General features: G+C 45.3%; 189 protein-coding genes across 189 annotated transcripts; 103 read left to right on the top strand and 86 right to left on the bottom strand.

The window, feature by feature from the left end:
* Positions 1–11,947: 11,947 nt before the first annotated feature.
* On the bottom strand, positions 11,948–12,671 carry BGW36DRAFT_392021 (uncharacterized protein). Its single transcript, XM_046217644.1, has 2 exons — positions 12,031–12,671; positions 11,948–11,975 (listed from the first exon to the last, which is right to left on the bottom strand). The coding sequence occupies exon 1, from the start codon at positions 12,503–12,505 to the stop codon at positions 12,281–12,283; it is 225 nt and encodes a 74-aa protein (XP_046065152.1). The 5' UTR covers positions 12,506–12,671; the 3' UTR covers positions 11,948–11,975; positions 12,031–12,280.
* Positions 12,672–13,321: 650 nt separating this feature from the next.
* On the bottom strand, positions 13,322–14,393 carry BGW36DRAFT_309479 (putative short-chain dehydrogenases/reductase; the record flags this gene model as incomplete). The annotated part of the gene is made up of 2 exons (XM_046212407.1): positions 13,322–13,460; positions 13,519–14,393. The coding sequence occupies 2 exons, from the start codon at positions 14,391–14,393 to the stop codon at positions 13,322–13,324; spliced, it is 1,014 nt and encodes a 337-aa protein (XP_046065153.1).
* A 408-nt stretch (positions 14,394–14,801) lies between these two features.
* On the top strand, positions 14,802–15,212 carry BGW36DRAFT_78993 (uncharacterized protein). The gene is made up of 2 exons (XM_046222592.1): positions 14,802–15,143; positions 15,197–15,212. The coding sequence occupies exon 1, from the start codon at positions 14,850–14,852 to the stop codon at positions 15,048–15,050; it is 201 nt and encodes a 66-aa protein (XP_046065154.1). The 5' UTR covers positions 14,802–14,849; the 3' UTR covers positions 15,051–15,143; positions 15,197–15,212.
* Positions 15,213–17,560, top strand: BGW36DRAFT_78994 (uncharacterized protein). Its single transcript, XM_046222593.1, has 2 exons — positions 15,213–16,016; positions 16,080–17,560. The coding sequence occupies exons 1-2, from the start codon at positions 15,322–15,324 to the stop codon at positions 17,224–17,226; spliced, it is 1,842 nt and encodes a 613-aa protein (XP_046065155.1). The 5' UTR covers positions 15,213–15,321; the 3' UTR covers positions 17,227–17,560.
* Positions 17,561–18,379: 819 nt separating this feature from the next.
* BGW36DRAFT_392026 (uncharacterized protein) lies at positions 18,380–20,031 on the bottom strand. The gene has a single exon (XM_046217645.1). It carries the CDS (start codon positions 19,587–19,589, stop codon positions 18,747–18,749), a length of 843 nt encoding a protein of 280 aa, XP_046065156.1. The 5' UTR covers positions 19,590–20,031; the 3' UTR covers positions 18,380–18,746.
* A 760-nt stretch (positions 20,032–20,791) lies between these two features.
* Positions 20,792–21,868, top strand: BGW36DRAFT_309750 (putative aldo/keto reductase; the record flags this gene model as incomplete). Its single annotated transcript, XM_046212434.1, has 3 exons — positions 20,792–21,217; positions 21,267–21,442; positions 21,490–21,868. 3 exons carry the CDS (start codon positions 20,792–20,794, stop codon positions 21,866–21,868), a joined length of 981 nt encoding a protein of 326 aa, XP_046065157.1.
* A 477-nt stretch (positions 21,869–22,345) lies between these two features.
* Positions 22,346–24,324, top strand: BGW36DRAFT_392035 (uncharacterized protein). Its single transcript, XM_046217646.1, has 3 exons — positions 22,346–22,532; positions 22,582–23,450; positions 23,501–24,324. Exons 1-3 carry the CDS (start codon positions 22,466–22,468, stop codon positions 24,050–24,052), a joined length of 1,488 nt encoding a protein of 495 aa, XP_046065158.1. The 5' UTR covers positions 22,346–22,465; the 3' UTR covers positions 24,053–24,324.
* A 1,022-nt stretch (positions 24,325–25,346) lies between these two features.
* On the top strand, positions 25,347–26,131 carry BGW36DRAFT_442510 (uncharacterized protein; the record flags this gene model as incomplete). The annotated part of the gene is made up of 2 exons (XM_046221583.1): positions 25,347–25,619; positions 25,681–26,131. 2 exons carry the CDS (start codon positions 25,347–25,349, stop codon positions 25,942–25,944), a joined length of 537 nt encoding a protein of 178 aa, XP_046065159.1. The 3' UTR covers positions 25,945–26,131.
* A 9,263-nt stretch (positions 26,132–35,394) lies between these two features.
* BGW36DRAFT_433987 (lysine amidinotransferase) lies at positions 35,395–36,444 on the bottom strand (the record flags this gene model as incomplete). The annotated part of the gene is made up of 1 exon (XM_046221349.1): positions 35,395–36,444. The coding sequence occupies one exon, from the start codon at positions 36,442–36,444 to the stop codon at positions 35,395–35,397; it is 1,050 nt and encodes a 349-aa protein (XP_046065160.1).
* A 1,212-nt stretch (positions 36,445–37,656) lies between these two features.
* BGW36DRAFT_433988 (uncharacterized protein) lies at positions 37,657–38,667 on the top strand (the record flags this gene model as incomplete). Its single annotated transcript, XM_046221350.1, has 1 exon — positions 37,657–38,667. One exon carries the CDS (start codon positions 37,657–37,659, stop codon positions 38,665–38,667), a length of 1,011 nt encoding a protein of 336 aa, XP_046065161.1.
* A 1,012-nt stretch (positions 38,668–39,679) lies between these two features.
* BGW36DRAFT_412670 (uncharacterized protein) lies at positions 39,680–40,689 on the bottom strand (the record flags this gene model as incomplete). The annotated part of the gene is made up of 5 exons (XM_046219216.1): positions 39,680–39,844; positions 39,901–40,113; positions 40,177–40,280; positions 40,357–40,550; positions 40,601–40,689. The coding sequence occupies 5 exons, from the start codon at positions 40,687–40,689 to the stop codon at positions 39,743–39,745; spliced, it is 702 nt and encodes a 233-aa protein (XP_046065162.1). The 3' UTR covers positions 39,680–39,742.
* Positions 40,690–41,686: 997 nt separating this feature from the next.
* Positions 41,687–43,037, top strand: BGW36DRAFT_392039 (uncharacterized protein). Its single transcript, XM_046217647.1, has one exon. It carries the CDS (start codon positions 41,765–41,767, stop codon positions 42,950–42,952), a length of 1,188 nt encoding a protein of 395 aa, XP_046065163.1. The 5' UTR covers positions 41,687–41,764; the 3' UTR covers positions 42,953–43,037.
* A 708-nt stretch (positions 43,038–43,745) lies between these two features.
* BGW36DRAFT_466760 (uncharacterized protein) lies at positions 43,746–46,022 on the top strand (the record flags this gene model as incomplete). The annotated part of the gene is made up of 2 exons (XM_046222359.1): positions 43,746–45,108; positions 45,166–46,022. The coding sequence occupies 2 exons, from the start codon at positions 43,746–43,748 to the stop codon at positions 46,020–46,022; spliced, it is 2,220 nt and encodes a 739-aa protein (XP_046065164.1).
* An 868-nt stretch (positions 46,023–46,890) lies between these two features.
* On the top strand, positions 46,891–47,286 carry BGW36DRAFT_433992 (uncharacterized protein; the record flags this gene model as incomplete). The annotated part of the gene is made up of 2 exons (XM_046221351.1): positions 46,891–47,178; positions 47,230–47,286. 2 exons carry the CDS (start codon positions 46,891–46,893, stop codon positions 47,284–47,286), a joined length of 345 nt encoding a protein of 114 aa, XP_046065165.1.
* Positions 47,287–48,233: 947 nt separating this feature from the next.
* BGW36DRAFT_365758 (uncharacterized protein) lies at positions 48,234–49,992 on the bottom strand (the record flags this gene model as incomplete). Its single annotated transcript, XM_046214686.1, has 2 exons — positions 48,234–49,469; positions 49,519–49,992. The coding sequence occupies 2 exons, from the start codon at positions 49,990–49,992 to the stop codon at positions 48,234–48,236; spliced, it is 1,710 nt and encodes a 569-aa protein (XP_046065166.1).
* Positions 49,993–50,420: 428 nt separating this feature from the next.
* Positions 50,421–51,529, top strand: BGW36DRAFT_365759 (oxidoreductase; the record flags this gene model as incomplete). The annotated part of the gene is made up of 2 exons (XM_046214687.1): positions 50,421–50,716; positions 50,740–51,529. The coding sequence occupies 2 exons, from the start codon at positions 50,421–50,423 to the stop codon at positions 51,527–51,529; spliced, it is 1,086 nt and encodes a 361-aa protein (XP_046065167.1).
* Positions 51,530–51,642: 113 nt separating this feature from the next.
* Positions 51,643–53,118, bottom strand: BGW36DRAFT_352691 (uncharacterized protein; the record flags this gene model as incomplete). The annotated part of the gene is made up of 4 exons (XM_046213392.1): positions 51,643–52,177; positions 52,259–52,376; positions 52,483–52,858; positions 52,921–53,118. 4 exons carry the CDS (start codon positions 53,116–53,118, stop codon positions 51,763–51,765), a joined length of 1,107 nt encoding a protein of 368 aa, XP_046065168.1. The 3' UTR covers positions 51,643–51,762.
* Positions 53,119–55,075: 1,957 nt separating this feature from the next.
* Positions 55,076–56,396, bottom strand: BGW36DRAFT_309675 (benzoate 4-monooxygenase cytochrome P450; the record flags this gene model as incomplete). The annotated part of the gene is made up of 2 exons (XM_046212425.1): positions 55,076–56,121; positions 56,183–56,396. 2 exons carry the CDS (start codon positions 56,394–56,396, stop codon positions 55,076–55,078), a joined length of 1,260 nt encoding a protein of 419 aa, XP_046065169.1.
* A 1,512-nt stretch (positions 56,397–57,908) lies between these two features.
* BGW36DRAFT_309564 (amine oxidase) lies at positions 57,909–59,161 on the top strand (the record flags this gene model as incomplete). Its single annotated transcript, XM_046212417.1, has 3 exons — positions 57,909–58,125; positions 58,213–58,663; positions 58,768–59,161. The coding sequence occupies 3 exons, from the start codon at positions 57,909–57,911 to the stop codon at positions 59,159–59,161; spliced, it is 1,062 nt and encodes a 353-aa protein (XP_046065170.1).
* Positions 59,162–59,178: 17 nt separating this feature from the next.
* BGW36DRAFT_392049 (uncharacterized protein) lies at positions 59,179–60,161 on the top strand. Its single transcript, XM_046217648.1, has one exon. It carries the CDS (start codon positions 59,403–59,405, stop codon positions 59,853–59,855), a length of 453 nt encoding a protein of 150 aa, XP_046065171.1. The 5' UTR covers positions 59,179–59,402; the 3' UTR covers positions 59,856–60,161.
* A 350-nt stretch (positions 60,162–60,511) lies between these two features.
* On the bottom strand, positions 60,512–62,067 carry BGW36DRAFT_309738 (putative MFS monocarboxylate transporter; the record flags this gene model as incomplete). The annotated part of the gene is made up of 3 exons (XM_046212433.1): positions 60,512–61,293; positions 61,374–61,753; positions 61,892–62,067. The coding sequence occupies 3 exons, from the start codon at positions 62,065–62,067 to the stop codon at positions 60,512–60,514; spliced, it is 1,338 nt and encodes a 445-aa protein (XP_046065172.1).
* Positions 62,068–62,819: 752 nt separating this feature from the next.
* BGW36DRAFT_309446 (uncharacterized protein) lies at positions 62,820–63,562 on the top strand (the record flags this gene model as incomplete). The annotated part of the gene is made up of 2 exons (XM_046212403.1): positions 62,820–63,221; positions 63,287–63,562. 2 exons carry the CDS (start codon positions 62,820–62,822, stop codon positions 63,560–63,562), a joined length of 678 nt encoding a protein of 225 aa, XP_046065173.1.
* Positions 63,563–64,204: 642 nt separating this feature from the next.
* BGW36DRAFT_309647 (phthalate transporter) lies at positions 64,205–65,976 on the top strand (the record flags this gene model as incomplete). The annotated part of the gene is made up of 4 exons (XM_046212421.1): positions 64,205–64,308; positions 64,463–64,774; positions 64,893–65,380; positions 65,456–65,976. 4 exons carry the CDS (start codon positions 64,205–64,207, stop codon positions 65,974–65,976), a joined length of 1,425 nt encoding a protein of 474 aa, XP_046065174.1.
* A 735-nt stretch (positions 65,977–66,711) lies between these two features.
* BGW36DRAFT_434002 (uncharacterized protein) lies at positions 66,712–67,320 on the top strand (the record flags this gene model as incomplete). Its single annotated transcript, XM_046221352.1, has 2 exons — positions 66,712–66,887; positions 66,960–67,320. 2 exons carry the CDS (start codon positions 66,712–66,714, stop codon positions 67,318–67,320), a joined length of 537 nt encoding a protein of 178 aa, XP_046065175.1.
* Positions 67,321–69,195: 1,875 nt separating this feature from the next.
* BGW36DRAFT_434003 (uncharacterized protein) lies at positions 69,196–70,295 on the bottom strand (the record flags this gene model as incomplete). The annotated part of the gene is made up of 4 exons (XM_046221353.1): positions 69,196–69,446; positions 69,502–69,848; positions 69,905–70,140; positions 70,191–70,295. The coding sequence occupies 4 exons, from the start codon at positions 70,293–70,295 to the stop codon at positions 69,196–69,198; spliced, it is 939 nt and encodes a 312-aa protein (XP_046065176.1).
* A 376-nt stretch (positions 70,296–70,671) lies between these two features.
* BGW36DRAFT_412679 (uncharacterized protein) lies at positions 70,672–72,111 on the top strand (the record flags this gene model as incomplete). The annotated part of the gene is made up of 3 exons (XM_046219217.1): positions 70,672–70,743; positions 71,067–71,194; positions 71,265–72,111. Exons 1-3 carry the CDS (start codon positions 70,690–70,692, stop codon positions 72,109–72,111), a joined length of 1,029 nt encoding a protein of 342 aa, XP_046065177.1. The 5' UTR covers positions 70,672–70,689.
* A 2,649-nt stretch (positions 72,112–74,760) lies between these two features.
* On the top strand, positions 74,761–77,228 carry BGW36DRAFT_392055 (uncharacterized protein). Its single transcript, XM_046217649.1, has 5 exons — positions 74,761–75,031; positions 75,089–75,261; positions 75,325–75,447; positions 75,504–76,498; positions 76,579–77,228. The coding sequence occupies exons 1-5, from the start codon at positions 74,864–74,866 to the stop codon at positions 77,037–77,039; spliced, it is 1,920 nt and encodes a 639-aa protein (XP_046065178.1). The 5' UTR covers positions 74,761–74,863; the 3' UTR covers positions 77,040–77,228.
* Positions 77,229–77,994: 766 nt separating this feature from the next.
* Positions 77,995–79,001, bottom strand: BGW36DRAFT_392056 (dienelactone hydrolase family protein). The gene is made up of 3 exons (XM_046217650.1): positions 78,794–79,001; positions 78,496–78,727; positions 77,995–78,401 (listed from the first exon to the last, which is right to left on the bottom strand). The coding sequence occupies exons 1-3, from the start codon at positions 78,934–78,936 to the stop codon at positions 78,039–78,041; spliced, it is 738 nt and encodes a 245-aa protein (XP_046065179.1). The 5' UTR covers positions 78,937–79,001; the 3' UTR covers positions 77,995–78,038.
* A 398-nt stretch (positions 79,002–79,399) lies between these two features.
* Positions 79,400–80,185, bottom strand: BGW36DRAFT_309338 (putative short-chain dehydrogenases/reductase; the record flags this gene model as incomplete). The annotated part of the gene is made up of 1 exon (XM_046212398.1): positions 79,400–80,185. One exon carries the CDS (start codon positions 80,183–80,185, stop codon positions 79,400–79,402), a length of 786 nt encoding a protein of 261 aa, XP_046065180.1.
* A 1,043-nt stretch (positions 80,186–81,228) lies between these two features.
* On the bottom strand, positions 81,229–82,886 carry BGW36DRAFT_392060 (glycoside hydrolase family 16 protein). Its single transcript, XM_046217651.1, has 3 exons — positions 82,620–82,886; positions 82,138–82,553; positions 81,229–82,088 (listed from the first exon to the last, which is right to left on the bottom strand). The coding sequence occupies exons 1-3, from the start codon at positions 82,696–82,698 to the stop codon at positions 81,447–81,449; spliced, it is 1,137 nt and encodes a 378-aa protein (XP_046065181.1). The 5' UTR covers positions 82,699–82,886; the 3' UTR covers positions 81,229–81,446.
* Positions 82,887–83,789: 903 nt separating this feature from the next.
* BGW36DRAFT_434008 (nucleotide-diphospho-sugar transferase) lies at positions 83,790–86,274 on the top strand (the record flags this gene model as incomplete). The annotated part of the gene is made up of 4 exons (XM_046221354.1): positions 83,790–84,526; positions 84,584–85,499; positions 85,561–85,752; positions 85,810–86,274. The coding sequence occupies 4 exons, from the start codon at positions 83,790–83,792 to the stop codon at positions 86,272–86,274; spliced, it is 2,310 nt and encodes a 769-aa protein (XP_046065182.1).
* Positions 86,275–90,781: 4,507 nt separating this feature from the next.
* Positions 90,782–92,234, top strand: BGW36DRAFT_434010 (uncharacterized protein; the record flags this gene model as incomplete). Its single annotated transcript, XM_046221355.1, has 4 exons — positions 90,782–90,973; positions 91,037–91,191; positions 91,250–91,377; positions 91,429–92,234. 4 exons carry the CDS (start codon positions 90,782–90,784, stop codon positions 92,232–92,234), a joined length of 1,281 nt encoding a protein of 426 aa, XP_046065183.1.
* A 2,075-nt stretch (positions 92,235–94,309) lies between these two features.
* Positions 94,310–95,170, top strand: BGW36DRAFT_412685 (uncharacterized protein; the record flags this gene model as incomplete). The annotated part of the gene is made up of 1 exon (XM_046219218.1): positions 94,310–95,170. One exon carries the CDS (start codon positions 94,310–94,312, stop codon positions 95,168–95,170), a length of 861 nt encoding a protein of 286 aa, XP_046065184.1.
* Positions 95,171–95,564: 394 nt separating this feature from the next.
* Positions 95,565–97,634, bottom strand: BGW36DRAFT_352718 (uncharacterized protein). The gene is made up of 4 exons (XM_046213393.1): positions 97,363–97,634; positions 97,279–97,306; positions 96,774–97,217; positions 95,565–96,727 (listed from the first exon to the last, which is right to left on the bottom strand). The coding sequence occupies exons 1-4, from the start codon at positions 97,614–97,616 to the stop codon at positions 95,678–95,680; spliced, it is 1,776 nt and encodes a 591-aa protein (XP_046065185.1). The 5' UTR covers positions 97,617–97,634; the 3' UTR covers positions 95,565–95,677.
* Positions 97,635–98,910: 1,276 nt separating this feature from the next.
* On the top strand, positions 98,911–101,251 carry BGW36DRAFT_442583 (uncharacterized protein; the record flags this gene model as incomplete). Its single annotated transcript, XM_046221584.1, is given in 10 exon segments — positions 98,911–99,200; positions 99,239–99,569; positions 99,678–99,880; positions 99,900–100,123; positions 100,145–100,207; positions 100,238–100,253; positions 100,284–100,359; positions 100,384–100,438; positions 100,472–100,903; positions 100,925–101,251. The coding sequence occupies 10 exon segments, from the start codon at positions 98,999–99,001 to the stop codon at positions 101,249–101,251; spliced, it is 1,929 nt and encodes a 642-aa protein (XP_046065186.1). The 5' UTR covers positions 98,911–98,998.
* A 1,302-nt stretch (positions 101,252–102,553) lies between these two features.
* On the top strand, positions 102,554–103,084 carry BGW36DRAFT_434013 (uncharacterized protein; the record flags this gene model as incomplete). Its single annotated transcript, XM_046221356.1, has 1 exon — positions 102,554–103,084. One exon carries the CDS (start codon positions 102,554–102,556, stop codon positions 103,082–103,084), a length of 531 nt encoding a protein of 176 aa, XP_046065187.1.
* A 1,975-nt stretch (positions 103,085–105,059) lies between these two features.
* BGW36DRAFT_79178 (MIP transporter) lies at positions 105,060–107,298 on the top strand. Its single transcript, XM_046222595.1, has 2 exons — positions 105,060–105,349; positions 105,421–107,298. Exons 1-2 carry the CDS (start codon positions 105,284–105,286, stop codon positions 107,224–107,226), a joined length of 1,872 nt encoding a protein of 623 aa, XP_046065188.1. The 5' UTR covers positions 105,060–105,283; the 3' UTR covers positions 107,227–107,298.
* A 4,423-nt stretch (positions 107,299–111,721) lies between these two features.
* Positions 111,722–113,655, top strand: BGW36DRAFT_421113 (uncharacterized protein). Its single transcript, XM_046219534.1, has 2 exons — positions 111,722–111,996; positions 112,054–113,655. The coding sequence occupies exons 1-2, from the start codon at positions 111,926–111,928 to the stop codon at positions 113,543–113,545; spliced, it is 1,563 nt and encodes a 520-aa protein (XP_046065189.1). The 5' UTR covers positions 111,722–111,925; the 3' UTR covers positions 113,546–113,655.
* A 1,264-nt stretch (positions 113,656–114,919) lies between these two features.
* Positions 114,920–115,176, top strand: BGW36DRAFT_434016 (uncharacterized protein; the record flags this gene model as incomplete). Its single annotated transcript, XM_046221357.1, has 2 exons — positions 114,920–115,071; positions 115,128–115,176. The coding sequence occupies 2 exons, from the start codon at positions 114,920–114,922 to the stop codon at positions 115,174–115,176; spliced, it is 201 nt and encodes a 66-aa protein (XP_046065190.1).
* A 1,720-nt stretch (positions 115,177–116,896) lies between these two features.
* Positions 116,897–118,668, bottom strand: BGW36DRAFT_392070 (nmrA family transcriptional regulator). Its single transcript, XM_046217652.1, has 5 exons — positions 118,204–118,668; positions 118,005–118,142; positions 117,902–117,953; positions 117,322–117,830; positions 116,897–117,239 (listed from the first exon to the last, which is right to left on the bottom strand). The coding sequence occupies exons 1-5, from the start codon at positions 118,387–118,389 to the stop codon at positions 117,165–117,167; spliced, it is 960 nt and encodes a 319-aa protein (XP_046065191.1). The 5' UTR covers positions 118,390–118,668; the 3' UTR covers positions 116,897–117,164.
* Positions 118,669–118,878: 210 nt separating this feature from the next.
* On the top strand, positions 118,879–120,797 carry BGW36DRAFT_392076 (putative C6 transcription factor). Its single transcript, XM_046217653.1, has 2 exons — positions 118,879–119,090; positions 119,145–120,797. The coding sequence occupies exons 1-2, from the start codon at positions 119,031–119,033 to the stop codon at positions 120,642–120,644; spliced, it is 1,560 nt and encodes a 519-aa protein (XP_046065192.1). The 5' UTR covers positions 118,879–119,030; the 3' UTR covers positions 120,645–120,797.
* A 1,806-nt stretch (positions 120,798–122,603) lies between these two features.
* On the top strand, positions 122,604–123,605 carry BGW36DRAFT_434019 (uncharacterized protein; the record flags this gene model as incomplete). Its single annotated transcript, XM_046221358.1, has 2 exons — positions 122,604–122,919; positions 123,013–123,605. The coding sequence occupies 2 exons, from the start codon at positions 122,604–122,606 to the stop codon at positions 123,603–123,605; spliced, it is 909 nt and encodes a 302-aa protein (XP_046065193.1).
* A 104-nt stretch (positions 123,606–123,709) lies between these two features.
* BGW36DRAFT_79204 (uncharacterized protein) lies at positions 123,710–124,741 on the bottom strand. Its single transcript, XM_046222596.1, has one exon. The coding sequence runs from the start codon at positions 124,567–124,569 to the stop codon at positions 123,814–123,816; it is 756 nt and encodes a 251-aa protein (XP_046065194.1). The 5' UTR covers positions 124,570–124,741; the 3' UTR covers positions 123,710–123,813.
* Positions 124,742–125,200: 459 nt separating this feature from the next.
* Positions 125,201–126,126, bottom strand: BGW36DRAFT_365786 (uncharacterized protein; the record flags this gene model as incomplete). Its single annotated transcript, XM_046214688.1, has 2 exons — positions 125,201–125,952; positions 126,015–126,126. The coding sequence occupies 2 exons, from the start codon at positions 126,124–126,126 to the stop codon at positions 125,201–125,203; spliced, it is 864 nt and encodes a 287-aa protein (XP_046065195.1).
* A 656-nt stretch (positions 126,127–126,782) lies between these two features.
* Positions 126,783–127,606, top strand: BGW36DRAFT_442610 (uncharacterized protein). Its single transcript, XM_046221585.1, has one exon. The coding sequence runs from the start codon at positions 127,116–127,118 to the stop codon at positions 127,263–127,265; it is 150 nt and encodes a 49-aa protein (XP_046065196.1). The 5' UTR covers positions 126,783–127,115; the 3' UTR covers positions 127,266–127,606.
* Positions 127,541–129,968, bottom strand: BGW36DRAFT_331149 (uncharacterized protein). Its single transcript, XM_046212828.1, has 5 exons — positions 129,903–129,968; positions 129,732–129,838; positions 129,431–129,655; positions 128,917–129,354; positions 127,541–128,850 (listed from the first exon to the last, which is right to left on the bottom strand). The coding sequence occupies exons 1-5, from the start codon at positions 129,954–129,956 to the stop codon at positions 127,923–127,925; spliced, it is 1,752 nt and encodes a 583-aa protein (XP_046065197.1). The 5' UTR covers positions 129,957–129,968; the 3' UTR covers positions 127,541–127,922.
* Positions 129,969–130,354: 386 nt separating this feature from the next.
* BGW36DRAFT_434022 (cytochrome P450 monooxygenase) lies at positions 130,355–132,000 on the bottom strand (the record flags this gene model as incomplete). The annotated part of the gene is made up of 2 exons (XM_046221359.1): positions 130,355–131,527; positions 131,587–132,000. The coding sequence occupies 2 exons, from the start codon at positions 131,998–132,000 to the stop codon at positions 130,355–130,357; spliced, it is 1,587 nt and encodes a 528-aa protein (XP_046065198.1).
* Positions 132,001–132,552: 552 nt separating this feature from the next.
* Positions 132,553–133,469, bottom strand: BGW36DRAFT_365790 (Intradiol ring-cleavage dioxygenase; the record flags this gene model as incomplete). The annotated part of the gene is made up of 3 exons (XM_046214689.1): positions 132,553–132,702; positions 132,724–133,088; positions 133,133–133,469. 3 exons carry the CDS (start codon positions 133,467–133,469, stop codon positions 132,553–132,555), a joined length of 852 nt encoding a protein of 283 aa, XP_046065199.1.
* A 1,438-nt stretch (positions 133,470–134,907) lies between these two features.
* BGW36DRAFT_352745 (uncharacterized protein) lies at positions 134,908–135,423 on the bottom strand (the record flags this gene model as incomplete). The annotated part of the gene is made up of 2 exons (XM_046213394.1): positions 134,908–135,285; positions 135,346–135,423. 2 exons carry the CDS (start codon positions 135,421–135,423, stop codon positions 134,908–134,910), a joined length of 456 nt encoding a protein of 151 aa, XP_046065200.1.
* Positions 135,424–137,150: 1,727 nt separating this feature from the next.
* Positions 137,151–137,828, top strand: BGW36DRAFT_309416 (uncharacterized protein; the record flags this gene model as incomplete). The annotated part of the gene is made up of 1 exon (XM_046212402.1): positions 137,151–137,828. A coding segment is annotated over one exon (678 nt), but the record flags the coding sequence as incomplete, so codon positions are not given.
* A 260-nt stretch (positions 137,829–138,088) lies between these two features.
* Positions 138,089–139,822, top strand: BGW36DRAFT_421120 (uncharacterized protein). The gene is made up of 4 exons (XM_046219535.1): positions 138,089–138,511; positions 138,585–138,722; positions 138,770–139,548; positions 139,615–139,822. Exons 1-4 carry the CDS (start codon positions 138,167–138,169, stop codon positions 139,748–139,750), a joined length of 1,398 nt encoding a protein of 465 aa, XP_046065202.1. The 5' UTR covers positions 138,089–138,166; the 3' UTR covers positions 139,751–139,822.
* A 1,803-nt stretch (positions 139,823–141,625) lies between these two features.
* On the top strand, positions 141,626–142,144 carry BGW36DRAFT_365794 (uncharacterized protein; the record flags this gene model as incomplete). Its single annotated transcript, XM_046214690.1, has 1 exon — positions 141,626–142,144. The coding sequence occupies one exon, from the start codon at positions 141,626–141,628 to the stop codon at positions 142,142–142,144; it is 519 nt and encodes a 172-aa protein (XP_046065203.1).
* Positions 142,145–146,221: 4,077 nt separating this feature from the next.
* On the top strand, positions 146,222–147,523 carry BGW36DRAFT_309548 (putative glucan endo-1,3-beta-glucosidase precursor; the record flags this gene model as incomplete). Its single annotated transcript, XM_046212415.1, has 1 exon — positions 146,222–147,523. The coding sequence occupies one exon, from the start codon at positions 146,222–146,224 to the stop codon at positions 147,521–147,523; it is 1,302 nt and encodes a 433-aa protein (XP_046065204.1).
* A 621-nt stretch (positions 147,524–148,144) lies between these two features.
* On the bottom strand, positions 148,145–148,992 carry BGW36DRAFT_392093 (uncharacterized protein). Its single transcript, XM_046217654.1, has one exon. It carries the CDS (start codon positions 148,897–148,899, stop codon positions 148,357–148,359), a length of 543 nt encoding a protein of 180 aa, XP_046065205.1. The 5' UTR covers positions 148,900–148,992; the 3' UTR covers positions 148,145–148,356.
* Positions 148,993–150,703: 1,711 nt separating this feature from the next.
* BGW36DRAFT_309736 (uncharacterized protein) lies at positions 150,704–151,936 on the bottom strand (the record flags this gene model as incomplete). Its single annotated transcript, XM_046212432.1, has 1 exon — positions 150,704–151,936. One exon carries the CDS (start codon positions 151,934–151,936, stop codon positions 150,704–150,706), a length of 1,233 nt encoding a protein of 410 aa, XP_046065206.1.
* Positions 151,937–152,285: 349 nt separating this feature from the next.
* Positions 152,286–153,541, bottom strand: BGW36DRAFT_421124 (uncharacterized protein; the record flags this gene model as incomplete). Its single annotated transcript, XM_046219536.1, has 4 exons — positions 152,286–152,546; positions 152,609–152,728; positions 152,788–153,395; positions 153,446–153,541. 4 exons carry the CDS (start codon positions 153,539–153,541, stop codon positions 152,426–152,428), a joined length of 945 nt encoding a protein of 314 aa, XP_046065207.1. The 3' UTR covers positions 152,286–152,425.
* Positions 153,542–154,311: 770 nt separating this feature from the next.
* On the top strand, positions 154,312–155,950 carry BGW36DRAFT_442638 (uncharacterized protein; the record flags this gene model as incomplete). The annotated part of the gene is made up of 2 exons (XM_046221586.1): positions 154,312–154,935; positions 155,001–155,950. 2 exons carry the CDS (start codon positions 154,312–154,314, stop codon positions 155,775–155,777), a joined length of 1,401 nt encoding a protein of 466 aa, XP_046065208.1. The 3' UTR covers positions 155,778–155,950.
* A 5-nt stretch (positions 155,951–155,955) lies between these two features.
* On the bottom strand, positions 155,956–157,672 carry BGW36DRAFT_392102 (uncharacterized protein; the record flags this gene model as incomplete). The annotated part of the gene is made up of 3 exons (XM_046217655.1): positions 157,460–157,672; positions 157,366–157,398; positions 155,956–157,270 (listed from the first exon to the last, which is right to left on the bottom strand). Coding segments are annotated over exons 1-3 (1,237 nt in total), but the record flags the coding sequence as incomplete, so codon positions are not given.
* Positions 157,673–159,069: 1,397 nt separating this feature from the next.
* On the bottom strand, positions 159,070–160,167 carry BGW36DRAFT_309669 (Alpha/Beta hydrolase protein; the record flags this gene model as incomplete). Its single annotated transcript, XM_046212424.1, has 1 exon — positions 159,070–160,167. The coding sequence occupies one exon, from the start codon at positions 160,165–160,167 to the stop codon at positions 159,070–159,072; it is 1,098 nt and encodes a 365-aa protein (XP_046065210.1).
* A 1,549-nt stretch (positions 160,168–161,716) lies between these two features.
* On the top strand, positions 161,717–163,785 carry BGW36DRAFT_434034 (general substrate transporter; the record flags this gene model as incomplete). The annotated part of the gene is made up of 10 exons (XM_046221360.1): positions 161,717–161,852; positions 161,906–161,927; positions 161,982–162,293; positions 162,358–162,479; positions 162,530–162,752; positions 162,811–162,832; positions 162,916–162,994; positions 163,057–163,137; positions 163,209–163,488; positions 163,545–163,785. The coding sequence occupies 10 exons, from the start codon at positions 161,717–161,719 to the stop codon at positions 163,783–163,785; spliced, it is 1,518 nt and encodes a 505-aa protein (XP_046065211.1).
* Positions 163,786–165,994: 2,209 nt separating this feature from the next.
* On the top strand, positions 165,995–166,822 carry BGW36DRAFT_434035 (oxidoreductase; the record flags this gene model as incomplete). The annotated part of the gene is made up of 2 exons (XM_046221361.1): positions 165,995–166,566; positions 166,627–166,822. 2 exons carry the CDS (start codon positions 165,995–165,997, stop codon positions 166,820–166,822), a joined length of 768 nt encoding a protein of 255 aa, XP_046065212.1.
* Positions 166,823–167,266: 444 nt separating this feature from the next.
* Positions 167,267–167,668, top strand: BGW36DRAFT_365804 (uncharacterized protein; the record flags this gene model as incomplete). The annotated part of the gene is made up of 1 exon (XM_046214691.1): positions 167,267–167,668. The coding sequence occupies one exon, from the start codon at positions 167,267–167,269 to the stop codon at positions 167,666–167,668; it is 402 nt and encodes a 133-aa protein (XP_046065213.1).
* A 314-nt stretch (positions 167,669–167,982) lies between these two features.
* BGW36DRAFT_392105 (HotDog domain-containing protein) lies at positions 167,983–168,773 on the top strand. Its single transcript, XM_046217656.1, has one exon. The coding sequence runs from the start codon at positions 168,022–168,024 to the stop codon at positions 168,709–168,711; it is 690 nt and encodes a 229-aa protein (XP_046065214.1). The 5' UTR covers positions 167,983–168,021; the 3' UTR covers positions 168,712–168,773.
* Positions 168,774–171,725: 2,952 nt separating this feature from the next.
* Positions 171,726–172,912, bottom strand: BGW36DRAFT_402253 (putative esterase; the record flags this gene model as incomplete). Its single annotated transcript, XM_046218841.1, has 4 exons — positions 171,726–171,940; positions 172,067–172,355; positions 172,403–172,417; positions 172,487–172,912. 4 exons carry the CDS (start codon positions 172,910–172,912, stop codon positions 171,726–171,728), a joined length of 945 nt encoding a protein of 314 aa, XP_046065215.1.
* Positions 172,913–174,022: 1,110 nt separating this feature from the next.
* Positions 174,023–174,586, bottom strand: BGW36DRAFT_269310 (marvel domain-containing protein; the record flags this gene model as incomplete). Its single annotated transcript, XM_046210140.1, has 2 exons — positions 174,023–174,429; positions 174,490–174,586. Coding segments are annotated over 2 exons (504 nt in total), but the record flags the coding sequence as incomplete, so codon positions are not given.
* Positions 174,587–175,684: 1,098 nt separating this feature from the next.
* Positions 175,685–176,718, top strand: BGW36DRAFT_402255 (RTA1 like protein-domain-containing protein; the record flags this gene model as incomplete). Its single annotated transcript, XM_046218842.1, has 3 exons — positions 175,685–175,962; positions 176,022–176,609; positions 176,700–176,718. 3 exons carry the CDS (start codon positions 175,685–175,687, stop codon positions 176,716–176,718), a joined length of 885 nt encoding a protein of 294 aa, XP_046065217.1.
* Positions 176,719–176,768: 50 nt separating this feature from the next.
* On the bottom strand, positions 176,769–178,644 carry BGW36DRAFT_79339 (uncharacterized protein). Its single transcript, XM_046222597.1, has one exon. The coding sequence runs from the start codon at positions 178,502–178,504 to the stop codon at positions 176,909–176,911; it is 1,596 nt and encodes a 531-aa protein (XP_046065218.1). The 5' UTR covers positions 178,505–178,644; the 3' UTR covers positions 176,769–176,908.
* A 1,180-nt stretch (positions 178,645–179,824) lies between these two features.
* Positions 179,825–181,088, top strand: BGW36DRAFT_402257 (putative purine nucleoside permease; the record flags this gene model as incomplete). The annotated part of the gene is made up of 2 exons (XM_046218843.1): positions 179,825–179,938; positions 179,994–181,088. The coding sequence occupies 2 exons, from the start codon at positions 179,825–179,827 to the stop codon at positions 181,086–181,088; spliced, it is 1,209 nt and encodes a 402-aa protein (XP_046065219.1).
* Positions 181,089–182,863: 1,775 nt separating this feature from the next.
* Positions 182,864–184,927, bottom strand: BGW36DRAFT_392112 (putative cytochrome P450). Its single transcript, XM_046217657.1, has 3 exons — positions 184,546–184,927; positions 184,109–184,493; positions 182,864–184,043 (listed from the first exon to the last, which is right to left on the bottom strand). The coding sequence occupies exons 1-3, from the start codon at positions 184,774–184,776 to the stop codon at positions 183,058–183,060; spliced, it is 1,602 nt and encodes a 533-aa protein (XP_046065220.1). The 5' UTR covers positions 184,777–184,927; the 3' UTR covers positions 182,864–183,057.
* A 2,204-nt stretch (positions 184,928–187,131) lies between these two features.
* BGW36DRAFT_434044 (general substrate transporter) lies at positions 187,132–188,772 on the top strand (the record flags this gene model as incomplete). The annotated part of the gene is made up of 3 exons (XM_046221362.1): positions 187,132–187,243; positions 187,320–188,033; positions 188,093–188,772. The coding sequence occupies 3 exons, from the start codon at positions 187,132–187,134 to the stop codon at positions 188,770–188,772; spliced, it is 1,506 nt and encodes a 501-aa protein (XP_046065221.1).
* Positions 188,773–189,154: 382 nt separating this feature from the next.
* On the bottom strand, positions 189,155–189,977 carry BGW36DRAFT_402260 (putative glutathione S-transferase; the record flags this gene model as incomplete). The annotated part of the gene is made up of 3 exons (XM_046218844.1): positions 189,155–189,493; positions 189,542–189,636; positions 189,773–189,977. 3 exons carry the CDS (start codon positions 189,975–189,977, stop codon positions 189,155–189,157), a joined length of 639 nt encoding a protein of 212 aa, XP_046065222.1.
* A 1,735-nt stretch (positions 189,978–191,712) lies between these two features.
* BGW36DRAFT_392113 (uncharacterized protein) lies at positions 191,713–192,648 on the bottom strand. The gene is made up of 2 exons (XM_046217658.1): positions 192,105–192,648; positions 191,713–192,038 (listed from the first exon to the last, which is right to left on the bottom strand). The coding sequence occupies exons 1-2, from the start codon at positions 192,260–192,262 to the stop codon at positions 191,912–191,914; spliced, it is 285 nt and encodes a 94-aa protein (XP_046065223.1). The 5' UTR covers positions 192,263–192,648; the 3' UTR covers positions 191,713–191,911.
* Positions 192,566–194,743, bottom strand: BGW36DRAFT_434046 (uncharacterized protein; the record flags this gene model as incomplete). Its single annotated transcript, XM_046221363.1, has 3 exons — positions 192,566–193,634; positions 193,694–194,376; positions 194,474–194,743. The coding sequence occupies 3 exons, from the start codon at positions 194,741–194,743 to the stop codon at positions 192,566–192,568; spliced, it is 2,022 nt and encodes a 673-aa protein (XP_046065224.1).
* Positions 194,744–195,183: 440 nt separating this feature from the next.
* On the top strand, positions 195,184–196,539 carry BGW36DRAFT_434047 (putative O-methyltransferase; the record flags this gene model as incomplete). Its single annotated transcript, XM_046221364.1, has 5 exons — positions 195,184–195,324; positions 195,384–195,510; positions 195,589–195,614; positions 195,683–195,711; positions 195,768–196,539. The coding sequence occupies 5 exons, from the start codon at positions 195,184–195,186 to the stop codon at positions 196,537–196,539; spliced, it is 1,095 nt and encodes a 364-aa protein (XP_046065225.1).
* A 491-nt stretch (positions 196,540–197,030) lies between these two features.
* On the bottom strand, positions 197,031–199,499 carry BGW36DRAFT_331195 (uncharacterized protein). Its single transcript, XM_046212829.1, has 2 exons — positions 199,283–199,499; positions 197,031–199,226 (listed from the first exon to the last, which is right to left on the bottom strand). The coding sequence occupies exons 1-2, from the start codon at positions 199,339–199,341 to the stop codon at positions 197,465–197,467; spliced, it is 1,821 nt and encodes a 606-aa protein (XP_046065226.1). The 5' UTR covers positions 199,342–199,499; the 3' UTR covers positions 197,031–197,464.
* A 258-nt stretch (positions 199,500–199,757) lies between these two features.
* Positions 199,758–205,985, top strand: BGW36DRAFT_309703 (putative 20S cyclosome subunit; the record flags this gene model as incomplete). The annotated part of the gene is made up of 1 exon (XM_046212428.1): positions 199,758–205,985. One exon carries the CDS (start codon positions 199,758–199,760, stop codon positions 205,983–205,985), a length of 6,228 nt encoding a protein of 2,075 aa, XP_046065227.1.
* A 1,020-nt stretch (positions 205,986–207,005) lies between these two features.
* BGW36DRAFT_79388 (fungal-specific transcription factor domain-containing protein) lies at positions 207,006–209,360 on the top strand. Its single transcript, XM_046222598.1, has 6 exons — positions 207,006–207,330; positions 207,381–207,515; positions 207,593–208,170; positions 208,220–208,447; positions 208,507–208,587; positions 208,650–209,360. Exons 1-6 carry the CDS (start codon positions 207,267–207,269, stop codon positions 209,211–209,213), a joined length of 1,650 nt encoding a protein of 549 aa, XP_046065228.1. The 5' UTR covers positions 207,006–207,266; the 3' UTR covers positions 209,214–209,360.
* A 1,498-nt stretch (positions 209,361–210,858) lies between these two features.
* BGW36DRAFT_421137 (putative pantothenate transporter) lies at positions 210,859–212,976 on the bottom strand (the record flags this gene model as incomplete). The annotated part of the gene is made up of 11 exons (XM_046219537.1): positions 210,859–211,179; positions 211,238–211,327; positions 211,372–211,402; positions 211,468–211,483; positions 211,551–211,785; positions 211,856–212,089; positions 212,150–212,347; positions 212,412–212,565; positions 212,628–212,683; positions 212,735–212,810; positions 212,869–212,976. 11 exons carry the CDS (start codon positions 212,974–212,976, stop codon positions 210,908–210,910), a joined length of 1,470 nt encoding a protein of 489 aa, XP_046065229.1. The 3' UTR covers positions 210,859–210,907.
* Positions 212,977–214,758: 1,782 nt separating this feature from the next.
* Positions 214,759–216,147, bottom strand: BGW36DRAFT_309459 (putative transcription factor Rba50; the record flags this gene model as incomplete). Its single annotated transcript, XM_046212404.1, has 1 exon — positions 214,759–216,147. One exon carries the CDS (start codon positions 216,145–216,147, stop codon positions 214,759–214,761), a length of 1,389 nt encoding a protein of 462 aa, XP_046065230.1.
* A 1,209-nt stretch (positions 216,148–217,356) lies between these two features.
* On the top strand, positions 217,357–221,039 carry BGW36DRAFT_392127 (uncharacterized protein). The gene is made up of 2 exons (XM_046217659.1): positions 217,357–220,191; positions 220,258–221,039. The coding sequence occupies exons 1-2, from the start codon at positions 217,847–217,849 to the stop codon at positions 220,718–220,720; spliced, it is 2,808 nt and encodes a 935-aa protein (XP_046065231.1). The 5' UTR covers positions 217,357–217,846; the 3' UTR covers positions 220,721–221,039.
* A 263-nt stretch (positions 221,040–221,302) lies between these two features.
* BGW36DRAFT_392128 (uncharacterized protein) lies at positions 221,303–222,348 on the top strand. The gene has a single exon (XM_046217660.1). It carries the CDS (start codon positions 221,449–221,451, stop codon positions 222,337–222,339), a length of 891 nt encoding a protein of 296 aa, XP_046065232.1. The 5' UTR covers positions 221,303–221,448; the 3' UTR covers positions 222,340–222,348.
* Positions 222,349–222,527: 179 nt separating this feature from the next.
* BGW36DRAFT_392130 (uncharacterized protein) lies at positions 222,528–223,376 on the top strand. Its single transcript, XM_046217661.1, has one exon. The coding sequence runs from the start codon at positions 222,784–222,786 to the stop codon at positions 223,108–223,110; it is 327 nt and encodes a 108-aa protein (XP_046065233.1). The 5' UTR covers positions 222,528–222,783; the 3' UTR covers positions 223,111–223,376.
* Positions 223,377–225,458, top strand: BGW36DRAFT_392131 (IFRD domain protein). The gene is made up of 2 exons (XM_046217662.1): positions 223,377–223,885; positions 224,034–225,458. The coding sequence occupies exons 1-2, from the start codon at positions 223,692–223,694 to the stop codon at positions 225,277–225,279; spliced, it is 1,440 nt and encodes a 479-aa protein (XP_046065234.1). The 5' UTR covers positions 223,377–223,691; the 3' UTR covers positions 225,280–225,458.
* A 114-nt stretch (positions 225,459–225,572) lies between these two features.
* BGW36DRAFT_442689 (glycoside hydrolase superfamily) lies at positions 225,573–227,058 on the top strand (the record flags this gene model as incomplete). The annotated part of the gene is made up of 3 exons (XM_046221587.1): positions 225,573–226,030; positions 226,093–226,460; positions 226,516–227,058. The coding sequence occupies exons 1-3, from the start codon at positions 225,850–225,852 to the stop codon at positions 227,056–227,058; spliced, it is 1,092 nt and encodes a 363-aa protein (XP_046065235.1). The 5' UTR covers positions 225,573–225,849.
* A 420-nt stretch (positions 227,059–227,478) lies between these two features.
* On the bottom strand, positions 227,479–229,346 carry BGW36DRAFT_402271 (putative extracellular lipase; the record flags this gene model as incomplete). The annotated part of the gene is made up of 2 exons (XM_046218845.1): positions 227,479–229,112; positions 229,268–229,346. The coding sequence occupies 2 exons, from the start codon at positions 229,344–229,346 to the stop codon at positions 227,479–227,481; spliced, it is 1,713 nt and encodes a 570-aa protein (XP_046065236.1).
* Positions 229,347–230,805: 1,459 nt separating this feature from the next.
* On the bottom strand, positions 230,806–233,435 carry BGW36DRAFT_402272 (putative allantoin permease; the record flags this gene model as incomplete). The annotated part of the gene is made up of 7 exons (XM_046218846.1): positions 230,806–230,822; positions 231,050–231,519; positions 231,624–232,291; positions 232,360–232,454; positions 232,512–232,759; positions 232,827–232,992; positions 233,423–233,435. The coding sequence occupies 7 exons, from the start codon at positions 233,433–233,435 to the stop codon at positions 230,806–230,808; spliced, it is 1,677 nt and encodes a 558-aa protein (XP_046065237.1).
* BGW36DRAFT_309404 (putative anterior fat body protein) lies at positions 233,430–234,514 on the top strand (the record flags this gene model as incomplete). Its single annotated transcript, XM_046212400.1, has 3 exons — positions 233,430–234,012; positions 234,064–234,196; positions 234,250–234,514. The coding sequence occupies 3 exons, from the start codon at positions 233,430–233,432 to the stop codon at positions 234,512–234,514; spliced, it is 981 nt and encodes a 326-aa protein (XP_046065238.1).
* A 603-nt stretch (positions 234,515–235,117) lies between these two features.
* On the top strand, positions 235,118–237,632 carry BGW36DRAFT_442699 (uncharacterized protein; the record flags this gene model as incomplete). Its single annotated transcript, XM_046221588.1, has 3 exons — positions 235,118–235,659; positions 235,719–236,648; positions 236,714–237,632. 3 exons carry the CDS (start codon positions 235,118–235,120, stop codon positions 237,132–237,134), a joined length of 1,893 nt encoding a protein of 630 aa, XP_046065239.1. The 3' UTR covers positions 237,135–237,632.
* BGW36DRAFT_79509 (putative oxysterol binding protein) lies at positions 237,633–241,399 on the top strand. The gene is made up of 2 exons (XM_046222599.1): positions 237,633–238,166; positions 238,227–241,399. The coding sequence occupies exons 1-2, from the start codon at positions 238,131–238,133 to the stop codon at positions 241,101–241,103; spliced, it is 2,913 nt and encodes a 970-aa protein (XP_046065240.1). The 5' UTR covers positions 237,633–238,130; the 3' UTR covers positions 241,104–241,399.
* Positions 241,400–247,351: 5,952 nt separating this feature from the next.
* Positions 247,352–249,000, top strand: BGW36DRAFT_466811 (glycoside hydrolase superfamily; the record flags this gene model as incomplete). The annotated part of the gene is made up of 3 exons (XM_046222360.1): positions 247,352–247,615; positions 247,684–248,055; positions 248,117–249,000. 3 exons carry the CDS (start codon positions 247,352–247,354, stop codon positions 248,867–248,869), a joined length of 1,389 nt encoding a protein of 462 aa, XP_046065241.1. The 3' UTR covers positions 248,870–249,000.
* A 1,162-nt stretch (positions 249,001–250,162) lies between these two features.
* On the top strand, positions 250,163–251,184 carry BGW36DRAFT_392144 (uncharacterized protein). Its single transcript, XM_046217663.1, has one exon. The coding sequence runs from the start codon at positions 250,401–250,403 to the stop codon at positions 251,043–251,045; it is 645 nt and encodes a 214-aa protein (XP_046065242.1). The 5' UTR covers positions 250,163–250,400; the 3' UTR covers positions 251,046–251,184.
* A 1,292-nt stretch (positions 251,185–252,476) lies between these two features.
* Positions 252,477–256,923, bottom strand: BGW36DRAFT_434064 (putative transcription elongation factor SPT6; the record flags this gene model as incomplete). Its single annotated transcript, XM_046221365.1, has 4 exons — positions 252,477–252,739; positions 252,789–256,470; positions 256,521–256,697; positions 256,744–256,923. The coding sequence occupies 4 exons, from the start codon at positions 256,921–256,923 to the stop codon at positions 252,477–252,479; spliced, it is 4,302 nt and encodes a 1,433-aa protein (XP_046065243.1).
* A 1,136-nt stretch (positions 256,924–258,059) lies between these two features.
* Positions 258,060–259,855, top strand: BGW36DRAFT_309308 (MAP kinase; the record flags this gene model as incomplete). Its single annotated transcript, XM_046212396.1, has 4 exons — positions 258,060–258,347; positions 258,396–258,553; positions 258,620–259,157; positions 259,217–259,855. 4 exons carry the CDS (start codon positions 258,060–258,062, stop codon positions 259,853–259,855), a joined length of 1,623 nt encoding a protein of 540 aa, XP_046065244.1.
* A 334-nt stretch (positions 259,856–260,189) lies between these two features.
* On the bottom strand, positions 260,190–261,675 carry BGW36DRAFT_331228 (Alpha/Beta hydrolase protein). Its single transcript, XM_046212830.1, has 2 exons — positions 260,945–261,675; positions 260,190–260,882 (listed from the first exon to the last, which is right to left on the bottom strand). The coding sequence occupies exons 1-2, from the start codon at positions 261,346–261,348 to the stop codon at positions 260,267–260,269; spliced, it is 1,020 nt and encodes a 339-aa protein (XP_046065245.1). The 5' UTR covers positions 261,349–261,675; the 3' UTR covers positions 260,190–260,266.
* Positions 261,676–262,377: 702 nt separating this feature from the next.
* Positions 262,378–262,902, top strand: BGW36DRAFT_402279 (putative L-PSP endoribonuclease family protein Brt1; the record flags this gene model as incomplete). Its single annotated transcript, XM_046218847.1, has 3 exons — positions 262,378–262,539; positions 262,619–262,776; positions 262,836–262,902. 3 exons carry the CDS (start codon positions 262,378–262,380, stop codon positions 262,900–262,902), a joined length of 387 nt encoding a protein of 128 aa, XP_046065246.1.
* A 194-nt stretch (positions 262,903–263,096) lies between these two features.
* Positions 263,097–265,692, bottom strand: BGW36DRAFT_402280 (putative krueppel c2h2-type zinc finger protein; the record flags this gene model as incomplete). Its single annotated transcript, XM_046218848.1, has 4 exons — positions 263,097–264,314; positions 264,364–265,331; positions 265,404–265,518; positions 265,621–265,692. The coding sequence occupies 4 exons, from the start codon at positions 265,690–265,692 to the stop codon at positions 263,097–263,099; spliced, it is 2,373 nt and encodes a 790-aa protein (XP_046065247.1).
* Positions 265,693–266,843: 1,151 nt separating this feature from the next.
* Positions 266,844–267,293, bottom strand: BGW36DRAFT_309487 (uncharacterized protein; the record flags this gene model as incomplete). Its single annotated transcript, XM_046212408.1, has 1 exon — positions 266,844–267,293. One exon carries the CDS (start codon positions 267,291–267,293, stop codon positions 266,844–266,846), a length of 450 nt encoding a protein of 149 aa, XP_046065248.1.
* Positions 267,294–269,220: 1,927 nt separating this feature from the next.
* On the bottom strand, positions 269,221–269,622 carry BGW36DRAFT_309720 (uncharacterized protein; the record flags this gene model as incomplete). Its single annotated transcript, XM_046212430.1, has 1 exon — positions 269,221–269,622. One exon carries the CDS (start codon positions 269,620–269,622, stop codon positions 269,221–269,223), a length of 402 nt encoding a protein of 133 aa, XP_046065249.1.
* A 1,667-nt stretch (positions 269,623–271,289) lies between these two features.
* Positions 271,290–272,880, bottom strand: BGW36DRAFT_442718 (Alpha/Beta hydrolase protein; the record flags this gene model as incomplete). Its single annotated transcript, XM_046221589.1, has 4 exons — positions 271,290–272,061; positions 272,121–272,585; positions 272,637–272,656; positions 272,774–272,880. 4 exons carry the CDS (start codon positions 272,878–272,880, stop codon positions 271,550–271,552), a joined length of 1,104 nt encoding a protein of 367 aa, XP_046065250.1. The 3' UTR covers positions 271,290–271,549.
* Positions 272,881–273,177: 297 nt separating this feature from the next.
* On the top strand, positions 273,178–273,661 carry BGW36DRAFT_392158 (uncharacterized protein). Its single transcript, XM_046217664.1, has 2 exons — positions 273,178–273,347; positions 273,405–273,661. Exons 1-2 carry the CDS (start codon positions 273,229–273,231, stop codon positions 273,568–273,570), a joined length of 285 nt encoding a protein of 94 aa, XP_046065251.1. The 5' UTR covers positions 273,178–273,228; the 3' UTR covers positions 273,571–273,661.
* A 1,217-nt stretch (positions 273,662–274,878) lies between these two features.
* BGW36DRAFT_309763 (BcABA1, cytochrome P450 monooxygenase) lies at positions 274,879–276,668 on the bottom strand (the record flags this gene model as incomplete). The annotated part of the gene is made up of 5 exons (XM_046212435.1): positions 274,879–275,022; positions 275,075–275,395; positions 275,466–275,699; positions 275,769–275,829; positions 275,887–276,668. 5 exons carry the CDS (start codon positions 276,666–276,668, stop codon positions 274,879–274,881), a joined length of 1,542 nt encoding a protein of 513 aa, XP_046065252.1.
* Positions 276,669–279,353: 2,685 nt separating this feature from the next.
* On the top strand, positions 279,354–281,016 carry BGW36DRAFT_392167 (ABA 3 protein). Its single transcript, XM_046217665.1, has one exon. The coding sequence runs from the start codon at positions 279,495–279,497 to the stop codon at positions 280,764–280,766; it is 1,272 nt and encodes a 423-aa protein (XP_046065253.1). The 5' UTR covers positions 279,354–279,494; the 3' UTR covers positions 280,767–281,016.
* A 2,127-nt stretch (positions 281,017–283,143) lies between these two features.
* On the top strand, positions 283,144–284,381 carry BGW36DRAFT_79792 (ribulose-5-phosphate 4-epimerase). The gene is made up of 3 exons (XM_046222600.1): positions 283,144–283,476; positions 283,545–283,852; positions 283,912–284,381. The coding sequence occupies exons 1-3, from the start codon at positions 283,269–283,271 to the stop codon at positions 284,266–284,268; spliced, it is 873 nt and encodes a 290-aa protein (XP_046065254.1). The 5' UTR covers positions 283,144–283,268; the 3' UTR covers positions 284,269–284,381.
* Positions 284,382–286,369: 1,988 nt separating this feature from the next.
* Positions 286,370–287,508, bottom strand: BGW36DRAFT_434075 (putative adam; the record flags this gene model as incomplete). Its single annotated transcript, XM_046221366.1, has 5 exons — positions 286,370–286,646; positions 286,698–287,138; positions 287,188–287,253; positions 287,307–287,355; positions 287,418–287,508. The coding sequence occupies 5 exons, from the start codon at positions 287,506–287,508 to the stop codon at positions 286,370–286,372; spliced, it is 924 nt and encodes a 307-aa protein (XP_046065255.1).
* Positions 287,509–288,109: 601 nt separating this feature from the next.
* On the bottom strand, positions 288,110–289,025 carry BGW36DRAFT_309652 (uncharacterized protein; the record flags this gene model as incomplete). Its single annotated transcript, XM_046212422.1, has 2 exons — positions 288,110–288,818; positions 288,883–289,025. 2 exons carry the CDS (start codon positions 289,023–289,025, stop codon positions 288,110–288,112), a joined length of 852 nt encoding a protein of 283 aa, XP_046065256.1.
* Positions 289,026–289,315: 290 nt separating this feature from the next.
* On the bottom strand, positions 289,316–290,630 carry BGW36DRAFT_331250 (Alpha/Beta hydrolase protein). Its single transcript, XM_046212831.1, has one exon. It carries the CDS (start codon positions 290,532–290,534, stop codon positions 289,503–289,505), a length of 1,032 nt encoding a protein of 343 aa, XP_046065257.1. The 5' UTR covers positions 290,535–290,630; the 3' UTR covers positions 289,316–289,502.
* A 1,848-nt stretch (positions 290,631–292,478) lies between these two features.
* BGW36DRAFT_466826 (aspartic peptidase domain-containing protein) lies at positions 292,479–294,014 on the top strand (the record flags this gene model as incomplete). Its single annotated transcript, XM_046222361.1, has 4 exons — positions 292,479–292,886; positions 292,953–293,402; positions 293,468–293,627; positions 293,710–294,014. Exons 1-4 carry the CDS (start codon positions 292,518–292,520, stop codon positions 294,012–294,014), a joined length of 1,284 nt encoding a protein of 427 aa, XP_046065258.1. The 5' UTR covers positions 292,479–292,517.
* Positions 294,015–294,902: 888 nt separating this feature from the next.
* Positions 294,903–296,494, bottom strand: BGW36DRAFT_392176 (kinase-like domain-containing protein). The gene is made up of 3 exons (XM_046217666.1): positions 296,046–296,494; positions 295,449–295,948; positions 294,903–295,379 (listed from the first exon to the last, which is right to left on the bottom strand). The coding sequence occupies exons 1-3, from the start codon at positions 296,481–296,483 to the stop codon at positions 294,956–294,958; spliced, it is 1,362 nt and encodes a 453-aa protein (XP_046065259.1). The 5' UTR covers positions 296,484–296,494; the 3' UTR covers positions 294,903–294,955.
* A 592-nt stretch (positions 296,495–297,086) lies between these two features.
* BGW36DRAFT_392178 (uncharacterized protein) lies at positions 297,087–298,747 on the bottom strand. Its single transcript, XM_046217667.1, has one exon. It carries the CDS (start codon positions 298,695–298,697, stop codon positions 297,222–297,224), a length of 1,476 nt encoding a protein of 491 aa, XP_046065260.1. The 5' UTR covers positions 298,698–298,747; the 3' UTR covers positions 297,087–297,221.
* Positions 298,748–301,104: 2,357 nt separating this feature from the next.
* On the top strand, positions 301,105–303,272 carry BGW36DRAFT_309706 (uncharacterized protein; the record flags this gene model as incomplete). The annotated part of the gene is made up of 3 exons (XM_046212429.1): positions 301,105–302,040; positions 302,091–302,232; positions 302,290–303,272. 3 exons carry the CDS (start codon positions 301,105–301,107, stop codon positions 303,270–303,272), a joined length of 2,061 nt encoding a protein of 686 aa, XP_046065261.1.
* Positions 303,273–304,202: 930 nt separating this feature from the next.
* Positions 304,203–305,207, bottom strand: BGW36DRAFT_434082 (uncharacterized protein; the record flags this gene model as incomplete). The annotated part of the gene is made up of 1 exon (XM_046221367.1): positions 304,203–305,207. One exon carries the CDS (start codon positions 305,205–305,207, stop codon positions 304,203–304,205), a length of 1,005 nt encoding a protein of 334 aa, XP_046065262.1.
* Positions 305,208–307,183: 1,976 nt separating this feature from the next.
* Positions 307,184–308,373, top strand: BGW36DRAFT_392183 (uncharacterized protein). The gene has a single exon (XM_046217668.1). It carries the CDS (start codon positions 307,280–307,282, stop codon positions 308,252–308,254), a length of 975 nt encoding a protein of 324 aa, XP_046065263.1. The 5' UTR covers positions 307,184–307,279; the 3' UTR covers positions 308,255–308,373.
* Positions 308,374–309,921: 1,548 nt separating this feature from the next.
* BGW36DRAFT_79903 (uncharacterized protein) lies at positions 309,922–310,620 on the top strand. Its single transcript, XM_046222601.1, has one exon. The coding sequence runs from the start codon at positions 310,062–310,064 to the stop codon at positions 310,566–310,568; it is 507 nt and encodes a 168-aa protein (XP_046065264.1). The 5' UTR covers positions 309,922–310,061; the 3' UTR covers positions 310,569–310,620.
* A 449-nt stretch (positions 310,621–311,069) lies between these two features.
* On the bottom strand, positions 311,070–312,884 carry BGW36DRAFT_309603 (putative sugar transporter; the record flags this gene model as incomplete). Its single annotated transcript, XM_046212419.1, has 2 exons — positions 311,070–312,097; positions 312,152–312,884. 2 exons carry the CDS (start codon positions 312,882–312,884, stop codon positions 311,070–311,072), a joined length of 1,761 nt encoding a protein of 586 aa, XP_046065265.1.
* Positions 312,885–316,000: 3,116 nt separating this feature from the next.
* BGW36DRAFT_421163 (putative efflux pump antibiotic resistance protein) lies at positions 316,001–318,058 on the top strand (the record flags this gene model as incomplete). The annotated part of the gene is made up of 6 exons (XM_046219538.1): positions 316,001–316,037; positions 316,097–316,556; positions 316,621–316,780; positions 316,851–316,980; positions 317,040–317,876; positions 317,917–318,058. The coding sequence occupies exons 2-6, from the start codon at positions 316,224–316,226 to the stop codon at positions 318,056–318,058; spliced, it is 1,602 nt and encodes a 533-aa protein (XP_046065266.1). The 5' UTR covers positions 316,001–316,037; positions 316,097–316,223.
* Positions 318,059–319,122: 1,064 nt separating this feature from the next.
* Positions 319,123–320,271, bottom strand: BGW36DRAFT_402296 (putative FAD dependent oxidoreductase; the record flags this gene model as incomplete). The annotated part of the gene is made up of 1 exon (XM_046218849.1): positions 319,123–320,271. One exon carries the CDS (start codon positions 320,269–320,271, stop codon positions 319,123–319,125), a length of 1,149 nt encoding a protein of 382 aa, XP_046065267.1.
* A 610-nt stretch (positions 320,272–320,881) lies between these two features.
* BGW36DRAFT_365860 (Aldehyde/histidinol dehydrogenase) lies at positions 320,882–322,520 on the bottom strand (the record flags this gene model as incomplete). The annotated part of the gene is made up of 4 exons (XM_046214692.1): positions 320,882–321,009; positions 321,068–322,315; positions 322,372–322,459; positions 322,515–322,520. 4 exons carry the CDS (start codon positions 322,518–322,520, stop codon positions 320,882–320,884), a joined length of 1,470 nt encoding a protein of 489 aa, XP_046065268.1.
* Positions 322,521–323,190: 670 nt separating this feature from the next.
* On the top strand, positions 323,191–324,270 carry BGW36DRAFT_309665 (putative homoserine dehydrogenase; the record flags this gene model as incomplete). Its single annotated transcript, XM_046212423.1, has 1 exon — positions 323,191–324,270. The coding sequence occupies one exon, from the start codon at positions 323,191–323,193 to the stop codon at positions 324,268–324,270; it is 1,080 nt and encodes a 359-aa protein (XP_046065269.1).
* Positions 324,271–324,593: 323 nt separating this feature from the next.
* On the bottom strand, positions 324,594–325,899 carry BGW36DRAFT_434090 (cystathionine beta-lyase; the record flags this gene model as incomplete). The annotated part of the gene is made up of 2 exons (XM_046221368.1): positions 324,594–325,628; positions 325,684–325,899. 2 exons carry the CDS (start codon positions 325,897–325,899, stop codon positions 324,594–324,596), a joined length of 1,251 nt encoding a protein of 416 aa, XP_046065270.1.
* Positions 325,900–326,385: 486 nt separating this feature from the next.
* BGW36DRAFT_402300 (uncharacterized protein) lies at positions 326,386–327,996 on the bottom strand (the record flags this gene model as incomplete). The annotated part of the gene is made up of 3 exons (XM_046218850.1): positions 326,386–327,127; positions 327,180–327,899; positions 327,950–327,996. The coding sequence occupies 3 exons, from the start codon at positions 327,994–327,996 to the stop codon at positions 326,386–326,388; spliced, it is 1,509 nt and encodes a 502-aa protein (XP_046065271.1).
* Positions 327,997–328,472: 476 nt separating this feature from the next.
* On the top strand, positions 328,473–329,774 carry BGW36DRAFT_402301 (Rieske [2Fe-2S] domain protein; the record flags this gene model as incomplete). Its single annotated transcript, XM_046218851.1, has 2 exons — positions 328,473–329,299; positions 329,363–329,774. 2 exons carry the CDS (start codon positions 328,473–328,475, stop codon positions 329,772–329,774), a joined length of 1,239 nt encoding a protein of 412 aa, XP_046065272.1.
* Positions 329,775–330,209: 435 nt separating this feature from the next.
* On the top strand, positions 330,210–332,735 carry BGW36DRAFT_352872 (uncharacterized protein; the record flags this gene model as incomplete). Its single annotated transcript, XM_046213395.1, has 6 exons — positions 330,210–330,259; positions 330,322–330,439; positions 330,492–330,550; positions 330,608–331,071; positions 331,123–332,024; positions 332,077–332,735. The coding sequence occupies 6 exons, from the start codon at positions 330,210–330,212 to the stop codon at positions 332,611–332,613; spliced, it is 2,130 nt and encodes a 709-aa protein (XP_046065273.1). The 3' UTR covers positions 332,614–332,735.
* Positions 332,736–333,340: 605 nt separating this feature from the next.
* Positions 333,341–335,053, bottom strand: BGW36DRAFT_421169 (membrane transporter; the record flags this gene model as incomplete). The annotated part of the gene is made up of 5 exons (XM_046219539.1): positions 333,341–333,663; positions 333,717–334,274; positions 334,372–334,784; positions 334,844–334,905; positions 334,958–335,053. 5 exons carry the CDS (start codon positions 335,051–335,053, stop codon positions 333,341–333,343), a joined length of 1,452 nt encoding a protein of 483 aa, XP_046065274.1.
* A 3,051-nt stretch (positions 335,054–338,104) lies between these two features.
* BGW36DRAFT_309392 (uncharacterized protein) lies at positions 338,105–340,264 on the top strand (the record flags this gene model as incomplete). The annotated part of the gene is made up of 3 exons (XM_046212399.1): positions 338,105–338,194; positions 338,245–338,292; positions 338,345–340,264. The coding sequence occupies 3 exons, from the start codon at positions 338,105–338,107 to the stop codon at positions 340,262–340,264; spliced, it is 2,058 nt and encodes a 685-aa protein (XP_046065275.1).
* A 12-nt stretch (positions 340,265–340,276) lies between these two features.
* On the bottom strand, positions 340,277–341,396 carry BGW36DRAFT_79988 (Esterase/lipase). The gene has a single exon (XM_046222602.1). It carries the CDS (start codon positions 341,270–341,272, stop codon positions 340,289–340,291), a length of 984 nt encoding a protein of 327 aa, XP_046065276.1. The 5' UTR covers positions 341,273–341,396; the 3' UTR covers positions 340,277–340,288.
* A 2,606-nt stretch (positions 341,397–344,002) lies between these two features.
* BGW36DRAFT_421171 (putative ferulic acid Esterase/Feruloyl esterase) lies at positions 344,003–346,319 on the top strand (the record flags this gene model as incomplete). The annotated part of the gene is made up of 13 exons (XM_046219540.1): positions 344,003–344,157; positions 344,205–344,248; positions 344,308–344,430; positions 344,487–344,525; positions 344,620–344,673; positions 344,721–344,802; positions 344,847–345,038; positions 345,090–345,241; positions 345,286–345,468; positions 345,566–345,605; positions 345,661–345,755; positions 345,800–346,161; positions 346,206–346,319. The coding sequence occupies 13 exons, from the start codon at positions 344,003–344,005 to the stop codon at positions 346,317–346,319; spliced, it is 1,635 nt and encodes a 544-aa protein (XP_046065277.1).
* A 2,676-nt stretch (positions 346,320–348,995) lies between these two features.
* BGW36DRAFT_392202 (fungal-specific transcription factor domain-containing protein) lies at positions 348,996–351,282 on the bottom strand. The gene is made up of 7 exons (XM_046217669.1): positions 351,044–351,282; positions 350,752–350,985; positions 350,592–350,699; positions 350,257–350,540; positions 350,164–350,200; positions 349,809–350,017; positions 348,996–349,748 (listed from the first exon to the last, which is right to left on the bottom strand). Exons 1-7 carry the CDS (start codon positions 351,120–351,122, stop codon positions 349,164–349,166), a joined length of 1,536 nt encoding a protein of 511 aa, XP_046065278.1. The 5' UTR covers positions 351,123–351,282; the 3' UTR covers positions 348,996–349,163.
* Positions 351,283–352,420: 1,138 nt separating this feature from the next.
* Positions 352,421–353,223, bottom strand: BGW36DRAFT_309495 (putative short-chain dehydrogenase; the record flags this gene model as incomplete). Its single annotated transcript, XM_046212410.1, has 3 exons — positions 352,421–352,589; positions 352,642–352,924; positions 352,980–353,223. 3 exons carry the CDS (start codon positions 353,221–353,223, stop codon positions 352,421–352,423), a joined length of 696 nt encoding a protein of 231 aa, XP_046065279.1.
* A 560-nt stretch (positions 353,224–353,783) lies between these two features.
* Positions 353,784–354,836, top strand: BGW36DRAFT_402308 (putative carbonyl reductase; the record flags this gene model as incomplete). The annotated part of the gene is made up of 5 exons (XM_046218852.1): positions 353,784–353,825; positions 353,891–354,046; positions 354,105–354,208; positions 354,274–354,590; positions 354,646–354,836. 5 exons carry the CDS (start codon positions 353,784–353,786, stop codon positions 354,834–354,836), a joined length of 810 nt encoding a protein of 269 aa, XP_046065280.1.
* A 1,153-nt stretch (positions 354,837–355,989) lies between these two features.
* Positions 355,990–357,822, bottom strand: BGW36DRAFT_412761 (general substrate transporter; the record flags this gene model as incomplete). Its single annotated transcript, XM_046219219.1, has 5 exons — positions 355,990–356,253; positions 356,312–356,577; positions 356,644–356,872; positions 356,925–357,616; positions 357,672–357,822. 5 exons carry the CDS (start codon positions 357,820–357,822, stop codon positions 356,035–356,037), a joined length of 1,557 nt encoding a protein of 518 aa, XP_046065281.1. The 3' UTR covers positions 355,990–356,034.
* A 261-nt stretch (positions 357,823–358,083) lies between these two features.
* On the top strand, positions 358,084–360,029 carry BGW36DRAFT_392207 (uncharacterized protein). Its single transcript, XM_046217670.1, has 4 exons — positions 358,084–358,160; positions 358,220–359,196; positions 359,242–359,379; positions 359,430–360,029. The coding sequence occupies exons 1-4, from the start codon at positions 358,100–358,102 to the stop codon at positions 359,847–359,849; spliced, it is 1,596 nt and encodes a 531-aa protein (XP_046065282.1). The 5' UTR covers positions 358,084–358,099; the 3' UTR covers positions 359,850–360,029.
* Positions 360,030–360,152: 123 nt separating this feature from the next.
* On the top strand, positions 360,153–361,681 carry BGW36DRAFT_392209 (uncharacterized protein). Its single transcript, XM_046217671.1, has one exon. The coding sequence runs from the start codon at positions 360,203–360,205 to the stop codon at positions 361,604–361,606; it is 1,404 nt and encodes a 467-aa protein (XP_046065283.1). The 5' UTR covers positions 360,153–360,202; the 3' UTR covers positions 361,607–361,681.
* A 724-nt stretch (positions 361,682–362,405) lies between these two features.
* Positions 362,406–364,554, bottom strand: BGW36DRAFT_434103 (putative metalloreductase; the record flags this gene model as incomplete). Its single annotated transcript, XM_046221369.1, has 2 exons — positions 362,406–364,353; positions 364,406–364,554. The coding sequence occupies 2 exons, from the start codon at positions 364,552–364,554 to the stop codon at positions 362,406–362,408; spliced, it is 2,097 nt and encodes a 698-aa protein (XP_046065284.1).
* A 309-nt stretch (positions 364,555–364,863) lies between these two features.
* BGW36DRAFT_80062 (putative Ctr copper transporter) lies at positions 364,864–365,752 on the top strand. The gene is made up of 3 exons (XM_046222603.1): positions 364,864–364,899; positions 364,953–365,395; positions 365,456–365,752. Exons 2-3 carry the CDS (start codon positions 364,968–364,970, stop codon positions 365,562–365,564), a joined length of 537 nt encoding a protein of 178 aa, XP_046065285.1. The 5' UTR covers positions 364,864–364,899; positions 364,953–364,967; the 3' UTR covers positions 365,565–365,752.
* Positions 365,753–366,469: 717 nt separating this feature from the next.
* BGW36DRAFT_309413 (uncharacterized protein) lies at positions 366,470–367,259 on the top strand (the record flags this gene model as incomplete). The annotated part of the gene is made up of 2 exons (XM_046212401.1): positions 366,470–366,886; positions 366,948–367,259. The coding sequence occupies 2 exons, from the start codon at positions 366,470–366,472 to the stop codon at positions 367,257–367,259; spliced, it is 729 nt and encodes a 242-aa protein (XP_046065286.1).
* Positions 367,260–370,058: 2,799 nt separating this feature from the next.
* On the top strand, positions 370,059–371,569 carry BGW36DRAFT_392215 (uncharacterized protein). Its single transcript, XM_046217672.1, has 2 exons — positions 370,059–370,711; positions 370,783–371,569. Exons 1-2 carry the CDS (start codon positions 370,342–370,344, stop codon positions 371,319–371,321), a joined length of 909 nt encoding a protein of 302 aa, XP_046065287.1. The 5' UTR covers positions 370,059–370,341; the 3' UTR covers positions 371,322–371,569.
* Positions 371,570–373,303: 1,734 nt separating this feature from the next.
* BGW36DRAFT_365880 (vacuolar H/Ca2 exchanger) lies at positions 373,304–374,798 on the top strand (the record flags this gene model as incomplete). The annotated part of the gene is made up of 3 exons (XM_046214693.1): positions 373,304–374,073; positions 374,134–374,427; positions 374,489–374,798. The coding sequence occupies 3 exons, from the start codon at positions 373,304–373,306 to the stop codon at positions 374,796–374,798; spliced, it is 1,374 nt and encodes a 457-aa protein (XP_046065288.1).
* Positions 374,799–374,913: 115 nt separating this feature from the next.
* On the bottom strand, positions 374,914–376,875 carry BGW36DRAFT_466851 (GNAT domain-containing protein). The gene is made up of 4 exons (XM_046222362.1): positions 376,832–376,875; positions 376,680–376,777; positions 375,476–375,532; positions 374,914–375,410 (listed from the first exon to the last, which is right to left on the bottom strand). Exons 1-4 carry the CDS (start codon positions 376,856–376,858, stop codon positions 374,966–374,968), a joined length of 627 nt encoding a protein of 208 aa, XP_046065289.1. The 5' UTR covers positions 376,859–376,875; the 3' UTR covers positions 374,914–374,965.
* A 171-nt stretch (positions 376,876–377,046) lies between these two features.
* BGW36DRAFT_466852 (uncharacterized protein) lies at positions 377,047–377,674 on the bottom strand (the record flags this gene model as incomplete). The annotated part of the gene is made up of 2 exons (XM_046222363.1): positions 377,047–377,543; positions 377,597–377,674. The coding sequence occupies 2 exons, from the start codon at positions 377,672–377,674 to the stop codon at positions 377,229–377,231; spliced, it is 393 nt and encodes a 130-aa protein (XP_046065290.1). The 3' UTR covers positions 377,047–377,228.
* Positions 377,675–379,070: 1,396 nt separating this feature from the next.
* On the top strand, positions 379,071–380,803 carry BGW36DRAFT_309532 (3-hydroxymethyl-3-methylglutaryl-coenzyme A lyase; the record flags this gene model as incomplete). Its single annotated transcript, XM_046212414.1, has 2 exons — positions 379,071–379,513; positions 379,576–380,803. 2 exons carry the CDS (start codon positions 379,071–379,073, stop codon positions 380,801–380,803), a joined length of 1,671 nt encoding a protein of 556 aa, XP_046065291.1.
* Positions 380,804–387,524: 6,721 nt separating this feature from the next.
* Positions 387,525–389,060, bottom strand: BGW36DRAFT_331319 (putative sphingoid long-chain base transporter RSB1). The gene is made up of 2 exons (XM_046212832.1): positions 387,956–389,060; positions 387,525–387,904 (listed from the first exon to the last, which is right to left on the bottom strand). The coding sequence occupies exons 1-2, from the start codon at positions 388,806–388,808 to the stop codon at positions 387,783–387,785; spliced, it is 975 nt and encodes a 324-aa protein (XP_046065292.1). The 5' UTR covers positions 388,809–389,060; the 3' UTR covers positions 387,525–387,782.
* Positions 389,061–391,862: 2,802 nt separating this feature from the next.
* Positions 391,863–394,840, top strand: BGW36DRAFT_392225 (uncharacterized protein). Its single transcript, XM_046217673.1, has 9 exons — positions 391,863–392,040; positions 392,092–393,009; positions 393,065–393,522; positions 393,585–393,640; positions 393,688–393,869; positions 393,921–394,120; positions 394,175–394,201; positions 394,266–394,635; positions 394,686–394,840. Exons 1-9 carry the CDS (start codon positions 392,026–392,028, stop codon positions 394,776–394,778), a joined length of 2,319 nt encoding a protein of 772 aa, XP_046065293.1. The 5' UTR covers positions 391,863–392,025; the 3' UTR covers positions 394,779–394,840.
* A 484-nt stretch (positions 394,841–395,324) lies between these two features.
* On the top strand, positions 395,325–395,823 carry BGW36DRAFT_402321 (uncharacterized protein; the record flags this gene model as incomplete). The annotated part of the gene is made up of 2 exons (XM_046218853.1): positions 395,325–395,421; positions 395,480–395,823. 2 exons carry the CDS (start codon positions 395,325–395,327, stop codon positions 395,821–395,823), a joined length of 441 nt encoding a protein of 146 aa, XP_046065294.1.
* Positions 395,824–397,608: 1,785 nt separating this feature from the next.
* Positions 397,609–398,895, bottom strand: BGW36DRAFT_392228 (uncharacterized protein). Its single transcript, XM_046217674.1, has 4 exons — positions 398,576–398,895; positions 398,494–398,522; positions 398,224–398,447; positions 397,609–398,171 (listed from the first exon to the last, which is right to left on the bottom strand). Exons 1-4 carry the CDS (start codon positions 398,782–398,784, stop codon positions 398,067–398,069), a joined length of 567 nt encoding a protein of 188 aa, XP_046065295.1. The 5' UTR covers positions 398,785–398,895; the 3' UTR covers positions 397,609–398,066.
* Positions 398,896–400,523: 1,628 nt separating this feature from the next.
* On the top strand, positions 400,524–405,219 carry BGW36DRAFT_434114 (SGNH hydrolase-type esterase domain-containing protein; the record flags this gene model as incomplete). Its single annotated transcript, XM_046221370.1, has 14 exons — positions 400,524–400,818; positions 400,880–401,926; positions 402,083–402,152; positions 402,319–402,686; positions 402,737–402,941; positions 403,049–403,068; positions 403,200–403,675; positions 403,734–403,752; positions 403,800–404,165; positions 404,218–404,367; positions 404,417–404,592; positions 404,648–404,857; positions 404,921–405,081; positions 405,135–405,219. The coding sequence occupies 14 exons, from the start codon at positions 400,524–400,526 to the stop codon at positions 405,217–405,219; spliced, it is 3,648 nt and encodes a 1,215-aa protein (XP_046065296.1).
* Positions 405,220–407,157: 1,938 nt separating this feature from the next.
* Positions 407,158–408,390, top strand: BGW36DRAFT_365889 (CoA-transferase family III domain-containing protein; the record flags this gene model as incomplete). Its single annotated transcript, XM_046214694.1, has 3 exons — positions 407,158–407,206; positions 407,268–407,942; positions 408,017–408,390. 3 exons carry the CDS (start codon positions 407,158–407,160, stop codon positions 408,388–408,390), a joined length of 1,098 nt encoding a protein of 365 aa, XP_046065297.1.
* A 1,107-nt stretch (positions 408,391–409,497) lies between these two features.
* BGW36DRAFT_80201 (S-adenosyl-L-methionine-dependent methyltransferase) lies at positions 409,498–411,074 on the top strand. The gene is made up of 5 exons (XM_046222604.1): positions 409,498–409,622; positions 409,676–409,727; positions 409,787–410,351; positions 410,399–410,486; positions 410,545–411,074. The coding sequence occupies exons 1-5, from the start codon at positions 409,593–409,595 to the stop codon at positions 410,785–410,787; spliced, it is 978 nt and encodes a 325-aa protein (XP_046065298.1). The 5' UTR covers positions 409,498–409,592; the 3' UTR covers positions 410,788–411,074.
* A 3,902-nt stretch (positions 411,075–414,976) lies between these two features.
* Positions 414,977–416,367, top strand: BGW36DRAFT_309502 (uncharacterized protein; the record flags this gene model as incomplete). Its single annotated transcript, XM_046212411.1, has 7 exons — positions 414,977–415,338; positions 415,399–415,538; positions 415,596–415,655; positions 415,726–415,852; positions 415,927–416,017; positions 416,083–416,197; positions 416,270–416,367. The coding sequence occupies 7 exons, from the start codon at positions 414,977–414,979 to the stop codon at positions 416,365–416,367; spliced, it is 993 nt and encodes a 330-aa protein (XP_046065299.1).
* Positions 416,368–416,917: 550 nt separating this feature from the next.
* Positions 416,918–418,290, bottom strand: BGW36DRAFT_392246 (IEC3 subunit of the Ino80 complex, chromatin re-modelling-domain-containing protein). The gene is made up of 3 exons (XM_046217675.1): positions 418,087–418,290; positions 417,923–418,039; positions 416,918–417,850 (listed from the first exon to the last, which is right to left on the bottom strand). The coding sequence occupies exons 1-3, from the start codon at positions 418,173–418,175 to the stop codon at positions 417,010–417,012; spliced, it is 1,047 nt and encodes a 348-aa protein (XP_046065300.1). The 5' UTR covers positions 418,176–418,290; the 3' UTR covers positions 416,918–417,009.
* Positions 418,291–418,397: 107 nt separating this feature from the next.
* On the top strand, positions 418,398–419,626 carry BGW36DRAFT_392247 (putative RNA binding protein Rnp24). The gene has a single exon (XM_046217676.1). The coding sequence runs from the start codon at positions 418,495–418,497 to the stop codon at positions 419,581–419,583; it is 1,089 nt and encodes a 362-aa protein (XP_046065301.1). The 5' UTR covers positions 418,398–418,494; the 3' UTR covers positions 419,584–419,626.
* Positions 419,627–419,764: 138 nt separating this feature from the next.
* Positions 419,765–422,747, top strand: BGW36DRAFT_352928 (CASC3/Barentsz eIF4AIII binding-domain-containing protein). The gene is made up of 2 exons (XM_046213396.1): positions 419,765–420,813; positions 420,863–422,747. Exons 1-2 carry the CDS (start codon positions 420,161–420,163, stop codon positions 422,304–422,306), a joined length of 2,097 nt encoding a protein of 698 aa, XP_046065302.1. The 5' UTR covers positions 419,765–420,160; the 3' UTR covers positions 422,307–422,747.
* An 805-nt stretch (positions 422,748–423,552) lies between these two features.
* Positions 423,553–426,164, top strand: BGW36DRAFT_309699 (uncharacterized protein; the record flags this gene model as incomplete). Its single annotated transcript, XM_046212427.1, has 4 exons — positions 423,553–423,690; positions 423,815–424,631; positions 424,679–424,890; positions 424,938–426,164. 4 exons carry the CDS (start codon positions 423,553–423,555, stop codon positions 426,162–426,164), a joined length of 2,394 nt encoding a protein of 797 aa, XP_046065303.1.
* A 307-nt stretch (positions 426,165–426,471) lies between these two features.
* BGW36DRAFT_442798 (uncharacterized protein) lies at positions 426,472–427,766 on the top strand. Its single transcript, XM_046221590.1, has 2 exons — positions 426,472–427,094; positions 427,132–427,766. The coding sequence occupies exons 1-2, from the start codon at positions 426,591–426,593 to the stop codon at positions 427,627–427,629; spliced, it is 1,002 nt and encodes a 333-aa protein (XP_046065304.1). The 5' UTR covers positions 426,472–426,590; the 3' UTR covers positions 427,630–427,766.
* A 319-nt stretch (positions 427,767–428,085) lies between these two features.
* On the top strand, positions 428,086–429,775 carry BGW36DRAFT_466864 (uncharacterized protein; the record flags this gene model as incomplete). Its single annotated transcript, XM_046222364.1, has 4 exons — positions 428,086–428,461; positions 428,517–428,782; positions 428,877–428,998; positions 429,059–429,775. The coding sequence occupies 4 exons, from the start codon at positions 428,086–428,088 to the stop codon at positions 429,768–429,770; spliced, it is 1,476 nt and encodes a 491-aa protein (XP_046065305.1). The 3' UTR covers positions 429,771–429,775.
* Positions 429,776–430,032: 257 nt separating this feature from the next.
* Positions 430,033–431,277, bottom strand: BGW36DRAFT_434124 (uncharacterized protein; the record flags this gene model as incomplete). The annotated part of the gene is made up of 5 exons (XM_046221371.1): positions 430,033–430,107; positions 430,171–430,340; positions 430,404–430,593; positions 430,679–431,158; positions 431,254–431,277. The coding sequence occupies 5 exons, from the start codon at positions 431,275–431,277 to the stop codon at positions 430,033–430,035; spliced, it is 939 nt and encodes a 312-aa protein (XP_046065306.1).
* Positions 431,278–432,897: 1,620 nt separating this feature from the next.
* On the top strand, positions 432,898–435,204 carry BGW36DRAFT_402334 (major facilitator superfamily domain-containing protein; the record flags this gene model as incomplete). Its single annotated transcript, XM_046218854.1, has 9 exons — positions 432,898–433,309; positions 433,406–433,469; positions 433,532–433,656; positions 433,712–433,748; positions 433,804–433,934; positions 433,993–434,036; positions 434,090–434,138; positions 434,201–434,806; positions 434,870–435,204. The coding sequence occupies 9 exons, from the start codon at positions 432,898–432,900 to the stop codon at positions 435,202–435,204; spliced, it is 1,803 nt and encodes a 600-aa protein (XP_046065307.1).
* A 3,282-nt stretch (positions 435,205–438,486) lies between these two features.
* BGW36DRAFT_352935 (putative MFS transporter) lies at positions 438,487–440,581 on the bottom strand. Its single transcript, XM_046213397.1, has 4 exons — positions 440,113–440,581; positions 439,943–440,051; positions 439,338–439,885; positions 438,487–439,248 (listed from the first exon to the last, which is right to left on the bottom strand). The coding sequence occupies exons 1-4, from the start codon at positions 440,332–440,334 to the stop codon at positions 438,601–438,603; spliced, it is 1,527 nt and encodes a 508-aa protein (XP_046065308.1). The 5' UTR covers positions 440,335–440,581; the 3' UTR covers positions 438,487–438,600.
* A 942-nt stretch (positions 440,582–441,523) lies between these two features.
* Positions 441,524–442,854, top strand: BGW36DRAFT_434127 (uncharacterized protein; the record flags this gene model as incomplete). The annotated part of the gene is made up of 5 exons (XM_046221372.1): positions 441,524–441,740; positions 441,798–441,865; positions 441,942–442,133; positions 442,191–442,490; positions 442,555–442,854. The coding sequence occupies 5 exons, from the start codon at positions 441,524–441,526 to the stop codon at positions 442,852–442,854; spliced, it is 1,077 nt and encodes a 358-aa protein (XP_046065309.1).
* Positions 442,855–443,640: 786 nt separating this feature from the next.
* Positions 443,641–445,515, bottom strand: BGW36DRAFT_392258 (FAD binding domain protein). The gene is made up of 4 exons (XM_046217677.1): positions 444,965–445,515; positions 444,576–444,861; positions 444,185–444,475; positions 443,641–444,068 (listed from the first exon to the last, which is right to left on the bottom strand). Exons 1-4 carry the CDS (start codon positions 445,343–445,345, stop codon positions 443,821–443,823), a joined length of 1,206 nt encoding a protein of 401 aa, XP_046065310.1. The 5' UTR covers positions 445,346–445,515; the 3' UTR covers positions 443,641–443,820.
* A 1,177-nt stretch (positions 445,516–446,692) lies between these two features.
* On the bottom strand, positions 446,693–447,798 carry BGW36DRAFT_309573 (putative sexual development protein; the record flags this gene model as incomplete). Its single annotated transcript, XM_046212418.1, has 2 exons — positions 446,693–447,424; positions 447,487–447,798. 2 exons carry the CDS (start codon positions 447,796–447,798, stop codon positions 446,693–446,695), a joined length of 1,044 nt encoding a protein of 347 aa, XP_046065311.1.
* Positions 447,799–448,843: 1,045 nt separating this feature from the next.
* Positions 448,844–450,203, top strand: BGW36DRAFT_392264 (SUR7/PalI family-domain-containing protein). The gene is made up of 2 exons (XM_046217678.1): positions 448,844–449,460; positions 449,572–450,203. The coding sequence occupies exons 1-2, from the start codon at positions 448,885–448,887 to the stop codon at positions 450,013–450,015; spliced, it is 1,020 nt and encodes a 339-aa protein (XP_046065312.1). The 5' UTR covers positions 448,844–448,884; the 3' UTR covers positions 450,016–450,203.
* A 465-nt stretch (positions 450,204–450,668) lies between these two features.
* On the top strand, positions 450,669–451,658 carry BGW36DRAFT_392265 (glutathione-dependent formaldehyde-activating). The gene has a single exon (XM_046217679.1). The coding sequence runs from the start codon at positions 450,774–450,776 to the stop codon at positions 451,188–451,190; it is 417 nt and encodes a 138-aa protein (XP_046065313.1). The 5' UTR covers positions 450,669–450,773; the 3' UTR covers positions 451,191–451,658.
* A 108-nt stretch (positions 451,659–451,766) lies between these two features.
* On the bottom strand, positions 451,767–452,807 carry BGW36DRAFT_412789 (uncharacterized protein; the record flags this gene model as incomplete). Its single annotated transcript, XM_046219220.1, has 4 exons — positions 452,532–452,807; positions 452,176–452,472; positions 452,073–452,150; positions 451,767–451,930 (listed from the first exon to the last, which is right to left on the bottom strand). The coding sequence occupies exons 1-4, from the start codon at positions 452,794–452,796 to the stop codon at positions 451,767–451,769; spliced, it is 804 nt and encodes a 267-aa protein (XP_046065314.1). The 5' UTR covers positions 452,797–452,807.
* A 1,318-nt stretch (positions 452,808–454,125) lies between these two features.
* BGW36DRAFT_392267 (putative cation diffusion facilitator) lies at positions 454,126–456,268 on the top strand. Its single transcript, XM_046217680.1, has 4 exons — positions 454,126–454,499; positions 454,568–454,618; positions 454,668–455,434; positions 455,484–456,268. Exons 1-4 carry the CDS (start codon positions 454,201–454,203, stop codon positions 455,882–455,884), a joined length of 1,518 nt encoding a protein of 505 aa, XP_046065315.1. The 5' UTR covers positions 454,126–454,200; the 3' UTR covers positions 455,885–456,268.
* A 422-nt stretch (positions 456,269–456,690) lies between these two features.
* BGW36DRAFT_434133 (uncharacterized protein) lies at positions 456,691–457,338 on the top strand (the record flags this gene model as incomplete). The annotated part of the gene is made up of 1 exon (XM_046221373.1): positions 456,691–457,338. The coding sequence occupies one exon, from the start codon at positions 456,691–456,693 to the stop codon at positions 457,336–457,338; it is 648 nt and encodes a 215-aa protein (XP_046065316.1).
* A 315-nt stretch (positions 457,339–457,653) lies between these two features.
* Positions 457,654–459,351, bottom strand: BGW36DRAFT_365908 (kinase-like domain-containing protein; the record flags this gene model as incomplete). The annotated part of the gene is made up of 1 exon (XM_046214695.1): positions 457,654–459,351. One exon carries the CDS (start codon positions 459,349–459,351, stop codon positions 457,654–457,656), a length of 1,698 nt encoding a protein of 565 aa, XP_046065317.1.
* A 716-nt stretch (positions 459,352–460,067) lies between these two features.
* Positions 460,068–460,773, bottom strand: BGW36DRAFT_392268 (Isochorismatase-like protein). The gene has a single exon (XM_046217681.1). It carries the CDS (start codon positions 460,760–460,762, stop codon positions 460,082–460,084), a length of 681 nt encoding a protein of 226 aa, XP_046065318.1. The 5' UTR covers positions 460,763–460,773; the 3' UTR covers positions 460,068–460,081.
* Positions 460,774–462,398: 1,625 nt separating this feature from the next.
* BGW36DRAFT_434135 (uncharacterized protein) lies at positions 462,399–462,766 on the top strand (the record flags this gene model as incomplete). The annotated part of the gene is made up of 2 exons (XM_046221374.1): positions 462,399–462,549; positions 462,609–462,766. The coding sequence occupies 2 exons, from the start codon at positions 462,399–462,401 to the stop codon at positions 462,764–462,766; spliced, it is 309 nt and encodes a 102-aa protein (XP_046065319.1).
* A 351-nt stretch (positions 462,767–463,117) lies between these two features.
* On the top strand, positions 463,118–464,563 carry BGW36DRAFT_392269 (uncharacterized protein). Its single transcript, XM_046217682.1, has one exon. The coding sequence runs from the start codon at positions 463,210–463,212 to the stop codon at positions 464,467–464,469; it is 1,260 nt and encodes a 419-aa protein (XP_046065320.1). The 5' UTR covers positions 463,118–463,209; the 3' UTR covers positions 464,470–464,563.
* On the bottom strand, positions 464,564–466,209 carry BGW36DRAFT_392270 (uncharacterized protein). The gene has a single exon (XM_046217683.1). The coding sequence runs from the start codon at positions 466,149–466,151 to the stop codon at positions 464,616–464,618; it is 1,536 nt and encodes a 511-aa protein (XP_046065321.1). The 5' UTR covers positions 466,152–466,209; the 3' UTR covers positions 464,564–464,615.
* Positions 466,210–466,894: 685 nt separating this feature from the next.
* Positions 466,895–470,580, top strand: BGW36DRAFT_352961 (putative alpha,alpha-trehalose-phosphate synthase subunit Tps2). The gene is made up of 3 exons (XM_046213398.1): positions 466,895–467,725; positions 467,788–470,017; positions 470,075–470,580. Exons 1-3 carry the CDS (start codon positions 467,273–467,275, stop codon positions 470,242–470,244), a joined length of 2,853 nt encoding a protein of 950 aa, XP_046065322.1. The 5' UTR covers positions 466,895–467,272; the 3' UTR covers positions 470,245–470,580.
* Positions 470,581–471,332: 752 nt separating this feature from the next.
* Positions 471,333–476,247, bottom strand: BGW36DRAFT_442813 (uncharacterized protein). The gene is made up of 2 exons (XM_046221591.1): positions 473,521–476,247; positions 471,333–473,461 (listed from the first exon to the last, which is right to left on the bottom strand). Exons 1-2 carry the CDS (start codon positions 475,850–475,852, stop codon positions 471,624–471,626), a joined length of 4,170 nt encoding a protein of 1,389 aa, XP_046065323.1. The 5' UTR covers positions 475,853–476,247; the 3' UTR covers positions 471,333–471,623.
* Positions 476,248–477,810: 1,563 nt separating this feature from the next.
* Positions 477,811–478,731, bottom strand: BGW36DRAFT_80535 (uncharacterized protein). The gene is made up of 2 exons (XM_046222605.1): positions 478,108–478,731; positions 477,811–478,044 (listed from the first exon to the last, which is right to left on the bottom strand). Exons 1-2 carry the CDS (start codon positions 478,506–478,508, stop codon positions 477,987–477,989), a joined length of 459 nt encoding a protein of 152 aa, XP_046065324.1. The 5' UTR covers positions 478,509–478,731; the 3' UTR covers positions 477,811–477,986.
* Positions 478,604–479,710, top strand: BGW36DRAFT_365914 (putative integral membrane protein; the record flags this gene model as incomplete). The annotated part of the gene is made up of 5 exons (XM_046214696.1): positions 478,604–478,725; positions 478,775–478,874; positions 478,935–478,938; positions 478,987–479,330; positions 479,399–479,710. The coding sequence occupies 5 exons, from the start codon at positions 478,604–478,606 to the stop codon at positions 479,708–479,710; spliced, it is 882 nt and encodes a 293-aa protein (XP_046065325.1).
* Positions 479,711–479,812: 102 nt separating this feature from the next.
* On the bottom strand, positions 479,813–481,091 carry BGW36DRAFT_392277 (casein kinase substrate phosphoprotein PP28-domain-containing protein). The gene is made up of 3 exons (XM_046217684.1): positions 480,764–481,091; positions 480,627–480,694; positions 479,813–480,554 (listed from the first exon to the last, which is right to left on the bottom strand). The coding sequence occupies exons 1-3, from the start codon at positions 480,810–480,812 to the stop codon at positions 479,874–479,876; spliced, it is 798 nt and encodes a 265-aa protein (XP_046065326.1). The 5' UTR covers positions 480,813–481,091; the 3' UTR covers positions 479,813–479,873.
* Positions 481,092–481,212: 121 nt separating this feature from the next.
* On the bottom strand, positions 481,213–483,506 carry BGW36DRAFT_309768 (putative MFS monocarboxylate transporter; the record flags this gene model as incomplete). Its single annotated transcript, XM_046212437.1, has 4 exons — positions 481,213–482,696; positions 483,044–483,182; positions 483,238–483,300; positions 483,354–483,506. The coding sequence occupies 4 exons, from the start codon at positions 483,504–483,506 to the stop codon at positions 481,213–481,215; spliced, it is 1,839 nt and encodes a 612-aa protein (XP_046065327.1).
* Positions 483,507–485,635: 2,129 nt separating this feature from the next.
* Positions 485,636–486,700, top strand: BGW36DRAFT_434144 (putative C6 transcription factor; the record flags this gene model as incomplete). Its single annotated transcript, XM_046221375.1, has 3 exons — positions 485,636–485,743; positions 485,803–485,900; positions 485,950–486,700. The coding sequence occupies 3 exons, from the start codon at positions 485,636–485,638 to the stop codon at positions 486,698–486,700; spliced, it is 957 nt and encodes a 318-aa protein (XP_046065328.1).
* A 1,973-nt stretch (positions 486,701–488,673) lies between these two features.
* On the top strand, positions 488,674–489,741 carry BGW36DRAFT_402351 (putative aldose 1-epimerase; the record flags this gene model as incomplete). Its single annotated transcript, XM_046218855.1, has 2 exons — positions 488,674–489,158; positions 489,225–489,741. The coding sequence occupies 2 exons, from the start codon at positions 488,674–488,676 to the stop codon at positions 489,739–489,741; spliced, it is 1,002 nt and encodes a 333-aa protein (XP_046065329.1).
* A 1,101-nt stretch (positions 489,742–490,842) lies between these two features.
* On the top strand, positions 490,843–492,285 carry BGW36DRAFT_392298 (nicotinate-nucleotide pyrophosphorylase). Its single transcript, XM_046217685.1, has 4 exons — positions 490,843–491,211; positions 491,274–491,329; positions 491,400–491,540; positions 491,614–492,285. The coding sequence occupies exons 1-4, from the start codon at positions 491,056–491,058 to the stop codon at positions 492,215–492,217; spliced, it is 957 nt and encodes a 318-aa protein (XP_046065330.1). The 5' UTR covers positions 490,843–491,055; the 3' UTR covers positions 492,218–492,285.
* Positions 492,286–497,332: 5,047 nt separating this feature from the next.
* Positions 497,333–498,394, bottom strand: BGW36DRAFT_365922 (putative ras small monomeric GTPase; the record flags this gene model as incomplete). Its single annotated transcript, XM_046214697.1, has 5 exons — positions 497,333–497,646; positions 497,693–498,130; positions 498,178–498,194; positions 498,244–498,292; positions 498,349–498,394. The coding sequence occupies 5 exons, from the start codon at positions 498,392–498,394 to the stop codon at positions 497,333–497,335; spliced, it is 864 nt and encodes a 287-aa protein (XP_046065331.1).
* Positions 498,395–499,284: 890 nt separating this feature from the next.
* Positions 499,285–502,230, bottom strand: BGW36DRAFT_309505 (uncharacterized protein; the record flags this gene model as incomplete). The annotated part of the gene is made up of 5 exons (XM_046212412.1): positions 499,285–499,449; positions 499,503–500,848; positions 500,913–501,351; positions 501,404–501,504; positions 501,558–502,230. The coding sequence occupies 5 exons, from the start codon at positions 502,228–502,230 to the stop codon at positions 499,285–499,287; spliced, it is 2,724 nt and encodes a 907-aa protein (XP_046065332.1).
* A 2,505-nt stretch (positions 502,231–504,735) lies between these two features.
* On the bottom strand, positions 504,736–510,665 carry BGW36DRAFT_421216 (uncharacterized protein). Its single transcript, XM_046219541.1, has 5 exons — positions 510,491–510,665; positions 510,175–510,418; positions 505,071–510,100; positions 504,935–505,003; positions 504,736–504,880 (listed from the first exon to the last, which is right to left on the bottom strand). Exons 2-5 carry the CDS (start codon positions 510,364–510,366, stop codon positions 504,874–504,876), a joined length of 5,298 nt encoding a protein of 1,765 aa, XP_046065333.1. The 5' UTR covers positions 510,367–510,418; positions 510,491–510,665; the 3' UTR covers positions 504,736–504,873.
* Positions 510,666–511,053: 388 nt separating this feature from the next.
* BGW36DRAFT_352992 (uncharacterized protein) lies at positions 511,054–512,922 on the bottom strand. Its single transcript, XM_046213399.1, has 2 exons — positions 512,208–512,922; positions 511,054–512,125 (listed from the first exon to the last, which is right to left on the bottom strand). The coding sequence occupies exons 1-2, from the start codon at positions 512,618–512,620 to the stop codon at positions 511,270–511,272; spliced, it is 1,269 nt and encodes a 422-aa protein (XP_046065334.1). The 5' UTR covers positions 512,621–512,922; the 3' UTR covers positions 511,054–511,269.
* A 627-nt stretch (positions 512,923–513,549) lies between these two features.
* On the bottom strand, positions 513,550–513,921 carry BGW36DRAFT_434151 (uncharacterized protein; the record flags this gene model as incomplete). The annotated part of the gene is made up of 2 exons (XM_046221376.1): positions 513,550–513,834; positions 513,895–513,921. 2 exons carry the CDS (start codon positions 513,919–513,921, stop codon positions 513,550–513,552), a joined length of 312 nt encoding a protein of 103 aa, XP_046065335.1.
* A 738-nt stretch (positions 513,922–514,659) lies between these two features.
* BGW36DRAFT_434152 (putative ribonuclease H1) lies at positions 514,660–515,196 on the top strand (the record flags this gene model as incomplete). Its single annotated transcript, XM_046221377.1, has 1 exon — positions 514,660–515,196. The coding sequence occupies one exon, from the start codon at positions 514,660–514,662 to the stop codon at positions 515,194–515,196; it is 537 nt and encodes a 178-aa protein (XP_046065336.1).
* Positions 515,197–515,629: 433 nt separating this feature from the next.
* On the bottom strand, positions 515,630–517,832 carry BGW36DRAFT_309468 (glutamyl-tRNA synthetase; the record flags this gene model as incomplete). The annotated part of the gene is made up of 2 exons (XM_046212405.1): positions 515,630–517,513; positions 517,581–517,832. 2 exons carry the CDS (start codon positions 517,830–517,832, stop codon positions 515,630–515,632), a joined length of 2,136 nt encoding a protein of 711 aa, XP_046065337.1.
* A 616-nt stretch (positions 517,833–518,448) lies between these two features.
* BGW36DRAFT_309726 (uncharacterized protein) lies at positions 518,449–519,609 on the top strand (the record flags this gene model as incomplete). The annotated part of the gene is made up of 2 exons (XM_046212431.1): positions 518,449–518,824; positions 518,891–519,609. The coding sequence occupies 2 exons, from the start codon at positions 518,449–518,451 to the stop codon at positions 519,607–519,609; spliced, it is 1,095 nt and encodes a 364-aa protein (XP_046065338.1).
* Positions 519,610–519,650: 41 nt separating this feature from the next.
* BGW36DRAFT_434155 (putative DNA helicase) lies at positions 519,651–522,683 on the bottom strand (the record flags this gene model as incomplete). Its single annotated transcript, XM_046221378.1, has 8 exons — positions 519,651–520,364; positions 520,422–520,592; positions 520,645–521,310; positions 521,360–521,995; positions 522,046–522,209; positions 522,265–522,355; positions 522,419–522,501; positions 522,554–522,683. 8 exons carry the CDS (start codon positions 522,681–522,683, stop codon positions 519,651–519,653), a joined length of 2,655 nt encoding a protein of 884 aa, XP_046065339.1.
* A 1,130-nt stretch (positions 522,684–523,813) lies between these two features.
* On the top strand, positions 523,814–526,323 carry BGW36DRAFT_434156 (uncharacterized protein; the record flags this gene model as incomplete). Its single annotated transcript, XM_046221379.1, has 6 exons — positions 523,814–523,935; positions 524,007–524,117; positions 524,183–524,753; positions 524,807–524,926; positions 524,973–526,262; positions 526,312–526,323. 6 exons carry the CDS (start codon positions 523,814–523,816, stop codon positions 526,321–526,323), a joined length of 2,226 nt encoding a protein of 741 aa, XP_046065340.1.
* Positions 526,324–526,611: the final 288 nt, after the last annotated feature.

Consider the following 526,611-nt stretch of genomic DNA (forward strand, 5'->3'; position numbering starts at 1 on the left):
TAAGATTTAGAATAGATATAAAGATATTAATAATTAAAATAAATAAAATTAAAATTTATTCTTTTTTTTATAATATTAAATCTTTATTCTTTATTATTTATAGATATTATTATTAAATTTTCTATAATTATTCTTTTTAATAATTATGAATTATTTATTTATAGATAGATATCTTCTTTTTATAGACTAGAAATTTATTAAAATATTAATTTTTAAGCTATATAGTCTTAAATTTAAATTTAATTTAATATAATTTTTTCTATTATTTAATAACAATATTATCAATATATTTATAAACTTATTGATAGTAATTAAATCATTTAATTAGATATTCTAATATATAGATAAAGAATTCTTTTAGATTCTGTAATAAAAATAGAGATTATAAGATAATAGATATCTTAGATTAATCTATGATAATAGAAGCTATATAATATTAAAATACAATAAATAGATAAGATTAAAGATTGATAATTAACTGATTAGATCAGATAAACAGATAGATAGATAGAATTAAATTCAGAATTAAAAATAAGATATAGTTTAAAAAGCTATAATAAAATTCTTATAGCTAGATAGCTTTTATTAGAGTCACACTAAAATGCAACTATGGTTACATTCAGTTAGACCAGGGGAGTAGGTCGGCGGGTTGGACAGGCGAGCTGGCACCGTAACACTTTATAAAAATTATTATTATTATTTAATTTTAATAAATTCATATTATGATAAGCCTTTTTTTATTTTTTTAAAGGAATAGTATTACTATTAAAGAAATAAGAGTAATAATATATATAGTATTTATTTTTCTTAATCTTTAATTTATTAGTTTTTATAATTTCTAATTTAAAGAGACTATCTTTAAAAATATTATTAGTCTTTATATTTTATATCTCTAAATCAAGTCTTCTAATTATTTAAAGGCTAGTAATCATATTATTAAAAAAATATAACTAAATAATCTTTTAAGTATAGACTATAAATTAAGAAGAAATCTTTAATATATTAATATAAAATATTATATAAATATAAAAATCTATTTTTAGATATTAATAATGTTTTTATTTATATAGAATATATATCTTTTATACTATATTATTAAAGCAGAGATTATTAATATAAATTTAAAAGCTTTAATTATTAAATTTTAAATATAAATCTAGTATTAGATAAAATATTTAAATATCTTATTATATTTATAGAAAAGCTAAATATAAATAAAAAAAAACTTAATACTATTAAATATATTATAAGAATATTAATTATAGAAAAATAAATCTTTATAATTATTAATTAGAATATGCTTTATATAAATAACTTTAATAGATAAGAAAATATAAAGAATGATATAAAGAGGTAATATATCTAAATCTAAAAGATCTTTAAATTTTAGAAAATATTTATTAAATCTTTAAAAACTAAATATATTCTAATAAATTTAATTAATACACTTCTTCTTTTTATTTTTTAATAAAAGCTTTATATCTTTTAAAAATTCATTTATAAAAATAAAAACAGTTGGCATATTAATAAAAATGAATATATAAATTAGAATCTTAAGATTTATTAATATATTAAAATAGTCAGAAAGATAGAACTAATAATTAATAGCTATAAAAGCTTACTTAGTAATATATATAATGTATTCTAGATCAATATATAACAATAATTCAGATCTAAAAGTGATAATCTATAAATTATCAGCTTATTCCAATATTTAAAATCAAATATTTCTTTTAAAAAGAAATAAAGATATAAAAAAAAGATTCTAAATTATAAAGAAAAATTTAGAGAATAAATCTAATATTAAAATAAATAAAAACTTTTAAAATATTATGAACTAGTATCAAAATTAAAATATCTCTAAATATCATTTTAAAGCTTATTCAAATCTATTTAAATATAAGAAATAATAATCTAAGTATTAATATATTAAATACTCTAGCTAATAAGTAAAACAGATATGATAGAAATATAAAGGATAATCAAAAAGATAAAGTAATATATAATAACTATTTATAAGTGCTTTAAAATATTAATATCCTTAAATATCGCTTAAAAATAGTACTAAAAATATAAAGAATATAGTAAATAGCTATTTAGAGATTAAAAATTAAGAAAATCCATTTATAATAACAGTAATAATTCTAGAGAGACTAAAGGGTAAAGATATAAAATTTAAAGCTATATTAAAAAAGAAAAATTATAAAATAATAAAAAGATAAAATTTATATATTATCTAATAAAATATAAATATATTAAATTATACTTTTTTTCTATTATTAAAGAAAATAAATTTAATATTATAAAATATATCATTTTATATATAAATATTTCTATCACTATACTGAATTAATATCTGTAATTTATATAAATTATAATAGTTAAAGAGATCTATCTAATAATACTAAGTAGAATATAAGACTATACTTTTTAGAGAAGAGAGATAGCTATAATATCTTTATTTAAATATATAGAGATTAATATTAATTCTATATAATATATATAATGTGGGTGCTAGTGAGTTGCATGTCTAGAGATACTATTTATAAATATTGGGCCGAATCCTTATAGTAAAAGAGAGTAGCGAATAGCTACTCATACGCAGGTGTAACGCCCCTATTCGAATGTACAGAGGTTGGTGTTGATTCTATATAGTGCATGTGACGCGGATGTTAGTGAGTCACATGTCTAGAGACATCGCTCATAAACACTAGACCAAATCCTCATAGTAAAAAGGGGTAGTGAATAGCTATCTATATATAGGGCATATACTAGTGAAGCTTTATTCAACATAGAAATCAATATATTCATGCTTTACTAACTCTAGCCCTTACAGTCTATTCGCTCGCATATTAGAAAGGGTCCATTTATATTGATTACTATGTCTGAACATCAACTTCGGTTTTATTCGACTCGTCTAAATCCTCTGTTTTAGGCTAGCGATTCAATCGATGCACTTATAGTTGAAAGAGGATCTATTAAGACTTAGGGGATAAAAGATAGTGAGACTGAATAAGGTAATCTCATAAATGTGTATCTAGCTAATATTGTTGAGGATACAACTAAGTAATTAATTAAATCTAAACAAGATCTTAGTGAGTATATACTAAATGAATTGTCCATTATGACATCCAAACAACTAGATCGACTAAAAGCGGATCTTGCGGTTTAAGAGGTATAGTAGGCAAAGTAACTATATATTGAAATCCTTCTTTGGAGGACTGAGACACTAAGGAGCACTCTAAATAGTGATTTTTCAAGACAGAGAGAACGACTTGTAGGGGTAGAATTGGTTCCTTAAGAACCGTCAGATGCCCTAAGCACAGGTCAGAAGAGACTCCGTGTAGAGATATATAGTGATGATAAGTCCTTAAAGGCGGATCTTTTAATCTTTAAAGAGAAATTGCACCACAAATAGTAGATGTTTGAGAACTATCTAAATATACATTTCTAAAGAAACCGTTAATTCTTTGATAGGGGAAATATCTATGAATAAAAGATTCTAATGGCTGTTAGTACTTTTAGAGATAGTATATTAAAAAAATAGACTACCTACTAAAAGGATGATACAAAACTTGAAGATATGACGTGAAAACGATTCTAGAGGTTTATAACGAACTTGGTCAGACCTATAATCTTAATTCAATGAGAGGCGAATTCCAAATTCCTAGCAGCTTAATAATGGGAAAATCAGACAGTAGCTAAATTTAATATTATCTTTCATAGATAGAAGGATTGTTTAGATTAGTAGTATACTGAATTCCAAAGGTGAATATATCTTCATGATAAGATTCTCCTAGTGATTCATAAAGAATTAGATAAATATCCAAATACTTTAGAGAATTACGAAGACTTTGTACTCTATATTTAGGCCATCGAAGATGGTATATCAGAAAAGTAAGCAGCTCTAAAATAGAGTAAAAAAAAGAATAAGTTATCTAAATAAAGATATAATTCATTAGACTATAATATAAGCTTAAAGCCAGCATAGAAGAAGCAATACAAAGGGAAGAAAATACCTCTTTTAGATTAAAGAAGATCTTTAAAGCAACAAAAGTCTTATAAAAGGTTTGAAAGGAAGGGTATTAACCTAAAGAAAGAAGAAATTGAGTGTAATCACTGCCATAGAAAGAGACATTTAGAGGATGAATACTGGATTAAAAATCTATATCTGAAATCAAAGCACTAGAAATAACTCTTTAAATCAATGCTATTAGTCACTACAGTGTTAAGTATTTATGAGAGCTAGATTAAAATAAGGCTCTATGTCGAAATATACATATATATAAAGATGATGAAAGGGATCTAATGAGTGTTAACTCTAATAGATAATAATGTATAAAAAAACTTTATAAACTGAGAATAGACTACGAAGCATTTATATTATAATATTAAAGACGTAGTCCAGGCATAAGCAATTGACAGCTATGTAATTAGTATCTTTGATAAGACACTATTAAACATTGCTACTTCTAATTCAGAAGATAGAATGAAGTCTTTTATACAAGCATTTAGTATTGTAAATATAAAGAAATATGACTTTATACTAGAAATATCCTAGTATGAAGAGGTGAATCTAGATATTTGATATATAACCAAACAGTGATACTATCATCAGTATGATTTGGATAGTGAAAATTCTGTATGTTACTATCACACTTTAAGGGGTAAGATCCAAAAGTAGAGTTTAAAGATAACTCTACCTCTGGACCTAATGAAGATTGAACTACTGAGGCCGAAGGTCAAAAAGATCTCAGCCTAGAAGGTGATACAAGAAATCGAAATAAGATACTCAGTATTTATAGCATATGTGTCGCTCAAAGAGCTATAAAGAAAACCAGTCCTATTGGCTTTAGTCTGAGATTCGGAACTATTATCCTACATATAATGATATTTAGATATCTTTTCAGAAGAAGCTGCAGGCATATTGTTATCAAATATAGAGCATAATCATATTATCAATCTTATTAATAGAAAGAAGTTATTTTACTATTTGATATACCGACTCAGTCCAAAGAAATAAGAAGTTCTATGAGAATATCTTGTAGTAAATATTATTAAAGGATGGATTTAAGAGTTGAAGAGCTTAGCTAGAGCCCTAATCTTTTTTGTATCTAAGAAGGATAGGACTTTAAGACTATATATAGATTATAGAGATTTTAATGTAATTACTATTAAGAATTAGTACTTACTATCTCTTATAGAAGAAATACTAGACCGATTAGTGAATGTAAGAGTCTTTATCTAGCTAGATCTATGTGATGTATATTATCGAATTTGTATCAAGCAGGGGGATGAATGGAAAACAGTCTTTTGTATCTATTATAGACATTATAAATATACTATAATGCTATTCAGCTTAGTGAACGCTCCTGCAACGTTCTAATTCTATATTAATAAGGTATTCAGTGATTTACTAAATATATGTTGTGTGGTTTATTTTAATGATATTATCATCTATTCATAAGACCTGAATGAACATAGAAAACATGTCTCAAAGGTTCTAAGCTATCTACATTAGTATAAGCTATATATTAAACTGAGCAAATGTATATTCGAAGTATAGACTGTTTCATTTCTAGGATTCGTAGTGAGCCCTAAAGGGATTAATATAGAAAAAAACTATATAAGAATTATCAAAAAATAGCCCAAACTAATAAATGTAAGAGAGATACTCTAATTCTTAGGATTCACCAACTTTTATTAAAGGTTTATTGAAGGGTATTCGAAGGTAGCAGCACCTCTTATGAATCTAATAAAAAGGATTGAGTGGAAGAAAAAAGATTTAATAATAGACTGAGAGACAAATAAAAACTTTGTTTTCGGTAGTGAAGCTAAGGCTGCATTCGAATATTTAAAGAAGCTCTTCTACATTATACTGATATTATACCATTATAATTCAGATCTATCAATTCAGATAAAGACTGATATATCAAATTTTATAATTAGGACTATTCTATGTCAGCTTTAAAGATATAATAGATAATAATATCTAATCATATTCTTTTTCTAAAAGCTAACAGAAGCTAAAGCTAATTATGAAATTTATAATAGTAAATTATTAGCTATTATAGAGATATTTATGCACTGACGACACTATTTAGAAGGTAGTAAAGAGTTAATACTTATTCTTTTAAATTATAAGAATCTAAAGTACTTTATAATTATAAAAGTTCTTAACTAAAGGTAAATACATTGGGCTGAGAAGCTTTTAGCGTTTGATTTTAATATTAAGCACCAGCTTAAAGTATAAAATCTTGCAGATATACTAAACTGCAGATCTGATTATATGAATAAGATTATGAATCTATACACTCTACTATCAATCTTATAGAAGAAGCTTAGACGCAGACTCTTTATAAATTAAAATCATATCTCAGAAAAGAATATTGGATCTAAATTAGTGGCTAGTATTATATATCTAAAAAAATAAATAGAAGCTCTTTATATTAATAAAAAGAAGACTTAGAGTATTCAAAATATCACTTTAGAGGATGAATAAGTTACTAATAATATAGGAGATTGAGAACTTTTAGTGCTATGAATCATATTGATAGCAGCCACACGGTCTGAGACAATCTATTCAGATATAAGCAAAGATCTTATAGCTATTATCTACTGTTACCAGCTTTTAGATATATAAATAGCAGCTATTAGAAAATAATTAGCCGACCCAAATTTAAAGGTTAATCATTCAGAATAATTAGTCAGAAAAGACGATCTTCTTAGATTTAGAGATGTGATTCATATCTTCTCTAACTATACTTTAAAGTAAAAAATACTATATACAAATTATGATAATGTTTAAAACGGTTATTTCAGGGTTAAATAAACCCATGAAGCAGTATGATGTAAATATATATAGGGTAAAATATATACTAATATTGAATACTATGTTTATACATATAAAATATATTAGCGCGTATATACCCCCTAATATCAGGAATTTGAACACATGGTACCCCTTCTAAAGGCCAAGATTCTATAGAAAATTACCACTATAGATTTTATCACCGGTCTACCGAATTCAGTATAAAAAGGTCAGATATATAATGCTATCCTAGTAATGATTAATCTATTAATAAAATATATTATCTATAAATCTATAAAAACTGAGACTTTAATAAAGGATTTAGCAACCTTACTATATAATAGTTTAGTTCGTTACTTCACTATATTAAAGCATATAGTGACTGACTAGGACACTATTTTCACCTTTTAATTCTGAAAAATGCTTTGTTAGTATCTAGAGGTCTAAAGAAGACTTTCAATGGTCTATCACTCCCAAACAGATGGATAGACTGAATAACAAAATCAAACCTTAAAGCGCTATCTTCATATCTACATTAACTTTGATCAGGACGATTGGGTAAGATAACTTTCTATGACATAGCATATTTATAATAATAACATGTATAATGTAACAAGCATCATCCTAAATGAAGCCCTTATAGGGTTTCGAGAGAATATTTGGATCAATGTAGATGATCATTTAAACCTTATAGAGAGTGAGGTTTCAGAAGATCTAAAGAAAGCAGCTATAGCTAAAGAATACACTTCGGAGATAATAAATAAGTGTGAACTCCTTCAAGATATACTAAAGAAGGTCTCTAAGGCCTAAGCAGATCAGTTTAATAAGACGCGAATCAACATGGTCTTCAGAATTGGGAATTGGATCATGCTTTGTACTAAGAATCTGTAATCTATTCAAGAGAAACAAAAGCTAGATAATAAGTAGATTAGTTCCTTTCAGATTATTGTAATCTAGAGTATAAATGTATATAAATTATATCTATCTCTATAATTTCAGAAGTTATATCCCGTCTTTCATATCTCTCTACTCGAATTATATTAGGGTACAGCCAGAAATGTTATGCCTCTAAATACAGTCTTTGTAGATGACGAAAAAGAGTACGAAGTAGAGGAGATTCAACAGGAGAGAGGGCCTCTGAATAGAAAAGAGTATTATATTAAGTGGGCCAATTACTCTAAAAAAGACTGCACTTAGGAACCATTCAATAGTATATAAGATACTATTGCCTTCAAATGATATTTATAAAAATCTACAAAAGGACCCCGAAAGTGGACAAGGAAATAACTATTTTCTATTCCTATTTGAACCTATCTTAATGTAGGACTTAATACACCTACTTATATCAATAAACTGAGACAAATAAGGGCCGAAGTCACTTTTATATCCAGAAGAAAAGAGATTTGATAGACTAATCAGTCTTTATAATAGGATTATTAGAAAGAATCTAGTCTATTACCATACAAATCCGATCTATGATTATGGGGTTCAAAAGAGCAGACTTGGAAATAAGATTTATAATAAGATTAAAAATCGGATTCACCGAGGCTAAAGGTGTAGGAGGAACAGGATCTAAAGAAGGTTTTAAGAAGGTAGTAATCACCGCTGCTAGATAAAATGAATGGGAAGCTCTATAAGAATTATTATCATTATCTGACTCCAGTGAATTTATACTATGATAAGCCTTTTTTTATTCTTTTAAAGAAGTAGTACTACTATCAGGAGAATAAGAGCGATAATATATGTAATATTTACTCTTCTTAACTTTCAACTTATTAATCTTTACAGCTTCCAACTCAGAGGAACTATTCTTAGAGATATTATCAGTCTTTACACCTCGTATCTCTAAATCAAGTCTTCTGACCATTTAAAGGCTAGTAATCGTATTATTAAGAAAGTATAGCTGAACAGCCTTCTAAATACAGGCTACGAACTGAAGAGGAACCTTTAATACATTAATATAAAATATTATATGAATATAAAAATCTACTCTTAGGCATTAATAATATTTTTATTTATATAAGACACACATCTTCCATATTGTATCATCAGAGTGGAGGTTGTTAACATAAAATTTAAAAGCTCTAATCATTAAGCTTTAGATGCAGGTCTGGCACTAGATAAGATATTTAAGTATCTTATTACATTCATGAGAAGGCTAAATACAAATAGAAAAAGACTCGGTACTGTTAAATACATCATAAGAATATTGATTGTGGGAAAACAAACCTCTATGGCTGCCAGCTAGAGTACACTTTGTATGAATAACTTTAGTGGGTGAGAAAACGTAGAAGGCGATATGAGGAGATAGCACATCCAAATCTAAAAGATCTTCAAACTCTGAGAAATGTTCATCAGATTTCTAAAGGCCAAATACGTTCTGATGAATCTAATTAATATACTCCTTCTCTTTACTCTTTGACAAAAGCTTTACACCTTTCGAAGATTCATCTATAAGAATAGGAGCAGTCGGCATATTAACAGGAATAAATGCACGAATCGGAATCTTAGGATTCATCGATATGTTAGAATGATCAGAAAGATGGGGCTGATGATTGGCAGCTGTAAGAGCTTGCTTGGTGATACATGTGACGTATTCTAAATCAATATATGATATCGATTTGGATCTAAGAGTGATAGTCTATGAATTATCAGCTTATTCTAACATTCAAGGCTAAATGCCCCTTTCAGAAGGGAACGGAGATATAAAAGAAAGATTTTAAACCATAAAGAAGGATTCAGAAAATGAATTCAATATTAAAATAAATAAAACTTCTAAAGCATCATGAACTAGTACTAAAATTAAAATACCTCTAAATATCATCTTAAAGCTCGTTTAAATTTATTTAAATGCGAGGAATAATAATCTAAGTATCAATATATCAAATGCCCTGGGTAATAAACGAAGCAGATGTGGTAGAGGTGTAGAGAATAGTCAAAGGAGTAAAGTAACATATAGTAACTGCCCACAAGCGTTTTAAAACATTAATATCTTTAAATATTATCTAAAAATGGTGCTGAAAATGTAAGGAACATGACAAATAGCCGCTCAGGGGTCAGAAGTCAAGAAAATCCACTTATAACAGTAGTAATAATTCTAGGGAGGCTGGGGGGTGAAGACATAGGATTCGAAGCCATATTGAAAGAGGAAAATTATAAGACAGTAGAAAGACGAGATTTATGCACTGTCTAGTGGGATACAAATGCGTCAAACCATATCTCCTACTGTTAGAGGAAGTGAATTCAATATTATAGAGCATATCATTTTGTATACAAATATCTCTATCATTACACCGAATTGACACCTGTAATTTGTATAGACCATAGCGGCTAAAGAGGCCTATCTAATGATACTAAGCAGAGCGTGAGGCCATGCCTTTCAGAGGGGGGAAATAGCTGTAACGTCCCTATTTAAATGTATAGAGGTTGGTGTTAATTCTATATAATGCACGTGACGCGGGTGCTAGTGAGTCACGTGTCTAAAGACACCGCTCATAAACACTGGGCCGAATTCTCATAGTAAAAGGGGGTAGCGAATAGCTACCCATATGTAGGGCACATACTAGTGAAGCCTCATTCGACATAGGAATCAATATATTCATGCTCTACCAACCCTAGCCCTTACAGCAGGGCATATACTAGTGAAGCCTTATTTGACATAGGAATCAATATATTCACACTCTACCAACCCTAGCCCTTACACTATTGAAACAATAATATAAATAATATGAATTAATATTTTATACACAATAAGCATGTGACTCAGCAAAGCAGATATTTCTAGATATAGAAGTAGACAACTCTAGATATAGAAGTAAGCGGTTTAAGATATTAAAATAGATATTTCAATATTCTTTAATATATATAGACACTTATTTATTATTATATATTTAGTTGATTATCTTTTATCTTTATCTCAAATAATATACTATTATTTAGTATTTAATAATCTTTTTACTATTACTATTATTCTTGATAGATAGCCCTTTGATATTGATCTTACATTATTCTTTTATCTTGTGTTAGTAGAATATCCTCTAAGATCTCCGATCTTGAGACGAGTTGTTGACAACTTTTGACAAATTGGATATATAATATAGCAGATAGTAGATTATATTTATTCTAAATTTAAGTTTCTATCTCTATAGAAATATAGATATAAGAAGTATATTGAATATCAAAAATTAACTAACTACTTTTTATCTAGCACAGCGCTAATGTTTATTAATGAAATTAAATTAACTGACTAGTCAGTTGCTTATGCATTGAAGATAGATCTATGCAATATTTGGTATCGCCATGTTTCAATGAACACATTGATGGATGGGTAATTCCTCTAAATGGAATATAATAACCCTAATATGGCACTAAAATAACTCTAAATAGCTATCTAACTGCATTAAGTAATTATAACTATCCTAATTAAATATAATATTTCTATATCTTAACTATCTCAAAAAATAACCTTAATAACTTTTTAATAACTTGTAATAACTAAACTAGTCATTTAAATATAATAAAAATTAGATATATAATACAGCAGATAATAGATTATATCTATTCTAAATTTAAACCTCTATCCCTACAGAAATATAGATATAGAGAGTATGTTAAATATCAAAAATCAATCAACTATCTTTTATCTAACACAGCACTAACGTTTATTAATAAAATTAAATTAACTGACTAGTCGGTTGCTTATACATTAAAGATAGATTATACCTGTTCCAAATTTAAGCCCCTATCCCTATGGAAATGCAGGCGTGGGGAGTGCGTTGAATATCAAAAATCAACCAACTACCTTTTGCCTAGCACGGCGCTAACGTTTGTTAACGAAATTAAATCAACCGACTAGTCGGTTGCTTATGCATTGAAGATAGGCTAGCACGACATGAACAAGAGCATAACATCTGTCCTTTGCGACTTTCCTCCAGTTTATCCATTAGGGACAGAAGAGGTGGAGCTTAAGCATGGCTAACTACTGTAAGAATGCCACGTATTATAAATCCATAAGCCATTCTCCAAAATGAGCTGACGCTTAAAATGTATATAAGCCTCCCTATTTCAGCTGGACTTTGGTCCCCTTCTGAACATCTACAAATCGCAAGAAGCAAGGTGAAAATATCCTGACGAAATTTCATAACGCCATAATAGAAGCCATTAAGTATATTCCTACATAGCCCACATAACACACCTACATCTCACAACTTACCTCCTAGAAATGTCCTCCCTCACCTACACCACCGACCCTACCGGCCCCGGCCAACAAGCCAGCGAGGCATACCACTACTCACAATCTATCATTCTCCCCTCGGGTATCATCAAGGTCTCCGGCCAAGACAGCTAGGACAGCTCCCAATTCCTTCCCGCCGACATGAAGTCTCAAATCGACCTCGTGTTCGCCAACATCGATCAAGTGCTGCAAAGTCATAGCTTAAGAGGTTGAGAAGATGTGTATTTGTGGCGTAGTTATACGGTGGGTATAGATGACATCATGCAGTATTTAGTGCCAAAGATAAGGAAAAGGGTCCCGGGGCACCGGCCTGTTTGAACATTATTGAGTATGCCGAGGTTAGGGCTCGAGAAGATGTTAATTAAGATTGAGGTTGAGGCCTTTGCGCCGTGAAGCGAGAATAAGAATGGAAGAACTGATGTGGGGAACTGCCTAAAAAAAGAAATTGTCCAGTCATTCATATTTCTTCTGGATCAATGTTCTTTGTATAGTGAGATTATTCTGAGCGATCCGTATCTTGAAAGACCCCGAACCGGAGTGAGACAAATGCGCGGATGTTAATCTTATAGATCAGTGCCACATGACTATTAATGTATTATCTTGTCAAAGAATAAGCCCCCCCCCCCCAGAAGAGCAATGACGGTGTTGACAAGCCGGCTTTTCCTCGAGTTGTAGTTTCCCCAAGTGCACATATTCAACATGGTTTATCATATGTGACACGAGAAAACTTGCGCGTTCTTTCTTTATTCGTCAGCAGTGTGTCCCCAGGGCATATGATACATTGAGTCTTTTCGCAGACTAGGGAAAACGGGTTCAGGCTGTAGCAAGGTGAGGGGCGCAGCAGAAGGATGCTCTTGCTTGATCAGATCTTGGGAACTAATTGAAGGCTGTTGCGGCCGGCGGGTCTAGGAAACTCGTGAGGCGAGCGCGAGAAGGAGCGGTTTGTCCGAAATCGGTCGCGTTCCAGGCGCAGCAATTACCGGTTCGACATCTGCTATGGTTGCCATGATATAACGGTCCCAAGGCAGAGTTAACGCGGTCGAAAATACGCGGTTGGAACGTGCACATGTGACTTCCTCAATGAATAATTTATAGTAAGGCTCTGGCAATTGAGCCAGGTAGGAATTTCTTGGAGTGTATTGGTCAAGGCGATTTCGAGAATGAATGTGTCAGAGCCGGGGACCACCATTATCACATTCAGTGCAGTGGCCACAATTCTTACGAATCGGTGTTGAGACTTTATGCCTAAAAATATACATCACAAAACCCGCTTTCTATCACAAAACCCTCCGCGCAGACAGGCTCGCAATCACATCTTTGACTCGAGGAATATTCTCTTCAAGAACATCGACCACTTCAGTCCACAACGCCTTTTGCAAGATCTTGCCTTCATCACTCGTAATGTACTCACCAGGTCTATTGTATTTGTCAGCGTAACCCCATTTTTATCTCTTCTTCTTAGAGGTTAACTCACGGCCTGTAATTTCCATCTGCAGACCACCACCGTCCGTGTGAATCCTTTCCTAAAGTGGATGCGCCAACAAGCACGCGAGCACCATTTTCCGCAGGTCTCATGAGCAGAAAAGATCCAATGCCCTTAGCAATAACCCATAGAGTGGTGTCGAACTCTCTTGCAACGTCACTCCGGCATGCACCAGGACACGCATCATTAACAATCACCGTTGGTTCGCCATTGGCGTCGAGACAGCGATATGCTAGCTCTCTTGTGATCCACATCATGAACAACTTGGAGGCCACATGCTGTTGATACAGTCCCACGCCAAGGTCACTGTTGTATTTGTGGAGAAGCTGAGCTTTGTCTTGAAGTTTCAGCTGCGCGTCGATGTGCCCTGTCGATGTGACCACAACTAAATGTGCTGGTAAATCTCCACTTCGGGACGCTTGCAGCTTTGGGGTGAGGAGGATCGCTAAGAGCGCAGTCCCGAGAGTATTGACTTGAAGATTGTTCTCCCATCCCTTCTCAGACAGCTTGAAGTTGCGACTAATGATACCTGCGTTAAGAACAGCGACATCGACCTTTTTCAAGCTCTCAACTCGCTTAGCGAATACATCGATACCTTCGAAGCTGGCCATGTCCAATTGCCATACTTGGACAACGCCTGCCCGCCCTGTCGCCTTTTCAATCTGCGCTTTTGCTATTTCGCCCTTCTGCAGACTCCTGACACCCAGAATGACGGTTGACGCGGCGAGTTGGACATATTTGAGGGCAGTTGCATAACCCACGCCGGTGTTTGACCCTGTCACGATGATGGTCTTGCCTTCGAAAGTCGTCGTAATTTGCTTGGGGGGGAAAAACTTGCCCCTGAGAATGAATACGGGACCGGGCATTCTGGAACAACCGTGAGATAAATCTGTTTTGAGGAGTCTGATAAAGGAAAGAGTATGATATGATGATTATCATGGAAGTCTTTGTTCAAGATTGATGGATTTTGTGATTGAGCTGCTCCATGGGAGCGATCGAAGCCCATATATAGCCATAGGGGGATCGGTCGGCAGCGGATACTCCGACTACTACGCGAAAATGATAGTACGGTGATTCTCCGAGGACTCTGTTGAGAGAGCGTCTTGCTCTATCGTGTTGCTAAAGGAGAGTATCGCTGGGCACGGAAAACCCGATATACCCGATGTCTTAGCACTAGGCTTAAAATAGTTTAAGCCCATGAATTCCGGTGACGTAAGCGGGCTTATCATTTCGGGTCGGAATGGCCGCTGCCGTCCCGTATTTTACGACGGACCACAACATCAGCCGGTCCATATATTTGTACGAAATCCCCGGTCACCACGATGGACGTACCGGAACCATCGTCAATGATGAATCTGCGGCTAAGGAGGCGAGCGTGCCTCAGCTGCACCGGCGCCAAGGTCAAGTGCACTTCTTCTTCGTTGGGCGCAGAATCATGCGGAAGATGTGAAAGATTGGGCAAAGAATGCGTCTATGCAGAGCCTTCTTCTGGGGCAAGAACAAATCGGAGAGAAGCCTCGTGAGTGTCACAACCACATCTGCTGTCTGCATGGTCTTGTAGGATTAGAGGTCTATGAGAGCGCTTTAGAATAGCGTGCACAAAAGAAGTGACTTGAGTGCGTGATGACATGCCTCAATTCAATCACTGAACTCGACCTAATGACCAAAGTGAAGTCACTTATTCAAGTAGACTGGAGGCAGTGATTGAGGACACCCTTCCATATACACTAGGTATTTCATCGGCATAGAACAAGCTAATTCGTCCTCAGATCTGCCAAGAGACTCGAGGAGAAGATGGAGCTGTTGTCCACGCAAGTGGCTACTTTAACACAGCATCTCCATTCAGCCTCATTTCAAGGACCCCAAAGTAATCGCCCTGCCACTGAGAGTCTTTACTCCAGCATTTCATCTTCACACGACCAAATAAATGGAAGTCACTTTGCGTCTTCGGAATTCCTGTCCAGGCCCAGAGACGTTCATAATGATGGCTGGACCAACATTATTCTACACGACCTAGGAGGCCTGGCAGCTGCGGATCGTCGACTGGAGACTTTCCGAGGAGGTCTCGTCAACTACTTCCCATTTGTGGTTGTGCCTCCCACAGTCAGCGTGGAAGCTCTTCGATACGACAGTCCATTCCTTTTCTTGTGCATCATGGCCGTCACTTCTTTTGAGGATCCCATACTACAGCGCAAACTAGGTCAGGAGATCAAGAAGCAAATTTGTGATCGCTTAGTGATGGACCATGAAGTTAGTATGGATCTTTTACAAGGTCTTTTGGTATTCGTGGCTTGGTATCAATACTTCTGTCTGCCTGGGAAGCATCAATACTTCCTCATGTTACAGCTCTGTGTAAATATGTGCCATGAGTTGAGATTAGACTCGAATGAGAAGGGTAAGAGAGGTCTAGAGGAGGCTCAAACTCAGGGGAAAGCGCGAAGTCCGGCAGAGATGAGAGCTCTTCTTGGAACATATTGCTTATCATCTTTGTAAGCTCTACCTGCACAGTGGTAATTTTTGTGGTCGTCGAGCTGACTGTTAACTCTAATAAGGTCATCGATGGTGTTGAGAAAACGGACGATTATGTACTACACATCATATATGGAGGATTGCTGCACATATCTCTCACAACTGAGGGATGTTCCCAGCGATCAATTGATCGCGCCATTTGTGGAAATCCACGTCCTTCAGCGGAAGATTAGTGACGCTTTCTGCCACCACGATATATCTACCTGCGACATAAGAGGGGAGCGCGCACTCCAGATCACCGTTGATTCTTTCTCTCGTGAAATTGATGGACTTAAGAAGAGTATTGGCTCAACAAACAGAAATGCTATTCTGGTCCAACAACTTCACTTCTTGGAAGTCTGGATTCGCGAAGTTGCGCTCTATAACGAGCTTTGGCAAAGCGCATTCGTGTCTGCCCGACTCACTCAACAAGAGACTGATCACTCAATTCAGTTCTCAATGCAGCGGACTAATATGCTGTGGCAGCTGGTCGCAGCAACTGTCTCATTTCATGATTGGTGTCTGTCAGTTGACAATGCTGAGCTACTTCATTTTCCATTCTCCTGGTGGGCAGAACATTCTTACGTCATTATTGTTCAAGTGAGGACGGTTTTCCTCGACTGTAGGACAGGTATCACAGGAATAGAACGGATAAATATACGGGAACATGACCAAGCAGAATCACTAGAAGCTGACTTCAGAAGAGCTGCTAAAAAGGAAGTCATGATACCTCATACGCTGGATGTGTATATGGGGAAATTAGCCACAGTGACCACGCAGCTTGTTGATGACGACGGCAACAGGGACATGATATATAATTATGGGGTATTGCTCAAAAGCATACAATCTGGGTATGAAAGCCGAATCGGGGTTGAGAATAGACCTACACCGGGGCAATCTGAAACGCAGCGAAAGCAACCACCCCTTTCACAGCTGTCGCATCCGGAAGTCAGGAGTACGGACATACGAGGATCGACGCCGCCAGCAGTTAGCACAAATCATATGGAGCTAGAAATAGGTGACCTGCACAGTTCTTCTACAAGTCAACTGGACTTGCAATTTGATTTGGCCGAATCTGGACAACTAGACGCGCAATCAGATTTGGCCGAACCTGGATTTGACGACTTCGTGTGGGACACGATGATGAATGAGTTTTCATTCCTCACGCCCCAAAATGGACCATCTCTTTGATGTCTCGCTGAGGTTAGCTCATACAAGCTTGGAAATATCATCAAAGCTGTATTGATAGACTGCTTCTGAGCTACTTGAGGGTTAAAACCTGTAAACGCGTATTTTCTGGATGTTAATGTAGTTCTATAGTTAATATATGTGACACTCTACAGTTATGTGAGGTTGGAGGATGCGAAGTGGCCATCAGCCGTGGAGTACTGACTTGTTAGGGCGGATTTGCTAGGTGCGTATATATTGTCTGAGCAAATATGTTTGGCTTTTGTATCTACTGTATTAGGCTGTATGGAAATGGCATCTGATAGTAAACCATCTGGTAGATGGCAGTAGTTAATATCACTATTCTTTGCGTGTTCTGTATTTAATTAAAAAGGTAAGTTATATCTTCTAACGCGATATGTGTCTGAGAATAAGGGATTCTGTTAAATACTTATTATTAAATATTTATTAAATTCCTTAGTTCTTATCCTGCTGTTTCTGGTAGCTAGTTAAGCTAAAGGCCTATTTAATTATGTTATATTTATATCTACTTATATAAGTATATCCAGTCGCTTTTCTGGACTGGTCTTCTATTCGTTTGTGTTGGGACTAAAATAAATATGCTGTAATATGTACGCTTTTCTGGTATGCATTTTCTATAGAAGGTGTATAACTAGACCTGGCTGGAGGGTCTATGGTCTGGACTCTCTACCTGTTAAGGGACTATTAACGAGGGGTTCTTTGTTTTCATAAAAGTGTATAAAATGTTATTTATAAGTAGAAAATTATCTATTTAGGTCTGTTTATATGTTTTAAAATATTACTAAAGAGGGTTTATGTTGGTTTATTGAAGTAATTATTGAAGCAATCGAGATTCCGCGCTCTGACGCGCCGGCCGCAGGCCACGCGAGGACTCACGTGATCCTGTTTGGAATGGGGGTTATAACAACACGTCGGTGTCTGGTTCAGATAGTACACACAATCATATACGTTTTACCCTACTAGGTTGAGAACCTTCATAACAACACCACGTACGCGTACATTCATTTGTTACCGTGCACGTAGACCTCTTGATAAGTCATCCCACAGTTTAAGATCAAAATTTGGACTTTCTTTGATGTCTTGGTGGGTCTAAATTGAGGGTGAGCTTTAGTATATGTATAACTAAGTTGTTAATTGTCAGCAAGCTAGTGCGATAATAATGCGCCATGGAACGGTATGTCAAAACCATGGTTTTGACGCGTTATTTTTCTCTGCAATTTCCGACAATTTACCATTATTTGGGTAATTATTAGCGATCAGCTCCACTAGTAAATTGGGTATAAATTAGGTCTAGTTTCCAGTTATTCAAAATTCAGGCTTCTTTCCCTTTGCAATATTGGAACACACTAATACTGCACTAAAATTCCTTGCACTATAATCGGCCAACATTAATATAAAGTTTGTTTAGTGTAAAAGTGGTTTTGGTGGGGCGTGTCCAGCCTACTTTGTATGGCCAGATGATATCATTTCAGCTTCATTTTGGATTGTTCTGAGTGAACTATTCAGGCTATCTCCACCGCGGTGCGTGCCACTATAAGGGCCGTCTCCCCGACTCTGGCGCCGAGTCGGTATGCCGTTTCATTCACGGCCGAGACAATACCCTGCGTCAGCGTTGACTTACCGTCACCAATACACGCCGATTCTGCGGCAACCGTAGCGGCGGCAATGCCTTCAGAATCGAGAATAGGAAGGCAGGCTACACCCGCACGATCAGCGCCGAACCCGGCATCATTGAAGAAAGCGAGGCGTGGCCTAAATGAACTCGTCATTCCGGCCGCGATTGCACCGCCATGGCTACCGGTTGCCACGACCAAGCCTGAATCTTCTGGATTTCCGAGTAAGAGGGAGTCTATGCAGAGGACGCCGTGAATAAAGGTACGTCCCTCGACCGGCGGCTGCACGTCTGCATGAGGCCAAGGCGCGGCTTTCATAAGCTTCGCTGCTTGTACGACAGTTTGACCGTTCTCTACACCACACATGGCCGCAATTCTGTTGACACGGCTGATGACCCCGCGTTGGAACATGTCTGCACCGTCGCCGACGCGGGCGCTGTCAGTAGCGACGGCCGCCATAGCCATGCCGTGTCGTTCCGCCCAAAGCAGGCCTCTGACCCCTGCTTCATCTCGACCGATGCCGCAGTCATGATGAATAGCAGCCCGAGCGCCAGCTTTGGCCGAGATAAACGTCGCGTATATCGCGGCATTCGAGCCGCCAACAACGACGGCGCCGTTAGCTTCTGGAGGAAGCTTTAACATGCTGTCAACCACCAGAACATAAACGTTACTGCCGCTGCTGTAGTTCGCATAGAGCTCCGACTTATCCAGGTCTTTAAGAGGGGAAGTCATTTGGTGTGGGGAGGAGGTGGATAACACCGTGGGTTGACGTTGTGATGAGCTAGCTATCTTTGAATGACTTCGAGCAGAGCAATCGGGGCATGCATGAAACAAAATTAATGACTCAAGGCGGTCCTGAGAATAGCTGTACTTAAGTTGCCTATCCTCATTCGCAGAGGTAGCGAAGGCCGTAAGCCAAAGGCGCCAGCGGCATCGTTGCGATTCCAGAATTGACGAGTTGACCACGGTACTCCGGGGCCGGGAACGAGGGCCATTTGTGATTATTCATACGGCTCTAATGTACATTGATATGCACACCTGATCTTTTTGATTACATAGCCTCTCCGGAAACATGACGCGACACTTCCTCAATTTCTTGTGCGTAAATTGAACCAGCTAAATCAGCCCAAGTCTCGTAATACAGGCAACTTGGAAGCCATCGTCGCTGTCTAGGGATAACGCTGCTGTGAGACTGCGTGTGAGACTGGTAGTCCTAGATCCACTACTACCACGGTGGACTTCGAACTGTGGGGTCGACGTTGGTACGCCGCATGTGCCTGGTCCTTAACCTCAAGGACTCTAAGGCACTGGCGGTCCCAGGCAGGATGAAGTCCTCCACAGTTGACGCACTTCGTCTGTCCTTGGAGCTGGGGCCAGCTGGCTTCGCCTTGGGGGTGCGCTGCTCCCGCGTAGTAGAAATCAAACGGCTTTGATAATTCGATCTTCTAACATACAGAAGCCGTCGGGCAAAAAAAACAGCGACTCGATATGAAGAGATGTGCCTAGATTTCCCTGCCAAGTATTGTCGGATTTTGCGGACATGGAGTTCCGGGACGCGCAGTTCGGATGAGGATTATGGAATAGAACCTGAGTTCCTCAGTTTACATCAAACTACTTTAGCAGGCGAGACAAAATACACTAAAGCAGGGATGCGTTTGTTAGGACGTAAATCGGCTGGATAGTTACGCCGCGACCTTATGTGACTCGAATAGACTTCGTCCGAGACGGGAGTCATTCCGTCAGTCGAAGTTACTATCGATCACCATGGCCACTACGAAGCGGGAGTATATTAAGTCAGGAAATCCCATCCCCGGCGTTCACGCATGGACTTCAAGGTCACACCTCCGCCACTCTCTGCCCTTTTAATTTATGATCACTGAATCAGCCCCGCGATCATATCATTCAGCATCCACAAAGAGCTGCAACTACAAGGTATGGCAACTCATCCGCGAGTTCAACTTGTTTTTGGTGCTGGAGGTATCGGGGAGGGTCCCATAACCCACGCCTGGACCACTGGCGAGCAAACTTCCGAACTACTCGATGTATTGAAGGAGCTAGAGATCACGGAATTGGACTCAGCGGCATCCTCTCCTCCGGGAAGTCCACGGGTTAGTGAACGATTGTTGGGTGAGAGCCGTGCAGTTGGGAAGGGATTTGTGATTGACACAAAAATCGAGCGGACAGCCATCAGCGGTGGGTTGTCCGAGGCTGCCATTGATTCGAGCTTGAAGAAAAGTTTGGAATTACTGGGTGTGAAGCAATGCAACATCCTGTATGCGCATTTCCCAGACCCAAACACTCCCGTCGAGGAGAGTGCTCGGGCTTTTGATAAGCATTACCGAGCTGGACTTTTCAGAGAGGTGCATCCTAAGCTCACCATTATCTTTTAGGCATCTAATAATTCTGTAGCTTGGCTTATGCAATCACTCCTACGAGCAAGTGAGAGAATGGTTGCAAGTTTGCCAGAGACATAATTATGTTAAACCCACCGTCTGGCAAGGTCATTACAACGCCATCAGGAGAGCGCCTGAAACAGAACTTTTCCCATTCTTGAAAGAGCATAATATCCGAATACATGCTTACAGGTCCGCTGCACCATTGATTGACTGATTGCAATGCTGATTTCTCGCAGCCCACTCGCAGGAGGTTTCCTAACAGGAAAGGTAAGTCTGGCTACCGAAGCAAGGTCACTTTCTGGAGGTCGCTGGGAACCAGGTCGCTTTCCATTTTATATTAAAGCATTCGATAAGCCGGCTATTCACACTGCTATGATTGCATTTTGTAAGAAATGTGATGCTGCAGGTGTAACGCCGACGGAAGTCAGTTTGAGATGGATTGTGCATCATTCAGCTTTAGGAGAGGGAGATGCGATCATTCTTGGGGCGTCGAGGCTTGATCAGTTGAGGAGTAATGTCGAGTTTTGTAAGAAGGGACGTTTGGATAAGCGGCTGCGGGAGGTTTATGAGGAGCTTTGGAAGGGTGTTGAGAAGGATCCTCCAGAATGGTTTTGAACTCCGCATGATGCGAGAACCTGGTGGAATCCATATTCAAAGAGAGAAATGAGGTTCTCTAATATATCAAAATGCTTCTAGTTTCGAGTTTCAATGAAATGGTAATTAAAAACACAATTGAACTATGTCCCTCGGAAGAAATCCCCTGGAGAAGTTCAATTCTGTAATATGGATCTACGGTTCTCTTGTCTGACGGCGTCCACGCTTCCGGAGCTGTGAACATGCCTGGTGCTCAGCTGTAATAAGCTTCACTAAGCACCTAGGCTGCAGCGGTATAGTCATGAAATCGACCACAAGAGACACAGAACGGGTATACTACGTAGATTCTACACATCCTCAGGAGTGACGTATAAGTTAGTGGGCCAGGCTTGGGTGGCCCCCTCCAGGTGTCTCATTTGCTGACAAATGCGGTAAGCTAGGGGCCTGAGCAATATTATCGGAACTCCGGAATCTCTAAGAAAGATGACCACGGAACTCCGTGGCCAGGAGCAATGCGCCATGAAAACCCTATTCTGAGGCACTTTGCCTCGTTCAATTTTCCCAACTTCACTAACATCAGGCCACTACAGTTACATAAAATTCCAGATACATTTCTCTATGGCTGAGATTACGGACCACTCGTCAGCTTTCAAGTGTTCAATCTGTCGAAAATCTTTCGAGCAAGGTTGTATTCCAGTCCACGTACCGAGAACTAGGCTTACTGGATATGGTAGAATCGTCATGCAAACGCCACATTAGACGTTGCCGACGAAAGCAGCCTACACCACCACGGCAGAAGTCCTGTTCCCATTGTGTAAGTGACAAGACACGCTGTGACTTACGACAACCTTCTTGTTCGCGATGTAGCGAGAAGAAATTGGGATGTAGATATCCCTCCTCTATTTCTACAGATCGGTCGGCGGGTATTGCACCGGAGCATTGGGATGCAGTATCGTCAGATGTATTAGAGTCATGGACATATCCACCAATTTTGGATGGAGGGCAAACGATAATAGACAATTCTCTTACGGCGTTCGAAGAAACATCATTAGTCTCATTAGGGGCTTCTTTCCCTTCCACCACGTCCTCCCTCGGCATGTCAGAGATTTATGGCTCGTCGTACCAACTCCAGGCGCCACATTCTTTATCACCCCTTCCTCTCTCCTCAGAGACCACGACTCTTTCCGCCCCATCTTCGCAGATGCTAATTTATTGTCCTTGGAGGCAAAGAGATTCTGGTTGTGTTCCCATCGCCGCATCAAAACCTTTATTAGAACTAACTCTTGTAGGCGGTGGAGATAAGCTGTCGGCCATTCGTAGTAGATGGATCAACCCGTTATTCAAACCTCCGAATAGAACAGTCTCCGTGAACGAAGCCTCGGCCAGGTTCATGACGCAGGTTCTAAAGTGTTACCCAAAGATGATGGCTAGGGACGGCACTTTACCACCGATGATTCATCGGCTACAAACTACGTCTAGAACCATCCCTACGCCGCTTGTGGATTGTCTAGCTTGGACAAAGATGTGGGAACACAGAACAGGAAATCTGGACGCGATGTTATTGAACGCTATGCAAGGCGAGGTTGAGAGGCTGTATAAGAATGTATGGCACCCTGGAGTATCAGGTCCTATTCTGCTAATGGTAAAGCGTAGTATCGCTCATATGAACAGGTCGATTTGTTGGCGGCGTTACAAGCAAGTTTGATGTACTCGATTATGATATATCTCGACTCCAATACTATGGCGAAATATGGCACCCAACTCGTATTAGGCAAGCTTCAAGAGATGGCATATCGTCTACTGGCTACGACAGAATTTCCCAGGGCCGACATTTCTAGCAAGGTTCCTGACCGCGAGTTGTGGGCAATTGCTTCCGCAGCACAGCGAACAGTATTAGCGATATACGTCTTCGACTGTGTCGTCTGCTTTCTGAACCGCATACCAGTTTACTCCTGTGATGAGCTCGACTTCATCCCAGCTCCGGTGTGCCGACGGTTATGGGAAGCTCGGGAGTATGAAACATGGAGGGAAGAGTATGGAAATTGGTTCAAGGTGTGGAAGGGCAGGGAAGTACTAATGGGTGAATTACTGATACAACATACGGAGTCATACGCCTCTAAGCGGGTGGAAGAGTGGCTTAGTGAGGCTGATGAATTTGGGATGTTAATATTCACGGGGTCACTGCTATCTGTAAACAGTAAATAGGCCTACTGCGCAGTTCGACGCAAGAAAGAGCTCTAGGTCTCTAGGTATAGAAACGAATCCCGCATGTTCAAGCAATACAGTTGGTTGAGATACAGGCCATCTCTGTTTTAAGCCGCCGCTCTTACTGGCACTCTTGCCTCAAGCGTCCTTATTTTACGTCTTCCGAAATCCGTACCACCACCCCTTTGCATATGGGCAAAATAGAACCTCTACATAAGAGAATAAATGGCTATATTCTCTATGATTGCGGGGTCCTGATAGTATTCTTATATAACAGTTCTACTATAGTACAATTACCGACATCAGGAGCTAAACATTTGGACGGCACAGGTTAAAGACATGGGAACACATTCCTCCCAAGAGTGTATCTGAAGGCGTTACGGCTGGGATAAATCGACGAACGTAATCCTGCATACCGTATAAATTTGCAAGTCTAATTCTTTGCAGAGAACCGAGCAGTATTCAATCGAGCTGGATTCAATCGACCTGGCTTTGTTGGTGCGGAAAAGAGACAAAAAATGAAGTCACAGAACTGGAGGAGAAGAGATATTAATCTCGCCGAATTCGAAGTTTGTTATCACATTTGGCAGCATAGACCTTACTCTCAAATAGCAGATATACGTCATATCTGCGCTCACGTGAAGTACTTCAGGGAGCTAGTACTCAACAGCCATGGTAGTTTCCAAAACATATTCCTCTTCGACGCTCTCTAATGTCATTATACGAATCGAGTACGGGGGCAAGCTACTAATTTCAGCTACAGTGCTGAAGCTGGGCATTTCCGAGTGCCGAGCGGAGAAAGGATAAGTGAGACTTCAACAAGAAGGTATCTGGAGTTCCGTGTAACGCTACCGAGATTGCAAGTAGCAGTATCAATAAAGAGTTTCTTCAACAGGTGGTCGAGCGGAGAAAGGCGTTTCGTAGAACATGGAGTTCCGAGTTCCCCGGGAGCAAACGAAGGTCACGGCGGCGAATGCCTTGATGAAAAGTTGACTTCGGAAGGGATACTGACATGAATCTTAAGTTTATGGGCTCCAAGCTACCAGTCTTTGTACATGAAAACTGCTATCAAGCAATGGCGCTTATTCAGAGCCGTGAAGACCTGACGGGAGGCCTTACCAATTCGCGCTGGGTCAGGGAATAAGGATATTCGGCTCTGTCAGTGTGTCAACTATTTAAGGGCAGCATACACCCCATATTATCTTTCTAAGTAGGTATTCAGCGGCCAATTCACCATTATTCTCTTACAGTCTCATCCTCTTTAAGAAATCACAGTTTCGGTATTCAAGTCGAGATGGCGAACCAAAGTATTATCCCTGACATCTCTCACTTCGTCACGTCGTACGATCCGCAGGGTAAATCAACATTCCTCGCTGCGCCAAACCCACCACTTGTGCAGCAGAGTAATGATTCTCTGCGTGTGGATTACATTTACTCTACTGTCGCTTCTCCAAACGGGCCTGTCCTTACGGACATGGACGATTACAGGAAGAATGAAGATGTTCGCAGAGAACATCCATACGTCATGTTTCCCCTTGCGGGTGGAAGTGCTGCTATGGTCGCGAGTGTAAGATTCTAGAGCTTTTCTACCTTCCTTATGAAGGACTCTTTAATAACGATGATTGAAGTTTGCACCGAATCCTGATGGAAAGGAAGGATTTATGCATCGGTCGCAGACCCTTGATTACGTGTTCATCATATATGGGGAGCTGGAGTTGACTTTGGACAGTGGGGAAAAAAGGGTTATGAAGCCAGGTGACGTGTGTGTGCAGCGCGCATCTCAGCACTCGTGGAAAAATTTGAGCAAGACTGAGTTCGCGAGGTTTGGGGCCGTTACTTTAGGGATTGAAGGTGCGAAATTGAATGAGATGATCTTTCCCGAAGCGGTATAAGCTTCTCATAGGACATCGGTCTATGGCCCCACTGATTGATGCTAAATAGTTCAAAGTCGTGATGGTTGGGAAATACAAACGCTCTGTATCATGTCAATTCACTTCGTAGAGTTTTTGAAGGAATACTACATTACATAGGTATCTTGCCTCCACGCTTGCACGCTCACTTCCCATGTCTTCTCTCCAGCCCAGCCCCCAACTCGCTCGGACGCAACTTCTTCTTATAATCAAGCAGTAACTATTTTTTGACGCCAATTATGGTGTAGTCGTTGATCATGGCGTTATTGAGCTAGTCGGAGTAGTCGTTCGACTTTGAGTAATCCAGGTCCTAACGGCCTTCTTCTTGCTCTTCGTCGTCTTTGGTGATGGAGTCTGAATCATCGTCGTCATGCGCTTGATTTCGCCCGTGTGGTAGTAATTTTGGAGCTTCGGTAGATGAATCGTCTTCACTATCAAGGTTTCTAATCCTTTAGCATCTTCTCATTCAAGTATTTTCTCTCGTTGGCCTGCCTCATTGCGTATTTTGCGCTAATATTGACGATTTCATCGTCGTTCGATGTATTACCAAGAGTCACGTTATCACCGTCCATGTTGATGTCATCGCCTTGGTCTTGTTTAGCGGGTTTTATGGCATTGTTGCTTCCGGATTTTCAAGTCACGGATCCCTGGAAGCGATGTGGATAGGCCTTCAAGGATGGCGAGGGGTTTGGAAGGATTATTCACTGCGCTTTTTAGCTTTGTAGCGTCGGGTATCATGGTGATGGGAATTAAAGACGTCTATGTTTGAGGTCTGCCGATTTTGATATCAAAGTAGACTTCGAGAAAGAGGTTGGTGATTGGAGAAAGATATGAGAACTAACTGGGGGTTTATTTAGACTTAGTAAAATAGGCTTCACAGCCTACTAGCTGAGGCTCTGAGGGCATGTCTCTGAGAAATTGTCGAATGATGATTAACTTAGGGAATTGAGGTTTGTCGATCGTTGGGTCGTGAGTTAGTTCTTAAGTACGTGTGGTCCCATCTTTCTTTTCGGTTAAATCCAAAGCTATATCCTCGCAGAGAAGAGATATATTTCTGTATGGGTAAAAAGGGTCAAATAAAATGTTGCTCTTCAGCGAAGAATTTGCGGTAAATCTCACGATTTCTGTCGTCGAGACTCTCGCATGGTTATTTGAGCACCAGCTATGTCTCCGGATGGTCATTCAGGGGCCTATTTTCGGTGGTGTTTGCAGTCAATTTAGCACTTCAGTTATTCTGAGATTTAGTGATTTATCCGTTTTGTGTGAATCCGTTACGACATGTTGCACGCGTCCCGGTACCTCCCTCCCGAATACCTATTATATTAAAAGCCTGCTGACGGAGGTAAAGGACAAAATAAACCAAATGAGCATAATAATGGACCCCCCCAAGGCCCTTTACCCTTAGAATGGATGCACATAATCCCCAACGATGGGCTAATCCATTTCTACAACATATTCCAGCGCGGCCATCTCGTCGGCACAAATCATCAAGCCTTGCTGGATATCATGAGTACGAATACCTATAACCTTGAGAAGCCATGGAAAGCGCGTGGATTCTTGGGGCAGGTTTTAGGGTTTGGATTGATTCTGTCTGAGGATAATGTACATAGAGTGCAACACAAAGCATTAACGTCAGCATTCAATATAAAGAATATTAGGAGGTTGTATACGCTCATGTGGGAAGACAAATATTTTATTAGAGCAGTTAAAAAAGGAGATGAAAGAAAATCTAATAGAGAGGTTAAATAAGAGTAGTCGATCAGGGAAAATTAAGATGTCTGTCTAGGCAAGATATAACCCTATTCACACTGCACTAAATGATGATAGCTAACTTTGGTAGTTATCTTACTCTTGATATCATCGGATCCGTAGCAATGGGTTATGATTTTCAATCTCTGATTAACAAAGAGAATAAAATCATAGACAGCTTTCTAAGAATTATAGAACCATCTTAAGAGAAGCTGATCTTTTTCAGTGTCAATGTCATCTTACCTTAATAGTTTGCGCGTCGCATTCCCTAGAACTTGAATAGAATGATCGATTAAGAACCTGGATTTCTGCGCACTGTATGCCATAATATCATCCATAAGAAACAGCAAGCCCTCAAATCACACAAAGTTAATACACAGGAATTAGAGGCGGATATTCTAGGCATAATTATATTGCGCAGAGAGTTCTTGGATAATGAGTTAGTAGATCAGATATTGACTTTTTTAGCTGCTGGTATATATTCCTTTTTCTTTGGTTCTATGATTAGAAGGCTAATAATGATTATAGCATAAAACAACTACAAGTGCCCTAATATAGACCTATTATTTGCTCTATCTCCATTCTAATATCTAGACCTATCTCTAGGAAGAAATACATACCATAATCCCCTCTATTGAATATGCTATAACCTAGAACCAATTCAAATTTATGCCTTTACTGAATAGGATATGTCAAAAATCCTAGCAATATACACGGATGGCAGTGGTATCAACAGAAAAGTAAGAGCAGCGGCAGTAGCACTGGCGATTCATGTTCATCAAACAGCCTTCCTAGATAAAAGGAGCACAGCCATAGTATACACAGCAGAACTAATAGACATTTTAATGGACCTTCATCTCGCTCTTAGAGTAAATAAGCATAAGGCGGCCATCTTCATAAACAATCAAGCTACTCTACAATCTATAGGACGACTAGGAAGACAATTAGGACAACATATCATTAAACTTATAATTAATATACTGATATAAGTAAATCTTAAAGACTTAGATATATAGCTGCATTGGATATCTATATATTAAGAAATAGAAGATAATGAACTAGCTAATAAACTTACTAAAGAAGCTATTAGCTAGAAGTAAAAATATGATAGAAAAGAATAGCTAATCGAATATAATATTAATAATACTATTTAAATATCTTTTTATATAAAAAATTTTAAATTAGCTTTAAAGATAGAACTAAATCAATAAATAAAATTAATTTAATTTTAAGAATAAAATTAAAAGATAAAAGATTAGATTATATACTATTTAATATTGTCTCTATTTAAAGAAAGATTATATCTTTATTTCTTAATTTTTGAATCCTTTAGCTTTATCATTATATAAATATAGACTGAAAAGATTAATCTTTAAGATTTTCTCTATAAATAACTAGTATTAGATAGTAATAATAATATATATTAATATAATTAAGAAAGATAAATAATGCAGTATATATTTTTATCATGTTTAAGATATAATAATCTTAGATAAGAAATATAGAAAAAAGAGAGAAGAATAAATATAATAGAAATTCTTAGTATACTCTTTAAAGTATGAAAAGCTATAAGATTTATAGTCTTTATAAGGCTTTTTAAGTAATTTAAAGCTATTCTAAAGAATAAAATAATTAAAGATAGATACTGAATTTTTAGAGTATATAATATCAATAGAAACTAAGAGAATCTATATAGATTGATACTTTATGTGTATAATAGATGTATAGTATAGTGTATATAGATTTTTATCTGCATAGCTACTATAGAGTGACTGTATCAGATGTTAATAGAAAGAAAAAGAAGAAGAAGAAGTATAAATTATTTGTTTTATAACTATCCATTTAGTGCAAACTATCTGTTTTGTGCTAGTCACCTGTTTGGTAACTGTCTATTTAGTATCAACTTTCTGTTTGTTGTTGATTAATATTTAGCACTAATAAATGAACTTAGTTGCTATTTTAATTATTATTATATCTATTTAACTAATTTAAGTAATACACTTTTCTTTATTAGCTAGAAGATTTAATTTATTAATAAATAGAAAAATAGATATTATTATTATATTTAATATAAGTTATTTCCTTTTATTATTAAATGACTGTCCTCAGGCCATTTGATAAACAGTGATAGAAAATTAGTAAGTATATAATTAATATAAGAGTGCTTAGAATATAAAGTATAATTAATAAGATATTAATAACTTATTTATTAAAATAATTTTAATAAGAGTTTATAAGATATATATTACTTTAATACTAAAAAATCTTAATATAAAACTAAAAGAAAGATCTATAATTAGATGATAAGTATATTTTTAACTATCACTTTGTTTAGAAAAATATCTAGATGTTAATATTTTGATATGATACAGCTAAAGTACATAATTATATATAGATTTTATATCTTGATGAAGATGGATAGTAGAGAGTATTAATATGCTGGAATTAGCTACGATATACTACTAATTTGTTAGGTATAAAGCTTAAGAAATATATTTGATTTGAAGTTATTCATTTATTCTAAATATATTAAGGTGCCAGCAGTGTGTATGATAGCTAAATACCAATAGGTGGTGTAAATGCGGGAAGCTTAACCTGATGTGGGTTGATCCGGCAGAATAGCAATGGCGTAACAAGTATTCAGATATTCAGATAAAACCGAACCGAAAACCCAAACCGAACCAAATGACAGCCTATATGTTTCTAACAAAATCTAACTATAGTTAAAATTTCTTTGTTTATAGTTTTGTATTAATATAATTAACTTAACGTATTCCACGGGCATTTGGATCACACGGCTATTTGGATCACCCCATCAAATTTCTTTAACTTTTCAATCTATCACTTATTTTAAAGCCTCATTTTTCAGCCAAAAATAGTTAAAAATCATACTAAAAAAAGCCTAGATTATAAAGAGCGAATTTCTCTTGCTATTAACGCGTTAAAAAATAAAAAAAATCACAGGTCTTCGCAAAGCAGCGTGTTTTTATGATGTGCTATTCTCAACTCTTCAGAATCGATTTTATAACTATATTAAAATGTCAACTACAGGTCTAAAATGTTGAAAATTAATATCTACTGAGGAGGAATTGCTTCGTATGTGATATTATCTATAGAATTATATAGATACTCTATTTAACCTCAAATGCTTTATACTATAGCTAATATTCTGCTTTCAAAACAAAGAAATCAGACTAATCCACTTATTATTGATATAAATTGGATATATATCTTTTTAAATCATTAACCTAATCTTAAAATGTGATTCGCATATCAATTAACATATTCTTAAGCTAAATATAAAGATCTAAAGTTTATAAATAAATATTTTATTAATATACAATATATTCAAAACGAATATAGAATTATAAATAAAGATATTTATAACTTTAATAAGATTAGATTTATATTAAAGATCATTACTATAATAAAAGTTATATATAGCTATGATTAATTAAATAAACTAAGCCTTATTCAGTTTAGAAATTATAAATAAATTACTACTGTTAAATATATAAATATATAAGGCTTTATATTTTCTCTATTGATTATATTTAAATCTGATAATAAGTAGACTAATTAGTATATTTATCTAAGTTTATTATTTAATTAGTTAATAATATAGTCTTTAAATAGTTAGATATTAGATGAAATTAGTTTACCTTGGCTTTAAAATGTATTTAATAAATTAATAAAGTCTTATATAATTAAAAGATATTAATTATTGATATTAGATAGTTATAATAGCTATTTAATATTAGAATAAAATCAATATTATTATAATAATAATATTATTTCTGTATATATATCTCTATATTCTTTATATTTATTATAATCACTTAATATGGATATTTTTGTTATTTTTAAGCGCCGCTTTAGATATATAATTGAAAATTAGATATACTATAGTATTAACTATATTAATAAGTATGATTTTCTTATTATACTGTCAGTAATATATGAAGAGATTTATTCTATTAGAAATATTATAAATGGCTTCTCTTATATAGATATTTTATTATTTAATTCTAAATTTATTCTATTTTAATTATAAATTATTATTAAAACCTCTACTTTAAAGACCTTAAGATTAAAAATTTTATTAATAAGTAATGCTTTTTTTATAATATTTTATAATATTTAGTCTTTACAGTATAAAGCTGAATTAATAAAGTGATTTTTAAAGTAATATATTATAAGTCTTTCTTTTCTTATAAATTAAGCTTTTAATTAGATAATAAAAGAATGCTTAATAGTAATATACTTTATAGTGATATTAATAAAGAAAAATCATAATCTATAGTAATGAATAAGTATAAAGCTAAAAAAAAGAAATATTAATCAAGATTACTTTATAATAAAAGTATTCTAACTGTTATTGAAGATTAGAAGCTTATTATAGCATTTTAAAAAGATAATTTACTTAATTAATCAATTACTCTAGATGAGGTTTTTTAGCCTCGTAAGTGTGCATTATCTAAGTGTATAAATTGCAGATAAATAGAACATAATTATACATTATATCGAAATAATTCTATATAGAAATATATATAATTTTCTATAGTTAATTATGAATCCAGATTGCTTTAATATGTAAAGGTGCGGGTGGGTGATCTAAATAGCTGTGTGATCCAAATGCCTGTGGAATACGTTAGCTACTATTGATTAGATAATCATTTTCGAAGTAACTTTTTATAAGTTGAATTTTTATTTTTTAAATTAGGACTTTGTTTTAGGTATTTCTATAAATATTATAATGAATACTTAATATTTAAGTTATAATCTAAAAATTATCTAGATAGTGATGATATCTTTTCTATTTTTTATTTATGTTTTTCGGATTCTGTTGTATAGTTTAGTTATTAGAGAAAATATATATATATATTTCTGTATCTATTTTATAATATTTCTTATTATTTATATATTTTTTTGGTATATCTTAATAATTAGATAAAAAATTATAATTTAAATAGTTAATTCTAATTTTTATATTATTTATCTATCTATTTTATTGAAATTTAGAGAGATTTTAATATATTTTTAAAGAGAAAATCTAACTATAATTAAAAATTCTTTTATATAGTTTGATTATTTGAATGAAAACTGGACCAGACTCAGATTGATCTAACCATAGTTAGTAATTCCTTATTAGTGTGGTTCGGTTTCGGTTTAGAGATTTAGAATTGTTTAGTTTTCAGTTCTGGTTTCAATATTGGGGACTAAACCGAACCGACCCACTTTTGGGTTTGGTCCAGAAACTCAGGACCAGAACCGAACCAAATGACAGCCTAGCCTAGAAGTATCTGCTTTATTAGATTATATATTAAGATTAATCTTAATCCTTTATAATTATTTCTAAAATAGCTTTTTATAAATTAAATTTTTATTTTTTAAATTAAGACTTTATTTTAAATATTTTTATACATATTTTAATAAATTCTTAATATTTAGATTATAGTCTAAGAATTATCTAAATAATAATAATATTTTTTCTACTTTTTATATTTTTTAAATTATATTATGTAGCGAATAATTAATCTATTTATTAAAAAAATATAGGTATATATATTTATATATTTATTTTATAATATTTATTAGTATATTACTTTACAGTTTTAATATAAGATATTATATTGGAAGATATATTTATCTTATATTTTAGCTATATAGAATTATATATTTAGTGTATACTGGAATTAGATATTATTTTATTGTATTAACTGTTACTGTATTAATAGTTATGGCATAGTGAAAGTATAACTGTTTTTAGCCTTGCTTAGACTGTCATTTGGTTCAGTTCTGGTTCTGAGTTTCTGAGCTAAACTGTGAGGCCTGGCAGCAGCGAGAGCACTGCAGGCTCACAGAGGCTTATAAGCGTGCCAATCCTGGAATTGGGCAATGGCCCAATTACCTCAGTATTACTTTTTGGCATTTAGAGGTTGGCAGTGCCAAGGAGCCTTACATAAACCTAAAAGTGAATTGATTCAGTTTAATGTTTAATATTAAAATTAAAACTAAAAATTAAATAATTTTAACTTTTTAGATTAAAATTAAATTATATTAAAAAAAAATTATTAATTATAATTAAATTAATCTAAATTTAATCTAATTTTTATTTAAATAATTAAATTATATAAAAGAATTTTTAATTATAATTAAATTTTATTTTTAAAAATATATTAAAATCTGTTTAAATTTTAATAAAATAGATAAATAAATAATAAAAAAATTATAATTAATTTTTAAAATTATACTTTTTTTATTTAATTATTAAGATATATTAAAAAATAAATAGATAATAATAAATATTATAAAATAAATATAGAAATATATATATATATTTTCTTTAATAGATTAATTATATAGTTCTGGACTTAGTGAACTGAATCACTTTAGTTCACTGGATATAGGATTAGAATCAGACCATTTGGATTTCAGTTCCGTTTTGGTTTGGTCCGAACCGAACCAAATGACAGCCTAGCTGTAAGTTATCGATTCTTGTGACAATTAATGTAAGGCTCCTTGGCACTGCCAACCTCTAAATGCCAAAAAGTAATACTGAGGTAATTGGGCCATTGCCCAATTCCAGGGTTGGCACGCTTATAAGCCTCTGTGAGCCTGCAGCTCTCGCGGCTGCCAGGCCTCACAATTAACTGGGTTATTATAATAAAGTTAGATAATTTTTACTCTAATTAATTTTAGTATATAGATTAAATTATATTGAAATATTAATCCTTCTTCTATTGTAATAATTTAATTAACTTTATTATTTATTAAAGTAAATAGCAGTCTATTTTACTTAATTTCTTTTATAATAACCCTAACCCTGAGTAACAAAAGATTCAAGTCAACCGTTCACCGGATAGCCAATCTGTCTGGAGAAGAGCGGTACTCCATCCCTTTCTTCTTTGGCGTCGATTACGACAGTACTATTTCGGTGCTCGAAAACCAAGTCTCCAATGATAATCCTCCGTGTAAGGAGCCATTCAAGGGAGGCGAGGTACGTGAAACGACATCTCTCTTGAGTCCCTTTGGACAATTTCAACTTGACGATAAACATCTACAGTATGTGCGCTGGAAACTGTCCCAAGCATATATAGGATATGGTGGGGAGCCCGCAGGTACGGGGGAAGCTGTCTGACATCAACACGGCCTTTTGGAAGATTATCTGTACCAAAACAGCTCGATAAAATATATAGTAGGACCCACTAATTATCTTAATAAGATTATACTGAGTCGTAAGTGTTTGATCAAGCTCACTTATCGATAGATCTAGTAACCTCAGTTTTGCTGTGGGCGTTAGAATGCCGGCACTCCCGGATCTCAAAAAATCCAGGCAGGGGCATTGTAACTATGACGCAGAAGCTCATATGACATAAAAGCATTCTCCCAAAAGTTAACCTTTATAATACGAAATATGCATAATTACACCGCACTGCTACTTTACTGGATTAATCAATGATTTCCATATTCCATTTTACGATCTTCTTTCTTTACCGCTTCGCGATTTCCTCGCCGATGTAAACAAAATGACCACGCACATGTCATGATAACAATATTCCTGCTCTCCAAATGTGTTTCCTCCCTTTCGTTTGACTGGGGCCATCCACTGGCTTGAACAGCATTCAAATTAAGCAAACAATTCAAAGCTGCTATTGATGCTAGATGGCCACATCCTTTCCTCTAGTGCTTGACCGTGCTGTCCCTCACCAGATCCACCGTGGCACAGTGAAAAGAGCCTCCGATACTGTTGACATGCCTGAAGGGGCAGGTGATACATTTCATCCCTAGAGATTCGTACCACTTCGCAGTCTGCTGGTCGCTAGCCTCAACAACGACCCGCTTCCCGTCCAACACTAAGGCATTGAGACTCAAGTATGGACTCGTCATATAAAGCACCGGATCCTCCGGCTCCTTCGGAGTGAATGGGTAAGGGCGTAGGTCCCAATTCGCCAGCACCTCATGTTTTAGTAGTGCTTCCTCGGTGACCTTCTGCGGGTTGTAGACAAGCAGCCCTTCGCGAAGCGGAAGGATTGTTGCGTCGATATGCATAGCATGTGGGTCATTAACCTCGAGTATCTCTATTTTGTATCCCGCAGGCAGGCTGCGCTGGACGTACTCCACGCCGGCTTGATTTGTAACGTGGCTGAGTTGTCCGAGAATTGTCTTGCCAAATCGCATAAAGTCTGCTGTGTCGAACGCGGGGCGGCTGTTGTTAATCACCCACGGACTGGACTTACTACCGTCCTCGTCCAGCAAGCTATCAGCCAAGGTGTATGGCGGGCGGCGAATGATCGTCACCCGGCTGTCCCGCGCCAGCTCGCCTAGAATGGTACCATAAGCGATTTCAATCTCATGGTTGCGGCAGGACCAAGCAAAACAGGCTTCGATTAACGTATTCTGGACGCTCATAAGCCCATCACGGGGCATTGCCCCGGTATATCCATTAACATCCAGCCAGTTCACGCCCGCGGGCGGCCGGTACACCTGAACTCCCTCCGCCTGAAGCATAGCGGCGAAGTAGTCCAGTTCAGCCTCAGCTTTGGTAATTAGCTTTTGATCGAAAGGACGTCGAGGTTTAAAATTATGGACGTGATGCGAGGGCATTGTTGCTTCGATCATCGCCGTGGGAGCATTAGGGAAGCAAGCTCTCCCTGCTCGTCCCACAATCACCGACCGAAGAGGAGACCATTCATCATCGGCTTGGACAGATGGCAGAGAATGGTTAATCATCGCGGCGGAATTGGCAAGGAAATTCAAATTCGCAGGGAAAAGGCCGAGCACTGGGGCTCTCTGCGCTCCTGATCTCTCAAAGAAATGATAAATACAACCAAATGGAGCATCACATTATGCGGAGGCCACTGTGTTTCCTCATATAAGTGCCTGCTCTCTGTATGTCCGTTTCTGGACCATAATGACTTACCCACCGAGGACAAATTGATCCGGAGATTCCCTTCATAGGTGTCATACTAGAATGAGCTAAAAAAATATAAGAATATAAAGTATGAAAAAATAAGAATAAGAATAAAAGAGCACTCTGGTTCCATACCGATGGTTTCCATTGTAGCAACATAAGGTTGCTTGCAATAGTAATCGCATATTTGCGGGCCTATTTCGAATAGGTACCTGCAGAGGCTGAATGTTCCTGCCCTCCAATTACGAATGTGCTAGGCCGTATTGCAGATGCATTATCCCCAGAATCTCAGTACACGAAAACAGAGGGACTTTCGTTCTCTGTTAAGTTTCAGTTAAGTCCAAGCAGGAATCCCCAATTCCCGCCGAATGCGGAAATGAATCAAGGGAGCAGCGCATTCCGCAGGTGAAGTGGATAAACTTCCAGATGGACAGGCTTCCGGAATGTGGGATCTGTCTAGCTGTATTTGACCAATACCTATATAGCATGGTCCGCTGATGCACATATGGTGTACGCACGAACATGTCCATAATCTGTTCGCATCCAGGCAAGTATTTCATTCCCAGAAAATGGAGTCCGCTCTTGGCTGAACCATACCTTGGTAGAGTGTAACTGTCGGATATTATGCTTGGGAATAGGTGCATTGAGTATTGACAGCTAGGCAGGGCTGCAGTAGACAGATCTTGCTCCATCGCCAGAAACGTCCCATATCAGAACCCGACAACAACAGTGCCATCCTACCACCCCTAGCCTCAGCCAAGATCACAAACAGTCTAGGTGGGGTTTTATCTAGCCAGAGATGACCTTACATGGCATCAGGTACGGACGTCCAAGACAATATGTTACTACAATGTCGCAGTTCATGAATGCATGCGTCAAGATTCACCAGTCCTCAATCCTCAATGGAGCCATATCTCTCAAGAAGCATGTTGCACTATTCATATAAATGGTAGACGGATAGATAGTTATATACGGCATAACACCTAGAATGCAGTGAACTTGAGAGTACCAATTGCTTTAACTCTGATACAATGGCCCCATCGTCTGCTACCATTACCTTTAATCTTCCTGGTCTGGAATATTCCTTTCGGGCAAAGCTGCTCGCGGACGAGAACCCCGATGTCGTTCAGCAGGTCCTGGTCCAGCTCCCCCTTAAGAGCGTCCTTGGCCACGTTGTGATCGCGGGCGAGACCTTTTGGGCCCCTACCCGGATCGTGCACCTGGGCCGCAACCACATGGTCCTGCGGCATTTGGGTGCAGTGTATCTCAATGCACGAGGTCAGTCTATCTGCATCACCTACGGCACGATCACCGAGAGCGCCAAGATCAACAAGTTCGCCGAGGTGTTTGAGGAGGATCTGCCCAAGCTAAAGGAAATCGGGAAACTCGTATACCAGCAGACCGTTACGCAGCCCCGCCACACACTCATGGAAGTGCACATCTCGAGCGAGATTTGCTCACACCTCAAGCCCCCTGAAAACCAACCGGTGGCAGCACTGCCCCCCTCGCCAAAAGGTCACTGGCTAGCGGTCAAATCCATAATAGAAGAGGAGATCGATCGAGTCTGGCTTAAGGAGCCGGCGGAGATCCAAAAAATCCGTTGGGGAGTGATTGATAGCGGCGCGGGCAGTGGCGGTCAGTACTTCACGGTTTTGGTCCACCTGGAAGCGTATCTCATGGTCGTGGGTGGAGATGTGATGAGCCGCTTCCTAAAAATTGCCCAGTATGAGGAGACCCAGCTGCCGACTCTGAATCGCATCACGAAGGAGTTCCTCGTTGAGAACTTTGACCTATTTGAGTTCATGGCGGACTTAGGGCTGGAAAATATGTCCAAAATAGGCCAGTTGTATTCGAATGCGCTGGAAACATTGGCTACGAAGGAGGAATACATACAGCTGACCAGTGCGATGCTCACATATGTCAATCGGATGCATCGCTGGACATACTTTATCTTTCCACGGCACCTTGGAGCTGCATTTCCGAAACGCACGCCGGCTGAAGTCCGTTCTTTTTCCAACATTGTCACCGCTGGTCTTAATTAACAACAACAAAAACGATTGAACCTGCTAAATTCCGGGTGAATGAAGCAACCGACGGCAGGTTTTCGATGATGGTGATGAAGCGCCAGCAACGAAGTAGGGTCTGTCTTCCAGGGCTGACGGTATGGCATAACGCCTCCTTGTAGCCAATGAGTCGAATTCCAGAAATTGCTAGGACTATTTTTCTCCTATACCTACGCGTTTCTGAGAGGGCTATTTACAGTATGACAACGCTAGAAGTGGGTGAATATTCAAGCAAAGCCAGAGGAAATAGCTGAATAATAATGGATACTATGAAGTGTGGGCGTTTCGGGGTAAAAAATTAGCACGATTATATCGTAAGGAGCATCCAGATATCCTTGACAACTAGCAAGGAAGTCATAATCATTTATCAAACCACCAGCTGTAAGGTAGATTGAATATTACTGGTCTTGCTAGGAACCCGTAAAGTCCCTTGCCGAGTGCTATCATACTCTACTTGTACTGAGACCGTTCGTCACTGTGCAATGAAAATTCTGTGGCTACCTGGAGAGGCATGACAGAGTAGTGTGGAAAGAAGTTAACTCCTTCCCTTAAATAGATATAAAGAGCCGTTTCAGGCTCCTGCTTCTTCTTATTTTCTCCTTCCACTTTACCAAACCTACTATATTACTTACGTTAAAACCATTGTGTTCTTAGCAATTAAATTAACCTCTTAAAGCAAATTACATTATAACAACAAGCAAAAGTGCTAAAGACTACCTCCGCAGAGCAAAAGAGAGAGGTTCAAAAAGTATAAACAAAAGGATTAATAACAAACCAGTCTACAAAAAGCTTACTAAAGCCAACAAGAAACGTATTAATCAGCTTAAAGATATATAGAAAATAATAAAAGACTTATCCTAAACTTAGACTAACCCGCCTATAGTATCCAAAGGTCTTTATAGTTGCTAATGGGCTTGATGAATGCCAAGCCTTGGTTAACGACTTGTTATATCCTGAAATTCCGCTCTGCTTCTACAAACCGCAGTCTTGACCGAGTTCCACCTGCACCCTGCAAGGCTTTAGCTGTTGGAAACTCCAACATGCCGCCAACATCTTAAGATTTGCGTACAAATATCTGATCTCTGTTTGGAGTATCGGAGTTAAAGAATGTCTGGAGTGTACCGATTGTGAAGTCTGCGAGCTGCGGTTTCAGCCACTGTAGTTGTTGCTGGTTAATAATATCCGACAGGCCAGAGAGGCAAGGAGTCTTACCCTGACGACAGCGAGTCCCTGTGGTTGACCTGTATTTGGCGTACCCACACCGCTACTGCCTTGGTAAGGCCGACCTAATATATTATCCCTTTCCACGCCCCAGTTTTCCTTGTTCGTAAGCCAGGTTACGATGCTTTGGACACCTGTGCTGGTCCACGCGCAGTTGTTCGTATTGTATATCAACTCGACCTCAGTGGTGCCAACGGGATCATACTATTAGACTATTATTAGCATCAGTCCTCGGAGTCTGAAGCTGGATCTTCAGGGAGATTTTACCTGGTCTAGTGCAGGCAGAAGCGTGTGAGCGAGCCAGTTATTTAGCGTTGTTTGATCGTTGATACATATTATTCCCGTGCCGCTCTCTTGCTGCATGTGAGCAACTATGCAACGTATCAGTAAGAGTATGGCAAACGAAACGATTACCAGGTGGGGCTTGTGTCAAGGAATGATGCGTACCAATGACGAATTTTGGATCGGAAATCATCAGAGCTGTGCATCCATAGAGATAAGTGATACCCCAGGCATTGTCCACCGACTGATCTATGCCGAAAGCCAATGCGGAATCACCCATTGCCTTTTGCGCGCCTGGAATGCTTTTCCATATGGTATATAAAGAATCATCTCGTTTGACGAGGTGCAAATTTTCGTCGCTATTGTCGAGTTAGTCGTGTAACAAAGCAGTTTGTTCGTGGGCACTCACGATTCTAAAGGAGCAGATAGGGATAGCGAGCAGAGAAGGGCTACCCATATGCCCAACAGCAAGTTTAACCAGGAAGAAGAGCGTGCCATGGTCAGCGAATTAACTGTATACGTTGCACTGTACCAGCGTGATAACTGTTAAGCTTGATGGTGGGAGGGGTATAAGACTTATACCCGCGTGAGGTCGTCCCGATTGCCCGTAGGCAGAATGGTGATAGCCCTTAGACCCCAATGCCATTGCTCGTCTGTAAAGGACTCCAAGATCTCAGCTGGCTTCGGTCTTTCCCCTGTCAAGCGGCGCCGCCCCTGAGTCACCATTCTATTTCGGTTGTCATGGATGCTAGGCTGTGGGAGTCCATGTTTCTTGCGCCGTAAGTCTGTCGGGCGGCAAGGGAGGGTTAGTGTTAGGAAGGGTGATAGGCGCCACAACAATCGGACCGCTCTCGGTATATATTTAATATTGCCTGGGACGTAGTTGGCAGGGCTACACGCCATCAGAGCTCTGTACCGATACATGATATAATGCACAACACGGCCGCCTACTAAGGTTCGTTTTACCTAGATATTTATATACTCCGAATTTTATAACTAGCCCCCCGGGGGTGGTTCAGCTGACCAGTGGTGTAAATTTAGTGGCCGGGTATGAGAATATCAAACTTGGCAATACGTGACTCAACTTGACTAGAAAATTATTACCAGTATAATAAATCTCTCTAATGCCATATACTTAGGATTAGATGTTAGAGGGTTAGGGTTTATATTAGGAAGGGTTTGGGTTAAAGTTAGGGAAGGGCTAGGGTTCCTTAGAATAATTATAAGTGCGTTTTATTCAAAGGTATAGTGTTGTGGTAATAATTTAATAACTAGGGGTTAAGTCGAGTCACATGCTGTCAAGTTTGATATTTTCACACCCGGCCACTATATTTACATGCAAGGCCCCCGCCAGGTGCGATCTAGGCCAAATCCCGACCTCCGATTGGATATTTATGCAACTTTATTGCATGGTACGTTACAGCTAGTGCATGCTCAAGTAATATAAATAGAGCCCTTTTCGGCCTCAATCCTCTATTCACTTTTTATCTAGTCAATATAGTGTTACTAGCTTATACACGAAGTTGGGCGTCCCTCATCAAAGTTATCAATTTGATCAGCAGCTAGAATTACCATGAGCGACTTCAATCCGTCACAGCCGGCACCCAGACTGGTCTCTGCCGGCATGGTCGACGAGTGGTCATATCTGCTTCCTGGTCCGGATCGTAGTGCATTCGTCGCGGCATGCGCAGAAGCAGAAGCAGACGATAGGCGCCTCCAGGCCGTACTCAGTCGCTATTTCTCGACGTGGAAAACAAGCCTGATGGCCGACGATCTGAGCAGGCTCCAAATGCTGGCCACATATGTGCAGATACGAGACTATATCAAAGTCATCTGTCTCGAGGATGACACTGAATTCGAGGAGACGTCACCTTCGGAATCCTCCGCCATCTGGCCGCGGCATGAAGACGGACAGGTTGTGGCTGAGGCGCTCGGGGTAGGGCTCCTTAAGTCTATGCTTGCGGCACGGCAGCTTTGTCCTGATAGACTCGAGATTAGGGATAAGCACACCATACGCGAGCGTTCAGATCCGGAGACGGCGGCAATCCTCGCGCGTAACATCTTGGATGGTGCTGACCTGGCTGTAACCGACTTCGTTTTACGAAAGGAATCAGCGATGACAACCTTCATCGCTGCTGAGCTGTCAACTGAACATCAGGGCCAGGGCACAAAGTTTTCCATCCTGCGAAAAGCGGAAATATGTCTTAGTCACAACCTAAACTCGAACTCGTACTGGGCCGATCAAATCCTCCTCCATGCACCAGTGCTTAAAGAACTCTCACTCTCTTTCTCGCAGCCTAGTCACATGCCGCATACTCCTTCGTTCATCCTTCACAATACGACCTTGCCAGCACTGGAGAAGCTAGAGATATCCATGGCCAGTCTTTCCGTCCCAACTATCATGACAATCCTGAGCAAGTCGAAACAGAGCCTGACGGGTATCAAGTTTCGCCTAACCACGCTTGTCAATAATTCAACTTGGGCGGAGCTGCTGAACCGCATTTGCAACGAATTCCCTAATTTGACTTGGTTTGAGCTTACTAATCTCTCGGAAGGGCCTAATGGAGGGCTTAGGATCACTTTCCTTGGTCTCGAAAAGGATTCGGTGGTCGGGGAGCCTTACAAGAACGGGCTGAAGCTGGGGCTGAAAAGCCCTGTGGGGGGTAACAAACGCATCCCTTGGGTTGAGTATGGGGGACCCGATGCGAATCATGTGCTTAGGATCGTTGCACAATACGCCGTGGCTAAACCAGTCCCCTAGTGAAAGAAACCGCTCTATACGTAGCATATTTCTTGTAATAGGCGGAAGAAATTTACGACCATGACGCGTGACTGTATGTCTCGGTGAAAAACTGAGTCGTATTGGAGCGAGAGCTTTGATAACTCTATTTTAAATAGTTTTTAAAACTTAAGGCATAGTAATATACCCAGATCAGAATCCAGACATTTTCAGCCCGTCAGAACCCTGCAAATCTCAGTAGAAAACTGAGCTGCATAAGAGCCAGAACTATGATAGCTCTATTTCAGGTGATTTTTAAGGGTTTTAGATACAACACTATATTTAGATTAGAATCCAGAAATTTTCAGCTCGTCAGAACCCTGCATATCTCGGTGAAAAATTGAGCCACATAGAAGCCAGAACTGCGACAGCTCCGCCCCAGGGGCTCTTGGGGGCTTGAGGCACGGCAATATACCCATCCAGCATGACGAAATGTCTAAAGCTTCGCTGTCGAATGGAAAATTATGACGGGAGATGTTGGTCTCGTTGGCTTTCGCCACGGCTGGTCCTTCAAGATGGATTGGTTGAGCAAGGTTGCTGGAGTGTGCCTCGACAAGGAAGGACGAACAATGTAACCCGCTGGCGAGTATATTTGTGACTATTATCAGCACCCCATAGCAAGGTTGCTGGAGTGTCCTCCGACGAGGAAAGGCGAACAATGTGACCCGTTTGTGAGTATATGTGTGACTATTGTCAGCACCCCCTACCAAATAGTTAACCTACTGCACGCAGTTTTGCCATCGTTTTTCTCGGTCATTGCAATCCGCCTGTAGATATGGCATTGAAGCAGATTATCGGTCTATCCTGCCTCGCGGCTCTGGCTGGCACTTCATTTTCAAGTCCCGTAGCTCCAGGCGTGCGCCAATATGTCCCCCTTGGAAGCTCTTCAATTGTACCGAATGCCACAACAACTTGGAGTAGTTCACGCATGATAGCCTCTACCGTTGTCTCATATACTACCTCTGTCTCATATACTACCTCATCATTTAGCGAATCTTCAAGCACACTCGCAAGTTCAAGTTCGCCGTCTACTAGGAGATCTACAACAAGGAGCCCAAGTGGAAGTATTAGCTCCTCTACTTCACCACTACCATCTGCCTCTACGAGTATGCGTATCTCCAACACTGCCATTAGCTCTAGTGGTCCAGTTCGGCCGTCAGCCTCAAAAACGGTATCTCTCTCAACAGGCTCTAGCTCTCTTACATCTACGAGACCCAGCGGATCAGCGTCCTTGATCGTGCAGAGGCTCACGGAACCCAATGGACCTGTTGTCACTGTTACACTCCCTGCCAGTGCTTCTGTTACTGGACTAGAAACCCTCACTATATCTGGCTCCACACTGACTGTTGAGCCTGTAGCGGTGACACCCAGCGGATCAACGCCCTTGATTATGCAGATGGTCACAGAACCAAATGGACCTATTGTCACTGTTACACTCCCTGCCAGTGCTTCTGTTACCGGACTAGCAACCCTCACCATATCTGGCTCCACATTGACCGCAGAGCCTATATCGATAACATCCAGCGTATCTTCAACACCATCCGCGTCAACTTCGAACGTTGAGACATTCACCAAGCCTGATGGGTCTTCGGTAGTCCTCACACTGCCGCCTGACTCGACATTGACGGGACTGCAGACTATTGCGACGGACGGGGAGACGCTCACTATTCAGCCTGTGCCTATGCCGACTACCAGAGTCATCATTACATCGACAATGACAACGGTGCCTACTGGGCTGTCTATCGAACCCTTCACCGGAACCTCTGTCACGGGAAATATGTGGCTGACGACCACGGGCAGCGATCACTCGACCACAATTGTACCCATCATCTTGCCGTGTCCAACATGTGAACCGAAAATCATTTGGAACATGCCAGAAATTCCAGACGTCGATTTCACTTGGCCAACCTTTCCGCAGCTCCCTAAATTCCACCTGCCGTGCATCAAGATCTTCGGCATCACTATTGCTGGCTCATGCCCTGATCCTTCGGGACCTACTCCCGCGAACGATGCACCCCCGGAGAGCCCGGAGCCTACAAATTCACAGACCTCTTCACTATCGTCCAGCTCGTCCAGCTCGTCCAGCTCATCCAGCTCATCCAGCTCATCCAGCTCATCCAGCTCATCCAGCTCTTCAAGTGAGTAACGCTCGCAGTATCGTGCTAAAATTCGTGTGTTAACCGTTTCTAAACCAGGCCCATCGGCTTGCAGCGCAACCCTAAGCGTGCCTGTGGTCCCCTCTCAGTTGACTGCACCAACTGTGACGTTGACCTCAGTATCGAGCTCGGGCAGCTCAAGCACTGCAAGCCAGACGTCATCCGCTTGCAGTGCAACCCTAAGCGTGCCTGTGGTCCCCTCTCAGTTGACTGCACCAACTGTGACGTTGACCTCAGTATCAGGCTCTGTCAGCTCAAGCACTGCAAGCCAGACGTCATCCACGGCCGGGAATACAGGCTCTTCGACACTCTCTTCGACAACGTCGCCCTCTTTGACAACCTCATCCTCTTTACCTCCGCTACCAAGGCTCACATTCTCAACTACTCTGGCCATCACGACAGTCGAGCCGATTTCCACCCAGTCCGGAAGCTCTTGTGTCTCGACGTCGACAACCACGCTCTGCGAGATTCCGCAAGAGCCGTGCATAACGTCCGCTATTTGCAACAGCTGGGTTGCGACAGCGACAGCGACAGCGTCAGCGACATTGACATCGACATCGACATCGACCGGACCGCCTACTCCAACCGGGCAAGTTTATATCGACATTTTTACCGATTCGGATTGTGGCAACGTGTTAGAACAGACTCAGCTGAACGCTATAGGTCAATGTTACAGCCCTACCGATTCGTCAGGCAACCTGATAAGCTTCGAGTGCTTCTCAATTACCTATATAAGTACAGCAGCTTCTAACTCGGCCTCGCTATCGGCTTTCAAGGGACCTGGATGTTTTAGCCAGGATGACTCGCAAGTAATGGACTATGCAAACTTGACTGCTATTGACTACGACGTTGAGAAACCCTTCACAATGGGATCCTTGTCTCTTTACGGGGCTTGATCGTATCCATATGCGCAAGAAAGACCTCACTTGCTGCTGTTAAGGAAAAGGGCCTGCTGGCTGCCGTGCCAAGGTAATGGATGTATGTATTCCATGAGCCGGAATAGTGATAGCCGACTTTGAACCACGCAGGTGGAATTGGAAAGCAGGGCAGTCTTTTGAATTAATATTCTTTGATTAACATGCGATTCCTGTCCTCGCGATAGAACCCTACCTAAACCCTGAGCCAATACGGAGTAGTACGATGTCTCCATCTTGTAAGATCAAGCAAGCAGCAGACAGGCAGGCAAGAATGTTAGTATGAGATCATTGTATTGATTAGATTAGATTCATCCTGGGACGTATTCTTAGTCTATCCTAGGATGTATCCGTTTGTTTGCGATACTATCCTTAGTTAAAGTTTCTATTTCTGGTTATATACATAGGTCTCTTAAGTAGGTTATGAGTTTAGTTTAGCTATTCTCTAAAGTATTATCTAAGTGAATTTTATCTCTAATATAAAGCGAATTACCCCATGATCACCCTTGGTCCTTCTGAAATCTATAGCTAATAATATAGTTATTAATATAATAATAAAGATATTCATAATTATTAATTAATATAATTGGCTCACAGAGAAATTTGAATATCGAGAGAAAGCCCCAGAGTTCACAGAGCTCCACGGAGTACATAGTGGTGAGAATTGTCTGCAGCTGTTGAAGCTTTACTTATTGAACTGAACATTGAGCACGAATTGCTTTCAATTACTGGCGACAACGCTAGCAAAAATGAGCGGATGGTCTTACAATTGTTCAAAAACCTGCAGAAGAAGTTAGGAACCAGTCCTTTATTCCGTGGTCTAGGAAGTTATGTACGGTCTTTAGCGCACATGATTAACCTTATTGTAAAAGACATCCTTCCTGCTCTCAAGTCTGGCAATACAGAAGAAGCTACTTCTTCCTGTGACACCCTTGATGAAGGAAAACGTCATTTATGCGATACACTTGAGCCACTTGGAAAACTTCGTATCCTAGCTCTCTGGATCCACAGAAGTCCTCAACGCAGGCAGACATGGAACAGTAGTTGTAAGCGCATGAATCTGTCTGATAAATTCATTGATTACGACGTTGATACACGATGGAATTCTATTTCCAGAGTACTAAGCGACGCTTTGAAGGTAAGCTACTAGCTTCACACCCTCATGTAACATAGCACTAATACTTCAAAGTCAAGGACCCAGCTTGAAGAGTTCGTCCACTATGAGACAGATTTCCTTCCCTTCTAACAGAAAGATTGGACTCGGCTCTCCGAAATCCACACTGTTCTTTCAAAATTCAATGAGTTTACTTTGTTTGTCTCAGAAAGAAAGTCACAGATTAGTCTCACAGTTCCAATATACTATGAGCTCTATGATTTGCTGCATGATGCTGCTGAGCGCAAAGAAGACTTTGCAAATACTGATGAGGATATCGCAAGTGCTGTCAGAGAGAGTATTAATAAGTACATGAAGTACTAAACTTTCATGGATATATCCGACACATATTATACTGCCCTGATCCTAGATCCTCGTGTAAAGGGGGATCTCCTTCTATACGAATTAGGCGACGAGGACGATAGCAGGAAGATTCTCCAAGTCCTCCGTGACAGTCTTCATGAAAAGTATCCTAAGACTACAGATCAGAGTACTGTGGTAGAGCCCCCAGAGCACAGCTATAAGAAGCAGAAAGTGGGCAGCCAGATGTTGCGAAGGCTACTGCCTCAGGACAAGTCTCAATCTTCTGATATTGAGAGGTATTTCGACAATAGCCGGGTTGATGCCATTGACATGGAAGGTCTGAATTGGCTACTGGAATGGTGGGGAGTCCATGGCAAGGATTATCCTCGGATAGCTGCTGCTGCTAGAGATTACTTAGCAATCCCAGCCTCTGAAGTCTCAGTTGAGAGGTTATTCAACTTAGGAAGAGATGTACCTGGGGTACGGAGATACTCTATGAAGGGAGAAACCATGATGATGCTAATGCTGTTGGATGATGTATATCGTTAAGCGATAGATGATTATTGATTAAACTCAGAGGAAACAAATCTAGCCTAACCCTTTTACTCTGTAGTAGCGATTCTAAGGGAGAGCCCAAAAAATAATTTGCGAATTGCGAATATTCGGAACAGCCCTATGTCATCCACTCATCAAACCGTGCCCTTATGATATCTCTCTCTGGGCCCGGAGGTGCTCGATCACTCTCCGCCGATGATGCCCACGAGCCATGTTCTCCAACGAAGCCGCAACGCAACAGCCATATAGCGAAGTTGAGACCCTATGCCAAATTCTTGAGCGATGAAGCTATCCAAGAAAAGTTCAGATACTAGCTTGTCCGATCCCGGGCATACCTTTCGCAAGCCAATGTCACTTCTTGCAGCGGGAATAGCTGGATACGGATAAACTCCAGGCAGAGGACGCGCACATAATAGCTGTCTGTACAGAATCCATATGGCTTTGTAAGGGTTGAACCAGCTGTCAATCCCAGAATCGGCACCCTTCGCTTTCTCCATTGCGCGCTCAACATCCTTAACACTGCTGACCAGTGCCACTGCATCGTCGGACCATGCTGTACAATTCTCCACGTGCGGATCTAGGAGTGCCATCTCTAGCAGCTCCGAAAGCTTGTGGCACGTGTTTATTTGGCGGTAGAACTGTGGCGAATGAACTGTCAGATTCAGAGTCTGACACTTGTATTCTACCTTCGCGATGCACATGTGCAAAAGGCCATAGGTACCATGCCCGGGAAGTCCTTTGTTGTTTTCATGTCTGGGTACGATGGAAACGGAATACTTCTCCTCGGATTGTGCCCAGAAAAACTCCAGATACTGGGCAAAAACGGAGGCTAGATACGCCTCGTTTGCGTTTGGCTGCCGCGGGATCGCTGTTTCCCGTGGTTCTGGCCTGTACCAGACCTGCAGCCTGTGGACTTGGGCGAGCACGACAGCCTCAAACACAATCTTGGGAAATGTGGTGAGGATCGTTGGGCCCCAGGACATGATGAGCCACATGTAATCGAGCAGCGATACCGTGGCCGGGTCAATCGCAGGGCCAATGGACCACCAATTAGCGATCAGTTTTGTATGTTCTTTTGAGGACTGCAGGGTGACGGTTAGAGAAATGCGGTCTTTGATCATGGGATCTGAGCTGGAGAGCACATAGGAGCCCTTCCGGGAGCTAAAAGGTGACACGTGGAAATCCTTTCGCATCGTATTTTTGAATGCGCTGCCATTGGGAGGAGCTTTGAAAAGATACATGCGTCGCTCGCCAAAGGTGTTGTTCACTTCCGCAACAATGTGAGTTAACGTGCGGTCTTCTGTATACAAGAACCAGAATGAGGCTGGTTTAAACGCATAATTGAGAAACCGGGGTGAAGTCAAGAGGTAGATAAAAGGATAGTCAGAAGGTTCTAGACCCTTTTCAGAACTCGTTAACTAAGCTGGACCGGAGGGTATCTTGAGTGTCAAGCCCAAATCGACATACCTGAAGCTTTAAATATGCATCTATATTTTCAGAAAGGGTCGCGCCGTCCCGACCCCGGTGCAGATGGTCCTTGGGCGAGACATGAAACCAGCCTCTCTCCCACCAGGGCTGATTGTCCACGGAAAGCAGCCAGTTCGAGCTTGGCGATCGAACCGGTACGCCGACTGACAGGTATGGATATTTGAACCTGTGCTGCTTGGGGAACAGCCGGCAGTGGCTGATGGAACATGGCAGAAGTTGCGTCGTGCGAGGCTGAATACCGTGGCTGCTGGCGCTAGCGACCTTCGGCGCCGCGCGACTGGATGACCTCAAGACATGCCTGGCTTGCAATAGATAGATGGAAAGTATAACAAAAGCAGAAGTCCCCCAGGCTAGAATGCTTGTCTGAGAGAACAGAGTTTCTGCAATGCCGATGTGGTCCATGGTGCGATGCCCTGGAGATGGTGAGGATAGAGCGCCTACACCATCAATCATGGTGCACAAAAATATATATTAAATGAGCCAGAGGACCATACAAAACCGGACCAAATGGCACAAAAATATGACAGGCCATTGCTGACATGGTGCAGGGGTAAACTGCTGACATGCAGCCTGCTCCGCCTGCACCCCCCTCTTTGGAATGGAATGGATCGATGTGCTAAATCCTCGCCATTTCTGCCCACGGCTAGTCGGATATATGTGCACGCCACCTGTGCCGGCTTCCTGCCCACACACTGCGTGTTGCGCCATTTGTAGGGAAGGCCACAAACTGTTGTAAAAAGGGTACTACCCTGGCGGGGCTGCTGTTTTTCTTTGCTGCGTTTGATTATACTAGTGCCTTCTTAGCTGCTAACAAGGTGAATAGCTTCTTCAACAGCTCTTGAAAGCAACCTACATACAGGAAGAACATACAAAGAATAAAAATGGCTTCTAGTAAGCTGTTTGAGGGCATCCCGCCATTCCCAGACGATATTCCCACAGTCTCCATGAATACAGTGTCGCTCGCGGGCTTGCGTGAGAATGACGCCAAGGCGGCGGAGCAGGTCCTGGCCGCCTGCAAGGAGCTTGGCTTCTTCTTTCTCGATCTGCGCGGAGAGAGCATGGGCGATGCCATGATTGAATGCATTGACCAGCTGTTCACCATCGGCCAGGAAATCTTCGACCTGCCCGAGAGTGTTAAGCACCAGTACCTGCACGACATTCCGCGAAGTTTTCTAGGGTATGAACGTCTACTAAGTAAAGACACCGTGATGCTAACCAACTTTTATCATTCAACAAAAAAAGATTCAAGCCACGCGGTGCAGCAAAGACAGAAACGGAGGAGCCAGACCGATTCGAATGGTTCAACCTAGGCCAGGATGGTCTCATGGGCAACGTCGACCTGCAGGCGCTCCCGGAATTCGTGATCGAGCGCATCGACTACTTTAAGAGGTTTCTCAACTACTCGCAGCAGATTGCTACCTTCATCAACCACACGCTCGCCAAGCAGCTCTCGCTACCGGCGGAGACCTTTGCCGCAGCGCAGAGGCCGACCGAGCTGTCTGGCACGGTGGTGCGTTTCATCAAGGCATTCGCCAGCCCCGACGCCGAGGACCTCCGCACGAGCATGATTCACCACACCGATTTTGGCTCTATCACCCTCCTGGCCAACGTCATCGGCGGCCTGCAAGTCCTCACACCCGGCGGCTCGGCCCTTGACGAGGACGCATGGCGGTGGGTGCGCCCGCAGCCCGGCTGCCTCATCGTAAACCTCGGCGACGCCATGGTGCAGTGGACAGGCGGCGCGCTGCGCAGCAACGTGCACCGCATCAAGTACCCGCCCGGTGAGCAGCGTTTTGCCGACCGGTACAGCCTGGCGGCGCTCTTCCGCCCGGAGCGCAACGCAAGCATGAAGCCCAAGATGGGCCAGGACCTGGCAGGCGTCGAGGACACTGACCTGACGGCTTGGGAGTGGGAGGTCAAGAAGGCCATGGCACTTAGTAGGGGAGAGGCGGTGGTAGAGAGCAAAGGTGGCAAACCCGTGGTGGTTTGAAATTAATAACAGCTACTACTAGTCTGTCGTAAAAGCAATACAAAATATAAACCTATTGAGTCCCAGGCAGAACAGTATTATACACCAGCAAAGGAAAAAAGAAAAAGAAAAAGCAACAAAAACCCATGCAAGAGTCTCCTTTCCTACATCGTAGCATTATCCCAGATCACACATTCCTGTGATCATGTTCCCAGGCGCATAGAAATGTCACGCTGGCTCTCGAGTCGGTTGCTCTAGTCTGCGGCGTGGGCCGCGACGTCGATGCTGGTGCGCATGGTGATAACATTTATTGGAGGCGAATACGTTTGCAGAGGTACCTCATCATCATAGTACTGGTATTCGTCCTTGCTGCTCTTACGATAAACGTTCCGCGGCACTGAGACCTTGACGATGTTGCTGCTGTGCGGCCTGGGGGCATCGTAGGCCTTGCTGTCCTGGCCGGTGCGGCGGGTGGTCCGGGATATGAGCGTCTTGGTCTTCTTGGACACGCCGCGGATGATGGCGTAGGACGCAGGCAGGTCAGCAATGACCTCGGCAAGGTTGCGCTCGATGATGGTGCACAGGTACACCTTGTCGAGGGCCCAGGTGAAGTCTGGGTTGTAAAAGTCGTTGTCAAAGGCGGCGCGGACTATGGAGGACGCAAAAACTCTGTGGTAGTACATGGTTTTAGTATTGTTGTTCTGCATCTCCAAACATGGGTGCTCAGAAGCTCAAGATTGCGGTTCTTACATGAGTCCAGAACCAGTCAATGCCATAACAATGAGTCTTTTCTTGAGGCTCAGCTGCAGTCCTCCGATTAAATAGACGGGCCAGAGCGCGTAAAACAGGTCGGTCAAACTGTTGATGGCTAACTAGGCTATCAACAACTTCGCACAGGATAACAGACGACGGCTGCCACCACATCCACCGCCCCCAAAAAAAGGAAAAAGAGCACAGTGCAAAGGTACGCTTACCTGTAAAGGCAATAATTGAGTTGACCAGTGTCTTGACGCTCGAGACATCGCCAGGAATGTCGGGATTCCACAGCTTTTGGAGGGGTCGGGCCTGGGTGCCCCAGAGGACGCCCTGCAAAAAGCTGGCCGTGGTCGTGATACCAATGAGGGTGTAGATGATGTACCTTGTGCGGTCGTGAATGTTTTTGATGAAGAGGAGGATGAAGAAACAAATGGAAATCTTGACAGCCCACAGCGAAATGTTGGCAAAGAGGATGTTGTACTGGCTGAGGCGCTTGAGATCGAGGACCTGCGGGCGCTCTAGGAACTGCAGATGGCGACCGAATCCTAGCTTCACCGATTGAATCTCGAGAATGTTGGCAGTGATATTGAATACCTGGATTGAATGTAAACATTTGCGATGGTGCAGAAAAGGGAGAAAAAAAAGACGAAGCTTACGAGGGCAATAAAAATAAAATAGTCTGCTATCGCCAGTCCGCCGTTTTTTTTGAGTTTCATAAGCAGCCTCGATACCGTAGATATGATGATCAGGACGGTGAACAGTATAGCCATCACCATGACGGGCTTTCCCTTACTGTGGTCCTCCAAGTCGGGATTCCAGGCAATGAAGCCATTGCCTGTCGTGTTGCTCGCCATAGTTTTGTCGCAGTGTGTGTGTGGTTGACGGTTAGAGGCAAATCATGAAGTGGTGATGATGCAAGAGCCGGTACAGAAGTGAGGGGGGTTGGAGGCTACGGCTACGGCTACGGCTTCAAATGCCAAAAGACGACGGATTGCATACTACGCAGAAGGATTAAGCACATCAATTACGATTGCTAGAACATATGAGGCCGACTCAGCAGGGTCACTATGCAGCGATGCAACCCGCATATGTGACGGCGAACAGATCGACACCTGGCAGCCTGAAGAATTTTGATAATAATAAGCAAAACATCACGGACGACTTGCCTGATGGGAACCATATGGTGTGCCAGAGGGTGCAAAAGTTCTTTGCTACTTCAGCTAATGCCGTCGAGGCAGCGAGTAGGTAGCGTAAGGCTTTAGGGTCTCTTTCACCTCCACCTGGGGCGGTGCAAAGAGCACCCCCCCCCCCCCCCCCTGGCTGCCTGCATGGTGTTATAGTTCAGCAAAGTACTCAATGCCTTGTCTCAGCAGAAACAATGCAGTCAGTACGGGGCAGACAGGACAGGGCCAATAGATAGGATTGATGGGCGTGTGGGGGTGTGATCGTCAGGCTAGGCCAACTGACTTCTTTATTATTCACGGAGATTACCTATTGGGGTCCAATATCCACTCCCAATGTGGCCTTGCGTGGAATTCACCGCTTCACAGGCTGCATGTGTAGTAGCGGTTTATCAGGGTTACGTCAGTATCATGTCTCGTACCCTGCGGTGCGGGGTGCTTTTTCCTTAAAATCGGTATTCAATATGGTGTTGAGTCTGATGCAGGCCACTATGGGGCCAAATGGAATCATGATTTTGTCTGCACTTCTTTACAAGGATGGCACATGTATATAGAAAATAGTGGGACAGTCCGTCAACCAAACCAGGCCTAGATGCGGACTTTAATATGAATTAACAACAACAACCCTGCGGTGCGGGGTGTAGCTGGTTTGCCCAGAGAATTGACAGGCTCCACTTATCACCCCTACCTACCTGAGATTTAACTAGGCCCTTGAGATAGTCCCCGGATATTCCCCGAGAGGCAACGCAACATGCAACTGTCCTCGTTGACTACGGCTCCCCTCATGTCCTCCCTTTTAGCATACCCGACAATTTGTGAGAGGGAGAATTTGAGCCGCTGGGAAGGCAGAAGGGAGCTGATATTTGCACCTCTGCATTGGCTCCTGCAACGTTCCAATCTTTGCTCGATTTAGTATCGTCATCGTTTCGCTCCAACTGGTAAGATGGGCGGGATGTAAACCCTTGTATGTATAATTTTCTGTTGAAGTTATTTCCTCTGTAGGACTTTCCGATGAAGCTAATCAGGGAAACACTTTCGTAGAGATTGTTGCGGTCATTCCCAGCACGTAGTTGGCGTCAGAAACTTACACCCCGAAAGTACATGGCAAGGGTATAAAACTTTCGCCTCGCGCCAGGACCTCGGTAACAAGGTGGGGGCTGGGAAATCGGGCTAAGAGTATCACAGAGGAGCGAGTAATCGACAACCATAGAAGAAGACGAGGACGAGGGGGAGGAACGGGACTTTATGGGGTGTTACATAGTAATCTCTCTCGCTGCGGTCTTCTTTCGGCATCCGAGAGAGGGCAGAATACGACAGGCCGAAGAGCAGCGGGTATCGCCACAAACGATATGGCACACGCGGAAAACTAGTTTGGTGGCCAAGCGTTGGTGCTAGTACAGGCAAATTCGAAACTGGCTTCACCTATTTACACTCTCTTTGATCAATTGTGCCCCACCACTAGGATATTGCTGGCTTGGGGTAGTACAAAAAATAAATAATGCCTTTTTGAATCTAGTAAAAATAATACACGGAAAATGGCAATAATAGGCATAGCCTTGACTATGTTCTTACTAGCACAAGGCATCAAAAAGAGGTGAAAAGTCTAACCAAATAAGCTAGCATCAATTCCTCACTGCGTAGCCTTGAGCTCAATGAATGGGCCATTGTCCCAGCCCGCGATGGAGTAGTGGCTCTCAAACTTGAGCTCCTTGTCCTCACCTTCCTCCACAGGGCTTCGATACCCAGGCCCCCCGCCGCCACCGCCGATCTTTTGCTGCTCCGGCCCAAAGCGGAAGTCGTAGTTGACCAGGGTGTAGGCGTAGGTGATGCTGGCAATCATAACGGCGACGTGGCTGCCGGCGCAGTTCCGCGGCCCAATCAAGAAGGGGACGAACATTTTGCGGGCCGTTGCGAACTCCTCCTCTACCAGGGTGCCTGGGACCCAGCGCTCCGGCCAAAATCGCAGAGGGTCGCGGAAGATCCTGCCGTCCCTGCACAGCGCAAAGACGCTGACCCCGACATCACTTCCAGGCGTGACGGCGACCCGATTGGGGCCCACAAAGACGCCCGACTTCTCGCACTCCCTCCAGTGCACACCGCAGGCCGGGGGCAGGAGACGCATCACCTCATTAATCACCGCGCGGAGGTAGACGTTGGACTCGAGGCGCGAGTCCCAGACAATGTCCTCGCCGGGCTTGTACATGCCACGCAGCTCCGCCGCCAGCCTCTCGTATGCCTCCGGGTAGTGGCTCAGGTAGTGGAACAGGCCCGATAGAGTGATGCTGTAGGCGTCGGCCGAGGAGAAGACGCTAAACGAGCCCTCCGCGATCATCTGCGCCTTGTTGTGCCCGGGGGTCTTGGCCTGACCCAGACCGCTCTGGATGACAGGGCCAAAGATGCCACGGCTCTCGGTCGTGTTGGCGGCGACGGCCTTGTTGAGGAACGATTCGTACCATTCCGCAAACCGCTTGGCTTGCGGAAAAACCTTGAGGAGCACCTTGGCGATGACTTTGCCGATGCCCAGCTTGTTGAGTGTCGGAAGCTGCTCGTACAGGCCCATTTTCTTCTCATGGACGTGAAGCGTCGGAAAGATAAAGTCCCGGGCAGAATCGAAGAGCAGATTGGTCGAGATTCCGAACCCAAAGTCTGACATTGTGTCGAATCCCAGGTATAGGTCTACGCGGTGTTAGTCAATGACCCATCACCGGCTGAACTTTTTTGTAGCTCGTAGACTTACTCCATTTTCTCATGTTGACTGCATTGCTCCAGCCATCAGGCTTCTTGTCCTTGGTGAGTTCAGCATAATATTTCTTAAGCTGGCGGAGAATGGCGGGCTCGAAGCGTTTGAGATAGTCGTTTCCCAGACCGGATCGCAAGGTCTGACGCAAGTTCTTGTGCAATGTCTTGTCGATGGAGGTCATGGTACTCCAGCCATCATCTAGGGGAATCATGGTCTCATAACCCTTTGACTTGCGGAACGGCGCGCCGTGACCGTAAATTGCTAGCTGCATTGTTAGAGGATGAATTCATTTTGCAACCTGGTAGCCACCGAAAAACATACATATAAGGTCTGCTGGGTGCAGTGTGAGAAGTTGATTGGGTCCGTAACGAATGACATCACCTGGATGTGGTGTTAGTTTGCTTGTATGCGGAAGGGAAGCCAGAAGTTCAACTGTATACCATATTGATGATGGCATCTCTGGACATCTGTGTGCATGTCACCAGTCCATGAATGATACGCAGAATAGACGTTGGTGACCTTGGCCCAGAAAGGGCCAGGAACTTTAGAGTAAGGATGGAAGTAGAGTCTGTACACGACCACGGCGAAGCACTAAGGGAAGAAACGGTCAGTTATCACTTGTAAGGCAGCTTTCAAATTGCAATGGACGCATACATAAACTGTGAGGCAGCCTCCCAGGAGGCCGATAGCCTGAATCGACGTGCAGCCAAGTGTATAAGCCATGATGATGGACTCGCCTGTCTGGAAAAGTGATGCGCATGCCTCTGAAATAGTATTTCAGTAGTTTCCTGGCACGAGATTACAGTCCTCCAATTATTAAAACCAAGTTCGTCCATGGCCTGGTGCCCCCCATCGTCTCGTTGCGATTTAAAAAGGGTGTATGATTAATAATATGCAGGAGATTATCATCTAAGCGGGGGCGTGTAAGATTTTGCAGATCTATCTTGCCCACCCACACGCCAACCCCTACCCTAGCTTTCTTATTACAGAAGTGAGCGTAATATTCAATAGCCGAAGTGCGGAAATCAGGCTGTAAGTGTGACATGGGTAGCAAGGAGAATTAAAGGTCAAGTCGATAGTCTCCGTCTTACAGTCTCGACTGCCGATCCACTGGTCCCTAAATAAGCAGCCCACTTTCCGATGTCACAATACTTGGATACATCGGATGCAGGGACGAGGTCATGTCCCAGGCGTTGGCCGAGCTACACGAACTATCACACCAAAAAATGGATATGACACCGCACCTCTTCTTGCACTGATTGTTGTCCTTCATGACCCTGTTTCTACCTGACACTCAGCGCACTAAATTGGCAAGCGGGTGAGTAAGTGTATATCTATATCCATAAAAAATAGACGTTGGAAGAGAATCAATAAATCTAGCAATCGAAGTAGTTGGCGTATTCGTACCTCGGTTTGAGAACACCCATGATTTGTTTGGTCGGGTTCAAAGAGCCTTGCAAAACAGGTCATCTTAGCGGATGGATAAACCTCCCATCTTATACGCATTATGGGGGCAGTGAATACTTACATACCCTGGCTTTCTGCAAATCAAAAAAACTTCCGGCAGAACCTTGGCCCCACTCTTTCTATAACCCTTTATTCTTTCTATTAGGAGAGAGACACAGACAAGTTATACCTTATTCGTCGGCACCAGCCAACTGCAAAGACGACGTTGTCTAAAACGTTCAAGTTTTGTTAGAACCAAAGCCTTTATACCGCTAAAATGACGGCAACCGTCCGTCGCCCGCGCGTAGCCATTGTAGGCGGAGGCATCTCCGGCATGGCATGCTCCTGGAAGCTGCGAAACCAGCGGTGCACTGTGGACATTTATGAGTCCAGTGACAAGCTCGGCGGGCATGCCAATTCGATGCCGTTTACGGGCAACGGCAGAACGGTGGATGTAGACACAGGGTTCGTTGTCATGGAAGAGGCAACATATCGTAAGTCGCCACAACTTTTTCCCAGCCTAAGTATAATCTTGGGTATGATTATAAACTTGAAAATCGTTACTGATGGCGGTTCGACAGCCCAATTCACGTCTTTCCTCCAGGAACTCGGCGTCAAGACAATCCCGACGGACATGTCGTTTGGCGTGTCGGCCCTGAACGGGGCGTTGGAGTGGAACAGCCTCTCTATCATGGCCTTTGTGGGCACTTTGTCCCGCCTTTTCAGCCCCTGGTTCTGGCGTCTGATGTTTGACATTGTCTACTTTAACCTGTTTGCGCGCGACATCCTCGCACAGCAGGCGCCCGTGTCGCCGCCCAAGAAGTTTGTTGGGTCGGTGGAAGAGGAGATTGCGGCCATCGAAAAGGACCTCAAGGTCAACCGCCGCGAGTCCATCGCCGACTACCTCAAGAGGCAAAAGTACTCGGAGCAGTTCATCATCTACTTCCTCATCCCCATGGTCGCGGCGCCGTGGTGCATCGACCCGGATGAGTTTGCGGCCAACTTTCCGGCGAGAAACCTCATCCAGTTTATGTAAGTGATCCCTCGCCAGGCGGCAAAAACAAAGGAGAAAGAAGAAAAATAAAAAATGAGCCGCTCATTTTCTTCTATACTTTGTACTAATTTTTTATTTTCAGGCATAACCACAGCTTGCTGGATACCGTCACCAAGACTCTCCGGTGGCGCACATTCGCCAATGGCTCCAAGACATATGTGGACGAATTCCAGAGACAGATGCCGCACCATCACAAGCTTCACTTGAATACCGTTGTCAGGAGTGTGACGAGGGTTGACGGAAAGGCCCTGCTCAGCTTCGCCGATGGTTCAATCGAGACCTTTGACCATGTGGTACTCGCAATTCATGCCAACCAGGCCGTATCTCTGCTTGGCCAAGATGCCAGCGCGCTGGAGCGCAGGATCCTTGGTGCCTTTACAACCAGAAGAAATGTGTGCTATCTACACTCTGACATATCTGTAAGTTGTTCTATTTTTCCCGTTCCTGTTTTTTTTTTTTTTTTCCTATTTGATTGAATTTTAATCAAAAGACATTTATTTGATCAAAAGACATTTTATTTGATCAAAAGACATTTTATTTGATCGAAAGGTGCTTATTTAATTTGAAGCCATTACTAACAAAAACGTCAAACAGCGACTCCCAAAACGCCGGGCAGCCGCCTGGAACTGCTCCCTAGTCGGCTGCGGCGGTGTCGGCGTGGTGCGCCACGACCAGGCAACCAAAAACGCAGCGAAAAGCATCTCCATCACATTCGACATGAACAGGCTCCAGTCCATTCCCTCGCCCGGCGAGAAGAACAGCCCCGGCAGGGTCCTCGTCTCCATGAACCCGTTGGGGGTGCCTTCGGCAGTCCAGGGCCAGATAGAGTACTACCACCCGCTCATCAGCCACGAGAGCCTGCTCATGACGCGCCACCTGCACAGGATCAACGGCGTCTCCTGCATCTACTTCGCGGGTGCGTGGATGGGTTACGGATTCCATGAGGACGGCTTCGCCGCGGGAGCCCACGCCGCACGGCTCATCACCGACGGCCACGCGAGCACAGCACCGCTTGATCTGATCCAGGACATTGAGGACGAGACAGCGGCCGCGTACGGCGCGGGCGTCGCCCGGCTGGCTTTGAGATTCGGCGTCGGCATGGGAATCGATTCCATCAGGATCAGACTGCTGTCCAATGCGGCCGTCGGGATCAGGGGGAACTTGCAGTAGATGGGCTCGTTCAGGTCCTCGAGCGGGCTGCGGTACGGAGTTGCAGGATTATGTTTTGCGTGTTCGACTCTGAAGGCTTATGGACCAAGGCTAGTCTCTAATGACTCTAGTAATACGGTAAACCCGTTAGTGCCTGGGATAAACAGCTGGGGAGCGTGTGGTATATCAGCTAAATTATTACGAAGATGATCGACGATGCTTTGTCCAAGCTTATCTCAACGGATACCATTCTGGGAAGGGCTTAGCGCAATAAATTTCTCATTGTCTGGCCTAATTTGGCCGTCGGCTGCGGTTTATGGAAGGGTCTGATAGATTTTAGAAAATTTTTCTTAATAAGATATTAAATATACCTTTTTTACTTTTAATTGCGCTTATTGCAAAAATTATTAAAAACTAATTTTTATGTACAGTCATCGGAAGTGAAGTGCTGTGTTGCGATAGTCGCAAATTCATGAATTGAATCTCTGCTTTGGGGTTCATAAAGGGCCTGCAACCCCGACAATCAACGTAACAGCCAAGCAGGCACCTTATACGCTAGGTGACACAGGTAAGCAATTAATATGACAAAAAAAACAAAAACAAAACAAAGGCAACTCAGAAACTGATCCTAGCTAAATATGACGGCCCGTTAATACATAACAGTCTTGACTTCTACATTAGCTCGCAGCAGCTCTGCGGTTCCTGTGTCGCAGGTGAACGATTGGGTAAACTGTGAGTACGGCGGCGCCCATCATGAAGACGCCGGCAAAGACTTGCAAGTGCCAGTATCCGCCACCTGATGACTGGAGGGGGTAGATGGCGCCTCCGATGGGACTCCCGATCAGCATGCCGAGGCCAACCCACGCCCAGTAGAAGCCGGAGCGGGTACCGATGACGGCTATGGACGGGCAGAAAAAAGGGATAAAAGCGCCGGGTAGCGTCACCAGGATGCCCGACACCATGCCCCAGAAGACCACCCAGGCCAGGGTGCCGGCGAGGGTGTCGACGGCCATCCAGCAGAAGAGGAGCACGGACCCGGCCACCAGCGACACGGCGACGGTCTCTGTGGAGCCGCACACGGCGGCGATTAGACCCGCCAGGAGCCGCCCGACGGCGGACGCTCCGTTCAGGATGGCGAGGAGGTCGAGGCTCAAGTCGGGGCTGATTGACGGGACGCGGATCGCCGTGAGCAGCGGCAGGTACAGCAGCGGGATGTAAAAGGCCGTGGCGCTGAAGAGCGACGCGACGCACAGCATCATGAATGGCGCGTCGGTAAGCGAGGAGACGTCGAAAAAGGCACGGACAAAGGAGCCGGCCTGCACCTGGGCGCTGCTCTGGAGCAGCACCAGGTATGACAGGAAGTACAGCCCGAGGACTATAAAGGCGATGATGCGGATGGCCCAGGGGAAGCCAACCTCGGGGATGAGAGCGCGGAGGGCGAGGGGGAAGACGATGCCTCCTAACGTTCTGGTCAGTATGTCTGTAGCAATAAGGGAAAAAAGAAGATACACATATACATGTACATCTGTATATACGTACCAATGCAGCTACCGGAGGCCATCAGGCCCATAGCCTTGGCGCGGGTAGCAGGGTGGGGCAGGCTCCGCGCCGCCGCCGAGACGCTGGGGGTGAAGGCGACACCGGCGCCGATTCCGATGCAGATGCCGTGGGATAAGAACAACTGATAGTACCGGGTGGAAATGCTGAGCATCATGAGGCCGAACACCTGCAGGACGCTGCCCGCCAGGAGCAGCAGCCTGTAGAACCCGCGGTCGTAGAGCGGCCCCGTCACGATGCCGGCGGACAGAACCAGGAAGGCGCAGGTGGTGGAAATCCATGAGATGTTGGAGCTCGACTGGTCCCTGAGGAGCACGAGCTCGTAATGCGCCTGCAGGACGCCCGAGGTGAGTAGGAACCCCCTGTGCAGAACAACAAACAACGAATTGCTGCGTTAGCAGAGGCTTGTCTCGGCTGGGGGTGCATTCCAAACAGAGGTGCTTCTGACACCACGAGAAGCGAAGCAAATACAAAATCACAACGAGAGAGAATTACATTACCAGGTATTCGTAAACACAATGAATGTGCTCAAAATTTGAAGCCATTCGGTGCGACCGAGGCTGGGAGCGGCGGCAGCAGTAGCAGTAGCAGCAGGGACGGCATCGCTGTTGAGGCTCGAGTTGGGAGCCTTCAAGCCGAGACCCTTTTCGCTGACGGAAGAGCTGCTTGGGGCCATTTTTGTTTTAAAAAAAGGAAAAAACAATTGAACATAAAAGGTTCTGGACGGTTGCCCTCGTTTGCTTCTGACCAGCCTCCTTCTGGTTTAAAGCGTGAATCTTGTGTTTAAGCAACGGCAACCCCAGACTAAATGGAAGCAACCACCAGGCGTATCCATTTTTGAATCAATGCAGTAAGCACATTGAGTTTCGCCAGAAGCGGGGCGACGCCGCACCCGCAGATTTGCCCCGAGCCTTGGAGCCTCATTCGTTGCGATAATCACCGAAGGGAAACCCTTGCAGGACCCATGCATGCATCACCCCAGACAGAAGCGCCGAAACTCAAACAACCCTGCCTGGTTGCGCCGCTGCTACCCTCTATCCTTCCTCTCACATGCCATCACATCCCATCCATAAAGCGGTGGAGCATCACGTGACATCCCAACTAGGTCTGTATGCCTCCGTACGGATAATACCTTGCCTTTCTTTGTCTCTCTTGTGCTGCATGCCCACCCCCCTCCCTGTATGCCAGACCCCTCCAACCTCGGCACTCCTACGGCTTGTTTTACAACCAACGCCTTCATTGCTACCGTCACTCTCGCTGCACCCGCTTCATCTATATCAGCGTTTCCGTGTGGCAGCTAACCAACTCTACAGGAGAGCATCTTTCTCCCGTTTCTCACATTTCTGCTTACTCTCTCATATTAACATTACACCAAACCCATCAACTCGCCGAGAAAGCCACCCTAATCACTATCGCCTAGTACGCACCATGTCAGACGGCGGTAACATCAAGCCAAGGTCAGCAAGGCTAGCTGCTTCGGCCGGCCTGTCGCCCTATGGACGCGCAGGTGCCCCTGGCCCTCACCCAAACACAGACCCCTACGAATCGCTGCGTGCCCGCGCGCTGTCCACCCTCGAGGCCATGGGCTTCGACCCAGACACCATGGTAGAGCATGCCATCCTCTGGGCTGAGCATCAGGACCCGTTCGGTCACGTAATGAACGCCCAGTTTGTGTCATTCATGGGCGCCAGTTGGATCCGCGTCATGGAGAGCTACGACGAGTTCCTCTCCACTGAGGAGCTCGCCGGTGTCATGAACGGCAAGACGGTCGCCCCCATGGTCCGCAGATTTGACCTCGAGATCAAGCGCCAGGTCAAGTACCCCGATGTGGTTCGTGGCTCCTTTCTCAGCCCACCCCATCGCTAAGAGTACTAACAAGTCAATGTCTCCAACAGGTCATTGCCGCTTATCGGCAGGAAAAGATTGAGCCCACTCGCAACGGCGGCACCACTGTGCTCTTCTCGCTCCAGCAACAGGCTATTGTGGCCCAGATCAAAGGCACAACCACATACGTAGACGTCAAGACTGGTCGCCCCAAGGATATTCGCACTCTCGGTGGCGGCTTTCCAGCCTTGTTCGACGGATTCACCAAGAAATCCGAGAGGGCCAATGCTCTCCGCGAGAAGTGGGAGCTGGAACACCCGACCAAAGCTCCTAGGGCAAAAGTTTGACTTTGATAAAGAACACTGTAAAAGTACCGAATGCATCATGAAAATCATAGAAAATCATAAAAATTCTATTACTAAAAAAATAAGAATACTGCGCCTCTAAGAACTCTTCTCATGCGTGTTGTGGGGTATGAGAAACGTCGCCCACGAGTCCTGCGCGGCCGCCAGGGCAATGGATCTGCTGAACCTGCTGAAGAGCTGCTCCTGAACACACCATTCCATTTCCCTTCCTTTGCCCCTTCCAGACACTTAGATCCCTGTAGCCACGTGTTTTGTCACCATTCTGGTGCGCTCCCCTGAAGCGTCAATGAATCTTGGGTACGCTTTTCTCGTTATATGCACTGTAACTTCCGTTCTGCTTATCTAGCCTGCATCTGCCACAGATTCTCGAGCCCGTTCAGTCAGCCCTCCTTCGACCAAATATAAGCTGCTTTCCGTTCTTCTGTTTCTTTAGTCGATGTGGAAGCACGTTTCACTGCCTCTCCAGCGTTTCACCATTGAGCAAACAGAAAATAATTTTACCTACATAAAACAGGAGAGAGAAAAAAGTCATTGGTGACTCTATTTTCTGCCTTCTTAATAAAAATGGCCGCTCCAAAGTTATCCATGCCGTCGCAGAACCTGCACTGCGAGGCCGAGGGCTCTATGGCAAAGGAAAATGTCGACAGCCTGGCCCCGAGTCCTTGCTCGGATACCAACGACGACGAGGTTTTCTCACCGGCTAGGCAAAAGCGAATCATTCGTCGAATGTAAGTTTCACTGTGCCCCGTCCCCCTTTCAACTTGGGCTTCTCTCGTTTCCAGTTCAAGCAGCAAGCGTCGGTCAAGGGCCAGTGTTTTTGAACCACGCCTCCCCCCCCCCCCCAAAGGAACCATTTATTTACAGATGAAAACAAAAATGCAGAGACGTACGACTCATCGGAGTGCTAGCAGTCATCTATGTTATCTCGCTCGTGGACCGCGTTAACATCTCCAGCGCCGCCATTGCCGGCCTCAACAAGGACCTACAGCTGCAAGTCGGCACTCGCTACTCCCTCATCATCAGCACCTTCTTCGCCGCCTACACCGTCTTCCAGCCGCTCGGCAGCGTGCTCACCAGGAAGCTCGGCCCGCGGATCTTCCTCAGCACCATCACCCTGCTGTGGGGTATCGTCATGATTGGCACCGGCTTCGTCAACACGTGGGAGAGCCTCGCTGGCCTGCGCGTCTTGATCGGGTACGCTTGAACTTCACTCCTTCGTCTGGAAGAGCATCTCTGGCTACCCCCCCCCGGAGAAAACTCTCCCCGCCCACCACAGATGGCATGCTAATCCGTTACGTTTTCATCGTATCAGTGTGTTTGAAGCTGGCTTGTTTCCCGGAGCCGTGTACCTCCTCAGCACCTGGTACACCCGATTCGACATGCAGAAGCGATACACTGCCTTTTATGGCCTGGCCTGCGTGGCTGGTGCCCTAGGCGGCATCCTTGCTTTTGGCCTGTCCAAGATGAACAAGACGGCGAATCTGGCCGGCTGGCGATGGATCTTTATCATCGAGGGCATCATTTCCTGCGTCGGTGCTGTCATCTCATTTGCTCTCCTTGTCGGGTTCCCCGAGGAGGCTCACAAGGCATGGAGATTCCTCACCGTGGAAGAGCGCGACTTCATCATCCGTCGCGTCAACCGGGATCGAGGGGACGCCATCACCGAGCCCTTCTCCCTCGGCAAGTTCCTCCAACCCGCGCTCGACATCAAGATCTGGGTGTACGCCATCATATTTTTCTGTGTCACCACCGTGGGCTACTCCATCAACTATTTTCTGCCCATCATTCTTGTCGGCATGGGTATGTAATCCCACTTTCGCTTCAGATATATTTGTACGCCTTCTACAGCCTCACCTAACATGCTTTTACTTGCAGGCTTCTCCGTCGCCGCATCGCAGTGTCTCATTGTGCCGCCGTGGATCTTCACCGGCATCGTCATGTACATCCAAGCCTGGATTGGCGACCGCTACCGCATCCGCGGTCCCATCATTGCATTCAATGCTGTCCTCTCCTTGATTGGGCTTGTTCTGATGGGATTCGACCACTCCAACCCTGTCCGCTACTTTGGCGTATTCATCATCGTGGCAGGCGCCAGTGGAAACACGCCTCCGGTCCTGACCTACCAGGCCAATAACATCCGCGGCCACTGGAAGCGCGCGTTTTGCAGTGCTACCTTGGTTGGCTTCGGTGGTATTGGCGGCATTGCCGGCGCGCTCGTCTTCAGAAGCCAGGATAGTCCAGGTTATTTGCCGGGCATCTATGCCTCAATTGCCTGCAACATTATCATTCTGATATGCGTGGCTGGCCTGTCTCTGTGGTTCCGATACGCGAACAACAAGGCCAGAACCGGTCAGAAGATCCTGGAAGGCCTGGAAGGCTTTACGTACACGCTCTAGTGCTGCTAGAGATTGTCACCCTCCTGCCGTTCGACCCCATCTGGATGGGTTTGTGATTTCATCAAGCTCAGCAGGAACCTGAGTCGAACTCGGAAGGGATATTATTCTTGGCTAATATCAAGGTTGGCCTGATAATGAGGCCAAAATTTCACGGGATTTCAAAAGTACAATTAACGTTCCCGAAAAGAAAACTAGTATGAAAAGCTTGCTGTAACAGTGTATTGCTTATTTTATCGCTGGCATAGGGGTCTACGTGTTGCATAGAGCGCAAGGTGGAGGAGAGTGATCAAGTCTCATTTTCATGCAAGTATGTAACAACCCAAATAGTCTAGTGCTGTACAAAGCTCTTTGCAGTTATTCATAGAATACTCTGAGTTCCTTAACAGCACATGCCAGTAGGCTAGAGTTAGTAAACCAGAGTTATTGTAAGCCGGAGTTACTAGATCGGAGTTGATAAGAACCTCATATTTTTCATGTTTTCTTATATATAAATGGAAGACACTGTATAGCAGAGAGAGATAGGTTTCAGTACAATGACATCCCTTATCCTATCTTCAAAGACGCTGCTGCCAATCTAAGTAAGGGCTTCCTCGTCGGATCAAGAACCATATGTACTGACCTAGATTGTGAAGGGCACCTAGATGAGCATTCCCGGAACAAAATTATGGGGCATAGAAAGAGCGATCCGTTTGCATACTATGTCCAGGTTCCGGATGATACACTCAATCCGCATTTATGGGAACTCCGACCAGAGATACCTTAATCAAACTTGCGACCAATTCGGGATTGACTCGGGACCCATCCGTGCCACAAGGATTGAATTATAAGCGAAAGGAAGAGATTGAGAAGGGTCATGAGCTCTGCACACTGAAGAACCGGTATGACACGCTTCGCACTGATTTGATTGCACGGTACCAGATGTTAAACAAGGCTCGAGGCACGGATTTGTATGCGGAGTTTGAAGCGGCCTAGAACAAAAACAGGTCGGAGAGGAAGAGACGTTATAAAGCGGCCGAGGTTGAGCAGCACAAAAGTTTGTTCGACATCATTAGGAATCAAATTATCGAAGGAAACTATGAGGGAAAGCCCGTTACCTTTGAACCAGACACGTCTCATGTATTGCCGGAGAGAAGAGCTCTCACGGATCTCGAGTTCAAGAATAGAGACGTGGACAAAGTCAGTTATGACGAATTGCTCGAGGACCGTATTCGATCCCTTGAGATGCGACTGGCCCTATACCATCTCGAAGTACTGAGGAAATTGCAGGAGCGAATCCGTTTCAATAAACCGCCTCCACAAAAGACTGAAGATGATCCTATTTCCATGGAGAGTGAGGAGGAATAGAAGAGACTTTTATGCCCCATCTGTCTTGGCCGCTCTAACTTGCATCCTCGAGCAGGACAATACGAATACGCTCGTAAAGATATACTGAAAGTGCACTTTATGAAGCACCGACTGCGTCAACATCCTCTGTGATCTTAATCTGATCGCCACATCGATCTAGTATCGGTTGGATCTTATTTTTTCCAACAATGGGCCAACGATCATGCAATGCAAACCCTTACAAAAATATTGAGACCACTAAAGGATCAATAGCATAGGAATAAGAATAGGAAACAAATAAGCACATCTATGAAAAGTGCTTCTGCGATTTTCGCTTTGTAAATCTCACATGGCCACACAGTCACTGTCTTGTCTCCGCCACCACCAGAAAGACTCCATCAAGTGAGCAAACAAATTTTTAAACCATCAAAGAACCAATTCTAAAAGGGTTGTTTGGGGGAATATCTGTATCTCAAATTGAAATTGTTCACCCAATGGTGAAAGGCACTAAAGACTTTCGTTATCAAATCTAGTCTATGGATGAGACTCACTCCTAGATGAGAGATATGGAAATAAAGCCACTTCTAAATCTTATTGGAGAGCGGTTAAGGCAGATTTCCTCTATAATATAATATAGAAATCATTCATCATTGGTTTTAAATCTGAAAATCTGATGACTTCTGCTATATATAATGGAGTAAGTTGGTTAAAGAAAGTATGAAAATTAATACTTCTATATCAGTTTATTCTCTTGATTATGTGATTAGAAACTAAGCTTAATAAAAGACTTAGTTGTGACCATAAAGGCCGTAGTAAAAATAAAAAAAATATGAAAGAAAGAGAAGAAAAAGAATATAGTAAAGAAAGTTAAAAAAGGATTAAGGCAATAAAGAAATCATCGAAGAAGATTAAAGGGAGTATTAAGAGGAAAAAGAAGAGAGGTAGGGTAAAATAATTAGTTGAAGTTACTATTCTTGACTTTCAAATATATTAGGTATGTGAATTATATAAATCTAATAAATGACTGTCATTTTCTCTCTTATTATATTTTGTTATTTTTTTTATTTTATAATTTAATTGTGTTCTTATAGAACTTGATGCTGTATATAATCTGGTATACTGATATAAGGTAGAGAGAGTCTCATCAAGCCAGCTAATAACGTGACTATATAGAGATAAGATCTAGTAGTATTAGGTGTATAATTATATTTAAAGTCGTTAATTTTGTTTTAGCCTAAAGAGTGTTGTTTAATATAGATTTGATTAGAATGTATTACAGATAGTTTAGGAACATAGATCTACCACTTAGCCAGCGAAATTCTCACTAAATGATATGAAATCTTTTCCCTTTAGGTAGGTATTATCATTGACTAGATTGGCTAGGTGTGTCAGCCTCTTTGGACTGCTAAGAACCCATGAGAGCCAATACTAGGTGGATTGCTCGAGCATTTTGGTAATTTAAGATGCTAGGTTGTCGAAATGCTGTCAGCACAACTATATAAGGCTAACCTCCTCCTTGACTCTGTTTCTGTTCTTTTATTATAATCTCCCTAGAGCTGCTCTCTCTTTGACTAACTTTTTCTTTGATAATGGATCTTACTCCATCTGTACTATAATAGGTATCTGAGACAGTCTGTTTTAAAGATAAGGCGATGAAGCTTCTGAGAGTAGCTTTTCAATTGATAATCTCTGGTGGAGTTGACCTCTATCGCGAGCCAGAAGTATGTTGGATTTCTAAAATAAAGAAATAACACACATTAACTATTGGATAAATTCGGAGACCTGGTTCTATCTTTAATCTCTGCCGTTATTTGACCTGGAGGGGCACTCGAGACGCTCAATGAAATAGCTTTATGGACTGCTAAAAACTAATTTCATCCCCTATCCCATCATCCTCTAATTCGTCCATGCCTTCTGTAGAAATTCTTTAAGCTTAATTGGCTTGATCTCTGGCAGCTTTCTGTTTAAAGACATATTCTCATCAAAATCCAAGTCTCCACGATCAATCCAGATTCCAAAAGCACTGTTTGTGGCTTGGACGAATTCTTTAGGACAGATAGAGTAGCGTGAATTTTGAGAAGGCAGCTCTGTCACCTCACCCCTCTTCAATTTGACAAGATCATCATAATCCACCTTGAATTCGATGCCTAAGGAGACGTTATCAGCAATGAAAGATCTGCGATCATCCAGTTTTTACCTTACCCTTCGCCTTCTCAGCTAGTTTGACGGCTTCGTTCATTGTCATCTTGTCGCCAATGATAAAGCTGACAGGGGTCCATTTTTCGAAATCTAAGCTAGCAGCAACGAATCTGCCCACATCCGAGGTATGGGTGAAGGTTACTGGCTTGTTACCATCGCCCGGAATGGCGGCCGCGTTTCCAGGAATGTCCAGAAGCACGACGTAAGGTGCTAGGTAAGACGAAATTCTGGGCATCCCGAAGTAGTCCATAAAGTATCCATTGTAGACTATGGTCCACTCCAGGCTACTTGTCTCGAGCGCGCGTCTTGAAGCATGCTTCATAGGAATGGAAGGGAATAAATCCCCATCTCTATCGAATAAAATGTTAATCACTGCGAAGAGCAATATGAATAAGCGCGGTCCTACTCGTCACGTTGAGGAAACCCAAATTCGCTAGGAACAAATCTTTTGGTTGTTTTTGAAGCATCAGCAGCCCGAATAAGGTTCTGCTCCAAAAGCCCAGCTCCGTTGGGACTCATGAACAAGGTAGAGATAACGGTATGGACATTGTTGTCCTCGAGGATTTTTGTGAGTGCTGCCACGCCTTTATAATCCGTGGCGACGAGGCGCGCACCAATTTCTTCTTCTTTAGCAGCGTCCGCCTTTGAATAAGTCAGCTTTATAATAGGATATTGGATCAGGAGCAGCGCACAGTTCGGCTCAGAATTATAACTTCGTGCTTCCCTTGAGAGATGAGCGCTTCGACAATATTGCGGCCCACAGCACCAGTACCACCAGCAACTGCAACAATAACCATTCTGGCGAATGTAAGGGATTTAGATCAAAGGCTTTATGATTCTGTGATTGGGGATGATTTTGAGATAGAGAAAGTGCAAATAGTAGTCAAATTGCTCGGTCTGTGCATTATTATATACTTAAAGGACTCTCCGCTAAAGCTTTTCAACAACTATCATTCTCGCCTTTAGGATAATGGATATGCTCTTCTGATTCGCACGGGATCAAAATTAAGGCTAGGAGTAACTACGTTTTACCGGATTCGTATATGAACAGTGTTCCGCTTTGATGCCGCATTGATTCCGCATTGATTCCGGCGCTGACAAATGCAGCAGATTTGATTCCTTGACCCCTGATGTCTCAGTGCACATGCATCAAGATGCATCACGCAAACAATCGTTCAAAGGCGGTCTAAGATGGAGCCGGGAACGCATCCACAACTCAGAAAACAGCGTAGAAAAGCCTTCATGGTAAGAAAAAGCCTCTCATAACCTCACTGTCATTCGGATGCGATGGATCCGTATTCGCCAGACCCTAGAGATTTCACAAAATTCCAAGTCAGCTCTGCGTTCTCATCAATTTGCGCTGGCATTCAATATTCGGTCCGAAATCACCATAACTACTTTGCATGAGACAGACATTGGCGTTGCTTATTTGTTCATTCTACCTAGCATTCTCGCTCCTCCCCACAGTATTTGCACTAAAACCATGCACTTAGTATTGTTGCGTTCTAGTCAATGCTTCCCTTCCCTTCCCTTTCATTGTTATAAAATTTCGACTAATGATGTTACAGGCTTGCATACATTGTAGAGCCTGTAAAACAGGCTGCGATGGCAAGTCACCGGCATGCTCTAGATGTGCTGGTCGTGGTTTGCGGTGCGAGTATTTACCCATCCGAAAGATGCGAGGTCCTGGGAAGAAGCGAGTCATCTCTTTCTTTTTGTCTTCTGCTTTCTCGTTTTCCCTTCTTGAGGCTGACCCTACTCATTAGGAAAAGGAGTGTCAAACACTTGGAACAGCGACCCAGCCTACCACAAACCGAGTTTCAGGGGAGAGTTGTGTTAGATAACAACGAGAACTACTCATCCAACAATGATGGCTCGTCTGCTGCGATGATAGATATACCTGAACCTCATGTCCATCTCGAACTATCTGGGGAGTCCAGAGACTTAGAAGCGCTTCTACAGCAGAATTTTCCAATGTTTCTTGAACCTGAGAACAATATGGTGGCTCTCCAAGACTTAAAGCGGGCTATTGAAGAAGAACAGACGTCGCCCGAAGGTTTTGTTCCTCTAATATCCCAAGATCAGATTCAGCACATATTTGAGATCACCTATAACGAAATTATGGCAGTTTGTCCAATTTTCGATCTTCCGACGCTCAGCAGGCTCAACGCCGAACAGCACGCGGTCAGCAGCGCTCATCCGGCTAGTAATCCAGCCCGATGGGCAATTATAACTACTTGGATTGCCATGGGGGTGCTCTTCAAGACGACGTCTGGGTCAGAAGACGAACTGAATTATGTTAGTAAGGCCTACTATCGCAACGCGGTCTTGGTACTTCCAGACCTTATCCTGCAGCCTGCAAGCAAAGAAACAATTCAGGCGCTGCTGTTTATGGCCATGTATGCCGAGTGCTCGATGGATCATCGATCTTATGTTATGTTAGTGACCAATGCTGTCCGTCAAATTGAGCTTTTAACTCCACGACTTTCTGAAGTGCGGGACCGGTGTGAGAAAGAGTCCTGCAAGAATGAGCTGTCCTTTGCGCAACTACAGGACATTAAGGTTGCCAGTAATTACGGCATGACATTACTTTTAGGTTCTCTTGTCATCTAGCAAGCGAAAAAACAATTCTAAGCCCTTAATAAATATTTTAAAACAGCACATAACCTGCCTATTTGAGTGTCATCTTGCATTATCTTCTGCCCAAAGCTGAGAATGGTTCAACGCAGATTAAAATAAAATATAATATGAGGCCCTACATGTTATGGTATTACCACGATAACGAGGTACGATTCATCATTGCCTTAGGGTTAATCTCTTCATAACTTACATGTAATCGCCTTTCTCGCGATTTTATATAAAGAGTAAAGGGTAGTTCGGAACGCATTACTCTCTTTAACCTTTTACAATTCATCAGTTTTAGCAATTATTATTATTATATATAGCTATGTACAGGATGGCTTCTAGGAACTCTTCAATCTTCAATCATTCTCGGTGGTCTAGGTTCTTTAATTCCTACTTTCTTCAATGTCATTCTAAGAAACAATTGATTATAGTTTCCAGTTGCTAGACATGTAATTTATTTTGACAATATGATGGAATGTGGAGTATAGTAAATGTTGATGGACTGAAGTCTCCATATAATCGAAATTCTCGATCACCGAGGGCACTATGTAGATGGATAATTTTTATCGTTCTTTCTTTAAATTATGATACAGCCCTTATAAATAGCCGCGCTCCATGATAAACAATATACGAAAATCCCCCATAGATGAAAAGGCATTGATTTATTACGTTTCAACTGGTACATGTATTCATGCCAAATATCTCACATATTAAGTAAACATATTGTTTAATAAGGCAAGCTATTTTGACAGCTATGAAATATTGGAATTGAGCTTGAGAAGGTTATCTATTTACATAGACCTAGGCCGTTGATGAATTCCGTCCATGATGTCGCTTTTCTTTTATAGTGACAGTGATTGTAATATTTCCTAGGGGTTAATTAACGCAATGTTCCAATTACAAATTCTTGTTTGTCGAAATGCCGAGAAACTTTTGATGTTTAAAGATATGCTATTGTGTTATATAATGATTAATAACGAAGATTGTGTTGACGCCGCAATTACTTTTGTCTTTTGTCTATAAAACATTCAACAACCCCTGACATCACTGATATGTAGCCGCCTTTCTCCAATTTACCTTGCAATAAAACCATATAAATGTTTCAAGGTGTTTCCCTAGCGTGTCCAAGTGGTTCGACTTTCTTACACAGGCTAGCATTGTAGTGACATGGCTCCATGCGTAGGTCTGTTATTCCAAATTTCGTCTCCGTATCACGATGTCCAGGTAGCTAGCCGGAAATACACGGTAGTGCCCGGAACTACCAGGGTTAGTACTTCTACTTCCCTTCTAAAACTACCATATTTCCTTAGTTTACATTGGTCCTTTACGACTCTCTACAAGCTCACAAGCGTCGCTTTGATCCGAGAAATGCACATACACTACCAGTGAAGCGGGGATACGAAACCTGCAATATAATTAGACATTTCGTTGAAGACTTGAACTAACCGAATATACACTTAAAGTTTTGTCGGAAGTATCGATATATTTTAATAGGTCGCTTTAAGTGATCTATGGGAATTGGAAAAACAGCAAGTTCCACTTCCCAATAAGGTTGAGTATTATAAATACCCGGTTGAATGGCATATTCTCTCAATAATCTACATCTCGAGGTTTCCTTGGTCAACGAACTTTCTTCTTGAGAGTTTATAGACGTTTTGTGAAAGAATTGCTTTCTTTTCTCTCCCAATTACCTGAAGCATTGGCAAAGATTCGCGGATAAAGGTAAGAGCTTGAAGCGGCGAATGAATGTTGTCAGATTATACCAGATGATGGGCACCACCGACGCTATATCGGAAAATAAATACTGTGGTCTTTTTGAAGCCTGAGATACAGAAGATCCACAATTCCTCTTGGAGTGTTAGGTGTTCCTGACAACATTTTATAGGACACTAGTAACTAGAGCTTATACCCCGTCCCAAAAAATTGGCCTTTTTCCCTATACCAGTTTATATTATCCTACATAGAGATCCTGCAACATAGTTTTCTTCCTATTACAATACGTAACACCAACAGATTACGTGACGAAGATTCTTTATGGTGCGAATAGTTGCCTTGGGGTATTACGTATTGACAGATGAGAAAGTTAGCAACCAACCTTGACGATACAACTGCTATCAAATTATTTAATTAATGCAAAAATTCCGAGATAATGGTTCCGTGATAACCACTGTTCTCTACCTTGACTTCCCGCAAACAACCTTCAAAGTATAATCCGGCTAGGCCCAAGCAGGCAAGTCTAGTTGGATGTGCTAGCTTCGGTGGGATTAGAATCACAATATAACCAAACAAATTACATTTGATACATAACGAGCCATCGATGCGTTTTCCAAGGCCAAAGGCTGACTACTTACAGTACTGTGGTGGTACCAATTTTGAGTTATCACCCGTAATTCCAGTTCATTATAATGTTGTATTATACAGTCTGTATTGCTGGTGGCCTTTCATTACCGAATTGGATGGTGTGCTAAAAGCCAGATCCAACAGTTGGTCTAGGGCAAATAGTAAACGAACAAACAAAAACGCCATTAGGCTTATTTATGCAAGAATGATACATGATCCGATATAAGAAAGACATCGATGAGTATTGGCTACCCCGGGTTTCCAAATCCCGGGGGTCGAATAATATTAAAAACCACCCCCACTTGTCCAACTTAAAACTTGGCTGTCTTCAAAATTGTGAACAGCATCAGTTTGATCTTGCAGTATCTTTTATATTCCGCATTCCCACGTCATCTCCAAAATGCATGAAAATCTAGTTCCGCGTCGCACACAATTTTCCAGTTGTGATGCATGTCGCAGGTCTCGGGTCGCCTGCGATGCGATGAAGGGGCGGTCGGCCTTAACAAGTGCAGCCTGGATGAATGCTTGCACTCGATGTCTAAACCGCGGCCGTCAGTGCACGTTCGAGGTATGTATTTTACATTCCATCGCATAGTTTAACAAGCATAATTAACAGGAATTGAAGTGGATTCAAAACGCGACTTTGCCGAACAGCAAGAGAAAGTTTGTAGCGAATCGACGCGAAAACGCCGCTTATGTTCCCACGGCTTCGGAAATTAGTGCGACAGAAGCCGCTGTTAATAGCCCACCTTCCACTGATGCTCAGAGCAGTGGTATTTCAATGCAGTCGACAGATAGGTAATTTTCCATATGTTTGAACGCTCTCTACAGTACTATAAATGACACTTTCGCCAAATCTAGATGTGGTGAAAACGGCCCCGCAGTACTGTCCGCTGATCATGCAGAGTGGTTACGAGGAATATATGAGTCCATTTTTGAAGATGTTTTTGGGTCCTGGCTTGGTAACTATAGTTGTCCTTATGTGTTAGCACCAGCTCTCTATGTTGTTGGATATAATTGCTTCTAATACACCTTCGCAGTTTCCGCGATAATCGACTCCGGGACCGAAACAATTTGGCTCTCTCTGTCAGCATCTCTAGCCTTTGTCGGGAGTGCGATCAGTGGATGAAACGGGTCCAAGGCCAAGGAATGAGCCCTCGAAACGAAGAGGTGGAAAGCCCTGGCGAGATTGATCGTGACAGGCAAATTGATTATTCATTATCACGAGCAATATACGCCTTTTCGGCTCGGTGGTTGCCTCTTACAGAACACTCAGGGTCAGTACGAATTGGATTAATGGACACTATAGAAAGCCTCTGGAGAGAGGTGCGACGCGACATTTTGAGGGTTATTAACCGCCCTTGTTATCGCTCAGCTCTCACCCTGTTTCTTTTTGCTTTGACTCCGATCCCGGCCGGTATTTCTGAAGAAGAAGAGATTGATGGAGTGCCAGCACAATTTTGTGTTCAGGCTGCTTTACAACAGGTTCTCACTTTGCGGGCTCTTCAAAGAAGCCTGGAGTTCAATGGATCTAAGGTGTCGTCGATCTCGCCGATATTAAATGCCATCACCAGCCCTACTCCCGTTACTAAGGATTTCCTTGGAATTGAAAGTATGGTTTACTGGGCAGCTATGACCTTTGATACGTCGTCCTCACTCACTTTAAATACCAAATCTCTGCTATCACCTGGTCTAGTTCTTGGGGCCGAACTAGAATCATCGTGGCGCCTAGTGCGCACATGCACCAATATATTCCACGAGGAGACTAAGGATTGGCGGGCGGAGGGTGTGCATATTACCGAAGAACGGGCCAATCAAATCATTGCATCGGCGTCGTCGTGGAAGCTATTTGTTTGGAAGGCAGCGGCAGTGGTGAAGGAAGCTCTACGAGAAGGCCAGGAGGAAGAGGCTGTTCAACAAGCATTCAGAACAGCAATAGATGCGGTGAACCAATTCAGCCTCACCTATCGCGAATTGCTAGCTGCATGTGAACGCCGCATTCAGTTTTTTGGTCACAAAACTAAGTTACGTTGGTGTAAGCCTCATATAGATGTCCTTTTTCAGAATTTACCAAATTGGTCGAGAGCTTTGCTGACACGTGTTTGGTTCTTCCAGATGAATTGATTTTGCACTATAATCTAAGCATATTAATTATGCTCGATGCTGTCGAAATTGCAGGGCGTATGGATCTAATAGAAAAGACGAAAGTAGTCAAAGCGGACGCGGAAGGCAGTCTAATGAACTGCCTCATCTTTGGCTTGAATAATGACTTTTATGTTTCAAGACAGGGCATCTTGCAGCAGCAACTCCACCTACAGAATTCACAAGAAGACGACGAGCACGAGCTTAATAAACGTGTGCCCCTGATCGTCATTGACCCTTATCCTCATCACGTGGTTGCTGGAGTAAGAATTCTATGGAAGGCTGTAGAACGGAATTTGGAGAATAATACCCTTGATCAGAGCACTGCTGAGCATATGCACGGGATTATGCTCCAAGCTTTGCGATTGCTTCCTCAAGCGTCCAAATCTGTCAGGACGGCGCGGCAGCAGGCAGAAGCGGCCTATATCCTTTAGTCTTAGTTTCTATGTACTACAACTATTTGCCAGGGGGGAGTTGACCGAGACATGATACTTTCAAGAGTTTCACTCTTCAAACGTTCAATGTTATTATATTGATTCTGTTTCACGTCGCTTATTCATAGATGGTATTATATATACATATATCTATACATATATCCTTTTATAACCTAGAATACTACAAATACCTGATTAATAAATTGATACAAGTACCAATTGTTGTTAAAATGGGCCATTCTTCCGTGTATTTGAGAGTTTTAGTGGTATCCCCTTAGATCAGGTATGTAACAACTACGTTGAGTCTATGTCATAATAGTGTGAACTAATCAGATCAGCTGATATATTCAACCGTTTTAATTCTTCCATAAAACGTCTCCATGTAGTCATTTGCTCTTTAGCGTATGATTTGAGCGTTACTATCTTGCTTTGAGTGAGGTCTGGCGATTAGTTACTTAACTAAGCTATCTGCCTCGGTATAAGCAGCCAGGTTGAAATATGAAATATCCGGTGTGGCCCTGTATTATCTAGCCAGGTTTAATGCTATCGTTGTTTACATATATACTTGTGTAGCCTACATTTAAACGTTCAGCTGGCACACTCGGGTACATCTACACACAATAGCCAGGTGAATCATAGCATTGCCCCCTTATTGTCCCATTATGATCTACCATTAAACCAATCGGACAGCAGAAATTGTAACTGGGAGGTTTCATCATGTACCATTAATAAATTAAGAATGAAGCAGAAAACTAGCAATCCAGATTAATTATCCCCCCAAAGCTGGCCTAACCAAAGTTTTTAATATAGTACATAATTGGGGATCCACTCCATTTCAGAGCATGACACCTTTCATCATTAGCGAAATCTACAATTGGAAACGACACACAAGCACAAGACTAGTTGGTCGGCGGCTTTTATTGTCGCGGGATGGAAAACTAGACCGAGAAGATTGCACAGTAAATGGCTGTATATATTCAGAGACTATCGACGCTAACTCTACAAATGCTCTTTGAACCACTGTACAGCTTGTAGGAAAGCACTTTCTTTGGCATATTGCACTACACGCTTTTCCGGGTCGCCCCTAACGGCAAAGCCATGTTCAACTCCGCTGTACAAATTTATTTGGTAGGGTGTGCCCAATGTTTTCAAAATATCCTCGGACTCATGTCGTTTTTCAGCAGGGAAAATCTGGTCCACCTCGGCGGCGGAGATCGCTAGAGGGCCTTCGATAGCTTTCAACTCTTCTGCCTCAACAAATGATGGGTGGGCGACATAGCCGACATCAACCTTGCCTTGGCCGGGATGAAGGTGACGGATAACATATTTGGCCCCAAAGCAATATCCCACTGCGCCGATTGTCTAGGGAAGATTGATCAGATACTATTCATATCATCTGTTTCTCTCCCGCTCCGCGGATTGGAATACCCAGAGGTGATCTGGATGAAATACCTACCTGCGAATTATATTTGTTCCGCAACTCAGACACGCAAGCCTCTACGATAGGATCCACGGTCGAAGGGCCATGGGCGCCTTTCCATGCTTGAAAATCAAAATCTCCTGATCGGTTTAGCGGGACTGGATCGCCACCGAAAAGATCTGGCATTAAAACGAAGTATCCGTTCGCCGCGAACTGGTCGGCGATGAGCTGCGCATTTAAGAAACGATGTCCAATAACATCAGTAAGTCTAGGATGGTCAATCAGAGAATCAATAAGAGTCGGTTTATATAGAGAGAGGAATTAGAAGCCATACATCAATACAGCATGCTCCGTGGACTTATTTGCGGGGTAGCTGGTATAGATCTCAAAGTTGTTTAGAGTAGAAAGACTGCCAACGGGTTCTCCCTCGTGCTTGACGCCCTGGTAGCAGCATGATCCAGGAGGATTCGATGCCATCTCTTCTGAATGCTCTTGTGTAAACGAGGATAGTTTACGCAGTGCCTGCTGGCATTTGAGGGAATGATGGTATTTGTATTGCGCCATTGTGAAACCAGCACAGTCCCGCCGGATAAAAATGTCTCCGGAGACACTCGACGAATCAGAGCTCTGCCCGCTCGGCGGGGCCGGGGACAACCGGGATTACATCAATCACAAACGGTGCTTCCGTCTGCATGCGCTATAGTGATGCGAGCCGATTTATCTGCTGAATGAAACCTCTCAATACCGGGAATTGTATTGATCCAGGCTTCGCCAGACAGCGCTTCAATGTGGGACTCTTACATGCGTACGAAGTGGAACCATCTTCGTATAAATTATCAAGTCTATTAAACCGTGGCGTATCACAAAATTATCATACAGTATCGGCCAAACCCTGTGGGGATGGTAAGGGAATGTAACATTTGACGTCCACTACACCTACCTAAATCAACAGTCTGCCTCCATTTGTGCTGATGGTAGAGCCAGTTAAGTTGTAGTCTTTCATACAATACAAGTACGCCTCTACAACACTCTCAACTGTTCCTATCTGACCTGTTGTGGTTTGTCTCTCCAATTCCTCGATCACAGTGGCCCGTGACTGTGGATCTAGTATGTTCCACATTTCCGTATCCACGCCGCCGGGGACGACCAGATTCACACGGATAGGCTTTAGATCAAAAGCCAATCCCCTCATCATGCCATGAAGCCCACTAAGATAGGAACTTGTCACAGTCCATCCCGGTATGGGCTTCTCACTGGAGACACCGGATGTCAATATAATTGAACTCTTGGGCGATGGAGACAGGTTTTTATACCCATACCGGGCAACGAGAAGGGGGGCAAAGAACCGAACCATTCCCGTTTGCTGTATAGATTCGAAATCGACTTCCGCAAAAGGCTTTAGTGTTGGCGCATCACCAGCTGTGAAAACGATATGATCGATAATGCCCACTTTTGAAAAAAGATCTTGTACGTTTTGGCTTAGCTTTGATTCATTCGACAAGTCGCATTGATAAGTAGTGATGTCGGTAGTCGAGTCCGGATATGATTTTTTAATTTTATGAATAGCTTCCTTTAGCCGGTTCTTTGAGGATGAACTCAAAATTAGAGACGAGACGCCATGCTCCACGCTTGCCTCTGCAACCCCGAACCCAATACCGGAAGTTCCTCCGATAATAAGAAGACGAGTACCGGAGAGTTTATTAACCCATTTCAGCTCTCCCTGCATAATGAATAGTATTATTTGATGTATCTTAAGGCTGTATTAGCAAATAGTCTCAAAAATATTTTCCAAAGTTCAACTTCATGTTTATTGAAATCAAGTGTTCTTTAATACGTGAAAGTGGCAGAAAAGATACTCCATTAATACATAAAAATTCCGTAATGTCTCCGACTTTTTTTAATATCCGACCGATATCAAACTCGTTAATATTTGGATAAATTACTAATATGTCCCCGAAGACGGCCAAATTGGCCGAAATAATCCAGAGAATGGCACTGTGAGACTAAGTAGACAATTTTTAGTAATATCAGAGATACCAGTTGACCGATAATGAAATTCAACCTGGGTTAATAACGATCTTATCAAATACATGACTTCACTCATAAATCACCTCAATAATAATATTAAAAGATTTGACCCCAATATATACCCACCTTACCAGAGTTTTAGACTATAATTTCACTTTCACTGTTGATATCTCTAACGCCATTAGCTAAAGATTATAATCATCTTAGATTCGTCATAGATAGGTTGCATGACTCCACCTTTGGTCGGAGTTTGAACTCAATACCCTTATAGGGACATTATACCACATTCATTATATTTCGCTACATTTGGATATGGTGTACAGAACAAGATACCAGAATCAGTAGAGAGAGTAAACGTTCCTCTGCTGCAGTGATCTGTCTAGACAAGTCAACTGGTGCCGAGGTAAGACACTACATATGTAATTTCAACGAAGTTCATTTTTATTTCTAAATACTGATGCTGTATAAGGCAATAGCTATCAAGAACTAATAACAATGCTAATCCTTATAGAATTGTGAAGAGCTAGATTGATTATGTTTATATTCAAAACTTTTAAGACACATCTTTTAATAGGTAAATTATTGAAAGATATCGAGTCGATTCTCCTGAACTCTTAAGATGTCGGCATGTATTTCGAATAACCCCCATACATCCCTTCTAGATCATCCCTATGTGTCTCTCACCTGTTATTCTGGAAATTCAATTACTATCATGTTATTACACAATAATCGCACTTGCTTCATTAATTGGGTGTAAATTTCAAGCTATGATATCTAATTAACTGTGAAGGACAGGACATATGGGTCATTTGGTGTAGCCGACTGAATATTGCCATTAGACCATCAATTTTTTTCGATCTCTATCTTTAAGAGTTTCGACCTGTCAGTGGTCAAAGGATGCTATTATGTATTGAGGAAAGAGGAAAAGACATTAGATAATAAGCAACTTTTCAAGGTCACTACAGTACAGCAAATAGACCAGCTAAAAAGATAAGTAGCATCATACATTGAGGAAGTGGTCCCACCATAACACTTCCTGAGTCATTAGATGTAGCATCCCCAGAGGCATTAGTCTGGTTATTGGTCATGTTCTTTTGCTCGGTAAAGAAAAATGGTTGCGTGCTGTTGTATTCAGGAATGGTACAGATAGAATGTGTTCCTGCCACAGACGGACACCGACTTTTATAGTCTGATAAACGTGCCGGGTTTGAGGAGTTGAAATATGCAAGGAAGTAGGCAACCGTCATCTTTGCATCGACATTAGGAGGGCCACCCGACCAGGAAGGGTTCCCATTGCTCCAGTGATTGAAGTACCCGCGGCCAGCATTATCTGGAATATTTTGTGTCATATCACGCAGCCACTTACCGTCAGCATAGAATGAAATTTTCTCCGGTGTCCAGTCAAAGCGGTACTCATGGAACCCATCGGCTGGGTTAAACGGTAATGGATATGTGTCAAAAGTTGGTGTTTCAGCCGCATTGTATCCAGCAGCCTCTGATGCCAGTGACTGCAATATGAGATTGACAGCTCCAGTGTTGTTTCCTGGATTGTTTTGCCGGGATAAGATTTCATTGTCGATTTCTTGTGTATCATTGTAGTACTTGGTATCATATTCAGCAAAGACCTGACGTTTGACTAGTGACACGTACCCAGAAAAATGCTCCGCATGTCCCATTGGTTGAGGTAGCTTTAATCAAAGCTCGAATGCTTCCGTACAGTATATCAGACCGACTAGTGCGAATCTCGCCCATCGGAACAAGGTTGTTTGTTGGGATTCCAGCCCGCGTCCAGATCTGTACTCCAGCATCGGGACCCAGCGTTCCTGAACCGCTCCAGGTGGAATTTTCGATCAGTGGGTTCGAGATTACGTTGCGTAACTCGTCGATTCGACCATATTGCCCTGACGTGGGGTCGTAAGGAAATTCCGACGTTTGGATTTCCCAAGCATCATTGTACGAGAGATTCTGAACAGTTCGGAAGTTGGTTTCAATAATATCAGTATAAACAATATGCTCGGGGTCACTTGTTGCATTAACGGAATACCCGCATTCGCAGTCTGCTAGTGCTGTATGTTAAAGGCATCTCATGTCAATGGAAGGTAAGCGAATTGGGTGGTGTAGGCTTGACTGACCAGAAGTTGACAGCAGACTTGCGGCAATCAAAGTAAGCAGCATATACTTCAACCAATTGTCCACCATGATTGAATACATGATGGACCCGATTTTAGCTTTTTCTCCCTCACAGCAGCATGTAATCCAGTGCAAAAAGGTGTCACTCAATTAATCGACAGTCGAGGCTAATGTCAATCATCAATCACGTGGGTATCGGCTACTATATGACGTAAAAATTTTTCAACTTAAATAATCACTCCTTTCCACTTTCCAAATGAGACATGTCAGACATACCTTGTATTTTGGGGCTTTTCATCATCGCGGCTCTAGAAATTTCATTAGTATTATAGTACTGCAGCATTACGTTAGCCTCGCGTATTCTTTCCCTCCTTGGTGGTTATTGGGGCCGGACATACTCCGGATTGGTGACAAGCTAGATACTGTGTAATATTACTAGCACGAATATTAACTTCAGGGTTTTACTACTTTTATCCAGCGACCCAGTCGCGAAGTCTTACTCTATCCACAATGTAAGATGGTCGTTGGCGTAAATGACTAGCAGCGTGGCGTATTGGGAGGCGTTGGTCGCCAGGTACCCGCCTTTAGCGAGGACGCCATGCAGTGTGAAATATTCTAAGGCTTAGTGCGTCATGGACCAGGTGGGCTGTAGCCTGTGGGAACTGGTCATTGGGCACCGTGGGCTTTTGTTCCTGGCGAACACTCAGTGTTCCTGTAGGGAACTCGTGGGAGTTTAGGAGTCCGCTGACTCGATGGCTCCCAGCAACATGGTCTCGTAATTTTGTTTTTTTGTTATTTGATTACTGCAATATTAACCGGCCACGAACCACGAAGCTAGTTTCCAACAAATGGATCCAGTTACGATGTAGCATTTCAGCTCGCTCTAATTACTCGTTAGGGCCTAGAATGGTGTGCTGTCTTGGTTTCTGAAGCTAAGAAAATGCATGATCTAATATGTATGTACCCAGCAGAGCGATAGCTCCGCTGGTGCACATAAATTATGAGACATAGACCCAGGGAAATTTAAGGTGCGGGCTATTGAATAGTACGCTCTTAACCTTCATTTTTACACAGTATATGCATGTCCTTCAGCAATTTGTTCATTCTCTCTCTGCGAAGGCTGTCTTTCTTAACGTCATTGGATACTTTGCTTCTTGTCACATGCATGAACGATGCATCGCCAACGAGGTAACTCGGTCGTTGAAGACATCGTCGTCCCTAGTCATCTTTTGGCTACAGCGGCTGTTCATCGCAACTGGAAACCGAGTCAATGGGAGTCTGCTCTGCCCCAAACTGGACCCGTTTCGCGGGCGTTGTATGCAGAGGCTAGGGCAAATACAACAAACTCGCTGAATAGGTCGTTGAGCTTGAATGACGACCGCGTTTCTAGGCCACAACAGTCATATCGACCGCGATCCAGGAGCATCCCATCCATTATCCCGGAGAGGCAGTCATTATCCTCGGCCTCATCACCATCAGTTAGTCGGTGCTTGAGCCCAGAGCCACGGTCACCACATGTACACTTTTCTCATTCTACGGCCGCATCTCCAGCCCCATCGCCAGTTTTTGATTCTTTCGACAGCTTGATCAACAGCAAGAGCGAGAAATCGAAAGAAGATACCAGTCCTCCCAAGAGGAGCCTAAGCAAACGGCTCGCCAATAGAGCGCAGCGTACGAGCGTCTACAACCTATACGAAGAGGCTAAAGTTCGTGGGGTGGCACTTCAGCGAAAGTACTGGGTTCAAATATTATTTGAATGTACTGTCTACGTTTTTTTGCTTGCCTTCATCTATCTCGTTCTGGTTGGACTTCCACTATGGAGCGGTGCGGTCTATTGGTTGTACTGGGTCGTAAGGAATAAGTTTGCCATCGAAGGTGGCTGGGCCATTGTCTTAGGTCTATCTACGATGTAAGTCATTGCAACTCCGAAAGCGCACTAGTAGGACATCTATTCACTAGAATTCAGATACGCGTATCTTCCTCTTCTCATACTCTTTGAAAAGGACCCACAAGTCCCAGAGACTGTCAACGCGGAAGTTGATGTCGAAGCAAATAAGTTTGACACCGGTGTCGAAAATACAGCTCTAATGATACCTTGCTACAAATCAGCGAAAATAATAGGACCTACTCTTGAGGCGGCTTTGAAGATTTTTCCAGCTCAAAATATTTACGTGATTGCGAATGGCAACTCAGCAACACCTCTTGATGATACTGAAGACGTATGCCGACCGTATGGTGTTAACCACATTTGGTCGCCCGTTGGATCTAAGATAATTGCGCAATTCGTAGGCTGCTATGCAGCCAAAAACTTCGATAACGTTTTACTGATCGATGATGACTGCCTGCTTCCCTCTAATTTTCCCGTTGTTAGTGACCGGCTCATTGGTCGTGTTAAGTGTATCGGTTACACCATTAAAAGCGTCGGTCCTATGTCTTCCAAAGGCACCTTCTGTCAACAAGCTCAGGATCTCGAATATAAGATCTCAGGGTTACAGCGCGCCTTTGCGGGGAAGATTGGCAGTGCGACTTTTCCCCATGGAGCCATCTCACTATGGAACCGAGAATTCCTAAAGCAGACATTTCATGACCATCCCGGATTCACAGTATCTGAAGATTGGTTTTTTGGTGATAGCTGTCGACGACTAGGTGGACGAATTGATATGTGCACCTCCGTCTTCGTGGAAACCGAGACACCCTCCGCTGTGTTCTTCAGCAGCGGCGGTAGCCGAGGGGGATTCGGGGAAATGACAATCTTCAAACAACGGTTTATGCGATGGAACTTTTTTTTTGTAAATGGCATGTACTACAACATGAAATACATCATCAGGAGCTGGAAATTAGGGTGGTGGGAGCTTGGTGCCAAGATTTTCGTTTGGCAAGAGGTCCGTTAGATGTTTACTTTTCCATCGTCGACGTGGCAACTAACTAGAAGGTCTTTAATAGGTCTATGAAACGCTTCTGTACCTTCTCACACCATTCATATTACCTATGTCATTCATGGCCCGACCTGCATTTAGCGGTATCATGCTTGGCATTACAATTGGAATGTACCTGCTCAACGTCATTGTTTTTAACGAACTACATTTACGGTTGAAGCGTGAACGTGTCAGCCTGCTTGTTCTGCTATTTTACTATGTAAGTCTCCTTTGATGGTGCTTTTTCCTCTTCTGAAATTTCGACTAACGAGTGCAGACCCCATACAAGCTTGTTCTCACCTTCATCAATGTAGCCAGTTGTTACTGGTCCGTCTATAAATATGCTCGCTATTTTGCGAAAAAACACCCAAAAGTTATCGAAGATGCGAAGGCAATTGAAGTGGTGCTACGCCTAGAAGAGCAAGAAAACAATATCACAGAAAATGAAAATAAGCTCGGTCGCACGCTGACCATTACGAAAGTGAAAGCGCGGAGAAACACGACGCCTTATGCACCAGCTGCAATATACCAGCATTTTCAAGACGCCCAATTATCTGATTATACGGAAAATACAGATGGCGAAAAGGCCGCCCCAACAATATATGTTACGCCTTCTCACAGCCTTGGCCCCGTAGATAAGAGCTACTCTCCATACCAGCATCAAGAAAGGGACCATTATCAGCAACCACAATCGTCTCTCTCTTCTCAGCGCTTCTCGTTTGTGTCTACGGACTCGACTTAATCCGTTACGACAAAACTCGACTTTCTCTGATCCATCATCTAATTCTCATAGACTGCTGATATTATACGTTATAGACCTCTAGACTATAGAACAGGGCGCCACTACTTTCGTTACTTCGCATTTTGTTTTAGGCATCAATCGGAGTTTGTACTGAGTATAGAATTGTGATCATTGATAGCGTTCTCGATATTTACCAGAGATGGAATTTCCGTCTACCATGTTTGACTTGAGGTTAGTGGCTAGATTATAATTATGGCGGCAGATGTCTGCGTCCCTCTATTCTACAGACCCAGAAAAAGGTCCTTGTTGATTTCGTTCTTGCTTTCAGTTTTCTGTTCTTCCTTATCCCCTTGATGTTGGGAACGTTAAATGATTATCCTTTTAGCGACATTTTGATGGAGAAAAATCCGTCAGAGTTTGACGACTACCGTACAGTGGCTTAATTTACTAGGATTATGAATTGAGATGCAAGAAGTATCTAAAAGTGTAAGACCAGTGGAGAAAGAAAAAAGAGCCAAGCAATTACCTTTACGAGAATTCACTTTTATACAGCTCCCGCCTGGTACAGTACTGTCTCATTTATCCACCGCCTAGGCTAATTAATAATGGAAATGTTTCGCCTTTCAATCGCGTCATCCTGATCCGCGGAACATAGGCCTAATTAGACCTTTACTCCATTTATTCCGTCCGAAGTTGTTGGTACACGATAAAATTGTTTGAGCGGGGTCCCATACCGGACTCCTCGAAGGAAATAGTACCATATAGCCATTCAGGCAGTAAATTGATTTGAGATCAGAATAGGTTTTATGCGCCAGACAACGCATTATTCACTCCCCACCTACATAAACTAGGCACGGAGGATAATGCAGCACCAACCACGTTACAACGGGTTTACTAAATTATTCTATTGGTATTACGCAATAAAATCTCAAGCCTAATTCTGAAACGTTTTGACGCTAAGGTCGCCAATCAGCCGACGTGTAAATACGCCATGTGTGCATTCTCGGAGCGGATTCGTCACAAACCCAGGCATGTGGCCTACTTTTGTTTCATGTAACACAGTCATCAAGGTGACAGGGCAGATGCACCCTTGCATCAGCCATTACTCTTATTTCACCACCGTGGCTGGCATTGTGGCTTTTTGGGCGTGCGGGCTTGGGTAGGGGGCGGCGGGGGCTGAAGCGCTAGAAAAGTTTTTGGGTTAGTTCCGAAGCAATTCGGTTAGGGTCTTGCTCGGATTCTTCCGCACGCCGACTAGTTTTGTCAGTCGATTCGCGATCGAAGATCCCAGAGGACCCAAACTTCCCAGAATAGCCTATTTCCGTGAGGCTCCGGCCGTGCCAAGTCTTTACTGGTGTATTATTCTAATTCCTTGTTCCGCTGGTAGCTGGTGAGGCGACATGTTGAGCCAACCTTTCCAAAAGGACCAAGCAAAATAATAAAAATAAATGAAATGAAATAAACTTAGAATTTCCGAAGTGGTCGAAGACACCTGTCATTTTTCCCGGAATTAGAAAGACAGAGAGGACGAGAGTAGAGAAAGCATAACCAGAAGACAAAAAAAGAAAACGGAAAATAGAAGGCAAAAGAAGAACGGGTCAAGCGGAACCAAACCCCCTTAATCAGTAGTAATATGCAGTGCCTATTCGAGACCCGATCAGCTGAAAATTTCAGCTGCGGGGAGTGAGTCGATAAAAGTTAATAACATAATACATATACCATTCTCAGTAGTCATCCATCGAAAATAGACGCAGTCAGAGCGGAATAGATGCTCGTGAGGGCTTTATGATTCACGGAACGGAGACTAGCAGCAAGGCACCAATATAAATTGATCATGGCTAAAATTACGATAACGCACCTCGACCCACTAGGTCTAACTATCTTTAGGATAGCGGTAATATTCATAACACCACTTCGTATCAGGCCGGCTAATGTTGCCTCTCTAGCCGTGCCATTAATCATGCCCTTGTGCTCGGTTCTCAGCCCGAAGAATAATTGTCTCGTGAAGAACAGTGAAGACAGACATCGTCAGATACCTGGCCATACCCATGGTAATTGACAGGGTCATAGCGATCACATAACACTGGTCTAGGCAAATAAATTTTGCACTGACATTACAAACACATTTATAATTTCCTAACTTGTAACAACAAACACAGGGCGAAAAAGGTACAGATTTAGGCAAGTATTTGAATTTGGTTCATTGAAAATTCTCTGTTGTTCCCAGTCTTTCCAGTTCCCCTATAGGTTTACTTATCTGTCTATTTATTTTTCCACCGTTCTCGTTCCATCGTTTCCACAATCTTGAGTGGGTGGGGAATAGCTGCCCGTACAATGACAATGAACTTAGAAATGTCGACACTATGACCTTGCAGGGTAACTTACTCCAGCGGTTAGTTGCCAGCGAAGCTTTATTAAAATAGTGTTGGCTTGACAAAGTCATAGGGCCGTCTTCTAGTGGCACCAGGACCATATTCGGATCCCCCATTAGGCCCCCTACCACGGTGTCATGATTGCTTATTGCATGATTGCATCAGTCTAGCCTGTCCCATTCAATTTTATAACTTGTTTGGGACGTCCTTCCTTCATCCAGAAACCCATAAGGAGACCGCGTTCTCGCTCACTCCGTGGGCTTTCAAGATAGTGTCGATGCATATCTAATAAAATAAGTCCCATCATCTCTGGAGACTGCAATTTCCAATGGGAGTTTCTTCTCGCGTATTTCGGTAAACGACGACACTCCAAGTCGTGAATGAACAGCAAACATCATTTGGCCCTTCTGAGCGAACACGGCCAATGCATGAAGGTCTAGTAGAGGGCCAGTTTTTGTGAAAATATCTTCGCTGATTACGTAGCTCTCGGTAGATTGGCTGGTGTTAGGGTTCTGACATCTTCTCACCGTTGTGAACCCGAACCGGATAATCGAGCCCACCACCACGAAGCGGTCAGATTGCTGTGCAGCCTTTCCGGCCCGCACGATCGTAAAATTGTTGGCACAGCTAGGATGGCTAGGATAAACTGCGATGGAAGTTCGCTTGTCTCCAATATCTCGATTTTTGGAGGGCTACAAACTGATCAATTCAAGGCGACGGGGAACGAGATGTCATGATGATATATTACGGTATCGTGGTTCTAGAATTTTGACGCTTTGCTATTACAATTCCATCCTTCATGTATTTGGGAGAGTTTTTGATGATGGAAATTGCGCGGACCTTGTCTTCCATATCCGTCCGGTACTCTGTAATGAACACTGCTATAGTACATCTATTGTAAGTATAATACTTCGAATGGCTAAAGTTCCATGGTATTAACAGTCTCTCTTCCTTTATCCACGATTTTGTAAACCTCTTATGAACCTAATAGCGGAGACTTATAAAGTAAGATTGTTCTTTACGTTTCTCCAACGCTGTAACGTGTAGAATATTGTAGCCAATATACATACAGCATGCCATAAATTTCCCTGACAACAGACGCTGAGAGTCGCAGAACAAAGTTCCTTTCTAACGTCCGTAAAATTATTTCATTTTATAGGCTTTGGATAATGGAGCTTTGATAAATTCTCATTGAAATGGCGCCAGTGACCGCCGTAGGCCTGACTGTTTTGATTAGGCTTATGATTAAACCCATGAAGTTTACGCATTACAGTATCGCTTACGATCCGTGGATTAGCCCATTTGGGAAAATTCGCAATATTTTCAATGCTCGTAACGCTAGCCTCCAACTAGACGGCGTTATTTTGATGTGGAGGCAGTTGAAGACTCACGTTACTTATGAGCATATTTGCTTGTACTACGATTCCGAGAATCGGCCTCGCAACCTTTCACGCACCGACGGCTGGATACAGGCTCGCTTTGATTCAAGGCCGAGGTCCGGATACGAAATTTACTCACCGTCTGAGTTACAGTATCCTTTCAAGACAGTTTTCGCTGGCGAATTAGAAGCTTTTGTTTCGGAGCCGTAGAATAGATTGAATTAGTCTATGCAACATAACCTCTAGATTCTTGCTTTTGATCTTCACAAATAGCTTCTCTTGCTCCTTGATTAAAATATCATACTTGCTCTTAACTCAAGTAATAATGGCCGTGAAGAGAGGCCTGCTAAGGTCGAGGAAGGCCAACCAACGCTTTTCAGAATGTTAGTGCAGTAGAGACTTTGCCGGTTCTTACACAGTACTAACCCTGTGATAAAGCACAATCCTCCGCTTTTTTGTGGTAGGATCCCATCCGGTATGGCCGATGTCAAAGATTCGTGTCACACTGGACTACTAGTTTCTTTGACAAAGTCCAGTTTAGTCCTTGTTGGTCCCGCGAATTCTCCACCAGACTTCCAATTTTGAAAGTCGGGAGAATTCCCCGCAAATTCAATTTTGTGGAGCAATATTAACTTGATCATATCATATATATATATATATGATATGCCCATGGCTCATCAAGACAGTAGAACAAAGAAATAGAAGACCTTCGGTTCTATCCAAGATCAACTTTATGCTAAAGGGTACTGCACAAAAATGGCGATTACGACTGCGGTGACTCTGCCGCCAGCATCGAGAAAGCTTTATCTGGAGCCAGCACCTATTTTTGACGCCTCAGATGTCGCCGATAAACGCAGACAAACCTTGAAACGTTTGCTAGAAAACGGCCATTCAACAGTAGCGCCTCTCCGCGAGCCAAAGCTAATACTTCATAGCCACCTTCCTCATGTATAAGACCAACTAGATTCCTCGTTTGCCTCATCTTTCACGATTCGCTAATTATTTTCACAGTTGTTGGGATCAGCTTATATCCTTGGTGCTAGCAGCAAGCTACTAGAAGAGCTATACGAACACGAAATCACGGAATTGATTCATGTCGATGACAAGTTTATTCGAGGGCACAGTATTTCTACTGAGAATTGGAGGGACTTTCTTACGCAGAAAGAGTACGTTAGGACCTCCCACGCCTGCGTAGTGCGTAATGTTTAGCTGATATATCCCCAGGTACACGGTTGCCTATGTTGACTTTTTTGATGAGCAAGTAGCGACCGAAAATGGGGATTGGAAGAAGGTCCTTCAAGAGTACCTATATTCCGGATCAGAGCCCATTATTAATGGGTTAATTGGTGGCCGTATGTCCCGCGCATACTAAGACACCATCTGACTTAAGCTAACTTAGAGAGTTGGCCATCCATTTATCCACCTTGCGTATGCCTGGGAACTGCAGAGCGGAGAGGTAGCAACGGAAGGGCTGAGCTTGGCTTGTACTGAGTACATTGGACTTCACGGCCTCCTCGATCACAGTCCTCCTGACAATTCTACGTATAAGACGACCAATCTTGTCGATGTCATAACACGCGTTCGTGATGACAAGCGCTTTGATGGGCTGTTCTCAAATCAGGGAATTACGAATATTGAGGCCTTGCTTCAAAAGCGCTTTGATGCTCTCCTGGAACACTGGAATGCCTGGCAGATTACCGATCCCACCACTCAGCTTGAACAGTGTTGTGATCTATCCGTATTACTTGGAATTGGCACTGGTGATAAAGAAGGAAAGTTTGATTTCTATCTGATTCATGTGATGACTGTTGCTCATGCCATCCGCATTCTATGGCAAACTTTCCCAGAGGATAGGCAGTCAGCGATCCTGAGACAGTACGGATTATTCGTACTCCTTGTCTACATTTGCCAGCAAAAGCCAAATTTCTCTGAGGATACAGCTGAATCAATCTCCTCAGTCTGCCTAAGTAACCATGACTGGAAATGGGTAGTAGAAAAGGCATTGAGTCACAAATGGGCTAAGGATTCCCATTTCTTCAAGGCCGTGCGCGCTCCCAAAGCCTTTTCCGAAACGTATGGGAAGAAAGATGAATTTTATCTAAAGGCGTCTCTGAAGTATGTCACTGAGTTCAATGGGTGGGAGGGATTTGGAGAGGGAGTCGAAGGCTTCCTCCCAAGCCGAGATGGCTATAGACCGGAGGATAATTGATTCTCTGGATGACCATACTGAGGCACTGAGATTCACTATGTACATCAATTTGACTAGTGAAAATGAACTAAAGATCCAGGTCGTATTATCGCAAATAGGGCTGGAGCCTTCTTTATCTTGTAACTATTTCGTTTAGAGTACTGCTCTCCTTCAGGTGAAGGACGAGATGAAAAAGGAAAAAGAATGTAAAGCCCTCGTACGCAAAAGCCTATTCCTCGACATTTAACTAATATGAGAGCCAAATATTTTCTTCAAATCAATATAACTGGAGACGAGGAAAATGAGCCATTCTGTATGGTTTGAAATTGAGCTGGGAGAGGACTTCTCTGCTTTTTATCTCTCTTATATTCGCTAAACTCAAGCTGTTTGCTATTTTCTACGGCTATTGAGTTGGGATAATTTGGATTCGTGAACTAGGATCTGAGAAAATATTCAAGCAATATCCTCATTTGTATCTCTTAATTGTTTGATACTTAAATATGTTACAGAAGTAACCAGACCTAGTCTGAGTATATATATCTTATCTACTTTTACGATACTTTCATCACTAGTTAGAGTGATCCATGATGATATCGTGTACCGTATCAAAGAAAGTCGCAAACTAAGGAATCCCTCATTCTGCCTAGTAACCTCTCGCCGATTGTACTGTACCTGCTCTGTGATTCCGATATGAAATTGCTGCATTCGCACATATACACGAATGTGGGACTTTCACTAGTCCCGCCGGCTCCTCGGCTGTTCGTTGACTCCGTGGTCGGTGTTTGCTACCCTCCGCCCGAGTATGCCTAGTGCAAATCGGAATAGTCGCTTTTTCTTAACCAAGGGATAGGGATGTTATGTCACTACTGCAGAGCCTGTCAGATGCACTTTTTTAACAATGGTGGATCCTCTCAACAACCAATCAAATTTCTTAGGAAGCAATATTAGTTAATCATATTAACCCTAGAATCAACTTTTATTTTAACGAACATTTCCCAAGGACTAACCGTTCAACGGTTAGAGTGTCCAATGTAATCCTGGGTGGTACAATAGTGACTTTCCATCCTCTCTATTTCAGTGTTTGTTCATCCTACTGCGACCTATCATTATTGCAATTTCGCATTGCCTCCACCAGGACCGTGCCCTTGGGCTTAGAAGTGGCAGGTGTTGTCTAGATGTAGGATGGCTCACGAGATCCCTAAGCCCCAAAATATTCCTAGTTCTTAACGATTGCTGACATACGACTTTCGAAGAATTCTTTTGGACGTTGATTGTGTATTACAGAAAGTCTCTCTTACCAATCTCTCAAAAAGGCTGATCGGCTGAGAAGTTGTGTATTTTAGAGGTAATGTATTCGCGTATAGACCTTGTTCTTGAGGGAAAGTTTTGGGAACAGCGACATCTATGTACAGCAGAGGGGTAAAGGTATTTGCGCATCCCATATCTACTGAAATGGACTAGATCTGCACACCATTTTATTGCCGTTACCTCCACTGTTTTTTACTATGTAAGCAAGAAGTAGCTGAGGAGATTCTAGCATTGTTTTAAAACGACGTAGATTTGCTAAATTTTGGGCTTAGATAATTTCTTGAACTGACAGGGTGTGGGCAAATACTTTTGCACACTGTAGGAGAAGGGTTTGGAGCGTGGGGAACTATGCGTACAAGTAATTACATGAGGTTGTACAGATTTGATGGCCTGTGGGGGTAAAGCGGGACGTATTGACGAGAAGTATTCTCACGGTGAGAGAATTTGACCGGTATTTAATTGCCCCTACCAAGGAGAGACAAGTACTATTACCGCTATGTGACAGTCGACACTGGAACTTCAATATAAATGCATCTAAGCCCCGTTCACACCCAACTGCACCTTGAGTGCGGGACACGTCCATCTCCACGACACAGTCAAAGTATCCCAAAACGTCGTTCTATCACTGATTGACGCATAGAGCAGTTTGTTCTTGTCGAGCATTGTGCCACATACTCATTTCGCTATCCCCACCGCCCTTGAAATAAATACTAGATTGGCCATTGTCTATATATATGTGAAATAAATCAAACCTTCCTTTTCACCTACTTTTCTTTGAATCGTTGCAGATGTCGAAAGTTGTTGCCTCCTGTGTCGTTAGACAACGCTTCGCACTATTGGGCGCTACAGGGCATACTGGCCGTCGGATTTTGCAGAAACTTCTTCAACTGGAGACCATTCCTGATATTGAAATCCATGTTTATGCTCGGTCTCGAGCAAAACTCGAGTCACTTTTCCCGTCTTTATCGTCTGACCGTCGGGTGACTATCTTTCATGGGAGTCTCAGCGATGAAAACTTAATCCGGAATTGCCTTGCAAGTGTGGATACAATTATTTGCACAGTCGGCGAGAATGAGAACATTCCTGGAGTAACCGTATTGCGTGATTGCGCTCAAGCCGTTCTTAGAGCCTTAGCATCGCTTCAAATGGAGGAGAAGACATGGATTCGGCCACGCCTCCTCCTCCTCTCATCTGCCACCTGGAACTCTCGTTTTGCAGCCTCCCGACCAATCGTGTTGGACTGGATGATTCGGAATGCATTTTCCCGGCCCTACAGCGACCTAGTCAAGGCCCAGGAGATGTTTCTCGCCGCTACCTCTCTTGTGTCTGTGCTGCTAGTTCAGCCTAATGCGCTGGTAGAGGAAGCTGCGACTGGGTGTGTCATAAGTACCGAGTTTGCGTACATCGCAGTATCCTATGCTGATTTGGCGGATGGCTTTGTGCAGCTCGCTACAAACCCGACGTACAAAGAAATCTCCGCCATTGGGGTCTCTAGTCAAGGGGCAAAGAAACCCTTCCTATACATTCCATTCGCCTTAGGCAAAGTGATTCGAGGCTTACTCTTCCAATTTGTGCCTGGTTACTGGCGGGCAGAGTATGCTATTTCTCGACACATGAAGGGTTGGAGCCAAAAGTCCAAGAATACATGAATTGACAATCTAGCCTTTCAGTTGGTTACATGATTTCATCTAGGCAGTTCCTATTCATTCATATTTCATCTTTCTGGTGTGTTTTTCTATTATATGGGATCTTGAGCTCCCTCTATCCCGAGCAAACTAGGCGGGTGCGAGGGTCGAGTAATAGAATCTGCCATTCTCTGTTTTTCCAGTGCTATTAACTTTTCTCTCTGTTTATTTATCTATTTGGGGGCGGTGAGGGATGTTCACTTTTCTTGTTCCATCATTTCCACACTCTTGAGTAGGTGGTATATTAAGCAAATTCGCAAAATCAAATACGTCTCAAAGGGACATCAATATAGCCAACATTTCTCATTTAATATACCAATTTAGTTATACATCCCAGGAATCTTTACCATGACATCAACAGGCATTCTGTCCAACTTTATTAGATGTCAACGTAACGTAAAATGTAATTTAGACCATATATGGAAATCAGAGCATACAACATATTATATCTGATGGTCGTATTGACCTGGTCTAGAGGGCCCAATTAATGTGTAGATTTTGAAATATATCCTCGGCTCCTTCGAAAGCACCTCCCGATTCAATCTCTTCATGGACATTGGAAAAAAGAAGATTTTCTAGAGGATCGTTGTTCGCCGCTCGTTCCTTCTCTCGTAAGCGTGTCACCCACAATGGTGTCGGATGTCGATATATTGCATGAGCCTGCCATGCTTTCAATGCGAGCTTACCCACTGCACAGTACAGCAAATCATTTGGGTTGGAGCAGGGTACCCAATCAGTGTCCATGAAAGTATTGTATATATTGCTGATAGCGTCCCAACCTCTATCAACCATAACACCTTGGTGACGATGTTGCAACTCCACTAGTATGTTTACAAAGGACTCAATGGGAAAGAGGCCATGAAGGAACCACAGGTACCTCTGTAGGCATTCAGTGGAATAGATCTCATTCGTGCACTCAATTACCTCGATGTTCCAGAGAAAAAACGCATCTCTATTAGTCACAGGTATATTAGTTGTGCCATTATCCTTACAATTTGAAAAGTTCTTGATGGAGATTTGCGCGATAAGACCTTGGACTAGTCGTTTCGTAAGGAGATGTAGTGGAATAGCCTCGTCGCAGAAGCGTAGGTACTTCGACTGAATAGACGACCTGAATTCATCAATTCTTGCCATATCTTGGGCCTCGGCGTGTTGTAGAGAGGTAGAAAACCGAGCGGCCTCGTATATCACTAGACAGAAGAGCATTTCTGTTGAGTGGGTTTCGATATCAGGAGGACAGCTGGTCATTTCAGGTCGTATATCGCAGTCATTAACATTCAAAGGGATTCGAGACTCAAAGAAATCCCTCATCTGGATATCCAAGGAAAGACCTGCAAACTGGGCAGCGCGGGAGTCGACCAATAGAATCTGCCACCACAACCGATGGCGCATTTCCGCTTCAAAAGCAGATATCAGGCTCGATCCATTGGCTTTATGAAGACCAATTCGCTGCGCGCTACGGACTGCCAATCCCGTAAGAAGCCAAAGTGATTTGTGGTCAAAATGTTGACGCATGCACACCTGGAATTATTAGCAAAGTAATATACATGCCTTAAGAACCTTTTACCAGATATAATGTAAGGGACTGCAATACAATCAAACTACTAGACTGCAGAAACTCTGCGTTGACAAGTGCCTGTTGAGTTACCGTTAAATACCTCTGCAGTAATACATTCTTGCTTTCACCGAGAGTGGTCTCGCATTCTGACTTTTTGAGGGAGTTCACTGCACATAGGTATATACTGAACATCAAAGCCTCCGAGCCACGGGACACTCGACTCTGGTCACGAGTGGCTTCGGTAATTATATTTTGAGCTGAAGGTGCATGAATCATCTTTGAGAGAGGATTGACGTTATCCAAAAATATCTGCCAAAGTTGAAAGGCCAGGCTTGGGGCTGGACGAAATGACTGTATCGATTGATATTCACAGGGGCCCCAAAGGATACTGGTTGCAGGACAAGTCGACGTGGTGGCTTGGGTAACATCTCTGGGAGTTGGTACTATAGGTAACTTTGTGGTTTTCAATCTTCAGACAATGCTAGAGAAAGTACAGTTTATAAAGCGCTCTTACCTCCTTCGATAAATGACCCCATAATGGTCTTTGTCACGTTAGTAATCACGATACTTCCGTATTCAGAAAGGTACCACGACTTACTCATTAAAGTAGCGTGGATGGCCCTCATCTTCTAATAAAATCTCGTCGGTTGCAGCTTCATTGGAATTTGACACCGTCGGCGTTGATAGCTTCTGCAATTTCATCCTGCCCTGCCGAGACTTCGCGGGGGGTCGAGCAGAACAGATCACGGAGGCGCTACGACAGGCAGAGCATGGCTGCGTTCCATCGCATTTGATTTTTCGCCGGTTGCAACGGACGCAGGAATGTCCACGTGGACGTCTTGAAACTGGCATTGTGAGATTTGTGTCAAGGCGGAACAGTTGTTAGTAATCGGAGTTAGTTAGATCGTCGGGCGTTTCAAACGATTATTCAGACCAACCTAAATTTCTGACTCAGCATTAGTTATCGAATGTTTATACACGCGATAACTTATCGACAGGACATGTGGTTGTTGGGATTGGTGTGGTTTAATGCGTCAGTATTGGGTTAATTCCTTTTTTGTTCCTTCATGACATCCAACTGAGTAAGCTGTGTTTCATCTTCGGGCTCACTAGCCGACAAGGAGACGCTCATTATTTACACCCTACCTACATTGAATGAAGTCCCCAGGAAGCTCCATCTATGACGACAAGTAACACCGCGTTATTTCTGAGGAGGAACTCAAGAGAGAAATAAGAAATTATCACATTTGAGTCGAGCGAGTCAGCACCATAGTGCTTTCGTTGCCGTGTACTCTGATCGACTCCAGCTAGTCGATTACAGAATCACCGCGAGTGGAACGCGCACTGCGGGCTCAACATACCAACCCGTCGATTGGATTTAATTCAGCCGCAGCCACGATCATTGATGGATTTCCTTTCGACGACTTCGATTTTTCTGATATCCTAGGAAAAAGGCAAAGAAACCAGAGGCGTTCTCATGATTTGATGATAAATCTTCAGGGCTCAAGAAGCCCCCTACTCTACATATAGTAGTATTGTACGTCGTTGTTATGCGAATTCATCATAGCTCATTATCGCTCTGTAGGGCAAAGGACAACTTACGGCTTACGCACAAGGCCATATAGATTTTTATATCACCAATTGATGCCATTTCAGGGTTTGAAGTCTCAGAAGAACCCCTTTTTAACAGACTTCAAATCTCACATCGGTCTTGGCGTGGCTCAGCCTACCATCTAGCTGATTGCTTGATACGAAATTAACTGAAATAGCGAGAACGTCGACCCACAGCACGGACAACACGTTACTATTTAAATGACTTTCCTAACGTTTGGAAAGATGCAAAGTTGGGCGACGTCATCAGTCTTATCCCCCCCAGTCCTTCTCGGCTCCCTGGTTGGTGCATATTTACGCGCTATTTTTATGATTCAACTTGGAGACTTGGAGTTTCACGCAATCAGTGTTCAGCAATAAAAGTTAACACCCTATCCTAGCACTGTCCGTGGTACCGTCTATGTGGTCAATATTACTTAATTCTTGATTAAGTAGGATCGCTTAAGCACACCTATGGTCTTGATACTTCCAGGTAAGCCTCATCTGAAAGGCGCGGTGACCTGATCTGACTCGAGCATACTTCAGCGACCGCATTCGATTATTGTTGCACTCCAGACATCTGTCTGTTATAGGGAAATAGTTCGATATCTTCCACCGAGCGTCAGACAAATCGATCGCCCCACATGCGAGAACGAGGCAAACGCGGCCCAAGAGGCAAATACGCTCGCCTGATATGCCAGAAATGCAGGTCAAGGAAAATCAAGTGCGTGCTACTGGACTCTGACGATATACGACCATTGGGTAGCCCACGAGCTCCAGAAAAGACTTGCGATCGGTGTCGCAGCGTAAGTCTGGAGTGTATCTTCGAGCCGACTGTGCTAGGGCGTCCTTCCGCAAAAGCGCTCTTCGCCCACCTTGGCAAGATGACACTAGAATAACAACGGGGAATTCAACGGCTAGAGCTGAGGGGCCTTCTTCATCCTCAGTATTGGACGTCGGGGAATACCTATTTGCACAGTCCGCGAATGAAAGCTTAACGTCTGAAGAAAACACCGGGCCACTTCCATTTCACCATACCCCGCGGAGACGACTCAAGACTACTTTCAAATCCATGATAGAGCCTTCCTTCTTATTGTCAGCCATCCTAGCCAAAGACCAGACTTTTGGCTCCAGTATCCCACGAGCGACGTCACCTTGGAATAAAAATCTTATTGATCTTGTTAGCGATGATATGGCGATAACGTTTGATTCCTGGTAGAATGTTACAAACCAGCACTTGTAAAAGCTAGCACTGTCGCTAACGAACAGCATTAGTTTGTCTTGACATCGATTCTTTCTACCCCAAACACCTACTTTGGTGAGGCTACGTAATCGTTTAGCCCTAGATGAATCCGCTTCTACCAATATTGCGACGAACTTGCTTTGCCCTACTTTGCCTGATTGCTCTGGAGATTCTGAAGTTCCTTCACTGAAGCACCCAATTTTGATGCAGAGCATGCAACTGGCTCTGTCGACTTTCGGCCAGGCCTTTATTTTCGTCCCCTACAGATCGCGACTCGTTCGTGGTCAGCCTTTTACTTGCAGGCTACAAAGCAACAGCTTTGACTACCTTTCAAAGTATCTCGCATGAAGCGCTAAAATCCCAATTATACATCAATCTTGCATATCAAATTGCAGATCGGTTAGAGTTGTTGCCAGCACACACTATATCAGCTGTTAACAAACCAAACTCTTTGAACTCGTCAGGGTGGGAGAATATACTTCTAGATTCGCTACAAGGCTTGCAAATCTATTACTATGATGCGTTCGTGGACGGATTTATAACAAAGCCAATCCACGTTATGCGGAAAGTCCTTGCCAACACGCAACCTCATATTGAATTATATCAACTCGTTTTGAGATCTTATCACTGTTTGCCAAAGATCATAAATCACATTCGTAAGGCTATTTCAAATGTTATCGGCATAGAGTCTGTCATCGCTATCAAGCAAAACTGGGCCAGCTTGGAGGCCATATCCGGGATCATTGAAAAAGCCGAAAACGAGTGTTTGGAGCTACTCAATCGTAGCAATAACTGTCTAATACACTCGTCCATCTGTGGAAACGGAGAGGAGTTGTTAGCTGTTGGGCCTCTTTTGGAGCTTCGATCTCATTAGATGTTTTCCTCCGTATGCAGGGTCGAGATTTTATATACCCTGGCACTTAGAGCAAGGATCACAGATAGTACAGCCAAAGAAGGTCCCGATATTACTAATCGAGAGATTGTACATGCCAGCGATCGAGTTATCGATACGTTTCACGGCTTCACGTGGTCCGAAGGTTCCTTTATCACGTTTCTAGAGCGATTTGGCAAATCATACCCAAAACAACTTGAATTCGTTTTTGAGAAGTTTATTCAATGTGTAGGTAATTTGACCCTTAATGGTGTAACTTTCCACCACCCACCTCGACATCTCATTCATGAGATTGTCAGAGCTTGCAAAAATCTCGTCGAAAACAGCATCATTAATTATAAATTAGATGGCACAATCCCCGAGGGTTTCAACCGTAGAGTTGAATTACTCGCAAAATGTGAAGAACGGCTTAGCGTTATGGGAGCTACACCGTAGAGACCCATTGATGTAGCTTTTTCTGGTGGCTGTATCCACGCTGCAGGCAGCAAACCAATCAATCTATTCTTGGACTTTATGGAAAGCCTGCGGGCGAGGGCTGCTGCAAAGCAGGAGTCGACGCAAGATCAGTCCAATTCATTTGAATTATGTGCAATCACCCAAGCAGCCGATTGCTTGATTCATTTACTGCCCTCCATTGAATGGGCCCTTTGGCCTGAGATTGGTGAATACAATCTATGGAGAGATTTCGAAAACAATACCGACTATTCTTCAATATTAAGCATATTTCCTGGTAGCAAACTGACGAGTAGTTCAATACAGTAATTACCCATAGATGGAGATGGAACATTTTTGACACGGTGATTAGCTTCTCAACTTCCTGAGATCTCTTGCTAGCGTGCTAGATAATAATAATGAATCCTCTGAACGATTTATTCTAATTAAATGATGGTATACTTACAACCAAATACAAAGGACTAATACACCAACATCCAATATGATAATAATTTTATATATAGATACGACAAGCGTCATAAGCTAGATGATACACAGTCACTTTGATCAATACCAGCAAGCGGTGAATTCCAGAAACTTACTGCAACATATCTGCGCTCCGACATGGTTATGATACCGTTATAAATGAGTCAACCTTAACAAAATCATGGTTTTTAGTGGAAGCAGGCCAACCCGCTCAGCGTGAGAACTATCTATAATCCGGCTTGCTATCCAATTTCTTGATGCATTTCATTATGGAAACTGCATTCGGCCCAGGTGCCTTTAAATCACGACACGTCGTTGGCCAAGGTAATATCTCCACTCAAGACGCTGTGCATGGCCGCGGTGCCTCCCTTAATTTGCGCTTCGACATGGGCGTTCTCGTAATCATCCAATCCAGCGATACTTTTGGCAATGACTTCTCCTTTCTACCCAGGGCGACAAGGCGGCTCTGCGGTTCAAGACGGACCCTTGGGTGCCTGTTTCAAGGGAGAAGGTGCTTGAGATTAAAATGTATGGAAGTAAAGGAACAGCCAAGAATATTGTTATAGTTAATGGATGCATTTGAGCACCAGATTAAGCGCGTGGGAATGTGTGGCAAACAAGTCAAGGGAGGCGCCGAGGCGGTCGCCAGATTGGGAACATTCAGTGGACGTTATGGAGTTGTTGATGGAATGGGGGTGGATATTAAAGGCGCAGTGGGATTAAAAATTGATTCGGATACGAACGATTAAGAAGTCGCAATATCAAGAGATGCCACTCAGGCAAACACAATGTCCGGATACTGTACCTTTCACTCGGCAGACCATGCAAAAGGTACAAAAACAAATGTTGGATTTGCTCCACCATAACCATAACGCTCTCTAAAAGCCCTATACTTAGGGTATTATATATATTGTTATCGTTTCTTTCTAATGCGAGGGTCTGTAATACATGGTAATTTATGAAAGGGCCAATTAGAGGATCAATCTCGTATTTGGCGCCACAATTCCTGTATGCAGTATAGCGTATCATGCGGGACCAGCTGGTTACCCCAGTATCTTGGAAACTCCATCTCTCCTCATCAATATAATTAATAGAGGCTTCTCTCCCAGTACAGTACAGTTGAGCCTAACTCTCATCCCAAAAACTATGTCGCGATTCTTCCCTCACCCTCCCTATGCCGAAGACCAACCTCTCTCCCACACCATACTTACAACCCACGTCCTCTCTCGCTCCATCACCACAGGCACTATCATTGGCATCACTATCACAGGCATCCGACAATCCATTCCCTCCCTCAGGCAGCCCGGGCACCTCCCCAAAAAGCTCCTAATATCGTCCGCCCACAACATCCTCGCCACAATGGCGATAGCAAGCGTAGGCCTCACTGTAAGGATGTGGGGCCGTGATGCCATTGAATGGGAGGACCGCAGTTGGAGATTGTTAGAGAATAGGGGTCAGCTTGAGACGGATGATTGGACATATGGCGGTATAGGGGTTGCGGCGGCTGTAGTGGCGTTGAGAGGGAGGACTGGGCCAGCGAAGTTTGGGTGGAAAGGCGTTACTGGGGCGATGGGGATAGGGAGTGTAGGTGGACTAGTGGGTTATTTGGCATGGAGATATGGGATTAACAGGGGCAGATTTGTATCGAAGGATGAGGAGAAGAGGAAGGGGCTCTGATGTGTAGGATGGGTAGGAGAATGAGGACGTATTCACTCCGGCACAATATGTATCCGCTCACAAAAGTTTGCGCAGAGACACACAAACATCGGACATATCCATGATACAAGCGCCAATTCCTACCCTAATGAATCCTAGTTAAGCTAGGTATCACTTAAGTTGCGCCAGGTATGAAACTACTTTATGCTAAACGAAGCATACACTCGTTACAGTCGATGGAACAGAAATTCAATCTCAACACTAGAGATCCTGCACTGTTTTGTCTTTCCCAATACTTCAGTTTGGCATTTAAGTCACGTGTTCTATCCAGAATTCAAAATCTCCATCGTCAACTCCAAGTCATGGATCTTTTACTCTAACTGCACCCGCTGCCTCTGACAGAGTATAACTCCGCCCGCCACAGCGTCCAACTATTCTGCTTCGAGCCTAATCACCCACTCCAGACTGAATACCCTTGACTAAGAGTTGGCTCATATGGCCTCTCTAACGTCTTTTCCATACCAGTTGACCTCCTATATATATAACTAATAAATAGATATATATATACCTCCTATCTGTATCAATATTTTCAATGTTATTGAACAATTGACTATGGCAATTAATGTCAACTAATATATTGGCCTCTAAAAAATGCTTGATAAACAATCCAAAGCTATATACATAGTATCCAATTCATTTTTTACTTTACTATCTTACTTAACACACTACACCTACTGACACCTTCGGGAGGCACTTAGATAAGCGAAATATATTCTTACAAGTAAATACATGTGCATTGACTTATCATCTATCCTAATATATTATTAGTGTATCAATTAGCTTCGGAATACTCTGTTAAGCGTTGTTGTAGATAGATAGTTGAGTTTGGGTCTTCCGGGCGGGCCGGAACCGGGTTACAGTTAAACGGGCTCGGCGGGTAAATCAAAATCCTAGCATAGGCGGGCCAGGGTTAGGAGAATGCTGCAGGGAAGGACGAATAGCATTGACTCCATTGAGGTACTCGGTAGCTTCGCATTGGCGTCAATATTGCAACATCATGGACGTGAAGAGCGTTATCTATTACAGGACCTGCATCCACGACATAAGTCAAGTTAGCTTGGCTGACGAATGCATGCATCAATGATAACTGTGTAAATGAAAATGCAGTAACATTCGCCACCCAACCCCCCAAAATGTGTTATTTATGTTTGAACACAGATCGGAATAACATTGATAACATGTTTGCCGTGGCCAATTGACGACCTATTTTCCACAAGGTCGAAAAACGTGATAACATTATGCCAACTAGGGGTAATACACAGTCGCAACGCTCATAAATTGACAATGCAGCATTACGTCAATCCTGCATAGGTACTCCGTAATAGCATTTTGAATCAATCGCTCCAAACCACTCTCCACTGCAACAACTATCACCTGTGGCGGTTGGCCGAGTTCGGCGGATCGTCAAAAGATGGCGTCTATTAGCATTCAATTGATACCCATTCGCGGGATTTCGGCAGAAATATACACCAGTCAAACCGGCCCACTGAAGACCCATGAAAGAGACCACGACATGGATTGAACATTCATTTACACCACTGCAGTATAATCAAGTTGGGATAGCAAAGAAAATTCTCCCCGTCACTAAGAATGGAGAGTAATCTCGGTGCCCGGCATGATACAATGGAGAGCCTGCCGACTGTGCTCTGTTGATCGATGCACCACTATGACGCGCTCCTCCGCTCATCGACAATGATAGATCAACCAACATACACACACAATGTTCGCTTGCGAAGATCGGGACGCCGTCCCTCGGCTAGCGTCAAAGGCTTCATTTCTCTAACTCTCATTCAATGCTGACCCCAACTCGCGCTCCACTATCCGCCTTAAGTGTCCGCTTACTAGGCACACCAAGATGGGGCTGTTGCGTCAACACGTAGACGATGCGCCATGTTAGAAATGCTTGTTTAGAGCCACTAGATTAAGTCACATTCCTTTATCTTCCAGGGACGGGTGTTCAATTGAGGCCATGATACATCTCAACTCGTCTCTTTCGCTTGCAAGCTCGTCGCCCCCTCGCATTATCGAAGTTGGAACAGGCTACGCCGCATTGAAGCATTTTTTAACGATCGGACATTGCATCCGCCGTGCCAGTGCATTTCATTGAGCCTTTGATCAGACGTATATTGTGTGAATTAACCCGCCAATAATAGTAGCACTATGGAGGAAGATAGGTCCAGACGGCCGAGAGCAATTGTAGGTTCTGCCACGATCAATTTGTTGCAGGTAAAAACATAGTTTGCATGTTTACTCCTACGTACCACTCGTGCGATATTGACCCTATTTTCTCTGCGCAGTCCGAAGCGACCGGCGCCAGAGTTGTGACAGGGGGGCCCACGTCCCCAAATCGTAGCTCTAGAGAGAGAACTGAGGCATGGACGACCTCCCCTACAAGGCGAATTTCGGGAGAAGACATCCCTGGAGAAGGGATACGACGACGTAGCACTGCTTTCTCACGACGTGCTGGAGGCGGTGTGCCCAGCTTAACAGCGCGGACCTCACTGGCCGAGAGAACGCAGGGAAAGTTTACCATGGCTGGCCCTGACGAGACGCCTCAGTTGCGAACTGCCCATGAACCATTTGTTCAGCCAGGCTACAGTGATCTCAATCCATCATATGACCAGCCAGCCAACACAAAGCCTGTATGGAGTTTGGCCAAGCCGTTACCACGCGTAGTGCGGCCAGGCATGGTGCCAACCAAGGACGAGCTGTTGCAAGCTCGTGCAAATGCACAGCTCCCCGCTGAGAATTCACAGAAGCTAGGCCTTGACGTTGATCCCAACGAACTCGAGCAGGGTCGGATTGATAAGACGGCAGATCCGCGCAAGATGGCTGCCCAGGTTAAGGATGCTCGATTACAGCGTGAGACAAACTTCATGAATAAAATTCTTACCGGTGATACAGAGTTGTTGAGACAATCTTCACGCTTATCTCGAACGTCATCCGTTCAACGATCTCGCCCTCCCGGATGGGATATTGTGGTTGATGATCACTTGTCAATTGTTCCAGAAAGTGACACCCACACAGAGGGTGAAGCTCAAGGCCAGCACGAACTAAGCGATGAATATCTCCAGGGTGGCCATGAAGACTCCGGTTCAAATCCAGTTCTGGAACGTCCAGCAGACAAGATAACAAAAATTCCAAGCCTGGATGAAGCTGCATACCCGGACGACCTACACCCGCTTGTGCAGGACCTTGTGGAAGTTGAGGTGCACAACAACCACACTACCTGGTCTGTGATTCGCACGCACCACCGTGAAGCTTTGGCTGAATCGCTAGCTGTATTTGTTCAGCTGACCATTGGCTTCTCTGCTGATCTTGCTGTTACTATAGCAAAGGCTGGCAATCCCAATACCACAGATTGGGCCTGGGGCTTCGCCACCATGATGGCCATCTACCTTTCAGGTGGTGTTTCTGGCGCCCACCTCAACCCAACCATAACCGTCATGCTCTGGTTCTATAGAGGTTTTCCTAAGCGCAAAATGCCCGAATACTTCATGGCCCAGTTCATTGGCGCTTTCTGTGCCGCTTTAGCTGCGTATGGGATTTATTATCAGTCAATCCATCAGTGCCTTATCTCCAACGCAAATTCAAGTGCAGATATCATCAACAGTTTTGTGACCAGTCAACGTGAGACATGGATTGACCCTGCCACAGCATTCTGGAATGAGTTCCTAGGAACTGCCATCTTGACTGTGGTCATTTTAGCACTCGGTGATGACCAGAACGCCCCTCCAGGTGCTGGCATGAACTCTCTTATCATTGGCCTTGTAATCACCTGTCTGAGTATTGCCTTTGCATACCAAACCGGGGCTGCATTCAACCCTAGCCGTGACTTTGGGCCGCGACTCGCTCTTCTTGCGCTCGGGTATGGAAAACAGCTATTTACCAATCCTTATTGGTTCTACGGGCCGTGGGCGGGCTCTTTGAGTGGTTCGTTTCTTGGCGCCTTTTTGTATGACTTTATGGTATTCACTGGTGGCGAATCTCCTGTCAACTATCCCCTCGAGAGGACTCAGAGATCTCTTAAGAAAAGCCGTACGAAGTGGGAACGTAGACTGAACGTTGCCCGCGAAAAGATGATAGACAGGATATCCCCGTGAGCAGGAGAGCATTTCACTGCGGATGAAAGGCCGCGCTGCTTTTAAACAACTTTACTGAATGGTCGTTTCCTCGTAATCCTAACATTGAAGCCTGTGAATTATAAGCCTTTCAAGTTCGCCCATTTATTTCTAATGCCAGAAAGCAATAAATACATCGTCGACTGTGGAAATTCTCATATCAGTTTTCCAGTAGACATAATGACCCTGATAAGCCATACACGTATAAGACAAATCATACCAGGAGTGACTACGTTCAATATCAATTGAGTCAATGAACTCACATTTCTACCTTATAATACAGGCAGCAATGGGGTTAACTTTCATCAATCATTACGAATGGAGATCATGTGTTTTAGGACTCTATGCCACCCGGCTCGTAATTTACATTAGCTACACGAACAAATTAGAAATAATCCAAATTAGTGATACATTGATAATGATAGTTTCTCCATATGAATAACTTTCCTAGGTGTGACATGCATTCAAGTTCGCCTTTTGTCTGTAGATAAACATATAATACTGTCATGATTTCCCATGATTCGTCCTCAGCCTACTGTCCTGCGATCTTATTTAATTCCATCAGAGGACTTAGATTGTTTCCATAGGCTCCGAATTCTTTTGCCCAATATATAAAATCCACCCAGTCTCGTTAGAAGGAGATAGGACACCAGGGCCTTGGAAGCAGTGAAAAATAAAACGAAAGGAGACAAGAAAGAACAGAACTTATAGAAACGGAATTGGATCATTCTAGTTGCAATAAAACCTAAAACACCGCAAGCCTAGGGAATGCCAAAATTATGAAAGTACGAAATAGAAATTTTTCTAGTATGCCCACCCGCTGGACCACTGAAGGGAAAACGGGGACGGTGCTTTTTGCCTTGGTAAGCCATCTCAATAAATCCGAATGGGCGGAAGGGTGCCGAGATATACAGATGAATGATTGCATATGCCGCATACAAGCTGATAAAGAAGCAAATGGGGTCAATCGATAGTTGGAATGAAACCTGTAGGTATCTTCTCCCAAGGTCTTGCAAACGGGTTCGTGTTTCTTCATGTTTTGAATGTAATGCCAAAAAAGAAACAGAGTCATGCCCCCATTTTCTATCCCGTTGCCGACGGCGAACTGCCATCAGACCTCATCCATTCCTAAATTGTAGCTTGGGCGGCGGCAGCTGTGCTGTTAGCAGTACGAATTTAAGGATTGGGACTTTAAGGAGGCATTAGATTGTGCTTTCCCATGTTGCACCCATTGTTGTAAAACTGTACAAAACAGTGATAGTGACATTTTTCCTCATGGACCAGTTAATCAGCCAGTGTGGGTCGTATGGGCCATTGAAATCAACGATCCTCTCATCAATAAACGGAATAGCTGAAGTGTCCAATCCTAGAAGAGACAGAGTTTGAGTATCGTCACTGGCAATACTTATTTTGATATTCCTCATCCCAATACCTTGTTCTGATTCGTTTATAGCTGGCAATAGGAGTGTCGAGCGAGATTTTACAAACTGATGATGTTTGACACTTAATGGTTTGATATATCATAAGAAAACACTTTTCTCTCTTGACTGTGAAATAAAAATCAAAATCTAGTCGCTAACCGATGCAGTTGTGCAGTGTAGATTCTGTGACGGTCATATTGTTTATGATCAAAGTGCAGTACCCTATCATAGTCTGTCGAAATGAAACCTATATCCTCAACAAGAAAATTGGAACGAGTCGGATCAGCTCCACCTATATGAGAAAGAAAGATGAATATCCGCCACACTTATGGAGTTCGGCTATTAATTAATTCACCTAGCTAAGATATTAGGATCTAACACTGAGAAGACCTATTACGAAACTGGGGAGATATAAAAAAACATCCTATATGGCTGATTACACTCACTGCGGAATTATGATAAAAATGGAGAAGGATACAAGGTCAAATATAATTAGACTAAAATATAAGCTTCTTTTGGAAATGAAATCTGAAACATGTACCACCATTGTCGATCAATAATCAGTGTTGTCTCGTTTTCTTTATCGGTTGACGGCTCTTTGTCTCTGATCTTCCTAAAAAGCCCCATTGACAAGGGCCTTGAAATAATATCATGTGATACTATTGCTAAACATATCTTGTGGTTTTTAAAATTCAATCCAGATCCTTTCTAAATTTGGTGATTTATTGGACCATTTTCAATTGTTCCATATTCTAGCTTCTACCCACGGTCTTGGTCTTCAATTTAGACCCAGATACCTGCTTCTCTTTTATTTAAGCTTTCACTCTTTGAACGCTTTCGGTGCACTCATAAAAGTGTTACACCAAACTATAATAGTATTGTCCTTGGAGTTAGGCGTTGATTTATATTTATTTGAAGTATATCTTGAACTGTCTCATTGTAGCATCTCGGAAATGGCACCACAGCTCCTATAATTGTAAGATCTGGATACGAGTATTGTATCTTGCATCGCCTATTCATCATATAAGACACAGATTTGAACAATAACAATGGAACTGCATTAATAAATGTTGTTGGGTATCCATTATATCCAAGACAAGGGACCTTTCTCCTCTAACTTTACGCTACATAATTATCACCACTCTAAATTTATCTCACTATAATTGTGTCAAATGCATGTTTAAGAAGATTGATCCAATTGGAGTCTTGCGAGTAAATGCAATATTAAGCTATTATACCCCAGGAAAATATATATGTAATATGCTGCAACAATACTCATTGAACGTATGCCCAATTACAAGCCCGATAGTATATTTGAAACACACTGTCTGATTAAAACAACATCAAGAAAAGAGAACTTTATATATGCCATGCACCCACAGAAATCATTTGGATCATACTCCACACTGGTATAATGACTCCAACTCATGTGAATCTCTGAATTGCTGCTGAGATGATGTGATTGACTTGTGAACCGTACCTGTCGAGTGTACAGTCTTTTGATCTAAACAGAACTGCGATTGATGAACGGCATTGAAGGCGTCAATTACCAAGATCATCATGATGCAATACAGAGGAATAACATGACCTTCGTGTTGGCTTAAATCATCACTCTAGCCCTTTGCAAGTTCAATATTTCGGTAGATGCATCTGATATAGATCATTATAGTTGAAAAGCTGGATACAATAACTAAATAATTTAACTTTGAATTAATACTGTCACCTCATGACCGCTTTAGAAAAAGCATGAATAATATCGCATAAATTGTAATAGATGCCAGTTGGAAAACAATACCAGTAATTACAATGTTTGCCCCAGGAGTTGTGTCTTGAGGTTACGCGCTGGATGCAATAGAAGCCATAGCTCCCCCGATAGCTTGAACCACAAGTGAGATCACGTCGAGGTGGAAAAGATATAGAGATAAATTCGTGGAGCGATGGGGGGTGTATGGGGAATAAATATATCGAGGGTTATATACAGCCCTGCTGTGATGAATATTGGTGCTACCACACTCTCAGACCATGGAAATAGAAATCAGTGTCATATGATTTATCAAGTATCAAAGTAGTAATTTGAATAAAAAAGGCATCGCTATTATAAGTGCCGCCAAGGCAAAAATTTAACTATAGTATGCGTTAATGATAGGCCGGCAAGATATTGCCACTGTAGAACACACCTAAGGCGCCGATTTCAAAGACAAGCGTCTACAGTACGCGCTTCCACATAACCTGAAATGGATATTTAATTAGGAAGGATCCAAAAATGACACAAAGAATAGGGTTAGGGTTAATTCTCCGAGGGAGGGTATGTAATCATAATTGGTTTGACCGTAAGGAACATTGCAGGCATAGCAGCCTACAGCTAGTTGTTCTGCAGAAGGAGGGCTAGATATTTGAGTCATGCTCCTATGCTCTCTGCGTGTAATGACATAAGAGTATATGACAGACGCCGAGAGAAATATCGAGAAACAAAACCGACTTAACAATTTGAATAGATTGTCGGGGAAAAGACTACTTCAGAGAGAGTGAACTACGGACTATATATGCAATTTACATGTAATTTTCCCTGAAGGATAACTGTCAATAAACGTCAGGAAATCAAATCAGAAATAAACATTTAGGTCCACGTGTAACTAAGTGACTCTATTGCCGGCGATATATTCACCCGTTCTATTATTTCGTAAGAGTAGTGTTGGCGAGGCTACTTGGAAAACATGAAGTAGCTTGGTTCTTCACCTCGATGCTATTTTTAATGATGCTAGGGATATCAGAGCCGCAAGTTAAATTATATGTTTGATGTGGTTGGCTCTGTCCAGAATTTTCGATTATGTTGGAGTCCTCAGCTCTCGACTTTCGAGTTCTCAATCGACGGCAATCTCTATTTTTATCTTGATAGAAAGACCAACGCAGATTGGCTGTGTCGGAAGAAAACAATGTTGGGGGCTATAAATGGGGCTGAAAAAAGTTAGTCCTAGTAGGGAGTAGTACGACGGGCTAGGAACAGACTACTCATGCGGCATTCTTATTTCCAAGTTCCAGCTCCCGGGCTTCCATTCAAATCAAGCTCGCTACTAACTAATGTGTAACGACAACCAACCCATTCTTCACCATTTAGAGGGACCACTCCACAGAAAGTAAGCACCTAGTCAAGCGAGAGACTAGTAGAATCGTCTTGATTGGCCACATCAGGTTATTCGCCCTAGCATAGGAGTGCTTGGATTAAATACGTCATCTGTTGCTCGGAGTCCTCATTAATCACAATGCAAATTGGTAGCTCGAAACAACGACGAGTTAGTGGCCGGAAAACAAGAAGTGGGTGCTTAACTTGCAAGTATGTTACTGCTATCGCACTCCGTGCTATTTACTTACTAAGGGTGATCACTGAAAGAATCCGACATGTCAAATGTGGCGAGGAGAAACCAGAGTGTATTCAATGCAGACGAACAGGGCGAAAATGCGATGGCTACGACAGCAATAACATTAATGTGATCAAACCCATAAATACCACAAACATGAATTTGGCTTCAGTTCTCATCGACGGGATTGGCCCAGACAAGGGTAGAGTGTTATATCCTGGGACAAGAGAAGAACGAAAATATGTCCACTTCTTTTGTACAAAAACGTCGCAGGCCATGTCTGGAATCTTTCCCACCAACTTTTGGTCATTCCTTTTGCCGCAGCTCAGCCAGAACGTTCCTGTGATAAGGCATGCAGCCGTAGCGGTCGCTGCACGCCACGAACATTATCTCCACCCCGAAACGATATCGAAAGACAAGAGTGAGCAATTTTCTCTACAACAATACAACAAAGCCATCAAGCACCTCATGTGTGATATATCATCCCCCAAAAAGGGTCTCGATATTACTTTGATTACATGCTTCCTATTTGTGGGTCTAGAAATACTTGGTGGGAATCATCTCCAGGCACTGCAACACATGCGGGCGGGAGTGCAAATACTCTATGAAAAAGGCTTGAATACTACTTCAATTCTTCCCATAGAAATAGAGAGAGAACTTTTTCATTTCATACTACGAATGAATATCCAACTCTCGTTATTTGGACATCCACTCATGCCATTTAACCTAACCTCTGTAGATGAAGAATTATCGTCTCAAGGAAAAGGATTTTGGTCTGATATTTCTGGTGCTCGGCACTCACTGGACCGACTTATGAACAAGGGATTACACTTGATTCGAGATGCTGGACTGGAGAGAACTACAAAATGCCAACTTTTCAGACCGCGCCAAGAAGAAATCATCCAACAACTCCAAGCTTGGGAAAAGACCTTTGATAGGCTTATGAAAAGCCCTCGAAAGTGTATATCATCTCTTGATCCTCGAATACCACTATTGCTTCGTATAAATCATGGTATCTCTTTATTGTGGGTGAAAAACTGCCTGGCGACAACTGAGTTGACATACGACAACCACCACCCGAGTTTTGAAGCAGTTGTATGTTATGCGGAAGATTGGATTCGGGTTGCAAAAGACTTCCAGGAAAAAGCGACGGGCGAAAATCCAGAAAGTTTTACACTCGAGGCTGGAATTATCCCTATGTTATACTGGACTGCATCTAAATGCCGCCATCCAATAATTAGACGAAGGGCCATTCAAGTTCTACGTGCTCACCCGGCAAAAGAAGGCCTTTGGAATACGGCTCTAATGGTTGGGGTCGCTGATATGATTGTGAAGTTTGAAGAAATGAATATGGAATATTTACCAATTGAACAAAGAATACCGGCCGATAAAGCCCGTGTATACGAGACCCTCATGCGAAGAGGAGATGAAACCGATCCTTCCCGCCCCTGTTATGTGAGATTGTGGTATAAGCCAGATGGGCCCAACGGACCATGGGATTTTCAAGTTAAATATGTCTACTAGATTGTAGAATAATATGAATAGCTCCAGTTTTCTCGGCATTTGACTAACTTTGGCATGACTATTTCATTCTCATGTGTCCAATGTGTCTGGCAGGGTGACTGATAATTTCCTTCATAAAAGAAGTATCATATTTTAATTGTTTTATAGAATACCCCTCGATGTGTCTTATGAAATCTAAAAAGTCTTAGATGCAACGTCCCAGTCTGGTTAATCTTCTTGCCTTGTCTCTATAAGTTTGAGAACCTTGATTCAATCGAGAAGTATGTATACGACATGGGTATAAATATCTCTATTCCTACAGAAAGTACAGAGGCAATCTGGATTGATTTTACAGGCTAGATCTTATGGAAGCTTCTTGACTATAATAATTAATTTTTACCTATTAGGTTGATTCTGCAACAATTGAAGTTAGTATGTGGCTTAACGATCTGTCAGCCAGGATAAGAGCCAAATCAATAACCTCCCAAATAAAGGGAACCCCTTTTGACGTGGTGGTTTTTCGATCAACACGATCAAATTTCACCTGTTAAATTTACTAAATATGTTAGGTTAGTTAGAGAAAACAATTATTAAATGACTAATCTCTAGAAATTGGACAGATCTCTGCTTGTGGGCTAAGTAACCAAACTACTCAGGGTGTATGTTCTTCTAAAAACCGCCATGGATCTCTGGCACCACGGTGGTGAGATAAAACAAAAGCATATATAGGTCTTAGATGCCCCAGTGTGTGCTCTGTATGAGCTTTGCAGCTAAGTGTAAATCATGGGTTTAACGACCTTGTAAAATAGATGCTTACTAATCATCCAAAGGTTCGGTGTGATGCAGAGCGAGTAACGATATTAAATTTCACCGACATTTCGTAAAGCGGGAGACAAATGTTTGAATATAGCGTCAAAAATTAGACGTGATAGTACATGAAGCTATACTAGAAGCAGGAAAGCTATATACTTTCCTTGCCAAAGATGGAAGTTCTATCTCCTTTTATAGGCATAATTTGTACTACGGATTAGGGCTCTATTTAAAGGTTCGTCACATGGTTTACACTATGTCTCTATTAAGAGGCAAGTCCTTATGTAGCGATATTTCTCCGCACACGTTGTACCGCGGGGTCGTAGTCAAACATGCAACTAAGAAAATCCTTCAACTATAAACAGGAAAGTCCGAACACTTTGGTTTCTGTTCAACATGTGCAGGTCTTGTCAAACTAAAATTCTTATTTACCTCTTGCGCTTGAATTTTGAACTGTAGTTTAATACTGTTAAAGTACGAGTGTTTTTAGTTTGGTTTTTGTTTTCTAGTATACTCACCACGGTTCGATGACATCGTCTATTAGCCTTCCTGAATGTGGTCTTTGTGGGTGCTTTTCTTACGTCTATGAAGGAGTCTATCATCGAACTAGACTACACCACTTACAAAGGAGTTGACCAATGCCTTGATATGCGATTTGCGGCACCACCTCTAGGAGAAATTCGCCTTAGTGCACCGCAAGATCCATTGCAAGCCCTTGTATTCAAGATGCTTCAAATGTATGTACTTTCAACTAGGAAAATTCACCGTGCCAAGACTAATAACAGCCTCATAGTTCGGACCCTTATGCGTCAGAACTGGGCAGGATATCGGTGCATCTCTAGAAGAAGATTGCCTATTTATCAATGTCTTTACTCTGTCCACTGCAGACCATAAATCTAAGCTCCCAGTATATGTATACATTCAAGACGGCGAATATGTGAAAAACATTAACGCAAATTATAATAGGACTTGCGTCGTACAAAATTCCAAAAACGGACTTGTTCTCCTCAACTTCGAATTATCGTGTCAGTATTGTCGGCTTTCTCGCTCAAATTGATGTTCCATTTCCTTTGTCGTTCGCCAAGTAGGCCAGAACGTCGATTCTTATATGGCACCAATGAAAACATCTTCATCACGCTCATTGTACCCAGCTAGGTGATGTGCAACTGAACCCGCCCCTATTGAAGCAATATGTATTACGACGCGGTCGGGGTCTCTGCCAAATTGAATTGTATGTAAGTTTTCAAGCTTCCAGTTGTGATTTTGTATGATGGATGTCTCTCACTCACAAGATGGATATATTTTTAAACCCATTGGAGGACCTTGCGCTTTTATTAAAAGATGCAGATTTTATTAATACTACAGGTTCACTCAATTGCCTTCGCTGTCTAGATATTGATACTATACAGCGTATCAATATCCTATCACCATTTCCATGAGGCCCTAGTGGCCCTTTACCCCTCTGGTACTTCTTGCCTGTCATCGATGGTGACTTAATACCCGGTAACCTCTATTAATCTTTTTAAAAGGGAGAGATCGTCACCTTCCTATGCTAGTTGGCGATGATACCAAAGAAGAGTCTTATTTTGCCTTCAATGCGCCAATAGAGACCGAAGTTTCTTCTTTTTCAAGGCTAATTACGCGGGTTTGAAATCAAATTAGCTTCAATTAATCAATGCCGCATATCCACTCATACCACCATGCAATATATTTCCAATCGGCGTCTGCACCATATGGGGAGAGCATGTTTACCTGTCCTGGGAACCATGAGAACAGTTCAATGGCTCTTTATCTTTCTCCTGATAGAGTTGGAACTACCGATGGAATGTTCAGGATCCTGTCAATCTCGCACAGGGCATTGGAGTACCTCCACATGTGAGACCACTGCCATATTTGAATATCCGTATGCAGAAAATATTGGTCCAGATACATATGCACCTGGTGGCTTGAATCCGCCTATGATCCCTATAACAATGAACCATTGAATTAGGTTCATGACAACGTTGGATCCAAATACACGGAAGAGCTATGAACCACCTGTGTGGGAAGCATGAGGGCAAGGCGACACAGGCTATCCCTTAAAATTTGAGCTAAATGAAACAATTAAGGAGTCCATTCATCAGGAATGGACACAGCGCTGTAAATTTGGCATTCTTTATCCAGCTCAATGCAAGTATAAAACTCCAGGCTATTTTGGGTTAACTTCACTTGGCCATCGGCTGATGAGGGTTATTTGAATCAATTGACACCGGGGCTTCTAAGCGCTTTCTGCTGGATACGCATCGCACAGTGCCGGAAGATTCTTGCGACAGGAACTATAGATGTAGTTTATACCCGTAATTTTTGGCATCTTAAAGCCACATAGATTGTTTCATTCAGAGGTTACTGTGTCACTAGTTTCCTAAATCGAACTATACCTCCTACCGCATCAGGTATATTCATTCTTTACAGCGACGTGTCAAATGTTTTATTTAACATTGAAAATAGCCCTACATATATACCATTGAGTCCTGCTCTACTAGTCATAGCTGATAACAATCAAAGTCACTGCACATGTAGTCTCAACATTGAAGTGGTTTTATACACCTATGTATTAGTTTAGCCTAGCAACATGCATGCACCATCATATTTTTACGTCATCTCCAGAAAGGCCCACTATCAATGAAGCTGTCTCAGGTCCAGCATTTATTGAAAGCTACAGGCTAGAGCTCTGATCATAGTCACTGCATCAATTGGTTCCTTTACAAATCAGTAAAAATCGTTAAAGCTGCATATTATATTTGTTTATTGGCTCTTAGTCGATGTAGAATTCGGAAAAACTGTTAGCTTTCTATTCCAGTAGTTTCTTAAAATCTGGACTCCTTTCTAGTGCTTCCCGGAAAGATGATAGTCGTCCACCCACTATCTATAAGCAATGTCAGAACCTTTTCCGATTGGTAAAATACCTTGTTCAAAAAGAATAAACTTCATGTAGGATATATACTAACCTGGTGACTCTCTTCTATATCTCCTCCACCAAAAAGGTTATACCCGTTAACATATTGCATAACCTGCACCAGGTCCTCCTGAAAAATATCGGGAACCCCTTTCAAAGTCAGACCTTTTTTAAAGGTTTCTTGATCAAGACTTTGAAAAACCACATCGAGGCTAAGATCTCTCATAATCGTCACAAGTTCTTGGATTGTATACCATTTCTCAGCGAGGTTGAGTTGACGACCAAGTGACTGTTCCGGCTTTAGAAGGATGGCCTTGATGAATTTGCCAATGTCAATATATTCGTCGATGATTGGCAGTCTCGTCGTCTCATTAGTAGGTTCTGGCCAGAACATCCCATAAGACCTCGATTCAGGAGAAAGATGAGCGAGTGCATCGATTACGATCTTGGAATATGTCCCGATATGCACAATGGTGTGCGGAATGCCTAGTGATCTTATGTAGTCGGTAACGCGGGCCTTACTGTCAAAGTGTAGAACCCTTGTAAGCTTATTATTTGTGACTAGTTACAAAATATCCTTAGTATTCATTTCGTCTCGGGTGAAGAAGATATCTAGTAAAATATTGACCTACTCTTTGAGACGTTGGGAAGACCGCTCCAAATTAGATGCTTAACATCGAGTTCCTACTCTCAGATATTAGCAATATAACTTGCCATATCGCTGCAAATTTTTACCTTGGCTATATCCGCAACATTTTGTCCTTGCTTTGTCTCGGCCGCAAAATCGAAAGTCTCAAAGAAGGTTGTTACAGCATATACTGCATAAGCACCTTTTAAAGCAATGCGCAAAGCTTCTTTATCTTCAAGATTGGCCTTGTGAAGGGGCTATTTTAGCACGATATCGAAGCTCTCCATAATGGCCGGTAAGACAAACCTGGATAATCTCAGCGCCAGTCTCTGCCAACGCTATCGCAGCCGGTTTTGATGGGTCTCTAGTAACGGCTCGTACGTGAAACTCTTCCCTAGCGATAGGATCATTGAGTATGGCTCTGGTAACTGATCCTCCCTGGACACCGGTGGCTCCAAATACTACAAGAACCTTCTTCTGATCCAAAGGCATGGTGCCTCTTTTCCCGTATGGTTAGGGTTGTGTTGATGTCTTAACACGAGTATAGGAAAGTGATACGCTGCTCCTGAAGAGAAGGGGGGATAATTTGACTGCGAATTTAGTATGATCACAATGGATCTGAGACTGCAGGTTGTGGTTCATTTCAGGGACAGGCGCCAGCTTTATATGGAGGAAGCCGCTCAGGAAGATCACTCAAGCATTTGAACGAGCCAACCATGCTTTTTCGAGCAACAACTTTCTCATTCTTTTCGCCCGTTTCTTTAATTCTCCTTGCTTGTTTCTATCTGGTAGTGAATGATTTGTAATATAGAATATCCATAAATCTACGTATAATTGCCGTAACAGGGTCCGTATGTACGAAGTGGGCTAATATGATTGGCTGGCTCGCAATAATTTCTAAATAGGAGTAGTTCGGCGGCGCCGGCTGAGCCGATTCTGTCCGACCGCCTTCTTACAGTTACTAGTAATTACTAATTCACTCGAGAATCGTTTTTAATCTTCTCGATTAAGGTCAAGTCAGTTTACAGATTCCCCCAGCCACGAACTACCCTTTCTCTCCTACCATGATGTGGCAAGAGAGAAAGGCTGGGTAAAATACTTTTTCTTGTCGCTTGATCTCTGTGGTTCCGGAAATGGTTCGACATGGCATGTTATCGAGAGGTTGCGAAAATTGTAGGAAACGGAAGATCAAGGTACACTCGTCGCTAATAGACTAGACTCATCTAGGTCTAAGCTAAATTTAACAGTGTGATCAAGCGCGGCCAGATTGTAGCCAGTGCCTGAAGGGTGGGTGGAAATGTCCACAATACGGCGATACCCTGGAGCGAATATTCCAGCGTCGCGGTCCAAGTGATTTTGGAGAAGGGCAGAACTTGGCGCCTTTGATGCCGATGGGTCGAAGCTCCTCAAGTTTTCCTAAGCAGTCCCGGCTCTCTAGTACTAACTATATTTGTGGCTCATCTTTTGTTACCAAAACGACAACAGTATCCTCTGAACACCATGATTTATCATTCTGCGCCCCCTTAGAAAGAGGTATTATACATCCAATAAATAGCCGGGCGATAGAATTCTTTCTTGCATCTCAAATTTTTCATCAACCAGACATTATCCGAGGATACTACGAGTATTTGCCTGCATTGACGAGATATGCCACTGTCGATAAGAGACTGTTCAATAGCTTGAGTGCTGTTGCGCTTGCTGCCTATGCATATAACTTTCGGCATGCGACTATCTTAAAGAAGGCAAGATGGTATTACGGTCAGGCTCTTCAGTGTGTCAACAACGCTCTATCATCAATAAACGAATCAGTCCAAGACAGCACTATTATATCTATTTTACTGTTAAGCACGTTTGAGAATATGACTTGCGACGACCGAAAGTCATTTCGAAACACAGAAGCTCATATGATTGGTGTAATGGCGATTCTCAATATGCGGGGGCGCAGTCAATTTGAGCCGCGCCACAGACTGCAAATATTTCAACACATGTGTACATGTCTCCATCTGTCGTCATTAATACATTCGATTCGCATTCCTAGACAATTAAGAATTCTACGTGCTCATGCTGCGGAATTTCTTGATACAGATGATCCCGCCTGGAAGCTCTCTGGAATCATGGCAAAATTAGCCAAGTTCCGTGAGGATGTGAAGACTAAGGTTATTCGCAATCGTTCTGATATAGTGCAGTCTGCTTTGGAAATAGATCAGGACCTTACGCTTCTTGAGGACCAGATGCCATATCAATGGCATTTCCAAACAGTGTCGCTGCCAACCAAGTGCCATCTTGTCTTCGATACTTACTATCACATTTACCCCGATTTATGGGTGGCATGCACTTGGAACAATCTTAGGACATGTCGATTACTTTTGCATAAGGAAATATGCAAGCAGCTGCTTAAGGTCTCACATACAGGGTTTGTGGCAGAAGGCTCAGTCTATCAAAACTCAAAAATGATATTGCAGCAAATCATCGATGAAATTTGCGCCACAATACCTCAGTTTTGCGACAATCTCTCGTCGCTTGCAGATAGTAAGGCCCATCTGGCGAAATATAGGAATACCATACCTGCCAATGCCGCTGGATATTTTCTTATGTGGCCTCTTCTCAACATGAGCTCCATTATAGACTCAGAAATACAACGGGAATGGGTTGTACATTGGACTTGTTATATCGGCCGGAAAAGCGGGATCCAGCAAGCCTTTGTAGTTGCAGATCTCTTGCGAACAAAACAAGAGTTTACGATATAGGGAGTAGTTGACGGATTAGACCGTATCAACGGGCTTGGACTTGTGTTAGCTCTTGCGTAATATAACAGCTGCAAAATCTATATTTGGAATTGTATTTTTTTTCTTTTGTGGCATAGAATTTTTTGGACAGGACAGCCATACAAACAACCTAAGGGGAGTTTAATTGCCCTCTATTGGTGAAGATAAGATGAATATAACGATAATAAAAAGAATAAAAGAATACACTATGCATAACAAGGTCCGACGACTCCTCTAAGGAATTAACGATTCTAGATTAATGGGTTCAACAATTTTGACCAAGAAATGTGCAGTTTGTCAGTGAACTGGGCCTATAGACGATCATATTGTTCATATAGCATATGTTAAGTTATAAAAGAAACCTTGAGAACAAAAAGACTCGATTATATATTCTTTAACCCAGAGGATTCTCATAAAATATCGATTGATATGTAGGCACAAAATTGAAACTAATGTTTGAAAGCTTTCTTTTCAGCTGGATGTATTGCCAAATCGAAACCTTAATAATCGACTGCATTGCTGATCCACAATGTCAGCCAATAAATACTAAATTAATCACCCTCACTAATGAGGGGGATCGCTTTTTGTTGTGGTGGTTTTTCGGCCAACACACAAGCTTTGAGCACTGTGCACCGAAGTCTCATTAGACAAGCAGACAAGCGAATAACGTATTCCACTATTTTATTAACTATTGAAGTTTATAAAATATATTTATATAGATATAGTTAACTATAAATTATTGTTTTAATCAAAATTATGTATAATTATATAAATTATACTGTATTTTTAATAATTTTAATTAATTCTTATTTAGATTTATTAATTTCTAGATTTATTATTATTAATGCTTTTATTATATATGTTCTTGATTATAAACTATGGTTTATATATAATTTTATTTAGATCTGAATATGATACAAATGGCTATGCTGTATGCAATACACTGGTGCGTATTTCGCTTGTACGCCCAGGGTACTTGTAGAATACGTTAGTGCTCCTGTCCCTCCTGACGTCACTCTCCCTAGTGGCCTGAATAAAATAAGGTTGCTATTGGACAGAAGACCAAGGCTCCCCAGACACTATTATCACTTGTGGTGGTCGCTGGCATATCTTGTTGGCTCGACCTTTTATTGTCTAGAAGTCCCGTCAAAACATACTGAAAAGAGGAAATTATCTCGTCTATCATCTAAAGGTTTTGACACCCGAAGCAGCGCCGCTACTGAGAACACGTGATCTTCCTTGTCTGTCAGAAAAAATATGTAACCAAAAATAACCAAGATAATACCTGCTAAATAAGGGTTATGCCCTTTGGGCATGGTGGTTGAAAGTTTGACACATGCACTGTGGCCGATGGTGCCCGATGCTCCCTGGCCGCCTGATTAGTTCAGGTTGTTTAGCCGTCTTTGCCACAACCACATTCAACCAATACACATCGTCTTGTTCCTCTGCGTAGCATTCCATTCCTAAGTATTCGAAGAGAATCAACCAACATTTCATTTATCAGCCTAGTAGAGTACGGAATGTCCTCTTCGTGGGATCTGTGTGTTCATCGGATTTAACGTTGCTCAATCTTGAATGGGAACTAAAACGAGCTAAATGCTGACAGTTACAGGCTTTGCGGCTGGACTCTGACAACTCACAACATTTGACAGTCAATATTGACATGTATTTTGGAATGGTTTTTGAGAGATCAATCTCAGCCTTGGTCATTCCTCATAGGGAAGAATCTTGAATTTTACCATTAGGTATTGATGACACATGCATATAGGTAGACTGGCACCTGTCAAGGAGTTATGTTGAGAACTTGAGAATGTTTTATTTTTCTGTGTTAACAAGGAGTATAAATTCGATGAGAACTTCGTAATGAAATCGCAGAATATTATACTTCTTCTTTATTTATAATCTTCTTCTATATGAATCCAGTGTTGGTCGCGCCGAAAAATGAGCCTTACCTGTTACGCTACATTCCATGAATCTCCCAAAGGCCCCGGTGACGCCCGTCGTACTGCTCGGCGTATTATCGAAGATGAAGGCCTTGGCAATGAGAAACTCAAGAATAAATCCATTTTTATTACTGGTGCATCTTCTGGTATTGGTGTGGAGATCGCTAAAGCTATATTCTTAATAGGAGCAACCCTGTTCTTGAAAGCACGCCACATCGAAAAAGCGAAACAAGCTCTTGGGGAGGAGCTTACCGAATCCTGCCGCGTTCACCTGCTTGAAATACATCTCGATTCATTTGAAAGTGTCCGCACTTGTGCTGAGGATTTCTACGAAAAAAACCCTAAGTCTTTGGACGTTTTCATCGCAAATGCAGGGCTTATGGCTTCATCCGAATGACGGACTGTAGATGGGTTTGAGACTCAGTTTGGAACAAACCAGCTAGGACATTTCCTATTATTTGCTCTCCTACATGCAGCCTCTCGTGGAGCTAACGCCCGGGCTATTTTTGTCTCTTCATTGGGCCATAGGTTTGGGAATGTCAATTTTCATGACTATAATGTCGAAAGTGACGACAACGCCTATGATGCTTGGAAAGCATATGGCCAAAGTAAAACGGCCAATCTGTGGACTGCAAACGAGGCAGACCGTAGATACAGATCTCATAGACTATGTGCTTTTAGTGTTCATCCTGGGGGTGTCATAGAAACGGGGCTGATGCAATTTACGTCCAATGAATGGAAGCAACAAGCAATCACAAATCCGGTGCTTGGGCCTCGCCTGAAAACCACAGAACAGGGTGCCGCTACCGTTGTATGGGCAGCGTTATCCAAGAGTTTGAATGGCATAGGTGGGAAATATTTGGAAGAAGTTCAAATAGCAAATCCTTGGAACTCTGAGGATGGAGATTGGGGACCTGGGTACGGGTCCCATGCCTATTGTCCGGATAAAGAGCGAGAGTTATGGGAGTTATCGTTGAAATTGGTTGGATTTAAGGGATAGCCCGATGATCTAAGTGTCTAAAATACATTCCAATGGTGATAAAGCGTCTGCGCCTGCAAGTATTCGATCGGGCCTTGTAGGATAATATTTGTTTCTTTTGTCAATTATTTCTCATGTTGATAGCTTAATACGCTTTTAGGGACAATGGTTAACAAATTCGTCATAGGCCGGTGGAAAATACTCTAAATAAAAATGAAGTGCGAACACATCATCCACCGCCACCTTTGTAGGTTGCGAGAGTACTGAGTAGAACGACCACATGATCAATCCCGGCAGTCTCGTCCACCAACAGCAACTTTCCTCGCAAGCCCCTTAAATGTTCAAGTCTTCGGAATACCGCCACGGCAGTCTTTTGCCCTGAATGATTTCTGAACAAAGTTTGCCTAAAGTCTTTTATGCCAGACTCCATTTCCCATGAGTATTGAATTGAGTCTTTGACAAAGACCTGGGTTCGCGGGACCATTTTACCACGTTTGCACTCAACAGCGTGCGAGCTATGAGTTGAGTCATTCGGAAATTGAATGAGAAAAGAGAGTGTTAAATGAGAGGTTCGTTGGACAGTAGCTATGCAGTATTCAATAACACGGTCACTGTTGCTATTTTCTTTTTTTGGATCGTCAATTTCATTGTGGTTAATGAGATCGGCCGGCTCGGAGGCTGCTGTCATCGAATCATGAGGTTCTGTAGGTCCGACAGAAAAAAGAAGGTAGATTCTCGACTTCCATGTATCCTTTTTCAAGATGTACCGGAGATCCTCACATTCGTCCTCTCCGCTTTCTTGGGCAGGCATGACAATGTCGTGAAGGCGAGTACGAAATTTCGAATCATCGATATCTCGATTGTGATTAACATACTCAGGCAAGATTTTTTGGGTAAGATCCAAAATAGGAATTGATTTGCTGAAACCATGATAGGCAGAAATCCAAAAAGCATGGGTTGGGTTCTGCAAGGACATTTTAGACATAGTTTCTCTTCCTGTATCTTCGTTGGGGGGTTTGATTCAAGTTCACTTGCACCCTACATTCTCTATAAATATGAGTTGTTCGATTTTGTTATTTTGGCATGAAGTAGAACCACCACGTATAATTGGCGAGAAATACGAACGCCCCACCCCACCTTTCGCATGTTGCGACCATTTCGAGACAAGTGCGAGTAGTTACCTGCCCGCTGCAATCGGATAGTATCAACCTAAGAACAAGTTTTATGATGATTGCCACGGTTCGATAAAGGCCATGTCTCTTAACACCGAAGCTAAAAGGGACAAGGCGAGTGTTGCGCAACCTTGCTGTGATGGTGTTGCCTTTTCTAATGTCATTCTTAGCTGCTTGAAGTATTCGCTCTAGAGTAGATTCATTGCTGCTAAGGATAAGCCGAATGAGAATGGCTAGCATTTTTGAGATCAATTCCAGTTGTAGCACAGAAACTTTCTTGGCTTGTCAAAATTCTGTGGCAAAATACTGTATGTTTGCATAATATGGAACTGAAGTGCTGTTGATATTTGTTTCTTTATTTGCAGCCGCCGATTGTTAATAGAAATAGTCTAGTCGAGAGCAGTAATTGACTTGAAATAGTCCGGTTTATATTGATAGATCATTTTATCGGCAATACTGGGCATAATCGTGGGTATTTTGGGTCAACACGAAGAGAGGGGTCTCTCCTCGCCTCGCTCGCCAGGCATTCGTAGAATCGAAAAGCTCAGAACAGCCTAGAATAGTCCAACCCCAAAGTTGTATGTACGTCGATGTTACCTCCCACCCATTTGGATCCCAGGGGTCTTTCCAAACAATAATGCCAGTCTCGCCCCGAGCACTGTTCTCAGGCAGCCTGTCCCCAAGCATGTTATAGCACATCAATTCATCATCATATGAATCGCCTCCCATGATGAGAATATCGCGCATTTTTGGAAAAGGAAACAAATCAAGCCAGGGATGATGAGGGACGGTACGCTGAATCACCGTCGGTCGCAAAGCTGGAGGCAATAGTGCCTCACGGGAGTCTGCTTTCGCAGTTTGAGGTCCGATAATGCTAAAAGACGATTGTGCATCATCATTGTCCATCGCAGAACCCTCATATCCAAGTATGTCAAGATTTGCATTGAGAGCTCGAAGTATATTGAGTCGGGTTAGACCGAGAAGCATGTCGGTATCAGGAGATCCTAGCTTAAACTTTTCACAAATGATCTTCTCGAGAAGTTTGATAATCTGCCTGGACTTTTCTGCTGTTGGCCCAAAGATTGGATGTGCGTTCAAATCTGTAAAGTCAACTTTGCCGGTAGATGACAATGTCGCAGTAGGGCGGCGACTATTTTGTTTAGTATTCTGCTTACGTGCCTCTCGCTGTCGCTGCCCTGCCAACTACTTAGTACTACGACAAAGGCTCAATATACAGAGGTGATGATATAGCCCTTACTAGTAGCTCGTTGGTTGATTCTGTTTTGAATTGTCCTTCGCTTTTTGGGATCGGTTACTCCGAGCCAGTTATCCAATAATTCAATTGGATAACTTGCTGATGACTGCTGCATGGTGACCGACGATATAATCTGGAGCGTGATATTCTTCAACGTTACGGTAGAGTAGAGAGGATTGAATCTTATCGAAACCTGAATAATACGCACAGCCACAAAGTAGAATCGAAAACCGAACTAAAAGCTGACAGGTGCAGGATTAGTAACTCCACTGTTCACGTCTCGGAGACTAGAGCTATCCCCGAGAAAAATCCGGGTTTTCTCAGTACGGCGGACTAAATCGATCTTGAGGACAACGCAAGTTTTGTTTTACCAAGTCTCATTCTCAGAGGGTTGGCCGCTAGCAGGGCCCTTGGTAGAAATTCTGCCACTTATCTAACTACCAATTCAGCACACGGAACAAACTAACTAAAGGAGATTTAGCCATGAGCAATGGAACCCTTGTAAGAAAGCACTCTATAGTACCTGGGAAAAACTTTCCGCTGCTACAACCCGGAACTGTGCTAGTCCCTGTAACTTCCTAACTGGTGAGGCCCGTCTTCTGTTGGTGTATTTAGTGCTGCCTTGCTGTCTACCTTCTTGATCCAATGATTCGCGTTGCCCCTTTCATCTTGGAAGCTTTTGCCAATTCTTGATCCCTTCGCCCCATACAAATACTAGTCATCTATTGTCATATCTCAAAACATTCACCCTATTAAAAAATACGGCGTGAGCTCCTACAATGACGTCCGAGCGTTTCTGTATCGCTATTATCGGGTCATGGCCAATCGGTAAACTACTGGCCTGTTGCGCTGGACCGCATCCGCGTATTCAACTGTTGCAATATGAAGCTGACGTGTTTCCACTGTGTCCATCTTTTACTACGGTATAGGCTCACAAACGCATCACACTATAAAAGTACTAGACCAAGACCTTCGTCGTCGACAAGAGGAGAAATGTTATAAGGGATCTATGTGGATGCGATGGTGGCATGGTGGTGAAGATCAATCGCTGGCGTTGAAGTGCCTGCGGGTGGCATATTTGGTAGACTGGGCCGGGAGGAGCGTATGAGCCTGCTGAATGACTCGTTGCCTGATGGAATGCGTAAAAGCGGCATTCAATACTGCAAAAGGCTTATTGATGTACGCGCTAACGGTCCACAACAGCTAGAACTGATATTTGACGATGGCACAACGGATCATGTCAATGCTGTCTAAGCCGCCGACGTAGTAAATTCAATTTGTCGGAGATTTGGTGCAGGGGGACGCCTACAAACCGCCTAGCTGTATAGTTATGATTGCATACAGTGGGAATGTCACTTCAACGAAGGTGGCGGAGCTGGTCGGAAAGTATTTTGCGACTGATACCTATTGTATTATCGGTGTTAAGGGGTGACGTTTGCTAATCTTCCCCGTTGAGGAAGGTTCACAAACGTGGCGGCATTCTGTTTGAAACCAGAACAAAAACTAATATACACGAAACGAGAAGGTAACCATTGAAGAGTTGCTGAGGCCACTTTCCTAGGCGGAATGCAAAGATGAACACATTGTTGGAAGTAAGATAGACTTTATCACTATCCCATATGAGGCTAAATACCTCTCGTTTTCCCAGAAATTTGTTGATATCTCAGCACATCAAAACCCAGTATGGAGTGGTAGTATTACAGATGCAGACAATCATAAAGAGAGACCAATGTTCTTGTGGAATTCAGCAGACGACAACCACTGAATCCAAAAAGAAAATAAATACAGTTTGCATATTGTTAGCCCAGAGATATCTTAAGACTAAAATGGCCATCCTACTGGATGTCCGAAATGGTAGAGGTCAACTAGTCCTAATGATGTGTATTTATTGACCTTGGTGATATAACGATGTCATTCAACGGAACGCGTCCACATTTCCATATCAAGAAACAAATCTTCCCAGCTGCTCTCCATAGAGAAGCTCTGGTCTTCAATACCTAAATTATCGGCATGCTGCTCTATTGTGTCACTTTCGCTGGACGCTTGATAATGCTGAATTTTCCTTGAAAATTCTCTTGTTCTGAGCGCTGTACTGAACGCAATATTCGCACCCATCCGAGATTTCAGGACAAGCAGGCCATTCGTTCTATCTTGTGGTTGCAGCATCTCACTGTACCGCGCTAAACGCTCAAGGATGAGACACGCGCGTGAGGTGAAGTCTCCAGGTGTTATTGACAACCCTCGTAATATGTTCCAACCTTGACTAATTCCACTGGAGAGGGTGGTGCTTACGACAAGGTCTTGGTATCTCGAGCATTTTAGTAGAAGAAGATAACACACTGCATTCATGAGTAGCTTATGTAGACGAGTAGGGGAGGTCAATAATTTGTCTCGCATGGAGGCCGCTGTACGAATGGTAGCTATCGCTGTGAGATACCCTTGGGTCACCCAGTGAGATGGTGACTCGACACCGAGGACATGATTTCTGTCATCATTTTCTAGACTTTCTGATATTGCAGTCAGAGCAAGGGTGTATAGCATCATTCGACAACCCAGGAAAGTAAGATGATCGGATAGCGACCATGACGTAGAAAAGCGGTATTCGAGGGCTTTTAACTCCGTATCAAAGACACGAATTACTGGTAGCTGGTCTGATGATAAGCCATCGTTAGATAAAGAGCCGCAGTCTTCGAGGGTTGACGCAATATTGAACGCCTGTCGTGAAATATGTAGCTGATAATAAAGTGTATCTGGCAACCAGTCTGGTTTCGCTGCTAGAATTTCCAAAAGACCTCTGTCCAAGCGAATAGTGGTAGGGAGTCCGAGTTGACTTGTGACGCTGTTAAACCTTTTAGCCAGTTGCTCCTCTAAAACTGCGGGGAATTACTGGCAACATGTAGCATACCTGACATTCATTATGAAACAGACAGCCCAGGTGATTCGTCCGAGAATAGCTATGTTTCCATCAAGTAGGGTTTTGTTTTCAAAGTCCATTGCGAAATGGGATGGCCGGTGAAGACCCAGTCGGTAGCCCATATGGGTTGCAATGGCGATGAATGAATGCAATGGATCCTCGATTCTCTTTGAATATGGCAAAGGCCAGTAACATAGCAACAAGAGTGCTTGCATGGATTGAAGCGATAGATGTTCCGGTTTCATTGAGTCATATGACATCGTGCGAACGCTGTCAACGACCTTTGAGAAAAGTTCCACATGCTCTGGCTTACCTCCCAAACTAATAACTAGTATGGTGTGTAAAAGGAGAGGACAAGCTTCGGAATATTCTAGAAATGTGGGAAACGGTGGTAAAAAGGGGCATTGCCGATGATAATTTTCGGAAAAGCTTGTAGTAAGTCAGTCTTTTCTTCATCCTTCTTTCGTATTCCTTTCGAAAGGTAATCGACAACAGGCAAACCTACTCCATTGAAAGGTCTCGGATTAAATCTGCTGAAATTTCAGCTCCCCCTATTGTTTTACTAGTAAATACACTATCAGAAATGTGGATTTCAGACCTGAGAGACGAGAAACTGTCATATGGTGTGACACGTGTTGAGGGAGAATTATCTGAGGGTTCTTGGCCATGCTCATGTCCTTTCAAGGATCGCTTTATGTCCTGCAATTCTCTTTGGGCTGCCTCCAATTGCCTTTACCATATACCTAGTTAGAAAATTGTACAAACATGTTATGAAGGTAAGAGCTATAGCAGGCAACTTGACGTACTCTCTCTTTTTTACACGCTTGAATGATGGATCGACTGAACATAATCGTCCTGCCTTCGTGCATCTTGAGCAGGCAGCCGGGAACTTTCGTAGGCCGTCACACGCCAGCTGGTGCCAGGTTAGCGAGCCCAATAGATATTCATCTATCCACGTATGTGAGAACAGAACCTACTTTCATTTGACGGCAGTGCACACAAGCCACAAAGTTCCGCTTTCGGCCTCTCATAGTGCGTTATTGGTTACTTCGAGCGCGTTTTATCCAGATAAATGAAACATCGAGGGTCGCGTCGGGACGCGGGGAATTAGAAACTCTCAAGGGCGGCGGAAGAATTCAAGGTACCGCGGATCGCTCAAACCAATCAAAATCGCTTGATCTCTTCCCATCATTGTATTGGATTCAAGTCCCGATGTGGAAATACCGGTAGAAATCTTCTCATTTAAAGAAAAAAACGTGGTTCTTAGGTGTACGGTACTCCATGCGTGAAGCTCACTTCGTTAGCGAATCATCGGGATATTAGTTTCATTTTGCCGAAAACATCTATTGATAGATGAGGGCAAGTCGATACATGTATAGACTACATAGGATATTGATATATTGATCCAGCAGCTAACTAGATGCATCACTCATGCCTGCCACCCATCAACCACCTCAATATAAACACGTATACCATCCGCAGGGGCTGCACTGATACCCCCTTTGGTGAACATCTCGACCTTGTCTTGGTCTTCCAGTTCAAAATGGAACCTGCCAACAATCGCTGCAACTAAACAGGCCAGTTCGGCTCTTGCAAATTTATCTCCAATACAGCTCCGTGGGCCATGAATAAATGTCAAAAATCCATGACTGTTTTTCACACCTCCGGAATTGGCGCATCCCTCACGCATCCAGCGTTCTGGGTCAAAAACGTTTGCGTCGGGACCCCACAGCTCGGCGTCGTGATTTGTGACAGCAGGTGAAATGCTAAAAATTGTGCCTTTTGGGATATAATGCCCGGCGACTGTGGTGTCATGGAGTGATTCACGAATAGTACTTGGCACAGGGGGCCAGAACCGCAGAACCTCGTTGCAAAAGGCGCGTAAATAGGCAAGCCGATCAATGTCGGAAGCCGATATTCCGACATTGTCGTCGGTGACTAGGGGAAGTTGTTCGCAAATTTCCTGACGTAACCGCTGCTGGACGTCTTGATGCTTGCACAGTGCGTAAACAGACCATTGCAGGGCAACTGAAGTTGTACCATGCCCTGCTGCCAGAAAAGTCATCATCTGGTCTACAAGGGCATCATTGCTGAATGTGTCACTCTTTAACGCCACCGAAATAAGGTCAATACCAATTTGGGATGACGATTGATCTGCCTTATCCTGCTTTTCTCGGATGATGGCCCGGCACACGTTACGGATAAAACGAGAAGCCTCTTTGATTTCTTTCATACGTCTCGTTGGAACTCGCAGAACCACGCTAGCATCCTTTACGGCGGCGAAAGGAGACAGTAACACTCCAAAAAGCGTTTCAAATAACGATGGGCTTTGTTGCATTTTTTTATACTGTTGTATGATTTGGCTGTGAGGATCCTTTAATGAGCCGAAGTCATGATCCATGCCAGCAAGGCCGACAATGTCCAACGTGGCTCGGCTTGTCCACTGCCGCATTTCGATCACCCTTTTAGTCTTTTTTGAGTTATTGATCGCAATCTGATCAGCCAGCACCTCAGTCAATTCCCTGGCCTTTGACCAGAAAATAGGATATAAGTCCTTGACGTGGCGAAACGAAAAAACAGGCATAAAGCTTTTGCGTTGAACCTAGTACATATACCCTTAGCTTCTTGGTCGGAAACCTCTTGTGGAAATAGTTGACAAACACTATGCTCCTCTCCTTCAGCGAGCAGTAGACCGTTACCCGTAACATAATAAAGACGCCGTCTCACGAATTCAGGCTTCACAAAGTGCGACGCCTTGGTGACTAGAATTTCACTGAGCGCCTTGGCACTGGTAACCAGTAGCCTTTCGCGACCTCCAACCAAGTAAAATCTTATCAGTCCATCGTTCGGTATAGTCTCCCTCCAGTATCGAGGGTCGTGAGTATGCGGTCCTCCAGGCAATCTCAATGTCGCACCGGTGAGAAGAGAACGACCGGGTGGCGTTGGTATATCTCGTAGGGGCGTGAATATGGTCGGATATAGAATCAAGATATAAAAGTAAAGAATCGAAATAAGACTCAAAATAGCAGTAGCTAGAAATGCTACAAATTGTAGGTCGAATACACGTAAGCCCATCAGGGAAGAAAAGACAGACAAATTCATGAGTGTTGGCTTCGAAACAAAAAATACAGTCATTTGATCTCCAAATTTTAATATAGTGAATATTTAGATGCGGTCACATCATTATTCAGAATATTTTCGAGGTACCATTGCTGGTTGTGAAAGATATATTAGATGCTAGAAACCGAAATCGGCTACTATATCGATATCGGTAAAATTGAAATCTTGCTTACATCATATTGGGCGAGTCTCCAAACCAAAATTCGTTTTCGTAATTTCATTTTTTACTTCCCGAACCCCGCACTAACGTATTCCACGGGCATTTGGAAACCTGTGTAATCCATATACAATAGCCTTTTTTTAAATCTTAATATCTCAACAAAATTATATACAATTTATAGTTTGAAAATTACCATATAAAATAAAATATATATCAATTGATAGTATATTCAAAAATAAAAGAAGATAATTTTAAACTAACAAATAATACCCAAAATATAACGTAATTTTTAGTATCTTATATAATTTAATGTAATTTTGATATCTACTTAGTCATTTTAAAAATTTTTAATCATATATTCTTTTACTGTTATGTAAATAATATACTAAATTCTGAACTATAATTCTCATATAATTTTGTTGAGATATTAAGATTTTAAAAAGGGCCATTTTATATGGATTACACAGGTGTTCCAAATACCCGTGTGTTCCATATGCCTGTGGAAAACGTTAACACACAGTTGTACGTGAGAAGCTGATTGATTGACCATCTTCAATAGTGTCTCCAACTTTAATATAGTTAATAATAGGATCTGATTTTGCATTCTCAATCTCATCATCGAACGCACAATCAGTTGAGGTGGTGATGATGGTGGTATCATTTGTATTATAAGGGGAAATGGCCTCGATGTCATGAATGAGATCTTGGTCCCAGAGGAGCTGACCAATATGTGCCACAGTACCGCCCGAGATGGTGTTGTTCGATAACTGAGAGAGATCGCCGATATGAGTTACGACACGGTGATATGTAGTACGTCCAGAGTGATTACTGGGGACGATAGTTTTGAACTGAATCATATGATAATCATTTGTTTCTTGAATTTCTTTAAGAAAAGTGGCATTACTACTGGACGTGTCATCGTTATACCGTTGCCTTGGCCGTCAGCACCTGAGTGAACACCGGTAGGACTACAATTCCATAGATCGAACCAAATACTCGTAATAGGCTTACAGGTCTCGACGTCAAGGAATTGAGCGTCAGGTGTAAGAGCAACATCCACCTGGCTTTCATCAATGTTGGACCGAAAGTATTCACTTTTGACATAGAGAGCCCAATTTTCATCTTCAGGATTCAGTACAAAGGTGGTGTTGTCACTGAAGATGCCCGACTCTGGAGTATCTACAGTAATACTCCATTCAGTCACCTCATGACACTTGATAAGAACAGGACCCAGGTCACGAACGACGATACGTTTCTGGAACATCTTTGGACGAATTCTTTCGACCGTGTCACAGCAACAAATATCGGCATCCTTATTAGCACCACTATGTTCCAACTAACGAGCACGTTTCTCAAGGTCACGTCGAATATTTATTTGATGTTCTCAGTTTTGGACCAGGTTTGCTGCATCCTGCTGCTCATACTGACCTAGATGTGTGGCAAAAAGGATGGCAAGGCCAAGAGCCCAGATAATCAGAAGACTTTGAAGCTGCACGGTTAATCCGTCAGGAGGCTTGGTGAATATCTGGGAAATTGGAAAACTCTGGCCTGCGATTTTTAACTAATCTGGGAAGGAACTCGACAGATGAAGCGGATTTATCGTCCTATTTATTTTTTTTTTCTCGTAAGGTTTACTCCATTTTACAGTCTTCCATGTTAATGGCAACCAAAAGGTCAGCATCCACAAACTTGCCGTGATTGGTGTAATCTATACAGCAATTACCCGTCCCCTGTAACAGGCAACCCTCACAAAAATAGCGCAGCCCATAGTCGATCGGGGATGAATTATTGCAACACTCTGCATTACGTGTCCCATGTATCCAGCTCAATGCATGAGAGAGGACATACATGTGTAAAATTTCTCTCTTCATTTGCTAGTATCTATGGGAGTTTTTATTAAAATTGCAGAGGATGATTACTCCCTAGACTTTCCTAATAGTGTTTACAAGGTAGCTAGACCTCACCTACTGTTCCGCTCACGTTTCATTTCAATTTGCTAAGTTTATGTAAATAGGTGCAATTACCTCCTCACCGATTCTTATATGCTCATTTGCCTTTCTATCCAAGTTTGCTATTTCAAGCCTAACTATACCGCGAAGGGATTCGCCGACATGACCAGAACTTTTTCGTTTTTCGGAGGCGGGTAGGAAAGAAGCTGACATAAATACTCATAAGCAATCCGTTCCTTATCCCTCAATTTTTTTCTTTTTCGAGGTAACTGAGATTTGTGATACTTAGAAACCACGCCCAATGTTTATTTACAATCAGCCCCAAATCGCCAATTATCCACATACTCTAAATGTCCTGTCCATTACTTCGTAGCCTGTGACATTAAATCAACAGTACATTCCACAATAAACTACCGTATTAAGTAGATAATACATATTACCAAGAATTCTTGAGAAAGGATGGATTTATTCTGTACATTCTACATATATTTGAAACCACAATGAAAGAAGCTTCAATGTTGATCAAGGGTTTTATAGAATTGAGAACCAATTAGTCTCATTTTTCAATTACGATAAGAACCATTCATTTTTAGTTACACGGAGCGTAACCGACTAATCGATAGAGATGCTAAGGTACATGCCCTCTATTTGGTCAATATGAAGCCAACTACTTTAAAGTCTCATTCCTGTCCTTCATAGCGATTCTAGGGGCCTACTATAATATTACTATCGTAGATGAATCTGCTGTGTGACTCACTCAATATCCTCAACCTTGATGCGTCCAAGGTCAGGATAAGGGTAGAGTTCAGATCGCTTTTCAGTGTCTTCAACCTTGATGCGTCCAAGGTCGGGAAGAGGGTAAAGCTCAGAGCGCTTCTCAGTGTCTTCAACCTTGATACGTCCTAGGTCAGGATAGGGGTAGAGTTCAGATCGCTCATCGATGTCCTCCACTTTGATGCGTCCAAGATCAGGAAGGGGGTAGAGCTCAGAGCGCTTTTCAGTGTCTTCAACCTTGATGCGTCCAAGGTCGGGAAGAGGGTAGAGTTCAGATCGCTTTTCAGTGTCTTCAACCTTGATGCGTCCAAGGTCAGGAGCAGGATATAGCTCGGCTCGCTTATTTGCTACCCCTGGCTTCAACAGCATTAGTTTATCATTGTAGTCATTGATGAAATTATGACCGACTTAGAATACCTTTTCAGCGGCCGGAAGAGCCAACGATAAGCTAGCAGCAGCTACTACTAAGGTCAAAGTCTGAGCTAGAGAGGGCATTTTGAACACTTGAATATATCTTTTCAAATTCCAAGTAGCACAATATTTGGCGGACCCTCACGAGGGATCAATGATCTACTTATATATTTCATTTGGTGAGACGCTAAGACGATAGATCGGGCTACAGGGTTGCTTTTTCATAACCTCATCGATGATCCGCGGCGTGACTTGTCAGATATTTCCCCTCTTTTCTTGTCGGGTGTGATCTAGCTTAGCATTATTATTATTGTTATCCTTGTTGACTTACAAATACAGACAAGCGGGGCAATATTGAATGATCAAACTGCAAGTACTGAGTCAAGGTTGGCTTGAAATGTTGATCATGAAGCTTGATTGGAAGAGATAAACTGGGTGGCATTGCATAAAACAAAGATAAGTAAATGCCGCTGCTGATCGGCGGGTGGGCCTTTTAGCGTGCCAACAACGGCCATCTCTTACTCCATACAAGCATTCTACCAGTGTTGACGGTGTTATGAAGCAACCCGGTAAGGACTTATCGGTGTATTGACAGCCCCGCAATCCTACAACCTTATGGCTGCATTTACGGATTGGATATGCAACAGATGTTTGTTGCTCTAGAAGAAAACGGTGCAGATCATTTCCACTTTTGCGTTAGAAATCCCATCGGCGATTTTCTTTCGGCTTTCAAGTAAGATAACTTTGTTGTTCCAACTTCAAACCCAAGATAGCTTTTGGGTTCACTTGATGAGATATGGCATTTTATAGAAAATCTATTGATATTTTCAATTGTAACTACACAACTGAGATCCTACTATTATCGTCTGCTGCTTAAGGCAACTTGAAAAATTAGATTCTTCCCCAGGCTGAAAATATTGGATACGAAAATATGAACCGACACCCCGGATGTGATGTAGCATTCGACCATTAGCCGATTCTAGCCCCACCAATGATATACCATCGTTGCTATATTCCCAACGAATTCTGTTGCACATGACATCTTGCTACCTCCACAACATGACGATCAATAAATGTGGCGTTATGGGTTTCCAATCTTCTCACGTTGTAGAGTGTCAGCCAAGAAACCCCACCGCGCATCTTATCTCTAAAGAAAACAACCTGTTAATCAGTTATACGAAATATAACAGAGACTGTCAGTGTCTTTTTTTCGATGAACGCCAAACAGCCCAAGCAGTTTCAGCGAGCCCTCAATTATCATATACTTGTTGTCATTTATAATTTTATCCACAGATGCCATTGTACTGGAAGAAAATTGCATCATTGTATCAACCGAGGTTATTGAATCCAGTTTTTGAACATGGCTTTTTCAGGTTTCAGAAAATGGAGAAGCATCAGATTTCCCGAATATAAAGCTCTAGAGGTAGACGATATCGACGAGCGTGAAAAGGACCACGGGCTGAGACAGCATCTAGTTCATGGTAGTGACAGCACCACCTCGTTGTCAACCGGATCTGCGTCGAATTCTCGATTTGAAAGTGAAGGAAGCAGTAACAAACATCGCCCATCATCTTACATTTGGAGCAAGGTTTTGATGGCTTTAAATATTGCTATCTTTATTTCCTCACTAAGCTTATTTTTTGCACTCCCATACCGACAGTCTTCTGGGCTTAATAGTGCGTATAGGAAGGTATCTACCTACTGTGAGTCGCTGCAAATTCAAAAATTTCGGTCAGTGAATCGGCTATTTTAGAAAACTAACAATTCCAATAGCCCCAGTACTGGATGACATCGAGATCCCTTTCATTGAGAAGAAAATAGAGGGCGCATTATTCCCCGCTGAGAAGATAGATGATCAGCTACTTGGCCGCCGTGAGCCTAGCCCTGAGACTGACGACCTATGGTTGGATTATGAGATCCAGCGTCCCTTTGTCCTTAGTAGGGAACAAGTCATTGCGCTCGGCAAAGACCCCGAAAAGACAGTGAAGTATCCCGACGATGTCTTCGGCCTTGGACCAGAAGCTTACATGGGCGGAATGGATGTCTTTCACGTCCTACATTGCTTCAACACAATTCGAAAGGAAGCATTCAAGGACTACTACTTCGACGGCGAGCAGTACCACATGGAGGGTTACGGAGAGGAGTCACAACCAAGGCGACGACATGCCGAACTATTCTGGATTCACCTACGCCACTGCACGGACATAATCGTTCAGTTCCTGATGTGTAACGCCGATACGACCATGACCACTATGACTTGGCTTGAGACACAAGAGCGCCCCTGGCCAGACTTTTCTGTGAACAAAAAATGCATCGACTTTGATACACTCGTACGGTGGCGTGACGAAAATGCTTTAGATATTCAGAAGGCTGGGTTTGTGCGGCGGCCTGCCGATGCACCCGAGACAAAAATTAGCGAAATGTATTGGAAGGTTATGGGAAATGAGACGCACCCGGGTGATAATAGGCACCATCCGATTTGGGATTAGAAAGGAATGCTGTATGGTGTTAATGATTTTCTGTTGTTAGGTATCATATTATACACACTTTCTGCCCGCTATGAGGAAATTAAGATAAGCCCATTACCTTTTGATAGCGTAGCCTGCTTGATAATTTAAGTACCACGGATATCGCCATGAGGATTCCTCATATAGGCTATTAGCTTATGCAGGGAAGTCGGCAATTCAACTCCACATCTAGTATCCAGTGAATAAATAATTTCGCAAATCATAATTTACATCTGCGATTCCTTGAAAAAGCTACTATTTACAGTTCAGCATTCACTCCGAAGGCTATATACAAAATAAAAATAATCTGCAAGAGCAAGATGTCAACTTCGTTAGACGAGAGGAACGGAGGTGCGGCCCGCACAACGCGACTCGCGAAATGGGCTATTGATTTACAGTATGAAGGTATTCCCAAGGAAGTAGTCGAGCGTACAAAAGAGCTTTTTCTTGACTGGGTGGGGTGTGCGATAGCTGGCAGGCACCATCCAGCGGTTTCCGCAATAGCAAAATACGCGGTTCAGATGGGCCCAACTACTGGCAAGAGCGAGTTTATTGATGGGTCCCTGGGCCTTTTGACGTCACCTGCTTTTGCTGCTCTGGTTAATGGAGCTGCATCGCATGTTGTTGAGCAGGACGACCTTCACAATCGGAGTATGATGCATCCAGTAAGTGGACATCGATCACGTGGTGGGCTAAAATGGGGAGATATATTGATCTTTTTCTTGCCGATTCTCTTAGGCAACGGTCATATTTCCGGCGGCTCTTGCCGTGGCTCAAGATATACAAGCCAATGGAAAGGACTTCATCGCCGCCTGTGTAGTCGGTTACGAGGTTGCTTGTCGTGTTGGGGAGTATCTAGGTAGAAACCATTACGAAGTACAGTAGCCTCTAGTGCTGTTACCATTCGTACTAATGCAAATTAGATGTTCCATTCCACCGCTACCGGTGGCGTTGTTGGCGTTGCAGCTGCGGTCTCACATCTTTTGAGGCATAATATGAGTCAGATGCTTTCTGCCATTGGCACGGCAGGAACTCAAGCCGCCGGGCTCTGGCAGTTCCTGATAGATGCCTCGCATTCCAAGCAAGTGCATACAGGAAAAGCCTGTTTCGATGGTATTTTTGCAGCATACGTTGCTAAACACAACCTGTTGGGCCCCAAGGATATCCTAGAAGGCCCACGTGGAATGGGAAATGCATTAGGACGAGGGAGCACTAGCCCAGAGGCTATAGATCAAAGTTTAGGAATTGATTTTGCAGTTCTTCAGTCTAGCTTCAAATGGCATGCATCCTGTCGACATACCCACCCGAGCGTCGACGCATTGTTAAGCTTGATGCAGAAACATGCACTAAAATTCGATGATATCGAATCCGTCGTTGCACGAACATATCAGGCTGCCATTAACGTGCTCGGACTTAGTGGTCGTGGGGAAACGGTTCATCAAAGTAAATTTACAATGGGATTTGTCCTTGCCGTTGCTGCCAAGTATGGGCAGGCCATGATTACGGACTTCACCGAGGAAGCCCTTAGAGATCCAGCGTTACGTAATTTCCAGGATCGAGTGACCATGAAGTACGATGCACATATTGATTCACAGTTTCCTCAAAAGTGGCAGGGAACGGTAGAAGTGACCTGTAATTCGGGAAAACAAATCTCCGAATCAGTCGAGTACTTGAAAGGCGATCCACAGCTTCCCTTGACAAGGTATTGAATAACCCAAAGTGTTTTAATTTATGTACGGGTGTTTGCAGAAATTGACATTCTTTTCAGGCTTGAACTTGAAGCTAAAACTCGAGCACTTTTTGATTACGGCGGATATGACGATACCAAGAACATTGAAAGGGTGATTCAGCGGGTGTGGCAGTTAGAAGACGAGGTGGATCTTTTGGGATTCTCCTTTGAGTAGACTTGTGACTCATGGTATTGACATACTATATACATGCAGTATTTGATACATCGTCTCCATCATCATCTAAAGGCCAATTTAAGTTGTTTGTCTTATATTCACCCCTCAGCATCATTAGTTGATGTGGAAAGGATGGGTTATTGATATGATAACTCTAAAGCTCATTCGTAACTCCTAAAATTAAAGGGAGTGTGAAGGAAATAGGACTTTATATAACAGTATATGGGTAAAAGAACGTACTTTCTATTGCCGAGAACAAAATAGGGTGTAGGGATAAGCCTAATAAAATGTGGCAACAGTAGTAATTCAATTTATGTTAAGAATGGTAAACAAGAAAGGCCTTTGAGGCTGTGTCAAATTTAGCAAGTGAGCGTAAAGATTCTGACTTTCAACCCCCAATAATAAACGCGTATAAGTGCTAAAATCAATAAGGCCGCTATCTGTGGGCCTACTCTGGCTTCAGGATAGGGAAGGAAAAGTCAAGTACTGATTATACTAAGTCATAGCTGGGATAAGTTTTCTTTCCGAGATCAGACTAGACCGATTCATCTAGGTAAGGCGAAAGGTTGCAGATAGCGCTGTATAAGGAACTGTGCTAAGGAGACTAGGAAACATTGAAGCCGTTTCTGACGTATGAAGAAATTTATATGAATGCCAATGAGCAGGAATCATAACAATGCGTTATTGTGGGTGTAGAAGAAACAAGGGGGGGAATAATTCCCAATCACACGCTTTGACCTACTAATAATCAAATTTTAGACTGAATGAACACGCTTTCAGCATGTGAAATATTTCTTTGACATTCAGAAATTCCGCATCGACTTCAAATATTCTGCTGCCTTTTCTTCAAAGTGAAACGGTCATTTGATAAATGGATATCTCTTCTTCATGCTATTGGGTAAAAACAATGTCCAGTTCAGAAATACATCAAAAAACTCACCCTTCCCAACAGAGATGTCGAGGTACAAACAGCTACGGTCATTGCATTTTGACATACCTGGTAGGATGAATTCTCTAACAGACTGGCGGGCCATATTTGTAGCATGTCAAAACATTCCACTGAATCTGCAAACATTTAATGATTGTTTTACCCCTTTGCCAAAAAACCGATCCAACTTCCATCAATCGTTGTCAACATTACATTTCTCAAAGGGGGTTCCGAGTCCAGGCCGCGGGATTGATCTTCTGATGCTTTCTATAAGTATACATGACCACGTCGCCTGTCTCAGAAGCCATCATTTGAGAGATCAAGAATCCTCTAGAAGCATTTGTAATACATATCATAGGGTATCCAACGAAGAAGGTCAGTCCCATTGGTGTACAGAAACTCAAACGCCTATAGATCTGAACTCAAAGACCTAATCCGGTGGTCGAGGAGAGGGCCTTGTCCGTATGACCTGCCAGGCGGGAAAAAACCCATAAAAAAGTTACCCCCAGAGCTCATCCTCTCAATCTCAGACTAGCTCCCCCATATTGATAGAATATGTCTTGCATTGACCAGCAAACGATATTTCGCTACACTGAGTGTATAAATACTATTCAAACGCTGCGGTATTACTCACATCTCGATACCTCTGAAAAGCATTGCATATTTTGCTACGCTTTTCGTTTTCATGAGTATCGAGTGCTCCAGAGACTGATTGATGATCGCTGGTACACGTGCATAGAATGTATCAAGCTCCATCCCATTGAATGGTTTAGCGTCATTACCGGTGCCACCTTCGTTCCAAGGGAGCTAGGATCTGCAATTGCATAAGTATAACCTACCCACAAAAGGCGGCAATAATTGAGTAATTAAGGCAATATAATACGCCCCTTAATATCGCACAATTTGACCTATCGCTATGGCATACATGCAAGGCGACGATCGGAGAAATGTCACAATTTCATAATGAGCATTATGCCTATTTAAGGAAGGGAGAAATGCGACCTGATAATTTGATAGTTGTTTCTCGCTATCAATGGGTTCCAGCCAATTTCATAATGGATAACGATGGCAATTCAACTGGACTATGGATGGCCTCTATCGACTCCGCTTTGATAATTTTAACATGCCCTCACTGCGAAGCAAAGCTTCACTGGTGGAACTGGCACAAAACAACCAATGGAGCGCAATGGAGGTCTAAATATATGCCACAGTTCAGCTCAGATAACTATCCGGTGATCATATGTCCACAGCATGGCACATCACATGGTGACATCCGAGAAGAGTTTTCTTGTGGGACCGGAGAGCATACACATCACTGCACGCAGAAAGGCTATTTCCAATTAGCGCGGAACTTTGGACATGACCAAGTACTTAACGGAGTGAAGGACTGGCATTGGACCTCCAAGACGGATAATAAAGCATTCCTCTGCGGTAATTCAGCACCCCCATCATCACAACTGCTCTGATACAGCTACTCGTAGTCCAGGTAGCTTCTCAGGTATGCCGAGACCACCATGTTGATATCGCGACATAGCTTCAATTACTCCATAGTGCCGTATGTTGCATTAATTGTATTGCGGACGTTATTGTTCCCTCTAGCCGTCCGCAAATCTGCTGGCAGGGAGTCGTCATGCCGTCCTTGCATTTAGAAACTGCCAATTTCGCCTTTTGGTAAATCCAATACCATATTTCTCGAGGCTTAACTAAGATCCGACTTAGAACGTAAGCCAAAAAATCAATTTCCCGGAGTAAATGACGAAGAGTCAGGAGTCGAAGCAATTCTCTGAGGCTGCAACGGCGTAGGAGAGATACAGTGATGAGTGGTTAATAAAATGCAATGGTCTTTGCGCAATCATCTTAGCACCACGATCTTCTTCTCAAAGAGGGAAAACTCTATTTGTGGCCCACCGCTTGTGCATCAGTATCATTTTTTTGTTGGGATATGCCGACAACAAAGGCAATGAATAATCTAATTGTTGAAATACGCCAATAATTCAGAAGCACATGCTTGTAAGTTCCTAACCTAATACATGTTTGTACACTACGTTACCTATCAACCTTTAACAAACTACCTTCTCGTTTGTATATTCTCTATGTTAGTATTCAGTTTGTATATCATTAAGAAGTTTGCGTATCCATATCCAGATCATATAGAAACATATTCTGGTAGGTTTCCAACCTAAGGAAATATTTGTACGCTGCATCACTTATCAATTCCTATCATCAGAGGTTGCTTTCTTATTTATATATTCTCTAGACTAATATTCAGTGTGTATGTTATTGAGAAGTTCACGTAAGAATTTAGTCATAAAACTTGTTTAGAGGCTTTATAAGACTTACTCTGGTTGGAATTGCAAGGGACTCCCCAGAAAATTGTTACACGATTGAAAGTTAACTTGCATAAACTTGCATCGCTGATTCATTCTTTTGTCAATTTTTATTTAATTGCCGGGGTTTCAAAGGCAAAATAGGCAATATTTGAGTCATACTTCCACCGGGACCAGAGTCTGGATCATGTACTTGCTGTGTTTTAACCGAAAGCAGATGACAATGCAAGCAGAGGTGACACGGCCTTGTTTGCTTTCCTATCTGCACAAACAACTCCCCATGACGCAATTCTTTGTCTTTGTGTTATTCTGAGTGTGTCAAGTTAGAGGGATGTATTAATACTGAATATTTCGATATCATTATTAGTAGATCCTACCAACCACCCATACAATCAGCTCTGAACATCATGATCTTTCATATTGGTACGTATCAGGCTTGCGAAACACCTTGCTTAATGGGGACCTAATGCCGGCGTATTACCACTCACTGTGGTATGCTCCAAGATTAAGTCTTACCTGTGGTGTAGAGGGAGCCAGCTAGCCCAAAGTAGCCATGCTTTAATGTTCGTTAAAATGAACCTGTAGCCTGGAATGCAAATTCTTTCTGTATTATTGAAATGCTAAAAAGTATGTCCCAAGTCTTCCTCGAAATATTCCGGTACCTCAAGCTATGTCAATGTCTGTTTACTTTTCCGAATTGCTTCGTACAAGAAACATCAATATAAATATTGGTATTTTCGAAGCTATATACATATATATTTTATAAGCCGGATTTCATGTTATCGAAATACAGTCCATAAGAATGCGTAATAGGCTTAATCGTCAATTTCCACCGTGGTTATGTCAGACAAGAATTCAACTATATTACCGGGGTATTTTCCAATATATTTGGCGACACCTCGATGAATGTAGTTTATGCAGCCAGACCGCACAGTAACCCAATAAGTTATTTCGACCCCTGTGCAAAGCCAATGGTCCCCCCACACAGTCCAAAGAATTATCACCAATATTTTCACAGGTGAAAGATATCTTTCTCTTGTTGAATACTACGTTCGTGGAGTCGCATTTCCAAACGGATCGGCTCGATCACAAGCTTGGCAGCTGATGTCATGGGCGGCCTGGATTATTGATTAGGCCAACTGACCAAGGCCCCAAGGATAAGAGAAATTTGTATATAGAGCAAAAGCAAGACGATTTCCTAATGCATTTATTTGCAATGCATACATGTAGTTATCACTAATATTCCAAAAACTATGTGGCGGAACCCAGAACCGTATAATATGGTAGGCATGGTAATCCGTCTTGTATTTAAATGGATATTCGAGGCATTTAATCTGGTCACAAATCAGCCGTTTAGCACGTACAGAGCTCTTGATGATCACCTCAACTCCATCGCATTATTCATGCAGTTGAACGTGATCTCCAGTCCCAAGAAAGATCGACGATTGGGGTTGCAAGCACTGCTGCCCTGGCCCGACAGGGATCTGCCCGAACGCTCTGGATGGGTCAAAAAACCACACGTTGGCCCTCGTGGTGAATGTGTTTATGCAACAATGTTTAATGCGTTTATTGGGTGCTCCTAGGATGCGATTTTATCCACAGTATTATCTGCGACAATTGATCGCATATTGATAGCCACTGAGGCATACGCTTACTCTAGTGGGTTTTGCACCGCAATTGAAACACCAATACAATAACCAGTTGGCCCGATGCTATATTTGAAAAGGAATCATCTCAGCTCACAAATTCCGACAACGGGAAAACGCACGTCGAATCGCACTGGCTGACGCTGTCGCTTTTATTGAAACTCTGCTTGCTGACTGCTGACCCCTATAACCCAATTACATCAGCAAACGCCCTAGCTAGTTATAGTTAAGTAGCCGCTGTTAGCGTGCGTCATCACGCTGATTTTGTCGATGCTTGGGGTTGCATGCTGATTGCTGACTCGCCTTGGGCCTGGGGGCTGCCTAGCCGCAACAAATCCAAATGTGTTTAAGTTTTGTTTTGGCCTCAGGGCGCGGGCAGTCAGGCGTGCCATTCATGTCTTCCATGCTAATCAATCTACCCCATATGCCTGCAAGCCTTGGCGACAGTAATCGCGAGCGAAGTAACCTGATTTGCAATAGAACGCTGCTACCGAAAGCCACATTAGATGAAGGTTGGATGGACACCATGTATCACCAGTCGGAAGATTTTTATGGTGCCCGCCATGGGTTTCTGATGGCCGGACGGGAATATGAGAGGCTAAATCGACTAATGTATCATCGGGCTGGACTAACCCAGGGACACCTATATCACCATTGGCCAGCAGCCGCGTACTAATTTTGCCAGCATCCAATGGCATGCCCGGGATCGCAATCCAGCAAAATAAACTTGCTCCCCGACAATGCAAACATCTCGTACATTCCTACTAGACCCCAGTAGGAACTAGGAACGTTTCAAGTGGAAAATAAAAGCATGGCTCATGCCCAAAAGAAGAGTAGATTTTCGATCCCATGCAACCTTCCGGCCGACACAATGCATATGGAGCTCCCTCCTCCCCACTGCTTTGTCCAGCAGTGCCCGGGCGGCCTCTGCCATCTGGTTACCTACCCTCTCTCTTGGGCCATGCTGAACGTTCCTAAAACAGGCCATGGAAAGCACGTACCCCACTCATTGCTACCTCAAACGGGAGGCTATCGGCTTCAATGGTGTAAGCCTTCCTGCATGGCACATATACAATCATGCAGGCTCAAAGTCACGGCCCATAGGTGCCCACCTGTGGATACCGCCAAAGCCCTCTTCGATTCACACCTTACTGTATATGGTGTACAGTCAAATGTGCGAAATATCCAGCGACTCTCCGCACATGGCTGTTGTCGGAATCTGACATCCCCACTTCGTATGTGTGACTCTCTCGCTCTAATATTAGCTTGCAAGGTCGCAAACCTAAGACTAGATCTGTCGATCCACCCATCTCATTTCACTGTCAAATGGGAAGATGAACTATGCATAAATAGACCTGGTGGCGCACCTCCATAGAACCTGGTCATCTATCATTTTCACTTACATGCTCTTCGTGCACAGTATTCTGTGTCAGTCCACTCTTTTACTCGGTGTTAGATACACCGTTCTTCCGAATATCGACATTCATTTAACAGAACCTATATAAACGATCATCACACAATGTTTGGCTTGACTAAATGGGCCGTTGCCCTTGCCGCCACCGCCGGCCTTATGCAGCAAGCTGCTGCCACAGAATTGCATCCTGGAACTGCTGCCGACATTCGCATCACTCCTCAGAACACTATTACAAGCCCTAAGAACGGAATCTCCCATGGCACAAACGATAACGGTAGTCCTCTTCAGATAACTGTTACCAACAACATTGGCGGCAGTGTCAACTCATATGTGACGGCCCTCGACAGCAACAATGCCCCTGTCATGTTGCAACCCGATGGCACTTGGTTTTACCCAACTAACCCCGGCAGTGGCACCACCCCCCAGCAAATTGATGGCAGTTCTATCAAGATTCCTCTCAACCCACAAGGTCAAACTACTACCTATAGCATCCCCGGTTACTGCTCCTCTGCCCGTGTCTGGTTCGCTGTTGGCGAGCTCGAGTTCTTCACTGTTGGTAATGCCGACGGCACTTTCTCCATTGTCCAACCTTCCCAGGTCAATCCTGCCGATCCTAGCGCGGGCATCAACTGGGGCTTCATTGAATTCACATACACTGGCAATGGTGGTCTTTGGGCTAACATTAGTTATGTCGACTTCGTCGGCCTGCCAATTGGAATGACCCTTACCGATACCAGCGGCGGAATCCAACAAGCTCTTGGTCTCAGCGCCGACGCTGTCAACAGCGTTTGTAATGACCTGAAGACTCAAGCCGCTTCCGATGGACTCCCGTGGGATCAATTGTGTCAGTCGATCAACGGTACCATCATGCGTGTCCTCTCTCCCAATGACTACGTCTCGAACAACTCTAGCAGCGGTTTTGAGAACTACTTCACCGATTATATCAAGGAAGTCTACGGAAACTTCACAAGCAGCAACCCATTGACAATCGATACCCAGGGCTCCGCTGGCAAGGTCTCTTGCACATCGGATGGCACCACTCTCACCTGCAATGGTGATGAGACACCATACGCTCAGCCTTCTGCTGGAGATATCTTCGGCTGCAATACCGGTCCATTTGCCAACACCGGTAGCGATACCCACAAGGCTGATTTGGCTCGCCTTTGCGCTGCCTTCAACCGTGGAACTTTCCTCCTTCCTGGTGGCAATGTCCAGCCCGGTGTCGGTGCTGACTCTTACTACACCACTGCTCCATGCAACTACTACTCTTCCATTGTACACAAGTACGAGGTTGACGGCAAGGGTTACGCCTTCTCCTACGACGACGTCAACCCCAGCGATGAGAACGCCTCTGGTGTGGTCTCTTCTGCGAACCCTCAGAACTTGGGCGTTACCATTGGTGGCCCTACCAACAACGGCACCTCCACTCGCCGCATCCGCCGCTACAGACAATTCTAAATAAGGACATGAGTCCTAGGAGTGTAAATACCTCTGTACATAGGTTTAGTACAGGCTACGGCGTCAGCTGGTAGTCATCAATATTGCCCGACATTATGGACAGATTTTTGATTGGCTCTTGGGCAGGTCCATATTTTTTTCTCATTCGATCCGGTTATTATACTTTCGCTTATATACCCCAATAACTAGATGTTCATGTATATATTATTATTTGCCGTGTGTATTACATCTACACAATGGACTGGTCAGGGATGAAATTATCATGAAGGCTTAATGGAGTTTGTTTTCTTGCATACACTTTTCTCCATCTAGTGCAATCCCCTAATTGTGCTAAAGGTTGGGCAATAAATCTCTGCCGTATCGTATGGCCCATTTGAAGTACCTTTATTTTGAACCGCATGCATTTCTCATGCCCCCGATTTAATGGACGGAAACACATTGCTAGGACAGATGAAATCAGTTTTCGTGTTTCTTCTCCCTTACGGTTAAGTGCATATCTTAAGTGTCAGGAATTCATCCACCAATCCCATTCCTCGGTTTTTATATAGTAGTGTTTAGAAAGTGGATTAATAGTCAACGTTTTGGAAAATAAGAAGGTTAAGGAAATTCTATTCAAATATTGTGAAAGTCTCTAGATGTCTCTGGAAACGTAAGCATTGTCTCCTCCATTGATACAACAATTAATGTATATTTGTCACTAAATGCTATTATCATCAAAACATAGTACTAATTAACTTGGCAATTTTCCTTCGTTTGATCGAGGTAAAGAAGATATTTTCACACCGCAATGGCCAACGGATAGGTGTTATTACCATATATGATAACCATACCTGTCATCCGGCCGCCGGCCCAATCGCTACGAATTCAAGTTTTGGCACGGCTTCATTTAGTCTACCAATCAAGCCATGAATGTCTCCCAGGACCCATAAATCCTTTATTTTTCCATCCTCGAATGTAAATATAGCAACTCCATGCCACCACACCCAATTCCTAGTGGGTGGCTGTCCAAATAGATGATCATTGTGGATTCCATGAAATCGGAGTTTTGCTGTCACCTTGGTCCCTTCTTCGATTAGGTCAAGGATATCCGATGTGTATAAGCCCAGAACTCCAGTAAGCCAATTTACATAAGATGCAAACTGGGAGTGTCCTACTAAGACAGGGCCGAGTGAGCCACGGAAGGTGAGGTCATCATGTATCAGGTCAGGAATTATAGTAGTGTCATGTTTGTCCCACAGCTCTTTGTAAAATCTCCGAACGACATTCTTGTGATGACTGAGTGTGTCCGGGTTGAGGTCGACTTCGACTACAGAGATGGGGCGTGTTTGGTCGTATTGCAAAAAGTCAGGGCTAGCGTTATTGTGCGAGGAATCCATGGTAGAAGCCGATTCTAAGTCACAAACTCAGATGCCTTTTAGAAGATACTGAATTGGTCTTCTTGGCCCTGTACTTTGAATAAAGCACGAGCCATCATTTCTTGAATGCAGCACCAAGTTGCCCCTCACACTAAAGAAAACCCCGCCGATTCTATCTACCCCTCATTTGCTTGTCAGCTTCACTACTTTTATGATGCAATAAAGCTTTCTGATATGCAAGATAAAGTCAGGCTTTACTTGAAGACATATTGCTTATAACAATAGCCCGGTGTAAAAAGAGCTTCGCGCAAACTTTCTCATGCAATAGTAGAGATAGAATTAGTATTTTAGTTAGGAATATTCCTTATGTGACAATGTCCCATCAACAACATTTGAAGCTATTTATGGCTAAGGTCTCTAATTATCGTCCAATAATGGCGCCTGTAGCTAGGTCTTCTCTCCTTGCCATTAACTATACAGTCTTGTCAAGTACCAATCCACTTAGATGTATATTATAGGAGCTAACAGAGAAAATATCTCATGCTACATTATTTGGTTGCATAGCCACTATTCTGATTGCCTATAGCTCATATCTACCTAAGCATAATTATAAGCACTTAAGGCCTTGTCAACCATTTCAAATTAAGGAAGAACGGAGGCTATTTAACCACGTAGTAGAATTGATATTAGCTCCTTTTTTAGTCTTGTTCCCGAATCGACATTTTTCTCATTTTGGTTTTCGATTCCTATTCAAAGCATTAGCAATCAAAAAAGAAAGTTAAACTGGAATGGGAAAAGGAAAGTGAACTCTACAGAAAAACTCGTCTCATGCAAGTTGTGTGTATGACTCATTTGGATATACGTAATTCATGTTAACTTGTAAGTCTGTCTAGACTTACAAGACTGGGCTTTGACCACTCCCAATAACTTCTGATTCTGGTTTAGATAGCCCCGCTGCAGACCTTTAGTCCACCGCCGCATCGTGTCGCTGAGTTTCCTCACGGAAAAGATTGATGAATAAACCCCAGTCTCCCAAACACTGTAGTTTTGACCTAAATTTGACTCATTTGAGCGTCGTTAGCAGTTCATAAATTTAATATTACATCGCTGTCCTTGCCTTCCTCGATAAATCGAGCTTGGTTATTCACCAATACTTGTATCACTTAAGGACTCGTTTCTTAGAAACTATCGCCGTTCACAATTCCAACCTTTACCTATGTATCTTCGAGCAATTCATGCGGAGTCTCACATTCCCACTCTACGCCAGTTTATAAAGAATCATCCCCTTGGAGTTCTGGGTTTGAGGACTTAGGAACAGAGGCTGGCACGGAAATCGCTCGTCTCGTGGCCGAGCGCCAGGAGTTGATGAAGAAGTCTTAGCCTTAAAACGCCATGATCATAAATAACCTGTCTAAAGCTTGCTTACCATCGGCGATTCCCCGCCTTATGTTTCTTTCTCCCCTTTTCTACATTTGAATTCGTCTTCCTTTTTTTTCATTGTCAGATTAGACTACTTTCCAGCTTATCTTGGATAATTTATACTAAAGCCTAATTTGGGGTCGGTTAAATCCTTCATGTAAGTCTGTCAACATAAAGTTACTTATTTTTTGATATATCTGTAGATATACGCACACCCATAAAGTTTAGAAGGTAAGAAATATATGAAAGGGACGTACGGAAATTTCTTGCATTTATTGTTTAGGGGTGTACTGCTACTATTTACCGTCAAAATATCACCCATTAGGTATTTATTCTAGATTAAACTATCTATATAATTATAGATTTATAATGTCTTTCACAAACTGATTAAGGGCAAAGCTGCAGTCTACTCAGCTCTCAACAATGGACCCGTTTTGAACGGCGCAATGATCTCAAAATTCAAGGGCGGTGGGATATTATCTGGATTCCAATACATGGTCGCATGCCTCAACCAATGTGCGTAGGTTCCTGGCACATTATCGGAACCAGGATTATCCCTCCATTTCGAGCCGAGTGTACATTCGAATGCCTTCAGAATGATTCCATGCGCGAGCTTAAACCCAAAGCTTCTTTGCAGGCATCCTTCGACCACCTCGCGTGCTTCTTTTTGTTTGGCAGTCTCTTCTTCTCCTACTTTCGGCAGTGAGAGCGACATTAAATCAAACGCCTTTTGACCATCCCAAGCAGTGAACTCGTTGATGAGCTGTGATCCCTCCATAAATTCAATGGCATATATATGCTCAACCACGTACTTCGGGCCGTTCCAGTTGTCCTTCTCATCCACAAGCCCCATTACCATAGTAATAACCTGGGCTTGGATAATATAATCGGTTAACATTCCAGTCCACTCTTCCGCGCTAAGCACTCGGTCCCCATCCTTAACCGTTTGCCCATGATCCATCAAATCCAGCCCTTTCAGCAAGGGACTCTTATGCATTCCCTCCGTACTATCTTTGCCGCCATCTGCAGCCCACAGTTCTAATAACAACAAGTGGCAACGCCTAAATAAAGCATTGTTTTTATTAGACGCTAGAAAATAGTTCGTCAAACTGCGCCCTGCTGTACCCCCGATATTATACGAAAGTACCTCATATGGAGAGTCTGGGTTGCCCAAGGTCCGACTCCAGAGACGGTCCAAGTCGCCAATTTGCATGAACCCGGCGTCAGCATACACACCTCCGTACTTCAGTAACAGCGGGAACCGCACGAGGTCTGATGTATGCTGGGCAGCATAGCGACCACCCATTCTGCCTTTTCGAAAGGCAAGCGGAAACGTAGCTGGGTCGGATACGTCAAGATAATTAGCAATATGGAGAGGCGATCCTCCTTGACAATCTAGAACGCGGATTTTCCATCCATGTTTAGAAAAGCGGCGATGCCAAGCTCGTATGTTACGCTGTGAATAAGGATGCATGTTTGTGAATCCGGAGTGCCAAAAAAAGAATATATTTTTCTCATCGGTGATAGGCCTGGGGTGAAGAATGTCGTTATCAATTTCCGCATCTAGTCGCATGTCTATGAATTGTTCTGGAATTATTTGGACCCCAGCAGGGACTGGGTATGGTTGCGATACGTTCATGACGAGCTGATGTCGTTGTGTTTGAATTCGCGAAGTACTGTCATGCGCCAGCATTGGGTTCATTTACTTCAATGGCTCGGGTGTGACAAGTGTAGGGGATATAGAATGTGTGAAGAGATTTTATTATTTCTTGATATTGGATGAGTAGACGATTATTGCCTTGTATGGCCAGCCGTGGAATATATATAACAGCTGGAATGCTTGATTAAAGCTTATTCATTTTGATGCGGACAAGGTCTTGACCAATGGCATTGCTTGAAAATGAGTCACCACGGATGATTCATAATTATAAGCGATGAATACACTCTAGCGTCTCCACTGACGGCTATCGCTTGAAGCCGAAGAAGAAAGCAAACCATCAAATCTAATCAAATTAGATAAAGATATAAACGAACAATGAAGCTCAAGAAATAGTCCTAGGATTGTATTCCAGAAATAGAGCTTTCCTCTTTTGACTACATGCTGGTAAAATCCAACTGGCGTCAAACCTTATTCTTGTGCAGACAATTCGGCTGGAAGCGGTGTGAGCTTCACTACTTCCGCTATACTCTCCAACCCTAATTTCTTCTGCACCTCTCGTCCTGCTAGAGACTGGATATATTGAGATGGCCTGGTGATTTAAAACAGATGAGTGATTAAGCAATTCTTATATCATTGAAGGGGCATATGTACTCTATTATTTCTTTATCTCCAAGAAACCTTCCGTGAGATTCTGCTCCTGCGACTAGTGCTGCATTTAGGATAATCCAGCCACCCACCTCAACTGGCCGCGCACGTATAGATTTACCATCCCTGGACAGACCATATTGAAGATCACCTTAGTTTCGTCAAGTCAGGGAGCGAGAGAACACATGAACATGGCACAGAGAAGCTTCGAGTCTCCGTGTCTCTGAAAAGGGAAGAAGAACTCCTCCGAGTCTATGTGCTCAAAAATAACTTCCTCTGGCTTTATGGGTGCTTTCTTCTCGAAATTGGTGAGGTGGTGACTGCGGCTGCCGACCCAAGTAATTCGGGTTGGAGAACCGCTCTTGATCGCACTTGCTTGGAGATGTGGAAGTAATTCAGCAACTAGTAAGATATTTGAATGATAATTCACTTGGATGGCTCTATCGTGACCACTTGAGCTACGTTCGAGCTTCAGCAACCCAATTCCCGCGTTGAGACTCACGATATTAACCACGGGAGTCCCTCTGGGGAGCCCCTTTGCAAAAGTTTGAACACTTTCATAGTCATCCATGTCCAGTTTAAGAACTGTGATTCTTGCATCCGAGTTGAACTTTTGCAGACCAATATTGCAGGCCCCGCCCTTAGGTACATTCCGCACAGCGAGGATGAGGGTTGATATTTTGAGTTTGAGGAGTAGCCGTGCCACTTTTAAACCCATACCCGCACTTGACCCAGTGACGACCGCCGTTTTGCCATTTAGATCGAGGCATGATGGTAATGGAGTGATCTTGCGCTGAATAAAATTAACTAATTTTGTTGCGGTTTTGTCTTTGTTAGGCGTACGACAATGGGCTCGAGCCACTCGATAGCCAAGTATATATAGGAATAAAGGTATCCTTCATTTTTATAAACCATTCGATTTAAGTCCCGGACATTCATTCTTTATTAACAAGTGCAAATCTGCTACCAGATACACGCCAATGCTAGATTAACTATCTGCAACTGCAACAATTTGACGAAGCTAGCTAAACATGATGGCCAAAGTATAGGATTTGACTCGTTTAGGACTTAGTCCTAACAGAAAAGGTAGATATTAATCAGCATTTCACACTGGCGGCCGAATTCATCCGCTGACGCAAGCGCGGCTGAGATTTTACACCTGTATTCGCTCACCACCTCAACATATTATTCATATATAGTTTCTTTTACTCAGGGCTGGTACTGTTATTTCCTTCATTAAGTGATCTCCTATACCTTTTCTACGGATATGATTCCACAACAGTGAGGTATCATTACATAGGCATGTGCAAGCCCATCGCCTATTATGTGGAATTGCAGCCCACAGACGCAATTCCACAGACATAGTACTATAGATACTGTTACAACAGTACCAGAAAATGGGTTGCCCCTACATAATATTCCAAGTAGATGCAAGTTTATAGTTCATTCAGCTAAGTGGGCTATACTTAGCTATACCCACAGTCGAGGTTTCATAGGGCCAATCACCTTCCTGCGCGTTCGGGTTCGGGTAGTCCTTAGTGGGCCTGTGGGTAACTGGGGGCTCGATGAAGCCCAATCCTGCCCTCTTACGGATATAAATACTGGCTTCCTCGAACCATTGGAATAAACAGGCAATGAACCAGTGACCAAAAACTTCAACAGATAAAAGGGAAACAAATACAAGTAAATTGATAGAGAAGACGATCGGTATGGCAGACTCTCGTTTATCCGCCCTAGAGGCCTTTTTGAAAGACTACCCAAGCATCAAATACATACCACCATCGTCCGCAGATTTTGCGTCGGTACGCGAGGTATGGTATCACGGTCGGCGGGATACTCCTCTTGCAATCTTGCAACCGCAATCAGCAGAAGAAGTAAGTCTGCTAGTAAAATATGCCAAAGAAAACGGGATACAGTTCACTGTTCGCGTCGGTGGGCATAATCTCGAGGGACGGGCAATCGTCGACGGGGCTTTGGTGATTGATCTCCGGGCGCTCACTTCAGTGACCGTCGCTGATGACCTCCAGTCCGCCACGGTACAAGGTGGCATTCTGCAGCAAGATCTGGCGATCAAGTTATGGAGCAAGGGGCTTGTAACGCCTATCGGCACCATTCCCGCAGTTGGATACGTTGGCTGGGCTACGTATGGGGGCTACGGTCCGTTTTCGTCACACTGGGGTTTAGGTGTAGATCAGATTATAGGTGCGACAGTTGTCAATTCCAATGGGGATATCATCAAGGCAGACGAGAATCTCTTGAAAGGGATCCGTGGCGCTGGGGGCACGTTTGGGGTCATTGTAGACGTCACTGTGAAGGTATATCCACTTAAAAGTGTAGGTTTGTCTTTCTCTTCCCAACTTACTGCCTTATAAAAGAGCTACGATTTAATTTTGTTTAGCTTCTCGCTGGAGCAATAATATTTGATGCTCAAGATATCTGCAAAGCGCTTACGGAATTCAATGCCGCATATCGAAGACTTCTAGAAGATGGACTTCCATCAGAATTGACCATACAACAGCTCGTATATAATGCCCCCCCGGGTCGATTGTTCGGCGTCAGTTTTTTTTGGAGCTCGGATAACACGGAAGAGGGCCAACGATGGAAAGAGAAGATTGCAAGCCTGGGTCCCGTGATTATGAATACTGTTGCCCTCAAAAATATTCCAGATTGGGTAACCGAGATGAGGGCTCTGGTTCCATCGTCCGTATATGGTGGTGGTAGCCATACTCACAACCTAAAGCAGATTACAACCGAAGCCGCCCAAGTCCTTGGACGAAATCTCTCAAAGATGCCGTCTGACCCAGCATGCATGTTTTCTGTGCATCAATTGAGGGGTCCCTCTACAAGTCACAGTACTAACGATTCTAACTTTACCTATAAGAACAACTCCGTCTTCGCGGAGAGAGAGCCTCATTATATGCTGGAGATTCTGGGGTTTTCAACAACGGAAGAAAACAAACATGTGTGCGAACAATGGGCGTCTGATCTGGCGAACCAATTTCAGCAGGAAACCGACACCACGAATATCCTCCCACATGCATACATTTCTCTGGATCCGATCAATAATGGGAACATGGTTAGGATCTTCGGTTCCCATGCCGAGGAGGTTTTTGCCTTGAAGAAGACATATGACCCCGACAATGTGTTTGCACTGGCTCTGCCTCTGTTGAAGTGATAGATTCAGTAATATGTACTTTCCTTTTGATTTTTATTGTGCATACTCCATATTGTAAGCTGCTGACTGCTAGTCATTTTTCGAGGCGTGACAGTTAAACTGGTCAGAAGGAAATGATACCGTTTTACTTCCAGAAAATACTATAAAAATGGCGACATCGCGTTTTATCATGTATACTGGAAGAAATTGAGCTCTATATCAGGGGTGTAAAGTGATAATTATTCAGAAACGAGTCAACGATTCGCTCGACATAACCAGGTTGTCGATGAACTTTGGGGTTATAATCTTAATAGAAATAGCAAACTTCCACTTAAAAGTCATAGAATCACGTTTGAACTTCTTGAAAGAATAAAAAAAACAAATCAGTTCAGCTTGACTTCATCAAAGACGATACTTAGTGGCCAATCCATTATCCAATACCATTCAGGGGACAAAATATGTTTGATCCCGGAGACTGTAAAATGATCAACTCGGAATTGATCCGTCCCGTGAATCCACCAGCTTGAAGTGTCACCAAGAAGACGGAGCGAGGCAATGGGACGGGCAAGAAGGGCTATAGCTATCGGATCCTTTTGTTCCATCAGCAGGATGAAGCGGGTTGGAACACGGTGCAGAAAAGTAACTATTAAATACTCAATCACCGATATATCGTCGTGTTCATCACAAATCAACCAGTAAATCCACCAGATTTCGTCAATCACTTCCTTATATGTCTCCTTTTGCTCGAGATCGATGGTGCCTGCGTCTCTAATATACTGCAGGAGGCTGTTGCAGTCTTGCTCGGCGCGATACATGAACTTATTGTGGCGTAGTGACAATTGTGATCGCTTTTCGCTGTCGCGACGGCGACCAATATGTGCCTCTCCGAGGGTGGTATACTTGCACCAAGGAGACAAATTCTTCGCAGCCAGTGACCGGTGTCCCGTGCACATGTAGAATGTTTCGAGACTGGGATCAAAGCTATCTACATGTTTGCCTGTTTGGGTCAGAAGCCAGTTGTGGTGAGCCAGAATGAAACCAGCCACAAATATAGACTCTGCATTCCGCTCATCGTCTATGACCTCTTGTTGCTGTAATGCCATTCTCTGTAATCCGATCGCTTTGCCAAAGTAAGATCTAGAGGCAATGGCCAAGGTCTGGTCGTCTGAATTGAGCGCCCATAGATGCCATGCAGAAATGCCCAAGAGTGCAGTCATGACGATTTCCGAAGTGAACGCGACCCGTGGAATATCGTCCTCCCATATAGTACGTGCCATCGCATGTTTCACAGCGCAGTCTAAGGTTTGACTGAGCCTTGTTGCTTGGGTGTAATGATGCAGGAGCCGCAAGGCCAAAAAGTTTGTTGAGTCTAGTGTCAGTGGTTTAACGTCGATTAATGAGCTATCTTGCTCCAAAAATAATGGCCCCTTCTGTTTTGCTAGTTGAATATATTGGCAGCTATTATCTGTGAAGCGTCGCCTACAGTTTCCACACACGGGTCGAGCTTCATCGCACTGGGCCCAATTAGTATTTCCTCATTTGGAGGGCACCACCCCCCTAGAATAGAATCGATAGCCTGATAGTTTAGTTTCAACGACTAGGCACTTACCTTAATCTTCCGTGATTTGCAGGTCGTGCATCCCTGAAACACGCGTCAACATGGGAACTACGCCATTAGACTGCACTGCAAAAAAAAACCATACCGTCGTAGACTTTCTGTACGGTTTTTTATATGTAACCCGCCTTTGGAAGGTATGTGGTAACTGCAACGATCCAGCCATAGAAACGAGACGATATCCAAAGCATAATAATAGTTGCCATTGATGGTTCAGCTCGCTAATAATAACTTAGCTTATTCTCAGACGACTCAACTGCGAGGATTAGTCAGGTGAGACTATTCTCACCGCCTACCTAATTCGGCGTCAGCCGATTCTTCGCAGGAGGGTCTAACAGGTTTTAGAAATTTTTTCTCAATAAAAAAATATTAAATATTCCTTTTTTACTTTTTATTACCCTATTACAAAAATGATCAAAAATTAATTTTTATGTGAGGCCTGGCGGCAGCGGGGCGCTGTGGTAGCGTATGGCGCGCGCATGCATGTGCCGCAGGCTCACAGAGGCTTATAAGCGTGCCTAGAATTGGACAATTGACCCAATTCGCCTCATTATTACTAATTGGCGCTTAGAGGTTGGCAGTGGCAAGCTCACAATAATAAGTTATTGCCTACTGTTGGATTGGCAATGATGGCAATCTTGCTCGATTGGTTTAGACTACACACTATATATATATGGCAGTCCAGAATTAATTGTTCATTCTCTCTATCTCTCTTAATTCTTCCGCTCAGTTCAGTGCTTTTATGCTTATATGCACGTGACCTTTATTGGGCATTGGGCATCAGCACCGAGTCGACCCCGAGTCGACCCCGAGTAGTCCTCTGCTAGACTTCGGCTAATCTGACACCTACTTTAACAGTCATGTAGCACAGAAACGATACAAGCTACTTAGTTTTTTGAACCTTATTTATTACCAATTTATATTTATTAGAATGATATTTTATAAAAAACTTGAATCTTTTTAAATTATAGTGCTCAACTAACCTATATATGAACTAGATGTTAAAAATATTTATATAATTCAGTATATATTTCTCTTGTAAAGAGCTTTAATCTGTTGATAAGATTTTTACCTTAAATCAATAAGTGTTACGGGCTACGTCCCGCCTTGCTGGCCTAATATAGGCCCAGTGATTGAGTAGATTCGCACGCGAGGAAAGGAAGGGAAGAGGTTCGTGTCTCTAAAGTTCAGACATCCATATAAATGGCTGTGGGCCCCTGAGGACGTGTTGGCGAATCAGGTGCGGCCTCAGGGGCATCGCAGTAGCGAGTTAGTTGTGGTTATTTGACGAGAGCAAAGCCCGAATGTCCTAAGGGCCAGGACCCTAATAATAAGCTTCTAAAATGTGAGGCTTTCTATCTAAGAGGTTAATCTTAAGCTACCAATGCACTGTATCTCTATTATAATGAATGTGTGAGAGGGTTTTTTGGAGAGCAGGTTAAGCAGCGTTGGATTTGGAATGAAATTGAAAGCGTACGAAAACGTTTCACCCGTTTAGAACCAGAATAGGCAAGAAATTTTATTGGCGGTCTGGTAGAATGACATATTTTTCTTTTGAAAAAGTATCACAAAGAGCATTCGGCTTCTAGTTTATTTGAAGGCACCCGCGCATTTTGTGTCAATGTGAAACCGCTAAAGATCTAGTGTTTTGTCAATGTGTAATATATGTAATGAATAATATATGTTTGTCGGAATACTCTATTTTCCATCTTGACATCCCAAGACACTTCTTTCCAGCCATTCATATGCTTCTTGATAGATCATCTCGCATGTCTGCCTTCTCTTTTGGATATCTGGCGACCCACCACCGAGATCATGCGTAAAACCATGTGAGCAGCCTTTGGCCACTGTCCATTTGTAATTACCTTTCTCAAAGGCATCAACCATTGGATCTTCTTCATTTACTAACCCCGCCAGATGATGAATCATCACTTGTGCTTCCAACCGCAACATATCCCACTCTGCACCAACCATGTAAATCCACGGCGGGAGGTCTTCACGTTTAGCATAGCAAGGGCTCAACAACGGATCTCGTCTATTCTGCCCATTCGATACGTATCCCCAGTCGAAAATCCACGAGGACTTTTCTAACGTATCTGGTGGGCTATTTGTGTAAGGTTTCGCTGCTAGCTTGACATCGGGTGGATGGCTGAAATCGACAATAGGGTAATATACCACCGCCGCTTTGATGATGCCTTTGAGCCATGGGAGTTGTGTTGCCGAGAGTGCCAGGTTGCCTCCTGCGCTGAATCCACCAATTGCAACACGTGATTTGTCAACAGGTAGAGATGCATCCTCGAGAACTTCTTTAATGACGGCTGCAATGTCATATGAAGCGGCGGGGAAGGGGTTTAGAGGAGCTTTGGTATAATTCAAACTGACTACAAGCATCCCAGTTCTTTTTGCCCAAGAAGTACAGAAGCGATCATCTATTTGTGCATCACAAACAGCAAAGCCCCCTCCATGAATGTTGAAATAGAGTGGCAGCAAACTTCGACTGTTTCCCTCGTAATCTGGCGGGAAGAAAATCCGTACCTCCAGTGTCAGGCGACATGTATATCGTTTAACCAGTGTAGGACGAATAGCGAAAGGAGAATTTATAAACAGACGTCTCACAAAGAAATAAGTGGCGGCTATTATTTTGAGTAACCATAACTGAAGAAAGCAATTCAATCGGTGGATGACGGATAGCCGCTTTTTCGGTAGAACTGGTGGGCAGGCGGCAGCAATTTTTCGTTTGAGCGACTGGACATGGGCCCGGTTGGACGGTTTCACCTCATCTGAAATGTTCCACATACTTGGCCGCCTTGTTTATATATTTGATTGCTCGTATAGCAGCTTCACTATTCAAAATTGCTGGCAACAACAGGCCCTTGACTTACGTGACTATTGGGGATTCCTTTTTCCGCTCCCCCTTGCATCACGTTGGGAAACCACGGAAGCAAAAGCCTCGGAAATCCCAACCAGGAGTACAGCTTATTAAGCTAGCCCGTGTTTGTGCTGCTTGTGCAGGAATGGCGATTGTCATTCGTTTTTCACTACGGGCAGAGAATCGCAAATTGGATCAGCAGAGTGAGAGGGAGAGAATTACTGTGAGGTCTAGGTATATTCTCTGATCGCCGTCTAAGATCTAGTAAAATCTAATTAATGTAGATACAGTTTATATTAATATTAATAAATTGAAACAAATGATATTTGTCCTTTATAGATTAACCAGTTTTCAAATTTTAATCTTGTTTCAAATTTCTATCACTCAATGAAAGTAAATGATTGCCAAATCAAATGCTATTTTGATGTAACGAGATCCACCACTGAAGCCTCGAGCGGGATCCAATTTTCGAGTCCCAGGATAGACGCGTAATGTTTTGATTTGACGTCGACCATTTCCGGCCATTCTTGCGTCTCCTCAGGAGTCGGCTTAAGACGTTCTCTAGCGATCCTCGCGAATTCTGACAGGGGCACTTTATTTTGGGTACGTAAATAATTCCAAATATTAAAATAGATATTCAAGTAGATAATATATATAAATATTGATTTATTATAAATTTTTATATGAAATGTATTATTATCCAGTATTTAATAAACATTTTTTATTGCTATTACTATGATAAACAGCGTTTTATTAATTGTTGTCTTATAGGAATCCTCTTCTTGTTAGCAGAATATCCCTTGTGATTTCTGATCTCACTGAAGAGTTGTTTGACAACTTTGACAGTAACATTACGGGCATAGAATATCTTACTGAGGTCTTTCTAAATCTATTGAATTAACTCGTCTTTGGAATTTTATCTTCAACAATTATGTTTAAATCTTTCTTTCTTAAAAGTCATTCTAAAGGCTATTATTACTTTGACTCATAATTTAATTTATCCTTGAATCTAATTATTATCTTTAACCATATTAAACCGTTCACGAATAGAGATCTCAACCAGAGTACTTGAATGCTGCTTTACAGGATAGTGGGACATTTAGACTTGTGTATGCCGAACTCAAAAAAAAACGTCGGATTATAATTTTACTAGGCGAATCGCTCCAACCGGTATTGGGGTATCATAAGACGGACGATTCTGTTCCGAAATCGACTTTCTACACCCAATTTTGGGTCATCAGCTGCTTGAGAAGGATTATGATTGGTAGAGGCCTTATTGGAATTATGTGGGTAAGATACTAGAATGTCCAACAAAGTCCGAGTCCCTTCGGTATAGACAACGATTAGCGTTAAGTCAATGAACCGTCTCTTTATAATAATGTGATCATCATGAAAGCTGCCTAATCTATTGTTACGACAGAAACTTGGGTTCGACTGACATGTCCATATCCTGCCCGGTTTGAACCTTTCTTGATCATGGCCCATCTCACGTTCTATAATATTGCGATAAGTTGCTTTGTGGCCCTTGGGTCTGGTAGCTATGGCTATGGCTTTGCTGTATTCCCAACCAGCACTGGGCAGCCAGGGTTTTATGACTACTTCAACCTTGACGGTGCGTATCGCTCGCTACTGAAGTTTCTTTATCTCTACTTATCTCTTAAATAGCCAAAAGCTCCTATACTGCAAAGTAGGCATTATCCCGTCCAACCGAAGTTTACCACCTTCTAACAGATATAAACAGCATTCTAGGGGCAATCAATGCGCTCTTCAATCTTGGCCTAGCACTCGGGGCCCTAACTCAGGGATGGCTTGCTGATAGAGTTGGGCGAAAGAGAGCCTTCATGTTAGCTGCAGTGTGCGCGCTCGCTGGTGCTGCCCTCGTTTCAGGATCCGTTGCAATTGGTATGCTCATTACAGTACGCTTATTGCACGGATTCGGGTTAGGGATGCTCGTTGGGCTCGTACCATTATATCTTGCGGAGACAGCTCCTCCTCGTTATCGTGGACTGCTCATTTGCATAAACAACTCCTGCATCTCGATGGGGTACTTAGTGTATGTTTTAGGCTGCTAATTATCCAAAATTCGTGTATGCTGATCATACTTTGTGGGGATCTAGGTGCGGTTGGATATCTGTCGGAACATACTATGCTGTGGATCAGACAGTCCAGTGGCGAATGCCTCTTGCGCTTTCCTGCGTAGGACCGCTGGCGATGATTATTGGTCTCCCATTTATTCCCGGTATGCTTACCCTTCGTCTACTACTCCAGCAACTAATAGAGATATCACAGAGTCGCCTCGATATTTGGCTATGGCAGGCAAGAAGGATGAGGCCTGGGAAGTGGTCCGCACAATTCATCGAGACCCCCGCGAACCCGGAGACGAAGCGGCTCGAGCTGAGTATACACAGATCGTTCGACAGACCGATTTCGACAGAGAGCTGGGCAGCGGTTACCTAAAGATGTTCACTAGACCATCATGGAGGCGCAGAACTTTCCTTGTCATGTTCTTGCTGTAGGTGGACCTAACCCATGATCTCAGAAATCCTATAGTATATCTGATTCTCCTATAGCTTTGCCGTGCAATCTACTGGCGTATGTCTCATCATTATCTATCCCGAGTGAAACGAAGGGAGCTCGAAATGTGAATGATTTTGAGGCTAACAATATCAAACCAGGTCCTCGGTATCACGAACTTCTTGATTCTGATATTCCAAAACCTGGGATACGCAGGCCCCATGCCTTTGATTCTATACGGTATGAATGAAACACTCGGTCTCCTGTATATCGGATAGTGTTGACATCTCTTTTGCTACTAGCCGTATACGCCTCTGCCGGTGAGATATGGGTTGTTCTGGGAATGTTCCTTTGTGACAAGGTCGGGCGCAGGAAGCTCCTCAGTAGGTTTTCATTTTCTATTGTGCTTCCTCATGATTTAATCCAGTACTAATCATTTTTCTCCGCCTAACAGTCATTGGCTTCATTGGTCAAGGCTCGATCCTTCTCATCGAGGCTCTGCTGCAATGGAAGTATCTTGACACTAACAACAAAGCCGGTCTTGGCGCTTGTGTCGCATTCCTCTACATCTACATGCTATTCTTCAACCTCTGTACCGACGGGCCCTCGTGGGCCTGGACGGCAGAGGTATTCCCAACGACTGCCCGCTCGCGAGGTATTGGGCTCGGCTTGTTCTCCTACTTTGTCGGAACAATTACCTACACGACACCCGGTGCTTTGGCATTCAGAAATATGTAAGACTTTATCCGGCGCTTGCCTAAAACTTCCTCCGCTAATTCCACCCCAACAGCAAATATAATATGTTCTACCTCTATTTCGGCCTGTGCATGATTTCAGCAGTGGTTATATACTTCTTCATTCCTGAGACAAAGCAGATCCCCGTGGAAGAACTCGGCGCACTGTTTGGGGATGAGGTCGTGGTGCACCTTACTGCGGATGGACATGGTATCATGGAGGACAAGACTCTACCCGCGGAGGATGTCATTGAGGACGCTACTGTCCAGAGTGAAGAGAATCCCGAGTCTGCGTGAACCGAATTAAGGTACTCATGGCCGTGTCTGTCTAAATAATGCAGCCACGATACTGGAGTACTCATCTCCCCCCTATTTCTAAAGGGGGAATAAAAAATAAAGTGTTAAATCATATTTGTATAAGCACAGATGATTATATTACCATTAAAAGATGACAAAAAGAATAATCTTACACTGATGGTGATAGTGGTGGTGATAGTAGAATGTTAGTCGGAATGTGCTGTGCTCATATCTAGGAATTACGCAAAGTGGATTTCAGTATTTCATAATGCGGGGAAAGCCGAATATTTCGGCTTTTTTTACACCGTAATTATGGATACGCTAAAAAATGTTTTTCGAATGGCACCGACTTATTCACTGCCTAATATTTGAACAACGAGTAGAAATTTTATATCTTTCAATTTCTCTTCTTTTTTAGCTAGATCCTAAGTTTTACAATACTTCTTTGATTAGCTAAACGATAGTCTTTTTAATTTGAATTTTCCTCTAATAAAATAATGACCAGCCTTTAAAAACACAGTCTTTATGTATATTAATTGTTATCTTCAAATATAACATTAGAAGCTTTATTATTCCTCCTATAAAAATATTAATCATAATCACAAGCGAAGCGCTCTTCAATTACCTGTGAACGTTATTGGAGAAGTTTTGGGCTGATTCAGCTCAACTTTCTCGACTGTAATTTTAACTGCTAGAAATGAATCTCATCATATCTGTACGTGGCAGAAAAGGCCTTCAATCGAAAATTAAAACACAAGTATTATAAATGAAATCAACATAATTTACCATTTATTTAAACAAAAGCCTTAGGCTGATCTTACCCGAGACTTTGTAACTTTCTTATTTGTTACATAAATTCAAACATCAAAAGTGATTGTAAACCATAGCGCCCCGCGTCACTCTCATCACTGATAAGCACTACATACAGACTTGGGTTGGTTACTGAGAGTCCTTGGCGTCCTGAAGAGCCCCTACCGGTTAATATGTTGAGGTTGACATTGCTGTAAAGTTGCGCGGAGAGCAAATCCACTAATCCATAAAGGCCTAGACAGCCTTCGATATGAGTTTTATTGAAGGACCAAGCAAGGGCAGACTGCTCATCAATATATCTGAGGAGCCTTATTGGCTGCGTTGCTTAACAGGCACTTGATCAGGGAGGTTGCATAAGAAAACCACACATACGTCCAGTTATAATACGAAGCATTTACAGCAATAAGTCGAGTGCGGAGCTACAGCTATTCTACGCTTTCGCAATCCAAATCGGCTCAGCAGCTTTCTCGCCGACGTTTACATGCTAACAGCGGCGCGACTCAACCAGTCAGTTTCTCATCTGACGGATTCGCCCACTTGTGCAGAGTCCTACTCTGAATCACCGAGTCCTAACGGCAGCTGATATCATTACCACCACTCAATTGGGGTAAAGGGAGGCAACTACTAACTCCTTGTTTTAAATGTACTTTCGTACAGTCCTCGTCACTTTCACCAACCGTGAGAACGAGCTCCCCTTCCATGACAGTGACAAAATCCACAGAGACAGTCCGATGCCACCGAATACGAAGAGGGTCCCATATCTCCTTACACAAAACTCGTACCACCTGGACTCCCGAGATAGAAGGTTTTAGAGCTGCTTTCCTCATCAGTGCGGTCGTCGTATCCCTCGCGCGACCGGTAGTACTTCAGGTCCCGGTCATCTTGGGCATCTGTCGGGATTCTCTCGTGCTGGTATAATCGAGTGATTGCGTCGCCTCCCCAATCATGGTATTTGAGACGCGGGGAAACAATGATGATGCTGTTCCCTTCACGTCGATTCCGATTACGTATCGAGTGTTCTCTCGTAACCCGTGTTCTGTGGCTGGTGATGTCGACGATGTTTGCTGTTCCGGCATTGTGGTTTAGAAGCTCCAAAAAGTTGATTTTGTTCCTAGTATGGTAAAATGAGATGTGAGGGAAGGGTTCACAAACTGTTCACTTCCTGATTAATATTCGGTTACGGCACAAATAGGTCCCTGGTTTGCATAAAATTCTACAAATGTTAAGTTCGGCAGGTATTGCCGAAAAGAAAGCCGATCCGGCAATACCTCAACACAGCCGAAGTAGGAATTGCACAGGGCATAAAATACTTTGTTATAAGCATATAATGAGGCATGATAGCTAGGGTGCACATAGCTTGACTTTCCCAGCACCTACTGCCTACTGAAAATACTCAACCATGTCTGCCCCTCTTGCCAACAAAGCCTTCATTATCACAGGCGGCGCAGCTGGGATCGGCCTCTCGACCGTTAAGACGCTTCTCTCTCGAGGCGCGGCTCTCGGCGTCTGCGACATCCATGAGGAGAACCTACGCAGTGCCTTCAATTCACTGAGCGAATCAGAGAAATCGCGAGTCTTATTCCAGAAACTGAACGTCACAGATCGCACCCAGGTCAAGGACTTTCTTGCAGCCACAAAGAAGCAGTTCCACCAAGTCCACGGTGTCGCTAACATCGCTGGCGTCACTGGCAAGAGCTTCGGCGTGCAGAAACTATGGGATGTACCGATGGACGAGTATGACTTTGTAATGGACGTCAATGTCCGTGGCAGCTTCAACTTCGTGGCTGAGGCTCTGAGACCCGGGTTTCTGGAGGAAGGATCGAGCATCGTGAATGTTGGCAGTGTTGCATCGCTACGAGGCTACGACAAGGGCGCCGTCTATCCCGTCAGCAAACATGCCGTTATTGGATTGACTAAAGGTGCGGCGAAGGAGGGAGGATCCCGAGAGATCAGGGTGAATGCTGTTCTACCGTATGTAACAATCCCATCCGGTGATGATCTGTCGTGCTGCGAGATTTAACGAAATTCCAGTGGACCGATCCAGACGCAGCTCCTGAGAGAGGCTACGATCGCGTTCGGTGAGCTCAAACGACCGTCGGCTTACCGACCATTCGCTCGCGAGGGGAACCCCCAGGAACTGGCCAATGTAATTTCGTTCTTGTTGGGCCCGGAGAGCACGTACGTGACTGGGGCGGTATGGGCTGCAGATGGAGGGTCCTTGGCTTAAGGTTGACTTGGATTTGGGGGACTGAGTTCAGATTCTGCATGTTCTGTATTACCGAACAATGATCGGAGTAGATAGTCATTTCCTGAATTCCACGTGCGTAATATGTCGGTACACTCGTGCGATCATAATCCACGAATAGTAGTGCATTAGACTAGATATTTGTGGAACAAAGAGGGTTTGGAATCATTGCTGAATATGCCGTGAAAGAAGCCATTTAAGGAGGGGGACCCAGTAATAAGCTAATACCGACTACCACTGGGTTGTCTCTGCGGCCGGGGACAAAGCGCTCACACTGCCCTGTCATCCGAGGCAATTGCCAATTCCATTGCCATATAGATGCAGCATAGTGCTTCAAGTACAGAACCAATTCGAAGTCCAGTCATTTACTTCGGATCCTCATCTAGAGCTCCGTTGCTCCTCTCCTATCAATGAATTCACTTTACCATGGCCGGCCAACCGCAGTTGATTCAATCTCCTTACAATGTCGACATTCCTGTCAATGATATTCAATCGTGGATCTTTTCCGCTGGCATCCAGGAAACCCGGAAACAACCTGAGTATTTCGATGCGGATAATCCAGCCAAATGTTTCAGTGTAAACGATGTGGACCTATATATGAAGCAGGTGGCTCTTGGTCTGCAGAGACTTGGACTGCAACCAAAGGAGAAGGTCCTGCCGTTCTCTACTAATGAGCTCTATTTTCATGTGCTGCTATGGGGTGTCACGATGCGTCTTTACTGCTGTCTCGCCATCTGCACAGGAGACGGGTATGTGAAAGCCCAAAGCATGGTATGGAGAACATGGACATTTGAAGCTGATGCGAAGCAGAGCTCGCGTACCAATTGAGAGACTCCGGAGCGATGGTTTATGATTGTACACCCTGACACAGCGGCTCTCGCTGTAAACACTGCGAAGAAAATTGGACTACCTGCCACATCGGTCTATATGTTTACAAATCCCGGGGAGGATCTATCTAGCATACCCAATGGACTGCGACAATGGACAGATATATGGGCATCACCCAATTAGGCCTGGCAGTTTGTATCAAACGCTAGATAAAAACGTCTTGTGTTAGTCTATTTAACCCCACAGGTCCAGTGCCGGATGCCGAGAGTTTATACCACCAAGAGGCGGCAGTGGCCGGGTTGATCGGATATTGGCTCAAACACATAATCCGATGCCTCTCCCCCCCTCACGACATGCAGAGAGGGAGAAATGAAGCTTGCCTTTCGTCTCTGGGAATGGATCACAGCACGGTCCCATCGGACAATCATCCCTTCCGGGCCTATCCACTGGCCGTCCGACTCCTCCGAGATCCACAGTACTGGTCCTCCTCGGTCGAAACCTTCGGCAAGCACAGCCAAGGAGAGAGCGACCGCTTTGGCTACTTTGGAGGTACACTCGCTACGCCGAAGACCATCCCAAACCGCTTTATCCTTCGTCGCCGGGATCTATCCCCTCTTCCAACCACCCGTCCTCCATGGCCTGACCCTACAATCAACCCCCTCCGGTCGCAACCCTCTGTACTCCCTCCTGATGTCATAGTTCTCCTCGAGTTGGGCAAGCCGGGCGTATCTGGGCATGCCTCAACTGCCCATGGAGGGGTTATTGCGAGCTGTTTCGACGAGGCTATGCACAAGGCAATCGAGACACATCTCCCCCGCACCGGGCGAGTGGAGAGGCCCTACACTGCACAGCTTGATATTCGGTATACCCGGCCTGTGCGTGTCCCTGGGCTGCTTGTGATACGCGCCAAAGTCGTCGCGAGGATAGGTAGGAAGTTTTGGGTGCGCGCACATGCTTCCCAGGAGCTGGATACAGGGGAGGAGATTTTCACCACCGATTCGATTGCTTTGTTCCTGATGGTCGCACCCTCAACCCGACTTTGAGGCTATGATAGAGAATTAATCAATTACGTACTTATTTCGCAGATAGGGTTCATAGAAATGAGCTACATAGATAGGGCCGTCGTCTCTCCCGTAACGTAAGGATGTCTTGACAGAGCGCAGATGATCAGTTATACATTGCAAATTTATCTATCAAATTTCAGAGATCCTTCAGCTTCAACAGATTGAGCGACAGGTCCCACAATTTCTTCTCGCCCTTCTCATTATAAGTCCCCGGCTCATACCCGGGTCCTTGTACCCCCGATTTGGCCGTATCGTGCGGCCTCCGCAATCTAACAGTCATCCAAATATTTCCCACCCTTGCCATCCGGCCAATCAGAAGAAGAGCAAGAGCGGACTCGCATCAGAGATCGAACAAGAGCAGCAGGTTGAGAAACCACACAATCATGTCCAACATCCCGACCTGCTCGCTTTCATGTCCATCTCCAACCCGAATTTACATATTCAACCACCAAAACGGCAACGAATTCAAGCGATTCGGCAACCCAACAAGAAGGTAGAATTTTACTTGCAATTCAAATTATTCAGAATAATTAAATTCAAAGCATTCGAGCTGCTTAAAAAGCATTTAATATGAATCAAAGCATGCTAAGCCACCGCTTAAATAGACAGGTATCGCGCGTAGATTCTCCTCCACATGGTCAAAAAACTCACTTCTGAAGAAGAATCTTTGCTTAGAAACTGGATATTATCTGCAGATTAATACGGTATACCACCTAAAATTCAACATGTGCATGATATGGCCTTAATTCTACTTCAAAGTCGCGTCAAATCCACTGCCCATATTGGGAAAAACTACGTCTACCACTAGGTTCGAAAACAACCTGATTTGAAGGCCAAATACACACGGAAATATGACTACCAACGAGCTAAACGTGAAGGTCCAAAATCAATTAAAGCCTGGTTTGCTTTAGTTTAAAATACCTTATAACATATGATATTCTAGAGCAAGATATCGATCATTTTGATGAAACTGGGTTCTCTTATGGGAATGGCTTCAACCTGCAAGGTAAGACTCTATATAGACCTTCGAGATCTAGCTACAAATTCTTATAGGTGACTAAATCTCAGGTAGAAAGTCAGGCTAAAGCATTACAGCCAGGAAATCGTGAATGGGTTACAGTTATCAAGATAATTCAAATAACTGGCCGAGTTTTACCTACCCTAGTTATTCCAGCTAGCAAGCAACACCAATCTACATAATATACAGATTTACCAGGTAGCTAGATAATTGGAGCTAGTGAGAATGGATAGAGTAATGATAATCTTGGAAAATGCTGGCTTAAAGAGATCTTTGATAAGCATACAAAGTCCCAGCCGGCATTTATTGTCTTCTAGTTCTTGATAGCCATGGAAATCACGTAACTACTCAGTTTAATTATTTCTATACGCAGAATAAGATTATACCTCGCCATCTACCGGCCTACTGTCTCATTTACTTCTACCACTTGATGTGACTTGCTTTGGGTCTTTACAGTACATATATGGCCAGCGAATACAAGACTTCATATGGAATTGAATCAACCACATTAATAAGACTGATTTCTTACAGAGTTATAAAGAAACACAGCCTCAAGTGTTTACTACAGCTAAACCCGGTTCACGTAACGTGACTGATGGCGACACATTCCAATGTACAATTAATCCGTTTCACCATTTCATTGTCCGATCCCTCCAAACCGTCTAACCATCAGCCGGAATTTTTGGTACTACATGATAGAGGACGGAGGTGTCCATTTGGGACGGGAGTGCAAGAGGGCCAAACGATGGCGTCTTGCGTTGAAGCATGGTTTGGTTATTATTAGTTTCAGTCCTCTTTCCCCCCCAGTTAGCGTATCTCAATTCCGCAGCAAGAACAGCCGTATTTTCCGAATCTCCGCCCTTTAGTATCATAGTCACGATGCACAACTCAACCTGAATCGTTTAGACACAAACGCGAGGGCAATCAACCCGATCGAACTATCATAAGGCAATTGCACCCAGCCATTCGATAGTGTCGTCCTTCTAAATCTTCCATGATCAGGTAAGCCACAGGGTAGAAGGCCTTGGATTCGATGCAAATGTCTGTGAATATCAGAGAACGTCAGCTCCCGTATCACAGACAATCCACCGCCCAGCAAGAATAAAGAACACATACCACGACTATCGACCCAATAGTTCAAGCGTGCGAAAATAAAAATACAAAGAAGTCAGCCTAGGTCCCTGATACACCTAGGTTAAGAAGTGAAGAGATAGTCTCACGGACTTCCTTATCAAGTAAGCCGTGTCTTGTCTCTGAGTTACTATTCAGCAGCCTATTTGTCGATTCCGAGGCACTTAGGAGTCGAGAGGTATGCTGAAGCACTATGATCTTTTTAGTGTCTACTAACTCTTAGGTATCATTCACCTTACCTTTCCTTGCCCTGTCATGCCAGCGAGATGCCTCCTTGGTGACAAGCTCAGGTGTTTTTGCTCTGTTTGCTTATCTATCAACTTGAAACTATGGTTAAAAGTTGATTTCAGGATGTGACACTGGAGCGTCACTAGATCCAAATCCGATACCTTCACCAACGTTTCCCGAACCCAACAGCAGTAAGTCCCATCAGCGGATTGTACAAGTTGGTCAGGGTCAATTTCGTGGAAAACGTGTTAGAAATGATATAAAACTATACTTAGGTTCATCAGCCAACGGACTTTCTATCCGACAACTTGAAACTTTCAGTGCAAGTGAGGTAGTGTCTCTCATGTGCGCCAATTGCAGTTAACTCAAATAAAGAAGTGCAGTAAAGTTATAGTGACATGAAATTAGTTTCACCCAACAGTTTGGAGAATCCATAGTATGATATCTTAGTAGCCAGCAATGTCAAAGGATATGGAATCTGCATCCGACTGTCATCAACAAGCGACGCCTAGCACCATAATGCAATGTGTCCTAGGGTGACAAAACTGCTATTTTGGACCTAGGAATTTGAATTCGGCGTGGGTTGGAGCTATGCATAGAATTAGAGTGCGCTGTCTTATGCTAGATACATTTTCAACGCTTCAATGACCCTAGCATTGAACCTTTTCCCGGACTCCAGAACGCCATCCAGCACCACAAATGAATGAGGTGCTGCTTTCACTCGGGTAAAATACACTTCGCAGCCGGCTTGCCTCAGTTTCTCCGCGTATGCTTCCCCCTCGTCTCGTAACGGATCCATCTCCGCAGTGAAAACTAGAGCGGGTGGTAAGCCTTGAAAGTTAGGCGCCCGAATGGGCGAAATTCACCAGTCCTTACTAATATATTAGCAACGGTGGCAAGACCCGGAAGATTCTCTGTAAAAAACCCACATTCTTCGATACTTTTGATCCAAGGTACCCCAGGAATTGTTGATAAAATACTGTACTCGTGCGGTGGTCATGCCCGCACTCAACTCCATCTCACGGTATGAATAATATGGGCAATTCTCCCAGTCAAACTTCCCCTCGGGCGTAATTGCGCTCTGTATATCGACCATTGGAACACAGAGCACTTGTAATCGTAACGGTATCTTATTATCCCGGCAAAGATGCGCGATTACTGCCGCTAAATGCCCTCCAGCAGACGGCCCACCAATCGCAAACCGGTCAGGATCTAGATTGAACTCGTTAGCTTTCTCCTGTCGGATCTATTAAAATTTAACATCGATCTTGCAATGCTCTAAGCTCGACAGACCCAGTTGAATGCCTCCTAGCAATCCTCGATCGGGGTCGGATATGGCCATTCTGGCGCCAGGCGATAGTCAATATCAAAGTCGACCAGATCTCCCTGCACTCCATGCACCCGCTGCTTGCAATACCCATGGTCAGTAAGCAAGCTACCTACTACCCACCTACCACGGTGCAAATTGATATAAGCCCCGCGTTTTTTGGCGCAACCATCAACTATGATAGGGGCGGGCTCGAATATGCGCACTCCGATTTCCCTTCCTTTCACTGGACATTTCTCCTCCGTGATTCGGTAGATGTCGGGGCCTGCAGCCCTGCCGTAGACTGGGGAATATTTTGCAGGGTTCTTGCGGAACTCTTCGATAGGTACCTCATTCCGGTATACTCTTCCTACGTTGTACTTATTGTAGTAATCCACGAATACAGGATCGAATCGCTCAAGTAGTTCGGGAGGTATGCTGTTGTGGAGGGACCTGTCGCCAGTTCCCACAATCTTTTGTTCTTCTCCGAACAGCATCCTGTTGCAAACTACCGTAATTCAAGTGATCTCAGTAAATTTTTTTCATGGGGCGTGGTATCCTGATGCAGGTATATATAACAACGGCATTCTAGGAGAGGAGACCTTGGTCCCACTCTGGAATGCCGAGATGCAGACAGACATTTACGTGTCACTAGGTGCCTTACTTAAATGCTACTTCCCATTGCTGTAGAATAACTTTTGTAGAGAACTTTCTACTCGCGTTTTATGGGGAAAGTGAAACTAGAAGAGGACACCTCTAGTTATTCCACACGCTCTCTAGAGTAATCCTTTCATTACAAGTAAGGTTCTAATCGAACATCCATCGCTCATCCTTAACGCCTGATACCGGATTTTGCCTTGGATGGACACTCCTGTAAGCCGAGCCGCGACAAGGCCATCAACAATAGTCAGAAAAAAGTTCCATAACGAGGTTTTTCCTATCGGACAAGCTTCTCTGGGACAGGGTTTTAGTCACCTAAGATGTCATCTAGCGATTTGGAGGGCCCATAGCAGCACCGTGCAATTCAACCCGAGGCTTACCAAGACCCAGATGTCGCTCAGCTCTCCAAGATGTAACTGCGAGCTGCTCGGCAGCTCTATACATTCATTCGTTAGTGCGTCTGAAGCAACATGATGCAAGGGTGGCGGCATAGGGAGATTGCTGTTGGATAGATTAGGTTGACCGGTCGTCAAAGAGGGTGATAGAAGGCCTGTGTTATCTAGATCATCCAGTTCAACACCAGAGATCATGGAAGGATGTATAATTAGATGTGCGGACACTTTGGCCTCCAGAGATATTTCGTCCCTTTGAAGGAGCGGTATATACTTTGCGAGTTTGCAGAGAACGGTAGAGCACATTTTTTTTTAAGTAATCAGTCTAATAAAGAATCATTCATTGCCTACTCCTAGTCTTCAAAAGTAGGCCCTCTTTTTCTCGCCTTGTAGAATCGTCGCCTGATCAGTCGACTTTCCCATGATTTTTAGGTCCGTCTCCATGCGTTTTCTAAATAGCTAGACTAAAGCTAGCGGGCATAATAGCTAGATAGAATATTAATACCTAACCTTCTAACCCTATGCCACTGATCAAATAGAAATTGCAGGACTAGTTGTAGAATTCTTTGACCGCCGAGTGCTGTTGAAGACGAGCCTGATAGTCAGGGTTGTGGTAATCACGAATAGCAGCCATTCCAATGCCCCAAAGACTGTCGCAGTCTTGAGTGATCCACAGCTGTTCTCTTCTGCCGGACATGCATTGCTCCCTATGTTAACAGCCACAGCAATGAAACCAGCAAGCCATGAGAGGAGAGCCACAGCCTCGACGGCGATACGAACATAGCCAATCAATGCATGATCCGCGAACCTGATTCCAGCAATGAGGAGAAATATGACGCCCAGAAATGTCCACCCAGCACAGAACATTAAGAAGCCCCACGCATCAGGGACGCCGTAGTAATCGTAGAAGTTGCCGAACTCGAAGTGTTCGTAGACAGTATGGCCGCGAAACACGTGGATAGCTAGGTGATGGGTTAGACTCAACGGCGCGTCGACAGAGTATGATACATTAGTTCTCCTACCGTAGCCGTCTGTTCCTATGACGATGATTGCAAAGATAAGCTGCAGCGCTCGCAGGGCAAATTCAACCGTTCTATTTGCCGTTACGTTCATAGTTATGATATGCAACGATCTCTTGACCGACGTCGTGGTTTAGCGAAGAGAACGCTGTAAAACCCAAAATTATAATTAAAAGAAGGCACGACCGTCTCTCTTGCAATCAAATTCCTGAAGAATAATACCTAGTGGCGTATAGTTTTACCGACGAATGCCAACCGCACACGAGTTTTGTTAAGGGATCTGTGGTCAGATTCGGGAGGAGGTGATGGGCATGCGGAACAATTGAGGAACTGAAGAAGAACACGGCGAAGAGGAATAAATAGAAATCTGGGCTCAGGGAGCTGATAACTTATTGGCAGCGAGGGCACGAGCCAGGACGACCCCACGTGCGAAGGCCAAGCAGCAGAATTCCAAGGTGGCTGTGTTATCATGCCAACCCAGAAGCAGGAATTCCTTCGCGACAAACTCAGCTGAGGGGTGTTGATCTGTCAACGAGATTGTCCGTGATGAAGGTGGCTGCTCCCTTTTCTAGTTAGTCAGTTACGAGGTCATTTTTGGTTAGACGGCTACGAGATGCTCGCCCGTGCGCCAATCAAGACTCTTCACTTAGACAGGCTTAACTACTCTCAGCTAGGTAGCGCGCCAAGTCCCTGTGGAGATGTTATGCGGGTCTCGAGATTAGGGCTGGACACCTTGGCTGTAGGGCGGGCTCGTAAGTATCTAACCCCTTTTGGACTTAAGTTGTGGATTGCAAAGGCATGCTGATCCTGAGAGTCAATGTCAACGTTGCGAATAATGGAGAGGATATACTGGTTTATAGCGATAAGCGGTCATGACATGGGGGCCGGGTATGAGCAGGGCTGTGACCTAGGCTGTTGTATTTTCATGAGATCGTAGCTTAATTCTGGCCCGTGTCACAACTATACTTTTATCCAGTGGTGTAAAGAAACCCCTGTCCACGATGTTCTGAGGTACGCGGCCCACGTTGACTAATTTCGCTTGATACAATATATATATGAGCGCGGGTGCTTCATGGTGATGGACTCAGATCAATCCATCAAATTAATCGTGCAAAAATATCATAGCCACGAGCCTCTCACTCTTTTTTTTTTCCTCCTTCTACAATTTAACTCTCATCTTTTCGAATTTACAGTCAAGATGCCAGACTCTTGTTCCTCCAAAGCACTGACCAACTGCTCCGTGGGAACATGTCCCCTCAGCTGCGCTCAAGTGAAATATCTACCCACGCTTGCTGGCAATGCCGTCTATGCTGCTGTTTTTGGGCTGCTTCTGATCGCGCAGCTCGGGCTCGGCATTAAGTACAAGACTTTTGGATTCATGGTCGGCATGATCTGTGGTCTCATTCTTGAGGTTGTTGGATATGTCGGCAGAATCATGCTGCATGACAACCCATTTGACTTCAACAATTTCATCATGTAAGCCTTCTCTTCCCCCTCAATCTTCCATCCCGTCCAAATTCCGACAACCTTCATAGCTATCTCGTCCCCCTAACAATCGCCCCCGCCTTCCTCACCGGCGCCCTCTACCTCTGCCTCTCCCACATAATCATCGTCTACGGCCAACAAATCTCCCGCCTCAGCCCGCGCACCTACGCAATCACCTTCATGACAAGCGACTTCATCTCGCTCGTCCTTCAAGGCGCCGGCGGTGGGCTCGCAGCCACAGCCGATGATCAATCCGCGAGCGAGACAGGAAGGGCCATCATGGTCGCTGGTGTTGTGTTTCAAGTCGTCTCGCTGCTTGTCTTCACGGGATTGTGGTTGGAATTCATATTCCGCCTGGGTAGGACGAGTGAGAGCGCCAAGGACGTACGCTTCGTCGAGCTGAGGGACAAGAAGAAGTTCACTTGGTTCCAGTATGCGCTCGGCGCGGCTGTTGTGCTCATCTTCATCCGTTCGGTATACCGTGTTGCAGAGCTGCAGCAAGGTTTCGATGGACCTATTGCCAATAATGAGGTGTCATTTATGATCCTAGAGGGGCCGATGATTTTCTTGGCAGTGCTTGCGATGACGGTATTGCACCCTGGTGTTACGTTTGGTGGTAAGTGGAGCAGCGCGGCTTGGTCGGTCAAACAGTCCTGAAAGGCTGCTTTTGCCACGAACAGCTCGTCTATGGGAGACATTCACTTGCAACAGACGTATAACCCTTGAAGTTATTCGGCTGAGGGGTGAAAGTGCGAGTGTAGAATCTAGGATTAGATTTTCTTGCGCTGCTTTTGGAACTTGGAGAGGTATATGAGATAGCTCGATCAGCAATACAGTCAGGATTAACAGGTGTTTTTGGTCACTGTATTGACGCGGGAGGCAAATCATAGATAGCGCTTTCTACTTCTAGAACAACTAACCACGGATACCCACTGCATCATAGCTTGATATACTCCGTGATTGTCTGCCACTCTCCCGATAGCCCCCACGGCTTTGTGTGGAACACAGCTTCAAGCGTGCCTGGACAGGCCGGGCTGGGCACAATGCTGTGGTCAAACATCCGAAAGTCAAATGGCATCTCGCCCAGGTTGTAGATCCGTGACTCATCATCGGGCAGAGTGAGACCATGCAGTCTTAAAGTCTCGTCTGGCAATTCTTGCCCGTTGAGATGCCTTTCTTCCAGCTCGATCACTCGTTTGGCAGTTACGTATGCGTGATGTGCATTCCAGAGCCCTTCCCGCCGAGGCGCCAATTGTAGCATTTCCAGCGCGCGTCTTCGTATTGCAGGATGACGGCATTTCAGCGTGGTATAGTACAAAGGCCCCAGGATTTGTATGTCGAAAGATAGCGGTTGCGGTGTTGTCATTCCCACGCCTGGCTTGGCGATTTGTTCCGCGTAATGCACAAGCTCTTCAAAGTCGGTATGGTAAGAGTCTGTGGCCGTTTCCCCAGCTGTGGTGCATACTCGCATCCAAATGTAAATGACTTTGTAATGTACCAAAAGTAGATTGAGCGCGTCCTGTTTCGCCGGGTTGCCGGCAGCCTGCATTCGTTCAAGAAGTTCGTCGAGCCGGTCGCGCCATGCGTCTAGCCTTGTTTGAAGTTTAACCTGTTCAATGAAATCGTCGACGTCAATTTGGAACATAGCTGCCTTAGTACTGGCTTTGCCAATGAATCGGATGCAGGTATCTGAGATCTCGACGAGCTGTCGTCTAGAATGGGTGAGGTCTTGCTGATGAGAGTCTTTTTTAGCTACAGGAGCATATGTTGGGGGAGTTATTCTGCCAGCGAGAGAACAGAGTACATTCAGACCTGAAAACATCGGAACGATGTGATCTTCGATGGCTTTAAGATCGTTGCATAAGAGATTAGACCCTAGGTCCGGAGCTGCATCGCTATTGCGACGAAGCGCAGCTAGAATATTAAATCCACTCTGAACATGACACATAGAAGATTCAACACTGCCCTTAAGGAGCTCGATACACGTGAACAGAAGGCAGCAGGTCAAAGGTACCAAGTTCGAGTTGGGATGCGCTTGAATTCGAGCTGATAGGCTCTTTATTGCTTTGTTCCACTCCTGTTGGGCTTTGGGATTGGCATTGACATAGCCTGCCGGATGTTGTAAAGACAATTCGACGTCTTGATAAATGATGCTGATGGCTGATACGGCATGTCGAATTGATGGTTCGGAGTGTGATAGTTGCATTACAAGCTTGCTCCAGAACTTTGAATCGAATTGCCCGTCCAACTTCGCAGCAAGGTTCTGGTGGAAGAAGTCTAGGCCGCGGTCATTTACAAAGAATACCGGTTGACTTTGCGTAGGAGACAGATATACCACCACCACGTTTCGACGTCGTGGTGCTGCATGTGCGGCGTTGTACTCGCATTTTCGACCTCCTACGGCGCAACGTCGACAGATGGGTTTTGCTTCATCGCATTTCACTCGACGAGCTTTGCAAGTACTGCATCCAGTTCGAACTTTGGATGTAACTTCTCGGGTTCTCTTCGGCGCAAGATCCAGTCCAGCGGTCATGATGAATGATGCTGCGACATAAGGCAGGCTTTTTATTCAATGAACTGGCGGACTAAATAAATCAAAGACATCCGGCGACAGGAGGAATACAGGCAGAGGATGATAGAAAAAGGCTGAAAGATGGAAGCTTGAGAATACGACGCGAGATTAGGCAGCTAGTTTGTCAGCATCAGGATGGGTGTGGGTGGATTTTAGACTCATAGTCAGATCTAACCCGAATTGGCCTGGAGCCTAAGGCATCCACATAGGTAAATTGAGAACTTTTTGATTTTTAATATATTAATACAAAATATAAGTCTACTCTTTATAGCTAACTATTTTTAAATAGTATTTAGAGGTATATTAAGATGATTCAATAATTTTAAAGAATATATAATTAATAAATTTAAGGTAAAATTGAAGAGATAGTCCAGTTTGGTGTCTTTACTAAGCGCTGCTCACACTAACTATGCAAACCATAAATTTATGCTCTTACCCGCGTGTATCCCGTGGGGAAATCTCTTCGTGGCATATTAATACTGTATTATTGAAGAGATTAGATAATAATTTAAAAAAAAGAAGAAGATAATAATTGGTCGAGACTTTTCAGATGGTGATAGGCGTTATAAAAGCTCCCGAAAAACCTCCGACCGAACACCGTCGTTATCGTACCTATCGGCACACCCCGACACGACATGTTACGTACCTGCATATGATATGATCGTAAATAGAGAATTTAGATATAAGCGCTGATTTAACCGGGACTTTCTCGGATTGTTTAATAAAAATTTTCAATGACAGACTTATACCCTCCATAGGCGTCCGTGATAGACTGGACAGGATCTCTATACAGATAAGGTGTTTGAGAAGCTACTACAGAGCAAACCGCGGACGGCCGGCTCCGCGACTTTTGATATGATCGTAGAGCTATCAAACGGTTTTTCATGGTATGTGGGCCTGTGCGCGATTGGTTATCTGTTGATATCAAAAATAACCAAATGAATTGTGACAATCTCTTTCCTCTTCTGGCATTGGCGCGTTTCCTTATCACGAAATCTCAATTTCTTCTGCCGTTATTGACTAGTGAACCTAAGAAACGAAATTAGTTTCTAGCTCCCCTATACGAAGAAAATAAGCACATATATCATTATGATTATCCTTCTGCTCTGTTTTAGTTTGGCCAATTTCTCATTACCGCGATCCATCTGGCGCAACATCAGCACTTGAACGTCGCGGATGAAGTGAAATACATCTTTACTCTACGACAAGAAGGGTTCCCCGGTCAAATAATCTATGTTGGCCACAGCCGGATATTCGTCGATTGTTTAGCTAGTGACAAAAATGGTTTCTCTCAAGCAATTCCTGGCTGGCTTGGCCTTCGTGCCGGTTGTGCTATCCCACCCACCACCTGACCAGCATTCAAAGATAGCCCCAAAAGTCATTATCATTTCAATGGTAAGGTAAATTGGGCTTTTTTGTGCGACTATTAGTTTATTCACATGTTCAATAGTTCGGGCCTGAAGGCGAAGCATGGTGGGGAATTCCTGAATTCGACGTCCTGGCACACAACATCACTGTGCCTGGTCTCTCGCCGCTATATCCCCATGTCCACTGTACAGCGGACAAAGTCATCTGCCAGTTGATTACGGGCGAGTCTGAGATTAATGCAGCTGTAACGATTACCTCGCTAGCGTTTTCAGAGCTTTTCGACCTTCGGTCGACGTACTTTTTTGTTGCTGGAATTGCTGGCGTGAATCCGATGCACGCAACAACCGGGTCGGCAACTTTTGCCCGATATGCAATTCAGGTAGCCCTGCAGTACGAAATAGATGCACGCGAAATGCCACATAATTTCACCACTGGATATGTCCCTCAAGGCTCCCTCGCCCCTGGACAATATCCTCAGAGCATTTACGGGACGGAGGTTTTTGAGTTGAATAATGAGCTACGCACGCGTGCCGTCGGCTTTGCAAAGAACGCTCAGTTGGCTGACTCGGCGGCGGCGCAGACATACCGCGCCAATTATCTGCAAAACAGCACCCATGGTATCTATCAGATGGGCGGCTCACCGCCGTCTGTAGTCGAGTGTGATGTGGCTACTTCCGATGTCTACTATAGCGGCGATCTCCTTAGCCAGGCTTTTGACAACACCACAACACTACTCACCAACGGCACGGGCCAGTACTGTACAACCGCCCAGGAGGACAATGCTACACTGGAGGCTCTGCTGCGAGCCGCTGTTCATGATCGGGTTGACTTTTCACGTATCGTCGTGATGCGTACAGCTTCTGATTTCGACAGGCCATATCCCGGAGAGGACGCGGCGTACCACTTGCTCTATGCAGACCAAGCCGGCTTTGAAATTTCAATCGAGAATATCTATCGAGCGGGTATTCATGTTGTGCAAGGAATTGTTGGTGAATGGAAAGAAACTTTCTCGCACGGGGTAAAGCCAAACAACTACATCGGGGATATCCTTGGCACGTTAAGTGGTGGAAACCCCAACTTTGGACCTGGACGAATTCTAGCACTAGAAGAGTCTGGGGCTCTTTTGACAAAGCGATCACGAAGTGTGTTGAGCAAGCGATGGTCAAACCGACTGTGATTGATATTCCACATCATCAATGGTCAGAGCATTAAGTCTGCTCTAACGCAAATAAACACAAACATTCCAACTGTGGCTGATTTATAAAAGTGGACCTCTTGTATAAACTATAGTGTAAGACTAAAATAGTTAGATTCTGTCCATATATCTACGAGAAGGGTTACATTTGAGAGCATTTAAAAAGGGGGGAGTAATAAAGCGTTTCCAAAACATATGGATGTCCCTTTGCAAATATCAGTGGTATCTGTCTTGAATAATCTAGAAGGTTATAATTAATATCTCTATATGACGTCGCCTCGTATTTGACAAAGACAATATTAGTTTCGTGGTCAATTATTGTAGCAATGACATAAAGTACACATAGGTAAGTTAATTAGTGTCCATAATAATCTAGAAAGCCCCTTCGACTAGCGGAATTATTTTTTCCTCTGTCCCGAGCCCTATCATCCGGCGAGTAGACTCATTCCTCAGTACTCCAAACATAACTTCTAAATGTTTCTGATCCTCGGGTACATTCTCTCTTCCTTCCAAACAACCTTTCACAGCTAGATCCCCAGTCGTTCACCCCCCTCGTTGTATGATGTTGGAAACAGCCAGGGAAGGAAGGCGCGCCGTGCCCACTCCACCGCCAACAATCCCTACGCAGACACGTTTCTCATGTGCCATAATTCCTTCCCAGAGCACGGATCTTGACTCATGAAATGGCGTTGTCTTGGTTTTGAGAAGAAAACAAAGACAGCGCCCAACCGCCGGCTGTCCAGCGGTCAGTGAACATGTGTGACCGAATATCTTCAGAGGCGGGTGCCAACACGGTAGATCTTAATTGACGAATCACATTACGCGACAAAAAGCTCTCGAATCATAACTCCTAGAGATTGAGAACAATTTAATAGTAACCCAGAACCCCACCTAGCCATTTTACGGGGTTTATAATGTACTACCTAACTGTTGACCTAATACCCGTGCCAACGCTTACTACCAGACTGTTAGAGCGAGTCGCCTGTTAGTGTTAACACCTGTATCAGTTGTCTGGAAAATATAGTTAGTAGGAGTAAACAGCGTTTTTTTTTAAGAAAAATTCCTGTTGTTGTTATTGTTTTGTTCAGGCGTTCCCGAGAGCTGTTAATGTACCAAATAGCTGCTACTGACAGTCTAATCGATGTCCCATGAGACCTATACCTTTATTTTTCTAAATATTCTGGAATATTCTTGAGGCTATAGTAAAAGATAATGAGCTTTATGCCGAAAAGATGGCCTCAAGACTTTGAACGATCGGCTACTATGGGTTAGTACGCCCCGGTGTAACAGATCAATTGATACCTAAACTATGTTCTGGAAACGCCAACGATGTATTCTAATGTCCATCGATGTTATTGCGAGTATTTACTGCGGATTTAGGTGACGCTCGCCACATTTACTCTGCAATTACAGCCCTTTTCACGGAGACTAAAGAAGGCCATGTCACCTGTTAACTATAATAATTCAATAAATAACATTTTACCAGTCTATAATCAAACCAACATTTATGCCATTATGCGTTTGCTAACCAAATACACGCCGGCCCCCCATCATGATAGAGGCTAGCGACCCGCAAACGGCGTGCTGCAACTCTCGTGTAAAACTGGCATTTTTAGACCCTCAATATTTGGCACTTTTATTTAAAAATATAGTTTGAAAGTAATATTATAATTATTATATATTATGCATAAGACTATTTTCTTAGTATTAATAAGATTAATGTAAAAAATAATGATTATTCTAAAATTCAGGCTATAATTATATGTATTTTTTAGTCCGCAGCTTGCAGCGCCTGAGAAGTTGACTGAGATTTTGGTGGAGTTGGCTAAAACTTTTGAAGAGTTGGAGTATTACATGTTTATGAGCCCGGAGTCAGATATGAGAATGAAATTTTCTTGATAACCATAATTATTTCATCCAATTCCATATTGACTATTCTACCCATTTCTTATTAGGATGTCGTAGCCTTCCGTCTCTTAATTGACACCTTCACGCCATCAGGAGGCATAATTGCCTCTGTCAACCACCGGTTTTCAGGCCGCTTGCCGCCGTATTCTTCCGGAAATTTGATATCATAGTTCATGAGGACATACGCAATTATCATCTTCAACTCAAAATCGATCAGGAAGCGCCCTGGACAAGCGTGTTTACCGTGGCCGAATGACAGATAGTTGGGACTCGTCGACACAAAGCTAAGCGTATTTATCTTGGTCGAATCAGGATCAGACTCTCGGATCCGCGAGAATCTGAACGGGTCGTACTTGAGCGCTTCTTCATACATGTCTTCATCTGTATGCACTGGCTGACTAAGAAAAGAGATCAGGGATCCCTTGGGTAGCTTAATACCCGTGTCGGTTTCTACCCCGTGGGTTAGAACTTTGCGGAAAACCGCTCTGCCCCCGAACGAATGGCAGCGTAGCGTCTCGCGGGCAACACTGTCTGCCTTGATCATCTTGGATACTTTAGCCTTGGTCCATTCCGTGTCGGTGCCCATGACCTGATTGACCTCGTCGCGAAGAATGGCGATGGTGTTGTATTCGGTATCCGAGCCCAAGATATTCAGCAGCATGTTGCTCGCTTGGATACTTGTCTGATGCATGGAGCCGAAGTTGGCGCTGGTGAGACGGCGAGCCATAACGTCTAGATCGTAGAGCTCATCGGGTCGCTCCTTCTGTGCGAAGCGTATCATCATCTGCAGGTGGTCCTGAGGCTCGACATGCTGCGGGTCATCCTTTGCATACTTGAGGGTTTCGAGGCGCGCGCGGTAGATTGGCTCAAAGTGCTTCCTGACCTTTCTCTGGGCGAGCTGAGTCTTGAGACCGGCGATTGGTCCGACCAAGGGGCGTAGCATAGGAGGAGTGCCACCAGTAACTCCCGCGTTGATGATGCAGCCATCGATCGCGTCAAAGCAGTCTCGGATATACTGAACATCGCGGCCTATAACTGGTGTTAATGTAGAGCCGTACCAAATAGCATAAAAAAGACACGAAAACAAAGCTTACACAATGGCAATCCAACTGTAAACCGACTCGCTGCCTGCGCCACAACCATCCGTATGGTCTCCAACAGATCAATGACTTTCCACTCATCCTCATCAGTACCAAAATAGGCACTAAAAGCAATTCCCAGCTCATCATTCAACGCAGCAACAATATTCTCCAAGACGTGGTTTAGTTCAGTCTTGACAAGATGGCCCTGCCACGCGTCGGTGACATATTTTGAGTGACCGAGACTGTAATGGGCTTGGTCGACTTCGGCAAAAGCATCGCCGACGCTGAGCACGGTCTCAGGCTGCTTCAATGCCCAGCCCAAAGAGCTAGTAGGCAATATGATCTCCTGGCGGACACCGAAGCCTGGGATAATGACGACTTTGCCTTTTTTAGAGTACTGCACGGGATCAACCACTCGTTAGTTATGTTTTTGGTGAAAAGAAACGTACGTTTTCGTAGGCTTCGCGGTAAAGAGACTTGCAGTCGGTAAAATACGCGAGTCGTGTCTTGAAGCTGAAGCTCGTGTTCCCAGGTGGTTCTCGTATCAGAGGCACGCCTTTTGGGCTGGCCACACGGAAGAATAGTACATTGATAGTGTACAATACTGTCAAGAGAACGAAGCAAAGAAGGGCGATCCCCAGGGAGCCGTCCAGATCTGGTAGAATTGATACTGGAGCCATTTCCTTGTAGTTCTAGATATCACATCATCTTAAAGAACGACAGGAAACGCAGAACGGCGATGGAACTGTCAGTGCTTATTATAATAATAATGACCTAGTTACCTCGACCAATGACATGACCAATTACCGATAACGAATCACCAACAATAACCAACAAGCGTCGACTCCGACCAACACAACAGAGTTGTATTACCAATAATAAAGATGCAGCTGGAAGGGACCGCTTTTTAGTGTTTCGTATTGTCAGGGCCCACTTTTGACATGACACAAATCTCTGTCAGATTTGACAAGGCCCCTTTTACTAACAAAGGTTCTCTAATCCACTATACCTCTTTTAGAGTGTGAAATTGTGAAAATTTACGTACATCATGTTAACCTAGCTACTTTAGGCATAGAGTTGACATTAGTGGTCACCAGGCTACCGCCAAAAGATATCTAAATTTCGATTGGTTTTTAAACAGAATTAATCAACCAGAGGGTTAAAACTGGGCCTTATCTTTAAATTACGGAAATATTAAATTATGTGTGCTAATAAAGCTTATTAGTTAGTTAACGTAATCCACCCTGGAACCGCCACTTCCAATACACACACAAAATGACATTTTTCAGACCATAATAATTCAATATCTTTCCTAAGAAACATTGTTTGAAAAGTATACATAATATAAAAGATATATTCTTTTATTATATATTTCTAATAATTTAAAATAATTAGTTGTAGTTATTAAAATTACATACTTAGTATAAAAATACAAAAGGTTACACTGTAACTTTAGGCATATTATTTTATATTAGATTTTATTTTTTGTAGAGTATAATTTTGTCTAGTAGTTATTATTATGAATAGTTTCTTTTTAGTCTATACTTTCCTTTAAAAATGTTGAGTTATTAAGACCTACAAAATGTCATTTTGTATGTGTATTGGAAGTGGCGGTTCGGGGGGGATTACGTTAGTGAAATACGAATTATGTCATTAAACCGCTTATCGTCCTCCGTAGATACAGTTGGATGACCTATGTTTGAGGACAAAACCAATAAGGCTGTAATAAAAGTAAGCGCTAAAGATATAACGAAACTGAAAACTGACAAAAGCTCATGTAATAATGTTTAATTTCCTGGTGGTAAACTATTATGGAGCAATACAAGTACAAAGTTTTAATGCTTTCCTGTTAGCCAGCTAGTGCGATAAAATGCGCCATGGAACGTGTTACGAAACCAACATATGCAAAGCTAAGGACAGATTAGAACAACTTAAGCTACTTCAGAACAAGTGTCTATTAAAACAGCTAACACTATAATCAACCAATTACTATGATAAAGCATTGTTTTGTTTGCTACTCATATAAGATTATATATTATATAAGTAGGCTGTCATTTGGTTCGGTTCTGGTCCTGAGTTTCTGAACCAAACCCAAAAGTGGATCAGTTCGGTTTGATCCTTAATATTGAAACCCTTATTGCGAATGTTTACTGCACATGTAGGCGATAATCGCCACTGTGCAATCACAGATTCTAGTTGCTACCAGAGATATAAATCGATTCCGACAAAAATTCCCTAAAATGCTGGTACAGTTTCCTCACCTTAATATGACATCCCTCAATAAATTGACGGTCTGTCATCTTCAAAGCTTGTTTGTTGTCATTACAGGAAGTCATAATTGAGAAAATACATCGTAGCTACTAAAAATAAAAGCCTCTAAAATGACGATGATGTGGGATTTTGAATTCGCACACGGACATGCAAGTTGGGTTTTATAACTGTGTAACAGAGCCCCAGTCACAATCAAGTTAAGGAGGAAATAATTCGGTGTCCTTTAACAAGCCCATGTCAATAATGTACACCTGACCACCCCTTCATTCCAATCTTCAGCCGTGGCAGAGCCAATGCCTCCCTCGAATAATATCTCCGCCCATTAATTTTATTGTTTTACCATTTTCTAATCAAATTCCTATTCTTCTAGCATGGAAAGGGCATTCCGTGGCGTTTTTGATGAGCCAAATATATCAACTATACATAGCATCTATGCGGTTCAGAAAGAAATCTCTTGGTTCAAATGCATTTGTTCTTTCGTCACATTCTTCGGTAGCATGCATTTACAAGCGAATCATCTCGATAAGCATCCTGGTATGCATACACCATAATTCTAAGGAACTTATACCCTTGATCAAACAGACTGAAATTATACAATCCTGTTCTGCTCTCCTTCATCTACAGAAGGAACCACAGATACAGAAAAAACGCTTTGTTCTGTTTTTTGGTTTCTGCAGCTTCTATGTATATAGTATGACAATCTTTGATTGAAAAGTGCTATAATCTTTCGTTTACATTCGTTGACAAACGAATCGAAGGAAATTATGCCCAACCATGCCCAGCGATTGCAAATCGGTATTGTGTTGACATTCACGTCAGCAGCGGCGAGCGGATACAACACCAGCCAGCTCAATGGGCTCTTAGTGCTTCCTCAATGTAAGCGAAGCAGCTTTCCTGCCCTGAATTTTTTTTTGTGTAAAATCAGCTGACACTTGAAATATTGTGATCAAAGTCAGGGCAATGACAAAAAATGTCAACAAGGCCGTACTTGGTCTGCTATTCGGCACCATCTCCTTTGGCAGTGTTTGTTCCTTCATCCCTAGTGCGTATATCGCCGACCACTTGGGTCGTAAACTGAGCATTGGACTTGGCTCCGTGGTTATGATTTGCGCAACAATAGTCGAGGTTGTGAAACCAACCCTCTGGGTCATGTTTTGGGCAAGACTGTTCCTAGGCATCGGCTCAGGACTTACACAATCTGCTGCACCTAACCTGATTACTGAGGTTGCTTATCCACGCCATCGAAATACTTTTACAGCACTATCACCCACAGCATGGTACTGGGGATCAACATTATCTTCAATAGTGACAATGAGCATGCTTACTCTGAATGGCGAGTGGTCTGTGAGATGGCCATGTTTGTTACAGATATTCTTTCCGCTTCTTCAGTTGATAGGTTTATACTTCATTCCTGAAAGCCCTAGGTGGCTTGTCTCCAAAGGCAAGCCAGATGCAGCATTGATTCTCCTCGGAAACTATCATGGGAACGGAGACGTGAATAATCCAATTGTGCAACAAGAATTCCTCGAAATTACATCAGCTATTTCCCAAGAGGCATCCATGAAGAATCAGGCTGGATGGAAAGCATTTGTGTCGACGAGAGGAAACCTCCATCGCTTAGCAATATGTCTGCTAACCGGTATCATGTCTGAGTGGGCAGGAAACGGTAAGGAAATCTCTTTCCGCTTTTCAGTCACTTTTCAGCTAGCTAATGAGAAAACATAGGCATCATATCAAATTATCTCGTTCCCGTTCTCATATCGATAGGTGTTTCGAACCCTACTGCACAAGCAGCAGTGAATATAGGCCTGCAGGTCTGGAATGCGATAACTGCTGCAGCTGGCGCAGTGGCATCTGAAAATTACGGTCGGCGTCCTCTCTGGATCACTTCCACTTGTTTAATGATATTTTTTTATGCCATGATTACATGCCTTTCTGCACTTTTTACGGAACAACACGTGACAAAGGCAGGAATAGCTGTTTTACCCATGCTATTTCTCTTTTATGGCTCTTATAACATAGCCTACAGCCCCCTTGCGGTTTCATATACTGTCGAGATACTTCCATTTTATCTACGGTCAAAGGGACTTTCGTTATACTTCACCATGGACGCTTTGGCGACAAGCTTCAATCAATATGTGAATCCAATAGCGTTGGACAGTCTCAAGTGGAGGTTATACTTTGTATATTTGGGTTGTCTTATTATGTTCCTTGGCATTATATACGCGTTGTTTCCCGAGACTAAAGGGCTATTGTTGGAGGAGATTGAGAGGATTTTTGATGGTCCCGACAAGAGTGTTGCGAGTCCAAAGACCAGCTCTGAGAGCGTTAGCACCTTGGTTGAAAAAGACGACAGGACAACAAAGGTTCAAGACACGCAGTTTCGACTTACGGGAGAGGTATGATACTACATATCTACGCTCTGCCTCACAAGACGAAAATATTCTATTAGCTGTCTATGCACAAACATCAAAAGGGGCGTCATATGGTTATAGCATTTGTAACTCGGAATTTATATATTTTTATGTCATCATTTATTTAATGCCATAATAAATTGTGAATATATACAGATACATATGGAAAGGCGCGAACTTTCTTATAAGCGGATTTCGCTTGAAAAGAAGTATCTGAAAATGCTCTTTTCTGCTATTCAGTTGTTGACTATACATAAGAGGAATCTCCGAGGTTCTTGCACGTGTAATACCAACAACTAAGGTGTTCGTGGGGTAATTTTGTGCCTGATCCAGTTGAGAAAACAAGAGCATGGACCAAAAAATGGAACTAAAGTTAACTGTCAACTTTTATCCAACTTTCTCTAGCTTTTAATTCATTCCACCACTTGCTGACAGCTGGATATTTTCCAAGGAGATCCCCCAAGCCGAATGGCTCAGCCTTTGTTCCATATGGCAAGTGAAATAAATCTGCCAGACTAATCTCATCCCCCGCCAGATAGCTTTGTTTGGATAAAAGGCGCTCATAACTCTGCAGGGCGTCATCAAGTTGGTCGATAGCGCTCTTGATAGCGCTTGTATCTGGAGATCCTCGTCCTCTCCTGCTCTTGAAAACATTTTCATAGACGATCGTATTAACAGCGGGGTCGAAGTAAGATAGCTCAATGGATAAAGCCTATTCTGTTAGCGTCCATTGCTCTCTTAGTGAAGATATTCTACCTGCCTGTTGATATTGAGCGTATGCTTTCAAATTACTCTTGGGAGGAGATAGATTGATTCCATGACCGCGGTATTTGGATGAAATATATTGAGCGATCGCTCAGCTTTCTGATTTCCACATCGAATATCAGTCAAATCCGCTTTAAGAATGTACTATTTTCTTTTTCTTCCCTTTTTCTTTCATTCGCAAATAGTATCATCGAGATTGTTAAGTAGATTGACCATTTCGACTCACCGAAAACCTGGATGCCAGACTCATTATTAATGAGAATATGAATTCTACCAAACGGATGAAGACTTTTGACATAAGCTTCGGACTTTTGTTCTGCGTTAAACAAGTCGACGGTGATCAATTCATACTCGACCCCCTTCTCCTCAAATACAGTGCGCACGCGCCAAGTGCAAAGGGATGTGGCATAGCCGTGGAGTGTCAGAGCCATATTTGGGGTAAAATAAAATTAGAAAGAGTCTTAATTCCGAATTTGAATAAAATATTTGTTTTGCTGGCACAGGGAGAATAGAGCGATGATTGTGGATATAGGTCAAACTGGCCTTTAACAACCTCCATGCCTTGATTCCCTAGTATGATGCACTTTACCAAGCCAATAGCGTAATTAATAACCTTAGTAATCATTTTTACACAAATCCAACTTGCAGCAACTCGAGTACTTGGTGCGAGTCTGAATTGAATACTTCCGCGGAGAGTCCTCGGACGCCAACTCCATCAGCCACCCGGACGCCGATTCTATAAAGCTATGGCGTGGGTTCTAGACTGGGTGCAAATATATGGGTGTTACGCTACGTGTTTCATTGTGAGATTCGATTCCACGTTACTTGTGAAATATAATAATCTGAATTTTCACATTGGGTGATGCCTCATGCAAGGTAAAGATTTGCTCAATTCTATAAAAAGGGATCTCACTTGAAATATACATCTGAAGTAGGCCTATGTTGTTTGAATTTTGCCAACGGTGTCATCCCTCTATTTACAGATGGTACCTCACACTGGACTGGGTGGTAATCAGGCGATTGAATCTGGTGCATGTTTTGTCAATCAACTATCGGCCCTCAAAAAGCAAGATAAAGGGAAAATACCGAAGGATATCGCGCTTTCTAAAATTGAAAATTGTTAAAAGATTTACACCACCAAGCGTAGGAAAATGGTTTCATCTGAGATGCAGTTCACGAGATATTATTGCCAGAACCAACTCAAGATAGTTCCTCTCAACTCTTCCCTTACGAATAACGATGGCTTTCTCGCAGGTATGTTGAAGTCGCTCAGCATGGCGGAGAAGTTAGAAGACTGGCCGTGGAATAGTGATCGCGTGTCTTAGCATTCAGAAATGGCGCAAAATGTAATACTCAAGTCGAAATCAAAGGCAAGGCTGTGAGCGAGAACCCAGAAAAGGAAGATGTGCGGATAGGAATATACCAATATGATAAAAGAATTCCCTTGTCGGCCGCCAATATATTATAGATAATTCGAGGCGATTTCTCAGTTTACATCAATTCATACATGAAATATTCTAGATGTCATTGGCTGTTGCAATTGACAACGCTGATTTTATTACCTGTCTTTTGATTTTCTGCTGTAAGTTGTTCCCTTCTAAACGATTTCCACGCCGTGATGATAAATGGCTGAAAAACACGGATTTTTGATAGATGGGTACTGTCTGTCTATCCCTTCTCAGCGTTGCGGTGTGATTTCTTTTCTCCGACACGTAGAAAAGGACCTGAGTTGGAAGGCGTCGGGTTATTGAAGACCTTATGCGACAATGGAGAAAAAACGAGTGATTTAGAACAGGGGTTAGGAGGTATGAAATGATGCCACTTGTAATAACAGTTGATTCTTGGTTAATTCTTTGGTATTTGTTAGATTATTTTGGCAATGGTATCATTGTATTTTTGATAGGGTTTCCAAAGTGGGGGGTCTGATTACGGAGTGCAAGACTGTCTATAATTCTTTCCAAGCTGCGAGCTGACCGTTCTATTGATCATGTGCGAGTGAAGTCGTTGATTAAACCTTTTCAGACTCTTGATTGATATGACTTTCTTTCATCTCCTTTTGTAAAGTCATGGCACGCTGAACTCCAAGGCCATGGCTACATACCTCGCGAAAAGACACGAGTGGTATATTATGAATCTCTAGGTAGCAAAATATCACAAAACCCAACCGATAAAACAAAATGCCGTATAAAATCCAAATACTCCGCTCGGTGCGCAGCTTTTCATCATGGATAAAAAGTTCAACGAAATTATTATATTGCTTCCGCAGCTGCCGACAGTGTTGAGCATTGTACCCAAGGCTCATGCTTCAGTAAGTAAGACCTCGGTTCCAGCCCAGGCGGTTGGGGTGACACCTGCAGCAAAAAGGCTACATATAAAATAATTGTAACCAAAAGGACGATACTGGCCCAGTTGATGTTCTGAGTTTGGACAACCAGGCCGTGGTTGATAGGGATGCGGTGGAATGCGACGGCGGCCACGACCAGGGAGGTTGCCTAGCCGAAGATGATGAGTTAGTGCGAGAAACTCTTGTGGGTTGGTAATTGAATATATATGCGTACCATCCCAAATAGAGTAACGAGAAGAATAATCCTCCGACCAAAAGGTCAAGAAATGTAATATTAGCAAAGCCAAACAGAAAGTTAGTGACACAGACGGCAATCGAAACAGCGACTAGCTTCTTGAACCCGACCATAGAGAATAAAGTCGAAGAATACATCAAGGTATTGAAACCACCGAGTTGGGAAACTGTCCATATTAGATATATAGCCTGTATGAAGTGTTGATATGACCAGTCATTCGCTTGCCATTACGATACATTCCATGGTTAAGGCCCAAAGCTTAGCAGATACTGTGAAAATTTGTTTAAACCGCCACTCGTTGATATAGATGCGATTGTTATACAATCAATAATCACATCGACACTTCAACGCACCATCATCCCCAGACTTTGGCCGCGCCTTTCCCCGCGTTTTGTGGTCAATATGTTGTATCCATAAATCTTCAATGTCGAAGAGAGTCATTAAACAGCCGGCATATTATTAACAAAATATTGAGAATCCAATTCGCTTAGTAAAGCATTCCAGTCCAAGGAGTCAATCTCCATATCGGCTGTGAAAGCATCCCAGTCCGAAAATGGCATTTCAACGTCGCTTGCGGTTGTAGGTAATCCAGATCGACTCGCTTCACCTCTTGAAATTGTATCTGAGAAAGTCTCGGTATTTTCCTCCTCCCTATTGCATTCGATCGAAGAATGTGGACGGTTAGACTGTCGAGAGGAAAGAGAACGCGAAAGATTGGTCAAGAGTGGAAGTGAGAGCTTGTGTTTTTGCACCACCCCATTGAGTGACTCTAGAAAGCCAGCAACCATTGGCGACTGCGTTCTTGCATCCTCGAGTATGCCGCAGGCATCTAATAATTCAGCCTTGCGGGTTGGATCACAGTGTCCGCCTTCATTGTGAAAGCAAATGTCAATCAAAAACACAATACTTGCAATGAAAACAGCTGGCAAAACACCGGCTATGTGAAAGCGCGTGCGCACAAATACTATATCCTCATGCTCAAGAAATCTTTCCGTGCGAATGATTAGTCGTGCCGCATCAAGACAAACCTTTCGCGAGTAGTCATATTGAGATCCAACTGAATTCTTAGATGATAGGTAAGGAAGATGCATTTTGCATCGGTGGGAATGTAGTAACGAGTTGAGAATGTACCTTTGGACAATGATCCCGGCAGTCAGCTTTTTCTGAGATTCTACTGCGCTTTCCCTCTCAAGTCTGAAGAATTGTGGTAAGCCCGCCATAAACCGATTGAATTTGGCGTCAACTTCCAGAACCTGTGCATAGGTAGTAGGTTCGCCCGGTATAGCATTGAGCAACATGCTATCAGACAGCTCTCGGCAGAGTTCACCCAAACGAATACGTTGCAGGAAGTATGACGTTTCCGTTGGTTCTGAAAGAGGCTTGTCTATACTATCAGGCATGCCATCGTATAAGTCGTCGTCATTGACATTCCATGGTTTGCGTGTCACAGTATGTCGGGGATGAACAGAGTATATTCCTTCTTGGGGGGTAGCGTAACGACACAACATCCTGTATTGCCAATTATTTGCATCTAGTTGTATACAAAGAAGATAAAAGAGTAGGCATACCAGTCTGTTGCTGATAGATACCACCATAACCTCCTTCCAATTTCTTCGGCAACAGAACCGCGTTTGGGTCTTCCAAAACTTGAGGTGTGGTTTGGGTGGTCGAGTCGATGTAGACCGAGGTCGCGCGCCATAGTGATGGCCTGGTAGACCAGAGATGAATATCTCACTGTAATTCCTTCCAAGTTGACTAGCATAAAAAAAACAATGATCATTGCCTGAATATCCTCAATAGATCTGGTAGCACAACGACGCGAACGATCGAGCAAATCAAGGCAAGATCTAATCCACAGATATGACTGAGCATTTGCATCTTCGGAGTTATCAAACAGTTCGGGATGAGCATCCGTGTCTAACGATGTCCAGGCAAACGTAGTGCTGGCGAAAATGCTTAGCAATAGGGCCACATATCCGTGGGGCACAGGCTGCTCTCTCGCGAGATCGTCATAGATGTTGTCTAAACGCCCTCGAACTGTAGGGGTATGGATGACATGATGTATATATGTTATATCCCGTACATACTTCTCGAAAAGTAGTTTGGCTTCTTCATGCCGAGGGAGCCATATACATCTTACTGGTTCTTGGACTGTCTGTGACTTGTCTGCAGGCCATGTGTACGTTGGCGATCCCGAGATGTATTTAATAGAGCAGACACGAAGAGATATATCGATGGGTGCAATCGAATTCTATACTGAGTTAGTACGGTGGCTCCCGTATAGCGCGAAACATCACCGAATATAAATAGTCTGTTCGAAGGTTGACAGAGGAGCGCGAGTTACTCACAAGTAAGCCTTCATTCGCGGAGACCTTTTGCAGTACATCAGCTTCAATCTGTAACGAGGGGCCAACAGAGGCCGTAAAAGATCCTGTTCTCCGCAAATTTGGTTGCTGTGTTATGGTGTGGTTTCGTGATTGACGCTGGTGATGCCGACGATGATTCCCATTTCCCTGCAGTACTATATCCTCTAGGTGTCGAATACGCGCAAGAAGTTCAATGTTGGATGGGGAATCTTCCGATCGGGAACGACTACAGTAATTGGAGGCACTCGTCATGTTTAATGAGATTGAAGGCTGTAAAGAGCATGAAAGTCCACGAGAGACACAGTTGGAGCATGGCGACTGCCGACAGCAACGCAGTTTGCGAGAACGACAAAAATGGCATGAAACTGGTCGGCTACGCGGAGTAAGCCTGCGCTCTGCAGGGCCCATTTCAACGTACTCTCTCGTTTTCTTTTGTTTTATGTGAAAAAATGAAATGGTTGATAAATTTTGAACTGCACAGGCTTTTGCAGCGTTGTAATTGACCGTTGTTGAGTTCCACATCAACCAATAAGAATGCGTAAAGTCCACGGAGGCCCCGGATTTCCGCGGCGTGGTTTAGGGTGTACAATCAGCAAGTACATAAACATGACAATGTCTATCGAAAATTTCAAGAATAATAATAACGTATCTTGTGTAGTCCAATTCAAAGGTACAAGAATAGCCATTTCACCATGGAAGCTATTGTTGCCCAAATCCGCGCCCTAATCAGCCTGGCCGATGCCTCTGAACGCAACAAAATCGTTAGCAATCTAAACGAGCTTCATCTTGAGTTCCAGGACCCAATGGAGCTTCTATATAGAATTCACTGTTCTGTGAGTATTGCTGACCAAAGCCATTTCCTTTATATACTAGTCTAACATATGTGCCGTAGACTGTTCAAATAGTAGTAGCCAAGGTAGGCGTTGATCTAGGCATCTTTCGAGATCTAGCAGAGACAAACTCCTCAAAAACAACGACCCAGCTAGCACAAGATACTGGCACTGATATTGAACTCCTCGGTCAGTTTTATCCAAACTTTTTGGGAGGGTGGTTAATCACAATATAATGGGATCGCATGCTTACATTGGATTAACTAGAGCGTATTCTCCGTTTCCTTGCATCCGTGAATTTCATACAGGAAGTGGGCATCAATACCTACGGGGCCAGTAAATTAACGCATTTGTTGCTCAGAAAGAAGTCGAAGCCGCCATTACGCATGGGTGAGAACCCGGGTCCCTTTGAACACAATGGCAGGATTTAGGCTAACAGCTATCAGACTTGGAACTCTAAGCCCTGCAGCAAATGCAACACCAGCATTCCTCGCAGAAACAGGGTACAAAAACATCACAGATTCAGGAAACACGCCCTTCCAGAAAGCATTTAATACTAATCTAAAAGCATTTGACTGGCTGCAAGGCCACCCAGATTTATTCGGTGCCTTGCAGGTTGTTATGACGTCTCTTGAGTCAACCAATTGGACCGAGAATTTTGAAATGTTCCATAAAGAAGCTGAGTCCATACTTCCTCGTGAATCACAATCTGCCGAGTCGCCATTTCTTGTTGACGTTGGTGGTGGTTATGGCCATCAGTGTATTCAACTTCTCAAAAAATACCGCAACCTACATGGTCGACTCGTGTTAGAAGACCTTCCTGAAGCTGTGGGAGGAACACAACATGCCGACGGTATAATATACCTTACACAAAACTTTTTCGAGAAGCAGGCAGTTTGTGGTGCCAAATTTTATTACATGCGTCGCATTATGCACGACTGGTCGGATGATGAATGTGTGAAGATACTCAGACTCCTTGTAGATGCCTTTGGGAAAGACTCAAGCATCTTACTCGATGAGATTGTTTTGCCCGATATAGGAGCCCCTTGGCTAGCAACAATGACGGACATTTCCATGATGATTTCATTTGCTGGAGCGGAAAGATCAAGCAAAAAGTGGCATGATATTGCTCAAAGAGCGGGATTGAGAATTGTGCATGTTCAGGTCTACGATCACCAACAAGCATATGCCATGATCGTCTTGAAAAGGGCTGACTAGAAACATTCGTGTATATGTGGTGAATCAGCTTTGTACTTCAACCTACCTAAGTGCTTATTAAACTGCTATAGTTCTACATATCTATTCCATGTAAATTAAATTGAGTAGATATAAGATTACTGGAAATTACCAATACATTACGCACCCACCACAGGTGGAAATAGCTTATCCTGTAACCCATCATCCCTGCTCAGGGAAGGGAGCGAGTTGAGCGTTGCCAGCAGATATCCTAGTAATTGAACCTAGATCAGACAAGCGATATTTAGGGCACGATGTGTTGCGCGGCCCCCTGATATAAGATAGCAAAGCTCCTAAAAAGTGCCTCTTTGTCTGCTCACTTCAGACATGTTTTATTTCTGTGCATTTCAAGCAGTATGGAACCAGACAATCATTAGCTATAGACACGATGTTGCCTAAAACAGACAAATCAATATCGAGATAAATACTCACCCTGTATTAGAAACAAATAAAAGAGAAGTTCAAGATTGAAGGTATCTAAGAGTTGCAGCCTAGGCGAGGTATGAAATTGAGCAAGTAAATTTGGTCTGCGTTCTCGGACTATCGTAATAATATAAGCCTCCCCGTTCATCATAACTTCATTAAAACCATAGCGTTCCCATAGCATAGACGTAGATATGCAAGCTGTTTGCAGTATAAATAATCATGGATTTTCTCCAAATCATAGGTGCAAAGTCAAAGCATACATGAATTACAAACACACCGTATTAGTATACAAAATCATGAGTATTATTTGCTGAAACATGACATTCCTGCATGATACGTCTATTCCACAGATTCAGTGCAATCAATATACTCACACAGAGTAAACACGATTAAATGATTCCGCCATCTGTCACACTGGTAGCTCTTCTATTCCTTGGTACTTCCTGGTTATAGAAATGAAAGCATGAACAAGCCATCGTGGTTAGTGTTCCCCTGCGTGAGGTGTCGATTCGGCAAGCTTTGGAGCCAGAATAATGAAACGGTGCTCGGCGGTAATGAAAATTTCATATTCTTGCTGATCCTTATTACGACCAGTGCGTACCGCAGAGGGAAGGTGAGCGACCCCAGTCAGCCTCTCACCCAAGAAATTCACGTTCCCCAATGTCGATACTCTAGAGCGGATGGATGCGTCAAATGTTCCAGAGGCTTTGGCAGCACTCCGCCAGAGAGACAGTAGGCTTGGTATGATCGCAATTTGTTCTCCATGTCGTATTAAGACCGCTTCCTCCGCAAGTGTGGCACGCCATGAATTGGTTTGAATAATGGCGATCTCGCCATGTAAGGACGGTGGTGTCGGGGTTTGAGCCCCTCGAAACAAGGTATCTTCACGAATACGTCTCGTTGACGGTGTCATCGGAGCAAATTTGGATCTTTGTTCCGAAACACTATTGCTGGTGCTCTGAGATTTACTTGCTTGCGGACTACCTACAATGCGACCGCTGATCGAGAATGCCGTCAATGAGCCTCCAGTGACACCGCGGACACTCGTTTGGCCGACCAGGGGCCCTGGTTCAGAGCCTGGTCCGGCACCTTCGACATCCCAGACACCCCATTCGCCATCAGCGAGTAGTACTATGATAGCTTTTCCAAAGAGCGCCCATGCGGCGTCAACAATCGTTTTCCTACGCCCAAGCACATTTGCGGCGGATTCAAATCCAACATACAACGTCAAAAGCCATTTCCCACTCGGCCCTAGCCTCTCATCTTCATTCTGGTTTCGGGTACCTTTAGAAGCTTCTAGACATTCCAAAATCTTCACATATCCATCGGAAAAAGAGACCAATAGATGAGAATGACGAGCTGAAGGGTATGGAGAAGGGTTGAATGAAATTGCTTTTGCAGGAGACGGCAAGTGGTGTGTTTGTATAGGTCGTATGTCGCTAATAGCTATCGTATAAAGGTCTTCTGTGTCTCGCCTGATAGGGATGCTGTAGACAAGCAATGTGCCAGAAGCTTCCGCGGTATGAGTGGCTACTAATAGGTCCCAGTTCGTATCGACAGGCTGGGAAGATCCCGGTCGTGATCGGGTATGTCTTGTCGACTCCTTCTCGTCTTTTCCACACGTGAATGTCATCGACGCCCCGTTGGGAATTTCATTATGAGATACGGTGGCGTCCAGCGTTATTGTTTGCGGCTTGGGCCCTAGTTTTGCGGTTTTTGGATGTGGAGGGGCGAGTGGGAAAGTAATAACCCTTAGCTTAGAGTCTGCACAGATCACAGAGACAACAATCAGCTTGGTGAGAATTGGAGGTACTGTGTATCCCAACGAGCGTGCTTTCTCGGGGAGGACAGACGGCACGGCTAGTTGGAGAGCTTTTGAACCTAGAGGTATATCCACATGATAAATAATAGGTTCATATGGATGAGACGGGTCAATCTCGGTTTCTTCGTCTTCAAAAATGTCCACTTGTGGCGCTTCATGGGTATGTGAAGTTGCTGGTGCAGGCTCCTCATCGTCCGAATCAATGATCATGATAGACTCGTCAATATTCTGCACATTATTTGGCTTTCTCGTGGTAACAGAAGCTTCTTGTTTCTTCTCTATAGGGGAGGGGAGGAATGGTTGACCACCTCTCCAAATTATTCGTATTCCGTCATCGTGGCCGTAGACGATAATTGTCGAGCCGTTTGGTGCGAGCAGAGGGTAGGGTTTGGCAGTGAAGACGCGATGAGGCAGAGAGTAGCTATAGGTATATCAATACTAGAACCACGGAACAGTAAACATATCGGGAGGAGCTACCTGAGCTGCAGTCCATCATCTCTCTGGCGCACTATTGGTGTCGCGAACGAGCTTGTCATGATGGCGACTGCGACGCAAAGTAAATGATAGTCAACCGGGGCTCAGAGCATTGCCTATTAATGTGCATTCAATTGAGAGAAGATAGCAGCTTGTCGCAGCGCACCAAACAAGTTATGGCTGGAATGGTTGACGATGTGGGTGGTGGCTGGATATTTTCTGAGTTGGAGAAAGCGAGCACTGGCCGCCAAGCGCGTCACGTTTGTTCTCCGCACTGGAGCGGGAAGGCGTAAACAGAAATAGTGAGCAACACAAAGACGAACATCCAAAAAAACAACAAGACGCAGAGTCCTCGCTTTCATAACGCAAGTAATGGAATACCACCGGCCATTGACAACGGCGCTAGGATGAATTTTGTCCATATGGAGGCTACTCTTACGCAATTGATCTTGGGTCTTCCTCAACAACCTCGTGAACAATGGCGTCGGTGCGATCCGTTGGCCTTCACGAACCCCCCGCATTGCCTTTCCTCGTTTCTGAAGGCCTCGTCCCCCTAGAACCGACGGAAAATGACTATGTGTGGAAACCACAGCAACCTGGTAGCGATGATGATATAACATATACGAAGAATTGTGCCGTCTGGTCGCGCGGTGGTGTGGTAAAACGCGTGTTCAAGCTCGACATCGAGAACGAGGAAATCCGCCATGTTGTTCTCACATCATTCCCTTCGGTGTGCCTCCAGAACACCGAGCATGAGCCACGAATATCACCGGAGCATCTACGAAATGGACAAACTGCCATTAAAAACCATGAAAACGTGAAATCAAACGGAAGTGATCGAGATATGGTTGTGGATCCTACTGATCACAAAATTGTCAAAGGGCACTTTCATGCATGCAGCGATCCCTCGAAAGCCTTGGTCGTAGTTCTCAAAACCCAAGCACACATATTCTTCCTAGCCGGAAATAGCCATGTTGTGCCGTTACCGTTTGAAGTTGATTCTGTCTTCGCTTCCCCTCGAGGGTTGATCTTCCAGAGGAGGCTCCCTGTACAAACATCACAGCACGGCCTCGCTGCACCTCCAAACTCCTTTATCTCACAGCAGACTTTTCCGGAATTCCAACCGAGCCAGTCGTTCAGATTATCGACGGGCAAAGAACCCCGCTTATCCACCACCCTGGGCTCAACAAATCCCTCAAAGCCACAAAAGAGATACAGCGAGTCAGATATGCCTCGAACATTTTCATTGACGGATCCTCACTCAGAGATGGGTCTTGTTGTTTCAAACCTCTCAAATCGAGCAACATATGCCAAACAGGAGCCTTCTGGATTCGACACTCTAGACCCTGCAGACGAAATAATCTATGTCTCAAGCACCAATGAGCTTCCAGGGGACCAAAGTACGGTGGAAGTGCGTTCTCTCATCCTAGTTGTGACGATAAATACGAAAACAGGGTTATACACTATTTGGACAGCCCGATATAGGCTGGAGGCCACAGGTCAAGAATCAAGGAAACGCAGAAAGCCTGTGCTCAGCGGTGCTCGCTCAAAAAGGCGGAGCTCTCACTTTGGAATGACTTCAGGAACTGCAACACCGGCTGTTCGGCCCTCAGGAATGAGAGAAAGCCTCGGCACAGCCCGAAACGTATCTGGTCCATCTTTTTCTCAAGGCTTTCCAGCAGAAGAGGCCTCTGATCAGACTGATTTCGCGTCCCAAATAGGGCAGGACTTCGCAGATATTGGTGGTCCATCAAAGACGTCGCGTCGGGTTAGTTCCTTAGTTGCAAGAGCAGAGCTTGGCACTAGCCAAGATAGGACGACTTTCACGGACCTCGCAACGGGGAACCCTGGGAATACAGCAAATTATGGAAGCCTGCGACAATCAATGGGGGCATATAGCAGCCGTGCTAGTTTTGGTCATAATCTGAGGAGTTCCTTCGCTGGGAACGCTTCTGTTTACAGCAACACCAGTAGCTTCATGGACGCGCCTGTCGATCGTCTTCTGGAAGAATTGAATAACGGAGGTGGCTTTGAAGGATTTGAAAGCATGGATCTCACTGAATCCATGTCTGAGTTACCTAAAGAGATGATCTTACAGAAGGTTGAAAGTTTCTCCTCTGCGATATCCGGCAGTAGCTTCTCGTTTTCCGAACCGAGAAACTCTCAAAGACCTAGAGTATTCACGCTACGACCCGACGAAGCAACATGCGTTAGAACACATGGCCCAACAAACATTGGACTTTGCTTACTTGACCGTAGATCTCAATCACTGGTTGTGGTGAATCTCAAGGTTGAAAGGGCAAACATGTCCGGCATCAATAACAGCCTCCATGGCAAGTCGATGAAAACTCAGAAGCAAAATCAGAAGGCCTTCATGGTCCAGGCAACAAGTATTCGACACGGTCCCAACGTAGTAGATGCTTGCAAAGTCGTAGATGGCGGTATTTCAAGAATACTGGTATTGACGTCTACAATGGACGGCAAAGGCGAGCTGACCTTGCAATCTCCCTGGAGCCCTCCTGTCAAAATTGAGCTTCCAGCCAAATTATTGCTGCATCCTCCACACCGCCTGTCATTTTTGCAACGGACACACGAGGCAGGTTTGAGAAGAACCCTAGAAAATCAAACTCTCCAACTAGTTGAGGTGAGGCATTCTTCCTCGCGAGGTAAGATAGACGTGGTTGACTCCGAAAAACGTTGCCACCATATCGAAGTCCAATTGCAGCCGAAGAATGCATTGGTAAAAAGGATACTAGATGTATGCCGCTTCGTCCTCAGAGATTCTCTTCGTGCTGCCGATGGACTGTATACAGCTTGGTGGGAAGTCTTGCGGTGGCTTCAGTCGAGAAAGTCTGATGAAAATGACCTAGAATGGACCGCCATAGTTGTTGTACTGTTCAGTATGGCAGTCGGTTTTATGGATTCACCTTCCTCTCGAATCACCGTTTCTGGGAAGCAAAGACGCAGAAAGGGTCTTTTACGATCCAGTAGTGGCAGCCACATCGACCAGGAGAGCTGGGAAACCATGGTAGAAGGAATGGCAGGATCTACTGGTGTCACCTCGTCGTGGATGATGAGCTGCTCGTGGGCTTGGGTCTCAAATGGCGGGCATGAGGACGGATCTAAACCATTTCACGTCGAGAAACAGCCTTTCCAAAAAGAGACCGATAAATCGAAGAATACATATATAATCCGATGTGCAAGTCTTGCTCGTGATTTTTTCGAAAGTCCTCAAGGGGAAGCGGCTTCTGGCTCTGATGGCTATCTTCCTACTGCATTGTGTCAGGATCTAAATACACGACGCAAGGCGTTGTGCAGCATCCTCGTAGGACTTCACTTGTTACGAGAAGAGCAAAAACTTTCTATTTACGAAAGTGAAAGCTCTTATCATGAAAAGGGTATGCTCGCCCCAGTTTTGGCTCAAATTGGTCGATGGGTTGGGTGGACATCGTGGACCTGGAAAGAGGATGGCTATTATGGTACGGAATTGGCAACAATGTCTTGCTGGGCATTTGAGGACAATCAAATGTTGCGTCTAGATGTCCCTGCGGAGCCCTTCGCTCCACCCTCTATCTTTGGTCATCTCCAAAGCTCTCAAAGTCAAAATGTGACAAGCCCTTTTTTCACTCTCCTTGATGTCGTGTCGGCCACAGATCGTCGACCTAGGAAAGGCAGTATGTGGGACGATGTCTTTCAACTAACCCCTAGGACCCTCGCAATCAATGGGTTCATGTCTGAAGTTGGTCTGAAGTCAACCACGGTCGATAAAATCCAACTTCTTCTTCGCTGGGGGTTGACGAGTAACGTGATCGAAACTTTGCCAGAAGGTGTAAGTGTACCGTTGTTTGAAACGATCGCCGGCTGTCAGATAGATCCTCCAACGTTAGATTCACCAACGTCTTGGACCTCTGCATTAGTAGAACTTATCGATCGAGACGATCTCTATATGTCCATGGAAATTGAAAATGTCTCTCAACCAGCTTCTCGCATGCAACTCGCTGCAAGTCACGATTCAGTCCGTGATATCCACCACATTGGCATCTCGACATTGGAGTTTGAGCTGTCAAACTCGTTTGAAGTTTCTGTGGAGGCAGATCGTATAGCCGTCACTCGATTGATATTTCGTGAGGATAGGCGATTTCTGGAGGCTTCAAAACTTCTCAACCAGTCCAAAGCCCCAATAGCTCAATGTATTCCTGAACCAGATTGGTCCGACTCCGATCTACTGGAAGCTCAAAAAGAGGTGGTTCAACTCGTCACTCTAAGAACTTTGTCTGTGCCCGCTGGCCGATCCATGTTTATGTTCAGTGGTCGCTCACCTTTACTAACTGAAAAGCTACCGATACCATCGTTTTCCCTACAGTGCATAATGAAATCAACAAATGTGACTATAAGCGCCGATAGATCGGCATTCAGTGAAGAGAAAGTGGCGTGGGCATTCTTCCATAACGGAGCTGCGACAGGACTTGCCATATCGCGAGCCTCCCGTGGCATTGACACTTCTTGGATTCTTTACAACAAACCTCAAGAACTCACGAATAGGCATGCTGGATTCCTGCTTGCCCTTGGACTTAATGGCCACTTGAAGAACTTGGCTAAGTGGGTGGCTTTCAAATATTTGACTCCCAAACACACAATGACATCAATCGGGCTTTTACTCGGCATGTCCGCGTCTTATCTGGGAACGATGGATATTCTTATCACCCGCCTTCTTTCAGTGCATGTTACTCGATTGTTGCCTCAAGGTGCAGCAGAGTTGAATTTGTCCCCACTTACCCAGACGGCTGGTGTTATGGGCATTGGGCTGCTGTACTTTAATTCGCAGCATCGACGAATGAGCGAGATTCTTCTGTCTGAAATTGAAAATATCGGACAGGAAGAAAGTTCAATCTCCCAGGAAGAACTTCGTGATGAAGGTTACCGGCTAGCTGCTGGCTTCGCACTGGGGTTGATTAACCTTGGCAAGGGCAAGGATCTTAAAGGTCTACGTGATATGCAGGTGGTTGAACGGCTGCTTACCTTGGCCGTTGGCACAAAGGATGTCGATTTAGTACACATTCTGGATAGGGCCACTGCCGGTGCTACTGTTGCCCTCGCGATCATCTTCATGAAAACGAACGACGAAACGCTGGCTCGTAAAATTGATATACCAAACACGACCGTTCAGTTCGACTATATACGGCCAGATCTCTTCCTGTTACGAACAATGGCGCGGCATATCATCATGTGGGATAGTATTGAACCGAGCCCACAGTGGCTCCTCGGCAGCCTCCCAAATACATACAGGAAACGATACAGGCTTACAGGAATTCGCAACCTGTCTAGTGACGACATGCCATTCTTCAATATTATCGCCGGTCTTTGTTTCGCCATTGGGCTGCGATATGCGGGCTCGGCCAACCCCAGAGCGAAGGATTTGTTGCTCTCATATCTAGATCAGTTTATTCGTATAGTCAGGCTGCCTGCTCCGCATTATGATGGGCGATTGGCGCGTAATTCCGTGCGTCACTGCCAAGATATCGTAGCAATATCTGCTGCCGCTGTCATGGCTGGCACAGGTGATTTGGCTCTTTTCCGAAGATTACGTTCTCTCCACGGCCGAATCGACCCAGACACATCTTATGGAAGTCATATGGCAGCCCACATGGCCATCGGACTTCTCTTCTTAGGCGGCGGTAGCTACACTCTAGGTACCTCCAACCTAGCGATTGCCTCGCTAATGTGTGCATTTTATCCGATATTTCCTATGTCTGTATTAGACAATAAATGCCACCTTCAGGCATTTAGACATCTCTGGGTATTGGCTGCTGAACCACGCTGCCTAGTAGCTAGAGACGTAGACACCAGGCGGCCAATGACAGCTCCGATTTCCATCATCACGAAGGATGGGCAAATAACAGAAACAATCTCGCCATGCCTGCTTCCCGATTTAGATGATCTTGTTATGGTCAGAGTACATTGTCGAGATCACTGGCCATTGGTACTAGACTTTGAGAAAAATAAGCGCTTACGTGACAAATTCCGCCGTGGCGATCAGTCCATATACTTACGGAGGAATACGACTTACGATGCCTCTGGCGGCTCTATCTTCGCTACCACGCTATCTGGGCTGAGTGAGGCGCAAGATATCCTTCCAAACTCTCTGACAGGGTTGGCGAAAGGGCTCACCCATCTTCCAAACCCGGTTGCCCTGCTACTCTCGGGCCAACGCAACAAAGCTCCCCAGCACGACTTATGGGACTGGGTCTTCGCGCTTCCATCGCTACAGGGTCTAGACCTTTCAGAGCGATCGGCCGTCTTACCCCCATCAGCGTTCCAGTTCCGGCCCCACTATTCATTTCATGGTGCAAAAACTCGTCCTCCATGGCTTCGCTTATCTCCCGTCGACAGCCGTTTAGTACTTGAAAGCACAGTCAACGAGGCTGTACAAGGTGCATCCGGACATGGCACTAATTCTGATGAAGTGAAAGATCGTCTATGGCAACTTTGTCTCCTTTTTGACTGGATAGACCGCGAGGTAAAGAGAGAGCGACAAAACGACGCTGAAGGAACGCTGGACTCTATCCAAGGCTCCACAAAGACCCACCGACGCACAGGATTGTGGCTAAGATGGGACGTTATCGAGGAGGCACGTTGGAAGATCTGGGGTGTTCAGGTTGGGGATAAACTTTGGCAGGATGGAGCAGGCGCTAGCATCAGCTCGTAATGCTGGCCACGGCTGGTGCTATAGCCCTAAGGTGGTTAAGTCAATTGTGGGGCGGCTGATTATAAAGCTTGATGGTTCTTGATACACTCCCTTTAGCAGGTGTATAAAACTTACTCTCTTGCTTATTATTTTGTCGGTAATGTAGAGTAGATCAGGCACTGCGATTTGTTTGGGAGAGGTCGAAGTGAGGCGTACGAAATACCGCCTTTCTTACCTCATCAGTCCTCTATTATTAATACGCCTGCATATGTTTGGCGTTGCTTCTTTTATGATCACCATCATCTTATTACTTTCGCGCTTACCAACACAATTACTATTATACACCGCATTCAATCAACTTCAAACCACAGTATTAGTCGTCGGAAATTGACCTTCAGTCCTCATCATCGCGGCTGCTCCTACTTGCGTGTATCACTTTGCCAGATTGAGTTTGCATTTTCAGACACAGGCACGATTTTACTTATACTCGTGATAAGAATGCTCCGCCTTGGCCTGTTTTTCTCCTTTCTGCACTCAACTGCACTAACTGCCACTACTTCTACAAAAGGCAAGGATCATACAAAGCCACCCAGAGGCCAGACTCCTGATCCCCGTAAGCAGTCCAGCGTGAATGGCCGCTTGTTTTCATTGCTTTTTTTTAGCGCTTCGCTTGGACACCTTCTCATACCCGATAGGGTCTACTAACCTTGGGCGCGCGCTGAAATTCTCAATTCACTATCGTTACTAAAGACTAGAGGGTTAGAGCTATATACGGAGACTCGGACACTAATACCTAGTGCAACTGACTATCTTTGCCCATCCCCCGGCAGCATCGGGTCAGCAACCCAAGTTGAATAAGGATCGGAGGACAGTTCTGCGATGCGATGCACAACCAGGCTGGTACGCTCGCCTGACCTCGTTCCTTATGCTTTTTTACCCTTATTTCTAATATCCCGGAATATCTCCATGACAAGATACCGCATGACGCGTTGCGCTTGCATCTGCATCGATTTGCTATCCATCACCACCAGTCACACTATGAGCAGCCTGGCGCACTGACGGAACGCACGTTTAGACCATCTACGAGTCCGATCTGCCTTTTGCATGCTTTCCCGATAATCTGGAACCTCTCACCTGTCATTATATGCAGTTGCCCTCGCCCACACGCACTGTGCCCCCCTCCAATCCCGTCACGTATTGCTAGCCACGCAAACGATCTATCACCTCGTCACTTTCAGAGGCCTTACCGCTCTATTCAGACACATCTTCTACGCTATTTAAGTCAAAGCGAAGTGGAGAGTGATGCCAAGCCGTCAGCGAAAACAGCCCGAGAATCGAAGAAGAACAGGCTGTTTCCAATGCAAAGGTTGTCTCAACATTTCGCTTCGGGCCACAAGCTGACTGGTTCGATGCTAGAAAAACACGTTCAATGTACCGAAGAGAAACCCAGCTGCAGGCGATGTCAGCGTCTAGGCCTTGTATGTGAACGCGGCATCAAGCTTCTCTTTCGCGATGATGCAATTCAGCGCGGGATCCAATTTGGTCGAGAAGGTACTCTAGCTCTGCGGTCGCATTTCTGGATTTCAATTTCGACTAACCCGGGGGGGGGGGTTGCTTTTCTTATTTAGGGACTTGGTCAAAACGATGCGGACGAATCAAGAAGCCGCCTGTTCTAGAGCTCGACGAGGACTTTACTGGCGTCCCGCTGGAGCAATACATTGGACGATGGATTTGGTTGAACACGACGTACGACGATTTTACTGGGGACCTTGACAATTCGGATACAGATGAAGCTTTGTTTCAGATCGATCAGAACACTACCCGACGAGCGCTCTATATGCAGGGCAATAGATATTTGAGAAGTCCATATCTGGAACCTCGGTCTTTTGGAGGGCCCTTCAGCCAATGCACGTATGAGGAAGGGAATCTTCTCGACTACTTCATCCGTGGTATTGGGCCGAACTGTTCGCTCAGTCGGTCTAATAATCCATACATGTCCTTGATTCCTCTTCTATCGCACACGACGTTCAAAAACACCCTTCTCGCTGTTTCCGCAAACCAGCTGTATCTGCTAGGCGATAAAAGTTGTTCGCAGGAGGCTTTTATGTACAAGGATAAAGCATTGAAGGGCTTACAGCGGGAGATCAAATCACCGACATTGCATTTTGCAACAGTGGCTTCTGTCTTGATGATGTGCTTCCACGATGTTAGTTTCCTTTAAGCTCTATCCTTTCCCCATTTTTAACATGGTACAGATCTCCGACGGATGCGCTTCTTCGTGGCTTTTTCACCTTCGAGTGGGCATGCAAATGACCCCTCAACTTCCATCATACTCTGCGCAAACAGAATCTCTGAAGCGCTTCTTCAACATGTATTTTGTTGGGCATGATATCATGAGCCGGACCGGACGAATCCATTGTGACGATGAGTGGGATGAGGATATTCCAACACACAATTGGCTTGAAACCGACGATCTTGATGAGGTAGGCAAAACTTGGATTTTAATTACTCCATGAAAGCTCTAGCTTAAAAATATGTACAGGTCGACACTACCGTTGGAAGTTCACGTCGATTGATGTCATTGATAAGTAATATCTCATCTCTGACCAGAAAGAGAGCGAATGTAAGAAGACCAACTCACTAGACCAGCAGTCGCGAATCGACTAACTCGTATGAACATGACAGTCCAACTCTTCTCGTGTTGACAAGGACTTTTTTACATCGAGCTGTGAAGAAATTGAAACCGCTCTTGAAACACTTCAGCAAATACTCCCTAGTAATTCATCCGCAGCGGATAATTATATTCTTCAAATCGCCGAGATAAAACGTCTGACTGCACTTCTGTATCTGCATGAATGCCTGGGCGAGTTTATCTCATCATCACCGTCACCATCGACCTCCTCGCCACCATTATCGCTACAAACTTACCACTCGCCTCCGCCTCCAAAGCTATCTAAACAAGGACTCGTCCAGCGTATCATCGAACTCATCTCCACCCTTCCCAATCCAGACTCAACCTCTGTTCTCTGGCCCCTCTACATAATTGGAAATAGCGCGGGTCTCGAAGATGAGTCTCAAAGACGGTTCGTACTTGAGCGCCTTCGCGGCATTCAGCAAACACGCAATCTTGGTAGTGTACGTGCAGCGAGAGTCGCCGTTGAACGTGCTTTTCGAACGAGAGATTTAGAACTACCGGATTCCAAGGGAGAGACAATACAAAAAGGAAGAGGCGTTATCAGTTTGGCTTGAGCGGGATTGCACTTTTGCCATCACGAGTTCATGATTCTAACATACTGCTTACACAGCTACTCTGTTATGAGTGATTAATTAGTAGGCTTTGGTTATGTTAGTTTCTATAATAGAATAGTCAATATAAATTTCACTCGGCTTATGTTCTTTGATTGCCATCAACTAGGTCACTGGTTGTAGCGCTTGTGATCATAAAATAAATCATAACCACTTGCAATTTACAGGAGTGGTAATATTTTCCGGATTTACCAATACCCTTGTACGCGCAGGCACATTTGGCTTGTCTTATCCACTTATCGTCAAAACAAATATTAAGCCACCGGGGAATAGCGGCCGGATATTATAACCTACCCAACATAAATGGCCTTGCATAAGCTAAACCCACACCGCCACTAATAAATCCAATGCGGATACAAACCAATGATAAGCTTGAGTTGAACCCTTATCCAGCTGCAATTTATATAGCAATCACATGTCAGCCACCGACTATGCATAGGTTATAATTAGCTGATTTTACCACCAAGTTCTAATGTTCTACTCCATTTCCACTTTTATTCGTGGGCTCCGGTCAGTCCAGCCTCTTTTTTCTTGACCAAGCTTACCAAGTTCAGCCAACCAGACCCGATACTTCAAATGTTGGAGGGCTAGATTGCTTAGATCATCCTTCGGTTCAAAAATGTTAAAGTTCCTGCTTGGGATTTTGTTTAAAGTTTCGGTCAGCTTTTAAAGTCAACAAGAAATCAACGCTATTGCTTCCAATCGCGGCACAGTAAGCCGACATTAGGAAGCGGCCTGAACTCCAAAATTACTAGCTGCGTGACTACATAGATGCATGTAACCTGGCATTTTTTGGGCCCTAGATATTTTATCACTTTTATTAGAAAATATAGTCTGCCGCTCGCTTGTGAAAAACGTTGACTTTCAATATTAGGTTGGCAGCCCTCAACATTAAAAATATACTCATACCGCCCCCTCGTAATATTCCCATACTAAACATACATGTACAGGATTTGCACGAGTGCTCTACTCTACTCACAGCTCAATCCGTTGGGTTATAATCCTATGTGTGATAATTCGAGTACACGTGTAATTTTTTTTAAAAAAAATATATTATTTCGACAACACACCTCGCCATACCCGTACGTATCTAGTTCATCCCCTTTGTAAAGCACGGTTGGGAAAATAGATGTAACTAGCTATTATTCCTGTTTCAAAATTCGGCATTTACATTCGTCGTCAAGAAGTAGTATATGTATAATCAGAATTTGAATTATAGTCGATTTTCTCAAGATATCAAACATTAACCAATGGATTCCATTATACATGTATAATTTGGATATATTTCAAAACCATGGGCTCAATAGTACTTGTATTGAGCTAGACAGAATCAATACTTTCAGCTGAAAAGAGTGCGAAAATACTCCAATTGACATCAAGGAAAGCTGTGATGAGGTCTATTTCGACGTTAAATCTCATATAAAGTCCTGGCAGCCCGAAACAGCATCGGGGTATACCTCATTATTTGCTGCTAATAAGATCAGCCAAGGACCTATTCTATTACAAGCAATAAATAATCCGAGCTTCCATTAGAACACCTCTAAAAATGCCCCCCCCCCCCCCCCCATCTACACATAAACAACCAACCCACATATGTAACAAATCAGTCATTCACAATCATAAACCATATTCTATTCCTATGTAGTATATCTAAACTCCTTTTGCTGATAATCCGTCATATCTGCAAACGGGGATTCCGCGAGGCTATCCGCATCCGAACAGTCCATTGGGGTCACTCGAATCTCTGGGTGTGTAAGCTGGCTCCGTCGAGCGTTGAGAATGACAGCTAGAATCCAGTAGACCGCCATCAGTCCGATGCAGATACAGTAGCAGACGAGCATGGCGGCGAAACCGGTGGTGTATTCAGGGGCCTGGTTGGCTCGGAAGGTTTGCGGGCCGATTAGGTTGCCTGTATTAGAGTTAAATTGGTGAGTGTGAAACATTGAGGCGGAGAGGGAGAGGCGTACCGATGGCGTATCCAACGTACATAATCGAGTATTGGACGTTCTTCTTGGTGTGGCCGGCGGTGTTGGCCTGGCCGAGTGATATTCCTGTGACTGGTGTTAGGGAAGTCGTGGTAAATCAACTGGGCAGACTAGACCTAAAACATATGGACCGAAATATGTATACAACTACAGACACTATTAATCATTGAAAATGGCAAGAAACGGCAAGAGAAAAAAAAGGATAGAAATACCAAGTAGATTCCAACCCTGCACCCCGAATTAGTAAGTTTCAAGGGCGACCCAAGACGGACACAGCCAAGAAGGAATGCCTCACATCTGACCACCGATATTACTCCTAGGCAGGGTGTACACCATAATCGCGCCAATAGCTGGGATAAAAGCCGCTATCATTGTCACCAGACACCGTCGATTAGTCCACTTAGCTGCAATCCAGGAGAAAAGAAACGCTGAAATGGTCGACATGATTCCAGTAGGCATGTTCAGGAGGGAGGTTTTGACGGCGTCGAAACCGAGATTATTGATGATAATGCCGCTGAAGGTGATTAGCCCTTTGGAGCGTTGCGTTAGCCGGATAGCATCACCAAACGAAACAAAGTGGTTGAAGAAAATAAAGAATACCTCCGTTTGGAACATTGATAGCAATGTTGAATAAAAAAATAATCCATGTTTTCGGGTCCGCTATAGCTTCTATCGCTTGTTCCTTTTTCCAAGTTTTGTTAATAATTCCCGTCTTGTTATCGGCTTGCCTGGCGATGGCATAGTATTTCTCCTGGTTAGTAAGGAACCAAGCATTCATTGGCGTGTCCGGGAGGTATTGCAATATAAAGATAGACCACACAAGGGATATAGAACCTAGAATAAGATAAGTATCACCTAGTTCAAATGTTTAGTTCTTCAGGTTAAAAGACTAACCCGTAATCAAAAATAGATACTGCCAAATCGAAAGCGTCGACGGCGATTGAATCTGACCTACCGCCCAGGACAAAAACCCGTTTATCACGGAACTAATCGCCGCGAAAGCAATGGCGTTGCGAGGAGGCTGTTCGGCCTTTTTATAAAATCCGGCAATGACAAGGGAAATTGACGGCACGATGATCCCCTCGAGACAACCTTTACAAGAAAATGTTAGAGTTAGACGAACATAAACGGGCCTCGTGATCGAACTTGTACATGCCCATTAAAAACCGCAAGGCCATTAAGTCTCGGAATGCACGACAGGTGGGGATGAGCAACGACAGCAATGACCAACCGAGGGAGCAGCTGGCGAGATATTTTGCAGATGGCACGCGGTGGAGGAGATACGATGATGGCCACATGCCGACAATGCACTATATGCATATGTATACTTTAGATATTCGCCTATTTAGAAGGTAGTTATGTTCATGCTTACCCCGACATATAGAATAGAGCCAGCCCAGGAGTATTGACTACCAGAGAGGTGCAAGTCTAAATTCAAAGTTGATGATTAACAAGATCCTTAAACTCTGAGGCACATACCATCTCTTAGACCATAGATAGCTGCTGTGCTGATAGCAACCTTGTCAACCGCTCCCAATGTGGCGGTGGTGAGAAGCTATCAAGTGACACCCTGAGTAAGCTCCGGTACCAAAGTCTATCAGGACAAGCCTCACCATTGGCACGAGAATCCAATCTATCTTGCGTAATAACCTTTTCTCCTGGGCCACAGACATGGGTGGGAAGCCCCCGGCCTGATTAAGGTACTCTCCAGCTTGATCCATTCTGAGAGTTTAATCATGTAAGAAAATTACTAAAATCAAAAATGGGCATCGACTCATTGATCATTTCGGAAATGAAAATCCCAGGTAGATGCGTGTGTATTTATTTAGCTTCCAGTGCTTATAGCTCAAGTCATACGAGGGCCGCGCATTGCCAACCAATTTATCGTCTAATGTACCTCAATGGATATGTTCATTCGACAAGCAGGACAGGAAAATGATTATCTAGTTGGAGTTACTAAGCATACCAAAAAGGTATGGATGCCATACAACCGATCCAAGGCTATGGATACCCCATTGTCCGAGCTTCATAGGTGATAAGTAAGTGGGACTCCGGGAACTCGGGTCTCGGCGGTCATGTGTTACCAAATAAGCCGGAATAATCCACTTTGGGGCTATTTTTTCCATCAAGGAGCATGACGTTTTGAATATTCAATACCAATAGGCATACTGATCTACTGGTCTTCTCACATTCTAACGGTAATTCGGCTCACATACATGTGTGATCTACACATCACCATGTATATGGAGTATATAGAGAAGCTATGGTGGCCATCAGCGAAGACCTTCAGCATAGCATGTAGGATCAGTCCGGATCGATGCAACCACTATACAGCTGGCGGCTGAAAGCGCATGATACCTCTGGTCTGACTGCATTGCTGTGCATATTATCTGACTCAGCTTGTTATCCATTCTCCCCGGCTAAGTTGGAGTAATTGATCCACGAGTCATTTGATTTGTACTGTAGCAGCAACCCCCGGGCCACCTATGGGTCGTAGGGCCAGCGATGTTTCTAGCCTCTCAAAACAAACCCCTAAGCAGCCAACAGTTGCATTAGGGCCAGCCTAAATACTCCGTGCGCCGCTGGAAGCCTCCGATATGCTTACATCGACAAAACAAACCTTGGAAAAATAAGAAGTGAACCGGCCCGTCCCAGCCGTCGGCGTCCATTGTCCCCTTTTTTGGTACACACACTTGAGTCCGAGCTTTTATGAATCGAGGAGATGAAGCCCCGCTACATTGCCTCGTGACCAGTGTCCAACCACAGAGAAGACGATGAGACAACCGAATTAGCGGATATGCGAGTCGCTATATTAGGTGCATTTTTGAGGCGCTAGAAAGTCGCGCCAAGACCAGAATCCTGATACATAAAAATACTATGACGGACAGTTGTGTCTTTTGATGCGCCTGACATCATGAAAAGGCCTAACGATCGAGGCTTCAGGTGGGTCAGTAATATCACTCTTAGATCGACATCTCTAATATACTTTCTGTATCACCAATGGGAGAATTGACTGACTCGTAGTCTTGCACCTGATGCCTTATCAAGTAACGTTGTCGCAATGCAAACCAAAACGTACCCCACATATGCATATGCGAACTGTGGCCGTTTGACCAGGTTTCTGGGAAAGCCGGGTCAGCGACTGTTTTCTGTTGCAGATATTGCGTAACAATCTCGCTTTACCTGAATCGTGCGTACATCAAGTAGCGCATGCGTATGCAGCACAGCGATCATTGCGCTTGGTCAACCACATCAGGCTAATGGCTAATGACTTTCAATTCAGCTTGACGCTATGAATAGTATATGCCATACGTGTACAGAGAATGACAAATAAAAGTATATCGATTTCATGTTACCTCTCGCATAAGAAAGGTTACGGTGTGATGCGGTCTTCGTATGTGCGCTGACCGGTTAAATTCCGTGGCCTAGTTGCTGAGATAAACACGAACAGAATACGCATGTAAATGGTCAACGCGGTGAGTCGAGAGTAGAGTGTATTCTGATTAATGGGTTCCGGCACTTTCTTCTTGTGGAATTCCCCGATTTCCCCCACCCATCTGCCACAGCCAGATGCCTTCTACAGCCCACGCCTTGGCGCTTGCATGTTTTCCAATGTTTGAGCCTGTCCATCCAGTTGCCCTCGGACCTTTTTCCTCTCGATCTTGCCCCCCTTCCGCTTCGTCTAACATCCTAGTGACAACGGCTTCTCGTTCGATGACAGTCCACAGCCCCTCCACTAGATCACTTCCCGGCTCGCCCAATTCGTCCTTGCCTAACCTGTATAAGATACGGCCGAGAACTTGCCACGCTATACATCTCTGTGTGGGGACTGTCGAGCGGCTGAGTATAGAAAGCTCGGAGATGGTGTAGCCAGCGGCCTCTGGGTCGTCGGCATGATGGTGGAGCCCGAGCGAAGTTGAGAGCGATAAGGACGTAGAAGGCGGTAGAATTTCGCCACGTAGAGAAAAGCGTAAAGCAGATGGAACGACGGTAACTGCGGAGCTGGATGGATGGTAGGGGGATGACGTTGCGAGGTCGTCTGAATCGTTTTCGGAGGGTTTCAACCACGACAATGCGGATGGATCGTGGGGGGTTTCAGGGAAGTAGTGGGCTTGTAGATCGGCGTAGAACGAAGGTGATGTGGGATCAAGGTTAGGCATAGGATCTTGTCGTGGCGGTGGAGTAGGGAAATGGATCGGGCCAGTTGGAAACTCTGATGCCGGTCGTAGATCGGAAGGGTGAAGGGTTGGGATTCTATCATCAATCTCAGAAGCCTGTGTTGATGTCGTAGCTTCCTTTTGTGCGCCTGTAGTCAGCGCGTGACTGTTATTTGAGGCGGGCTCTGCGGTTTCGGGCTCAGGAAGGTCAAAGGACACTGATTTGGTCGTGGTTTTAGGCCTATTCGACTCTGCACTGCGTAAAGCCGCCGAGTCCTGTTGTGCCGAACTTGACGGCTTGTCCGCGATTTTTGTCCGACGCATCAACCGCTCGACTAAGGAGGGCGAGAGATTAGACATCAGTTCAGCTCTTTCCCTCTCGATCTCCTCCTCCGACATAGTAGCTAGTCTTTGCCTATTCTCTTCATCGATCGCCCTTTTCTCCTCCTCCTCGACCGAGCCTGTTTCTCGTGTTGGCGCCTGCACAGAAGGTTTGGCAGACACGTTCTGGGCAGCAGCACGTCGCTGCTTAAAGGCCGAGCCACGACGACGATCTTTGGCGGCAGGGAATCCAGTGGACGACTTCTGGGTAGGCGCAACAGGCGCCTTGGGAGCGCGTTCCTTGATCTCCCCGATCAGGTTGATGAGGGGCGAGGCGCGGGGCGGGTCGACGCGAGACTGCTGGTCCTCGTCATCGGACAGGTCGAGCACGAAGCGCTCCCCTGGGATGGCCATGGTGTGCGAAGAGAGAGAGAGAATAAGTGAGGGAGAGATCGACACTGTCGACGGGAGACAGAGTATAGGAACATAAGAACACAGTAGGAAGGCGTCGAACAAGATGGGCAACGGCAGGAGTGATGGGGAGACGCGTTCCTTCCTTCGAATCGGGATGCGGCTGAAAAACCTAAATTTTCCTCCTGCAGAGACCCGCTAGTCTATAGCAGGTTAGCGTCCATCACCTGCGTGTGCACGTACCATCTCGAATTAGAGAATCCAATCAGATCGGATACAATCGCCATGATCAATTGTTATTCATCGCTCATCATTACATATACTCATCATCGCACCGCTGCTGGAAGAATGACGATACGAGTGTGTCTTGGGCTGGACTGTCGGCATTGTACGTCGTCTTTCGTCAACCGCATTTTGCTTAGACATTAGACAGGTATTACATGTAGATGATCTGATGTCCCCATAGACACAATATCAATGATGGTTTACGTAGAGATATATTTGCTAATGAATTCTCTTCTTCGTACGGATAGCTCCGTGTTTTAATGATTTTGTCAGATTAGCCATCTGGACAGCCATGAATGCAACCGCCGGACGAACACCATATATCATCAATTGATCTCCCGGCACTGTCGCTTTAATTGGTCATGCAGCAGGCGACGCGGACAACATGGAGTCACAGCACGCTGCTGGCTAGACTACATCATTGATATGTCTGGTAGAGATCGTAGCTACTATTGTCATATTGAATTCCATATGTATTGTGTATACACTTTTGTCGTGTCAATTCGTCATAGCGTGCAGAACGGCGTCTGCTCGGGCCCTGACGGTATCCGTATGCGACTGGCAGGAAACATGCTAACAAGGTCGATGCGATGTACCAAGAGCCCAGGCCACTGCGAATGGCGAATATTCTCAGAATCACCGATAAACAGCTGAAACTGCACATTAATAACAGAACAAGCATATATATACGTATACGTATACCCTGGTACACACGGGCGTGTGCAGCAAAAAGCAACAGCATGTCCGTACTTGGTTGCTATTAATTAGTCTTGGCCCTGCCGCGGTCATAGCATTGGGCAGGCCTCGAGCTTGCGCTTGCAACAAAAGCAGACAGACCTTCTTGTCTGTCAATTGACGGTCGGCATGAAATAATAAATATTGCTAGATTCCTCTTCCCCTTCTTTTTCTTCCTCCTCTTTCTATCTCCTACACTCTCGCGTGCCAGCCGCCATCAGACGGACACTTTCGATCGGGCTGGTGACCACGCCATTACTATTGTTTGATGGTTTACCTTAATTGTCACTGGTGATCTGCCGCACCCCGGGCTTTCTTTCTTCTCCCGACGGCACTCATTGATTACTCGTTTACGCCCTGCCAACCTATTCTTGTCCGCCCTGTGTGATACGAATTATTTTTGACTCCCAACCTCCACCCTCACCTTCCATCCTCACCACCCTCGCCACACCGGGCCTGTGCTGGTGCAGTTGATACAGACTCGCTCGTTTGAATTTTTTTTTAAAAAATAATTTCACATTCGATAATTTTGTCTCGAGATTTGGTTCCTTTTTTCACTTTTGATACCCGATCGATTTATTTGATCCTTTCTACGCCTTGTTTTGTTTCGATTGCCCATTAACGCGCACACGCATCGATTGATCTATCCTCGACGGCGATCGGATGCAGCCCGCCGCTGAACATGGCCAACGATGAGCCTACGAATAACGAGCATGTCAAGGCAGAGGGCGACGTCTCAGTGCCTGCGACCGGGTCGGAGGTGAACGCTGCAGCAGCCACAGCAGAAGCCCCCGAAGCGGCCGACAAGACGACAGAGACCGCCCGTGAAGGCAGGGACACCCGCACCCGACGCGCTTCTGCCACAGCTGCCGCGGCGGCCGCCAACCAGCCTACCCCAACAACCCGTCGCACGCGCCGCAAGAAGGACGAGGCTGAGCAGGAGAAAGAAAAAGAGAAGGAAAAGGAGAAGGAGAAAGAAAAGGAAAAAGAAAAAGAAAAACCAAAGAAATCCAAAAGCAAAGCAACAAAAGATAAGATCAAAGATGAAGACAAGGGCAAAGAGAAGGACAAGGCGAAAGACAAAAAGGCAGTAGACCAGGAGCACACAGACAAAGAGAAGGAGAAGGAAAAAGACAAGTCCAAAGAGAAGCCAGAAAAGCCAGAGAAGCCAGAGAAGGCGGAGAAAGAGGCCAAGCCGCGCAGCACTCGACGCACGCGAGAAAAGTCCAATGCGAACACGCCGCAGTCGTCGCGGAAGAAGCCCAAGCTAGAGCACCAGGCGGACAACAATAACAACACCAACACTAGCAATAATGACAAGCCCAGGGTTGACCTTGCAGATACCAGGGAAACACCCAGCAAACCTTCTGCCCCGCCGCCTGCGCCCACCGTCAGTGCTGTCGCCGCTCCGCTAACTCCTGCGTCTGCTCCCGCTCCCATCCCTCCTGCAGCGGCCCAAAATGGAAACCATGAGGCTATCCCAACTCCTCCACCGCCTCGTCCATCGCAGCCTGTCCAGACTCCCGTGCAAACACCAGCACCACCGCCGGCTGCGTCGACAACCACTTCACCGCCTAGAGCATTTTCTAGCTCTACCCTCGTTCAGCCGCCTGCCGCAGTCTCTACGCCTCCTGGCATGATGCACGCTCCCACCTTATCTCGATCTCAGTCGCATGAGAACAGCCTGCAATCATATTCCACCCCAACATATCAGTCACCAGCACCTTCACAACCGGCGCCTCAGCCATCCTCGCAGCGGTCGAGTGGGCGCAATTATGATCCCATCCGCTCTGCGTTGAGCAACCCGTCTCCGCCCTCGCCTCCTCCGCCATCGCATGGAATGTCTCCTGTTAAAAGTAGCACCCCTCAATTCAGTCCCCAGCAGCACAGTGCTGTTTCACCACGTGGAGGCTACAGAGCGAGCGCGTCGCCTTCTATTTCTAGTATCATCGATCCTCCAGCACCGATGCAACCAACCCATCAATCACAGGCGCCCGTCTACTCTAACCATGTACATAATAATTACTCACCATATGGCTCAAACATGCCACTGCATCACTATAATCAAACGCCACAAACACAGCAACCTCACGCACCAATAACCCATGCACCACCGCCACTACGACAATTTTCTCCACCGCAACAGTCTCAATCCCAACCTGCAGTTCCTCCACCTCCACCTCCACCTCATCAACCAGTCTCGCAGCAAAGTCAACCTCTGGTCCAGCCGCAATACTCACCACCCCAACAAGAGCAACCGCCTCAAGTGATCCATCAACAAGCATCACCCAAGCCTGCTGAGAAAACGACACTATTGCAACAGCCCGTTGCAATGGAAATCGATTCTGAGCCTCCCCCTGCATCAGCTGTGAAAGCTGCAAAACCATCTAAAAAGGACAAGAGTACTCCAACGGGGACCGTCTCTAGTGCACCGTCTCCCAAGCCTGCTCGTCCAGCCAAGGATGCCCCGCCGCCTCTTCCGCAGGGTTCTGGCTTGATTACAGGAGCATTGTTTGGTGTGGATGACAGCTCCTCTGGTGCTTCCAAGACGGCGCCCAATATCGTCCTCCATGTCCCCCTTGATGGCCAGACGAATAAGATCATCAGCTTTGCTCGGTTAGCTGAGGAGAAGTATGGGTTTGCAGCACTACATCCACGTCTTGCGGCGCAAAAGGAACGACTGGCTCGCGTTGCTGCGGCGAGTGCAGCATTGGAGAAGAATGAGAAGAATGAGAAGGGAGGGTCGGCGCGTGAAAGTGCGGACGAGGATCTTAGTGTCGACATCGACCGCGATAGTGACGTTGACGGTGATGTCGCCATGGGCGGCACTGAGCTCACGGGCGGAGACGACAAAGCCGATGGGAAGAAGAAACGGCGTCGGAAGAAGATGGAAGACTACGACCGCGACGACCCTTTCGTGGATGACAGCGAACTCGTCTGGCAGGAGCAGGCTGCGGCCAGCAAGGATGGGTTCTTCGTATACAGCGGGCCCCTAGTCGCAGAAGGCGAGAAAGTTCAAGTGGAACGGTGGGCATTCTCCCAACAAAACCTTGTAGTATGTTTATTATGTTACCCATGCTAATCATTGTTCAGCGCCGATGGTACGATCAAACGCGGTCGTGGCCGTGGCCGTGGTGGCGTTCGAAGAGGCGCAAGTCATCTCCATGTGCCGATTGCATCCAATATCCCCATCTCGCCAGAGACGGGTCTGCCTGTTCGGGGGCCCGGGTCGCGAGGCGGCAGCTTGACGCGCAAGCCGCGCAGCAACAAGGCGCGACAGCATCAGGCCGAGGACAAGCAGGACATCCGCATGATCAATGCCTCGCCGGACAGTCGTGGCCGTGGCGGCGGCAGCGTAGGCCGGGGCGGAGGCGCCAGTGGCAGTGGCACCACGACGAACAGTCGCGGCGGCGGCAGCACCAGCACCAGCAGCAAGATAGCCCCTTCCAGCGCTGCCAACATGGCCGGCATGGTCGGGCTCGCGCCTGCCCCGGCGCCCCAGCTGGCTCCTGCCCCTGCTGGGCCCTTGCCAGCCCAGAATCCGATCATACGCTGATTCTATCTACTCTGTTCTACTATGTTCTATGTGATTCTATCCTGTTTCATTCAATTCGTTCTATTCTACTTTGTTACTCGTTTTGTACGCTTTGCACATTGATTAGGCTCTCCATTGCACGACGCTCTACCCGCGAGCATTATTGACTCTCGGAACAATTGTCTTTTACGCTGGTCGTCTGGAGTTTGGTGCAGTTGGTGGTATTGCTCTTATTTTTAGACTATATTTCATGCCCGCGTTCGGTTTGCCTATACGTTATAGCTAAGTAGCACCGTGTTCAATGTGACTAGTTCTCAACCAAACCAATCCGATTGCCTTGCCTAATTAGATTACCTCAAGTCAGAAGAACAGTAGTCGGTCGCTGGAGATGAAGGATAGTAGTGCCCTGAGACGACCAAGAAGAAAGTAGAACCATTCATCAAATCATCTTCATGACTGAATTTGGCCACCCATCGGGAATTCCATTTTACGACGCCTCGATATTATATATTTTCACTACTAGAAGTACGGACGGTACAGTGATAGAAATATTATTACAGACAGAATCAGCCTTGCTACAGGAGATTTTACTAACATGCAAGGCTGACATCTGGAATTTTGTCCCAAGGCTGAGCAGCGCTCAAACCCCACCTCTTTCTTCCTTTCCACGTATATACCCTCTATCTATCCCATTCTAACGGGTTTGAATCGATCGATTAAATATCGATATTTTTGTGGCAACTGCGTAAATGGAAGCTTGCAACACTTCAAACCCAGTCGCTATTGACTTTCCACTTCACCCGAGCAATGTCGGAAAGCTCCTCCAATTGATTGATACGTTGGGCAATGTGGAAAGCCTTGTCATATCGCACATCAACAAACAAGAATCTCAGGAGCGAGAGAATATTGAGTTGTTATTTTCGGAAAATAAGCACTTGCTGACTGACGATTCATCTCCGTGGAACAGCTTCACTCACAACGATATTAATTTCCGGCTCCGTTTCCTCAGAAACCTTCTTGAAACTATACGGCAACATCAAGAGACGTTTGCAAGGCTAAAGCGTACTTTCACCTTTGAATGGCGCAAAGAACCACGATGTCAGATCTCAGAAGAAGGGAGGACTTATCTTGCGAATATTCAAAGCATTTGGGAGAAAATGGAAGAAGCTTTATCGGTTGTTGCGCCCAATATTGGTCCATATCCTCTTTTTCTAGACAGCGAATGCGAGCGCTATATGGAGCTACTAAGGTCCGCGGTTAGGAAAATCAGCAACGGGGGTATACTACGGCTAGATCACTATCGGTGGATCGAGCTAGATATGTCCAAGCCACTTCCATCAATATCCCAACAGCCGGAGGAGTCAACCACTCAAGGCAGACCTAGTTCTTTGGATCTAGAGTCCGGTGGACCAGGGGATCAACCCTTCTGGGAAAAATGGCGATGGCTACTAGTAAAGGAAATCCAGCTAATTGCTGTTTGTCTGCTTGTTGCCATTCTATACTCGGCTCTGAAGAATGACCCTCAAACTGGATTTCAGATTGCGGCATTCCTTTTTGCTATTGGGACGACTTTTCTGGCTATCTTTCGCATGTATTTCGAGCAAAGGGAGAATAAGGAGGCAAAAATCAGGCTTCAATAGTACGATATATGGGTAATATTCAATTTTTTCTTTGCCCAACTCATACCAGTCGTCATGTAATGAGTAATCTTTATCTCCTCTTTAAATATTATATACAAAAGGTCGACTGGTACTGAGAGTGATTGATATAAGTGCACTCAGAAAACCCATTGCCATTTTCTAGGCTGAGTTTAGATTCCAAGTGTGGTCATTGTTTTGCTCACCATGCAGAAGCCTGAAAGCCTGAAGGTAAAAATATATGAAAACAACAACAATTTATGCGCAAAATATGCGCAAAATATGCGTAATTTTGCTTCTTAACTTATATACATAAACACTGAACCTGTAATGAAACACAAGATTAGAATTAGCAGAACCAAAACTATTTAATATTTATTCCAACTATCTCTTCTTACTACTCCTTCGGTTTTGTTGACCGCATTGGCTCAAGTGGAAAGCACCTACATGATTGGGACAAGACCAATCAAGAGAATCACATCTGATGCACTAGGAAAGTACCAAAAAATGATAAAACGATTTCCCCGGCGCATTGAAGATTGGCTTTTCCGCGCGACATATGACCACCAGGGAGGTAGGGAGTGTTTGGCTTGTGATAAGGGCCAATTAGTGAATCGTGTACCGCGAACAACAGATGAGCCTCACATTCATCATGGCTTAATTGCTTCCGGGAACTTCCACTTTTCCCTCACAAGTTACATTAATGCGAAACTGGTTCTCAGCCAAATCAATGAGATTGCACCAATTAGGCTACTCCAAGTCTGCGGAACATAGACTGAGTAGTATGCTATGAGGGCCCATGCATTGCTTGTTGTCCCTGCATGTCATGTGCGTTGTCAGTCCGTCTTCGGAGTAGAACGGCGCATGAACAGAGAATAGCAATCAAATCACAATAGCAAATAATTATTGTAATAAAAGTACAACGCGGGGTCAGGTGCCCAGCAGCCTGGCCCAATCAGACCGCGCGGGCCTCACCGCTTTCCCCGTCTTCCGCATGACTGATTCGACCAGGTCTACTTATCTTGTCTCTGCACCGTCCAACTTTCTTCCTCATCTCAAGCTCTCAACTGCTTTGCCCTTACCCCTCTTTGTCGCCCAAACACATTGTGATGCTCTTGCTTCCAGATATGCCACAGTTCTATTGTCCACAGATTTCTCTATATAGACCCACCGTGCCCATAGGATAGCATACTTGGTCAACACCCCGCAGCCTGATCCTTATCGATTGCGCCCATTAGCAACACATCGCAGACTGGTCAATCTTGACCTGCATCTGTTATATCTCTTAATACTGGTTTACTTTTTATCTCTCTTCCCCTTTTGCGACTCTCTCACCTCTACCTCTTATTTCCATCATGCATGACCTGCGTCGCCAAGCGCTCGAGAGCGGCAAGACCGTCTCCCGCAAAGCACTCTCCCGCGAGGCTTCGCGGCATACCTCCCGCACTGGCTCTGCCCAAAATTCTCGCCAGTCATCACGCGCAGCTAGCAGACACGCATCTGATGATGAAGATAATGGAAATCTGAGTGATGACACCACTGCCTGGAGGTAAGTTATCCTCTCTCTAATCCTTACATTTTTTTCTTGCATTTTGTGTTGCCTTCTCGGCAACAAGGCGGGATGATGTCACTACCAAGAAAATAAGGCTGCCACTGTCGTCACAGCCGGACTAATATGCTAATACTGCGAAATACAGCACAACCTCGTTAGACGACTTGGCTGAAAATCCCGAGGCCGATAACACCGATTGGCCTGAGGAACTGGCCGACCGGATTAACGATATTCTCGATCGCAAGCGAAGCAGCGTACAGGGCAGGGAGGAGTCACTGTCGGCATTTTGCCGCCTATCTAAATTCCACTACGTTGAAGAAGAGATACGACCACATATTCAGGATCTACTAGCCGCCTTTTTGCGCAGTATCAAGTACGAATTAAGCGTACGCGAGTCGACTCTTGCTCTCAAAGCGCTTGAATTCCTCGCCCTGACGGCTTACGACGATACTATTTACGATCATGTCGAGTCACTGCTGACCCGCACCATACGCGACTCTACGTCACCAGTTGTCAAGGCAGCAGCTATTTACTGTCTGGGAACCTGCGCCTTCTTTGGCGGAACAAGCGACGATGCAAAGCTCGACCAGATGAATTTCTTCTTGGACATCGTCGCTTCTGATGGCCGCTCCATTGAGGCGACAGACGATGCAGCAACTGTCACTGCTGCGCTCCAACAATGGGGGTTCCTTGCCACGGAAATTGACGATCTCGAAGCCGACAGCGAAGAAGCCGTCGAATCCTTTATCGATCAACTAGAGAGCAGCGATCCGGCAGTGCAGGTTGCGGCCGGTGAAAATATTGCATTGCTGTATGAAAAGAGCTACACGCCTCAAGAAGACGATGAGGATGAAGACTCAGACGGAGACGACAATGGGTCCACATCGTCCTCCAACGGCGACGGCGACGGGCCGAGATTAATCAAGCGATACGCAGCGTACCACAACACACCACAACTAGAGCGAATACTCTCCTCTCTCGCAACAGTCTCGGGTAAGCGCATTAGTAAGAAAGACAAGAAAAGTCTACACAGCAACTTCACCTCCATCCTAAGGACTGTGGAAAACCCACGTCGGGGCCCTATGTTCAGCACGGCTATCAACCAAAACACCAATCGCCAGTACGGCAGCAAGCGGCAGGTCAAAATCGGCAATGAGGGCGTCATGAATATCGACCGGTGGTGGAAATGGCTCCGACTCGCGTCGCTCCGTCGCATCTTGCAGGGTGGTTTCATGGAACACTACTATCAAGGCAACCGCGCCGTGTTGGACAGTCTACCAGTAATGCTTCGCGAATCAACACGATCGGTTGGTTTGGATCGTTCAGGGTTTAAGAAGGCAGCTAAGCTGCGCAATTCGACACGCCGAATGGCTCTCGGAGATGATGCTTAGAATATGACATACGCTTACTCAATATGTATGAATGAATTTGAATAGATGACGATTCATGTTGTAGCATTTAAGGCAGTTAAAAGGGGCGGTGCTTATTCAGTCTTCAGCTGATGCAAATCATTACCCAACTCCCCGTCTTTTGCGAGTACGTATCACTGTATAAAATAAGAATGAGAGCCTCATCAAACGACCCACCTACGTGACAAGCTTTCTATTTCTAGCGTCTAGTCTAGGGTAGATGTCGTTGGGGGCATTATCGCGTTTGGGATTAAACCGATGCTCAGGCACCCCATTGCAACCCTAAATCATCCCGCGGGCCAATCACGACGATCTGACGGCCAAGTGAAATAACCAACTATAGAATAGTCACGTTTGATTCGGAAAACAGGATGATTTAGGTTGATTTGACTGCTAGGCAAGACGGAGAGCTCCGTGGCAATTTGGGATGAATTCATGATGATCTTTTAACACTTCGTTGTTGGGGAAGGTTATAAAATGACGGTTCGTCCGTCTTCGACACAGTAGACAATCAATCCGATAACTTGTCTATCGCCATACAAATCAATTGAGATGAAGTTTTCCCTAGCTATTGCAGCTGCGGCTGCAGCTCTTTCGAGCTCAGTCCGCGCTGCCCAGTCCTTCGCTGGGTCCAATCTATACTACGCCGCTGGCCTGACAGACGACGAGTCAACAACACTACTCACAGGGCTACAGAGTGCCGGCGTCAAGGTCCTTCGAGTGTGGCTCGACGGTACACCCCAACCAGAAAGTGAAAGCAAAAAGGCAAAACAACTGCTAACCTGCTCGGAACAGGCGAATCTGGCACCGTCAAAGGAACCCCGATCAACGATTATCCTTCTCTCGAATCCGGCCAGCCTGGAAACTGGAACGACACGGTGCTGTCCCGTCTCGACGATTTTATGGACAAAGCACACGGCTATGGCATCAAGCTGCTCGTGTCGATGCACAGCTACAATGCGCTCTCCGCAACTCCCCCGGACATTTACGGCGCGTGGTACGGAACCGGCGATTTCTATACGAGTAGTGATGCAATGGGCTACTTTAAGAACCGGATTGCGCACATCATGAACCACGTCAATCCGCATAATAATAAGAGATGGGCTGATAGCCCAGAGTATATCTTCGCGTTCGAAGCGGAGAATGAGGCTATGCATGATCAGGTACAATCCCTCCCTTCAACCTACTTATAACGTATTTAATCTAACTTTGCCAAAGCAAAACCCCTCTGCCCTGACTGCATGGCAATGCACCATGGCCACGGCGATCCGCTCAAACTTCCAAAACGGCACCTCCAATATCCTAATCACCACGGGCGGTGGCGCATATCTCGCCAACTCCCTACTCGACGCGTACTTTAGCTGCGCGGACCTCGATGTCCTCGCCATCCACGCTTACGGGACCGGCGACTTCGCCACCTCGGCACTCACGCCGTACGTGCAAAAGGCTCAATCCAGCAATAAAAAACTCATAATGGAGGAATGGGGCGCCTGCTACTATTCCAGCGAAAACCAGCGGTGCGATCAGTCGTCCGCTCTCGATTCCGGCACCAGAGACGAGAATATCAAGACGTGGGCCGACCAGATCAGCAAGGCCGGCATCCCCTGGTTCTACTGGCAGATTCTGCCGAATGAGGATCCGCATTCGGACTGGGATTATGAGGTCGGCATTAATGGCGTGAACTGGGACGCGTTGGAGGCCGTGGCTAATGCGACGGCGGGGTATGAGGCTGCCTTTGATTTTTCGGCTTATTTACTGTAGATAAGTACATGCATAGATAATAATATGGGAGATCGTGCGTACTCATCCTGATCCTGTTCATGCGGCTGACAATGAGTTGGAGGATTTAGCATTGAATTGTCTGTTATGTTCTGCAGTGGTCGTTAATTGTAGATTCTGAAATTCACGTAACTTTCAAGTCACATTTAGGTAACAAGATAGGCTTTTTCCACTAAGACTGTTTGTTAGACTCGCTGGTGAACAATCAAGCGTAGTTAAAGTTGCTCACAGGTGTTACTACGCCCAATATGTAAGACCCACATCAAAGCCTTGAAAGTATGACTTATAGAAACAGAGATGTTGTTCATTAAGGACTATACAATTAGCTCTTGAGCTAATCCAACAGTTAACCATCCACCTGTCATTCAAGTCTAGCGTCTAGCTCCATTTGACAATTCCAGATCAAACACGTAGAGAATCCGCATTTTTAACAAGGTATTCATAGCTCTCAGAGCGGAAATCATCTGCTAGAATACCAGTCCCAGATGGTAAGAAGGTGAGCATGTTACCACTCGTGCTCCACTGCGGCCAGTTTGGTCGGTTACTTCCGACGTTTGGATCTAGATTGTAGACAAAGGAAAGATAGTAATCCAAAATGGTCTTTGCGCTTTCATCTAAAGGAGACTGGAAAAACAATTTCAACACGTCGGTGCCGTGAGTTGTCCCGACTATGGGAGTGTTTTCATCATAAGAAGATAGGAAGGACCATGATGGGACATCAGGATTGAGTCGAGAAGTTTCCTGCAGAAACAGTCGGCGTTGATGGATGAAGAGTATATCACCAATTATTGCAGCCATCCTCTTAAATTCCGGATACCAGTTGTTCCAGATTCCAGTGTTATATGGGGCGCCGGCAGAAGGATTGTCTGGATAAAGACCAACTAGACCGGACACTATTTCTGATGTAGCATTGCGGTAATAAATACTTGTAAAATAGTCGATAACGTCATCAGTATTGCTAATATTTGATGTAAATATAGCAAAAAGGGTACCTTCGTCTTGTTGATCTCCGACGATGAAAGGGACCTTGGTGATTTTTCCTTGTCTCACCAAGTTATCGGTAGCATCGGTGAGTATTTTACCATCCTGGCGAGGCAGATATGAGAGTGCAATATCATAGTAACTGAGGAAGCTCGGCACTGAGCATAGAGCATTCAGCATTGTAGAGTAATCAAGAGAGCGGAGACAACTTAAAGTATTTACGGCTGAGGAACAACCAGCACTAGCGACCACAGCATCGTAAATTTCTTGAGCGGGTTCACTGTCCACTGGAAGAGTGGGATATATTGAGCCAGAATCCATGATTGCACCCCGGAACAAAGGTTTCCCATTGTAGATGTTGTCTCCATCATATAAGACCATTTGATCTAATACCGACATTGAGCCTGCAGACTCCCCAAAAATGGTTACTTTAGAGGGGTCTCCTCCAAATCTTTCAATATTATCTGCAACCCACTGCAGTGCGAGCCTTTGGTCAAGCAACCCAACATTAGATGCCCCATCGGCGAGGATTTCCTCGCCACCCAGGAAGCCAAAACCTGCGACACGATAGTTTGCTGCAACGAAAACGACCGGTTTCTCGGAATCAGTTGAGTACTGCACGATATCAGTGCCATTGTACATCCCATTGGATCCCAGTTCGAAGGCTCCTCCATAAATCCAGAATACCACCGGCAGTTTGGCTGATATATCAATACCGGCTGGGCGAATAACATTGATAGTAAGACAATCCTCTCCCATGTTGGTGACATTCTGTATGAGGGGGTTGTTTACGATAATGCCCAGGATGTCCGCCGGGAAACCACCCTTAATATTTGCGATGAAGTTGGGGCATGATGTGGGCGCATTCGTCGCCATAATTAGTCCTAGAGATGTCTCAATTGGCCGCGGAGGTTTAAAACGGTCAGTATCGGTAGGGGGATGCGCAAAAGGGATGCCATTGAAAGTATCAATTGTACCATTGGATTTCCCAACGACTGTGGCAGCAGGGGAAGCAATAGTCACAGTTGGAGTTTCCGCCGCGTGAACATCAGAGGCTAGAAGCCCCGACAAGAAAAAGAGAGTACTAATAAGAGGAAACATATTCCTAGTCTTTGGTGTTTTATTTATCTGGTTAGTATGAAAACGATGTTTTAGCAATCTAATCAGTTTGACTATTCAAGAAAAGGGTTCTTTTTAATCCTATAATCACTCCCTATGGCTCCTCGGCCATCGGTAGAAGGAGCTGTGTTTGATGGACTAGAAGACATCATTATTGATCTGATTGACATTGCTATCAAAGACATTCGGAATCGATATTCGGCAGTTCCCCCTCGAGCAATGCGCCAGCAACTTTTCTCCGCCGTTTCCCCGTCCCTTCCACCGGACCCTATTGCAGGTACCAGGAAGATGAAGAGATCCCCGGTATTTATCATCGGCAATATCTTATTCTGTAAGCCAATAAAATCGACCTGTTGACGTTTTGAGGTCAATCACATGCCTTCGTATAGTAGTTAATAAGTAACCCCGCAATATAACTCGGCCCAAGGACTAACCCCTGCGTCTGATCGGATAGTCTCCCTCAAAGGGCAGTTCTTCCATTTGGTGATGGATTCAAAATACACGAAGCAGCCACCTTGACGGATTGCCAGGTTGTACGTGCCCCACAATAGGTCAACACTTCGAGTGCGTTCTGTAGCTAGCTTTCCTTTCCTCGTATGCTTGGTATCCAGTAGATTTGCAACAATGATAATTGTTTTTTCTGCACTGTATGGCACTATAAAGAACGTTTCTTGCTAACGTAATCAAACTACCAGTTGCCGACTCTCCGCGGTTGTACCTTATGATCTAAATTATGCTGAAACAAAAGGACTAAATTCTGGACGACCATATGTACGAGCTCCGCATCATTGGTTAACGCGGGTGACCGGTTATCGGCGACCACTCTCTCTCTACCTAAGGAAGAAAATCTCTTGAAATGTCGACGCTGGTCTACTATTAGGGGCCGAAGAGAACTACAATAAGACGATATTACCATCATCAAGTCCCGACATGCGACAGCCGAGGCAAATCATACAAATGTCATGATTAATATATATATATATATTTATCAAAAACCGAGGAAACACTATCCGATGATGTCAATTCGATTGCCCCCTGGACTTCGTTAACTCCTGGTTCAAAATTTAAAATGATATTTCAATGGTTAATGTTATGATTGGTAATCACTGAAACCGCGAGTCGTACTGTGAGCATTATGAAATGTGGACGATCATATCTGTTACATCACCACGTTTCCCATCCTTTTCTGAGCCGGTATAGGTGGCTATGGGAATTCCTAGCTTAATGACTGTATTTATTTTCTGTTTGTATGCTACCCCTTCTCTGGATTAGATCCATTCAGTATCCTGCGACTGTCAATGCCAGTGGCCGCAAGTAAACATCCTATAATGCTCCTCCAAGTAATATCATTTAATAAAAGTTATATATTTATATTAAAAGACTTGAATTATTAGTTTTTAGTTGTATTTAGAAAGCTAGAACTCAAACTAAATCTAATCAGTTGATTTTATGCTGGTAAGGATAAAATACTATATTTAAAACTTACTTAAGCGTTTTATATAGTAAGGACTGATTTATATAGCCATTCAGAATTTATATATGTTTTTAACATCATTTCTATTTTAGCTAGCTTAGGATTCAGAAATTTTAAATAAGCGATCTAGATAGCTCTAGCCAATTATGCGATCTTCAGGTAGAGCACAATCCTGTATAGCAGCGATAGTATGGAAGTCAACTAAAACAGGGAAATGAGAGCAACTACTACTACTACTACTACTACTACTACTACTACTACTACTACTATAACTATCTATCTATGTAGTTGATGGGTAGGACTCGTAAATGGGTGTATTAGAATATGCGATAGATTGGTATACAGGTGTTATACACTAAACCGCCAGCTTCTCCGTCATAGCGGCCCCCTTCTGCATACCCTCAGGGCCATGCTCATGCTCATGATCGGCCAATCCAACAATCTCCATGCCATCAACTATCAACCGATCATGCCCCGACCCCGTCTCGATATGATGCGGCACATTCCCTTCAAAAGGGGCCTCCCTGCTACCCTTCATCATACTCCTGGCCGTCGCGAAACATATCACGGCATACGAAACCCCGCCAACAAAATAACTCAACAACCAGCCGAGATTGAACATGTGCGTGGCGGCGGCACTAACACTAACAGTACCGAAACTCCCCACGAAACCCGGGAGAGGAAGCACGAAGCCGATGATGAACGCCGCTATCCCGCGCATGTTCACGCCGTAGCTGTAGTAGTACCGTCCAAGCCGCGATGCCGTGAACATGTCGCTGAGATACAGGTTGCCGTGCCGGATAAGAAAGTAGTCGACGCTCATAATCGCCACGACGGAGCCTTGGAAGATCGAGTATCCGCTCAGAAAACTAAGGAATCCGTTCGCCGAGGACACAATGCGCCTATAATACCAAATACCAATCAGCTCAACCGCCCCCCGTTCAAAGTAGGGAGAGTGAGTGTCAAGACTCACCATGGAACAATCGCAAAGGCGATAATCAGGCAGATAAACTGGCCGCGTATAATATTCACATATTTCGGCGCCAAACAGGTCACGTCGGCTGCAAATGGGACGATGTTGCAGGCCACCGACGTGCCCATTGTCGCAAACGCAAAGGAAGCAGCGGCAAAGAAGATGCCCGCGCGGGAGCGGGACGTATACGAATGATCCAATACACTATTCAGCAGGTCGTACGGATTCCAGTACGCCTCGCCGTACATGTTGTGCACGGCTGAGGTGGCGATGATGCCGAAAGCAGCGCAGATGGTTTGCGCGATGGGTAGGCCGAGCACTTGCCCGTATAACTGGGCGTTTTTCGTGCGTGAGTAGCGCGCGAGGTCCGGTACAGTGACGAGGAGGGCGGAATTGGCACCCATGACGGAGTTGAATTGGGATACGATGCCCCATGCAAAGACTGAGGGGGACGACGAGCGGAGGGATGCGTCGATAAGTTTGTTGGATGATACCCCCCCATTCGCGGTTGTCGCCCAGCATACCACTCCCAGGGCGGCGAGAGGGAAGATGATGGATTTGAGGCTGAACAAGTGCCGGATTTTCGATGTGTGGATGAACATCAGCGGTAGTGTGAAGACGAATGCGAGGAAGAATCCAACCATGACTTGTGTGGTTATTTCTTGGCTCTGAAAACATAGTCACGAATCAGTCACGCATTTTACATACGTGTTATTTTAATGTAGAGGGGAGATACCGCTGGGATTTTATTCGGAAGGCTCGTCCAGCTAGGGAAGATGCATCGAAGGCAAATTGAAATAAACTGGCCTTCGAAATACAGCTGCACACCACCTAATTCTTCTTAGCGCTGTTCATTACGTCAACTGGTTCGATGAAATCCAAACTTACCCCATATAATACCTAAGATGGCTCGCAAGACGACAAAGAAATAGGATCCGTATATTCCAAACGTGACTCGCGCGAGCACGGGATAGCCAACATGGTATCGAGCAGCGGCGCGGCCATTGAGAACAATGACGACGGACGACAGGATGTTCGCGAACAGCACGACCAGTAAGGCATCTCGCACTGTTGCGCCTAGAGCGATGAGAGAAGACCCGATGCTCCAGGTTGATACGGCCCAGGACTCGCTCCACCTATCAATCTTGTCAGCATCTTCCATAGCATCAAGTGACGTATATGTATATATGTGTAAGTACTTACCAGTACGCAAAGAAATTCCACACCGTCCATGTCTGTCGTTCAGGAGGTGATGGTAGCAGATCCTCATTGGCGAGCATTGAAGAGGCGCTCTTCAGCCGGATGGCATCATGAAAGGCCCGCCAGGAGGTGAAGGCATCTTTCGTTCTGGCCCAGCGAGAGGCAGATTCTGAAGACATTGGTTAACCCTAGCCCTATGACGTTCGGCCGTTACACCAGTTAACAGAAAGACTGAAAAAGATTACAGATACATATGTACACATCTGGTGGACCCATCATCGCATCTCTGGCATGGGACAGTAAATATAGTAAATGTAACAGTTATCTCTGAGACTACGAGTCAGAGCATCCTAATAGTGGTAGCTTATCATATGGCTTCAAATGTTATCGCGATGGGGCCTGCGCGGGATGTCTGGGGAATGCGAGTCATGCGCGCGACTGCCCACCATCTTAGGTGGGATGGTATCGCGGACTCGAGAATCATTATTTCACGAACCATTTATTTTCTATTTCAACCTGTCGATAAACGATAAGTCAAAAACTTAAATTGCGGTCCAGAACGGTTTCCAACTTCGACGATAGTCTGCACCCAACCAAACCATAACGATGCATAGCGAGGCAGGACTAGAGGTTATAGACGGCGGAAAGCCGTTCTACTACTGTCCCAAAGGGCACATGGTTCTGGGCGAAGCCCCAATCTATCGTGCCAGCGACTCAACGCTGCACTGGGTAGACTGTCTCGCTGAGCCGGCCGAGTTGTACATTCTCAAAGTCGATCCGCAGACGGGCGATGCTGTCGGAGAGGCACGTGTGTTACACTTGGAAGACAGTGTGACGGTGCAGTTCTTCCGCAAGGGCAAGCCGGGAAGCTACATTGCTGCGTATTACCAGGGCGTATGCTTCATCGACGAGGAGACCGGGAAGCTGGAGGTTGTCAAGGAGATCATCCCGACGGATCAGCGTGAGAACTTGCGCTTCAATGATGGCGGTGTCGATGCCAAGGGCCGTTTTTGGCTAGCTGAAATAGACAAGAAGGCTATGTCTTATGGACCAAATCAGCTTCCGGCGAGTTATGGAGTTCCCAAAGGCAGGCTGTGGAGGTATGATCCTGACGGGAGTTTGCATTTGATGATTGAAGAGGGTGTGGTGTGTGGCAATGGTTTGGGATGGAGTCCGGATAACAAAACATGTAAGCCTCAACTCTTGAAGCCTTTCGATGTCATTTTTATTGACTTGGCAGTCTATTTCCATGACTCGGTAGCCATGGTTGTATACGCATACGACTTTGATGTCGAGAGTGGCAATATCTCAAACAAGCGACTTTTAGTCGACAGACGAAATTCATTCGGCGAGCCGGATGGGATGGTCGTTGAGTATGTCTACTTGTATTATTTATGTTACATATATACAATACTAACGAATGTAGTACAAATGGTAACTTATGGATCGCCATGTTTGATTCGAATCGGGTCATGGTGTTCAGCCCAGAGGGTCGACATTTGAAAGACATTACTTTCACAGCTCGCAACCCAGCTTGTACGACTTGGGGAGGAAAGGATCATGATATTATTTTCATGGCGAGCGGAAAGTGGCGAGGGCAGAGAGAAATTCCAGGTGATGACGGGGGGCATATGTTTAGGTTTAAGCCTGCAGATGCTCGCGGTCAGCCCAAATATGAATTCGGGGGATAGATATGCTCTATTTGTACATATTATGGACATCCTATTAATAGATAGAAATGAGTGTTCCACAGGTAATATTCGAATATGGCTGTTAAAAGTTCGAGGAATTTTATGCAGCTGATAGGAGCAAGGCTGGTGTAACCCAATCATCACGAAATCAACACCTGACTCTATGTACCACGCTTTGAATTAGGTAATCCGATTTACAATATTTATGCCTAGTATCAATTTATGGCATGACTAAAGCCTATTTCTTCCCCCATAAAATGAAAGATAGGCTAATGAATAGACTGGAATAGATACAAATAAGTTTGTATCATTATTGGAAATCGTTACTGGGAGGCTGGAGGCTGGCAGCGAAACTTTATATATAGGAATTATTTTCCTGGTTGTACAATTGATGCACCCTCCCGTAGATACTATTATCAGAAGCCAACATTTGAAGTAGCTCAGGAGACAAGTGAATTGCAGTGTTACCTAAACCTTCATATTAAGGAACATACGTTTATATATAGTTAACCTTGACTATCTGAATGCTCCTTATTCATACCTAAACCTCTCCATCCAGATGAAAACACTACCATTACATATGTAACTTATTACATTAGGAATATGGAAGACTCGGCCATTATGGAGACGAATTCCTGCCTAGAGGAGCTAGAAGAAGCCGCTCCGTCCAAAAACCCAAGCCAGGAGAATTTCATCCAACATCCCCAACAACGAAACCAGCCTCCACTGAAAAACCCTCCACGGAAAAGCCAACAGTCAGCATTCAAATGGCGTACCTTCTGGGCCGCCTATCTCCAGTTATTTGGGTACTTGATCCTCGGTGGCGGATTTGCTGTTGCCCATCATTACTTTTACCAGTACCTACACGGAACCGTTGTCAGCGACATTCTCGGCTTTACGCAGTTCAATACACAGCAACTGTATCTTCAGGTTGGCACTGCGATTTCATGGATTGCGCAAAGTTGTTTTGGTGCAGCAATCAATGCCGCTTATAACCAGTATGCGTGGGTACGAATGCGGTCGAAAAGGCATACAGTCAAGGCATTGGATAGTATTTTTACTGGCTCTTCCAATTTTTTGTCGTTTATGAAACCGGCTTTTGTTCGTGAGGCGCCGATATGCTGGCTCATTGCCGCGTGTACATTGTACGTGACAGACGAGACCAATTTGCCAAAATAACATTGAACTTGCTAACAAAAACTAGACTCATGCCTTTGACAAGTCAATTCACGCAGGCCACTTTGAACGTGGCACAATCAAGCGTAGCCATTAATCGACATGTTTCTGTGCCTGTTCTAAATTTTGCAAACACCTCAAACTACATCCTATCCGACCAGACCCAGACCACCCGCGATCTCCTATCAGAGGCAGTCAATATAAACCCAGCATTTCAACAAATCGCTCTAGAAACCATATCCGGCGGAAAGGTCCTACCAATGGCAGTAACTAGCCCTAATACCACGTACAACCTTACTTTCCGGGCTCCTGGTATTCAATGCTCTCCTCCAACAGACCAGAATACGAACGATATGATACAAAAAGCTATCAAAAATGCAGCTCCATCAAACACTCACTGGAGCGGAGTCGTTTATATAGGGTGTATCATCAGACCACCCAATTTGACTAACGATATGGGGCTTTTGGGGGTTCAGTTCATGGGAACAATGCTGGCTTGCGAGCATACTGATTTTATGTACCAGGCAAAATTCACATCTACAACATCATTTCAGACGATTACAGACCTGTCGAACACGAAGACGAAAGGTTTAGGGCGTCAGTTTGATAATAAAGTCTACGCTGCGAACAATGAGTATTTGACAAAGATGTTGAATGGTTCTTGGTATGTTGCTGGAAACAGGTCAAAGGATCAAACGACTCCTTCTCTACATGTGAAAGCAACATCCAATGGCGCGAATTTCTTTAGTCCTGCTCTTGAATATTTAGTTATGGATGCAATAAACGGTTTACATACCACTTTGACTACTGTCGACAATATACCAGTTAAATGGATCGAGAAACCATACCACATTTCACAAGCCGATCGAGCACTAGCCCGGAAGCTGAGTTTTGAGGATATTGTTGAAGAAGTGTTTAGAAATATAACGTTGAGTCTGTTTAGCAACGACGAGTTCTGGTTAGTTCCCTTTCCATTACATATGTACAAATATAATGCTATATGTACTTACAAGCCTGTTCTAGGAGCCTAAGCAGAACTAAGACTACCGGCGCAGTCAGCACCCCTCAAACAAGATACGTATACAAAAGAAGAACATTGACCCTGACATACGGGGTATCATTCATCTTGGCCTTATTTTGGACCATAGTCGGCCTTTTATGTCTTTTGATCAATGGCATTAGTCGCGGCATGTCATTTTCCTCAATCGTAACGTCAACACGGAATAAAGAACTCGACGAACTGAGCAGTAACATTGGCTTGAAGGACGCGGTTCTGCCTGGCTATATGATGAAGAATACAAAACTTATGTTTGGGATTCAGGATGGTGAGAGAGTGGGCTTTGGGTCGCATGTTACCAAGTTTAGAATGGGCCAGCGTATAGCGAGAGACTTGGATGGAGAAGGAGGTGGTTGGTCTAACCAGCTAGCTGACTTATCAGAGTGAATAGATGTACATTGTCACAATTACCCGAGATAAAGAATCGTATCTTGGCTCTACCTACTGACCAACAGCTGGCGTCTACTTTTCGAGGGTTGGTCTTCTATCTTTATTCCATCTGGGGTATCATACAACCCGAATTGAGATACCCATTTGAATATCATATATGCTCGAACTTTGCACTTTCATTGGCAAGACCTCATGGAATTCTCTAGTCAGATTAGTAACGTAGCTCCTTCATTCAGTACATCATATACATATCCCCCACTATCCCTACTGCATTAGCCCTTGCTCGGACGTCGGTTTCTTCACGAATGGTAACGCAACCCCCACTTCGGCAGCGGCGTCAACTGGAGACCGACACGTGAACCCATCCGAGGCTATGATGCGACGACGAAGAAGAAGAAGAATGGAAGCGGCATTAGAGCGTCGAGCCGTCGCTCAGTCTCTTTGCAGTTAATTATATCCTGAAGAGGCGATTGGCGACCAGTCATAAGGCCATGAGCAAGACATCGCGCGGTCAGGGCCTGACCTGAAAGACGCTATCATGGGGATCAAACACAGCCAGGGCGACACGGTCAGCTGCATTTTGCCTTAATAGGATGACTGCGACGAGCTACGATGAAATTGGCAATGGTGGAGCCTCGGCTGGAGGCTGATCGGGGTAAGCTTTTCGGCGCGTAAGCGGACTGCTATGGATATTGTCGAGTTTATGTCAATAGAAGCAGATAGAAGAAATAACTCGGGCGCAAATAATGATCACCTATCCACGAACCCCTCGTCCATGCAACCCGGCGTATTCCGAGAGTGCACTTTGGTGATTGTATTATTGTGTTGTGGTTGAGTTGTGCTTCCGCGCGGTCCGCGTCTGGCAGCTGCCTTCATAGTGCAAGGTGTCACCTTACTCTCCTTCGCCTTCCGCGTGAACCATCCACCACTTCCTCCCTCGACCACCGCTTATGCTGCTGCTGCTCCCTAAGAATCGACAGGAGACAGAACAGCATGGCGGGAATGGAAGAGCTTGAGATCCACAGCAAGGCGAGTCCTACTACCACCAATCTTACTATCTTCTTGTGTGCAAAGCTAACCTGAACTCAGGCTTACCTAGTTCGATGGGTCAGCGTCAAAGGCGACCACACCATCTCGTGGAGTCTGCAGCCTCATAAGAAATCCCTCAACTTCGGCATCTTCAAGCGCATCGAGCAGCCCGCCGCGTCCGGCTCGTCGACGACTGTGGCCGCCTCCGTTTCGCAGAGCCTCGAGGACTCGTCCGACGCTCCGCCAGCATCCGCCGTGATCGAGAAACTCAAAGGCGCGGGGCTGAAACAGATCCAATGGGTGGGAAAATGCGAGGCCGACAAGATTTCGCAGGGGACGTACGACGTGTCCGCGCACGAGGGCGGCAACTATGCGCTGGTGTTTGACAATACCTTTTCCAAGACGACCGGGAAGATGGCGACGTTTGTGCTGGTGACATATCCGACCTCCATGCCGCCGCAATCTGTCCATCAGGTGCACCACTCGCAGGCCCTGGGCAGCATCGGGGGCAGTGGACATCGAGTCTCGCCCAAGCTGCGTCCAACAAACGGCCCGAACGGCTCAACCGATGAACTGCGCATGACCAAAGCCCGCTCCTCGTCCAACGCAAAGCGGACAAAACATCGCCAAAGTATTTCCTCGATAAATGGCGCGCCAGCTCTGGTTCATACAGGCATACTACAAAAGCGACGCCGCAAGCGACATCAGGGATGGGCTCGTCGGTTTTTCTCGCTCGACTACACCTCCTCTACTCTTTCCTACTACCACGACCGAAACTCCTCGGCGCTTCGTGGTGCTATACCTCTCCAGCTTGCAGCAGTCGCTGCTAATGCGCCGAGGCGGGAGATCTCAATCGACTCTGGAGCTGAAATCTGGCACCTTCGTGCAACTAACGAACAGGATTTTGCGGCATGGCGGACTGCATTGGAAAAGGCATCGAAGCAAACAAAGGAGGACAAAGCCCTTTCACCCGCCTCTCCTCTTCTACAAATCCCTTCGAATTCGACGTCACGCCACCTACCGAATCCTGCCGAGGACCGTGAATGGGAGCAAATCGAAAGTTTAGTTAGCAAAGTATCAGGGTCTAGAGATGCAGTACGACGATTAGCCAAAGACACCGATCCCAAATACCTCAGTACCGCATCTACGCCAGTCACGGCGGTAGATCGACGACGCTCGCCCAGCCCACAAGCAAACCCGGCAGATCCCTCTTCAACTCCAGATGATTATTTGGAGTCCCAGCATAAGCGACCATCATTTTGGAAACGCAAAACCAGTGCCAGCACTATGACCAAGCGCAATAATGGTCTAGCTGCTCCGAGCCCCTCGAGCGAAGCCTCGGTGGCTGGTGAGCGAAAGCCGAGAAGTATTATCAGCCACCCTGACCATGACGACGAAATTCACGACCACCTTATGGCCCTCCTCCGCGACCTGGACAAGGTTGTTTCTGAATTTTCTGGCTTAATATCGGAAAGCAAGCAGCGACGACAAGCACCGGTTTCACTAGTAAGCTCAAGAATCAGCATAGACTCGGAAGCGTCTCAAGAATTTTTCGATGCCGAGGATGGTCCAGCATCATCTTTCCTCACCATTCAGCACGACTCGGATGTTGAAGCCGAGGTAGAAAATGTTGAAGAGGAGGACGACGCTGCATCATCCGGTAGTGACGATGCTCGCAGCGACTACACGCGAAAGGGAATCGGAAGGGAGAACTTGTCGATATTATTCCCTTCAAAACCGAAATCCTTAACCCCCCTACCATTGGATGCTGTGAAGCGACGAAAGACAGTATCAGCCCCCGTTATGCCACCGCCGAGTCTGATCGGGTTCTTACGGAAGAACGTAGGCAAAGACTTGTCGGCAATATCTATGCCTGTGTCTGCAAACGAGCCTCTTTCCTTGCTCCAGCGAGCTGTGGAGTGCATGGAATATTCCGCTCTACTAGACAAGGCCGCTACTGCCACCGACGTGTTGGAACGCTTAATCTACGTTACAGCTTTCGCGCTATCTAATTTATCGACAAGTCGGGTGAAAGAGCGGGCAATTCGGAAACCATTTAACCCGCTTCTCGGAGAAACATTTGAACTGGTTCGCGAAGATCGAGGGTTCAGGATGATCGCCGAGAAAGTCTCGCATCGCCCAGTCCAGCTTGCTTACCAAGCCGACAGCAGGGACTGGAGCTTGAACCAATCGCCCATGCCAACGCAGAAATTCTGGGGCAAATCCGCTGAGATCAATACGGACGGCAAGACTCGACTTAGTCTACATGCGAGCGGAGAGCAATTCAGCTGGGGCAGTGCAACATCATTCCTGCGAAATATCATCGCTGGGGAGAAGTACGTTGAGCCTGTGGGAGAAATGATCGTAGTCAACGAGACCACAGGTCAAAAGACTGTTGCGACTTTCAAAGCCGGCGGCATGTTCTCGGGCCGCAGCGAAGAGATCACCGTCAAAGCCTTCGACATTCACGGCCATGAGCTGCCCTTGGGCTTATCCGGCACATGGACCAGCTCGTTACAACTGACAGAGCATGGCTCCGTCACCAACAAAACCATATGGACAGTCGGCCCCCTCGTTGACGAGGCGTCCAAACGCTACGGCTTCCCCGTTTTCGCGGCCACCCTGAACGAAACCACTGCCATCGAAGAATCCAAAATCCCACCCACCGACTCGCGGCTTCGACCGGACCAACGGGCCCTCGAAGCTGGCAATTTAGATTCAGCAGAAAGTTTGAAAGCGAGACTAGAAGAAAAGCAGCGTGAACGACGGCGCGAGCTGGAGGAAAGTGGCGGCGTGTATCACCCGCGCTGGTTCACTAATGTTCCGGAATCTGCGAGCGGTGAAGTGGTGTGGAAGCTGAAGTCGGGCAAAGATGGATATTGGGATGAGCGAGCGAAGGGGGAGTGGGCTGGAGTGACGCCTATTTTCAAGCTATAATCATCTTCTTTCTCTGTATACCCATTCTCAGATTGATTATATAGGCCGTATATATATAAGCCTTTACTTCTTCAATATTCTATCAATATACTACTGGAGCTCATCCTATGGCTACACTCAACAGAGCCAGCGATCCCACTCGCTAGAGCGTATTATCCACGGTAATATCATGAACAGTCAATCGGAGACTTTGGACTAGAAGAACGAACTACAATCGCCACGGCTCGAGACCCAGAGACTCAAGGGCTCTATATAATCTATTTTCTTTTAAAAAAAATAATTAAGTCAATATATTTAGGGCTAGATAACAGTTAAAAATACAATTTGTTAACTATAATAGCCTGATATCGCGAGTCCACATGCACATTTAAGGGATAGGTATATGTAATGAGCGAAAAATTATATTATATCTGTATAGCGAGAAAACCAAATATTCTGGTGGTCGGGATATCAATATCAAGCTTGAGAAGTTCATGTTGAAAGACTGTTCCTAGGCAGTCTCCTTTACCTCCTGAACTACTTCGACTCTGTCCAGATCCTTCAGTGTATCAGCTGGGCTCTTACTCAAAGGGCAGGTCAGTTAGCAGCGATATGTGCAAATTTTGCAGTTTAAGCATTCATATGCAGTAGATGTTCCGGTCTCATAGAGCTCGGCGCCATTCGGCCTCCCCTGGACATTGAACAGATCAATCCCGAAGGTCTGAAAAGTCTTACTATATATGATGAAAAAGGCGAAAAGGTTAAGAGAGTCCAATGGAGAATTGAAAATATCTTAATAGTCTGTTTTATCTCAAAAACAAAGATATCAATCCATATTTTGGAGTATACATGTGACTTCAGTCTAGCGTGATACTCCTGTTTTCAAAGGTTCTAAGAAGCCTTTTAATGAGTCCGTTCATTCCCGGAGCCAGTTACATTGCCTCGTAGATTACCAAATGTGAATAGAATCCGGACCTCAGGTACTCTGAATCCAGCACCGTTTAATAGCCTTGCATGAGTACTTGGAGCTACAGTCAACTACGGTGTCTCGTCACTGAAACGGTGGAACCTCGCTCTCTGGGGCATGATAGACCTCGGTCCGCAAGGGTGAATGCACATTGGACGAGGTTCTCGGTTTTCTGATCAACTCTCCACGCGGAAAGCGAGCACCCCACCGTTCTGGTCTGCTAGACCGAGGTGTTGGTACTAGAAATGGATAAGCAGTGGTGATTATCAGACGAACCTCCACTACTCAGAAGGACTCGTTCCTAGGAGCCGACTGCAAAATGATGCTCTAATAAAGAACTAAATTTACCTGGCCCCGTTACCAGCTTTAGAGACCCTCAAGACTTACGAGGAAGCAAGCGAATCTAGCCAGTTGTTTGTTGGGTGCCTACTGGCATTGGTTTTTACGTTATAGATTGCAGTTATCCACTCATATTCGAGGTTCTATTAGCAAATAACATGGCGAGACTATAGATCTGTGTTCTATGTGCTAGTTTCTATTTTAGTCGGGGGGAGGACATGCGGTTCTGCGGCTCCAATGAATCATCCGGTATATCTAGAGTGAACCAGCTAATGCCTACTGTAGAGTCATGATAGTTATTGACTGGCGGCTCCGTCCTCGGCTCCGTGATCCGTTCCTATGGCCAGATCTAGGTTTCCTCTGCCAACCACGACATCCAAGAATAATAATGAGCATGAATCGTAAAAGCATGGATGATAATATCTTTGAGAGACAATTATTAATTATATAAAAGCTAGATACTATATTCTTAATAATAATCTTAATCTTATAGATAAGATTAAAGACGTATGTGTACATAAGAAGTTTTCCGTATCCGTTAGGGTTGGTTGTGGTTGATCGTCATCGGATGGAGATGCCATCGTTCGGGGGTTCCTTGGTTCTGTTTACTGAGTTCTGTCCCTAAAGGACACTGCGGCCTAGATAAAGCCTAGGCGGATATGAGAGACACCATGGACGGTGCTGATAAACTGGATATTTGAAACCGCTAAGCGCAACCATGGATATCTAAAGATAACTTCTTTAAAGACTCAACCTGATGGTGACAATTGCATATGCCCAAAAAAAAAAGAAAAAAAATTGCGTGAAGACTTTTCTTCCATACTTGCAAAAATAGTATGTTGAGTATTCATATAAACCCCTTATAATGCGCGTTTTAAAGCACGAAAAGTTTCGTCGCAAAATGAAGTAACAACCACCATTGTAAAATTCCGCTCGATTGGCCGTAGAGCGAAGTTGAAATCCCAGTAGAGTTCACGTTGAACTCAGGCAGATGACAAGCTATCGTCGGTGCAGATGTAACATTATTGTGACGGTCCAACACACAGTCGGTAAAGTTGTCCGTCACTTCCCAGACTTTAGCGAGCGGATCGCTAACCCTTAGATTCTGGAGATATGTATCCGGAATAGTGCATTGAAGCCCACAGTTGCTAAAAGCAGTTACTTCGTTTGGATGACAGCAAGCCGTCATGGCCATTCTTATCGTTGTTTCATTAGTCGAGCTTGCGCAAACGTTGTAGCCTGGCAGCGAAGAAAAAGGTTGACCAGGTTCAGGACAAGTCAAGTTTGCAGCACTATTTGACATTTTGCGGAGTACCTCAATCCAAGAGAGAAGTCAAATTCAAAGGGTGTTGAGAGGAGCGATATGAGAAGTGCTTTGTTCCCAGAACAGAAATTGCAAGCTTGCCGTCGGCAATGATAAGCGTAGCCAAAAAAATAATATCTTCCAGTAGAAATAAAATGGTTAGATAGTTGCGGTGGTAGAGATATATTCATCAAAATAACTCCACTTAGAGGTCTATGTTGATATGAAAATATGTGTTGGTTTGCGTGTAATATATTAGTCAGGACTGGCAAGGAAGCGTACAGGTTTATATAATTATCATGCGATTAATGTATACTTAGCTGCTATTTTTATAAGAACAAAGACGTCGAGGCCGAGGTCTAACACTAGTAGTAGTGGTGGCCTATGAATTCGTTCTAACAGGAGGGATCAATAGGGGTAAATAGCGGAGATATTTATGTGTAACCATCGGGCACTATTAACATCACCAGCGTCAAACGTGGACCAAATCTGATTTGCTGATGTAGTCGCCGACGTGAAAGCTTGCAGGTTTGAGTCACAGCCACAATAGTGGGCGTTTACCGAGTACTCACTAAGGAACCTTTGTTTCAAAATTGTGAGCGTTAATAGACACAACAAGGGGCTATGTCTAGTGAGTATCAGGCGCAGGGTTTCTATTGGACATTGTGGATGTAGTAGGCTGGGTTTACATCGGCGAGACTGCACCCTGCATAGGAGCTTGAGCGACACCCTCCTTCATTTAGTCCCATTATTAGCGATCCACCCCCAACTTGAACTATAGTTCTTTGTTGAAGCTTGTCTATTAGAAATTCCCGCGAACAACAAAGAAGAAGGATCCCCCTGCGTATATACACACCCAGTGGCAATCTTACCGTTGAAATTGAGACCATATCATATGAAGCTGTTATTTCCTATGTTTCTTCACGCTAGTCCTGATAAAAGGATTCAATTCATACATAAATGGACATCTTAAAGTCGATTAATCGTGGAAAGTAGATATGAATCTACATTATAAATGACCATTAATGAGAATACTAAGCATGGGGAGAAGAAAGGTAATCTATGCATGCAACTCCAGCTCCAATCCTACGGTCAACGTCGTTGCAGCCGTCAAACAAAGTGAGTACAATTCGATCAGAATGTGAAAATTTTTTGGGTAAAAGGCCAAGGTGAAAACGTTCTCAACTGCTTCCTCTAGCCATCCAAGGCTCATCGTGTTCAAGTAGCGTTAGTGAATATCCGCTGCAATAGCGCAAGTCATACCGAGCGCCTGCGCTGCCGGTGTTCCGGCATCCTTGAGGGCTGTAACCAAGCCACCAATTGCTGCTATCCACTCAAACCCTGGCACTTCAGCCAGGATCCCGGACAGGGCGCCGATATAGTAAAGGGCATTTCCGTATAATCCCGCAGCATTACAAATATAGGAGTTGTCTGATGCGCTAGAGAAAGTCATGACCACACCCAGATTTTGGGTGAGATCCTGGCCTTGAGTATGATCTGTATAGATTGCCTGCACCATGTCGGCGGCGTTTGTCATATTGGTGGTATAGCACTCTTTGTCTGAATGATCAGAAGGGTCGCTGGGGACATAGCAGTTGTGGTTTACCGGGGTTGTGTTGTTCGAGATGAGTGTGCTGGCGGACATTGCGCCCGCTACAGCGTTGATAAGAGCTGTGAGAACATTTTGATCGGTGACCAACATCCATGGAACATCAAAAGAGAGCACTCCGTCGTTATGAAACCATGCTTCTTCAAATAGTAAGGGTTCCGCCTCAGTGTATGCAATGTTGGTTATTTGTGGTACTGTGCTACAAGTTGTTAATGTAGCGCCTTCCGCAACTGTCCCGCACCCGCTCACCAGAGCACTTGATACAGAAGTGAATAAATCGCTACCTGTCAGTGTGCCGACATTCTGGAAAGCAGTAGGATGGATCTCCATGGTAAGAGATTTGCCCCCATGAACGGTTGAAGATGGGCCGGTGCCATTCCAGGACGGTGTCTGACCTGGGGCCTTCACTGTACTTTGGTAGGCAATTACGGCTGAGTTCGGAGCGGTAGACGTATATCTAATATTGTTGTGTTAGCAGAAAAACGAAGACATCGGCAGATGTCAGACGTACGGATATGGTGGCAGCGAGGTGACGACTGTGACGTAGTAGGGACAATAAGTTAAGTATGCATTCAGTGCTGAATTGCTGGTCGTGATAAGAGGTACCTCCGTTACAAAAGGTTGTAATGCAACTGTGCCGGTACCAGAACAGCTTCCAGAGATTTTTGTCCAGCCATCCACAGTCACTGCCGTGGTAGTAAATGACAGGGTTTGGCGAGCATCAAGCTCCCGAGACGGGAGCGTAGGTGATGGTGTTATAGAGGCAGTTGGCACGGGCATGACGCCACTAAGGTACCATAATCAGTAACATGTCTTCAGCGCAGAGAGCATTTCGTGTTGACACGTACCTAGCGGCTACCAGAGCCGTGATAGAGAGTAAAATGAAACCTGAAAGTCTTAAACGGAGCATTGTGGAGATGAGAAGGTTTGGAATCCAGCTGGAGGTCAAGATTGAGAGGTTTGGAATTATCGTAGCCGGTCTCAAGTCCACGATTTTCTAACTTGCTGTGAGGTTGTTGACCTGGCTGGTACTGTTCCTCTACTATGCATCTGCTCTATGAATCACCCGTTACCTTGCAGCATGCAGCATGAGTGCTGGGCATTTTTGGCCTTATAAAGAGATGCTCTCTCACAAATTTCTTGCTCTCCACCAACATAACAAAAGTACCTCAATATGTGAAACCAATTTTATCCCATTCTAATTAAACAATAACAACCGATGGGGGCGAGTGTTCGGCCCGAACATGGAGGGACTGCATTTTAGGGTTACAGAAGTGATAACAGAAACAGGGGTTTCCGTTGAACGCGTGGGCAAATTGTGAGGTGGGGGACGTAAATACTTTGCACCCCACCACTGTAGTTCCGACTAAGGAAAGGTCAGCATTTTTACCAGGCCAGCCACATAGTTACAATGCATGTCTACTCTCGGGATGTAAACTAGATTAAGGAGATGCGTCTGTATCTTCCCTCTTAGTGGAGATATCAGGAAACCTCACATTGACTACCACCATCGGTAAGATCCATCTATTCGCCTGGCGATGTATATCGAGTCATTTGTTACCCGAGCATGATTGGTTTTGGGGCCAAAATGGATGTGAAATTGTATTTGTAGTATCGGTGGATTAACGGCTCTTCTTTCGGAGTTCATATCTTCAAATCCATGAGACTATGAAACAGTAGCTTTTCCGACATATCCTTGACTGCATCTCAAAGGACCATTCAGAGTTCAAATGTGACGTTGAATTAACACAGAAATGTGCCCCCAAATCCAAGGTGATAACCTTGAGTCAATGCTATAAGATCGTGGAAAGATGGTAGATGCTATTAAAATAAAAGGGAGGTATCATCCCCGATTTCTGTAATATTTTCTTGATTCAGAGCAGCATCAGTATTTCATTTTTCACCTTCACTTTTCCATTCTTTTCTTACTTTGTTATCAAAGTCATTCTTTTAGCATCTTGATGATAGCCATTCATTCAGATTAACCCTCACATTATATATCATCACATCACTCTACTCTCTTTAACGCGACGTGGAACTAGAGAATCATCATGAAGTTGACATCTGCTATTACTATTCTGGGTCTGAGTTTACTAGGAAACACGGCGACCGTTCCGCTGGGACAAAAGAGATCTGGTGTAGCCGGTACCACTGCGATCTCCAGTGCTGCAGTCTCTAGTTCTCCAGTCCCTCGTTCTCCAGTCCCTAGTTCTCCAGTCCCTAGTTCTGCGGTCCCCAGCAGAACGGTGTCCAGAGCTGTGGTTCCTACTGCCACCGCTTCTGGATTCCGAAGTGTAGCTTATTATGCGGATTGGGTAAGATCTCATTCTTGGAAAACACTGAAAACTCTTCCCACAACTAAGTCGTTATCATTATTGACCAGGATATCTACAACACTTCCTATTTCGTCACTAATATAACCGCCTCGACGCTTACTCATCTTGTCTATTGCTTTGCCGATCTTGATGCAAATACTGGATCAGTTAGTGTCTCTGACGCCTGGGCTGATTTGCAGTATCCTTATCCTGGTGATAATCAAAGTGATACTAGCTCTGTTGCTGGCAATGTGAAGCAACTGTATCTTCTCAAGCAGCAAAACCGTAATCTTAAGACAATATTCTCTATCGGTGGATATAGCTGGGCTTCAAAGTTTGAAAACTTCACCTTGACTGCTCAAGGAAGACAAACTTTTGCACAGTCTGCTCTTCTATTGATTCAGAATCTTGGTTTTGATGGTATTGATATTGACTGGGAGGTAAGTAACCATTCTTACTCAATATTTGTTTGTTGAACAAAAATATATAACATCAAAATAGTACCCCTCCGATCCAGAACATGCCCAGGCTATGGTCTTGCTTCTTGAAGAACTCAGGACCACCCTGGACACCTACTCAGCTCAGTATGCGCATGGTACACATCTTTTATTAAGTGTTGCAGCCCCTGCTGGCCCCGCCAACTACGAGGCCTTGAATATTACAGGAATGGACCAATATCTTGACATGTGGAACATCATGGCGTATGATTACGCTGGCTCTTGGTCTAACTACACTGGCGATCATGCCAACGTGTATCCGTCGCAGAGCAACAATAACAGTACTCCAGGCCACACTGACGGTGCTATCTCATATTACCTTAGTCAGGGTGTTGCTGCCAAGAAGATAAACTTCGGTATGCCTCTGTATGGGCGATCCTTTACGAACACAAGTGGACTCGGTCTGCCATTTGGTGGTGTCGGTTCAAACGGGCAAGGGATCAACTACAATGTCCTGGGCGGGCCGAACGCAAACATCACCGAGATGGCCGATGTGATTGCCAGCTACAGCTACGATTCCACCAATGGCGGTACTTTGACCAGTTTCGACACTCCTAACATTGCCTTACTGAAAGCCCAGTACATGCTTGAAAAAGGTATAGGAGGTGCCATGTACTGGGAACTTAGCGGCGACAAGACCGGGCCTGAGAGCATCATTGCCACCGTTGCCAACAGTGTCGGCAATCTTGATCAGACTCTTAATCTGTTGAGCTATCCCCAATCTAACTACACTAATATCAAGAACAAGATGAACTAATTTCCCTTGCTTCAACTGGTTAGGAGTGGATTTTTTTCATGAGAGGAGAGACTGTGTGGTTGCAAAAGTGAAACGAACTTATCCCGGGCCTCATGGGCGAATTCTAGATAAAACCAGCACGTATTGTCTAGTCTGGATATATGTACATGTATAATTACTCTATTATACACATTAATAAGATCTATATCCATTGTCTTAGCAGTTATCTTAGACCTCTTAGTACGCTTATAATACTAAATCACACCCCTTTTATACACATAGATTATATCACTATCAATATTATTAGCATCCACAGACTTAATTTTAAATCCATCTGCTATTTTATACGTCTTTATCAGCGGCAATTTCATTAAAGTGAGAATTAATATAATCTAAAAATAACACCACGGTTAAAATTTAAAGCTTAGATAAGCATCTACTAGATTTCATGCAAGATGCATGCGGTCTTATTTGATACAATGATACCAGCTACATAAAGCTAGTTATAGATTAGATGGAGTAAGATAGGAAATAGCAATCTCGAAGTAATTGATATTGGAGTGCAGTCATATGTCTAAGTCCAAGCAAGATATCAAAAGCCGAGTAGTAGATAGCATGTTTAAAAAATTCCAAAACGTAGAGATTCTTACTTAGAGCGCTTCATTTAATCCAGAACCTAGTCATCTAGACCTGCATATCGAATTTGCCTAAAAGGGTGTCTATTGAGAGACTAATGTATGGTGAGATACAGGTTCCTGAGTGGATGTAGATGTTAGAATGTTTTTTCTAGTAAGGTTTCATTGTAAGGCTCATTACTTTACTTAAAGTTGATACTGTGGAAATTGTTCTATGAATACTCAATAGTTCATATTACTATATGATACACAGAATTTATCAATCTAAGAATATTATTAACTCACCCCTTTTAGTCATCAAGATCACGCTACACAATTTACAAATAGCTTATTTTCCTCCTAGTTTTGATAAAAATTATACCGGTAAGTCGTAAGGTTTGTATCTTTCAAACATCCTTAATATTCTATTATAATAAAACTGTAACGAGAATACAAATTGTCAGCAGCCATGCGCCACTGGCTCCTTGGCGTGCGGTGACTTTCCTGATTGGGAAGGGAGGCTCTCAACACAGCTTAGAAAGGTTTCTTAGAAGGTTTCTGATTGGTGGGGAATTGAGCCTCAAGGTTTGTCTAACTACCATCATATTGTTATTAATATTACTAATTAGTAAAAATAATATTGTGGCTCTCCCTACATATGTACTCGCACGCGCATTAGTCTCTGTTCGCACTAGGTAGACATAAACCGGCTGGTCCAGCCCAACATCGGACCTCCTGAAAAATTGCCCGTGGTAGTGACTATTTAAAGGAATAATAATATCTAACCACATATCAACGCGTTTTTGTATTAATATTAATCCTGCTCCATTCCAATTCCTCATTCAAACACGTCACTCGTTACACATCCAATCAGTCTTTCCTTAACCACCATCGATTGATACTTTACGTACCACATACCACTCGTTAATATCATCAAAATGCATACCAACTTTAAAACCGTCGCTGTCGCCGTCGCCACCCTCACCCTCACCACCACCGTCCTCGCCCGCACCGACCTCGTCGGCTGCACCAGCTCCATCGCCGGCCCCAGTCTGGTCTGGTATGTCCCTGGAACCGGCGAATTGTGCGACTTTCTTGACTGCGGCGGCGGACGTGCGCCACCGAAATACAGCGTCCCTGGTTGTCCCTTGTATACTGGGACAGCGACTTACTCGCCTTCGTATCTGCCTGGCTATGGGCCTAATGCTGTGCCAGTGACGGCTGCGGCAGCGTCGTCTGAGTCGTCGATATTTCTATCTGGTACGACGGTGGCGGGGCAGAGTACCGCTGTTGCTTCTATTTCTATTTCTACTTCTGCATCAGTCACGGCGGCAGCAACGACGGCAACTTCTGCGACGGGCATGGAGACGATTACAGGATTGCCTACGGTGACCACACCCGCGCCGGCGTTGAGTTCGTCTGTCGGTCCTGCAAGCTCCCAGTCAGCAGTTTCGGCTTCTTCGGCAGTTACTCCGCAAAGTAGTCATCCTGTTTCGACTGGTGCTGCTGTCGCTGTTAAGGTGTTGAATAGAGCGGTTGGTGTTGGTGCCGTTGTGGCTGGCCTCGGTGCGGCGGTGTTGTAATGATGTATAAAAACTGTTGGGATATGAGTCAGATATCGTATTTACTTCTATAATTAAAGCCACTTTACATATGTATGGTAGAGAGATTGTATCAGCATAGAAATGAGATCAATAAAATCGGTGATACCGATTTGAATATAATCTTCGATAAATTGGTTTGACTAAGTTGGTGAGTGTGTTGGAGCCTTTCCACATCACTATAAAGTAACCTATGTTGTCAGCATCTGAATCGAAATCAATCGACATACTCCTACTCAATCTTCTTCATACCGATCATCAGCTTCGGTGGCCTATCACCACACGAACAACTCATCCCGCCCAAATCCCCAACCAAAACCAAACCCTCATCAATATCGTCAGTTTTCAAAACCAAAACCCTCAAACGCCAACCCAACCCACAAAGAAACAATACCTCTCCACCCACCTCCTCCCTACTCCCTACCAAATGCGTATCCGCCATATCACACCCCAACAGCCCAGGCTCTAGATACTCATCACACAGAAAACAACCCAAATCATCTACCCCAAGATTCCGATACCGATACCCCACGGCAACACTCAAGCCGGCCGTGAGTGGGTTCGCCTACGCGCTTATTCTGACCTAGCAGGGGTGGCGAGCCGCTAGACTTGTTATTAGGGAATCCGCAGTTCGTGGGGATGAAGGTTCAAAGCTTATGTGCTGGATGTAGTTTTTGTATAGGATTTCGGACGTTTCGTTGTGTATTTGCCGCGTTGTGAAGAGGAGTTGGATGAGAGGGTAGTAGGTCGAGGGGGATGCGACTGTGGTGGCGAAATGGGGATTCTCGGGGTTAGTGAATGACTGCAAGCAAGAAATAGAAATTGTATATGCAGTCGCGGACCCGGCGAGGGAGTTTAAAGAAGGTCAGCGGTGGCTGTCTTGACGGCAGCGTGAGGGTATGTTTGCCGAGGCAGTCGAACTCTCGAATGTTGATATCCATACCGATACTGGAAGAGTCAGGCTACTTAGGTACCTACTTAGATACAGGCTGGAAGAAATATCGGCTATTTACGTTCTTTTCTCTGTCATACAGTAGTATCACGTGGTCGTACTTACCTAAATAACTAATCGTGTAATCATTTCACTTGTTGTTCTGTGGAACAAGCCCCGCTGCTTTTATTCAAGATGTGAGGCGCATACATGCATTGGCTTGGCACAGCCAGTAAGACCTTACTACATTACTGACCGGAAATAGTGTCCTACATAGAAACATTCGACAGATTCTGACATCTGGATCGTTGTCGTTGACGATTAAACATGGTATTTGATTTATTCACTAACTATATTCGCTCCAGTATCAGGAGGGGAAGAAAAAAGAGATAAGAATACAGTATGATAGGATCATCAAAGAAGAAGATCGCCTATGCAAATTCCCGAAGATTCCAAAATGTATAAAGTATAAAGGATAAGGTTCATCTCCGTCCCTGACCAACCCGGCCGACTTGCATATTTGTAAACAGCAGCTTGAAGCCATTGCACAAAGCACGCATATCAGGATACGGGTTGCGCTGGAGTTCGTAGCCTTGGGGAATGACCTTGACATTCCAGCTCTGAAGAGCGGCGTTCTGCCCGGCTTTGAAGCAGAGGAAAAAGTACCCTGGGTATTTGGGGTTGATGCAGAATGCGTAGACGGAGCGCTTGGGGTTGGCCATGGTGTAGGTTGTGAGCCATTTCTCTGTTCATTCATTAGTACGAATCGTCTGCGGAAATTATATAGGACATACCGGTGTCGGCTTTTGTACCATTTTGGTACTTCTCATGTGCCATCATTTCGTCTACCTTCCTGGCCATCGTCTGTACATGGCTAACAATCAACTCGTCCAAATCGCTGTACGTGTATTTCCCGCCAATCTTCAGAATGCGACCAACGGCATATTCATTTTCTTTGTCCAATTCAAGAACATCAATATGTTGGTACACACCATCGGAAACTTTCCAAGTGATTGTGAGATGATCGGGACCTTTGGATGACGGCCTAATAACGCAATCGCCGCGGTTCTGTCCACCCAGGTACTCTTCTGCTTGCTTTGAATTGTACGCTCTAAAAAGAGGGTGCTTGATAACACGAACGAATCGACTCTCCGTTTTAGTCTTTTCCTGCAACAGGTCTCGATCTTCTTGTTCTTGTACATCGTCCCATTCACCACGCGGACGCTCGATGGGTCGCTGGTAGCCTCTGCTAACTTTATCCTCCCGCAGACTCATATTACAAGTGAAGGTCTTCTTGTTCAAGTATAGAATCTTACCCTGAACCGACTGGTGAATTTGGAAGAGAGACTTTGGTGGAATATCATGTCGATCTGTGATATCTGACTCGGGTACAAGAACCTCGACACCGCAGTCAAGTTTACCCTCAATGTGGTCTGGCGTGATCCGCTTGATAGACATGGATACAATCATGCCGTCTGCCAACGTTTCGTTAGTTTCACCAGTCAGCATGGTGAAAATCTCATCTGTACTGGGGAAGACAAACTGCTTTCGCAGTTCTTCGTAAGGCTGTTGTAATTCGGCTCGGATTGTTTCCAATGTCGCTCGCTTGCGTTGATTGAGGTTTTTCTCCAGCTGCTCTGCGTATTCTTCAAGGATTAAGTCATTTACACGATCCTGAAGATCCTCTTTGAGAAGTTTCCGAACGATCGCACCGGGGCCGGATTCATCTGTTTCTGCTTTGATATCCTCCTCGTCAAGCTCGAGTGCATCCGCAGCCATCTTGCGGGCGATATCATAGTCTTCGGGATGCACACGAGTATTATCCAAGGGATCAGCATCGGTCTCGACATTCTCCCAGTCAAGGTAGAGGAAACTAGCGCAGTTATTCCACACCTTAACTCCCATCGCTGGATATTGCGCTTCAACACCAAGCAATTCGACACGATTATTGACAATTCCGCCATTCATATTGACAATCTTGACCAGATGCGAGGCCTTTCGGGGTCCCAGGCCACAGACATACTGCAGAAGATTTTGTGTCCCTGTATCGTTAACAGCGTCATTGATGTCAACGCCACAGAGATTGACCATGTCGACCAACGCACTTTCCAGCTGCTTCATAACAGAATCCTCGGCAAGATAACGCTGACCAGGGGTGAACTGAATAGAGACCAAATCTTTACCAAGGGAAGCATATTCCTTCAAGGGATTCTGTAGGTATCGCGCTATGCCACAGCAATAAGAGGTAAGCCAATCTGACTTGACGGGGAAATCGGCGGCGGCCCGTGGGCTGTGGGCATACAGCTGAGCTGTTTCGTCGTTCACCATGACGACCTCTAACTTATCAGTGACTTCTTTTGACTCTTTACCTTCGCCTACAGTATACGGCGCAGTGCGAAGATCTTTACGGTCAATGATATCAGAAAGTAGTTTGTAGAGCTTTCGAGTCTCGGGAGATCGGCCTGAGACCGCGATAACATCTGGCACACGACGGCGTACCAATCCGAGGAATGCAGCAACATCCTCACCGTCTGGAACACCGCGTTCTGGATCGCCAATTTGCAACTTCGCCAGTTTTCCATGTTCCTGCGGCCGTCCTTCTTCTTCGACCCATACCCAATGAATAAAATGATCACCGTTAACAGGGGCGTCGCCATTTGAAAACGCAAGCACTCGAGGCACTGTGCCAAGTACCATGCCTTTAGGCTTGTAGGGGGCTTGGTCCAATTTGTTCGAGAAGACTTCACGAAGATCTTTAGCGACATTGTTCTCGCAGTTCTGTCGAATGTTTTCCTTGACACTTCGGGTTAACAATTTCAGCAGCCTTCCAAGCGCTGTGTCAAGAACCTCGCGTCGCTCTCGGTTCCAGGCGTCAGCAATGTCGCTCTGACTGTCTGATTCAATATGACTATAAAGGCTCTGTCGGTACCTTTCAAAATTCTGGAAGGTCACCTTCACATTAACCAAGCCTTCTTCCTCGGCTTTCAACATGCTTAGGAAGAGTTCTGGGCGTCGCGCAATGTCTGTGAGTTGTTGGTCGCGTAAATATTTAAACTCGTAGTACGGATGCTGCTCATCAATCCGCCGCAAACCCTTCTCTGTCCGATAGCAATCAACAACACCATTAATGTAACATTGCTCACGAATAACTTTGCGCATTCGAGGATTCATTACTAATTCTTCAACGAACATAGCTTTTGCCGCTCGAAGAGCGCTTGTGGCATTTGAATAGTCAGTGTCCAGAGTTTCATCGGCGGTCTCTTCTGGCAGCTTTTCAGGGTCCTCTGCGTATTGTCCACGTCGATTTTGCGAAGCAGCTTGCGCAAATGCATCTGCAGAGATACCAAAGGCACGCACAAGGTGATAAACGTTACTCTTTCGGATTCTCTCGAAAAGAGTGTTAGCACCTGCTTTTCGACGTTGCGTCGTTTGACCGTTCGACTGGCCATTGGCTTCGCCGTCTGCTTCCTGTGTTTCGTCTGAAACGAGGGAAATATCTTTGATCTGAGCACCGTACTGGAAGTGCATATATTCTTGGATATCTTGTAGCTCCTCCATAGTAGTCGCAGCAAACAGCATTTCATCAACGATTTCATCTTGAATACTCATCTCCTGGAGTTTTTTGTATGTCCTTTGTAATGTATGTCGCTTGTCGATATAGGCGCGGAATTTGAGGTCATGCTCGAAAATATCCCAAAGGTCGTTCATGTTCAATAACTTTTGTGCCCTGACGACAAATTCCGGGGCATTAGGATTAGCTGCGTCTGGCGATGAAGGAACCTTGGCGGCGTGAATAAGGTAGTCCTTGCGGTGTTGAAAGATGAACGGGACCTCAAAATCATCGGTCACCATGAATTCCAGCACTTTAGCGACTGCGCGTTGGAATGGTTCCTGTAGATTATCCTCGATGATGTGCTGCTTTCTTAACAGCATCAGGTTGGATATCCAAACGGCTTCCTCGCGGAATTCGTCATCGGTGAGAACGAGACCTTTGTACGGTTTGCGTGCAATTTGATGACGTTCCGGCTCATCAGTAAAACGAATCTCGTTATCCTCCTCTGTTAACATCTTCTCGGCAAGCAGAGTCGGCTCGAAAACATCCTTCAAGTCCAGACGTTTTTCCTCTTCCACTTGTTGTTCCTCCTCATCTTCTTCCATCTCGAGCGCGAAGAGATAATCCGTACCGTCGCCGAAAGCAGCACGCATATCTTCAAGGGCGTTCTCATCAAGCCCCGTAGCTTCTGTGATGGCCAGACCGGAAATGCCCTTTCGTACAGGACGCGCAATTTCTTCGTCGTCCTCCATGCGCTGGCGTTCTTCGTCCGAGAACTCGTCTTCTTCGATAAAGCCTTCCATTTCGTCCTCGCGACGACGGTATCCGGTCCTATCGTAGTCGGCCTCTTCCTCTTCATCCCACTTGAAGACATCTGTGGGTCGATCTGCCTTGTGGCCTCGCTTCAGGCGTTTGAACTTGGACTGGGATTCCATTAGATAAGTGGAAGGGATGTAGAAGTGAAGATACCTACCTCTGTGGTCTGCGGTTGAAAGTCTGGGTTCTGCTCCGCGAGGAGATCCAGATCTTCCTGGTCAAGGTGGACATCGTCACGCTCACGCTCTTCCCGTCGACGCTTTTTTCGTTCTCGGCGACGTTCTGCGCGTTCTTCTATTTCCTCGTCTTCGTCGACAATGAATCCTTCCCGAACCTGCCAGAGTCAGTTGTTATCGTTGTGAAGGCAGATGCTAGCATACCGCTCGAGCAGCCTCCTCATCTTCTTCTTCCTCATCATCCTCTTCGCTAGAGTCATTATACGAGACGCCCTTTCCGGTCGAAGGCCCATGCAGAGGCTCTCCGGTCTCGTCATCAAACTCCTCGTCGTTCTCCTCGTCGTCCAACATGGCCTCGCCTTCGATCAAGTCGTTGGTACTCATGGTGGCAGCTTATCGAGTATGGTGAGGGTGATTGATTGATTGAAGATTAAGAGGTCCAGAGACCACACACCCTGACAAGCAACACAAGAGCGCTGGTGACGGGATGGTGCACAAAGAGGAAACAGCTGTCGGGAAGGATCAATTGATGCTTCGAGCTGCGCCCGGAACAAAAAGGCGCGACGGTGGCTGGAGCACCAGCCGCAGGAGACGAGGGGTGGCGCAGGTGCCAAGTCCAGATCACGTGCCGGTTCCTCTCACGTGACTTCTCGAGATGACATCAACCAATAAGGCTTAATCTGCTTATTGTGTCTCGTTTGCATCATTTGCATGTGTCTATTGAGGCGTGTTTCTATCAATAGATCACTAGACTATTGACAAAGCTAACCATCCACCGCAAACAGCGACGTATTATCTCGATAGGGCGCTACAACAATATTAAATAAGAATAGTCCATATCAACACTATCATATCCTGCATATCAGCTATAATCCTCAATAATACTAATACCGTGGTGAGACGTGCTCCACCTTCTCCTGGCCGTCGGGTTTCAGGTACAGAATTCTGCCCGACTAGAATCGCTCCACTGCTGTTCAGATCACGTACTACCGTAGTATTGTCATCATCTGTGCCTGTTATTGAACATGATTGCATAGTGAATATGAATATCATTTAATATTATCCACGCCACCAGCGACAGCGCACAATACTATTAGCCCCTATTGACGCCCCTGGTGATTCGGCGCAACCAGCCCCCGCGCTGATTGGCCCCGCTGCACCTGCTCCATCCCATCACCTCCAGCGACTCCTGGGCCTCGTCTGTCTCGTTCTTCTCATCCAGCCGGTCGCAACTTGTCGGTTGCTATCTGTCATGCCCTACTATTAATCGACTTTCCTGTACGCTCATCCATCCGGAACAGTGACTGCCCGGTCGTTGTGTCCGCCCGAAGCGCAAAGACCACAGTCGCCCGTGTTCCCCGCAGGAGTCAGAAGATAGAAGCTCTTGCTCGGATTCTCCAATCCTGACTCACGCCGACCCCTATTTTTATTTCTTATAGCTACGCTCGATACCTTCATACTCTTATTCTCCCTGCTCACATTCTCTCGCTGTTACGCTGCTGAGCAGCTCCGCAGTCGCCATGGCCGACCAATTCAAACCTCGCACTATGAAACGCAAGAATGTGAAGGGACTTGCTCTCAATGCCGCTCCCAAAGCCACCTCCAAGCCGTCAGAACCCGATGCTCAAATCCCCGGAGCTCTTGGAAACACCGACAGCAATCGCTCGGACACGCTCGAAATCGGTCTCGAATTCAAGCTCGATCTACGCAGTGAGGACTTGGTAACGCTGAAGGAGGTCGGTGCAGGAAATGGCGGGACCGTCGCAAAGGTCATGCATGCCACGACAAAAGTGGTCATGGCTCGGAAGGTAGGCTGTCGTCGCCTTTGTTTCGGCTTTCTCTGATCAAAATTACAGATCATCCGAGTGGATGCGAAGGAAAACGTTCGAAAGCAGATTGTCCGAGAATTACAAGTCGGCCACGATTGCAATTCCCCGTATATTGTCACATTTTACGGTGCCTTTCAAAATGAATCACGCGATATTGTGCTGTGCATGGAATATATGGACTGCGGGTATGATAATATTAAACCATGATCATGGCGCTTGTGTAGGAATCAGCGGAAAACTGACTGTGGCAGCTCGCTTGACCGCATCTCCAAAGAGTTTGGACCAGTTCGAATCGACGTCTTGGGAAAAATCACAGAATCTATTCTTGCCGGACTGGTTTATCTCTATGAAAACCACCGCATCATGCACCGTGACATCAAACCGTCAAATGTCTTAGTCAACTCTCGCGGAAACATCAAGCTATGCGATTTTGGCGTGGCTACCGAGACTGTTAATTCGGTTGCCGACACGTTTGTTGGCACATCCACATACATGGCACCGGAACGTATCCAGGGCGGCGCATATACAGTGCGATCTGACGTCTGGAGTGTTGGCTTGACGGTTATGGAGCTGGCAGTCGGGCGGTTCCCTTTCGACTCGACCGATTCCGCTGCAGGAGACCGAGCCAGCGCAGGTCCAATGGGCATTCTAGATTTGCTACAGCAGATCGTGCATGAGCCGGCACCAAAACTACCCAAAAGCGACGCTTTCCCTCCAATACTACATGATTTTATAGCCAAGTCTCTGCTGAAAAAGTCCGATGAGCGACCTACTCCGAGGGAGTTATACGTATGATTCTCCTCTATCATGACATTCTCTATCAACGACAGTCAACTAACAGAGTACAGGACAAGGACGCCTTTCTGCAAGCGGCCAAGCGAACTCCAGTCGATCTCCAAAAGTGGGCTCGCAAGATGATGCAAACCCAGGACCGTCATTCTTATCTGGAGCCACCCGCTCCAGCATCTCTGAAAGCCACCCCTTCGTCTCGAAGTACATCCCCAGATCCAGCATCTCGAGAAACACCGCGCACTTTTACATCAACACAAGCCACCTCGCATGCCACTCCCACTTCAACACACGCCACGCATGCCACTACCACATTTGGGGAAATTCCCGTCAGAAATGATATTCCTTCAGCAAAGAACTATCAGCCTTCACTACATAGTGCCAATCACAGTGCTCATCCTCTCAGTTCCACCAGACAAGCGCCGTTCCTATCCCTTGAACATTTGTCATTAGAAGGAGAAGATTCCCGCGAGAGAACTCGCCCCCTTCGCAGTTATACTGGGGAGCCTCGTTCTGCAATCGACGCACCATCAAGACCACAGTTTCCCCGAACTTTGAGCTCCACACATCAAGGCGGCCTGCACACGGCGACTCTCCCTATGGGAGCAGCGCCTCCGCCGTCGGGTCCGCTACCGCCGCCACCCTCGACTGCAGAATCATGGCGAAACCAATACAGAACACGAGAGAACATGACCTAACTCTTCATCCCACGGCCACTCACTCACACTCACTCACACTCACGCACTCATCATGCATTGCTCATGATTACGCAACTTCGCTTCTGTCTACGTCCATATCAGTTATGCATCTATGGCGCCTGTTGTTGTGCTTCCTGAGCTTTCTGCCATTTACTTCTTGACTTCTCATTTGTTATACCTCCACTTTTGACAAGCTTAAGCTCTTTGCTCTTTTTTGCCTTTTGTTTTAAGATTTCTTGTAACTAATGGAATCTATAGCTTGATATCATGTACTTAGGGTTGAATGTAGACGAGGCTTGCCTGCACAAAGATGTCACTTCTTCAGTCTATTTATCCTCTTTCAGTCTATCCACACTCCAGTAATCTTCATACATATACTATCCTATGTACAAATACAACCCACCCCTCCCACTAATTTATACTCTTCACCCCCTCAACAATGTACGTAATCGCATCCTTACCGGCCTGCAAAACGCCATCCATAGCCAAGAACGGATGTGGCATGCCCTTCATCACATGCAGCTCCGCCTTCACCCCATTCTCCTGCAACTTCTTCGCATACGCCTCGCCTTCGCCCCTCAACACATCCAACTCTCCGACAATCACCACCGCGGGGGGCAAGTCCCTCCAATGCCCGTCTTCATTCGAATACAACAACGGCGAGGCCTCTGGATTCGTCCACTCTGTGCTGTCGGGGAGGTAGTGATTTCGGTACCACAGCATTTTCGGGGCGGGCAGCGCCGGCGTGAATTCGAATTCCTTCCACGACCAGTTTGACGCGACAGTCGCTGTGTTGTCAGTCACGGGGACGATCAGGATTTGTTTGCTTATGTGGATTAGAGACGCCTTCTCGAGGACCGCTTTGTGCGTTAGTGTTGCTGCCAGGTTGCCCCCGGCCGAGCTACCGCTGATCGAGAGCGCCCGCGTGTTGATGTTCAGGAGCGATATTGTGGATGGCGTGTGCAGCCATAGCAGCGCCTCCCAGCAATCATGGACTGCCGCAGGGAAGGGATTCTCGGGTGCCAGCCTTTTTTTTTTTTATCAGCTCCAACCATCACTTATCAACAACGAGGTAAGAGGTAAGCATACCGATAATCAACACTAACAACCACCACCCCAGCCCTATTGCAAATGTTCGTACAAACCGTATTCTCCGTATCAATATTCCCAAGCACCCAGCCCCCGCCGTGGAAATACAAAAACACACCCCATCCTTGCTGCGGAGGCGTGCCAGCAGGCGTGAAGACTCGTACAGGAACGGGGTCAGTGCCGCCAGTTTCGGTGCGCGGGATAAGATGGTCTTCTGTTTTGCCAACGGGCAACAAGGGACCACCCCCGGGGATGATCACGCCGCCTACGCGTGAGGCTGAGACTGGTTGGAGGTGCACTTGTTGTTTGTCGATGATGTATTTGTTGTAGAAGGCTGCGTATTCGGGGTGGACGCGCGCTGCGACGGAGGGGTGGAGAGGGTAGGGGGGTTGAGGTGAAGCCATTGCTATTTTATGCCTTTTCTTCCAGTCTATGTAATGTATATATGTATATATATGTATATATATATTTTCCACGACCCGGTTGGTGGTCGTATGCAAACCGGCGCCAGTCGATGCAGAAGAAACCAAGATTATTATAACATTTGACCTGATCGGCGAGAAGAGCGAGTGGACTCGTATTTAAACAACAAAACCGAATGTTGTGTAAACCAAGCTAATAAGACGCAATCTCCCATATTCATGACTTGATAATGTAATGAATGGCACCTATTCATCATTCCCCGCCTGCTCGGCATTTGTTCCTGGCTGCACCATCTCGCACAATTGTACTGCAACGTCAAAGAGAGGCATTGCTATTGGAAGCAGCCCCTCAATAAGCAGCGAACCCGCTTGTTGCGCGGGATGCCGAATGCGGAATGTGGGGTGATAACGGCTTATGGTACAGCAGACTTTCCACGTGCATTCATGTACAGTTCAGATGTTGGTTTTAACAAATATCAAATGCCATGATATAATAGCAATATATAATATATAAACATACTCACAGAATAATGTACCTCTTTCTACAAGACAACCTGAGATTAGATCAGCAGGCCGTTGTCAACAGACCACTCCCGCGCAACACTACATAATTATGTAATAATGAGGAACGTGGGATGTGGGATGTGATAACCACCCCGCTCACATATGTAGTCCCTTGCTTTCTTCTGTATCCAATGATACACAAACATGAAACACATGTGCTAATGAGGGGCAGTACATGTATCTATCGAGGGGCAGAGCTGTCTGAATTACCAATCACTAATCAATAATCACCTAACCTAGGTTAACTTTACAACATGTTCTCGGTACCGTTGACTGTTTTGGGATAGAGGGGCTACCCTATTCGGTATTGTTAGCTGCGTAACTAGTCTTACAGTGGAGCTGCAGGCAGGTAACTGCTTAATAAACAAACCATCCATCAATTCTTCTCTTTCTCTTCTTCCTCTTTTATTCTTTCACTTCACTTTCAAAATACAGATTCTGCACACAATGGCCACCAAAACCGCCGTCCTCACTGATAAAGCCCCCAAGCCCCTTCCGGGGATTTACTCGCAGGCTATCATCGCCAATGGCGTGGTTTACTGCTCCGGCGCCGTCGCAATTGACCCAGTAACGGGGAAGTTGATTGAAGGCGACGTGAAGGCACGCACAGTAAGTCTTCTTCCTCACTTTTTTTAAAAAATTCCAATTCCATTCCGTGGCAGCCATGAGTAGAGCTAAGCTGGGGTAGCACCAATGCATCAAAAACCTCACTGCGGTGCTCGAAGGCGCTGGCACGAACATCGACAAGGTCGTCAAGGTGAATGTCTTCCTGGACGATATGAAGAATTTCGAGGCGATGAATTCGGTATATACCACTTATTGGGGTGATGTCAAGCCCTGTCGGACGTAAGTATTTCGTGTTTTTGGTTAGAGGAGTGGTTTTTGGGTGCTGATGATCAGGATAGATGTGTCGCTGTTAAGCAACTCCCTCTCGGTACGGATGTTGAGATTGAATGCATTGCTGTACTGTAGGTGTGTAAGGTTTGTGGGCTTTCAGTATCAGGACTTGACTAATTACTTTCAGGCCCATTGAAGAGCAGAAAACTTCAGCCAAGATCTAAGGGCACTAGCATACATGTACAGAAGCAGGCGAACAGTGAATGCTGGTGATAAAACTAAAGTTTATCTAATAAAAGTAATGAATGGTTATTTAAGACAGTTATTTCTTATTTGGTGTCATTCCCTATCAACTTCCCTAATGTCTCGTATGCTTCTTGTAGCAGCTCCCAGCGACACCCTTCAAGACTCTCACGCACCGCCTGCAGCAGCTCAGACGTCTCTTGGGCCACCGCATCAACATCATCCGCGTCGTTCTTCAGCAACATGAGCATACGGACGAGATAATCTTCAGCGCTGTAGGACACTCGCTTGCCCTCGAGCGGGTGTTTCTCGCGGGCCATGGTTCCGTATGCCCACAGGATCAATGCCGCGTGGTAATTCGACCAGGGCCGTAGTGCGATATTGTCTCCACTAGCTTTATACAGCTGGCCGGTGAATATTGTCTCTTGGATTAATAGCAGACAGTGGTAGAGAGCCTTTTTTGACTCTTGTCTTTGGCTCCAGGCGCGCACGCGTGCTGTCGCGCGGAGTCGGTCGTTTGTTGACAGTAGGCTGCCGAGAAGTGACGGGGCACCAGCAAGGATGTGGATGTCGTTGATGTCCGTGTAGATGGCTACATAGGCCATTCGATGGAGCGGTCGCGATGCTTCCAAGGCTAGCGACGAGCTGCGGGAAACCAGTGAAAATGACCATGTGTCCATTGCCCGCTCGACTGTTTCCTTCCATGTATCAATAGCGTCTGGTCGTGGTGAATTGGCGGTTGATGACCGTCCAACGCCTAATGTCACCGAGTCTCGGGCTTTTAAATGGGCCGTGACGCTGAATAGCCCATGCAACAGAATAAGTCGTGAGAATGCGCTGCAGTGTGGGGGGATTGGCGTGCGTGCTAGTAAGCGTTTCAAGATAGGAAGGAAGCCCGGTGACTCGGGAGTCTTGCGCATCATGCGGTCCCATTCTTCAGGGTTGCTACAGTCCCATAGGACGTCTGCACATGGTAGCGGTAGACGTACATCGTGAACAGACAAAATACACGTGTGTCCGAACATGAAGGTGTGCTGCGCATCCATGACAAAGCCAAAAAAGGCAGTTCGGTTCGAGGCTTGCATTTCAACCCATTGGTACCATGATCGCTCAGTGGCTGTTGAGCCTGGCGCGAGGTTTGCATGTTGATACGCCACTCCGCGTTTCATGAGCGTGATGATGGCGCCGTGAAAGATATGTGCAAGCTGGTGGTGCTTTCTCGTGGAAAACATCTTCTCGTGGGCTTGGATAATCAAGAGAGTCTGCACACACCATAGCGACGCAGGAGGGTCGAAATCAGGGGTCTTCATAGTCAGTGCCGTGTCTTGCATTAATGAAACAGGTCAAACGTACACCAAAGATAATATAACGTAGAGAATCATGTATCTTATTGGCAACATCGAAATGCCCACCGTCGCCCGACAGCGTTGACCCGAGCGTGACTATGGCAGCCACTAATAACGGTGACGCACTGACCGGATCTAGAGTCGGTTTATGCAGAATAGGAAAATGCGGGTGGTAGTTTTCGAAATAGAGATCCCAGAAGCCGGCCAAATTATTAGGGTAAAAGAAAGAAGACATGAGAATATCTGGAGCCAGACTGTTCAGCGCTTTCAATAGATTGGCGCGAACTTCAGCCCACGGCGAAGAGCTGGAAGATTGGGACGATATCGATTTTCGAATGTGCCCAGGAGACGGGACTCCAAATGTCAGCGGTGATATTCCAGGTATAGAAGTGCTACTTTGAGGCGAAACTACTGAGGGAATTCCCGCACTTCCGGCAGAGTTGAGATCGGCTGATAGGTTGTCGAACAACCATTCAAAATCCAGGGCTGGATCAGGTATCGTTATGGACGGGTCAAAGAAAAGCGAAGTCACCTGGTCTTCATGGAATGGAGGGAACATATCGTTGCTATGGCTGGTAGCATCAAGGTTCTGGTTCTGAAATCCCATCTGGTCAATGTGCGCAGCATGGTCATAAACAACAGGCGCTTGGTCAGGCCTTTCTTCAGACTCTTCCTCGTCGTCCTCATCGTCATCTTCATCTTCATACTGCATCAGCTTCACATCAGGCGTGGCTGATTCAGACATCCGGACGTCTTCCTCTTGCTCACGCTCGGTGAACATGGCAGCCGATTCCAACATTCGTTGAGCTTGCGCCTCGGAGGAGCCCTGCATCGGACTCGCATTCGAAGCCACAAAGCCGCCGGAATTGCGGAACCACATGCCCTTTTCATGGCGCCGCTCATGGCGTCTTAGCAGGTCCTTGCGGACGAAGCGTTTTGGGCATGAGGCACATTGGAATATCTGCTTTGGTTGGTCTGCAATCGAATATCAGTCACATCTATACTATCTATATCCACGAGTGAATCTAAGATGACGACGATACATACGATTCAGCCGGTGTCGCGAGAGATGCTCCGCTCGAAGGAACGTCTTCCCGCACCCGGGCTCGGTGCAAGAATACCCCCGGGCATCAGGTTGGAATTCGAGGGTTATTGTCACAGCCTGTCTTACATAGCCTGGTCACTCAATCAACCCGTTTGTGGAGCAGTTCAATGCGAGTGTGATATCCTACCCCGAAATTCCGGGGCATTAACCGCTGCTTACGTCAGCGCCACTATCAGCGCTGCTTATCAGGTATTGATAAGTACTCTCAATCGGCTCTTCAATAAGACGCATTCCTAGGATGTCATCTTAAGCACTTCTAAGTGACTGTGAACAATTGTAACTTACTGAAGTTTCCTATTATTGACGATGCAATAGTTGCAAACTATAGTTTTCCTCGGCGCTTTATTACGAGTTGAACGAAGCCATGATAGGATAAAAGTGGAGCGCATCCTGCCCTGGGTAAGATGCGCCGTTATGCCCCCTTGGCTCTATACCTACGGAGCTCGTACTAGCTTCCCTGAGGTGCTTAGCATGGTTTGGGACTGGTCTTGCGGCCATACTTAGCCTTAAATCTACAGATCTATATAGTTCCTTCCCATAATACTTGCCCTGCAGATGTAGGTCTCTACATCGTTATTCCTTTCACTCTTCTCTATTCACCTGCTCTACCGTAGAACCTCCTAAAATAAACCAGATTTTTCCGGACTGTCAATAAGCAATTCTAGCAGCGTCTCTAGGAGTAGTACACACGCGGACACGGACTCTTCCTCGAGTCTATTGCTTATAGATTGCCTTGCGTCACATTTTTCATGCAAAGCTAAGTCATATTTGAAAGTGGAAGACGAACTCCTATGCGATTCAGTAAAGCAAGGACTTGTGTGGTATGAAATTAAGAGTATACCCTCCCAGCCTTTTCCTGGCAGAAAATTGGGTTTCTCCTCGCCGTAAGACGACCCGGACTTAGTTATCAGAGAATTGAATACATACATACACATTGCCAAGTAATCTCGTCAAACTATCGTTGGCATATCAATAATAGTTAATTTTACATATCTAAATAACTTTTATGGTTTTTTTCATATAAATTATTTAAATTATATAAAGAGGATTACTGCATCCTTTTAATGGGAGTAGATAACCTATTTTTCTTGTAACTTGGATAGTGGTACTTATAGGATAGCCTGATGCATTACTGCATTAACAACTAAGCAGAAGAATAGCAAACAATACTAGAGAGACAAATTGCCGGTGATATGTTGGATATACCGGCCCAAGATATCGGAGCGCCAGCATGTTAAAATGCTAATGGTAAGTCATTACCGACACTCTGTAACCTTAGGAGACACACCTCCTTAGTAATGTGGGTTTCTATATATGGCTTTTCTCACGGATGACCTAGTATGCTCAAAATCAAAATAATCTAGGAATTGGTTCCAAGAGACTTACTGAGGAGGATACAATGTTACATAAAGCTCAGTACCATCATTACATGTCACTGGGGGTGTTGGAGGATCTCCAGGACACCAGTTCAGAGAACCACATCCATTAGGTGAAACGTGTATACATAACTGGGGATTCTCTCCAATCGGATTGATAACATAGTTGAATGTGCCGTCATTACCAGAAACATAGCTCACTTCTGTCTCCTCGTTAAATTTGATATCCGCCTCTTGCGCACCTGCAACTGAAATATGTTGTCCGGGTGGAATGTAGTACTGATTCCCCTGTGGTTCTTCGTCCACATTGACGCCGAACGAAGCGACATTGAATATAGGAATTTCACCAGCATCGAGAGGATGGGCTGGCCGTGAGAGATAAGGCATCCTATAGCAACTCGGATAGCTCAAAGACGGTATCACGAGAGCTGCAAGAGAGAGCACTAAATACTTCATAATGAGTTGTCTAAATGAGAACAATATTATAGCCGTCAGTAGACTTGGATAGTCTTCAGAGATTTGATTAATTCTTGTCTCAGAAACAGCATTATTTATGTCTTTGAACCTAGGAGTATAGGGATAGAAATATAGAACTGGTGACACATAATGACCTCAGGAAAGTTGTATTCACGATGATGTAAAATTTGAATCTGCTCTCCTATCTTCGTATATGATAACTCAACACATTACAATAATTCCGCATATAGGATAGCTCCCAACCAATCAGTAAATAAAGCCATTAAATATTCTTAAAAAGAATAGGGACTAGACTACTTTAACTTTGTATAGAACCTTTGGTTATATTTTGTCTAAAGCCGTGGTTTTACCATGGTGACTTGGAGCGACGTAAATAGAAGTGAAGCTGACTTTACCGGCGCCGAAAACAAGTTATAACCAATGGGAGGGTGACTTGCACGCCAACTGCTACCGTATTTCATCCTAGGTATAAATCTTGTCAAGCGACATGTTTTATGGTAGACATGCCGCATGCAGACTGTACACGCGAATAAATGCAAATGCATGACGCGTGTGATGACTGATCCATTTTTGTATACTATTGACGTTTATAATCAATATGTTCATCATTACGGCTATACTCCATTCTGTGCAATAAGCGGTTCAACCATGAAGGAGGTAATATACATGAACCTACGAGAATTTTGTGCATCATGTGATGTCAAATCACTTTTATAGTATATTCGACAATTTTGAATTGCGGACGGATCCGTGTGTCAACTGTAAAGCTAGGTTGGGCCCATGGTGGAGAGGGTGTTTATTTCCGAGCCAATTACTGCTTGAGGGAGAAAGATTCAAGCTCTTCAGTATGCCTCCTAAAAATTGGTGGTGGCGTTGGATGGCCTAATTCGTGCTTCTGGTTCATGATTGGTGGGACCGCACCAGCCGATGACCATAGACTCCGAGTAAGTCCAATACATCACAGCAGATTCGAGACTACCGAGATAAACTGTTGCTGCCTTTCTAATATCCCATCGCTATTCCAGTGACCTGTGTGATATTTATGTCATGCCTGAATCCGAATCTCTGCTAAGGTATTTTCCGGATGATGTCAAGTTGTTCGCTATGGTGCTCAACACGTGGAGTTAGCCGTGTCGGTGCTGGGGCTAACATCTTCTCACTTAGTTGACTATTTGCCTACTGCCCCATTCTCCAACGTGCAGTTGGGAGTGTAGCCCGACGCTCAACGTCGTGGCGACTGGGTTTAGTATCAGACATAGGGATTGTCTCGTTCAGTAAACCCACAAAGTTCTGGGGCTATGTACCCGAGGGTGCCTTTTAAAGTTGTTGACATTCCTCAACATCTTCAATGCGCTTGCTGATGCCAAAGTCTGCTATCTTAACCCACCACTCATACGGTGGACATGATTTCAAAAGAATATTCTAGATTGTTAAATGCAAGGTTAGAGGAGACTTTCTTAAAGATTTGGGCGGAATTGACAGACATTTAGTTTTCAAATTCCGATGAGCAAATTGATTATCGTGCATTAAACAAAGAACATCAAGGATCTGATGTGCTAACATCAGCTCTTCAATAAGACGCATTCATAGGATATGGTCATCTTAAGCACTTCTAGGTGACTGTGAACAATTGCAACTTACTGAAGTTTTCGATTATTGACGATGCAACAGTTGCAAACTACAGTTTTATGTATTCTCTTAGGATATTGGTTTAGAATTCTTCTCGTAGAACGCGGGCCTGTATGTGGAATTGCCTAAAGCGCAATAATATTATGGGTAAACACGGCCACAAGAGTATGTCTCGTGAGAATGTCTAATGAAGTGCTCCTAAAATTGTCATACTCAATTTTGTTGCTTGTGTTCGGCTTCATCGTTGAGCTCTTTCGCAGCACCGTTTGTTGTCACGTCACTCTGTTTTGTTCCAAATCCCATTCACCATCTCAGAGGCAATCTCGGTAAACTTGTCCGGCGTCAGCTCATGCGACAGGATAATTCGAATTGCATATGGTGTCGCGATGACAGAATCAACCTCCAGCTTCCTTTCCCCAACCACTTTCATGATGTGACACAAGAGAGCCTCCATGGGGAACGCCCGCGCCGCGCGGTACGTGCAGTGAACGGTGTCCACATGCTGGCTCTTGACGATGATGTCAACAGAGGGTGGGCCCATGTACTCCTGATGATCGCCATCAGACGCAAGGTGCACCTTGCCGGTCGCGCGGTCGTAGTACTTGCCGTCTACGACGGGCGTTCGACCCTCGTCGTGCCATCCGGGGGCGTGGAATTCCAGTGGATGCAGGGAAGACATGGCGATGATGATGCGATGTACACTGGAATGGACTCTGTTAGACAGTTGCAATTTAAGATGGTTTTAATTGAACAGTTGACGTTTTTGATGATTGTCTGATGAATCGGGTTGATGTACACGAGACTGTCCAGAGTGCAATTGAAACGCACTAACCCGAAAAACCGGATTTTGTCATGATCCTTCTGCAGGCGGCAACATAAACATTTCCTTTTTACGATAACTTAACTCTTCTTGGTACTAGCGAGTACTCCTCATTGAGTGTCTGTCACAATGACCGTGAATTCGAATTTGTGGCACGGGCTTGTGGCCTTGACCTTGAATCGGGATGAATCTTGGAGCATCAAGATATTATATCTATATAACATCTGACATTACTTAACTATATAATAATAGTGTCTGGTAAAACTCTGAAAGTGAACCATCAATAATAAATTTAAATGATTAATATAATTATAACTAAAAAAAATCAATAACCAGTAGTTTGTTTTCTTTAGATTAGAGGTTCGTAGCTTCCTATAAGTAATCAAACTAAGAAATATAAGAATTCCAGATCTTTTACTCGATATTTTTTATGGAAATATGTAATACTTGTCTAAACCAAAATAGTTCGTTGTAATGTTTATAACATTGACCTAGAAGATAAAATGGCTCTTATGAGCCATACTGAGTTGAAGCATGGAACTGTGTCTCAATCGCACCCTTCAGTACTGGGACTATAATGCCGCCTATGCCGTTGTCTGTTCACGTATCGAACCTGTATAATGCCTTTTTCTGTCTTTTCCAATTTTTGATTTGCACTGTCACTTCTTGTCTACATATATACCTGTACGGCTGGTCCGTCTCTACTTTTATCGTTACCACCATTGTTCTTGTTTTTGCTGCGTCCACAATTCATGATACTAGTCTATGCTGTTCTGCCTGTCGTATATAAATCCAAAAGCCAAATCGAAGATCGCTCAACGCCATGTCAGAACCAATGTCACCGTAGTGTTTCTGTATCAGTAAGGGAATTGGAGTACCCGAGTAATCTTGCATTTCACCATAATCTATCTCTTCGTCGTCGTAATTTAACTAAGTCAAGGTGGAATGTTGACTCAAACCCCCTTATTCATATAAAAGGAAGTTGTGCTGGGTGCTACTTCCACGTTCTCTAGATCTATGCAACCCAAGCCACATTGCTATTCTAGAGAGATTACCATAACCGTTCTGTTCATCTAAGTCGCATATAAAATTTGAGAATTAACTCTACCTCACAAAAAAGTCCCCCTAGCAAGGAAAAGTCTTACGCATAGTACCACTAATAGCCTTTTATCTCCACCTTGCTCCATTATCATTAATAATTGCTTCATTTTCGGAGTGGCCCGCAATGTAGTGTCATTGACTTGTGCTGTTTCCAACATGGGTGACTGCGGTGTTCTTGCAACCTGTTCGTCCTCCATGCTCTGTCGCTGGATTATTTTTATTTTACTTCTCATCTACAATATACGGAAGAAGTTTCGATAATGAGGTCTTTATGCGCAGGGAGTTCTTTGGAAAGAGCTAAGCAAATAACTGATCAAGTTTTGCACCGCTACTGCAAATTCATCGTTCGCTTCTAGATGTAGACTTAATCAACATTCACATATGTCAATCTTTGATTCTCAGTTTCAATTGGTATTAACATCAACCTAAAAACTAAACTAACAGGAAGCGTTGGGGCGTTTCTAAAAAAGAAAAGCAACAACATGAAACGAGTCGCCTCTTTCTCATGATATATTGCACTCTTAAGAAGCAGCCGAGCAAAGCATAGTTCTTACAATACCTCTCGCAGCCATGCCTCAACCTCCTGAGTCAATCGAAGAGGGTTGTTTCCTCGGCAATGGATATCTGCACCCGATTGCACATCTAGAGTCACAAAGCTCTTCTTGCTGGAGGGGATCGCTTCATGTCATTCCTGCGCTTGGTCCTTCCATACCTGCCCTTCTTGCTCTCCGAGTACAGATAGAAAGGGCATATGAACTTTCTTCGGGTCTGCTATCATACCCTCCCATCGCTGAGCCAGCTCCGACAAATCGGATACACCTGCCTTCCAAAGAATTACCTCCCGATTCTTCTGAGCTGCCTGCGATACGGTAGCCTCAGCGTCCTGCTTTGCTACTTTTTCAAATAGCTCAAGCGGATGTGGAAGTGGTGTGGTGGCAATAACCGCTGCGAGTCGGGGTTCATGAGCTGCTGCGCGACAAGCGAAATAAACCCCAATACTCATACCGAGGAGAGCTAGTTTGCGTGGTTTCACTCCAAAAGAAGCGATCAATTCATCAATCACGGCTGCTATCGGCTTCTCGACCGCGGGCTCCCAGTGAAGCCCTTGCTCTTGGAAAATTCCCTGTCCCGGTAAATCAACCAAGGCAATCGAATAGCCTCGTTCAAAAAGGTAGCGTCCTTGCGACAAGAATCGGTCTTCGTGGCAGGTATCAGCACCGTTGGTGCAGTAGGATCAGTCGCTTGGTAGAAATGACCAGGTAGCTTCCCCCCTCCGTAACTGACGGCAAAACGAGTGACCGGAAAGCTCAGCTGTATCATGGCTTGGTCGAAAAGCTTCTCATGAGCGCGATACAATGCTGTAAAACGCTCGCCCGGGGCAACAAACTGCCAGGCCATTCGGTAGCAAGCAAATGCTTTCAGGCGCATCTCACCTGCGGCTTGAATTGCGCCACGTCTTTGCCACACGTCGGCTTGCATGCTCTGTGCTATTCCCTGGCTTTCAAAGGCTCGTGACCAGGAGTCGGCGTCACCGTCGGCGATTTGTGAGGCTACATAAAATGCCTCTCCAATAGATAGTCCACCTGCTGGGCCCCACCCAATAGCACCGACCAAAAACAGATCCATGTTGGAATCGTGGAAATAATAGCGCTGGCTCAGGTGCTGAGTTGAATAGTCCTCGCCTCGAGTAGCATTGGCCATGTTGTTCAAAATATCAAACACTGCGATGTGTTAGTATTTAATGCTATATTCAGGGACCTAGGGCCACACACGAAGAGATAACAGAAACAGCCTGCAAATATAGATAGCGACAGCGATTCTTCAGAAGATCATCACATTCGTGATTTTCTCTACAAGAGGGGTTGGGAGAACCTCTGTGTTAATAATGACTACTATGTGTTTGGCTCACCCAACACCAACTTCGACCTCTCTGCTTTGCACCCAGAATCTGCTTATATATTCAAACTTTGGCAGGTCTATCTGGATAATGTCGATCCGCTGCTCAAGGTCACACATGCTTCTAGTTTGCAAAGGCAAGTCGTCGATGCTGCCAGCAACATAAGGAAAATTAAGCCCGCATTCGAAGCTCTCTTATTCAGTATTTATTGCGTGGCTCTTAAAAGTGTCGCTCTAGAGGACGATATTGAAACTATTTTTGGGTTTCCAAAATCGGATCTTTTGGCAAGATTTCAATTTGGCTGCCAAAAAGCTCTTATTAGGTGTGGATTCCTACAATGTAGAGATCGTGACTGTTTGACTGCATTGTTTTTATACTTAGTAGGTGTACCAAGCCTTGTTCAAGAAATTACCAACAATTTCTAGGTCTCGATTTATGACAAAATAGACCCCTGGTCTACCTCGTCTATGCTTGGTATTGCAATTCGTATTGCCCAACGTATGACAATTCATAGTGAGTCGGCCTTGGCTAAATGTACGGTCTTCGAAGCCGAGCTTGGTCGCAGACTATGGTGGGCGCTGGTTCTCTTTGATACTCGTATTAGCGAGATCTCTGGCCACTAGTGTACAACTTTGGATCCAACTTGGGATTGCAGAGTACCTCTCAGTTTGAATGATTCCGATCTCCGACCTGAGATGAAGGAGCCGCCAAATGTCCAGAGAACCCCCACTGATGCGCTTTTTATTGTCGTCCGAAGCGAGCTCGGGGACTTTAACCCGGAATGTCCTTCCATGTTTTGCGTATTGTGACCTGTTTCAAACCCTAAGCGCTAAGTGTCACGCACCTAGACTCACTCTAGTTGTCACTGGCTGTGTCAAGGAGCGATATGATGATGTGAACTACATAGAGGTTCCTTAAGGGTAACTAAATATATAGAAATAAATATATTTATATAGATTTAGTCTTTTTATAATTTTCTTTATAATTTAGTGTATATAGTGTAACAGGGAGGATGTTCAAGCCTAATCCGGCAGGACCGGGGGGCTCAGGGATACCCCGGGGGTCAATTGTGATATATCACAATTGACACCATAAGACCCCGGGCATGATGCCAGTACCCCTCACCTCGCAATATATGCCTTTATCTAGTTAGATTAGGTATCAATAACCTGAGGTAGGGACTCGGGCATATAGGCTTGGTTTCCCACCCAGAGAGAGAGAACCAAACAATATCTTTTATTTAATTTTTGATATAACTTTCAATATAAGCCTATTCGGCTTCGAATAGCCTTCAGTTCGAAGCCTTCCATAACTATATAATCAAAACCGATAACTTCCTCCCTAGTAGCCTTGCTCTATAGCATCAATATCAAGCGTTGAAGCTTCAACTCACCCACATCTAGTCTATCTAGACACCCCCGGACACGGCCCTGCCAGATCGTGTTACATATAGATTGTATATTTAATTATTATTCTTTCTATACTTTATTATATACATGAATATGGAGGCTTATGTAAAGTGAAATTCTATATGAATAGTAAATACATAGTGCTCAATCATAGTAATTGATTAGTTATGGTGTTAGCTGCTTTAAGGATTGCTTATCTTAAAGTAGCTTAAGACATCCTAATCTGTCTTTAACTCTGCATATGTTGGTTTCGTAACACTAAGCGGTAGATGATGAATTCTCTGAACTCGAAGACTGACCAATCAGCGCGAAATATCAGTAGTTTTACCAATTCGAAAGATCAACTTCGGCACCCGAATTCAATACATTCGGATACTGTACCTAAGAATTGGAATATGGATTCTAGGATGAAATCCCAGGGTGAAAATAGCTGCTGCTTTGCTTGGATAGGATTTTCCATGGGTAGTTTTCCATTACCAGTTTTTCATTGCCGGTTTTTCCATTGCTAATTTTCTTATTGCTGATTGTCCATCGCCTAGTACTGCTGTTCCTCCGCTAATATCCATTGCTAGGTTTATTTTTCATTTCTTATTTTTGATCAAAATCCTAATGATATGGAGGAGAACCTGGACCCAGTTGAAGATGAAATTTCTGTAATAGGAACCTATTCAATTTCATATTCATTAGCCCCAATCATTTCCTTCCGAATCATACCCCAGAAACTGCGTCATTACGCATCGCAAGATCTAGCTTAAAATCAACGAACAGGTCCTTTTCCACGAAAGCCCCGAAGCTTTTTACGTCACATGGATTACCCGGATTCACCACTTGCAGATCGAAGGCCCTCATAAGCTGACGCATTGTTTAGAAAAGGTCATTAAATTTCGAAGAAATGTCCACCAACCTCAAAGACAGCCTTACTAAGCTCCATGAACGCGATGGTTTTCCCGAGGCACATAAACTGGCCGGAGCCAAACACTAGCTCAGTATTTCGTTCCATCTCAGCGCACCTCTTGGGTTCAGCCTCCAGAAAACGTTCCGGTCTGAATACGTGAGAGTCTTCGCCAAAAAGTGCCTGCGAACGTAGCAGGGAGGAGATATTTGTGCAGATTGCCGTGCCTTCTGGAATATGAATTCCATGCATCACCTCTCCACCCTTTCGAACACGCTTTGGGAAGAGCCCGAGGAGAGGTGGACGGCTACGGAGTCCTTCATACAATACCGCCTAGTGGAATTTAGTGAAATTTAATTTACCTAGGGCATTGGGTGGTCTGGGTAGAGGGTTACGAACTAACCTGTAAATAAGGGCATTGCTTGACTTCCTCATATTGAATAGGGTAGGATACTACCCCCTTCCTAATCATGGTTCGTATTTCTTCCTTGAGCTTTGCATAGACTCGAGGTGTTGTTATGAGGTGCAAGAGGGTTGACCGGAGGGCGGAGGAAGTAGTTTCGGAACCAGCGACAAGCATGAATAATGTTTCCACTTCACATTGCTGCTGCGTCAGGCCGTGTCGTATGAATGATCCCTATTATTGGCGTAGTAATATCAGGTCAGCCTTGGATCTAGGATCTTATGTTGAACAGGGCCTCCTGACCAGCATATCGTTCATGTGCTCATTCCCTGCAAACCTATTGCGAACACAATATTCTCCAACCCTGCAGGTGTGGTTACTCGATCGCTAGCCCAACCCATGTGATTAACGAGTTACTCACGTCATCAGTGGTCCGAGTCCCCTTCTATCGCTCGACCGTGGACCCAGAAGCTTCAGTCCTACCCTTGAGAAAAGGACTCTTCGGATCCAAGAGATGTCTGTTGATATGGTCAAGTATGGCCAAGCCCGCTGTAGGCTTTGATGAAACTGGAAGTGGTCGGTTTCATCTCGGAGATAGCCAATCTCTTTCCCAAATCCAAGGCGAGTGATCACATCCATGCTGAAATAGCCCGCCAGCGCACATAAATCAAGTACCACCGGTCTGCCAGCCTCCGCCATCGCACATTTGCCGCGCACAAGGTCAACCATAATTAGGATCTGAGAATCTATGGCCGCTTCGAGATCTGGGACCTCCCGGCCGCTGTATGCAGGAGCCGTCCTCCGCTTGAGCTTCGCGTGGGCCTCTGTGTCGAGTGTGCTGAGTATGTTGTCATGACGTGGATTAAAGCGGGCACCTAGATACCAGTCACTTTTACGGGAGGAGCTTCGGGAACCTGTCAATTGTCGAAGTATGTCCGGATCATCGGTGTGGATTTCATAGGGCCCGATTCTCACCAACGGACCGTACTTTGTGTGTAAGTCCCGATACACCCAGTATTGCCTCCCACTCCAAGTGGTCTTAGCTAGCCATAGATAGGAGAATTTTGCCCAGAAGGAGGGTGTCGGGAGCCTCCGTAACGGATACCAGGCCCCAACAGCCGTGAAGACGTAGATGACTATCAGGAGCCCAGCACAGAGAATGCTGGAAGAAGTCAGGCTGGATTCCCATAGAAGCGGGGTCATGTCTTCGAACAGTGGCGAATCGTCTGTGTATCCCCAATATTGGGAATTGGCCAAGCTGGCTTATATATTTGAAAATATTTTTTGGCCCCCTATTCAGACACTTGACAAATAACTTCGGGTTAGTAGTAATTACAGTATCTTTGAATAAGGATAAACTTTCATCAGATCACGGGTTGGAAGGGTGGGGGAAAGCGACAAGACGGGTAATTGAACTCAAAGTAAACGAGCACTGGGACCATATCTACGCTGCGTCGATTTCTCGAGTATGATCGATTACGTGTAAGCACTTTCGGTCAGATCAGCAGCTTCCTTACATGACATAAAATACAATGTAGGCTGATTTGCTGCTGGTGTGGAGCTTAAATTTTGTGGCTGAATTCTTTCTGCTTATTTCATACACTCTACGGAGATGGGCACAAAAAGTGGTGAGAATGTGGCGCGCGCTAATGATATTAGTTTCCCTAGCGTGTTATATTGATACATGCCATTACACTATAAAATATGAGGAAGCTTATGTAGCTGTAAAACAGGCATACAAATCGTCAACTCCATGTTGGATTTTGAAGCTTATAAACTACTGCAAATAGATATCTTCAACTTGGGATTAGGCGGTCTAGTCGGTCAGGCCTGTATATGGCCGCGTCGCGTACTGTCGCAGTAATATGATGATAGCGTAATTCAGTCAAGCTCATCCGAATCTCCGTAGATAATGAGAGAAGTTGAGATCTGATTTCCGTGTGCGTACGCTCGGCAGGCCAATATTTGCCTATAAAATCCCCTTTTATTTTGGCAATATTGGCCTCCGGGGCCTTTGAAGATGTGTATTGCTTCGTCTCAGCTAAAATAGGTGTAATAAAGAGATTGGACGATATAATTGATCTTCGCGCAAGTAGGGAATCTGAAGCTATTCCTGGTCCGATTTCCAGTCGTCGTCATCGTCTAGATATGCCCGATTTGAGAGATATCTTTTCTTTCTGATGCGATTCCTAATACGCTTATCTCGTCCGGGTTGGCCCTCTTTATATTCGTTGCCACCTTCCAAGCGAATGATTTCTTGGATATGAAATGGGATTCGCTCAATCCACTCTTGAATTCGACGCTGAGGGAGCCTATCCCAGGCCTCGTACCAATGAATTTTTGCTGTCTTCTTGTCTGCCGGAGCCCCGCGGAGTGTCGTACGCCTTTTTAACCAAAACTATGTAGGTTCGATTGCATTCAAATCTGGCGAATTCCCCGGCCAAAGAAGCCGCATAACCTTATGGAATTCATAAATCTCACGCTGGTGAAAATGGGCGTGCGGAGGCGCGTTATCTTCCATAACAATGGTATCGGAATTCTCCTTGAGGCACTCCTGAGCAAAGGGGGTTAGTAGAGGCAAAAGGATCTCCTAAATCAGGGTTAGCATTGATATCAAATTTATATAGATAATACACTTACTTTCTGATACCGATACCAATCAATTCCACCTTTACCATTCCCTTCAAGCTTCCCTAGTTTTGCGGTAAATTTGAACCGAGGTTTTCTCCCTCTTAGAGAAGAGAGACGAAGGCGTTGAAGTCTATTATTCAACTCCCATTCCTCTCTCGCTTCTTCTTCACGTTTACGATTAGGAATTTCAAGCTCTTTTACAGCAGCTTTCTTAGCAGCAGCGCTCTCCGGTTCGTATATATAACAGGGTCCCTTGTGATAATATGAAAAGGAGCCCCAAAACATAAATTCACAGGCATTTTTGAATCGTCGCTTGCGAACAACGGTTGGATGATACACTTCATAACATCTTCGCCAAACTTTTTGCGCTCCTCGCCGTTGGCCCAGAATAACAGATGTCTCATCGGTCCATATTATTTTCTTGCAATATTCCAATGTCCAATGTTGATGATCTAAACAAAATTGAAGTCGTTTACGCTTCATTTCTTTGGTCAGACCAGGTTTCCAAGTAGGCTTGCATTTGCTAAAACCATGACGCTTCAAAATAGATAAAACAGAAGATTGAGAAATACCGGCTTCATAACCAAGATATTCCGAAAATTTCTCACGACCACAGCGATCCTTGGTTATAGAATCAATAATAGCCTTTTCAACGTCCTCATTGATAGCTTTTGGACGGCCTGGACGAGGCAAATCTGCAATATAGCATTGGTCAATACGTGCGTTAACAGTGGGATCATATCCACGATCTTTTGCACGCTTCACAATCTTATAGACTGTTTGAAATGGTATATTAAGCAGCTTTGCAACGTCCAAAGGCTTCATATTTGATATAAGAACCAAGGATACCACCTGCGCGCGGACTTCTATCGGATAAGATTCCTTTTTGGCCATTTTTGCACGCGTTGAGCGGATAACCTTCGGACTCGCGATCGCTCTATTAAATAGCAGAATATTAGTAATATTACCCCGTTTATTTGGAATAGGGGCTCACGGGCGAGAAAAACACAGAGTAGCGGTGTGATATAATGCTTGGAGTGGGTAGGAATAGCTTCAATTTGCAAAAGCAATATTGAGATTATTGAAACACCAGAAGCCGTGATGTCAGCTTCTGGCGTTTTCGTAAGTACTTGATTTGTTTACTAGATTACTAAGTAATTTTAGTACCAAGCTAAACAACGTGGCGTTGGCACTAAGTGTCTTAGTAAAATTAGCGCTTCTCACCACTTTTTGTGCCCACCTCCGTAGAGTTTACTCCTTCAATGTAATCCACTCTACGTATTGCCGCTACCGGCGTAGGTTCTCGCTCAAAAGGGAAAATGAGGTGAAAATCCGTTCCACATAAAACGGATGGCAGCCGCTGGCCTGCCGTGAGCTACAAGCCATTCAACAAAGCAGATGGATATAGATTCGATATCATCTATACCAGCGCAAACCCAACTTGCTTTGAGTCAAATTCAGCTAAACGCGGATATGGCGCGACGATCCACTTCCCCGGTCCCGCACGACCTACAATCTTTACCAACTTCGACCAAGGAGACCCAGGATCTATGGTACTATCCGCCCGATATTGCGCATGATCTCGACAATATTGATCTTCCCGAGAGATTTAAGGAGGAGGTTTATGCATGCGCCTGGGAGTACAGTCGATGTGTGATTCCTTATTACTCAAATTGGAGGCGCTATGTCGCCTTCATGCGGACTATTGTGATTGGGATCGTTGCTGAGTTCCGGGGGGATCTGGTGGATGTGACGGCCAGCAACAACGTGCTTAACTATGACCTAGATGATCTCCTTTCGACTCTCCTGGGTGACTCACCAGGGGGAGTGGAGATTGCGCGAGAGTTCCGCACATTCTGCCTCATGACGAGCACCAAGACCGGCAGCAACCGAAATTGCGAGCTATTCAAACGCTATATGAACGTTTTAACGGCGTCCCCGAAATTGTGGTTTCGTTTGCGGGATTGTGATTCACTTGCACGGTTTACACTGGTAGTTGCTTTGCGATGCAACGACCTTGATATTTGGTTCTCAAATGAACAATTCGAGATCCTCGCAGAAATTGGTGATATTCTCTACGACGCCATTGCCTATCATAAACACCGTTCCGAGGGCGAGACACATAGCACGTTCCAATATGTACCTAACGATATGCGCGTTGAGGCGTTTCGTTATTACCGGGAGGTTTTATGGGCCTTTGACACCGCCTGGGCCGGCCAGCCTGAGCTCGCTCATGTCACCAACTTCCTCCGGGCATTTGGGGGCCCGATCCACATGACCATGCGCCGATACCGTTTCGTTGAGGATAGTCTCGGCATCTGCCAGCCAGAGACGGCGGAGGTCATCAACAAAGCCCGCCAGAACTCGAAGCTTTGGTGTCGGATCGAAGCCCGAAGAAGTGTGGATGACGACGTCGAGGGCTATAGGAGCCTGCTTATCTCCGACGACAAGGTCCTTTTCACAGGTCTGGCTGAGCTGTTGGAGACGTATGGTAATTACCGCTGTACGCGATGCCAGTATCCCAAGTCATACGGGGTCCAGAGTCCCCATGAATTTGGCGGCGTTAAACTTTGTGACGAATGCGTCGCGACCTGGAGAGAATACGTGATGTCATTCCCGACAAGGTTAAGCAAGGCCTTTCCTGAAGTTGGATTTAAAACTACCTCTTAACCATTCTGGCACCAAGTGCTACACACCCATGCAATAGCCGTATAGTGAGATCTGTATACCGCTTTCCAGTAATTCACGGGGCGAAAGAAGCGGTGCCCTAGAGGAGCCCAGGATAAGACATCTAGACAAGACATTCGTTAGCAAGATAGAAATAAATTTTAAACACTGTGGGGACCCTGTAGGGATTAATCAACCTCGTGATGTGTGGTAATAATGAACTTTAAAATGCTATGAGAACCTTGCAGGGACCATTCAACATTATAATGTGTGATGAAACATTTCATAAATATGCTGGCCTTCCCAAGGATAGTAGAAAAGTAGCTTTATCTTACCCTGTGTTGTTAATATTGATGATTCGCCAATGGTGGTAGAGGGCAATGATGGGTATGGTCCAATGTTGAGAGAGTTTCAACATTACAGGGCTTCAGTATGGAGGGCTTCTAATGATGAGGGACTTCTAGCAATGAATAGTTTCAATATTAAGAATTCTTTAAAATTAGAGGTTCTCTCTCATTAAAACAGTTCAACATTGAAAAAACTTCAACATTAAGACTTCTGAATATTGAAAAAGCTCTATATTGACATTGCAATTTTCCTAAAAGGCGCCTTCTGCTATGACCGAGCTAAGATCCCAAATAGTTTAATTGAAGTCTAAATTTAGCGCATATAAAGTAGGCCAATTAATATGCTGAGGAAGACAGTATAGCAAGCCACAACAAATAGTGGTGACCAATATGATGCTCTGGATTTGATCTATTGATCCACATGTTTTAGAGCGGGCCAAATGAGTCAGGCCAACCATTGACTCTCCATGTCCTTTTCCATCACTCCTCATCATCCTTATGCCCCCTTTCGGCAATCCAGATGGTTCTTTCTAGTGCGGTTTTGGTGTATCTAGGCTGTCATTTTCGGTTCTTTGGTTCTAAAATGGTTTCTGGCACTCGATATTTTTAAATTAATATTGCTCTATAATTATAAAACGTGCTTAGATTATTATTACTTAATATAGTAATTTATTAATTAAATTTTATATTTCTATTTTTAGAATTTTCTAATTAGGCTTAATTAGTTTCTTATTTAAGATATAAATCAAATTTTTAAATGGTTCGGTTCTGATTCCAAGGTCTGGAACTAAATCAGTAATACATGTAAGTTCTGGTATTTTATTTTCCCTTTAGGAAACATTTGGTTTTCGATTTATATTTATATCTAATAGTATATTTCATTAATATATTTACTTTTAAAAAATATATTTCTATATATTCTTTTTCTATAATACGCAGAACCGTTTGGGAACATAAACAGAACCAAATGACAGCCTAAGGATTCCTCAGTGACTTTCGATCTCAGACGAATCATTGGATACATTTTGACATTACTAAGTAATAATTTCTAATTTGCTATTATAGATTGCTTTAAATATAATATTTTTATAGCCAAAAATAGAGAAGTATAATATAGAGAATTATACAGTAAAAATAGAGTTAATCACTAAATTTATTATAAATGTTTTATAATTACAGAAATCATATTTAGAATAAATCAGATAGTTTCTAACATAGAAAAAATATTATATTTTTAAAGATTTAGAAACCTTTGGTAATTTTTTAAGGCTGGACTTTTCCCTCTTAACAAACTCATCATCCTCTGTGTTCCCCACTATATTGCCTTCGCTGAAAGACTCTATTAGGGAAATATCAATATATACAACCCAATTTAAAACTTATATTTTCAAATACTTTTGGTACTATAAGAAAGTTTATCTTTTTACAACCACTATGATATATTTTTATTTCTGTAATTCAAGATTTAATTTAGATATTGTGAAGCCTGGCAGCAGCGGGGTTGAGGACAGGGCAGCCAATGACCATAGCATGGATTGGGTATTCGACATCTTCCCCCGCATCTGAGCGGACACCTTTAATTTGTGGCAGTGGGCCCGAGTCGGAGCCAGTCGAGGTATGGAGTCGGATTATCACTGTCTATTTTTCTTATTTTGATAATTTGTTTTGGCGCATTGCTATGCAAACGTACGAATCTGTCATCATCAGTGTCTTGTGGGATAGCGAAACGGTTTGGGTTTATTATTAAACCCATTCTATTTGAAAGCTTATTAACTTTGCTATTTTTGGACCGAGTTCCTCGGCGGCCCGATCAGTTCAGCACTATGCGGGCAGCTTTAATCTGTTTTATTGTAAAAGCACGTTGGAAGATATCTGGTTTCGGGATTCACGTACTCGATTCCGATTAGGGCTCAAAATCGTGATTCCGTATTCTACGATCGCCCATAGCATCTCGTGGAACACAGAGGATAACCTCGGGCAAACAACTAGTGCCCCATAGACGGTTGTCTTTAGTGAGGGACCTCCGCGCGATCCGTCCCATCTGTTGGAATCAGCAGAACCCCGCCTGGGCGACTTTATAATTGCACAGTGTTCCCGTCTGTCGCAACCGTAGCGAGAAAAGTGTCATCTATCGTCAGTCAACAACAATCAATCCATCATGGCTCCCCCAACAGCAACCGAGACTATTAGCAACATGACTGTGCGAGCCCCGCAGTCAAGCCAGGCGGAGGGCGCCGAAAAAGCCAAAGTCAAGATGCAGATGCCCAGCATGCCCAAGTTTGAAGACAAAATGCAGGAGCGAGAGTACCTCAAGGGCCGCCTGGCTGCTGCATTCCGAATCTTTGGCAAGAACGGATACGACGAGGGTACGGGTGACACAGGACCTAGCTTTGACGTGGAAATAAAGATAGATGCTCACAGTTTGTTACAATAGGTGTCGCCGGTCATATCACTCTTCGCGACCCAGTTGACCCTTCGACTTTCTGGGTAAATCCCTTCGGTACTGCTTTCTCTTTGATCAAGGCATCCGATTTGATTCAAGTCGACCACTCAGGCAAGGTCATCGACGGCGGGCCGAACCGCATGCTCAACGCCGCGGCGTTTATGATTCATTCTGCGATTCATGCTGCCCGACCGGACGTACTGTGCGCAGCTCATAGCCACAGTCTGTACGGGCGCGCATTCTGCTCCCTGGGACGGCCGCTCGATATTATCACGCAGGATGCCTGCGCATTCTACGATGTAAGTGTTCCGTCCAAGCTACAGCGCGGTGTAATCACAATTGACACAGTCGGAAATAGGACCACGTGGTATACAAACAATTCAACGGCGTAGTCCTCGCCGAGCAGGAAGGCAAGGATATCGCTGCCGCACTGGGTAACAAGAAAGCTGCCCTCCTGCAAAACCACGGTCTTCTCACCGTCGGCAAGAGCATTGAAGAGGCAGTTTTCTGGTTTGTTAGTCTAGAAAAATCCTGCCAGGCACAGCTCCTTGCCGATGCTGCGGCGGCTGGACGAGGTGGGCAGACGGTGAAGATTGATGATGCGGACGCTGCCTTTACATACAAGACTGTTGGGACGCCGTTGGCTGGGTGGTTTAGTGCGAAGCCACTATTTGACGTCATCCATAAGGAGACAAACGGAGACTATCTCCAATAAATCGTGAATTCATGGTCGAGAACCCCCCAACCCCACTTGTCCTTCAATAGTATGCTGTTCTAGCCCATCAGTTGACAGATAGTAATAAAATTGCAGACTCTTAAATCTTGTGCTCCTCATTTTCCTTTTTTCTTTAAATAAATCACTACTTCCTTGCGCTTGTATTTTGCCGCTTCCTAATTTCTCTTTAATAGATTAGTACTTGATGTTGTAGCTGAACCCAACAAAGATATATAAAATCCATATAACTTTTAGTAAGGATAATCAGCGAGGGCGCCAGAAGACTGTTGATCAGGAAAGTACTTTCTCTTAAAGCAGAAGCTCATACTAATTAAGATAAGAAAAGTTCCCACCAATATAAATGTAATGATAGATCCATGAGGTTGATTTCATTGTAGTCTTTCTCAGCATATTGACGCTATTTATGTTCTTTCCATAGTTGAAATCAGTTTGTTACATATTCTATTATGGAGATTTTACTATCTGCCTCTTGTAATGCACAATATAATTCACACAAGTACTCTGGCAAATGATTAGGGATCTGAGGGACAATCTCACTGACAGTACTCACAACAATTCTGTCTTCGTGTACAGATAACCTATCAGTAAACAAAGTTAGCTCCTCTTTATTCCATTTAGGCGAATTAGGGTGTCCAGCGATGGAGAATCATGGATACTGACTGTTTGCATCCATGGATCGGCGCTCGGTCTTCGGGAATTAGGGCTAGCGGTTCTCGGTGTTCGGTGTGGTGAAACTCAGCAGGCAACTAATTTGTTCTTAACTTACATCTTAATTTAGAACATGTCGCAAAGCTAAAGGTTTAGTTTAGTCTATGTATAACCGAGGTAGAAATCTTGGTGCAACCCGAGTTTGGGATATAGTTCCATGTTAGGTGTTCTGAATACCGGAAACCGAACCCCGGGAGATCTCCTGATTAAACATGCCAGAGATTCGGGCTTGATTCACTGTCTGGTCGAACATGTAGGAAGAGCCATCGCTAGCGAATCACCTCAGGACCACTATTCCAAATCATCATTAACGGCGAGAAGCTAATCTTTGCGACTAGCCGGGCCCTCCATGATGAGCTCTGTGACGAAAGCCGCTTCCATAAGGCCGTCATCGCGGGAGTGGAGAAGCTACGAATAGTGGCCCAAGATGGCCTCTTTGCAGCCTACCACGGAGAACGTGGCTGGGACATCGCCCATCGGGTTTTGATGCCTGCCTTTGGCCCGCTATGAATTCGGGACATGTTCGAGGACATGAGTGATGTCGTTCAACAGTTGTGTCTTAAATGGTAAAGATTCCTAAGTATTTGCTTTTAAGTAGGTAACGAGAACTAAAAAGGCTGGCTGGTATGCAGGGCCCGCCGGGGCAATTCACCCAGTATCAATATTTGCGATGATTTTACACGCCCTACATTAGACACCATCTGTCTCTGCACAATGAGCTTCCGCCTGAATAGCTTTTATAAAAACGACACTTTGTACCCGTTCGTGAGTTCTATGCTACACCTGCCAAAGGAAGCCGACCTTCAGTCCACGCTTCCTGGGATCTTGAACAACATGCGTGTCACGGTGCGGTGGCGAACGTCCAAGAACATCGAGGCTATGAGGGGCATGGCCCGCGACATTATTCAAGAGCGCAAAGACAAGCCCCAGATCAATCCAAACCCCTGCCTACCGCTCAGAACACCTTGAGCCCCCATCACACACCTCAACATGGATTCTATCTACCGAGCATTTTCCAACGATATGAATACCTACAGCCATATATGTAATCCATGTCTACAGAACACACCTCAGAGATTTCACTTTATGAAGCGGATGACTACGAAAAGTTTGTTGCACTTTATGAGGCCGGTTTCGTCTCCGGACTTCGGGCAGCTATCTAGAGACCGGAACGAGACTGGACAAGGGAAAAGGGAAAAATAAGCGGGCATGGTTTGGAGTTAATGGGGAACATGCATTTCCAAAAATTTTTCACCTTCCCAACAGCATTGTTTTTTCCATCTGCGTTCTAAATAACACCTATACTAATAATCATTTCAAAATTTCCTTCTTCTCTAATCTGCTGAGCCTCGGATAATGGTGGGCTATAATACTAAATAAAGAGCCCCATCTCAACAGGAGCCGACTTGACCTGGTCTCGCTGGATACTCTCGATCAGAGAATCCCCTGGGTAATCGTCAATATCCAAATCCAGATACCCTCTTGTGGACCACTTCTTTCCAGAAACAAAGAACGAGCGACCATTGATAGTGCTATCATTGAGAATTCGCAGGAGACATTCACCCGCCTCAGAAGCTTCCGCAAATTGAACACCCACACTTGTGACGTGCGCAAAATCCTCTTCGGAGAGAATATTCGTCTTAACATACCTGAGTTCATCAGCACCAGTTTCGAGACCACAGCAAACGGAATTATCCTACCACGGCGATATAACATTCACACGACTCCCATAGTAGAAAGCCGTTCTCCGGAGTGAATGCATGATACCTCTCATAGCCCATTTCGTAGCGCAGTACTGAGGAGCGCGAGGGCAGTCTAGGAAAGCTGCACCGGATCCTATCAAGATCAAACAAGTATCCTCCTGTGACTCGGACGGCTGTTGTCCATTTTGTTTAATGAAGTAATGCGACGCGAGCTTCGATGTGTAAAGGGAGCCGATGAGGTTGACGTCGATGGTAGCGAGATCTGGCTTTTCAAGAACTTTGTCATCGCCGGCATAGGCGAAAACTTCATCCTTTCGGTGGATACCAGCATTTGCAACGACGAAGGAGACTTTGCCGGTTGGGGAGAATGAGGCCGCAACTTCAAAGAGATGGACTTGGTCATCCCAGTTGGTTGTGTTACACTCGATGAATTTCACCCTGAGAGGGTCAGTGGAGAGGATTATTTGCTTGTTTAACGTGAGCATACCCAGTCAACTCTTCTTCGAGTCTCTTTCCTGCTTCGACGTCACGGTCGGCGATCACCACGGTCGCTCTGAATGCAGTGTGAGCAAGCTGGTGGCCGAATGGGGTTCAGCGGCTTCTTACCCTGCTGCGACGAGGGCGCGAACATATGCCTCTCCAAGCCCATTTGCACCTGTTCGAGTAAGCCAAGACCGGTCTTTGATGTGCATCTAGAGATTTTCGAGGAACACTTACCACCTGTGACAATTGCAGTTTTGTTTTCGACATTTTTGGTGTCGAAATCCACGTCACAATTGACAGGAAAATTGCGGCTGAAGGTAGCCATTGTGAAGATCGTTGTTAAGAATAGGAAGTAATCGAAGATATAAAGTTTTTGGTGAATAGAATTATCAGGCCGGAAGCTTCATTTTAAAAGTATCAGCTTTTTGTCTAATTTCATGCGTAGACGAGCTACAATGTGGAGGCGCTTGAATTGCACTAATGCTAGTTGCTTACTCTCTTGACTTATGGGATAAGACTCACTGACTACTGCTCTCTCCACAACACGCCTCTTGCCTGTACCAAGCTATTTATTTGAGTGATCCTTGGAATATTACGTTAAGACAAAGATAATCGAACCAGGCTGACGGAATAGACCCATGGGTCTAATGTAATCAAGTCATTGGCAATTTGTTGGCTTTTAGCATCGCCCCAAGAATGTTCGACCACCTCATCGCCTGTGGAAAATTAAAAAAAATATATAAAAGAGGTCAATGCATACCCCGAACTTGAAGCTGTACCCTGTTAAGATAAATCTCCTCCTGAAACCATTGATACTCCTCTGTGCTAGTGAGTCCATTAGCCTGACACCCACGAAACGAACTTTGATATAAATGACATCAATGAAAAGAGACGCGCTCAAAGTAACTACTTTAACTTTGCTACTTTTATGCCTCTGTCAAAATATCTTTCCATATGAAGGGTTTCTCCCCTCTAGACTTTCTCCAACGATTCGTGGAAGCCAGTAACTCTGGCGAATCAAGGAGCAGCCATTTCCATTTCTGCGCGAAGCCTTCCGTAACTTCCCAATTTCTTGCATCCCACGAGTCTCCCCACACTAGTAACGTAGCAGCTGTATTTCTTGTATCCCAAAAGGCCATGAGATCGTGACAAAGGTCATCGTCATCAAAAGAGTCGCCAGCAAGAATCATACAATCACGCATGCGAGGGAAGGGAAAAAAGTCGAACCAAGGATGATGAGGCACACATAGCTGAATAGAAGTTGGGTGTAAGCAGGGCGGAATCCCCTCTATTGAGAAGCTGGGCTGGGCAAGGTTGAATATTGATATCGAGTTATCATCTTGCAACCATCTGGACGTCATGCCAACTGCACGGATGTTTTCGTTGATGGCTCTATGCACGTTCAGCCGGCTGAGGCTGATGAGGTGATCCCTGTTCGGCGCGCCGTTAATGTAGCTTTCGTAGGCTTTTGCCTCAAACAATTTACGGTATTGACGGGCATTTGGCGGTGCTAGTGTGCATTCCCAAATCTCACCACTTTCCTCCTGGAACTCAAGTGGAAGCATACGCGGATTGGGCAAATTGGAGGTGGGGGAAATGATGGCAATCTGCGATTTCGCCTCGTTGCCTTGCTTTCTCGACCCTAGCAATTAATGAGACACTGGAATTACCACATTGTTGGACCGAACGATACTAGTACGTACGGAAACTACGCTGATTGATGCGATATTGTAATCTCCTTCGCTCTTTCCGGTTTATGACGCCAGTCCAATCGTCCCAGGCTTCCCGAACCCTAGCCAGATATGCCAAATGGATCGCCTCAGTGCCAAGCTCGGAAAACATCTCGGATTGGTCAGTGGCGAATTTTAGCTCATTGACCCATGTAAGCAAAAGTCCCCTGTTTGATTGGTCCATCACTTCATCCCTATCTCAGTGGTACGACATCATCGAGCAAAGCCACTGAGCAATCTAATAGAAAGATGTGACCGTCGAAGATGCCAAGTCCAGATGCATGCTGCCCAAATCACTTGGCACAGAACCGCGTAAAGATGAGGAAGGTAAAGACAAAGGATTTGAGCATTGGAGGCAACCAGTTTCATTTCTTGGCATAAGCGAAGCTATCTAATCTACATGACACCAAGTTTTACGATAGAGAACAACATACATAGAGCCGCTAGTAAGACTTTCGGCCTCCTTGCCAAATTGTTCCATTACGCCTCCACACCCTGGAGCATTCCACCGCGAAAGGTACCTCCGGAAGAAATCCGAGAGTGAGTAAATCGGATAAGGGCCTGCTTGCACTAGCTTGCTACCTTTTTTTTAGGCAAGACTCGTTTGGAAGAACTCGGTGAGTCGTTGGAACGGGATAAGCTCGGTGCGATCGTATAGGTCGACGTGACCAGCACCCGGTACCCAGAGAAGCTCCTTCGGCTCAGCAGCACGCGAATAAGCATCTTCGCTAAACTCACGGGAGTGCGCCTGGTCACCGGATATAAAGAGCATCGGGCGTGGCGAGACTATCTCGATGCCACTGAATGGATAGAAATTGATAAACTTGGTGAAAGTAGAGAGCGTGGGGTGAGTGGTGAGCTCTGGTGTTGATCCAACAGGAGTAAACTCGCCACGTTTAGTACGGTAGTAATCATAGAATTCACGTTCGACTGGGGTGGCATTCGCCGTGAGGTGATCCAGGGTGCCACCGGTATACTGGGTCTCGCCGCCGTCGATCTTGGTCCAGCGCTGCTGGGCTGCTTCGGCGATTGTTTCCTTGACCTGATCAACGCTTTGCGAGTTTTGTAGACCATGGCGGGCGAGGGTACCCATATCGTACATGCTTCCTGTAGCGATGGCCTTGAGGCGCGGGTCAAGCTTTGCAGCGCTGATCACGAAGGAACCACTACCACAAATACCAAGTCCTCCTATCCGCTCGCGGTCGACGGACGTCAGGCTCTGGTTGCCGAGGTAATCGACTGCGGCGCTGAATGCCTCTGCGTAGAGGTCTGGCAAGACTGCGTTGCGGGGCTTGCCATCGCTGGCACCCCAGAAGGGGACATCGATGGAGACGGTGATGAATCCCTGTTCAGCCAGTTTGGTCGCGTAGAGGTTTGCGCTCTGCTCCTTAACGGCCCCCATGGGGTGCCCGACCACGACGGCTGGTGCAGCGCTGTTGTTCTGGCCCTTGAGATAGAAGATATTGCCTGCGACAGTCGTCTGGTAATGGGTTGGGAAGCTGATCGGTTGGACTGTCACGTTGTTGCTGCGATAGAAATTATCGGCTCCATAAGACATGTTCTGCGCCATAGCTGACATTCCCATGCCGAGCGCGAGGATACTGTGAGCCACCGTCTTCATGATGACGCCGGAAAGTTGTGATCACGATAGCACAAGAGAGTATGAGAAGAGGATTGGAAAAGAAATACAGCTCCTTTCAAAGGCAGATGATCAGGCTTATAACTGATGAGGTGGGTAATGAGACCACGCAATGCTGTCATCAGCCAAGATCTCAACTTGGCTCCTACGACATGCGTGAACCAGTCACATCCGGAGATAAAATCAGATAGAAACGAAAGTGTTAAGCCAAGAGCATTGGACGCTCCTATATAAAGAGTTTGTCCATGGGCATATCATCAAAATGTCTCTGAAGATTACAATTCTCTCCACTGCTAATGCACGTTGCTTACCCTCTCAAGATTGGAAACCAATCAGTCGGTGCATTCAGGACGATCATTCCTTGGCTCGAGAGGTCAAGGTCTTCCCTTCTATGGTGCTATCACAACGCCCACAGAACATTGTTCCGTATCCTGGACATTCGCTTCTTGATCCGGATATTAGATTCAAGTGCAGATGAATATCAATCGAGGACCGTGGATGGGAGATGTCGATCCAAGTATAAGAAATCTTCCATTGTTCCGGAACCCGAAGCTCTGCTGCGTGTATATCGGTAAGATGGACCTCGATTGCCGATATTTAAGAAGCAATCATAGGCATATTAACTCTTAACAATAATATATAAACAGTTTACTTGCCAATCTAGCGATGATCAAAAGACTCGTGTCTGGATTACCAGGTATCTCCGCATGCACCCGAGCCTCCACAATTAACTATAATGTGGCAGTCCAAAACCGCTAGCGAGACTATAGCAAACACGAGAGTTAAGTTATTATCCAAAATGCACTTGCTAAAGTCCCACTTGCTCGATTCTAGACCCCGGGATATATGGGCCACCAGAAACATTCTCTTCGCAGCAGCCGCCGATTTATACTGCCAGGGTCGAGTGCATTGAGACTAGAGTATACGCCAAGAAGACGAGACCAGATCTGTGAATGGTAGCAAGTATTGCGTAAGAAGGGGGAAGGAATCTTACTGTGTGCGGCAAGCGAGCTCTGAGGGTACATACCCGTCCCTTTCAGCAGCTGAACTCTTTGCAGAGTTGGTGTATATCCTTGGCTATACAGTTATAGTGATCTGGTGAGTTAGTATATCTATTTGCAAAGGTTTTAAACTAGTATTTTGTTTTTATATATCAACTGGTTTTCTCAGCGTAATGGCCGGGCGACATGTAAGAGAATAAAGAAAAGCAGGAATCTGACTGTCAGATTATAATTATCGTAATGGTAATATTAAAGCATTCGTCACCTCTATATAGATATCCGATCTACTCTATAGAGAGCTAATTAGATGGTAATGGAAATGTACTCCGTAAACGGGCTTTTAACCATAAAATGATCTATTCTTGTAGTAGTTCATGCATCGCCGATTTCGTAGGTAACTAATTAATCCTAACTACTGACTAGGCAGCTAGTTAGTTAACTTGCTAAGTGATCCGCTTCAATTCGCTTCACCAATGATCCATCGCCAGCACGGCACAGGTTGCTGACTTCGCTTTTGCGGGGTTTATTGCTCTTATTATTTTCTCCTTTCTTTTTTTCCAAGAAGGGAAGAAAACCGAATCATGGTGAGATGAAATAGAAGGTCAATGCTGACGTAGATTCCACTCCGATGCTCCGTTCTCTGCTGCATTTTGCACTAATGATTAATTAAAGTGTAACCAAAGCTACTAGGCTCATCGAATTAGCGACTTTGTTTCCCCATGTGGCCCCGCTCGTATCGGGTTTGTCTTACAGAACGAATAAACTTTAATAAGGCGATAGTTCGTGGCTGTCTGTCGATCACTTCCTCAACCTAATAGGGGAATAACCATCATACTACGGAGCGTCCACCGAAAATAAATATTAATAAGTATATAAATAGTTCCAAGTAGAGAAATTTCCAGTTCTGTAGCTCCTCCCTAACAGCCTCAAATTCGTCAGTAAATTGTTTGCTAGTCCGTACATCATGGTTCAATGGTGGACTGCCGCTCTCCTTCTTGGAGCAGCTATATCACCTTCGCTCGCCATCAATACACGGGCTCCCTTTGGAAAACGGGCTCCGAGCCCAGACGTGGTGACCAACAACATCGTACCCCTGAGGAAGGTAAAAGTCCCAACCACGATCAGATCCGCCGGTAGACGGAAGCGCCTCAACCCCCGGAGTACGAACACCACTGGCACCACCTCGATCCGCAACTATTACCAGCTGAATTATGTGGCCGAGATGCAATGGGGCAATAAAACCATGTACATGATTTTAGACACCGGGTCCAGTGATACCTGGGTTCTCCGGACTGGTTATGAGTGCCTAGACAGCAATGGGGCCCCAACAAATGTAAGGAAAACAGTCTACATCCGTTCTACCCATTTGAAACGAAAATAAATCTCTAATAATCAACAGCAAACCGATTGCACTACAATTGCTCCCACGTTCAGCGGCGACTATACAGGGGGTCAGATTGACAATGTGAATTTCTACGCCGCCTACGGCTCAGGTATGGTTACAGGCACATTTGGGTGGGAAGGCATTACAATCGCAGGCCTCACAGTCCCAAATGCACAGGTGGCGGTAGTCGACCAAGCATTCTTCGAAGTCTATAATGCCAGCGGAATATTTGGTTTGGCTTTTCAGTCACTAACAAGCGAGTACCCCGGCAGCAACTCGTCGCAGCATCCCTCTAAACAACGCATCAACTATGAGCCTATCTTCTATAGAATGGTTGATCAGGGCTTGTCATTGCCGACCTTCACCTTTGCCCCTCAGCGTGGAGGCGACAATGGATATCTGGCCTTTGGTGGGATCCCACCAGTGAACACCACCGGGCCAACGGTGGCATTACCTATTCTTACTGTGAGTGTCCCCACAAAGTGTGAATATAGACATTTATGGGACTAACCCATTTCTTTTGCTTCTAGACCAATGCCACAAAGTCGAAACCAACAATCAACCAAGGCGATTATTATACCATCTCCGTCGATAATGTTATTTATGGATCAAATGGCACTACAAAGTCATACGGCTCGTCCATTCAGGCCATCATGGACACGGGCACATCTGGCCTATATCTCCCAAATGGTAGTTCCTCCCCCCCAACATCCAAATCCATTTGGAAGGTCATTGCACAGCTACTTACATCTGTCGTTTTGAATATTCATAGATCTTATTACCTCTATTGCGAACTCCTTTACACCACCTGCAAGGTATCAAAACAGTTCGAGCGCATATTCAGTACCTTGTAATGCCACCGCGCCAAAAGTTGCGTTTACCCTTGGCGGGGTCAATTTCAATATCACCAGCACCGATCTGATATCCGCCCTCACTGACTCGAATACCGGGCATTGCCTGCTCTTCCTGTTCGACGGGGGGTCGGATGGGTACATTCTCGGTGACTCGCTGTTGAACAATCTGCTAACCACGTTCGACCTCGGTGCAATGGAGTTGCGAGTAACTGCTCTGGCATAACCTCAATTAAGACCATGGACTGTTGAATATTGACAAGTAGGGATCACCTATGGAGCTTTTCAACATACAGACTACATAATCTACACACTTTTTCCGGTTCGGGGATTGCGCTGACATACATTCTTGTTTAGAGCTAATTATTGTTAATAACTAAATTTCTAATAGAAGACATTTTAGGCCCCTTCATTAACCACATTGCGAATCATAATACTTTATCATTCACTTTTTAAGCAAGTATTTGCAGACTCTTAAAATTCTCCTTTTTAATAGCATTGAATATCGATATTTGAATGACACTGCACGGTATTGATCATCTCTTCCTATTCACAACAACATTGAATTGTGTGGCATTGTTTAGCCAGAAATAAATGTCATCGTTCGGATGGCCAACGTTTTGGTCGAGTATATCCTTGTAACTTTCCAGCCAGCCACCTGTGCCGATCGCAATTAATGAATCAAAGGCCACTGCTTGACACGAGCTAGTGTATCTTCTTCCCGAGATCCGCCGCGATGGGGAGGAACAATTGAAACTGTATTTGGTACGATGAATTCGGCCTCTTCTATCTCTCATTGGCCAGCGAAACACAGGCTTGAAACAACTTTTTACAACAGCAAGCATTTCATTTTGCGGTCACTACTTGTGGAGGTCCAGAGACAAGGTGATCTGAAGGCTCCTCGAGAAGTTTCGCGATTACTCAATTAGGAAGTTTTGTCAACTAGGTTGTGATGTGTATGCCAATGTATAGAGAGAACCGTTTATTTGTCTATCCCTCTACGGCGATTAATACTCCGTCTAGAGCATGACTATTCACGTATACTGTGCTGCATGCAAAATCGACGCAGTAATTGTTATCTCGTCAACCAATCGCCAAGGCTACAACAGTTCAACAATTTATTTGCATTTTAGATCATGACTACCTACCTGCTTAGGTATTAATCGTCTATGTAGTTGAAGCAAACAAACAAGCCAAAGGACTGTTCTCAAACCATACTCGGTCTTTCTCCCATGCCTTTACAATAAAGTCTGTCCCCGTACGGATAGCACCATGGATCAGCTTCGGGTCCTCCAAAAACGGTGCTGTCGGATTCCGCCTGATATACCAGCAGATTAAATGGACCCCTGCATGGATGGCAGCCCTGAAGGCCATTGCATGATCCAAAGGGCCATACCCTGCCACAAACCCTTGCATTGCCCAAATCGCACTGTCTACGTCCAAGAAATGCTTCCGCTCGTAGAGGTCTCCAATCATTTGGCCGACATCGTACTCCTTTCGACCGAACTGAGACAGCTCCCAGTCAATGACGTAGAGATCTATTCCTTCTGCTTGTCGCTTTTCCAACGATGGCGTGTTTGGAATCAGGACACTGCTTGTTTTAGTCATCTTACGCTACCATTTATATGGGGTAATTCTCAGAGAAGAAAAATAAACTTACTTGCCAGCCCAGAAGTCAGCGTGGATGACACCCCAATCCTCTACGCCTGGATCGTGGATGGATTGCGCGTATTCCTCTGTTGCCATGTCCTGCACCTGCTGCAGGATGGTGCCGTACTCATCCCACACCTCAGGAAACTTCTGCACGATCTCAATAAATGCACCATAGCTGATTTGATATCTTAGTTTCCGCATCGGTTCATTGGCTGCTATCTCTTTACGAAGGTTTGCCTGTGCTGGTTGCGCTGTCCACGAGTGGAAGGCCCGGAGCCAGACACCTACAGCGCAGCCGATGGCTGTAGATATAGACTGCGGCAATACGACGCCAGCTTCAGCGGACACCAAGACGGTTTTTAGATCAATAGTGTCGGATAGATCTTCTAAGATTTGCGTGTTTTGCTTTCGATCGAATTCATACAAATGGGGAGTTTGGATTGTTATATTCTCTGTCGTGGTGTTTGGGAGGCCGTCTAATGCATTGAGCATAGTCTCTTCGAAGAGCTGTCGCAATTATCACCTGTCATTACCACAATTTCCCCGAATAAGAAAGAAACAAAAAGAGAAGAACAAGAACAAGAACAAGAACAAAGAAACGCACACAACGAGACACTTCTAGAGAGAAGTTGCGGTTCACGGCGACAAACTCCTTGGAATGCTTCACCACCACCGTCTGTGTTCCATCAGCCAGAGGATGAGTCAGGATCCCACGGAAAAGGAAGTTGGCGGTTCCGCCACTGAGGTGTGTCAACGACGAGCAGATGTAGGGAGTGTGCGATAACGCTCGTGTAAGTTCCAAGGCAAGTTGGTCTTTTTCTTCTTTTTGAAACGCCATTTTGTGTTGAGGACAATTGTATTTATGGATTGACGGATGTACGCAGCGGGGTACTTGTCGAAGATAGATGGATGAATAACCTGGCGCCTGGGCTATTCCCCGCAATAGAGTCAAATGTTTTCTTTTTCTTTTTTCAGCGTGGTTGTAATACGAGGATTCTGATGGGAAAGTTGGGTTGTCTTGAAAAGATTGAACTGGGTTCATTAGCTTCCCATAAAAAAGAGGAACTATTGCTTAATACATATTCACATAGAAGGAACTAATCCATAGATGTTGTTAGGCTGACTCCCTCGGGCTTGGCACCTTCCTTTACATGGATGGATGGCTTGGCAAGATCGTACATTTAGGGCCATATCTTACTTATACAGACGCATCCGTCGATATATCTTGCTATCTACCACGGTATCACGCTGAGGACCTCTGTACTACCGTATCTAGTATAGCTAATTCAAAGCAACCTTAATAAACACTTAGGCCTCCGTTTTATAGGCTTTGGCCTATCTTAGTGTGAAAATCTGAAGTCAAGCCTAGCGTAAGCCTCACCTCAAAAGGCTCTAAGAGAATGCGTGTCGTATAGAATGGCATCAACTCTGCAAGTCTATTCTTGTTACGACGTTCTAACTGCTAGGGACACCACTCGCTGGATTACGTGTATTTAAAGCTGGTAGCTCCTGCACTGTGTATTTCACACACCCAACTAGAGCAACATATTTATGATGGATGCCTTAAGCATTTTTTTGATAGGTTGTCCATGCTGAGCGAGTTGGCGTCGCAGATCTCTTCTATCAAATGACGTAGGTAAATTGGGAATGAGAAAGACGATCTTGTCTAGTATCGATAGAGTAAATATAAATCAGTCTATCCACGCAATCCTTTCCCAACGAAACTAATTTATATAAATTTGGTTATAGTCATACAATTATTAGAATGAATGAGCGTCTTTCAATACCAATCATTGCGCTTTTCTCCGCCTCTCTTATTGTCCGGATTCATGGAAATGATACGTCTTCCAGGAATCGTGTCGTGCGTGAACGCCGACTCGAAAATTCCGGATATCGCACGCCTCCCCAAGCTTTTGAACGAGTCGTATTCTTCAGTCTCGCCATTGCACGCCGCCCACTCGATGGATGTGAATGGAGAGGTTCCGTCACCAAGGTCACTCCATCGCGTCACCACAATGGCGTGGCGGAAGTCCACGGAATGCGGATTTCGTCGATCTTCGGTTATTTTAATTTCAACTAGATATTCAGTTGGACAGAATGGACAGCGGCGCATTGGCTGGCAACGCCCGCATTGACTAGGTATAGCGCGAGCATCGTTGTTTCGTCCGCGGATGGCGTCCTTGAGCCGGCCCTCAACGCCCTGGAGTCCTGCAGTATTGCGCGGTACGGGTACATGGTCAAGCGCACATTTGCACACGTCCATCAGGTCCCCATCGCGCCAGTGCGCGCAGGCGGAGAAGAACGGCCAGTAGTCCTCTCTAGAATACAGTAACAGCCGTTTCGCACTGATTTTAAGAGCAGGAGATACGAATCGCTGGCTAGTTACCCGCATTAGCAGCCGGCCATCAGCTATATAGTACCGCGAAGACATTGCCCATTCCTCGCTCCTCCAACGGCGGCCCAATGACTCGGCCGAAATCCCATATCGCAGCGAGAAGCGCTGAGCCCGTGTCGCAAGCTGCACAAAAGCGAAAGGGATATTTCGGCCATGCGCGATTCGATGACGTGGCTGTGGTCGTAGTGTATTCCGCTCATTCGGGCATCTGAAGACTGGATTCAGCACTTGTGCCGGTTGTAGCTTTTCTTGACCCTCTTGGGATCGGCGATGATACTTCCCGCAGGGAAAGCACAGTAAATGGTGCGGCAGACATCGATCGAGTAAAATCAAAAAGTCCAATTTATATCCAAAATTCTCCGGCCGTGCGATTTTTGTAAACGGGTGATGTCCGAGCCGGCGGTAGAGTGTTTTGCTGGAGAGAGCCAGGCATACAGTCGTTGTGGGATCGAGACAATCCGTTATACTAAACCACAATTCTGGACTAAGGCTCGCAATTGACGCTTCTCCTGGCGGACGATTATCCTTTTGAACCGTTCTCACGTCGTCTGGATCAAACTGTTCTTGCAGACTAAGAGCATGTAAAATGTTGGTGTAATCGCGGTTCTCTCCGAGTTGGGTATCTAATCGCGAGTTCGTCCCTTGGTATTTCTCGCGATGGGCTTGTAGCGGTGCTATAGGGAGAGGGGGCACGTCTTCTTTCTCATACGAAGGTCGATAACCTGTCTTAACGCTGGCAAGGGTGGTGGAGCTTGCAGACGTCAACGACGCGGCGCCTCGTTTCCGCAGTGTCTGGCGTGACTTTTTTGGTTTCAGCCAGTTCGAGAAACTACGCTTGCCGCCGGGGCTGTCGCTCGACATGTCGGCAGGGTCATTGGGCGAATTTAATGACGCTGAAGGAGTCAATTGAGTCGAGCAGGAATCAACGCAGTTTTGCTGTGGCGATCGGCATACTCGGAATGCCGCAGCGGCAGCCTCGTGTGGCGGTGCACGCATACCTTCCTCCTGCGAGTCTCCTACCGCGACTGCTCCAACTGCTTCACCTATCAATGCCCTTCCTTCTTGTTTTTACAATAATCAATTTTTATTTCACGGCCACAGCTCGATGGACACGATAGATTGGTCACAGTAGCGAAATTCCCTCCAGGCAAGTCTTATCTTATCGTCTATCTTATCAGCTGTTCTTATCGGGTTGTTGACGCGGGGATACAGATATGGTCCATTGTGTCGCCTTGGTCTCTTCATTCTACAAAGATCAATGGCGCCTGACCAGGAGCTCAGATTCAGTGCCTGGGACAACATATTATCACTCTCTACTGTGTGCCGCGTCACTATCTCGGATATTGTATTCGAGTCTCACAAACTCGAGCATGCATGTCGTCATCGGCTGACATCTATGCGCTGCCGATTGAGCTTTCAGTATGGAAATTATAAACCCCCGTCGAAATTCTTTGCAGGTAGTTGACATGGGAGTTATTTGGCTTGCTTCATCGACGTCTACTTCATTGTGCTTCCCCAATTGCAGTGTCACCAACATACTGTAGCTACCGAACTGCGGCATCCCTGCTCAACAAAACAGGGCCAAGGGTTTCGGTCGAAAATCTAACTCCTAGGAAACAAACTACCAATTAGGCCTTATGAGGTGAGGTCTACGATCGATGCAATCAGCAATTATGGTTGCTCTCACCTGCATGTACAGTATCATTGCGCGATTAAGGCTGCGGCTCGTGAAATTGTCCGTACGATTATTGAATTCTCGAATCTCATATCAACTCCGAGATCATGTCACATGACGTATCACAGTGATAGATCTCTCCAAGGATCAAGATCTACGTACGAGGCAATTACTGGCCACTATCGTTTGATTTCATATCGTTGGGTGGATGCGAGGACAGCTTACATTGTGATCTACAGCGTGCATCAATAATCAGCATACGCCAACAATGGAGATATCTCAAGATCTGCCGAAATTTCGAACGCTCCCTTTCTTGTTTCCTCGAGTCAATCGACATAATCCAAGCAAAAAGATAACACCGCAGGGTTCGCACCCGTTGTTAATAATTAGGTGGCTGTTTTCTTTTCAATCTCAAACAGGTCCCGCACAAACTATGATCAAGCTAGCCGATGGCCAAACGGCGGACTGCGCCTAATCGAGAATAATACACACTGCGGAGTACACAAACCTACAGCCAGAGAGCCCCCACCACCCAATCATATATCCAAAACACGGCAAGAAGCGAGTCCCATCGAGGATCTCCCCCAGCCGGTCATGCGTGACCATTGCCAACCTCCAAAACGTGGCGGTGAAGGGATTCGTCAAGAATCCGTGATCATTTGTTACTAACTGATAACTAATTAGCCACTAGCAGGCAGCGAGCCTATCAATCGCATAACATTGTTCCGCCATCATCCTAGCGCCCACAACAAGACGCTAGGCGGACTCTCCCCCGCACTTTGTCAGGAGCAAGACTTGCAGTACGAAGTTCTACAAAGAGTAAGTTGAGTCCACCCATTGCCACGCTACAGTGTTGAAATTTGTGAGCAGTAGAAAATTTAATTAAACGGAACGATCCGCGGCGAGACCACCTCCTGAAAAATGGGCAGAAATGGGCAGAATTGGTGTGAATCCCGCTGGAAATTTCAGTGCGACACTGAGCATCGGCAGCTGAACGAACCAAGGTGGCCAGCGGACGTAGTACGTAGTAAAGGCAAGAAACCTGGATAAAGAGGCGTTCGGTGCTCCGTATTTATCAATTGGATGGCAAGGCCGTGCCTTTCGCTGTCAATTGTTATTGTCCCCAGCTAATGCGCAGCAATTGGCCAGAACGCTCCACTCAGAGGTACCATTACTACTCCAGGACTGAGGGGATGCTGCTAATCCACCACTAGCATCCAAACGGGCTCGGTCTGCCGAGGCCTAATATACCTAGTCCAAGGGGTGGCGGGCAGAGCATGAGCTCATGGCTCGATGGGCCCTGCGTGCACGAGGCTTGACGCACATTAATCTCATCCATTTCAATGCTTTGGCGGGCCTTCCGAGGCTCTGCATATGATTGTGATGTCCCCTGCTCATGCCCATAATACCGTACACCACTCACGACGTATTTTCAGTTCTGTTCACACAACTACCCCTCCGGCCACTCACCAGACAGACCCATCACATCTTGCAACTGGTGGCACATATCATCGGCGGCGGAAATAAATATTACTATTGCGCAGGACAATATTGTAACGTCTAGTCCATATACATCTCCACCCGATCCGCAACATGGAGGGCACGACGGGGTACTTGGGCAACCTCACGCCTGATCAAGAGGCCCGTCTGCAGCAGTTCTGGATGTTCCTTTTGAATGCTTTCGACGGTCTTGATGGCAAACTATCGTCGTCCTTGGCTACAACCGCGGAGACAACGACCCGATCAAACAGCTTTGACGAACCACCACTCTCACCGAACAGTTTCGACTCCAACGGTCGTCACAGCTTCTCCAGCCATGGAAACCACAAACTTAATTCGAACCCGTCCGTCCATCTACCCCCGACTCCAACCAGCCCTATTTCTCCATCCACAGTACAGTCGTCACTCCCACAGCCAAAGAAACTGCGCCGACGCACCTCCCTCCTCAGCAATGCCTCCGAATCGTTAATGAACCGCACGTCTTCCACGCATAAACGAGCTATGAGTTTTCATGCGCAGTCTATGGGCGGAGTTCACCTGCGACCCAGCCCGCAAAACGCCAAAGTCATGCAACGAGTCATGAATTCGTACAAGCTGTCGCCGGACGAGCTGCGACGGAGCTTGCTTTCGTCGCTCAAACAGGACCATCCAGACTCAATGCTCCTTCGATTTCTCCGGGCCCGCAAATGGGATGTTGGCAAAGCATTTGTTCTGCTCGTAGCTGCAATGGCATGGCGCGTGAAGATGCAGGTTGACGAGGACATTAGCACACGCGGAGAGCTATATGCGCTACAGCAGACGAGAGCCAACTATCGGGCAGAGAGAAAGGTTGGAATAGATTTTATGAAGCAGCTTCGCATGGGCAAGAATATCATCCATGGTGTTGACCGAGCGGGCCGGCCGATTGTCGATATTAGGGTTCGTCTTCATTACGCCGAGGACCAGTCGGATGCTACGTTGGAGCGATATATTATTTACACAATAGAGACGGTGCGGATGTTGCTGCGTCCGCCTTTGGTCGAGACTTCTGTTCGTTTTCTTTCCTCGGTTGATTTATGTTCCCAACTGACGATTAAAAGGTCCTGATTTTTGACATGAACGACTTCTCCATGTCTAATATGGACTACACCCCGATCAAATTCATAATTAAATGTCTTGAGAACTTTTACCCAGAATCTCTCGCGCTCATCCTGATCCATAACGCGCCATGGTTCTTTTCCGGTTTGTCTCCTCACTAGCATTATAAACTTACATAATAAACTTACTAGTTCTTAACAGGTCTCTGGAAAATAATCAAAAGCTGGATGAATGACTCTCTCGTCTCCAAAGTCCACTTCACAAAAACCGTCGAGGATCTTGAGCGCTTCATCCCTCGCGAGAATATCCCAGCCGATCTCGGCGGGCTAGACGCATATCACTATCGCTATATCGAACCTGACACCACAGATAAAGTCGAAAGCTTACCGCTCGACACATACTCACCAACCCGAGAATTCCTCCTAAACCAACGTCAACGAATCGCCTCGGATTTACTCGACACCACGAGACTATGGCTCCAAACCTCCGCGATGCGCGACCGCATCGGCACAGCAATCCAACAGGACCGACGTGCTGAGCTGATTGAGGATCTGAGAATGAACTACTGGCGCGTAGACCCGTTTATTCGCGCGCGGAGCCAGCTGGATCGCGAAGGCGTGATTGTCGGCGACGGCATTGGCACGATCAATATCTATCCACATCTAGTTGCCAGAGACGAATCCATCCTTTCATCCTCCTCCTTGACACTTGATGATCGTAATCACGATAGTGGCATTGCCACAGATGGCAGCGCCAACGGCACCGATTTAGGCTTCGATTTCGGTCTCGATGATAATAATAATAATAATAATACTAACAACATTATGCACCACGACGACCCAAGCGCAATGGACGTGCGAGAGAGTTTTATGCGCGAGTATGACGATAGCCTTGTCAGCGACGACAAAGATGGTGATGTTATCATGCACGACGAACCAACATCAACACCCCAGCACAAACATGTTGAAAGCGGACGCGAAAACCCAGTCGGGCATACCACTTTGCACACTGACGACACCGACGGCAATGACGAGAATGATGAAGACGGCAGCGACTTTGACTTTGACGATGATGACGAGGAAGCCGAGATTCACGATGCCGTCACGCATATGGTTGGCGGACATCAAGGACAAGGCGGGTTCATGGTTCAGAGGGCTGCTGTGAGGGTTGTGAATGTGTCTTGATTCGTACCTCTCTTTTCTCTGGAACTTCCTTGAAGGAAGAGAAGGAGTGATGAATGATTTACCTTCTTGTATATTGATTTCTGCGGCTGATTGTATGTATGTATTATTCATGACTAGCATGTTTCTTTTCTTCTTTGGATGTCGGTTGCTGCATTGCCAGATGAATTAATGAATTGGATACCCTCTCGAAATTGATAAAATCTAACCAAACTCCCCCATTCCACTATAATACCTATTAAAAACAGCACTATCAATTCAAATGTTGATATGATTATGATATCATTTTGATTATATTCAATACCAATTCAGCATTGATGATGGATCACTATGTAATCTGTTGCAACTTCTTGACTATACTATACTATATAGCGCGATTAGGAGCAGCTGAATAAATGACAAATATATATATATATATACTAATCGAAGAAGAGTCCCCAACTTTGTTAACAAAGTCAAGAAGAAAAAAAAGAAAACGATGCGCCCGCCAATCAAAAACAGCATTCCCAAAGTGAAAAAAAGAAAACGCCAACCCCAGTAATTCATTAGCATAGCAGAAAGGAAATTCGCAGGAGACAGCGGTGAGCGCGACGCGACTTATCAACAAGGGATAAGGTTCAAGTGGAAGCTTTTGACAGAGGTTGATATATAGGTTCATATCCTGCTTATGATGCAGGCAATAGGACAAGGCAAGGAAAAATAGTGAATGGAGTGCGACAAAAGGGTATTAGTCGCGGTGTCAAGTATGTAGTAGTATATGTAGGTGGCAGTAGTATGGGTTATGCGGACAGTAGGATAATGAAATGAATCGAATGAAAACGAATGCAGACGAATGTAGATGGTCGGTTATATGCAAGGATAAATGTGTATATCAGTCGATGATGGATATAAGGCCGAATGTGGGCGGCAAGGATGAATATGGATATGGATATACTACCGCCCACCACGCGTCAGTGTGAATGGGTGTAAGGTGCGTTGGCCGTAACGGGTCATACGGAAGGCGGTAATGTCGATTGATACTTCCGATGTGTCGGATCGTTCGTCGACCTCGAGGATGCCGGCATTTGACTCGTCCGGTCCGTCGGGTCCGTCAGGCAAGATGTGAGGACGTTTCGATTCTGGGATTATTTCCTCGTGCACGTCTTCCTTCTCGGCCTCGGGCTCGGGTGTGTTCTCCTTCGCCGCCTCCTCGGCCGCCATCTGCTCTGCCATGTTCGTCGAGGCCTCCAGGACCAACTCGTATGCTTGCACTAATCCTTCAAGTTCATCAAGGCAGTTCCCTTCTCGCAGGAACCGATAGGCGGCCGTCTCACATAAATTCTGCGCCGTGTCTAACTGTCCTTCGATGAAATCATACGGGCTTCCCTTGGGTCGTGTCGATCTCAACATCGGTCGGAAGTCTGGCAGGTCGTCCTCGAGACCGGTAGCACCATCATCCACTTCAATAGCACTTCGAGCACTGTCCATCTTTTTCGGCGTCGTACGCATCCGCATACGTCCCCGAAGCGCGGACTGAATAGAGGATGAGATACGCGAGGAGCGGATGCTGCTTTTGGCCGACCAGATCTGGCGCACCATCTGCTCGAGTACCTTTTGTGTATGTCCATCGTAGAGAATCACAGATGAGGTCGATTCTGGCGCCGGTGTTGATGGTGGTGGTGATGCGGCGGGTTCTCGGACTCGTCGTCGCTTCGTGGACTCTCTCAGACTGTCGCGCGACAAGATTCGCTTCAGGCCGTGTTTGGCGGACTTGGGGCGCAGGCTCGACGATCGTTGACTGCAAGTCGACAGACTGCTCATTGACTTTCGAGGCGGGCTGGCGAGTTTTCTCGTCTCTGCGGCAAATTCGGCGCGTTTGGCGTGGACGTGGACTGCCAGCTGGTTGGCGTCGGAAATCCACGATGGAACATTGTCACGGAGCTGGGCGAAGCAAGCCATTGTTTCTCACTGTGCAAGCGATTCTTGTGCAGTAACAAGGGATGAAGAGACCAGGTATCTACATAGAGAGCGCAGGCACACACAAAGGCATTGTAAAAAGGGTATTGGGGGGATGGGATGGGATGGGAGAGGAGACAGTAGTAGAGCAGAGAATCAGAGGGAACAGTCGAATCAGTAGAGTGTGGGCGAGAGGGAACAATGGGCACACAAAGAGACGGGGGCGGCGGCTGGTTGCGACTGGCTGAGCGCCGCGGGACCTCCCTTTGCGGCAGTTTGTGGCTTGGGCCGAGTCAAAGGAAGAAAAAAAGTGCGCTGAGGAAAGGCGGTGGACCCCGCCGTTGCGCTGAGCAAAAGCCAGCGCGAGGGCCGATCCGTGTTCTAAAATCCTTCGCCGCCTGTTGCGCGCCGCGGATTGGCCAGGGGTCTAGGTTTGCGTTCGGGGACTGGAGACATATTCGGCGACTTGTGCCTACCCATTGGCCGGGGGCAGCGGAAGGTGGGGGTTAGCGTCGCCCATAGGGCCAACAGCGGCACTGCGGAAAGCAAGCCGGCTTCATTGTTGGCTGACAGCAGGCCAATGGAAATCCATGTCCGCGGCCACGAACCCCACAGCGGCTGGGCGCCGGGGTCCCATGGCAAGAATCCGACCTGCTGGGTCGCGATGAGATACCCATCCTATCACTTGGAATTTGCATTTCTTTTGGCGCCTACTACCAATCTTGGGGATTTCCTTTGGCTCGGGCCTAGCTGTCAAAGGAAATCATAACTGACTCATTGCCCGCGCCCCTTCTGGTCCCGTCCCAGCCAGCTGGTGATGTGCTAGCTAAGTGCGTTCTTTCTGGCAATAGTCTAAACTCTGAAATATTCGTCGCCGATTGGAATAATAATAGCACTAGCAAACCAATCCTAGACCTTGGATGAGTACGGCCGCCAGCACTCCGTGCGTCAGTCGTCTTTAGGGGGAGCTGCAACCTGCAGGAATCCCAAAGAAACAATAAAGTTAGTGTTGCGCCGGGGGATGTGCATCCCATGCCATTGGCCCCCGCGCCGCCTGCGTCACATTTTCCTGACTCGACGACTCGATCGTCTCCTTCCTCGAAATCTTCACAATTTGTCACACTGCAGATCAGACAGCGGGACTGTCGGACAGACCCAGGTACTAGGAACCAGGCCATTGGAAACCGCGCCTGAGATCATGCATTCGATAGTGATAGGTCAGAAATTAGAATAATGCTGTCCCCCTTTCTGCCAGAGGAAAGCCGTCGGCAGTAACATCCCTCGATAACAACATTACAGAAAAATTATTATATTTACAACTGGCTGAGAATCTCATTGCAATTATTGTAAACAAATACATAATTTGATGTGTACATACGAAAATGAGAATCGCAGGCCAGTCAGGTCGCGGCACAGGCCTGTCAGCAGACAGCCAAGTGCCGGCACGGCACGACGTCGGTATTTGCACTGTTGGTTCTCATCAGGTCATGTGACTGGCAGTCCTGACTCGCGGCCGCGAGTCAGCTGATTCATTTCCATATATTCTATCACGTGACTTGTCAGCTGTGTTGGGCTGTTTGCATGGTTTGCTCGATAGATCCTCAAGCTCGAAATTATCGATCCAAATTTTGAGGCACTTAGCGATTCAATAATAACCCCCCACCAGCCACTTGCCAACCGCAACTGACTCGGCAGGGTCGCATTGCTTTGTGATTCGCATTTTCTATTGCGCCCTCCCATATTTTGTTCCGTTTTGTCTATTTTCTAGCTGCCTAAGTGTAATGGGGATTACGATTCTGCCTCCCGTGGTGGAGACCATCCGTCGTCCGTCAGATGACGAGGCAATGTCTATCGACGCAGATTCAGATGGCGATGTTGATATGGATGGTTTGCCAACAAAACGACCTCGTCTTACTGAAAGCTCGAGGTTCAGAGGCAAAGGATCGGCCACCGGGCTTGTGGTTCCAGGAGAATCGGTCACCAGCGATCCACAATGGATGAGGTAAGAACTATCCTATAGATAGGTTGATTAGGTTGATTATAGGCCTATCGATACCTCTGTTGTCGCTTTATGGATGAGTTTAATTCTAATATCTAACCACGTGAAAATCTACAGAGGCCACGGCACCTTCACCACACCATACTCAGCTTCCATCATCGCGACAGTCGCCGGCACAGTACAAAAGACGAACAAACTCCTATCTATCCATCCTCTTCGAGCGCGGTACATGCCCGAAATCGGCGATCTAGTCGTCGGACGAATCGTTGAAGTGCAGGCACGACGGTGGAAGGTCGACGTCGCGGCACCGCTGCTGGCTCAGCTGCCCCTGTCGGCAATCAACCTTCCAGGAGGCATTCTGCGCAGACGAACAAGTGCTGATGAGCTGCAAATGCGCACATTCTTTGTCGAAGGCGACCTGGTCGTTGCCGAAGTCCAGAGCGTACATGCCGATGGCTCTGCGACTTTACACACTCGATCTTTGAAGTACGGGAAGCTGCGTAACGGCGTCTTCCTGGCCGTCACGGGCACAGGGGGTATTGGAGCTGCGTCGCGGTCTGCTACAAAAGGCGGAAATGGGTCTAATGCGGCGCCCCCTGCTGCCGTGGGAGGCGTTGTGCGATCCCGTCGCCAGATGTGGACAGTTGCAACCGCCAATGGGGGCGGGGATGTCGACGTGACTCTGGGAGTGAACGGGTATATTTGGATAGCGAAACATACAGACGGAGCCGCGGCGGTGTCGTCGAAGACTGAGAATGTCTCCATCACGCGGCTAGAAGAGGTTGCTCCTAGCACCATCTACTCGAGTCAAAACGACGAGATTGCACCGCAGACGCGGCGCGAAATTGCCCGTCTCGCTGGGTGTATTCGTGTGCTGACCGAAGGCGGCGTGAGGGTTGATGAGGACACAGTGATGCGTGCGTACGATGCCAACTTGCAGGCGGATCTTGAGATGGCGGTGGATGAGGATGAAGATGCTGGCAATCAAGGAAAAGATTATTTGGGCGGGGACAGGGGGAAGCGGATTCTTGAATTGGTGTTGCAGGGATGATTGATTATGCGTGTAACAATAGGTGCTCATAGACTAGAGATACCCTCGTTCTGTTATATCTTAAAATAACTTGTTTGATTATTCAAGTTTAATGCCGTATCCACATGTACAACTCTAAGCTAACTTTACATATATACGTGTTGTACTGCAGTATATCGTCGTTAATCTTAAACAGCCAAGTTTCAAGTATCAATTGATTATAACATTGAAAATATGATTACTTGTTGTGCTACAGTACATAACGATTCATGCATAGAGCTTGTAAATGCTTGATATTGATCCATTGATGTACTTATATATAATCTATCGAAACCCTACACATGTACATATATATATACGCTGGTGGAGTACAACATTCTCATCAGTTGATGCGTGTATTTATGTCAACATTGAACATTTGAATGTATGTATATATGCTTAATGTTCCATGTAGTTTATTGGTTGATATCAATTAACGACATTTGGATTCATTCACATATCAATGTACATACGTAGTATTGATTGATACAGCACTTGACGTGAAACTATATATATATCTAATCGGGTTGCCGTCCTAATGTAATATTGAAACTGCAACCAACCCAGATTGTAGGCCCTACACGATCAATGAAGTACTCCCATATCATGTATCTTTTTTTAACAAACAAAACCGCCGTACCCAAAAAAATAAATGGATCAATAATATGACACTACATCTGTACTACGCGGTTTTCGGGTCCGCAGGCATACGACGCCGCAATCCATTCGCGGCCTTCCCCACCGCGACCAGTCAACCACGATGAACATGTCAATTGAGGGAAGAAATTCTCGGATTGGACTGGAATTTCATAATAAATCGCTTTATTTTCAACATTGAATGTTCTTCGACAATAATAGAAATCAATGATATGAAAGTGCGATGATAGTATTATTACTGATGACGATCACAAACGACGATCCGCAGCCCATCCGATCTGAAACATGCAGCTACTCGGCATCGAATGACGACGATGCCCTTGCAGATGAGCTATCCCAAGCTATATATGTAATAGGTCGATACAATTATCATTGTAGTTTTTCTTTGATGAATTGATGAACTGATGATGCTGGTGATGACAACAACGATGAAACTGCGCTACATTGCAACAACCTCCTACATGGAACATACGATTGAAAAGCGAATGGGGATGATTGGTTCAGCACATGGGCCTCCCACGGTCTTCACATGCAGGCCATAATTGGCGACCACAGGCAAAAGACCCGATCAGATTTGCACCGCCTTGAAATTAATACCATCAACGCAGGTTCTAGCCAACCAGCCATCCGATCACCCGCTCAAAACGGTTAACGTCGTAAGCCGATGTTCTCGATACAAAAGCAGAGTAAAAATACATGCAATCAGACAATAAACTACAACTGAGACAAGCTTTTTACGGCAAGACCAGCGAACGAGAATTGGGATGGGCCCCTCTTTTTCTTCGAATATCACTCACTATCAGGCACCCATCTTCTTGCTCTTCCATCCATCCCATCCCATCCCATCCTTAATTTATTCGTGATGCCGTCTGTCAATTAATAGACAGTCTGTCGGTGTCTGGTATATACAATCAGATCCATGTCCAGTCCCCGACTCCTGACATCGCCATCGACCGCGCAAGAAGTATATATTTTAGTCGGACCACATAGCACGGCAGTTGCCGGATTTCTTGACGCATGAACTTATCAATTATCAATATCATCAGATCCATCACCCTCTATCAATGTGTCCATTTTAAGCGAAGGAAATTATAAAGGAAAGAAAATTTAAAAATTACAGAACCTCAACGAAATGTCCATCTCGGCTTCCGCCATCATCGTCATCGCCATTTGCGCCTCGGGAGTTGTAGTCACCATCATGTTCGTCTTCGCTCGGTATTTCGGCGCGAATTTCCTCGAGATTAATATAGCGGGGAGATCGCAGGAACAAGATCTATATATGCGGCAGGTCCGCCAAAGGTCACAAGCGTACGCCTACGCCGAGGCGCTGAAAGCCACCGGTGGTGTCTCGACGACGAGAACGTCACAAGTGTGGTCGACACCGGATACGCCTGGTGCTGGAGCTGGAGGCAGTTGGGGCCAGGGTCGATCGAACCAGCAACAACAAGGACAAGGACAAGGATATCCTGGAAACGGCAGTAGCAATTATGTCAACTACTCAAGCCTTAACGAAGGACAGTACTATGAGCAATCGCCATACGAACCTGGCAACGACAATAGCTATTTTGCGCATAACCAGCAGCAGAATACGCCGATACAACTTGTCTCCCCTGTGAATGCTGAGTCGTCAACCCGGTGAGTCCATCATCAATTCAGCGGAAGTACACAGCAGAAGTACTAATCCAGGACATTTTATAGCCTCACTGACGAGAAACCACTCCCACCATCGCAGCGGATCTGAGGTGTGCTTTATTAAACGAGGAGAATTTGTATACTGGATTATAACTGTTGGCTTGTGTCTGGTTTTTAGCGCTGGATTTTTTAAAATTTCTTTGGGTTCGTTTCCATGTATATCTATAAGATTTGTTGCCTTGTTTATGCCTGATGATACGATGCTTTCTGTCTATTTATACCCCCAGACAATATGATTTCAGTACGTTTAGTCGATAGGATTGTGCATACTATTGAATCTAACATTGAAATGTAGGGTGTATGTTTGTCTTTCCGAATAGGGAAATAATTACTGCAATCGTCAACTAGTATCGGCAAGAATTACCCTGTAGAGAATAATAATGTATCTATGACGTGTAACTGTGATTAAACATAACCCAGTTAGTCATCTCATCACACAACCTCAGACCTATTCCTCATGAGCAACAGCAGTCTCCTCATGAACAACAACAGCAGACTTCTCGACCTTCAAATCAGCCACCTCAGACGCACCAGCCAGACCCAGCTCTTCGTAAATACGCAGCATACGCTCACGATCCGCGGTGGCAATACTGCCCATGTCCCCGCCAAAGAATAAATCAAGTTCCTCCAGCGTCTTGTCCTTGGTTTCAGGGAAGAAATAATAAATGAAAAACCCGCCAGCGCCGCTGAAGAATGCAAAGAAGATGTATGTACCATACTTCATAGACCCTAGCATATCCTTCGTGGTCAGACCAATCACGAAATTGAACATCCAGTTCGTCGACGCCACCAGAGACACACCGCGTGAACGCATACTCGCTGGGAAGATCTCTTGCGCCAGCACCCATGCCACGGGACCCCAGGAGTATGCAAAGTTGACGGCAAACAGCCAGATAAACGCAATCGCAACCCAGCCCTGAGGCACCGCGAGGTGTTCGTTCAGGTTCCATTGGTCTTCGTACACGCCCTCGACACTGGCTACGATGACGTGGCAGATGCACATGCCGATGGCACCGATAATCAAGAACGTTTTGCGGCCGAATTTGTCAAGGAAAAGCACGGCTGGAAGAGTGAAGATGATTTGCAGGATGCCAGTGACGCCCGTGGCTAGCAGGTCGGTTGTTGTGGAGGAGAATCCGAAGCTTTGGAAGATTTGAGGCGCGTAGTATAGCACGGCGTTGATACCGGTGAATTGTTGGAAGACCATCATACCGCAGCCGAGGAATACGCGCTTGAACATGTTCGGCGCGAAGAGCGCTTTCCAGGGTGCGAAGATCCCGCTTTTCCCGATCAGCTCGGCTTCGGTTTCTTCGTCAAACATCACTGCGGCTTTGATCTCCATCAGTTCGGCGTGGAGTAGAGGATCTTGCGGGTCGAGTCGGCGGAGCTTGCTTAGTGATTGGCGAGCCTCGTCTTCACGGTGCTTCAGCATCAGCCAGCGGGGAGAAAAGGGGAAGAAGAACATTCCGAAGAACACTAAAAAGAATCAAGTTAGCTTCGGACATGTATTATCTTGGAAAGATCACTTACAAATCCAGGCAGGAATCAGCTGCAGAGCCAAGGGCACACGCCAGGCAGCGTCGGTCTGGCCGGTACAAGGGTGGCTATGATTCTGCTCATAGTTGTAGCTTCCATTGGGCAGGTAAGGGTTGGCGACGCCTTCGGGAATGCACTTGTTACCGCCCACAAAGGAGAAACCAAAGTCCAACCAGAAGGCAATAGTGGTACCGATGGTGATGGAAAGCTGCTGTAGCGAGACCAGCGATCCACGAAGCTCAGGTGGCGCGATCTCGGCTTGGTAAAGGGGAATGACCATGGAGAACATGCCGATTCCGATACCACCGATGATACGACCGGCAAAGAAGTAGGCTGGTGACTGGGCGCCGGCTTGCAGGCCAGTACCAAGGGTGAAGATCAGTACGGCTACCATCATACTGTACTTGCGCGAGATTCTGTCTGCCAGCCAGCCGTTGAACAAGGCACCAGCCCAGGCACCAAGTTCGAGCGCAGCCACGAGCCAGCCCTGGATAGTCGATCCCATCAGGCCAGGGAACTTGTTTTGGAAGTTCTCCATGACCAAGATAGGAGACATGACTCCTTGATCGTAACCATACATCATGCAACCCAAGGAAGCAAAGACGCAGGTCATGGCTACGTACGGATTCTTGATCATACCAACGATACCGTGTGGCTTGGAGGCATTTTCGCGACCAACCAAGGACTGGCTGTTCTTCGCCTCCTTCGCGCCTGCTAGGATTGCCATTTTTTTCCTATTTCATAGACTGTATAGAGTGTCAAAAAAAAGAGGAGTAAGCGGCAGGGGGAAGGGAGGATAGCGAAGACCCCCTCGAGGGTCTTTATATACAGACGAACCTCTCATACTACCGTCACATCGGCCCTAGGATAGCTCACGGTCAGCCCCAGATTTGGCCGAAAATTCTCCCTCGTTCCTCTCTCCAACTGGGGTACTCCATGGCACAGGATAGGGAGGATACTAGGGTGGCGTTTAGCCCAAGCCAACCCAGTCAGATATGAACGGTCTTGTTCCTTTTCCGGTATCGTCAAGACAGCTGGCGTCATTTCATCCTATGCCCTCTGACCAATGACAAATCTAACTGGTGTTAATGTTTCTGTCATGGTAAATGGCTGGATTGGGTCGATTAGGGACGCGTGTCTATGGAGATAACTAAATTAGGGCTTCTTGCCGGACATCCGTCCAAAGCAGTTAATGCCCAGGCTTTCCCGAGAACATTCTCGGAATGTATTTTATTGGCCAATCTAGTCTGACACAATATAGATGGATCATGTTGGGCGGAGTATTTTGCACGCGATATGCCGACTTCGCAAGATAAAGGCGTGGATTGAGTGGACCGAAGCTCGCGTGGCGAGCGTCCACGTTGCGAGGTTTCATGGCAATCTGTACTATCTATTCGCTATCTATTCGATAGGTGTTGGAATTGCCTGTTTGTTCGCGACCATTCTTTAGTCAGGGACAGAGAGGCTTGCACTAGGCTGCTGTCACGGGTGTTTATCGGACATATGCTGGGCGGATTTTCGCGTCAACCAACAACAACAGGTGAAATCATTGGTCTGATTTTTAATATGTTTTGCATGAAGATGACCAAGGAAATCAACCAGACGGGACGGGCGTAGGGGTTCATACAACTGTAACCTGTCTCATCTAGTTACCGATCGTGGTGGATGAGCGAGAAATGACCGTCTCTTAACACTGATTAATAATCGCAATGTTCGAAATCAACTGAAGGAAGATCAAAAGTCAATCGGCTATGTTATCAGATCTAGATCTTGGCGAGGCTTGACGAGGCTTGACGAAGCTTGTGAACAGCCACCCGTGTAAAGTGAAGTCTGTTCGGGTAAGGATTTTCCAAATTTTCACACAAACGTTTCGTCGGCGTAATTGTATTTACGAGGCTCAGAATTCCAGCGATAAACAGGGGTCTGCTGCACGTGGCGTTATTCTAAGCCTTTTTGGTAGCTCGGTCAAACACCCCTCTTTACATATATTTCACGTTGTAATTTTACATTCTTATTATAGATTATTACTATTCATATTAAATTTATTCAAATGTATATTTATTCAGCTATCAAAGCTGTATTTTATACATGCTTTTGTAAGAGATATTTCTACTTATTAATTGTTTTCTAGAATATGCACGTGATGGAAAACCAGCCCGGTACCGGCTTTGTACTGGAACAACCCTAACAACTAAGGCCAAAAAGGCTAACGTTAATCGCTCAATGGCGATTAAACTCCACACCCCCGCTCTATATAGTAGAATGTCTTAGATATTTCTCCTTGTCTAGTGTAAATACATTGATATGAATATTCACCTAGAGTTTCATTCAGTAGATAACAGTATATTCATATTGTGCCATATTCTCACAATCACATTATGATGTTGAGATACTAGGAATCTTACTTTCCAGCTATGCTCTGGATTAATCAATGTGCAAGATAACACATCTATCATTGACGAAGTAGCGTCGTGGGAATAGTCTTCAACTTCAAAGGGTAGAGTCGATTTTCATTATGCAGTGCGCCGTGCAGCGTTTGTATAACTGGGACAATTTTTATACAAGACACAATATTATATAGGCTTTACGAAAATATTTTATAAGACGATTTATTAGAGTAATTATTTTATATAATAAATAATAGGCTTTATTATATAAAATATTATATACCGGTCCGCCTCATGTAAATTAACCCTACTATATAAACGCTACGCACCGGCCAGTCTCATAATGTATAAATCCACTTGCTCTATAATTGGCCCTGCCGTATAAAGTTGACGCTGCGTGGCGCCATATCTCATATAAGTTGACCTTACTATATTAATTGGCTTTAATATATAAAAATTGATACTGCCTTGTAAATATTGACCTGGCACCTCTTTTCTCGTTCCAGGGCATCAATTACATTAGATAAATAGCCCCCTTCGGAGATTCAGTAATGGAACATGCTTCGCTTCTTTCAATATATCCATTCCTACATTGGAGAGGCTTCAAGTTTCGGAGTTTCCCAATTAGGCAGTTGCTGACAGAGGACTTGCAACTCGCAAATCCTCAGACATCAACGCCAGGACTCATGGACGCCTGCCTGAGGCTCCCTAACTGCTTCCTGGCCTGCTCCCTAATGGAAAAGAGTGCCTTATGACGTGTTTTAATATTACGCAGAATTCTGCCATATAAAATACTATATAATAATTTTAGTATGTGGTAATATTAAGATTCGCTGTGTCACTATGTAAGAATGTAAAATAGCCCTTAGGACCTAAATAGTCCGCCGTATGTTTGTAATTTAATGACAAAAAGGACTACATAATATATATACAAAGTACGGGGTACTAACGGATGTCTTAACGCCAGACCAAAAAAGGTTCATTCAGCATGTTTCTAGAATTCGTAGGAAGTCGTAGCCCTTATTCTAGTTAACAAATCCTAACCAACATGTAAATTCGCAAAATCCGAATTAGTAAATGGTCCCATACGTGCGTAGTTGACACCTCCCGAATTTGGCATAATGCGCCATACAATTTGATCGAACGATGTCGGTGTGACTCGTCGCTGTCTCTTCGGATTTTTCGTATCCTATTTCCGGAACTCACTCTGGTTCTGAGCTCGAAATGTATCTGGAAGGTTGTCAGCGGGTTGCAGGTGCCTAGACTACATATGCACTGATCCGCAGAGCCAACTGGCCAGAATTTACCCCATTAACTGCACTAGCCTATCATCCCCCTGTAATGTGGTCAGGCATTGCTGGATAAGACATGTCTGACACAAATAAGTAACTTTTTTATATTAAAATCAATGCAGGTGCTAGCTACCGCGTTATCCCCGTTGATTATCTCCGGACAACAAAACTGAAGTTGTAATGTTGCTCTTTGAACGGTTGGTAAATAAATTCAAATCAATTATCTCGGTGCCTTTCAAAAATTCTAACCTGGTCTTTGGTTACCGGCTCTATCTCTAACGCTTGAAATAGTTCAAGTCGTTCTGCCGTCCAATCTTCTGAAAAAACAAAAAACATCCTTTTCTTCATTTCTTGCTGCCGTGACAAGCTTGTTTTGAATTCCGCAAAATGGCCACCCCTACCATTCAGCCTCAAATGAACGAGTCCGCGGAAGAGCAGGATCGTACGTATGCCCGTGATAAAGAAGTGCTTTCATTGAATGAACCCACCGGCCCGGATGAAAACAAATACCCCAGTGCATTGAATCTGACAATCATTGTCGTCGCTTGTTTCCTGGCTATCTTCCTGACTGCACTCGATCAAACCATTGTCTCTACCGCCATCCCTCGCATTACAGATCAGTTTGGCAGTGTGAATGATGTCGGATGGTATGGAAGCGCTTACTTTATGACCAGCACAGCCCTACAGCCTGCTTACGGTCGTGTCTATAAGGTTTTGGATGTGGGTATTTCAGGGGCATGATCATCATGGGTAGATAATTGACCGTTTGTCTTGACTGGACTAGGTGAAATGGTCGTTCTTGGCTGCCATATTTGTTTTCGAACTTGGCTCCTTGCTTTGCGCCGTGGCTCCTAACAGCTCTACCTTCGTTGCTGGTCGAGCAGTCGCAGGAACCGGTGTCGGCGGCATCTTCTCGGGTACCTTGGTTGTTCTTTCGTTGACAGGCATGTCACCATAATCCTATCACTAGCCCACGGAGAACAAAGATGTATGATGAGGCTGATTTCACGATAGTACCTCTGCAGCGACGACCTACCATTTTCGGTCTCTTTGGCCTGGTCTGGGGTTTAGCGTCTGTGGTAGGTCCTTTGCTTGGCGGCGCATTTACGGATAAAGTGACTTGGAGATGGTGCTTTTATATCAAGTAAGTGTAGAACATGCCCTCTAGAGTGAATAGAGCAATGAATAGATGCTTATTGACAGTCTCCCGGTTGGCGCCGTCTCTGTCGCTTTGATTATTGGCATCCTTCATCTCCCGAAAGGTCCTGCTCCAAAGAAAAGCATTCCACAGAAGATTGGCGACTTGGATCTGTTTGGCGCTGTTCTGCTTCTTCCCGCAATAGTCTGTCTGCTGCTTGCGTTGCAATGGGGTGGAAGCCAGTATGCGTGGAACAATTCCAAAGTTATTGGTCTTCTGATCGGGTTCGGGTTGATCACAATCACCTTCGTCGTGTTCCAGATCTGGCAGGGTGAAAAGGCAACTCTCCCACCAAGGATCATGAAGATGCGCACTTGCATCTCCCTTTCTTGTTTCTCTCTGGGATTTGGCGGTGGATACTACCTCGTCGTCTACTATTTACCCATCTACTTTCAAAGCGTCAAGAGCACCTCTGCCGTCCAATCAGGAATTGATCTTCTCCCTCTCCTGATAGCCCAATCTGTGGGTTCGGTTGCCCTGGGGTTCATTGTCAGTGCGGTTGGGTATTATACGCCGTTCCTTATTGGCAGCACAGCTATATTCTCCGTCGGTGCAGGTCTGATAACAATGTTCGCAACTAATACCCCTACCGGAAAATGGATTGGATACCAGATTGTCGCTGGTCTCGGGGTGGGCGCCGGATTCCAGATTCCCATGACCGCAATGCAGACGGCACTCTCCCAAGAGGATATCCCCATTGGCTCCGCATTAGTCATTTTCTTCCAGGCCTTGGGAGGTGCCCTTTTCATCTCCGTTGGCCAAGCTGTTTTCCAAAACCAGATATCAAACTACATTTTACAACATGCTCCTGGTATTGAGCCAGCCTATATTTTTCCGTGCTGGTGCAACCGGGCTTCAGTCTGCCCTTGAAGCAATTGGTAGGAGCAGTGATCTACCCGTTATCGTCGACGCTTATATGAATGGACTGACGGCAATTTTCAGAGTAGTCTTGGGTCTAGTCCTTTTTGCTTTCGTCTCGGCCTTGCCTCTAGAGTGGAGAAGTGTTAAACAGGTGCCAAGATAGATTATTACTTTTAATATTAATTTTTATTCTAAATATTACCTAGATAGTTTCATAGCGATATTTTCATGTACAGTAGTAATAATCAGAGTCTCAGGGCGAAGTCTCAATACCTTAACCAGCTGGCCAGGTCAGCCTCGTGGCTCGGGACAAGGCTGAAGGATGGTCAATGGCAAATAACCAGAACGACGCTTCTGACTAAAGTGACAAATCCCAAGTAAATTTGCTCCACTGAAGGTTGCTGAATACATCCGAATTATGCACGAATTAATTTGGCCCTTCAGTTTGGTACGGGTTATCGCACGCCTTGCAGTGCCTGTTTCCATCGTCCTGAGGGCTACCACATTTCTAAGCGATAAGATGTAATTAGAAAGTACAGTGGTTTATCCATCAACGCACCTCCTCCCCTTTTGATTCCATTCTCTGAATATTGTTTTGATGGCGCAGAAGGCGAGTGCATGCAGATGTCGATCTTCTAGGCTGCAGACCTTCGGAGCTCGATATTACGTGCTTATGCTGCATTTGCCAGTGCAACTTGCCTACAACAGAGGTTGGTGCTTTCAAGCTTTAGCAACTGGGTAGGAATTTGGTCCCTTCGAAGCTGTCAATGTAACATCTGTTCCTGGGTCGAGAGACGCACTTTGTTAAAAGGCAAAATATAGGTACTTAAATTTAAGTGGCTCTGATTCTGTGAACGCATCAAAATTTCTAGTTTCATATCAGTTATGCCAAGACCATGTTACAGTTACATTGAGGCTTTTTAGTCTTATCAATATGTATTATCTAAGTACACAAGTTATGGATAAATAGGATATAATTATATGTTATATAAAAATAATTCTATATAAAAATATAAGTAATTTACTGACTTTAAGTAGCGATTTGTATAGCTTCAATTAGTCATAGTGTGGCTGAGTGTTTGGATTACCTGTGTGTGCGGATTACCCGTGGAATACGTTACCCATTGGTTAATCTACCCATTGATTTGGCCTTTGAATAGATGTCAAAGTGTATCGGCTATCTTCGGTAGTTACATGTAAGTATTATTTCACGTATAAATTATCACATCAAAGCTTGCTGCCGCAAGGAGCGGCCTTCGGAATTCCCCACTTCGAAATATCTTCATTAGTCCAGCCATCGATTGCCAGCTCCGCGAGAACACGACCGAAAGCAGGCGCAAACTTGAAAGCGTGGGCAGCACCCAAGCCAACAATGATGTCGGGATAGTTTTCTAACGGGCTGATGATGAAGTGTCGATTAGGCGTGATTGTATATTGACAAGTTACCGTGCGAAGCGGTTGACGGTCATTGTCAGGGATGAAACCCTTCATAAAAGATGTCAGTTGCTCAAGCAGTTGTGGCGAGTGCACGAATGTTCGTTGCTCTGGTGTCATAATATTGTTGGAATAATCCCGGCCAGCCTTGATGGTCGGCTCGCCGTAACACGGAAATCCGTAGAAACACTCGGCGCCTTGCCAGATCCACACAGGGAAACGGTCGGTGTTAAAAGCAGCCGCATCGGTGGGCTTATAGTATGTCACCTGCTCCTGCATCACGGACACTGGAATGTGCACAGAAAGGGGAGCAAGAAGTTTGTTAATCCAGGCATCAGTTGCAAGGATCACCTTGGCCGCTTGGAATTGTCCCTTTGACGTGTCGATCAAGACACCGCCCGAGGCCTGAGGCGTGACACGATCCACTGAAGTCTGATCCTTTAGAATTGCCCCGTGGGCACACGCCAGAGATTGCAGAGTGCTGACTGTCTTAGCAGCATGAGCGATACCGGAATCAGCCGTGAAGACTGTCGACACGCTATTAGGAATATTGAACTGAGGCCACCTCCTCTTCACCTCCAGGGCATCAAGGAGTTCGTACGGAATGTTTTGAGCATCCAGGCTTCTCGTAAAGTCGCTGGCTAGTGTCTGTGATTCTGAGGTGAAGAAGACAACGCCGCCGGTAGTCGTTAACATTTTATAACCGGAAATTTTCTCAAGCTCGGCCCAGTCCTTGTATGCTGATTTGGCTAGTGCTACATATTCGGGTGCAAAATTCGAGGTGCGGACGATGCGAGAAGTATCATGGGAAGCTCCGCGTACATGGCCTAGTTCGAATTGCTCGAATGCAATCACTTTGGCACCCTTTCGGGCAGCGTAGTACGCCGCTCCGCTTCCAAGGACACCCAGTCCCACAACTGCGACATCAAACTGCTGTTCCATCTTTCGTTTGCTTTCCCATAAGATTTTGCGATGAATGTGCAATTCTATCATGAATTGACCTCAACTTTATGGGACATACAATCCCCTCTTCGACCACGGACTCCATGGGTATCGGCCCGTCCACGTGACTGGGGACATACTCTTCTATCTGATCTGACATGAATAATAATAAAAAATCATCAGCTACGAATGAAAGCCCAATCGAAGTGGGCTTGGGGCTTAGCCTGGTACCCTTCCCCGCCGCCCCCGGCATAGATACGCTCGCCCGCCATTGATACGATCAGCTGATCGGTGATTTCTCCGCTGCTTACTCCCCCGATCAAGTGATCGGCCATCGACCGTTTGGCCGTGGATACTATCTTACATACTTCGAAAATAGTAGACGTAACGCAACTGCTTTACAGTAGCTGCTAACATATACGATAAGATAGGGCTAGAGCGTTTGGTCGTGTATAGCTATTCCTCTTGGTTAAGAGCCAAATAATGAATATTCTCTTCTACCAGCTCGCTAATTGGCAACAGAAACAGCTCTCTGTATAGAAATTAACAGTTTCCAATCAAGAAAATTGATTGGATTAAGATAAAATGACAAATCTCTGGATTTGGATCTCTAGTTGACTGTCAACGTGCCAGTCTTGGAAATCAAATATTCTTCGATAGCAACATCTTTCCCCGCCTCCTTTCCATAACCGGACTCCTTGATTCCGCCAAACGGTGACTCGGCTGCCGATGAATTACCTGGAGAAGTGTTATTGTGAGAAATGGAGTTCTTGGAACTGGGAGGAACCGAACCTACCTGTATTCATGCCAATCATACCTGCCTGGAGATTTTCGAGAAGTCTCCAAGTCCGATCAACATTCTTGGTGAAGAAGTAGGAAGCCAAGCCCATAGATGTATCATTCGCCATTTTTACCGCCTGCTCTTCTGTCTTAAACTTGTACAGACCTAGAAGAGGTCCAAATGTCTCCTCCCTAGTCGATAGCATCTCCGAAGTCATGTCGGAAATAATGGTTGGCTCGAAGAAATACCCAGTCAAGTTTGGGGGCCTTTTTCCACCACACAGAATCTTGCCTCCACGAAGAACGGCGTCTGCGACGTGACGCTCTAACTTTTCAACACCCCGACTAGTTGTGAGAGGACCCATTGTAGTGGAGGGGTCGGATCCGTGACCAACACGAATGTTCTGCTGAGTCGCCTCACGCACCATCTCTGCAAATTTGTCGTAGACTCCGCTCTGTACATAGACGTGGTTGGCGTGAGTGCATGCCTGCCCTGCAGTCCGCCACTTAAGTATCATCAGCGCCGCAACCGCTTCCTTGAGGTCGGCGTCATCGAAGACAATAAATGGACAGTTGCCGCCTAGTTCCATGGTAACTTTCTTCAGTCCTTCACTGCAGTGCTTTGCAATAATACTTCCCACTCTACTGCTCCCAGTGAACGTAACCTTTCGAACGGAAGGGTGCTTACAAAGCCTCTCACTAACTGAGGGCGTATTGCTGTTATCGGTGGAGATGACATTCAAAACTCCCTTCGGAAACCCGGCTCGCAGAGCAAGGTCAGCCAAGGCAAGAATGCTCAGTGGAGCTTCTGGAGAAGGCTTAACGATCATGGAGCACCCTGCAGCGAGAGCCGCGGTGACTTTGCGAATAGTCATAGCAACGGGGAAGTTCCACGGAACTAGAGAAACACATACGCCAATAGGCTGTTTAATGACAAAGGTACGCCGGTCAGAGATTGAGGGTTGGCCAATTGAGCCCCGAATCCTTTCGGCTTCGCCTGCAAACCACCAGGCAAAGCCAAGTGCATAGTTGACCTCACCAATCGCCTCCGTCAAGGGTTTTCCGGTCTCCAAGGACGTAATTTTTGCAATATCCTCGCGGGCCTCGGTGATTAGTTGGTGCCACTTGAGCAACATGTGAGCTCGCTCACGAGGATTCACCTTTCGGTAGTCTTCAAAGGCTCTCTCAGAAGACGCAACATATTGGTCCACATCAGTGACATCGTTCGTGGGACAGCACGCAAAGATCTGGTTCGATCCCGGATCTATCACTCACCATATTCAGTTAGTTCAATGAGGTGGTTTCTATTTTGCTACTTACCCTCAATGCCGAAGCTCCTGCCTGCTTGGGCCTGCACCCATTCACCATTTAACAAGGAGGCTTCGTGGAGCAGAGACGGATCGATCAGCTAATGAACAGTCAATACATTTTACCCAAACACTATTGTGTTCTGAACCACTCACCTTCATATTTTCGTTCTTTAGGACGATGATATTTCGGTAAATTGACGTCAGCAACGTAGTAATGGTAGAGCAGTGGGTGCTAAATTGTACACTTGATCCAGATTCCTTTCCAAAGCGACTGGACTCTAAAGATTTCTTAAATACTCAAATCATCCTCCAAGCCTGGCAAGGCACTCTGTATCCATGTTACGACTCGGTCACGCGCCACATCAGCTTTGTTAGTTTGAATTTGGCTCTCTCAACAAATGCGGTCTATGTCGTGCGTCCATAATTAGGTCAGTGATTGATCACGTCAACCCGCGAACTATACAGTTATACTCCACACTTCTTTCATGATCGCCGTAAGCGTTTGCTTACCTCACACTACAAGGTCTCCTATTGGAATCTGTTATTTCATTCGAGTCGTCCGCGTGGTGATTTGCAAGTGTCAGGTGAGCGGATTTCTTCACTCGTTCTCCGCAGAGAATAAGCTTCCTCCGCTCATATTTTAAACAAAAGGTTGATCACTGCCTCTCAGATATCGTAGCACCCTCCAAAATCAACTTCTACTGGTGAATCAAGGCTATTCCCAAACGAAAAACTGTCCTAATGGATCCTCCAAAACGAGTCAACATTGCTGTCATTGGTGAGCGCAGTCTGAATATTATCTTGAGCCATAGATATTCTGAAAGCTAACATGACCGCACTCGCAACAGGTACTGGGGGAGTAGGATCTTGTTTTATTTCTCAACTGACTTGGCTATCCAAGAACTTGCCCTCTACTCGACTGAGCCTTTGCTATATTTCCATGATCGACAAAGCCCTCTACCGCCCCGATTACGCGGAAATCGACTTTGATACAGCTCTATTCACGTTGGAAGCAACAGGGGTCGAACCTCCGCCGATTTCCACGATTGTCGAATATCTAGCGGCAGCCCCTCACAATGTCATTCTCGTTGACAATACTAGCGCCATAAGTCTAGCGGAAGCGTACCCGGCATTCTTGCGTCGAGGAATCAGCATCATAACCCCAAACAAGAAAGCGTTCTCGGGAAGCTACCAGCTCTGGCAAGAAATATTTAGCTCCGCCACATCAGGAGGCTCGTATTTTTACCATGAATCTTCCGTTGGAGCTGGTTTGCCCATAATCTCGACCCTGAAAGACCTCGTCCAGACCGGAGACGAGATTACGCGTATCGAGGGAGTATTCAGTGGCACCATGTCTCATCTCTTTAACAAATTTGCTCCGACGTCGGGTTCAGGAGGCAAATGGTCCAACATTGTCAGAGAGGCAAAAGAGCTTGGCTTTACCGAGCCAGATCCACGCGATGATCTTAACGGTCTGGATGTTGCGAGAAAATTGACGATCTTGGGACGTTTGGCTGGGCTTCCCATCGAGTCCCCGGCTTCCTTCCCCGTGGAATCCTTGATTCCTGCGGCCCTTGAAAACGTAGCAAATGCCGATGAATTTCTCCGCAGCCTGTCTAAGTACGATAATGAAATGGAGGAGAAAAAGCTAGCCGCGGAAAGATCTGGGAAGGTTGTTCGGTTTGTCGGCAGTGTTGATATGCTCGGCAAGAAAGCTAAGGTGGGATTGGAGTGGGTTGACCAGACAAATCCCATTGCAAACCTCAAAGGAAGTGACAATATTATCAGCTTCTACACGAAGCGATATGGGGATATGCCTCTCTCCATTCGAGGAGCCGGTGCCGGTGGCCCCGTTACAGCTATGGGGGTGACCGGGGACCTGCTCAAGGTTCTCTGTCAATTGAGATAATTCTTGGGTTGTCAATTATACACATTTTCGGGACGAACCTTCAAACTACTTATTACATTATGATGTACAAACCCAATCGTCTTAGGTTGCCTACAACCGCAATTATATTCAAAGAGTTCCGAATTTAAAGTAATAATTGATAGTTCTCTCTCCGCTGTCAAAAGAGGTTTGAAAGGGTATCCTACTATCCCAAAGCCGCAACTGAGGTTCTATTTTCTTTAGTCTTTTTGTACCATTGGATTTTCACGCTAAACGATGAATCCTAAATTTAGTAAAAGACAGTAAGTAGATTGATTCAAATCCATGAATGTATGCACTTTATCTTAGGGAAAGTCCCGCAACAGCGATTCCAATCCCTGTTGAATATCTGCCTTCAAATCATCAAACTCTTCGATACCACAACTGATGCGCAGCAACCTCTTGTCGCAGTTCGCATCACTCATCACCCGCCATTCCATCAAACTTTCCACTCCTCCCAGACTGGTCGCATGCTGAAACACAAACATTCTGCTGGGCAGTCGTTGCGCATGCTCCTTGTTCTTGGCCCACACAGAGAAAACGGGCCCAAAGCCTCCGGGCATCTGCTTCTGGAGCCAGCCGTCTTGTAAATCAGCCTCCTGAATGGAGGCATGTTGGACGTGGCTCAGAACATTTCCAACGGCGGACTTTGGGTCTTTCAGCTGCTCACATAGCCAGGCAATGAGCCTCGCCGCCGTTTGAGCCTGTCTCGTCACGCGGAGTTGCATAGTGCGGGCGGACCGGATACCCAGCCAGCCCTCAAAACTGCCCATGACACTACCGATGTATTGACGATCCCTATGCAGCATTTTCATCCATCCCTCCTCGACTCGGTCGGCATGGAGGACCAAGATACCGCAAAGCATATCGGAATGACCGCCGACGTACTTCGTTCCACTGTGCATCACGATATCCGCTCCAAAGTCCAGGGGGTTCTGCAGCGGGGGTGGAGCAAAGGTGGAGTCCACGGTCAAGTAGGCCCCCTTCTCGTTCGCTTTGGTACGATAGAACGCAAGATTGCGAGCCTCGCCAGTAGGGTTGAGAGGCGTTTCAACGTGGATGATATCCCCCGGGCCGGCTTGGTCGACCTCCGTCAGATCGAGTTTTTCAATGCCAGTTAATCTTTTGATGATGTCTAGAACACCATGACACCCATGGTATCCGTCTTCAATGAAGATCTTCTTAGGGTTCAGGAGAATGAGCATCGCATGAAAGGCGGAAAGCCCAGTCGAATAAGTAATCACTTCGCCGCCCATGAGATTGCGCAGGAGAACTTCCAGGCGATTGGAATTGGGTGCTGTATAGCGGGAATATACATGGGAATCATCAGGGGCATTGTGCTGCCGCGTCTCATTAGTTAAGATTTTGTGGGATAAATAAAGCTCAAGTTCGTACGTCCTTATTCTCCTCTGGCACCAGCTCCTCTGGATCACGAGCGTAGCGGAAATTTACCGCTGTGTGCATACCAGGGGCAATGGCACGGTGAGGGCTGACGAAATCATCGGCGTGGATGGCTCTGGTGGCCGGGTGCATACCAGGCAGAGACTTGTTCAGGGCCTCTGCCGTCAAAACGAATTTTGATGAGTTATAGGTGGTGTTAATCAATCCCATGGTAGTGTAGGTTAAGATCGATGATAGGAAGTTTTCAAATAGAAATCGGCCAGTCAAGTTTCGAAGTGAACGACAACGCCTTATAATGGAGTGAGCAGAGAGTATCGGTATAGTTCCGCTTCCCAATCGAGACGGCCCGGGAATCACGTAAGGTAGATTCATTTCTTGTCAAGAGCACATGATCGGAGCACCCCGTGTTCCCGCGGTCATTGGCGAATCCTTTATTCCAGGCGAGAGTTGTGCGTAAATAGAATGGTTCTACCGTGCTCGGCTCTATCACTCTCCACCGCCCCCTGTATAGTTGGCAGCTGTGGCACATGGATCATCTGCGAATTTAAAGGTCGATGATGCAGTTCACTTTGGTCACACAAAGGAGATTATAATTATGCTTATCATAAAGCGGGTAGGTTGTACAGAATGCATTAAGTCAGAATACAGACTACAGATTCGCTCAGTTCCTAGAGCGGGTAAACCCAAAGCGCCAAATCAATCAGAAAACAAATTCGCGCCGATGGATGAATCGTAGGAAAAGTCAAGAAAGTTACGGTACGTTTGAAATATCTGAGGTGTAAGAGGCTTCGGGCACGAGAGTCGATGTTGTACATCTGGTCGTAATGGAATGCCGTTGGCCACGATGTCAAACCGAGGGTCATACAGCTCTGGAAATTTGTAAAAGAACGCGGGGTCGACCTTGTAGTTGGAGACACCGCGATCCACGTTGAGTAGATTGAATATGGCTTTAGAGCAGGCCGGCGATGAAAACAGAGTCGCTACATCGGGAACCGGGAGGGAAGCAGCATTTCCACCAACGCCACTCGGCGACGCCCCTTCGTCGATATTCGTAATTAAATCCGTAACCCTAATATACACCTTTGTAGCAGGGGCGCCCACGATTAGATCCGCCATGCACGTCTCAACAACATAGCTGCTGACGGCATCGCAGATTATCTGATCGATCAGGGGATTGGCGGCATGGAGTCGAATGAGTCGGTCGCGAATAGATTGGAATGGGATCCAATCTATGGTCCTCGGATAATCGCTTTGAATTTGTAAAGCTGTTGGTCGATATTGGGGGTGGATTGCGTTGAACGTCCTTGTGCAGGGATATATTTGCCAAGCAGTCAGATGGACAATGTGGTAGAACCGAGTTTTGGCATACCATCTCATGACATCGGGTCGATTCATACTATTAAACAATGATAGCATGACAAGGACTTCTTTGTAGAAGCTAGAAAATTATTAGCAACATTTACGTTGATCGGAGTCAGTCACCGACGCACAGGTTCATGGTTGGACCTTCGGGAGGCATTCTATGTGTTATTTTGCTTTTTAATAGACTTTGCAAAACTTGAATGTGGTCGGAGAATGGAGAGTTTGTTTCTATCCAGCTCCGACCGCGCATTGTGCCGGAATCTTCACGTCTAGCCAGAGCATCCGCATACGGCTCAATGCCCATCCCGTATTCAAAGCTCCAGATGCTGGGTATTTGCCGAGCCGGGCTGTTGAAGTCTACAGCATCTTTTGCAAGATTGGAGTTCACGGCAGTTTTCTTTGGGAGGAGAAGGGCGCCAGTTGTACGGTCATCAGTCTGTGTATAGTCAAATATAGCCATTATTTGCGCCTCATTGATACTTGTGTCCTGAATGTCGGCAAGTTCATAGTCTTTCAAGCCCAAGTCAAACCCCTCACACGAGCTGCTAGGTGTGTCAGGCTTCGCGGATACTTGGTAACTGGTATGCCTTTCCGATGACTCTTTTTGAGAAGATTCGCCGAGAGCATCTGATATTGTTCTGGACATCTTTTGCATTGTGGCAATCAGTCGCGCCAGATTAGACTGGACTTGAATGAGATTCTTCCGGAGGCAACTGTTCTCCTCCTGCAAATTTTTAATTGTTTCATCGTAAGGCTTGTCCCCTAAGTTAACCTGGTCTCGTAGTTCTCTCAAACGGTTTGCTTGCCTGCGACGGAATGCTCGCTGGGCTAGTCGGTTTCGGAGTCTTCTATCCAATATAACTTAGTATAACACGGCAGGATGTGATGACGGCCGTACTTCTTCTCAAGATCCTTATTCTCTGATGCATGTCCACTAGCATCCATTTGTAAGCAACTTTTGAGTGTCACTGGTGATCACAGAGGGGCCCTCGTTGCACTCCTGTTACTATCTCATAGCTTTTACTATCTCATACGGATTCATTTCAACGATACACGGTTAATACCAAGTGGACCTTCCTGGCCGCTCAGGTGATCGGGCATTAACGGGGACGGACCGGGTGAACTTTAGCTTGGTGAAACTCCTTATCTGCATTGATCAACTAGCGGAGAGTTCCACGATTGTAACACGGTGGGCTCGCCGCCGGCCTCATGCCGAGCGAACAATACTACACGGAGTGTCAGGTCTCCGTTATAGGGTTTCCCTACAGAGGGGAGCGTGACCTCAGACTTTAACAGATTTAGTCGCATATTGAACGAGAAGAGGGCACGACCGGCGGATGGTGTATATATTGTGTCCCGACTTTGGACGAGCAAACGCTAGTTCTTCACCATTGAATTGCTTGCACTCTCCAACTATCACCATGGCTACCGCAGTTGCATCTTTGTTTGGATACAAATCTTTCATCGCAGCAGAAACAAAGCTTTCGATTGAGCCCCGAAAAGCCCTCCCAGCTTCTTGGTATCGCTCTCCGGAGCTGTATGAGTTAGAACGAAGAGCCATCTTTTCAAAAAAATGGTTATTAATCACACACAAGTTGCGCTTCATCAAACCCGGCGACTTCCTTCGGTTTGAGGAAGCTGGCTTCGCGTTTGTGTTGTGCCTCGATCGACAGGGAAGCTTGAACGGTTTCCACAATATTTGCCGTCATCGTGCCTTCCCCCTCATCAACGAGGACGAGGGTAATGCTAAGATTTTTTCTTGCAAGTACCATGGGTGGTCGTACGGCCTGAACGGAAAACTTGCCAAAGCGCCGAAGTTTGACGATGTCCCGGGGTTCCAGAAAGAGAACCAGAGACTGTTCCCTGTCCACGTGCATATTGATGAATTGGGCTTCATCTGGGTCAACCTCGATTCTTCTCTGAATCCAGTTCCCTGGGAAGAGGATTTCAAAGGTGTCGACACACAAGAGCGATTCCAGAAATTCGATTTTAGCCAGTACGTATTTGACCATACATGGCATATGAATGGCGAATATAACTGGAAAACGCTGGCGGACAACTACAATGAATGCTACCATTGCACTGTTGCACATCCCGATGTGGCGAATCTGGCCGATTTGACTTATTACTATACCGTTTCTACACCTGGCCACATTCAACACTTTTCCCGACCGAAGCAGGACAAGGTGGATGAGGATATCCAGAACGCCAGCACCTATTACTTTCCCAATGCTTGCATGACAGTCTCGTGAGTCTCTAGCTTTGGATCCAAAACTTAATAACCTTCATTTATTAACATTAATTCACCCAGGCCTCATTTCTTCTACATGATGCGATGCGTCCCAACATCTGCAGGAACATCCTCCATGGAATACGAGGTCTACCGACACAAAGAGGCCTCAGATGAGGACTTTGAACACATTGACTCCTTTTTCAAGAGAGTCCTGGACGAGGACAAGCACCTCTGTAATGCTGCCCAGAAGAACTTGAACGCTGGGGTGTTTGTCAATGGCCAACTCCACCCTAACCTGGAGAGTGCGCCGCTGTTTTTCCAAAGTACTGTCAGATCCCTACTCACAAGGCATCGAGACGAGGAGCGAAAGCAGGAAAGGGAGATTTGGCCAGCGCGGCAGCATTCAGCAGGCCAGGCTACTGCAGAGGACATTGATTTTTGTTCAGGGCTAGCATGCTCACCGGATGGGTCTGGTGAACTGGACTGGTAGCTTCATTTTTGTTTAATATAACTTAATTTATGAGCCATACATGGCATTATCTCTAGATGGAACATTGTCAATCTCCTAGCACATACTTTCAAAATGGAATGATTATACGCTGTAGGATCGTAGGCCACACCTCGTGTCGATACTGCCCTGTACGGCCAGGCCGTTGTTCATCTACTGTTTTTATGCCAAAAAAACCCAAGTTCGTTTAATTCGTTAGTTAAGAAGCCACGACAACATGTTCCGTTTATGGGCATTATTTCCCTGCGTGGCGGCCCCGCGTCTTACGGTATTGTATGTACGTGCGGAGCAGACGGCCCATAGATGGGAGATAGCTGACAACCCCGCTCCGTGACCAATAAAAGGCACGTTGCTGTAGCATATCAGCAGATAGATTCTTTTCCTCAGCATCTCTCTATTCTGCCGCAGATGTCTCTAATGAATAATCGTGTCAGTAAGAGATCACATCAAGCGTGTGAAAACTGCAGGTGAGTCTGCGCCGTAAGACCCTATAATATGCAAGAGCTAACTATTTGCTGCCTATCTATAGGCGGAAAAAGACGCGGTGCCCAGGGGAGCGACCAGCGTGCTCAATATGCACGCGCCTCCAACAAACATGCCAGTATAGCAGAAGCTATGACTTATTGGAGAGATCACTTGGCGATCGGGTTTGATAAGGCTGGTCTAAATAAACGAAGAGTGAGCTGACTAATGTTAAAGCAGGAGGACCGATTACAACAGCTTGAAGAAAAAATGGAATTAATGCTGGAAGGGTCAATGTGCGGATGGCTTTTCTTTGTAGATTGGCAACAGGCAAGTCGTGCTGATTGTGGCAGATCCAATCGCCAAATTGAAATACGTAAATCACATTCTCGTGGACCTCCAAGTTGCGACAATGCATCGGAATCAAGCAATATGCAGGCAAAGCCTATGACACAAGGGAGACCGACTGATGAGAAAGCTCTTCAGGCTACAAATGCATTATCTTTCGCAATGCCACCCAAAGACGTTGTTACGGAGGGTATTGCTCTTTATTTTAAATACTGCCACAAGCAACCTCTATGGCTCTTTGACCCAGACGATCTCACTGCCGAAAGCTGTCGCAGCGAGGTGATATTTGGCGTTCTCAGTCTCGCTCTGCGTTACTCCAACAATCCGTTTCTAAAAGGACAGGCAGATCAGATGTGTCAGCAATACGCCAAGGCCGCTCGCAGCTACGCTATGCTGCGAATCACCGATGGGACTGTAAACCTTTCAACCATACAGAGTTTCTGTTTGATCGCATTGGCGGAATACACTGGTGAGGGTTTATTCCCAGCTCACAAATGGCATCGCACTAATAGTTTCTTAGCCAATGATACCCATCTCACTTGGCTACATATTGGCCTTGCTACAAATCTCGCCAAATGTGCCGGCATTGATACTGAGCTCCACGAAGGTGAATTCATACCAGAAGTGGAAGAGCGGCGGAGGGTGTTTTGGAGCATCCATCTTCTTAACCAGCAATACGCTTCACATAACATGCAACTGAATATGCTGCGGGACATTCACAATCCAAAGTACATGGCTGTCAATGTTGACTCTCAACTGGAAATGGGGTTAAAGCCACCTCAGACTCCTCAAGAGAGCGGTGCGTTCACATTAAGAGGAGGCATATGGGCTTATATGGTGCAGCTATCCACTCTTTGGAGCGAAGTGCAGTATTACGTTTCGCATTGCGCTAGCAGAGATCCCACGTCGCCCTGGTTGGTGGACTCTGGCTACTCAATTATCGGAGCCCATCTGATGGACATGGAAACCAAATTTCCCACCTCCCATCGATATGACTCGGTCAGGTTTCAGGACCAATCAAAAGAAGAATTACATCGCAACCGCGAATACTGGAGTCCCTGGCTGTACCTCCAGTTCACCTATCACGCCGTGCACAGCGTCCTCAATCACCCTTTCCTCTACTCGTGGCGGCCGCAACAATCCGCTCAGTTTGCAGTGCCAAACACCTTCTGGAGAACATCATCAGAGTTGGCACTTATCCACACAACATGGACAGTTCACCTCATTGACATGATTGCCGAGAAAGAATATCAACTTTCAGATCCGTTTCTTGCCCATGCAGTGGCGATTGCTGCGACGATCCACATGTATTACTGCCGTGCTACAGATCCAGCCGTGGCAGATTCCGCTCAACGGAAACTCGACACTTGCATGAGATTCTTGGGTGAGTTGGCCACCAAATGGCCAAGGTGCCAGGCAATAGTGAGGCCACATCAAATATGCTATTGCTCAATTCGCTAATGTATTAATTCAGCATCAAAAGATTCAGCGGCTCATCCAGTCCGCATTTGCTGTCAGTCTATATTCTAGTCGGCACCGTTTACCTCGGAGGACGCTATCAATAGAAACGGCATTGATGTGGGACATCCTTTGCCAGAAGTCCACCGAGACTTCATCCGCTCCTCCAGGGGATGGTCTCTTTGACATATCGTTTCTACAGCCTCCTAGTCAGAAACACCCAGATCAAGTGACTGTTGAGACCGAGATATTCCATCATTCTGCGGGGCCGGTAGATACATCCGATGGAGGCCAAGCGCTGCCACCATACTCAAGTACAGTACACGATCGGTCCACTTTTGAGAACCCGGAAAATGAGCCTTGGACTCGGAACAATTCAGCTTCATCTGACAATGTCCCAAGTCAGGCACCTCCACCACGGGATCCATGGATGTGGCCAGGATCTGGATTTCCGGGCGATGTGTCCTTCATGGACCTTACGCATGACCCCTTTTTCCGATTTCAGGATCACGAAAATCCGTATCGGGGACTCTGGAAAATTGGAAATCTATAATGATAAAGTTTTCTACTATCTCTTGGGGTTTTGGTTCATCTATCCATCGCCACAACCATCGACATTGGTAGTCCCTCAAATATACCCATAGAATAGTCATGTATGAATTAAAGCCCTTAAAGCATCTATGAGAATTGAATATGAATGCTCATCAAAATATTTCTCTAGACTCCTCTTCCACGCTAGTAAATATGATTTATTTTCAGAGGAGTGGATTGAGAATTGGTGAAACCGAAAGCACACCATTGTATTCTGTTTTACTAGGCATATTGAGTATGTTAAGTTAATATACGATGACATAAACCACCTTTGCATTACAATAAGTTTGTTTGCATTATTTTCACGAGATATATTTATCGTCGCGACGTGAATGTGAGGGGAATAAATTTTGAGACGGGACCGACAACGCCTTTTTGATAAATGAAATCTCGTCGCGACATACGCGGACGGTTCCCGGCGGGGATGATTGTAATCCTGTGAACAGAATAAGATTGCTGACAAACAGGGACAGCGGGATCCTATATTATTCTAAAAACAACAGGCCGAATGACCCGTCGGCAGAAACTTTATTCTTACTAGATGCCGTCTTTAACAGAGGCAAATTGGGCCTGGCGAATGTATTTTAATCTTAAGAGGAGCCAGTCTCATTTCACTCCTTCTTACATACATTACAGCTTTAAATGATCTGCTATGGCATAGTGACATACACCCACGCCCCATATCTCAATTAGATGCTCTTCCTTCCACGTGATTCAAGAGGGAAGAAAGCTGCAAGGACACCAGCGACCCCCAACAATGCAGCACACACGTAGATAGGAACCGAGCTAGATGTCGAGGTAAAAGCACCAATAAGGGCCGAAACCATGCCCATCAATCGATTAAGGGCGACGGCAATACCATTACCAGTACCACGATGCGCAGAGGGTAGAATCTCGACAGTGTAAGCATATAGAGTCGCATAGTAAATGTTAATCGTAACCGAAACTGCACAGGCAAATCCCAGGTTTTGAGCCCCTGTTTTCACTGTAGTGTATCCAAAAAAGAATGCCACTAGAAGATGTGAGCTCAAGCCGTCTTCAAATCTGGTTCAATATACCACTTACTAGTGACGAGCCCGCCCATTGCCATAGTTCGCTTTCGCCCAAAAATAGGCATTTCACACATGAAACCTGCTAATATGGGACCTGGTATGGCGCATAAATTCGTAATTGCATAATTCCGCCACGTGATGTCTGTGGAATTTGAACTACTAGATGATCCCCGAGATGCCAAATACTCCGGCAGGTAAACGTAATATAAAGCATAGCCCAACCCAATAAGAGCCCAGGAAACCCACACCAGAGATGTCGAGAGAGCCATGGTTGGAGTAGCAAAGAGACCTCGTACATGTACTACTAACTCGGAGAACGAGGCTTTGTTCTTCGCGTGAGCGCTGTGGATTTGACCGTGGGTCTGGAGTTGCTCCAGAGTGAGATTGCATTCTCGATTATGCTTGCGAGCGAGTGCAGTAAGTGTCTTGATAACGGCCTCATCCTGACCTTGACAGAGGAGGAATTTTGGAGTTTCGTGAAACCGGATGACCAGAACTCTGGCAATGCTCAGGATGAAAACAAGGGTTCCACTTGTGTAGAACAGGTATCTCCATCCCATGTTGTTGCCCTCTGTGCACGGGACAGAGCCATCAGTGGGGCAGCTATAGTTTGCTGCTGGTATATTAGCACGAGAAGACATCGTGGGGAGGAGGAAAAGAATAATCACCCATAAAGCCCCATGCTATCAGACCGGCCACAGTCTGACCAACTCCCCACCACCCGGCCAAAAGAGTAAGGAGCCATTGCTTGTTGGAGGGAAGATATTCCAAGAAGATCGTAGTGTCGAGAACTAAGTTGCCGCCCGAGCCAAAAGCCGAAATTGCTACCATCGAAGCCCACGCGGTATAATTTGGAGCAGCGCCAGCCGTGATGGCAAAGATAGCGCTAATGAGCAGTGAAAAATTGAATGCCCACTTTCGGCCAATGATATCTGCTGTGCTGCCCCAGAATAATGCTCCTACTAAAAGTGCAAGGTAAAAGCCTAGTTGTGCGCCTCTCTTGAATTTCGTGGGGTACTGTGCTACTACTTGATCGGCGGAGATGCTCATGAGGAAAAGCAATAGGGAATCGACCCCATAGCTGTTGGTAATTTATCAGTACACTGAGAATTTGATTGATTTTTGGTCACACCCACGTACCCGAATCCATTGAGAAAGAACAACTTTGTATGATAAGTGGTAAACCCAATTGTATCAATTGCCTGCAATGGTAAGAATACCCCTGTTGAAAGGGCCCGTTAAGAGGAAACGTACTTCATTGACAAGATTCATCTTAGCAGTCAAGGCTTGATCAACGTTGCCTAGCGATATAAGGTCACCAGGGGCGGCTATGACAGACCCTGATTCCATTATAGATCTCTCTTGTTCCGCGTCATGGTGTTGCGATTCTTTCACGTCGTTGGATTTAGTGGCCATCGTGGTGAATATTCAGAAATCACAACCAATGTTTTCTGTCTGCTCAATGTAAGAGCAACTGAGAATGATCAATATATGGGAATGAATAGAGCGCAGGAACTATGGTTTTATAAGTTCCTTGATGTTAGTCATGACTAGGCTCCTTCCAATTCCACCACAGTGCGGGTCCCATGTTTTTTCTTATCTTGTATCCTAACTCTATGCACTTCTCTCTTGAGTGAGGCTAGATAACGAGGAGGACATAATTACTCCACATAGCTAGCTCGCGTGGCTTGCTGACCAAACTGGAACGGACACAAGTGAGGATATCAACCATGCGGGCACGAATCAGGTGAGGCCCAAATGTGGAGAAATCGATTGAGTTTAAAGGACTGATACGGTTATTAGTAGTAAAGTGATTACTACCCCTAATTATTAGATGGCATGCCGCTCATGTGACCGGGGGTATAGGCAGGCGCCGACGGTAACTTATCTGATACCTTGCACCATCGACGGAGGATATACCCGTCTCTTTCAGCAGCCCCACTCTTTACAGAGTCGGTCTGCCAAAGTGCAACGCCAAACCAAAGTCCAACACCAAATGTTATAGATTATTAGAAAAACACATACAATTCTCACCAAACTAGATTCTAATTATCTTCAAGCAAGGCTGGAATCGCCAACAAGATCAATAACAAAATAAAATATCAGAATTTTGAGGCTCTATAACCTCAGAAAGAGATATATTATCCCATTCTAATACTAGTTTGCGTTGTATCCCGACAGGTGTACATACAAACCGTATCCGGCGCTAAGCCTAACCAGGGAAGGTGCTGCCAAGATCCATAGGAATGACACCTGTAGGAATGATGGTGAGAAATTTTTAAAACTCAAGATTAATATAGCTGTTTAAAATATTAATAGATTAAGATTAATAACCTTAAATAACCCTAATCTAAATAATTTAAAAATTTTGAGATTAGTATAGTTATCTCAGATATCCTTTATATAATATATTCTATATAACAATTTCCATTTGCGTGCTTATTATGGAATACCGCCTGCTATAACTAACATTCATTGGCTGTGAGTTATCGATTCTTGTGACATTATATTTAGATAGCCCTCACTATAAATGAAGTTACCCTATTGTCTGATGATGGCTTATATAATTAACCAACTCATCTCTCATTAAGCATCCTACCCTCCTCTTTTACAGGACCTTAAAAATTGAACAACAATGCTGAAAAAAGCTGCCCGCTCCCTGCCTTCCATCTAGTTCATTAACTCATTATCTCTCTAGCGCTCTTATAAAGACATGATTATCGCCTCTTTTGAAAAGGTCCGTCTAAATAATATAATAGTTTATAATACTCAAAAGTTTCAGATATTTTTTTTCTGGGTTAACATATTAACCATAATCTTATTATAAATTAATTATCATACTCTAGCAATATTGCTAACATAAATATTAATTCCCTTAATTTTTTTCTTTCAAAAGTGTGAAAAATTTCTCTTGCAATGCCTTCTATTCTATTTTCTGTTTTTCTTCTCACAGCCTTTACTGTTCCAACTGTGTAAGAAGCTGCTCTTTCTATCCTCTCTGCTCTGCCAGCAGTCTCTCTTCTCAATCTCTGGTTTGCTAAAAGCTTCTCTTCCGGTACCTTCTGTTCTGCTTCTCGCTTCTCTTCTCGCTCTCTCTGCTCTGCCAGTAGTTTCTCTTGCGTCTCTAGCTGTTGCTGCATGGTCTGAACCATCATACGTAGCTCTGGCTGTAAGCCTCGACCCTGTGAGGATGTCGTGCGGCGTAACCCGGAACGTTTCTGCGAATCGATCTGTAACACCTGGAACTTCGGTGGAACACCCACGGCAACGGATATTCTTTAAAGCGTTCTCTATTTTTAGCCAATTCTATGAGTGTAGCCCGTTATGCAGAGTCGGCAGTTGTCTAATAAAGAATGATGATGTTAGAATAGATTTGCTGATTCCCAAAGTCTAAGAATAGGTCTGCTTTAAAGCAACTAAACGATATGAAAAGTTTTATGCTTCCGCAAAATATATATAGTCAGCAAGAATTAGGAGAAATATGACTCACTAGTATGAGGCTGCCTCAATTTCTGATTCATCGCTACCCTATCCAAACCGTTCAATTTTTATATTTGCTTTACAGCATATGACGACAACGACGACGACGATTATGATGGGTAATAGCCATTTAATTTGTCAATAAAAAGAAGAATGACATTAAAATGGGAGATGCCTCATCCATGCTGATATGATTCCAATGACACTAGCACCAACGGCAATGATAGCTACATTAACATACTGTCAAGTTTATAGTCTTATTATAATGAACATCTTCTTACTAGCCTAGGATACCAAGATGCATAGACTCAAACCAATACATACTAAGAAAATACCATGATACAGTATAGTGTATGTAGCCCACTCGACATGAACCACGAGTGATAGATTCCTTCAGATTGTCTCCATTATTGGAAGGGGATAGTGGCCGCTCTAATACTATACAGTCAGTATCACTACAGAAACGAATCCATGTGATAGAAGTGGTTACGAGCCTGTTAGCTGCTAGGCAGTGGGGTCCATTTTATAACTTCAAATTGTTTTCTTATTCAGATTCATTTAAAAAAATCCTTATAGAATGGCTATATAACATATATGAACTAATGTAATTAAATATTAGTTGTCACGATATACGCTTGGAAAAGGCTGGGAGTGGTCTTTTTTGTCTGAAGTAGGTTGGAAAAAAAATTTGCCTTTGTGCCTGAGGCATCAATAGTTCAGTACCCCGCATCTCTCGTTATTCTCTTCACCAAGATCAATCACACACTCCTATTTGAAACTCTTCGCATATCGTATTATTATTGTCTTCAAAAGAGGGCAGACCTTTGAGTTTAATAAAAATGCAAAAGAAAATCTCTATCCAATTCAGATCGAGATTATAAATTTCTTCATTAATTCTTACAAATATAAAGAAACACCAAGATGGTTATTTCATCATCAGAACAACTCAGACCTCGGAAAAGGAAGAGAATTATTATCTCTTGTACAGAATGCCATCGGCGCAAGCAAAAAGTAAGGCACCTATAAAAGATCTAATTAATTAACTACTAAATATTCAATAGTGCGACCGCCAGTATCCATGCTGTAACTGTATTAAGCGAGAAAAGCAGGTATTGACTCCTCTAGACATTATATTGCATTTGATCTGAGTGAGAACTCTAGGATATTTGCTATTATGATGTTGACCCAAAGGGTTGCCAATCCATGCCAAGCAATTGTAATGAGAGCGGTTCCTCGGAAAGCAGCAATAGCATCAACACGGTGCATCTGCCTCCACCTACTAGCCTGGACTCTGAGTGGGTTAGCGGATTTCAGGACGAAATCCGAGATTTTGGCTATTCCAGCCAAGGCAACCACCACTCCATGAGTTTATTACGAACCACAGAGCTATATGGAGCCCAGAGCGCTTTTTTAGTTAGTCCGTCTATCACAAACCAGCCCCCTTTCCAAAGTGATACAAATTTTAAGTACAAGGAACTGGTCCGCCAGCTACCTTCGAAAGCCTGCATCGACATCCTGGTCGAGACATTTTTCTCCGACATCAACTGGCAGTATGCTCTGCTCGACGAGAGAACCGTTCGAGAACAATTAGAAAAATGGAGAAAAGTCTCGTACTCTGACCTTCAAAAGGGGCTCGAAAGATTGACGTCGGAAACTCTTGTGTTTCCCGCCTTGCTACTTCAAGTCATCGCACAAGCGCTTCTATTTCACCCCCCTCATGATGAAAGGATTAGTTCCCTCATCACTATGGCTGGCATGAGCTTCCATGATCTTGGCGCCGAATATAGCGATACAGGTGCTAAGATACTAGAAATTTTGGGGAAAAGAGACATTACAATAGCTACGGTGCAATCAGGATTGTTACGAGCATCATTTTTGAAAAGCAGTGGCAAAGTTGTTGAAGCCTGGCATGTACTTGGAGCAACAATACGCGATGCACAGGAAATTGGTCTACATACCGGACGAGTTGTATCCGAGCGATCTCCAATTGGACCCTGCACCGATGGTCATAGAATTTGGGTGATCTTACATATTTGGGATATCCATATGGCTGTCGTTCTCGGTCGACCAGCTACCACCAATCTCCAAATAGATAGCTTCTCTCGCACTATTGAGGATGACGGAAGGAGGCAAGAATTGTTCTCGCATTGGCAGACCGAGACTGACCCCCCTCGACCATTTGATATCATCCTCGCCGGTTATAATGTGGCCTATCGATATTTCCAGGACATTCACCAGCTGGAATATAATGGCGTCAAACTCCAGGACTACCCAAAGGTCGAATCCATTCACGCAGCAATCCAAAAAAATTTAGAGCTTTTACCTTCTTGGTGCCGGCTGGAAAATCCAGATACGAAATTTGATCAAATACGTGGGTGTCAATGGCTACGTGTCGCCCGAGAAGGACTGTACTCTCTCATCAACCTAGTTCTTCTCACACTTCATCGACCCTACATATTCTCTGTGGCCAATAGTCAAATGGAAGCCCTCAAAGCTGGAATATCTATTCTTCGTACACAGGAGCGACTCTTCCAACAATCAGAGCCGCATCAGTGCAAGGTGTTCAATCCGGTCTACGCTTCTTTCGACGCGCTTGTTCTTATTGCAGCAATCTATGTCGCTTTTCCGAATCAGAACCAAAAATGGCGAGCAGAATCTGTCCAAGTTGTTGAAAGAGGGATGGAAAGGCTGCGCATTATTGGTCTATGCAATTATATGGCAAAGTCAGCATATGGTGTTGTCTGGAACCTGTACTATCACCTAAAGCATCGACTCGACATCCTCGAAACTGCAGAGGACTTTGAAACACCTCACAGCAACCCAAACTGGATATCTCCCAACAGTCAAAAAAATTTCTCCAACGGAACACCGTTGGAACCATCTTTTGATACTGTGATACCACCGCGTCCCTCCCATGACCTGTTCTACGACCATATCTCAAGCACCCAAATTCCCTTCATGGATACACCGGACAATTTATCTTTAGATCCACTTAATACGAATATTACGAATGATTGGAATTTTGAAGGGGACTTCTCAAATGATAGCTTTTGGAGTTTGATGAATGAACTCATCAATTAAAATCTACCTATCGCCAATGGCACTCTATTTAACCTCCGCAAACCAAGTCGCAATGTCCCCCACATTGCGATCAACACAATCCGGCTGCTCATAGTGCTGAAAGTGGGAGAACTCGTTCCAGATCAGCTTTTTCTGAGTTGCGGGAATGGACTCGTAGTGACGCTTAGCAGCCGGTGGATTCATGCAGTTGTCACCATGGATCAGCAGCGCCGGCTTCTTTAGCTTCGCCACACCCGGGACGGTGGTATAGTCAAAGTGGTCTAGGTCGCTCATCACCGCATATTGGTTTTCAAATCCCTTCAGTGTCCACGGCCCGTACCAGGCCCAAACGACCGGTCCCGGAAGGCCGGCCAATGACCCGGTATTAGGGTCTGCGGCCTTTGGATCGACCAGCGGCTGATATACTACTTCCCCGGTCTTGTTATATAATTCACGAGCTTGTTTAGCTCGCTCAAGTCGTGCTTTGTACAGTGCTTCTCCCTGTTCGGCGGTGGGCATCTTCAATGCCGCAATATCCACCCCAGGCTCCCACGCAACACAACCAGCGCAAATCATATAAATGTCGGTTTCGTGGTCCCGATAGTATCCCGTGACTGAGGCAACGCCTGCAACTCGGCTGTCGTAAGATGCCACATCCAGCGATTGGGGGCCACCCTGACAGATTCCGACCAAGAAGAGCCGAGATGCATCGACATCTCCACGTGTAGAGAGGTAGTCAAGGCCTGCGACTATATCCTCGTTTTTCATTTTGGGGTTTTCCAGTCGTCGGGGCTGACCGGTGCTTTCGCCGACTGTGCGAGGGTCGAAGATTAGGGTTGCGTAGCCTTCATCTGCAAGACGAGTCGCGTATTGCAGTGGCGCTTGTTCTTTCATAAAAGAATATGGGCCGGTGACAACGATGCCGGGGGGGTTCGTGATATTGATGGGACGGAATAAGACTCCACCGATAGTCTCTCCGTGTGAAGGATACCGGACCTTTTCAACAGTGTATTGACCGTGGGAAGGCATTTTGCATTTGATTCAAAGAAGACTAAATATGCAGCTTACTTGAGAGGATCTTGATGACCTCGAGTATCGAATCTTGCCTATCGCCATGTTTATATAATTATTATACTCCGAAGTCATCGGCGTTGTGTCATACCCATGCTACTGTTTGTCTAACCCTGAATGGCAACTATGACGCATTAGATATCCGTTTTCGAGCCTGTGTCGAGTTATCGCCGATAAAAATGGACCAGGTTAGGGTCTAACGCCGATGAGCCAATCACAGAGTGCAGGACCGCTATCCAGCCCTTATCTCATGAGCCTTAGACGATTGGCTGCCAAAAGGTGCACTACTCTTGGCAGATTCTGTTTGGATGCTTATGTTGTGTTCTTATATTAAAATCTAATTTAATTTTCAAATATATGTGTTATATGTGATTATATATGTAACAGCACCGCGCCCTGCTTTATACAAATTGACATTGATAAACACTGCGCAACGCCTTACCTTATTATGAAAATTATCTTTGAAAATTGAGAGGAGAATTAGCTATTGCGGGAACGACGCCAAAAGCGGCTACGCTTTCACTAAGCCACAACCATTTAGTCAGTAATGACTGATCTAATGCCTGATTCCAGCCTACGACAAAGAAGAGCACGTGACTTGCATAGTCAACATAGCCATTGTAAGGGAATGGATATATCTGGACTGACATATCCAACAGAGCAAATATTAGTCAACGGCTATGATAGCTATGATTCTACTTTAGTATATATAGACACTCGTTTACCATCATGTATTTAGATCGTGTTATATTTTCATATCAAAATAGTATACTACTATCAATATATCAACGACTTACCCTCTTACTATCATCATTGCGATAAATAGCTCTTTATCATCTATTGTATGGCCCTCTTCTACTTTGTTAGCAGAATATCCTGAGTGACCTTCGATCTCAGACGAATCGTTGAATACATTTTGACAATAACATATATTAAAATAGAACTAATTTCCTATTTTAATATGTAATTCTTTTGCTTATAACATCCATTACTCTGTTTTATGCCGGCATTGGAGCCATTAACCCTTATGTTATGATAGACAGGTCAACTCGACCATTCTTTGTACATGAATACGATTCAGATAGAGGAATCTCGTGGTAGAAATATTGAGAAAGTTTGGAGATTTCGTTGAGTAATGTTAATGCGTTCTCAAAGGCACTAATTAGAAATTTATCTTTTCTCAGTTCGTCATTGGCTAATGTAATTATCTCAATCCATATCTCATTGGCTTATAGGAGATTTCTTGGGCTCCAGGCAACATCCTAAGACTACTACGCTTAAATGGTGATTTGGTGAGCCTCTGATGCAAATGCAAGAGGCAGGACCAGTACTAGACCTTGAGTAACCTTAGGCAAGGGGCTCATTTTATGTCATTTTGTTTCATTTTATTTCATACAATTCCATTCCATTAGTTACCTGCTTGATTCCACCATCTCAATGGAGATATATATATTGCGATACGTCCATATCTGCTTGTTGAATATCCCGGCGGCTGAAATAGTGTGGTAGGGATTGGGTATGTGTATATATATGGGACAGTCATCCTACATGTATTAGAAGAATCAATGAACATCTTACTATCACCTTTAACAGATATATGTCCAATGTTAGGGCTCACCTACCTATGAGGCCAGAATTAATTACGGAAGTAGGATATCATTTATTAAGGATGTTATATATATAATAAACCCTTTCTTATTAAATCCATATATAAAACGTGCCCGACCCATTGAGATGGCCCATGCTCACCGTGTTTCGGCTATCACGATTAATAAATATGTACTGAGTAAAATTAATTGATGTTACCAGAAGCGATGGCCTGTATTGATGATAGGGTGCCCCGCTGGCTAAGCTATTAGACCCCCACTTGGCGAACCCCCACCGGACTTTGGTCTCCGAATGGCCAGGCCTCCCACTCTCCGGTCAATGAATGCCGGCACGGTAGGGTCGTGATACCCCCTTTCCCATGAGGGAGTACTCATTCGCGTTTCAATTTAATCTTGATGGCTAATTACCCCCACAGTAGAGTATAGAACTCTATGTTCCAGTAAATATGAAACTATGTGCCAATTTTGGCAATGAATCTTGATAGACAAATGCAAGGATTGATTTTAATTATTCCACGACGGCATCTGTCTATTCTCTCCCTCTTCGCTCTCGATTACAACGTCTGCGAATCGGTACCTCAGCTATTTTTGCGTCTTATACTGGCACTACCTAGTATCAGCATCGCTGTCCTCCGTTTGCGCCTAAAACTCTGCTATCGTTAGATGTCCTACAGCTCCGCTTATTGTGACCTTTTTGTCTACACCACAAATTAGAAAACCTCGTCTTCTTTTTTCTGATAACTCTCTTGTTTGCGAATACGTGTTGTCTTTGGACGTCCCCTTTTTTGAAATCAGAGGTGGAAGGCAGCCGGGACCTGATTCAAGATCTCGAGACGGAGAAGCAGCGGATAGTGTACGTACTGTCGAGGAGTTTCGGATACTTACCCCCGAAGACCCAAAGCATTCGGAGGAAGTAAATATCCGGGAACGTATAATCCTTGTGATTAAAATTTCCGGGGAAGTGACAACTGCCAAACTAGTTCACGGTGTATATGCGCCGTACGTAATATATATGCGGTGGAAGTCTCATCCTTGGAGGACGCTTGTCTCGCTAGCAGGTGCATGTCAACAGTAACCTAAGATGCTATCTCTTTATTATTTTCTTGTGCTGATAGGAGGAGTTGTACCACTTGTCGCTGCACATTACCCGGATCATGAAATCGACTTTCCAAGGCATTGTGTCAATTTCGGCGCGTCGCTGAACCTTCCCAACGTGACGGTGAATTTCGCTGAACAGTAAGCTGGACCCATTTTGGTAGGTAGCAATGCTGACTGCAATTCAGCGTGCCAGCAGGGACGAACTTGACTTTCTCTCAGGACTATGGCCGTATAGTACCACCTCACCGAGCCATAGCTCGATCGCTTTGCTCCCCTGACAAATGCCAGTGGACACATGCCAACGCCCATATCAAGTCGTGTACACAAATACCTGTCGCATCGCTATGAATGTCACGACATCAAACCGATCCAGTCTTATACTCGAGGCGTGGTTCCCAAAGAATTGGACTGGTATGTCATTTCTGAGCCGCGTTTCGTGGTGGAGACAACACTGAGTTCTTTTTCAGGCCGGTTCTTGAGTACTGGAAATGGAGGCCAATCAGGGTGTAAGAAATCCAAGTACTCTTCAGAGATTGGCTACAGTTGCCGTTCTTCGAAGAGAGTCTTCATTCTTATGTACGTTTGTTAACCATGAACCAGGTATCCAGTACGAGGATATGGCCTATGCAGGCGGACTAGGATTTGCATCAGTCGGCAAGGAAATCACCATCTCTGATCGAACTCGAAATTAATTATGGTAGGCGCAAACAATGGACATAATGGTACAGGCGGTCTGGCATTCTTCCACAACCCCGATGTTGTGATCGACTTTTCATGGCGCTCGTAAGTGTTTGATGCACCACTCTGACGTTTTCTAATACAGGCAGGATGCATACTGGCGTGGTCCTTGGCAAAGAAATGACAAAGCTCTTCTACGGAAGGCCATACACGAAAAGCTACTACCTGGGCTGCTCTACTGGTGGTCGACAGGGTTTGTACGCAGCGCAAGAATTTCCTAATGACTTCGACGGAATACTAGCGGGGTCACCGGCAATTGACCGAAATGCCTTGGTAGCATGGTAAATATTAACTTGAAGCAACTGTAAGAAACAGGGCGCTAATATACTTAGGAACGGTCATTTCTTTGGGATTACGGGAAATTCGACATCAAATACTTTTGTTTCTGCCGCTAAATGGGCCACTGTTCATACAGAGATTCTGAGACAATGCGATGGCCTTGACGGTGTATTAGATGGTATTATCGAAGATCCAACACTATGCTGTAAGTCGTCTTCTCAAATGAAAGCTTGACTCACAATTTGGCAGATCCTCGGCCAGAAGCATTGCAATGCGCTCCTGGCATGAATACTTCCTCAACGTGTCTCACGAGTGACCAGGTATTGACTGTTAGGGCCGTACTGAGTGATTATATTGGAGAAGATCGACAACTTATTTTCCCTCGGCTTCAGCCAGGTGCTGAGCTGGGAGCGTCAAAATCTGTGTTAGGAGGTAAGTTGTGGATCCTTATTCTGGAAACTGTGCTAATTCGTTGGAGGGGCACCATCGCCGTACATTGTTGTAAGTGATTCTTAACGTTTCTTATTAGCTGCACTAATCTTTATTAAGGATTGGTACAAATACGTTGTGTTAGTTCTCATAAAATGTAACATATTGCTAAAAAGACATTAACTCAGGTGGTAGGTATCAAAATGCTTCATGGGATCCCGCTAGCTTTAATATCAAAGATGCTACTTATTCAATCGCACTAAATCCGGCGAACATTGCCACTTTTAAAGGTTTGTCTAGAAAAATTGAAGCTTCTTAATCTAACTCGCGGCAGGCAATCTCTCAGCCTTTCAATCCGCTGGTGGGAAAGTGATGGTTTACCACGGCCAACAAGACGATGTAATAACATCTCCGAACACTGCACGTTATTATAACCACGTCTCCAATGTGATGGGTCTACCTAGCAAGGATCTTGATCCCTTTTTCCGCTTCTTTCGCGTTAGTGGGATGGGTCATTGTTCTAAGGGACCTGGAGCTTGGCAAATTGGACAGACGTATATAGGGGCACAGGGAAACGCTGTGGACAGCCAACATAACGTTCTGATGCGATTGGTCGATTGGGTGGAGAATGGGGACCGAGGTGCACCAGAGACTATTACTGGGGTAAAATATGTCAATGTAAACTACCCCGGAACAGTCGAATTTATGTTGAGTCAATCAGGAAAGCTAATAATATTCAGGATACTATTGCTCTTGGGGTTGATTTTGTGAGGAATCATTGCCGTTATCCGCTTAGAAATATTTGTGTGGATGCTTCTGCACACAGAGACCCTAGAAGTTGGAGGTGTGAATAAAGTCATGGACAAATAGTTAATATATACTAACACACCTATAATTTCACCTTCCGAGCCTTTAAGAAATTGTCTGACTACTAAATCTACTACTTATAACCCTTGACCGTAAAATAATAGTCTTTATATTAAGTATACCTCGAGCTTTAAAAATAGTAGGTCCTTTAATAAGTAACTTAATATTGTTTGACGAGGGCCAGTAACTGGTTCCACGGCACAATCAGCTCTAAGAGTACCTCGTCCAGATCGCTTTGCACCGCAGTCGTCACCGGATGCCCTCCTGGAACGCCCTCCTCTTCGGCTTGGAATTAGGAAAAGTAGCCACTGAAGGTGACAGTGATCATCTGAGACTTCTTGCGAGCCAAGCGCTGTTCTTGTGCCCCGTGTTTGGGGTGCTTGGGGTCAAATTCTAAATCTTCTGCTTTTGCGTCACGGACATTAGTCTGCACCAACATGCAGTACTCGAAGAATGACAGATAGGCCAGGGGAGGACCACGCCATTTGTAGGTCTCAAAACGGCTCACAGGGACCGTATCACCAGATCGGTAAGCACACTGTTCTTCATCCATTAGTTCGGTCGTGCCATCACCTGGAGATGCGGCCGTAAGTACGTACTTCCTAAGTGATTTTAATCTTTATTGATAATATTAAAATTAATTAAAATTATTAGAAGTACAATTGTAATTTGAGGTGTACATGTCTGACACTGCCGCCAGCCTTACAAGGCCACTCCTTATTTTGCTCTCTACACGGTCTACAGTACTGTATGTTGACTGTCCACGACGTCTAATTGAATCATGGTAGACTAAGCATACAACTTTAGCGAGGCTTAAAGATTGCCCCATCCTCAATCCAAGAGTAGATTCGCTCATCAATGCAAAGGTACATTTATATTTCTCAACTTCATAATGTATATATTGACCAGAACAGACTTAGCGTCAATCCAATTAATATAATATAGCCCAGTAAAGGCGCTACAACACTCAAAATACAGAGCGCCACTTTATATACTGAGTCTGCCAATATCTATATAATCAACACTATGGGATGATTTCCTAAATACCAGAATTATTTACGACATTTTTTAAATATAGCACAGCATCCATAGAAAATGCAATCTCTTACAGCACTTATCAATATTCATCTCTCTCATCAACAAACCTTCGATCCTATGTTCTAATACATCAAGTCTATCTAGAACCATACTTTAGTAATAGCATCACTGATTTCTTATCTTTACTAGCTAGTAGTAGCAGCGATGAACACCTTACATAGGAGCGGGTGAATTATCTCTTTGCTGCTAAGAGTAGCAGGTAGCTAGAAACCAAGGCGTATTACGATCTGTTATCATACTAGATGATGCCATTTCAGCGTCCGCTGCGAGATCCTCGAGAAGAGGAAATTTGTGTGGCTGATGCGCGCTCGAGCTAATGGCTAGCCATGGAGGATTGGATGATAGAGTCACGCAGTCCTTTAAAGGTGATAATAAAAAACTGATTTTAACAGAATCCCGATACGATTATGATATACAGCGTTGGATTTTTTGTTTTTTTTGTTTTTTTATTTTTTTGTCCTGGGTAAAGGATGTGCATCGAGGTGTCAGAGCACAGGAGGAGGTTCATATCTTAATATCGATGCCATTAAAAACCTCTTGACTTTCGACGAAGTGTTTGTAGAGAATTTTATATAGAGAAAGTCAAACATTGACTCTTTCAACTTCATTCAAGGTGAACTCGGTTCTTTCTCGGTCGTATTGCTAAATAAGGACATGCAAATGCCACACCGCCGGAAGATTGAGTAAATACTACCCTCCTGGTATGGCATTCCTCGCGATGGTAGTATAGGAATAGCTATCTAGAAATCTAATTATCACAGAATATCTTTTTATAAAATCCCACTCTCATAAGATGGCATTCCCCAAAATAATAGTATCTTAGGAACTATAGTTTCTCAAGATGCACAGTGATTAGAACTATCAATTTGCGTCTATCATAGACCCAACTTCTGAACCCTACATTCAGCTGATGACTCCTAATGCTCGCCTGTTTTCCAATAACCGCCTCACACTATCTTTAATCTTATTAATTATTAAAGATAAATTTAATAAATAATCTCCTTAATAATCTTTATCTATTCAATTTAATTATATATTTTATATATTTATATTATTCTATTTCAATTCTTAGACTATTTTTTATCTTAATTTATTTGACTATTCTCTTTTTATAGCTATTTATATATTTAGATCTCCCTCTCGAAACAAAAGAAATCACTTCAAGGAGTCGGTCCTACACATGATTATTGCTATGAGTTGGCTGGTAATCATAAACTAAGGACTGCGCTATATATTGTAAGGCTGGTCATTTCAGCTGGATATTCCGGTCTCATACTGCAACATACATTACAGAGGCTAAAGGTAGAACAGCGCTGGCGTCACAGTCGCAGTCTACATCATGCACACCTCGGTTTTGTGGCATTCTCGAATGATCACTGTTTTACTGAGTGTTATAAATAAAGCATATGCGCGTTTTAATGTTACTAGGAAAGGATTTTAAGGAATAGTCAGTTATAAATGTATACACTACTTTACAACTATGAACAAACCACTGTGAGATGTAAACAAAAATCAATACGTAATAAGGTAAGATATTGTTGTTAACTAATTCAAGTCAATTGATCCAAAAGTATTCATGACGGTCATCCCTCACCTGCTGCATGTTGGTCCTTACGAATAAGAGTCTTTGTAACGATCTGGTATGAAAGTATAGTAGAATCCACGAAGCAACATTTTCAATGAATGGAGTTTCCTATTATCCATGATATTCCATAATCCGAGAACTTCCTATATTAGACAAAACTCGGCATAATCCGGTACGAAGTTATTACAGCGTCCAATCTATTCCAGTAGTCTGGCTCATAATCAACAGCAAGGTCGTCCTGAACCCATATCTGCTGGAGAATCATTTGCAAGCCATGCAGGCTCCTCAAGCTCGATGTCGTCATTGCTATTTCGATGTGCTCTAGAATTCTCATTCTCTGCTCATCTGTCCGAGCCTCGCATCCAATGATCAACAGTGGAAAGGCCAGACTGAAGGCCTCAAGGTCATCGAGAAGTACATACGCCCTCTCGACCATTGCCTCAATTCGAGGGGAGGTTCCTGAAAAGTTCCGTGATGCTCTCTTAAGGTAAATTAGAGCAGCTATTTTGAAAAGTTCTATTGTAGCCACCCAGGCTGTGCTCAGGCTGGGCATGGTATCTGATATACCTTCTGGCGCCGACGGGACCATATTAGTTATCCTATTTTCGAGGCAACGCAAGGAATTTTCGTATTCGTTGCTGTGGTATAGTAGGTCTGTCGGTTGTTGGATCATCTCGAACATAAAATTCAAATATCGAAGAATTTCATGTGAGCAGTACGATACATCTTTAACCTATCTTGTGTTAGAAGAATGACGGTGCTGACATAAATTTTTCGTATTCTTCGGCCTAACCTTTCGTAATTGGCAAGTACCCTGGTCCACAGGCACGGAATTCTTGATTCCTTTAATAGACTCCTCCTTTATATACCAGTGTCGGATGGTAAACCGGCTCATGACCATATGATACTCCACCCAGCCTAGAAGTCCGGAAAATTCGCCTTGAAAATATTGGCTGTCAACGCCTGCGTTGTCGATTAGATATTTAGCTTCGCTCAAATGACCTAGATTGCAAAATCCAGTTAAGCAATGTCTCTTAAGAGTCGGGTCAATTATTTCATGACAAGGCAGCACAAGAACTAACACGGTATGACCGGGTTCTGGTTTCAGGCTAAGCAGGTAGAAAAAAAATAGATCACACATCACTTACAGAACCACACGGATACTGCATTTGGCATTCCGAGCATCTTGAGCGTTGGTAAGTGTTTGTTCAAAAAAGATATAGACCCAAGATCGAACATACCTCAAGGTGGCACAATATCATACTAGCTGCAATATGTTGAATCACCGTGGGACTTTCAATAGAGGGAGTGCAAGATGTGATCAGTGTACGAAGAGCGCGCGCTTTGAGTCGAAAAACATCGCCTTGCAAACCATGCCTGTGAAAGGACGAGAGCGCCAATGCTGATTGTAGTACGGCCATCGAAGAGGGTGCACTATCTGAAAGAGCTAGTCGTACCAGAAGACTCAAGAATTCGTTCTTGTCAGGGTCGAAAATAGCCAGTGTGGAAGACGCCGTACATATAACTATAAGGTTTAGCTTGGTCAAATCCTACAAAATCATGGTATTGCACTTACAGTGGGCAAGAAGTTCACTTTCCTCATAATTTAGGTTGATTGGGAGCCATGATACCGACATCGGTAAATCGAGTCTTTGGAAGGTAAATCCCTCGTGGCTACCAAGTCCTGTTTCTGGAGCATTAGTTGGGTGATTGGCAAATTTTGGGAGAGAGTCAACCTTGGTTCATTCGTAGATAATGGTGAAGCTGGATATCCCATGGTGTCGCATTTACAAAGCTCGCCTGGGAGACACTTTTTGCAGCCCTAAATCTATCCTGGTTGGAATAGGTCAAGCTCCGCTTCGTATTGGTTGCCTTTGGCCACGACAGCCGCAACCCATACCGACATGGTCTATGAGACTTGGTGCACCTGGAACAACGTGGTCGTGTGCGGTTACAATCGGCTCTGGAGTCTGTAGCCCTTGGGTAAGTAACGCACTCATTCAGAAGACAAGGGACAGGGAACAGTACCTCTGCAAGCCCAACAGTCATTCGTATGCATTGTAGACCGATTCTTTGACTCTGTGGGCTGAGAGAAATGTTTAAGCATCAACAAAAAAGTTGCCTTGTCGTCTCTGTTAAATGCGCTGCACGGTGGAGAGGTAATGGAAATGACTACATTTCTGATTATTAATGCTCAGTTATCTTTCCGCTTTGAGAAAAACGGCAACTTTTGTGTGTCTTGGCAATTAAAAGTGGGCCCCTCTTAGATTGTACGTATTCAATTTAACACGGTTTTCAGCGAGAATCAATTATGGTTGGTTCAGGAAAGATGTCTTGTATTTTGTTATGGAGTTTTGATTGTATTCGTATAAAACTCTCCGGGCCTCATTCCCAGCCCCTAATCCTAGGTCTCACTGCCTTATTAGTAGACTTCCACATGACCCAATGATGGGTGGTCGAAGACCTTGACCCAAAACCCAGCCTAGGTCCGGATCATAGAAGCTCAACCCGGACCCAACCAAGACCCAGTTACTGGGGCCTCAATACCCCCAATTTTAACCCTATTTTAAGACTAGTTGGACTTACTATATTTATATATTATTTGTTTGAAATACTAAACACTGTTTCCTACGATAGCTAAGATCTATAGATTCTTGGTTATATTCATTATATTTACACGCCTTTACGTTCACTACCTGCAACTGTTGCAGTGGCTTTCTTATGCGGTATTGCTTGGTGTAGCAAAAACGCCTTGCGGACAGTACTAACGGCGGATCTTGATCTTCTGGGCGTGTCAGAGGTGCCAGAGGCTTTGCCTAGTCAACCATCATATGGAGAATCTGCTTGCACTCATTTTGAGATATCCAGCACGTAGCGGTTGAAAACCGAGGTCATTTGCGACGGTTGATGATCAATTAATTGATCTTTAAGTGATCGCTGCCTTTTTTTCTTGGGCCCGGTTAAATTGCGCGTCTTAACCAGAGTAACCCAAATGACCGTTGAACCGCAATGCGAAGGTCAACGAAAGAGGAGAACGACGGGCGGTGAATTCGCACTTTGATTTCAATCTCAGGTGTTTGAGGATAGGTCTTGCAAAATCTAGGGAAAAGCTGCTGTTTAAATGGGGTGACGACTCGTCAGATATCCGTACGGACTAGTACTGAGAGAACCAATGGACATGATTGGATTGATTGATTGAAGAACCATCAAGATGACCACTGTGGAGAAACGTATTACAGCCTGACAGACTAGTATTAGCGTGTTACGGCGCGGATATCCGTAATCGACCCGAATTACTAATAATATAAAACACTAGGGAGCATGACTGGACAAATAAAGATATGGACAACAGAAAGAAAAGACACAAGCTTCCAGAACTTATTCGCCATTTTAGAAAGGCAAGCATCAAGCAGTTGGGAAGTGCTTGTATCCTACGTCCTTGACAAAAGTCTGCTGCCAAGGACCCTGAGACTTGTGCTCCGCGAGCTCGACATAGAATTTTCCATGTGCCTCGCCGCTGATCTTAGAGTATGCAGGAGTCCCATCAGCCTTCCGCTCATCGGCATAGTAGAATCTACTTTCTCATTAGTTCCAAAACTGCTGGAGCGGAAGAAGGAAACGCGTACTTGAAGCCTTTATTAGAGTATGCGGCAGCAGCAGTGCGGATGATGTGGGCTGTTGCAGATTTACCCACACCACCATTAAGAAGACTTGCAATAGTGATTTCATTGAGTATATTACCAGTATAGATGAATGTCTTGGATCTATGATCAGGCAGTTTCTCGAAACTTAAAGCCGCCTGTTGCGCAGCGACAAACGCACTGGTCGTATTGACGTGCAAGTCTCGACTAAAGTCAGCCAGGGGAATAGAAAGGGGTTTCTCTGGATTATTCGGAGCCCCGGCAGATGCTTCAAGGGTGTCAGCGGGGTTTCGGTAAAGGTCTTCCATGAGGAACATGCTGACCATTGTAGACAACAACACTTGGCAGACCGAGCGATGCCTCGACTTTCAAAAAGATGCCATTCACGCAATGAGGATCCGATAAGTCAGCAGAAATGCGAACTAAGTCCGTATTTTTGTCTTCTTTCTTGACACTCCTAGATGCCAAGGCAACTTTGTAACCCTTTGCGACAAAGGCCCGAGCTACATGATGCCCTATATTGGGGCCCGATCCGAGAATGAGAATAACCGGAGATGTGCTGGCCATACTTGAGCTTGTACGAATTGAAGAGACAGAACGACCGTTGAGGAAGACATATAGTAGCTTTATATAGGCTTAAATGATCAAATTGCAGTTCCATCTGTATTCGTCATCTATCCGTGTGTTTGCTATTATGATTCTGTTTAATTGAACTTTATCAATAATCTCCCCAAGTGGTTCAGAGCAAGTCAGTATTGTCTGCATCATAATTAGTCAACGTCGATGACAAATCATTGCCCCTGAGATTATCAACCAAGTTGATCTCACATAAAAGCGCTGCACGGTGAAGAGGTAATGGTTATGAATGCATTTCTGATTACAAATGTGCACTTATCTTTCCGCTTTGAGAAAACTAGCAACTTTTGTGTCTTGGCAATTTAAAGTGAATCCTTACTTTAGGCGCACCTTTTGGTATCATGACGAATTCAAAAATCGGCAAAAGTGAGCAAACGAGGCTCACGTTCGATGTATAAATACATGTACTATCGTTGCTCTCCTGGTCCCATCAACCCTTAGAATTATTCTACGATTCAGCTCAGAGTTGTTAAATTTTATAAACCATCACAATGTCTTCCTGGGTGATTACCGGAGTCTCTCGTGGCCTTGGCGTACGCTCTTGTCCCTGCTTCATGCATAAGGCTCGTTTAACTAATACACATACTTCATCATCTAGTTCGAGTTCGTGCGCCAGCTCTCTGAAAGCTCTTCCAATATCGTCTTCGGCCTCGTTCGCAATAAAGCAGCTGTCGAGGCCAAGGTTGCTGCTGAAATCGGCCGGGAAAATATTCACATCATTCAGGCTGACACAACGGACCCAATGGAATTGGAGGCAAGCTCATAATCGATCAATCAAAACCGAAGTCACAACTAACCGAAAGACTTCATAGAAAGCAGCTCAGTATGTTTCCGAGAAAACCAATGGTGCCGTTGACTATGTCATAGCCAATGCCGCGCTTCAATCTAAGACTGCGTTGGTTGGATTTGATACCATGTAAGTTTCTAGGCGGAGTGACAAAGATACCAGAGATAGTTGACTTGGAACTGATTCCTCCACAGGAGCCGAGATCCAAAAGCCCTTGAACAAGATGTGATTGACCACCTACGAGTGAATACCATCGGTGCCGTCCATCTTTTCAATGCTTTCATGCCCCTGATTCTAAAAGGTCGGGCGAAGAAAGTGATTGCCATCTCCACGGGCATGTCGGACCCTGAGATGACACTCAAAGCCGATATCTACCAAGCCACATCCTATGCAATGAGCAAGGCAGCTCTTAATATGGCCATAGCCAAGTTCAGCGCCTTGTATCGTGAGAAAGGTGTACTCTGCATGGCTATATGCCCTGGTGCTGTAGACACCGGCAGTCTTAATATTGGTATGTAGTCGTCTTGGCAACTTCAATGGGATGCATTTAGCTAACGTTTGCATAGAAACGGAGGGGGAGGGACAATTGGCTATGGCTATGTTTGGCAAATTCAAGGAATATTCACCCACCTTCCAAGGACCTGGGAAAACAGATGACAGTGCCAGATCCGTCTTGGCTCTCGTGAATAAGGCTACTGTTGATGGTGGTTATGCAGGCATCTTTCTCTCTCATACAGAATCGAAGCCGTACCTTTGAGACTGTGTACCAAATAGAATTAGGCCAACAGAGAATGTTAATATGTTGATTTTGTTCTTGTATCCCGTTTAAAGTAAGCTATGGACCACGGAAGATACGTGCCCTTTGGCTCAAAATACACCGAGAATAAAAGTTCCAGACAACCCCATCCAAGATCGCAACGTGCTAAATTTATACACTAATTATCAAGAGTAATAATATACTACCTAAGAGACTTCCGCACAATCCAGGAGAACCCGGATCCAAAACGGATCCCACTCGGGCTGAGTTGGGCAGTGTCGAATTGGAGTTTTACTGGAAATTTGGAGGCCTAGTGACTGCGTCCGGGTTGGGTTTTGGGCTGAGGTTTTCGACCCTAAGTATCACGGCGATAGAGTCTCAGGTATCCCATGAAGCCTACTGTAAGACGCAGAAGTAGCCGGCGCCCCTCCCCTCCTCCCCAAATCTACAAATTATTACCTTGTTTCATAGGTTTACACTGAATTTTTCAGGATTGTTTGCATCATCCATACTGGTATTGTTCAAGTCTTGATACAAAATAGTTTGTTTATTGAAATATACGCTACTCTTGCTTGACGGGACGCTCAGCTGAGTTTTCGGCCGTTCCCGATGCTCTTCCAGACTGCTTGATGCTATTTGCCTTTTCCCAAATCAATAGTCAAATTGGATGTCAAATATTCTTTTTACTCTGTATTTCCGGCATGATTTCGCGGAGACTTGGGCATCGGGAGTAGGAGAGCCGAGTCTACTAATCCAAGGGTGGTGGCGTTGCTCTCTAGTTCTTGCAGTGATGATGATGCAGAGTCTTGGAGAAACAAGGTGATACGAATAGGAGAAGAATCATTAAAAGTTGACTCGTCTCGTGATTGATTCATGTTTCCTGTTCATATGTTTCCTGACACGTGCCTCGGGTGACAGCCTGAGGCATTTACATCAGGTATCAAGCAGGCAGAGACTCTGTGCTGTGAAGCTATCCAAGAGACTACGATGCATACAGGGCGGGAAGGTATAACTCGCTTGCAGCGAAGCGAGATAGACAGACCAATGGGTGGGTAGCATATTCTGCCAACATATTTTTCCTACTACTACCGTTCTGTATCTGGCTCAGAAGAACATTTAAATGAGACGGTAATGAAATTCAGAGTCATTGTTAGGGTCATTCAATTGCTACCTCAGCCTGTGAAAGGTAAGGTTATGGCTATCCTTTATATGGGGCTTCAACTGCTGTATCTCTTTCCTCCACATTGTCACCCTTTGGAACATGCCTTATAGTGCGTATTTGGTCGTGAATATCATTAGAAGTAACTCGCATGTTCCGTCGTTGTTTCCACGTCAAGTCCGGCTTGTCGAAGATAACAGTGACTTCTTCCAATGTATATCCTCGAGTCTCGACGAAGAAATACCAGACAACCACCAACTAAATGTAAAACGATTAGCATGAAAGCAATGAAAATACGGGAAATGACGAATCTCACCTCTATAAACGTATAAACCACGTAGGCAACATAATACTTCCAACCAGCATTCTCCAGTCCAATTGGATTCACAAACGTGGCGAAAAATCCCGTAATATGTAGTAATCCCGTCTGCACGGTGACGCCGCGAGACCGGGTCTCGTAGGTAAGGATCTCTGAGGGATAAGACCACAATGGCGTCCAACCGATGCAGTAGAAGCCATTGACGAGGAAAATGGCGGCTAAAACTCCTCGCGCATATCCAGGTTCTGCATGCTTGCTGTACACTATTCCGGTTGTAATTAGTCTATGTTTTTCGATGAGAATAGTGGAATAGGCCATGTGTCACTAACATTCTTGCAAAATAGTCCAGATAATGAACGAGAATAGCATTCCTGCTGTTGAGATGATAAATAACGGACGTCGGCCGGCCTTTTCAACATACAGCGATGCAACCGTAGAAATGACGAATTTGTATATGGAAATACACCCATTGAAAATAGTCTGTGTGCGACTATCCGTAATGCCAACACTGTCGAGGATCGTGTGGATGTAGGTGCTCACTAGACCGGTGCCAGATACCTGTACTTCATGAGGATTTAGAATATACGAAGGATTAATGAATAGAACACACCTCGATAAATAAAGCACAAAAACACACAACGATCATCCGCCGCCTGTTAGCTGCTGTTTGATACAGATCTTTCCAGCTTCCCTGCTGCTTGTAGTGATCGTCTTGCACAATCGCGACTTTCATTTCTTCATATTCAAGCGCAACAATGGGATCGTCGAGCACGTTATTTGCATGGTAACGGGCCAAAATCTGTCTTGCTTTATCATCACGCCCCTTGGAAATCAACCATCTCGGTGACTCGGGTACAAAGTAAATAGCCCATATCTGGACCAGCGCAGGAGCAGCTTGCAACAAGCTCGGAATCCTCCATGCCCATGAATTCGACATGCTATTAGTCCCGTAGATTATCCATGCAGCAGAGATAGACCCTACGTAGTATACTGTAGGGAATAGTCCCATGATGACACCACGATGTTGCGGGAGTGCAAGCTCGACGAGGAGAAGAGGCGAGGCGACGATTGTAAATGCCAATCCAAAGCCGATCAGGAATCGAGCGACTATAAATTGGGCGACACTAAATGCCGTTCCCTGCAAGACACCCGCGACCAGAAGCACACCTGCTCCAAAGGCAAGCGAGTGACGGCGGCCTAGGCGATCGACTAGGATGGGCACTGAAGGGAGCGCAATAATGGCGCCTACATTCTGCACAGAGTTTAACAAGCCCAAGATAGCTCCTCTCGGGTTCTTCATATCTACGCTTGTCAGCATCCCATTTATATTATCTCACGAGTAGAAGATGGAAATTACCTTCTTGCCAACTGGGTATACTCTGCAGACCACTCATCATAGTATTATCGAATCCTTGGTACGCGCTGCTGAGAAGGACTAGACTGAGCAGGAAATTCAACTTGCATAGTCCAGGGTTGCCAAGCCATGTCGGAGTCCATTTGAGAGACATATTGTCTCATTTGTAAGTCAACGCGAGTAGAGCATCTTCATTAGACATTTTGATGGCAATCTTGCTCGTTTTATGCATAGGTCGGCAGCTGCTTGAGGAATACGAAAATCTAAGCAGCAGTTTGATATACACAGCACGCAATTTGTGGGTTCAATTGCAATCCTTAGAGTTAAATAGGTTATCGGAGCAAACTGGCTATTTCGGGCTGCTTTTACAGCCACTCATATCCGACCCCGCTGGACTTCCGAAAACCAACGTCGTCGACGAGATTGACATAATGGAGCCAGCGCAGGAAACACGTTGGCCATGTGATTTATGCCACCGATCTTACCAGCGCAGTAGGTCAAAATTATCTTTACTGACAATCATTAGTGACTGAAAGGAAAAAAACAAATAGAAGACCTACGAGACCGGCACCGGCGTCGCTGCGTTAAATCCGCAGCTCGCAGTCCAGCATCCAAGCGAAAATCATGTATGGAATGCTCGCGATCCAAAATACGATGCGACCAGGTTTATCCGACATGCTCTCGCTGTGCTGCTCGGGGGACTGGCTGTATTTACTCTCATTTACCATCTTCAACTCCTCCAACATCTTCCGTCAATCAGACCCAGGCGACCCATCCGACCCCCGGAGGCATCGATGAACCAAGCAGCACAGCATCATTTGAAAGACCAGAATCATCGCAACATGCCGAAATCCTGCTTGGCGCTGACTGGGATATTGGCATGGATATTGACGGTAATATCTCAGACAGTCTGTACTTTGACGAGCTACTCAATCCGTATTATTTCCACCCCCAGGATGTTTTAGCTACGGGAAGCACGGTAAAACCGAGCCATAATCGAATGACCGAATTGCATGGAAGTGCACCGGATCGATCCAGGCTGCTAAGCCAACATTCTGGTTCTTTGGGATCTAACATCTCCGGATTGAATTTTTTAAATACAGTTACGCTGCGTAATGTATCCATTGGTACTTCTCAAGTTTCCCCTTCACAGCGCGAAAATGAACCATTAGAGGATGAACGAACTCCAGCCTCTCAAGGAAGAACCCAAACCGAAGTAGCGAATTCCAGTCCATCAAGTATTTTCCCGCGACCTAATGCATCCCCTCTTCAACTACTTCTCCAAGACTTGTCTGCCGAGAGAATGGCACAGATATTACAATCATACCCAGGAAGAATGCTTCAAAAATACGGCCAAGTACCATTCATACATCGCCAATTATACAATTACTCGGAGGATTTATTAATCGAAGGCCCTTTATCTACGGCTTTGTGCTTTATTGCTGCACACATCACCAAGACCTCTGTCACGGAAGAGTTTGTCTATAGTATATTGAATACCGAAAGACGCAGATTGATCCGGGAATTTGTAAGGAATCTTCTTGCTCTTGAAAACTCAATCTGATCGATTAAGCAATCATCGAACAATGAATGTGCGCCTGCTACTGCTATGGTGCAGGCTATGTGTCTATACCAGATTGTCGCATTATTCGATGACAAGAAATCACCGACAGCACATACGGTTGAGCTATACCAGGGAATTTTACTAAAGGTAGTCAGTCTCCTGCCAGCAACATCAATATTAATCTAACCACATACCAGATGGCACGAGAACTCCGTCGACAGTACCTCCAACACCCAAACACAAGCAACGACTGGCAAGAGTGGTTAAGGTATGAAACCGTTCGGCGGACATTCTTTCTCGTGCATATAATCAACGTCCTTTCCTCGAGAATGAAGCTACAAAGTAGTATGTACTCTGAGCCTCTCGATGACGACTTTATCCTCCACGCGCTGTTGCCCCGAACCGCTGATGTGTGGACAGCCACATCGGCCGAGCAATGGGGGTCGATGGTATGGCGGGGTAGTAACCAGGCCACAACCTGGGAAATTGTGCAGGCGGACCAATTGGTTCGGAGTCGACCAGATGGACCGAGGTATGAGGAGTTGTGGAGTCGACTGTCAGAGTTGGACGAGTTTGCGAGAATGGTTGTTGCGTGCTCTGTTGAAATAGAGCGATAGTGTAGAGCCATCGCGTTTTCGGAGCCAAATGGTCATGAACTTATACAGATGACAAACTCTCGCATTTTGTTGGCCATAGTCCGGCTTTTCACAAGTCCGAAGACGAAATAAAGGAAATTGTTTCCTCATAAACTTTATTCAGTATCCTTCATTTATTCTATTTGATTTTTTTGACCTTTTTAAACGAAATATTCTTGGAGGGAGAAGAAATCTTTAGTATCGGAACAACCATGTCACCCTCCGTTCGGCTTGCGGAAGACCCCGCCTGGCCTCCGGCTTACCTCGTCGGTGGTCGCGATGGCCTCTCTATTGGCCGTGAAATCATTCACTCCCCTCTGCGCAATCTTGGAGACATGCCAGAAAAGGCTGATCACGATCGCTCGAAATCCACAACTTCAACCCCATCATCCTCACACACATGGCGCTTGCAACCCGGGGTATATACCCCGCAAGAAATCGTCAGAGCACTAGCACCTCTCATCAACTCTGTAATTACTCGCCTAGGCCCAGATCCTCCTGATGCACCTATTTCCGCGCGACAAATACTTATTGATGGCGTTCTTTCATCTCTATCCATCGACACCCCACAAGCTACCATGCCCATATCTCCCGCCGTGACCGATCTATCTCGGCGAGAAATGGCATCGCAGGCCGTCCGCATTGGCGAGACATTAATCCGATGGGCGTACGAAGAACCAGTTCAGGAGACGACCATTACACTCCGTAGTCGATGCGATGGACACGTCTGGACACCAGCAGCGGCCTCATTACTCCGAGGCTCTCGCAGCGACAACCTGCAAATGCAACTCTACAACGAATGGCAGAACCAGTTGATTCTATTACGCGATGCGCTGCTCCCTTTCGTCAATTTTGAGGATGTCCAACTTGTCATTCGCCCCCATTCTGACGATGATGGTAGTCGTGGACTACGCAGTTTTGAGCTCCTGCGCGAACGCTTTATGCTGCAGTGTCTGACGAAAATAATTGAGCAGACCACTATAGTTGATGTGGCGAAGGCCTTTACAGCCCCAGATTTGCCATCTGGTGGGTTTGCCATTCAATATTCCGAGGGGCTTATTCTACCTGCCTATTTGTCCGGATGTGCCTCGCTGCATTTGCTGCAGTATCATCCTGCGCGAATTGACGACGGAGCCGTGGATTTATTATTCGTCTATGAATATGACGATTATTACAGTGCTCCGCGGACTGAAATCGGGGATTCGCTGGGTCTGATCCCTGCTGGGGTTTGGCCGCCAGCACTCCATTCCTCAAGGCAGCTAGCATCGCAACGCTCCGCGATCCCTTCCTCTCTCATCTCTTTACCTGCCCCCTCCGACCCATGTCTTCGTTACCTCAAACTAGAACTTGAACTGGATAGTTTCATCTCCGTCTCCATTGATCTCGGGCAGATAACACGCGGTCGACGATATGCCTATCACGTACATAATCAGGCTGAAGAAGCGGTTGTGAGTAATCCAGCATCGTCATCTACGTCTACAGGGCTCTCCAAACCAAGCTTCTTGCACAATGCAGCAGATGTGCTGAAACAACCGCATTTGGTATCGAGTACCAAGGATGGGTGGCATGTCATCTCCGCCACAGACCCGATTATTCGTCTGGCTCTGCTAGGCAAGCTGTATCCGGAAAATGTCATTACGCTCAGTGAGAAACAACCGGCTCGTAGTGCTGAGGCGATAGGGAAGGGATACGGTCCTCGCTTTATTATATATGGTGGAGATTGGGAGAGTGTGAGCTGACTTGACCATGTATCTGTTGATAATAGCAAAGGAATGAACCGAGTTGATACGTAGGCATTACTTAGTAATAGATTGGATAACTACTACATGATCCTCCTACCAGTAAATAGATATTAATTAATTTCATTATATTCAAAATAAATCAATGGAAAATTTTGACTATAAAGAGTTAATGCAGCGAGATAGCGAGCCTCATACTGACCGCGAAAGCCCGAGGAATCAAAGTGAAAGTGAAAGAAATAATAATTCTCCGGATAGCGAAGTACATCTACATCAATCCTTTCCTAGTCTACCGTCTAGCAGGTTTCAATGTTTGCGGCTTATTTAGCCTCGATGGGGAGCCCTGTCCAAGCGGAGACATAAAACATGTTGGTTCCGCTCACAAATTCCAACTCATGGCCATTCCTGCACTTTGGTAGAGAAGACGTGTGGTCCCAACAAAATTCCCACCTCCAGCAAACTCCATTACCTTCTGAAAAATGATGAGAACTACAGCTTCAACTATTCCACCACCTTGCAGAAAAATTTTGCAATCCGGTGGCGGCTCGTTGGTGTCTTGTAATACTGCCATGACGTCGTCTTGGGTCGACGCATTGCCGTTTCGGGGACATGTTGTAAATGTGCCCGAATAGGTTTCTTGACTCCCATCCTCATGGACCCGTAGACTTGTTTGTCTTCAGGTTATCACGTACCCGGCGCTTAACAAAAGACAGCCGGTCACGATTATACTGGATCCAGAATATACCATACTTGACATTGCCAGGGAGCAGATTTACTTAATGCAGAAATTCTGTGGTCATCACCACCCAAAATTCTCTATGTGAAGATAAACACCCTGCGCACCGGTTCCTTTATGTATAGCCCGTTCGTCACTCAATGATACAACACTCTGTCGCACATCTGTTGCCAGACCCTGTGGTCCACACACAACAACGGCACTTTCACCTTCGGCACGCTCGAGGGCCGATCGAATAATCGTGCGTGGGTGTGGTCTCCCGGTTTTTGTATTGAATTTGTTTGAGTTGTGTAGAGATAACAATGATGGAGACTGAGATGTGTTATCTACAGCTGCGGCAGGGCCGGAGCAGTTGCATTTTGCTGTTGACGATGAAATTTCAGTTTCGTCCTTGATTGTTGCGGTGCAGCAGCACGTGTAGCTGGGGCCGCAGTTTGCCTCCTGAATCACGTCTGTTGATTCTGAAGAAGAATAAAATGATCGTTCAAAAAGTGTCTCTGATTCATGTACCTTTTCGTGCATTTCTTTCTTCTCTGGCACAATCCGTGTATGAGATGTCCTATCATGAATACCGAGAATAGTCCGTGTAGCAGCGTCTTTTTCTAGTGTCTCGTCACAAGTAAGGTAAATGCTGATTTGTATTTCCTTGTTAAATGTCGGGCTCAATTGTCCACACAACCGTACATCTTCCAATACCGCTTTGAATTGAGTCTCGAGCCAGCTAAGCTGGCTGCGGGATTTTATGACCCAGACAAATCGGACTCGTTTCGTAACGGCAAGTCGCAGGGACGGCATTTTCGGGACTCTCGAAACCGTGCTGGACGAATCCTCACATTCCCGTTTCCATCTATGTACAATGTCTCGCATTAGTGGCATGGTATAGGTACATCCCATCCCACCGGCGAAAAAAACGACGCTGTCGAACTGGTGAAGTGGTCGGATGTTACCGTAAGGCCCTTCGATAAATACCGTTGTTTCATTCTTAAGCGACGGCTGTGTCTCACCCAAAGATGAGTTTTGCTTGGATGCATACTGAAAAAATCGTCGACTACCTCCCCTTTCCGCACGGACAAAGAAATCGAGTCTACCGTCACACGGAAGTGACATAATAGTAAACGGATGGCTCTGCAGGGGAGCTATTAAATGACATGCCAAAAACACGTGTTGACCCGGTTTCCAATCGATGACAGGGTTGGGTATCGAGATGTAACTGACGTTCCCCGGAAGAGGGGTGAAAGTAGCTTTGTTGGCGAACAGTGGCCCTTTCTTTTTCTCGGAGAAAAGATGGATTATCGACAAGTTGGCGAAAGCCAACACTAATATCCGGGCAAATCGATCGAAACACACAAGGCCAATGGGAATCCACACCCAGATTTTGACCTCACTAGGTGCATGAAGATAAACAGCAGCAAGAAAACCAGCCGTAGTTACGATATGCTGAATAACAAAAAATTCATAATTCCACTTGCGCAAGGGGGCAAATGAGGCGAGTAAAATAAAAGTGAGGACACACCACGCCGCAAATCCATGTCGGGTAAGGGAATCTGTCTGGAGCATGGTGACAATATAGTCATATTGGGCGTAATCCCTGAACCAAAATCCCATGTGGATAGTCGCTGATAGCCACAATGTTCGAGAAATCCACTGGTGATACCAGCTGAGACGTTCATAACTGGTTCCTGTCAACAAACCGATAATATTCTGTTTCCCCGCCAATAAAATCACCAGAGGCAACTGGCATATAGTCATGTAACCGGCACGGTATCCGATATTCTCCCAACTATAGTTGTCCAAGGTGTCAAAGCCATAGAACATCATTACTATGATGGTGACCAAATTAGCCAACACCAGGGACACAGGGCCCAAGGGCGCTAGACGAAGAGTGCAGTTTCCAAGAGCGATAGGTCGGAGTGTCGTATTTGCCACTTCTCTGGCCGTAGCCGTAATAGTTGCATACGTACTGAAGAAAATCGATTTTGGTTTGGATGGGGTGGATGACTTATCGCAGAGTCTGGCAATATAATTAGCAAAGCCCAATGTTCGCAAGTCGCTATGGGATGCACCGTTGATATGCGAGGAAGCGATCCAGCACGTTCACCACTGCGGCAATAGCAATAGCAGCGCCAACGACCGCCCAGTAGTACTGTTGGAAGTCAAATAGGGTAGGTATGCCATTCCCGCTGGACATACCACCCATGTCCATACCTGACATATCCATGGTGGGCAATGGGATTTAATTAAATATCAAACAATAAGTTCAGTGCATGTTTAGTGTGTGGTATCAGATGAACGCGGTCATCAGTGAATCAAGTCAGCGTCCAACCAGCGAAAAATGGAAATCACTTTCAAGTGATAAAGAGGATGTCTTGAGTTGACTAAGGTAGAAATCGATTTACATGACGGGAATTGTCAGTTGTCATTGCAAGGAGCCCCCTGCGGCGGGCCACCTTCCTCATTGGATAAAATGTGCTCAATGAGCCCCACCAAATCAACTCTGCCATTTTCTCCGGCTTGTCCAATCCCAAGATCACACTGCATCATCGTGATAGCACTACAAGTATGCATGTCTTCGCCTTCCATTCCTTTCATCTACAGTGATTGACAGCCCAGAATCCCTTCTGCACAATGGATATGGGCATGTCTTCCGGCACCTCAATGGTGTTCTCCAACAGCCAAACCACACCGCTCTACTCGTCCTCCTGGACGCCAGCCACATCTGGTCAGTATGCAGGAACATGTATTTTCCTGATAGTCCTTGCAATCATCGCCCGTCTCCTCGTTGCGTTCAAAGCTGCTATGGAACGGAAATGGCTGGCGACTGCCCTCAACCGCCGCTACGTGGTGATTGCAGGCAAACCGACAGAGTCGGACATCATAAATTCAACAAACGTCGACCCAGACTCAGCCAAAACGGCACTTCTTACAACACAAGGCATACAAGAGAATGTCAAAGTCGTACGACGGCTCTCGCAAGGCCCGCAACCCTGGCGATTCAGCGTGGATCTTCCTCGAGCGCTGCTCTTCCTTTGTATCACCGGTGTCGGTTATCTTCTGTAAGTTCTACGAGTTGTGCAGCGAAACGATATACAAGGTATGGGTACTGATGGAAGCAGGATGTTGGCTGTTATGACCCTGAATATCGGCTATTTCATGTCAGTCCTCGCTGGAGCATTCATAGGCGAATTAGCGGTGGGCCGACATATTGAGTGGAACGAACATTAGACTAAATTGCCACTGAAGCTACCTTCTATGTATACAGTTTGTCCAGAGTTTCCTATCGTCTAATGGAATAATGCAGTCAACCACTTGTTCTGCTGTCATAATGAAACAGGGCCGAAGCAGGACGGAGAAACACAGTTTTGTACGTGTTACTTCTTGCGGTTAGCGCAGTCCACCCCGTGATGAGAGTTGTCCAATCACCGCTGTCGGGTGATCGGACCCACTCAGAAGTTAAAAGTTAGCGCCATTCTCATACCGTCTACAGCCCAATCCGGAAAGGCGTGAGTAAAAATGAGCAGAAATGAGCAGATTTCATTACTACCGCCAATCTTGTTGTCATTTATGATTAGTATTACGAGATGAATGCCATACCCATGATCTATCCACCGCTAGGCCTGTTAATAATAAGCCTCTGTGCATGAAGAAAACGTGGTGCAGTGAAGCGAGGTGTGGACCATTCTGCGAAAGATGACCAGAAAACAGGAACTACAACCCGAGCCAATTCTCGAATATCATCATTGTTTCGAGAAAGATTCTCAAGAAGCAACAGCCTTTGATATGAGCAGTGGATTGCCAAGTCCAAGACGATAGCACATGGCGTTGTCATGAGCAATGCGTGCTCACTACTTCTCTGCTGTAGAATGGACGGGATATGAATTTGACCGCAGAATAGTATAGTTCAATCTTAATTTAATTCCCGGCCATATATCCCACAAAGTCTCTCCTCCTTGGCACTCGTGATTGCCCATACTTTAAATCCATACTTTAAACCCCTACTTAATCCTTGTTCTCCCCGCTTACGACATAAAGTCTCTTCTCGACATCAACATAGGGCTCTTTCAAACCAACTTGCTCTGATCAATCTTCTATTATCATCATTAGCACACAAAACCTGAGTTCCATTCAGAATGCATCCCTTTCTAAGCTTCCTTCCGTTACTGCCCATCGCTGCAGCCCATTTCACCCTCGACTGGCCCGCTTCTCGCGGCTTCGACGAGGATAAAATGCCCACCTTCCCCTGCGGCGGATTCGACACCCCCTCATCAAACAGAACCACCATTGCACTCAACGCAAATGCCATTCCAGTCGATATCACATTCCATCATTCTCAAACCGCCGTGTCGTATCTTCTCGCCCTGGGGTCCGATCCCGGAAGCAGCTTCAATATCACCCTCGAACCAACACTAGGAGCCCACGGTCTTGGGGAATTCTGCTTGCCTAGTATCCCGTTAGATTCAAAGACCCTGGGGACGTCTCTACATGATGGACAAAATGCCACATTGCAGGTTGTGACAGACGGTGATAGTGGCGGCGGTCTATACGCTGTAGGGCTCTAATTCCTTTCCCAATGCGTTGAAATCTCAGTGACTAATTTACAACTGGCAGTGCGCTGATATAATCTTTTCATCAAAAATCACATCCAATACACCAAGCTCATGCAAGAATAACACTGGGGTCGGCGCGACTCCTTTCTCCGGAAGCGCGGCCACTCGTATTGCCAACGAGTCTAATGCAAATGGTGATGCCCAAAGCGGCGCAAGCACTTCAGGTGCTGCTAGTGTTACGAATACTGCCAGCACTGCAACTGCTTCTAGCAGTTCTTCATCGTCAACTTCCTCTGGCATCGCTGCGCCTTTGCAGACCGCGGGATGGGGAGTTTTGGGAGCTGCTGTTATCGGTGGTCTTGCTATTCTGTAAATGAACGGCGTCAGGTCAAATATGGCATAGTTGATGGTCTTAGTGGGAGAACATGTTACAGTGGCATTAAAAGATGGTAAAAGTTCCCAGAGTCAATTGTATGAACTCAGCAAGAAACATTCTAGGGAGATCGGCTCTTAATTCGTCTCTCGGTTAACAGAGATGGTTGAAAGGCTTCTTAATATGGGCGTCGCAATTAAGCCGAGACATTCTCCATATCCATCCATAATATCCATGTATGCATTCACCTAATAGTAGTTGGCTATGACGTGTAGTGCATATTAGGGTTATTGTTAACAAAAGGCTCTGGGAGCTATTCATGATAATACTAGCATCTATTGCACGTCAGGTGTTAATTTGACGGCCTATTTGAGAAGCCTGAATTTTGAATAACTGGCAAATCTAATTTATACCCAGTTTACTAGTGGAACTAATCGTTTATAATTTTTCAAGTAATGGCAAATTCCTAGAAATTAACAGAAAAATAACATGTAAAATCCATAGTTCTTATATACTATTCTCCAGCATGTTAGATTATACTAACTAACTAATATATCTGTAAGCTAGGGCTTTGGGGAACAACCCTAACCAACAAGGTAAAAAAGACCAACATTAATCGCCCAATGGCGTTTAATCCCCAAACTCGCTTTATATGAACATGATGTAACTGTCAAATCAAACGACATCGATGCCTGAAGACTAAGGCATCAATAATCTTACAATTACAGTGTTCTTGTATGGGCTCTGGGAAGGAGATAAAGATGCTATCTAGTTGAGATTCTTAAAACACCTGAATGAAGTTAGATATAGATTACTTATAGATCTTCTATTTAGTATTTTGCTTACCCTAGACTTTAAAATATGTATTTTATTGTAACGTGGATAGGTCCAGGAAGCATGCTTATGCCGAATCCAGCAAGACCGGGGCCAGATATCTATGGAGTCAATTGTGATATATCATGATTGATACCATAAGACCCCGGGCATGATGCAAGTACCCCTCACTTCGCAATATAAGCTTGTATCTAGTTAGATTAGGTATCAATGGCCTGAGAGATGGACTCAGGCATATAAGCTTGGTTTTCTACCTGGAGGGAAGAAACCAAGCGATATCTTTTGTATAATTGTTGACATAACTTTCAATATATGCCTACTCGGCTTCGAATAGCCTTCAGTTCGAAGCTTTCTATATCTACATAATCAACACCGATAACTACTCCCCTAGTGGCCTTGCTTTATAGCCTTAATATCAAGCGGTGAAGCTTCAACTCACCCACTTCTAGTCTTTCTAGACACCACTGGATACGGCCCTGCCCGGACCGTGTTACAATTTTTCTATATTCTAAAGATATATAAGTTAGAGTTTATTAGTTTATTTCTATTAATCAGCTTAGATACTATTTTCTTACACATTTGAATATTATTAATAAGATAGATAGATCACTACATATATTTAAGGATAGAATAATAATATATATGGATAAGGTGTTCATATTTTATTTTAAAGGTTTTAATTATTCTTCGCTTTTAAATTATCTATTACAGATTGATATAGAATAAGAGAGTGGAGGTAAGTAAAAGTTGCGTCGAGTTGATGAGCAACTGCAAACCAAGGAATAATTAAGCTCTTTGATTCATTGCTTGATAGATTCTGTCCTGGAGTGAATCACAGTTTAGGGAAAGCTTTGTTGAGAAGAGTTTAGAGACTAGGGAAGATGCCAGTAGACAATTAAGCAGAAGAGTAGAATGTTATAGACTTAGCATCCAAGAAAATCTGAGCGGAAGGTAGTCTCCCAAGAGCTTCTTTACCTTTCTCATCCAAATTAGGATATTGTTTGAGACTGATTAGGTCCTTCCAAAGAGCCCTTGCATCACAATTCGTGCTCTAACGAAGAGCCTTGGTACCTCCGAGCCACATTGTTTCAGCAATTAGAGGAATATAATCAGATGGGACCCGAAGAGCGGTCTATGTAACATTAGATGTGGGTGAAGAATATATTAGAGCCCAGCTTACAGAAGCTCTTGCTGAGTGTGCAAAGTAGATGTGCAGGCTCGAGGCTCGACTCGAGCTTGCTCTTCTCCTTTCTCCCCTAGCTTTAGATAGACAATTGTACGGCAACCTTATGTTGAACAAACAGTGGCTTAGCCCCTTACAGTCAATGCGACTTAGGTTTACTAAATAGCCAGAAGTGGATTATAGACCTGTGCCGATATTATTAGAGTTTATTAGGTATGTTAGCAAGATGTGTACCCACACACAATTCGAAACGGGTGTCGCGGGGCTAAGCTAATCAACGCTGTTGGCGTGGCCAATTTTGGTCACTGGGGCCGGGGTAGCTTGTACCCCCAAAGTACTCCATAGTAGAAGCAGCATAGTAAAACCCAAACCAGATGCTATCTTATACACCAATAGCTCAGCGCGCGAGGGTACGAGTGAGGCTTACTATCGCCGATCAATTCGAAGCCAAACTGAGGTTTCCGGTTGCAGGTCAGCCCTGTCGTATCGATGATTCAAGCGATGCAAAACTGTTGAGCCACTGACAGTGACTTGACTAAGTAGCTCAGGTACTAGCACCACTGAGTGTCCTTTTTCGAGGGTTTTTTTTTTCATTTAGAAACAGCAAGCAAACTTAAAATAAATGAGCAGTGTGTGGATTCTCGGCAAAGATTCCTAACTGGTGTCTCAGACTAATATGACATCAGCCATGTACTCAGGACAATAGTTGACAGCAAATCCTTACCAGCCGGATTCTCATCAGTGACATGCATTGATCGCTACCAAGCGGAGCTAGATCCTCTGTCAGCAGCGAGTCCTAAGGTCGTTAGTGGGGCCGTGCTCACTGTAACTGTGCCTCTAGTCAGGTCGTTGTTCTTCCTCATGAATCACCAACGCTGGTCAGCAGCCTTCAAATGCTGATTTTTTTTCTCGCCAGAAAACCATCTCTTCTCACTGCTAGCACTACACCAGTGTATCCAGGACATAAACAGCCTACAACGGCTGCTTCAAAATTCGTTTAGAATCTAGACAACAATACTGTCACACCACTTTATACATCACCAATCTCACCATCGCCTAGCCATCATGTCGGTTGTCACTCCCGAAAAATATATCGCCGCTCAGGCTAAAAAAGAGCATCCTGTTCTTCCGGAGCAACTTGAAGCGCTGAGAAATTTTCTTACAAACCCTACCATTCCAATTTCTAAAGTTGCGGAGGATTTAACTGCACCTGTAATCGAACTTCACCAGAAAACCAAACAAGATCCCGATATTTTACACAAATTTGACCACGGCACCTTGTGGGAATCCATCTCTGACGCCGTCAGACAGTTAACGGATTTTAATGACAGATTGGTCGATCTTGTTACGGCGATTCAGAAAGTACCCGATCCCGAGGGACACTTTGCTTCCATGGTTGACTATACGCAATATTGGACCGAGTTTGCCTATGACTGTATATCTCCCTAATACACGTTAACATGTGCCAGCATCTGCTGTTTTGTACACAGCTGACACTCCTTGCAGTTAAAGTCCCCCGGTCAAACGACCCAGACCGCGAAGCAAAGGCGCAGGCGTGGGTCAATATCAATGCCTTTTGCTCCAAAATCTCCACACGCCGCGTCCCAGTGCTCGACGAACGAGAACGCGCTGCGTGGGTGCTCAAAGAAACGCTTGAAATGGCACCATGGGAGGAATTTCACCACTCTGATCTGGATGAGAAACTAGAAGAATATCCGGATGATGAAGTTGTTGCAGAGCAGTGTCAATACGAACTGGAGTGTCGTGATGTTAGGGTCCTTGATTACTGGGCCCCTGCCGCTGCCGTGTGGATGAAGATTGATGCCAAGGGTATCTACGACATGGAGGGCAAGATTTCTGAGGCTGATGAGCAAGATTGGTATCCAACAACCTGGAAGGGGCCTAAAGGCTGGTCGAAAGACCGGTTTTCGTACTGGATCGAGCGATTTGAGTGGATTAGCAAGGTCACGGCCTTGAAAATGTCAACAAGGAAGGATGCGGCTGAGGCTGCTGAGAGTATGAAGAAAGTCGTGAAAGGAAACTAAAACCATGCTCAGCCCGATACAATTCTAGCTTCCTTCTTTCCTAGTATTCTACAAGGTTTTCCTAGTCTTGTATCTCTCTCTTATAAATGCCTCGAGAAATTACTAGCTACTGACGTGCTACGTCCGATACTGTTTGATTGTTGGGGTAAACTGAAAACGGATGGGACTATTCTATAGTCATTCATTCTAGCCATTTATGCAGTCTCGTATTCCGGATCCATACATCCACATGACACCCCTCATCATATCAAGTCTATTTGAAAGCGATCGCTTCAAATATTGTTTTGGGTCTTATGCAGAGCAAGATCGAGTGATCTGAAGCGATGAGTCAAGGCCGATGTGATTGAGGCTCAAGGTGTGAGTACCCGAGAATAGATCGAGATCTATAGTTCTCCACCTTCTCAGCAGCAAGCCTGGGTAAGATCTAGATATTAGTCTGTGGTTCTAGAACCAATTTCGCCTTGAGACTAATCATCTCTGCTCAGGCTAAACGCAAGCCTACTACGAATCAGAATCCAAGGTTATTTGTCTGATCTAGGTCTAGATCAGCGGCTTCCGGATTTACTTTGCCTGATTCAATTCATTTGCTCTATGATCGTGCTCGCTTCTGGCTTCATGAAAGTAGTTGTTAGGATCTATGTGTTAGAAAACCAAATCTGTGTATATATTGTTAAATATTCACATTTCTTGCCTCACCCTTTACTGCGAAGGGGCTGAATGTTGCATAGGCACTCTAGCAATTAAGGAATTAAGGAAGCTGGCAAGTCCGCTGCTATGTATTTGGCTATTTCCCATATAAACAGTAGCTTGTATACCATAAATGGTATACTGAACGTCTGGGAATTTCCCGGTCAAATACAAGAGGTGAGATCTGTGCCCTGGAATATATCCTTTTTTGCAGCTCCGAAAACCTCAAAAATATCGTTCACGCTCCTCTATCCTTTTTACGTACTATACTATCTATAATATAGTTTATCTTAGAAATAAGATTCTAAGATGTTAAATTACTTCAAGGTCTAGTTAGCTAAATAATATTAAATATTAATGTTATAATAATAAGCTATCGCATGATTTTTCCCCCAAAGTGCCCAAGGTTTCCCTGTTGATGCGGAGACCTCAAAAGCGCCGACCGGGAGCGCTAACCCAGAACAGGGAGTAGAATATGGTATTGCGGCTAGCTTCAATTGGCAGAGATAACGCTAAACCTAACTTGATACGTGATCAGCCAGCCCGACTTGAGGTGAGGCTGATGAACCTAGCCTTCCAGAGACTCCGCTATGCTGACCAATAGCCTGCCAGTCAATTTCTAAATCACGTGATAGTATTGACTATTGAGCGCCACGACCCGCTAAAGGCGAAAGGGGATCGCCCATTAAGTGCGGAGTACTAGCTATGCTCTGAGCGAATTCATGCAAAATACACTTCGTACTATCATCATTTTTAAATCCGACGTACAGAGCACATGAATCGCCAATAGAACAGGGGCTGGGATACTGTGATTGGGCGCCGCCAAGGGTAGAACCGACGGCCCGCCAAGCCAGCCAAGATCTCCTTCGGGATCACGATGCGGCTGGCACCAATCATTAGCCGCCAAGAGGACGGACAAATCACCAAACCGAACTGAATAATCGCAGGAGCTGTGTTTTTTTTTTTTTGCGCCTGACAGCTACAGCCTGCAGGACCCAGCCTGCAATCTCGGATTCTCTTCTGAATCTCGTATTATTCTTTTCTCCTTGCTTCTTGGGTGGATATTCTCTAGTCACACGTGGATTATATTCCGTCTATTTTCCTACCTCCGATTGTTTTAATATTTTTGATTTTTTCCCCTTCAATCTTGGGTCAAGTGTCAACTGACAATTCGGCGTGCGCTGTATTAATTGATGTTCCCCGCTTTCAGTTGTTATGCGGCTGTCAATTGATGACTCCGAAAAAACCCATAAAACTTCAATCAATTACTAATATTTTTCCGATTCGACATCTTAATGACTTCAATTATTCACCGACGGCCCAGCAGTGCCAATTCCAAGAACGAAGCCTCCTCAAATGTTCTTCCACGACATAACAGCGAGAAAACCAACCAACCCAAGGTCCTGGGACTTTTCCGCGTCCAGACATCCGGGGAAAGCGGAAGAAATGGCTTCCACCCGGTACACTTTTTGAGAGTATGTTTCCGAAGCACATGTACCGTTTCCATGGTCGTCAATATTCTCTGGCCATTCGTCCCCGCTGCTATTGTCATAGCATTCGCTCGGCCGGATCTTGACCTTTGGGTATTCATTCTCAATTACATCGCTATCGTACCGAGTGCGAATCTGCTGGGATTTGCTGGTGGCGAGCTGGCGCGTAAATTGCCTAAGGTCTGGGGTATCCTGCTGGAGACGTCACTGACTTCGGCCGTCGAGCTTATCCTGTTTATGGTCTTGATTAAGAAGAACGATCACAATGACTTGATCTCCGTCATTCAAGCCGCTATTTTGGGTTCGATATTGGCCAATCTGCTCTTGTGTCTGGGCTTGTGTTTTTTCATTGGTGGCCTAAGGCGTGAAGAGCAGATTTTGCACGAAGCTGTTAGCGAGGTTGGATCTGGACTACTTCTTGTCGCTGGCTTCGGATTGTTGATCCCGAGTGCCTTTTTTTCCGCATTGTCTGGCGCTGTCTCGCCGAATGGCACCTTTACCGCCGATGAACTTCTCTCAAACACGAGAAAGATTAGCCGGGCCACCGCTATCATTCTCTTTGCGGCCTTTTGCATGTGTGCATTCTAATATTATTACTATTACCTCACCACAGAAAAAGCTGACTTCTAACTTAGGTTTTTATGGTACAATCTCCGCACACACCACAGTATATTCGATGAAGTTCTCGAAAACGACGAGAACCAAAACAATGATGGAGAAAAGGAACGAAATCGGCCTAAACTCACTCTCCCCGAGAGTCTTGTTGCGATTGCGGTTTCCTTAACCTTAGTCGCTCTTTCCGCCGTGTTCTTGGTTGAAAATATCCCTGCTATCAGAAGCCGAGGTGTGCCGGATAATTTCATCGGTTTAATTCTGGTTCCGCTGGTTGAGAAGGCGGCAGAACATTTGACTGCGATTGATGAAGCATGGTAGGGGTTCATTCACATAGAAATTTCAAAATTTAGACAACCGCTAATGATGATTCCGCAGGGATAATCAAATCAATTTTGCACTTTTCCACTGTCTTGGTCCGTCTATTCAGACTGCCCTACTGAATTCGCCTCTCGTTGTCATTGTTGGCTGGGGACTCGGCACAGATATGGATCTTAATTTTGAGATTTTCATGGTCGTGATGCTCGTGATGTCGATCTTGGTTGTGGGCAACTTCATGCGCGACGGCAAGTCGAACTATATGGAAGGCGGCCTCTGCGTCTTGGTGTATCTAATTATTGCCGTGACGGCGTGGTACTACCCAAACCCAGAAGACGGCACGACTAACGTGCAACTGCCTGCAAAATAGAGCCGGCCTTGGCTTATATTCCCAAAAAGGACTCTGATTTTCAGGCCGATTTTTTCATGCATATTATTGTCTCGTAATTCAGCATGTTTCCCTTACAGCTCATCGATATATTGGTACATAAATTAGCTTGTGATTTATTTCCACTAGCGATATAATATACATCTCATTTATTCATTCTTCATCACAAACAGAATCGAATCTCGCTTCTGCGGTTCCATCCACGGAATCACATAATCCCCCTTTTCCGTCTTCTCCTCCACAAACCCACACTTGCGCAACACTTTAATCGAGGGTAGATTTTCAGTATCCACCCATGCAGTTAGCTGATCGAATTTCGATTTGAGTGTGAAATAATTCCCGGAATACTCCTTCAACGCTTCTGTAGCGTAGCCCTTGCCCCACGCCGAGGGATGAAAGATGTAACTTAGTTCAGGAATCGGGTCGGTTTTATGTGTACCAATGACGCCAATTAAATTTTTATCTTGATCGTCTGTTGCTAATTCATCTGGTTTGAGGAAAATTGCGTAGACTTCTGCATCTGGATTATTTTCGACGAGGAGAGCAGCCATCCAGGAGCGAGTATCGTCTAGAGATGTGCAGATGCCATGGGAGCTATGAGTTTTTAATTAGTCTGTTTTGCATGATCAATGACTTCATCATTTAGGCCCATCTCATACCTCCATCGAGTAGCTTCTTTGATAGACCAGATCCGATAATAGCCCTCCAGATGATCACTGGTAAAGCGTGTTAATATTAGGCGGGACGTCTCCATGGTAATATTAAATCTATTTTAGCTTCTATACAAACCAAAATTTGACAGAAATATTCAATTGTTGTTTTAAATTCTGGATCTTCGCTTGTATTTAAGTAAATGCCGAGCTCTGGAATGAGGCTTAGCAAACCTCGCGGGATCCACGAATTGCCGTGTTGGGAAGGTGAATATGACTCACTATGAACAAAGTTTTATCCGAATTTTTCTTTTAACCTACGCCGTTAATATTGGTCCCAAAAGTTTTTATGGATATATAGACAGTAGAAATATACTAGTGTAGTGCGCGATTATTACTTATATGGTGTTTTATTCAAGCTATATGTAACGACATAGCTACATGTGCAATTTCCATCACCGCCGAACCAAGACATGGCCACTGACCAACAGCATGTTCAAGAACTAACTGCTCTCTGATCTTGTCCTGACTTCCGTGCAGAGAGGTGTATCGCATCATCCGTGTTATGACCTACTTCTTTCCATAGCCATCATTCCGGTCAAATGTTATCATGTAGATCTCTCTTGATACAAATATTATCAATGAAGATGAGATTTGTCTAGACATAATGAGCGGTGGACTTCGGTGTTGGAGCTCAACAATGGGTTCTATGGGAGGACGAGGATAAGGTGTTCCGTGGTGACTTGCGTAGCTGGGAAGCTATGCCTTGGTTTTTAAAGAAGTGGGAGATGCTTACAGGAGAGCAAAATAGTGATATTAGTTTAAATAGTGATTTGTGGAGATCTCTACGTGGAGGCCAGCCGTAGAATTCGACATATAGAAACGAAGGGGGGTATTTGTGCAGACATGCCTTTGTTAAGTATTATTTAACAAAGAGGGTCCATACAACGCATTGAGACTGTATAGACATGAATTTCAACGAGAAGATTGAAGCGACCTGCTATGGTAGCATGGCCTGTAAAATTAACACTTGAAAAGTATTGTTACGTAGTTTATCTGATTTGAGATAAGTTTTGACTTGGTCCTCCGTCCACTCCCCAAACTTCTTTACTTAAATCTTCCGACAATAGGTCCTGTCGGCGTGGTTCAATGCGACCGAATGGATAAACTACCGAGTTGGAGACAATGAGAAAACTAACCAGGAATTGAATACATACTCCATCCTCCGTTATTCAAACTCGTAATTTCTGGACTGAGTCCAGCAAATAGCTCGGCATAAGCACCATTTATTGGCTCCTTAGCGAATCCATTCTAATTGTGTATCAGTATCTATATTCGCAATAAAATAAATCATTGAACTCATACTACAAATAGCATCTGAATCGATGACATTGTACGGCCAAGGTCTGTCTTGCAAAGGCCAGGATCAATAGTCTTATTTGCATAGATTAGCCACTGTAGCGAACTGCACGAACGATCAGAAGAGCTCACCAAGCTGAGAATCCTATCGTTTGCAAATCTTCTCGCAAATTCAATTCCAAGTAGTACAGTTGCAGCCTTACTTCTTCATATTTTAACCACTGACTTTCCTCCCTTCTGTAATCTATATTAGTAAAGTCAATGGGGGGCTTTGGTGCCGTCAGCGCAGCGGCAGAGGCTACCCATACTACTCGCACTGTTTCTTTTGGTGTAATCTTGGCTGTTTCAGCTATGACTGGGCGAAGGTGGCTCGTGAATAAAAAGGTTCCGATGCCATTCACCCCTAGTTAAAGCTCGTAGCTGTTTTGGATCCTTGAGGTGGCACCATCACAACTGCATTGTTCCACAAAACATCCAGGCGATGTTCCTTCTGGAGGAAAGTTTGTGCAGACTGCTTTATTATCTTCAAATCGCTCAAGTCTAGGTATTGATGATTGAGATGACATTGCGAGTCCGGGTACGCACGTCGTAGCTCTTTCTTTACGTCCTTGGCCTTCGTCTCGGAGCGGACGGCAATACAGATCACGGCATTTCGTTGGTATAGTATTCTAATAAGCTCCAGTCTTAGACCACTGGAACTGCCAGTGACTATGAACACCTAGGTATAAATTAGATGCCGATTTCAACTTGGTGAATAGGAAGATAGGTTACCTTTCCGCTTTGGTCAGGCAACTCTCGTTCGGTAAAGGTCGCTTTGTACGAGAAAATAGTTTTCCACAAAGTACTCATCTTTGCTTAGTTGTCAACTATTTAGAAGAAGAAAAATGGAGCGAAAACCCTTCATATAAATACCCAAAATTGCCTGGTTTGTTCTAAAGACGCTAGCCAATTAGAGCCTTCAGATGCACGCAACGTAAGCATTTATTGAGAAGAGATCCCCTAGATACAAACCTCGTAGCCACCTGCTAGTCGGTTAGAATAGTTAGTTTGATTCTGAAAATGCTTGAAATTCATCTTGATCTTTTTTTATATCATGATGTTTGTGATGGCTGGTGAGGAGGCGAAGTCACATGATCATACAGCCACTGCAGTGTCCTCCTGTTTTATTTTTGCCATTACTTTGTTAATTTGAGATAATACAACGTAATATATATGTGGGAAAATTGAGTTGCTAATTGATTAGTATGTTTGTGTAACTTGACACCGGAGATGGACAATCACTTAGAGATGTTTCAAATGAGAGCAGGTTAAATGGTTTTTATGTCGTTGTTAAGAACCGATTAATTTTATGTCTCCAAGTTTCACTTGGCCAATTATTTCTCCATGGGCCTTTGTCATTCGATTGTAATTTTTTATCTCGGTAATTTGTGGATTTGATTATACTTCAGCGAACAATAAGGGCTATAAGGTGGGTCTAGACCGCAACCACACATCTAATAGTTGATTATTAACAACCAACTTTCATATGATCCGACCAAGAGAGTTGTTATTATTGCTCATTCAACAAGACCTCGTAATAAAGGAGAACCCCAGCTGAAACCCGAAAGCCGCCGAGGGCTGAGACTCGGATTATGCCTGGGGGCGATTATTATTTTTGAGTGTGTGCTAGACGTCACAATGACCATTACAAAAATCAATTTCGAATGAAAAAAAAATATCTGGATTGTAGAATATATTTATAGCTTGCATGTAACCTCGATGTCAACTCGTAATTACGAAGAATTGGAATTGCTGGAGTTTCTATACTTGTCTCGGGTTCTTCGGCTGCAAACAGTAATACCGAAATACCTAATTACGTCATGTGAATCGGAGGGAAGGCTTCAGCAGCGGCTTTTTCTTACATGAGTTGCCGCCGATCGGTTTAGCGGCCGCTACATGCCTGTTAAAAATAATCATTCTTGTTGTGTTTATCGTTGTTCATGCTGACCATGCGCCGCGGTTAACTCTGTCTCGGGGTCCGAGGCTCATTCACTCTCGTTCGGGGGATATCGTCTCCGCAATGATTTCGCTTTATTTCTAGCTTGATTTCCCCGGATTTGACGATCAGATAAAACCGACCATTTCTTGTTCAATAGAGACGGGAAAAAAAAAGATATTTCATAAGAAAAACAGACCTTACAAACTAGCAGAAATGCTTGAAAGTTGATCGTCTGCCTTATCGCTGACACGGTAGGCGGGCGCAAGCATGCCTCGGCTTATTCCGGAAGTACGCATAGTCGAGGTTGGCCCTAGGGATGGACTGCAGAGTATCAAAAATGCTATCCCGACAGAAACTAAAATCGAGTTAATACATCGGCTTCGAAAGGCAGGTTTACGGGCAATCGAGCTCACCTCGGTAGTTTCTCCGCATAGAATACCCCAGCTAGCAGACTGCCAGCAAGTTCTGGCAGATCCTACCATCAAATTGCTCCTCGCAAATGAGCAGGAAGATCTTCGATTACCTGTGCTTGTGCCTAATACGAAGGGACTTGAAATTGCACTATCTCATGATGTAAAAGAAGTGGCCGTTTTTGTCAGCGCCACAGAGGGATTCAGCAAGGCCAATATCAACAGTACGGTACAACAAGGGATTGAAAAGGCCCGCACAGTGGCACAGAAAGCGATTGAGGCGGGAATCGCAGTGAGAGGGTACGTAATACTCGAATCTAGTTCCTTGAAAAAAGCCGCTAATGTTTCACCTCTCTACTTAGATATGTATCTTGCATTTTTGTGGACCCATATGATGGCCCAACAAAACCATCAAGTGTCTTGCACTGTGTGAAAGAGCTGATAGACATGGGCTGCTATGAAGTCAGTCTCGGCGACACCACAGGAGCTGGCACCCCAGCAAAAGTCACGTCGCTAGTTAGATTCCTAGAGAGAAACGGTATTCCTTTAGACCAGCTGGCTGGTCACTTCCATGATACGTATGGACAGGGAGCCGTAAACGTTCTACAGGCATATCTTTGCGGAATTCGTGTTTTTGACAGCAGTGTTGGTGGCTTAGGTGGATGTCCATTTGCACCGGGCGCAAAAGGGAACGTATCAACGGAAGATCTTGTCTTCATGTTCCACAATGCTGGAATAAACACAGGGGTTGATCTAGCCAAACTTGCTGAGAGTGGAAGATGGATCACAGAGCGACTCAAACAGCCAGGCAGTCGGAGCAGTCAGTGTGTGAGAGAACTTCGGCCAAGAGAGAAGAAGTCGCGGCTATCTTCTTTTCGACCGGTGGTGTATGTAAAGGAGTCGTGGAACCGCGTAAAATACTCGGACAGCCTCCACATATACCAGACCGGAACTGATTTGAATGTGGTCTTGAATCGACCGAACAGCGGAAATGCTCTTACCAAGTCCATGATTTCCGGGTTGATTGGATGCTTTAGAAACCACAGCTCCAATCCCTTGATTTCTCGTATCATTCTCACAGGAAACGGCAGGTATTTCTGCACCGGTCTGGATGCGCGGAACAAAAATGGAACAAACAGTGAAAGAAAACCTCGGTTCGATGATCTCATGCAACTATTCGAAATGATAGACCAGTCCCCGAAAACCGTTATTGCTTGTCTCAATGGCCATGCCCGTGGTGCTGGAGCCGCCTTGGCTTTTGTTTGTGATCAGCGAGTTATGGTGAAAACAGCGACTGTTGATCTCAGCGAGACCAGGAGGAGACCATTCCCAGTATTTGTATCACGGTACGGGGGTTTGGAATGGAAACACACACTTGGGTCGGATGCAATTTCGTCATCACGTCCTATCACCGGAACAGAGCTGAAGACTCTGGGGTTAGTTGCAGAAATCGCGGAAGGACAGAAAGATCTACGGATGAAATTAGAGACACATTTGAATTGCCGGGGAACAATCACCAAAAATGGATGTTTGGCCAACAAAGAAATCGACTCGGATCAGTCGGAGCGATATAAGTTGGCTAGAATGTAATCGATAGCAGGAGCCTCCCCCCAGTTCTTAGATACTGTTTAAGCCTTTTTCTATGTAATTCTACTATAGTGGCAGTTTAGATATGTGTGATAGACCGTTAACAATATTATAAAAGATTTATTATAGTGGTTTTCTATATAATGAAGATGTTACTTAAGATACTTCTGAATTAAGAATAAGAAATCTATTCAAGAAAAAAGCATTTAATTAGATTTTGTATACACGTTTTATGTATTTCTGATCTTAGAGAAATTATATGGTCTATACTAGTGAGGATATACATTAGTCGTTCTTCGTCCGAACAGAAGGCTGGCTCCTTCTTGGGCTAAATAGACCGTATATAACGAATACGGTATTCAGCAACTTAGGCCTTTAATCTAGCATATAGAATTACATTATCGTTGAAAAGACATGAACCAGGAAGACAAAAACATTTACTAGTTTCTGGTATAAGTTTATTCTCCACAAATAGGTATGCAATCGAAAATATCACTAATCGGCTGCGTCTCGGCGAACACTCAGTGATGTTCATCCTTTGATGAACAGAAGTTCCAGGTTTTCTAATCTTCCGTCTGAAGTTCAAGATTTTCTGTAGGCATTATTACTGAAGATGATATTTCTAGAGATGGCTCGAAAGTATTCTCTGTCATTTCGTTAAGAAAGCCTGGTTCGTTTGAACAAATTTCTGTCGGATCACGAGAAGCAGCATAAGAGTGAATTGCAGATCCTTCCTCGCGGATAATCTGTTTCATCCATCAATCGTCGCTCACATCTTTCCCAGTGGCAAGTGACTAGTCTAATAGTGAGCATATGTCGAAATACAGGCTTGGCTCATAAATGAAAACGTCAGAGAATGATCGTAATTCCACGTGACACAAGAGGGAGCTATCACCTATTCCGGCCTTGTCAGAGTCAGTCAATGAGATAGTAATGCCGCATCTATCTAGTTTGATCCTTTCGAACGTATATAGCAAAGCATTGATACGATTTGTGACGTGACGGGTGTCATATTGATTGTATACAACCGAGTGACATGGCTGAAGTACGATAAATAGCGCCGTGGTTTGGCTCTAGCGAAATATGTCGAAGAAAGATAGAGGTTTAGATTCAGAAGGATATGTAGCACAATTGTTTATCAACACTAGTTTTATTTTTTTTTAAGTTCCTCACAGATCTATTCATCAAAACAAGACGTAGACACAACAGACAAGAGAGAGAAATAGGGTAGCATACGAGCTAATGAGAAGATATTTAAAAAGCCATTTTCGGTTAAATTTTCTACTTCTCGGCATATATGGCTTACTACCTCTTTGAGACTCATCTTGCAGCTGTTGACTAAGTTGATTTCTTCTCGGCTCATTTCGAACCACATCTCATCAAAAGAAAAGCTACATGTTTACAAATTACAATCCGCGCAGACCTAGAGCAAGCAGTCAGTAGTCGTTTTGAATGGTTAATAGTATTGATTAATTATTTATCGGAAATTGTGTAGAGTCTTACTGTAATTAGATCGAAACAAGGGACGTTGCAACGACAACGGAAGATCGGCGGTAGCCTCGGCATTTTCAAGCTAGGTCTCTTCCCAGTCATTCATCTCCCATTGTGCCAACGCAGCTTTAGCATCTATGACCTTATTCATTTGGCAACAGAAGTCGAAACTAGATTAGAACTAGTAGTGACTCTAGCCTCTAGAGGGGTATAATAACATCGCAAGGCTAGTAAGAGCAACTACGAAGTGGCATTGACTAGCGAGCACTTTATATTGATAAGTTTTGACCTCGGATGAGTAATAATTTGTGGACCGAAATTCATCACCGAAGTCGTTAAGCGATACTCCAATATTCTCACTGATTATAGGCAACTATTTACATTAGACTAGCCCATGAGGGCCAGAGTTGCGAGTTTTGAGAAGGTATGTTGATTATATGTATCTCTTTTCATTTCGCATCGGACACGCGATATTTTAGTACTGAGCTCATATAGGATACTTACTGATCACTCTCTTTCTAAGGTTTACATAAGAGAGAATAGCACCAGTTAAACGTAAAATAACAGTTGTACGGCATTTCCCTAGTTTTGTTATACTTTTCCTAATTCAGATAATTGTTACTGATCTGACAACAAATAAACCAAAAGGCAACATATCCATCCCATTCCTTAAGACAGATTAGCAAAAACTCCTATCATCATCTTCCTTTTTCAACTTTTCACCTCCCTCCTGCTTCCTTTTAGGTAAAGCTTGGAATTTATCGACCAGTTTGTGAACCAAGTATCCAAGTAACCACCACTCAGAAGGCATTCTTGAGTTAGGAGTAATTGTGTCGAGTTCTTCTCCCTTTTCATTCCAATTGTTATCGTGTCGCATATCTCGCACCAATTTCACTCTCCAGCGTTGGTACAATTTTCCAACGAGCCCAGTGATGTTCTCGAGATTAAAAGAAATAAACAATGTTACTAACGCTACAATAATTGAAGTAGCGATAAAGGGGTTTCTAGTTTCAGTGTCGGAGATATTGGGAATAGCCCAGAGAGCCTTACCCGTGCAGTTTCGTTAGTGCACTGTTTGTATAAAACTACCTTTCGAAGCATATGGAGCAGATATGAAGTACTCACCGCACAAAATGACAACGGTAAATAGAATATGCTAATATATGTGAACAGCATAACATTATGTCCCAATCTTGTTGATATTCTAGTCTCGTTGATCGAGGCCCAGGCAAATTCCTGAACCGGATAAGTTTGAGTAAAATTCGTGATTAAAGGAGATTCGTTGAAAACCTACAAATTGTAGAAGATCTCGGACAGCCTGGTCCAGCTGATTGATCTGATGGTTAACTTTGACCTGGAAGTCATTTACCGACTGCTGGAGATCCTTTGGGATTCGATTTGCATTGTAGCGCTCACAGTATTCCACAATAAAATTTTCTGCAATATTAGCATGGTTTTGTAAAATAAGGCGAAGCTCGGTCCACTTTTGTGCATCTTTTGCAAGACGACGCATTAGATCAGGGCTTTTCCCTTCTGAGCGCAGTTGGTCAAGACGCTGTGCATTATTTTGATATTTGATTAGTATGCCATAAGAAATTAAAGGGTAGAGTTAAATCTTTTTCAGGGTTTCCTTGATAAACTTACGCATTGCTTTAGATGATCTTCAGCACTATTGCATAATCTGAGCCACCTCTCCTCTATTTGCATGATGAACTGCAAGAAGAAATCGGTGCCATCATGTGGAATCCAGCCGTTCGGCAATGTACTCATGTGGTCTACCGACTTCCAAGGACGGTCATGCTGCCTCACAGGGGATACTATTGTCCATGATATTTTGCATTGGCCCCAGTCAGGCATACCGAAGCATTGCTGAGATGTATCTTCCTCAGCAGGAAACCACAAAGAAACATGAACCCTGACAATATGATCGGTGACATCCTCATAGGTAATTAACAGCTCGTTTGGGCGTGCTTTTTTTGCCGAACTGAATAGTGGCCAATTGGGCCAGTATTTATAATCTGAAAATAGGCTGTGGTCCTTAGTAAGAAACGTTTGAGAAAAAGAACCAATACAACATACAGAAGACGTCTTTCAAAATTCTGAAGGCTTTCAGAAGCCTGGATTTCTCCCACTCTTTCTTTCTCAATAAAGGAAATCCGCTTCTCTCCCCCGAGTCCTTCTAGAAGTTGTATGATGTCTGTTCGTTGTCTTCTATACACATCAAGCCACTCATCTGTCATGATGGTTTTGGTTTCCGCACGGTGTTTGAGTAGTAATTCGATAAGATCGCGATCTTTACGCTGAAAAGCAAAGCGGATTGGAGTGATGCTGGCACCGCCGCATCTATTCACGTCATATCCAGAAGAGAGCAGCAACTCAAGTAATGTTTTGTCTCCGTCCTGGATCAAGGATGGTAAAGTGACCGTATCTCTGGTGATAAGCAACCGTACCACTTCATGTTGGTTGTTGCACAGAGCCCATAACAATGGCGTTTGTCCACTTTTATCCTTAGTGTCGGTATCAATGTCCTCCTTGGTAAGTAGGATCTCTATCACGGCGCTGTGTCCATTACCTGCAGCCCATGACAAGGGTGTGCGATTATTGTTATCCTCGGAGTTTATATGGACGTCGGACCGTTGAAGTAGAAGTTCTACTACGGCGCTACGTCCAGCTCCTGCGGCCCATGATAACGCTGTTCTTCCGGTCTTATCCTTTGAGTCAGGGCTCATTCCTTCCTTTGCTATGAGCAATTTCACTAATTTATCTCGACCATCCTCTGCGGCCCGCGACAACAATGTTCGACCATCGTTATCCTTATAGTTGGTATTTATGTTCTCCTTCGCCAAAAACAACTCGACTACTTCGTCATGGCTATTCTTCGCAGCCCACCACAGCGGCGGTATACCACTTCTGTCGCTGGAGTTAGGATTGACATCAGACCTTCTGAGCAGTAATTCTACTGCTTTGCCTCGCCCTGTCCCCGCTGCAAATGACAACGGCGTTCTGCCGTTTTTATCCCCAGAATCCGGCTCGATATCTTCTATGCTCAGTAGTGTTTCTAGGACTACTGGGCTTTGTCCACCTTCTGCAGCTAACGATAAAGGGGTTCTACCACCATTATCCTGAGAATTAAGACTAACGTCTTCTCTTACTGCTAGTAGTTTCACCACACCATGCTGTCCATTCCCAGCAGCCCATGATAAGGGTGTCCGGCCATTGTGGTCCCTAGAATTAGGGTTGATATTGGGCTTTTCGAGTAGTAGCTCCACTACTCTGGTCTGCCCTTCCCCCGCTGCCCACGAGAACGGCGTTCTACCATTTTTATCCTCGGACTCCAGGTTGATACCGGGGATTTCGAGAAGTTTTTCCAGTACCACTAGACTTAACCCGTTCCCTGCAGCCCACGAAAGTGCTGTCCTACCGTCATCATCATCAGAGTCCAAGTTGATACCGTCTCTCGTGAGAAGCAAAGATATAGTACCGCTGCACCCCGCTCCCGCAGCCAATGACAGTGGTGTTCGTCGACGTGGATTCTGCAATCCAGCATTGTTGCAATTGATGTCTGCTTGGTTGTCCAGTAGTTTCTCCAAAATAGAGTCACGTCCTAAGTACGCTGCAGCTTGGATAGGGCTCCCGTATTTACCCCCTTGGGTATTGACGTCGGCACCGCCACTAAGAAGTTCATATACCCCCTTGGAGTTCAGGCGTATGACTTCTTCCTGAAGATCCATGTATAATCAGTTTTCTGGTTTGTGACGTTCGATTGAGAGTTCTAGAGAAATCTCGGCCAGTTAATTTGCTTAAGAACCAATATTAGAATCACCGATAGTATGATGCTGATCAAAGAAATGTATCTTCAACAAAATCCCTCGTCCTGCTTGCACTAGTTTCCCACGTTATTGCACAAAGAATCCTGACAGTGGAGATGCTCAACAAAGCTCGATTAGGTCGTTGTCATCGTGTTCTATCAAGTCGAACAGAAGTCATTCTCTCCATTTTAACTGACCAGCACCAAGATAAACACAGCCGACCTTCTCAGAGCTGAGTTGATGTACTCGAGAAGTTAATTGGCTACGCCAGTGCGGGTCCTATCCACTTCTATCGGTCTACCCCTTTTACATCTCCGCTGTCACCTATGAAACCTCGTATTTCCAGAGACTTGCGATTAGCGGTTAGCGATTCTCGTATTCGGGGCTAGAGCTCGACACGAACGACTAGGTTAGTAACTGAAACAAAATTTGTATTTCGAGAACATCATCTGAGATTTGTGCAATCTAACCAGCAGGTCACGGATGTTCTATGATCTACAAGTGGCCAATGTAAACACTACAACTAGGGAAGTTCTATCCCATCGTCAGACCGACCTTACAAAATACTTATGTGTTTAGTGAGTTTATTGGAAATAATAAATTATATTGCAAAGGATCATTACCTTCGAGTAGCACTAAGATGGAGGTGCTAATAGTTGTGCAGATGATGGAGTCAATTGAGTATACAAGTCGAATCTGTAATTACAGCAGAGCATACCATGCATATTGCTTAAAGAATATATTCTTGATATTATATACATGAGTATTATTGACTTAACCAGGATAGACCTAGAAAGTGGACACTAGAAGTTGCCAATGCCCACTTATTGGCGATTATATGAAATACATTCCCTTGCTGTTGACTGCCCGACCAATGCAACTTCTCCCTTCCCAGACCAATTCCGACCGACTATTTTCGCATTGAGACCAAGCGAACAGGAACCATAGATGTACCACATATGGCCCGTCATATTATTCCTTTATTATTCCAAAATTTACTAACTAGCCCTATGGCCATCCGCGATGTAATTGTATTAGCTGAAGGTCAACTCTAGAAAGCGTGAGACACAGGGTGTTGAATTGAAAGAGATTGATCGAATCATCTGCACCATTGATTGTCGATGTCGGAGTCAGCTTTCATCAAATAAAAATTGTGCAGTAAAATGTAGTATAAAAGCTCGCTATTTCAGAATTGAGTTGTACCGATAAATCCAGACTGGCACGTGGCAGATTAATGAACACCCCGCGCTTGATTATGCAAGGCAATTAGCTTTCTTTGCAGGTAATATTGTGAAGTTTTTGCATTTCGCACCTCAAGAACCTTTATTGGAGGGTCTCTAAAGTAGTTAATTCCCTTCGATTTAGTTTGATTAGTCAGGATAATTCCGACATAGTTATAACCACGAGCTGTTTTAATACAAACGCTGAATTTCAGGCTTTATTTAAGCCTTTCTTGCTATGCTAGTGTATTCGCTAGCGACAAAACATAATACAAAAAAGAAAATCTACATTTACCGCTAGCCTACACGACTATTCCGCTTCAGCATCGATTAGATAGCCTCCGTCAGACCATTCAGACCCTGTTACAAGCCCAATGTGCGCCGATCCCTCGGATAGGCAACATATCCATCGCCAGGTTGCTGCGTTTGCCGGGCTGTTGGCGACCTGTCTTACAACTTGTTTTATTCTTGGGTCAGGGTGGCTTCTCTTACCTTTGACGCCTTTTGCTCGGAGCTGGGTTCGTGTTCAACCTTGTTACCATAGGTTGTATAGGCCTCCTGAGTGCGGTTCTGGAATGCGAAGCCTGCAACTGTTAGTACGAACGAGAATTTCCCTACATGGGACAGAACCGTACCTGGTTGAGCAATGTTTAAGGCGAACACTGCCAGGATCACCATTACCGACTCTAGCCCAATAAACAGACCCTCCTCGTGGAAGATTGACCCACTGTATCCTTGACTGAGCTCGGCAATACGGTAGCAGCAACGGATGAGGATAAAGAGAATAGATGCCGAGAAGAAAACGCCAAAGATCCCGAGGCGCGTCGAGAGGATCCGGCGTTGATCCACTCGCTGAGACTTACGGTACGAGATGTAGCGGAAGAGGTAGTCTAACGCCATAGCGATGAAGACAGTAAGAGTGAAGACCTGGAACGCCAGACCTGCAAGTGTGATGTACTCGCCCGATTTGTCACTTCCCACCGAACTCGATGATAATGCGCCGCCCACGGCCTGCAAGATTAAACTAACGATATCGCAAGGCACAAACACCCACACGTATATCTTGGCCGGAAACCTGCAAGCTTCGGGGCCCAAAAAATTCGAGACCTTGGCGAGCGAGACGTAGATGGCGGCGGCGAAGAAGACGGGCGAGATTGTAATGCAGCAGATCTCGATGATGAAGCCGTCAAAGGAGAAGGGGTTCTGGTACAGCAAAATGCGCCCGCCGTAACCAATCATCTCGCCGATGCAGCCGAGCGCCATCATGCTGGCGAAGAACCAGGTGTGGTAGCGGCTGCCTTGGACCAGGTGGATGAGCATGGAGACGCCGAAGAGGGCGATGAAGGCGATTTGCACACCGACGGCGGGCCGGTAGCCCTGGAGGGAGGCTTCGACGGGGCATAAGGCGAGGGTGCAGTTGGCGTCGGGGCCGAAGGAGACGAGGTACTGGGAGGGATCATTTTGGCCGGCTGCTTCGGGGGACGACATTGTGGTAATAAGGGGGGGTGGAAGATGCGTTGAGTCGAGGGCGGAATGGACGAGACTCGACTTAGGGTTAGGAAGTGTGGGAGTGACAGAGGTGGCAGAGCTGCTAAAGAAAGGTGGAGAAGGAAGGCAAACTGGCTTGATTTCGTGGTAGAACAAAGTTGTAGCGGGCTAGAGAAAGTACATCAATGAAGAGTGAGTGGATGCCAGAGTGTTGTGAGCTGATATGAAAACCCAGACTGTGGTTCAAAAGGAGGATGCGAGTGTAGTCTTAGTAGATAAAAAAGCTGATGCCTGTCGCACGACTCGTCGACCTTAGGGTTAATAGCCCTGAGAGGGGCGCAGGAGGAATTCAACGAAGCACAGACTGTTATTGGTCGAAAATACGCCGATGTTGATGCACCAGTGCTAACCCCCAGGTGCCACTATTTTCGGAACTCTCGGCCGACGACGCTAGGCAACAATAGAAATGATATACACGCTGCGCAACCAGCCCGTCGCTGGGGTGTGTGAGTTCAGGCGTGTGCCAGCACACCCTGAGATTAATCGTACCACTGTGCCTATCTATCAGTCTGCCGCTGCAAATGCTATATATGATATTATTTATCCTTGCATTCCTTCTCTTTCCCGCCTGCTTGTTCTGGATCTTCTGGATTGCATTTCTGTTGAGATTTCGCGTCAACATCGTGTGGCAACATACTTATAGGGACTGGAAACGAATTCATCTTGCCACTATTCAGTAGATACCATCAAAATCAGGAGTGAACCTACGATTTCTTTCTTGGGTGGTGGAAAACTTGGGTTACCAGGAGATACATAAGTGTAATAGCGCCACTTCTGATAAATGATCAGGGCAACATCGGCGCCGTATAATTCTCCATACTCATATACCTTGTTGGTCAGAGTGCTTCTCCTTCTAGAGGCATTCTGGCTTTGGCGTTTCCGTACCTTGCACATGCTGGGATAGATATGATATATTGGGCACAGAGCTGAAGGACTTACGATGTCTCTTGAGATTTGAGAGTTATAGTTAGAGAAAGATTGTTGTAGACTGTCGCTGGAATCTCATGGCAAGCTACGACTATTTAAAGGATACAAATTATCAGCTACAGGGTCATCCAAACTGGGACGCCTTTGGGTGGTAACGTCCCTTGGGAGCTTCCCAGTGAATGCTAAATATAGAAATAGGCACAAGTCACTATATCTATAGACGCTCATCCCATCTTATTGCAGTATCCACAAACTATTTCTTGGGTAGGTTCCCAAGGAAAGCTAAATATAGCAACTTGGGATGCAACTGCTAAGTCCAGCCATGCTTTTGCTCAACTTGTAGGTGATATCTATCCTCAAGGTATTACTATTTTTATATCCCGCCACTAGACAATTTCGACTTGATGCGTATATAAACAAACAAGCTATCCTGTTGTTTCCACATCCTCGCAAGATACTCTCAATAAACCCACATCAGATATCCCGCCGACTTATCCTAAAAATCGGCTCCTCGTTTGAGGACCTTGGTGATGAAGGAGGGATACTGCAGCTGGGATGGGCTGCACTACCTAGAGTACAATCAAGCGGCCTTCAAATATATAGAAACCGGGCTCTTCCCCGTCGAGAGCCTTTATCACAGGTCCCTGGTCCATCTCCTCGGGCAGTTCGTGCGCTGTATGCCCATCATTGTCCACCGCATCTACCACTGCCCCTCTGTCGACCAAGGGTTTCGTCGCTGGCCCATGCCCTAGCCAAGTAGAACGGTGTAACAGTGTACGCCGAGTTAGTCCACTGTGTCAAGTTTGGCGTCCTTGTCAATCAAGAGGTCGATAATCTCCAGGTGTCCGCCATCGGCTCCTAGGCTGCCTGCCTATGGCCTCGATAATTCTGTCCTCCAACACCGTCACCCTCCATCGCGTAAAGTTAATGGCTCCTGCGTTTTTAGGATCACCACCCAGGTTAATGATGCAGAATCACCATGGCTAACTATGATGCTAGTAATCCAACTCGAGTAACCATAGTACGGATACAGCGGACTATTCACCCAACGTTGCCCAAATTCGTTTTCTTACTGTATCTAATTTTTGCCGTAGAGAATATATTTTTAATATCACAGTATATTTTATAATACTGTACGGAGGTGGGCATCAAAAGTATTATATAGCGCTAAATTTGCTAATACAGTGACTACACTATGATGTTTGATCTTGTATTTAAATTTATTAGGAACTAACTAAGTATAACTATGACTTGAAGATCCAGTTACATAATTTATTACTAATAAAAATATATTAAAATATTCTAGTTGCGATATATTTACTTTTTGTAATGTAAAGCAAGGACATGTGAATTACCCGATCCCAATAGATTTACCCCTTCGGGTCTAGTCCCCGCATACGTTGGCGGATTCTATATGGACTTTGTAAGTGTCCAAAATACCCAAAAAAAATACGGAATATGTTAGAAATTGGCATGATTATGAGCCATTAGATGGAGCATGTTAGCAATGAAGCGGCCAGCAGTGGCATGGACTAGTGTTACTGGGCCAATCAGGTTGAACCTTTGTAAAGCGGTAATAATGCCGGATCAAAGTCTCCGTAGTTATAAAGGGATTCGCCGAGGATGAAATCTCGAGACATACAAATAACAGAGGGTCTAGTTGGTTTCCAGCCATACTACTCGTCAGTTAAACCTCCAGGGTGTGAATACCCTTGCAGGAGACGTGGGCCGCAGATAGCACACAGTTATGAAGTCAACTCTAGGCCTATCATCACATTTCCGCATTTGACGGGTCACGATGGAGACTAGGCGTTGGTCAAATATTAGCTAGTCTGCTGGATTTTCCGATGTCATAATCTAATTACTGCAACTCGGCACAGGATCCATGGACGAACAATACACTGGTTGTTTGGGATTGCAGGCATCGTCGGAGAAGCTGCAGGAGAACTTTAGTGAACTCCTAGTAATGCGACATTGTTCAAGGATGGCGTATCATCGTCTCTAGTCATGCTTCGTTTCCGACACTTGTGCGTTCCCCTCACGAGGCTGTGTTCAGTCAGCATCTGCGCCGCATTTTAGCGCTCATGAATGTCTTAACCCCCACTTTTAGGCACATCTTGCGTTGCTTGTAGTTACTTCTGCGCCCATTTCCTCCCAAAGATTCTTTGTATTATGCAGGAAAACACGATCAAACGAGATTGTCATCATATTTCCATAAGGCAAAACAACAATGCTTATCAAACACGTATGGTTGTTGAATCTGCCCAGAATTTCACTAGAACTGATTACCGCAAAGATTGCAGACCCGGTCTCTGAAAGAACTGCGCCATCACCAGTAATCTCCAACACGACTAATATGGCATCTAATACTGGGTCACCGTCCACAACTCAATATACACCATCATCTACACCGTCAACTGTGCGTTACCGAGATCCCGATTACCCACTACCGTCCATTGAAAGAGATACAACTTCAACATCAGCATACAGTCAGAGCAATACACCTCTATTACCCTCCGTTTCTCCCCATGCAGAAGCATTACGCCAGGGGTCTGAGTACGGGAGCTTAGATCAACGCTTGCAAAATCTGGAACTGCACTCAGTACATCCGCAACGGTCAATCTCAAGCCCCGAGAATACTGCCTCTCAAAGAGAACGGTCAATTGCTTCGCCTACTCCATCTATCCATGTTACTCCAACAGCATCAGCTACGTATTCTCATCATTCAACAGCCAACGCAGGGATAGAAGGTCTAGCTCATGGTGTTAGTGCGCTGCAAACGAGTCCTAGTCATCGACGTGCCCAATCTGCACAACCTAATAACCATCTGCGCCATGACTCTGTGGATGGCAGTCGAGCTATACGCCACTCAACGGCCTCTCCATCACGACGCCGTCGATCCAGTTCTGGAATCAATCGATCGACACATAGAGTAGAAGACGAGGAGCCTCCGCAGGCACTATTTCACGAGAGGCGAATCCAGGAAGCCCTGACTAACGCGAGAAATGTAACAGGAAGACTAGCCAGAGTTTTATCAGAAGCAAATTTACATCAAGAACAAGGTTCAAGTATTCAAAGCATGTGCCAGCACGCAATCAGATTAAGTACATTTGAACCACCTTCGCGCCGCATAGTTGGCCTCGTTGGGGATTCAGGTGTAGGAAAAAGTAGTCTAATCAACTCATTACTCGATAAAGTCGAATTTGCACGAGCCGTGAGCTTTCCTCGATTGACAATGATGACTACAAACTAATATGGATGTTGAACAGAGCAACAGCGGTGCTGCCTGCACTTGTGTGGTCACGGAGTATCATTTTCATGATAGGGATGATTACTCAATTGACATTGACTACTTCACTGTGCAAGAGCTCCGAACTCAATTTGAACAGCTTCTCAGCGCGTATCGAGAACACGAGTCGACAACGGAGGATGACGTTCGGCAGGCCATGAGACAAAAAGCGGATCTCGCAAAAAGCACTTTCCAAGCAAGCTTCAGATACAAGTTGGATGATGATCCCGAACTGCTTGGTACTCTTCCTTTTGACCAAGCCATTAACAAGATGATGGTCTGGGTTTTGGAAGTAGTTCCAGGACTCGACACGCGAGATCGTGACACGCGAGAGTCATTCGAAGACATCAATCAATGTTCTAATCGATTGAGAATATTGACTTCTGACACGGAGGAAAGAGACCAGGCATGTCTCTGGCCTTTCATTCGTAAATTGAAGTTGGTCTAACGATTCCTACCCTTCGCTCTTTTAATTTAATCAGCTAATTTATGAGCCATAGGGTGCACATGAAGGCCTATATACTAAGCAAGGGACTTATACTAGCGGACCTTCCAGGTAATCCGGATATAAAAGTCCAAGACACACGATGCTGACTGTATCAGGGCTTCGCGATCTCAACTATGCACGGCAGAATGTCACCGAACGATATATCAGACAATGCGACCAGTTATTCGCAATTACCAGAATCGGTAGAGCGACAACGGATGCAGGAGTGCAAGAAGTATTTGAACTAGCACGCCGGGCTTCATTATCCAACGTCGGTGTCGTTTGTACACAGTCGGACGTAAGTATCTACTCGGTTTCAGCTCATGATACCCTATTGACACTTTAGAAGGACATTAGGCTGAGTGAGGCAAATAATGACTGGCCCGATGAAAGAGTCACGATTAGTGGAATGGAGGAAGATATCGCCCGCAAACAACGAGAGCTCGCGTCTCTCAATGAGGATATCGATGAGCTTAACGACCTCCTTCTTCGCTCGACTGACGATGCGCAAGAGTTGCTTGAACTTCTCCGGGAGCGTGACAGAGTTATGTAAGTAGAATTCTTTATAAAATATTAACCTCAAGAAACTTACTCTCCATGCAGGAAGTCGCTAGACGGTTCGGAATTTGAGTATGATCATCCCATTATAAGAACTCCTCCATATACCTAGGTATATATATGCTAATTTGGGTAGATTGAGACGTCATATTATCACTGTGCGAAACCGGAGGGTTTGTAGCGACTTGCAAAGGCGATACAGCACGCATCCAGACCTACAAATATTCTGCGTCAGCAATACTATTTATTCACAAGAGCGTAATAAGCCGGTCCAAGAATCTCTCCCCTTTCTCAACCTTAGTGGAATTCTTGGACTGCGTCGTTATTGCATCGGTATCGTCGCCGAAAGCCACCTGCGAGCGTCAACTGAGTACATTAAAAATGAAATCCCAGCACTATTGGGTTCCGTTGAACTCTGGATTCAGGCGGCTTCCGTGAATACGAATGCAGAAAGAAAACAACAGATTACAGATGCTGTTTCTGTGATTCAGAGTGAATTAGATGGAGTAAGCACTCCCGTCATGCATTGGGAAGAATGTCGCTGATTTTCTAGTAGTTAACTTCTCCAGTGTCTCGAATCAGTGATATTACAGACCAAATAACCTCCAGCTTTGATGACCAGTTACAACAGTACATGAGTGCGTTCTGATGAACACCGGTATATCTTTTTGTTTCTGATCTTCCTTAGGGCAACGAAAGCAGCAGTGGAGTACCAGTGCAGGGGAAGCAAGTATGAGCTGGAGTTCGGTATTTATTCTTTCCAATAGATAATTCGTTCCTAGGTTCACATAATTTCAGTTACATCACTCCACATATTCAGCCTTTTGTCGAAAGTATGGAACGTATAACACGGAGGCTGCAGGATCCAGATGCTGGAACGAGGAAGCCATCAGTTTGATGAACAGTGACATGTCCGGGCTATGGGCCACATTCGATGGAAACGTTGCCTCCTACCTTGATGAGATCCACCAGGACATAGATCAAGTATTTAGAAATATTCTTAGGCTTACAAGTGGTGCCGGTCAGTAGGCCACATTTCTCCTCTACTGCTGTGGTGGGGGTATTGACGTCCAGCACAGCAAATTCTAATAACACCCTGCGAGCTCGACTAAACCCTCTCATTGCAACATTACGCCATCGCAAAAGCCTGTTGCTACACGGTATTGAGATTATTATTGAAGATTTTCGATCAAAAATGTCCGATATCCAGACTGATGCTTTCTCGCCTATCCGTACTTCAATTATTGGGCAGCTCATGGAAGCAGATTACAATGCGGCGAATATGGAATACGGTATGTCAGAAATGCTCTTCTTTTTCTATCTCTAAATTTAGTCCTCACGCACCCGCAGGTAGAGGCAGTGACCGCCGTCGGAAAACAATAATATCGTCTGGCTTCCGGTCGCGGAGCTTATTCGTGGATCATCGTCGGCGCCTCAGGAGCCAGTTCATATCCATCTCTGAGGAGCTGCAACAGGAAACAACGGATGCAGTGGCACAGCAGCTCAGATTTATCGAAACTGATCTAAATACTCTGAGAAATGAAAATGTCGTCCTGGAGAGTGAGAGAAACCCGGAATTCCGGACACGCCTTGAACTGGAAGTTACTCAGGCTAGAGAGGAGATGGGAACAGTCAGGGCAGCTATCAATGATCTTTTCAATTCCACTTTGGAAGATACAGTGATGGATGAATAAAACTTAGAAAGTTTCGATAAGCCAGTACGCAAGGCTATCACGATTCGAATTAGGACGAGCATTATCTGGTATGACATCTTCTATATCAATCACCTATACCCAGATCGCCTTAATTGGAGCAAAAATAGGAACATAACTGTCGTATGGTTTCATATTTGACAGAATTGGAATGCAGAAGATCTACCTATGCCTATAACCTTGGAAGATGCATAATTCTCTAGCTAAATAAATGTCTACACGATTAGTATTGGAATGAAATGATAATGTGGCTATCTCTGTCTCTTGCCTATAGATGTCTTTGTAGTGCATAACTGAGGAATCCAATCGGTCAACAGGAAAGAGAAGCAACATGTAGTCGGGGCCGATAGGAACCGCACATCGACAGCATGGGGTAATTGTTTTCTTTATTCATCGAATTCTTTTGTATTGATAGTAGCTCCTGGAGCTCAGGATACCCGGACCAGATCCGTGGCAAGAAGATAAGAGGATAAATAGTATTTTATATATTGTGTGACTAGACTAGTCAGAATTAGGTGCTTGATTTAGATATAAAAGAGCCTTTTTCGGTATCACCTTAATTAACAATAAGTTGAATCAAAACAGTCGTAGAGATTTAGCGCCAGCGTCAGCGTCATACTAGGGCGGACTGGTGATTAGCGGATGTAAAGGTGCTTTAATGAAGCGAAGCACGTGGTGGGACGTTAAGGCGGTGATTACGGATGCAAAAGATGCTGGCCGTGAGATGTCTAACATAGGACAATGAACAATAGTCTAAAACAATGACCAACTAACTATTACAGCCAAATATCAAAGACGAAGTCATTAAATCTCTGACGCAATTTATAGATATTCTGTCGTGTTAGCCGAATCAATCGCGCTATATTTACAGTGGATTTATCAATACCTTCGATGTCGCATTTACAGAAATATAAAGAGGATAAATAAAAATTGTATCTTTTGACGCTTTCTTTAACGTATATTCGGTTTAAAATATCAAGAATTGGTATTATAACTGTGTTGATATTATATAATAAATTGAGGCTATCACGGAATTAATACGATTTCGGATGAGGCTTTAAATAGCCCTAATTAAGCTTCGTTTAATATTGACGACATTATAATCTTTTGGGAAATTCTCTCAAATAATAAATACATCCACCCACAACACATGCGACAAACAATGTTTTTTTACATTTCAGATAGTAGGGTAGCCCCAGTCTCAGGCCTGAGAGAAGGGCTCGGGTTGTGAATGTTATGCTATGTCCACCCATGTATTTTTTTGTAATACAGCCCGGAGGCATCCAGTAATTGTAGTATCTACTGGTTGTAAAATTCGTGTACTCTTGACACCGAGTTTCCCAAAAGGAAGTAGCAAGCGAGGCTATTCTTAGTGGGTGCACATATTTGTTGTCTCAGCTGGCTTGCTTAACTACCAATTGCGTTGATTCGAGTAGTCACAGTGTGTGAACTTCTGTCAAAACTCGATATCTGGGCAGTGGATGGTTGTGGCCGAGAATAGCTAAGAGTCTGCTTAATAGATTGCAGCGCTGCTGCCGAGCGCTGCCGAGCGCTAAGGAAACTCACAAAATCCTGCGGCTATGTGCAGCTGTCAATTGGACGGGGCTACTGATAAAAGAGCGATTGCATGCATGTACTAGATAGTATTGGTAAAGATATGCCGTTCGAACCGAAGTGTATCCGCTCGGTCCTACCCCTGAGATAGACGCTGAGGGGTTAGCAGGCGCAGTCATTTGCTCGATATCTGTATTCCTGCCGTAGCGACAGCAAGACCACCAAGCGTCTCATCAAATCCAACAAGTGTTATCTCAGTGTATCGTGGCCATGTGGTTTACACTAGTGTCAGAAATCGGTGATATCCGACACTAGGCTGCGGCTGATGTTGAGACTGGCCTCACCATCCAGGGTCATTTGTGACTTGATAAGATAATACTGGTGGAGATGCAGGACATATGTGGCGACCGCTTTATTTCATGGACTTCCTAAAGTAGCATCCATTCGGTACGGTCCATGAACACTAGGTATTTGATGAATTGGTTGTATGAGACCGGTGGATCGCCAGGTGGTTTCGGACTATGTGAGGTTCTCATCTTGTTAGAAAGAGGTTTCTGGTTTATTTAATTTTTTTAAGTGAACTTCAGATATGTTTGAGTGGTTACAATTCTTGAGAACTCCAAAAGCTAGATCGGTTGGAAGATAAAACTTCTACCTTCATAATAATCCTATCAAGCCGACTTTCCTTCTGGGTACAGGAGCTCGAATTCTCCGTCTAGACAATAAATTCTCTCTCCCTCCTTCGTCATTGCATCAAATTTCACAGTTAAGTTTGCCTGTTTCGTTAACTTAATTTATATACACGTAGAAGAGAAATTGTTAACGTACCTCACCTACAAACCACGGTACATAATAATGAAGACTTATTAAGCCGAACCCTTTCTCAGGTGGACATTCCTTCTCTCGGTTTGGGTCTGGCTGCTCGATGGATTCCATTATATCACAGAACGGAAGTGTGCCACTCAACCCTGGGTTATTGGTTGAGTTGTCGCGTAAATCGCGGGCATAATAATTCCAAAGCGGATCATCTGAGATGTCTGAAAGAAAAGTTCCTAGGGCAGTTAGTAAATTTCATTAATGCGCTTTCGTAGAACTTACCATAAATGTAGATGTCAAGATTTTCTTCGCTAAAATGGCAGTGTCAGGCTGATCTAGTGATTTAGAAAGGTAGGTGTCTTACACGAGTGGGGGCGTTGGATTAACTATGAGTTGTTCGATTTGGAACAGATCTGTATCGCGAGATTCAGAGCAGAATTTTAGATTCGACCCCCCAGGAATTACTCCAGGGATTGACAATGTGGTAGCTGTGCTTGTAGAGTGCTGAGATGGGGACTGTAACCAAGCAAGCCAGGCAAGAGTATTCACAGCAAGAAAGCGTATCTGCTCCATTCTTTACAAGGGTAGGAGTAGATTTATTGATTAACGCAAACGATTCTGAAGAGGACTGAGTTTGGAGTCTAGAAATATGAGGAGAGGGGAACTCACTTTTATTCGAAAAATACGGTAGCACCCGGGAGCAGCGCTGCAATCTAATAAGCTACCTAATGTTATCATTGATCTAGGCTCCAACTTAAATGCCAAGCGATTAGGGGTACCAACAGTTTGCGAATCCCAAGAGGCTAATTGGTCTAGCGACTTTGGTGGTAAACAAAATAAAATAATATTCCATTTTAAATACAGTCTGTTTCTCTATTCGTTTCGACTTATACCTAATATAGCTATTATTATTTGGGTGTATTCATACCTCATCATACTACAATAGTATTGTTCGGCTTGGGCGTGCGGCGCTACGGCCCGGCGGCGCAGGTTCACAGGGTCTCGGCTTGTGACCATGCCGCGATGTGTGGGGCATAAGCCCAGTTACCTTGTACTTCTCGCTGAGAGGCTAACAGTTGAGAAGCTTTGCCTTACAAATACGGAATTTTTATGATTGGATTATAGATGCGCTAAATTGGTGTTTTTAGCGGTTCTAGACCCACCTTGGTGATAATGTAGAAGACCTCTATACATTTTGAAGTATTTTACATTAATATGAGATATTTTCCGCCGGTATATCGAGTCTAATGTAATTGCCGGTCAGATAGTGTGGCTTTTCAATCTTTCAAAGAGGAAATAAAAAATCGAATTAGTTGTATTCCTTAGTCCGAAATCTTGAGCGCCGGAAGTTACTTTTGGAGACCGGCATGTGGTTGCCGCATACGGTCCAGAGCATCATCTAGTTGTTGGTTTCGCGGTTATTTTGACTATCTCAATTGTCCTTCCTGGTAAATATTGAGTAAAAAAAAAACTTGAACATTCCGAATGCCTCAACTTCCATACCCGGCTAACATTGAACAATCTCAAAATTCGTTTCACGGGCGGCTCAACCATAAGCAGTGTTGACTTATAGTCTCTTCAATTGTGATAAAGGAGTTACAAATACAACTACTTATCGTCTTAGAAGGCTTAGAAACAATCATATTACTCGGGCTTAATATTATGAACAGTCAGACAGTGTATGGAATAAAATATCAAGAGAATCTGACAAATACGTTCGATTAGACCTTGATGGCTCCGTAAGAAGTTCCTAAAATAGATTATTCAGGTTCTTTCCAACCACCCATCATTAACACAATATCGCAAAACGTTGGCTACTAATGCCTTATCTACACGAGGCTATTAACCGTACGAATATGAGAAACCAGGCCACTCATCTCAGCTGGTTTTCGGCCTAATTTTGGATAGAGGGTCTGATATGAAGGCCTAGATAATAAAAAAATCACGCAGTTCAAAACTAGACAGATTTGAAATCCAATTCTGGCTTAAATAGCCAACAGTTAACTAGAGTTTTAATGAAACGCTTCCTTAGAAGTACCAACAATCGGACAGAGATTTAAAATACTAACCCACATTCAAGATAACATCATACCAACAAGACGCAATTCAATTTCTCGCTTGTATCTTTCGTATCATTTAAGACCTTGGACCTCAGCTTCTAGTATATAACATGCAATTCCTTCTGGTGGTTTTCGATATCTAAACTATCTTAAACCATATACAAGATCTTGTTCCATTTTTTTACCATCCTGTTGGCCATTAGATTTAAAGCTATCAGGGGAAATACGATCCCCGAGAATCAATCACCACCCATGTGGAGGTTTTTTTTCATATTTCTCTTTCTTTCGGGTTCTTTCTCCCAGGATTTTGAGTGGACCGCTTTAGGAGACTCATATGCGTCTGGGGTTGGTTCCGGAAACTATGTGGATGGAAGACGATGTCTACGATATGATCAAGCCTACCCAGTATTCTTGAACGAAGACCCAAATCTCTCACCATTGAATCACATCTTCAACAACGTCGTATGCTCCGGATCAACTACTGAAGAAGTCGAGCTTTATCAGTTCTACGATGACGACACCTCAAATCAACCAAATTGGCAATTTGGTAGGGCTCTCCCTGTCTTATTATACTAATCATTTGGTCAAAACTAATAAACTCATATCAGCCCCTCGTCCTAAGTTCGGAAATCCACAAATGGCTACTCTGTCTATCGGGGGTAATGATATCGATTTCAAAGGCATTCTCTTCAATTGTATCATCGAATCCACCCAGTTTGGTTACAAACCTACGAAACCGTGCGACCAGCAGAGACAGGAAACTCACGCTCTGATTGACAGCCCAGACCTGGTCAACAACATTGATCATCTTATCAAGAAAACCGTCACAAAGGGCAGATCGGGCACTATTGGTGACGCCTTCAGGTTATACGTTACTGGCTTTCCAGAGTTTTTCAACGAGAACGATCCAGGATGTGACACAGTCACATTCGCCCGGACTGCAAATCCAGTACCAGATGGCAACGAGCACATTATGATGACTACGGACCTTCGAAAGGATTATAATTCAATGAGCCGCGCGCTCAACACAGCGATTCAAAGTGCCGTATCTTTGAATGCTGATTCAAATGTCAAATTCATTGATATCCAGGCTAATGGGCTTTTGGATGGTCATCGGTTCTGCGAACCCAACATCAAGGAGCCAGATCAAAATAATGAGAATCTTTGGCTATTTCACTATCCCTATAAGCAAAACGAGGACCAAAACCCTTCTCCCGAGCTGCAAATCATGATAAACGCCACCGATCAAATAACCAATGGGTTAGATATATCAGCACTGGGGGTCAAATTTCCAAATATTTCGGTTTTTGAAGACGCACTTTGGGATGCTGTTAATGTCACTGAAGTGGCTGCAGTAAGTAGCGATCCTGTAGATGACAAGTGGTATGACCTCTGGAGAGACACTGTTGGTTGGCGTGCAAAGCTTTTCCATCCTCAAGTCGCCTACCATTCTGCAATCAGGGAGTTGGTCCTCAATCAGTTCCTAGAAGATACTCGACCGGCTACCAAAGGAAACGGGACATGTGTACCCGTTGGTAGTACCTTTGACCCTCAGATGCTGCGAATATTATCTCTCGGTGGTTCGATCACTTGGGGTCAGCAGTCTCCTTCCGGTAATGGTTACAGAAAATACCTTCGTGATAAACTTATTTCCAGTGAGTTCCTTCTGCCCCTATTCGCATCTGCAAGACTCTGGTTCTCAGAAAAATGGTCACGGGTGGCGTCCTTCGAGTTGGGCTCTTTTGGAAGCTAAATCACGGCACCAATTACTACCCCAACCTTTTCAGAAAGACGTACTAACACGCGGATAGATGGAGCCAATGTAAACATGGTTGGCACTATAAAGCACGGAACTATGGGAGACAATGACAATGAAGGCTGGTAAGTTCCCCAATTCTACAACACGTTTTACATTTCAAGAACCTCCGTGAAGATCACGAATTTTTCCACGGAATATTTCGTGCTACGTGCTACAGACTAGTGCATTCTCACCCTACTCCTATCACTGTTCTTGTTGCTACAAGAAATATGCTTACTTTAACTATAGGCCAGGCTTCCGCGTTGACCAGATCAGCGATAGAGCCAATAATGATCTTCCGTTGCTTCCCAATCTTGTTCTCATCAACGCTGGCACCAACGATGTAGCGCAAGACTACGATATAGACACTATTGACCAGCGTTTAGAAGACCTGGTTAACAAGCTTCTAGACGCAATACCTGGCACTGTGGTTATAGTCTCAACTCTTTTGGTCAATCGCAACGCAACTAAGGAGTCTATCACCCAGGGAGTGAACTCAAAGTACGTCAATATGGTTGAAAAGATGGCTGATGCGGGCAAGTTTGTCTACCTTGCCGATATGTCCAGCATCACAACCGAGATGATAAACGCCCGGGACGGAACTCATCCAACTGACTGTAAGTGGGCGAAGTTTTTCCTTTCGGCAACTTCTGACTTGTGATGGCAGACGGATATGAAGTTATGGCTGGATTATGGTACAGCGCCATTCAAGAGGTCTACGCCAATTGCTGGTTGACTGCTCCGGCAGCCGTGGCGGGCTTGAATGATTCTGATACACAAGGAGGGATCACAACGTGTGAAGCAAATTCTGCAAATTTCCCTGCTCCAACTCAGATCCAAAAGGGGTCTGGATACAACGATAGCAATTATCAGTAAGTACAACTGCCATCTAACCTGATAATTACAATTGAATCTCGATCAGAGAGATTATCACAGAAGGTGTATGCACACAAGGATTTGAACGCTGATGATAAGATAGTCATGTGGGACATCCTTATGGTGAAATTCAATTACAGCAAGTAGACAACCAGCAGGACGTCCAACATACTAGCGCTTATTGGGCGGATATGAATGGAGATGGAAAGTTTAAGACAATCCATTGGTTTAAACAGTTGTTAACATTTTAATAGGTGTTGATGATTTTATTTATAACTCTGGAGAGGGAGTTCTTGGTATCGTAATAAATGATGGAACAGGTAAAGCAGGATTATGGACATATAATGAATATGCCTTGAATATCAGCATGGGTCTTTGTCCTGACATGCGATTTGGTGATCTCAATGGAGACGGACTTGCTGACTGTTTTTGCGTGGGATCTGATGGGACACTTTCTGCATATCTGAATGATGGTGGTGGAAGTTTCCCTACGGAACCAATATGGACTGCATTAGGCGTTATAATGTCTGCACAAGGCTATAGCAACGATATGGTCAGGTTAGCGGATATAGACGGGGATGGTAGGGTTGATTACTTGGGTATTGACGCAGATGGAAATGTTCGAGGATGGAGAAATGTCGGCACAGAAAAGACTGGATCGCCAAGCTGGGTGGACATGGGCATTATTAATAGTGGAGGCACCATGGGAGACGTAAATGGCATTCGCTTTGTAGGTTTCCGGAGCGATCTGTCAGGCCAATGAGAGTTTGCTAATTTCCGCGTTACAGGTCGATATCAATGGAGATGGTATTTTCTACTCTTTCATGAAATCATTCCGTTCTAACAAGCCTTAGGGAGAGCTGATTGGGCTTGGGTCAGCAACACTGGTCAGATCTACACTTCTATCAACCAGCGCGGATCGGATCTTAGTTATCACCCTGTCTGGCTACCTACCCTACTCACACATCAAGGAACTGGACAGGGTGGGCCAAACGTGACAGATAGATCCCATGTCCTGCTTGGTAATGTCATAAATAAAACGTTCACGGCGGACACAAATTTTCCAAAATACGATGCTCAGGGAGTAGATTACACAACTATTTTTGAGTCTGAGGACAAACTATCCTTACACGCACATGTTTTAGGTAATTCAGGCATTGGCGGAGCCAGGACGAAAGGAGACGGCGTACACTATTGCGACATGCGGGGATCGGGAACAGGTATATCTTTCCGATAACAAAAACAACCTCAAAGATAACTAATACATTCCAGACGATCTGGTGTGGATTGGTAAGACTGGGAACCTGACACTTCATGCAAACAATCACATGCTCCCAGCTTGGGGACAGTATCAACATATTTTTATCGCGACGGAATCTTTGATGTCCGGTCATGTCCGAAAGGACATTCACCTGGCAGATCGTGAGTCCTATTTCTATTTCAAGTCAAAGAGATTAGCTGACCGTGCCAGTTGATGGTGATGGAAAATGCGATTTCCTTCTAGTCGACAAGGAATCTAACTCGATTCATATGCTACGCAATGACTACTCCCGGGAGACGGACACCTTTTCATTCACAGATGTGGGAACTGTTTCGGGAGGTGTCAATTGCCAAGAACATTATGGGCCTGGATTGTTTGATCTAGCTGTTCGATTTGCGGATATTGATGGCACGTATCTCTATTTAATTCTCATTTGCATAGTCTTCGAGCGCTGTCTACCGCTCAACTATTGATCTGGAGCTAATTTCTATGGTAGGCGATGGCAAGGCCGATTTCTTGTGCATAGGCCAAGACGGTACAGTGAATGGCTGGCTGAATAAAGGACTCAACAACTTCCAATCCGCAGGGATCATAAAGACCACCGAAGGAAAAGAACGTGCCAATCTCCGGTTTGCAGACATAAATGGAGATGTAAGGAAGAGCCTCCAAGTCCAAACATTAAAATACCAGAGACAAACTGACACACAGTTCAAGGGACGTGCGGATCTCCTCGCGCTAGACCCAGTCTCTGGAGCTGCTGCAGCTTGGACCAACGGAGGATCAGGCGGCAACAGCGGTGAAACATTTAACTGGCAGAGTCAGGGTACTGTATTTCCTGGAGGGTATATGAGAGGGGAATGCATCCATTTTGCAAAGTAAGTTCAAAATATTTGATATTAACTTCTATGGCACTTACTGACTGTGATAGTATCAACGGTTATGGACGCGCTGATTATGTCTATATCGAACCCAACCTCGCCCGCGGGGATGTCATTTATAATGTGTGTGCTTAAATAAGAAGCAATAGAATGGCGGTGTGATAGATCTCTCATTGATTGAGGGTACTCCTTGTCTTTGAATTCCAGTTATTTGTGGTGATTTATATTGATAACGCTAAAGTTGTATACCTAAGTTCTAGATTGAGTACAACGTAGAGTAAATGAATTTGGATATAACTGATTGTCAATGACAGGTATTTTTGAGGAAATCATTTTTCTTGATCCCTTTTTGGATATTTTATTTATGTAGATATACTATATGAGAACTAATATAATTTATTTGATTTGAGAATTATTCTGGTTATAGGGTTAATAAATACTGTGCTTCTATCTTTCTTTCTCTTGGTTCTCTATATTTCCTCTGTCGCTTGTGTTAATTGATATTTTGATTCCATTGTTGTTTTTAGGCATGTTGGTTTGTTATTTTATCTAAAAGGAAGCTCTCTATAATGCTCGTTTTTTGTATAGTAATGTCTAATGAAGTGTTATGGATATATAACATTTTGAAGGCTGAATAAATTTGAGTTCTTTTGACACATATATGATATTATTATTGCTACATGTGTGTCTACATTTTAAGACCTATTGAGTGAATATATAATAGCAGACTAAAAAAGCTGCTTATTTTATTTTATCATATCACAAACTACGTATACAAATTGTTGACGCTCACCCCCTGATAGACTTACATCTCAAATCTGCTAAAATACTAATAAAACTCATAGGGTTACCGACTGCATTGTACCCTATCAACACTTCCTTGGCAATGGCTGCTTTCAGACCGGCACTGCTGTGAGGCCTGACAGCAGCAAGGGCGCTGCAGCGGCGCGAGAGCGAGCGCAGGCACGTGATGCGGGCTCACCGAGGCTTATATAAGTGCCAACCCTGGAATTGGGCGTTGGCCCAATTACCTCAGTATTACTTTTTGGGGCTTAGAGGTTGGCAGTGGCAAGAGCGCTTACAGCTGCCTCGTCGGTTTCCTTCAAAAGCGATTGTTAAAGTTTCGCACCTGATGTCTATAAATATGTGAGGGCAGTAAGAACTGTGTATGAATTAGTAAGATAGATATATTTGACTGATCCATTTATTGCTTATGTTCTTGTTTTAAATTTATACATATTTACTACATACGTATGTAGTAAAGTAAGAGTGACGACGATAGGGTTTAGGGTTAGGGTTATCCGCATCCTGGGACTTGGACCGTGCCTCAAACTATTGATTTGCAAATCCAAGAATGGCAATTACTCAGCCGCTCTAGTAAGAATTAAATAACTCAAATCTTCAATAAATAAATCATTAAATCGATAAGTCATAGTGTGTCGCAATGTTGAAAAGTGAAAGAAAGTACGGCGCCTCAGCGCTGTTCGTACCACAGCGCTGGCTCTCAACCCAACTCGTTAAAAGTACTGCGTATGTGTTTTATAACAGCGCGGCCATGACTCGAAGACGGCTTAATAGATCAATGGCCAAAGCACTCACTACATAATAGACGGCATTAAAGTTCTCATCAAAGTATCATGTGGGAAAGCCAGCACATCATGCAGCCTGCATCATCGTTATCGCGCTAAAGCCAAACGGTTGATAACTTGATTGTTAATGCAGCACAAAGCTAATGTCTCGTATTAAACTAAAGTAATAAAATAAGTACTAACACCAACGCGCTGCACAGTGCAGGACAAGAAGATCCACCTACCCAATCGGTCGAGCGACTTGGGCGCTGTTCCCGTCAATCGCAAATAGTGGGAAATAATAGCCGTTGCTTTGTTTTTCTGAGATAATTAATTGTTGCTTTTTTTCATCGGCGATGACGATGGACATTGTTAGCGCTGATTTGAAATTATGCTTAGAATCTGCAGATTATTAATATTTAAGATGGGTGGGAATACTTTTTCTTTAATAATTACTTCACCTACAACAACGGTTCGGACTACAATGATTATGTGACGACAAAATATGGCAAACAACGAGGCGACACAAAAGCCACCTTTGACCGGCTTAAAGGGTAAATTTAAGGATCAGCAGTCCAGACCCGAAGTATAATGTATAATCACTGACGGAATCAGTCCTCGAATTGGCTGGTACTGTCATAGGTCCGTTCACTGGCATGGTCCTCGCGGATCTAGGCTGCGACGTCGTTAGAATCGATCCACCCAGCTCGAAAAAGAACAGTCCCTGGATTGATTCACTTTGCCGTCGCAAAAGCTCCGTCGTTGTCGACTTCGCATCGCCTAGTTCCCTTCAGGCCTTCTTCGATCTGCTGACAGTTGCGGATATTCTGATCGATCCGTATCGGCCAGGCGCCTTTGAACGCTCGATAGGGATGAATGCAGAGGAACTGTGCCGACAATTCCCTCGTCTGGTGTATGCGCGTATAAACGGGTTTGCGCACGACGATCAAACATATAGCCACGCTGTCGGCCATGAAGGAAATTATATCGCCGTGTCGGGCGGGTTGCCGTCCCTGCAGCATATGCGCGGTAAGAATGGGGTGTTGTTTAAACCCACAACAAATTATTTGGCCGACTTTGGCCCTGGGAGTATGGCGTGCATAGTCGGCATTCTCTGTGCGCTGATGCAGCGGTCTGTCTCGGGCAGGGGTCAGGTTGTCGATGCCAGCGTGCAGCAGGGCACGGCTTACATGTCGATATTCCCAAGACAACGAAGAGAACATGCAGAGCAAGCGACGACGGGTGAGCCATCGCTCGATACGGATCATGCGCCATATTATGATATTTACCGTACGCGGGATGGGAAGTATATGATTCTCGGGTGCATGGAGGATTTTTTTACGAGCGCATGCTACGGGGTGTAGGGCTTGATCCTGCAGTCATGCCTGGACGCGATGACCGGAGCAATTGGCCTGCTTTGAGAGAGGTTTTGGGGGAGAAGTTTGCTTCTGAAACGCAGAAGCATTGGAGGTCGGTGTTTGATGGGGCAAATGCTTGTGTTAGCCCGATCTTGGATTTCGATGATGCGGGCGTTGATCTCGGCCGGCCATTGGTACAATTGAGTGAGACGCCGTCGTTACCAATACCGAAGGAGCATGGGATTCCGTCCTTGGGCCTGGGAGAAGGTAGTGCCGATGCATGTCGACGATGGTTGGGGAAAAGGACGGACCTGGTCATTGATAGCTCGAGTTTCATTCTCAAAAAGAACAATGGACGAGGGTTGAAATCCAAGCTGTGATCCTTGCATGACCGAGATACTGGCCTGGATGATAAATAGAAGGAAGCAAGGAATTCGCACACGGACAGAAAGGGAATAAGCAGAAGACAGCCGGAGAGGCTAAACTTTGACCGGCGTGTTGGTAGTCAGCGTGCAGATCGCTGTCCGGGTTGACGATGCACAGGCTTAGAGCAATAATATCAATGTAAATATTAAGTACAACGGCGATGGCCATGGCCATGGTATTTAAGGAAATTAGTCGGTCAGCACGAGTCCGTCGAAACAGACTAGCTAAGCTGCTAGTCTGGCAGGAGATTGGTCGCACAACCTGCTCGTCCTACCTGCTTGTCTCATGCTACTCGCTGGGATAATATCAAGTCAACGCCATGCGCGATGAACGACATGTGTGATGTGAGGAGTCAGACGCGGTCTGGATGGGAAGAACTTGGTAATGGTCATAGCCAGCTCAGGCCGAGTCGGCCCAAGCGGGCGACACACAGTCACACGCCGACACGTCAGTACTGCAACGTACAACGTCGTAACCACCTGCCTATTAGCAGACGAGCCACGGCATCAAGGTATAATCCTTCTGATATCTGCTGCAGGCAGTCCCAATGCTCTGGTTCTGAGGCCCGCCGCGCGTGCGGTGGTTGGCCGAGACAGCACCATAGCATGGGTCGTTATGCCCGAGCCGGCGACGCTATCACCAACACGGTTACCTCCCACCGCCGGGTCTGACAAGCCCCTCTTGTTGCGCGCTCGCACAGTGTATGCTATGATTGACTGACCGACGGACTGACTGTGAGGAGACAGCTGTCCGAGCGCAGCCCGCCAACTCGGTTGCTGCCGCCAGCCTCTCAGCAGGGACTAAGTGCTTTTTGCTTCTACTTTATTTAAGCATTGTTGTATATTCTCTGTGCTGTCACGGCCTGTTCTCGATATTGACCGACTCTGAGTGAGAAATGCGCTGGGGAAGCGAGCCGCAAGCATCTGCCTGGCCCTGACCTGACTCGCCCACCGCCCATCGCTCATGACACGAGACCGAGACCGATCTCTTCCGTCCGTGAATGCATCTCTGGATCATCGACAGCATCTCGCACATTTCCCTGTGCAATCCGCCCGACCCATCGTATCGCATCGCTGAATCTTCACGGCGGCCGCAAAGATAGAGAGAAACCTCGATACCGCTTCATCGCATCACGCCGAAATTAACCAGAGCCACGATGAGCGGGCCAAGTACGCTCGAGGTGGATGTAAGTGGTTCGTTTTCGTTATTCTTGGTCGCCCAACTGACAAAAAAATCCAGAGCGGAGAATTGTACGATTCCTCGTCCATCTTCAGCAGCCAGGCTGATAGTCGTGAGTTTCGCATCCTGAGAAAATATTTAAAAAAAAATTACTAAACAATATCTTCTAAGGCTACGGCGCCCCCTCATTACAGAGCTACAGCTACGAAAACGGCCGACGATACCACACCTTTCGACAAGGGTCGTACATGATGCCCAACGACGAGAAGGAACAAGAACGGCTCGATCTCGCCCACCATATCTTCAAACTGGTTCTACGGGGCCGTCTAAGCCGAGTGGTTTTTGAGTGTCAGCCCCGCCATGTGCTCGACTTTGGCACGGGAACGGGCTCGTGGGCGATCGATTTCGCCGACGAGAACCCGGAGGCGCAGGTCGTTGGCATCGACTTGTCGCTCATCCAGCCGGGCTGTGCGCCGCCGAATTGTCGGTTTTATGTCGACGACGTCGAGTCGGGGTGGACCTATGAGTCGAAGTTTGACTATGTGCATGGTCGTGCCATGGCTGGGTCCATCAAGGACTGGGATTCGTTGCTGGAGCAGGCTTATGAGAATCTCAACGACGGTGGCGTGATTGAGTTGCAGGAGTATGAATCCGTATACAAGTCCGACGACGACACTGTAACCAGAACCCCGGCTATCAGCCTGTGGCAGCAGAAACTGAATGAGGCGGCTGAGGCGTATGTCTTCCTTCCGCTAGTTCCGAGGTAGTTGCTGACCATGGCAGAATCAATCAACCAATGAACCTTGCCCAAACGTTGAAAGATCGACTCGAAAGAGCCGGATTTGTCGACGTGCGTGACGATGCATACAAGGTACCGCCTCTTCCTACTCTCCACTTATCATTCCTTTCTTTCCCTAATATATTGATAGATCCCCGTCGGCCCATGGCCCAAAGACCGCCGGCTGAAAGAAATCGGGTACATGCTGCTTTTCCACTGTCTGGAGGGCCTCGATGCGTTCACGCTCGCACCATTCAGTCGTGTATTGAGCTGGTCTAAAGAAGACATCCGGCAGCTCACGGAGCGCGTCAAGAAGGAATTTCTCACAGGAACCAATCATTTATATGTGATTATTCATTTTGTGCACGGCCGAAAACCAGCGTCGACGTCATAGGAAGGGAAGAAAGAAAGATATAAAGAAATCGGTGTAAAAATTGAAATTGAAATTGGTGCTGGTGCTGGTGCTGATGCTGATGCTGGTGCTGGTGCATGTGATGAGTTATGATACCCTTCAATGTTTCATGGTATTTGTTATGTTCGTGGTTCGTGTTCATATTGGTGTTGTTGCTTCTGTTAGCGTATGGTAGAATGAAGTATGGAATACTGAAGCATTTATTTTGGTTGGGATGAAAATGGGTGGCTATCTGACTATAAGTTTCAATGTTTATAATTATTTCTCGGTGTCAGTTAGAAAGGGTTAATCTTCAAATATCAGTGTATACAAATCCATATAAGCGATAAACTCATACACTTTTAGTAGAAAGATGGACTTTCTTTTGAATTTGATCAAGGATTAACCATTGACTTGAAAGACCAGAGTAATGCAGAGTTAGATATCCTCAACTTGATTCCTTGATAAACTCGACATTAGCGCTAGTACAAACCTGATGTCATTCGTCGACAACCCTGAAAAGACCATATATTGGAATTGTATTTGGAATTGAAATAGACAAGTAAATAGAATATCATTAAGTTAGGCACTGCCAGGTCTTACAATTTTGTCTAGACCCGACTACCAAGACTGAAGTATAAACTCGGATTCCCCCTTCTGGCAAGTAATGAAACAACCAGCTGACCATTCTTCCTCAATATTGAGTACATCCCATAGTCAAAGTATATTAACATGTTCTCAGTTCACGTAATACACAACTCTGGCCCTCTCTAAAAAGTAAGTATATCCTATCCAAGCCAAGCATCAATCCATCCAATAACCTCTGCTATCCATACACCCTGGCTGGCTGACATGGTCAGCCGGTGTGGTTACACAACACGACCAGTTCCTGCAGCCGCATGTCTACGCCAATGAGCATTACGAAGCCGGCCATATTACTCTGCGGGCCCTGCTTATTTCTTTTCTTAGGATGAGTTTGTTCGACGGCCGAGCAGGAGTGATAGACACATAACGGCGCGGGGCCGGGGAAACATACCGGTTTACCAGTTTGTTGGGTCAGAAATGCAAATGCACGCCGAGTCAGAGGTTCGGCAGCTGACCCGCTGAATAGATTACTAAACATGAAGTTTCAGCTGGGGAAAGAATTTGAGAAGTGTTATCAAACGGGATCATCGTGATCATCGTGCTTTCCTGGTGCTTGAACTGGGCATGCTAAAGGTGAAGAAGGTTTGTGCAATCGCTAGGAATCAATTGGCGGCAAATGAGCGTCAACTCCTGGATAGAATAATAGGCAATCGCATTATCAGCATGCTTTAGCACCTTAGTGAATGGAGCGTTTGAACTGGTGGGTGCCGACCTTGCTTCCTATTCTCACCTAGTATATTCATTATACGATGCCATTGTCGAGTCATGCAATATAACACAGCATTGCACTCGTCAGCCAGTGGAGACAACTCCATGCGTTGCTATTACTACTTTCAACCAAGATTGCTAAAAAGAATCAGCAAGTTCTCGCAAAGGAGGGGCCTCCTGCAGCATGACTAAACAGGTAATTTCCTGACATCTATCTCTGGCCGATACTCCATAATACCGGAAACCATGGGAACACACGACAATTGTCATTTGCACACTAAATATTGGGATTTTGGAAAAAACCGAACCAAATGAAGAGGGAAAGCCGAGGGGGCCCGGACCCGGTCGGTCCCAGCACTGTGGTAACTGCCAGCGCAGAGAGCTGCAGGATACGACTTCCGGCCATGCAATGGCGAGGTGGCGTACTGCAACGGTTGATGAGGCGAGTCAGTTAGTGGTTGGTATTGAAACTAGATGGTTCTGCTTCGTTTGCTGGATGTAGGACGGTAGCGTGCAGGAGTAGTGTGCTGCCAATTATGTTACAGCTGGGTTGTAATAAGAGTGAAGGAAGGAACGAAAACGGAACAGCCGAGGATCTCCATTCGGCTATCCTCTATCAATCTATCCTCTATGAGGTGAGGTTGGTCTTTTACTCTCCAGATTTGTCATGGTGCTAGCGATAGACGTAGACTGGAGGAACAAGCCCTCGACCGGGCAATTGAGCCGTGCCCATGACAGTGGCTACGGGCTGGCTGGATTAGTCGCTCAGAGTCAGACACTTTCTTCTCCAGACCAATAGACTCATCAATGCACACTTTAAGGCTGACATCCTGACACAGGAAGGTTTATGGTTGAGGTAATTCATAGCGGGCTGTGGGCTACCTGATATCATCATCACCACCTTTCAAGAAATGCAGAATGCAGTCGCCAACGCCGAAGCAACAGTGAGCCCACTGGCAGGACGATTTCCACTTCCCATCTCCCCGCTGCCGGCGTCAATTCTCGCTCGCGCTCAGACTAGAAATAATGGCACTAGCGAGGATGGCGATACCGGGAAAGGCCTGCAATGGAATTGCCGTGCAATAGCATAGTGCCATAGAGCAGGATTATTACCAGGTATTAGTAGTTAGAATTACTCGTTAGTGATGGAACTAAGGATTGGTTCTCGCCCCTAGGTTCGTCGTTCAACACCCCGGTCGATTTTTAGTAAACCGTCGTACTGTACACCGTAGGAATGAAGCAATTGAAAAGGGAAAAGACACAGGAAAAAGCAAGCAGAATGGAGAGAATCCACAACGGGACGGGACGGGACGCAGAGCGGAAAGAATGACGCGCTGAAGGTTCTAATTATCAAATACCAACAGTAGTAGTAAGCAGACCTCGCTATAACTATACAATACTGTCAATGTGCAGTATGCAAGCCTGGCACATGCAAGTAAATGTTTGACCTTCATCTTCAATGTACGACTGCGGCCCAAGCGTCTATCTTTTAGTGAAAGACAGAAAATCTCTGTCTCTGGACATCAATGATTTTATATAGCCCTTATAAAATAATCCATTGATGAATGAATAAATAAATCTTATTCGCCCAATCTCTTTTAAAATAAAATCATTCTCAGAATAGGTCTATTCTGGTACCGACTGCATGATCGCTCATGTCAGGCAACACCGCCCAGCAGCCCGGGCATTGGCAGACTTAGTTCCAAGTACTAAGTGTGGGTTCGTGCTAATTTGAATTCGACATGCTAACGCGTGCCACGTAGCATGCAAGAATGATCCCAGATAGTATAATAGTAGCGCTTACGACGAAGGCCGATCTAGAAGAACGTAGAGCCGTTGCCGAATTCGGAAGTAGGGCTTAACCCTTTAGGGTTAAACGGAGGGGTAAAACATGCAGCAATGCAGCACGTTGGGACGTTTTATTATTAGTTCTGACGCAACTGGTAATAGTACTATAATATTATTATAGTAATTATTAATAATGGTGTACTGAGTCCCGCCGCAACGGAAGCACTTGCAAGGATCATGACTGGTGCGGCAAAGAAAAACCCAGTAGGCTGTTTTCCTGTTTTCCTCTGTTTTGCGCCTTATGCACGTACGACTGACTCACGGCAAGCCAAGGCTGCTGAGATCAGACCTCTTGCGCTGAAGAATCTTATCCTGAAGATTACCGGCATGACTACCTCGGATGATCGCGATCAGTCTGTATCAATCCTTAGTCGTCTGGTAGTGTCGGAGCTTGTGAATGGACCAATTGATGCAATATAATGTTGATGCAAGTCGACCAAACCAGCAAGTCCTGCAAGAGGCCTAGACGGCGGCCCTGCTACATTAGTCGATCAGCAGTCTGGCTTCCTGGGATCATTATGAGTATGGATTAATATTATAGCACTCGGTAGAAAGTGGGTAGTAAATGTAGGTTTGGCCACTGTGGGTTCCATACCTTTTAGTAAAATTTAACAAACCGAGTGCTATACAGCCACCATGAAGTGGTAGTGGGGATAAACTATAACAGTCCACTATCCACTGCAATAGAGCGGCTTGGGAGGCTGGCTTGTGTTCTGCTGTTTAGGTATGAACAGTGAATATCAGACCATACATGCTGTACAGTATCAGTGGCATTTCGCACAACACTGAGGTGTTAAAACTGCACAATATATATAGTCACCCATCCTACTTCATTTTCCTCCATCTTGTTTATCTCATACCTCCAGTTGCCGGCAATTGATCTTATCCGTCCAGGACTCGATCAAATTGTAGAGCAAAGCTCAACTATATCACTCCATATTCTACTCAGTCAATTCCTTACCATACCCCCAATTACACTGATTACACAAACATGGACTTCCTTCGTGACTTGTTCGTTTACCCCTACACCCGCTTCTACACCCTGCTTAAGGGGAAGAAGAAACTCCTGACATCAACCCTCAACGCCGGGCAACCCAAGTCCGAAGTTGACTATTTCACCGGCCTCACCAACCGGAACCATGATGCTCCTCCACTGCCAGAAGACCCCGTGACACGAGCTGATATCGAAGCCGTTCTGAAGGACGGCTTTGTAGTACTCGACGGCCTCCTTACTGAGGAAGATATCAAGTCTTTCCGTGAGGAAATCGACCATATGACCGGCGAACACCCCAAGTTCGGCCGTCATATGTTCGAGGGCCGGGAGACCATCCGTATTTACTCATTGCTCAATAAGTACATTCCCTACCATCATATCATAGAGTGTAAAGAGGAGAACTAATAAAGTCTGGACAGAACTCGCAAATTTGACAAGTGCTGCCTCTTTGACCGCGTTCTCGCGCTGAATGACTACTTCCTTATGAAGGGGTATTGCCTGTCGGCTACTTCGAGTATCCAGATTAATCCAGGCGAGAAGCCTCAAATGCTTCATCATGGTGCGCAGCGCAAACTACCCCTTACTACCTAACCTGACAAATGTGGAATCATGACAGATGACGGATATACCTACCTCCCCCGTCCTCGCCCCCCTATGGGCTCTGCTATTATGATCGGTGTGCAACCAACCCATCCCCCCATTGCCCCTTCCACTCCCACTACTTCCAGACTAACCCACATGTCCAGCAATCGACGACTTCACTGAGAACAACGGCGCGACATGTATGGTTCCAGGAAGTCATCTCTGGGACTCCAAGCGGCGCCCAACGTTGGAAGAATGCGTGCCTACGGTTGGCAAGGCTGGGAGTGTCGTGTAAGCCACCACATCCACTCTCTCTACCTCTTTACCTTCTACTTCTACCAGACGTTCTAACGATATGTGAAAAGCTTCTTCCTCGGAACAACCTGGCACTGCGGCGGGCCCAACACATCCGACAAGCCGCGTCGTGCAGTCACAGTGCAATACTGCCAGCCATACGTAAGTCCCCTCCCCTTTCCACCACAAATCACCAATTACCTCTGACATGTGTTGGCATTATCCAGATCCGCCCCGCTGAAAACCACTTTCTCGCTGTTGACCCGCGCCGACTGCCCGAGATCCCTGAGGATATCGTGCGGATGATGGGGTATGGATTGCACAAACCCTTTATCGGAAACGGTTCGTCCCTCTTCCTTCCTTTCCCCCTTGCATTCCTTTGAAGAATTTCTCTTTAATAATAGTAATTGATAGTCGACGGCCTCGATCCGCTCAAGGGTGCGAGACGAATGATCGGGTGGTTTCAACAGCCGCTTGACCCTCATCCTCCTGCTTTCGCGACTATGGCTTAACTGGGCGAGGAACTTCTCTTAGAACAGTGATATATATGAATGAGGTGGGGAAGATGTGAATATAAAGAAATGACTTATGACATCGATATGAATGATTTCTTGTCTTTTGGATTGTTCTCTTATGTTTTGTTTTCTAGCGAGTCAATTCAGCAAGTAATTCTGTTTGGTTGATTTCATGGGCTTGTTTAGTATAGCTGGGCTTAGGTTTAGATTGGTCTGAAGTGTTTTATGTTTGGTTCATTGTTAAGTTCGAGTGACGTCTGGTAGGCCTCATTTGTTGGTGGTTTGCTAGGTTGAATACAATCTTACCTCCCACTGCTCGTGTACACTTTATGACAATGCTATGACAATGCTACAACAATATGTTGATTCAACACCAAGAATGATTTAGCAGTATCATTGTGTAATTGTAGGTAGTTGTACATAATCACATGCAGTGGAATGTATATATCCCACCAATAAACATCAAAATAAACGCCGCTCTCGAGCCTCCAAACCCTCACAACACCTAACCAAACGCTGCCATGTTGATAACCCGAATAATTTAGCGTGTTTGAATATTATCATCACAGTAAATGAAGAGGCTTGCAGAATGAAAAAAAAAAAAAAATGCATGAAAATAATACATCGCAGATATTCGAACTACGCCCCTACACCAGACGAGCGTTTAGACCGTCGACCCGAGAAATTGCTATCAGTCTCCTTCTTTTTTCGGCCGGTACTGCTTCGGCCGCCTTTAGGTCGATACCCTGTATCTTCATCACGCTTGCGCTTGCCCTTGGAACTTGACGGCTCGGGTGTTTCCAAGGCAATTCCGTCTTCGTCATACATGTCCTCTTCTTTAGCGGCGTTTCGGGACGTAGGTGCACGCTTGGATACGCGCAGATTACTTGGTCGTGGTGCTCCCACTCCCTTTTCGGACGCATTGTCGTTGTCTTGTAGGAAAATTTGCGGATTGTTACGCCTCAGCCAGTTGTAGACTGAGCTTGGGTTTGCGAGGCTCGCTTCTCGCATACGTTCCGTCCATGTCGGCTTCTCAGGTAATCGGGAGAGTGGTCCCGCTGCCTCGCTGTCGCCTAGTTGCGTGTCGCTGCGAAGCAGGTATTCGTACTCGTGTTCGGGGGTCATGTATCCAAGACTATGGCTCAACAACTCATTATCTCGCAGGCTGTCAGTTTCAGTCGCAGGCTCGTATTGTGAAAGCTGTTGCAGGGCTGCGTATTTGACTGCTGGTTGGTAGGCATTACTGCGTTTCACAGCGTCTTCTAGCCGTCGGTAAGTCTCGGCGGTTATTTCTCCAGCTTCTAGCTCTGCTTTGGCCTCCCTCAAAGCCGCCTTTGCTGCCGACGCGGTATAGAACGACAGGGAGTTGTCTTCGGGCTCGGGAGATAAGGGTGCATCGTCCGGGATAGAGAGGTCGTAACGAAGGCTAGGTTTGACTTGGAGGCTCTCGTTGAATTCCATAAGAACTTCGAGGAGTTGGCTGTTAATCATAATTAGCTATATTCCTCGAGTAGTAGACAAGAGTAACAGTCTGAAGTAGGGATCGGCTGACTCGTTTGTTTCTTGGATCTGTTTGGAGAGATCCTCGATTCGCAGCTGCTCGCGAATGAGATTCTCGCTGTCGCGCATTTTCAATTCGAACTGAAGCTTGAGCTTGGCGAATTTCTTTCTATATGAGTGTTAACAAAAGCAGCGCATGGTCCGAGGCAGGCTTACTTGAACGAGCGATACGACTGCTTGTGCGTAGCAGTTCCATCAGTCGCATCCCCAGTTGTGGATTGAGTATCCTCCTGCTCTAGAGGCATATTGGTGATTTGGATAATCGATGACCAGCGATATGTAGATATTTAGATATGCTTAGCGACGACTGATGCTGACGTGGAAAAGAGGTTAAAGAGCGACAAAGGAAGAGTGTAGGTGTCGATTCAGGCCGTCAGAAAGCGCGCTCCGCGGCTGGCAGGAGCAGCCAGTCATGAGCCATTGCGGATCCCGCTTACTGTAAAAAGTTCCTTCATAAATTAGCTTGGGAAAATTTAACTGCCATAGCCATCATATTGACTGCACACAAAGATTCCTACTTTCTTTTATACATATCTCTCTCTGGGGATTTAATTCCTATATAAAATGTCCGAAGACGAGAACAAAAAGAAGCGCAAGCTGCACGACGGCCCAGAAATCGAAATCGACATCTCCGCACCCGAGCCGCCATCGAAGAAAGCTCTTCGCAAGGCCAAAAAGAAGGGAACCGACGTCCAAACAGAGCCAACAAAAGTCTCCACCGCGGATAGCGAGAAAGAATCAAAATCCCGGTCGGTATACGGCGTCTGGGTCGGTAACCTCCCCTTCAGCACATCAAAAGATGACCTACGCAAGTTTTTCACCAGCAACTGCACATTCGCAGACACCACAATCACACGCATCCACATCCCGCAAGGCCCGTCGAGGAATGGCATGCCGCAGAATAAAGGCTTTGCCTATGTCGATTTCGCGACGCAAAAGGCTATGGATGAGGCAATTGGCTTGAGCGAACAACTTATCCTGGGACGGCGTGCGTTGATCAAAGGTGCGCAGAACTTCCAAGGGCGGCCGGACCAGGACCAGCAAGCGAGCGTGGCCAAGTCGTCGGCGACATCAGGTCATCCCCCTTCGAGGCGTATTTTTGTTGGGAATCTGGGGTTCGATGCGACTAAGGAAGCCCTCGAGGAGCATTTCTCGCCGTGTGGAAATATCTCTGACATTCATCTGGCAACGTTCGAGGACTCGGGGAAATGCAAGGGTTACGGTTGGCTGGAATTCGAGAGTATTGAGTCTGCCCAGCACGCTGTGAATGGCTTCGTCAAGGTGGAAGAGGATGGTGAAGAGGAGGAAGAAGAAGAAGCCTCGGCGTCAGAATCAGACGGGACCAAGCCGGCGAAGAAACGCTCAAAGAGTAAGAAGCTTAGAATGAAGAAGGTCTGGGTCAATCGACTCCTCGGCCGGCAATTGCGCATGGAGTTTGCTGAGGATGCAGCAACACGATACAAGAAACGCTACGGCAAGGATAGCAGCAAAGGGCGGCCTCAACATTCAGACAACCAAGACGGAGAAAAAGGTAGCTGGAAAGGGCGTCCAAAGAAGGAAGACAGGACGCCGTCGCGGTATTCCAAGGATACAGTGCAACGGCTCACTGGAGCTATTGTGGAGGCCCAAGGGCAAAAAGTTACGTTTGATTAGACTAGATACGAGTTATGAGATAATTGCATGATTTTGTCTCTCAGGAATTACCCCAACTATTTACACTTGTAAAATATTCATGTACTGGTGTAATATCATACATTAAATATATTATGAGCTCTACTGATATTAGTACTGATGGTCGCGCTAGTCCTAGTCGGGCCCGTTGACATCTCTCGGGCCGCCTTCAGATGTCATGGCTCCGTTCCAATTTCATCGCTTTCCAGACACTCTCGCGTGCACACAGCCAACCAACATTTCTTTCATTTCCATCCTTTGTTTGCTTCTATTTTCTATTATTCCCTGGTCCATCTTACTTGACAAACCTGCTACCACCCCTTCGACTAGTCTGTGCTAAGCTTCTTTGACCAAAACCAGCACAGGCTTCCGGTGCTCCCCCGCTGAGTGACACATCCTGACCTTCAGAGCCCCAGCGGCGACATTTCAACCCATCTCTATCTGCCGTATTGTCTGACTTTCTTGGCTCGTACGACCTCGTGACGGATACTTCTACGTGCTCGTTCGGCGACTGAGCCGCTGCGGTTCTCGCCGCTCGATATCGACACCCGGGAATCAAATGGCTCCTGCGCGACGTCATAGAATTGGAGCTAGTCGACGAAGGAGGGAAGATGATGGCGAAGAGGAAGGATCGGTAGTTGGGGCGATGGACGAGGACTCGATGAGTGATGGCTCGCTGCTGAGCCATCAAGAAGACGATGACGAGGATGCCGATGAGGAGGGAAGCGACCTCAGCGATGTGGAGGGTACAGCGTCCGCAAACACCAGCAAAACAAACGGCCACGCTACGGGTCGGAAGGCTCATCGTCGATCGGGGAAAGGAAAACTCTCTGTTCCTGTCAAGCCGCAGTTAACTACCACCGTGTCGGATACAGAGGCGATGATGAATGGGCTGAGCATATCCGATCGGGCCAACGATGTCGCTGAAATACAGTTTGAAGATATGGGGAAGGAGGAGAGGAATGGGCTGATTCGGGCACCATCAGCACCGCCGACAGAGTCTAGGAGAGATACTATTGCAGACCGCAAACGACGGGAACATGAGGAATACATCAAGGCTCGCGATGAGGATCCTTCCTTCGTGCCAACTCGTGGAGGGTTTTTCCTACATGACAAGCGGTCCACAGGACCAGGTTCGAATGGGCATCGCACTCCTAATAGCAAGGCCAAATCACGGCCATATGGGCTGATTGTGGATGGGAATGTTGGGAGGTGAGTTTAATCTACATTACTTATTTAACCCGTTACTCACGAAGTACAGACGCCCGAAACCCGATGCAACGGATGGTCAATGGACGCATGATCTACACGACACTGTTGCTCACAACGATAGGTCTGGTTCAATGATGGCTCCTCCATCCCATCCTAGCGCAGTAATGCCAAACGGGCCTATCCCTGTGTCTGTTGCTCCTCGTTCAACACCCCCGAATCGCTCATTCTCGACCACCGTCCTGATCGGAAACGTGCCGGTCAAAATCTTCCTCCCTGGTATGGCAGCGCCTATACTACTGTCGGCTGTTCCCAAACGACAACATACTCGTCTCCCACAGCACCGCCCGCCCTTGAGACGAGACAAACCCGTGCGAATCTCCCTTCCGGATGCCACTCCTAAATACACCTATCCAGCGCCTGAGCGCTCATTCATCTTCATCCCACGAGCACTGCGACCTAATCAGCAGTCATACAGGGGTCGTGGACGAGGAGGTGGGTATTATGGTGGTCGACGACCAAGTCTCTACGCTGGCTCCGTCCATTCTCCCAGTCTGTCCATGAGTCGGAGGTCATCTCTTCGCGATGGCATGCAGTCACCTGCTGGATCAGTTCTGTCACGACAAACCTTGGTATCTGGAGAGACCAAACCCGTTGTTCGTCTCCCACCAATGGCCCGTCCTCCAGGTCCCGCACATCCGGCGATGCCTGGTATGATCGGTCCTGGGCCTGCTGTGGCTGCTCTACCTGTTTTCCCTCAAGGCCCTAACGCTACATACCGAGAAAGCCGTGGAGGGCCTATTATCATGCATCAGCCCCGGCCTCAGAAGACTGTATCGGTGGCTGACATCGAAACTCCTGCAAGCCTGCACTTCAACCCTCCTCAGCCCCAGCAAGAACAGCCGTTCCACCATCAGGTCCCTGTGGCTGTCTCCGGGCCAGGATATGGACCTGATACCGGACAGTATCCGCACGGCCGCCACCCTTCGCATCCCAGCCAGGCCTCTGGAACGCCACTTTCTCAGATCCCTGAACGTGCTATCCACGCACAACCTTTCCAACCGTACGGCTTTGCTTCTCAGCAAGGCTACTACGGTGGCTATCATCCAGGATCTATGTACTATCCTATGCCACAAGCCGAGTATCCCGCATACAACATTCAGCCTGGGCAAACCCCTGCTCAACCTTACGTCCTGGCTCCTCCACCCGCGCCACCGTCGACCGGGGAGCAAGCACCCCAAGCGGCCACTCTTGCGCATGAGGCGAACGGCACTGTCTATTTCTATGACGCGGCCGAGCTCTATCCTGGCCCGTCCTATCCGCCTGGGGGCGTTGTTGGGATGGGCGGGATGATGACGCCCCCTGGAACAACATATTACTATCCTCAGCATCCGCAGCACTCGCAGCATCCTCAGCAGCCATCTGGGGGTACTATCCGTCGCAGTGAGAGTCTAACATTCGCATCCAGTTTCTACTCTTTCTTCCTCTTCGCATGACTGTTTCTTTTTCTTCTTTTTCTTTTTTTGCCCACTTTCTGTCCTACACCTCACTACGGTTTACACTTTATAGTCAAGGCCTTGGCCGGCGCATAGTTATCGCATTCCTGAGTGTCACTGTCACTGTCACTGTATCACTGTATCACTGTTCCGCAATCCATCTTTCCCTCATCCCTACCTAGCATGCTTTGGAGAAGGTTCTGTTAGATTAATGTCTTCGCCATGCATCAGCGATCATGCTTTCCTCTTATTATTTTATTTCCCCTCCCCTTCCTCCTCTTCTTCCTGTTCTTCTTCTTCCTTTTTTGCCCCTCCTTATCTATTCTTTTTGGATCTCGTTGACATCATTTCGGAGCTGTCGGCGCTGAGTGTATCTTCGCGGGTTGTCTCTCTGCGATGGTGTAGAGCCAGAGACTAGGAATGTGAAAAGTGTTCTACTTATCTCCGTATCATAAATAAACACAAGAAATACATTGCGTAGCAGGATCTACAGGATCCCTGTCATGTGATGCGCCAGGTAGTATGTCGCGGTGCACGTGAGACCACAAGACAGCATGCCCACGTCATCGGCTGGCGGCAGACCGGTCACAGAGCATCATAGCACCGTAGGAAAGTAAGTAAAGTCGTAGTGCAGACATCCTTGATGTGCCGGCCTAGCCTGTTCCGGCCTAGTGGGGAGCTGTTGGCAAGCAATCCCGGTCTCTGGGTCAGGTGAGGAGTTATTGTTGTCGGTGTCTAGGAGATGAATGTGGCAGCATTGGTATCAATATAGGAATCCCCGGAAATAGCCTGCCATAGTAGCAGTATTGAGACAATTTTAGTATTAATGTATGCTGTATCTGTGAATTGCATACTGGCTGTATACTGGCTGTTTGCTGGAGCAGTCTGCCTGCCCCACACAGAGCCCCTGATTGGCTGCCCCCGCTCTCGACGAGGCTACTCCGTGCAGGCAGCACCAGTGCTACTAGCCGCGTCCCCTCATTGCCTGACTTGACTTACTTCACTTAACACGGCTGCTCCTCCCTTCCCGACCTCCTCTCCTCCTCACTCCCAGCTCGTTCCCTCCCTCTCCAACTTCTGCCATCACTTGCGTCTCTGTTTTGCTCTTCTGCATCCAGTGCTCCGACATCCATCTCCTCTCGACTTCTGGCACTCTCGCCCGCCGGTTCTCGAAGACGCCTCGCTCTATGCTCTAGTGTGTCTGCTGCTACAGTAGCCTCGGACCCGTTCGTCATCCGCTTCAGCCATGGCGACGCCTACACCCCCAGCTCCGCCCGTCGGCCCTGACACGCTGGTCACAATCAAGATTCTGCAGAACGAATCCGTCAACCGTCGCGTCAAACTCCCGCTGAGAGATTTGGGTGCTCGTGTGTTTCCTCAGAAGGTGTGTACTGGACCATTTTACTGTCTACGGTGATGTTGTTGCTGCCTCACCGCCTTCTTATCTCGGATCCGATCATCCGAGCAGTAAGCTATCTTTATTTAGTACTGGATGCTAACCGTATTAGATCCGCCAATTGCTCGCCATCCCCCCTACCCACGTCTTGACTCTCGAGCGCTACTCGGACAGTGTCGCCTCCTACGTTCTCCTCGACAGTGAGAACCTGACAGTCTACAAACAGCTTTACCGTGCTGCCAAAGCGAAGCTCAAGCTTCGTATCAAGGCCACGTCATATCCAGAAGTCAATCCCGAGCCTGTTGCTACGCCTATTCCTTCGCCTATTCCTGAATTGCCGTCTCAAAAGGACCCGAAAGATTCGTCGCCACGTTATAGCTATCTAGAAACAGTCCTTAGCTCCCCGCTTAACGCACCGCAGAAAGAAGCAGAGGCAGAGGCCGAGGCCGAGGCCCCCCAGCCTGTGCAAGAATTCCCTCAACCTGGAGCTTCAACCATGACACTGCCCTGCGGTCGGCCACGGCCTACATTTCCTCTTCGCTTCCCTGAAAATGATAGCGCGGCTGGATCATTTTGCATCGACTGTAACAACTGCAGAAAGGGTATCCCAGCAGAACACTTCCATTGCGGCATTTGCGATGATGGCGACTACGACTTGTGTCCTGCCTGCGTGAATGCCGGTGTGACGTGCCCTGGCCAGAACCATTGGCTGCTTAAGCGGTTGGTTCAGAATGGTGTGGTGATTAATAGCACTACAGAGACCATCGCTCCCAAGCGTACTGCATCTGAAGAGACGTTGGTTCAGGAGACGTTGGTTCAACCGGTTGCTGAAAAAGAGGTAGAGCCAAAGGCTGAAGAGACCACCCCGACTCCGGTCTTGGAGGTCAATTGTGATGCCGAGGAACGAACCTGCAATGCATGCTTCCGTGGTATGTACCATATCTTGACCATCTTTAAGACTGATCTAACGACTTAGAATTCTCCAAATCCAAGATGGTTACCTGCGACGACTGCGAGGATTATGACCTGTGTGTTGGTTGTCTCTTGAAAAACACCCATGGCCATCATCCCGGACACAGCTTTTCCATCATCAGTGAGGTCCACTTCTGCTTGAAGGCTATGGTGCAGTCGCGCTGCCGTCCTGGCCACCATCGCCACCATGCAGCAACTTGCGATGGATGCAACAAGGTAAGTAATAATCTGAATAACGAATCTATAAGTCCTAACAGTTATAGCGCATCATTGGAGTCCGTCACAAGTGCCTGGCATGCCCTGACTGGGATTACTGCTGGTCATGCATCAAGAATGCTGACGAGACTCATCCCCGCCACCGCTTTGTTCCCATCTACGACGTCATTGCTGAGCCCCTGCCTTCTCGGGAAGTCCACCATAATATCTACTGTGACGGTCCTCTGTGCCGAAACAACCCCGCAGCTTCCTGGATCGTTGGCCCTCGGTACAAGTGCTCTATCTGTCATGATACCGATTTCTGTGCAGCCTGCGAGGCCCTGCCTACCAACCCGCACAACCGCACGCACCCGTTGATCAAATTCCAGACTAGTGTGCGTAATGTGAGCGTGAGCACTCTCGGTGACGATGGATTTGGCGGTCATCCATTTGTCATGGGTGACCACAATGCTATGCCTGCATATGAGGTACCTACGCCTACCACAGCGCCTACTACGGAGCCTACCCCAGTGCCTCCTGAAGTAGCTACGGAAAAACAAGACAGCAAGAGCGAAGAGCAATTCACCGAAGCACCGCAAGTTGCTGAAAAGGCCGAACCTTTGGAGTCAGTCATGGAAGATCACGGTGCTTATTTTATGCGGGACACCATTCCTGATGGCACGTCTATGTCGCCGGGCCACGTCTTCAAACAGACATGGACGCTGTACAACCCGGGCCCGTTAGCCTGGCCTATAGGGACAAGTATACGCTATGTAGGCGGCGATGCGATGTTCAACGTCGACACCAACCACCCATCCAGCGCGCAGGAACTCACCATGGCCATGTCCAGCGACGAACTCACCAGTCCTGTGGGACCAGCCGAGTCAGCCGACTTCACAGTAACTCTCAAGAGTCCTCAACGTACGGGAACTTCCATCTCGTACTGGCGCTTGAAGCTGCCCAACGGAACTCCCTTTGGACACAAGTTGTGGTGTGATATCAAGGTTGCCGAGGAGCTGCCAGTCGAATCATCTCTGACAGCCCCTCTCAGCGAGAGCAACATGATCTTCCCGAAACTGGAAAAGGAGTCTCCTTTGTCCAGCACCCATGAAGCCATGTCTGAGACTGCCCCATCCGCGCCTCCCTTGTCGAGTGCCGACGAGCAGGAGATTCTAGAGGATGTCGAGAGCTTGGCTTTGGAAGACGTGTCGGACGATAATGGGTTCTTGACGGATGAGGAATACGACATTCTCGACGCGAGTGACCGAGAATCGCTGCATGGCAAGAATGCTTAAAAACACTATTCTACTCTATTCTGACACTCTATTCTCAAATCAGCTAGCTATTAGCAACTTTCTTGTATGACGGTGTTAGTTCTATTTAGGGATTAATATAGCAATCAATTTGATATCATTTCTAATATTATTCCTGCAATCTTCCTATCCTCTTAATGCTATCAATTATTACCACTCCTCTAATACTTGTGCAATTATTGGAGTATCGTTTCAGATGGATGTATGATGTTGTTTCATCCTTTAACTATTGACTGGTGTGTTATCAATATAGCAGTCTGGACAAAGAATACAACCTGCCTCGTTTCCATTCGAATAAAATCTGCCACAGTTATCCTGACAATTACCCACGGTATCTCTCCATCCTCATCCCATCTCATACTCATTCCATCTATGTAAATCAAGTTGATCCACAAATACACCCGAATCATGGCCATCGACAGCCTGGGCCCAATCGAGCACGCCGTCAAATCCATCAAACACCCTGGCAGCATCATCGTGCTAACCTCTAGCGTCGACCAGACCGTCTACGCGAATACCGTCGAGGGCCGCGCCATCACCAAGATATTCATCCACCGTACCTTTGCCCCTTCCCCAACCTCCATCACACCCACACCCTCTAATCTACTTGTAGCATCCTGCTCCCGCCTCTTCCTTGACAGCAACACCTGCACACAATGGAGCATTCCCGTCCCCATCACCGAGCAGAACTCTCTTCTGCGCTGCATATACATCGAGCAAACGTTTTACGATGACCGCGGCGTCGAGAGAAGGTTACTACATAGAGGCTACTTTGAGCCCACCGAAATGCCCTTTGAGTTTCGTGGGACGTATGTGTTTCCACGTTGCGGCCAGTGGGTGAAGGACGGCTTTGTGGATTTGCACGTGCGGTTTTCACTGGTGGCTTCCCCTCCTTTCTTTCATTTAACAAGAGTATGCTGGGTAGGGTTGACTGATGGGTGGAGGGTAGATGAGCGTCGACGCATGGAACAAATTCGCAGAATGTAGCGTTCGCGTCTTCGGTCAGGAACCAGTTGAGTACCAGCTTCCCCCTCTCCCTCCTCCTCCGCCTCCTCTTCCTCTTCTCGGTAGAGAGGATAGTCCCCCTCGACAATCCCACTTCAACTGCCGCTGCCCGATGCGGGTCAGCGACGAGCTAATTCTCACAGACAACATACTAGAGACGGGGAATAATATGTATATAGCGTTCAAAGATAATGGACATATCGAGTACTCGTCCGAGCGGCCTGCATTGGGTATTGAGATCAAGATAGATACGCTCAGGTGGACGGCTGCCCTATGTGCGATGTTGAAGGTTAGAGAAGGGGAGGGTAATGGTAATGTGAAGGAGGGGGAAGAGGATGAGGAAGAGGGCGCTAGTATGCATCTCATGACTGTGATTGGGAAGGGAGGTGAGGTTAAGATTCGTCTGCCGTTGGCATTAGCGGCTGGGTCGGGGGTTTTTTAATGGGTAGATCTTGTCTTTGTGTTGCTTTTGGGATGTAGATGTAGATGATCACTGCCGTAGGTAAGGCTAAGCATAGGAAAGACATATTCCGTTCCAGCTGAGGTTGGGAGTCCACATAGCCATGCAATTCGATTATGTGAATTAAACGAATTAAATATGTTATAATTATTTTAATATAAATTTATTCTTATTTTATGTCTTTGGTTTTTGATGTAGACTTCTGTCTAGTTATGCTAATTTGTTGATGAGTAATCACTAACACGTACAAAGTTCGACATCGATTGATTGCTACTAGCATGTTCGTATTCAACATTACTGCCTTTGCAAACACCAAGAAATGTGTGACGCCCTTACTATATGAGTAAGTAGTGGAGAGGATTCACCATCCTCAACATTCTGGTCTTTTGGCGCAGCAGCTTAGTGAGCGAATATACTCGCTTTCACGGTCGTGGCACAATGGACCCCCCAGAGGAACCCCATCTACCATCTACCATCCAGGCACAGCAGCTCTTCTTTATCGAAACCAGTCAAGAAGGTGCCGGCAGATTAGATGCCAAGTCGCGTCATCTGGTGCGTGCCCAGGCCAGGCGATCAGCGTCTCATATAGAACCATGGACACTCCAAGAAAGACGTCAACGTAACAGCGGCAGTCCGCAGTCTTTCAAATCCAAATTCAAACTGGCCTCTTGGCAGCGTCCCAGAAGGTCGAACAAACAAACCAACGATTACCATCAAGATATACCCATCCCTTCACTTTTGCCAGCTCAACTGGCAGCGGTTAATACTCTGCCAATACCCATGTCCCTGCCAACACAGCGCATATTACAGTTCTGTAAGTAGAGGTGGTGCAATGGCATAATTTCATACTCATAGGCGAGTGAGTCTAGGTCATGCCGGCTTCCGCACCAACAAATTTTCCTTGAACCCCAGGGGCGATTGGATGTCCATTGCGACGGCAGACGCTGGGCTATTGAATGCTTTTTTGTCCACCGCGGCTGTGCTACGCAATCTCCATCTTAGAATTAATGACCTCGATGCCGTAGTCCATCATCGCCAGGAAGCTATACGGCTAATCAACCAGAGATTAACTGTCGAACCAGGGACTTTGTCCCAGCAAGTAGTCGCTGCTGTCGCGGTGCTTGTGGCCGCCGAGGTACGTAGGTTCTCACTTATTGGAAGCTTTTGGCTGTAGACTACAGCTTCAAATCAAATCGATCGAGTCAATCATATGTGCTGATGCCTCCCAGGCCCTGGATGACAACTTTGCCACCGCATTAATACATATGCGCGGCTTATCCAAGATGATAGACATCTGCGGAGGCCTCGCTAGCTTTGATCATTCTCCAACTCTCCAACGAGTGATAATATGGTGCGCAACTGTCATCTAGAGCACATGCAATTGAAGCTGCGTATGCTAAACTCTCCCTAGGGCCGACTTCTCCTTCTCTGTAACCTGGGGCACTCCACTCTCCTTTCCCTTAGTGCAGTCACTTTCACATCCACTCCTCCGTTCACACATCTTAAAAACTGAGACCGCCTCGCAACAAACGACTTCAAGCCCTTCAAACCACCCCGACCCTAAAACCCTTCTCCTTGATACACTCACCATACTCCAAAGCGTTTCCCAGCAAATTACCGAATTCCCATTTACCGGCGGCGATCCAACCGCCATTGGCAATACCATTTACGTAGTCGAATATCGTCTTCTCACACTTATATTTTCGGAGATCGGAATTGGATACGATGGTAATGAACCGTTTTATGTCGCCGCTCTTCTTTATTCTATTCTCGCTATACGCGATTTCCCGCTGCAGGCTCCTAGGCACCGCGAGTTGATAGACAGGTTATCCGCGTGTCTTTTTCGATGGCGAGAGTTGTCGTCGTTGTCGATAGGTTCTGGGTTGAATCAGTGTATTCGTCTTTGGGTTCTGTTTATGGGGGCTACGGTATCAAAGGATTCCACGACCCGTGCACTCGCCCTGCAGGGTATCTCTGAAATCAATAGCGTGTTAGGGATAGTAGAGTACGAGGACTTTGAATCGAACCTGAAAAGAGTCTTGTGGATGGATTCGTTCTGCCGACAGCACTGCTTGCGTTTGTGGGATGATCTTGAATCTAGTTTATCTTTTGATAGTGCATAATAGGCTTCGTATCAGTTAAACACCTCAAGTTCCAGAGAACTTTGTAAATAGAATGCAGGGTAGCCTTGATAATCGGGTATCATAGTCAACATACAGTACGGTACTGAATAGCCAATGTTCTTTTTCAATTCAGAGTCCATTTTCACTTCCAAAACGCCATGAAACGATTATTTGATATTGATTATCTGTATCGTTTGCTGGTTTTCTTGCATAACTAGTTAGCTTGTCGCTGCGATACATATATATAGTGTGAGAGAATATTTCAAAGAATGCTTGTCCAGTTAACCTCCTTGACGTACTCTTCCCACGTCTTGAAATGATACGAAGGGTCAACGATCTATATCACTATCAGTAGGAATCCGAAGAACTGTGTGATTTGGTATTTATAAATCTCGCCTACCGTCCTCGCATCGATGATCTCGCCACCAGTAACATAATTAACTCCTTCTCCAAGCATAGATAAAAGCTCCAAGCAGCCCTGTGCTAGATATGGAGGGAAGCCGATGCTTTCAAGTCTCTGTTGATACTCAATTGGGGTAACTTGTTTGAAGGCTGCTTTAACACCGAGAACTGACAAGAGTTAGCGACAATGCAGACTGTTAAAAAATGTCGGTGGGGAATATAAATACACACCATGACCCCAGACTTTGAGCTTCTCTTCGTCGCTGATCCATTCGGACCAAATGGAAACGGTCCTCCCGTGATATTTTTGTCCCCCTCTAATAATGGCATCCACTACAACTCCAGTGTCGTCAGGAGAAGCCGAAGGGATGCGAGAACTCGGAGAATAAGGATTTTGCAGCTCGAGCTGCCCGCTGTCTGTCTGGATTTGGACTTAGCATAAACCCACCACGCTGGTCTAAATCAAAAAAAAAAAAAAAAAAACATGTGTTGGGTATGGTACATACTTTGACAGGGGAGAAAGGAGGCAGGAACCAGTTAGAATGATATAGCGCCACCAGAAGTCGGGTTGTCTTTGCCCATAACTCAGGATACTCCTTTTTAATCATTCTCTCAGCCTTGAACTTCCCATTGTACGGAAGATTGTGCATATACTTTCCCTGGAATAACGTGGTAGGATCGCTCAGAGTGCTAAGCACAACATGCTCTAGGTTCGGCTCTGCTGCGGTGACCTTGGCGACAGTCAGGCTTTGAGCTGCTTCAGCGTCATCGGACATTGTTGTCCAGAAGTCGGTGTTGTGGAAGAGAATTTGGACTCCCGCTAGGGCTTGCCGAATCGAGTCCTCATCGTCAAAGTCTCCTTGTACCACTTCTGCGCCTAGTGCGGCAAGTGCGCGAGCCTTTGAGGATTCTGGGTTTCGTGTCACTGCTCGCACGGTATATAGGTTGCTTGAGTGAGTGAGAATATATCGCACAATTGATGATCCCTGTCAAGATTTGTATTCCATTAATTCAAAATTGCGCATGTGGCACAAATTCTGGGTTGTTAACTCGCCTGTCCACCGGTAGCTGATGTGACTACAAGAAGCTTCTGTGTGGATGTCATTGTTCAAGCTTCAATGTAGAACAACACAATATGTATGTATATAGGTACTGTTAAGGTTATCGATTTGAACCATATAATCTCAGAACATAGCGTCTTTTATATATGACAATTACTAGCCATACTAAAGGTGTGTGCCGCGAATGGTGCGTAGATTCTCGATCACTAATCGAGCTTTGAGATGTGTGGCAAGACATGCATGACACAGTGGAGTAACATCTATCATTTTCCACTTAGGGCAATTTTCAGGTCAATAATATTAGTACTGATTTGTGGTCGGCTGATGATTAGTTATTTCATATAGAGAACTAAGTAATGTAATATAGCATGGATAAGCGCACACAAATCCTTACGCTTAGGTCTATCTGACACCGTAATTAAGCTTTCCTCCTAGCTCTATTGATAGTTATTTATTCAGTTAGAAAATGAAGAAATTTAGGAGGAAATCATAAACTTAAAACTAGAATTCGCTTTTCTCTTCTTAGGAGTGGCCATGTAAGTAATCTTTTTTCCTCCAGACAGGGTCTTTCCACCTAAATTTTCAGCTTCTTTTTGCCATTGACCCCCTCATATTACATGTTGCAATTTACTTAGTGCTAGCAATGGTGATACTGAGATAAAGGTTCTTTTCGGCGAACTATATCACATCTATTCGAGCCTGTTCCTTTAAAAAGAAAATAACCCAAAAAAATATACTTTTAATAATACAGATATGTGGCTCCGTTCATTCGGCAAAAATTCAAGACGATGAACAAGAGAACTCCATGTGGGAACTAACGTTCTTCAGATTACAAGAACCGTCCGTCTTCACGTACAATTATGGAATCCTTGACCAATATGATTGTGTTTTACCAGAGGATTTGCGTGCGACCTAGTGGATGCCTTTTTAAATTATAAGATTGGCTTTCGATGAATATTACGAATAGCGGGAACTTGGGTGTGTAAGTAATAAAGCCACTGTATGAATATGTAAGTGAGGACGATCTGCTTAGTACGCATTCCACAAGCTAGCCCCAGTTATCATTTTCTATTTCCGGTAATTTTGTAGATCTAGCTTGCTTTTAGTGTCAATCTTATTTCTACGATAATGTGTCAAGCTTTAACCATATACCAAAATGAGCGCAACCCTTACTTGGTAAGGATTATAGGGATATTCTAGTTGCATATTTTTTCTGACATAATGGTATGCCAGATTTAAATTACGTCGGTTATAAAAACCAAGTTCTATCAAATTTGTTAATCATTACAACATGATGAGCCTTCGGAGAGAAGAACCGGATCGAGCGTAAACGTCTAACGTTTCTAGCTAGGCCCGGTTATCATTTTCTATTTCGGGTAATTTTCGAATTCTACTAGTCAACCTTATTTTCTATGGTAATATTATTGCATTGAAATTACCTCAAGCATAGGATCCAATTATGGACAGCAACGGAAACTTTGTAATCAAAAATTCAAAAGGATTCCGTTAACTATGTTAACCAGTGCGATTATAAACTTGCAAGGTATTAAAGAACTGGAATCACTTAAAGTGTAGTATTTCCAAGTTCCAAGTTCCTTGCGCTGGCCATGTCAAAAACAGATTGAGATCTATCCATAGTCAGCAGCAGCTCAACTGATTCCACAATGTACGATATCATACGTGACTCACCTTTCGGCCAAATAACACGATTCCTGACTAAGAATAAGTGGCTTCGATACGTCGAAGAGCGAGAAGATTTTCAGAATCCATACTACATCTTTAACTCTTTGCCGGAGGAGACTGAGATTAACAGCCATGCTCAAGACGCTAGCTCTGAGACGAAGCCGGAAGAAACTCCTTCCTTTGGTTCCGTAGCAGCCGATTCTCAACATGAGACATCTGGGTTTATGCATTCTACAGCGCAAGAGGATGTGGAGGCGAACGGCCCGGGGGAAAATCCCATTGAACGAGTAGTTACGATGCAAACTCTTCACGAGATCGAGAAAAGAATGAGCAGATCTATACGGCCGACGCAAACCACCGACGGCACAATATTGGTTGACTGGTACACAACCGGTAAGCCCGTCTTCTTGGAACAACAACTAGTGTCTATTTCAAATAAAAGCAGATCCAAGGAATTGTTCGGTTTAAAATACCTAATATTTTTTTTAGACGACCCAGATAACCCGCAGAATTGGAGTGGTTTTAAAAAGGGGTTCGTTGCTTTTCAAATCTGGCAAGCATCCATCGTTTCGTTCTGGATTTAGTCCGAGATGCACAAGAGCTAATTCCTAGAAGCATTTATTCCTTTGCCGTATATTTCGGCTCCTCCATATACGTCGGGGCAGTTCCCGAAGTTACCGAAAAATACGATATCAGCATAGAGGTGTCCTCTTTGGCACTCGCTTTGTATGTCTTTGGTTGTAAGTATGCCTTACCCAAGGCCTGTAACACCTGGTTGCTGATCTAGATGTACAGATGGTATTGGTCCTCTAATATTCTCTCCACTAAGCGAGTAAGTTCTCCACTCTTATCGGTATTGATGGAACTGGGGCTAATTGAAGGTCAAGAATCGCCGCGGTAGGAAGAAACCCTCCGTACATAATTACACTCTTCATATACACCGTTCTATGGATACCTGCCTCTGTTGTAAATAATTTCGCCGGTTTCGTGGTTCTTCGATTTTTAACAGGCTTCTTCGGTAAGTGTATAACTCTGTTCCCGGAGACAGCAGTGCATGCTAACATTTTTATCAATAGGATCCCCATGCCTTGCCACTGGAGGCGCTTCACTTAGTGATATTGTAAAACTCTAGGTTCGAGACATGCGCCAGATATATATTAACACATATTACAGTATCCACTTATTCAAGTGCCATATCTGTTGATCATCTGGGGCGCCGCGAGTAAGTCTCCTTGACTGAGTGCCAGCAACTTCAGAAACTAAAGATTGAGTGAAATTGTCTAGCTGTATTTGGTCCTGCTCTAGCACCCGTCGTTTCGAACCTCAGTGCACCCGTCAAAGGATGGCATTGGGTATCCTGGGAGATGTTGTGGCTCAGTGCCCCGATCTTGTTGGGCTTCTTCTTTTTCCTACCTGAAACTTCATCGGCTACGATCCTTTACTACCGAGCAAAACGTCTACGAAATATAACGGGAAATCTGCATTACCGGTCTCAGGTGGAAATAGATCAAGCAAAGCAACATATGACTGTCAAAGATATCGTGTATAATGCCGTGATCAAGCCTGGCGAAATCAATATCTTGGATCCTGCTGTACTTTTCTCCACCGTTTACACCAGTCTCGTCTACGCCATATTTTATTCATTTTTTGAATCATTCCCGCTTGTCTTTTCAGATATATATGGATTCAAGTTTAATATCTCTGGTCTTCCATTTTTAGGGGTGTTCCCCGGGTTGTTCGTGGCTGCAATACTGTGCGCCTTGGTTTGGCATTTTCAAGTAGTCAAACCATTTCGGACCAAAGGATTTGATGCCTTCGGAGTTCCAGAAAATCGTCTAGTTCCTGGATTGTTCGCATGCATCTGGCTTCCTATCGGACTGTTTCTATTTGGTATGTAAAGTGGACGAGTCTGTTTATATTGTTTATGCTGACATATCCGATTGCTTGATAAAGCTTGGACGGCACGACCGAGTGTGCACTGGATGGCCTCAATTGTAGGGTTATCTCTAAGCATTGTCGGAACATTTACAATCATTGTCTGCATGCTACAATATTTGGCATTTACTTATCCCAAATACTCAGCTTCGTTATTTGCAGCAAACGACTTTTCTCGGTCGACCTTGGCAGCAGGAGCGATCATGTTCTCACGACCTATGTTTCTTAACCTTGGGATCCACTGGGGTGTGAGTTTGCTCGCCTTTTTGGATATCGTCTGTTGTGTCTTGCTGTACGCACTGTGGATATTTGGTCCCAAGTTACGCTCCCGCAGCCGTTTTGCTCAACCTTGAATTGGTCTTCCCCAAGAAAGCATCTTATGACGCATGTTGTTATGTCGATATCTTTGGCGGGATGAGGAACGTTCCTTTCATCATGGACCTGACAGTTATACTGGCATTATGAAGCAGACCCAGACCCTGCATCCTGAAACGGCCCCTATCAATTACAGCTGTGCTGTCCATGAGAAATAAGTACTGGAAAGTACGTGATTATAATGGATAAAGTCAATATTATCTGCTAGACACTATTTTTTCCTTAAGTTTTGTATTTGTGGGTTCTGTATGAGCCCCTTAAAAGGCCCTGCTAGTTCTGAAATCTTAAAATATTTTATATTGATGATTACATTTGCGGTAACTCCCACTCAGGTTGATTCTTGGGATGGCTGGTAAAAGGAGATTAATGACCAAAGGTTTTGTTATTGCCCTTACTGGCCTGAATTTCTTTTTTTGTTTTCGTGACGGAGTTGCAATTTCTCATGTAAAACTGCGGCATTCGCTACAGCGTCGGTTGCTTTTTCTTGCTGAATGCAGGGACTTCGGAGTTGAGCATCTTTTCCACATAAACTCCTTTGCCTCGGCCACCGTGTACGACACCAATTTTTCCACATCCATTGGCTTGGCAACCAGCCCTTTTGCGCAGATACACGAGGCGCTCGAGGGCAACTTTTCCCCTCTCGCTAAATTGACGATTGCTTTTGCCCAGTCGGTTTCAGGATAGGAAACTTGCTGATCCAAACAGGGCCTGGTACAGGATCATCTATGTGGGTAGCCGCTTGCTGGGTTGGAAATGAGATGGTGTGAGCACATTTGAGGTATTCAGCTCTGGGCGGCGACAGCGAGATGGCGGGGATCTTCAAATTTCATTTTGTCGGATGCTTCTCAGGGCAGAATGAAGGAAGATGCTCAACTCCAAATAAGTGGAAATGCCAATCACGATAGAAACATGTGAGTTTTGCAAGGTAGGGGGACAAAGAGCCCTTCAGATTCTGAAGTTTCCCCACTAAGTACGCTGACTTGTACTCACGCTAGCATATTTATTCTTCCTCGACTATTCCACCTGGAATGGCAGTCTAATAGTACCCCCTACTATAAGTGGAAATTCAATTTCAGTTCTGGCTGCTCAGGCAAATTTCCACAGCCAACAAGCCATGGCAGCGATTGGGGCAGCTGGGTGTCCGCTGAGCTGTTCTGGGAAGACGCTAGCATCCATTACACGTAAATTCCGAACTTCATGGACACGGCATTCCAAATCAACTAACACTGGTGGATGGTGAAGGATCCATGCAGGCAGTGCCCACTGGGTGATATAGAGTAAAGGATCTCCTTTACCCAGTGGATCAGTTCCTCATCGGAGATTTCGTCAATTTTGCTGCTTGAATAAGGCCACCAGTAAGACCATGGGTCGCCATTCGGTCCATCGGCTCGACAATTTCTGCAAAGCTGGGCTCCGCGTAATTCGGAGGGCGATGCGCACTCCCGTCAAGAGGACTTTGCGATCATTGTCCTCCTTGTCACTGAAGTATTTGGGATCAATTGTTGCTAAATTTGTGTCTATGTTAGCTCTCAGTAAGGAAAAAAACATGCTGACGGGAAATTTTTGCACTCACGGTGATCAAATGCGTTTCTGGTACGCAGGCGAATAGTCCTATGGCTCTGCGGTCGTAGCGCAATGGGGTCGAGAGAGAAAATGCTGGAAGAATCAAGAGAGCGTTCCTGTCTATGGTCAATGTACGCTATCGGTGCACCGATAATCTCCAAGTCAGGGGCCGCGCCGCCCGAAGCATAATCTCGTGGTAGACTTTGCTGTGTCTTATTTCCTAGAAAATCCTCTGACGCCCGGATGAACGCTGCTGCTTCAGGTGCATTGCTGGTCAGGGGGCCGCTTCCCAGCAGTAGCCATTGTATCAATGCTGGTATCGACTTAAGTGGTTTAGTAAGGTAGTCGAGTGTCACCCCATCCTTAGCTTTGCACAAGATAGGGGTTGTACACAAGTGATCCTTTAGATGACTACCAGCTTCTAGAAGGAAGACTGATACATTCTAGTCCTCGGAGAGCTTGCTTGCCAGAACACAGCCGGCTGCTCCGGCAACGACGATAACTGCCCAGGTCAGCACGGATTGGGGTATCCACGGGGCATAATGCGAGTAAATGGTCTGGATTGCTACAAACTATTTTCGTCTCCAACAGAGTTTACCGTAGGGCTCTTGCTGTTTTTGTCAAAAAGGTAATAAACGAATTATTCAATCCGTTCAAACCTTCCTAGAAATGTAAGGAATCTTCGTAATGTTATGCCACTATGGCCAATTTATCAGTAAATTTTGGCTCTTTAACAACTGAATAAAAGCCCTTTCAGCTCTGAAATTGCGACTGTTCGGCTTATTCGACCTGTTACGCATTTAGTTCTGCTGACCGCACCAAGGATTTATAGCACGTACTCAGGATCTGGTAAAACATTGCATATGGCTGTGTCTGTCACGTGGAGAATAAACTTAATTACAAACAAACAAAGAAACAAAGAAGACTGGGTTGATTGACAGGTGTTATTGCTGGTGTTAGTGTTGGTGCTGGTGTTGGTGTTGGATTAGTCCTAAATATAGACCTATTTCTCATATTGGATAAAGTCCAACAACAGGAAATATAAACCCACGAGAAAAATGCCACTTATTGGAGTTGGATATATTTGCGCTTATTACACGTATCTATTATGACCACTTTAATACACTCTTCCAGCTTACATACCGAATTTCTCTGTCAAAATTCTACGTTATATACATAGAGCTATATTGAATTCGTCTTGAAAATATGAAAGACGAGCATATTCAGGCTTACATTTACTAGCTCCACTCCCTTGGGATGCCTTGTAGATGAGCGAATCGGTTGTATAATTTTTAGACGAATAAACTCTCGGGAAAAGTTGTGCTTACTAGAGTTCCATCTATTTGGGTTTATTGTGTCTTGCCACCATTCTAACAGAATCCACTAACTTGATTGTTCCTAAATCTAATGCCCCCACTGCCGATCCCCCGCCCTGCACCAATGTAAAAATCTCAAAATTTAGTCTTACCAGTTGGGCAAAGTCCTTGGTGCAGTACCATTTGCGAAGGTTTGAAATAAAATGAAAAATGAGGTCACAGCTATACTCTACACCTAGATCTTCCAAATGTCTGGATGCTTCGAAATGATGTGCCTCTCCAGGATATATACACTTTTCATTAATGATATGTTACGATATGGATTTTACAAGGCGAGTCAAAAATATAAGATCGATGACGTAAAATTCAAAGGAGTAAGGTGGATGTAATAAACACTAGTATTATTGCTGACTTGGAAATCTATAGATATATACACACAGACTCTTTCCTAGCAATAGACTTGCCTATCGAACTAGTGGAATTGAGACATGCTCATTAATAAACATAGCGAAAACTGGAGTTCTCCTTGTCAGTCAACCCGGACCAATCGACAGCCTTGACAGAAGATTCATCAGATGGAGGATCAATTTCCGCTTGCACATTAGTTTGAGCATCCCGTCGTTTGTTCTCCCAAACATAATAAATAAATAGAACGATGGCTAGAACACCAGCTGCAGCCTGAGTTGCCAGAACAGCAATTTTAGCTGGCCGATAATCCGGGGCATCCTTTACTTGAAAGGTTTGTGGTCCTATGATATTACCCACAGAAAAAGAGCCTGCTACAAGTGCACTGGCAAATGCCCGTTTTGTATAGCCTGCGCAATTGGCGGCGGTCCAGTGATAGATTATCGGCAAGGGTGCCACAATGGCATTAACGAGATAGACGCCGATTAATAAACCGGCTGTATCCCACTTTGGCAGAAACGACATAAGACCACCACCAATGATTCCTGGAATGCTACACATGAATACCCAGGCCCAACGGTGGCTGGCCCGACGTATACCGAATCCGACGAGCAAGGTGAAGAAAATACTGACTATACCGCTAGGCATGTTGAGCAGTGCAGAGTGCTGGGGACTGAAGCCTAAGTTGCGGATGAGAGTTGATGAGTAGGTAGTCACAACACCGGAGGAAACGGATTGCTGTAGTTGGGTCAGTTTGTCTTTCTCACGTAAACTCACTTCTGGTGATTGGGAATCGAGAGAATGGCAAATGGAGAAAGGGGACGCACTAGGATAACCATCAAGGTCAACAACCACAGCTGGGGGTCAAGAAGAGCTTCAATAATCTGTTTTATCTCAAATTTGGTATTCCAAATTCCGGTTTTATTCGAGCTGATATGTTTCAAGAGCGCAACCTTCTCTACTTCGCTAAGGAAACGCGCTTTCATTGGAGTATCCGGGATGAAGAAGAAAGTTAAGCAACCGATTAGAGATGTGATCAGGCCCAAAACAATGAACATAATCCGCCACCCAGAGAGAGACGCATGAAGACTGACGTGCTGAAATGCAAATGATATTAGACCACCAAGAATCTGACCAACACCAAGGCCCAAATACCAGATACTGAAGCGCGGAGCTTGTTCTGATTTGGTGTAGTACTGGCTACTGATGAGCATTAGCGATGGGCCTATTGTAGCTTCGAATAAACCGAGGAAGACGCGCGCCACAACGAGGGTAGTGTAGTTCTTGACGCCGGCGGTGGCAGCGACGACAATACCCCAGAGTATTACATTAGCACCTAGCCATTTTCCAGCGGGAACCTTTTGTAGAAGGAACGCTTTTCGGTGTCAGATGGATTCAATATTGGGACAACGGTCGGGGAAATTAAGCTTACTGTTAGGCACCTCAGCGATCAGATAGGCGATGAAGAACGAGGTCCCGACATTAGAGAAGTCATTTCCAACCAGGTTCAGCTCAGCACTGATTCCCATTACGGCTGCATACTACAAGATGTTAGCCTGTGATCAAAGAGTATCCAATAGGACTTAGAGAAATGCTACCAACATTGATAATGACTTTGTCGATAAATTGCAATGTATAGCAGCAAAACATCAACGGTACAATGTTCCAGTCAATCTTTCTGCGCAGCTGCTGCAGGTCAACGGACTCGACATCGGCCTGTTGAACAGCAGCGTGATCCTGGAGATATCGCCATGCATCATCCTGGTTACCCGAGGCTACCTGTTGCGCCCCAACACTGGGAGCTTTGGACTCGGCGTCTGTCATGGCCGATAGATAAAAGATCTCACCAATGAAAGAGGAAGGCTGTTAAGAAATGAAAAAGGAAGAGAAGGGTCGAATAATTTTCTCCAAGTCGTACAAAACTCAACCCCTTGCACGGAGAATAAATAAGACGAGAGGGGAATAGGAGAAAGAGGAAATAATTAACCAGCTTCGGTAAAAGCGGCTGGCCCCAACCTGCAGGCAAGGTGAGACTAGACTAGGGTCTAGATGATGTTTCCCAAGTGGAAAGTGGCGTTGTGTTGTTTGATAACTAGTGCGGAGTACGGCACGGATAGTTGGAGTGTGATTTAATTCGTACAGTTCTACGTGGTGTGGATCACATAGGGAATATTTCTAGCTGGTGACTGGCCAATGTACCGGTTCCTTATTGTTACGACCACTAAATTTTAGCTTCAACTGTAACGCCTCAGTCTAATAAACAGAAATCCAAAGCCCGCAAATTTTTATCGGACCGGGATATCAGATATCGCCGCGATGTTACGGGAATCTATCCACTCAGGGCTGGACAAAAGTTCACACAATACTCCGGGAAGTCGGAAGAAGCCCATCCGCGGCGTCCGCGGCCCGTATTTTAATTTAGCAGGGCATTTAGCTTGCTTAGTGGGAAAGCATTGAGGATACGATACAGACACTGGGCTTTGCATAGATGAGGCACTCGTAATGCTCTTGAAATAGAAATTTCAAGTATACAGCTGATCAAAATACGATGCCAGTCCGGCGTGCCCTTTTTCTTGTCGGCTAAGTCACCTCGAGATGTTCGTACCTCAAGCATAAATACATTCATTAACCCATTGAAGAAGTTAGTATCGGACTTGGTGACTTCCTTGTCATTGTCTTGAAAATGAAATGACTACAAAGCATTTATTGAACAAGGCTATTAGCGTCACCAGATGGCAAAGGCTCCGAAGCTACAGATGGCGTCATTACTAGCGAAAGGGGAGCTGAGTATTTTAATACGCTGCCTTAGGAATCCACGTCCAAATGACCGGTTGACCAGCCCCGCCTGAATTGGTTCTGGGGTGCTTCCTTAATTGATTAATGTAGGCTAGGTCCAGGAATTAGATTGCATAAGAAATAGGCCATGCCCTCGGTAACCTGCCAGCCCCAAACTTCGCCACTTTGATGATAGGATCGATAATCGTAACACTGACTTGGACATTCCTTAATCGCAATGGGGGCTTGGGTATACAATGCCTCTCCTGAGGTAGAGGCGATGTCGAAGTTTCCGTCCATTGTTGCGGTGTGTATTATCCTGACACTCCTGATGACCCTGACTGTGACCAGTCGAGTTTCTATTCGAGCTGCGCAGCGTCGTTTGGGTGCGGATGACTATGTGATGCTGGTTGCGATGTTGTTTAGTATTGTATACAACATCCTCTGCATCGTGCGTATGTAGTTCCTCACCCTTGCTTGGACAATGACTGATAATAATACCTTGTGATCAGAAACGAGATATGGGCTGGGTTTACCGTTGAAGGATCGGCCAAAGCCGAACCTGATTACATACACCAAGGTATGAGCCTGTTACACTTCTATTCCCCTCTTTTTTCCTGTGTTTCCTTTCTCCAGCATAAACTTAAAGCAAACAGGTCAACTTCGCAGGTCGACCATTCTATCAATTCGGTATTGGTCTCTTCAAACTGGCCCTGTGCATCAGCTATCTACGACTGCTATCCGGAACAACGAAGAAGAACTACCGTATTCTCATCTTGACGGTAGCAGTAATATCGACCCTGGGTCATCTTGCCTGGACTTTGATTCTTATACTCAACTGCAATCCAGTATGCTCCCCCTTCGTTTGGGCCCCGAGTCAATAATATTTACTGACTAAATTCTAGGTCAGCAAATCTTGGCTCCCAATGGAAGAAGGAACTTGCCTCCCGTTTGGACCGACAAACTACGGCATGGCCGGCTTCAGTATCGCCTGCGATATGACCACTATCCTCCTCCCGATTCCGCTGCTACTACAGTTAAAAGTCCGACCGGTACAGAAGGTCGGTATTATATGTTTGTTCTCATTGGGCTTATTCACGACCATCTGCTCGATTCTGCGTTTGACGCAAATCAAAGTGATCGCATACGGAAACGGAGACTCCACCATGTTGGTGCTATGGGGAACTATCGAATTCAATATTGGAGTGCGTTCGATTCTAGAGTTTTTCATGTCATTCGAATTCTTCTGGGAAAGCTAATATGAGATAGAACATCATCACATCGGTCCCATACTTGGCACCCATGTTTAAACGCTGGGTGTCTGACTTTGGCTACCAGGTCGGATATCGCAGTCGGACACGCACGGTCGTCCCAACTACAGATCGGTATGCACTACACGCATATGGGAAGGACGGCATCAAATTAAGCGCCCATAAAGACACCGTTGCGGTCACAAGTAAGAAGGTCGTATCACGCACTCCGAGTGAGGAACTCATTCTCGGAACCTATCAACCTACAGGTAATAATATCATACGAACAACTGAATATCGTGTGACAGTTGATGATTGAAGTACGGCGACTCTATGAGAGACTCTTCAAAATATGATTACGAACGAGACACTATATAAGTACTATGTAAATATTTTGCTTTTCTTTATTGGTTTTACGAATTAGCGAAGCGCGCTAGGTATTGTATAACATCCATTTCATAGTTTAAACTGTCAGTCAAGCGTAATTGGGTTCCAGATCTAGAAGGACTTGTTAGCAATGATTCTTTTCTTTTTTTCCCATTTTCCCTTCTTTCCTGTAAGACTCGGTATAAGGGCTAGTTAAGATGTTTGAGATAATTGCTATCTATGATAGGAAAGTCTACATCACAAGGTGGGATTGTGAAACTAGCCGCACTCTTCCGAATGATGCTAGACCGTGTATACATAGTCTAGTCCATAGACGGGGTTGCACTTGCCCAGTAGCAGCCACCGGGCAACTGTACCCCCTCGGTAGACGCATTAATCGGGTTACAGGTCTGCCCCACCCTCTAAAGTTTTAGGATCGGCATCCCTGAGCTGACTGACGAGTCATAAATGCGCTAGCAATTCGTTCTGGAAGAACAGACCAGCAGATCCTGACTGCAATGTGGATGGGGTCCATTTGGCGCAGAGTTTATCTCCACTATCTGGCCAACCGTCGGAACACTTCCTACAGGGATGCCGAGATTTGCGGCGCCACAGCCGGCATTAGCCAATCAAAGCAAAAGTATTGCCGAGAAACTTGGGGGTCCCTGTTAACCCAAAGCAGCTGAAAAGGCATAGTTATATCAGGTACAATATCTTGTTCTAATTACGATATAGATTTCTTTTCTTTTTTTTTGGCTGTAATCCATCATTTTATTAGAGTAACGCGGCCATATTCCATTTCCCGCGACTCTAAGTTCGATGCAGGAAGCGCGCAATATTTAGCTAAGTGAACTATCCCACAGGGGGTTATGCCGAGAGTATGCACTCGACAGAACTGAGAAAAATGGGGCGTCTCTAGTTACTTGCTTCGCCTCGACACCAGCGGGCTGTCTGCCGTGACCGAAGCAAAGTCGTGCGCATCTAGACATGCTCGCCGGGCATTTACAACGCACACCTGCCCCCGAGTGAAGACGTCCTGGTCATATGCAGTTAGCGCCTGCGAAAATGCAGACCAGGGTATTTTCTCGCTGGATGTGATAAGAGGGCCAAGGTGCTTGGCGAAGTCACTGGCGTCTGTCACAGCATTGTTGCCCCCTTCGCCGCGAACTATACGGTTCGGTTAGCTCAGCCACTGGTTGTTTACCTTACGGATGCTAGGAGCAGGATGAAAATGGCAAGTGGAGAAGTCCTCAAAAAGCCGTTGAAAAAGCTGGTTAACTTACACATGGTCATCGTATGGGCCGCATCACCCATGAGAACCACGCGGTCCTGCTCCCGCTTTGTCGTCGGGAACCAGTCGGCTAGACGAATGGCTGTGGCCTCGGCATCATCGGGGATCGTCTCAATTAGCCCACGTAGATTCTCTGTCCAGTCGCCCGTGACCTGTTTGATAAGAGAGATTCTTTCTGCGTTACTTTCAGGCACCACAATTCCCCTGGTTTCGGCCCACGATATTATAACTTGGCAGATGTAGTTACCGGTATTATTGCCTGTGTTGTATGGCGAGTTCAAGACTGATTGAAATAATTTGTCATTGCCAGAACTCCGTGATCATGCGATTTTTTCACTCGATAAAATACGAGCTTCATCAAGCGGAGACGGGCTAGAACTTACAGCTAAAGAAGAGGTAGAAGTTTGATTCTGAGTGAGTGCCTTGGAAGAAGTATGGGTCGATGGCTAGAGCGGCGGCTACTTGTTCGGGAGTATATGATACCGTCACACCCAGCAGATGCACTGGAACGGGCACGTTTTCGAATGCCGATGGGTGAACGTACTTTCGGACAAGGGAATTAGAGCCATCACAGGCAACCAGAAGCCAGCCTGTGGCGGTAGTCCCGTCCTCAAACTTAACAGTAACGCTTTCCGTATTGTTGACCACTCCCGTCAATCGCTTCGACCACTTTGATAGTCAGTTAGCCTGTTGATCCAATTATACATTTGATCATCCAATAACTCTGTTTGAAGCTGAAATACTTTGCGTCATGATAGGATTGGGTCTTTACCTCAACATTGATATCAGTGGAAAGAAGAGTCCGAAGCTTAGAGCGGATTACACGCAGCCGACCTGTTTTAGGGAAAGTAGCTGCATGCAGAGCATCGCCTGTTTTCAGATCCAGGAACTGATAACTGCCGGCATCGGTAACGGCCGGGTTGACATTGCACTCTCCTAACCGAGCGTAGAGGTGTTCCGGGAGAAGTTCCTGCAGCGCTGGCAAACCCCAGTGGAACGTCAGTCCCCAACCACCCGTACGAGAGACAATCGAAGTATCGCGGTCAAAAATCCTGAACGGAACTTTCGATTTGTGTAGGTACTGGGCCAGCGCAAGGCCGCTAATCCCAGCTCCCACGATCAAAATGGGTGAAGTTTGTTGTTCGCTCGGCATTGATTCTGAGCTTATCTATATGATTGGTGGAAATATGACTCAGTATATTTGATTATCTTGCCACTGACCGCGGAAAGATAAAAGATGGCACTATTTTCTTTTTTTGCGAGTATGATTATAAAGAGGATAAGCGACAACTCCGTCGTTGGCACGGCACAGTTGGCGCGCAGAACACTCCACTTTAAAACACAAGCCCTAGACCGTAACGTAACGTATTTCAAAACCCCACGGCCCACTCAAGCTAGGAGATTACGAAATATTTACATTTAGCGTAATCGGACACCGGCCGGGATAACCACCCGGCGACTTCAATACACAATACACATACCAATGGCCATTTTTCGATCTTAGTATCTTCATAACTACACACTTGATAATACATATAATTTATATGCAATTAAACTTATAGAATCGTAGGATATTAAGGTCTAAAAAATGGCTATTTGTATGTGTATTGAAGGTGGCCGGGTCGATGTCCTGGGCGAGTGGGTGTCCTATTCCGTTAACTTATATGATCTAGTAATTACTAATTCTTAGATACTATATAAAAGTCTATAATCCATTAACAAAGCTATAGAAGAGATATGTAAGTATGCGAGCCCTTGGTGATATGAAACTATTTGAGAAGGATGGGTCAATAATGAGCGGATTGCATTTTACCTACTCTGAGATTGTCTATACTGACGCAGGAATCAGCCTGTATTAGATAATCAGATGAAGTATCAATTGGTGTCTTTACATCTGGACGCGAATAAATGTGGTATCAAACAACGATTCTTGATCAGTGATAGCTTCGTGAAGGATAACTCTATTTATTCTCTAATTCTAAAGTTCAAAAACTGTCCTGACCTGGGGTGGGAAAGCATTAACAGATCATCGCCCTGGCTCCCTTACTGCTCATAACGGGCAAGGAAACAAAAGCTATCAATGCTGCACTCGATATCTCTTAAAGTGAGAGTATCAAATAGCTCTAATAATCCAACATTCCTATCCCCGCCAACTTCACAACTGCTATACTATCGAAAGATCCCAGCCAGTATCAACAAATTTCTACATACACCAAGTTCATATCCAGACATATCCAGGTGCCTTTGCGAAAGACCGCCTAGAATTGATCCAACCGCGGATTATCAATCCAAAGCTCAGGCTGAAACGATTTGGAGTTTGGAATGATTGTTGACTTTTGGACAATAGCCCTAATGCAGGCAAACATGCCAAAATGTAGACCCTTATTATTATAATATCAGTTTATAAGTTGCTGGATATCTGTAAGACAGTACTTGCATTTATTAGACAAGGATCTATTCATATATATATACAACCATTAATCAAGTATACAGCAAATTATTAGTTGACAATCACCAAACCAGGCCCCGCCAGCGTAGCATCAGCCACCGCCTGGTTAGAAGTAGCCACCGTCGCAGTCGGAACAATCGCCAGTATGGTCAACCCATTAAGCTCGTGCTCCTTGAACGGAAACTCCGCTTCCACCGATAGAGTCTGTCCCTGCTGACTGGTGACCTTATATGGCAGCACAAACGGAACATTCTGCTGGTTGATATACGCAACCTCATACTCCGTTGCTTCACTACCGGATGGCAGCTCAAAGCTTAGCCGGACAACCTCATTAGCACTTTTGCTGGGGTCAAACGTCTCGACCACGGTTAAAGGCTGCATGGAGTGTAGTGATTGTAGCTCGGCAGTCTGGTCAAGATTTGGGCATGAGCCAGGCACAATAAAGTCCTGGACCAGCGCATTAAAGGCAAAGTCGCGCACCGAGTTGGTGAGAAATGGCAGTTCACTAGGGATACGCTTATTTAGGAGCCGGAACCAACCCTCCTGTTCGCCCTCCTGTCCAATAACGGATGCAACGCCTTGGCTCAGGGCAGCGTCGCCGTGTGAGCCCATGTTGAGCACAACGTTCTGCAAAGTTCCGAGTACGACTGATGTAAAGGTCTGCGCGAGCGTGATGGCGTCTTCGAACGTGGATACGGGGAAGTTGTACAGGCAGGGGGCGACCGGGGTGTGACCGAAGTGTTTGAGTGCGTTGATGGCGTTGAGGGCGTGGAGTTCCTCTTGCTGTTCGATTATTAATATCATTCGTGGCTTTGTCTTCTAGTTAAATAGAACGGGGTACTTACAGCGACAATCGCAGTCAAGGCACTAATAGCGAGCTCTGCGGCATTGGCATTCTCAATGACATACCCGGGCTCCGCATTGGATACATTGCTTAACAGCTGCTGGAAAAAGGCAGCCTCGAATTGCTCCTGCGCGGCGATGAGCTGCAGACTGATGATTGTGTCCGGGTCGACCTTGGCTGGCGGCGTGCTGTTGGACAGCGTGCCATGTGCACGCTGCTCGGTGTTCTCAAGCTGCTGCTGGTTGGGGCTAGGGAAGCTGTCGATGTTCTGGAACTCATCGAGGACATTGTTGTTGTTGGAACGCTCCAGCATGAGCGGCGCTGCGGCTGACAGGCTAGCTAGGAGAGACAAGAGGATGGTTCGGCGCATTGTGAGGTATCTTTTCTTTTTCCTTTTCCTTTAAAGAATTCAGAATTCGCTATGTTAAGTATTATTAGTGGCAGATATGATTGAAACAGAATGTGTTGACAAGCAAGGACACGCTTCTTTATAAGGTATGATGGTCTGTCCAAAATTAGACATGACAATAGCCCAGTCTACTCTGTACGTACAGCACGCTTGCTTGGCCGCTGGGCGGATAAATCACCAAAGCTTGTCCTGTTATTTTTCAGGCATGCAAAGCTTAGCCAGAGTGTATAACCTTAGCTGCATAACACGGCCACAAAAGGAAAACACTCGGTCAATTTACCTCCAATCATTGCGCAAGAGTTGCAGCGCGACATGCCTAACGAGGAGTGGTGCTTACAATCTTCTAGCGCCATGGTGCTCACTGGCTGTGCAGGGATCAAAACTAACAATCACAGGCACAGGCACAGCACATGGTTGGTCTTACTACTTATGGATATCATGCGAGAAAGTTAAATTCAAGCCAATCAATCGATTGTTGGTAATTTAACGCTCACCCGAGAGGGCGCAGACAAAGGGACTAGCAGGGCCGGGGTTTCCGGAATAGGCAATTCGCTGTGAGGCTGAGCTTGGATCGCCTATTTTAAGATTAGCTCACCTCAGCTTATTCTCGCCAAGTCGGCTTTTTCGGTTACAATCAGATTTGGATTTATTCGTGAGCGTCTCCATAATTATGAACTGTCATCGGAGCTCATCCGATAATGGCCTATAATTACATTCATTTTTTGTAGAGTTATTCGCACAGCCGCGCCGCATGACGCCAAGCCAGTTAATTCCATACCTCAGCTGTGCCTGAACTAAAGGCTTGATTCTGAAAGTAGTTAGTTCAGCTGAGCGACTACAATAATAGCATTAACCTAAACCTATGTACAATTATCTGCCCCGCAGCTTACTGATAGGGCTGGTTTAATAGTAATAGTCTGCTTGATACAAATACATGTATAATCCACCACCCGATTTTCTAGTTGCTGTTCATAACCTGCTACTACCACCATGGCTGTCCGCGGGTTCGGTCTATTCGTGGCCCTCGGGCTATCCCTCTCTTCTCTTGCGGGCATTCTACTCGCCATTCTGGGCGGCATCAACAATGACTCCTACGTGCTCCGAAATCTCTTCCCTTTCCAAATCGATCTAACGACGTTTTTCGCCAACGAACCCGAAGGCGCCCATCGCGGAGCTATCCCGGGTATCACCAACAACAGTGTGGGTGACATCCCTGGAATGACATCGGAAACACAGGCCTTTGCCAGTGCATTGTGGCACGCGCGCGGTGCAGATGTGCTGTCACAGTTTTACAACGTCTATCTCTGGGATTACTGCACCAGCGATACGTCTGTAGTCGCTTCGAGTGCTGTTTGCAGCCCTCATAGCAGTCATGACAAGTTTGACCCCTTCACGGCAATGGATCTATCCAGGTGGACGGGCTCGCAACCAGAGGACAGCGTCTATCCCGAGAAGCTAGCGAGTGGAATGCGGGTTTATCGGGCCGCTGTTAACTGGCTACGGGCCTCGTTGATTCTCGCTGCGATTGCCAAATTCATCGAGCTGGTCCTCGCGGTTGTGGCAGTCGTCTCCAATTCGGGGGGTTACTGGCCACATTTACCGGTGTGGTATGTTTCAACTACTTTACTTCCATAATTAAATACGCTGTACAGATCACAAGACTAAATTTAATGACAGGGCGCATCCGTATTCATCCTCCTGGTCACCATCACGCAGACAGCGATCTGGTCATTTGTCGTCGCCGCATGGCATAACAGTTTGTCCTCTATCGGGGTCGATGCGCACCTAGGCAAGGGCTTCGTGATCATACTGTGGTTGGCGACAATACTCTCCTTTAGCAGCAGTATCTGGTGGCTCTTTACCCTGGTTTGTGCCAACCATCGTTCAGGACCAGGCCGTCGTCGCTGGATGCCCAATGTCCGCGCTACTCAGAGTTATCGCTACGATAACATGGGAAATACGAGCCAGCCCCAACACGACTTTCCCATGTCGACAGATGTTAATTTCGCGCATACTCCTGTGCACAGTCGGTCGCCCAGTGAGGCGGCTGAGGAACAGTTGATTGGGAATTCGTATGAAAATTATCGTCATCAGGCTGCTATTTCGGAGGACAAGGTTTGATATGACATTATGATTATATGAGGCGAATGCGCCTAGATGGTAATGTTCAATATAGCTATGGATTATATGCGGAATCACGATATTTAAAGATCTCTAAATTACCAACAACTGGTTATTCACATTAAACATGTTGACTGGTACTCAATGTCAAGGACGTAGTCGTATTCTGCAAACCCTATTGAGCATGGGAAAGATGAATTCTTCAATTTAACTCTGTTGTTTATAGTTATAAACAATGTGGATATATTAATACTCTGCATACACAATCCTACATTGATTCAAGGTTGAATCAATAGACACCCGAAATTTACATTGTTATTCATGATTTATGCCACCTACGCTTTACATTTAATAGATGGCTACAGACGTTTTCAATGATTGCAGAGTACCATCGCCTTAGTTAACTTGTGTTGCTCCAGGATGCTTACATTATCAGTCAGTTTTATTAGTCTTGCTGGCAAAATCCTGGTGCTTATTTTATTATCCAGTGGATATAACGAAGCTTTCATCCACAGCTTTATAAGGACAAATAAAAGAGTTATGCTTTTTCTCTCCAGAGATTATATTGAGGGCACGTATTAGATGTATTACATAAGCCCCACTGTGGCAGGTGGGGTTCACGTACCTCTACAAATCCCTCTCGACAAGAGACGCGAATAGCACATTTAGATCCCAAATTACCTTCCTGGATATTCACATCTTGGACTTGATACCAAGCTTGCCTTTACCTTTACGCCACAACAACTGAAACCTTTATCATGGAGGGCCGTTGTCAGTGTGGAGCTGTTCGATTTACGGCACCCCTCCCAGCACCTCGCAAGATATACGTTTGCCACTGTACGGAATGCCGTCATCAGTCTTCATCTTATTGTGGTATAACGGCTGTCTTTCCATGGTTTGAGATACCAATGGTTAACTCGGATGGTACCGCGAAGATCCGTATTTATACTCGAAGAACCCTCAAAGGTAGAGAACTGGAGTGTTTATTCTGCGTGTCCTGTGGATCACGGCTCATACATCGCACTCATGGGGAGAGTACTCTAAACGTGAAAGGTGGTTGTCTGGAGGCCTTGACGCAGGAAATGATGTCTACCGCTGTACATATTTGGTGCAAAGAAGCAGTGATGGAGATTCCAGCTGGCAGAGAATGTTGGAATGAGGAACCTGAAGAATAGATAATCCAATTCGAGGAGTAGAATGGGATGATATTCGATTTCATACCGTAATGGGTGTAAAAGTTAGAGTCTGATTTATGATTGGATGTTCATGCTGCCAGGAAGATGGGCTGCGCCAACTTTGGTCTGTCTATCACCACTCAACCCCCAACTTCTTTCAGCTGATGAGACTGTGTTGTCTATTTATTTCTGTCACTTGGTTTTCTTGATCTTTGAAATAGATTTCTCTAGTATGGCGCAGTATTGATTATGAAATGTGAAGCACCATCTGGGTTGCATGCCTCCTACAGTGATGGAGACGAGCGACCGACAAAAGTGCGATTATCACTTTCAACACGATATCAGTCACAATGCGCACTAAAACAACAGCCAGAACAAGACGAAATTCTCTATCAAGCGCACCAAGATAAACGCTCACGCTGTATGCATCTAGGGGCAGCTATTTTATGATAGGATCTTTATCCTCGGTGATGTAACGTCTATAGATTTTAACTTCCTGAGCTAAGATACCATAAACTCTCTCTTAAAGCGCGACTAGGATTAAGATGAATAAGAACAAAATTCGTAGACACCTTACTACTCAGAACTAGGTGGTATAATAGCTGGGAACGGTATGACATTCTCACCGGTGTTGTCGATAACTTTGACCTGGCCATTCTCAAGATAGAGAGCGCAGAGGCAGGCGACTAGAATGGATAGACTCTGGGTAAAGGTAGAATGGCTCTCCAATATGGAAGGGACTAAGAAACAGTAGAAAAATAAATATAAAAGAAAAAGAATAAGAATTGAATATCAATAAAAGAAAATTGAAAAGTAGAACAGCCGAAACTTAAGACAGACTTGGTATATATAGTTCCAGGTCGTCTTTCGCAGGTTACGCACTTGCAGCCCATTCCTCAGCGGTAGTAGATATCTCGCGGATTAACGTAGAGGCTGTCAGAGTTGGTGGACCACATATCCCTATTATCAGGGTTTATTACAAAACCATCATGGGAACCAGGCGAAATAGAAAACAAAGGTGAAGAAGGATATTCGAATTTTTCAAATTCGATGTACCCACTCTGGAGAGCGCTGTTGAAACCGATTTCGGCCGGAAAAAGTGCATGTGAGAATTGAGAACTGATTGTTGTTGGATTTTTTGGTATGGTATTTGGCTGCTCATTGGTAAAACAAGAGTTGTTACTTCTCTCTAGTCCATAGTCTACCCTCCGAGCGGCAGGTGCAACGCGGGGAACCTTCGTACACAGTCCTCCAATTGGAGCGATGTTGACTTCTTGCATTGCTTGACTTGGAATCAGTTTCGCTTATTCAAATACAAGCATGGTTAAGCTGGTTTCCTACCTTTAAAGTAATCGGTGCTGCTCTGGATATCAAGATGCGGGTACGATTTCATCATGTGACTAAGAAAGTCTTTGAGCTTGTCATTACGGTAGGCTTGCGAACAGCTCTCGGCAGGACATTTGATTTTGGGTATCAAATGGCGAATGTAATCAGATCGTCTTTTGTATGTGATATTGCAGTTTTTGCAGACTATTGCCGTGGTGAATTGCGCATTTTTCTGGTCAGATTGAGCGAATTCGGAATGAGAATCGGCGTGGTCTGGCATGTTGTCTCTAGCAATGACTGGACTTCTTTCTTTGTTGAAATTATGAAACAATAGGACTGTTTCAGATTTAAATACTTTTAATAAATCACAGGGATAAATCACAGGGAATTTCGCTAAGGGCATTTAAGTCGTAGAGTTTGGTAAACCGCTTTGGGTAATACATACCGGGGATAGGGGTGAGGGCACAATAAGTGGAAAACAGCATGCATTGGCGCCCGAGCTCTTCTGGAGTTCTGATTGACTGAAATCATGGTTTTATCGAGTTCCTCCAACTTTTTTGTTGTTGCTTAACATCCATGAGCACGTATACTAGATGGCAGATTGAACGCAGAATAGATCACAAGAATATTAAAATAAAGATAAAATCTTCTTGTTGAAATGAGAATACCATGGAGAGAAGGTTAATCGTTTTTCTCCCATGTCTTTGGATTTCTAGCTAAGAGATGGTGATGACGGCAGATCGGGCTCATCATATTTGCTGATGTATCTTATGATGATTGTGCTGAGGCGTTTTGCCGTCACCAATTTAGGTTTTGAACAACAGGAACAAGACTGAGAGGATTCAGCGTTACGGCGGACTAACGGGGCTTCAGGAGATAATTCGGTCTTACATAGTTGCACAGAGAATTTAGTATTTCCACATATTCAAATTTAATAAACATAATAGAACGCTGCGCAGCATTTATGACAGATCACTGTATAATATTTATCTAATAGGTCAATTTATATATAAATATTACGTAGTAGTTTGTCTCATGTAATTAGCCTTATTATATAAATTAGCACTGCTATAGAAACGCTGCGCAGCAGCATGCCCCATAACAATCGATATAAATATACCATATTAATTTTCAATATGTAGAAATGCTAAATTATGCGTGTCAATAAAGCTTACTAGTGGATAACGAATATGTCCTGGAGACCCATTTAGTCCGCCGTACTCAAGCCTTATTCTCGTACAGCCAGACAGAAATCACGTGCCAATTTTGCCCTGTCGGACTTTTTACGCGTTATAACAAATTGAGTTTAGTGTCAAATTCGATTGGATTGAGATACAAGCCTGAGTTGCAAAGAACTCAATTATCTAGCCGTATTTATATGCAAATTTACACTAATATTTGTCATCAGGGGTAAAGGGTCAGCAATAAATTTTGTGTCACTTTTTAACGTAGCGTTTTGTCGCGTTATTCGTAACTTTGGGTGTTTTGAACCTATTCCCCAAATGCTTAGTGCCAATTACATGCCCCTAAAGTTCGAGTAGTCCGCCGTAGTCATCCAGCCAATCAAATGTTCCCCCCACTGTCAATCTTGTCCTCTCATTCAGCTCGATAGAACATCAGTTCACATACACCACACAAATACATATGCATACACATATATATTCAACGACATGATATAATTATAATGACTTCTACCCCTTCAACCTCTACCCCGAACCAGCCCTCCTTCCTAGAACTATGCCCCCAACAAGGCTGGGAAGTCCTGTCGACGCGCGGTCAGAGCTTGCCGGGGCTGGTACGGCGATACTCACACTCTGAGGGAACAGCAGAGTCAGGCCATCGTAGAATAGACTCTTCCCAGCTTGAAGACGGGATTACTGCGGGCACCGGCCAGGAGTCTGCTTCATCGCTGTTCGACGAACGGCCGCATATGCAGCGGCGCGGGTCGATTTTGATAGGCGATACAAAGTCGCCTTTTCGATGGTATCTAATCTATTAATTCCCTCATTTTCATCATTTTATTTTCATCACTTTGTTGACGCGATAGATAGGTCCGAGTATCATACACCGCCAGTTCAATTGGCGAAACTACGGAAACCAGTGTATGTATCCCTATTATATGTAAATGGGCAAATGCTGATTGACTTTCAGCCGCCTGTATTATGAGCGAATGAACTATCTTGTCTCGCGGTATAGCTATGTTGATCGTTTACTCGATTCGTCGATTGCGCGGGATTTGCTTGAGGATTATGAGCGGCATTGGGCGAGGAATCAAAGTTATCTGCATACAATCACAGAAGAGCAGAGCGGACACACAGCATCAAACTCTCCATCCGGCTCTGACACAGACCGCGCTCGTCGCCATCTCACTGAGCGCACGCCCCTTCTCTCTACCACAGACGATGACGACAACACAGACTCATTCCACCCGCGCACAATCGTGATGATGGCGATATACATCAACCTCGTCGCAAACTGCATTTTACTCGCTGCCAAAATCGCCGTCACTGTCATGACCAGCTCCGTCTCGGTGCTGGCGAGTCTCGTCGACGCGGCGCTGGATTTTCTTAGTACGGCGATTATATGGAGCACGACGCGGCTGACGGTCCGTCGAGATAAGCACCGATACCCCGTCGGCAGACAGCGGCTGGAGCCAGTCGGCGTGCTGATATTTTCCGTGGTGATGATTACGTCGTTCTTCCAGGTGTCTATTCTCTCGCTGCAGCAGTTGACGGGCAACGACCATTCGACTGTTGAATTGACCGTGCCGGCGATTACGATTATGGCCTCGACGGTCGTGGTTAAGGGGCTTTGTTGGCTCTGGTGTCGACGGATCAATGACTCGAATGTGCAGGCGTTGGCGCAGGACGCGATGACTGATATCGTGTTTAATATTTTCAGTATCATCTTCCCATTAAGTCTGTCCCTACCTTCCCCTACCACTCACAATCCCTAATCTTATGACAGTCGGCTCCTTCGCCAATCTCTGGTTCCTCGACCCCCTCGGCGGTCTCCTCCTCTCTCTCTATGTAATAGGTAACTGGGCTGGAACCGCTCGAGAACACATCGCCCATCTCACCGGCGCCGCTGCATCGCCTGGCGATCGGAGCGTGCTGTTGTACCTCGTGATGCGGTTCGCCACATGTATACGATGGATTCAGAACCTGGAGGTGTACCATAGTGGTGATAGACTGACGGTTGAGGTGGATATTGTGTTGGATGAGAGCATCTCGTTGCATGATAGTCATGATATTGGCGAAAGTTTGCAGCATATGTTGGAGAATGTGGGAAGTGTGGATAGGGCGTTTGTGCATTTGGATTATGCGGAGTATAATTTACCGACGCATGTGGATAATGTAGGGCGATAGAGTGGAGTTTATAAAAGGATTTGGGATGACACTAGAATGGGGTAAAGGCAGTACCTTCTACATGTATTAATGTGGGTGGGCCAGGAAGAAGCGTAGGGAACGGATTCGATTGAGGGGAGCGGCACGTCAATTGGGGTAGAAATTATACAACCCGTCCGAAGGAGGAAGGCTTGCTCTTCTTCCTTACATACAGTCAATTTTGCATGTATTGAGTTCCTCACGGCCTCGTGTAGAGAATATAGTTGAAGAAGAGGAAGCTGGTTCTGTTTTATCAATGCCCAAAAAGAGGCGGATTATTCAACTCACGTACATACTTGTTCCTAATAGGGGTGGCTTGAGACAATGCTAATATTTTATATTCACAATATATTGCTCTTTAAGTGACTGAGTAGTTTAATTTGGGGCCTGGAGAATCAGATCTGGCCAATGGCATTGCAGATCGAGGTAGGTATCAGATCAGCCGTCCGCTTGACAATAGATAATAGACAATAGATGGTTTTCAATGATCTATTGATAGCTCTCAATATATTGGAAGTTGTCTGCAAATTTATTTGGTGGCTGGTCACTTACTACCTACTGCTCACTGCTCTCACCATATACTCTCTCTCACATCACATCTCTGAAATCCTCTTTATCTCCTCATAAAGACAAGCCCATTAAGACTTAGACAACCAGAAAATCACCCCTATCTGATTCTGATCAGGACAACCAGTCACATCAAAATTTAAATCCTTCACCATCCTCTCAACCCTCACCTCAATCATCTCTCGGAGCCGCCTCTCAGAAGCATATCTTTGGTATCCAAAATGCCTCTCTCACCCCTCCCTCTCCCCCTCCCTCTTCCCAGCCACATCACCGACTACAACGAAAGAAAACATGGCACCTACATCGGCCTTCGACACGGCTGCGACGTCTTCCAGAAACGCCTGGGAACATGGTACCGCTTCTCATACGCCGAGAACATCAGACAAACGGACCAGACATGCGAACTGAACTGGAAGGCAGTGTGGGTGTATCACGCCAAGCCAGGCTTTCAAGTCACAGCGCCATTGGGCATGCAGCCGGACGAAGGAAAAATATGGGCGCAGAAGCAGATGGAGATGAAGGATCCGAATTCTGATGGAGTGCTGGGGGGCGTTCTGAATACTGAGCCGTGTTCGCCGGTTATAAGGACTTTGTTTGGCGCGCCGGAGACGAGGCAGGGAGCTAGATGGTTGCGGGATGTCGATAGGAAGTTGGAGATGTGGGCGGCGTTCAATCCGAAGCGGGCTGTTCAGGAGAAAAAGTCTAGTCTGCGGAGTGGGAAGGCGAAGGGGACGACATCTAACGGGCCTACGGGGAAGAAGAGAGGGAATACTAAAACTGGCAGGGTACAGAAAAAAGAGAAGAAGTTGAGCACGGTGAAGAAGAGTCGCGAGACGGGGCATCGTAGCAAGCGCGTTGCTGGAAAATGATGACTCTTTATATTCAACACTTGTCAACTGATTCGTATGTGGTTTTGAGTGATCAATTGATATGAAGCCAGGCTATTCTGCTGGGACTGGTATGGTATGGGATGTTTAGGAAAGATTGGTATTCAGTGTCAAAATTGGGTTACTGGATTTGATATTCCTTGTCTGTGGCTGTTATTGAACTCATCTTTATTCTTCGACTATGTTCGCTCACAAAAATAGCATATGTTAATACTATACACGAGTAACATGCCGGTCGAGCATCGCAGGTCTAATCATCAGCATAGTTACCAGTCTAGCCATCCAGGTCTGTATTAATCACCGTCTTTGTATTCTACCCTTTCGTCTAGGATTCTCCGCCTCGCTGCCTTTCCTCTTGCGCTGACCACGCTCACTCTCGCTCTTGTCCTCAAAGTCAAAGCACGCATGTCGACAGGCATCCGCCGCACTGATTCGATCACCAGGATCAAATGTCAACATCTGCGAAATCAGCACATGGATATCGGAACTCCTATAGTCCGCCAGACTGTTCCAGACATTATTGAAAACTTCGTATCGCTTCACCCAGTCCCTGTCCTCGTGCCATGGATTGCCATCACATAGTTGCCACGGCACCTCACTGCTAATCAAGAGTTTGTACGCAACGAGCCCGGCCGCCCAGATGTCGACCTTTTCACAGTATGGCACCTGTTGCATTTCCGGCGCCAGATACTGCGGAGTCCCAATTTTGAACGGTTGCGGTGGAAGCGGCTGTCCGTGAGCCTTGCACAAGAACCCAAAGTCTAAAATCACAGCTTTCAGCTCTAGATACAGCTCAATGCCAATATTCTCTGGCTTGATATCCCGATGCACAAGATCATTCGAATGCAGCCACTTCAATCCACAAAGAACGTCATGCAGTATCCCTATCCTGCTGTCATACGAAAAACCTCCTTCGTGGATAATTTTCCGCAGACTCATGTTACAGAGCGGGCTGTATATCAGATGCACTTCCTCCGGCCACTTTCCATCCCATATCACTGACTTCCGAGCATAGTGCACTTCCCGGAATCTCATAATATAGGGACAGAATTTATTCCTCAACAGGCTGCGGACGTGCATCGATATGAGCACTTCTTCAGCAATGTGCTGCGCCGAAGGCCCGCTACGCCGAACAATCATCTTGGCGGCCGCACATTGCATAGGAAGCGAGCGAGAAGCTGACTTGACAACACCGGAAGACCCACGCGCGACCAGCCCATGAATCCTCCATCTGCCTACATTCGGATATCCCATTCCAGGACTCGGCGAGGTCGTTGGTACTGGAGGCGGAAGGTGGAGCTTTTCGTAGAAAAATCTGATCTTGTCGTGTAGGTATTCAACTTCATTGAAGGCCGGGTTTCGTAGAATTTGATACTCGAATACGTATGAGCAGCGACCGAAGCGGAATGTATGGCGGCCCTGGTTGAGAAAGCGCGTGCCGTAGGATATGTCCCTGCCGTCGAGTACCACACTATACGAGTTCTCCTCGCATCGGCTTTGGACTGTCAATATACCGGTTTTGCGGTCGAAGTAGAGTGAGGCAGCGAGCTGGCCTTGGTGCTTGGCGTAGGATTTATCCCAGAGTAAGATCTCTGCTTCGCTGGTCTGGCTATCGCCTTTCTCGTCACCTGCAATCCTACCAATGCACCATTTGTAACGAGGCTTTTTGAGAGGTTGCTGGAGATGGAACACGAAATCTCCACGCCAAACCGTAGACGCGAGCTCTGGCATCTCGCCGTGTGAATATTCCGCGTAACTGTTATCATTGGTGTACGCCAGGGCGACTCCAAGAGGAACCTTTTGTCGGTGTATATCCACATATTCCTGCTGCGTGCGATAGCCTCCATGTTGCATTCTATTGATTAGGTCGTTGAAGTGGGCGATGGCGTGGTGGTTGTTGGGGGTAATGCGGGCGAAAATCTTTTTGGGGTCTGGGGGTGGACGTGTTAGTATTGTGGATTGTCCTCTGCGGAAATTGAAGGGATTCATGTTCATGTTCAATGTTGACGAAAAGCCCCGTCCTTGACGAAGCTTCTACAGTCAGTATGATTAGTAGTTAATGTTCAGGGTGAAAGTCTGACTAGTTTGCTTGCTCAAGTATCAAGAAAGTAGATGTATGAAACAGACATGTCGAATCTATCGGGTGAGCGTAAAACCTGTAAAAACGTCATAATTGCAATTGCAAATGTATACAAACAGTGGGGGAAAATCTACAAACGAACATATAACGATCATTGTTTTGAGATGCGGGTCTCTCCGGCAGTACTTTTCTTTTCGGCTCATAATAAGGACAAAGCAGTGCAAACGGACAGTGACACCAGCTTTTGCTTTTGCCACCCATGTATCTTTTAATGCTAGGTTAGTTAGATCTGGTTGTGGTTTAATCTCTTCTTAGGAGATGCAGAAGCTAGCTACAAGAAATACTAACGCTGCACTTGATCCACTTCCATACTAGACAACATTTCTATAATACTCGTATAACATTGGCCATTCTGAGTACAGGATTAACAATACATTGGGTGAAGGAGGATCGTACTGTTTGGTAAGGGTTGTTGAAATTATCATCGCAGAAATGCAACTTAGGGTTAACGGCGACAAATTAGGCAGTCGGGGCCGAATATGGAAATATTACCAGACCAACACATCTCCATATCAATTATATCAATTATATCCGTCACATGCGGTTATTAGATACTATATTTATACTACCCTTTTTGATATTCTTTCAAACCAATGCCTTGGCAATCTCCTGTGTACTAAAAACCTCCGCAAACTCCCCCTCCACACTCGCTACCGACACCCCATGCACAGTCTCCGCATCAAACCCCCCCTTTGCAAAAGTCGCCGTTGCATCCGACACCAGCACAATGCGGCCGTGGTCAATATCGACATTTGGCGGATGTGACCCATCCGAGTTGACCGTCACCGGCCGTCCATCGGGAAAATTATCAACTACCCCGAGATTCGCCGCCATACGCACCGTGGTCGATACACACTGGTCGGTTGTCAGGCCAGCGAAAAAGACTTGTCGAATGCCGTTCTTGCGAAGATAGGATTCGAGGCTGGTCCCGATGAAGGATGAGTTGACACACTTCCACATCACGAGCTCAGAGCCATCGGCTGCTGGAGTCGCGAAGTCGAAGGGTTTGGGGGCAGCAGAAGGGTGGAAGGAACTGTCAGTCTCGAGAGATGAGTGGAAGATGTGGATGATGTGGATACGTCCAGGGGTTAGACGTTGGCGAGCGGAGCGGAATGCGGCGAGAAGGGTGGTTAGATTGGCTTCGTATGAGGGATTGGAGCGAGACGAGCTTGGGAATTTGGGGTGGTTGAAGCTGGTTTGGTTGTCGATTAGGACTAGAGCGGAGGGCTGGTCGAATGACAGAGACATTTTTTTCTCTATTTTCATTTTAATTGTGATGTTTGTTTTGGTTTACTTTCTCATTGAGCGGTGGATTATTTATATATAGATATTCTTCTGTAATACGGGATGAGTCACGCCCTACTATTCACGCCCTACTATCGACAACTGATTGACCCCACAAGAAGCATTTAATAACAAGTCTGTGGCCGGTGGAGCTGAAATTGAAGGAAGTATGCTGACAAATGGTCATGTATTAATAATATCATTAATATTTACTTGACACTGTTTTTAGCCTAACCACCAAGACTGGCGTAGTGTCCCAAGTGTCTATATGGTCAACTAGTATGAATAGAACAGCTCTTCCTATATTGAGATATCAATTGGTACTAACCTTACTAAGGGATTAATGTTCTTCTACTACCAAACCTTTCCACCTAAAATAATTATGAGAAACTATATAATTTTCTATCGCTAGTATATATTGGGAGATATAATATAAAGATATTTCTAATAGAAGGAAATACAACCTTTTCTCAGCTGTAAAGAGGCCATTAGCGCCTTCCTCACCATTCAGTGCTACTCTCTATGTAAAGAAAATAATCACTTAACAGTTCAACATTCGTTCCATACGGTATAGATATAAGCGCTAAATGAAACATAAGATGTATGCATTCTGAGATAATATATGGAAGACGGTTCTCTAGATACAAGGAAGACATAGTTGCTTAACGTAAAGACCAAGATATACATAGGACTTCTATATATTAAACGAATGTTTCAGAATAGTCTCATTACAGTGGAAATCTATAGATCATGACAGTTAAAGTATATTTGATACTTGTCAGTTGAACTGTCTAACATTTTTCATTCTGGTTCATCAATGTATCAACTTATACCAAGCCTCAATATACTCAGATACCTACACAGCAATGTTTGAAACTTTCCAAGTCACACTCGTGGGGCATACTATAACGAAAATTAGACCAGGTATTAGATAGTACGAATGGAAACTATGGCAAGATATTCATACTCCTTTGGACAAGACTCCGAATGCGACACTGTCTTACATTCCTGATCATGTTTATCAATACTTGAAGAAACGTTGAAGCAGCAACTCCAAACTTACGGCTCCTTCACTGCAAGGAGAGCGGTCATCAAGCTGGTTGGGTCCTGACGAGGCAAAAGCCAGCGCAGCAAAGGCAGCGAGAAAGTATTTACGCTTTATGGTAAATATAGTATAGATGAAATTGGAATTGATTGAGTTATTGGTGATTATGGGATTTTGATTGTTGATGAGTCAAATGATGGATATAATGCTCCATGGCATCTTATTTATATCTTAAATCCCTGTATTAACAGTCCTCTATAGACACTCCGGATATCGGGCGCAACGACGTGATCCGTGTTACACGCGTATTCAAAAATTCTATTTTTGATAATATAATATAATAAAAATATTGTATTTAGGCATGGTCGAGGGCAGCACGGTACATGACCAATCCACGGGTAGTATAAGACGACAAACTTTTGTACGTCAAGGTATACCACCTATCAAAGCCACTGGCCTCGATGCATTTATTTCCTACTCGCTCAGTCCACAGGCTCGGCAAGACCGGTGTCAGGCACTTCTTGGATTCAATGGGCTGTCATTTGTAGGAGCTTCTGGGCCGACGACAACATCATGGAGTCCGGTGTTCGTGTATGTTCGACAAGAAGAAACGCTCCCAACTTGAAGATCCCGTGTAGTGTCAAAGAAAAGCTCCAAAATGTGATGGGTGGTAAGAAGTACCTCGAAGAAGCCCAGCAGGTCATTATCGTTGCGATAAAGAGGGGTTGGGGAAGCTGGTGGGTATGGAACCAAGCGGAATAGACGTATACTCGCCATTACTAGATTATGGCCTACACTGTTTGGCTGCTGTAGACCTCCGCGACTGGCTCAAGAGAAAGATTGAAGTGGTGCTACGGGTTACTGAGGCTTTAGATACAGAAAACATCGTATCGCTTGCTATCAAGGTTGCTCAACGGTCGAATATCGTTGCTGCCGGGTAATTTTCTAAAGAAGCTCTGGTAGCTCTGTAGCTCTGGCATGCATGAAACTTAAATACATTTTTCAAAAATTTCCAGAAATGCTATGATTGTTTATACTTTGGACGATACACTTGTAATCAACAGTTTTAAATACTTCCACCGCCCTAGAAAACTGTGACAAGCAATGAAAAATAGATCCTCTCTCTGCGTTTCAAGCCATCAATTGTTAATATCAGGACAGTGTTGTTGTAGATTTATGCAGGTATCTTTTATATAGCAACCCCACACAAAAGATACTTAACGCTTAGTGGAACCCGAAGCTGATTAATCCCCCGACAAATTAAGCAAACTGTTCCTCCGCAATTTGCACCACTTCATCAACCACCCACTCCATTCTTTCCAACCATCCAAGTCGAGTACAAGTCTATATATGGCTACTGCTGCACGCTAGATAACATACTCCAATGTCAACGATTTGCGGCCGGTGTGCTACCAGCACTCCGAGGGCAACCGCAATGCGGGCGTCGCGAAGCCAGCTTATGTCGACACAGAACTTGCTCCTTGCAAGGAATAATTACAATTACAATGGCTGGAGGAATCCCAATATCGAAATACGGCGGCAGAGATACTCGCTTCTCACTACGAATCGGATAAAAGACAATGTGTTTGTCGCCCATATCTACACAGCCCAGCGATATGCCTCATCAACACCAAAGTCAAAGGCCACGAAACGCAGCACGTCAGCGAGATCGGTGACGAACAGCGTGTCATTGAACAAAGTCAAAGTCAAAGCCAACGTCAACTTGAAGCCAGCATCAGCATCAACCTCTTCTTCCCCCCTCGCATCGACTCTCAACCCACCGTCCAGCACGCGACCAGCTGAACTCGACCTACCCGCACCCGCCACCCCCGACGTCTCGACCACAGACAAACTAAAACGCTACATCGCTATCGGCCGCGCATATCTGGCATTCTACAAAACCGGACTAAAAAATGTATACCATAACTACAAAGCCTCCCTGCCAATCCGCGCTGCGCTAGGTCTACCACGATTCCTTCCTACCTCTCCTCCCAACGGACAGTCTAGTTCAGCTTTTTTGGATAAGGTGGAAAAGGCCGGTGTCAGCCGTGCGGATTTCCAGCTCACGCATCGCGCGGCATATGATATCAGGCGGATGATTCCGTTTAGTCTGTTGTTGATTGTGTGCGGGGAATTTACGCCGTTAATTGTGCTGATGTTGGGGAATGCGGTAACGCCAGCGACTTGTCGAGTGCCGAAGCAGATTGAGAAATGGAGGCGGCAGCGCGAGGTGCGGAAGGGTGCTGCAATGGTCGGTCTCGAAAATAATAATTCGGCGGTTAGTCCAGGTGAAGAGATGAAGTGGCTGGCGAATAGGTTCGGGGATCGCGGGTTCGCAGATACCGCGTCAGCAGAGCTGATTCTCAGGGGCTGTGCGGTTTTCGGGCTGGCAAAGACGCATCAAAGACCGAGCTGGTTGGTGCCGCTGGTTTACAGGCCGCGGCTCAAGCGGTGGACGGAGTATTTGGAGGTTGATGATAGGCTGATTCGGGGAGGCGGGGGAGTTGAGGCGTTGAGTGCGGAGGAGGTGCGTATTGCGCTGGATGAGCGCGGTGGTGTTGGGGTTGGGTGGACTAATGGGAATGTTGAGAGTGTTGAGGAGGGACGGAGGTGGTTGGCGGATTGGTTGAAGAGGAGGTCTTGATTGGGTATCCTGAAGTGTAAGCTATTGTGTAGATACGTCGACTATATATGTACAACATAAAAGTAGATACAGAGCTGAGAATAAAACGCCGTCCACTCAAAACTCCTATGATGCATAAAAATCTGGTTTATAATATAATACAGTAATCATAGCACTGTCATTGCCGTTCTTATTCGTTCGAGATCGTCAAAATTCGCATGTAGAGCTTGACCAAGAATGCTAGTATCCGACTGATCCCACTTCCCAACCGCAAACGTCAAGTCACGGTGAGCATCAGCAAGAATCCCCTGCAGCTCTGCAGTTCGAACGCACTGCAGTCCGGCATCGTGCAAGTGATTCGTAGGATCCTGGATACATAAGTGCTTCGCAGCCAGGTAGTTCGCCTTGCTGGCGGCGTGGACTTTGAATCGAAGTAGAGCGCGTTGTCCGATGAGGACTGGGTGTAATTCGCTAAGTTGGTTTTCTTTTTCAGCCCGACGGACACTTGAGAGAGTGAAGAAACTCGCTGGTTCTACAGCCACGCCAACGGTTTCCAAATTGACCTGCGAGCTGTATGTATCTAGTAGAGCTAGTAACTGCTCGCCTAACCCCCTTTTTTGCCATTCAGGGCTTTTCTGTTTCAGAAAGGCGGATATGATCAGAATCAAGCCGTAGGAGTCTAAGGACGCTTTTTCCCACCCGAAGAGATTCCTACTTTCAAGAAGGGCTCTCAAGACGACATATAGCGGTAGGAGCGATGGAAGAGTACTCAGGCTTGCCGTAATATAAGCGTCCGAGTGAGGAAGGTTATACCCGCAGAATATTTTGATCGGTAGACCCGATGCCTGGTGAGTCATGCTCAATATTGGACTTTTCCCTTCAACTATGGCCAAGTCGTCAAACACTGAGTTTCGACGGATTTCAGCATGGAGTTTTTCGATTATGCTAGTGAAGGTTTTGGTAGTTTTTGGATTCATTGAACTTGATGCGCGATCTCCAGTAGGCGGATCCACGAGAATCATGAGGTTAATATCAGAAGAGCTGATCGCTATTTGAGTTGATCGCGAGCCAACCAATTCTGACGCGTTGGGTACCGCTGCTGCCACATGTTCTGCTATTTTGCCCACTATGCGCGAGACAATCGATTCTTCTGGATGTGACGGTCTGAGATATTCTGCAAGAGCTGATATTTCGGTACTTAGACGTGACTCGCCCGTCTCGGCCCTTCCAGACTTACTCAAGCCAAGCCAAGGGCATTGTGCAACTCGGCCTCCCCTTACACCTAGTGACGCCCGCTTGCTTGGTTTTGAAGGTTTTTCCTGCCTGCCATCTAGCTGCTTCGTAAGCAATGGTTTTTCACTGATTTCCGGCTCCTGCGCAGTTGATGGTTGATTTGTTGTATTTGGTTCAGCATCCGGCTGGAGAATCAAGGGCCGATAGATACGAGGGTCCGGCTCATTGAGGTAGACCTTGCGAATGACTTTCGCTCGGTTTGCGACACGATGGGCCTCGAGGGTCTTTTGCAGGCTGTCTCTGTGGATGGCTGTTCTGGGACCGGCCTTGTAGAGTGAGTTCGTCCGGTAATACCGTGCTTGAGACGTCGTCAGGGACCAGAGCGAGGCCCTCCCCCGGCCGCCAAGGGCCATTCTGCAGTCACCTAAAGCGCAGCATTGCGGGGGAATGACAAGTCGCTCGTATCGCATAGAACGAAGGTACTGGGTACTAGGAAAAAGCACGGCGATTTTTCTGTTTCTTTTGTCGAGAATGGTCCATGCAAAGACGCAGTGCCAAGCAATCGTTATCTAAATCTTTATCGAGGTCACGTGATCTTGGTATCATTAAATCTGCGCTACTACCACGCACAGATATATTATGATTATTAAACCACATCAATTGATTATTATTTATTAATTAAATATTATATTACGTCGACTCATGCCTTTTCCCACTGAAATATGAATATTCTTGGCGCACGATCAGGTCATTGCGCCACTGCTCTCGACGATCTGTAATTCTGCTTCTAGAACGACTGTAATAGGACAACAGGAAAGGATCTCCACGAGCCTCGGAACTAATCACCAACGTCAGACCGTCGTCAATCGGCGGGCCTCTCTTCCCGGATTTCGGGTGCCTTTGTCTTCTTGCACGTGCGATAATATTAACATGTATTCGGCACTGATATTACTATTTGAGGCACGGAGAATGAAAATAATAGATGTGGGATGGCCGGCCTAGAACACGCCGTAGCAAAAATGGCATCTCGTCACGAGCGTCTAGCAATAAACAGCTAACAGAAGCAATCATGTCAACAACTGGACAATTATTAAGACTTAGGCGGACTATCTAGTATTTACTATTGGCGGTGCTAGTTCTTAGCAGTAACTTAGTAAGGCTTAATCATAAGGAGGCTAAAGCTGACCTCCCGCGTCGTCACTCGTCACCGTCTGCGAATATTCCTGGAAGACCCGCAGAGATAACCAGCCCAACCCGTATTCGACTCCCCTCTTCGATCTCCAGCGACAACTCTGCGAGTCCTTTTCTTCCTCCCTAAACCCAGCGCCGCTCGAAACCACCCATGGCGGCGCGCAAATAAGCTCTCATCCCCTCTGCCCCTCGGCCTGCCCAGGTACGGACCCCTCTTCTCCGCTGCTGCTTCTCATAATGACACCCACACGCCCAGACAACGCATTTCTTTCTACGTGCCATTGATTCTACGTCGCCAATTTGATTCTGGACAGACCATGCGCTGAGATTCTCCTTGGTTCCTACCATAGCCATTCTACATCGTCACATCGCCGCAAGCGGACACGCGACCTTCGGAACGATGGCGTTCGAACAAGGAACACCAGATAGAATCCCCCCAGATCAACCGAACCCCGTGATTGTCGGATCAGGATTGTCCGCCTTGGGCGAGGGAGCTTATAAAAAAGCTTCGATAGTAACCCCAGCAGTCGTCGCCGATGGAAATAGCCACAAGACCGACGACAAGGTGAATTCTAGTGCGTCATACTTCTCGGATGTGCCTGGAACAGCAGGAAAAACCAAGAAAGATGCCTATGTGAAATCCCCCGCGAGTCCCGCAGATGCTGTTTCAGGCGCTTCCTCAGGCACTGAATTGCTCCGCCGTCTAAGTCTGATCGGAGGCGCACATCTGACTCCTGCAACTCCGGTAACTGACGCCATGGCCGACCACCCGGGCCTCCAATTGACGGGGAGGATCATCAGTGCGACATTCTGCATCCCATACAAAGTTGCCCATCAATCAGACGGGAATTGGGTACGTTTTTTTAATTCTAAAATTAGGTTTTCATGAGTCTGTGTCATTCTAACGTGTCGCAGGAGCTGAAACCTCGACCAGGCACGTCAGCCTTGTTCGACGCCTTTGCCCACCTCGCATCTGAAAAATCAATATGGAAACATATACTCGTTGGCTGGACAGGAGAGGTGGACACTGCCAATAGTGAGCGAGCACCTTTGCAATCTGTCAGTGGGAACGGAACAATGACTACGCCTCCATTGGCTGTGAATAAAGCGTCGGCGCCGGTTCCTGTCGATGCAAAACACCCGCCCGTAAATCCATTAGTTGAAGGTATTCAGCTGTCCAAAGACGAGAGGAATCGCCTCGAGACTCAGCTGCGGCACAGCAAGTATGGAAAGATCCTCCCGGTTTGGGCAACTGCCGAATCCGACGAACCCGAAGATGATATATTATTGAAAGATCAATCCCGCTGGAGGCGGTATGCGGAGCGAGAATTATACCCTCTCCTGCACTATAAGCAGAAGGGGACATCAGATGGGCGTTCGGAGCGCAAATGGTGGGCTGACTACCTGCGATTAAATCGGTTGTTTGCAGATCGAATTGCACAGGTTTATCAGGCAGGCGATATTATATGGATCCACGACTACCATCTCTTTCTTCTCCCGAGCCTCTTGAGGCAACGGATTCCTAACATTTACATTGGTTTCTTTTTACATTCTCCTTTCCCCAGCAGCGAGTATATGCGCTGTCTCGCAAAGCGGAAGGAGGTTCTTACAGGCGTTCTTGGTGCAAACATGATCGGTTTCCAGACCTATTCATATTCAAGACATTTCTCTTCTTGCTGCACACGTGTACTCGGGTTTGACTCTACTTCTGCGGGGGTCGATGCTTATGGTGCCCATGTCGCAGTCGACGTGTTCCCAACCGGCATTGATGCTCAGAATGTCCAAAAGGCGGCTTTTGGGTCAGATGAAACAGACCATGTGGTTCAGGAAATTAAGAAACTCTATTCAGGCAAGAAGATCATAGTGGGCAGAGATCGACTAGACAGTGTCCGTGGTGTCGCTCAGAAACTTCAAGCGTTCGAAACATTCTTGGAGAGATATCCTCAATGGCGCGAAAAAGTTGTCCTAATTCAAGTCACGAGTCCGACAAGTATGGAGGAACAGAAAGAGGACCCTGAAAACAAAATCGGCAGTCAAGTATCCAACCTGGTGTCCACGATTAATGGCCGGTTTGGATCGCTGAGTTTCTCTCCTGTTCAGTACTACCCTCAGTACATCTCCCCGAAGGAATACTTCAGTCTCTTGCGAGTCGCAGACGTTGGTCTGATCACGAGTGTCCGTGACGGCATGAATACGACGAGTCTAGAATATGTCCTCTGCCAACAAGGCAACCACGGACCTCTCATTCTATCAGAATTCTCCGGCACTGCTGCAATGCTGCCAAGTGCGATTCATATAAACCCATGGGACATGAGCGGAGTCGCCACGGCCATCGACCGTGCCCTAAGCATGAGCAACGAGGAAAAAGCAGATCAGCACCGCAAGCTATACAAACATGTCACATCCAACACCGTCTCGATGTGGTCACAGCACTATATCCATCGCCTCCTCACCAACCTATCCTCCTTTGACCAATCCATCGCAACCCCCGCACTCGACCGCGCCAAACTCCTCAAACAATATCGCAAAGCCAAGAAACGCCTCTTCATGTTCGACTACGACGGAACCCTCACCCCAATCGTCAAAGACCCGCAAGCAGCCATCCCGTCAGACCGTGTGATACGAAGCATCAAAAGCCTCGCCGCAGACCCCAAAAACGCCGTCTGGATAATCAGCGGGCGCGACCAGGCTTTTCTAGACGAATGGATGGGCCATATCCCCGAGCTAGGCCTCAGCGCCGAACACGGCTGCTTCATCCGTAAACCCCGTAGTGACGACTGGGAGAACCTCGCGGCCCAGTTCGATATGGCCTGGCAGAAGGACGTTATGGAGGTATTCCAGCATTACACAGAACGCACACAGGGCTCCTTCATTGAGCGCAAACGCGTTGCTTTGACCTGGCACTATCGGCGCGCGGACCCGGAATACGGCGCCTTTCAGGCCAAAGAGTGTCGGAAGAACCTCGAGAACACGGTGATGAGGAAGTTCGACGTGGAGGTTATGGCCGGAAAAGCGAATCTAGAAGTTCGCCCAACGTTTGTGAATAAGGGATTTATTGCCACGAGGCTGGTGAACGAGTATGGTGCGGGCCCGGGGGATCCGCCGGAGTTTGTTCTCTGTTTGGGGGATGATTTTACAGACGAGGGTATTCCCTCCCACCCTCTGCTTTTTTCTGTTGCCATACTAATAATCAATAATATAGACATGTTCCGCGCTCTCCGCGACTCGGATCTTCCAGCCGATCACGTCTTCTCTGTGACTGTCGGCGCCAGCTCCAAGCAGACGCTGGCGAGTTGGCATCTCCTGGAACCGGCGGACGTAATCTCGACAATTGGGATGCTCAATAACAGCTCGATTGATGCCGAATACTAACTAACAAACCAAAAGAGAAAAACAAAACAAAACAAAACAAAACAAACAAAACAAAATAGACTTATCAGACCGTTCATGTTGTTCTTGGGTAGTCCTATAACTGGGTGTATGGTGGACTGCATTATATTATAATTGATATATCGATATACTTGACTCCAACACCAGCGCTGGAGCCTGGATGTCCTGGATTATTCTTGTATTGTATTCTTGTATTCTTGTTGGTTTGGTGGTTTTAGACTCGATAGAGTGATATATACGACAGTAGCTTGATTCCTACCAGAATCCAATCACGTAAAATTAATACACTTATATTGGGAGCACCCAGGTTGCTTAGCTGTCTTTCGATACTCTACAATTGTTGACATCCATAACCACATTATAATAGTTTACCGGTCCAGCCACTCCTCGCCGTTATCAAGGAATGCTTCGTGATATGGATGAGCTTCTAACCATTTCTCTGGATCCACCGAAGTGGAAGAATTAGTATGGAAATCTGTAAGAGCTTCTTTGAGTACTAGTAGGGGTTATTGGATATTCGAGTTTATTTCTTGCATAAAGTGAGTGTTTGGCATGAATATCGCCCCCATTTAAAACTACAATAGCTATGAGTAGCAGCATCTAGAAAAATACTGAAACAAACATATCATCCAAACTTATCTTTGGATAGACCACCAACCAGCCATTTGCAAATTTCTATGCTATCTTCCCATTCCCAGTTATTCTGATCTAATTTTTTATTAAAGGGACTCGATTCACGCTGTACCTGGAATCGACACAATGTTGCCGGGAATATGAAATGAGATGACACATATGTAAGAGTTTCGACGACTTTGATATGTAGTAAAGCTGGATATTAGGTGGAAAGCGTGTCGGAACATTTCTGAGAAGTTGTGGGAATGTACCTGCACAATGGGTTTGGTTTTTGTGAGAGTGTTTAAGATTTATATTATATATCAATTTCAGACTATATTTTCGAGTAAAAATGATAAAATATTGAGGGCCCAAAAATGCCAGTTTGATATGGGAATCGGGGGCGCGTCGCTTGCTTGTGAAATACGTTATATGCTAACAATTTTATTCAAATATTTATTTTTCACGTCACTGCTTGTTTGTACTCGTTGTACAGAACAGTTTCCATGTTACGTATAACTATACATGCACTCGTCAAAGATTATTGATAATATAGCCAATTTAATACATCAATTCAATATTCAAAGTTTGATAGCTAGTAAAAAGCTGTATAATAGGAAAATTTTCATCAGTGGGTCGTGTAGGGCGTCTCCGAACTACATTCGTAGACGGTATCAAAGGTATATAATGCGGATATATATGTACAAGAAGCAAATAACAGACATTGAGTGCATCGTTAAATACATCATCTACTCTTCAGGCGCAGCAGCCTCGTCTTCCATCCGCGAGGCGTATATTTTCTCCTTTTGTACTTTCGCAGCCTGCAAGCAGTCGATATAAGTACGGAACTTGACGATTTCGCGCAGCAAATATGATGATTTGCGCTCCCAGTTTGAAAGGGCTTTGGTTGCATTGGGGTGGCGGGGAGAAAAGGCGAGGGACATGGCAGAGCGGAGTTCGTTGTGTTTTTGAAGGTCTTCTTCGACGTTTTTCACGTAGTTTTGTAGAGCGGTGAGCTGTTCGGATTCGCTGAGCGTAGAGGCGTTCATGGTTTGTTGAGGAGGGGTCCAGTCGCTTAGGTGTACGCGGTCGGCGGGGAGTTTGGCGCGGATGCTGCCTTGTTGGTCGAGGGAGCTGCGGATCGAGCTTTGGATGCTGGGGCGAGGAGGGGCGGAAGCAGAAGTGGGTGGAGGGGAGCGCCTGTCGACGTGGATAAGTGCGTTATTGATGACCCCGTCGCCCCAGCCGTATTCCATGTTGCTGATGGCGCCGACCAGCGGCTGCTTGGAGAGTCGCGCGCTCCAGTAATTGGCGGTTGTGACGAATTCCCTGACAATCTCAGCTGTGCCGACTTGGAAGAGATGGACGGCGCCTGTGGGTAGACTCAACGCCCAGACGTGTGGGCGAGACTTGGAGTAGCCTGGTGGAGGCAGGGCGCTGGCGATGGTCTGGCGAAGAAGGAATTTCCAAACCTCTTCTGCGTTTTCCATCCAGTTGCCTCCTCCTACGACCCCGCCGCCGTTTTGGCGCTGTTTGGCCTTTATCCGCATCGACTTGGCGTTGAAGGAGAACAGGCGGAGCCAGCCTCGTTGGATAACGGCGAAGCATTCATTCCAGTTACGGTCCTTGGCACGCTTGTCAACAGCCTCCAAATGCTGTTTATGTTTGAGGCTTCCTTCTTTGGCCCACGGGGCGCCTGCAAGTTCTAGGGTTTCGTCTTCTAGTAGTGAATTGCTTGCTTCAGGGTCGTCGAAGCTGGTGATGGAGTGTGCTGAGTCCTCGCGGATGATTGCGTGGCTGAGGGCATTTGCAAACCCGATTGATTGTTGATAACCGCCGCCGCGTGGGTATTCAGAGCCAAAAGAGTCCACAGACATAGAAGTAAGCGTTTTTCCAAGCGAATACTTGCTCCATGTACTCGAGCCTGACGGACTCCAGATAGACGATTGGTCATCCAAACTGGTACGGCTTGATCCCATGTTTGACGGAGGATACAATCTGGCGCGTGACCGTGGCTTCGATGTCCATCTTCCCGTGGTAACTCTCGAATCGGCAGATCGGCCGCGAGGAATGACATCTGAGCCTGTCTTGCTGAGAACACTGGGACTGCGGCGTAGAACATTGCCAGAGCTTGAAGGAGGAGCGAGGCCCTCGGGTTCGACGGGGGCGTTGTATAATGGGAGACGTTGCTTTTGAATGGAATTATAAAAGTCTTTGAGAACAAACTCAACTTGGGTTTCCCAAGCTTTGATGGTACCTTGGAACGGCGTGTTCACCAGGGGTCCAGAAGACCCAGAAGTGTCAACAAAGGTAGAACTTCGTTTTGACTTCAGGTTGCCTTCATTAGGAAGCGTAAATTCGCCTGATGGAAGAGTCGGCGACTTTATAGCTGCACTCACTGGCGCTCGAGGTTTGGGAGCTGGGCGGATAGTCTCAAACCCATCAGGGGCAGCGTCGGATGCGACTCTGTAAATCGTGGGCAGGGTATTGCGAACGAACTGGCTCCTCGTCATCTTCTGTTCAATGTCTGCAAGATGCAAGTCGGTATTCAGTAAGAGAAGAGAGTAGCATATAGTGTGCACCACATCTGAATATCAAATTAGCAATTTAGTTTAATCGAAAATCGAAACGCATGTATAAACTCACCGACAGCTTTGAAGCCATGGTTAGGGTTGCATTCACACCACCTTGCAGACAGTGCGTCTAGTACGCGGTCCACTTGCTGCGTCTCTCCTTTTAGTGCCATTTTTGTACATAGACTTCGCAATGCTGCGAGAATGTCCATATTCGTCCAGTTGAAGAAATCCATGTAAGCTTTTCGAACTTTGGCTCGGTCGACACTTCCCAACCAGGCCGCTGCGGGTTCGTTGCCAATAATCTCTTCATGATCCTCAAACAGTTTACGAGCCAACTCTCGATCCGCAGCTGGGATTGGGTCATTCGCCAGATCTGTGGCAGGTTCGACAGGTTCCTCGACAGATTCATCAGTTTTGTCATCAGACATCTCCGTAGGGGGGGCTGGAGTTTCGGATAAAGGCGAGTTCGAAGCAGTATGGTATTGAGAGATCTCCGAGACAGACATATTAGGGTCAGCGGGAGATTCTTCTCGTAGAGACCCACGACTCGAATTGGCTTGGAGAAAGCTGCCGGACTGGATGTCGGGCGGAGGCACCAGGCTACTTGACGTGTTCCCGGACCTGTTTTCGTCACGATGACTACGAGCGACAGGGCTTGTCTTTGGTCGTCCACCACGCTGTCTGTCGGAATTACTTCCAGTTTCGTTTCCACTATCGACCAAGAAAGTCCCATCGTGGTCATGCGACGGTATTTTCAGGTTAAGACTATGCTTGCCTTTCAAACCATCCTTCTTTGACGATCCATCGGCGGTACGTGTCAAGCGAGACGGATTGCGAGGTGGGAGACCTCCCAAGAAGAGCTGCTCAGAATCGAAACGTTTGTCCAGAGATAAGCTTTCTAGTGCTTCGTCTGCTTCGTGGGAATTTGTGTGTGGTGAAGGCGTACCATCCGCCAAATATGGGTCCATCACTTGGCGAAGACTACTTACAGGGCTCGGTTCTGCTTGGATATCGAGTGCTTTCAGAGTACCAGGGGCAAGAACCAGAGGCGGCGGGCTGTGATCAACAACTGACTTCTTCCGTCGCCGAAAGAATGACGCTTTCTTGGCCACCACAGGATGAACGACATCTTGCTCTGGCTGTTTTCTTGGTGGGGTGTTGGGTTTTGTCGGCTGTTTGGGACTTTCTGCCGGGGTAGGATCAGGAGTCGTTTTTGAGGACCCACCAAACACTCGTCTAAAGAAACCCGGTTTTTCCTTCACTTGTGGAGAATCAGCAGGCGGAGGTGGCGGCTTCTGGTATGATACTGTGGGACTTGGGGCAGATGGGTCGACGAGGGTTGAAGGCAAAGGAGGTGCCGGATCTTGATGTTTGATAGTTGAAGTTCCCAACGTCTCGGAACGACCTTTTCTAGTGGCGATACTCTTGGCTGATTTGTTGCTATTCCGACGAGATATGACTGGATTTCGTGGTGCTGAGAAATTGGCTGGTAATCCTGACATATCGGATAGCAGATCTCTTCGAGGACCAGGGGGTACAGTAGGGGTTGGCGCCGCGTCAAGATCATCTGTTGAAGGTCTTATGCCGGTCCCCGATTCAGTATGATATGCTGGGCTCGAATCGTAGTCTAAACTTGAAGATTGCCGTTCTTGATAATCAATGAAGTCCTCTCCGATCGTAGGGTCGTAGTCGGTACTGGAAACGCTGCCCTTGCTTTGCTGATGGGTCGAATGTCCTGAATAGGCTTGTCTAGCACGAGGAGACTCTGCGAAATCGTAATTCCTTGAGCGATATGCAAGACTGGTATTTTCCACATTGCGAGCATTGTCATAGCGACCCTGAGGGAATTGAATGGCAGTGCCGCTGTTGCTTCTATGGCCACTAGAACGGGGAACCTGAGGGTAATCACATATATCATCCGCATATACTGCAGATGAGGCAGATGATGAGAAGGTGTGGCCTCTCGCACGGCCATGATGGTCGGGGAATCGGCTGTTATTATAACGATCTACTTCAGGCGAACCACCGAAAAAGCGAGTGTCGCTGAATAGTGGCGATCCTGGGACGAATTGATCTAGAGAAAGAAGCATGTTGTCCACGACCGAGGTGCGCGTGACATGTTTTGGAGACAGAGCCAGGTCGTGAGGATCGGGTTCGTCGCCCGACTCACTCGGCCGGCCGTTGTATTCGACTGGCGTCGTGTCTTCGAGAAACGTCTCGGGGTATGACGGGCGAGCATCCACGCTCAAGGACTGCGGCGATTTCTGCTTTCTAGCATTGGACGGCGGGGTCAATGGAGGAGAGTAGCTCTCGTAACGGTTACGAGATTGGTACTGCTTGGGACTGGTCGGAGCAGCCACACCGCGACGGTTCGGCGGACGGGGAAATTCGTCGAGGCCCATGGTTACCTCCTTTTATTTTGGGTTGTTTTGTGTTTTGTTGTGTTGTGTTGTGTTTTGAGGCAGGCGAATGCTGCCGAAATGAGAGAATGGTGAAACAGCGGCGGCTCGCAATTCCGGCGAGTGAAGGAGGGAGTATTGACTCAATCAAGTGCGATGAATAGGACGCATGAAAGCCTGTCTATTGCATTGCTCATCAGAGCGGGCATGCAAGCGTCTGCTGCATGCAAGAGCCGATCGTCGGGCGTGTCAAGATCAGGCTCGCCGCTCGAGTGAGGTGCCGGCAGCAATTATAAGGAGAGTCGAGAAGAAATCTCGAATTTCGTTCGAGATGTCGAAACGATGAGGGAGCGACCAGGGAGGAGACTCGACGGAGCGAAGTTGCTGTCAATTGTGGGTCCTCTTAACGTTTTAACCCTTTTCCCACCAGGTAGGACAAGGAACCTCTGACTTTGGCTCCCTGCAGTGTCCCAAAGATTAAAGTCTCAATCAACCTGAGACTAAGACTACATTAGTCTGTAAGAATTAGTCGACCTGCTTGGCTGGAAGTTGACGGGTCTGGCGGTGGTGAGTTTCGGGCGTTTCGACTGGCTGTCAGCGACGCAAGGCACAAGCCGCTACTACATCCACGTTGCGTTGTCGCGCCAAATCATACCAGGACTTGCCCCTGAACCTTACACTTCCGATGGCGCACAGGATTTTCTGCTTGTATTATCATCGATACTATTATGACTCCTCCAGGAATGCAAGTGAGATTGTCGCTAGCCGCTATTCTCGCTGCAGTTAACAAGTCACCACGATATTCTTTTTTTTTTTCCTATTTCATATTCATTCTTGGGATTTGATATTATTCGTCACGATCCTGAATACGGTTTGTCACTGGCAATTCTTACTGGGCGACCTGTGACCACTGGCCAGCGCTATGACGGCTTCTTCATCGCATTAACTCGGCGACCCAAGGCTAACAATTGGGCATGGGATTGAACTTGGTACTATAATAGTCATGTTGCGGAGTAGGTTCGCACCATTGTTGACTAATGGCTGGGCGATCTCATCGACTTGGCAGTAACGCTTCATCTATACCATCGCCGGCACACACAGTATCCGTACTCAGTATTATTACGTACAAGAGTTGAGGCGGCCAAGTGTTATTATTACTTATGCATCACAGACATCTATCAGTCGCAGACATGCAGCTACTTAGTTGCTGTGATCATGGCTTGTCCCTGTAATAATAATCTCAGCTGCCCGATTTCACTAGGCTGAGTAGCTTCAATAGTAACTTAGTAAGTCGCTGCGTCGGCCCACAGATCAGGCCCACTAGGACGAAGCAGGAAATGTTGTGTACGCGAACAATCTCAACGAATCGTGGCCTGATAAGCTTGACATTTGATGGCCGCATTTGGAAGTGTGCTGGTTTGTGGCGTAGATACGAATCTGATGTGTCCTCTTGACTTTTAAGTTTCTGAGAATTGTAACCCACTGCACACTCGAGTCAGGATGTGGCATGAACCTTGGTAAAAGCTAAACCATGGATGTCGGTCAGTCGAGCCGACTTTCAGGTACAGATCACAAACTACTGCAGCCTGGAAGCACGACAATCCTCCTGTATTGGTTAGTACGGCATGAGAAAAGCAATCCTCAGCCCCGCAGGTTTGCACCGATAAGAGCGATCAGATCGCATCAGCAAGTCCAACTCAGGTTGGCGATCTTGGATAATAGATGTTCGATCGGCATTCAACAATTTCGTCCCCATTGTACCCAGATAGTGAATCCGAAACTCTAATTAGGGGAAGCTGGCTTGATATGTAGAGGCCCGAGTCCCCTCCGACTCTCCCATTCATGCTCGACGCAGCTTTAGAGACATGATTATTGATATTAAAAGGCTACTAGATCGTGAAACAAGCCCCTCTGTACGGAATAGCCTAGACTTTCTAGTCTTCTAGACTTATCAGAGATGACCGGAATGCTGCATGTCTTGAGATGACAGTGCATGCAGGGTTAGCATGTCGGGCCTGAAAGTCAGAATGTTGCCACGCAGCCCGTGATTTGATTGATCTGAGTCAATACGTATCAGACTCGAGCATTGAAATCTCGAAATATGTTGACTCGTCTGGATCTCGTTCGTCATCAATATTCATGCTGGCAATGACGTATTTTCATTCCAATCTACCGTTGACGTCGTGTCGGCGTGACTAGGAATTCAGGGTTAGATTTTGGTCGACGAGAGTATTATTAGTGTTAACCAAGTCTCTTACTGATTATGTCGATGCATATCCATGTCCTGCTTTATGCGGTGTTCTGTCTGAACGTGATAGTAACCAGTGTCTGCCCCAAATAACTGCTCTCTCCAGGCTGGCATCAACACAACTCCCCAACTCTCCATACGTGGCCACACAATCGTCCTCTGAAAACCATCCAGCAATTCTCTAGCAAGATAATAAGAAAAAGAATGTGTTATGAAAAAGACTATATAAATCAAGACCCAGCCGTTTTGTGCCGATATGATGGATACTACCGCGGGCCGCCAAGTTACCGCCCTCAAGCAGACTAGCCTAGCCTGGCCAGTATCAGCATCGTCATCTGTCGTGTCCAGTTGACAACCCAGACAGCCGCACAACATCAATAACAACCATTCCATTCCATTCCATTTCCGCATACCGACTGACCAGGATATACCAGAAGGGATAAGGAAGGAATATTGACGGGATATAGAATTACTATACGACTAGGGCCCGGCCAGACGCCGACACCATGAATCCTCACATCTCTGCCCCCCGACAACACAGCATTCCCACCAGCTTCGGCGCCAGCTCTGGCGCCGGGTCGGCTGGCCGGGGAGCGTCGAGTATCAGAATGCCTAGGTTCTTCAAAAGGTCTGTTGCGGCACCAGCTGCTAATTGACGACCACTGACACACGTCCAGGCTGTTCAAGTTTCCGCAAATGGACTTTGAGATGGCCATTTGGGAGATGACTTCGCTGTTGATTGCGCCGAAGAAAGTGTTCAAGTCGATGTACTATCACGTACGTCAATTTTCCCCTGATACAAACTATACACAACGCATGCTAACAATTCCATTCTAGAAACGTACGCAAGATACCTTTTGATTTATACTTTCGTCTACTAATTAGTCAGAAACAAAAAACACATGGCACCGCCCCGATCCCTCCTTCACATATCTGCTCTCCTTCTTCCTCCTCTTGACCGCACTCGCCTGGGGTCTCGCATACTCGCCTCACTTCGGCTCGATCATCCGCATATCATTTCTGTTCGTATTCGTGCATTTCATCGGCACGTCGCTGGTCATCTCGACATTCGGATATTTCCTCATCGGCCGCATCTTCGGACCAAACGGGCCAGCGGCGAATCTGACGGGGCTGAGGGGGGCTTCGTCGCGGGCGCGGAGACGCGGTGCGGCTCAGGGATTGTTTGTGCAGCCGGGTGAGAAGGAGCAGATTGAATTTGGGTATTGCTTTGACGTAAGCCCTAAGCCCCTATCCTCCGATTTATTAATATATAAGTTAATATATATATATATATATGGCAGGTCTCAAACCGCGCTTTTTTCCCGCTCTACCTGCACCTATACGTGGTGCAGTTCTTACTCCTCCCCCTGCTGACCCGCGATCCGCCCAACTTCTTCACCACGTTTCTCGGGAATACGCTATATCTATCAGCACTGCTGTACTATACCTATATTACGTTCCTCGGCTACAACGCGTTGCCGTTCCTGCACAACACCGAGCTTCTTCTCCTTCCTATCCTCGTGCTGTCAATTCTATGGCTGTTCAGTTTGATTGCGGGCTGGAACGTGGTGACGCATGGCCGGGGCGTTGAGGGATTATTCTGGGGTGTTTAGCTTGTCTCCATAATAATACGATAACATGTTATGTTTAGATAGTTTCAGCATATGCAACTTGCATTGGCGTTGGACGAATGTAATAACTGGTGTACAAAATATCGTCGATATCTGAACCCCATTCCATCTTCTACCACGCCTATCTACAGGTTAATAAAATAAATCACTTCTTCACCCCCTTCTTCCCTCTCCCAGCCTTGCCCGCCGCTGCCTCACGCGCCTTCTTCTCTCTCTCCTCATACTCCACCTGCTTCGCCTTGGCTTGAGCCTCTCTCTCCTCCCTCTCCGCCTCACGTCTTGCTTTATCCGCCTCGCGACGCTCCCGTACCAACCTTAGCCTCTCCAAATCCGCCCGCGCCTCGTCCGTCTTGCCCTCCATATGCAGCTTCATATACCGTTCCCTTGCCTGCTGCGCCTCAATCGCTTCACGCTCACGCCGCGAGAGCTCACTTAAATCCTTCTTCCCTCCTCCTCCTCCTCCTGCTCCTCCTCCTCCCTCTCCTGCACCCGCAGCAGCTGCTACTTCATTCCCTGTATTTCTCCCGACTACTGCAGCGGCGGCCTGCGAGCGGGATTTGGAGGTATGGTTCGGGTTCGCGGGTAGATCCCCTTCTTCCTCTTCATCATCTTCTTCGTCTGAGTCTGTCGGTGGCAGATCTCCTGGTTGTGCCGCCACGGCTCTTTTCTTGCGAATCGCCGCTTCTTTGCGTGCTTTGGCGAGCGCTTTGCGTTGTTCGCGCGTCATGTCTCCGGGCGCCTGTTCTTCTTCATCATCTTCCTCTTCCTCATCCGAGGAATCGTGGTCGGAGGAGGAGGACGACTCGGTGCCAGCGTCGGCGGGGTCCTGCACGCACTGATCAGTATATAGATACTAATAGGAAGAGGGAGAGAGAGGGGGGGGGGAGGGGGGGCGTACACGCCACATGCCAACGGCGTTGCCGTCTTTGTCGACTGGTTGCACGTCACGGCTGTAGTGTTTTCCGCCTGGTTAATATTATTATTTTGGTTAGTTGGTTCTTCCGTTATGGATGGGTATGGGTCCGGTGGTGGTACCTCCGCGAGTCGGTTTGGAGAATTTTCCGCCACGGCCTCGAGGTGCCATGTTGTCTTGAGGCTTGAGTGGATGGGTATGGATAGGTGTATATCGGTTGGTATGAGTGTGCTCTAATATACTCTGTCGAGAGCGGAGGAGTAGTAGGCGAGGTAAGAAAGCTCTGAAGCAAACAATGAATAGACGGTTTCAGGTGAAGAGTCCGGATTGACTTGTTTGGCTTTGACAAAGACAAAGACACAAACACAGCTGGACTTGGCTGGCTTGCTGAGTTGTTGGAGTTAAAAATAACCCCTCTGCTGCCCCTCGTCGCGTGAGACTCCACTGGGTCAGCGGGGACCAATCAGCGGCTTCGTTTACTTATTTACTTCTTTTTACTTGTCTGCTATTGTTCTCTATCATTCATTATATATATCGATAAAAACATAATGTAATTTAACGATGAGATGAGTCATCCCCTCACCATCACAACCCCAAACCTCGCAATCCTCGCCACAACCAACAAAACCGTTCCCAGCAGCATCGAACTTCCCATAAACATCTGCATATACAAATACCCTCCCTGATCTGCCTGTACCAACGCGCCTGCGATAGGACTGCCGGTGAGTGCCGCAAAACTAACAATCGTGAGGACCATACCCATACGCACGCCGATTTTCTTCAGGTCTGTTGTGAGAGAGCTCAACGCCACGGGGAAGATTCCCTGCACGCCGGCTGAGGCAATGCCGTAGATGACAGAAAACGCGAATACGCCGGGGATGTTGCGCACGCCGGACCACCCGTATGCTGTTATGGCGGTGGCGAAGCTGAATGGGATTAGGAGGTTGAGCGGTCCTGTGTAGTGGTCGGAGATCAGACCGGGGACTATGCGTGCGACTGTGCCCACGGCGCTCATGATCATTAGTAGATTGGTGGAGGTGGATAGCGATGCGCCGAGGACGTCGCGCGCGTAGCTACTAACGTAGAAGAAGCCCACGTATAGCCCCCATAGTACGAGAAACATTCCAACGGAGAAGCAGACGTAGGGTAGTTCCCGGAACGCGGCGAGCTCGAGGATGGGTCCGCTTTGGCGCGGTGGGAGGCGCTGGCGGAGGAAGAATGCGCTGGGGAGAAGGGTTGCGAAGGTGAAGAAGCCTAGGGTGCGCATGGTCCAGGCATAGCCGATTTTCGGGAGGAGCGAGTTCACGATGCCGGGGAATATCAGGCCGCCGACACCTGAGCCGGCGGCGACAATGCTCATGGCGATGGCGCGGTGCGAGTCAAAGTAGGTGGGCAGGAGGGAGAGGGTTGGGCAGAACATGAGGCCACAGCCAATGCCTTGCAGGATGCCCTGGGAGAGGAATATCTGCCAGTATTGAGTGCAGAGGGAGGTGAGGAAGATGCTGACCACCGCGAGGATTGCGCCGACAGTCCAGGTGAATTTGAAGTATCCGGCGTCTGTTGCGCGGCCAGAGAAGGTGCCGACGAAGAAGACGAGAAAGGTCTCGACGCTGCCGATCCACGAGATGTCGGAGGGGGTGCGGTGGAGGGTTTCGGTGTAGTATGTTTGGAACACACCAAAGGCGTTGATGTAGCCCCATGTGTTGCAAATCACCAGATGGGCGAGGGCGACTTGGGACCAGGCCACGAATCCGCCGTCGAGGGGAGGTCCGGGATCACGTCCAGATTCTCGTGTGCGGACGAGAGACATGGTCTTTGCAAGAGTTGCTTTTGCTTGGCTGCCGGACGTGGGGTGTTTGGAGAGGGTGTTTTCAAAATCCATACTGGCGGGAGTCTGGATTTCTTGGATATCGCCAGAATTTGACTGCTTTTGGCCATGTTCCTCTCTGCCCTGAGCTTTTTCTAGATCCGCTTCCATAGTGTGAAAAAATATAATTAATTGTAAAGATGATAATATAAGAGGATCATTTTGAGTCATCCAATATTGAATTAGCACTTAATTATCGAAGAGAGGAGAATAGAAGACTGTAATCAACCGTTGTGGGCGTGCTGTAGTTCGCAGAGAAATCCGAGACAGCGCCAAAACTCGCCCGCAGATCTGCGCCACCCGTTCGGGGTCAAATCCGTGATTATCTTGCAACCCGCTAGTCAAAATTAACTGGGTCGACTCTATGCGAGCTATTATCGAGTATAAATTAGTTGAAAGTTGACTGGATCAATCCGAGCAGACGACAGACTGACAGACTGGTGTGTTAGAATCTGCATACTAACCTAGTACAATCCATCCTGTTACGGAATCTAAACGCGCCCCTTATACTCAGAGCCAGCCTTGCCTGTCGGACCGCATTTATTGGCCTCGGCTTGACTTACAGTCCCTATCTGGCCAGCCTGCTGGTCGCAGTACTGGGCCATTTGGATATCCTTCTCGGAGAGGCCGCGCGGGACATGCGTCGTCCAGTGGACATGAACTGAGCCTGATTTCTACTCGAATCAGTATCTCGGTCTTTCTCATATATTCTTTAGTGATGGCACGTACGACGGTCATAGTTGAGTGGTGGTTTTTCGATTTACTGCGGATGCCGACGACCTGCACGAAGTCCTGAAAACGTCAATGTTTGATATTTCATCATATCATCATAGCGCTGTGCTCACCAAACATTTGGTGTATGTCTTGAAGTAGTAGGTTTTGGTCACGCCCATGCGGTCTGCGTCCAGCGACCAGAGGCTCTGCTCCAGCAGGGATTGCAAAGGGGCGGTGTTTTGGGCTGGGTCGACGCCGGGGGCGAAGAGCGGTGATGTTGACATGTGTAGGCATCTGAGCGGTGTATTAACACTGTATATAGTCGAAATATTCGAAATATTTGATATATTCGATGGGAGGCGCCGCCAACGTGGCCAGTATGCTGTCATGTTGCTCAAACATAGGCACAGGAAAGGTAGTAAAGGTAGTAAACAGACGGAACCAGCTCTAGCCCGAAAGGTCGAGTTTGTCAAGCGATGGTCCGTGCGTGGGATATATAATATATTTGCATCTAAAATTGGCCTAATGTGATAATTATCTTATATTAAATATAAATTAATATATTAAACATTATATATGATATTGCTTATTCCACATTTATTATTTCTAATTGTACTTACCTTATTTAATGATACGAAACGATCGGTCATTACTCGTGTACTCGTAGCTAACAAAATCACACAAACCCTCGACACTGTGTATTATTCAAATTATTGATTAACCTTCTCATCAGACGTGGACCATTAATAATTATTTAGTAAGAGTCACTGACGTCGCTGGTTGACCCTTCTGGAAAGCGGATCTGAAGAACCGATCTAGACCGCCAATCCAAATCGCCAGACTACACTTACCCTTTGCAGCGGCTCAGCGAATTACCCTTGCCCTTATCAGCGTCTTGACGTCATGACTCTGTACAATCAGTAGTAATCGGTACGTGTATCATACGTACAATCGGTATACTGTCTGAAGAATGCTGCGAGGGAACGCTATCGATGCTTGCGTCTTCTTCTTCCTCTTCTTCTTCTTCTCCTCCTCCTCCTACTACTACTACTACTTAACTTGGCTGATACCGTTTTAGTACATGCAGAGAAATCTTAATTTTAGTTTACAGCTGATACAGTTTTCGGTGCTTGCCAGAAATACGTTACGATTGACACAGGATGAAGTATTCATAATCATGGTGTGTGCGTATAATTATGATCATTTGTTATAACTATAAGAATAATATAATTATATGAATGATAATATAGTCATAAAGAATGGGGCATTACTCATGCAGGGTGCATAACTTAGTCAGCCAGTTGTGCACCGATCGCTCGGACGAATGCTCCGGACTCGTTCCCTATACGCGGATACGGTACCAGGATCCTGTATAATACGGCGATCTCCCTGCTAAAGCGGCGACGGCGCGAGCGGTTCTTTATGGCCGATTGCATCTGTCGTCGCGTCATGATTGGAAGCGAGTGGGTTCGCTGGTTGGTTGGTGAACTCTGGACTTGAATTCCGCGTGAATTAATAATTCCATAGCCAATACTCTATACATACTCGATAAGTTAGTTACTCGAAGCTCGAGACTGCGAGTGGCCGGAGTTAAGCCGTTCTCCGTCCGCCATGAGAACATGATATGATCGTGGTATGATGTTATGAGCAGCCATTCATTTGAATTTTTTATTTTCGTGTCATTTTTTTTATTCATTATTTATTCTATTATTTCATCGATTGAAATTGTGAAAAAGAGGGACTGGACTGAGCTAATTAACAGGACCTAATGCACCGAATACGGCTAGCGCGGCACAATGCTCGGAATGTTGAAAAGCCGGATCCCAGTCGGGAGCGATTCTTTACTCCGAGCCTCCGTTACATTAATCATCATTGTACATACATTATACAATAATTTATACAGCACATTCAATGACATGGCAGTAATTGATAGATAATAATTTAATAATTATTAAAGTGGTTGGATAGATATAATATATGAATGTGAATGGAATATAATATGACACTACAATGAATGTGTAGTAGTGAGTGAGTGATGTGCAGTATGCATAATGTATAGTGTATGATGCATGATGTGTGTACGTATGAGTATGGTATGTAATAATGCGTACATGTATTATATGGATAACAGCTCAGTCGCCGAGCTGATCAAGAATCTCCATCTGGCTAGGCTTTAGTAATTGTCGTCACGATTACTGATTATTAAAAGCCCTCTTCCTCCTCTGCTGATACCTTACCTGATCAGTTTATATTGGCTTTGACGCTCCCTGGTTAGCCTATCGCTGGCTCTGATGCCATCGTTACCTCTTGCTCTACACCAGTTGAACTATATATTAACCACCTCTGCTATACAGTGTACACTGCGATAGTTTAACTGTACACTCTTGTCATTGACCTGAACAACACACTGATAATGACCGCCCGGCAATCAACGCCCTCGTCAGAGCACTCTGCTCACTCGGACAACGTCCGCAAGCGAGTCTGCAAGGCCTGCGACCGCTGTCGTTTGAAAAAGTCCAAGGTAACTAGCTCTCTCTTACTATATCTCTTTACCCTACATATGTACTAATTGTATATTAGTGTGACGGCGCTAGTCCCTGCGGCCGGTGTCGTGCAGACAACGCCATCTGCGTGTTTGGCGAGCGCAAGAAGGCTCACGATAAAGTGTATCCAAAAGGGTATGCTCTCTTTCCTTTCTCGCAGTACAAAAATTCTAAGATTATGTAGATACGTCGAAATGCTAGAACAACAACAGGTCTGGCTCGTCAACGGACTGCAGGAATTGTACCGGCGCGCCCACGACGGCGACGCCTGGACGGGCGAGCCGCTGAAACTCGAGTCGAATGGACACCCCCTGACGCACGATCTGCTGACCAAGCTCGGCGCGCTGGACCATAGCAAGGGCGAGCACTTTGAGGAGAACGTCGACGTTATGCAGCACGATCTCTGGCGCCAAAATAACGGTTATATGCAGAGGCAGGAGTCATCGGATGGGAGCTCAGATACCGCCCATTCTCCAGTCAGCCATCACAACAATAATAGTAGTAATAATGAGTCGAGAGGAGGGTCTCGCTTCGCAGATGCTTTTGCACGTCATCAGCTCCCGCCTACGCCGCCAAGCTACAGTCCCTCGTCGCGGACACAGCATCTATCAATTAAACAAGAGCAGCAACAACAACAACATCAACTGACACCGGCCTTCCAGATGCCGGCGCAGGTGTCTCAGCAACAAGGCGTCAATCCAATGGCGCTGCAGAGCCAGCAGACGTGGCCCGGCAATGAGTTGGGTTCGTTCGACGATATCGATATGATGGGCAACCAGTACACATTATTCGACGAGCAAATACAAGCGACGGGGGCATCGCCGATGTACGGGCGACAGATGTCAATGCAGTGTTTACCGCCGAGTATGCTGTTTGATGCGAACGATGATTTTAATCAGTACTTTAACCCGAATACGGAGATTCCATCGATATAGTTCTTGTCTCATGTTATGTGTTTACGACTAATGCGTGTACATTATTTTTCCTTACTCTCTACGGAGTACTGGTGGTTGGCGATCTTTTTGTTGGATCTTTTTTGGTCTGTTAGAGCCAGTTCTAACTTTTCGATATTCTTATCTTGTTAATACCATGGCTCAACCGAGTATAATTCGCGGGGACGAATTCCGGCGCATCTCTTCACGTAAACTTCAGGCCCTAAAACTAGTAAAACTACAACCCTTACAATTGCTATATTACTACGCACTAACGGTAAATAGTAAGAGTAGTAAAATGCCGCAAAAAGTTAAATATAATCTTGTGATGAGGATTTGGCACGTATCAATAATCAATCATAATCAATCATCCACAATTAGTCACGTTCTAGCACTTACTATTCTTTCTAGTGGGTCCACGCCCACGCCTGGAAGGATCACGGACGTAATTACTTACTTCTAAGCGCAGGTAAGCACAACGTTATTCCCAAAATGCACTATCTCGTCTTGACTTAGTCTCCGTCTAGAAACTAGGCCCGCTGAACTTGGTGGGAGATGCCGATTCCGAGCGCGAAAAGGGGCGGGGCGCGGTATATCCGTTTAGCCGGGCTTGACAGAAAAAAAATGGAAAGTCGGATCGGATGATCGGGCGTTGGATTTTATTTTTTGATTTATTATTGGTATTTTCTTATTATATTATTATCTTATTATAATGAGGGAATATTCTTTTTTGGCGAGGATCACCATGTGTCGCCGAGGACTCCGCGTTATGTCCGCGACTAGCCTACTATTCACGGAGGTATCGTTTCCTCAATCTTGTGCTGACGAGAAACAACAAACAAAAGTGACTACTGTAAAGGTAAAAGGAAAGTGACAGTAGGTGAAACGGACGGAATCGGGCGAGCGCAGGACCGACGAGCATCGGCCGAGCTAATGCTTACGGCCGTGCCATCCTCCCATCAGCCATAGCACCGAATTTAAATATTCATTCTTCTCATACCATTGGGCCAGTCGGGCGGTGCTTGATATTATTGGCGACGTAGCTATACTCTACGTAGTATAAGGATTTAACACTACTCTACGTACCGAGTATGTACGTATGTATGTAAACGTACGTTCATCTTATGTTTGAGGCTGAGCGTATCGCTGTATAGCGATTGTATACTGTATAGGGCTAGCAGAATGCAGTAATCTACACGTATTCGTACTCGTATATTATTGGAACGACGCTGGCAGCTGCAGGTTTAGATTTAGATTTACGGCTACGGACTAACATCGTCTAAGTCGGTCTGGGGTAAACAAGTCGTTGACGTGGCATCTTCACGGCAAAAACAATGAATTGCTGTGGCTGCGCAGATTTATAAGGATCGCTTCCTCGTAATTCATATCGTCGATCAAAACAACCCCCGAAAAAACAATCGGCCATTAATATGGTTGACGGCTGTGTAGATGTGAACGGCTCGGAACGTCGCTGATCCGGCGGACGTTGGTCGGGTCCGAAGCCCTGCTCCTGTTTTGCAAGTTGGCGTTTCTTTTTCTACTAACGACTCTGTGACTAGTAGCTAAATACTAAATACTAAATCCTCTTGGTATCTTCCCCGCATCTTTATATTTACATTTATTTATATAATTATGTTGTTTGGCTGTCAATTATTTATGTAAGGCTGTGGCATGGTAGTCACGTGACATATAGATTAGCCTAAACCAGGCTAATAGGGTATATTGCCTGGCAATTACATCAATTGATCCCCAATGAAAAGTATAAATACAGGATTGAATATTAATTAAAGAAGAAACAGAAGAAGATGATGATGAAGAACAAGAAGGACTCTATGTAAGCGGGGCTAGCGATCGACGTCATACCCCTCACTCATCCTCATCCGCTCCCACATCAACATTGATATCAACTACATTGTACAGTTGTACTGTACCACTCTACGTATACCAACCAGTATTGCTGTGTTGTCGAGTTTAAAATGGCAGACTCCGCATTCACCTTCCTTCCCCTCGGCGCCATCATCCAGGAATTCAACATCGACGGGACCAACATCGTGCAGGGCTTCCGCACGCAAGATGACTACGTCAAACACAACTCCCCCTTTTTCGGTGCCACCGTCGGCCGCGTCGCCAATCGCCTCAAGAACGCGCAGCTAGAAAATGTTAATGGCCAGACTTACTCTCTCGCGGCGAACGACGCGCCTAATGCGCTGCACGGCGGGCCGCAGGGGTGGGATAAGAAGGTGTTTGCGGGGCCGAAGGCTGTGAGCAGGGGGGGAAAGGAAGGGGTATTTTTTAAGTATGTGAGTAAGCATGGCGAGGAGAATTATCCGGGGACGGTCGAGGTTAGGGTGTGGTATACGGCGGGGAAAGAGGAGGGGAAGACCGTGCTGGTGACTGAGTATGAGGCCGAGTTGGTGGGCGATGAGGTCGAGGAGACGGCGGTTAATATCACCAATCATTCGTGCGTCCATCATCCCCTTCACCTCAACTTACAGTGGCAGTGGCATTGCTGATATGTATGTGAAAGATACTTTAATATCTCCGGCGCTCCGACTATCGCCGGCACAACCGCGCAGCTCGCGACAGATCTATGCCTACCGCTCGACGACACGAGCATCCCGTTCGGCCACGTGGATCGGTTCAGCAAAGTCGACGTTGCACGGCCGTTTGTGCTGGGCACCAAGGAAAATGAGGTGGACGATTGTTTTCTGATCGAAACCGACCCAACCAAAGTCCCGCTGGATACACGCGACCAGCCGGTCAGACTACTGGGCAGCTTCAGCCATGACGACACCAAGATCCATCTCGAGGTGTACAGCACTGAGCCGGCGTTCCAGTTCTACACGGGCAACGGCATCGATGTGCCTGCGGTCAATGGCGTGCCGGCCCGCGGCAAGTATGCGGGTTTCTGTGTCGAGCCGAGCAGGTATGTCAATGCGGCTAATGTGCCGGCGTGGCGCCATATGACACTGTTGAAGAGGGGCCAGGTGTATGGGTCGAAGATTGTCTACAAGGCGTGGAGAGATACACAGAGTGCATCATAGGTGGAGGATACAGAGAGTACATCATAGGTGGAGGATGCACAGTAGTCAAGTACGCGCATCATGGGTAGTGCAGGGCGAGGATCATTTAGCTAGCGCCACAGCACATGATCACCCCTTAGTTAGCATATTATCAGATATGTCAGGAGAAATAAGGAATAAGGATAATAAGGACAACGGATTTGAGCGGTTAAGGCGGCACCAGCGGCCGAATTGTCCGGCCTCGTGTCGGGATTGCCTGCGCCGATATCCGTTCTTCATTACAATTCTAATTTCTACGTTAAGTAACAGGCAGCTCATAATTATTATTATCATCAATGCAACATGTTCTACTCGTACGACCGTAAAACGAGTAAGTTGCACTGCCTGATGACGCGCGGCAGAGCTGGAATCAAAACTATTTTCTTGGGCTCTTGGCTGGTTGGCCAATGCGGCCAACACAACACACAGCTCAGTATGACAGGAACAGGCTGTGCGGGAGTAACGTTGGTGCCTACAATATTACAGTACCTCTTGTACTCATTGTTGACATTGAATAAATAATAATTAAATCAGCAGTAGTAAGGATTATTAACTTCCTAGTTACATGACTTGATGCTGAGACAGAGCAGAGTAGTCACGATACTGCTGCGTATTGGCTGGTGGATCAAATGTTGTTTTTGGGAGGACCTTTGGGTAGAGGATGCAGCCAAAGCGGTAAGGGAGCTGAAACGGCCCGTTAACGGCTGCAGATCAGCGAACGTAGACGTAGAGTAGTAGTCAGTGTTTGTCAGTATTGTCAGTATCTGACAGTATCAGCGCCAAATAATTGTCATAAATAGCATGCTTAGCACCGTCATGTATTTCCCAATGGAGAAAGCAGTGCGGAACTAGAAAGAAAAAAAATCGAGTATCAAAAAGTCAAAAATAAAAAAGTCCAAAGTCAAAAGTAAGCAAAAAAATGGGGTTCTTTGTTGCAAGGCATAAAGCGGCAGCTGTATTGTATGTACCGTGATACTTACTGTATGTATAATGTCATGTATCGTATGAGTAATCACGGAGACTTTTATTCGGACCGATATCACCATATTTGCACTTTAGTAAATATCACTCTAATTTATGCTGCGAAAACAAATAAGCTAAAGTAAGCTAAGTAAACCATGCAGTCTACAAGGTACACCGTAGGCTGAAAAAAGAAGGATCGGCTGGGCTCTGGCTCTGGCTGACTGGTTGTTGCCCCGCAATCTGGCGATTATCCCGCACTGGTGCGATTGCCCCTCCAGGATCCTACATGTACCACATTCTACATGCACAACTTCCTATATCGATTGATCGAGCATGGCTGCGTCACATGGTGCCCTGGCGCACCTGCTGCCGTCCACCTACAAGCGGCTGATCGCAGACTGGCTGGAGGAGGACTGTCCTAGCTTCGACTATGGCGGGTTTGTGGTTGGCGAGGCCGCGGGGGAAGCGAATCTACTGGGCAAGAGCGCGGTACCTCTACAACATATATATATATATATAATTTGTATTATATGTGTGCTAATGGATATTAGGGCATTGTCGCTGGGGTCCCGTTCTTCGATGAGGTTTTCGCACAGTTGGGATGCACGTGAGTTTGTTACTGTCGGTGTGTATGTGTGTGTGTATGTGTATGCAGCTAAGTGAATGCATCGATGCAGCGTCGAGTGGCATGTGCATGAAGGCGAGGCTATCACCCCGATCAAGAAATGCGCTACGGTGCGCGGCCCAGTTCGCAAGATCCTGCTCGGCGAGCGTGTTGCGCTGAATATTCTCGCGAGATGCTCGGGGATAGCTACCAAGTATGCCCTCCCTCCCCCTCCCAATTCTATTTATAAAGTTGGATGTGCGTTTGTGTAAGGGCTAAGAAGGTAGAACAAACGCCCTCGTCTCCGCCCTCCGAGCCCACGGCTGGTCCGGCACGCTCGCCGGTACTCGCAAGACAACTCCGGGCTTCAGGATAGTCGAGAAATACGCGCTGCTCGTCGGCGGCGCCGATCCGCATCGTCATGATCTCAGCTCGATGACCATGCTCAAGGATAACCACGTATGGGCGTGCGCTAACAACAACGCCAATACTACCACCACAAACAAAAATGTAAAGGCGAATGTGAGCGGAAATGATATTACGGCTGCAATCCCCCTCGCCGTGCACGCCGCCAAAGCCGCCGGCGGATTTTCAACGAAAGTGGAAGTCGAAGTGCGCAGTATCGAGGAAGCGAATGCCGCCATTGGTGCAGGCGCGGATGTGGTCATGCTGGACAACTTCACGGCGGAGGAGGTGCGTGGCGCGGCGAAACAGCTTAAGACCGAGTGGGCGGAGAAGGGCAAAAGGGGGTTCTTGATTGAGGTGAGTGGTGGGCTGAATGAGAGTAATGCAGCCAAGTATGTGTGTGAGGATGTGGATATACTCTCGACCAGCTCGATACATCAGGGTACGCCGATTGTGGATTTTTCGCTCAAGGTTTCGCTGCGGTAGATCTACAAGAAAGAACATGAATGTAGGTCTACAAGAATATAAATGAGGATGAAGAATGATGTATGTATTGATAGTGTACTCCATACGCCTTGCCTATATATAAAGTCCGCCCGTCGTCAACGTAATACATAACCTAACAATGCAGGATCGTAAACAAATATTGAAGAGATGAGGCTACATCTCAATGTCAACGGTAATACCCTCGCCATACGAACTATGGGCATCCGTGTCGTTATCGCTGGATGTGCGCTCGCCAGAATGCGGTGCTGAGTCGACCGCCTTTCTATGGCTGGAACCCTCCAGAGCAGCCCGTGGTCCTCGACGCATTCGTTCACGCTCTAGTTCAGCGCGCAGTTCTTCGTTCTCTGCATCGCGCTCTTCGAGGCGTTTGCGCGCACCGTTGCGGTCGACCAGACGCGCTTCTCGCTCGGCTTTCAGTCTACGCTCAAGCTCGCGGAGGCGCTCGATCCAGCGTCGATCCTGGTCCGCATCGCTCCCCCCTCTTTGAGACGATGAAGTAGAGTGCGCTCCGCTCGTCAGGGCGGATGAGGTTTGAAGGGTGGGGATGCTGGACGCGCTGCGTGGGATCAATCCTTTACTATTGCGCGACTCCGCGTGGACTGGAGACTGTGGCCCTGATCTATCCGAATCATGGTCTGCTGCTGTGGCCGCGGCCGCGGCAGCAATAGCTGCAGCTCCGGCGTGCATTGCCCCTGAACCCGAATGCCGGTTCCTCGAGTGATGGTTAGGCTGCATTAGATTGAGTTCTGCCTTGAGTAAGCGGTTTTCAGTGCGTAATTTGGTAACTTCAGGCGATGTTGCCGCGGAACGTTGCTGGGTGCGGATGTTTCGAACGGCTTCTTCCAATCGATCCAGCTTCTTGATGCGTACGCCCATATTGTGCTCGAGTGATTGGTATTCTTTCGTGAGGTCTCGTTCAACAGCTCGGATGCGGTTTTTGAAGCCGGAGAGCATGCCCTCGACAGTCTTGACTGCAAGTAGAAGGTTACGGCTGAAGCCAGGCCAGAAAAGGATATTTCCAATCACCTCAATACTTGGCAGATTCCCGTTGATAAGACTGTTTGAATGTGCCCAGTCGGGACCGCACATCGCTGACAGCCGCTTCCATAAATTCAAGTAGAGAGTGTTGCGTTCGCTGAGCTGATCCTTGAGCTGCTGTTCAAGCGACCCAAAGCGCTTCCGGTCTTGGCTGCGCGCATTTTCTAAATCGGTAATACGAGAATTGCTTTGGGTGATGGTCCTCGATGCGTGCTGCTGAGATTTTAATGCCTGGTCGAAAGAGTGCTTGTCAGCCCGACGAGCCTGTCTTTCGCGCTCTAGCAGATCTGCGAGTTTGCGAGACTCCAACCCATGGCTTTCCAACAACGCATCCCGATTCTGCAGCGTCGACTCCTTTTCATCGAGTTTAGATCTCGTACTCTCTAGTTCCAGCGCAGTTGTCTCGAGTTCTTTCTGTAGCTTGACAATCGAATTGAGAAGGCTAGAACGAGTACCATTCAAGTCACCCAGCGCTTCACGCAACCCGTTCTCAAGCTCCATCAGCCGCTGTTTCCACGTCGACGCTTCAATCTCACGTGCAGATAGCGTCTTTTTCAATTTCCTGACCTCATCCTTGGCCATTGATGATTCGCGGTTCAAATCGTTCATAAGTCGCTGGACCTCTTGCTTTTCCTTGCCGGCTACAACTTCGCGCTGGTATCTTTCCTCAGCTAGACGAGATTCTAGCTCCTTGGTCTTTTCCCGCTCGACTTGCAGATTGATCTGAGTAGTCTTCAACTCCGAGTCAAGATCACTGATGCGGATCTTATCAGCGTCTTGTTCTTCACGCAAGAAGGAGATTTCATTCTGGCCGGATTCGAGTTGAACGGTGAGTCTTTGAACCTTGTTATTTGCCTCGAAAAGACCCTTCTCGAGCGAGTCGATCTCATGGTTTGAGTCCTCCAGCTCTTGTTGTACGGCTTTGTATTTCTGGAGATTGTTTTGAGCGTCTTCTTCCAGTCTGAGGATACCTTCGCTAGCGGACCGCATCTCAGCCTGCAACGCCTTGAGGCTTTCTTCTTGGTTTCGGAGGTCTAGTTCAAGTCTTTGGCATTCGTCAATCTTCTGATCTAGCTCATCTCCAAGTGCGTCGATCTCTTCTTGAGCTTCGTTCTTAAGGTCCCGTAGTGCGATTTCCCGTTCATCAGCAATCAGTAACGCCTGGTCTCGCTCCTGCTGTAGATTTTGTATCTCCTCTTCAGCTTGGTCCACATCTGCCTGATAAGCTTTATCTAAAGTCTCTAGATCAATGGTAATTTCATCGAGTTGACCGCGCAAGCCTTGGTTCTCGAGTTTGAGTGTAGAAACCTGGTCTCGTAGCTCCCCGTTCCGGGTTTCCAAGCTCTCCCGTTCCGTATCGCTGATAGGAGATGCCCTTGTCCCGTTACTAGTACGTGACGAAGAACGGGCATGGGCTCGTGATGCCGATCGTTCAAAGATACTGTCCCCGGCGACGGATCTTTCTCCATCGCGGCGTTGAAGTTTGAGGTCTTCAATTTCTTGGTAGAGCCGCTCTTTCTCTCTGTTGCGAGATGTAAGCATCGAGGTCTGGGCGCTGACTTCTCTGCGTAGTTCGGCATTCTCCTTTTTCAACAAGTCGATTTCTACCAAAGTACTACTCGTAGAACTGGGAACTGTTAGACGACGGTCATGGTCTCTCTCGGAGACCGATGAATGGGATATGAAAGAGCCTTTTCGTCCAGATCTTCCATACCGTCCAGCATCTGAACTGGTATTCCCTTCTGTTTTTAAACGCAGAATCTCGTCGCGTAGCCTGCGGTTCTCTTCGTCGGCTTGCTCACGCGCCGCAGTTTCAGCATCAAGCATGTCTTTCCACATATCCTATCTAGCATTAGCATCCATATAGCTAACCGATTCGAGTACTTACTCTCTCCTCTCTCGCTCCAGACTCTGAGCCCATTGGGCGACTATCCCCCATAGACTTGACCATTTCAGCTAACCTGCGCTTCTCATTCTCCCCGACAAATACCTCCGATCGTAGCCGCTCCATTTCCACCTCATACGACTCAATTCGTTCCCGCAAGAAAACCAATTCTTCCTCTGTAGCCGTATTTCGGTGTTCGTCAGTGTCCGTTTCACTGTCCTCGTTGGCAGCAGAATCCCTGCCGGCCTGGCGGTCTTTCAATCGCTTCTCCAAGTCGCGAATCGTGCGTTTCATTCCTTGGTTCTCTTTCTGCAGTTTCAACTTGTCTGACTTGAGCTCGACATTCTCCGATATCATTTCCTTAATGCCCTCTTCTGAGCGTTTGTTTAATGCCTCGTTTAGGAAGTGAATTCTCATTTTCAAATCGAAATTCTCTTTCGACAGCCGGTCAATCGTACTACTCTGCTCTTTCAACGTCATACTCCTACCACTCCGCGTAAATCCCGGGGCTGGTGCCCCCGTACGTTTCTCAGTCGATAAACTGCTCGAAAACTTCTCGCGAAACTGCCGCGCAAAGGTGCCGGGGACTTGGATATCCTGGACATGCGCTGCAATCACAGTATCAGTGGGCAATGGCAACTCTTTCGGCACAGCTTTCGGTGTCATTGGCATGTTATCCTCAACATCTTTGTGATGAGATGAGTCCTCTTCATCCAAGGTATGCAGTCCGCCATCGATAGCACCACTGACAGCCCGTTTATCAAACACATTCTCTTCACTCATCCCAGACACCCCCGAAGCCATGCTGCCCAAGCTAATCGACCGCGACAAATCATTACGTCCCCCCCTACTAATATTCCCCGCCACAGCCCCGCCAGACTGCAAAGCAAAATCGGCGCCCAGAGTCGCGTCGCTGTTCGTCGTGTCTGTATTTGTACTGGCAGCAGAGGACGTAGAAAACCGATGCGATGATTGCCGACTCGTCAGATATCGTGGACGAGATCGCCTCCGCTCTGACGGTGTCGCGGAGAGTCTACCATCATCTTCATTATCCACGAACACATCACGAGATTGTCTCGACTCTGACACTGACGGTGATAGAGTCCGCCTGCTCTTTTTCGGCGTCAGGCCCAGCCGCGCTTCTCGAGAACTAACACTATGCTGGATATTCTTCGACGCAGCCGACAGCGCCCGCGAAGTCGTCCGTTCAGCCGCAGCCGCGGTTGGCGACGACGTCAGCGTTTCAAGACTCGATGTATTATATATATCCAACTCCTGACTCTCACCAGCACCTACGTCGCGTGCTTCTTCATGGTGCTCCTCCATATTGAAAGAATTCTCTGCGCTCTGCTCCACGATCCCAACAAGATACGTATCGTCCGCACCGGCTTGAGCATCGGCAGGCACTATGCCGATTGTAGATGGCTCTGGTAAGAAGCTGGATTCGATATCCATTAGCTTACGCTGCATCTCCTTCTCGTCGAGGATTGTCTGGTTGTCGGGGCGGTAGTGGGTGTCGTCAGCGTCGATGGAGTGCTCGAGCAGGCTGCTGGCGAGAGTGTTGTCATCATGGTCGGGTAGGGGGGGTAGAGATACTGAGGATTCGTCGTGGGTGTCGGCGATGGAGGGATCGTGCGGCGCTGTGCTTGACGTGGAGTCCTCCATGGTGTGGCCTCTTATGGCCGTACTGATATCCGTGTTGTCGAGGGTTAATCGAGTAGTTGACTAGCAGCGGCCATTATTAATATTAGCAGGTACTGTTGTCGTTGAGCAATTGGCATTAGATGTAGTACTTATTAGATTCTAACAAGTTATGACTTGGATTCAGCTTGTTTGTTTTCTCCACACGGCAGGGACCCACCGGACCGTTGTTGACAGCGTATTGGGACGCCCAATTAGAACTAGCGGGTTATCACATTCACTTCCTTGCAGGATACAGCAGACCTTCCAATATGACCCTTACAATATCATTCATAATATCCTACGTGTCGAAATATTATTATGAGAGCAGCTAGCCACCCGATCTAAGTGGCCGCTTGAATATAACATATCATGCATGCAACCATATTCTACAAAACATATCTAAAGTACAGATCAATCGAAACAATAGGGTATTTAGAAGCACAACCAGAATAAGAAAAGAAAAGAAAAAAAGAAATAGATAAAGAGCGTCATCGACATAGCAGCCGCCTGTACCAAACATGAATACTTTTACCCTCGTATTTGGGCTCATCTTTAGGCTCATCTTGACTCTTCTCACTGGTATCCATAAACGATACCCTTTTCCCAGCACTACTCGTCTTCTTGAAGCCAAACAACTTGCCCTGCCAACGCCCACCATTCAGAAAGTTGTCGTTACTTTCACTCGCACTCTTCTCGCCCACCGTCAATGCTGGTGTGCGTGCCGTCGACGAACCCATACGAGGGACCGGTTGTTGCGCGAGATAATGCTGTCTCCTAGCCTCAATCACGCGGCGAACAATAACTGCGCACGTCAGACCCATCCCTTTACTAACATTTGATCAACTCACGTGCAAAAGTCTCTTCGATATTGACCATCTCCCGCGCACTCGTCTCCATAAACCCACAGCCATGTTTACGCGCATACTCGAGGCCGTCTCGCGCCGAGATGACGCGCGAATCTTTCAAATCGCATTTATTCCCAGCCACAATCTTGACGGGCGGTGGCATGCCGACCTGCACGCCGCGAGACTCGCCTGGGCCGAGTTCGCGTAATAAGCGCTGGCTGTCTTCGGCTCGTTGGTCGGTTTCAATCTCTATTATGTCCATGAAGTAGTCCAGCGCTTCGAGGCTTTGCGCGCTCGTGATGTCGTAGACGAGTAGGAAGGCATCGGATTTTAGGTTCGAGGATTCCCATACCCCGCGGTACTCTTCTTGGCCGGCTGTGTCAGTGATGGAGAGGAAGTAATCGCTGCCGTCGATGTTGCGGGTGACGGAGTATGAGTCCTCTGTGTATTTCGTTAGAAGGAGTGGAAGAGGGTGAGCGGGTTCGTACCTATTGTAGGATCATATCTATATTTGTTAGCAAGAACTGTTCCTGTTTGATAACGAGGCAACTCACTCGTGAATCCATTGACTGCGTACTAGGCGCAGTGTGATCGACGACTTTCCTGTGCTGCGTCAGATTCCTCCTCAGTCATTGAAAGCCCTCAATTGATGCACTCACCGCATCCACCATCCCCGCATATTGTGATTGACACCTTATCCGCCATTTGTATCGATCTCTTGTCTGAAGTGGACCGAGATTATGGTATCAATGCGAGAGGTTGATATGATATTGTTAACGAGTGACTAGTCGCCGGTTCTGTCGAGGTAAATAGAAGCACGCGATTACGTTGCGATTCGTTAAGAAGCTCGTGCGTTAAATAGGGCTGGCGGGAAAAAAAAGAAACAAAACAAATTAAAGACAGGCGTTATACAGCGACCAAAAATTGAATGAATATCAATCTGCACGTACAAGTTCTGACGAGGGCGGAGCAATAGTATTATTGATGCTGTGATATTGTAATTGTTCTTCAGGACAAGGTGTTTGTTTCTTTTCATTTCTTTTTTCGACAGCTTTGGTGGAGCAGGATCGTTGTTTTGAGCCCCTTTTGGAGTGTTAGCGCGCTGGCCTAGCGTGCTTCTTCAGCCCTGTTCGGCATGGCCGGGCCCACTGGGTAAATTAGATGCTATTCTTGGGCGAAGGATTCTCAAGTCATTTAAATTGGGTCATGTCCTTATATACTCTCAATTTTGATGATAAATGGCTAGGCTAGGTATGTGTCGTATATCTATGATAAATAGATTGCCTTAGTTATATACTGGCCTAGCCGCCAACCCCGCGTGCGGAGACGCACCGTAAAGACGGACTGAGTCACACGCGAGGAATGGTGTAGTAGATGTTCGCTTCAGTCAACACCTGTACGACATTCAATGACCGGTGGTTTGGACTTAGAACAAACTGATATCTCAATCTGGCCAACCAATCGACTGGTTTCATCATCGCTCAAGGCTACTCCGCCCAAACTGGATGATTGCTTCGCGTTAGCCTTGAAGGCCATATCCATACTTGATGAGATTCGAGACGAAATGATAATCCCCAGGTAGAAATAGGTAGAAGCTAGGTATCGCCAGTCTCGTTACTGGTGCGGCCAGAAGGCTCAGAATCCAGCTTCTCATTTGGCCGATCATCGCTGATGCTACTCGGCGAAGCCTTGGCTGATGCTGATGATGCGCTAGAATTCTTATCATTCTGGTCAGACTTGCGAGGTGATACACGGCCATTCTAGAAAGGGTCAGTTTTATGACAACCCGCATATTCTGATGCTGAACTCTTACCTGCTTGGCCCATCTCAGCCCACAGCTATTACAAAGATCGCGATTACCGCTGGGCCCTCGCCTCCATTCCGGCGTGTTGCGAGTGCCGCAGTTCGCACAGGCCTTCTCTAACGGACCAGTACCTTTCTTCCTCTTGCGCTTCTTTCGACGAGTGATCAGACCCTGAAGCTCTTCGGCTAGTAATCGATTATGCCTCTCCAGTTGCCGCAATTCGAATTGCCAACTGGAGCTACGAACGGACTTGAGCTCTTCGAATATGTTTGTGTCTGATAAGAGCGCTTGGTCTTGGCTACCCAAGGGTAACCCATGAGAGCCTGCCTCGGTTGGTGCGGGATGTATTATTTGTGCAGAATCTGACCGAATAGTAGGTTTTGTTTGTAGCGAAACGTTTGTCTGCGGATCTGTTTCGGAGGATGTCGATGTGACGAAGCCAGTTGCACTGGGATCGGGATTGCGCTGCGCAAGATAACTGGCACGAGAAGACTTGATCAGTCGCGTTTGAGCGACGAGATAAGAAGGTTTGCTTCCAGGGGTCGCATCGCCAGGAAACAAAGTGGTCCGGGCCTGCAAGACGTGGCCGCGTTTATGTCTGATTTCATGCTTGAATGACGCCTGCTGACCGGTACGGCCAACTTCCAATGCTTTGCCCAATTCGCCGCGCGATTCGCTTCGCATGAACTCCTGAATTCCACATCCAATCATTTCACTAGGGGTCCTATCAAGAAGAGCACGTGAATTAGACGATACAAATAAGAACATGCCTGAGATGGACACCTTTGTCCACAAATCGTTTTCCCCTATGCCGCCGACTTCCAGAACGCTTGATTTGTCAAGAGTATAAACTGGACGCTCTCGACCAACAAGAATCAAGCACTTGCGTCCTTTTCCAGGCTCGACGTGCAGTGAGCCGTGGCTCTCAAACCACATGTACCCATTATTCTTACGCTGTATCCGATACACCACACTCACAGGCGATCCGACCGTTGTCTGCTTGAGTTCACGAGTAACTGGAGCAATATCGCTGGGATGACATACAGAGGAAATCGACTTCCCTACAAGCTCACTTGGGTCGTATTCAAGGAGTCGGCTGCTGGACTGGGACAGATACAGAAAGAGTCCCTTCAACGACAAAACATGAATGACGTCGTCCGAATTCTCGAGTAGCATGCGATCGAGGTATCGACTAGAAATGTCTTTGGTGCCTGCGCCTAAAGACTTTAACAGAGTAGACACCTCGCTGTGGCTGATGCTTTTGAACAAGCTGGCCTGGGTCTTTCGTGAATCTGGCGCGTGAAGAACGTACCGGGGAAGCTGGTCCCGCTGGTAGTTGATTGTATAAGAACCATCTATCTCACTTCTCAGAAAAATAATGCTCCAAAGAAAGGTGGCGGGGTGACTATCAGGACGTACCCGCATTCCGTTTTGTGACTGCCTGGGGCTGCTCGACTAGGTCGACCTGGAAGCCGACATAGAACCTGTATTCGGACGAGCCCCATTGAATCGGAATCATGGTCAACAGATTCATAAAAGACTGTCCCCCTTTTTTATAGTTGATCATGCTGACCTGGACTTCAGTTCGAGCGCGAATCTTCTCTTTAAGCCGATATACTGTCTGGTCGTCAACAAATTTTCGCTTTATGCCGGGGTCAACTTTTCCATCAGGTGCCTGCAAGAAGCGACAATTTCGGCCGAGAATTTCGTGCTTTGTATAGCCAGTCAGTCTTTCAAAGGCGTCAGATACGTATACAATAGGATCGTCATGGGATGTGACGTCGCAAAGGATAAACGCGCATGACATGTCAACAGCACCGATATCTATTTCCGGGTTTGGCCTGCTTGCTATTCGTGCCTAAACAGCGGTCAGCGGACCATAAGCAATGGATGTACCCTACCAGGCTTACCAGGATACCAAACATATCAAAGCCGCTGCTTGAATAGGCGTTTAAATACTGAGAAGCAACTTTTCCTCCTCCAGGTTTTGGCTTCTTTGACGCAGCAATTTCTGTAGGCCCTCGGTTAGTGTGCTTTCATGGCAGTTAAGCAGGTGCATTTTACCAGCTGGTATGAATGGAGTATTATTAACAGAGGTTTGCTTGGATATCCGACGAGGCTGAGCTTCAGATGGAACGTAGGAAGAGGCAACATTGGAGTCGTTTTTATTTTTGATCTGCATAGCGAGGCGATTCTGTGGCGCCGGGCTTCCAGGGAGGGGTATAGATTGTAAATTCTGGCCAGACAAAGACAAATCAAAATTCGACATATTCGGCCAGTTCTCTTGGTTCATAGACCCAGAAGTATTCGGATCGTGCAATTGGTGCTGTAACATAGGCGCGTAAGTAGACCCTGGAAAAACCATATTCATCGGCTGCGGCGGCACGGTTTGCGCTGTCGAAACGCCATATGCTAGTTGCATATTCATCGGTGCGTTCTGAAAATTGTCAGGCGCTACGTAGCTGTTGAAGGCGGACATTGGATCCAGCGAAGTCGTGAAAGGAGCGGAATCATATCCCGTGTCCAGATTGAAGCGCTCGGCACCGTCATAGAAGCCGCCGGGTTGCTGCTGGGACTGCTGAAGTTGCGGGTTTCCGGCAGGAAACATTATGCTTGGTGATGCATTGTTGTTAGTAGTGCTCTGGTTGGGTGATGGGCCAAAGCCGTAGCCGACAGGATCGCCGGTGACAGAATCGTATACTATTGACGATCTTCTCGACTGGCCGCTCTGGTCCATTAGCGGATAGGCTTGCTGGTGCATCCCATTTGACTGAGTTGTGATAGCGGGGTGGTTCTGTGCTACGGAAAACCGAAGGCCATGTGAATTGCTATCGCTGCCATGTGAGTCTGGTGTCACAGTGGCGGTACTCGGAGGATACGAGTCTGTCGTATGTTGCCGGTCGATGAATTGCAAATTATCGAAAGCACTATTGTCCATGACTGGCGGCCAACTCTTTCACTACTCACTCCAGCTGTTGACGGAGCTCCAACTACACTCTTCTGAACGCAGCCAGCAATAAAATCGAATCAAGTCAGGAATTCTCGCAGGGTCGAAACGAGCCCATCTCAAGAGCAGGTGTGTGGGTATGAAATGGGATGCAGATCAGAAGAGGGGAAATGAGCAAGACACAATGTGGCTGAAGAGGGCCTCGTATTAAACAATTAAGGGCAACAACAATAGAAATGATAAATGATAAATAATAATATAAATATCAGATAAATATTACTGTTATTAGGCAGAGAAGTTACGGGCGAAGGCCGACTCTCCAACAGAGGGATGGATGGGAGTAGGAGGACAGTAGGACGTCGGGGGGTGGAGAAGGCCGGTGGCTGAAATCACTACCACGGACTAGCACCCTCGAGTAGGAGAGCAACAAGCTTCTTCTTTCGGGAAGGAGCTGGCCATGCCCAAAGGGGAGTGGTATGTGCCTTCCAAAAGCAGGCTAGGGCACGGTCCATACCCCGCCTGGCCCAAAAAAGCAAGTTGCGCATCGTAATCTAGCCTCAATCGAGCATCGAATAGTGTTGCTGTTCTGTTCTGGCATCTAATCGCGACGTAACTGGCGCGGGCTCAGCCACCCATAGCCCCTAACCATAATAGGACTGGCCGTCCGTCCACTTTGGGACATACGATGCATGCTTTGCTCATCTGCGATTGGACAGTAACAGTAATAAATATTTTTGTATAATCTGGCATGCAACTGTTTTATTATGATTCAGCAGGTCTCCATACTAGTGGGGGCATTGCCGTATAATGCAGGAAAAAAGGAAAAATTTTTCCGTATTCTGCTATATGACCTGTATGATTTCGTGCAGATCCGCACTCAATCTATTAAAGTAGTATCAACCTTACTATATTAATAGTAATACGGTGCCGTTGTTCTTTTCTTCCTGAATCAACCCTTTATTCGATACAATTAGAATGTCCTCGTATAATGACACCTTATCATTTTACCAACTAATTACGTTGCCTTTGGCCTGAGATAGATTATTACTGGACTAACCGGGATCTGGCCGCATTCCCCGACTGGCCCGCAAGCTCCGAGCCAGTTTGACTTTGGCTAGTGAAATATAGGGCCCTGCCTTATTCCTGGGAGCTGTCAGGCCGCCACTAGTACCCTTCTCGCCAAGGAATTACTCAAATATTGCCAATATAACCATTATATTTCTAATTATATTCAAAATAGTAATTTTATATTTACACGTATATTGAAGGGAATTGTATCATTAGTATAGCATGCACACTCGTATTAATAATGATGGCGATGATTGGATGTGGTTAAAAGCACAGGCATTTCCGACCATAGTGGAGACGGGGGCTGAGCCACTTAACGTGTCCGGGTCTTAGTGGCGGTGCAGAGCCTCCACCCATTTTGTATTTCAATTTTTTGCCTTTACTGAAACTTAAAGAGAGAGGTTAGATAATAGTTTAGCTGGAGATTGCACTGTTTAAAATAAAAAGCTGGGTGACTTTCTTATGGCCAGTATTAGAGACATATCAAACAGGTAGGATGGAAGAAATGGCAGGAAAAACACCCCAATGAGTGACAACTGGCTACTGGCTGTTACATCAATCTATCACGCCTATGCTAACTTGTTATTTGTTGGAGCGACTCAGTCTTACTAAATCGAAATTGACCAATCAGGACATGCAACGACATCTGACGAATCTTCACATTTTCAACTAAAACATTTAAAAATAGTTTGAAATAAAAATTATCCGAGTACCGGTAACTTTCACGTTGAAATGACAGCTGATAAAGCCATAGTAACCTTTACAGTCCACTGAGTGTGCCGACTTCCCTCCTCTTAGCAGTGCAGCACTTCTTATAACAAGAATCCCCCCCTTACTATCCTTCCAACAGCGATGTCTCAAACTCGGTGTTGTAGTGATTCACACCACACTTCTTGCTGCAATCGTAGGTGGATGCCACTGCCCCTGCCCCTATGTGAAGAGTTTTTTCGTAATAATAACATGTATAAAACCTCTCAAAAAGAAAACCATCAACAGCGAAGTCGGAAAAAGGAAAAGAAACAAGAAAAAAAACAAAAACATACTTTCTCCGTATATTACAATACAAAATACCTGTATACAATCCCCGATCAGCATATTGTGCTTGTGCTATATAGCAAGCGTTCTAAATCATGTATCCTACTAACCAGGAAATTACTCAAACATCAGCAATCTAACAATGATATTATATTTATATTTATAATAATAACAATTGTAATATAATCAAATGTATATTAAAAGAAATTGTATTTTATTGGTATAGCATGATACTCTTATGAATAACGCTAATATGATATGATATGGATACGCGCTCAACGCGTTCTAATTGAATATGCCCCGATGATGTAGACAGAAGAAAGGTCGTGATTAATTACTACCACCATTAGCCACCTTCCTAACCCTAGGTAAGACAGAGGAGGAAACTTACTAGATTTCAATCGGCGAAATCTGGTCTAGCGTGTAGAGCCAATTGCCTCCCTGTTCCTCCTTTTCGAGCCTGCGACACATTAGAACAAACAACCCTCACAAGCATAAAGATAAAAGGCGCAAGGATAAGTACATACCAATTATACGGCCAACTAATCAAATGACCCTGCACCATATCAAGAAGCTCCTCCGCGTGTCGCGTATCAATCACGCCGTCAGAGGTATGAAACCCTCCCTTCGACCCCCGTGTCATTGTGCGTCGTCGTCGCCGTTGTTGCGAGGATTGAGACGCGTTCATGTTCATGTTGAGAGCAGCTGAGTAGCCGACGGTTTGCGTGCCAGAGCCAGACCGGTCTTTGTTTTCGTGCCCAGTAGGAGGAAGAGGAGCAGCTTCGGATTCGATGTCTGTTGCGGCGTGGCTACCTTTTTCGTCAGAGTCCTTTAGGGCTGTTTTCTCGTCATCTGGCGAGAGTGTTTCGGATAGTGTGGTATTTGGTTTCTGGCTTGGGACAGGCGGTATATCGGAGCCAAGCTCAGAAGACCCGTCAATAGCCTCGAATTTGGAAAAGTGAGAGTTGGAATTAACCAAATCAGCATCGATAGCAGTCGATTTCTCATCCTGGCTACTGGATTGGTGCGACTTCATCGCTTGTGCGGCGTGGGGCCGGTTGTTTTGTGCCTCGGCGAATTTTTCGCCATAGGCAGTGTACTCCTTATATTCCTTCCAGGATGTGACCTCGCTGTCGGGCATGCAGCGGAACACCGTTCTGTATATCTTGGTGTTGTTTTCGGCAATCGTCTGCCATGTGTCGTAGTAAAACACGTCGTTGACGGGATCTTTCATGCAGTGTTCGTCGACGAATGGTTGTCTGAGGGCCGCTGCGAGAGGGTGTGAGTATTCGGATGAACCTACCTGGTCTCGTGGGCCGCCGATATCAACGTCGTTGGTTTGCGGCAATGGTGGCAGATGCGTCGGGGCAGTGGTTTCCAGCGATCCGTCATCATGAATCTGGCCGGGGGTAGGCGGTAGGACATGCTCTTTGATATCTCCGTTGCCGACTTGACCGTTCCCAGCGCTTTTCGAGGTTTTCTTCGGTTTGGCCAATGTCCCTTTACCCTCGGAAGCCATGTCTTTGACGAGCACTTCAGTGTCATTGCCTAGTAAGGCAGAATCTCTGCCAAAACCAACGCCAGTCTCGATGCTAGTTTTCATCCGATCAGCGCCATTACCGTCAACATCCTTTCGATGTTCCGCGTTCTCCGTAACTCTAGGGTCTGCAGTGAGTTTCCGGTTCGACTTCAAATTCGGGTTATTGCCTTGCTCCCAGTCGACGTCGTGGTTGAAACTGTGCATATCTTCCGAGCGGGTAAGAAATTCGTCTTGAATCCGATGGCGGCGTTCAATCATCTCCCTCTCGTTTTGCTTCTCGCGCTCCAGGGATTCTGTCTCGGTGTGGTGGTCGCTTTGATTGCCCGTGGAGTCATTGTCTTTGCTGTTCCGTCGACTGCGTGATGCAGCTTCAGTCGCAATGTCGCGTTCCAGTATCTCGTCGACATCGATGCCGAGATGCTCTCTCATTAGCCGCATTCGCAGCGTGTGCGGGAACCGGCCGACAAGATACGGTTTTTGGTTCATCGTGGACCAAATCATGTCGGTATCCCTAACTACAGCGGCGCATTCCGAATCGCGTGAGCCTAGCATAGACCGTTCATTGATATTCGCAGATCCAATGATTGCTGCTCGGTCATCGACCACCATGCATTTTGCATGGATATATAACTGCTCAGTTACTATCTGCTTCTTCGGTCCGATCTTGCCCCAGGTTCGCAGGCTGAAGAATTGGATATAATCCTCCGGCTCAATGCCTTCAGCTCGGAGACGCCCGAATATAGATGTCTCGCCGCGACAGATACTGCGGTACTGGCATTGCATAATCAGACGCACACTAGTACCTCCTTCAGAATCAACCGTGTTTTGGAAGCCAGGCATAAGGGGGATGACGATGACAGCACGCCAGGTCTCGCCATTCCGCGCGGCTCGGATAACTCGCTCTACCAAAGCTTCTCCAATCAGGTTCTCGATCTTCCTGCCGTCAATATCACAGGTGCTGATGAAAAATTGGTTTTCAATATACACAAAATGCTCAGACTGCTCAATCAGCTTGACATAGGCATTCATGATGCTGTGTTCTGTCACATCTGGCGTACCCGTCGACCACATACTGCTGGAACGCAATATTTGGACTTCACAAGTTCCATCGAGGCCGAGGGCTTCCAAGTCGGCAGGATTGAAATCCGGCGGTGGAAGCAAAAATGGAGTTGGTCGGGTTGGCTTTCGTTGACGTAGGATGTAGTTCCACCGCTGTACAAAGTGCCTTGTCAGGTCACGGGCCGGCTGGCCTACAACATGCATGGAAATATCATGCCATGGCATTCTGGGAATAACATTGCGGTCATACATTTCCTCATAAGGCTTGTCCAAATCGTAAAAGTCTTGGACACGCGGGTTGGAGTAGTCTTTGCCTGGCCAGAGCTGGCAGTTGTCGGAGTCTCTCGGCACCTCGCTCGTTTCGAAGCCAGTAGGTTTGTCGTCAGTAAGTAGATGCTGGGGTGTATCCCATCTACCAAAACACAAATCAATTCCTCCAACAAACGCAAGCGTATGATCGATAATGCACAATTTCTCGTGATGAGCCCAGAAGAAAGTATTCTGTCGGAATTGGTTGGGCGATCGTTGCACAAAGACATTAGGATGAAGGTCCAGTAGAGAGAACTTTGAATACTCCGAGTCAATAGGAATAGCCGAATTGATGTTGCGGTACATAATCACAAAGACTTTGACGCCTTCTTGGGCTTTTCTCTGAAGGAGTCTGTCCAGTCTCCACTTCTGACTGATTGCAGCTGGCCGTCGCATATAAAGCTCCGGGCTCAACCACCAGTCGTGGATATAGATCACATCCTTTGCTTGATTGATAGCCCGCGATACCAGCCACATGTGATCACGTCCGTCCACAAGCCATTGAGCAAAGCAGTTTTTCCGTACTGGTGCAAAGCTATCAAAACGATTTGGTCTCGACCATGGTGTATTATCAACCATGAACCGAATAGAATCTTCGAATTGATGCAATTGTCTTTCATTGCGCGCGAGAAGTCGGAGTTTCCGCTCCGAGTTCTCAAGTCTAAGTGTGTGGTGCTGAGGATGGGCTGCCGACTGCTTGGCAGATCGAGCAATGTCCATTGCATTCTGGTCTCTCAGCCGTACCTTTTGTGCTTGAATCTTGAAAAAAGGGTCGATGAGGAAAACGTCGTATATATTCATCTCCTCGGGAGAATCGACACAAACAACATAGCTGTGGCGCACAAGGAACCATTTAGGCGAATGCCTCTTCTTGATCAGGGACGGCGTAAGGGCTTTACGGAAATCAAGACCCTTCGCTGACTGTATCACCAAGAAGCCTTCCTTTCCATGATAACTTCCTTCGGCGGCAAGCCGGACACCGAGGGCAGACAATTCGAGGAACTTGCACAAACGGTTGCTGTTGGGACGGAAAATCAAGAACCGTATCATCTTTTGCAAGTAACTTTCTAGTTTCTTTCGTTGTCGTTCAGAATAAGACCTTCTCTCACCCGTGCCGGCGCCGGCGCCTTCTCCCGCTGTAGTATAGCCCTCCTGAGCAGGTCCAATACTGGACCGACGACGTGCAATTGCAAAAGAAGAGCGCCGCTTCTTCATCTTACGGCGAGCTTCATTCCCGCTTGCTTCAGCACCGGTCTCATAGCCGCCGCCGTCTTCCTCTTCCTCTTCGCGTTCGCTATCAAGACCTCGAACTCCTCGCAGGTACGGGAATGCACTTCTCGGAAATCGAGGAAGACCGTTTCCAGCGTCTGGATTCTTGAGTTGGATGTACTTTTGTGTACCGATCTGGAGCTTGTATTTCAAATGTAAATTGGCAAAGTCTCTCAAAGTGCGATGCACTATCCACTTCATGCGAGTCATCCCGCTTCCGTATTCCAATTCGATTCTGAAAACCAAATGTCTATCGCCATGGTTCGAGTCGATACGGCTGTCTGTGATCTGAACTTTGAGCTGTTCAAGTAGGATAGGGATACGCCTGCTCCCATGCTCATCACGCTGAAACATACTGGCGAGGATTAGAGCAGCAGGAATTCCGGACGTGAGTTCCGCAAGAAGTTCGGCGGATTTGACATGATCGACGGTATTCTCTGCCTTGCGTCTCTGTCCGATCAGTTTCAGTCCTGCCTTGATTTGGCGCCACTTCTGTGCGCTCAAGCTCGAGCCCCTTTCGGCTTTGTGTCTTCTCCAAGCTTCTCTAAAGCCTTCCTGCTCCCCAGATGGCCCACCAAGGGTAGCTAAGCGTCGGAAATTACTAGGTCTCCTCTCGTCGTTGTTGCTATTCTGGGTATCTTGACGTCCGCCATTCGTCAAGCCACGGGCAGTGGACAGCCATGCAGTACTTCGTTTCCTCCAGTGCGAATCCATATTCAACCTATCCCTACCTTCATCCTCAGAGACACCATCACGAAGTTCACGCATTTGAGGAGAGAAGTCGGCAGTAGCTCTGCGGAACATGCTAGGCCGTTGTATATCAGACGGGTGGAAAGAATTAAACGAAAAAAGCCCCGGATGCGCATTGGTCACTTTCGGGGTTGTTGGGGAAGTCTGCGGGCCGGGAGAATCGGTGTCCACCCTGCGTGGTGGACGCTGCTGCTTTTTCTTCTTTCTCCGCAACCGATTCAGCCGCTGTTCCCCTCCACTTTCCTCGCCATCCGCGTCTCCTTCGCTCTCTTCATCGAGGGCTGCCGGGAATCGGAATTCCTCACGTTCAGATGTCGGGGTTTGTGGGTCATTCGCAGGACGAAGGTCGTTTACACCAGAAGCAGTGGCAACGCTTGCAGAACGGGAGTGCGAGGAAGGGAAAGACGGGGTGGCGGCGAATGCCTTCAGTTTGTTAAATATAGACTGCTTTCTATCTTTCGATAGTACATCAATCTCATCTGGCGCAATTGAAGATGCCCGTGATCGCCCTTGTTCTTGTAGCTCATTGTCGGACGCATTTCGGGAGAACTGCACGTTTCGAGTGGCAGAGGGTGTTGAGGGCCCGGGAAAGGGTGGTCGAGAAATCTCGTCATCGTCGAGCGGTGAGTCCTGGGGTGTATCAATAAGAACATTTCATCCCAGCACGGTAGCCTTTGCCTTCGTAGTAGATTGTCAAAGCTCACCTCTCGAATTGGTTGATCGACCACGTTGCTTGCATAAAGGGGTGAAGATGCCGCTCCTTCCTCCAGCTCAGTAGATGTAGTAATCTTGACCGGCGAGCCTTTCAGGGAGGGAATGCGGTGGTGTAGTTTCTTGGAGCCATTTCCGAGCTCGTTGGCTGAAGAATTATTTTGGGCTCCGCTGGACTCTGCCATTCTGCAGGCTGGATAGAGACAAGGGCAGTCAATTTATGGCTTGCCTTGGGCCCTGCACAAAGTAATCACGTAAGCGTTCAATATTCCTGGTGTATGTTGTAGGACAGCAGCGGTGGTTACTAACCGTTTCACGGGGCCACGAGGTTCGTTCCGCTCTTCAAGCCAGCGACAGGCCCATGCCGAGGTAAATCGTGAACTGGGATCGTTTTTCGCTCAGACACAAATGCCAGGTAAAAACAAGATAGTCAACCCAAGAACACGGCGTCACGCCAGTGAGTATATTGATCAGGAGACAGCACTTGACATATGGTGATAAATATGGCGGATTACTGGCTGGGCCTCGGCGCCAAGCAGCGGCGAGGAACGGGCCCACGTGGAGCTGCACTAGCCACATCCAGTATATTCAATATAGCATGTTCATGAGTCCCCCTTCAAGTTCACTTGAGAAGCTCGTTTCTGACGCATTACACACATGATACTCACAAAGTGCATTCCAACTATGCCGAGATGAGTTCAATCTAGCCTCCCGCTATTTTCAGCGGCTGGCAAAGTGATCTCCATGACTCCCTAAGAAAGTTCTGGTGCTTAGCGAAGGAATGGTACGAGCTAATGTTAGCGTCGATACGTGACGTGATCTGTGGCTGTTCTGTCGGGGGATCCGCGTTGTAGAAGATTCTACAAAGGACCAAGAAAATTAAATGGTTTTGTTTGAAGTATTATAGGCATATGTCCTTTCTCGCTCATTTATCAAGGTACGACAAGGCTACGTAGAACCGGTTGGCAGGCGCAAACAAAGAAAGCAAGCTAGGCCAGAAAAAAAGAAACCCTAAATGACCAAAGTATGATATGAATTAATGTTCCATCACGATGCACTAAAAGCCTACCTAGGGGTAATGCGAATACCTATAGGCTTCCACTAGGAGGAGGTCGGTGTTGCTCAGAGTGTCGGCGTTCGAGCTGGTGTCCAGCACCATACCGGTTATGAAACTCATCCTTTTCCGCCCGTACTTGTACAGCTTCGTTCTGGGGAATAATGCGTCTGCTATCACCAGAAAGCTTCTGTATCGTATCATCAGACATTTGGCCGAGCCATTGAATTGAATTGGACCCAGTTATGATGTGTTTCGCTGATATTAGATCCCCTATTGTCGACACAACTAATTGATGTGCATTATCTGCAGATGATACATCCTCATACACATTGGTCCGCGCGGTTGCCGTAAGATCGGATGCGTCAGCACAAATTGTTAGACATTGACTAAGGCTGTCTCTTTCTTCTCTCATAGCCTTCAGTATAGCAGCATCTTGCTCTTTCATTGCCTCACCCTGCCGAGGATAATTCTTTAATCGGCTTTCTAGCTCCAGGAGTCGGGCTTTAAGGTCTGTTTGGTTTGTAGATAACTTTTTTTGGAAATCCATAAGCATGTTCTTTGTCAAATTTTCTGCAGCAGATAGTGAACCACTATCTCTTGAAGGTGATTTGTTGGACGTATGAAAGATCCGATCTGAGCGAGACTGAAATCTCTCTATAAGTTGTGAAACGTCGTTGCAAATTGCTAGGCACTGTCCTATGCTCTCTTTCTCTTCTATGATTTCCTCAACCTCAGAGGCGTGTCGGGTCTGAAGTGGCCGTCCTTGCTCTAAGAGTGACTGCATTCTCTCATCAATAATCTGTAGGTGCTCCTGCAGATCTGACGTAGCCTCGTCAATCATCTTCTTGTAATTGTCGAGGACCTCGGTAGTGACGGCGGCTTGACGACTATTACATTTAATGCTTATCAGCCATCTCTCCGGCAACCTCCCAGAATTTTCAAAGAAAATTGAGGAACTGAAAAACCTACAAAGTCGCGCCACCAATGGCAACATTGATTGTTGATTTATATCCCGCCAAAGTGGTCTTAAGGTCTGCGATATCACCTCCCATATACTGCAACCTCGCCCAGTCACGAAAGCTTGTCCTCTGCCCGCCTGCATGCGCCACACACTTGTTGATAGTTTCTTCGAATTCCCTGCAGGCCTTACCGCACCGTAATAGCGGAAGTTTCAAGGATTTTAATTGATCTTCATACTCGACAGCGATCTGTGTTAACGTTTCAAGGACTCCAGTCAACGATTCGACTTCGTCGCGCAGCTCACGGATAGCTCTCTTCGAGCTCTTGAAGCTCTCGACAGCTTGGTAAAGCGATTTGCTAGTCTGAAAAGCAAACCCAGCCAATGCTACTACACTGGCAGTAACTGAAAGCGGATCTGCCATGATGATTCAAGTCTACAAGTGAGCAAAACATTCATCAATATCACTTCGAAAAAGTCTGGGGGCTCAGGGACAATGTAAGAGGTTCTGAATGGTTGTCCCCGGGTTAAGAACATGGTAGATTTCGAATAATATAAGGTCGCATGTCTGGTAAGTTAGTCTGATCTCAGCGGTAGCGCCAGACAGCCCGGGCGCTTACCGAAACACGGATGTGGGGTCGCAATAGCTAAAGTAATAAGCACGGCCAACGAGAGTCAAGGACATATACTACGTAATTAGTCGCACTACGTCCCGTCGCAACCATTCGCCACCAAATGAAGGCCATGCATTGTGAAGCAACGTCGTGGGCGCGAAACATCAGCGAATAATCGTAGTCTATTCTACTACGAGATGATCTAACCGCTGCGCTACTCCGTAGGAAGCAGTCTTTGAGCATCCCACTGGTCAAGATCAAATGCTTAGCCGCTAACTTGAAACAATTGTGAACCCCCCAGAGCGCCAAATATGTGCGGGTGCGCATACTCCGTAATTCTGCGAAATTGAATTCCATCTTCGTTCATTCTAATAGAGAGAGAGAGTCAGGCTCATGAAAACTGCACTTATGGTACTTTTACCTTGCTTCGATTGACCGGTCGGCAAGGCCAATAGGTCGTAGACCGGTCATGCTCAGCGACCCGCGAGCTACGAGGCGTGGTACCACGGCTAATTATGCCGAAGAAAATGGATAGCATTTTACTTCTTGCGATCAGAATCGAGAAATAACAGGTCCAGTCCCATTGAAGGGATGGTTAAAGCATGCACTGTCACGCAGCAGGGGACCGAGTAAACATAGGTCATCTGAACGCAAGGGTTAAGATATCTGGTGATTTGAGGGCTAACAAAGCCAAAGACAGGTGTTATGGAATGAGAAATACATCAGTACTTTTATGTACTTATGTAATCGCTGCGCTGGCAGACCCAAGTGGGTGTCCGAGTCCATGATGTCGCTCAAAAACAGCGGTATTTGTTCGTGTTTTCACAGCTGGACTCGGTTCACGACAGCGATTGTTGAGGACTTGTTGCACCGTCGTATCCGCAAAATCTCCAAGGCACTGTGTAGCCCCTGGTTCGACAGTAATCTGCTTTGCCGTTGTGAGATTGCTATTTGATGAGCCAATCACTTGTGTGGCATTATGTCCGAGAAAAATATCCTCAAAAACATTGGTTGCCGAAGCGGTCTATAGAACTTGACTATTAGTCTCACTGTAAAATGCGCTTTAGGAGATGGATGAAAATACCAAGGTTGTATCCTGGGAAGGACACATTATAATCATTAATGAACAGGAAGCAGCTTTCGCGTGTCCTTCAAAGACATTTAAGGAAGCATGATGTCGGCCCTCTGCTGTAAGGGCCAGTGGAAGTGGCAATATAATGAAGGTTTAAAGAACCATACAAAGCGGTTGGCAACATCTGGTCATGTGGCTAGCTATTAGTCATCAACAAGCTGGTTCAATTTAGTAATTTAAGTTCGAGAAGTACTCTGGTTTTCCGATGCTTCATGTACAGGACTTTCACGAGATTTGTTCCTAACCATGGTGCAGACGGGTTCAACAGTTGCGTCTTCTAAACACGGACAACGTCTGACGGCCGGCGCGGCTGGTATCGGGCTCCCACTTTCTGATGACAGGGAATCCGCCACCAATGGCAGTATATTCAATAAATATGTCTATATAACACCAAAAAGGGCAACCTTCAAGGGTAGCGGCGGTTGATTTGGCTCTTATTGGTAGAACAGAGCATTGACCGGATAAATATTGGTCCGAACTAAACAAAGATCTTCTCTTACTTGAGGCACGAGCGCCTTGGGAAGGAGGACTAGCTGTTTCGGGCCCCGCAGCTGCGATCTCTCCTCTACGTATGTAGCTGTCACTGTAGAGCAACTCCATCAAATTGGCGTTCGTTTGATATTGTTCCACGCTCGGCTCAGGTAGCTACATAGCTTACGTCTCAAAAACGCAGTCAACAGACTCAACACCATCACCTCCACCATACTGGTGTCGATCATGGGCTACATTATGGAAATCTACGTCGATGGCGGTTGTAGACGTAACGGACTGCCCGGATCCATAGGTGCTGCTTCAGCTTGCATCAAGAACAAATGGGGCAAGTACAAGTGCTTTACGCGAGATTTAAATTCAGCTTCAGCCAGGCCGACGAATCAGCGTGCTGAAATCACTGCCATCATTCTCGCACTCGAACTTGCCCTGGAGAAATTCAAGGAGCTAGACTCATACACAGACTTTCATCTCGAAATCTTTTCAGATTCCAAGTACGCTACCGGGTGCATGACGGAATGGATATACAAGTGGTGTCGGAACGGCTGGACGAACGCGGCTGGCTATGAGGTTACGAATCGGGATCTTATCGAGCGGGCGTCTGACCTCGATGATCGAGTCAAAGAAGCAGGAAGTGTGACGTATACTTGGATACCTAGGGCGGATAACCAGGTCGCGGATCAAGCCTGCAATGATGCTTTGGATAGACAGCAGAGAGAAGGTAATTATTATTATGGTTCTTCGGACGATGATTCCGACTGGTAATACCCGATTTCCTTGATATCAAATAATAACCGCCAGACCAAAAAGGCGCATTTTCTAACACTTGATGTTGCTTCTAGAACTGGTGTCGGCCAGCCTATTGGAAATTGAGATTTGTGTCTTTACTCAAACCATTCGGATACGAGCTTTCAAAAAGACCGTAGGTTATGAGGATAAGGGAATGACGAGTAGCATTGATCATTGAGCCTACCCCTCATCTGTATAGCTAGTTTCCTGATTCTCACTTCTTCTCACGATTATTCAATTGAACAATCTCTAGATCTCAACTCCTGAAAGAAATTATGTCAAATGTGTTTTCATTTGCTTTGAGACGTCTGTCATTGCTGGATTTATCACAACATGTTTAGAATCGAGTTTTTGATTACCTTTATTTGAATAAACGACCAAAGCATAGGAAACGAATCAGGATACATCTTCAATTTCTTTTTCCCGTTGGAATGTTAAAGAAGATCGCAGGTTGGCCGTCATGGAAAGCACGATCAAGCCTGAAATAGCCCACGCGGTCAAATTGAATGATATCGTTTTCAGCAAGATTGACCACATTGCAATCTGCCCACGCTTCAGTTCGAAATTCAGTCTGGGCGTTGAGAAAATCAGTAACCTCTTCACCTTTCTCAATTTTATCTCTGGTAAGCAAATAGTCAAAATTGACTAATTCTACAGGAACAAGATTTGAAGGAGTGGTCGCGAGCCAAGTGATTTTCTTTTCTGTTTTCTTAGGGTCTCCCTGCAAGTGAAGCTGCAGGTCTAATGCCGTCACTTTCCCAGTTGTAGGTTCAGTAGAAATGTTGGAGACAACAGCATTTCCCCAATTCATCAACGTAATCTCCTCATTCAGCGAGAAGGACTTGGCATCTTCCTGTCCGATAAACACTTCGTTGCTCAAACAAACTTTCTTGGTTCCCAAGCCGGTATTTTTATTATGTTTCGGTTTTTCGATAGTGTTTGGGGTATCGATCCCGGCTACATTGGCAATTATCGCGTTTTCCTTCGGGATTGCCGTATACCGTGCTGCAATCGGATCGATGTGTTTCTTGTTTGTTGCCCAAAATGTGGTCCAATCTAAGTTCAATATATTTTGACTAGGCCCCAGCTTCAGGATAAACTCGCGTAAGGCTGGTATCGTCATACCTCGCCTGCGAATACCGCGGACAGTTGGCATTCTAGGATCGTCCCAACCCCAGACTACACCAGTATCAACCAGCGTAGTCAGTTTTCGTTTTGAGAGAACAGTTTTAATAAAGTTGAGGCGTGAAAAGTCCCAAATATCAACCTTGCGAATACCCAAAGCATTTTGCATCCAATGATATTGGGCGTTGCGATCTCGGTATTCGTTTGTTCGTAATGCATGGGTAACCTCTTCCAGCGAATCCAAGAAGGGTGCACAAAAGTCATAAGTCGGATACATCTTCCATGTTGTCCCCATCCTGTGATGAGGCTGCAAGTTACAGCGGTATATTACAGGATCACGCAGTGCCTTATTCGGGTCATCTATGGAAATCTTTGCTCGGATGCACCATTTTAGACCCTCCTCGGAACCGGTCTTCATGTCGTCGAATCTGGCCAGATTTTCTTCGACCGACATTTTTCGACGGGCGCTGGCAATACCGTCCATCCGCTGTTCTTGCATGTTTACTTTAGGCGTATCATCGGCGTATGCCTTTCCATCCTTGATTAATTGAATACAGGCATCAAACATTTGTTGAAAGTAGTCGCTAGAATACGAGATTCGATCTGGGGTAATTCCAAGCAAAGACAGATCCAGCAGTATCGATTCCTGAAACTCCTCATTCTCCTTTGATGGATTTGTATCATCGAAACGACAGATAAGGGCCCGTCGAGACGAGGGACAAGGATACTCATGTGCAAAATAGTCGTTCAGTAATGCGGCTTTTGCATGACCAATATGCAGATATCCAGAAGGCTCCGGGGGGAAGCGAGTGATAATACCATTTTCAGTATTTTTGAGACCTATGTTGAAACTAGCCCCAGCTGCACTTGCTGCAGCCCTTCTATCATAAGCAGTCTTCTCCAAACCAGCGATAACAGGAGCAACCCAGGAATTGGAAGATTCGATAAAATCAAACCACCGATCAACATTGATGTACTTCTTTCTTACTGCGGTTGATACCCTATTACCACGGAGAGCTCCCCATACTACAATATCAGCAAGGGTCAGGGAGTAACCAACGACGTAGGAACGGAGGACAAGATGCGAATCCAGCTCGCTAACTGACTGCTCCACAGTCTTGAAATCGGGAGAAGTAAGGGACGTGCTCCGGGACAACCACTCCGTGACCTGGGCCGGTTTTACGGATTAGAATGGTCAAATTGTATAAAAACAATGGATTGTGCATGATACATACGTCGTCTTGGTTGCCAACAATCAAAGAAGTCAGTTCTTTCTGAGCATACCGAAGAACTGCGTCATTTACAAATTTATCAGCGTCGTCAGTAGTAAATTCGGCGTATTCTCCGTTGGAATTCAACGAGGCTTTGTCCTCATAATTGAGAGTAAATTTACGTGACGAATCAATTTGCGACAGGAAAGATAAAGCAAGAATTATGGGAAGGCTGAGAGCGTTATTATCCTTTGATGCCACGGTAAGGTTAGCCATTTGCGATTTTTTAGAAAAAGGACAATATGAGTCTGTAGGGAACAATTTGTTGATAGTTCATCCCGAAGTTTGGTAACGTAATCCACCACTCCCCTGTACAAACCGCTCACCGTTACGAAAATACACTAGCAGGTAGTGGTCTAAGAGGGGAATTATCCACAGAATAATTAGGATAGCAACAAGCTCACTATTTTAACATAATGTAAGACAGACTATTAACGTATTCCACAAGCAAGCCGGCCACCCATGTAATCCATATAAAATAGCCATCTTTTATATCCTAATACCTCAACAAAAATCATATATAAACTATGATCTAAAATTTACTATATCACTTATTTGGTAAAAGAAAATACATATTAAAAAGGAATTTAAAATAAATAGATAGATCTTAAAATTACATTAAATTATACATATAAAATATGGGGATGGGACGCTATGAAGGAAGAGGAGCTTCGGGGAAGGAAGGGTCTCATCGGCAGGCTCTCCCGACAGCTTCCCCCACAGCACCGTGCCGATGCATCAATCAGCACCGCGTACTACACTCTCTGTAATAATTATCTTCCTCTACCCAATTCTCAATTGACCACAGTACGCTTCAATATCGCGTGTCGCAATGGTCACATCAATATCCCCCCTCTACGGCTACAATGCCCCGTCATCGACACTTTCCAAACAGCCCCTACACGTGGCCGGCATTCTAACCACCGTCTTCGGCCTCGATGAGCTTCCGCCGGAGACTACCGAGGTAGTCTGTCTGTGGCTGCTGCATCCGCGGCTGGATAGCCAGGAGGACATGGCTGGTGTTGCCACCACGGTTGTCGATTACTGGAATCAGAAATTAAAAGAAAAGGGTTCAGGACGAAGTAGAGGATTGATTGCGGTCGCTTTTGATGCACGGAATCATGGGAGTAGGCAGGTCGATGAAGCGGCGAATCATGCGTGGAGGAATGGGAATGAGAGGCATGCGCAGGATATGTTTTCGGTGTATAGTAAGTGATCAGCCTACGAGGGAATGAGTGCTCGTGGAAAGCGAGGGTGGGGTTGATAGGGTTTAGTGACTACGGCACGAGATGTTTCGATGTTGATTGATTTTCTGCCTGGGTATATCTTTCCTAAGGGCGAAAGGACGATAGCAACGCATTTCGCTCTGGGGATTTCGCTCGGAGGACATGCGGTGTGGTTGTGTCTGTTGCATGAACCACGTGTCACGGCGGGTGTTGTTGTTGTGGGTGCGCCAGACTATGTGAATGTGATGACGGATCGAGCGAGACTGTCGAAACTGTCCTCGTGGAAACGGGGTGACACTCCAGGCGCGAAGTTCCTGGGTTCGGAGCATTTCCCGAAGAGTCTATTGGATGTAGTGGAGAAGAATGATCCAGCTGGGTTTCTGCTGAGCCAGACTGAGCATTATATCAAGAATGGGCCTGTCAAAGTGGGCAAGTTACCGGATCCTACTCCTCAGGATAAGGAACGTTTACTGCCTCTTCTAAACCGTCATTTGAAGGGAAAGAGGATTCTGAATCTGTCTGGACTGGCGGATAAACTGGTTCCCTATCGTCTTTCGGAGCCGTTTCTGTCGTGGTTGAAAAAGGCTATTGCTCCTGGGGGCTGGTTCGGTGATGGCGGCGTTCACTTGGAAGATGTTGGTTTCGAAGGCGTGGCTCATAATTTCACGCCGGCGATGATGGAGGAAGTACTGCGGTTCGTGGACGATTCTATGTCAGCTCTTGATGAGCCGAAGAATGTAGGCACGGTTCGTGAAGCCAAAATATAGACACCATACAGCAATTACACTTATAAATATAGTTCATCTGCTCAAAGAGCTTTTCTGGAGCTATGTCCTCTGAAAAACACCGCAAGATCATCTTGAGTATTCCTCAAAGTCTTTGCATTCGCCCGAGTTACAAGGCTCTGTCGGATCCACGTCGGGAGTTTCCGTTGTATCCGGTCACCTTCATATCTCCTATCAATCATGACGATGGCAGCATAGTCATTTCTATGTCTGATAGCTCTCCCAATGCACTGATTGACCGCTCGCATACAAGAGTTTTCGTAGAAATCCCTACCTGCGGCTTTCGAAGCTATTTGTCTGGCAGAATCCGTCCCTTGGCTCTTCTCATACGCTCGATTCTCAATATGGCTGATCTTTGCTTTCCACACTGCCGAATGAATGTTGGGGAAGGGCAAGCCGACGATGATAACCCCTCGTCCGAGCTTGTCGGAAAAATTGATGCCTTCGGATAACCGGCCCCCGACAACGGATAGTAGCAAGCCGCCAGAGCCGGACTCGATTTTGGCGGAGTATTGCTGGAAAATATCACTAGCGGCGTTTTCTTTCCTTTGGGATTCGTAGAAGATGGGCTTGTTTTTCTCGATCAAAGAGAAAATGGAGGGCTCTCTTCCATTCTTTGGCGTCTTTCTCCAGCTATCAAGAACGTGATTTAAGTAATCATAACTGGGGAAAAATGCTACGACACCGTCTGGAATGACGCCGCAAAGACTAGCAATGGTTCGTCCTAGGTCGGTTACCTTGAAAGAGTTAGAACTAGTAGATAAATAAGGACAAAATTGTGGATGACATCTTACCATTGTTTCTGAGTTTCGGCGGTCGAACGTAAAATTGAAATCAGAACCAGGGCTACCAGTAGATAGAACACGGGCGGTAAGGTTACTCGAGGGGATAACATGCCCAAAACTAAACGTGTCTAATCTTTCAGGCTGTACATAAGAGAACAAATAATCAGCATAGTCGGACATCTACAAACTTATACATTAGTAGGCATCCAAGTACCAGCATCACCGAACTTACCGGCGACATGGTCCCCCCTGCGAGAATTACTGCCCGGGCTTCATCTACGATCTCTCTGAAATGGTTTGTAGGGTCAAGCAGCAAGTATTTCAAATGCACCTCATCATCCGCCTTGCTGAAGAAGAGGCGACCTTCGGAAGAAGGGTTCATCAGCGAGAGAATGAAACTTTGGACTTGGAAGAGTACAGGCATCGCTGTCTTTTCCCGCTGCTGGCCACCTTTTTGCTGGCTGGTGTGTTCGACATAACCGTCTACTTTTCTTGCAAGCTTACTTTCCTGCAAGTAGCGAGACAGCTTGTATGTGTTGATCTGATCAACTCCTTTGCCTGCCACTAGCTCTGAGTACTGGACAATGGCTTCTGAGGTCGAATGTTTTTGCGAGAGGGATTTGAGATTTTCGGCTAGGGAGTTGATTAGTCTGATGAGCTGGGTGACATACACCCGGTTCTTGCCCTTTAGCCGGGTCTGGAATTTTCGAGCATAAGTAGTTAGCTGCATAAGCGCAGTCTGTAGCTGTTGAAGTGTCACGGAGACAGAGTGTATGCCAGAGATTGTATCCATCAGATTGTGGGCTTCATCAATGATGACAACATGGTCTTTGAGAGACAGGTCCAGCGCTTCTCTAGCTGACCGTTGGAGAAGAAGCTGATAGGGAAGCGTGATTATCTATTTCATTAGATACTTCATGATATAGTATGAGCACATTTAGTCTTACTTCGCTTTGTTTGACTACTGGTCTGGTTGCATAATATGGGCAAATAGAAAGCTGCTTGCCAAGCTGGCCAATATCCTCGATATCCTGAACCGTAGCGAGAGCACGGTCTCGGAAATCGGAGGCCACATCCTCAGTCTCTTTCGATGGCAGGTACGCACACTTCTTTTCAGGTGCGGTTCCTGGTTGCTGCAGTTCCATACACCGCTCATTAATTGCTATAGAATCGCCTAGCGCTGCGACTTTGGGATTAATGCACAGTTGCTTTCGAGAACCCAGACTAAGATGTTTCACTGTCTCTTCTAGCTCAGTGCATTCCCCTGTTTCCCCCTTGGGAGCAGGCAGACTGGAAGGAATGTTCACTCGTCGGAGTTCCTGGGCGAATTGGGATAATTGAGAATGAGTGCGTGAGCAGTAAAATATTTTGGTCTGATTGTCTGTTTCATCTTCTTCCCCCTTGCGGCCCAACGCATGACCCTTGAAGCGTTCAAGTAATGCGACCGTGCTAGCTGACAGCCCTTCGACGTCTCCAAACTTGTGACCTGAGGGGTTCTTGCTGGTCTCTGCGTCGCTTTCATACTCGTCTAATTCAAAGAAACTCTCATCAAGGCTAGTACTAGGGGCGCTCGAATCGGTTTTCTATTCCGTCAGCGAATGTACTTTAAATTAATGAGTGAACTTAACTATACCTGCTTTTTTCGTGCTCGTCTATGATCGTACGATATCTCAGCACGTTCTTTCTCCTTCCTAATTTTCGCGAGCCGCTCTTCAAGCTCTCTCCATTTCTTGGTCACAGCCTGCGTCTTCTCCTGCTTGGAATATTCAAGCATCCAATCCGGCTCATCATCGTCGGCTGCCGTGTTTACGTCAGATCTAATATTCCGGGCGCAGAAAATCAAGGCTCTTACCTGAAGACTGTGCTATGGTGCTATCAAATGCCTTGCGCTTATGATCGCGAAGCCACGTCAGGGAGCCACATATCAGACTCAACGATTTCCCCTTGATTGATGGTCAGTTCAAAATTTAATTTAGTCGTGTATAATGTAGGATAGAAATCCAAACGCGCAGCCGGGTGAAACACGAGGCATTGTGCCACTTTACAGATTTGGGTGTTTGGACTAAAAAGTAAATAGCACGTACAGTTCCTACACGTCATGTTTTAGAGAATACCTCGTTATTATGTGTAGGCGAACAGACCTGTGGGTGATTCAAAGATGCCGACTTTGCCCGTCTCGATACACTCGTAAAGAGCGCGCATGAACTCGAGCTGAATGTCATAGGGCGAATAGGGGTGATAGAACTTTTGTCTTGGCTCGACATTGTCCATGATGGTCAAGCGTCAAGTGTCATGCATGTGGATCAGGCTCAGCCTTGTCAGCTGAGGATTAGTCGCGCAACACGCTCTGAGACTGAGCGTAATTTTGGACTGGGGAAACGGCCCCGTAAGCAACCAGGCACAGATCAGGCACCACCGCCAAGCTTGAAGCTTCTGCATAAAAATACTACGACGTACGTACATGTTTGAGAATATTAACACCCGCTTAACCGGTCGCACGACGAAATGAAATAAGGACCATTTTTACCCAGAGTTACTGAGTAAGGCCCGGCTAGCTGTCTGATTGTCTGTCATACATACGAACCAATGCAGCAGCTCATAGGCTGAGCAAGCAGGCGGTGTTGGCATCCATAGCCCCAATGCTACTCCGTGCAAGACTAAATTGATATTAATATTAACTATGGAACAGACAGACTATTTATTACCTACGACGTGCTTAGTACAGTGGGGGGCATTGTAAGTAGTAGTGATAATATTATAATAGGAAGAGTAGAAGAGTGTCAATTATTGTGGGGTCTCAGCCCCTGTTCTAAAAAAAAAGGGAGAAGAAAGAAGAGTTGTCATGGAAGATTTAATCTTTAATATTATTAATAGTGAATCTTCCGTCATTCTTCACCTTGTGCCTGCGCGGTCCCGCTCGTGATGCTTGACTCCTCGACTCGATATTGAACTTTGCTATCCAATCTTTATCCAATCTTAATCCAATCTGGCAGATAATAGTCATATTATCATAACAGCCATCATCTGCCAAAGCCAACGTGGATGCTGCAGCTGCCCCGCGGTTGTTAATGTTAGCGTTTGTACCCGTTTTAATCGTCGCCGTCGGCCATTATTGATTTCTTCCCGGTCACAAGTCTCCGTCAGCAATAAAGAAGCAAGCACGCGCGACTTGATCTGGCATCGCGCTGTGCAACGGCAAGCATAGCAGCCTGAAGACGCGGTTAGTCCAGTCAGGACACTGACCAGATCTTCGCTGTCAACGCAACGTTAACTACGCAGCCGAACGACCGCTGACTAGCTCGCCATTGACCCCTCCCCTCCTGGCGCGAGACGGAACGATTGTGCCATTCGGCCACGGAGCATCACCGAAACACCATACAGACATACAACCCATATAGACCATGTACAGCAGGCCACCCCCGGGTCGCGGGCAGCCTAGGCCAGGCCCCACGGCTGCCACCTTCTATCCTGGGGGCACAGATGACTTCTATATGCCCGATGTCATCTCGCCCTCTCCTCAACGGTGCGACCCCACTATATCACACCTATAGAATTACTATATACTTACCATAAGGACCGTACTAATGTCCGCAGAGTAATGCCCGAAGTCCCTGAGAACATGCAGGATAATATCGCCCATCTGGAACACGAGGTTCGCGCACCGCGACCCCAGACCCAGAGCCAGTCCTCGTACGACCGAACCCGGTACCCTGACCGCTCCTCGTCCATGCCCTCGCCCGGTTACCCCCCCAGGACAACGCTTATAACAGCCAGCCTGGATCGGGCGGCAGCTCTTACAATCAACTATCGTACGAAACTATGGACCATCCAAACTTCTCCCCCTTCCCCGTGCTTCACAACCCGCCTCCCAATGTCCCGCCGACCGACGAGCAAAAGGAAGCCAACTTGGAGAAAGGGCGTGTCCCTGTTCTGTCTTCCAACGATCCAGAAATGCAGCTGGCGTGGGCCCAGGACTCCCTCTCGTACGTCGAGATTGCCATGCAGAACGAACTTCGTATGTCGCAAACTCAGCCCGCCCGTCCACAAACGCCTCAGGTCGAACGCCAGCTGAGGAACGATGCTTTGAATATTGTTTCCTTCCTGGCCGAACAACATCATCCCCATGCGGAGTTCATCAAAGGCATGTGGCTGGAATTCGGCAAGTTTGGGATGCGTGTGGATAAAAAGGAGGCGTTCCGCTCGTATTCGCGGGCTGCAGACAAAGGATATGCTCGCGCCGAGTATCGGATGGGTATGCAGTTTGAGAGTTCCAATGAGCCTGCCAAGGCTATCAGGCATTATGAAAAGGGTGTTGCCATGCATGACTCTGCCTCGTATTATGTGAGTTGCCTGTGTACATGATCCGCTATGGCCTTTACTCATGCCGTTCTCAGCGTCTCGGCATGATGATTCTTCTTGGTCAGCATGGACAGCGACAAGATTATGAAAAAGGATTGGAGTATATTCGCCTTGCAGCCCAGACCTGCGATGAGAATGCGCCTCAAGGAGCTTACGTGAGTCCAGCATATATTCTTACGAGACATGTACTAAATGAGATAGGTTTATGGCATGTTGCTCTCTCGAGAACTGCCTCAAGTGTCCGTGCCCGACCATTATCTGCCCATTGATATCAACGGCGCACGAGTCAATATCGAAAAAGCCGCATATCACGGGTTTGCAAAAGCGCAGGTAAAGATGGGCGCCGCTTACGAATTGGGACAGCTGGGATGCGATTTCAATCCTGCTTTGTCTTTGCATTATAACGCCCTAGCTGCGAGACAAGGAGAAGCCGAGGCCGAGATGGCAATTAGCAAATGGTTCCTTTGCGGTCACGAAGGACTTTTTGAGAAGAATGATGAAATAGCTTTTACATATGCTCAACGGGCAGCTCAAAGTGGCCTTCCAACCGCCGAGTTCGCCCTCGGGTACTTTTACGAGGTCGGAATTCATGTTCCAGTCGATATTCAGGAAGCCCGCAGGTGGTATGCCAAGGCAGCTGCGAGCGGCAACAAAGATGCCGCTGGTCGAATCGACAGTATTTCGCGGTCCAAGACGCTTTCCCGCAAAGACCACGAGCAGGTCGCTATCGCCCGTATCAAGTCACAGTATGGATCTGCCGGGCGACCCCGTCCTTCGTATGGTGGCGCGGCTCAGGCTTCGACCATGGCACCACCCCAGGAGACTTTAGAGATGCCCGACCCCTCGCGCATGCGAATATCTGACGATGGCTATGGGGCGCCATATGGATCTAACGGACAGGGCTATGGACGTGGTGGGTATCCAAGCCCACAAATGGCCGCTGACCCTCGTCCCAGCTCTGCGTTTGGTATCAACCCTAATATCCATTCTCCCCCTTATGGTCCAGGCAGCCCTGGCTACAACCGTGTTCCATCAGCCGGTTCAGGCCAAGGGCCAAGCCCAGGGCCAGGACCCATGGGTTATCGCCAGGGTGGCCCAGGTTCCAACTCCCCTAGTATGCAACCCGGTCCAGTTGATATCGGATATTCGGCGCCTGACCCAGGCCGCCGACGACTCCAGCGACCCGACCCCCAGGGACTAGGTCGACCTCAAGATGTCCCATCTAGAAAAAGAACGCCAGAACCTGGCCGGCCTTCCCCTGGGGGGTATCCTGCCCGCAATCAGCAAATGCCAGCACCGGGCGGTGGACCCGGTCGACCTTCTCCAGCCTCGACACCCCGACCAGGAGGCGGCCCAGCCAACGCTCCTGCGAAGCCCAACAGCGGTGCCAGTACTCCTGCATCTAAGCCGGCATCGGGTGGCCTGCCCGGCAAAGGCCCGAAAACATTTGAGGAAATGGGAGTTCCTCAAGGCAAGCACGACAGCGAATGCGTAAGCCTCCCCTTCGTCCTATTTCTTAATCCGAAGCTAATTCCACCAGGTTGTAATGTGATACCCAGCATTGTCCTCGTCGTTCCGGCCCTGTATATGTTTTGATGCACAGCGTGTTCGCTTCGGTTTGTAAACTGCAAATTAATCCATATCGAAAGATTAGAGTATCTTTAGGCAAATCATGATGTGTCTGCGCAGAGAAGGCGCTTTCTGTCTTAAAAGTAATTCCAATGAATGCCAACTCTTCTAATCGTTCCTTCCAAGAGTCTCATCTGGGTCACACGTGACTGCTCGTGGTCGCTCCTTCCTCGGTTATTTTCTCTCAGAGCAGCAACTCCTGTCTTTCATC

This window comes from Talaromyces proteolyticus (genome assembly GCF_021365285.1).
Source record: "Talaromyces proteolyticus strain PMI_201 chromosome Unknown BGW36scaffold_17, whole genome shotgun sequence".
Taxonomy (NCBI): Eukaryota; Fungi; Ascomycota; class Eurotiomycetes; order Eurotiales; family Trichocomaceae; genus Talaromyces; species Talaromyces proteolyticus.

Coding starts and splice junctions, on each gene's coding strand:
- BGW36DRAFT_392021 (XM_046217644.1), bottom strand. CDS start 12,505: ATGAATGACTGGACAATTTCTTTTTTTAGGCAGTTCCCCACATCAGTT.
- BGW36DRAFT_78993 (XM_046222592.1), top strand. CDS start 14,850: ATGGACGTACCGGAACCATCGTCAATGATGAATCTGCGGCTAAGGAGG.
- BGW36DRAFT_78994 (XM_046222593.1), top strand. CDS start 15,322: ATGGAGCTGTTGTCCACGCAAGTGGCTACTTTAACACAGCATCTCCAT. Junction 16,017..16,079: donor ACATATTGCTTATCATCTTT/GTAAGCTCTACC, acceptor AACTCTAATAAG/GTCATCGATGGTGTTGAGAA.
- BGW36DRAFT_392026 (XM_046217645.1), bottom strand. CDS start 19,589: ATGACTTCCCCTCTTAAAGACCTGGATAAGTCGGAGCTCTATGCGAAC.
- BGW36DRAFT_392035 (XM_046217646.1), top strand. CDS start 22,466: ATGGCTGAGATTACGGACCACTCGTCAGCTTTCAAGTGTTCAATCTGT. Junction 22,533..22,581: donor TCGAAAATCTTTCGAGCAAG/GTTGTATTCCAG, acceptor TGGATATGGTAG/AATCGTCATGCAAACGCCAC. Junction 23,451..23,500: donor TTGAGAGGCTGTATAAGAAT/GTATGGCACCCT, acceptor GGTAAAGCGTAG/TATCGCTCATATGAACAGGT.
- BGW36DRAFT_392039 (XM_046217647.1), top strand. CDS start 41,765: ATGAGCGACTTCAATCCGTCACAGCCGGCACCCAGACTGGTCTCTGCC.
- BGW36DRAFT_392049 (XM_046217648.1), top strand. CDS start 59,403: ATGAACAGGCTCCAGTCCATTCCCTCGCCCGGCGAGAAGAACAGCCCC.
- BGW36DRAFT_392055 (XM_046217649.1), top strand. CDS start 74,864: ATGCATGAAAATCTAGTTCCGCGTCGCACACAATTTTCCAGTTGTGAT. Junction 75,448..75,503: donor AACTATAGTTGTCCTTATGT/GTTAGCACCAGC, acceptor ACACCTTCGCAG/TTTCCGCGATAATCGACTCC. Junction 76,499..76,578: donor CAAAACTAAGTTACGTTGGT/GTAAGCCTCATA, acceptor TGGTTCTTCCAG/ATGAATTGATTTTGCACTAT.
- BGW36DRAFT_392056 (XM_046217650.1), bottom strand. CDS start 78,936: ATGGCATCGAATCCTCCTGGATCATGCTGCTACCAGGGCGTCAAGCAC. Junction 78,728..78,793: donor ACGGAGCATGCTGTATTGAT/GTATGGCTTCTA, acceptor TGACCATCCTAG/ACTTACTGATGTTATTGGAC. Junction 78,402..78,495: donor GGAACAAATATAATTCGCAG/GTAGGTATTTCA, acceptor AATCTTCCCTAG/ACAATCGGCGCAGTGGGATA.
- BGW36DRAFT_392060 (XM_046217651.1), bottom strand. CDS start 82,698: ATGTATTCAATCATGGTGGACAATTGGTTGAAGTATATGCTGCTTACT. Junction 82,554..82,619: donor AAGTCTGCTGTCAACTTCTG/GTCAGTCAAGCC, acceptor TTTAACATACAG/CACTAGCAGACTGCGAATGC. Junction 82,089..82,137: donor CATGCGGAGCATTTTTCTGG/GTACGTGTCACT, acceptor TATGATACCAAG/TACTACAATGATACACAAGA.
- BGW36DRAFT_352718 (XM_046213393.1), bottom strand. CDS start 97,616: ATGCCAGTTTCAAGACGTCCACGTGGACATTCCTGCGTCCGTTGCAAC. Junction 97,218..97,278: donor GGGGTCATTTATCGAAGGAG/GTAAGAGCGCTT, acceptor AAAACCACAAAG/TTACCTATAGTACCAACTCC. Junction 96,728..96,773: donor AGTCCCTTACATTATATCTG/GTAAAAGGTTCT, acceptor TAATAATTCCAG/GTGTGCATGCGTCAACATTT.
- BGW36DRAFT_79178 (XM_046222595.1), top strand. CDS start 105,284: ATGGAGGAAGATAGGTCCAGACGGCCGAGAGCAATTGTAGGTTCTGCC. Junction 105,350..105,420: donor CCACGATCAATTTGTTGCAG/GTAAAAACATAG, acceptor TTCTCTGCGCAG/TCCGAAGCGACCGGCGCCAG.
- BGW36DRAFT_421113 (XM_046219534.1), top strand. CDS start 111,926: ATGCAAATTGGTAGCTCGAAACAACGACGAGTTAGTGGCCGGAAAACA. Junction 111,997..112,053: donor AGTGGGTGCTTAACTTGCAA/GTATGTTACTGC, acceptor GATCACTGAAAG/AATCCGACATGTCAAATGTG.
- BGW36DRAFT_392070 (XM_046217652.1), bottom strand. CDS start 118,389: ATGCCTTTGGATCAGAAGAAGGTTCTTGTAGTATTTGGAGCCACCGGT. Junction 118,143..118,203: donor CTGGCGCTGAGATTATCCAG/GTTTGTCTTACC, acceptor CCCCTTCACAAG/GCCAATCTTGAAGATAAAGA. Junction 117,240..117,321: donor ATATAGAAGAGAGTCACCAG/GTTAGTATATAT, acceptor CATTGCTTATAG/ATAGTGGGTGGACGACTATC.
- BGW36DRAFT_392076 (XM_046217653.1), top strand. CDS start 119,031: ATGGTTCGACATGGCATGTTATCGAGAGGTTGCGAAAATTGTAGGAAA. Junction 119,091..119,144: donor GTAGGAAACGGAAGATCAAG/GTACACTCGTCG, acceptor TAAATTTAACAG/TGTGATCAAGCGCGGCCAGA.
- BGW36DRAFT_79204 (XM_046222596.1), bottom strand. CDS start 124,569: ATGTCTAAAATGTCCTTGCAGAACCCAACCCATGCTTTTTGGATTTCT.
- BGW36DRAFT_442610 (XM_046221585.1), top strand. CDS start 127,116: ATGAGCCTGCTGAATGACTCGTTGCCTGATGGAATGCGTAAAAGCGGC.
- BGW36DRAFT_331149 (XM_046212828.1), bottom strand. CDS start 129,956: ATGAGAGGCCGAAAGCGGAACTTTGTGGCTTGTGTGCACTGCCGTCAA. Junction 129,656..129,731: donor AAGCGTGTAAAAAAGAGAGA/GTACGTCAAGTT, acceptor TATATGGTAAAG/GCAATTGGAGGCAGCCCAAA. Junction 128,851..128,916: donor TGTTTCATAATGAATGTCAG/GTATGCTACATG, acceptor AAGGTTTAACAG/CGTCACAAGTCAACTCGGAC.
- BGW36DRAFT_421120 (XM_046219535.1), top strand. CDS start 138,167: ATGTCAACTTCGTTAGACGAGAGGAACGGAGGTGCGGCCCGCACAACG. Junction 138,512..138,584: donor ATCGGAGTATGATGCATCCA/GTAAGTGGACAT, acceptor CGATTCTCTTAG/GCAACGGTCATATTTCCGGC. Junction 139,549..139,614: donor CCACAGCTTCCCTTGACAAG/GTATTGAATAAC, acceptor CATTCTTTTCAG/GCTTGAACTTGAAGCTAAAA.
- BGW36DRAFT_392093 (XM_046217654.1), bottom strand. CDS start 148,899: ATGGATTCCTCGCACAATAACGCTAGCCCTGACTTTTTGCAATACGAC.
- BGW36DRAFT_392105 (XM_046217656.1), top strand. CDS start 168,022: ATGCAGAGAGGGAGAAATGAAGCTTGCCTTTCGTCTCTGGGAATGGAT.
- BGW36DRAFT_79339 (XM_046222597.1), bottom strand. CDS start 178,504: ATGACCGCTGGACTGGATCTTGCGCCGAAGAGAACCCGAGAAGTTACA.
- BGW36DRAFT_392112 (XM_046217657.1), bottom strand. CDS start 184,776: ATGGCTCCAGTATCAATTCTACCAGATCTGGACGGCTCCCTGGGGATC. Junction 184,494..184,545: donor ACCGCGAAGCCTACGAAAAC/GTACGTTTCTTT, acceptor GATCCCGTGCAG/TACTCTAAAAAAGGCAAAGT. Junction 184,044..184,108: donor TACAGTTGGATTGCCATTGT/GTAAGCTTTGTT, acceptor CACCAGTTATAG/GCCGCGATGTTCAGTATATC.
- BGW36DRAFT_392113 (XM_046217658.1), bottom strand. CDS start 192,262: ATGTATTCTTCGACTTTATTCTCTATGGTCGGGTTCAAGAAGCTAGTC. Junction 192,039..192,104: donor TCGTTACTCTATTTGGGATG/GTACGCATATAT, acceptor ATCTTCGGCTAG/GCAACCTCCCTGGTCGTGGC.
- BGW36DRAFT_331195 (XM_046212829.1), bottom strand. CDS start 199,341: ATGACAAGCTCGTTCGCGACACCAATAGTGCGCCAGAGAGATGATGGA. Junction 199,227..199,282: donor GATGATGGACTGCAGCTCAG/GTAGCTCCTCCC, acceptor ATATACCTATAG/CTACTCTCTGCCTCATCGCG.
- BGW36DRAFT_79388 (XM_046222598.1), top strand. CDS start 207,267: ATGCCAAGCCGTCAGCGAAAACAGCCCGAGAATCGAAGAAGAACAGGC. Junction 207,516..207,592: donor GATCCAATTTGGTCGAGAAG/GTACTCTAGCTC, acceptor TTTCTTATTTAG/GGACTTGGTCAAAACGATGC. Junction 208,171..208,219: donor TGATGATGTGCTTCCACGAT/GTTAGTTTCCTT, acceptor AACATGGTACAG/ATCTCCGACGGATGCGCTTC.
- BGW36DRAFT_392127 (XM_046217659.1), top strand. CDS start 217,847: ATGGCCAACGATGAGCCTACGAATAACGAGCATGTCAAGGCAGAGGGC. Junction 220,192..220,257: donor GAGAAAGTTCAAGTGGAACG/GTGGGCATTCTC, acceptor ATCATTGTTCAG/CGCCGATGGTACGATCAAAC.
- BGW36DRAFT_392128 (XM_046217660.1), top strand. CDS start 221,449: ATGGAAGCTTGCAACACTTCAAACCCAGTCGCTATTGACTTTCCACTT.
- BGW36DRAFT_392130 (XM_046217661.1), top strand. CDS start 222,784: ATGATTGGGACAAGACCAATCAAGAGAATCACATCTGATGCACTAGGA.
- BGW36DRAFT_392131 (XM_046217662.1), top strand. CDS start 223,692: ATGCATGACCTGCGTCGCCAAGCGCTCGAGAGCGGCAAGACCGTCTCC. Junction 223,886..224,033: donor GATGACACCACTGCCTGGAG/GTAAGTTATCCT, acceptor TGCGAAATACAG/CACAACCTCGTTAGACGACT.
- BGW36DRAFT_79509 (XM_046222599.1), top strand. CDS start 238,131: ATGGCGGGAATGGAAGAGCTTGAGATCCACAGCAAG. Junction 238,167..238,226: donor AGCTTGAGATCCACAGCAAG/GCGAGTCCTACT, acceptor ACCTGAACTCAG/GCTTACCTAGTTCGATGGGT.
- BGW36DRAFT_392144 (XM_046217663.1), top strand. CDS start 250,401: ATGCATACCAACTTTAAAACCGTCGCTGTCGCCGTCGCCACCCTCACC.
- BGW36DRAFT_331228 (XM_046212830.1), bottom strand. CDS start 261,348: ATGGCTTCACCTCAACCCCCCTACCCTCTCCACCCCTCCGTCGCAGCG. Junction 260,883..260,944: donor GTTGTTAGTGTTGATTATCG/GTATGCTTACCT, acceptor AAAAAAAAAAAG/GCTGGCACCCGAGAATCCCT.
- BGW36DRAFT_392158 (XM_046217664.1), top strand. CDS start 273,229: ATGCTTGGTATTGCAATTCGTATTGCCCAACGTATGACAATTCATAGT. Junction 273,348..273,404: donor CTATGGTGGGCGCTGGTTCT/CTTTGATACTCG, acceptor TTTGGATCCAAC/TTGGGATTGCAGAGTACCTC.
- BGW36DRAFT_392167 (XM_046217665.1), top strand. CDS start 279,495: ATGGATATAGATTCGATATCATCTATACCAGCGCAAACCCAACTTGCT.
- BGW36DRAFT_79792 (XM_046222600.1), top strand. CDS start 283,269: ATGGCTCCCCCAACAGCAACCGAGACTATTAGCAACATGACTGTGCGA. Junction 283,477..283,544: donor CAAGAACGGATACGACGAGG/GTACGGGTGACA, acceptor TTGTTACAATAG/GTGTCGCCGGTCATATCACT. Junction 283,853..283,911: donor ATGCCTGCGCATTCTACGAT/GTAAGTGTTCCG, acceptor AGTCGGAAATAG/GACCACGTGGTATACAAACA.
- BGW36DRAFT_331250 (XM_046212831.1), bottom strand. CDS start 290,534: ATGAAGACGGTGGCTCACAGTATCCTCGCGCTCGGCATGGGAATGTCA.
- BGW36DRAFT_392176 (XM_046217666.1), bottom strand. CDS start 296,483: ATGAACCCAGTTCAATCTTTTCAAGACAACCCAACTTTCCCATCAGAA. Junction 295,949..296,045: donor CTCTAGAAGTGTCTCGTTGT/GTGCGTTTCTTT, acceptor TAATTGCGACAG/CTCTTCGAAGAGACTATGCT. Junction 295,380..295,448: donor GCTGACTTCTGGGCTGGCAA/GTAAGTTTATTT, acceptor TAAAACAAGCAG/TGTCCTGATTCCAAACACGC.
- BGW36DRAFT_392178 (XM_046217667.1), bottom strand. CDS start 298,697: ATGTCGAGCGACAGCCCCGGCGGCAAGCGTAGTTTCTCGAACTGGCTG.
- BGW36DRAFT_392183 (XM_046217668.1), top strand. CDS start 307,280: ATGAGTTTAATTCTAATATCTAACCACGTGAAAATCTACAGAGGCCAC.
- BGW36DRAFT_79903 (XM_046222601.1), top strand. CDS start 310,062: ATGTCCATCTCGGCTTCCGCCATCATCGTCATCGCCATTTGCGCCTCG.
- BGW36DRAFT_79988 (XM_046222602.1), bottom strand. CDS start 341,272: ATGCCTTCCCACGGTCAATACACTGTTGAAAAGGTCCGGTATCCTTCA.
- BGW36DRAFT_392202 (XM_046217669.1), bottom strand. CDS start 351,122: ATGCTTAAACATTTCTCTCAGCCCACAGAGTCAAAGAATCGGTCTACA. Junction 350,700..350,751: donor TTATCTACGAATGAACCAAG/GTTGACTCTCTC, acceptor CTCCAGAAACAG/GACTTGGTAGCCACGAGGGA. Junction 350,541..350,591: donor AAGTGAACTTCTTGCCCACT/GTAAGTGCAATA, acceptor TAAACCTTATAG/TTATATGTACGGCGTCTTCC.
- BGW36DRAFT_392207 (XM_046217670.1), top strand. CDS start 358,100: ATGGAGCCAGCGCAGGAAACACGTTGGCCATGTGATTTATGCCACCGA. Junction 358,161..358,219: donor CCACCGATCTTACCAGCGCA/GTAGGTCAAAAT, acceptor AAAAACAAATAG/AAGACCTACGAGACCGGCAC. Junction 359,197..359,241: donor GCAGATTGATCCGGGAATTT/GTAAGGAATCTT, acceptor TGATCGATTAAG/CAATCATCGAACAATGAATG.
- BGW36DRAFT_392209 (XM_046217671.1), top strand. CDS start 360,203: ATGCCAGAAAAGGCTGATCACGATCGCTCGAAATCCACAACTTCAACC.
- BGW36DRAFT_80062 (XM_046222603.1), top strand. CDS start 364,968: ATGGATATGGGCATGTCTTCCGGCACCTCAATGGTGTTCTCCAACAGC. Junction 365,396..365,455: donor ACCGGTGTCGGTTATCTTCT/GTAAGTTCTACG, acceptor TGATGGAAGCAG/GATGTTGGCTGTTATGACCC.
- BGW36DRAFT_392215 (XM_046217672.1), top strand. CDS start 370,342: ATGTCGGTTGTCACTCCCGAAAAATATATCGCCGCTCAGGCTAAAAAA. Junction 370,712..370,782: donor GACCGAGTTTGCCTATGACT/GTATATCTCCCT, acceptor CACTCCTTGCAG/TTAAAGTCCCCCGGTCAAAC.
- BGW36DRAFT_466851 (XM_046222362.1), bottom strand. CDS start 376,858: ATGTCATCGATTCAGATGCTATTTGTA. Junction 375,533..376,679: donor AATAACGGAGGATGGAGTAT/GTATTCAATTCC, acceptor ACGCTTTACCAG/TGATCATCTGGAGGGCTATT. Junction 375,411..375,475: donor AAAGAAGCTACTCGATGGAG/GTATGAGATGGG, acceptor AAAAACTCATAG/CTCCCATGGCATCTGCACAT.
- BGW36DRAFT_331319 (XM_046212832.1), bottom strand. CDS start 388,808: ATGTCGTCCCCCGAAGCAGCCGGCCAAAATGATCCCTCCCAGTACCTC. Junction 387,905..387,955: donor CTTAAACATTGCTCAACCAG/GTACGGTTCTGT, acceptor TAACAGTTGCAG/GCTTCGCATTCCAGAACCGC.
- BGW36DRAFT_392225 (XM_046217673.1), top strand. Junction 393,010..393,064: donor AAGTCGAATTTGCACGAGCC/GTGAGCTTTCCT, acceptor GATGTTGAACAG/AGCAACAGCGGTGCTGCCTG. Junction 393,870..393,920: donor TCGTTTGTACACAGTCGGAC/GTAAGTATCTAC, acceptor ACACTTTAGAAG/GACATTAGGCTGAGTGAGGC.
- BGW36DRAFT_392228 (XM_046217674.1), bottom strand. CDS start 398,784: ATGGAGCAGATACGCTTTCTTGCTGTGAATACTCTTGCCTGGCTTGCT. Junction 398,523..398,575: donor AATCCAACGCCCCCACTCGT/GTAAGACACCTA, acceptor CTGCCATTTTAG/CGAAGAAAATCTTGACATCT. Junction 398,448..398,493: donor TCTTGACATCTACATTTATG/GTAAGTTCTACG, acceptor TAACTGCCCTAG/GAACTTTTCTTTCAGACATC.
- BGW36DRAFT_80201 (XM_046222604.1), top strand. CDS start 409,593: ATGAGCGGGCCAAGTACGCTCGAGGTGGAT. Junction 409,728..409,786: donor CAGCAGCCAGGCTGATAGTC/GTGAGTTTCGCA, acceptor ATATCTTCTAAG/GCTACGGCGCCCCCTCATTA. Junction 410,487..410,544: donor TGCGTGACGATGCATACAAG/GTACCGCCTCTT, acceptor ATATATTGATAG/ATCCCCGTCGGCCCATGGCC.
- BGW36DRAFT_392246 (XM_046217675.1), bottom strand. CDS start 418,175: ATGCCTCTAGAGCAGGAGGATACTCAATCCACAACTGGGGATGCGACT. Junction 418,040..418,086: donor CAGTCGTATCGCTCGTTCAA/GTAAGCCTGCCT, acceptor ACACTCATATAG/AAAGAAATTCGCCAAGCTCA. Junction 417,851..417,922: donor CAGATCCAAGAAACAAACGA/GTCAGCCGATCC, acceptor TATGATTAACAG/CCAACTCCTCGAAGTTCTTA.
- BGW36DRAFT_392247 (XM_046217676.1), top strand. CDS start 418,495: ATGTCCGAAGACGAGAACAAAAAGAAGCGCAAGCTGCACGACGGCCCA.
- BGW36DRAFT_352928 (XM_046213396.1), top strand. CDS start 420,161: ATGGCTCCTGCGCGACGTCATAGAATTGGAGCTAGTCGACGAAGGAGG. Junction 420,814..420,862: donor GTGGATGGGAATGTTGGGAG/GTGAGTTTAATC, acceptor CACGAAGTACAG/ACGCCCGAAACCCGATGCAA.
- BGW36DRAFT_442798 (XM_046221590.1), top strand. CDS start 426,591: ATGGCCATCGACAGCCTGGGCCCAATCGAGCACGCCGTCAAATCCATC. Junction 427,095..427,131: donor CTTTCTTTCATTTAACAAGA/GTATGCTGGGTA, acceptor GGTGGAGGGTAG/ATGAGCGTCGACGCATGGAA.
- BGW36DRAFT_352935 (XM_046213397.1), bottom strand. CDS start 440,334: ATGACAGACGCCGAGTCCAAAGCTCCCAGTGTTGGGGCGCAACAGGTA. Junction 440,052..440,112: donor TCGACAAAGTCATTATCAAT/GTTGGTAGCATT, acceptor AACATCTTGTAG/TATGCAGCCGTAATGGGAAT. Junction 439,886..439,942: donor GATCGCTGAGGTGCCTAACA/GTAAGCTTAATT, acceptor GACACCGAAAAG/CGTTCCTTCTACAAAAGGTT.
- BGW36DRAFT_392258 (XM_046217677.1), bottom strand. CDS start 445,345: ATGCCGAGCGAACAACAAACTTCACCCATTTTGATCGTGGGAGCTGGG. Junction 444,862..444,964: donor CCACTGATATCAATGTTGAG/GTAAAGACCCAA, acceptor TGACTATCAAAG/TGGTCGAAGCGATTGACGGG. Junction 444,476..444,575: donor CTTCTACCTCTTCTTTAGCT/GTAAGTTCTAGC, acceptor TATTTCAATCAG/TCTTGAACTCGCCATACAAC.
- BGW36DRAFT_392264 (XM_046217678.1), top strand. CDS start 448,885: ATGGCTGTCCGCGGGTTCGGTCTATTCGTGGCCCTCGGGCTATCCCTC. Junction 449,461..449,571: donor TCCTCGCGGTTGTGGCAGTC/GTCTCCAATTCG, acceptor ATTTAATGACAG/GGCGCATCCGTATTCATCCT.
- BGW36DRAFT_392265 (XM_046217679.1), top strand. CDS start 450,774: ATGGAGGGCCGTTGTCAGTGTGGAGCTGTTCGATTTACGGCACCCCTC.
- BGW36DRAFT_392267 (XM_046217680.1), top strand. CDS start 454,201: ATGACTTCTACCCCTTCAACCTCTACCCCGAACCAGCCCTCCTTCCTA. Junction 454,619..454,667: donor GCGAAACTACGGAAACCAGT/GTATGTATCCCT, acceptor ATTGACTTTCAG/CCGCCTGTATTATGAGCGAA. Junction 455,435..455,483: donor CAGTATCATCTTCCCATTAA/GTCTGTCCCTAC, acceptor ATCTTATGACAG/TCGGCTCCTTCGCCAATCTC.
- BGW36DRAFT_392268 (XM_046217681.1), bottom strand. CDS start 460,762: ATGAAAATAGAGAAAAAAATGTCTCTGTCATTCGACCAGCCCTCCGCT.
- BGW36DRAFT_392269 (XM_046217682.1), top strand. CDS start 463,210: ATGTCAACGATTTGCGGCCGGTGTGCTACCAGCACTCCGAGGGCAACC.
- BGW36DRAFT_392270 (XM_046217683.1), bottom strand. CDS start 466,151: ATGCGATACGAGCGACTTGTCATTCCCCCGCAATGCTGCGCTTTAGGT.
- BGW36DRAFT_352961 (XM_046213398.1), top strand. CDS start 467,273: ATGGCGTTCGAACAAGGAACACCAGATAGAATCCCCCCAGATCAACCG. Junction 467,726..467,787: donor ATCAATCAGACGGGAATTGG/GTACGTTTTTTT, acceptor AACGTGTCGCAG/GAGCTGAAACCTCGACCAGG. Junction 470,018..470,074: donor GGATGATTTTACAGACGAGG/GTATTCCCTCCC, acceptor TCAATAATATAG/ACATGTTCCGCGCTCTCCGC.
- BGW36DRAFT_442813 (XM_046221591.1), bottom strand. CDS start 475,852: ATGGGCCTCGACGAATTTCCCCGTCCGCCGAACCGTCGCGGTGTGGCT. Junction 473,462..473,520: donor CCATGGCTTCAAAGCTGTCG/GTGAGTTTATAC, acceptor TTTGATATTCAG/ATGTGGTGCACACTATATGC.
- BGW36DRAFT_80535 (XM_046222605.1), bottom strand. CDS start 478,508: ATGCGGAAATGGAATGGAATGGAATGGTTGTTATTGATGTTGTGCGGC. Junction 478,045..478,107: donor GATATGCATCGACATAATCA/GTAAGAGACTTG, acceptor CTGAATTCCTAG/TCACGCCGACACGACGTCAA.
- BGW36DRAFT_392277 (XM_046217684.1), bottom strand. CDS start 480,812: ATGGCACCTCGAGGCCGTGGCGGAAAATTCTCCAAACCGACTCGCGGA. Junction 480,695..480,763: donor CTCCAAACCGACTCGCGGAG/GTACCACCACCG, acceptor AATATTAACCAG/GCGGAAAACACTACAGCCGT. Junction 480,555..480,626: donor ACGCCGTTGGCATGTGGCGT/GTACGCCCCCCC, acceptor CAGTGCGTGCAG/GACCCCGCCGACGCTGGCAC.
- BGW36DRAFT_392298 (XM_046217685.1), top strand. CDS start 491,056: ATGGCTGCGTCACATGGTGCCCTGGCGCACCTGCTGCCGTCCACCTAC. Junction 491,212..491,273: donor ATCTACTGGGCAAGAGCGCG/GTACCTCTACAA, acceptor AATGGATATTAG/GGCATTGTCGCTGGGGTCCC. Junction 491,330..491,399: donor TTCGCACAGTTGGGATGCAC/GTGAGTTTGTTA, acceptor GCATCGATGCAG/CGTCGAGTGGCATGTGCATG.
- BGW36DRAFT_421216 (XM_046219541.1), bottom strand. CDS start 510,366: ATGGCAGAGTCCAGCGGAGCCCAAAATAATTCTTCAGCCAACGAGCTC. Junction 510,101..510,174: donor TCGATCAACCAATTCGAGAG/GTGAGCTTTGAC, acceptor GATACACCCCAG/GACTCACCGCTCGACGATGA. Junction 505,004..505,070: donor ATTAGTTGGCCGTATAATTG/GTATGTACTTAT, acceptor AATGTGTCGCAG/GCTCGAAAAGGAGGAACAGG.
- BGW36DRAFT_352992 (XM_046213399.1), bottom strand. CDS start 512,620: ATGGCAGATCCGCTTTCAGTTACTGCCAGTGTAGTAGCATTGGCTGGG. Junction 512,126..512,207: donor GCCATTGGTGGCGCGACTTT/GTAGGTTTTTCA, acceptor TAAATGTAATAG/TCGTCAAGCCGCCGTCACTA.